Raw genomic sequence first — 536826 nt, 5'->3', positions numbered from 1 at the left:
ACTGTGGATATGAGAAGGAATAGAATTAAATTGATTGACCGTCCTAAATTTCAATGCTAAACATTACATAATATGAATCTGAAAGTTTGTAAGGATTTTAACTACTTTTTCACGCAAAGACGACTGAATGGATTTTGATGAAACTTTGCAATGTCATTGTTTATACATCCGAATTTTAATAGCTTAAAATCATAGGCCACAATTCAAAACGACAAAAAATACTTAAAATGTTTTTCAGCATAATGAATTTCTTAAAATGTATCATGATTTTTCATTCACAAATTTGTTCAGAATCGGTTAAAATATAAATATTTGTAAGTCATTGCTATTTTATGATATAGATTACAGTAAAAACATTGATGAAGTAACAAAATCATATTAAATATAGGTACTAGTACTAAGATGCCTAACGCTTATTTTCACAGTTTTTCCTATAATTATTTTATGCAATAAACCATCGGCAATCGTGTACAAATTATGCTGTAAATACACCACAAGCATAAAAGAAATAGCCTTTAGTGTTTCAGGAGCAAACAGAAAAAGAACGGGTAGTTTGATATTCCTGGAAACGCTGGTAAAAATGTAGGTAATTTATCAACTCCATGCACAGCTGTCGTGGAAATAACTTCGATATTGCGTTTTCATTTTCCAACGTAATTTTCCATGGAAAAAACATATTTAACGTGGATTTTAGTTTAGCAAATAATAGGTATACCTTTACCGTACCTGTAACACCTATTTTTTCAGGCTTTGATAATTCATTCAAAATGGCGCTTATTTTTAAGAGGCAGTGTTTAGCTGAAGGCTATTATAATTTACTTATTCATTGACGTCCGAACTAATGACTTTCCTTATAATGGTAAGAGTGGAAAAATTTCATTTACATTCCGAAAGAAATTATGTTTTCCATTCATCAACCGACTTCAAAAAAGGAGGAGGTTCTCAATTCGACCCGTATGTTTTTTTTTTTCTATGTTTGTTACGCGATAACTCCGCCAATTATTATGAACCGATTTGAACAAATCTTTTTTCTGCGTATAGGTAATACCTCAAGGGTGGTCCCATTTAAATTTAATAATAGAAAAAACAACCCCCAAGGGTGGAAAATTGGGGATGAACTTTTTTATACGCAATATCTCCGCCGATTATAAATCAATTTGAACGATTATTTTTTTGTTGAATAGGTATTATCAAAAGGGTGGTTTCATGCGAATTTGAAGAAAATATTTCACCCCCAAGGGTGGAAAATTGGGGATGAACTTTTTTATACGCAATAATTTCAATTTTTAGTTTTTTTTGTGTTCACGCATTTAAAGTCGGTTTTATTTTTTTAAAAAGTTAATTATTTTTGTAACCTTTTGGCTTAAAATAACTTTAATTTATCACTTATTATTATTTATTACGTAGATGAATAAAATTTGTAGTCCATTATCATCATCTCCAAAAACAATACTAAAAGTGATCTCTGAACCTCCATTAAAAACTTTATAGCTGAAAAACCAATTTGAAGCAAGTAAAGGACATTTAAGGCTGAGTTGCATCAACTTACTTTTGACGTTAATTGTTTGAAAGATTTTTGACGTTTGTTAAAGTCAAAATAAGATGGTGCAACCCAGCCTTTTCATTGTTATTATTATTGCAGTTGACTCTATATTTCTTCTACCAAAGATTACATAAGAAAAGTGAAGCGGTCAAGCCAATAATTCACCGGCAAGCGACGTTTAACCAACTAAATCGAAAGGCGTCATAAAATGGCAGGGTTCCCTTTATTGCTCCCGAGAACTCGATGTTAGCAAGTGGCTCTCGATTAACCTTTAAAGTCCCAGACGGCATACATTAATGCCATAACAATTGATTTATCTATTGTGTCTAGATTCGCGGGCCTTGAAGGATTAAACAATTACTACTTAATCGAGTAGTGGGAATTGAGATCTTTTTAGTACTGCAGTCTGCACTTTTAGAGTCAATGTATTTGTATTTGCTACATAACGCTGGTTTAGCAATTATGAGTTGAAAATGGCTTTTCATGTTTGTTCTTGTATCAGATTGCCACGATAGCTGCGTTGCAGGTTTGAATCTCTCTGACGGAAAAATTCAGTTGAATGCGCACATTTATATAGCTGAAGTTAGGATTTGTCTACCTACTTGTATTGTTCATAATAAAAAAAAGCTCTTAGCCATGAGTTATTGCTGCGATTTTATCTTTTATTTTATGTTTTAGTAAAATTTAAAACCAAAAAAGATAGGAAAATATTCTTTATTGCACACCACACATTAACTGACAAATTAAATACAAAACAGACTTTAGGCGCTTTTATTCTTCTATTGAATATTATAATAGTTGATCTCCGTTTCACCTCCAGCTAAACCATAAACTGCTAACACTGTACACAGTAGGTATCACACTTGTATTGCAAACCGCAAACTACTAGTCTTGTGCCACGGTTGCAGCTGTAATCTGCATTTAGTTACCAGCAGTTGCAGGTCGGCCCAGATACACGCGGCGAGATTGCAGCGGATATTGCCGCTTCAATCGCTGGCCTGTAAACAGCGCGGGTTTTACTGTGGAAAATGTCATATTTGGAATTGAATGTTGGGTTTTGAAACGTTCGATGCCATGGTTCTATTAAAGTGTGAATCTATGTAAGCGAAGTCAAAATCAAAAATCAAAATCAAAAATATTTATTCAGTTTAGACCACAAGTGGCACTTATGAACGTCAATAGAAAATAATAAAAAAAGAAAAGGTAGCCCTTATGGGGCACTTTACATGTCTCCTTATCTTTTGGGCCCTACCAGCCCTATCAGACTGACTTACTCACTCACTTTCACGAAATCTCAGAAACTACAAGTGCTAGAAGTCTCAAATTTTGCATGGGGGGTTCCTTTTAAAACGTAGCTGCTCATTAAGACGGGATTTTGCAAAATACAACCCCCAAGAGGGGTAAAACGGGATCCCGTGTACGAAGTCGCTGGTGGCCGCTAGTTTTGGATAAATATGCCATTATACTTTGGTGCCATGGAAATCCCATCGGGAGTACTTAAAGGTTAATGTGATGATAATGTCATATTTTATACCCAGAGAATGTCATATTTCATGCTGCCATAGAAATTTTGTTGTACCTAATTTTAGGCTAGGAAACTAATAGTTACGCTACTTATCTATCTAACATAAGTAATGACAAAACTAAACCACATTCACAAAGCATACATTATGTGTTGTAATATAATGTATAAAGGCTACCTTTTTTTTTAATATTATTTACTATATTTTAACGTTCATAAGTGCCACTTGTGGTCTAAACTGAATATTTTTGATTTTGATTGTTGCTTTTGCCAAAATGAGACTTTTTTTATTTCAAAATACCTATTCGACACAACTCGAAACTTTTGAAAACATAGATTAGATAGCACACTACATAACAGTTAGATTAGAGAAATACAAAATGCACAATGTAGACGATAACACACCTGCCTACTGTAGAATTGGCACGCCTCATTGATCATATTCTAGGACTTCTAAAAATAAGCCCTTCTACGACGAACGTAGACGAATACGCTGACAAGTCATTCTATGAGCTTATAAAAATATGCCCTCCTACGAACGTCCATGTAGACAAATCCGCAGACAATCGCTAGTTCATAATAACCCTTTAATGTCCTTCAAATTTCGCGAGGACACCCCGAACATTTAATTAGGCCTGTCACACAAACACATTTAATTCCTCATGATAAATTAATTCTGTCAGTCTTAAAGTGATCTCACAGACGCAGCCCTCCAAATTTATTAAATCCCTCTCTATGTGAGACTCATGTGAATGAGGGTGTGACAAGGAAGATTATATTCTTGTTGCAAGTTTGGGGGCAAGTTTTTCTTATCTACCTTAAACGTTAACGTCTGTTGTTCTGAATAAAAATAATAAAAATAGGCTAACTTTATGTATCAGGATTCAGGATTACGGGCTAATTTGATATTTTCATAAATTAACGAAAATAATTATATTATGGGTAACCTGGTTTAAATAAATTAAATGAAACCTTAAACGGCGATATTTCAATTTCATTAAAAATAGCATTTAAAAACATCTCTCAATTCATTTCTCTCTGAAGTAAGTGAAGGTAGGTAGATACAGAATGCAGATGAGGGATTAATGCCCGTTTTCACCATCAATCCTTAATTTTTAAGTGACCCCTATGACAACAGAAATCCAGTTATTTGTTACCATTGGGGTCACTTAAAAATTAGGGATTGATGGTGAAAACGGGCATAAGGTACTTGAAGGAGGTAAAAGATAAGGGACCATGTCAGTAGAGTGAAAAGTAAGCAATATTATAACAGAAGTGTAACTATGAATAAAGCACGTTTTTACAGTTTCAGTATTTTATCTTGAATAGTTTCAGTGATATCAGGTCCATATTAGTTAAAGTTTGTGGTTGGTTGTGGATAATAGTCTCAAGTTTGAATCAAGTTTTGTGATCATAAAGACTTTATCAGAATGAATATAAACTTATTCATTTATTTAGATAATTTTATTCTATATCTATGACCGAAGGTAGAGTCGAATAGTAAATAATGTACCATCTCGGACTGCATCTCACTTGACACCAGGTGCTATTGTGGTCAAATACATGCATAAAAAAGTGGATTCCTTCATTTGCTTCTGTCGCTTGAGAATACGACATTCTCCTGCACTAATTATTCCTTAGGTGATGATGTAGCCATAACGCTGGTGATTTTTTAAGCTTTTTTTCGAGCAGATGTCGTGCCTTTACTAATTGGTGTAAGCATCATAAGGCAGAGAACTCACTTCTATTATTATTGCAGATCAAAGGATATGTAGATTTAGGTACTAAGATAATACGAGATCGAAAATAATGTAAGTAGATACGTTCGTTGAACCTTATTTCGAGGGCCAAAGCTAATGTTTTCCTAAGTCGACCTTTTCGAAATAAAAGGCTACCCCTTCAACCTTTTCAAATAGTGAGGAACATGGCGAAAACGGGCTCAAGCCAATATTATTATGACTTCGTTACGATATAGCTCAAATTACAGTTTAAATTGAATTGTCACGTCCAATTTCGTTTATACTTATTTTTTACGTTTAAAATAGTGGTTATTCTGCCAAAAAAGAACGTCATATTTATCTGGATGCTTATTTTATTCAGCTCAAAAGTTAAAAGTCGTTAATAAAGATAAATATAGATAAAAACCTAGCTCTATGTATGATGAAAACCAACATTTTATTTAAGCTTATTATTTATTGTCCAAGGTCGCAGAATTGCTAAAATCAAGTGCCATTGCAGTTGCTAAAAATCAAGTGACGATGGCCGTTGGGGCAGAAAAGTTGTCGAGTAGTGACCAAGGGCTGGAAGACGATCTGGTAAAGGTCGCGGGAAGAACCTGGGTGCGGGAAACGCAGGACCGTTCACTATGGAAAGCCTTGGGGAGGCCTTTGTCCAGCAGGGGACGTCATTTGGCTGAAACGAACGAACGATTGTCCAAGGAATACAAATCTTACTTAGTCCCTCTCAATAATACAATTCATAGCTGTTCATTAGATAGACACCTCATTACACACATGCGGGCTACATTATTTAATTTACCGAAGAGAGAAGCTTGAGAGAAGCAATTGTCTTCAACAAGATAGACGGGTCCGTGTTTAGTATTTATAGCACAACTTACTTTTATCTATACTACAGACGACAGCACATCAGACTATACATTTTTGTCACAAAATAACCTCTATTACGTCGAGATAAGAGCCACTGTGTTTAGCTTGAAGTGCTGTCGTTGTTTAAAAATAATCCCAGTGTGATTATTCAGACCGTTCGCCTTTCAATAGATTTTTTTGGGCTAAGCAATTTAGTTAAAAGCTTCTCTTGAACTTTCTCATTCCTTTGGGTTTTTAACAAACGTTTGTACAAACATCTTGGCATTAGGTAACAAGGAAATGGATTTAGATTCTGGAAAATGTTGCGATCGCTAATTTTGCTGACAAATGTTTGTGTGTTGGAAGGTTGGAACAAACAGATCTATAATAAATCAATCTAAGTATCTTAGTTCGTTTTTCAGTGCCAAAAACTTACTAATCTTAATCAACGTACCTACATACTTTATAATACAATGGAGCTATGGGATTTTAATATTGAACATAGTGGCTTCTTAACTTGAAACAAACTTTTTCCTTTTCCAAAATTTTATAGACGGTTTGTTCGGAAGTATAAATAAGGATACTTCTCATATTTTTCTTATTTCAAAAGCTCAATGGTGCTTTTATTCGAAAATTCACTTTAATTATCAGTAAGACTATCCCTAATATTGTATTTTCTAACCAACATTTCATTCCGTCAAAATATTGTTACTCTAAACGACGTCATATAAAAATGCAAAACTTTTAGTCAATCATATTTTCGCTTTACATTTTACTGCTAATAAGATTCATAAACTTTTCTCTTAAAAAAGACAACAGATATTTCCATTTAAAAAGTATCGCCAGAAGTAATGTAATGAAAAGCTGGAACGAGGGGCTATGAATGAGCTCGGAACGGTTTTGACGGGCCTGTTCCCAAACAGTCACACCGAAACGTGTAACTGTTATTCGTTGGAGAAAAAATCCTATCAATTCACACTGTTACTCGTTAGAACATTTGTTTTACCTATCTTTCCAACGGTTCACACACACCTTTAATGTAAGTTTATTAGATTTCGTTACTAAGAAACCATGTAAAAATACATTAAAATCTGTCCATCTGTTCGAAAGTACAGATTAGAGTGTGACCGGTTGGGAAGATAGGTAAAAAAATGTCCTAACGAATGATAGTGTGACTTAGGCTATATTCAGATGGCAAAATTTTCAAATCGCGCGACTAAACATCGTAATATTTACATACAACCGATCACATGAGCGCTCGTTAACGCGCGTCAGCGAGCGTTGACGCGGCGCTCTGATGCGCGCTTTGACAGCTATGTAACTTCCGTTGATTGTTTGAGTTTGACAGATGAGCGCGTGCTTCCACCGCAATAGCTTCTTCCACGTCCATTTTCTAAGCTCTTTCGAAACAGACTGACGAGCTCCTTGCAACGCGCGTTAGCGCTTGTCATGTGAACTCTTTATAAATTCCGCGTTGACCTGCGTTAACACGCGTTACATGTGAACATAGCCTTAATGGGATTTTTTCTCAGCGAGTCTCAGTGTTACACGTTACGGTGTGACTCGCCGGGAACTTTGACGGACGTGTCTTTGATGGCACTTGTTGCGTGCTCTTAGTCTTGTTATTTTATTTTCGGGACTTTTTCTGCCTTCTTTTGTTTGTTTTTAATAAGTAATCGACATCTGAGTGACATTGCCGCGAAACGTTTATGCGAGTCGCGTCTGTAATTCCGAAAGAATGACTGGGTCTTACAATTAGGTGCCTTCGAATCAGACAGGCTGTTACGTTTTGTTGAGCATATTGAGTATGTATTTTTTGCCTATAAATCAGTTTCAGTTACTTTTTATAAAAATAATGCAAGTACAAAGAATCATAATATTTTCTGATGATGAATTTAACCATAAAATTTGTGACGTATTTTCCTATCCTGATACTATCTACATATAACTTTATGTTGCGCGTTTCTCAACTGACTAGTTAGAGACTCTCTGATTTACCTAATTCATAATAAAATTTACTATATGAGATTACTTAGGTACTGGTTCTCATACATGTTCACATTTAGATGACATATCAAATGTTCAGAATGCCATTGTGATTTCGGAGCGTGCATGTATTTTCATTTAGCGCTTCCATTTCAATCTCGCTCGTTGACAGCTGACACATAGTGTTACAACAATAGTTAAATTAATTGTGCCCCCATTCATCAAACAACGTCATATCCCCGACCCTTTCAGCAAGGTAGGTTTTTGCTGCTAATTTATTTATATTACAATTAATCACGCTGGACAGACGCTCACCGCTATCAGGGAGGGACCAAACAATCGTTAGCCTTTAGTTTACTGAGGTCCATTTATGAATTAACGAAGTAGGAATCTGCATTCAGGAATAGAAGGCATAAGATTTGAATGAGTTTTAATCGAGTTTTGAACGTTAGTTTTGTAAATACGACCATAATAATTACGTATTTTCTCAGTTGGTGACTCTCAACTGATAATGTCAAGGCAATATAGACTATTAAACTTTAGTTTAGTGCTGAAAATCTAATGGGTTATTAATTGAGTTGTCACTTGTTAGGAAAATCAGTAGTTATTTCGTAGACCCTATTTATTATTACCTCATTTTGAAAACCCGAACTAAACAGTCGTAAAAATATCCCCTGAATCATATTATTATTAGACGATGCACGAGTTATTTTCAAATGATAACTTCGTATCATTTTCAATGCCACCGTGTAATACTTGCATACCTATTCTTCCTTTCAAACACGGACCACAGTATTTTGTCACGAATTTAATACCTAACGGATTTGCAATGTAATCTGTGAGACGCGAGGTTTTATGCTCTCGCTCGGTTCCAAATCTACGTTTATGATCCCCACAATGTTGATTTATTTAAGGAAAACATGTTTTTGGCGTAAAATTACATTCTATGACGATGAAAATTGTACGTAATTATGGATCAGGATCAGGAGGTGATAATGTTTTCCAATTTGTCTGAAATTAAAGTCAATCTAGGCACTTTACTTATTCACGTAAAGAACCGACGTCTTTATAATTACTAATTAGCAATAAATGTTTTTTTTTACTTGGTATTTAAAAACTGTGCTATGTTATACTTAAAAAGCACAGAAGGTACTAATTTATAATATTTAATTTTCTTTTGCAGTGAAAACGTAGCTAACTTTTTAGTCAATGTTGAGGTATTATACTCATATTAAGTATAAAGACAGTAGGAAAACCCACTGTGTTTGCCAACATTGTGCCAGACTGCCCTAAAATACCTACTGTAGGTAAGAATGTTTTTTTTCCATTATGTGACTTGAAGTGGGTATGACAATACAATCCTTTATTTGTGTACGAGGCCCATAAAATCGCGGTAAGCCAGTGAGGTTGCGTGTTAGAATTGAATTTACAGGCACTATGTATATTCGTGTGTGTAAATATTTTCTGAAATACACAGCCATACATTATCCCCGTGTATTTAAGTAATTCCTATAGCGTAGGACCTCCACCCACAAGGTGGACCGACGACCTCATAAAGGTAGCAGGAAGGCGCTGGATGCAGGCCGCTACCATTTATAGGTATTTATATTTTCAGATGGGTAGATCTTACTATTACCTACCTTATGTACCAGAATGATATTATTGATTGTTAAGAAGTTAATGACATAATGTTGATCTCAAGCAGATGTCCTAAATAATTTGAGTTATTTAACTTAAAGACTCTGGTTAATTGTTTAATAAGTTTCTTATTGGTTCGTCTGCTTCTCAGAGAGTACATGTATTATTTTGTTTTGCGTTATTTACCTTCTTTTTATTTTTTCTTTTATTCATAATACATTTTATTTGTGGCCGGCCTTTGTGGAAATCATCAATCATTAGATCATCAATCAAGTCGGCCGTTTGGTGTAGTGGTTCAGAACGGACTACTATGCCGAGAGGTCCCGGGTTCGATTCCCGGCCGGGCAGAAATTGAAATGATGAATTTTAATTTCTGTGACGGGTCTGGGTGTGACTATGTATAATATTTATGTATTTAAAAAAAAAGTATATAAGTAGTATATCCGTTAAGCTAGCACCCATAACACAAGCATTAAAAGTTGCTTACTTTGGGGCTAGCTGGCGCTGTGTGAAATTGTCCAAAGATTTATTATTATTATTATTCATCTTACTTTCTTATTTTTAATTTTTTCTTTTTACAATGTAATTATTATCAAAAAATAAAAATACATTATAAAAACAAAAAATATTATTATTATTAGAGGCCTATGTTCAGCAGTGATGATGAATTCCTATGAAGTCGAATGGAATCACACTCTTTCCATGAATGTCGTAAGAGACGACTAAAGAACGCTAGAAATAGTCGTGCTCCTGCAGTGGAGGCTAAATGATCTGATAATGATGATGATGATGATGACTCAAAAAATATTAACGCCCGTATTCACAAGTATTACTATGAGATCTCTCATTGCGCGTGATCGCACAGGGTGACTTCACAAATCAGTCACAGAGCTCTATTCAACGCTGTGCGTTCGATTTGCTACTTCACTTAGGCAAGCATCGTTTGTGAATACGGGTGTAAGTTACCTACTTGTAAGTGTAAGTAAAGTACCTAATTTACATAATTACATGAAAAATAAATATTTCTAAGAGAACAGCTGGCTTATGAGATTGGCTCGTATATAACTGAATCCTCATTTTTTATGGGCCGCCATAACTTATGTTACGGTCACTAAAAGAGACACTAATCATTATAATGGGTTACAAATTGCAAAGAAAATGTACACAAAAATAATATAACTTCTTAGGGCCCTCTTCTCACGGCAATGCGGCATACAGGAACCCGCAAAACTGGATGTCATGGGAACATATTTAGGCTGGGTTGCACCATTTTACTTTAACTTTGACAAACGTCAAAAATCTGTCAAACTCCATACAAAAATCACCGGTCGTTGTCATTGTTACGGTTAAAATAAGGCCGAGTTGCACCACCTAACTTTGACCGTAACTATAACGATAACCGGTGTTTTTTGTATGGAGTTTGACAGATTTTTGACGTTTGTCAATGTTAAAGTAAGATGGTGCAACTCAGCCTTAGTGTTACGTTTGTCATTCAAACGGTTTGGGTTTTTTCGGGACTCTACAAACGTGATGTTCATGTGAATATTAATAATATTAAAACACGTATACTATTTAAAGGGATCCTACAAAAAACAGTTCCTGCAAAAAATGGAAAGTTTCCGTGGGAAAAAGCCCTTTAACACTAGAGTACACGCGTGGCCTACTAGAGTAGACCAGGGTAACATTTTACTCTATAACTTTTTGAAAACTCGCGCCAGAAAGCTGGAATTCCAGGAAAGCCTCGTTTACTAAATTTGCCAATAAGCCAGTAAAGCTTGGGTCGCTAGTGTCTGCGCACTTTTCTAAAATTGGCCGTCAAAACTGCGGGTCTACTCAAAAGCTCGAAATCACTCACCAAAAAAATATTGAAAACTTGCAAAAAATGGGTTTATCCCATGTACCAGGCAGTAGAAAGTGTTGAATACTATGACAGATTAAAAACAAAACATATTTTTTCAGTGATTTTGTTTTTGCTAATATGGAACTCAGAGTGCAATTTTGGTCCAAAAAATTTACAACTTTTTAATCTGTTTATAATGTTTTATCCCAAATGGTTATACAGGGTGTCCCGTAATGTAACGTCAAGCCGGAACTGGGTGTTGAGGCAAGTTGTCCTGGTTATCAGAAAAATATAAAAAAAAATCTACGTGGCATATTTTCAAAATAATAGGCATTTAAAAAAAATCTAAAAATTCTACTCCAGGTGACGGTCCTTTTACTCATGTTGCCACAAATCTTCACTTTTTCCAAAATTTTTTTTTGTTATGTAACCCTGAATAATGCTTCTCTAAATTGTTATCAAAATTACAAAACCAGCTGCTCCAGCTTGGATAAAAAAAATACATTATTCCCAAAAAAATTTTCAAAATAAAAATTTTGCCTAGTTTAAACTGACTGTACTGAAAAAAAAAAATGTACTACGCGAGTGTGGCAAGTGACGTCATAATTTGGCGCATTTAGTAAGGATTCCAAAATGGTATAACACTTGGTAAATTTTTGCTGTAATTTTCGACAATTTTTGGTTTTTTGGAAATAGTCCCGTTTTTAACTTTATCTACCTTGGTTAAAAATATTATTCTAATGTGCCCAAAATTCAAGTTTCTGTGACTGACTACCGTACAGTCAGTCACAGAAACTTTTGTCACCATGACTGTAATTAGTAGTTGACATACTGTGACAAAAGTCACCCGTGCGCGCGCGCCTTTACTACCTGCTCTGCATGCACTTGTACTTGGTCACAGGGATAATAAGGATATGAAGTTTCGGTTATGGATACGGTTACTGATATTAGAATAATATTATACCGGTTTCGGTTACGGTCACGGATATGAAATCATTTCAGATTATCCGAAAGTTTCGGATAATTTCGGTTACGGAATTATTAGAATTTAAAAAATGTAGGTATAATACAAATAGCAAGATGCTGCGTGAGCGTGACCCACATAGCTACTTTATGTACAAACTAAGACGACACCTATGTATGATAAAGGTAAAACAGGCTGGCATATTAGATGGTGCCAGCGAATGCCAGACAAGTTGGTAACAAATATTAAGATTTAAGGTACAATTCCAAGACGGGCCGCAGACCGCAAACTGCAACCGCAAACTGCAAAACTATGAAATCGGCAGCGCGGCATTGCAGCTGCGGCGTGTATACTGCAGATTTCATAAGAGTTTTGCAGTTTGGAATTGTACCCTTAGACTCCGCCTTTATCCGAAACTATACGTAACTTTTGAATCAGTTTCGGTTACGGTTATGGATATTTTTTTATTTCGGATATCCGATAGTTTCGGTTACGGTTACGGATATCCATAACATCCCTGCTTGGTAAGATGGCCCTCCCGTCCCGCTCATACCTTTTAAAATGGCTTCTCCACCTCACTTAAGCCAGAAACTTGTATTTTGGGCACATGAGAATAATATTTTTAACCAAGGTAGATTTAAAGTTAAAACCGGAATTATTTCCAATAAACAAAAATTGTCGACAATTACAGCAAGATTTTACAAAGTTTTATACCATTTTGGAATCCTTACTAAATGCGCCAAATTATGACGTCACTTGCCACACTCGCGTAGTACAATTTTTTTTCAGTACAGTCAGTTTAAACTAGGCAAAATTTTTATTTTGATATTTTTTTTGGGAATAATGAATTTTTTTCATCCAAGTTGGAGCGGCTGCTTTTGTAATTTTGATAAAAATTTAGAGAAGCATTATTCAGGGTTACATAATATAAAAAAAAAATTGGAAAAAGTGAAGATTTGTGGCAACACGAGTAAAAAGACCGTCACCGGGAGTAGAATTTTTTGATTTTTTTTAAATGCCTATTATTTTGACAAAATGCCACATAGATTTTTTTTTATATTTTTCTGATAACCAGCATAACTTGCCTCAACACCCAGTTCCGGCTTGACGTTACATTACGGGACACCCTGTATAAAGACATTTTGATTATAAAAGATCTTTAATAAATACTTTTATCATTTACATAGTAATTTTAGTCAAAAATTGCTTACAAACTGATTTACAGTGATTTTAAATTGGCTTACCAGAGTAGGCCACGCGTGTATTGGTGTAAAAAAAGGGGCGCGTGTACTGTAGTGTTAAGACCACATTCTAACTGAAAATCTTAAAAAATGCAATAATTTGGAAAATGGAATAATTATACGTTATGAACATTATGAAGCGATCTTTTACGGAATTATAAAAGTTGTATATTTTACCACCATAAATAATTTTATTAACAAATTCAGTGTACCTAAGTAAGTACTATTTAGTCCAAGAAACACTGTGAATTATTAACAAATTCAGTGTAAGTAAGTATTTAGTCCAAGAAACACTGTGAATTTGACTTACTTGACTTTAAGGTCCTAATGTCCCCTAGATGGGACAGAGGGCGTCTACAACAGTCCTCCATCACGTTCGGTCTTGAGCTTCGCGTTTGATCTCGCTCCAGGTCTTGCCGATTTTCTTCGACTCGTCTGCTACAGTGTGCCGCCAAGTTTGGCGGCTATGAATTTGTATGAACGGCGGTTATGAACTAGTAGGTAATGAAGTAGAAGGGATCACGAGCCGGGTGATAACAAATCGTTACATTGTCTCGGGGCACAGCTGAATGCTACAATTTCTGGAAGACCGAATATAGGTAGTTTGAATTGTTCTAAATATGGAATGTATTGTAAATCCTCTAAGCGAGTAGTTACCTAGTATATAATTTTATAATTTCCATTCATTTAGAAGACTGAATTTTGTACATTATTGACGTATGTTTCAAAGTGTGGTTATGGGAAAATTTGATTTTTAGTTTTCTTCTTTATTTTATTTTGTTACTGTGTGTTCTTAACCAAGCAAATTCTATGATATTACAATTTTACTTTACAACTAAGACTTAAAATTGCTTTTACTGTAATATCGTTACCAATTTAACTTGGATATAATACCAACAACTAAAATGAAAATTCTAGTCACATCTTTCTGAGATTAGCTTCGCCAAGTAGGGTTTAAGTTTAGCCCGCCCCTAAACAAACTAGGGCAAAATTTTCATGTCCAAAATCAACCTCACGAAAATATTACATGTGAAGTATGACAGTCTGTTTTAAGGGTACCGCATCTCTGAAGGAAAAAAGGATTGCTTATTAGGATTTCGTACCTTAAACCTCCGTAATTATGATTCACCAAAATCGGTTTCGGTACAGTAGTTAAAGCAAAATAACTGGAAAGATAATAAAAATATTTTGCTTTTCTTTGAATTTTCATTAGAGTTTATTGACGCACTGAATTCCCTTTGTCAATTTATTTCCTGATATAGATAAAACACAATTTGCTTTTGCTATTTTTCTGTTGAAATTTCACGATTCGTGACAATCTGCTTTGACTGGGAACTCTTCAAAACCTGGAATAAGACCTTGTTTTGTTTATTTATTTACTAGCTTTTGCCCGCGGTTTCACCCGCGTGAAATTTAGTATGTCACAGATCGTCATAAATTATAGCCTATATGTTAATCTGGGTTATAAACAGTAATACTGTCAAGTTTCAACAAAATCCGTTAAGTAGTTTTTGCGTGAAAGAGTAACAAACATCCAGACATCCAAACATCCAGACATCATGACATCCAAACTTTCGCATTTATAATATATTATATATATATTATAGTAGGATTAGGAAAGGTACACCAACAAAACATAACACATACTCTTACAGTATTTAAACAAATATAATTTATTAATAATATGAGCAATGTTGACATACTCGTACATTCTGCCGTGCTAGCGATATCAGCAGTGGCTCAATGTTTTGGCAAAACTATAATGAACTCTATCTCATGAGCTAACAGGAGTTTTTTTAACAGCAAAATATTGGAGTTACTGCTGACATCTCTAACTATTCAAACTGTGTTCAATCAAAACTTGAAGTCCACTGTTTTTCACAGTAAAAAAATCTATTTTTCAATCTTTCTTGATCTTTTTAAGTCCAAAAAGCGGGTTACTGGGGATCTTATGTCGTCGACAAAACTCGCATCGATCGAATTGATAAGGGCGCTTTAGTCGCCCCAGTTTAGGGTGCAGGCACGTACTACTTGATAATGAGCAAGCAAAACGAACACAATATCACTTTGTCTCCTCATCCCATTTTAAGATGCGCTTATGAGAATTACAAAGAGTGTTCCTTTAAAACCATGGAGCTCCATGAGTTTGGATTGGAACGAATTTCCTTAAAAAGGTAAGTTTAGAATATTAACAAGAAGTGCACCTTTAAATCCATGTAGGTCCATGTGTTTGTTTTGCAAAATACATATCTTTTCATTTAATGTTTATTTTGTGTTCTTTTTTACTGTAGAATTTGACTACTAAACTACATTTCATGGCATGAAACAAGGCAGATATTTTTCCACAATCGCCCTGGTGTTAAGTGGGATGCAGTTTAGGATGGTACATATCTGCCCTGTAAGTGCGTATTCACTTGACTTGTAGATAAGAGGTCAATATCAAATAAGAGTGAGAAGGTAGGTAGGTAGTAATTGAGGTAAATCCCTGAAGCGAGGCACTACTCTTTAAAACGCGCTAATTAATTGGAAAGGGCAGCTTTTGACGACTGATTCCATAATAACGTATTCACAAACGATGCTTGCTTAAGTGAAGCAGCAAATCGAACGCACTGCGTTGTATAGAGCTCTGTGATTGGTTCGTGTGTCACCCTGTGCGTGCGTCCACGCGCACTGTAGACTTCATAGTAATGTTTGTCAATACGGGCGTAAGTTGCGTAAACCATTATTTGCCTAGGCAATCTTGCTGTAAAAATATTAGGTTTACAGTAGCTAGCTATTATTATTATCAAAGCTGTAAACATAATAGGCTGAAGCGATCATCTCTTATGAAGACAATGATAGGCTTTCTGTAGATACCTACCTACATTTAGGTAATTTCTGTTACGAAAATACAAGCGAGATAGATTTAATCTAACCTTATAAGTAAGTACTTAAATTAAGCGTAGGTGGTTACAAGGATTATGAAGGGTCGTATCAGACTATGATAAAACAATTTTCATTAATTCTTTGGGTTGTATCAATGTATCATGTTTAGTTAAAAGTTTTATTTTTATACCTACTTAATTTGCTTGAGCATTTCGCTATGTTTATGAATAAATAAGGATTTATATGTCGTTGTTTTAGCTAACACACATTAATCGTTATTGCTATTTTTAGTGTCAAAGCTATTTTCGTAGGTATTCATAGACCCTAAAGATTGATTTTGCCTCACGTACCTACTACAGCTAAGGCTACATTAGAAACGTCAATCAAACCCTTCAAAGCAAAGGATAGGAAACTAGACCCTTTAGTTTCCGTAACACATCTAATCAGAAGTTTCGTGACTAGGATTTGAGAATGTTGAAAAAATATTTTCCAGGGCCCAAATGATTAGATTTTTAACCCTAGAATTAAAATTAAACGACCACAAGATGTTAAAAATAAAAATTGTTAGAAATGAATTGCGAAAAAAATGGATGATGTGTTTTTGTTTTTTATGACAATCGATGCCTGTTGAACAAAAACAAAAACACATCGTTGGTTATTGTCAATTAATATTCCTAATTGAAAAATCTAATGATGTGTTTTTGTTTTTGACTAAATCGATGCAGTTTGTGCAAGTTTCACCACTCAAATTTTCTGATTTAACCAAAACACTAAAAATTCAACTTAACACCTAAATTGTTCACGTTAAAGCGGTTTCCTTAATCAACGCGGATATAAATCTTCCAAATATTTTCATTTAAATTTGAGGGCCTCTTCAGGTATTCGTGCGAGTTTAATGAACGAATTCTTTGGGATACGTGACATCCACGTGTGGGGGTGGGGGTAGAGCAGAACGGATCGTTTATTTTACTGTTACTTTTACTGTTCTGAGTGCGTGCTAATGTATATTTTCACTTTATTTCAAATAGTTGACCGGCGAATTTCGTACCGCCTATGTTCACAAGAAATAATATAGGATCCTAATGGTGAATGAGTTTTTCAAAATGATTCAATAGTTTCGGAGTCTGTTCAATACAAACAAACAATAAAATCTTTTTCTTTATAATATTAGTGTAGAATAGGCCTGACAACGTAATGAGATAAAATCGTTTATTTGGAAATAGCAATATTGGGTGGATCCGAAATAATTATTTTTTGTTTAATTTTCCTCTGTCATATCAAAAGACTCTGTCAATGTACAGATTTGCCAATTATTCGATACGTAAGCGTTATTAAGCTGTTTGATGGGATTTGATTGAAAGCTGTTTGATGGGATTTGATTGATTACTAATTGGTATCTTTTCGATACGATTCAGCCACATTTAGTAACCAATAAAAGACTACGGCACTTAGAAGTAAATATGTACAAGAATATTACGTAGATACCTTGCTATTTAGCAACAAAAACCTAATCTGATGGATGACTGGATGTACCTACTTTCAGAGCCATCAATTTACACCTCTTAGTTCGATGAAAAAGTCCCCTAAGAGTGTACCTGTAAAAGCAAAATTACTTAATAACATATTCATCTCACCAATTTAGATCGATGTAACCTTTTACCCTTATTCCCCTATGCGTCCTCAAAGGTGTTCATTACATTACGTCGGTAGATAAAGGGCGTCAGTACACTTAATTTTTGACTCGACAAAACGAACAAACAGTGAGTTCCACATTTCCTTTAGACTTTCAACCTCCGTTCGTCACTCACTGTGAGGGGTGAGGGCAGGACCGTGTTCAGGGAACGTAGTGTGAGTTTAAGTCTAACGCATAAAAAGTGACATAATGTATGACGGATTGAACAGCACCCCTAGCGGAAACTTTCGAGAACTAAAATCAAAATCAAATAAAATATGACTCTTACTTGAAGGGGCAAAAATTATGTTAAATTAGTAGTTAGGTTACAGTTAGTAGGTAAAAAATAACTCGACAGGAGATACCTAAATATTGTATTACTGAAGGAATTTGTAAATACAGTTGTTAACTTATGAACTTACGAACGACGAATAATAACTTTTTATAAGAAAACCTCTAACCTAATGCAGAAATGTAAAAACCTGATACTGAAGAATTCGCATTTCAATCCGCCCCTGTCGGTGAAGGACACCAGGTAAACATACCTCTACAATAGAAGCGATGCTTTTAGTGTGATTATGTCGTAGAATCTTCACGGGAGCATTATTAAAAGTCGCTGCGGCGGCCATAATGAGTAACACCAGTAACGAGACTCGGTTGCAAGGCGTTATGCAAGTTAAACGTGGGCAGTAATTAGGAGTTAATGACTAGGTGTAGGAATAAGTTAACGCCTTAGGTGTAGCGCATAGCGTTTGGAAATCAGTTCTAGTTCAATTTTCCAGATAACAAGTTTATAAATAATTTCATTTTTGTCCTCAGTTTGTGAGGACTTCCAATGTAGGTAGGTGAGGAAGGTCAACGCAAGTTGAGAAATATTTTTTCCAAGTTTGTGAGGACATTAAAAAGTTTTAATAACCCCCATAAATAAATACTTCCTATAGTTCTTTCTCATGTCAAAATCGATGTGTAAAATCAAATATGAAGTCCTTTACTTGAAGCAGCAGAACAAAGTTTCTAGTAAGTGCGATTGCTTACAATATAAGACTAGGCGTAGTGTTTCATTGCATGATGCATTGGATTCAAACACTTTTTCTAAATAATTATCTTACTAAACTCAACATTAAGTTTCAAAACATAATTAAAATTTCTAATTATGCTCGTGACTTCTAGGGATAGTTTCTAAGAATATGTAGGATCTAGGGACTTGTTAAACTACGATTACTTAGTTATTTGTCTACCTGCTTTACACTCCTAAGACCACACACCCCTCATTTAAATGAGACTGTTTCCAGTAGTTTAAGGGTCAAGCTAAAAATCCCAAGTACATACATAATCTAACAATATGAATTAACGAAGCTAAATTTGTAACACTTTCAAAGATTGTAAATACAATTTTGTAATGTTTTTGCTTAGATATTACTCGTATCATGGATAGTTTTATTTTAGTTGATTGATAATTATACATAACTAGCTGACCCGGCGAACTTTGTTCCGCCTTAATGGCAATAAATAAGCAGACTTTTTTTTATTTCGAACGGGATAAAAAGTATCCTATGTCCTTCTCCTGGCTCTAAACTACCTCCCTGACAATTTTCAGCTAAATCGGTTCATCCGTTCTTGAGTTATAAGTGGAGTAACTAACACGACTTTCTTTTATATATATAGATTATAATATGAATAAATATAGAGGAGGACTCCACTATAGAGGAGGCTCATAGTCCAGCAGTGGACTGTAAAGGGCTGTTGATGATGATGATGATGATGATGAATAAATAATATGATTTTCTTTTCTAAGGTGCTCTATGGTCTTTTAAACGTAAATAAAACCTTTATGATACAGTCTCAAAGGTATTCTGTAATCATGTTGAAACTTTTTGCGCGCTTATAAAAAAAAATCTGACTGGTTTTATTTTTTCTTTTCTATCACGCACGACTTTGTTACAAACTTGCAACCACGCTGACCCAAAAGGACCAAAGCAATCTAAAGGAACAGTAAGGCACTATCCTAACCCTGGTATTAATTAACCAAACCACTAGTGCAATTCGAATGCAATCTGTAGTAGTGGGAAGTTATGGCGCCAAAGATAGGGATCTAACACGGAGCGGGTCGAGTGACCGCCGACCGCCGACCCCTGCTACGATGGTGACGTCAGCAGTCTAAAAGGGATGGACGATGCATATTATCGATATCGATTAAATTGATATGGGTGGTTATAAGCTAAAGAGTATTACTAAAATTACAGGGCAGAGGCAGATAAGTACCATCCTAGACTACATCTCACTTAAATTAACATCAGGTGCGATTGCGGTCAACCTTGCATTGTCTTGCATAAAAAAAAAATAAGTCTTATTCAAGGAAGGGAACAAAACATAATAGTATTATAATAATCATCGACAAAAGACAACGATTTGATATCTTTGTAATATAAGGAACAAGAACATTATTATTGGTACCTATAGTTTGTTCATAAGTAGTTATTTCCGAATAGTGTACATTATGCAAATCCAGAAATACCTATTAAAGTAAAATCTTTAAGGCTGAGTTGCACCACCTAACTTTAACCGTAACTATGGCCATAACCGGTGCTTTCTGTATAGAGTTTGACAGATTTTTTGATGATTGTTAAAGTTAAAGTAAGATGGTGTAACCCATTTCCATCCTCAGTTTTGAAAGTGAAACCTATGACTTTTAAACAAATCAACTGATTTTCATCAAACACAGCTAGGCACACTCGCGCTCAAATCGCCTTTTATAAAATAACCCTCCTTCTGGCGCAGTCGGGTAAAAAGCCACATTACTTCAGTCGTCCAGGAGCTATTCGTACCAAAGACAGACGTGTCAAACTTATTAACACAATTTTTCCGTCGGGGGTTAAAAATGTATCGATACAAGTCAATAACAAAACTATCGACAGCGCGAACTCTCTATTCATAGAACGTGACTGCGGGTACAAGTTCGGTCGGTCGCTCGCCCGATGCGACGGTCGAAATTAGGTAAACGTAACATAACTATTAGCAATTATTGCCAACAATGTGAACAATAACAACACGTTTCTGGTCAAATTGCACAACCTAGTTTGCGATTTGAACCACAGATTTAAACGGCCGTATCGATACGGAGTTGTTGGATTATTTGACTGGCCTTATGGCATGGCCAACATTGTAAAATTCGTATCAGAACGAGTGTGTGTAAAAAATAAAAATAAACTAAAACTGCCGCCCCCTCAAAACTAGCCGCCCTAGGCTTCAGCCTACTCAGCCTGCTGGTAAATCCGCCTCTACACGATATTTGAATTTATAATAATTAACAATTTGTTACAGTAGGCACCACTATTACCTACGTTCAAATTGTACTATTAGGTAGGTAGGTACATAAGATAAGTTTGCTTTATTTTGGAGTTACAGTAACTTTCACAGATTGGTAATTCAACCTACCTTATTTACAAAAATAATGTTTTCGTATTGTATACTATCTACTTATTTGGTATGGGATGCAATAAAGATAATGAATATTTGGTTTTGATATGAAAGTTAATATTGTAGGTTACGTCAAAATAGGGCAAATATTTCAGGGCAGAAATTGACATAAAAAAAAACTCCCTATTAAATTGAAACAAAATTGTCACACTAAATAGTTACTTATCTTACGGTTGACATTCTCTTAATCACACTAAAGACAAATAAACAAGCGAACATGTCACCCTTTCAAGCTGGAGCTCTTAAATAAACCCTGACGTTAAATAACTAAAGTTCTTAATACATCAGAAATAAAGTTATAAATAGCATTTGAAAGTTACTTTATTACGGCGCACGTGGCCAACTAACGTTAAGCGAAGTCAATCAGACGAAATTTATTCAATTTGCTCTTTTACAAGCGCTTATTAGTGTCAAATGAATCTATAGGGTTTCCGGAAAAATAAATTGTACACCACCAATTATTTTGTACAACTTATTTATTGTCACTATGCTCTGTTAGTTATTTAGTGGCGTTCAGAAATGTTGTTTTGGGAATCGTTTTACAGTCGACGGCAATTGCGTTGGCTGGCACACTGGTGTTTGGTTGAAATAAGTTTGAATTTGCAACAAAAATTAATTTCCATTAACTAAGCCCTTTGTAGACATCCGTTTTTTCACCGGACGACGGACCGTCAAAAACAGATATCCTATGTATGCTGTCAATTTTCTCGCTGAACTTATGTCCGATGCATGTCCACACGTTCATTATAAACTATGCACCACCGCTAAATCAGCGAAAATATCGGGCCGTAGTCCGGTCAAAAAAACGGATGTTTACAAGCGGCCTAATGCTTGCGATTGCAAGTGTATGACATCAAATCTTTGATAAACCTAGGGACAGTAAAGTTCTTCTATTAGCTATTCTGCATCAACATAAAGAAAAATCATAATGTAGGTAATATGGTGTTGGGTTGGGGACCAATATTAGATCAGGTATAACTAAAGGAAACAACAGCAACATAAACTAAACCAATGCCATCATTACAATAATATTTTTTAATGCCTTGTTGCTAATCCATATTCAGGATAGAATTCAGATAGTTGGAACTAGTTTGTGCCTTGAAAAAGATAATTAAACTGTTGTAAAGATATTCTGAGATAAGTTAAAATACTAAAACTATTTTGTTAAATGCTGTACAAACTCTGCAGCTTGCTCTACAATGAATAGGGCTGATTGAGCAATATTTTCAGACGCCTATGGCGGCTCGTAAACTTTGACACCGGGGTTGTGACCTAGTTGTTAAAGCCAACACGATAAAATAAGATCGAAATAACCTACTGCAGCTAATTAGCTACCTAAAGGTACTAAAGGATATACAATTATGAATACGGCTGAAACGATGATGATGATAATAACAGAGCTTTGCTTATGAATATTTGATTTTCCATCGACTATACACGGTGTCCGAAAAAGTAGTGTCAAGCCGAAGCCCAGAGGTAGAGCATCACTAGGGCTATCCAAATCACCCCCATGTAGGAGCATGTTCCGCTATTTTTGATAGTTTTCGAGTTATGATTGTTTTAAATTTCTGTGCTTAGGCACTTTTTTGGTCACTGAGGCGCGAATAGTCAAGTTACATGCCTGATTTTTTTATTATTATTAGATGAATACTAGGCCTAGCTGATTTAGACGTATTTTGCATCCATAACACGAATGTAAACTAAAATCCTGTATGTTGTAAAAAAAAATCATAACTCGAAAACTATCAAATGTCACGGTGATTTGGGTAACCCTAGTGATGCTCTACCTCTGGGTTTCGGCTTGACACTACTTTTTGGGACACCCTGTATATCCTTTAGTACCTTTAGGTAGCTAATTAGCTGCAGTAGGTTATTTCGATCTTATTTTATCGTGTTGGCTTTAACAACCTAGGTCACAACCCCGGTGTCAGAGTTTACGAGCCGCCATAGGTTTCTGAAAATATTGCTCAATCAGCCCTATCCATTGTAGAGCAAGCTGTAGAGTTAGAGTTTGACATCCTGTATAGTCGATGGAAAATCAAATATTCATAAGCAAAGCTCTGTTATTATCATCATCATCATTTCAGCCATAGGACGTCCACTGCCGAACATAGGCCTCCTCCAATGATTTCCAGACTGACCGGTTGCTAGCGACCTGCATCCAGCGCCTTCCTGCTACCTTCATGAGGTCATCTGTCCACCCTGTCGAAAGTTCTGTTAACATCATCATTTTAGCCACAAGACGTCCACTGATTGACCGGTTGCTAGCGACCTGCATCCACCGCCTTCCTGTTACCTTTATGAGGCAGAGAAATACTTACGTCTGCTTGCCCAAAAGACTGATGGCTTTGTATAGGGAATCACTGATCGCTTTCAAAGGAAACTACATAAAAAAGGTTCCACAGCGGAAATATTTAATGACGATGATACCTTTAAAATGCTTCTTAACACTGTAGATATATTCAAAGAACATTTTTTAGGCTGCCATTAACTTTTTTAGATATAATGTTCAAGTCCCTATTCAAACATGAAAGATCATGTCCCGTTAATCCTAATGAATATCCAATTACGTACAAACATCGTGATGGATCTTTAATGGCATAAACCTTAGATTGGATGGATAGTGTTCAACTTATATTCTTTTTAGTAAAAATTATGATAGAATCCCAGCTTTCCTAGCCCGTCAGGCCAGAGATTGGAGACCAAATCCTCCTTTAAAACATTTGAAATACCTATCTGAAATTTTAACATCGACGGTATACCTAAATTCTATTACCTACCTACATAGCATTTAGGCCAAAAATTGCAAATTAAAGCATTTCTAAACGCTTTGATCTAATTTTGCAAACAAAGCTGTAATTAGTGAGCCGAAACATGCATTTAACAGCACAAAATAATTTGTAGCTGTGTCGATTTAAAAGGCGTTTTAATTTAATAAAAAACATGTCACACTTTGTCTAAGGTTATAAGTATAGATAGATCATAATAATTTATTAATGTTAGTAACCCTTATCAAACTTTCAATCCATCTTCGAACCCTTACAACCACCAAAGCAGTAGGATTAATGTCAGATTGTTTATACTTGATTACACTTTCAAATCTTAGTAGGTTTAATATACCTAGTTACTATATTCGTTGTCAAAATGTACGCTTTAACAAACTAAAATATCTTTAGAATCGTTAATCGAAACGCACCTTAAAAATACCGCGTATAATAATGACGAAGAAAACGCAGCGTACCTGTTCAGTGTACGCATAAAGTTATTAACTAAACAATATAATAACCACCAGTATAGTACGCAATATTGACTGAAAGTGCCGTTCGTTACAAGATAATTTTCTGGAACAACACAACTTCTAATATTGCGTACCGTAACCCGGGAAGATCAAAGAATCGAGTTCAAGTGCGCGTGAGCCGTAGCCTGTATGACGCGTATGACCACAGTACCTATAGCATAATAATATCGCCTATGTGCAAAAAATGTACTTTTGCGATATTCGCTAATATTGTTTTTGAAACTTAACGTATTGCATCTCAATTTATTAATAGTTTTAATTCAAAGTGTTAGGTAAAAATTGAATATATTTTTATGCCAATGTTTGAGAAGATAAGATGGAGGCTTGTTACTCCTACTCGCAAATATTAATAGACGGATTTTGATTTATCCTTACAGTGTCAGATTTATCTTTACCTATTCAACAATAGTAGGTAGGACATATTTAGTGTAACTTTTTTGAAATCTACGCCGCATAAAGCCAGTATCGAAACATTTTTCAATTTTTACTTATTCGGTTACTTACCCTATTTTGAAAAGTCGAGTCAATAATGTTGCCATGTGCCCTGAGTGCCCAAGAAACTGCACTCAGGAGGATTTGATGAGTGCTGCTGACAACGCCACTTTTGTGGCGGAGTTTTGTCGACATGAAAAGAAGAAAAATAATTTTGCCATTAAATTTTAGAATATTGCACATACCAGATTTCCCCTTGACCACGTCGATGTGCTTCCAAAACATTCCAGCTCCGTGTCTAGGCAATAAACCCGCGTAATTACGGAATAACTCGGGTCCTGGGCCCGAGACTATTTATTTAATCACTTGACGGGAAAATAATGGAGAGCCCGTGGTTCGGCCTCCCATCAAAATTGTTCGAGGGCAATCTATCGGACTGCGTTCGCCGACGTTCGCCGATCGTACCTTTGCTCGCACGGCGATTTAATAATTTCCGTGATGCTTTTGATGGTCGCTGTATCGAAGATCGAACAAAGCAGCGTTTCGTGGAAAAAGTGTACAGCACATCAAATTAGGTTGCATTTTTGTCGTAAATAGCATTTAAAACTACTTACATGAAATCCAATTTCAAATTAAATTCTTTATTAGTATGTATGTAGGTAGACCCTTGACATGGACACAATGGACAGGACAGGCACATTCCAATATAGCTTGCCCTATCACCACTTCGGGACTACTATAGAGGTAGAATCGGATGCCACACGGTGGTCAGAGGGCTGAGTGTCTCACTAATTAGTGAGCGCGTCAAAAAATGACATTTAATGTATGACGGATTGCACAGCGCCCTTAGCGGGAAACGTTCAAAAACTAAAATTTTCATACGCTCACTAGTGAGCGCGTTTGGTGTAAACTCACACTCAGCCCACTGATTTATCTGTACCTACATATTATGCATGTAAGAATTGTGAGGCATAAAAAATATTACTGGCAATTGTGTTACACAATAACTATTTCCCGTAAGTTATACCCTTGTATTAGGAGTGGGTTCACCACAACAATCTAGCGGTTAATCGAGGTTGAGGAGGTTCTATGGAAAAATATGGGAGAATCAATACTCTAATGTTGCTTTACATAAAAATGCAATTTCAATCATCTTTAAAAGGCGATAAATAAAACCTTTAAAAAGGTAGCTATTAATATAGGCACTATATTACCCGCCATATTCACGAGTAAAAGCGGCCGGCACATACATAAGTAATGAATTATCCCATTGATTACTATTCAATGATATAGTTTAAAACGAATGCGTAAAAGATCCGTTATAATACAACATTTAAAATGTATAAACTTTTTATGACTGTGTTCTAAACACTTAACTTACAGCTAGTAAAAAAGTTTTATAGTTCATTTAACTGGACGTAAAAAAAGTTAAAACAAAACTGTCGTTGTATTTTATGTGGTTTATTTAAAATACCTCAAAGAATGCGCAAGAGAACTTTCATAGCTTTATCTACATAGGTTTTTATAGCTTTAATAAATCTTAAAGAAGGATTTAACATAAACGGTTTCACAGGAATGTCAATCAGACGGGAATCTCACTAGGATACTATAATTTGGACTAATAATTAAATTATTATCTTATCGTGTGGGTTTTTGAAGGCAAGGCGTCTAACTTAATCTTGATACTGACACATCTACAGAAGCGATTTTAGGACAATATTGGCTGAGTTGCACCATCTTATTTTAACTTTGACAAACGTCAAAAATCTGTCAAACTCCATACAAAAAGCCCCGGTTATTGTTATTGTTACGGTTAAAATAAGGTGGTACAACTCAGCCTAAGACTACTATTATTTCGTGGTCGTCTTCTACGTTGAAGTGGTAAAAATCTTTGAAAAAAAAAATTTCTATCACTAAAATTGATTCAGAGGTCATTGACCAAAAAGATCCTTGTCGAAGAAGTCATGGCATCCCAGTGAGTCTTTTGCAAGTTGTATTTAACTTTATTTTTACATTCGACTTCTACTTTACGTTCTTAACTCATTGTTTGGGAGTCATTATTGCCAGTGTTTTCTCAGTTAAATATAATTTTCGGTTTTTGCGCTTTTAATGTCACTTGATTGAAGATGGAAAGAAGTGCACTTTCATAAGCAATATTTACGACCGTCTTCCAGTGATTGATGGATTGATGAAGATGCATGTGCAATAAAATTGTTTATGTCTTATTTTACATTTTGTGTGTATAAAGGACGGTTACTTAACAGTTTCGTACTTTGTAGAGACACGGATTAAAATACGATATTTAAGAATGAATCAACAACATCAATCACTTTAATATCAGTTCAATAGGCTTCTCTTAAGTAATACTTTTTGTTTTAACTCTGTCTTTGACGTGTCCAATCTAGCTTTATCTGACCTGAGATGAAAAGCGCTCTACGCCCTAAGGTGCCTAAATATGTCTTCCATTCCACATCTCAAACTATAGTATAGATAATCTGGGGGCACGGCAGTGCCCCCGCCAAGTCGAGCGCGAAGCAAACACTGCCGTACCATCTTTACTGGAACCATTTCGCCGCATTTTCAGGCCCCTATTTGAGAACCTCTGGATAAGACCAGAACGCAGAAATTTTCGTCATCTAGTAAGCTATAATCACATACTTAAAATCCAAAATTTCAAGTCTGTAGGTCATTTAGTTCCGAAGTTAAGCGAAAGCAAAGTTTCGCATTTACGACACTCACTCACTCACTCACTGATGATCATCAAAATAGAACTAGTACTTCCCATAAACTCAGAGAGCTGAAATTTGGTACAGAGTTAGGGTTTAATGGCCACATAAAGGGAAAACTATAAAAACTAGGAAAATCGAAGATCTGGAGTAACCCCACATTCATAATCAATACTACTCCGGCACCGTGGTGTTCGCCTGTATCGCTTACCGCTAGATGGCGCTAGCACTAGCAAGTGGTGTCCAGATTTTTTTCCTTTCCAGAGCCCCCCGTCGATTAAGTTGAATGTTGTGTAATTTGCATTTCGTTGATTTCGTTTATTATATTGTAAGGATCGCTAAGGTCATGTTATTAAAACAATTCTGATTCGTTGTTCATTTTAAAGGTCGTTGAGTTTATTTGTGTTTAATATCGTAAATAATGAATGATGCATGCATAAATGATGCTGATGTTGAATTTACTGATTTTTTGCAATTCGATTTCTTAAGCAACATTGTATTCAACATTGTTTTTTTACCCTAATAAAGTAAAAAAAATCGATAAAACGACGACGTTAAAAAATTTTGCGACTTTCTACAAAAATAAGTGAAATCCCACCAAAAACATTCTGTAAAAAACTAGCCAAGTCTCGATGGAGCTGCTTGTTTATCTCTAAAAAGTAATGAAATCTAGACAAAGTCGTGCCAAGTCTATGGTTCCTTACTGCGATTTCTTTATTATTATAGTTAATGTTGTGTGACTTGGCCGTTGAACAATCTTTATTAAGATAATCATACATAAGTATTATTGAAATACGCAGCTTTATAAAGCCTACAATTGACTGGTTATTGTTGAATCAACGTTTTCCAAGTGGCAATTTTCCATCGTCAATGGGTAGCGGTTCTGGCGACAGATTGGTGCAATGGTGTCATGGAGCACCTGGTTTTGTCACCCTTCAACGGCCAAGTCACACAACATTAACTATAATAATAGAGAAATCGCAGTAAGGAACCATAGACTTGGCACGACTTTGTCTAGATTTCATTACTTTTTAGAGATAAACAAGCAGCTCCATCGAGACTTGGCTAGTTTTTTACAGAATGTTTTTGGTGGGATATTGTTTATTTGGCACAATACACAATACAAAACACAGGCACAATACAAGATAATACATACATAAAAGAACAAAAAAATGATGTTATAGTATGATGTATTTGAATTCTAGCTTTTTTTTCCAATAGTGTATTTTACGTTATTTCATAATACAGACCTATTAGTCACACAAGTTTAAAATCCTGGAGAAATCCTAGTATTATTTGGAAAGAATAATAATTATAATAAGTATTTCATTGAATCGTATTCGAGCTGGAACTTTTCAATTTAACTTTTTAACGGTGAATATGATTTCACGATTAGATAACTTGTACTTCTCAGAGGGAAACTTTCCTCTTTCTTGAGTTTGAAATAAACTTCTATTTGCTATGATATTTGTTCATTAGAGGAAGATTCAGTAGGCTCACGAACGTTACATAAAGTAAATTAAGTAAGTAGTGGTAAGTGTAGTAATTTAAGTATTCAACCTTCGGGAATTGAACTCACAATCTTTGCTAGCTGAACTCTAACCACTCAGCTGCAATAGAAATTCCAAGTGTATTTCACTCTGTTACCCATTGAAATGTAAAGTAAGTTTAAACATTCATTGTAATGTATCGTGATTTCAAATTCCACCAAAGGCAGATGACTTTTTCAAGTATGTTTTTTATGTTTTTGAAATAGGCTGTTTTGTGAAGAGAAATATCAACCTATTTATGAAAGCAAGTGACAGGAACACAAGACTGAAACGGGATCCTAACAGACTTGTGTTAGACATTATTCCAAGGTCAGCCAAATACATTAAAAGTTGCCTAACAATGTGTACAAAGATATATAATAATATCCCTAATGACATTAAACAATTAAATATTAACCAATTCAAATCAAAATTATATAAATGGCTTATTGACAAAAGAATATATGACATTAAAGATTTTATTGACATCAAAACCTAATATTAATGTATGTAAAATTAAATTGCTATACTTATTATAATATAAATAATTAATTAACTGACTGAAATGTAATTTTGTAATTTTGCATGCTATTTGTAATGGCGAAACATGTGCACTACTGAATTCTATATATACCATGTAACATCTTTATATACCATGTTTTTACGCAAATAAAATTCTGATTCTGATTCTGATTCTGATTCAAAAATCATGCTTTTTTTTCACACCATACGAGTAAGATGGACACAGAACCATAATATTTATTTTTAAATAATTAAGTTGTGTCATAATTACCCCTCTCTGCTGAGGTGAAGCTACTGTCTACTGAACTGTAACTGAAAGCGCTTGAAACAATGTTGTTTCAGAGTGTCGAAGTTTATTTGATATAAATATCTGATAATATTCGCTCATGTTCGTTAGACAGCTGGTATTGAAGTTTGGGATCTGTGACGTTCTTTTTAAGGATGTTCTTTAGAACGCTATCGAATCTGTCTTAACTGATGCTTACTACTTAGACAGAATCAGAGTAAGAAATAATTCTTTAGAACATAGGTTTTGAAATAACAGGTAGCAGTGCTACCGTAGCACAGCACAAATTAATCACAGTGACCACAAAGTTGCCAAAAGCTTAAAGACGCACCTTCAAGTCCTCTATACATCTATACATAAATGGGCTAGAAGCAAACTGAATGTCTATTTCTTTTTACGCTCCCAAGTTAATCATTTAGCACCTTACATAGTTCTAATAAATGTGACTTCAACAAAAATAATGTATAGGTATAATTACATTTTGTTGTTGACTCTACATTCGAAACCAAGAATGACTGTGAAGTTACTGATATAGATTGTATTATAACCATGCTCGCAAACCGTGAGTCCAGCCATGTTTTGATGTCGAAACTCGTTTTTTGCACATATAAAACACCAATATCTATAATAACTCACTAGTGTCACAATTAATTCATTGGATCAGTCATTTATCAAAGATATTACATTTATAGGGTGATCCTTAAAGAATACCTGTTCACATTTTTCAGAAACTAGTAAAATAAATGACTTCTTGAGTTTTTTCGAACACTTTTTGGAAATGCGACTTGTTCAAAATTATGTCCACAAATGTGTCAAAGACAGAAATAAATATCCCATCAAAAACAATACTTGTCAAAAAAACCAAGTCTCGCAACTCAGTTGTTCTACGGTAAAAAGTTGTGAGATCCTTGTAATACCAAGTCCAGGCCAGGAAATCTTTAACGATTTACATAAATTATTGACTTGGCCATCGCACTAAATAATTTAATTTACACGTGTTTTCATGCGATGGCCAAGTCAATATATTTATGTAAAACGTTAAAGATTTCCTGGCCTGGACTTGGTATTACAAGGATCTCACAACTTTTTACCGTAGAACAACTGAGTTGCGAGACTTGGTTTTTTGACAAGTATTGTTCTCATTTCTTTTTGTATTTTGTAGACAGCAGTTATGTATCTAGAAAACTGGACCGAAATTGAAAAATTTTACTCGACTTGGCGGTTGCACTACCGTGCCCCCAAATCTAATTTCTTTTTGTATTTTGTAGACAGCAGTTATGTATCTAGAAAACTGGACCGAAATTGAAAAATTTTACTAGACTTGGCGGTTGCACTACCGTGCCCCCAAATATTTTAGTTTTTCCTTGATTCATACACCAAACACTACTTATATTCCAAATTTGAAGCTTCTAGGTCTGCTAGAAGTGCCTTAGAATTTTGATGATCGGTGAGTCAGTCAGTGAGTCAGTGAGTCAGTGAGTGACAAAATTAAGTAACTTTGACCCGTTATAATTCTTAAACTACTGGTTCAAATTGAATGAAATTTTAAATATACCGTGTCTTTACAATGCCTGCATAGCTAATGAAAATTCAGCCTTCTAGTTTTATCCACAACGAAGTTACAGGCGGTCGAAAATGGCCTGAATTGCTTCGAGAAAAGGATGGTACGGCCGTGCCGCTTTTTTGCTCGACTTGGTGGGGGCACTGCCGTGCCCCCAGATCTTTAACTAGATTTTTTTTAGCAGTAAGCTAGTGGTTTCTTTAAGCTCAATGTTGGAAAAAAAAATTTAGGAAAGTTGTTTCGGCAACCAAACTTTGGCAAAGCATAAATTAATACAATCTGACAATAAGGGCACAAAAGTAAACATACCATTAAAGTAGTAAGACACGGGTCTTAACGCGACGTTTATAATGAGTTACGTTATGTACTCACGGCTTGACGTTTCGGCTGCTATGCTGCAGCCGTGGTCACAAGCAGACAAGACCCGTGTCTTACTACTTTAGTTGAAATGGAACGCGAAAGTTTAAAACCTTATATTAAACATACTCGTTCACCATCTCTGAGTAAAGTGTCAAGTAAGCTCATAGTCACGAGTAGTCGAAAGCATGACACTGATAAGATTTCTTTTCACTGAAAATCCTTCTTATTTTTGCTTGCTAAATAGTTTTAAAAGTAATAGTTTTACCATAAACATTATCACTAAATTCATCTTTATTCCCAACACCCTGTATACAAAGTGCAAGTTGTCGATGCACGTCGTTAGGCAATCGACCACAACTCCAGCATGTTTTATTCAGGCCTCATTGTCTCCGGGAAGGCCATAATTTATATCTCGTCTTTGACAGATAATACTTGCTGATACCCACTGAATAAGCATAGAAATGTTTTTAGGGATCGCAGATTCATAATTAATTTAAGAGCTTTTTAGGCGCTAGCGTTTAAACAGATTTCGTGTGGTTTGGAAATAAAAGATCGGAAAACTTTTTGGATTTTCAATATTTTAGACAACATTGTTTCGTGTAAAAGATAGGAATGGAAACTTTTTGCATTTTAAATATTTTAGCCAGCATTGTTTTGTTTGAAATGTTATCTAACTGCGATAGTAAAATAATTTTAGAAGTACATTTTGAAGTAATATTTAGATGGTACATACGCTTAGGTACAAGTTACTGGCTATTAATTTTATTGCTTTATGAATTATTTACGCACAACGAAACACTATGCGTGCGAACATCATGGCATCATGTTGTGCGTACTTAAAGTATAAGTATTTTGCAAAAAAAAATGTAGTCTCATGGTATGAATGAATAAGTGCCTCATAAAGATGCAAAACTTTAAAATTTGTTTTTCTATACGCATGAAGTGATATATTTTATGGATGATAATGTTTGTATTATAGAAAACCTACTATTTATTTTCTTTTCAAAACAATTGATTCTACGGAACACAGAGCCACGTAAAAGAAACCTATTACTCAAAAGATGAACGTGTTCGTACAAAACGCAATTAAAATTTTCCCTCCTCAAGATGTCGTAATGAATGTCTGCCCATTGTTGTTCTCAAAAGGTAATTTTATGTCTCGCCGACAGCCCAAAAAGGATGGAGCTGTTTTGTCTGTCGAGACGTCATGTGTTGCGTAACTTATGTGGCTACTCAATGAAAGCATTGTGGCCCGGCTTCTGAATCGAGATTTCCAGGTTGAGTGTACTCATCTTACACAAGGATGGATTGAATATGAAAATTCACTTATAATTATAATGTACCTACTTATTATTATTATTAGAAGATGAGCACGCTCAAGTCAAAAATATCAATTCAGAAACTGGGAAATTCGCTTGTAGCTTATTATTGATTTCAGTATAACTGCTGCTTGACATACGTATATTTTTTTAGGATAACGAGTTTTTTTTTCACAAATTAATAATCCATCAACACTATACCTACCAGCTAAACTAAATAATTATGTTTACCTACTCTTATTTACAGCAAATGGTTTGCGGTCGACGGGAATCGAACTACCGACTCTCAATTACACAATATACCAGTAAAATTATAGTCTTAGATTCAAAATTGCTTAAACTATGTCACCAAATTTAATGCAAACCGTAGATACAGTATGAGCGATTATGTTTATTTGCATGCGAATCGAAATCTACTACAAATGTTATATTGTCTAGCTAGAGGTAGTTCTGGTGTTAGACGTAATAGTATGACTAGTTACAATGCCAGCTACGATTACAGATTCGAATCCTGCTGGAGTCAATGTTACTGTATGTACGTACATAAGCATTTATGCCTGTGTCTGTGTGTCACGTCACCAATTTATTTTTAGCTTACCAATTTTATTCTTCCCAGCACAGCACCTTCGTGTGCCATAAAAATGCATTGACAGTAGTATTTATTTTATAACTTACTTATGGAAACTGCTTGCGAGAACAATGGGAAAATGGAAATCCAATACGCTTTAAGATAAAAAAACCTCAAGCGTAATGAATTATCACACAAATTGCCGTTATTATAGAGCATGTAATACACACTTTATACCATAATGTCACCTTCAAAATATCATTAAAATAAAGCACATTTTTGGATCTCTCATTATAAATGTACAAACGGCAGCACACACAGATTACTTATAATATTTATAGCAAAATGGCCTCTGTAGTTACATACAGGCTGTTGATTTCAATCCTAGCCATATTTAGGGAGTTGATTTAAGTAGCTTATTCTGATTACGAATCAGTAAAAAAATTCAAAGAAAAGTACCTATTTACACTACCTATTTTACGTGGCTTCCTTCAGTAGGCTATCTGACATGATAAGCGAGCGATCCGCGTAGCTCGATGGGTGCTGCAGTGTAAACGATTGCAGCATTGCGAATTTGCGAGCCACAGCACAGTTGATGTCACACGGAAAATATTCGCTAAAAATACCACTTTCGTTTGTATTTTTTTTTGGTGGATAATGCGTTTATATAAGTCATAATAGATCACCAAAATAAATATGGCGAGGATTGAAATCAACACCCTGTATATTGTGTTTTTATCTGACGTGCTGTAGTCAGTACATGCTTGTAATGTTCGTGATATAAGATAATGGTTTGCGACCATGTGTAGTGTCGTCCCATCAAGGGAAATGAGGCGCGACTTTTGGCCCCGCCACTGGCGAAATTAAACACTTTCGTAGTTCAACGTGTCATAAATGTTCTTAACAGCCTCATAATTTCGTAAATGATGAAAGTTTTCAGGGTGTTGTAATTCTTGAGTAGGTGTAATAAGGAACGCGCTGTGATAATCATCTATGTAAATGATTTTTATTCCTCACTGTTCAAAATTGGCCAAGAAGGTCTTATCTACAATTGTTAAAAAAAAACATAACAATACACCAACAATTTGTAACAAAACTACACAAGACAGGGCAAGAAAAAATATTATTTTTGAGACCTAAAATGTCTGTGATAAATAGAGTATAGAAAAGAGATTTTAGGCTCAGTGATCAACTGATCACATTTGGTTCAAATTATTTTTCGTAATAAAATTCAGATTTATTCCTTCATGATTTAGATTACCATATGGCCACATAGTTTCTTTGATATTTGCAAATCTTATTTTCTTGTTATGTTACATTTCTTTTAGTAGGCAATATAATATACTTCTGTGAATGGTCAACCTCAGGGCTTTTCCTTACCTCGATTTCGTTATTTTGTGTGTGTTAACTGTAAAATTACCAGTTAATGGTTTGCTTTGAAAGCTTTTAGAAACTCTGTAATCGACATGGCAAGTTGTGGGCAGTCCTGAGTTCCTATGTTCTTGGCAACGGGAGCGAGCCCTTACAAGGGATGGTGCCTTGTTCCTTGCTACGCCATCAGAATTAAAACGAGGGCACATCAGACTGGACACTTTTGTTGCAAAATGACACCTATTATAATGGAGTAAGATGCCTAGGTGTCTACGTTAATGTGCTATCGTTTGTACCAGAATCATACAAGAATTGCAAATGTGGTTTCGTTGGAATCATTTATGTGAGGTCTTTTGCTTTTGGGTTCATTAGCTCTTGTGTGTTTTTTGAGTCTTAAGGTACATCTTTATTATGTCATAGTGTTAAACACGTCTAAACATTGGATAGTAGAATATTGCATGCTAAACTATATTTAGGCAAATGCCATTCAATTATCTACTAATTTATAGGCTTAGGCGTTTAACTTTGCTTATCATCAGATGAGATAGATCTATCATCTATGGCAAATGCAAATTGCGAAAAGAAGATAACACGTAATCAATTTAAAAAAATAGTAAGACATAATAGGAAAATTTAAATTCTTAGAGGCTGAAGAAGGCTACTAATATAAACGTAAAGATAATCTAAAAAAGACTGCTAAGAAAACCCACTTATCGAAGCCAAATATTAACTCCATAACATGCATTCTAATTTACCCTCAGCATCCTTCGCCTAAAACAAAATCGCCAGATATCGCAAAATTTGTCCACTGCGTCTGCGGTTTGACCTTTTAGTGGGGGGTTGACCGAAATGTGTGCTTGCGGGATTTAGACCGATGGGACCGACGACCGACATTTGCGTGTTTTTGCCGACAATTGTGTGGATATATTAAACGGTCTGCGGTTTGTTTAGGCACCTGTAAGTGATTTTTGGATCGAGGTTGACAGGGTTCGTGGCAAAATTGCAAATTTCGCAATGTTATAAATTACTAGCCTTTCCCTACGGCTTCGCCAGCGTGAATTTTAACTTTCATACACTCTTCCAACCCCCATTTTACCCTCTTAGGGGTGGAGTTTCGTAAAATCCGTTCTTAGCGGAATTCTACACTCTAAGGAACCTGCAAATTTCAAGTTTGCCGGTGTTATAGTTTCTGAGATATCGTGATTAATCAATTCGAGTCTTTCGCTTATATAGATTTTAGATCCAGTTCATAGATTTTTATAAAGTTTCAGATATTTATCTAACATACTTAGATAATAAGGCTATCTGCTAATTATCTCTATTCGAGATCTTATCACAGATTCACAAAAGTTGCAATTACTTATAAGTTTGTAAGTAAGCAAGCCAAAAAAACCAATCCAAAACATCACAATGAAATAAAAAACATGTCTAATTAATAAGAACCAAAGCAGCTAATCATGCTGCGTATTACCCTCTAAATAAGGTGTTGATAAGTCATGTTAATTAGGTCCAATTATGTGGTTATCCTCACAAACTTACACGTTGAAGCATACTACACTTGTCCTACTATGCCCTGAATTCGCTCATTTACCAAACAAGTTTATAATTTAATGATGGTACAGATCAGACATTGCTACGGTAGGATTAGTAGGCACAGTATGGATTTTAAATCAATCTTTATTACATCCCTATTGTGACGTATGTGACTATAATGTGCCACTGGAAACTAACTTATAAAAATAATACCTCATCATCATTATCATCAACAGCCCTTTACAGTATACTGCTAGAATACGAGCCTCTTCCACTTTATTGAAAAGAATAGGTACCTATTACCAATCTTATTATTAGCTATTATTCCATAAATTTAGGTTGAATTGATAGACAATATTTTTCTGCAACAGCAAATTTGTTATTACCATTGATTCCATAATGTACTAAGTACTTGGGTGAATATCAACAAACTCGTTTTTTGCCTAATTCCGGTGGCGAATTTTAATTTCCACTTTCCAAAACTTTTTTGTGGCAGAAATAATAGTAAATAACTTGTATTATTCAATGATATGGTAGAGATCAAAATATTATTAATACTTCTCGAGATATGTTAATTTGAAATTATCAAGAGCCACCGAAATTGTATTTGAGCCACCGGAATTAAGAATCAATGCACCGAAATTTATTTATACAGCGGAATTCGGAATGTTATGGATGATTGTCTCAAATTATTTATTTATTTGTAATCAATTAAGTATTATTATCCAGTAAAGATGTTTATAATTAAAAACAATATTCAGGCCTATGTTGTGACCCTAAAAAAGCATCAGATCTTCCCATGTGAGTCGTAAGAGCCGACTAAGCAATCAAAATACTGGAGGGTGGGCTGCAGCATCTTTCCAGGTATTATACTACCATACTGGAACTACCAACCAGCCTGCTAAGCATGGTGATAACGGCAAAATCCTTCCATAGAGAACAAATCCAAAACTTTTTGGCTCTAGCCGCCAACAGCCCCGTTATTCTAGACTCATCACAAAGACATCATACATGACCCTCAAACCCAGAGACCAACTCTAGTCCCGGGAGGGTGACCAACTGCCCCAGGTTGGTGTTAGGTTTATCTTCCATAAGTAAAAATATTGGTCCAGGCTAGCCAAGTTTTCTTGATGGTATCATACCAATCCTACACTCAGAATTACGTAACTAATTATTCGCTAAAGACCATGCGAACTGGAGATTAAGTATGAAGATATTTCTAGATCTATACCAGCTACTGAACTAACACATTACATATTTGTAACCTAACCTAACCTAACCTAGCGACAATGAGCTAAATGAAAGTAGTACAATTAAGAAACGGAGGACTAAATCCAGCCAGCCTCATAGAGAGAGAAGGCCTAGCAATGTAAAAGCCAGAACTGTAAAAGCGTACTGAGCTGCACCCTAATAGTACTGCAAAAATCAAAATGTAGTAATCATTTTTAGACGAACAGGCAATTTAATCACATGTGCATTCTCCGATCACCACACAGCTTATGACCGCAGTCTATGGAGGAACACTATCTGCGGTCGCGATCCTCATCAGTGAAGGACCGAGGAAGAAGAAGAAGTGATCACCGAAATAGAAGAATACCAAATAAAAGATGCTCAAAAGATGTCGACTGATGAAGCCTAAGCCACGACCAGTGCCAATCCAGCTCCAAAACCCCACGAATTTTCAGCTCGAGTGGCAGAATAGATTGCAACCTACGAGACTAGGGAAATTTTAGCTGTTTCAGAACTATTCTCATCTGTTTTTAAGATTCTGCTTAGTATCGATGTATAAATAGCTATCCAAGTCCTCATGCTGATACAAAGTGTATTAAGACGATTTTTTGTAATAAATCGAAAGTATGTATTTGCGAGGACCAAATTGAATATACCAACATGAATAACGAGGATAGCAGAACCATTTTGGTAAATGCCTAAGCTGCTAGGGGAGATTAAGAAGCACTACTAGTAATTAGGCTGAAGATCGAGATTATTCCGACACTTTAGCGAAGATATCCTAGAATGCCCTATTAAAAACAACAAGGTATGTACCAGGAGATAATGAAATCACAACTGAGCTTATGAAATCAGATGGAATGCTAGTACTAAAGTTCCCTTAAATACCACCATGTTTATTGGCCGATAAACCAAAAAATAAGACATGGTGGTGGTGGTAGAGACTGGAATGGAATGGACGTTGGCGATGGTCCAGAGTCAGGTGAGGCCTCCTGCTTCGGGCTTTACCGCTTTTTCCTGAAATATGACACTCTCGCTATCCAACATCCAGTCTCCTAGACAACCTCATTTTCGAAAAGACGTTCGTAATACTACGTACATATTTAATGCTGCGTCAAATTATGCAGAAGACTGAGGACTATAATCAGTCATTATTATTGGCCTTTTTGTACCTTCTTCGATTCGGTCAAGACCTGGGCTGTGCTAAGTCTCTTTAATGGCGTCAAATTGACTGTCGATACATGCAACTTCTGAAGTATTTGTATGAAAACTTCATCATATCAGCCCTCCCCCAAGATCAGAACTCGAAACTTATCTGATTGCTGCGAGGGTTCAGAGTTGGAGACACCATAATCTCTTAAAGTCTTTACTACCTCCCACTTAGAGGTTTTCAAGCTTCAGAGCTAGACCGAGCTCAGTATCAAGATACGGCGAGTACATCACACAACTTCGATTAACTGACGATATTGTAGTTATGACTGAGACCTTAGTAGACCTAGGTACAATGCTCCAGAGCCAATAAGACCAATTCTTGCAATAGATTCGCCACCGGAGCCACCGAAATTGCGCCACCGAAATTAAAAATTTGTTACAAAATTCAAATTATAAAGAAAACTATAATTCTGATCAATAATTTCTGTATGCAGATACAACAAAATACCAAACTTTAATCATGTTAAAGAATCGTTTAGCATCTAAGTAAGTAGCTTTCAATCATACACTTGTCACCGAAATTGAAAAAATTTGTATTCCTGTGCCGCTGATACAAACATTTACGGGTCTGCTGGAAGAACAATACCACAAGTCGCAAGTCTTTATAGCCCGATCAGGAGGACACAGCTGAGTGATGCAGGGAAGAAGAACTCTACGTCTCTCAAAGCTTCTTTGGAGAAGTAAGAGAGTGTCGAAATTGAGCCACTGTAATTGCGTTTTTTCGTGGGACAGTTTTGAAAGGCTATTTAAAATTCTTAAAATATGAAATATCACATTTCTTTCATATCATTTGGAAGTCTTATTTAATGTATTTTATGGCTATACTATTCTTAAATTACTAGAATCCCCGAGAAAGAAGGAATAACACAATTTATGAGTAGAAATAGAGTCAGGACGCGCCACCGCTATTAGATTATGGGTCTTTGAAAATTTTTTTAGCACATAAAATAACTAGCTATTGTCCTGAAGACTTTGCTATCGTGTAAAACGCTGTTTAAACTATATACAGAAAAAAAATCATCGCTCTAGTTACATTTCTCCCATCGATTCTCAGCTCCGCCGCGTAAAAAACGTGTTTGGGATATTCACCCACTTACTAGGTATAAAAAACTATCATTACGGAGCCAACTATCCATAAATTAACCCAAAATCTGCCATAAAACGTATTTACAAATAAGTATTTCTAATCCCTTTTACACTATGGAAAGCCTGATTCTCACAGCGGATGCCGTGAAGTCTGAAGCAATACCCGGTAATTAATGCCAGCAGTTGACTTTTAGGGCCTACCTTGTTTATATGGAGGTTACTTAACTAACCACTTAAGTCAGAACCATCAAAAAAGCATAGCAAGAACGAATAAGCTTAAATCAAACGGGTTAGACTGGGTTCGCTATTTACAAGATTTATTTGTAGCTATTTAACAAACTGGAATTTTATCTTAATTTAGTTCAATCTTACTCACATCTATCTGCAAGACCCAAAGAGACCAATTTTTATTACATTCTTCTTCTTCTTCCTCGGTCCTCACTGATGAGGATCGCGACCACAGATAGTGTTCCTCCACAGACTGCGGTCATAAGCTGTGTGGACCGCACGATGCAAACTCCTGCCCACCGTCTTCCTCACCGCGTCCGACCATCTCGTCGGTGCCCTGCCCCGAGCGCGTCTGCCTTCCATTTATTACATACTCGTATTCAATTAATTCGAATTAATAAATATTTATTGGAACAAGAACTTAATCATAAATGCTGCCATATCTGTGAATCGTTCGTGGCTACCGTTCTTGAAATATCAAATTCTTATACCCATAAAAATAGAGTTGAAATTCCTGGAAAACCTTCCAATGTTCGTGGAAGTATATAGAAGGAGTGCTGCAAGTAATGTGGATATTACGGGGCAGTCCAGGGCTGTCACTTTATTTAAGGAAAATCAAGCCCCAAGCTCAAGGCCTCCCTTATTGCTACGGGACATGAGCGTCATAAATTATATTAATTTGTATTGTAGTTATTCAGTGCCACCATAAAATATGATATTCAGGTAAATTATAACTACATTTTGTTATGATAAGAATCCTAATACAAACACATTCCAGTTTTTAGGTTGTTTGGCTCACCTCCCTCAGACACATATTTCGCTCCTAACTTAACTTTTCCGCCAACTAAGACAAACTAAAGCCAGTATTATTAGCAGATTCACCGTATTGTGTACCCACGTGTATTTTACGACTCAATTTATCCCCCACACTGCGGTTGACAGCCCTGCTGCGATGCACCGGCTCAGTCTATGGCGGCTGACATGTTTGTGTAAGAGCATTTTCGTTGTAAATACGACGGAGTTGAAACGATATTGACGATATTGAGCGAAGACGAAAGACTACTAGCGACATAAGTATAGATTTTTGTTCTTTATGTTACGTATGTCTCGGAAGATCAGTGGCTAGTCCACTTGAGACTATGTGCGTATCAATACTAATCTATACTAATATTATAAATGCGAAAGTAACTCTGTCTGTCTGTCTATCTTGCTTTTACGCCTAAACCACTGAACCGATTTTGATGAAATTTGGCATAGAGATAGTTAGAGTCCTGGGAAAGGACATAGGATAGTTTTTATCCCAGTTTTTGGAACAGGGATGCGCGCGATAAAGTTTTTCTGTGACAGACAAAATTCTACGCGAGCGAAGCCGCGGGCGGAAAGCTAGTACCTGCATAATATTTAGCATAATATACTTTCTATTTATTTATCACATTGCTCTACATTAAACTTTTTTTACCGTATTGTATGTGATATTGGTATAACTTGGTGTTAGACATTGATGCCTCCTGCGAAGTATTCTTTTTCAAAAAATATCAGGGTAATTTTACAATTTGCTTAATCTAAGAATCGGATCCAAAATCTAGTCGAGGGCGTCCAACTGCCTAACTTTAGAACTATGGAGACAAACTTAAGGCTGACTAAAGTTCTTACATTGATAGCTTAAGAGCCATTTTACATTTTCGTGCGAATTTCTAAGATTTTGGAAGCATAAATTACTATCTTAAGCAACACCCAGAAATTATTTAATAACTGCGAAAGATAGGTCGATCCTTGTTGTTGACCATTAATGAAACGGATTTACTAAAACTCTTTTGCTTAATTCACAGTGCCCCACCTCCCACAACCATTTTACGAAAAAATTGCCGCAGACTCATTTTTAAAGTCCTGTATCTATTATTTATGCTCATATAATATGCTTAAAAATATAAAGTAATCATCGGACATATATTCTTGTAGTTCATTAATGAAATAGATTCTTGAATTTCATTACCATTATTGAGTAAAATCTAAAAATAATTTGGCAAATTTGAAGATTAACGTCACATTTTGATCGTGGTTTTTGGTTTAAAAACACAGCAATAACTGCAATAAAAGTATCCCAAAATAAAGAATATTCATTGTAGAATTGATTTCTACAGTTATTGTTTAAATATTAGTAACCACTTTGTCAAAATATTGATGTGAATATCAGTATAAACTACAATGCGCAAGCCGACATCGATTAGTATGGCGCGAGCGCCCGTCAAGGCAGGACCTGTGTCATTTTTCCCGCCGTGACGTTTACGTGCGTTCGTGTCGTGAAGCGGTGATTTGTACGGCGACCAACCTCCTCGTGGTGCACCCTGGGCAACGTCCGCGTGGTCTGTTCACGCGGGCGGCTAACTTCTCACCTGCGCGGCAGGTCTCGTCAACTCGGCGGGCCTGTCGGGCAACCCGTAACCCACAATTGAGTGGGCCGGGGGCCGTCGAGGCATTTGCCCGGGCCACGATGCAGGGGACATCTTTAAAAACCCCCACAGGTGGGGGCTGGCGGGGCGTTTGCCCGGGCCCATTCTTTGGAGGGCCGCTCTCGGTACTTCTCTGATCAGCAGAGCTGACCGAGCAGCGGCATAGAGCAGACCGTAACCCGCTACGGCGGGCCGGGGGTCCTGTTTTACCAGGGCCGCGAGGAGAAAGCCTCTATAAAAAACAACTGGAGGAGGGAATTGGGGGTTCCCTCGAAGCCAGAGAGGCTTGCTCGTGAGCGAGCCTCTAGCCTGAGGCGGAGCTGCGGACGAATGTCCAACCAGGACAATAACTCGCGGCTCCGTTTCTTTGGGCTCTGGTGGAAACCGTCGGGTTTTAGTGGGTAGGCCCCGCCTTTAGTGGGTAGGCGGGGAGAGTCCCACATAACCCACTGGCCGTCCCCATAGACCAGTGGGTATGCGCAAAGCATTTCCCGACGAAAAAAAAAAAAAAAAAAAAAAAAAAAAGGGTTCGCTATTTACAAGATTCATTTGTAGCTATTTTTAATAACAAACTGGAATTTTATTTTTATTACATTCTTCTTCTTCTTCCTCGGTCCTCACTGATGAGGATCGCGACCACAGATAGTGTTCCTCCACAGACTGCGGTCATAAGCTGTGTGGACCGCACGATGCAAACTCCTGCCCACCGTCTTCCTCAACGCGTCCGACCATCTCGTCGGTGCCCTGCCCCGAGCGCGTCTGCCTTCCATTTACTACATACTCGTATTAAATTAATTCGAATTAATAAATATTTATTGGAACAAGAACTTAATCATAAATGCTGCCATATCTGTGAATCGTTCGTAGCTACCGTTCTTGAAATATCAAATTCTTATACCCATAAAAATAGACTTGAAATTCCTGGAAAACCTTCCAATGTTCGTGGAAGTATGTAGAAAGAGTGCTGCAAGTAATGTGGATATTACGGGGCAGTCCAGGGCTGTCACTTTGTTTAAGGAAAATCAAGCCCCTAGCTCAAGGTCTCCCTTACTGCTACGGGACATGAGCGTTGTATGATGTGACGAATTTATTATTGTGCGGTGTTTGGATGTGTAATGAATGGCAAGGCAAAAAAAAGTTTAAAGACCGGACTAAAAATAACATTACATGAGAACACGTGTATGCATGAACTCTTTATTGACACTTATCTTCATTGGTTCACAGTAATGATTGCAATCGCCCTAATTCACGATTAGCACTATAGTCCACATGTCACAATTATGTTTGAATGCAGTGCCACTATAAATATGGTATTCACGTAAATTATACAGCCTACGCATTGTTATGATAAGAATCAAATCAAATCATTTATTGAATCCTAGTCCAGTTCTACGGTTTCGTATAATCGTTTTTCAATGCGTTTTTCGGACAGACTGTGTTTGGCTCACCTCGGCCACAAATTTCCAGTCTCATTCGTTGATTCACCCTATTGTGTACCCATGTATATTTTACGACTCCGATATTTGACTATAGTTTTCTGACCCAAATATTGCACGCACTTTTCTGGCTGATTAAGACAGAAAACCCATGTCTCATTAGCAGATTCTCCCTATTGTGTACCCACGTGTGTTTTACGACTCAATTTATCCCCCACACTGCGGTTGACAGCCCTGCTGCGATGCACCGGCTCAGTCTATGGCGGCTGACATGTTTGTGTAAGAGCATTTTCGTTGTAAATACGACGAAGTTGAAACGATATTGACGATATTGAGCGGAGACGAAAGACTACTATCGACATAAGTATAGATTTTTATTCTTTATGTTACGTATGTCTCAGTAGATCAGTGGCCAGAGCTAAGCGATATAATCCACTTGAGACTATGTGCGTATCTATACTAATGTATACTAATATTATAAATACGAAAGTAACTCTGTCTGTCTGTCTATCTTGCTTTCACGATAGTTTAAGTCCCGGGAAAGGACATTGGATAGTTTTTATCCCAGTTTTTGGAACAGGGACGCGCGCGATAAAGTTTTTCTGTGACAGACAAAATTCCATGCAGGCGAAGCCGCGGGCGGAAAGCTAGTACATAATATTTAGCATAATATACTTTCTATTTATTTATCTCATTTGTGGGAAAATGTATTAAATTCTTTAATAAATTACCACAAACTGTTGTAGAACTACCCATTCATAAATTCAAAGCACATATTAAAAGTACCTTAATGAAAAAGGGCTACTATAAAGTCGATGATTATTAAAAGATAGAAATGTTTGGGATACGTTACTGCCTAGCTCGCATAAATATTTATAACTTTGTACATTTTAAAGCATGTAAACCTTTGAAAAAGAGGCTGACAATAGTGACTGAGTTTCTTGCGCTGCTTCTTCTCAGCACTGGCCAATTTATTGTCCTGAAGCAGTGGTAGGGTTAATACTGGGACGTGTAAAAGTGCTTTTTTTAAGCCTATTTACAGAAATAAATGAGTTTTAATGAGTTTTTTAATCACATTGCTCTACATTAAACATATTGTACCTATGTGATATTGGTATAACTTGGTGTTAGACATTGATGCTTCCTGCGAAGTTTTCCTTTTCAAAAAACATCAGGTTAATCATGCCTAAAACTTCCTAAACTTAAAGTAACTTAACAATTTATCTAGTCGTGAGCGTCCAACTGCCTAACTTTAGAACTATGGAGACAAACTTAAGGCTGAATGTTGAATCTAAAGCCTGGACTAACGCCCGTATTCACAAACGATGCTTACTTAAGTGAAACAGAAAATTGAACGCACAGCGTTGAATAGAGCTCTGTGATTGGTTCATGTGGTCACCATGTGTGTCCGCGCGCACTGTGAGACCTCATAGTAATGTTTGTGAATACGGGCGTAAAGTTCTTGCATTGATAGCTTGTCAATATTTGAATGGACTCCATCGTATTCATAACTTTACATAGAGTATACCAATTGTCTATAGATTTCTACCATAAACACCCACATGCCATTTCATCAATCACTGTCATTATCAATCCAGGTCGACTCTTAAATGATCAGACAAAATTATCGTGATCTTTTCGCTTGAATGACTGGCGCATTATAATCTTATTATTGAAAATTTATGGGAATCTGTCGGAAAAAAAACTTACTGAGATGTCGTTTGTAACTGTACTAAATCTATTGATCAAATGCGAGGGAAAACCATGGTATAATCAATCAAATCAAACCTGTGTATGACAAGGTTTTTGTACGGGTCATTTCGTGGGTGACCAGCATGCCAATTTCACCATACCTTTTAGAGTTTCTATTTGATTGCACAAATTTTTTACTATCAAATAGCATTAGTTAAAGTAATGTAATAAGCGCCAAAAAAACTGGTCAAAATTGAATAAATATTTTTGATTTGATTTAGAAATAGTATTTTTTTAGTAAAATACTATAGAAAGAACTCCAAAACTGATTGCATTACTGACTTACAAACAGATAAGTATATAGGATGTCCCAAAATTAGCACGTCACACAGACACTGGAGGAACAAGTTTAAATAATAATGTCCATAGAAAAGTTTCATAAGTTTTAAGATATGACCAATTTTATTTATTCATTTCCATAGAAAAGTTTGATGAGTTTTGAAATATGACTCATAAGTTATTTTTAAAAATGGACTTATACTTGTTAGATGCGTCTTAAGCTCATTTACCTCTGGTATCAGTAACGTGCAAATTTTGGGACATACTGTATTACAATACCCGGCGATAAATATTGCGATGGCTCCTACGTATACTGGCGTAAGTGAAAAAAGTAAATTTTACAGGAGAGCCATTTTAGTGGCCAGAACCATATTTTTGGGTCATATCTTCTGACTTACTAAAACGAATTTAATGAAATTTCACATTTAGCCTTAACATGTAATGCCTTTGCTACTGCTGTTATCAATTTTTATATTTTTCTTATATATTTTGAGATTTTACGCATTGCCCTTTTACGTCGGCATATTTCTATAATTTCATGTATATTGTTCAACGTAAAGAGACTTAAATGACAACGTAAATATAATATTTTAAGCGATTACTCTCTTTATTTATGCATGTAATTATTTTAATTGTTATCATGTGCTATATCAATAATAAATCAGTTAGAAAAAGTCGTTTAATGTACCGTTTTACGTTTTAACGCAAATACGCCCATATACTGTGCTCGAGATTTAGTTAGGTCTTTTAACATAATGTGTCATATTTTTAAAAAATATAAATAACTTGAAAAAATCGAATTGCCTAAGGCGGGAATTGAACCCACGATGCCTTAGGCAGTTCGATTTTTTCAAGTTATTTATAATTTTCAAATTAGTTTGAGATGCGACTTTTTTTTTTTTTTTTTTTTTTTCCCTTTTTATATCTGCAATCGACTTAGGTCATAATCAGATGTTTTGTCTTGCTTTTTTGTTTGTGTTCATGAGGAGGGGTATTCCAGTAAATTCTCTCCCTCGGTTTTTACTAATTCACGTAGCAATCTAGTCCAGCCTTCCAATATTCAGTCCAAGCCACTAGCATCTTTGGTCCAACTGTAATATTTGCCATCTTTTCAGTCTTGTGGTGGTCTTGTGGGTTTGTTCCACAATTTCTCTAGCAAGTTGGTTTGTGTGATGTTTTAGCCTTTCCTTATATTTGGTACAGTATTTGCTCACCTCCTCCCTGACTGTCGGCATCTCCAAGTACTCGTGTATCTCTACATTTCTAGCGAACCATGGTGAATTTGAGATTGCCCTCAGTGTTTTATTCTGAAACCTTTGGAGGATTTCAAGGTTGGAATTACTGGCAGATCCCCAGAGTTGAATCCCATAAGTCCATATAGGCTTTATTATGCATTTATAGACCAGCATTTTGTTGTTTAAACTGAGGGATGATTGTCTCCCAATCAGCCAGTAGAACTTCTTAAATTGTAAATCTGCTTCTTTTCTCTTTGTTTTTATATGGGTTGCCCAGGTTAACCTCCGGTCTAGATGGAGTCCCAGGTATCTTACACAATTTTCTGTAGGCAGTTGTTGCCCCCGTAGCGTTACAGCTGGGCAGTCTCCTTTGCGGAGTGTGAACGTTATTTGTAGAGATTTAGTAACATTTGGCTTTATTCTCCACTTTTCCAGCCATTCGTCAATTTCATACAGGTGATTTTGTAGTTTTTCTGATGCCAAAGCCGGATCTTTATGACTTGCAAGACATGCGGTGTCATCTGCATATGTCGCTGTTACTACATCTGTAGTGCATGGTAGGTCCGCTGTGTATATAGAATATAGCACAGGGCCGAGCACAGATCCCTGTGGCACAGACGCCCCAATATCATACAGAACGGATACTTCTTCGCCAAATTTAACTTGGAACTTTCTGTCTTGTAGGTAGGACTTAAGCACCATATAATATGAATTAGGTAGAAAACTTTTTAGCTTATACAAAAGACCTTTGTGCCAAACCCTATCGAATGCCTGCTGGATGTCCAGGAACACCGCAGCACAGTATTCTTTCTGCTCCAGTGATTGTCTTATCTTGTTCACTATACGATGTACTTGTTCCACTGTGCTATGTCGCTCCCTGAACCCAAATTGGTGATCTGGTATTATGGCTTCTTCTTCTAATATTGGTTTAAGTCTTTGCAAGAATATTTTCTCAAATAACTTTGATAGTACTGGCAAAAGACTAATTGGCCTATATGAGCTCGGATCTGTGGGCACCTTTCCAGGTTTCAGCAACATGCATATTTGAGAGACGCTCCACAATCTAGGAAAGTATTGTATTCTCATTATAGCATTGAACAGCATAGTCAGGAAGACGACTGGTTTTCTGGGTAGATGTTTAAGGATTTCACCAGTGATTAAGTCAAATCCTGGAGCCTTTTTGTTGCTCAACATTCTTATTGCTCTTTGTAGTTCTCTTGGTGTTATAAGTTTTATAGGTGGTGATAGCTGCTGATCGCTCTCGAGATATTCATTTACCTCCTTTTCGAAATCACTCCTTGTTGAAGAGTTTGGTACAAACACTTGACTTAAATGTTGAGCAAAGATCTCGGCTTTCTCTTTAGGAGTTTTGGCCCAAGCTCCCGACTGAGCTCTCAGTGGTGGTACTGATTGTTGTGGTCTCTTGAACTGCTTTGTGAATTTCCATAAAGAGTAATCATCACACCTTTTAGCAGATAAAGATGACAGTTTCTGTTCAAATGTGTAGTTCTCATTCTCTGTTATCATTTCCCTCAGTTCTTTAGCTGCTTTTTCATAGAGTCTTCTATCATACGAATGTCTGCTCAGCTGCCAGACTCTTCTAAGTCTTCTTTTCTCCACAAGTTTTTCTCGTATTTGCAGAGGTATGTTAGTAGTTTTACTTATGGTTTTCAATTGTGGTGTACATCGCCATGCAACTTCCTGTATTAGGTTGGTTATATAGAATGTTGCATCATCTATGTCAGCTTCAGTTTTTAATTTTATTTTCAATTCTGTTTCCGCCTCCAAATAATCGGCAAATAGCACCCAATCGGTTCTGTGGTTATAAAGTCTTGTCTGTGTTTCTCTGTATATTATTGTTCTGCTCAGAGTGCATATTATAGGCGAGTGATCAGAGGTTGTGTCCCAGCAGCTTTCAATGTCTAGATAGTTGTCGGAAAAGCCCTTTATGATGAAAAAGTCCAACAGATCAGGAATCTTATTCGGATCTGATGGCCAATAGGTAGGCTCACCAGTAGATAATGATGATATTCCGAGGTTGTCCATACATCTCTTCAGCTCCCTGCCTCGAGTGGTTGTCAATCGTGACCCCCAGTGTGTGTGTTTACTGTTCCAGTCTCCTCCACAGATGAATCTATTTCCAAGATCTTTAAAATATTCTCTGAATATTTCCTCCTTAGTATTGAACCGTGGTGGACAATAAACTGCACTTACATTTATGCAACCATTCTTATCCTCCAGTGTGATTGTAGTAGCTTGTAGGTAATCCTCCATGACCCTACTATGAATGTGATGTTTGATGTGATTTTTAATTAAGATTGCTGTCCCTCCATGACAGGTGCCATCCGGGTGGTTGGTACAGTGCACTTCATAATTTTGTAGTTTAAACATTTTTTTATCATTAAGGTGTGTTTCAGAGATTAACATAATATCTATTTTGTTCGCTTCTAATATTATTTTTAGATCGTTTTTAACTGGAGCTAGTCCATTTGCATTCCATGCTCCAATACGAATAGAAGTCATTTCGTCTTGCTGACTAGTGTAGTTATGAGGTTTATTAGGGTCCCCATTTGTTGTAACAGTAAGTCAATTTTTAGAGCTTGTCTATTAATTGTTTCTAGTAGAGTGATCTCATACTCACTATGTGTTTGGTTACTGGTTTGACCCGATTGGGTTATATGAGGATTTTGATTTCCTGTTATGTTGTAGGTGCCTGAACCTCGTGGTTTATTACCATTCTTCAATACTTCACTATAGGAATGTGTATATTTATCTGTGATATTTGATTCGCTTTGGTCTCGTGTTAGGGGTACCCAGTTTTCTCCACCAATGGTGTTTGTGACAGTCGGTTGCGCCTGCTTTGGTTTGTTGGCATCATGCGACTTTTAACGCTAAAAATTAAATAACTATATAACGTGTCATAATTTATAAATAAAACAATTTGCTAAATATTTTCATGGCTTTATTTAAGATTTGGATTATAAAAAATATATGTTTATGTAAGCAACTACTCGTATAGATTGACGAATCGTTTGATTGGGCTTTATACGTGGCGTAGTTTTGCACATACGCCTATTTGCCTAAAATTTTATTTTGTATCTAATGGAAAAAAATTTTTTTTTCTTACTGATGTTATAGATTAGAGCAAAGTGAAATCATTGCTTAAATAATTGGAAAAAGGCGTAAGCGGCAGTTTCGCCCTTATACGTAGGAGCCATCGATTGCACATCGACCTTTAGAAAGAGACAATCGGCTAATTTCGGTTTCGTAGAGCGTTATCACTGTCGCACTTGAACAACGACTGACAATGACGTTTTGTCAAAGTGTAAACAAACTTTATTTTAAATGTGTGCAATTGATTTTGTGAATTAAATTGCTAAAAACTTTTTATAGTCGTGAAAGAAAAGTGGTTCACAATGTGTTAAAGTATTTGTCGAAGAGAAATACTATGGGTTCGGACAATATTTTAATTGAATAATGTTTTGTCAATTGTATAGGTAGTGTGCGACAGAGATAACGCTCTACGAGCCGAAATTAACCGATTCTCTTTCCAAAGGTCGATGTGCAATATTTATTGCCGGGTACTGTACTAAATCAATTATAAGGATTCTACACAACAAGCCCGCCGACAACGACAGCCTGGTGGCTTGCTGTCGACGGCTTTATTTCAAAGTTATGTCCGCGACTTGTACTTTCTGTGACTTTTAACAACATAGCAAAAGTCGACTCATGTCGATGGATCAGCGGGATTGGCAAGTAAACTGCGTTATGGGTCTTTATCTTCTAAGCCCTCATTATTTTTCCAACCCAAAATGGCTTCTCAAAAGAAACCACACGTCAAAAGGAACGCTTAATGACTTAGGGTCCACTTCACTGATTTAACGATAGGTGGCCTCATCCTTCCTTATTCCAGCGGTCTGGTTGGTCACTTTGTAAATGTTATAGTTCAAATCAAAAGGTTATGAGATCTTTCAGTTGCCCATATAGGTGACCTTTACTTATCTCTACTCAGAAAAGCTGGGTAAAGAAAATCTATACTATATAAAGCTCGATTCCTACTCACTGACTCACTCACTCACTGATCAGGGGTATTTTTGGGGTATTTAGAGGGGAGAGGCTTTGGTCGCCCGCGTAGCGGGCGACCAAAGCTAGTTTCATTTAAAAGTTTACGGATAATAACGATTTGCAGATATTATGACAAAGCAACTTCCTAACCAATCATAAAAAGTGATGTTTCATTTTGTGTGCCACCTGGAAATAGAATCTGGGACTCTTCAGTAAATAGTCTTGAACTGACAGTTTTATCTCAACAACCACTGGACTACAGGTGCTGTAATAACGCTTTCTGTATTTATAACGTTCAAACAATTTATTTACTTGCAAACTAAAATAAAACCTAAAACATCATTATCTAACTAAATAGTAGAGTTATTGCTGTCACGGCATGCAATTTTTGTACGGCATATAAAACTAATCACTAGCATCTTCTGTAGCTGTTAATAGATACGTATTTGCAACGAAAAATTGTTAGCAACGGTACAATTTAGAACGAACCATTACATTCGCTTCCGTAAATAGAGTCTAAAACGGTTTCACCGAAAAAAGAAGAAAAAAATATAACGAGCAAAGTGGCCTGCATTTCTCACGAAGGACGATTCGAAATTCGAAGTAATCTTCACGATCGCATGTCAAAGTCATGTTAATACTGGAATAACAGATTTATCCTTGTTTTAAAATTAAAAAATATATTACTGGCCAGTGTACTTATTTGAAATTTAAAAATAAACTGCAAATTTGTTTTTGTCAATAGAACGTCATGATTTTGAATTACGAATTTTGAACCTGGCCAGTTTTACTTATGAGTCTATTTACACAATAAAAATATAAGAAGAAAAAGGTAGTTTTTGAGGTAGAAAACATTATTACAGTACAAGAAAACAAAGTATAGAGTATTTTCTCAGGGAAGGCAAAGATATTTTTATAGGTACAGTTAGATCGAAATTGTACTCACCGTAGGACGGCACAGCTAATTACGTACAGAGGTCGAATATGTGAAGGAATGTGAATATACCTGTTCTCCAAATGATATTTATTACGTTAATTTAATATTGACGGTGTAATAAGGCTTCTGGGTAACTAAGTAATAAAGTAAAGGACTCTGTAATCTTTATAACATCAAGTTATTTATACGTCCAGGTCAATAAAATTGGGAATCTAAAGCTTCTAAGACAATTATGGGTATACTTAGGTTAGATTAACTGCGTGGATTTAAGCTATCGGATGCTTCATAGAGGAAAAAATCCTCCTGTGGGATTTGAATCCTCAACTACAGTTAGCAATTAAATAGGTGCCATGATTTAGCACGAGCCATGAGCCCCTGAGGTACTTAAACTTGGAGTTGTCAAAATCATTTATGTAGAAAAGTATCTATGTTTTATTTTAATACTAGCTTTCCGCCCGCGGCTTCGCCCGCGCGGAATTTTGTCAGTCACAGAAAAACTTAATCGCGCGCGTCCTTGTTTCAAAAACCGGGATAAAAACTATCCCATGTCCTTTCCCGGGACTCAAACTAACTCAATGCCAAATTTCATCAAAATCGGTTCAGTGGTTTAGGCGTGAAAGCAAGATAGACAGACAGACATACTTTAGTATAGATTAAAACGGAAAACTTTGAAGTTTCTTGACGTAACGTTTTTGTATTTTCTACATGTTCGGTATCTAAACTTACTCCCATTGTTTTTAAAACGGGATTATTTTCTCCTTCGGTATCTTTCCTAGATTACACGCCAAGCCCTAGGTATGAACGTAACAGCACTAGTGCCAGTAATTACACTTCCTATTATAGAAGTTGTTTAATAAATGAGGAGGTGTTACACTGAGTCGATGGAAACATCAAACGATTTTATCACTGGCATATTATATGGCCAGACTTAAAATATCGTTAGCTCCATACTAGAAGCTGTGTATGGTGCAACGGGATTTTTTAAAGAAATCTAATTACGTGGTTAATAAGTGAACTGATACAAATGAAGGATTAATTAGAATTTGATCAACTATAAGTTTAGAGGCATTATCATGTGGAGATGTTAATGTTTAGTACCTACAATTGCATTGCTTTGAGGTGCACGTATCTATACTGGACATCTATGCTAGGTCGCGGGTTCAACGCCTGTAAAATACAAAGATTTATGTGTATGAACGAAGATTTTTATTGGATTATTCGACACCATACTAATAGTTATATCATTTTGTTATTATTAAAAACTCAATTACTTTTCAACCAACTGTAAAGTTAGATGTCATCGGCTTGTATTATTGTAGAGTCCATAAAAATCTATTTCAGAATAATAACATTTTGAATCTTCATAAAAGTACGTCAATTGATTGGTCAAATGCCCTTTTTATTTTGTAAACTAAACATCGCTGATGATCAGTTATGTAATTTAGCAACGTGCTAACATTAAAATAATAAGCAAAACTTTTAGTTTTTTTAGATAATTTTATTGTCCTAGACGCCCCATTTGCCGACCATACCACAAACATGCTTTCATTTCTGCTCCAATATGTCTTGCGCAACCGGGGCGGGGCGTGTGCGCAGCGAAAGCGTCGATGCTCACGACTGCAGTGTTAGGCGATCCTAATTGCTCTCGATTAAAGGTCTAAATACCTAATTTTGTTATGTAAATAAGCAGGTTTTAATAGGTATTGCAATAAGAAGGAAGTCTTCAAAGATTTAACCGTTGCATGAGTCTCTGATTGTTCTGGTCTCCTTATAAAAAGTAAGTTTAATAGAGTATTTTAAATTATCTATGAATCATCAAACCGCCTCGATATGGAGTTATGGACTCGGTCAAGAGGACGCGCAATCCGCAATCCTCATCGTGTGTTGGTTCCTGCTGAAAACCAGCTTCTCGACATGGCGCTTGTTATGTCGCGAATATTGCTGAGCGGACGCCTCTTCAGCATAGCTTCTAGGGTAATGTTATGTACTGTATTCTTATGCTCAAAAAAGTATTCTTATTCGTAAGTTATAACTCTATAGCATTGAATGCCACCTCCTCCTAGCATTGAGCTCCTTATTACTCCTCACTTCGGGCAAATGCTGTGCGGCCACAGCAAAGGTTAAATGACCTGTTGATGATGAAGATTTCCTAAGCATTCATGAGCTGTTCAGAATTGTCTCCATCCTTCTTATAAATGTGGCTGAATAACTCCAGTATTCCATGACGGTAGATCGAAGATAGTTTTGTCTTTTATTTATCTGCCTGTTTTATTTTGTATACGAGTATACTTTTAGTATGATATCACAACGACATAATTTGAGCTTAACAGTAATGAGAATTATACTTCAATAAGCAAAAACTATTTCATGAATCAGGTTTATTTTTTAAAGATTATTACCAATTTGTATTGCACAAATTACTAATAGTCCCGTTAGCCCCTCGTGGTAAGCTAAATAAGCTTGTGTTACGAGTGGGCTCACCACAATAGTCGAGCGGCGCCGCGCGGCGGTGGGATTCGAACCCGCGTTCCTTGGATCTCGAGTCGGCCACTCCGACCCATTCACCGTTCGGCTATCGTGGCTATCGTTTCCAACTAAACTGTATTTGCTGGCGAATAGATTGCTGCATTCTCAACCTTGCGCTGAATTATTCAGATCAGCATCCGAACAATTAGGCCATCAATCTGGCTCAGCTATTCCTGTCTAGTTCTAGCTTAAACTATTATCTATTCTGCAGCTTAACCTAATTCAGCAGTATCATTTGTTACTTAGTCAAACTGTCTCTCGATTTGCAACGTAGGAATGTTGATATCAAACTTTGAATTCTTCCTGTATTCTTCTGATAAAAATCTTTGCAAGGTCAGCTTTTTCTGGGAGTACTTACTCAACCTTCACTGGTTGGAGTGTTGGTAATAAAAACTGGGACTGCTACTATGGCATATTCAGTACTTTGCGTTTCAGACAGTCACCAATAAAAAGGAACAAAGAATCTATGAATTGAAATATCTAGATTTCACTGTTCATTTTGTTTCTATTATGAATACAGACAGAAATTATTTAAGCAACAAAAATATACATTCAAGTCAGTCATGCAATTGTACTGCAATAAATAAACACAAATTATTGACGTAATTGCATTATATTACGAAACTGCCCAGTAAATCGGTTTAGTATCTCAATATCAAGTCATTTTCACTAGCATTAGAGCTGGTAAAGTGAAAATTTATTGCTTCTCTTGCGACTTTTACAGTGTGATAATCGGCATTAACGCTTTTTGAGGAACGGTTACATAACTTTACAATCTCAATGATTAAATTTATCTTTTTATGGGCTGGCTCTGACATCTGGCGGTTTGAAGACTTTATGGCGCTCGGGGTATTTTGTCTACAGCTTTTGTTATTGTTTTTTAAAGATGCTAGAACAGTTCATCAAGTTATGAGTATTGAGATTTCTTATTTAGTTGTTATTCTTGTGATAGGAGATTTTTTGCAATAATAATATGGAGCTGTGTATGAATTTGTCGACTTTACATTCAGCATCATACCAAACTGTATTTTTTTTAAATTAACTGTTTCTCCAATATGTTTTGGGCTTCATGTCTGCAAGTAGAAGACGTTCATAATCATTTTAATGTAAAATATTGTGGTGTGTGTAAGGTTAATAATGTATTACCTAATCTACAGAGTGTTAGGTAAATGGGTATATGAGCCGACACTAGCCCATATTAACATAGTCATATAAATGGTATGGTAAAGTCAGAAAATTGATATCTTGATTTTAATTATTTTAATTTTCATACAAATCGGATTTTATACAATTTATTTTGTATGAAAATATAAAAAAAATAAAATGATGATATCAAATTTCTGACTTCACCATACCATTTATATGACCATGTTAACATGGGCTAGTGTCAGCTCATATACCCATTTACCTAACACCCTGTAGATTGTCATCTGGATAAACATCTAGAAATAAACATCTTTTAGAAGAATAAAACAACGCTAAAGTTTTCACAATACGTACATCTTTAAGAATAAGTTGTCTACTAAAATAATACTCGACACAAACTTTGTATGGCATCTTCAGGAGTAATTTGCTGCTCAAATTGACCTTTTCTAAGGATGCTTCATCCAAATACAAAAATAACTACACATCAAACTCGTGCCACTCGTACGTCCTTTAGTGATGTTATTAAATCATTGTTAATATGTATATCGATAAAACTGTTATTTGTTGTCATTATGTACCATATTGCATAAAAAAATTAATAGTTTGGTTGCAATACCTATACCGACTTTATTAAAGTAGTTATCTTGTAAAAACTATAAAGGTGTCAAGTGTCTATATTTAAACGAACATGAATGCAAAAACTACCAATATCACCTAGTTTTGCGCACGTACAGACATAAAACAAATTGTTAGTTTTCTTTTTTTCCATCTGAATGCCACCGGACGTACCGAACCAGACTGAGTGGCGATGAAACCCTGTGTCCACTGTTACAACAATTGACATTACGTGAAATTATTTTTATACGGCGCTTGAGTAGTCTTGAAATCGGCATGAATCGTTTTTAATTGTTTATAGATTTGACCTGTAAGAAATTGAATAAAATCGATTGAGCTTTTGTTTTCTCTTATTATTATCATAATTATGACATTTAATACTTCGCGCGATGTTATTAGCGGTTGTAAAGGGATTAAGAAAACAGTACTTTTTTGTATTAAAACGTACCTAACTCACCTTCAGAACAGAGGATTTTTTGTTGTTTAAATTAAAAAAAATATTATTGAAGTTTGGAATTCCCAAAGATTCCTAATTCCCAATTTTTGATGGAAGTCTAGTCAGTAACTATAAGTTAAGTCAATAAGCGCTCTCTTTAGTTGTAATAAAGGACTCGTTATAGTCATGTTTTCATTAGTGCCAATCCAAGTCTCAAACAGGCTTGAGCGCACTACAAATCCATGATTGCATACTTGATTAGTGTTGTCACCCAAACAGTCAGGCGTGGTCGACTCTCACAGTTTTTATAGAGTTTTTTGACATTGGTCCGCGATTGAATCGGATTCGAGTTGCATTCGACTTTCAATGGGACCCGGTCATGGCCGTCAGAGCAGAGTGGTGTGAAAAATACTACATTTTACGGCTGAACGTCAGCTGTGGGCAGAACAGAAAAGTAAAATGAAGTCACTTAAGTCCAAAACATCTACACATCACATAAGGTGCATCAAAAAATCGAGGGGAGATTAATTTTTGCCCACAGCTTAATTGATCCTTATTTACTTGACGTTTTTAGAGTTACGAGTATCTTCCTAAAATAGAAAACATGGAATCCTTACTTAGAGGATCACTGTGTTGTCAGTCTGTCTGCCTATCTACCTACACCCTTCTTCTAAGGTACGCGTGGCGGTATCAAATTGATATTAACATCAAACACTTATGTCTGAGGTCCCTTAAGGCTGTCAGCAATCAAACTTGTAAGTCAACGCAATCCAAAGATACAACCATTTTGAGCTTCATTTTGTATAAATAGTGATCCAGCCATAAATAAATCACAAATGTTCGTTAATATCTTGACACGTGTCAGAATGACTAATCTTATAAACTGTAAACATTTGCCACCCGAAATTATGGTGGAGTTTAGAACAATAGACCCTCAGAGAGCTTCTGTTAAGTTGTAGGGAGTTTGTAAGATGAAACAGTAGGTACAGTCAGCGTCAAATAGTTCGTGATACCACAGAATAATAATAAGTACTACCACAGAATAATAATAAGTACTACGTACAGAAGTTTTACTTCGCGAAGGTATTTAAAAAAAAAATGCTCAATGTCATTAACAATATGGTGTAATTTAGCCTGTCTCAAGAGTCAAGCACCATTTTGATGACAAACGTCAGTGATCGGCACTGCGCCGAAGCTATAGGGCTGACTTCGGTAAAATGATGTGACGTGAGGTGCCAAACTGCGGAAAATGGCGGAGGAAATACATGATTTAGCATGAATTATCATGAATAATATTAACTACTTATTTACCTCTCAGTGTCTTGAGGCAACTTAAAAAAGTACATTCTGTGTTTTTATTATTATTTAGGCAGTTAAATACTGCACAGTATTTAGTACACCATTTTCTTTATTTTCTTCCATCATACACAAGAATACGCGTGCGTGAGTCAATGTTCGCTCGTATGTGAGGCCTTGTCGAATAGTATCCTGTAGGTGGGCCATCGTGCGTGTTTTGTTTTCGATGTAAACTCGCGGAGATGAACAGGCCTGGTACTACGTACAGAAGTTTTACTTCGCGAAGGTATTTAAAAAATGTATGCTCAATGTCATTAACAATATGGTGTAATTTAGCCTGTCTCAAGTGTCTAGCACCATTTAGTTGACAAACGTCAGTGATCGGCACTGCGCCGAAGCTATAGGGCTGACTTCGGTAAAATGATGTGACGTGAGAAGCCAAACTGCGGAAAATGGCGGAGGAAATACATGACTTAGCATGAATTATCATGAATAATATTAACTACTTATTTATCTCTCAGTGTCTTGAGGCAACTTAAAAAAGTACATTCTGTGTTTTTATTATTATTTAGGCAGTTAAATACTGCACAGTATTTGGTACACCATTTTCTTTATTTTCTTCCATCATACACAAGAATACGCGTGCGTGAGTCAAAGTTCGCTCGTATGTGAGGCCTTGTCGAATAGTATCCTGTAGGTGGGCCATCGTGCGTGTTTTGTTTTCGATGTAAACTCGCGGAGATGAACAGGCCTGGTGATACCCAAAGTAGCCAAAAAGTAAGCAACACGTGGTTGTGTTGTCCACTTTTTGGCCACTTTGGGTGTCACGAACTATTTGACGCTGCTGTAGGTACTGATTTTTCCCAGTTTTGGTCTACTTTTGCGTTTTCATTTCACTGAACAGCACAATCAAAGGAAAACAACAAACTAGAGTTCAGAAGAAAACAAATCAATTTGTTGATTTAATGTTTCTTTGTTGAATGGAGCGTTAAGGAATCTACACCATTAGTGACCATTAAAGTTTAAAACAATACAGTGTGTAGGGTACATTAGACTGTTTCCAGCGGTAACTTTGTAGTCTAGACGTTTCCATGTAAAGGAATTAGCTACAAGTCAACAATTAAGTACCTATTGACTATGGTCTGGGCGGGGCTAGGCAAGTGTTTACGATGTAGCAATCAAAACCACGTACTTGAGATCATGAGTCCGTATGGAAACCGCTCCCGTTTAGTTTTTATTATCAATTAGGCTTGAGGAAAACGATCTCCAAGTTTTCTAGTGACTAACTTATTTCTGTAGGACTAGCGGCCGCCCGCGACTTCGTACGTGTTATGCGAGCTCTATGTACCTCGGTTCTACGAAATGATCGGACGATGTCGTCTAGACGCTGAGCTTGCATTTGTTGGCGATAAGCAGCCCTGCGCCTGAGAATCGAGCCCGGTTTTACAGCAGTCGAAGACTTAGATTCAATAAGGTTAGTTAGTTAAGTCAAATTGTAATTAAAAATAAAATAAATTTTTTCGCGAAAGCTCTCGGCTAGAGCTTAACTTACGCGTGGTACCCGTTTTACCCCCTGAGGTTGAATTTTGCAAAATCCCGTCTTAGTGAGCACCTACGTTCTAAAAGGAATCCCATGCAAAATTTTAGACTCCTAGCACTTGTGATTTCTGAGTGAGTCAGTCAGTGACCTTTCGCTTTTATACAAGGCATGAAGAAAACGATCTCCAAGTTATTAGCCTCAACACATATTTCTGTGTTTAACAAAATATAGGTAGACGGTATTGACTGGAATTACGAACTAGTTCAGTGAATTATTTAAAATAAGCTATTACAGAAAATTACCAAAATGCCACGATTGAATCTATTAAATTATAGATTCAATATTTGACGTTTACAATATGCCCAAAATTACCGTGAACGTTTTAACTAAACGAAATAATATTGTGACTAGACTTTTAATACTGTTTTGAAAAAAAAAAAAACGCTTGCATAACGCGCTAGTGCAACGAATGCTCGCAAATTGAAGCCGAGTGAACCTCGTGTCGCAGATTGCCTCGTAACTCACGTATTCCGAACTTTGCAATTCAGTTATCCATCGTACCTATTGCTTCAGAACAATTAGCATGGAACTATAAAGTTACTGGTTCTCTAGAATATGAAGGGAACCTATCCCGCGACATGTTTCCTGTATGCTTGTCACAGTCGGGATTTTACTCTAATAATTAAGAATGTTAGTTCATAACACATACAAAACGGATAGACAGATATTAAGTCCGATTGTATTGATCATATTCTGTAAAAACAAAAAATAAAAACATTGAATAAATAAGAAGAAAAATGGGTTCAGACCTGTAAACTAAACAATAAACATTTAAATGAAATGAAATTAAGCTTATTTTCGGCAAGCCCCACTAACAGCGAGGAACTTGGATTACAAACCGAAAATAAATACATACAGTAATAATACGTGAAAGACACAAATAACTAATAAAAACAAAATAGATTTTACCACAAACATAAGGCTGTCCTCGTTGTTCAGTTCCAGAATCTTGTTTCTCAAAACTAATTAGGAACGTGCGGCACAAGTGATCGAGTTTAACAAATTTCTACGGTGTAGATATCGCCTTGTACGGTGGTGTAATACTGTGCTGCCAATTATGCCTAGACTGACGTGGACTGTATCTGCTAGGGCTACCATGGTACATGAGAACGTTGAGACAGCCTCCTGCTTCTTTACTCATAATAGTAACCAAGTTGAAAGTAGGTACTGCAACCTCAGCTAGCGTTGAGTGAGCTTAGTCATTGGACTTACTTGCAACGAACAATTTTTACTAATTTACATAATGATTTATGATAAAGCCATATTGGTTTGCTTATCATTTTTTGTCAGGCCAAAATAACACAACCTTACAAGTTCTTTAATCGTGACTAACAAATACACAAACATTAAGTTTTAATAGTTTATGTAATTCTTTTTCGTTCATTTATGGTGCCCTTTAAATATTTTTTCTTACTTTTAAATCCATTTTGAATTTCTACAACCCTGATCCTAACGAAACTGATGGTTTCTAGATATTTACAAGCCCTTCTCAGAAACAGACCAAAACAATTTAAAAGCACAAAGTGCAAAAAACATACAGATCCATAGATAACTGACTGACTACTTTGCTAAAGGGAAAAACGAATCAAGAGACAAAACTTTGGTAAAATATTGTCAATTAACCCGTTGCTTGTCCACTGTCCCATTTATGAGTTACTTTTTGGTCACCACATCGTGTTTTGGCTAGGTCGCGTTTCTCCGTCGCTTGTCGAAATTCATTTGTCGCAGCCTCAAAGTCGACCCTCCTGAAGTCTTGAAGCCTCTCGTAATGATCCCAAGTTAATTACGAATGTTTATGAATAACAATTAGCGAGCTGGCACGTGGCGAGGCAATTGCTCATTTGTAACAAATTAAAAGTACAAGGACGTGGAAGTTTGTTCTCTCTTTAGAACAGCGTAAAAGGCTAATTTTGGAAAAGTATTTTTAATGTTACGATTCTCTTAATTACGTTATATCAGCTTTATAACACCATAGTATTAAGCCTCCTTCAACTCTACCTATGTTAGCTAACAAAAATCTACTTAATAGAATAAGATTAAAAATTACTCTAATTATATAGAAAAACAACGAAACTAGTACTTTGAGGCTACCATAATTATTTTCTTGAAATGGCAAACTATGAATAACGGATTACTAACTTATTACAGAAGTTACATGTCAGAACATGGGATGATATTTATCATGACGTAATCTTCTAGATCTCGTTTCTACTGGCGTAGATATAACTATTTACAATTTCATTATTAGTTTATTAGTTTGACAACTCAATCAAAACATGTCCTGCTGTGCAATCGACCATTTGCTAGTTTTGACATTAATAGAAAATCAAACGAACTTACCTAAGTGACGTTCGATGATTATTAAACGATGTAATTCGCCCGAAGAAATTACATTATATTTACTTGTAGTAGCACGAGTTGGTGCTGCCATCTACACACGTTCAAAGTAAACTAAAACAAAAACTGCCTGCGAACCCCGCTCCTGCGCTGGCCTCATACACGTTGAGACCTGTCGGCCCATCCACACCTATTTTGTGCTTCCTGGGCAAGACACGATTGTGTCAGGGATAGGGAGGGATGTAATTTCTTCGGGCGAATCACATCGTTTAATAATCATCGAACGTCACTTAGGTAAGTTCGTTTGATTTTCTATTAAACTCTGTGATTCGCCCTTCGAAATTACATTATATTTACTTGTAGATGTTTAAAGTGCACAAAATAGCACCCAAATGGAAATGGAATGGTTATATTACCATCCATTTTCTTGTCAATCTGATGTATTTTCAAATTATAAAAATTTCAGCAAAAAATAACAATAAATTACACTCTTAGGTATGATTACAATGAATTATAATGATCTAGACCAGGACTTATAAATCAATGTTATGTATCAATCCACATTAATTAAATAATTAAAATGATATTGTTGAGGCTATACCACAGAGAGAACGCGCAAATGCCAAATACTTCTGTACCGTTTGATATTTCTCTATTATAAACTCTAGCGAATGCACTGGAACTAAATGTCCAGCCTGCAGTTTTCTTAGATCTAACTTACACCAAGTCTTTTTGCAGCTAAAGTCGACGCATGTCCTGTGCTATGAGCACTGAACTGTTTTATATCAACTCCGCTCTCTCCCAGATTAACCTTAATCCAGCGGCTTAAAGATTGGGAACTTATGCTTTTGTAAGGTTTTTTAATTTTTTTTTTTTTTAACTAATAAATAAAAATTTGCAACTCAACGGTCTTTTATCAGCTGTCACAGACAAATAACTATCTAAAACTCTAGCTGGACATGAAGGTCTTTCATTATAATAAGTAATGGAGAGTGTTGGTTGAATCCTATTAATTCCAGAGGTTTTGATTTGATTTGAGATAATTATCACAAATTTAATAGAGTAAAATTTTCTAATATTACAAAGCCTACTCAACGATAGCGTTTGGACACGGTGAGCAGTTATTAGAGCTAGTAATGTGCATATTTTTAGTTAAACATTCAAAAGACAAATTTTAATTTGGATATAAACTGCCTAAATGGTCCAATACTGGAGCTGGATGCGGATGTTCCGTATTTGCCACCTTTATCGAATAAAACAACAAAAAATTGCAAAAATAAATTAACAGATGCCGAAAATGCATTGATATGTTTATCTTGGCAATAATAGAACCATTGTATAAAGTGAGTATTATACTGTTTTAAGGTATTGTTTGTAAGAGATGCCAGCATCACGTCAATAGTTTCCCTGTCTTAACATGGCCTCCCTGATAAAACGCCGGCAACCAGGTTAAGGCTCCAATGTAACTTGTGTTCCACACTGTAAGGAGATGATAATATGTGTAAGTTTAGAGACAATTCTATGGGCTCGTACACCATCATGCTCTTAAATAGGGGATACCAAGGTTTGGTGGGCCAAAGTGGAACCACCACAATTCCCTTCGCTTTATCGAGAATAATCTTTTGCTAAACCTTGCGTATGCGTAGAAATAAAACCCGGACCAGGATAGATATACAGAATAGGCAAACCTCTGGGTCCCGATGCCATGAGACAAACCTCTGACATTTATTATTAAGGCAACTGGCAAACAGGTCCATATCCGCAAAAGTCCTACAAATGAGTTTATACGCGGAATCCGCAATTTCCCATTTAACATCAGCTTGAATTCGGCGTGATTCGTAGTCTGCAATATAATTGTCACGAGAACTTATCTAAGACGCAAACACAAACAAGCCCCTTTCTTCCCACCACTGCCAAATTTTTCTGCTAATGTTGTTCAGATGAGGGTATTGAATACCTCCCATCCTATTTATATAGACTATGGTTGTGGAGTTATCAACACGCAACAAAACTTCGCAATTTTTGAGACGTTTTGCGAATATTTTTAAAGCGAAGAAAGCAGCAGTGAGTTCTAGTCTAGGTAGTTAATATGATGATTCAAGTTCATCGAGAGTCCATTGACCACTAGCTCTTTGATCAGAACAAGGAGCCCCCCAACCGGTACGAGAGGCATCCGAGAAAATTACTATTTTGTAATCACTAACCCGAATAGGACTAGTACATTGTGTCTATATTACGTAACCACCATTTGAAGTCTTCAGTTAAAGAATCAGGTAAGTAAACAACTTGATCGTAGTCTTCATTCTTCCGTAAGCAAAGGAACTTTGTTCTTTCGAAACTTTTGTTGTACAGCCAACCGTACTGAACTCCTGGATACACAGATACTAGTAAAACTAAGCGATGTGCAAAAGAACGAAGTCTACATCTTTTCAAGCCTTGAAAATGGTTAAGTTCTGCTTTTATCTTCTTTCGTTTATCAACCGGTATATTGATAGTTTGATTAATAGAATTAAATTGAAAACCCAGGAATGTTGCAATTCGACTGGGCGGTCTAACTCTTTTTTTTTTCATTATTAATAGTAAAACATAGCCGTTCCAACAGGCATTTTGTGGTATTAAGTAAGAATAATAATTATGCAGTAAAAGAAGGTTATCTAGTTAAATAACAGATAGTAAGCATCGATACTACGTAGGTACTGCGTGACAGGACGCATCAATTTTGTAAAAATCATCAGATCAGCTCCATGACATCATAATATTGCATTGTCATCAAACTTATACATGCATGCAAAATTTCAGCTCGATTGGAAACCGAGAAGTGGGTCAATTTTAAGTTGCAAGATTTATAGCGAGATGTTAAGACCAAAATTAAATGGAATTACTTGAAAATTTTCCTAACCATTGAAAACGTAGGTACTTTCGGCAAGCTTCGTGGATGGAAATGGAAAAGTACGCGTCTTTGAGGTCGATAGAACACATGTTCATATTGATGAGCTTCATTTCAATCCCATACTCCTCCAGTTTAAAATGTGGAGCATGTTATGTATTCAAATTTTTAAGACTCAGTATGAATCTATTTTGGTCATTACTTTTTGGGATAAGAAAAATACTTGACAGAAACTGACCCTAGCATGGTGTCCATTTCTTAATGGCACCTATTTTAATTAAATTATTAATTTCAGATGACATATTACGAGCATTTAGCCGATGTTCGTCGTTCTTCGGTATATTGTTTACCTGTGTAATCTCATTTTGAGATTGGTAAACGCAAGCCAGAAAAAACCCACGATAAAACAACAGGATCATAGTAATCTGCGACCAATTATTATAAAAAAAATTCAATCTACCAGCCTGTGAAGGTTTCGGCGCGACACGAAGTCTTGTTGTCGGAGCGAGCATTCCGCTTGTCGCTCGGCCGACGTGTTGTCTGCTGCTGCCTGCGCCCACCAGCCGACGAGCTCTGCCTCGCTGCTGCGCGGCGAGGGGGAGGTGGTGGCGGTGGCGGACCCCTCCAGTTTAAAGATCACGCAGCTGTTTCGCCCTGTCGCTGATTAGATTTTGAAGCCGGTTTTGGCCTTGAAGTGACAGGTCGTAATTCTGCACCTGCTTTAGAAAATATAGCCTTGATGAACGCATCTTGCAGGCCATCACCAAACAAATGATCATGCTTGGCCTCTTTGATGTTGTCTTTTACATCTTTGTTAAGACAACCAACAAGAATCTTTTGCGTGTCATTGTTTTCAAATAGTGTATATTTTATTACAAGGTAAGTGTTACCAAGGGACTGTAATAAGTCATTACTGCAGCTAGAAGATTTCAGATCCGTCAGAACAGATGTCAATATAATATTGGCGATATGAGTTAGTGCAAGACAATATATCTTGCTTCTCGGATATAATGCAATCCCACTTGATAATGCCTTAATTTCAGAATTAAACTTTGGAGCGCGAACTTGTTTCAAGTTATCAGGTTTTTATGTACTTTCAAGATTTCCTTTTTGGACTCATCTTTAAGTCCATTCATCAGGATCTCAGTTCAGCGGCTAGCGATATCCTTGTGAATGTCAATAACATGGGGCCAAATACATCTTCTTGTTCAGGCGCATCGCCTAATAAGCATAGTACCTCTGGAGCGAATTCTACCGATGTACTTGCCTCTGGATGTAACTCAATTACTTCAGGCTTCCTTGACTCGTTCGTAAAAATAATTTCAGGCAGGGCTTCCGAATAAACAACAGGTTTGTTGCAAAGGAAATGAAGATGTAGGAAGTGGGTAGTTGTAACTGCGTTCAAAAACCCCCTCAATATTGGCAGGTAAACGATTGACCATACAGACCAATCTGATATACCAACGTATTCCAAAAAAAAAAATTAATAAAGGTACAATCTCACGGATTGGACTCATTATTAGTATGTGCTCCCTCTATACAGCGATCTACCTTACAGATAGAACTGAAGTATACTATGGGTAGATATATCCTTACAGAATATATTCATTGCACTATTTAAAAATAGAACACCGGAGAAATGCGCTCAAGAAAGTAGGTCAAGGTCACGGGGACGACGTGCGTACGTGACCGAGCGCGAAAATAATCATAACACTGCATTTTAGCACCAAATATAAATCCAAATTAATACCTCCAATATTTGAAGCCTCCAGCAACACTGAATGGTCATCCAACTCAGGAATTTGGTATGAATTCCGAGAATGAGGAATTTTCACTTGAACTGTAAGATGATTTACGTCGTCTACGGCGCACTTTGGCCATTTTCCTTTCAAGTTTTCTTATTTTATTAGCCAAATGATCTTCTTCACTGTCGTGGTGACGTATTTTACCCATATTTATCACTTTTATTCAAAGATTCAAATAAACGAATAAAATACGTGTGCGATGGCGGCGACACAAAACGTGTATGAGGCCAGCGCAGGAGCGGGGTTCGCAGGCAGTTTTTGTTTTAGTTTACTTTGAACGTGTGTAGATGGCAGCACCAACTCGTGCTACTACAAGTAAATATAATGTAATTTCGAAGGGCGAATCACAGTTTAATTGAAATCCGATGACAGTCGGCTTCGAAATGGTTAATGAATAGAGTTTCATTCACTAAAGTTCAGTAATAAAAAGTTCTAATGTCGAATGGTTAGAGTCTAATTTGAAAGTACTTTAATATTTTATTATGTTTCGCAACAGAAGTGGACAGAACTCATTTGTATAGTGATTTCATGATTTATAATTTACGGTTAAATGTGAATGTAACATTATTTATTTTATTTTATTTTATTTTATTTGGAAAACAAACAATGAAATAATATGAATTTTATTCGGAGAATTCTTTGGAGAATATACGACCTAATTCCACCAGCCCCTTCCATCACCGGGGAACCAGACGCAGGTTAGCGGACCATCCCTAAGTACATTGTCGACATTCCATCAGCTCGCACTAAGCGTTTCGATAACTCTTTTATAATGCGAACAGCTAGGGACTGGAATTCGCTGCCTGCTGCTGTCTTTCCTGAACACTATAATCCGGGCCTTTTCAAGGCGAGAGTGAATAGGCACTTACAGGGCAGATATGTACGATCCTAGACTGCATCTCATTTAACATCAGGTGCGATTGCGGTTACACACACTCAACCTTTTGTCCAAAAAATTACCTACTCGTACAAGACGTTACAGGGATGAAAGTATTTTTTTTTCATGTTGGCATTATTGATTGTGATGAAAAGTTCTTCTTTCGTATGCTTTTCGTACTAATAAAAAAAGGTTTTTTGACCAAAATTAAATAATATGGATGAAAAATTTTCATTTTGCAAACTTGTTTAGATCACGAGTCGCCCGATATAGACTTTATGTGACAAGGAAATCAGCAGGAAAAGCCGAGGGCAGAACTGCAGCAAGCTAGTAAATTAATATGCAAACAACGATATTCCATCGAAGCAAAGCAAGGGGCATTTTTTTCAAACATCTTTATATGCTGTATGCGTCAGTAGCCATTCTTATTAACATATTCCCATGCGAAAGTTGACATGTGTAAAAAATATCAATAAAAATGGACTCCATTTATTGTAATTGAATCGTTAACTTACCTACTTACTGAATAAAGGTCCTATGTCCCCTAGATGGGGCAGAGGGCGTCCACATCAATCCTCTATCGTGTTTGGTCTTGAGCTTCGCGTTTGATCTCGCTCCAGGTCTTGCCGATTTTCTTCGCCTCGTCTGCTACAGTGCGCCGCCAAGTTTGCTTGGGGCGACCACGTTTGCGTTTTTCTTGGGGGTTCAATCCAGAGCCTGCTTAGGGATGTGATCGGGATCCCTTCGGAGAGTATGGCCAATCCAGTTCCACTTGCGGCGCTTGATCTGCTGGTCTATCGGAATATCGTGGCAGCGTTAGCTTTAGTTGATCGTTACGATGATAAAATAACTTCAACATTTTGATAACGAGTTACAAATCTGAATAAAATATGGCAAAATGTATAAAGTTTACCGTCACTTAATCATTACAGGCCCATTTCAAAGATGAGAATAACAGATGATGAACTAGAAACTATTTGGGAAAACTATACCTTAATATAACAACTAACTTGCCTATTTCTTTCTTCTAAATAAAAGAATGCATAAACATCTTTGGAAGTATTCTAATAAATCCCCATTCTGACAAGTCGTAACCTAATACTAGCAATTTACATTAAAAATACGAAATTGCGATTCCTGAGATGGGTCGTTGTTAGCATCACATAACTAGCGAAGGAACTGCGTGAAGGCACAGTAAAAGTAGTAATAAGTACATCCTCATACTAGTAGGTGCCCTTCTAGGCATCGCATCTATTGACAAAATCGAAGCTACTCCATAAAGCTCCATAAATATAACCATTTATATTTTATTGCACTTCTTATTACAGGATACAAAAAGCAAACTTAATACTAATTATGGCATTTTCTCTCAGTAAACTGTCCAGTAAACTTTTTCCAGATCTACGTTAATATCACTAATTTCATTACTGGCATCTCGCTATGATATTCTCGTTTTTTGCACTGCTTTTTCTTAATATGTCATTTTGCCAAATAACTGTTAGCGCTAAAATTATATTGATAATTGTAAATTGATTGATTAATGTACCTACTTACGTAAAACGACTTTTGTAACTTAAAAAAAGTAACCCGCTGAGAAAATATTACAAATATGGCACCACAGTTGCATTACTCGGTGAAACGGCGCAGCATGGTGTATCTTTCAAAACAAGATTGATAGCACTGCTTTCGCTTGACTGTGGCGAAGGGAATGCAACAAAGCAGGGCCCAATCCCTGCTGGGAACCAATCCTGCAATGAGGAAACCGTTCCCGACCCGCACGAAAATCGCTGCGGCGTGATCAGTGTAGAGGGGGGAAAGAAAAATTGCTGCGCCCGAGCTAGTGACGTAACTAGGTACACATATACTAGAAAGTTAAAAGTAGTTTACAGTTCATTTTGTATTATTTGTATAATCTTCTGAAAAGAATTTAATAGCTGACAGAATTACCCAATGTTTGCAAGACATTTTTTTTTATTCCAAGCTTGAAACGAAGTTACATTCCAAGTTTTGTGTGATTAGTCGATGACATAATGGTTGTGGCACCCCACAACTGATATTAAACTGTATATTTGTTGTTTTTGATTTTTGAGTTCATAATACACGTTACTGAGCAATCTAGAGTCTAGTGTCCTCAATATATCGTTTAAAATTGTATTTTCAAATACAAATGTAACAATTTCTTGGCTGATAAACAATCAGAAGCTTATTGCAGTCATTTATTTATAATCAATTAGTAAAACATAATTTAACATCTTAATTTTTAGTCATATTATTTTTGTCAATATAAAAATATATGTCGGTAACCCTAGCCCCCATAAAGGCGGCGAAGACATTCGCGTCACATGCACTTTGAGCAAATACGCAAAACCTTCCAGCAAAAACACACTTTAATACGCCTGTGTAAGCTCTTAATTTGATTGCGGCGTATATTACAAGACACGCGTCGGAAACTGCTCTGAAGTGACGTAGACGAGGAATCCATTAACCGTCTCCCCGGTCTAAACTGTGACTTGGTGTGGGAATATCGGGGATATCTGATTCTGAAACAAAAATGGCAAACATTAGCAAAGTTGTTCCAAAAAAGGTAACGCGCGTTAAGCACTGGTTTAAAAAATGATATAAAATCTTTTTTTTCTCTTTTCTCTTCATTGTCTTTGTACTTTGTTTTAGTTGTCAAATAAATAATTTTTCTTTCTTTCTATTATGTCAATTAAAACAAGTGTTCAACGCACGTTTAACTTTTTGTATTAAGGCCTTACTTTTTTATCTTTGTAAGTAAGTAGGTAGGTACATATTTAATTTTGAAAACATTATTTTAAATTCTAATTTTTATCATTTTAATCATCTTACCAGCCAAATTAGATTTCAGGTAAACTAGTTTATCCTTGGTTAAATCAGTTTTTATTTTTCGATAGTATAATACGCTTGTCTGAATTTTTTTATACTACTAGAGGAACCCAGGTAGGTACTCGTACAATGTACGGACGACAGCACATCAACATTAACACAGTGGCGTCTTATCTCGTTGTAATACGGGCTATTTTGCAACAAAAATGTATAGGTTGATGTGCTGTCGACTGTACTTTGATCACAGAAAACAGATAAAAGATAAATAGATAAAAGGTGAGATACAGGCCAAAAGCTTCCTCGTTGTGGATAAAAATAAACTTACAGGCTTCAAAATCATAGAGCAGTTACGTAAAACTATGAAAAATAACAGATACATGTCCCATTTTTCCATTTCATAACACGTTGCAACAATAGGGTAAAAGGACTATATTGATAACACAAACTATAAAACTTTACGTTTTTATTTGCATTTCTATCTTCCTTTCAACAATGGACCGTCTAGCAGTTTATAACGTTTGTCAAACCGCGAAATCGAATCTGCAACCCATGCGAAGCTTGCCAGTTTAGAAATCCAGACAATACGCATAATGTTCGATCAAAGCTTCCTTCACAATACAATATACTATTATGTTTTAAATGTGTGTGACAATACATAATAATCACTGACGTCTCAGTCACAAGCAGTAATTGGTTTAGGTTAATCTCGAAAACGCGTTACCTTACCTTACTATGTATGATTTTCCTGTATTCGGATGTTTCCTTGAGTGATAAATCAATAATTAAAAATATGAGCTTTAATAAATAGTCAGCTAAATAAAGCTTAAGCTTATAAATTTTATTTTTATAAATAAATGAATAACTTATGTTAGTTCACGCTTCATAATATTTATAATTATGTAGACCTTAACGATATTTTTAAGCAAATAAAGAATTTCAGTTTTATCTTTTACCTGCAGGTCATTATTATTATAGTTGAAAATATTAATTGGGTGTTATCTTGTGCCAGAGGCTAAATATAATGAGAAATAAATAAGTAATTACCTATTTATTAAAATTTTCTTTCATTAAGATTTCTAGATCTAAATTAAATGACTTGAAAAAACCTTAATTGCCTTAGGGTTATGCTCAGATGGTGAGAACAGTCACCCGGCAAGCGAAAGGTCGTGAGTTCGTTTCCCACCTTATGATTCTTTAAGTTACCCTTCGGTCTTATGATCCTTGAGACGGGTTAAATACTGATTTTCCGCCAAGGATCACAAGACCGCCGGCGGTCTTATGATCCCTGGCTCTCTTAGCTCTTAAACCTCTTAATACGTTTTATTTTTGTATGGACTCAATTTATTTCATAGACCAACAGGGTAAATTAATCATTAATACCAACTCAGAAAAAAACTATAAATTCCATTTTGGAGTGGTCTACTTATGGTTTTACAACATTTTTTGCCATAACTCATGTTTACGTTATCGGCGGCCATTACTAAGTAGGCATTTGAAATAGATTCTTCCTCTCTTTCCTTCTTAGCGATCTTTAAAGGGTTAAAATAATATTTGTTCATTCTTGCTACTTTATGGCAATTTAACCCCTCGTCTGTCCCGGGCCGTCTGCGCCGGCGCCGCGCGTCTCGATAACAACAAGCCTGCGCCATTGAAATGACAAGCATCGCCGCCGTATATGGCCTGAGTGGGTCAGTTAGACGTTATGCTGATTCGATGAACTTAGCCCGTGTACCCTCGCAGGGTTAGGTTCTGTTTGACATGAGAGAATTATTGGAGTTCGAACGCGAAGGCATGGTTGTGAGACGAGTAGTTGTAAGGGGCAAAGAAGATGTGCTACTTTTTGAACAGTGATATATTTATCACTGCTTAGTAGATTTTAGTGGTTAGAGCTTAGTGGATTTTATTTGAAGTTAGGTACCCAAATCGGAGGATGAATATTTTGAGCAGTGGACATCTTTGGGTAAAATGAAATAATTTAGTTGAGCAAGCTATGAGAGTATGGATTCTGATGCTGCGATCGAATATTGAGTGACCTATGTGCCCTACAAAATTACATTGATATTATTAATCAAATATTTAGTAGCGTGTATTCAAGACTGATCACACTATTATTTGAAACTGATCACACTGATTCGCTAGCCACAAATTATACTCATACTATTCATAATATAGTCCAGTCAATAAAGCATTATAGATGGAAAACTGTAGAACACGATTTCTGACTTCAGGACTTTATTTAGACTAGTTAGGAGGTGAACATAGCAAAAGTCCCCGCCCTTAGCCCTTGAGCCGGCGGGGAGAGGGGGGGTTTAAAGGTGCCACTTTTCGGTTTTTCGCTTAATCCTCGGAAACTATGCGTCCTAGTGACATGACTACTTTGAACCAAAAAAAGCATATTCAATTTGCTACAGGTGAGATCGACAAGTTTTTCTATAAATTGTATAGTTTTCGCGGCATCTGCTCTAGAAGGACTGTAATATTGGAAATTTTATTTTTGTCTTACATGTTTCCATCAGGAGAAAATCGACTAAATCAACATTGAGCAATCATTCTAGACATGCGGGCATGTTAAGCCTAGTTCCAGGGAGGGGACTGCACCGTGCGTATATTTAGACAAACCACTTTGAGCCACTTTTGACTCCTCATCACTCAAAAACTACTGTGCATTAACACTTTAAATTTGGCTCATGTGTTGAGACTTGCAAGATATACATCAGTTTCAAATTTCATAAATATGCCTCAAACGGTTCTTTAGATATTGACGTCCAAAAATCTACATGTCTGACCTACAGACCAAATTCTAACCACTTCCAGATGACCTCGAAGGTTCAAATTTGGCATCCAGAAAGGTAGTTATGTAAATACATAGGAACAAATAAAAAACCAGTTAATTTTAACATTTCACATGTGATAGATAGATTTTAGTGCTCTAAATATCGATTTTTGAACGTCAATACCTAAATAACCGTTTGAGGTATATTTATGAAATTTGAAGCTGATGTATATCTTGCAAGTCTCAATACATGAGTCAAATTTGAAGTGTTAATGCACAGCAGTTTTTGAATGATGAGGAGTCAAAAGTGGCTCTAATTGGTTCGTCTAAATATACGCACGGTGCAGTCCCCTCCCTGGAACTAGGCTTAACATGCTCCCGCATGTCTATAGTGTTTGCTCAATGTTGATTTAGTCGATTTTCTCCTGAAAGGAACATGTAAGACAACAATAAAATTTCCAATTTTACAGACCTTCTAGAGCAGATGCCGTAAAAACTATACAAGATATAGAAAAACTTGACGGTCTCACCTGTAGCAAATTGAATAAGCTTTTTTTGGTTCATAGTAGTCATGTCACTAGGACGCATAGTTTCCGAGGATTAAGCGAAAAACCGAAAAGTGGTACATTTAAACCCCCCTCTCCCCGCCGGCTCAAGGGCTAAGGGCGGGGACTTTTGCCATGTTCACCACCTAACTAGGCTAAATAAAGTCCCGAGGTCAGAAATTGTGTTCCACGGATTTCTCTCTACACCGTCGTTAAGGCATTCATTGACTGGACTAATAAATGAAGAGTGTAAATACTAGAGCTCATTATTGTAACATCAACTATTCCCATCTGAAAAGACTCGAACCGCAACTGCCCTGGTTCTGTATCACCACCAAACAGGCGTATACCGAACTGCAATCACGAAATCTATCGTCATAATCATAAATAAATGATACTCGTATAATAGCCAATTTACTAGTCCTCATAATACAGAACGCCCCAAAGATGTAGCTCTTATCGCAATACAACAAGGTACTGGACGTAGATCCTGATAGCTATTTTGGGAAGCCTCTAAATATTAAAAGCGTAGGGGAGATCGAGGAGAGATGTAACAGAGTTGGGTTGTAACAAAGTCAATTTCTCTGAACCTAAGACTATAAGCAACTTCGCGAATTCGTAGCTCTTTTTAACCGACTTCAACAAAAAGGACGAGGTTCTCAATGCGGTTGGTATATTTTTTATGTTTATACACCGCTACGCCGAGATTTCTGACCCGATTTACGTTATTCTTTTTTTATCGATGACCAATAGTTGCCATTTTGTCCCGTAAAAATTTAATTTAATTTTCTTTATTAGTTTTTATTTTTTTCCTGCACGAGAAAGATTTAATGAAGACTACTGACAACGCCAGTCTCGTGGCAGAGTTTGGGGCCGACGCTGTGTAGGTTTGTTGTCGACACGACAAGAAGGAGAAGAATGATGATAATGAATAATGATTTATGAGCATTTTTATTTTTAGCATATTCATGGGAACACTTTGTTCGTTACAATGACGTCCGATTTGAGGATTCTTTTTTGTTAGGAGATACTTGCCACTAGGGCCCGTTACAATTTAATTTATGACACTCCACAGTTTGCGTGAAATTGTCAGCTTGCTGTCTGTCATAAGCGCCGACGCGCCGAGAAATCGGTTTTGTGACAACTCACTCTGTTACAACTCTCCTCAGTCTCCCCTACAATCTCAGGTATGATAAGATAACGTGTGAAGACGAAACCCTCGAAGGAAATGAATGGGATATAACTTGCAGTTGAGTATTTATTACTGTAACTCTAATAGAAAACTGTACTTATAACTACGAGTAATTGTGAACTCGTATGTGGAAATGATTTTACTGAGCAGCTTCATTTATTAACGTTAGAAATCACGATATCATTTAATCGTAGCGTTGTATGATACACACCTATAATAAGGTATAATTATTTTATTACTACATAATTATTTTATCGTTAGATCATCCATATTACGAATAATTACATTAATTTCACTTTGAATTTTATAAGAATTTTGTCCAAAACAAAAACGTAAATGGAGGTCCCCTTGGCCTTGTGAAAGAAGGAAAGAGAAGAAAGAAAATAGTTTTGCGGATAAATGGGCGACATTGTAACAATTTATTAAGGTTATCCCGTTAATAAAAACAAAGCTTATTTTTTACAAGCTATTTAAATTTTGATTCGTAAAGCATACGCTAATATTTACCTTCTTTATTATGAACGTTAATGCTTATAAAATATTGCAGACACTCTGACCAATATCCGGCATAAGACTTTAATATTGCACAAAATAAAGGTATTTGAGAAATAAATCTATAAAAGAATATATTTTCAGTACAAACACATGTAAACAGTGATTCTTTACGTTCCAAACTTTATGTGCCTGAAGTGAGATATTGAATTGAAATATGACTAGGGGTGCTATACCGCTATACCGAGGATGTCTAGGGATGTAATAACTTATAGGAATATCGAATAAATCGGAGTATTTTTTTTTTGGTTACCGGCTTGATAGAGGGGTATAACTCAATTGATCGACATTCAATTGATTTCAAAGCTACTAAAAAACAAATATTACAGCTAATTGAAAACTCTATTATCAGAACTAGAACGAAGTGTTTTTTACCGAAATGGTGTCTTAGTTAATGGTTTGTGGTGTCAACTACCCATTATTAGCTTTGATAAAGCTCTAAATTAAAATAACCGATACGTACTGTAGATGTCTAATAAAACACATCACATCCCTAACCTATCTTCTGTACAGTACAATACATATTACATATCCAGAATGCACCGCCCACGGCGGCTTTGCAATGACTTCAACTATACTTACATAACTGTACGTCGCATAGATCTGTGAGATCCATTCGAAAACAACCTCTAGTGTCTTTAAAACACGGTCTAATTTCGAATGACATGCGCATGAGTTTATAATGTTTTGTCCAAGGACCATGCATCAGTGCAAAAATAAAAAAATAGCAAACATTGAGTTAGAGACGGACATGACACGACTCCGGCTGACCTGCGCTAAACGGATAATGCTATGTTATGCGTGGAGAAATTCGCGGTAGCCTTTTGCTTATATTAATTTTTACTAGTAAAGATAATAACCATAAGAACAAGGTTTTATATGAATATCTTTTTAACCATTATGGAGAAGCTCTTGGCCAAGCTACGTTTGATCTAAAAGAAGGTTCATCATCTCAGCCATAGGACGTCCACTGCTGAACACAGGCCTCCCCCAATAAAATAAAGTTATGCCGAATCATTGTCGTTATAAGCGACAAACTTACTCATAAGTAAGATAGCGGTAATCAGACTAAGAACAAGCCTTACCACAAACAAAACTCAACACTAAGCGCCTTCACTGGGAATAGAACCCAAAACTCTGGGTTTGAAATAGGTGGTCTTCTAAACCACAGAGACAGATTTTTTTTATAAATAAGTAGAATAGAATGTAGACTATAATCCGGGCCTTTTCAAGGCGAGAGTGAATAGGCACTTACTGCATCATTAGACTGCACCTCCCTTAACATCAGGTGCGATTGTGGTCAAATACCTGCCTTGTTATGCATAAAAAAATGTTCGTATTGGAATTAATTACAATCAGTTTACTATCTGAAAACATTTACACCAAATCCCAAGCCTGTACATTACCAATTTCCGATTTTATCTGCTTAAATTAACCTCTAGATTGCTAAAACAGATATTCATCTCATAACCTACTATCTTATCTTACTGTTTCTAAACAAGCGTGATTTAATTTGTACTAGCCCATTTGTTGGTTGACCCAAACTAACTTCGCAGAGGTGGAAGTATGTGCCCTTTGGAGCATAAAATAGAATTACGGAATTTACACGAACCGTGGTTTTGCTAGACGAAAAACGCATTAGAAAAGAAAGCAAAAGAGTAGACTGTAAAAGAGTAAATTAGTTATTATATATTTTGACTAAGGTTTAAAGTTTTATTTGAAGTGTGTAGAGTTAGAAGCTTGACTCTACATGAGATCTGATTAACTTTTTTGCAATACGAGCCATTATGGTCTCGCAACATTTTGCATGAAAAGGGTTTTGGTGGTAATGGGTGCTTCGGTGTGTGTATTCTCTTATCCTTCTGACTAAAATTAAGTAGTCTTAAACTTAAAGTTTTTTTTTATGTGACAGGAGGCAAACGATTCAAAAAGAATTTGAAGTTGAAGATTTAAGGTAACAAGAGTGATTGTGTTTCTTTACTTTTGACATTAAATGTGATAATGAATCTGTGATAGATAATGCACTTGGTAGATCGACGACTAATCATAGAATAATTAATGCAATAAATCTAAAAATCTTCCTCTCTCCTAAAATGCAGTGCCCGACAGGGTCCATAATTGTATCTTACCTTACCAATAACACCTTTTGTAAACATTATGGAAGCAAAAAACTATTGAGTATTGAGTATTGACTGATGCGGGCAGCGCAGGACCAGTCGTTGTGGAATTCCATGGAAGACTTTGTCCAACAGTGGACAGCATTAGGCTAAAACAAACGAAATCACGTAAGGTAAATAGTACAGGACATTAGTCGCTAATGTGACTACATAAAATCGCATCGTGTAATGTAAAGGCCCAAACAATGATTAGGCTCGTGTCTGTTTAGCGCGCTAGAACATTCTACCTAGTTTTTCCTGGACATTGCTTGTTTGAAATTGAATGGGCAGTGTTAGAATTAATTGGGTATTTTGTTAACAATACTTACATCAAGGTAACCTACGTACCTATGTATCTTGCACCAATTAATGGAAGGGAAAATTGTATTAATTTGTTTAGATTGTAATAATATTGGCACGGGTCTCTCCATTATAGTGATAAATCGGATTCGAATTTGAATACATAAACCCTTTGTTAGTAAATGCTGAAACCGTGTTGGAAGTAAATAGAAACCTTCGTTTGCACACTCGAAGCAACAATACAACCTCTGAACATAAGTGACAGCATATCCGACTATCCATTTTTGTAGCAAATTCGCCTCTAATACAACGGCATAAGATATCACAGTGTTTACCTTAATGTGCTGTCTTTTGTATCTACTTCTCTGGATGTGGTTAAAAAGCAAAATGAGTTTTTGCAGCAATACATAAACAAAACTGATAGTAAAGGTTACCAAAACCCACCCGAACTATTTATTCACGCAGCAAAATATTTATTTAATTACACCCCAAAGGGTTGGCCCTACTAAAATCCATTTAGGAGTAACCCAAAAAGTTGGGTTGAGTGAACATCTGAAGAATTATAAGTCGGTTTAGAGGTTTTTGTGCAGTCGACAGCATCAGACTTAACATTTTTGTTGAAAATATCACTTAATAGAACTACATAAGATTTCATGGTGTCTAGTTTATCGTCTAAACAAATTCCCTTTCCCATATCAGTAAAAGCTTCCACTGTAAACCTATTCCGAGTTGAAAAAAATTATAAAGGTACTTTAAAAGTTTTGGCTTTGCGTCAGCCAGTCAGAAAAATATTTTTTTAAGTATAATTTAGCAATTTAAGAACTAAGGTTTTTAGGTTAAGGTTTAAGAATAAAAATTTGGAATCCTTAAGGTTTAGAACTAAGCAATTTAAGGTAAAGGTGGGCAGAATCAGCAGATCGGTCGCAAAATGAAATCAAAACCAATAAGTGGTAGCGATATCATAGCTGTTGGATTTCCCACTTAAAACCAAAATTATTGCTAAAATTATCCTTTACTAACATAACTAGAGAGGACTTTGAAGTTTAAGACGGCGATCTTGCTATCCCCCCCTCATATTAGTTGTTCATGCCCGTATTCACAAACAATGCTTTCTTAAGTGAAACAACAAATCGAACGCACAATGTTGAATAGAGCTCTGTGATTGGTTCGTGTGTCATCCTGTGCGTCGACACGCACTATGAGACCTCATAGTAATGTTTGTGAATACGGGCGTAAGTCTTGCCATAGAATAATGTGTAAATTCAAAAAATCGTTTATTGCATTATTAGTCCTTAATAGTTTTATACCTTGCGAATCCCAGGCCATATACCATCCCGAACACGGCTCCCGTAGTGTTGCGTGACTCCCCACATTTGTACCGACTATCCTGCAGATAACGCAAACAAGGCGAGCACATTCGTTTTGTTTAATTAAAACTATTGTCCGGCCTCATTTAGATACACTTACGCTACGTGGATGTCACGATTTGTGTGTTACGCAATGGAAAGTTCTGAAAATCCTATTGCAGATATAAAATTAGGACTTGTAGTAATATAGTACGTATACCTAGTTGTTGCAAATCACGAAGGCGAGTGAGCTTAGGTACATGACGTGTGGTGGCTCGCTCCTGTTCGTTTTTTCAAAAGTTTTGAAAGACATTGCACTATCGTTATGTGCATGTATTGTACACGTACACACAAGTAAAGCTCACTCGCCTTCGTGAGTTGCAACAACTATAGGTACTAAAACTTCTTCTTTGCCTGGCCCATTCCCATTTTATTTGGGGTTGGCCCTCCGTATCATGCGTCTCCAGATGGCTCGGTCCTTTGTCATCGCACTGTTGAAGTGTTGACTAGTACTAAAACTTACTATGTCACAAAAATTCAAATGGCATGCATATATGTTAGAGCTGGACGGGTATCCGCCCAACCAGATGGAGCTGGTGAGGGTTGTACATGGAAGTCCATCTGAAGGTGACTGAGATCGTGAACGACGTAGGGCGCCAGTAAAACGATGACTCATTTTGATACTTTTATTAGATGTTCACAGTTCGGTGTCCGTAATTAGAATGAATCAATTCGGCCGGCTTGCCGCTTTTATAACGAGTCTCCCCGCAAGGTGGGGCTTGCACGTGCAACGTAAACTTGTTTTAGTGCAGGTGTTGTTTTGCAGCAAGCCGCTCGTCTTGTTTCTCTTTACAATATTACGTAGTGTTTTAAGACTCACAAATCAACAATATTGTGAATAATTAATTACAGTAAATGAATTTAATATAATAATAGAAAATATTATAAATTAATTATTATTATAACAAATAACTACTTATTATATTTCTTTATTTGTGTATAATTTCGCATTCGCGCTATCACGGCCATGCTGACAAGCAGCTCGTGCTCGAGCTAGCGGTCTCGTTAATCTAAAAAGACATTTTTTTATTTTTATCTAGACTCAGAGGTTTTAACATAAGCTTTTTCTGACTAAAGGTTTGTCAAACTCAGCGGTCAAAGACATCGCTTGTTTCAACTGCACTAAGGAATACGGAACTTTTGTCAAACTCAGAGGCCCTTGGCTTGGATTGGCAAATTCCCGTTCCAGGAATGTCTGTTGAACTCAGAGGCTATTCCGTGACTTGTTTTGACAGGTAATTTGCTATAGCTTGTTTCAACTGCACTAAGGAAAACGGAACTTTTGTCAAACTCAGAGGCTCTTGGCTTGGATTGGCAAATTCCCGTTCCAGCAATGTCTGTTGAACTCAGAGGCTATTCTAAAGGTTTGTCAAACTCAGCGGTCAAACACATCGCTTGTTTCAACTGCACTAAGGAATACGGAACTTTTGTCAAACTCAGAGGCCCTTGGCTTGGATTGGCAAATTCCCGTTCCAGGAGTGTCTGTTGAACTCAGAGGCTATTCCGTGACTTGTTTTGACAGGTAATTTGCTATCCTAAAGGTTTGTCAAACTCAGCGGCCAAACACATCGCTTGTTTCAACTGCACTAAGGAATACGGAACTTTTGTCAAACTCAGAGGCCCTTGGCTTGGATTGACAAATTCCCGCTCCAGGAATGTCTGCTGAACTCAGAGGCTATTCTGTGGCTTGTTTTGACAAGTAATTATTGTGATGGTCATTTTATTATTTTGCTATCACGGCTCATTCAAGATTCGGATTCGGTACTATCCTAACATGCTCATGAGATATAACAGTATATAGAGACTTTGTACTTGGCATCGTATTCTTTGTATTTTTGCAAAAGCACCACGTTATAAAAGATAAAAATGATTTTCAAAAAGGTAAATCAACAACCTTAGCTGCATTTAATTTGATCAAAACTATTACGGAAACAATTGATAAAGGAAATCATGTAGCGGTGGTACTGTTTGATATGATCAAAGCCTTTGATTATGTCTGCCATGAGAGACTTCTGCGGAAATGTGAGTCTTATGGCCTGAGAAGTCGTGCACTGCAATGGCTAAGTAGTTACCGATCGTAAGTACCGTAGTAATATCCAAAGTCGATCAAAAATCTAAAAAACTAAAATACTTTAAGTCATGTCCAAAGATAAATTCATACGGTGTACCTCAAGGAAGCATTTTAGGGCCACTTCTGTTTCTAATTACATTAATGACCTGCCTAATGTAACTTAATTTCAAACAATATTATTTGCTGATGACATTTCGATTATTATCACTTGTAATGACATTACTAATTATGAATTTGACATTAATAATACGGTAGATAAAGTTGCAAAATGGCTGAATTGTAATAACCTCTTTATTAATGTATCCAAGACTAAAGGACATTGGGAACTTTAATATGAGAAAATGCCCCACGGCGGACAAAGATGAAACGTATTTTATTTCAAAGCTTTATACTTGTAGGTATATTCACTTAAAGCGCTATGTTGTGAGATATGGGAATTCTGAGATATGACGAGTCTAAGTTGAAAATATATTTGCCTAAAATGATTTGATATTTTTACATGTTATGTTGTTTGGCATTGCAGAGTAACCAATAAAAGTAAATAAAATAATATAAATAAATAAAAAATATAAATAAAATAATATAAATAAATAAAATATTATAAATACTTAAATTAATATTAGACAACATCTCATATATTACTCCAACCCAAAATAAGTAGCTAAGGCATTTGTGTTATGGAAATCGGGAACGACGAACCACAACACACCCAAACCAGAGACAATGTGAAAAGATCGTTTTCTATATTGTCCTGGCCGGGAATCGAACCCGGGACCTCAGGATTGGCCCGGCACACCTTGAAAACCGGTGTGTGCGCCTCTCCGCCACGGAGGTCGTCAAAAATATTACCTAAATGTAAAATAAAATAAAATATTAAAACTTCATTTTCTCAATATTCCCATATAAGAGAGAAAAAAAAATGCACGGAAATTCATTGGATATTAGTATGTATCATCTGTGATAGGTTTCGTTTGTGTCCGCTACTTTTCGAAAAGTGGGGCAAAAAGTTCCCAATGTCATTTATGCAATATTAATAGATTCTAATTTTGTAAAAGTTGCATGCATATCCCGGGACCCAGACAAAACATGTTGGATTTGACATCTTCTATCGACCATTTTGTTACCATGTTTCTGAGAAAATAAATGATTTATTTATTTATTTATATCGATCATTGTCAATGATTTTTAAGATTTGATTGATACGGCTCTAAGTATTTAGGACTCAAATTATTACCAGACCACTGTGTAAAATAACTTAACTTTAGCAAAGGAACCGAAACGTTTTTTATGCTTTAGAAGACTGTTCGGTCATTCTGATAATGACATTTTGTATGAATATTGTCAATTGCTAATTGGGTATTTGACACCTTTTACCAACAATTCTAAAGTTCAACATGGTCTTAAAAACCTAACCAATCCTAAATTATCTGTAAGTTTTAGGTTGCATTATAAGATTAAGTAAGATTTTGGGTTGAATTGTAATTGAAAAAGAAGCTCGACCGAGTGGACAAAATAGTGACGTTACAGTCCAATATTGCCATACAAAATCTATGGAAGTCTCGCTTTGACAGCTTTAAAATTAATTGGTGGTGGCTGAACATCATTGTTGCTCGAAACGGAACCGTTATCGTGCTGCTGGCAGCGAGGCGCGCTGAGCAAGCCCCGCGCGGCCGCAGCCAGCTTGTGCTACGGGTCTTCAAACAGCTCGCGTTCCTTCATCTCAGCGTCGGAATCCTCCGTAAGTATCTCGATGTCAATCTGTAAATCGTCAAAAATAGGGTATATGGCATCAAATTTGTTTAAACGCCCTTCCAGGTATTGTTCCTGACTAAGTTCAGTCCAAATCTTAAGAAGTGTAATAAAGTTATTGAAAATGGTTAATTTAGATTTTAAACAGCTACGTTTTTTGGGGAATCGTTAGTGTTCCTTTGATTGGGCCACATTTAGTATTTTATTCAAATAATGCACTTTGACGTTCATAAGCTTTTTATGCAATGATAAAATAAATAATGAAAATTAAATTGCAAGGAAATGAAAATTATGCACTATTATTAGCAATTCTGTAGCGAAAAGAAAAGGAAATAAATTGGAACGAACTCACAAAATACTCAAACCGGTTTCCGACCCAAGTTCGTTTCCTCGCCTTGAAAAATCGACGGGTCCAAAGTCCAACTTGCTGGTCGATCGGTAAAAAGCTTCTTTTCTTGAACTTGAGTGGCTGTGATGCGTGAATTCTTCACCAGGGATGAGACCTGTCAGGTTCCCGAGGAAATATTGCTGCTGAAGACCGCTCTGAAGAGCTCTTGAAAATCTTGCGTATGTCGGCAGTCTGGCAATTCCACTTGTGTCCGGAAAAGTGACACTTGATTACAGTTCTTGGAACTTGGATTTTTCATCAGAACAGGTGTGCGTCGGTCAGGGTTTCCTACTTCAGCATATGGGCGGGTAGTAGGTTCTTCACTCCTCTCTTCTGATGTTAGAGCTGGACGGGTATCCGCCCAACCAGATGGAGCTGGTGAGGGTTGTACATGGAAGTCCATCTGAAGGTGACTGAGATCGTGAACGACGTAGGGCGCCAGTAAAACGATGACTCATTTTGATACTTTTATTAGATGTTCACAGTTCGGTGTCCGTAATTAGAATGAATCAATTCGGCCGGCTTGCCGCTTTTATAACGAGTCTCCCCGCAAGGTGGGGCTTGCACGTGCAACGTAAACTTGTTTTAGTGCAGGTGTTGTTTTGCAGCAAGCCGCTCGTCTTGTTTCTCTTTACAATATTACGTAGTGTTTTAAGACTCACAAATCAACAATATTGTGAATAATTAATTACAGTAAATGAATTTAATATAATAATAGAAAATATTATAAATTAATTATGTTAGAAAAGAGCAAACATTATTATAAGTCTACCTAATATGCACCGATAGTTTTCGTTTGGGAGGTAAGTAACAAACAGTTCTATAAATTAATTCTATATTTGCAAGCTAATTTACACAGGCACAGTTAAAGTAATTATTTCTACTCATTATTAAAATTATTTATAAGAATTAGAATGTAGGTAACAAAAATGGAACAGAGTTTGGGTCGATACCACAATAACACGATACTTCTTGTCAGGCGAGTGTCCCCGGCGACGGTCCAAGCAGAAAAAGGCCGAGAGCTCCGTGAAACGCCTCGACGAAAGTTGTTGGAGTGGGGAGTGACGTAGCAACAGCGCGTCATCCGGATGCGACGTCACGCCGGCGTGTTTTAAAAAAACGCTTGCGATAACATCCGGCCGTCCTGCTATCGCGTTCGTCCTCGAACAGCGATATTGTCTGATGCAGGAGCTGAGAACAATTAATTTTAATATTAGTGTAAATCAATTATGGCTAGATTTTCAGAGTTCAACTTTTGAAATAAGTTATTGCTTTAATTCGTCATTCACACAGTAGAGCAGGGCAACAGAATTTGGCAGAGCTAGCTATCCCATCGTCGGCCAACCAACTCAACCAAATGGCTTAAACCAAGCGATGTTTACAATCATCTCGGTTGTGTATCGCCATGTATATGGCAATGGTGTTCACCATGGATTTCCATTACCAAATATACATTCTGCAACTCTACAACTACTGGAAAATGTTCGAAGCGAATGCATTAGACTATAGTTATTCACATATTTTGCAGGTTTCATAAATAAACAAAGCACACTAAATAGGGAGTCAGTATAGTTTTAAAATAAATAATTGAAAATTTTTGAAATTATCATCAAAGTAGGTACTACCTACCTCCTTACACTTTTCAGCTACCAAATATAGAAATGCTCTCATTACCTTAATTTTTGATAACATCCGGTGTACTTGAATCCGCGACACGAATCCAGTATTTCATGTTCTCGACGCACGCTACACCATCATAGCGTTTGGAACTCCTTTCAGCTCCCCTCATGTCAGCAACCTTGTAGCGGTCGTGGCCTAGAACTTCCGTAATTTGAAATGGACCTTTGTAAAGAGGCATCAACTTTGTGCTCTGCCCGTCATTAGACATGCTTGGTATTTTGATGACCACCAAGTCCCCAACTTTATACTCAGGCGCGTCCTTCCTTTTTGCATCAAAAGCTGTCTTTTGCCTCTCCGCGTTTTTCTGGATGTTCTCATCAACTTCGCGTCTTAAAGTTGTGAGATCAACCGTAGCCTCAATCGCATCATCATCAGTAACCCCGTCGTTATTCATTCGAATACGGTATCCGAAAAAGACCTCACTAGGAATAGCAGCTGTGGTTTTATTTATTGTGCTATTAATGCCCTGCTGTATGCTTGTAATGTGCTGATCCCATTTGTTGTTGTCTGTATTAGCACCCATACTACGTAATGCTTCCAAAATGGTTGAGTTATACCGCTCAACTTGGCCGTTTGAACGTGGTACGGCAGTGGCTATAACATGAGATCTAATATTCTTTTCAGAACAAAAGGTCTTGAAAGCGTTGGAAGTAAATGCACTCCCAGCATCACTGATTAGGCGCTTGGGATTACCGAAAACCTTGAAAATTTTATTTAACTCATTTATAACAATCTTAGATTTGGTGTTTTTCACTGCTGATATGAATACGAATTTGGTGAATGAATCTACTACAACCAGCAAATAGGAATTTTGTTGTGTAGACTTCACAAAAGGGCCTAAATGATCTAGATGTAGGGTATGAAATGGTCTGGCATATTTTGGTATTGGATATAATTTGCCGGGTTTTTTGCCATGAATATTTTTGTAATAAATGCAATTAAGGCAATTTTTTATATATTTTGAGACTATTTTCCTTAAATGTGGAAACCAATATTTAGATCTAATTCTTTCGACTGTTTTATCTACAGCAAAATGCCCTATATCGTCGTGATTAGCCTTGATGATTTGCCAAATACATGTTTTTGGTACTAGCCATCTCCTACCATACTCGGTTCGACGGTAAACCTTATTGCCCAGCAATTCATATTGATTAAAGATCTGTTGATTTGCGTCGGCCTCACCTGACAACAGAATATCCCTAATACTGCATATACTTGGGTCTTGAAGTTGCACAGATAGGAGCCAGTCGCCCTCAGTTATGGACATCACGTCATTATTCACTGAAATGCTTTTGTCCATGACTGGGTTGCGACTTAAAGCATCCACATGTTGCATCTGTGTCCCTGGTTTATGCATGATCTCAAAGTTAAACTCTTGAGTTTGCAAAACCCACCTACCGATACGCGGAATAATTTCCTTTTTTTGCAAAGCGTGTTTTACAGCATTGCAATCAGTAAAAATTTTGAATTCTATCCCGAGTAAATAGTGCCTAAACTTTTGCAAACCTGCTACAATTGCTAATAGTTCAAGTTCAAAGGAGTGGTACTTTTTTTCATCATTATTAGTCTGGCGACTATAAAAATGGATTGGTTGTTCGCCATTTTCTGTAACTTGAACCATTATGCAGCCTAGACCATCACGACTGGCATCAGTATACAAATACACCGGTAAATTTGGATTAAATATTTTAAGGACAGCATTATCAATAAGAGATTTTTTTATATCAATGACTGCTTGTTCTTGTTGAGATCCCCAACTCCAGATTGCCTCTTTTTTTAATAGTTTTGTCAGAGGACTGCAGAGAGTTGCACAATTTTTAATGAACTTTCTAAAATAATTTATCAAACCTAAAAATTGGCGAAGTTGATGGACAGTTTTGGGAGTCGGAAATTCGTCAATGGCTTTTAATTTTTTGGAACTCGGTCGAATACCACTTTCAGAAACTTCGTAACCAAGAAACGTGATACTATTTTGAAAAAATGAACATTTATCTAAATTAATCGTTAAGCCATTTGAATTGAGAATTTCTAACACACTTTCTAAGCAAGCAGCATTTTCTTCTTTAGTTTCTGTGGCTATCAGCAAATCATCCATGTAACAAATCACTTTACCAAAACGCAGGTTTCCCAAGACAGTATTCATTAACCTTTGGAATACCGAAGGTCCATTGCTTAACCCAAAGGGCATTCTCAAGAATTCAAAGTGCCCATCTGGTGTAATGAACGCTGTCTTGGGTATTGCCTCTGGCTTTATAGGGATTTGGTGATACCCACTTTTTAAATCTAAAGAAGTAAAGTATTTACAACCCTGCAATCTATCAATTAAGTCCTCGATCATAGGCATTGGATATTTCTCTTTAACTGTGATTTTATTTAGTTGACGGTAATCAATACATAGCCGTTTTTCTCCTGAAGATTTGTCTACCAATAAAGCAGGGCTCGCATACGCCGAATTACTATGCCTGATAATTCCGTTTTTTAATAAATCATCTGTAATGTCGCGAGTAATCTTTCTTTCTGATTCAGACATTCGATATGGTCGAAAACAGACAGGTTTGGTAGAAGTTAACTCTATATCCAATTCCACACAATTAGTTTTGCCTAAAGTAGACAAATCTTCAGAAAAACACGAAGGGTATTTTGAGAGAATGGAATTTAATAAGGTTTCGTTTTCAGTGGCACAGTTTATATTGGTATTTTCCGCATTAATGTTAAATATTCCCCTTGTTTGTATAGACTCAAAAGTTAACTTGTTTCCCACTCGAGAATACATTATGCTACTATCCTCAGTAAAATTACGGCCTATCAACACGTTGCACCCTGTTAGTTCGTCAATGACATATAAAACCGTGACTAATTCCACTGTATCTACTTTCAAATTAACAGCAACAGCTTTTGAGATTTGGGTAGATGTGCCGTTGGTAAAACCCACTAAATTAATAGGCAGATTCAAATCAAATGTTTGTAAATTATATAATTTGACATAATCCCTTGTAATCAATGAGCATTCGCTACCCATATCAAAAAAAGCTTCACATTGGGAATTATTAAGTAAAACCGATTTACAAAACTTCTGTTTACTTTTGGGTTCACTAATCATTTTTACTTCCAAGTCAGTCTCAATTTTAGGTTTAGGTTTCGATTTGCATGCTTTTTCTAGATGCCCCCTCTTGCTACAAAAGCTACACTGGATATCATCCTTAATATTGCAATTATTTCGCCTATGACCTAATTCACCACAGCGAAAACACGATATATTACTGTTAGTTACATTATTCCCACTATTTGAAGACTCATTCTTAATGTCAGGTTTGCTATTAATATTTCCCTGCAATGATGATGATAAATTACGCAAAACCGGCTTTGTAGATGAAAAATTTTTTGGCAATGTATTTTTTTCGGGTATCGAATATATTTTGCCATGCAAAAATGACGCTAAATCATCACAACGCGGAAAATTCCCTGCTTCGGCGGCAGTGCTAATGTTTGGATCACCAATAGACCCTACTATAACGGACACTATATCGCGATCTTTGAAATCTAATTGCAGCCTGTCTATTTTGCCTTTTTGCTGGAAATAGAATTCGTAAAGAGATTGATTTGGCATGGGCTTGGTTTCTACCAACTGTTTTAATAAGGCATACATATTACGCTTAGTTTGAAAAGTATTCGATAAGTTCTTACGCCACTGCTTCCAACGCCAATTAGTCCACATAGTTTCATTTTTTTGTAAAGAATCTAACCACGTTTTGGCTGTATTACGTAATTTTTGCAACCCCTGGTATTTAATCATACTGTCAGACCATCCAAAAGCACGAGCGTTAGCCTCTAGCACATTAATCCACATATCTACGTCATCCACTAACGGGTCAAATTCGGGAATCACTGATGATAATACAACGTTTTGACTCACGGTTGGCGATCCTTTGCGGCTGCGTCGTTTCATCTTCCTCCTCCGACGATCCCGGTCGCTGCTACTGCTCGACGAACTGGAGCTAGGACTCGGCGACGGTGTTCGAGCGGAGGAATCCGAGCTCGTTGAAGGTTCTCTTCTACGTTTTCGTCCCCGTGGCATATTGTGGCCGGTGAGCGTTGTGCGTTTCACTTCTGATGTTAGAAAAGAGCAAACATTATTATAAGTCTACCTAATATGCACCGATAGTTTTCGTTTGGGAGGTAAGTAACAAACAGTTCTATAAATTAATTCTATATTTGCAAGCTAATTTACACAGGCACAGTTAAAGTAATTATTTCTACTCATTATTAAAATTATTTATAAGAATTAGAATGTAGGTAACAAAAATGGAACAGAGTTTGGGTCGATACCACAATAACACGATACTTCTTGTCAGGCGAGTGTCCCCGGCGACGGTCCAAGCAGAAAAAGGCCGAGAGCTCCGTGAAACGCCTCGACGAAAGTTGTTGGAGTGGGGAGTGACGTAGCAACAGCGCGTCATCCGGATGCGACGTCACGCCGGCGTGTTTTAAAAAAACGCTTGCGATAACAATTATTATTATAACAAATAACTACTTATTATATTTCTTTATTTGTGTATAATTTCGCATTCGCGCTATCATATATGAACTATAGAGGGATCGTCGTTAATTTTCTTAAAAGCAATAGGAATATTTTTTCTAAGAGGAATATTTTACTCAGAATAACAAATTCCTAGGTATGTATTTCCAAAAGAAAGAAAGGGAGCTCGCAAAAAACCAAAGTCCTTATATTTGTAAAGCCAAGTGTTTTAAACTATTTTTTTTTAAAGAAGTGAGCACTGAGTTACCCTGGATTGAACGAGTTTTAGGTACCTATTTACTACTTGCTTCCTGCACCTCGATCGGGAAATTTTATCTATTGCCGTAAGGAGCGGGCCCGTTCTATGGTTCTGCATTTGGGACGCAAACCAGCCCCGATCAAACTTGTTCTTTTAGCGGTTATGGTAACTGCCATATAACGGTTACTAGAATAGGTTTGAGTTTGTCAAAATAATTTAAACTTAATATCTTTATAAAAACTTTTTGGACCTTATTATAAAAAGCTAAACGCACGTTGAACAGTGGTTTAAATTGTTGACATTTAGTATGGAAATTACATTTTATACTAGGGTTCAACACGCGTGCTGCCCTCTGATAGCCCTCTGTGTCCAAATAGATTTTTCTTCAAATCTCAGTTAGGTTTGATAATGTTACAATCACACATTAAATTGTTGGTAGCATTTGAACTGAATAAAAACCTTATTCAGCCTTATTCAGTTCTAAATGAAAATCCAAAAGATGCAAGATATTTTATTTTCTTGATAAACTTTTTTTATCACACCGGTAATTCGTATGGATAACAAAATGGCCTTCTTTATTCCTCAAGACTTCAACAGTTCTTTATTTTTAATTTATTAACTTTTGCAAGCGGTCGCTGTCTCAAGTATCTTTGCCCATACAATAACCAATTGAGATATTTGTATCCCCAAACCCATAAACTACATGATATACCGATGCAACAATGCAGACGAAATAAAGCAACTTTGTATCCGTAATGAGTTGAGGTTAGTCGTAAAACCCAGGGGATTGATGTTTATAAATCGGTAGTTTCTACGAACAGAAGCAATCGGAAGCCACTGCATTATTTTATCGATAACCCTACAACGGGTGGTCTTCAATCGATTTATACACAAATAAGCGCAAAATCGATTTGAATTCACATCAATAACATTGCAATTGTTGGGATTTTTTGCACTCAAATTGGAATCTCTGATCTATGCAGTATTGTTAGATCACTTTTGCGTGAAATCCAATTATTTAGCGTAGCTACCAATGTGAATTCTAAAAATATATACCTACTTCGTCTAAACTATTTATAGGTACCTACCTTCTACCAGAGCTTCAGCAAACTAGATTTTATGCAGAACTAAAAGTAAGCTGCCCGTGCTCATCCAGTGAGTAACATTTTCATTAAATGAACCAGCAACCACAGTGGTCGTCGTTGTTGCAATTAGTATTATTGCATGCACTATAAATACCTAACAAAATCACTTTACTGCTTAATCTGAGAAATAAAACGTTCCATATGAACTTAAATTGCACCTCTAAGGTAGGAAGAATATTTTTATTGACGCCCAATATCTTCCACGTAGACGACCTCACTCAGCAAGATTCCTGACGCGCTCCGTCCTATCCCGTGATGTAATGACGTCATAAATTTTGAAGACAGGGTAATACACACCACTATAAGTATTATTCTGAAGTGGTGATTTACCAGAAAGTTGTGTGACCACGCTGACGTGGTGGGATGGGATAAAATGCCTCTTTTTCGAAGCTTAAAGATCATTTGCAGTAAAATGAAAGTCATTTGGAATTTTATAAAATTATTTTTTTAAACTATTTTATGACTGATTATTATCATCATCATGGTTCTGACTTGGTTCTGACCGCGTCTGCGCGGTTAGGAAGACAGTGGGCGGGAGTTTGTATCGTGATGTCCACACAGCTTATGACCGCAGTCTGTGGAGGAACACTATCTGTGGTCACGATCAGATGATCCTCATTCTCATCAGTGATGGACAGAGGAAGAAGAGAGAGATGAGAAATTATGAACGCAATGGGCTTAAAAAAGTTTTCACGAAAATAAATTTTGTATTAATGTTTATATTCCTGCACTGGTTTTACTGTTTTAATAAGCTTTCTTGTAAGACTAGTAATTAGCTTATCTGATCAACCCAGAAAAGAAGTCTTCGTTCTCCAAAACTTCACCCCCTTTAATTACTACAAACACAATCTACGAACCGTTCAAGCAAAACTCTGTCTATATTTACTTCAAAAGCGAAAACCATTACTTAAATTGTCTTAACTTTCTCAAAACTTTGGTCACCCTACACCGGAGCTACAGTCACTAAAAGAGGGCAGTAATGGGCAGTTTTACTCTTACTTTAAACTGTTACTTAGTTGCCTTAAAGGGGCTATTCACCAACTCGACACGTGAGACTGGACACACGTATCCTGTTGGTGAAATTCAAAATTAGTATGACTTATTATTACGTCATCTGGACATACGAGATTATTAATGACATCACTTTTAGGTTTTCGCCAACTACGCGTTACATCCTTGGCGCGTTCAGATGACGAAAACAGTTAGTGCCTAAGGTTTGGGAGTGGCACGAGAGGGGTGACATTGACATTAACGTGACAGAGAATACAAATCTGAAGCACATTTGAAGTGTTGCTGACGTTTGACGTCCCAAAAACACCCTCCTGTACACGTTCGTTCGTTTCAGCCGAAAGACGTCCACTGCTGGACAAAGGCCTCCCCCAAGGATTTCCACAAAGACCGGTCCTGCGCCGCTCGCATCCAGGCACCTCCCGCGACCTTCACCAGATCGTCGGTCCACCTAGTGGGAGGCCTGCCCACGCTACGTCTTCCAGCTCGTGGTCGCCACTCAAGAACTTTCCTGCCCCAGCGGCCATCAGCTCTACGTGTCCCGCCCACTGCCACTTGGCCTGTACACGAGCCACTCCTATACCTGAGGAACTGACTGAGCTTAATTCAGTCAGACCTATAGATTTGAGTTTCACCAACTGGACCCACATGTGTCCAGTGTCTTGTGTCGAGTTGGTGAATAACCCCCTTAAAGCGGCCAACCGGTACGAGAGTTAGGTAATGGCTATTGACAAAGTTTTAACGTTATTAAGATAGTTAAAAGATAACCGCGCGTTTAACAAGAGATTATGACAATAAGCCTCAGTTTTGAATGGATGTAACGGTCGTTTGGAGTATAAGGCGATGAAAATGCATTGTTATGGCTTAAAAAGAGATATACCTGCGGACGGATACGACCTGCAAGCTTTCAAGAGGAGAGCGTATCTTTACCTTAAAGGCCGGCAACGCACCTGTAACGCCCCTGGGTCTGCGGGTGTCTATGGGCGACGGTAATCACTTACCATCAGGTGATCCGTCTGCTCGTTTGCCTCCTATCACATAAAAAAAAAAAAAAAAATATGATACCTACGTAAAATCCATTTGGAAGTTGTTTTGTGACGGTGTTGAAAGTAAAGTACCTACCTACTTAGGTACTTTAAGTGTGAACAATATTCAAATGTTTTTAATCCGTTTGCCTCCTGTCTAAAAATAGATACTTCTTATAGACAAAATAATGTTAGGAATATCGTATTAAATTGAAGGAAGATTAAGTTATGTTGTTTTTTAATCTAATGCCTCCATATGTTACCCATATGATGAATTATGAAAACCCTTGGAAGCTTGAGGAAAATTCTGTAAAAATTATGGAACCTATAGGATTACGCCCTTTTTCCAAGGTTTGCATTACTCTTTCTATTTTCTTTAAAAAGTACATAAAGTAACTATTTAGTATTTACGAGAAAGATAAGAAAATCTGAAAAACATCAATCTTTTAAACTGCGATCTGCAACCCGTTTGCCAAGCGTGGGAAGTACGGCAAAACCCTCCACTATAATGGAGGAGGCTCATAGTTCAGCAGTGGACTGTAAAGGGCTGTTGATGATGATAATTTACGACAATAGTAGGTATTCACAAATGAAGACATTTTTGACTTTTGACTTCATAAACTCCAATTACCTTATTATGCTTAATGCGGGTATACTTAATGCTTTAATCTGACTTCAGCATCAGTGGAGCAGTTTCCTCATAAGTGGAAAGGGCACTTGCACCGCTCACGATCGACATGGGTTGAGATACGCTAACATTGCGTGATAACCCGTATTAAATTAATTCAACTCCAGTTACACTCTACATGATCAGATTAGGGGTCCATTACCATTGGAATTGGCGGGTAGTTTTAAATCTGCGTTGGGTATACGAGAGGTGCTTGTTTGTAGAGCTTTGGTAGCGATCACCAATGTTATGCAGCCTTAGCTGCGGTCGGTAAGTAAGGGATGGGTGACCATTCCAATCATTTTTCGTGACATTCATCATCATTTTATACACAAACACACGCACGCGCTTTAATTCTACGAGTACAAACAACCTGTATAAAATCTGTCAACAGGTATTTTAGTGAAATATCACGAACAGACATTGTTGTATTGATTTTAATTCTTTTTAATGGAGATTTTTATTAATTCCGTATGTTTTAGTATGTTTATTAATTTCCTACCTCTATAAATTTCGTTATGTCAAGTTCAGTGCCTGGGTACTTCTCATTTACACTCAAATTTGATGGTCACACAATAATAGTTCATAAACGGTTTAAGTTAGAACAATAACTTTGAAATCAGATGATAAAACATCTATTTAGCTACATACAAAATAAATTTTATCGTAATAGAAGCAAAAGTAATACGAAAAAATCACATGAAACGATAAAAAACGGGGTCATTTTTCGCGTTCTCATCGTGTCACACCTTCGGTTGCAATGAAACATTTGGTTACTGCATTCACAATTTTCATTCAATTTGTGTGTAGCATATACTAAAATCATCGTAATTAAATATACTTTCCACACAATAGTCAAAAAAATATCTTCTTATAATTTTTTTGAATTGAGAAAGCGAAATACGTTGGTCACACGATTTTAGGTGCCTAAAATTTTGAGTAATAATACCTGATTTCCGTTAAACCGAACACCAGCAACCAATCACAGCGTTCTATTCGGTTAACGTTAGTCACGCTTCGACCATTGGGAAGGTGAGATAGGTCGATCGTCGCTCCGCGAAAAAAATACGTAACTTTTTGTGATTATCCATAGACATACCGTCGCTTGCTTGAACAATATTTTCTACATCTAAACTTTAAACAATTTAATTGAAACTTTGCCATTGAAAACTTAACATGTTAGACTTATTTGTGTAGTATTCGACTTGAACCGTTAAATTCAAATTTAAGGATAATTCATAAAAAACTAAAATTTTCGTCACCTTCGTGGCATCACCTTCGTGGTGTTTTATACACGAAGGTGATTTTAGGCCACGAAAGTGATTTCTTTCTTTGGTTTATTTTAAAATTTAGTGACTGGTGTTTATGTTTTTATAATATTTTAATAACTAATAAATTATAATACGTGGTAAGTAGAGATCAGTACATCAATAAATAAATAAGGGCCTCGTATTTTTGTTGTCTGTCTGTATGACTGTATGTATGTCTGTATATGTGACTGTGTATCTGTTTGTAAGATAAATTTAATCTGAAGTTTGAGTTAAAATTTGTACAACAAAAATACGAGGCCCTCTGGCCTAAATAAAAAATATATTTTTGTTGAGGGACTGATAATCAGTTAGAGTTCTTTTTTATTGAGGTACTGATAATCCGTTTTTTTCTTCTTTAGCATTTCAGAATGCCACCAGTGTTACCCTTAAAACCAATTGCGTAGAATCTTGTAACTTAGTAGGTGACGTAATCGGTAAAATTTTATCTTGTATTAAAGTAGGTAGGCACCTATTTATATTATGTTATTGCTATTTATCTATGAAAATAAGACAAAATATATGTTTTATAAACACTTAAGAGTCATTTACAGTAGAAAAGTTTGAAAAAATTATTGCTGTAAAGTACAGAATCACTTTCGTGGCATCAAAAAATTCAAAAAACGAGACTCACTATTTGACTGATTTACTGAGAATACAATCTTCACATCAAGCGCTACAATTTTTGTTTACAAAAAGTTGAAATAAGTTAGAAATAAAATTCGCCACGAAGGTGACGATGAGAACCGTGGCGATGAGAAATACCCGCCTACTTATCATTGAAAATAACTATGGTTTGTAGCATAAAAATAAAAACTTTAAATATGAAAAATAAGCGGGTTTCACATAAAGATCAGCCTCAATCGAAAAACTTATGTACATTTGTACGTAGGTTAGACAAAGAGAACTTAATGCCAAAAAGTCCACGATATTCCTTCATTAACGCTTAATTTAGCTTAAACGGTCTCGAGGCAATTTGAGAGACAGACAAAAGCACTCGGCGTATCATTTGACCTATCTTAATGGACGGACGGCTTCGGTCCGCGTCAAAAAGTTACGAGAAGCCAAACGAAGCTTAACGCTTTCAAAACCTTTAATACATATTTGACTATGAATCCTTTAGCATTAGAAACTTTGAGTGGTAAATTGGTTGGTGGTTGGTGATTAAAATTATTGAAGAAAGGGATTGAAAGAAATCACAAAAAAATCCCATCACAGATCTCCGAATGTGCGCCATGTAATATTTTTTTTTTATCGAATTTGGCCTAAACTCCCCCCAAAAACATAATACAAAACTTGTAACCCTTATGAATGTTATGCCATACCTACATATTTAATTACGAGTAAATAGGTTAGCATAACCGTTTATCATTAAATATTATTTTGACGATTTGTAACAAGTATAGTATAAAGAAACGAATAAAGTGAGTAAAGATAAGTATTTTTATTTTGGTATACAAGCGAGTGGGTAAAGTGCTTTTCACATATTATCACCTCACGGTCGGTAAGTCTATACTTGGGATGCGAGCTATTAGAATCAAATAATATTCTAATAAAGGCCGGAGAAAAAAGTCAATACGATTTGTTTTGTCGTAAATTCTTGTCTCGCTTCAGAAAGGGCGACCGTTTATGGCCCAGTCTAAAGCGTGTAACACACTGCGAGGTACGCTAACGCAGAAAATGGTGTAGCGTTTTATTAATAAAGATTGAAAATCATTTACCAGCAAAGTTTATGCTTTTAAGTTCACAATGAGGCGCTGTTCTAACGAGATGTAATGAAAGTTAGTGATAAAAATTAGCGCTACAATTACGCGCTATAGAACTTATTAGTCGCATCGCGTAGCATTGTGTCGTTTGTCGCATCGTGAAGCTTGTATCGTTGGTCGCTAATAGACACACTGAAATTACCAGGCTTTGGGACTTAGGCTGGGTTGCACCACCTAATTTTGACCGTAACGTATAACGATAACCGGTGTTTTTGTATGGAGAGACAGATTTTTGACGTTTGTCAAAGTTAAAGTAAAATGGTGAAACCCAGCCTGAAAGTTAAAAATTAAAAATTATTAAAAATTTTGCTCAGGAACTTTTAAAAAAGACAGACGATAAAATTGCCTTTTCGATTTTTTTTTATCGACACCGAGGAAGCTCTTGGCCTGTATCAAACCTGATGGTAAGTGATGATCAGGCCGAAGGTGGAAGCGAGCTTCACCCGGAATCCTCAACCACGGAGGAACTGGCTATCTTACCTCTAACTGCCGGAACACAACAATGCTGTTAACATTGTTGTTATGGCGACAGACTTAGGTAAGATGGTGGTAGCTAGCGGACTTAGAACAAGCCCTACCACCAACCACCTTCCTCACATGCTAAAAACCAAATCTCTCCAGAAGCGAGGGATTTGGTTTCGTTACAGTCAAAAATAGGCACTCTCTACCAATAATTATGCTTGACGATAAAAGGCTGTCAGCAATTGCTTTCAGACGAATGCCCCTTGTGAGGATGTACCTTTAGAGGTGCCGATAAATCTATGGTATCGTGCCTCCATAGATAGCTAATCTGAGTTGTAATAATAAAAGCAGAGAGGAACTGAGCTTTATTCATTTATGGGTTCGCGTGGGAAACTGGACGCCTCGTGAATTATTGGTGCGAGTTATCTTAGACTTTTTAGAGCAATATCAAGGGATCAGAAGGTCATTAAGCTAAAGGTCATTACGAGATTGGGTTACAAAGGCGTAGGCTGGAGATAAGTAAAGATTTTTGGGATTAATTTAATGTGAAATATGATAAACTCTAAAATCTAAATGCTATTAAATGTGTAATGATAACGTAGAAATTAATATCAGTTAGAGTAGTTTACAGAAGCAAAACTTCAAAAAATTAACAGACACCTATTACATTTATTTGTACCTAGAGCTATACAAAAACTACACGTTTAGGTGTCCCCTGTTCAGTTTATTGAACTTTAAAGAACTGAGGTCTGAACTTTTCAGGCCCTATTTGAGTTTGATTTTCATTCAATCTAACCGATTTAATCTAATGTTTGTGACGGAGCTAAGAAAAGCTAGTAAAAATAAATAGTCTGAAATAGTTTTTATATTAAATACAGGGTGGCCCAGAAAGAAATTCACTTTTGAAAATTCAAGGAAAAAAAATCTGTGTAATTTTGTAGAACTTTATTCATTACAATTCAAAGAAAATGAAATGGAATTTGTTATTAAATTTACCTTTATTAAATTACATCGTCCAGGAGATTTCCTTGACGCTTACAATATTCGATCAACATGCATCAAAATCTTGAAATGCGTTCGTTAGAATTACCTCGAAACTTATTTTCCATTTTTTGCCGAATGTTCAGCTTCAGTTGCTGCATGGTTGTTGGATTATAAAAGTATACTCTATTCTTAAGGTAACACCACAAAAAAGAGTTTTCTGAAGTGAGATCAGGACTTCCTGGTGGCCAGGAGATGTCACCCCTGCCTGTAATTATTTTTTTGTGGGAACATGTCTCTTACCATCCAAATGCTCTCATTTGAAGTGTGACACGTAGCCCCATCTTGATGAAACCAAGTGCTATTGTCATAGCCTTGCGAATCTTGACACTTTGAAATCAAGAAGCCTTTCAGCATGCCAGTATAGCGCTCTCAAAAATTAATCATCCTTTCGATGCAACAAACCAATTAAGCAGGTGTGAAATCTCATTGCCACTAAGAAGCCCTTATCTCATTCCAGCAGACTTCTTTTTGTGGGACTACGTTATGAGCAGTGTATACTCTAATAATCCAAAAACTCTGCAGCATTCATCCATCCTGAATCCATTTCGAGGTAACTCTAACGAAAGTTTTCCAAAATTTTTATGCATGTTGACCGAATGTTGTAAATGTCAAGGGAATCACATGTACGATCAAATTTAAAATGCATGAAATTTCCTTTAAATTGCAATAATTAAAGTTCTACAAAAATGTACAGTTTTCGTTTCCTTAAATTTTCAAAAGTGAATTTTCTTCTGGGCCACCCTGTACTAGCTGTGCCCGCGACTTCGTGCGCGTCAACATTTTTCATTGTTGCTCTGCTCCTATTGATCGTTGCGTGATGTTGTAAGCCTATAGCCTTTCTCGATAAATGGGCTATCTAACACTGAAAGAATTTTTCAAATCGGACCAGTAGTTCCGGAGATTATCGCGTTCAAGTAAACAAACAAACTCTTCAGCTTTATAATATTAGTATAGATTACAAGATGATCCCGTCTATCCCGTGCTACATAAGAAGAAGAAGAAGAAGAAGAAGAAGAAAAAGCTCTGAAAAACACTTAAAATAACCGTACTTGAATGAATTTGATATTATTTTTGCCATGGATTTCAACGGATTGAAATTGACCATACCGAGCGAATGCATAGACCACCGTGACTTATCCTCTCGTGTTAACACTTGACATCGCGATTGCACGCTCTCTTCATAGCTGTAATATAGGAAAGATTCAGTAGATCCATACCACGATAGCCGAATAGTGAAGGGGTCGGAGTGGCCGACTCGAGATCCACCGCCGCTCGACTATTGTGGTGAGCCCACTCGTAACACAAGCTTATTTAGCTTACCACGAGGGGCTAACGGGACTATTAGTAATTTGTGCAATACCAGTTGCTAATAATCTTTAAAAAAAAAAGTAGCAGGAAGGCGCTGGTTGCAGGCCGCTGCCAACCGTTCGATGTGGAAGTCATTGGGGGAGGCCTATGTTCAGCAGAGGACGTCCTGTGAGGTTGAAATGATGATGATGATAATGAGACCCATACCAAGAACAATACAAAATCCACTCAACGATCTGGCGTAGTCTACTGCAGAGACAAACTCCTACCCTATAGAATCGAAGTTTATTAAAACTATGGCAATTCGTCATTCCAAGATGGAACATGATGACAAAATAAAAAATTGATTGTCTTCCAGTGTATGTCTTGTTGGTTGTCCTATTAAATAAATAAAATAAAATAAAAAAATAAGTTTAAAGGACTCTACGATTCTTTGCGTGCGAGTTTTTTTTGTTCATACTTCGAATGTGGAATACAGATTCCTTCAAATTGTTGAGGGATTTACTCGTATTCATACACTTTTTACGGTTCCGCACATTTTATAAAAAAAAATACTTAAAGAAACTTAATTCTATGTTTCAGAAAGTTGTGTTGCAAGAGAATTTATCACCTACTTATAGATCGTTTCATCCACGAAGACGCGCCGCGTCAATTTCTGGTCGAGGGAAGCGCGGAGTGCGGGGAATCCGAGCGTCATTGTTGTAGAGTGCGTGTGCACTCATTGATAATTTAACGTGTACCGATAACACTCAAACATTCGCCGAAGAATGGTGGGGCGCGTCTTCGTGGATGAAACGATCTATAGTAGCTATCCATAATTCGACTTTTCTTCATTTGGTGAACCTTCTGTGAGTCTCTACTTTGTGTCTTAACGGAGTGTGAAATGTGGAGCCACTGATTTTATGCTTCGCTACTCGCCTTTCCAACGGATAATGTTTTTGTGAGGTTTACATGCCTTTTAAGGGTTAAAGTTATATAACTGTAATATTTTCAATACCTACATAATGTTATTTAATACAGATTCTATTAAATTTCAGTTGGCACTCACTGAATTGTCTAACAAATGTGTTATTGAAGATTGTGTACTTTTTTACGTAAGAATCAGTCTCCTAGTAGAAATAGTTCTTACCATACCTTCAGTTTTCAACATTTAATTTTTTTCAGCCGTTGAGTCGTGCTCTTTCCTTCGTTCGTTCGTTTCAGCCAAATGACGTCCACTGCTGGACAAAGGCCTCCCCCGTGCTCTTTATTGATTGATTTTGGTTAGTAACAAATACCCAATTACCAATACATAAGGTACTCATAAATAGACTATACAAATACATTCATGGCTCTGGACATAAAATTTAATTTAAACAGTCAGTCGAGTCGAGAAACTTTACCAGAGCGACGGGAATTCGTTCACAATCAAATTTAAGTTTAAAATGAGGCGTCAAGCGGCTGGCGGTGAGTGGTGACGTCAAATTTTGTAGTGGTTAAACGTCATTTAGATTTTAGAGTTAGCTCCGACTTTTGCCTTTATTATTGAATATAGCTGCAATACGACAATTTTAAGCTTGCTCAATATCGTCAGGTATCGGAAGAGTACTAACAAAACTTTTTTTTCTGCTTAGCCCGAAGGTAAACTGACAGATAATGTCTTATAGCATTAAGTTTGTCCTAAGCTCTAATTAATGTGACATTAAACTTACGATAAAAAATAAAATACATGTAGACCCGGAATTATTCATTAAATAAATTAATTATTTCAGACCCTATTATGTAAAAGGATTGAATAACATTCCTTATATTATCAAGCGAGCCTTATAGCTTATTTTTCAGAAATGTAGGTTCTTATTTAGAAACAGATTAAAAGCCATCAGTGACAGTAACTAGCTCATATTACTAGCCTCTTAAGATGCCCAACAAATGCATTCGCTAGCCTGACACTTTTTTATTTACACACACATTAACTTTTTTTCATACAATTTCAAAACTTTTTTCATACAATCCAGAAAGTACCTTCCATTGTTAAGTCCCCTGAATACATTCAGACCCGCAGTCACGATTGCAATGTCCGCTATTCATAAACAGGCTCACAGACCCCATATCTGGCTGTCCAAGGTTCCTTGCCATTATATCACAGAGCCTTATTTATAACTATCCTATAGTGTCCTAACTGAGGAATGTTTGACCAAATGGTTGGTTATTTCTCTTCTACATATTAATGATATAATGCTATTATTGTTGCTAATATTATTATATTAATGATAATCTTCTACATATAATGCTGGATTATCGCTTGCTTCATAAAGTAGTAGGAACCTTTTCTATTTCTAAATAAATCAATTAGGCACATCCTTTTTGACTAAGTAAGATAAAAAAAACTTTTTAAAACTATGCAGGGAGAAGGCTTTTCATCGTATTTATACACTTACACCTAGACTAGCTAGACGATTATTTAATTAATCAAATCTTAAATGAATAAGCGTACCGGAAAACGCAGCGTAGGACGTCCACCTACAAGGTGGACCGACGACATCGTAAAGGAAAAGCAGGGAAGCGCTGGAAGCAGGCCGCTACCAATTGATCAACGTGGAAAGCATTAGGGGAGGCCTATGTTCAGCAGTGGACGTCCTATGGCTGAAATGATGATGATGATAAATCAATCTTCGTCGGAACTCGGAATTGCTATTAGGTTATTTAATTACATTAAAATACGTATTACACAAACGATGCTTGCTTAAGTGAAGCAGCAAATTGAACGCACAGCGTTGAATAGAGCTCTGTGATTGGTTTTTGTGTCACCCTGTGAACACACACACTTTAAGGTACAAATTACTTGTACCTTAACCTTTCCCCCGTGTCAGTTTCATATTATTGACAATAATGTATAATAAACCCGTTTTATTGGTACGTAACAATAATAAGCAATTGAAAGGCAGACAAGCAGTGTCTAATTACATCGGTAAGCGAAGAATAAATAATAAATTATAATCTTTATGGGCGTCGGTTGTAGAGGTGATGATGGAGCTTTTAGACCCATCTTGATGATGTTTGGTCCAAGTTAGAAGATTAACACAAAAAATAAGATTAATTTTAGTCATATGACAGAATTTTTGACAGAATTGGCCTACAAAATCTCACTAAAAATATTGTTATCTAAATTGATATTGTGCTGTGTATGTGTATCCTTAAATAAATAAATAATTGTCTACACCATACAGCTATTATGTATACCAAATCAGTAGGCACTTAAATTCTTTTCTGTATATTGAAAACCAGTTCAGAATATAGAATAGATATCACACATCTATTCTATTATAGCAATTGGCTAATTTACAAGATTCAATTCCCATAACTAGAACTGATAGAAACCCAAGCGAGAGTCCCACATAACCCAATGGTCGTCCCCATCGGCCAGTGGGTATACGCAAAACATTTCCCGTGAAAAAAGTTCGTATGTAATATCTTCATAATGATTAACCTTTAACTATGGACGTCGGGTCTCAGAGGCCCACCCCCCTTTCAGATTTCTCGGTTTAAACGCCTTCCCGGCACGTGTTGCTCTCGACCATCTCAGTAGCTTCAGTTTTAACTGTGTTTGGACCGAGGAGGCATAAAATCGCGTCTTCCGGCACTTATTACGTGAGTAATAAGCATTCAAAATTTTGTCCGGGTCTGGGAGACCCGATGACTATAATTTCCATACAAACATACTTGTATGGATGTGACTTGTCAACAATTTTTTTTTATATTATATTATTATAATCTTAAGTAAATTGATCTAGTTTAAGAATACATAATGGCAGAAAGTATCTGAGTACATTAGCTATATTATTAGACCAACTATCTAAAGAACATATCAGGAGTAAGGTATTACTTGTAGACGATTCTGCTTTTGAGTTTAGATGTTTTAGAATTCACCATTGCTGCAGATTCCGATTCTAAATGGTGTACATTTTGCCTACTAAAGCTCTCAAAGAAAGATAACACATGCCTGTAGAAATAATTTGTCTTTAGTGTTCTAGGCCACTGTGTATAATTTTAGTAACTTTAACCCTTGTCAAAATTTTTATTTTATGTCCTTCAGATATTCTGTTCATGTTTTTATGTTACATGGTTATTAATTAGCAAAGAAAAAAATATTACTTTCATTTATTAATGATCGACTGTAATCAAGGAGCCTATATGTCATGGCAAGTCAATTTACAGTGAAAAATGTCTAAGTTTTTTAAATTTGCAAAAAAATAATTAAATGATGGTTAAAATTTGATTACATTTATTACTAAATCCTTTATTAATAGTTATTAGATATATATCAACTCTTTAATAAATTCAAATTGACTCAGATATGAAAATAAGAAGAATGTTAGATAGGGGTCTGTGAGACCCGACGTCCATGGGAGTGTGATTATTTTTTCACGTCCATAGTTAAAGGTTAAGTAGGTACCCTAAAACCAATAAGTAGCCCCATCATTTTTCAACATTAAAACAAAAACTACAAAGCATTCCTAAAGATATTCAAGAAAAAACTTAAAGCCAATTTGAAAGGCTTCAACAAAAAACACGCTAAATTCTGTGCACTGCGTCAGTCTCAAAAAACTATCGGACCCGCCCCTCTTGCCCGATCGCTTCACACCTAAGAATTCAATTAATCTGGGCACCCGCATCGCTGGCCATAAGATTCGTGACTCGTAATTACTTTTTTGAATAAAAAAACTTACATTTACTCGTTTAAGCGGCTCGACATCCCCGCAACGGTCACGTAAAGCCTCAACTTTTCTATTAAACCGTATCAATCTCAGTAATAGCTTATCGAAACAATACCGATAACTAACTGCCAGTAAATTACAAACAAGATTTACATCCACCATTCATCATCCAGGAATTAATCTGCCCAGTCCCGCGGCATCGCCTAGAGATATTTCAATATTCCTCAAAAGAATTCCATTTGTTGTGGTACCTGGATCCTTCATATTTCTCGTGGAATAACAAAGCATTCGCGGGATCAAGAGCTGACCCGTGGGTGAGCGAGAAAGAAATAAAAAACTGCGCACGAGCACGCAAATGAAATCGAAATAACGTAGGGTGGAAGTACCGGTTTTGACCATCTTTGCCTTGTTTTGGGACACTCGAAATTATACCTTAAAGTATTTAAAGTATAGTGAAATTACCAAAGAGTTGTTTGTGTTTATCTGTATCAGATTGATTGATTATTTCAAAAATCGGAAAATAATTACTAAAACTAAAACTTTGTATCCGTATATTAATCTTCAGTCATACATAACTATTCCATTATTTATAAATTACTATAATGATATTAACTTCAAATTTTTGTCGCCAAAAAAGGTACAGTGGCCACAAACGTTACTTCTACCCTAATGTCGGGCTGGCAAGGTCCAAGCAAAATGAGATACGGCCTTTTGATTAACCATTGTCGGCCAGCCCGGAGTCTGCATATTTCACTACGAATAAAAAATATATCAGAAACACTACAACTGCGAAACTGCCTCTGTCCCCTTGATAAATTTTCTTACAACTTTCTCTGTAGGGCTAAGTAAGATTTATTATAGACATTCCAGTATAAAGTCATTATAATATTAAGACCTTACAGTGTTTAGTGTGTGTAAAGGTACCGGGAAGGCGCTGGATGCAGGTCGCCAACAACCGGCCATTGTGGAAATCATTGGGGGAGGCCAACTCGTCAGCAGTGGACGTCCGATGGCAGAAATGATGATGATGATGATGATGATGAATACAGTGTTAGCTTGACGTGCCGTCCTCTGTGTACGTACTCCTACATAATACAACTTACTTACGAAATTATTCTCCAACTATCATTTACCACTAAAATTAAAAGGTATTGGAGCTTACGGGAAATATTCAAATCAAAAACGAACAAGAGGAATATTAAACATAACGCGTGTCAAATAACTACTTAAAAATAAGACGCGGCGCCTTTGAAACCGACACGCTACCTTATAATTTGCATAAAGATACGGATGAGGCAGATCATCTATAAATCCACATTCCGATTGCCTCGAATTAATCAAAATTATTTTACGACGTTACAAATCAGAAGATTTCAAATGCTAATTCCGATTATAATGAAAGCGTAATGGCCACTAAGATTTATTGGAAACTAGCTTGAACTGCAATTAGGTCTGTTGATTGTTAAACTAAACTTAGGGTTCTCGCCCCTTTGTTATTTTTAAGACGGAGGGTTCCGTAAGTCACGCGTTGCCCCAAAACCGGCAAACTTCTGCGGGTAATTACATGCAAGACGGTGACCGACGCAGGGGGAACCCCGGAAAATCACGCGATGGTAAACCTTTTCGTAACAGAAAAGAAAACTGTAAACAAACTACGTATTGAGTGATATAGATCGATGTGGCGTGCGGTGAACTGATTCCGAAGTCTGACGTCACAGTGTTCCCATGAACTAAGTATAACTTAGACTTGTGGAGTTCGTAAACATGGAAGAAAATGAAGAAAATCTAACTACCGATATACGACTACATTTCAACTTTCCTAACAGCCGTTTCGTTTCTGTTTTCCGATGTTTTTAGAATTACTTATTTTGGGAATTACTGGACCTTAACAATCTGTAGGAAACTTGGCTATGTATAGTTTCTAAAGCGAAGAATCTCGGATCGTTAAATGTGTTAATACAGTCCGCTCCAGTATTAAACTCGAATGCAAAAAGGTTCGTGATAAAACGTGCAACAAGAATAGGCGATGCAAGGTCTGCCCGTGTGTGCCGGGCTTAGGTCCGGCTGTCTTCAAATCGGTAGCCATGGCCGGCCGGTTCTCGACTGACTAGTGACTAGTACGGCACAAACCAACTTGCGTATCGGACGCGCGCCAGTCGCTCCCGGCGCGCGCAACCAAACACGAAAGTTAAAAACTTTTGCCGGCTGTGTTTAGACTGTGCATGTGCCAGTGAACTGTGGTGGCTGTGTTTTTTAGACTGTGCAGGGTGCGTTTTGGCGGGAGCCGAAAGTCTCGAAGGGAGATACTCGTAGCTTAACCACTTTACATAAGCTGATATCGCCGAGCTTTCGTAATAGTTGCGTGATAACCGTAAGTACCGAGTTTGATTTAGTTGTTTCTAGTTTCTTTGTCTGCATTTCGCGGATTGCTTAATTTTCGCCTTCACTTGTTTTATTCGTGCCTGTATTTACACGGTGCATTTTACGTTCCCTTACAACGAGTTTGGCATGGCGTCTCGAGAATATTGAGGCTTTATTTGATTTTATTGGCTGAAATTATGCGGTTGAAAATGTAGTTTCGCTAACCGCGCAGTCGTAAATAAGGTTGTTGTTGTGTGTTGAGGTATTTTTGTTTTTAGTTCAGAGATTGTTTACGATTTGGGGCTTGAAAGGTCAATAGCATATTTAGGTGTTCTTTCTTAGTTCAATAGACATATCTACCGGATTCGTATGAGGTTTCTACCGGAGGTGGTGTGTTTATTATGGAATCGCACCACAATAAAGTCAATAAACTCATCGGGATGCACCCCGCGTCGGGGCTTATCCTGCAATGCGAGATCGTGGCAGACACGATATCTAAACGACAGATCGGAAGACGTTTTTAAATCATTCGAATCACCTTTGAATTCGTGCACGGAATCACGTTTATAGAAAGGGCTTTTCAATATAGCAGGTATAAGAATCGTAGGTAATAATTGGTGCAGATTCGTATACGAATTGGAATGCTTAAAAATACGTTGTCTGTATTACTGGCTTAAAAAAAGGTTGATATTTAAAAAACAAGTGAACTCAACAGAATTCACTTATTCTATTTACGATAATGTTCTATTTAGGTACATTTCAGGGTTAATGGTAGTAAACCTTATTTGTTTGCTAGCAGAATTTCTTTTGGCGCAGTTAGATGCACTCTTCTAGACTCTCACACTCTTTTTTAATTTTCTAGTAAAAGCTACTGTACTGAACAATTCACTATTCTAGTCTATTATATTATATGCCGTGAGTATGTATTTTACCTACTTTCTAGAACGTTATTATAGGTATGTGCTTAGGTAAAATAAACGCGGGCATGTTCAGTCAAACTTTTCCCCTTAACCACCGACTCACGGTTAACTTTAACTTCATAAATTCCAAGTAAAACTCAGGTGAGCATATTTAATTACTAAACTAGCTCAACCCGTTTCGTATAGCATTAATAGGTAGCTAACCTCATTATATCACATAATGTGTCCATTTAAACCCGACTGGGCTTGGGCATAAAATGGTATAAAACTTTATTAATTTATTAATGTTGGACAGATGCTTGTTCCTTTATGATGTCTTAAGTATATTTTTGTGATAAAGGTTTGAAAACTTTCTTACTCGTAAGTTGTTATAATTAAATATCCTTAGACATTTAACACTGCGCTTCTAGTCCCAAACTAAGCAAAGCTTGTACCTACTATCTACCCTACTGGTACTAGACAAGGGATATAATGATACTTAAATACTTTTTTTTGTAAATACATACTTATTATACATAGAAAACACCCAGTCCAATACAAACAAATATGTTCATGCACACAAATATTTGTACTGTGCGGGAATCGAACCCGCTACCTCCGGAATAGTAGTCCGTTTCGAACCACTACACCAAACGGCCGACCGTTATCAATTGACTTATGATTAATTTGTAACACGAGTTCAACGTCTTCTTTTCGTTCTTCTGTCCACCAGAAGAACTAAGTTTTTGCTATAGGCAGGGCAATATACATAATTTAGGCTAGGTCTAGGACAATAATAGGTGCTGTAAAATTTTTAACTTTTTTCATTGTCAACCACTTTTAAGCATGGTGTAAGCTTGACTATTACAAAAACCTTATAAAAACTTCTTGTATATTTTTATTTTTCCAACCAAGTAAATGCAACTCAATTCCGCCCCGTATTATCTTAATACCCTTCTTGTCTACAAAATTAACTAACATAAAAGCAGATTTAAAGTAATTTAACCCTCGATTCGCATAACGAGCACGACTCGAGAGCCATCTAGTGAGGATTGTGCGATGCTCTGTGCCTACGCTGAAAGGGTTAAATGGGTATTCACTTGTTTATGGTAGATGATATTCGTTGAATGGCAACGGGACTGAACAGGTTATTTGAATAAATTTAGTCTATGGTATTTTATCGATTTCATGATGAAAATAGACATTCATGTTATGTCTTTGAATGTGTCTTTGGGGTGTTTTAATGGTGATAAAATTGCTTACAAATTTCCTTTTTTAGACGTTTAAGCGATAGGTACACGCTCAAGATTTAACTAAGCAAAATTTCCCAAAATAACTAAAGCTTCTATTATGGGAACCAGACAGCGGATATGAACAATGAACATAATACTGCCCTTGAATGAAGCTTTTAATAAAATCGAGCTTTGGGCTTCGCCTTTAGTCTAAATACAAATTGAATAAACTCTAAGTACAGTTTTATATCCCCAAAGCTATTGTATCTCCTATCCAATTACTTTTAGTCACATAACACTGGTCAACAGTGGTTTTGGTGCCAAGGAACTGTATATATTTTTTGATTGAGGACCTTATGCTGGTTGCTTTAGTAGCAAAGGACAATGTTCGTTCTCCATACATTGTTCGCCTAAGAACCAACAATTTTGACATATTACTACCCGAAAGCGAAATAATACGATTCTGTGTGTAAGAACAATGATTCCTGATGGACACTTGCCATAAAATTAATGATTAAGAATATTAAATCACAGCGATTTTATAATATGTCGTTTATGACAACATGGCGTCTAATGTATTGTGTGAATGTATGAACACCGATTCGCGAAAAATGTTTTGTATTGTCGTCACGCCGAGTCGCAGCCAAATAGTATAAAATAATAGAACAAGTTTTAGAAATACAACTCGGCATTCCACTTTTATAATATGCCCACATATTGCACGTAAATAAACAACATGAATCGTAGGTTGTTTCCACCCTTGTCATCTGACACATGAAATAAACTCCTATTGTATTATAGATATCGAAGCCGAATCGTATATAATAATAGAATGGGTTTTGGAGATCACTCGCGGTTCCACTTTTATAAAAAACCTACATATTGCATAAAAATAACACGAATCATGAGTTTTCTTTTCACCATTTACATCTGACACGAGATAACAAACTCCTATCTCCATGACTACCGTCGTAGTCTATGCCAAAGACTACAATATTTTAAGCAAGAAGTTTCAAACCTTAGCGGCTACAGTAACCCCTGGGCCACATACATCATGATAACATTCGGTCGGCACCGGAACGAAGTCTTGCGATTATGCAAAAAAGCATCGTATTCTAGTGCGGCTATATCACGTTCAACCGGGGTTTTAATTCGAATATGACTTTTGATAGGTTCATCATAGAATTCGGCGGGGATATCCTCACGGAGAAAGTTCGAAAAAGGGCGGAACAAGATCTTATAATAATGCAAGGCCGAAGCTGTAACGCGCGTGCTCCTACGTGTAATCCGGCGAGTATGCAATAAATAGTAATGTCTGGTAAATAGCGGTAATACGTATCGTTCGTTCGTTCGTTTCAGCCGAAAAGACGTCCACTGCTGGACAAAGGCCTCCCCCAAGGATTTCCACGAAGACCGATCCTGCACCGCTCGCATACAGGCACCTCCCGCGACCTTGACCAGATCGTCGGTCCACCTAGTGGGAGGCCTGCCCACGCTACGTCTTTCGGCTCGTGGTCGCCACTCAAGAACTTTCCTGCCCCAGCGGCCATCAGCTCTACGAGCTATGTGCCCCGCCCCGTCTATGTCTATATGCGCTACGATTACAGGGTATCATTTTGCATAGTCGCAAGACTTCACTCCGCTGCTGTCAAATCAATGTCGCATAATGTTATCGCAATGTGTGTGGCCCTTGGCCAAATCACAGAAGCCTATGCGAAGAAAGAGCACTTGAATGACAATGAAAATCAGGGTTACCATTTTATAAGATCTCCTCACTATTGAGGGTAACAAAGTAACATTAATAATCTAGCCATTAATTACATTTATTACCTATACGAGAAAGTAAAGCAACATGCGGTTTTATTTTAATTTGTAAAATATTTGTAACAGTTTGTTCTAAGTTTAGTTTTACAACAGTATTGCTGTTTTAGCTGTCACTGTGAAGCTTTGGGATAATAAATAAATAGAAAAAATATTAACATAAATATTTATTTAAGTTTTTATGTTCATTATCATAATATGCCAATTTAAGTTACACTGTGTGACAGTCTTTGACACTAAACAAACTCTTCAGCTTAATAATACCTACCTACAGGGCGTTTTTATAGTTACTCTTGCTGATGAAACAAGAAGGGTTGATTCTACTACTGAAATACAACTACTATTCTTACAGGACCAATATCAAATTCTCAAAAAAATTCACATTCTCGTGATGGTGATAATTTCTATGGAGAGGTTTTTTTTTATATTCGGTCTCTTGGGATAAGTTATTCCATTTGAGCAGTAGAATTAATCCTTTTTATTTGATCACATATAAAAATAACACAAGTGTTTAGGAAAACTTCTTCTTTGGTATGGTATCACTACGGAGTTATAATGGCGGCAACTCTGTATCACTGACTTGTAACTTTCAAACAGTATGAATAATAAGGGCACCACATTGGTTTTCTTTCTGAAAAAAGGCTTTCATTTTTAGTACTAACCCTTTAGCACTATTTCATTGAAATAAAAATACAATAAACGCACAGAAGACTGAAATTGAGTCAACTGACGTGACATTTATAATTTGTTGACATTATGACAGTTTGACAAGACTAGGGATTGAAAAAGTTTTAATTGAAAAAGTAAAATGACAATTTATTAAAACGATTCACAAGGATATAATCGATTAAAAATATTTATAAAATGTTCTGATACTTGCCTGTAGCGATTATCCAATCCTGGTTTCTACTGAAAAACTACCTCGTGGCAATTTTAATAAAATAATAAAATCTTTATCTTCTCTTTCACAATCTATAAAAGTTCATTTGGTCTATTATTATACATGCGCTATGAATGAGGGTTTTCGCGATTGAAAAATCCGCGAGATGGCAATACGTAGACGTGAGGTCCAAATGCTGCATGATTGGTTATTTTTGACGTGACATTGACAGATATGTCAAAATCCACCAATCATGCAGCATTTGGACCTCGCGTATACGTATTGCCATCTCGCGGATTCTTCAATCGCGAAAACCCTCATTGGCATAGATTATAAGAGACTGGCAACTATACTAGGTTGATATATGTTTCTCTCACTTCAACTGGCATTGGATTCAACATCGGATTCTGACACTTTTACAGTTATGATACCATGAATATCAGTTTATGGTCCTAATTATTTTCATTTTATTTACGACCTTCGACCAGTTGGACACTTTAGATAGCTTCTTGTAATAGTGTCAATATCTTTTTAGCTTTTAACGCAAATCTAGTCTTCTAATCGATTTATTTTATTTTCAAAATCGATATTTTATTGTCTATGATGGCCGCAGGAACATCACTATACATGGACTCCCAGCAATAAAGTACAGTAATGCCTCGTACAGATTTTATCGGCAAAAATAATGGAACTTGATAGGTTTTAGACCATGCCACGCACCAAAACGTCCGGAAGTTGTAATAGTATTATAGAATAAACGTTAAAAGACTTATTTATTTAATTTTTCAATGCTTAAGTGTCCATTAGAATGAAAGGGTGCTTAATGTATTAAAAAAAATAGAAAATAATTATGATGGGTTAATGTTTTTGGGCGGTTTTTTAGGCGGTTTCTGACAATGTCCTTTTCGATTTCCTACGTGTGGTTTTCTAGATTTTGACGTGTATAGAAAAATACAAAATTTCACCAAAATCAGCGTTTATAATATTTTGAAATGCTTAAAAACTTTATTTTCCCCGACTTTTGTGAATGAGGTGTAATTGAACTATCACGTTGCATCCTCCAGCAGTAATCAGCCATCCTATACCGATCCCATTTGCCTTGGTACCTCTCTTCCAATGGTTTTTAGGTCTTGATAGCATCGCTCTCCCTATTCTTAGCTATAGCATGCTATAGTGACCCAAGATTCTCTGGGAATTGGTCAAGATGACTGTGGAGGTAGTGCTCTTTGATGAAAATTATGACATCCTGAGTTTTTAAGGCATGTCTCACAATTTCAGAGTAGTTACTGGACTAGTGATTTCCGAAAAAAAAATTGTAATTTCAATTAACAAAATCTATGCAAATCGTTCCAAATAGTCCATCGAACTTAAGAAATCAGTATCTTTTATTAATATTGTTATTTATGGACCATTAAAAATTACTTTATAAATTAATTTAAAAAAAAATTATGCTCAAACTAGGATTTTTTTTTGTTCTTTCCTCACTTTCTCCACTCTGAACTTCATGTTACGGCTTCTTTGACCATTGTAACATTGCCTTAAGTGTTCACAGCAGATTATACATACAATTTTGGGTATCTACGGCTTGAATACAACCACAATTTCCGACTTAAAGTAAGAAAAATAAGCACTTTTAATGAAATATTGCCTGAATTTTTGAACTTTTTAACTGTGTACACACCACAGATGTAACAAAAATACATTCTGATTATTGAGACAACTTCTTGGCAATGTAGACATGATATTAAAATAAATGAATTTATAAAAATGTACCGATAACACTACAAACTGTGCAACCAAAGTACCGATTAAAGCTAAATTTTAAAACTGAGGGTAGATCCAAAACTACACGTAGGAAAAAAAAAAGAAAAATATTTTTATGATTACTAATACACACCTAATAATAAACTATCAACAGAATCTCGGCACCATTTTCATTTTGATTTTTTGTTGACCAGTGTAATATACCTAGTAGGGTATAGTTGTTGAAATTCACGAAGGCGAGTGAGCTTTACACGTGTGGTGGCTCACTACTGCTCGTTTTACAAAAATTTTGACAGACATTACACTATCGTTATGTGCATGTACACGTACACACACAAGTAAATCTCACTCGTCTGAACTTTAATAGATATTATGTACAGTGTTCGCTATTATTTTGCTACAAAGTCTACTCCCTTTTCAAGAACAGACTAATATCCTAAACTGGCGTCGAGTCGTGACGTGTAAAGCTGGACTCTTTCCCTAAGGTTGCCAAAAGTCCAATGTATTATGAAACCACGGTCAAATTCATTTATAGCTTTTTAAACATTACTTATTTTTAATTATTTATTTAATTAATACTGGAAATACGTCGGCGACTCTTCGGATGCCTTACCATCAGCCTTCTTGCCTATTTGCTCATTATTGTTTGCTTTTCCCGATGCTGAAAAAGCTCAAATTCAGTGAGTCAATTCTGTACACACAAATTACATCTTGAATATGAAAATGTAGTACTTAAGTATTATTTTGCAATTAGGCAGTACAGCAGTAGCATCACCACATATGTATAAGCTATTTGAGGACATTTAGGCTGAGTTGCACTAACTGACTGTAACGGGCACTATGACGATAACCGGTGCTTTTTGTATGGATTTTGACAGATTTTTGACGTTTGTCAAAGTTAGAGTAAGATGGTGCAACCCAGCCTTATTTGCCTACAGTTATCCTCAACAGCCCATAGAACTCACTTCAATTGTTTTTTCCGCCAATATGTTCTGCAATCTACATGAATAAGAACACCCGTATTTTTATAGTTAGAGGCAGCCCTATTCCTGTAATAGGGACGAGATGGTCCATTGTTGAGATAAGTGGACTTAGTTAACTATACAAACTACTTTAAATTATTCCGTGTAAACAGTTTTACTGGAAGAAATTGCTTAGACGCGTACGTGTTACAATTAATGACTTAGGAGTGTCCGTGATTGTTTGTAGTTTTGTTTGTTCCTTATAAAGAACTTATATGACTTATAAGTGTTAGGTACCTACGATTTGTTGAAGTTATTTGTTTATTTGACGGAATAATTTTTACTTAATATTGAAACTTTCAGTAAGTGTAATAATAGGACTACTTATTGGTAAAATATTGTTTTTATGATAAAAATCAGTTTTTTTAAATTGCCAATAAAGAAAAATCTGAGTAGAGCCTATTTTTAAATAAAACTAATGCAAGCCGTTAGTCCATATTTAGCCTAAATAATAGGTACTCTAAGATTGTGTGGCATCATACCTTAACTTTAGCCGTAAGTATAACTTTAACCGAGGTTTGTGTATGGAGTTTGACAGACTTGAAATTTGCTATAGTTAAAGTTACATAGTGCAACCCATGATAAGTATTATCGTAGGTAACTTGGATTCTTTCACATCAATTTATGGCCAAGATATCTAGGTGCTTAAAACTTACACTCGACCCTAAAATTGCACTTTTCTCACAATGTGTGCGGATTCCATGCAATCAAACATAAGCACAATACACTCAAGCGCATCTATCGCTATAAAATCCCCGTTTATTTTTATTGCAATCGTAAACCGTAATCAGTGTTTGAATTGAGTCAATTTGCGCATCGCGATCTGCGCACACGCATGTACAGTGAACTACACATTTTTAACGCAAAATAGCATCTATTGCAAATACATAAGATGCATACGTTTAGTTTGTCGTGCCGTAGTCTATACTAAGTAGGTAGCCGTGTATTCTAAGGGATACGTTTTTGTCGGATTCGTTTGGTATGGTACTTTATTCTGTTTTGTTTATTTAAATTGCTAAAAATAGCGACGTTGGGAGCACATTTTTTAATAAAATCTTTTTAACAATCTTAGAAAGGAATTTAAAGTAATGATTTGAATGTTGGCATTGTATAGTTGTCATTGTCAATATTGCACAGCGTACGCTTAAGTAAGTACTCTCGCTAAAAAGCTCTTAAAATGTCAAAATGATAGCTAAGAAAATAAATAATACATAGTACTATGTTTACATCTGACTTTTTAAAGTTACCTACTTTTCTCTTCTTCGTAAACTTTTTCAAAAGATAAAAGCCGCCATTTAAGGAAAATAACTCTTACTAATGAATCAATATTCATAAACATAAAACAATGTTGCATAGTTTAACATTAATTTAACTAACACAAACCGGCATCATTACATCAAAATTTGAAAATCGTGAGTATTAAACTGATCTTACTTAAGCGCAGTCGATATAGTCTTATTAACGAAAAGTTATAGCCCATTTAAGTAGCCGATGTCTAGTTAGATGGGGAACTTAAATTTAATTGCTGACCTGACACCGAATGTGGGTAGTTTTAGGAATTATGCGTCAAGTTTAGAAAATTTTAATCAATTCTTGTAGTAATTATGTGAATTAAATTCTATTGCAAATTAATTTGTCTCATGCTGTGACCTTAAAGACTATAGTAATTTTTAATTTAATTTGTACATATTCTCAATACCAGCCCATATTATTTAATGTACCAGCGCCCCAGAGAGGGCCTAAGTACAAAATAAATAAGAGTGTGAAACTGCATACGAATTCTTATTAGGTACTCAATATCATATAGATACATAATATTCTTATTAAATTAGCCGATGTTGTTTTGTTTTAATTCATGACTCATTAAATCAACTGACAATTAGTCTCTTTGTCAGCTGATATGCAACAAGTTTAATCGAAATACTTTACGCAATAGTTAATTACGGTAAATGTTGTTAGGACAGTTAAGACGGGATGTAGAATAGTAACTGTAACTATTAAATAATCTCAAAACGAGTTTGTTTTGTTTTCGTCAATACGAGATTGGTAGCCGTTTAATATCCACTTAGTACGCATTGTAATTTTCTCTAATTGGTCGTCCACTTTCGCTCGTTGTCGTCACTATTTATTAGATCTTAGTAGGAACTCTTTAGTCACCCGCCCTTGTAAATTAGTTATTATTCTGATTAGAATTGCTATACCTAGTACAGCCAGCGGCAAATAGTTCGAAACACCTAAAGTAGCCAAACACGTCTTTGTTACAATTGGAATAAGGTTGTGTTGTCAACTTTTTGCCACTGTGGAACTTTTTGACTCTGACTGTAACATAGTGTGGTATACAGTCGACAACACATTTTCCAAACCTACTATACACTTTTGCTGTAAAACAGCATCTAATATAACTACGTAAAGATGCTAGTGTTGTAGAAGTTTTTCTTAGAGACAAAACATAAAATGTACTTAGGTATCTGTGCGTGCAGTAAGAATGTTCTTTGCCAATTTCGTCTGACGTAATGTATGAATGCCCTGCGTTTTATGCGTCATCAAAAAATTCAGAGAAAAAACAAAATTCTAAGAGGTGTACGTTCACTTGCACTAAAATAATAGTTTCAGGAAAGTAATCATAAAACCGCATTGCGTATATAATGGACCAGAAAATCGTAATCGTAATAATTTCTTAGATAACATTTTATTAAATAACGTCTTGTATTAAATAGGTGCTTAGCCCGGTTTATTAATTTAAAACTAGATTAATTAAGCAAAACAACTATAATAAAACAATGGTCACTCCCACGTCTGCGCTCCACTTACACTTCGTGGTTTGACGTAATAAGATCCGCGATAGCCTGGATTTTTGGCGATTACAGTCCGGTCGAATAAACTTACTTACTAGTTAGATCTGGGTCGCAGGACTAACAGAAAGAAATAAGAAACATGTAGTACCTACCTATATCATGTTGTGGACTTTAAACATCTACGGTTGATTTCCTTGCGATACTTACGCCCGTATTCAAAAACGATGCTTGCTTAAGTGAAGCAGCAAATCGAACACACAGAGTTGAATAGAACTCTGTGATAGGTTCGTGTGTTACCCTGTGCGTCCACGCGCACTGTCAGACTTCATAGTAATGTTTGTGAATACGGGCGTAAGTCCGTAGGAAAAATGTAGCATATTATTTGTAGATTTTCAGCATCTACATTCTACAGTGGATGATTCAGTTTCTTTGCGATATTTATCAACTTTATTTTCTGTTCTCTTAGTACCTACTGCAAAAAAGTCTGTAATTGGATGTCCATTTTAATTGATTATGCAAAATTTCGACAGTTGGTAAAACCAGAACAAATTCATCGCCTGAAAGCGAAGAGTCACCTTCGTAACTTAGTTTCCAAATATATTGCGTTGTATGCTGAAAGACACTATCTTACTATCCTCTTCAGTAGGCACGTATAAGTAGTGGCATATTCACGTTACAAACATTTTTTTTAAGTCCACGTTTTACCTACTCGTACTTTCTTATATGAATGAATGAAAAACCTCTGATTCAGTCATTGCACACTTCATTAAGGTCTTATTGAGTTGTTAATACCAAAAACAGTTGAATTCAATTTACTTACCAATATCTACCTACGTCTGTAGAACTGGATCACTTAATGCATAAAATCATCATCATTGTCATCATCATTGCCCACATCCTCCCACTGGCAGTAACAAACAATTTTTGGCTTTCATTCATTTGCAAATACAAAAATACTGTTTTCTTTCTTCAATTTACATCTACACTACCTAATATTTTTATAAAGAGAAAAGATTTGATTGTTTTTTTGCATGGCTCCGAAACAACTGGACTGATTTGAAAAATTCTAACATCATCCGTGATGAACATAATAAATGAAAGAATTATTTTATGAAAGTTAGGGATCCGTATGAAAACTTCGATAATGTAACCTAATTTTCCGCGTTTGAACTCCGCCATTTTTCGCAACTGACACCACCATGTCACACATTAAAATTGAACTGGCCAGCTATATCTCTTAAATTCCCTTTATATGCGAATTAAAAAAAGAGGAGGTTCTCAATAATTCAGTTGGTGTGTTTTTATTTCTATGCTTCAATAACACTGGCCATCTACAACCTTGATCATTAAGAATGTAATAACCGCGTCCAATTTAAAAACTTTTTATTCGAACCTTACGATAGCGATCTGATAACACCACGCCGCGAGGTCAAGAGAAAATTTAAAAGGTCACACATATTGATTTTATGAGTAGAAACCTACGTAAATAGTTTGTTATATCCATGGTTTTATATTTTAGGTATGGTTCTGAAATATTTTGTTATATTGCACCATGGGTTATGCTGCGTTGTGTCAAGTCAAATCAATCATTAGGTATTTGCTATTTTTAAATTATGACGTGCCAATTAGAAAAATATAACAGAAGTCATTAAATTATATTATCAATTTTATTCAATACTTCTAAATGTAGTTAGAGAGTGCAGCTTCGTCAACAAACTGCATTAAATGAAAAATATATATGGAAATTTCACCCGTGAGAACAAAGCACAATCATTCCATTTTTTTAGGATCCATGAGAATGAAAACCCATAAAAATAATGTCTGTGAGACCAAAATGAGAGTTGCAACTTTTTTTTTTATTTTGAACCAATCTTTTTGATACTTACAAACGAGATCTAGCTTATGTTTTTGAACCAGTCTTTTTGGTACCTAATCCGAATGTCCGGTTGGGCTATTAACTAGGTAGATCTAGGTCGAATACTCCATTATTCATGAACAATTGTTGAGTTGACGGAAAATCGTTAGCTGTCTGACTCATTATAAGAAATGCAACCGGTCAAACAACTGATTGCATAGATTTGTTCACTGATATTATAGGTTTTGAGTTTGGGCACGTGCTGCCAATTTTTTGCATTAATAAGTGTAACTAACACTTATTAACATTTGAATTTATTTTTTTGCACAGAGTTCGGGTTCAGGTGACCACTGTGCAATGTGTTACGATAATGGATTAACACCCGTATTTACAAATATTATTATGAGGTCTCACAGTTCGCGTGGACGTACATGGTGACACACCAACCAATCACAGAGCTCTATTCAACGTTGTGCGTTCGATTTGCTGCTTCTGAATACGGGCGTAAATGGTCACACAGTGGTAAATTTTTGTACCTATTATTAAAAATAATTGACGTTAATAAGACTGATAATTTGATTTTTATTTGTTGTTACAAAAATTAAAAAGATTTTAAAGGCTAGCGTATATTTGCTTTCAGTTAATAATTAATTGGAGTTTTTGCAGAGAACTAAAACAACAGCAATTAACAGTGTTGCAATAACAATATACAATACCTACCTACCATAATTTTTCATTGATGTTGTATAAGTAAAGTAATATACAATTTTACGCAACTGTATTTATTGAATTTGATTACTCGTGTAAACCAATTGTTGAGTTTAGGTATTTTGTTTGTGAATATAATAGGACTTCAAATAATAAAGTTTCTTCGTAAGAATTTTGCAATATTGTTCACTTATGCCCCTGTCGCATGGAAATTACGAGATATTGCTATTTGGAACTCGCTGAACTTTACTCGGAGCATCTTATGAGAAGTCGAAATTTTGAAGACTTTAAGATGCAAATAACTTACAGAAAGTCAGCATCAAATAAGCGCGTTTACGTACACATACACTGGACTGCAAAAAAAGAGTTGGTTAGAAATCTTATAGTTATCTTCAAAAGTACCTGACCTAGCTTTATGATACAAAACATACTAGAAAAACTACGCATTTTTATCTAATTTACATTTATTAAAATTAACAAGCTTAAGTTAATTTAGTCTTTATTTTATAAAGCTGAAGTACTTTTGAAGATTTGAGGATTTTCTCTACTACTCTCGAACTAGTGTGAAATAACTCCGTTTTACGAACGACACCCGTCTGGTCGATTACAACCTTGGGCAAACAAAAGTTTTGAACATGTTTACACGTAACATTCATTGATACCTCGGTCGATACCATCATAATGGAAGTACAAATCAGTAGATGCAATCCTCTTGGTTCATCAAGATTGGTTCATAAAGGTTGGTGCATTGAACTTGGTTCGTAACTGGGACTGTAATACAACGAAAATAACGCACACCTACAACATAAATTCTTACTAAAAATTATAAATGCTCTGCCCAACGAGGACTGACAGACGATGCTTATTTTCCTATACGATATTGCAATCATTCATATCTGTAAACTTTATTCCATTCTTATAGTTAAAAAAAGATTCTCGAAAATACTTCCCTGAAACTTTTTTATAAAGACGTCATTTAAATTACTTGGTCTTCGGTTTACCAATACTACATCTTATTATGTTTACTTGTCGTCACTTAGCAATACAAGGTACACATAGGTATCCTAATTGGACTTTTAGTTTTTGGATCGATTCTTCTTAGTTTCATTTCTATTGTGTCTCGGACGAGCTTCGCAAACAAAACTAAACCGTTATGAATAACATCGTGTCACCACGCTGACTAGCCCTAAAGGTTGTTTGTTCAAATCAATTGTAACGTTTATTATCTTTTTACTGTCAATCATAATTGAAATGTTCAATTGTTTCTTTTAGTAAATAGTGAGAATAGCGTGTGCTATGACTGCCTGGATATATCACACTACAAGCTTTATATGTGCACTCGAAAAGATGATATTTCCTACTTCAATTTAATATTTTAATTATTTTTTACATTTCTTTTCTTTTCCCTTCAAAACATAAGTTCTATCTACCTACAAGCTTAATTGTCATATTTTTTTCTTTAAGGCAAAAGTTATAAAAAGTAGTTTTCCTTTGGCACTGTCAAAAGTATCAATACAAAATTTCAGTAGAAATATACAAAATAAAAATGTATTAGTTCAGTTTTTATGCTAAAAGGTATAACTGTATTAACCATGGTGTCTACCCAAAATATTATTATGATCCAGCAGTATTTCTATTACAGCTTTTGTAGTGCTTTATCCCAAACATCCATCTACACAATCGATGTACCGATTATACCGACCCGCTCATATATGTAGCACTCAAACACAACATGATTATGTTTGCCCCCTTACAACACAACATGGCTACCTTCGGTGCACACGGACAGAATCGGTAACGTCTGATACCTACCCATTTCGAAACTTGCACAGATCTGCTTATTATCTACACAACCGGTTTGTGGATCGACAACAGTGCCCGAGACTACGGCCTATGCGCATAGAGAACAGTCTACTCAAGTGTAAACCACAATCCTTTTTTAACTCAAACGTACTATGCACTTACAGAACAGTCTACTTTCGTAAAAGTATAATCATTGTTGTTCTTTTAACTTAAAAAATCCAACTTTGTTGTTACTTAAGCTGTATCATCAAAATGTACCCATTCATGCAATTTTGATATCAGTATTCATTAGTGTTGTATGTCAAACTCGTGTCTAATTAATTTACTAAGCGATGGCGTAACTAGGATATGCTACGAATTTGAATTTTGATTGGTATCTTTTACCTTTACTACAATCTAGAATTGATTTCAAAATTAATATGATGCGTGTAGGTAAAAAATAACAATACAATGCCCTACAAAATTATTCACTCAAATACAAATGTGCAATAGAAACTTCTCCAACGCCACAGTAACAATCGTCAATATCGTCATCGACTTGATTGAACTGGCTGTTTTGATTAGGCTTCCCCAGTAACTATCGGTTAGTTGAAAGGACTTTACAATATTTTGACTTCGTCAACTGATAATTGACGACGGGCGTTGGAACCTATAGCGTGATATCAAAAATAACTGTAAATTATTATTAAAAGTGATTGGAATACTTCTAAGGTGGAAAAAAAAGGAATTTCCATTACGCCTAAGTGGTAAACCTACGCTAACATTAATATTCAGTTTTCTATTAGTTTTTGATACTATTTTAGTAGTCTTAAAGTTTGGGTACTTAAATAAAGTTACATTAGATTCCAAACCAGTCAGCCGGCAAGCGAAAGGTCATAGGTTCTAATCCTACTAAGGTTATGAGTTTGCTCGAGTTTATAAATCTGCTGAACATAGGCCGTTTTATGGCTGAAATGATGATGATGATGATGATGATTTCAAATCTAATCATCTAAGTAAAACGTCAATATGCACCACAATCCCCTGGTCTTCCAGCTTAAGCTAGTAACAGAACAGAAAAGAATTTTATAAATATTGTATACTAATACAATAGTAACAAGAAAACTACAAAGAAACTTCTTGAGAAATTTGTGTGTTCTCCTCACTAAGTTACTGTAATTAAACATTAAATCCTTTTTAGATTAGCATTAGTACAAGACTACATTTTGGTAGCAAAATCACAAAATCACACATAGGCTACAACTCCATAAGAGGCTAAAAAGGTCAACTTTGTGTACTGCTATTCCAACTGAGCTACTTAGACACTGGATGAAACCGTCGAAATTTTTAAAGTGTAATACCAGAGTAATTTGTATTTACTCTGGTAATACGCTGTTACGGCAAGCGTTTGTTTCATCAATGTTGGGTATACCTACTCTTAAGCTGTGTACTGTAAGTTGTACCTTGTGTACTGTTGTCCGTACATTAGCCTACATTGCTCGTGAATAGAAAAGCATACAAAACAGGTAACACATCAACACGTTGAATAATGAAATGGATGAAACCTCAGATCATAGAAGGGAATAGATGTGAAACGGGGGCGTGGCGCGTGTCTCCGCGATATGCCCAGAAACGAACATCGCCCGCGACGCCAGGTTAGTCGCGATTCAGTCGTACTGAGGAAATGTTCTCCGATATTGTTGGATAATGCGTCGTAACGTGCAATAACATAAGTGAAACGAAGAACTACAGGAACAATGAAGTCATTTACCACATGTAAGTATTGCAAATCCATTGGTATTTTGCTTATAAATAAAAAAACTAAACATTTTTACGAACGAATTCAGTGCCGTGACATTTACTGCGATATCGAAATTAGTGGTGATAAAAATTCAAACACGTTGTACATTGACGATTTAGTTAGCAACCACTTTATGTCATGCGTAACTACTGCGCAATGTATTTTATTTCTTCCGATATCCACTGACGCGTGAAAATACACAGTACGGCCGCATGTGCCGGTCGTAACATAGTGCAGGGCTCGTGTTCTAATACGGTTTCCTATTATCGATAAATAGAAGTAAATTATTATTTTCTATTTTCTAATTTTGAATGAAAAAATCATGAGTTGCTTGCGATTTTTAAGTTTTTACAAAAACAATAACAATAGTAGAAGGGATTAGTAACTGTCAACTATGTAATTACTATAAGAGCTAGTTGAAAGCCTAATATAGGCATTATTTTTGATAAACATAGGCGGTACGAATTTCGCCATAATTAAAAAGTTAATGCGCGATAGTAGTTAATAATAATTACAGTGATCCTGTTATTATTATTAAAGTAACTAATAATATTATTATATTACCAATATTGTAAATACTGGTAAAAATCGCAAGTACCTACTTAACCCATGACTTTTCATACAAACTTTGTCAGTCTATAACTTCTATACTCCATCGATAACGACATTGAGCTTTGGTTGGGGTAAATTAATATAAGGTAACTTCATTTAGTCCCAATAATTGATTCTGAGTTTTTCGTCCATACAAAATGGAACTGACTCCTTTATGCAAAAATCGTTAAAGAACATTAATAATAACGTATAATAATAAAAAGGTTTTCATACAAGCATTTTTTAAACCAATTTCGAGCCTTGCCCCCAGGATTTAAAGTATCGATATCTTATCGACTCCATTTTATCTTTCTTCTCTCTAATTGCTTTTTTCAAAGTGTGCGTCACGTCACGCGGCCATTGATTGGCCATAAGGCACGCCTTCTGGCCAATCACAGCACTTTTAAGCCGGTTGCACATGTTGTCGTAGACTCTCAGTCGCTTTGTTTTTACACAGTTGAATGTGTGTGTGGGAGCTGTGGTGGGGGAAATGTGGGGACACTGGTTCTCGTTGTAGTTACGCGCGACTTCATATCTATTCTCTTTCTATGATCTGAGGATGAAACGGATCTGTTGTTCTCGGTCCTCATTAACACCAATACTCATTAGCACTCAGTAATTGACTGTTAAAGGATTAGCACGTGTATTAAAGCTTAATATTGACCTCGAATGTCGCAGTTACATTTTCTACAAAAGATTTGAGAGTTTTGTTAAACTTTTTCACATAGAAAGTCAACCCGCCATAGTCTTAGCTTGATGTGTGACTTTTGTTGTGGACGCAATCAATGAGAATATTCGTAATTGAGACATTTTGCTACTAGATATTATGTGGTATTTGCTCAAATAAAAAATCAGTAATTAGTTCCACTGCTAGACTGCCTTCCCAGGAAAGCCACAAAGCACTATCTTTAAGTTATTTCATCCAGCTGCTTCAAGCTCTTCTTCTTGACTATTATATTTTCCAAAAACGTCATCATTATCATCATCAGGTCATTATTTAATCTCCAGTGCAGGAACATGATCCTTTTTAATTTATCATAGGCTAATGGAGAATTTGGTCTTCTCAGTTGCATTTTATGAAACCCACGGAAAGAGGAGATCCACTCTGCCGTAACCACACAGCAAAAATTCAAAGAAAGTGTATACTCGTATTCCAAATTGCAAGGATTGTGATCACAATATCATCTTTTTAATACTAGGATTCTTGGATGGCTTAAACATGGAGTGCAGGTGCGGTTTTGTTCCCCAGTCGATGAAGCACCTGATGTCGTGCCCTGAGTGCCCAAGCAACTGCACTCAGGAGGATTTGATGAGTGCTGCTGACGACGCCACTCTTGTGGCGGAGTTTTGGGCTGACACTGTGTAGGTTTGTTGTCGACACGAAAAGAAGAAGGATACTAGGTACTGTAATATTATTCAAGATTGCACTATTCTTGTGTAATAATCTTAGAGACTACAATCAAATAAACCAGTGGTTCCCAAACTTATTTAGTCTACTGCCCACTTTGAGAATAAATTATTTTTTAGCGCCCCCCATTTTTGTAGTCAAGAGTCGAGCTCAGTCGATGTCTAAGAGTCCTCCTAGTAGATGACGCCTCCCAAGCCTCTACACAACGTCCCGATTTTTTTCTGGGTCTCTTACCGCCCCCCTTTAATCCTGCAGCGCCCACAAGGGGGCGTTATCGCCCACTTTGGGAAAGACTGAAATAAACACAGCCCACTGTATCCGCGTACCTTGCGATTGACGCTAGTGAGTGTAGCCCCGCGCCGTCGCGTGACAGAAGTCACTCTGCGGCTTGCGGAATGGCCGATATTATCGCTGTCGACTGACAATAAGGTCCCAAATTGAAATTCCGACACTAGAACCGAGCTCCACGAGTCGCGATGAGCTGTTTAATGAAATATTGCGCTGATGTTACAATTAGACGCCGCGGAAAGCGTCGTTAGACCGTCAATTTGGTTAAGAACGCTAATGAAAGTTTTCTTTTGTTTTTTTACTTTAACTACAAGCAAGTCCTGACGTGGTGGTGGCTATAATAGCTCCGATTATTAAGTGTTATGGAAGTTTATACTAAAATCATGTCTATTAAAAATAAATTTTACTCATCTTTGCGTTATCTACTCATCATAGTAATAAGCTCTGCTCTCAATGCTACATGGGTAATTGTTGTAAATAATTATTATATGGAACATTTTATTATTTTTTATTTATTATTAAACCTTGCCTTGTGGAACAACTCCTGTAGTTATCCAGCTTGTAGCAGATAAAAATAAAAGGGCATAAAATGCGTCCTGTTCTTGAACTTGTCACATATAATATAATATATTATTATGTGAGATCTAAACCAGATTTATGCATAAGAAGTTTACTATACCGCGCGTAAACACCGGACGTGGGTGGCTCTAAAGAGCGATTTCCGTTTTTACATAACCGGAAAATATTTAGTACTTTATTATTGACGTAGGCGAAAACCGGTTACCGGTTAAAAGGTTCATGACCTTCAAAGTCACACGTGATTATGACTTTTTTACTGCCTTATCATCAAAATAATGGGATAGAATCTCAAAAATGAATGGTAGTTTGCATGTTTATAGGAAACAGCAGGGGAGATGAAACTTAACACATAAAAATTACACTCATTCAGGGACTTCAAGAAAATTGTATTTTAAAGTTGGTGACGTTCGTCGGTTTTCGAATCTTTTTTTTGTAAACTGATACGAGTAGGTACCTATGTTACTTGTGTAATAAATTTCTTTTAGTATAAATTACACCTCATTACTAAACTTCACACCAATAAAAGTACCTATATTACGGGCTTCTTCCTTTCTTTACACACGAAATGCTAAATAATATGTAAAGTAAATCTGTCACCTAATTTCAAACAACCCTGGCAAAAGTTCCATGAATTTCAAGTCCCTTGATTATAAAGCTAAAAATACCCTCCAGGAAGAAATCTTCCTAAGTGTACCCCATTTGCTTTTAGTATCCGATTATTCGCCAAGTCGTAACTCCGTACATTCCGTCGTAAAATGAAACAAAATATAGAGAACCAATACTTACTGAATAATTACGGAAATTATTGAATACAAATCTCATAAAGCAACTTTAATTAATTCTAAATGAAAACTGAGTTCAAGGCAGGTTTTATGCTAAGTACCACATTAAATGTACGAGTAAAAAGGACACTAATAAGAAGGATCATCCAGGAAGGTTATAAGGTATAATTAATGAACATTTGCGAAAACATGCAACAGGTAATAAAGTAATAATAGGTAGGTATTTGTTAATTGCCCAGTCTATGAACATCTTCTCTGGTAAGAGCTTAGTAATACTAAGATTGGGTGGATTATTAGTTTTCTATGAGATAAATAAAATTAGGTTCGCCTTCTAAGTTATACTTAATTTAAAATATTCCCTGCAGATTGAGTACGTTAAATTCTTTGGAATATAATTCAAATCAATTGATTAAATTAGTAATTTTATGGATAGGAGGTAAGTAGATGTCCAAGTAAAATTCATTTTCCCGCAAATATGCAGCGCATTATTAAATCAAGTATTTACGAAAGTCATGTTTGGTACTAAAGAAACGATAATGCTAAAGAACTTGAATGAAGTTTACAACTGAACTTTTTGTTGCAAAATCGAACCTAATCACAACCACATAAAGTGTCACATTGTTCACCTTAATGTGCCGTTTTTTCAAGTACCTATTCCATAGGTTCCTAGGACTTGTGAAAGTTATTTAGTCAATGTCATAAATTGCGTGGGAAGATTGTGTTAAGCTTTGGGTACACTATAGGACAGATATAAATTAAAATCAATAAATAATTTCTAAAAATACTTTTTTCTCTGCTAAGGCAGAGCCTACAATGAAAACTAGCCCTGAAGATTAGTGTTAACTTATCGCACTACTGTATTTCTTAGTCGAACCTTAAGGTGGTATCACCGGGAGTATTCGCGTGTAATGTAAAGTTCAGTCTCGAACATTACACGGATAACACTTAGAATACAAATGTGGTGTAATGTAAGTATGCTCAAATTGAATCTATAATATTACATTACACGTGAATGCTCCTGACGAGGGAACACCTATAAGCAGAAATTCTACGTCTTCCTATGAGCAAAAGCTCACCCATTGCTCCTTCTTGAAAATCCACAAGGCCCAATTTTCTTTGCGTAACATCTTTGCTTTAGCAAAAAATACTAAACGATCGAATAACGATGCGGGACTAAATATCACACTTTTTTCGCACCGCACTTTTTCACAAACGCACTTTTAATAGGTCACAAACTTCACACCTCTTCTTGCTAGTGTGTTCTAGGCCTAATCCGATGGGGACGAAATAAATGTATTACAAGAAATAGCACAGGTCATTATAGCTGAATCATGGCGCGTCAATGTTCATGAATAATGGAATTGACCTTTACGTTATAGTGAAATGGCCTGACGCAAGCCCTATAGTAAATTGTTATCATGTAAATATACGTCGTTAGGTGAAGGACGATTGTAATCGATTAAATGAGGTATAATTGCTGCTAAATGACTCATAGGACATGACACCTAACTAAAAAGAGACAGACAGACAGAGAAAAAATATTTAAAAGTAGCTGACCCGACAAACTTCCTATGTTTATCAGAAATATTGTCGGATTGAAAGATTTTTTCAAATCGGTCCAGTAGTTTTGGAGCTTATTTAACACAAACAAACATACAATGAAATCTTTATTAGTGTAGACTACACTCAAAGTTTGGATCGGTCTTCGTGGAAATCCTTGGGGGAGGCCTTTGTCCAGCAGTGGAAGTCTTTCGGCTGAAACGAACGAACACTCAAAAGTTATAAAACAAATGTACAACATCACGGATCAGTACTTTCCATACATTTTTAATATACATATAGATCATTAGTACTTGTTACCAGATTTATAGAGGCATTTTATTTCCAAACAAAGAATTAAAAAACACCGCTTAAAAAGTTGGAATAAACTCTTTCTGATCTTCAAAGAAAAACACCAATTCCCTGCCATTATTAATCGAAGTTAATACACCTTTAAAGTCTTCGAGGAGCCGTAAAATGATCATTACTTAAAATTCAACTCGGATCTTAGCGATGGCTCGATGGCTTTGTTTAGAGGTTTTTCAAATTGCTTTTCCACCATTAGGAGTCATCTGGCCAGGGTCGGGTTACCAAACAGAATCTTTTTTAACTTAAATCTAAAAGGATTAAAATATTTATGTCACCGTGTCAACTCGAGGTGACCCCTTTCAGAGTTGATAAACTAAGTGTGACTTCAACCGTAAGCCGGAATTTTTCAATAAATCTGTAAAATTGTTTACAATTCAATTTGTTGGGAAAAATAAAAGATCAGATACTAAATATATTTTATTCTATAAAATAGGTTTCCATGAATCGGTATAATTTTATTAGTACATAATAAGCAATGTTTTGTTTTAATTTCGATTGTAGGTATGTGTTTTTTCATTCTATGTAAATTAGGTTAATAAGTTCAGCAGATTTTGGAAGGAATAACCAAAATTTCAGATAAAACTAGAACAGTGACAACCCTATTCCAGATTAACGACCTCACGTACAGCAAATACTACAAACAACAGTTGAGGTGACTTAAAATAATCGTAAATTGTTGCGTCCGATCGACTAATTTAGTCAAGCGAAATCTTCATAGCCGGTCAGTTACTATCTTCTTCCTTATTGTCAAAGACCCACCTCGGAGTAGGCCTTGCCCTTTCATTATTTTTTACGATCGCTGGGAAATTATTTCCCACTACATAAATCCTAAGATTTGTAAGAATTAGTTTTACTTTAGGGCTTCTAGAATTGATAATTAACCTTCCTTATAAGCTAGGTGTGTTTGGCTGTATTTACCAGTTGTCTTGTATAGGTACCATACGAACTAGCTAAACAGTGTCACTCACTCAGTGGCAACCATTAGTTTAATTTAAATGTATTCTTTAATATAGGTACTTTTAATAATAACTAGCTTTCCGCGCGCGGCCTCACCCGCGTGGAATTTTATCTATCACAGAAAAACTTTATCGCGCGCGTCCCTGTTTCAAAAACCGGAATAAAAAATCCTATGTCCTTTCTCGGGACTCAAACTATCTCTATGCCAAATTTCATCAAAATCGGTTCAGTGGTTTCGGCGTGAAAGCAAGACAGACAGACAGACAGAGTTACTTTCACATTTATAATATTAGTATAGATACAGACACGAAACCATGATTTTCGTGAATAAAACGCTCTACGCACTACATAATACGGCTTCTGAACTTTCATGGAACTTTTAATTCACTTTGAAACAATCAATAAGACAAGAAATTGACAGCCAAAACGTTTTTACATTATTACTTAACACCACAATAGCTTTTTTGCGCGCCCAATCTTGTGTAATACCTACGTAAGTGAAACTAGGCATACTCACGCTGCCTTGTGACCATTCTGTCAAATTAAATCTGACTGCTTATTTTCATTATCCTAAGGGCCATAGCAGACATGCTACTGTGCTGTGTGTGCTAGTGACTGAGTTTCTTGCGCTGCTTCTTCTCAGCACTGGCCCATTTGTTGTGAGCAGTGGTAGGGTTAATACTGGGACGTGTAAAAGTGCTTTTTAAAGCCTATTTGCAGAAATAAATGAGTTTTATGAGTTTTTACTTTTAGCATCGACGATCGGCGATTTTGCGACTGCATCGATTCAGCATCGCGATTTCGCGACCTAAACGTTCGGAAGTGGTACCGGACTAGCGCGTTTTAGCGACTTTCTCGATGCAGCATCACGATTTCGCGTCTTCATGCGTTCGGACGCATCGGAATTGCACGATTTAGCGACTGCTGTCGCTGCGTCAAGCTCCCGAAAAGCGACTTAATCGCCGCGTTTGGTGATTTTTAGTATGTTGTGTGGAATGTGTGGTCGCTGCATTCAGCTTCTAAAATCGCCGATCGTCGATGCTAAAAGAGCATGTGTACCTACTGTAGCCCTAATAGGCATTACGTTCATAATCGCCAATACGTCATTTCGGCCAGCTGCAAAGTTGAAACCGAACCGCGGACAGTTGGCATCGATTATTGCGATACAAATTGGTATCTAATCGCAGAAATGGCAGTAGTAATTCGAATAACTTACAACATAATCGTTCTGATATTTTCTCGTGGGCTGTTTTACGGATGATATACCGTGTAGTGTTGCCGGTGTATCGATATTTCACATGCTAATTTGTGAATTTCGATCATGTTACTTTTATGCGAAAAATCCATGTATTTAGGAATCATTAGGCATAATTATTTAAGTATTTTCGTCAAAGACCAAAAATTTGTTTTAAAGCCATCGATATCGATATTATCTAAGTTATGGAATTTCGTGATCGTGATTATACTGAACGAACATGTTATTACTTAGATCAATACTGAAAGCTATCACTAGAGATTAATTACTGATTTGGTCCCTGATGAGAGCTTACTTGTAAGTATCAATATTATAAACGGCTCAAATATCAACTAACCATAAAACGTGAACATTATCGATAGTATCGCATTCGAACAGCCCTATTCCGAGTTCAAACGGTGCGCTGGCGCCGGTTGTCTCTTTCCGTGTCTATTAACTTTAATTTATTTGCCAACTGAAGGGACTGCGTCGCCGTACATTGAGTGGCCAGTGGCATATTGAGGAAAGTGTACATTAACGACAAAGTTTTTCCATTTATTCAATAAGGCTGAGTTGCACCACCAAACTTTGACCGTAACTTTAACAATAACCGGTGCTTTTTGTATGGAGTTTGACAGAATCAGAGTTTGACAGAAGAAGACATTTGTTAAAGTCAAAATAGGATGGTGCAACTCAACCTAAGATACTTATTCGTTTACGTAATTTTTCTCTTTTTAAGCTATTACGGTGAAATTCTTAGCCTGCATTTCACATAATGGAAAGAGATGATCAGGCCGAAGGTGGAAGAGAGCTCCATCGGAATCCCCAATCACAAAAGAATTTGGCTATCGTAAATCCAACTGTCACAACACTGCTTTCAAGATTGTTGATATGGCGACAAACTTAGGTAAAATGGTAGTAGCTAGTCAGGCGAAGATAGAACAAGCCCTACCACCAATCAATATTTCAAAAACGTTCGAATTTTCTGGATTAAATTGATAGCTTAGTAGACCATCAATATGCCTTTTAAGAGTACTGCTAACTACAAAACTACATAAATAGCTACTTACTAAGATGACGACAGTCGTCAAAAGGACTCTAACAGAACCTGCTATGGCAACTCGAATGCGTAATGCATTTCCTTCGCGTAAAAAACTCTTATTATGCATACTAACCGTGCCCGTATCGTAAATACTTCTTTATGTTAATTTCTTAATAACGGAAAAACTTCTGGTTGGTTAGAAGGTTTTTGCTAGAAGCTGAACATGATTCTTTATGATTCTTTGATACGTTCTGCATCAGTATGTAATGATGTGCAAATGCCAGTCAATATACAGGATATGTACACGTTTTTGTTGCAATATAGCTCTTATTGCTGGTAGATAGGTGAGTTGCCAAAGTTTTTAGTTTGCCGTTGACTGTACATAATGGCATTTTCCAAGCAAGTAAATAAAGTCTTTATAGAAGCGATACGACAGAAGAGTACTTAATCAATACTAATTTATTATTAGACATGAATATGAAATAATAACTCTACATACGAGTAATATTGCCTGGGTTTTTATTGATTACGTTTACGTTTTACCACCTAAACTGCAAAACTTAAGTATCTTTATAATTTTAATTAAGTACAAACTTTCGGACATCATAGGCCTTTGTGCCTCCACAAATAATATCAGAGGAGTTTTGTATAATAATATGTGTTTCAGATTAGTTTAAAGACGACTCTGTGTCGTGACCGTGTACCAATGCCCCAAAAAGGGTCTGAAACAAATGTTTTGAATTTGACCATTATGAAAAGACAATCGATTTCTCTAAAATTTATAGTGTCTGCTGGACACTAAACAAACATAGACCACACACACAGACACATTCCGTTACGTCTTTATCAAGGCGAATGCGATAAACTAATGCGAACACAATCACAACATACGAACGTGGTTTAACTAAAGTCTAGATTCTAGACAATACATGGAAGTGAATTCAGATTTAAGGGGTAATTCAGACTGTGCTTTGGGCCTCTGCTTACAGTGGGCCAGAAGCCAGCATATTTATTGACGGGGCGTATCCATCTGTTACGCGTTTAGGTTTATTTACAGTCGGCCGAGAAAGTTTAGATTTTAATACAGACTCAAAACGCATTTTATTTTTGCAAGAGGCTTTTAAAAATCACTTTTACACGTCCCAGTATTAACCCTTGCATTGCTTCGGGACAATAAATAGGCCAGTGCTGAGAAGAAGCAGCGCAAGAAACTCAAGTCACTATTGTCAGCCTCTTTTTCAAGGGTCACATCTTACGTAATTGGAATAAGAGTGAGATTGCATGAAAATGTTGAGCCTGATGATTGTTCAGTGCAGCTCTCTCAAGGTACGGTCTTAAATAAAAGCATAAGAAGAAGGAGGTTCAAAATGACATGACATTACAATAGCTACCATTATAGTCAGCCATTGGGCAGTCAGAGACTAGATTTCTGCATGTTATGAATTTAATTTATGCAAAAAATACTAAGTAGGAATAATTTGAATATTTATTATGTTTAAATTTGCATCAGAAATATGCATTCTTGTGTTCAAATATACATTATGCAATACATACAGGCACAAATTAAGATTGCGGACATGGCATTTAAGAAACGGGACATGTGGACTTTAAACAAAAACATTTTTGTCCTATGACCTGATTGATATGATCAGACTTATTTCATAATAATTACTTATACCAAAGCACAATAAAGAGCAGTACAATCTTTCTAAATCTATCTGGTCAGTTTTCTAACAAGGTAAACTTAAAACAAAGTAATCCTATAAGGGTTCCAGTTTTTCCTTTTGTGGTACGAAACCCTAAAAATTAATAGCTACATTGTACTGGCATTCCAGTAACTTCACGTCTTAACACCGTGCAGGAATGAATGCTGAAAGTAACACCAGTTTTAAATCTCGCCATTCCAAGCCCTAGTTGTGTTCTTAGACCCATTCGACCTTAAATGGCATTACAAACGAGTGAAACCTAGGAAATGTGGATAGACGTCATATTTTGCCTGTAGACCTACAGTCAGCGTCAAATAGTTCGTCATACCCAAGGTAGCCAAAAAGTTCGCAACTCGTTTTTGTTACAATTGGATTAAGGTTGTGTTGTCAACTTTTTGGCCGCTTTGGGTCATCATCATCATCATCAACAGCCCTTTACAGCCCACTGCTGGACTATGAGCCTCCTCCACTATAGTAGAGGGTTTTGCCATAATCCCCACGCTTGGCAGGTGGGTTGGAGATCGCAGTTTAAAAGATTTATGTTTGTCAGAGAGCGCTGCTGCCCGTTCTCTGTTTGATGTGTAGTCCCTAAGTCGCCTCTTACGACACCCGCTTTGGGTGTCACGAACTATTTGACGCTGCTTGCAATACTCACTCATACTCATTTCATTGACACTTTTCAAGACAAGATAACGTGAGAAGACTAGGAATGAATCGGATGAGTTTATTGGAATATACTTCGCCCATGACTATTAACATAGTCGGAACTGCAAAATTGCCATTTTCATTTTATTTCATAATTTGTGCGTAAATAATACAAGCTATCATCAGGTGAAACAAAAATTATGATTTTATGCATAGTTTTTGAGATAACTACATTAAAAATGTCGGATATTGCTTAGATAGTCCGTTAACAATGCCGGATAGTTGTTCCCGACGTATTTAGCGGTGCGCGGAGGCGGGTGAGCGCGTGCGATCTCCCACTTCTGGCTATGTTAGCGGGATGAACGGATGTCATGTTGTCATTTGTTTTTTACGGCAGTTATATTAAATATAAATAATTTTGAATGCAACACCAACTTGCATTAGCATTTCCTAACACATAACTTAAAATTGTAGGATGTACCATATCCGACATTGTTAATCTTATTTTTGTAACACTTTATGTCAGTAGTACCACATACGACGTTGTTAAGCGTTTCTTTGAAGGGGATAAATGTCAGAAATACCATATTCGACGTTATTGAATGTTTCTTAAATAATTTAAATGTCGGTAGCTCCACATCCGACATTATTATAACGTTCTACAAATGGACTAAACTTTCGATAGTAACTTGTTAGCCATTGTTAGTTGTTTTGTAAAATACTAAAATGTCGCTAGTATCTTGTATGACGATGATTGACTGACTGTCTGACTGACTGTAAAATAAAATAGCATGTTTGTTATAAATAATTTTTGTTCGCATTCATGAAGTTGCAAATGTCTTTTTATGCCTTCTTTTATTTATTTATTTGTAATAGATATACTTATAAACTATACTTTTTGAATTCGGGCCTTACATAATTTAAATTACTTATAGTTTTTATAGTTATTTTTAGTTCGTCAAGAGTCTCCTATACCGGCGAGTTTTCAAGAGGAATTGACTCAAATGCAGGAATTACTTAGTGATGTATTCAATGACGATGACGAGATATTATCAGTAAAAGAAGCTAATGCTACTAGCGCCGTTAAAACATCGGTACCGTCACCACTTCCACCACCAAAGAAACTTTTATGCTCTAAGTCACATATCAACCTCGACGTGGGGTCTATCATTTGAAATGCTCCGAATAATGTACGTGGCTACGTGTCGAAGCTCCATTTGCTATGGTGCACCAGTTTGGGCCAACAGAGCTACTATAGGAGCCGCTCGACGGAAATTACTCCAAACCAAAGTCAACGCCTTGCACAGATTTTTCTTTGCAAAGCTTACAGAACTGTGAGGAGCACGGAAGCCCTGCTAGTCCTGGCTGGTGTACTGCCGGTCGACTTAAAGGTACAAAAGCGTCCGTCTATGTACTTCGCATCACGGGAAAATATAACCTCCAAGTCCTTCAATAACGCGATCGTTCTAAAATAAGCTGATTATTTGATTCCCGACAAGTCGTTGAAGAGGAATTAGTTACTGAATGGCAAAAAAGATGGGATACGTCAGTCAAAGGGCGTCAATTATATAAATTCTTCCCGAATGTACGCGAACGTATATCTAGGCGATGACTAGATATCGACCATTGCTTGTCGCAGTTCCTTAAGGGGCAAGGCAACTTTAAACTTAAGTTTCACGAATTCAAACTAGTTCCGTCTCCTTTTTGTGAGTGTTCTTCTGATGAAGTCAGTCATGAGCAGTCTGCCCATCATATCTTGTGGGAGTTGTGATCTTTAGAAACATTATACGTGACATAATGCTTAACTCAATAGCTCCGAAGCCCAGAGGTAGAGCATCACTAGGGCTATCCAAATCACCCCCATATATGTTCCGCGATTTTTTTTATACTTCGAGTTATGATTGTTTTAAATTTCTGTGCTTAGGCACTTTTTTGGTCACTGTGGCTCAAATAGTCAAGTTACATGGCTGATATTTTAATTATTATTAGATGAATACTAGGCCTAGCTAATTCAGAAGTATTTACATCCATAACACGAATGAAAACTAAAATCCTGTATGTTGTAAAAAAAATCATAACTCGAAAACTATCAAAAGTCACGGTGATTTGGGTAGCCCTAGTGATGCTCTGCCTCTGGGCTTTGGCTTGACACTACTTTTTGGGACATCCTGTATATCATTTCTATAGATTTTTTGTGGTTTTTTCAGTAATTTTTACATACGACATATGTATAATCATAAATAAATAATTAAACAAGGACGTAAGTGGCATTTCCGACAAGTAATCACTAATTTCGTTCAAGCAACAATGTCGGTTCTGGTAGATATGACAAATCAGCACTAGTATAACTCCGTTAAAAAGGTCACAAGTGACTTTTCTCATATTTACACATTAAATACCGGGTACTCATAATATTGTCCTAAACATAAATTACTTTCATAGTAATACTCTAAACTTTCATAACCCTGCCTAAAATAAGTACAAAAATATGAGCAATTTAAACTTTGAAACGCTCTCCTGTAAAGTTGCTGTTTTTCACATACGACATTGTTAATAGTCATGGGCGACTTATCTCCGGTCATCATCAGCCAAGAGCATCCTCCTCTCTTTCCTGCTTTGTAAATCTATCTAATATCTAAATGCTAGTTTATCCTTCTGCTCGTTTAAATCGATTACCTCATCCGCTGAACCTTTTTTATCAATAATATTTTTATACTAGAGATAACTTGGCATACGGGCATTGTTGCAAAACAAAGAAAACTTTATATGAGAAACTAACAAAGATAATTTTTGAACGCATAGCCAATATTCAACGTAGTACAAGCGTCATTGAGCGTGGAAAACTTTCAGTAGTAGGTACCTACTTAATATTGTGTTTGTTTTTATGGAGGTACAGTTTTTGTTACAAACTTCACCGTTGGGAGTAGGTAAATGCCGAGCGAAGAAAGATTTCACGATTCTAAAGGAAATACGGTAATAGACAGAATTCTGAATAAAACTGTTATTTTAATGAGAGAATAATGTCAGTTCCATTACTTTATTGCTGTTCGAATTCAGCACGCATTTAAATAAAACAAGACTTCAGCAATAATATTTTATGCATTACCTACTAGGGTGGGTCACTCTAGTATGGAAAAAAATAAAAGTTGGTGAATCAAATTCTAATAGTAATATTATGTTGTAGTGTACTATAAAAAGTAGTTTTAGCTAAAAAACGGATATTTAAACATACATCTTCAGCCCGCGCATGCGCTTCAAAATTTTAGGTTTTTCAAAAAAACACGCATTACTAAATGGCATTGTTTTATATTATAAATTACTTAAAATACTATTGAAACAATGCAAATATTTAGTGAAAGACATATATTAACGTTTAAGACAAAAAACTTAAACCAATACATATAATAGGTTATAAAAAAAAAAAATTCTTTTTGTACAAAAAATCCAGCTTACTATTATTTCGGCATAACTTTCCTAGAAGCAAGTTTTACATGAATCATGCCATTCCTTGTTTTTTTTATCACATGCCGATATTGCAGCTTCTGTCACTATCCTTACACATAGTTCAATCGCCTGTGTATGTCAAGGCAGCCTAATTACAACATCCTTTCGTCACCTTTTTTCTCTATTATCTGAATAAGTTCGTCATACGTATGATTACTTAGAATAGGTGGATCAAAGTTGGTATCTTGCCAGTTTTTTAGATCAATGTAACATTTAGAATCAAAATTAAGTTTAGCACTTCAAAAGTACGTGGTAATTATTTTCCCGTTTGTAGGTGAACTACGCGTTTTTAGAATTTTTCTACCTGCAAGATTCTCTTTTATGCTTTCCGGAAAAGAAACACTAATATCAGTATCACTACTCGTTGATAACATTAATTCTTGTTCTGGCATTTTGGGTGAGTTGTTATCGTTCTTCAGACAGATATTTTGTTGAAGCTTGTTTCGTACAAACTTTTTTTGTAAACTTTTTGTTCGATTGCGATCAATACGGCCGATTCTCGTTTTTCTCTCACCCTGTTGATCAATCAAAGAGTTGTGTTCTTCTTTAGGGACTGTAATTTCTCTGGTACAATTGCACTGACTTATTAACTTGCATTTGCATGAACAAATATCGATCAAAATTTCGCTTAGCTGCAAGAACTCAGTTTTTTTCTCAGCTGACAGAATGATAAGCTTTCAGGAGCTGAATGACTCTTGTATGCGATACTACAGTAATTGATGCCTTTTGCCATACTCCTTCAACTTTCTCGGTTACAATTTCTACAATTTCGGAACACGGGGGCTCTTAGTTACTGCTATTTTAAAATTTTACCTGTAGTCTATTCCACTGGTAACATTTCATGACATCCTGGTGTGTTGGTAACTCGTTTTCTTTTATATCTTCTATAGTTACTAATATAGGGCACTTGTATGACTGTGTATTATCTGACATGATAGAAAAATTTAACTTCCAAAGCATAAAACAAAAATTACACAATTTACAATTTCACATGATTTCAGAAGAAACTAGCCTGAATGTACTTACCTCAAAAAATTGTCTTTTAATAAACAACACGGTTTCTAACAGAAGTAACGTGTATTTTAATGGATACTTATTAAAACACTAAACTATACCCAACTTCAAACGTGTAACTTAGGGTGTAAAAGTTGATACTGAAACTTTTTTTTTCAAAACTTCAATGCCGTTGCGCGGGCTGTTCCACTTAAAATAATTCAATAATATTTTAAAGGGTTTATAATGATACCTAACTACAACATATTTTCGCTATTAGAAATCGATTACTCAAAAAAAATTTTTTTGACCCACCCTATTACCTACCTCAGGATTACATCGCGAATCGTTCTATAAATCATGAAAATTTCCGAATACATCATACTTTTTCCATGAAAGTGTACGCTTTTATGGGATCTGACCATGCCTTTACATGGCGTTCACCATCAGTTATGATATTGAAGCAATATGTCTCTGGACTCCAGATCAGATACGAGGTATCGGCTGGCCATATCGGTGAGTCTGGACAATGTACTTATTTATTGCCTTGAAGATTTTTTAACCCTTACAGGGCAGCGGTCATTGTGCCCGCTAGATAAAAAACATCTTCTGTTAACCCTAATACGATAGCATTTTATCCGTTCAGATCTTTTCATTATAAATTCTATTTAGTTTTCCGAGTCAATAGAATTTTGATCTTCAGGCCCGTTTTGAAATCACGCTTAAAACTAGATTCAAACGCAAAAATAGGTTTTACTTAGTCAGTGATTTGGCGAATTTTAGTTATTTAGATCAATCACGGGAATCTAAATCTCCTTTTTCATTTAATTTTGTTCGAAAATAATCAATTAGACAGTAAAATTCTTCTCCAAAATTAAGTTTAGTAACATGAAAAAGCAACATCATGAGTTTAAGTTGTTCGTTAAAAATAAACAAAGTGGATTCGCGAATCTTATTTTTTATCAGCGTATGGAATTCACGACTTCACTCACTTCAGCACGGGCTTATAATGAGGTGTCAGTCGAGCACACCGGAGATAAAAGGCGAATCTTTATTCCATTCTCGGAATCTATTTCTGTTAACCTAATACATCTCGACCTTCGTCCAAGAAAAACAAAAGAAACGAGTTTCTGATAAAGGGGCAGCTAGACTTTATTGGTTTGATGTAACATTCTTTATTGGTGTTATTGGCGAGTGTGCAATTAGACCAGTCACGGACTCGCGGGCAGAGTAAATTACAATCGATGTGGGAAACCCTGGCCAGGGCAGTGGATCGAAACCTTTGTCCTTCGCAATAAAAGAACATAACTAATAGGTCATCAAGATAAAAAGTTCATCGAGATTGACCTTAATTATTGTAGTAACCTCTAAAAAGCGGAAATTTTGGATGGAAGTAATTTACCTATAGCTGATTTTTACCTTGCACGAATTTAGAAATTTTGAATAGGCAAATTCTTTATATTCTAACTCTATTTGAAGGTTAAATGCAATCTTTGATGAACTAAATTTTATGCAAAAACTTATCAACAATGTCTAGAGACGGGACGTTAATTTAAAATACTGTTGCATCTTATACTTGCAATAAGGGTGAATGGATACAAAAATTCAGACTGTGACTTGCTGTTGTTAGTACGTGACATAAGATACAATCGAGTAAAGCCCTTAATCCCGCTTCAATACTAATAATCCAATCAATAAATAGGTAATTATGTCCTTAGCAAGATCAGATAAGCTACGGTCAAAGGGCCGATAATTGTTTCTCTATAAATTTCTCGTAAAAGTAGATCGTGGGTGAGCTTGGACCAACAGACGTACACGCTGTCACCGCCTAGATAGATACGAGGACAATATGGGACGAATAACTGTAAGATTAGTAGCTACAATGCTTTGTTTGAGACTGGGGTTTCTTAAACAAGGCTCAAACGCTTCGAGGTACTGCCTGAACAAGTAATGACCCGCATTTTATAGGGATTCAAGTAGGAATATAAAATTCAAAGCTGATACTCACATAAGTAGTAATCATTGAATTGCTACTGAATAGCATCAATGTAAAAATAGATCTTTAAAAGATAGACCAATATTGGGATAAGGCAAAGAATAAAAATAGACTGATCAATTACTATTATATGTATAATGTACCTATATTATGAAATGCGAATTTTCCATCTCAATCCCAAGTTTGATCGACAAACTTTTCCCTGAATCAAAACGTATAACTAATAATATTAGTTAGATTCGGAATATGTCCGCCCCATGGGCTTATTGGGAAACAATTAACAATATTTGTTAGTGAATTGATATCCCTTGAGAATTTAATTGATTTCGCAACAAAACAAAGCTCGTAAAATATTCATGGAGGGAATAACCGAAGGGATTCATTTGCATATAACGTGTAGACGGGTCAGACGTAAAGGTCTCTCCATGCTGGCCACTCTTGGATGTACAGGTTTTAATTTAATTGTTTGTAAAGTACAGCTTAAGGGTTTTCTGAGGAATCGTGCGATGGCGTTCTAAGTTTAATTTGCTTATTACCACAAGGACCTTAGAGACAATACGAGTAGGTACATAGATATGTGTATATTGTTTTGGAAGTCAGCCGCTGGACTATTGAAGTGAAACTACTACTAAATTACGCATTACTACTATAGCTTAGCTGCGTGAGGTTAACAGAAATATTAGTAATTGCAAATTAATATTTGGTGTAATTAATAAAAATTGACAGATGGGATCGACTTCTAAGACTCAAATAACGTCCACAAGTTAAAAAAAAATCACTAATTACTATGAGCATCTGATAAAACTTGACGAGTTTACGTTTTACAAAGAATCTAGCGTTGAGTCACTTTTTACGGCTCTACAGTTTTATTATCATGGCTGCTAAATCTTTTTCCCACCTTTAAACAGCCCTTATAAACCTAAGCTTGTGTGTGGTCCTTGGTTGCCATGGCAACCGAACTACCACGGTCAAGACAAATCACCTAATGGACAACGGTATTTTTAGTAAAGTAGTGGCGAAAAAGTCGACAGTTCTGGGGTCCTCATGAATAGGAATCCTGTTTCTTTTTTTCATTATAGAAAATAGCTTAACTCTGTAGGGTAGACCGAGGAAAGTTGTAACAGAAGGGGGTTGTTGTAACAAAGTCAAATTATCTGAACTTAAGACTGTTTATCGAGCTAGCAACTATGCGAATTCGTTGCTCTTTCGACACTCCGCAGTTTGCGTGAAATTGTCAGGTCGCTAACTGTCAAAGACGCAGATAAATTGGCTTTGTGACAACTTATATCTGTTACAACTCTCCTTGGTCTCCCCTTATTCTTAAAGAAATCTCAGAAAAATTAAAGACGAGACATTATTGGTTGAATATTGCCAGTAATGTCATAGTAGAAAAAAACAAATGCATTGAATATTCACTTACAATGTTTGACTATGTTAAAGCAATTGTATTTCAACTGTCATGCTTCTTTAAACTGATTGATCCATCCAACCGCAGTATGAATGTAGTCACTGCCTCAATAGTTTTTGTCTCTATTGTTCCTAAATAGCTGGTAGCTTCTTTATGTGTGGTCTTCAGTTTGTGGTCACGACTTCTCAGAACGTTCTTGTAGTTTGCCTTTTTAGTTTAAAACTCTATATTTTTCTATCATTAAAAAAATATGCAAAATGCTAGCTCGGAGAATTTTTCTTTACATGTTCTACAAGCTTTCCATGTTGTAGTTAAACATGGCTCTATGTGTTTGACCAAAGCTTGCCCTTTAAAGAAAAAAATATAAAGAAAACGTTAGTAGGTCTTCATGATGACTTTCATGGTCACCGTTACCAAAACATTTCCTTTAGCAACCGTGTGTGGTCTAAAGAGTGGTCAAGAGAAGCTTTAACTGATGAAACACCGCACTGGCTGAAATGTCATCGGTCGCTGCTACATTTTCAAACGCTTGCTCTTAAAAAGAAAAAATAAAGTTAGCAGGTCTGCTAGAAGAGATTCATGATCACATATGAACTGTCAGCCTAGTTCACAGACATTTGATTTGTGACCTGTGAATGCTCCTTTAGGAACCGTGTGTGGTCTAGAGCGTGGTCAAGACGCGCCTTAACTGATGGACATAGCTAATTGTGCGATAGACGTCGCACCGGCTGAAATGTCATCGGTCGCCGCTTGGTTTTCAAACGCTTGCTCTTAAAAAAGAAATAATAAGATTAGCAGATCTGCTAAAAGATTTTCATGATCACAGATGAACTGTCAGTCATTGTTCACAAAAAATGACTTATGAATGCTCCTTTAGGAACCGTGTGTGGTCTGGAGCGTGGTCAAGACGCGCCTTAACTGATGGACATAGCTAATTGTGCGATAGACGCCGCACCGGCTGAAATGTCATCAGTCGCTGCTAGTTTGTCAAACGCTTGCCTTTAAAATAAAAAATAAGGTTAGCAGGTCTGCTAGAAGAGTTTCATGATCACAGGTTAACTGTCAGCCTAGTTCACAGACATTTGATTTGTGACCTATGAATGCTCCTTTAGGATCCGTGTGTGGTCTAGAACGTGGTTAAGACGCGCCTTAACTGGTGGACATAGCTAATTGTGCGATAGATGTCGCACCGGCTGAAATGTCATCGGTCGCCGCTAGTTTTTCTTATCGGCTTGACAAAAGGTTGCACTTTAAAGAAAATATAGAATAAAGTTAGCAGGTCTACAAGAAGAGTTTCATGGTCACATGAACCATTCTCGTAGAGTAAACATTTGATTTGCGACCTCTGAATGCTCCTTTAGCAACCGTGTGTGGTCTAAAGCGTGGTCAAGAGAAACCTTAACTGATGGACATAGCTAATTGTGCGATAGACGCCGCACCAGCTGAAATGTCATCGGTCGCCGCTAGTTTTTCTTATCTGATCCCCGACCAATTACCATTAACAGGAGTTTGAGAATCGGAATGTTTTATGTGAACCGACCGCAGTATCTTATTCGAGTTATGGCCATCAGTATTTTACCAAAGATGGATTTACGGTCCGTTAGCTAATCGCAGATAGATTAGAAGATACAAGTTATGAATGGCGCGTTAGAATCTATTGATGTTAGGTCTTTTTTGTTGGAGTTACAGCGTTGTTAGGTTTTTCTTCTCTGTTATTGTTTCCAAATACGAAGTTGTTTAATGTTTTTCTCATGGCCTATCTGATTTCCAAGTGTTTTTAGTCGTCAGTTAAATAAAAGCAACTGTTAATTTTTCTGTGTTCTAAGTCCTTCTTTTGTTTTACATTGTACAGCAATTATAAAACAAATAATCATTTTTATTAAAACATTATAATATAATTTAAGATACATTATTTTCTGATAAATATCATGAAAAACTTTCGTTTCGTCAAAAATGTTGTTTCAAAATACAACTCTTCTGATAATGCTATTTTCAAATAATGTGGTACTATTTCATAATACTAGCGTCTAGTCCAAGACAATCGCTATAAACCATCTTAGGTCCGTCGACATAATATCGAGTACGATATTCAGCAAGATACGACAGAAACTCGATATCATCAATAAGACACGTCTAACGATATAGTAACCGAGTAAGTTACAATAATCTGTCGGACACTTGTCCGATGTTGTATCCATCTGTTTCTAATATCAGAAATTGTTGTTGTAAATGTAACAACACTTATTATTATTGCAAGTAATTTTAACTTAAATGCCTCACCCACACGCACTTCATTTCGATTAAGTAAATGGTAAACCTTTTAGTTCTTGTAGTCAACTTTTACTTATTTCAATGATTTTTTACTTTTATATTTAAAACAAATTAATTAAATAAGTTAAAAATTTAGACAATGACACAATTAATTACACGTTTTTAAATACGTTTTATTTTTTACTTACCATTTAGCTCAGTCAACCTGCTAATTCTGTGACAACATTATTGCTTTGTAATTTTTTACTTAACTTGAAGTAATATAAAATTTTAACTCAATTGTACCTACTCCAAAAGGAGGCATAATTCAACTTATAAGATCAACAAACACAGGAAAAGTTGACAGTAATGAAGCTTGTATAAAATAAATCCTGTCCACAGTCATAAAGTCATAGTAAAGTAATATAACTCTAGTTTAATGTCTGCAAATGATACATCATAAAGCGTAAATATGAGCTAAATAAAGCTTTTAAAAGTTATTTTCCTGAAGACAAGCAAGGTAGCAATTTACTTCCTCGATAAATGAAAAATATCCGCCGTATGATTACGCAATTTTCAACTACTTGATCAGTCAAGTATTTATGCCTCTTATTTATATGACACTCCCATTTCTAGTGCCTGAGTATATTGCGAATTGAAATAATTTAACTCGCTTTTGATTTGATCGTCATTTAAGATTTTAAACTTTCGCGTTCCATTAACAAACATCGCGTTAAGACCCGTGTCTTACTATTTTAATTGATCGTCATTATCATCATCAACCCACGTCAATACACTGTTAGATATTGACTTTCTCAACACCTATCCAACATAAATTAGGAAGTTAATGATAAGTGTACCTACCTATCTATGCTAGAAATCTATTAATTTTTACTATGGCGTATCACACAAATAATGAGACAGTTCTAAATAAAAATAAATCACCTTTGTGTAAATTGTTATTGTTAGTTTATATTTAATATTTGCATGTGCCTGATGAGGACTTTCAGGTCCTTCTCGATCATCATCTAATATTCTTAAAGTTTAACCAAAGCTTAAAATGTCACAAATTCAAGCCCGCCTTATTCATACGGGCATGGGACTGGTTAATGTGTAAGCAAAAACGTCGCCTGACGTTTTCAATGAACAACCTGTTAGTATTTAGAACCTGTTCGTTAGATACCTGGACACGGTCAGTCCTCGTGAGAAACGGTACGTGAGATACTCGCATTGTGACATTGAATCGGTATTTGGTTTATGCCATTATGGCGGTTAAAAAATTACAGTGGCGTTTAAGGCGTTTGATTTTTGTAGATGTCCTTAGAGTTAGGCGCAGGAGCGTTCCCACGTATCATTGCCAACTGCATTACAACTCTTGTATAGCAAGATCCTACAGCTTGGTTGCAAAATGTACCCAAAAGCAAAGTAGCATTTAAATAATTCAAATTCAAATTGTTTATTTGCATACTAAGTGTAGGTACATTAAAGGTCTTATCACTAATACATGTGTGCTTATTACTTAGTTACCTAGTTAAGGCATTGCAAAGGTTTGATGGGAGGGCTACATTATTTATTTATTTTTATAAATAAGTAAGAATAAGTGTTACATTAATATTAAATCAAATATTATATTGAATATAATATTATATTCATATTAATTAATTAAAAAGTATAAAAAGTTAGTTTGTTGTAGATATTATTTATATGTTGTTTTATAGGGTTTGTTATTTAAATATTCGTCTAGTATGTAGTAGCAGTTATTTATTAAGAATTGTTTTAGCTTTTTGTTAAAAATTGTGTACTTTTGTTCGTTTTTTATTTCCAGTGGTAATTTATTGTATATCTTGATGGCCATGTAGTATGGGCTGCTATTCAGCATTTTAATTCTCGAGTATGGTAGGCATAGTTTTTCTTTATGACGAGTGTTTACGTTATGGGTGTCTTTTTTGGAATGAATTTATGTTTTTATAAACAAATGAGCATAAATCGTGTATGTATATTGATGTTAGAGTCATTAATTTGTATTTTTTGAAATATGGTTTACAGCTTTGTGTATTATCTATTTGGGCTATAATTCTTACATATATTTTCTGTAGTAGAAACAAGTCATTGGCATTTACGCTGTTGCCCCATAGCATTATGCCATATTTCAGCTAGGAATATGCGCACGCGTAGTATGTCGTTAATGCTGTTTCTGTGTTTGATTTCGAAAAGGGCGTATGTGAACTTTGATAATTTAGTTTTTATTTGATCGATATGTGTTTTCCAATTGATGTTTGTATCTATGTGTAGTCCTAGCAATTTAAAAGTATCTACTGTTTCTAATTGTGTTTTGTCCAGTATTATATTTATGTTTAGGGGAGCTCTTGTATATGGTCGGAATTGCGTTATTTTTGTTTTATTAAGATTTATTTCTAGGTTGTGTAGTTTAAGCCAATGTGTAATATTTGATAATGTATCACTGATAAGGGTGTTAGGATTTGAGTTTTAGGATTTGTCCCACTCTAGGGCACAAACCTAATACCAACCGTGACGTGGTTTCAATCTCGACTAGTTATACATATTAAACGCGGGGGTATGTATGTAATTGGACTTGAATGTTTTTTTTGCAGTAAATCAGACGCTGTTGTATCATGGCTACATATTCCTGTAATATTTTGTTTGCACATTATGCGTACATGAAGGTCTTAGAACTAAATACAGTGCTTAATACTAAGTAACCTAGTTGGGGTACTGCAAATTTTTGTAAATATAATTTTTAATAGCACAAAAATATGTTTAACAACTTCTAAATTCTTTAATGACTTAATGCTGAAGGTGATAACTAATCTTTTACGTTTAAAATAGGTTCAGTCACGCTGCCGCACAATTTATAAACGCAGTAAGTAACACGTGAACAGTTTCGAGAAAAACGCGATCAAAGTTGAAATTTTATTTTGGGGTGTCTACAATTAGTTACGCAAATATTTGTAAAAAAAAATATATGGGCTTATAGAGCTAAACTCAAAGTTTAATTTGATATGAGGTTTTTGTATTTTAATTAATATTTTGTATTTAAAATTATTAAAAAACTGTTTATGTTATGGATTAACTAAATTTTCGTTCGATACTTACTACCCATGAATGCAGTATGATTGTTCCTTACTGCGTTTATCAGTAGTTTTCGTTACTTACGGTACATATGTTAAATGATTGATTTAAATTTTAGTTCTTACAACGTAATATATGCGCCGTATCTTTACAACTTACTGCATTTATGAGTGGGAGTGTGAATCAAAATAATTTATCAAAACTTTAAATGCGCAGTAATAATACAATTATACTGCGCTTATCATAAGCCAATAACGCTTTCATGTTGAGCTTTCCCAAATGACCAAGGGGTAAATGAAACAAGTATTACAAAATAATTGCTGAGATAGCTTGTTATTCAATCAAAAATTAAGATAAGGCACCCACTTTTAGATCTTAATATACCAATCTAATAAAATAAAGACTCGGTCGTTCGTTTTGTCCACTGCTGGACAACGGCCTCCCCCAAGGATTTCCACAAAGACCGGTCCTGTGCCGCTCGCATACCATACAGGCACCTGCCGCGACCTTCACCAGAACATCGGTCCACCTAGTGGGAGGCTTGCCCACGCTGCGTCTTCCAGCTCGTGGTTGCCACTCAAGAACTTTCCTGCCCCAGCGGCCATCAGACAACTTGTAGTGTCTCCAATCTTCAGAGGAGTGGGTACATCACGGCATTTGACATGATTTTTGTCTTGTCCATTAAAGAGCCATTTGTTGAGAGGCTCTATTGAGGCAATCGAGCATTGAGCTTAGATCCTCCACGGTCTCAGCCATGACTACGATATCGTCCGCGAATCAAAGATGGGTGATATGCTCGCCGATGATATTTATTCCCAATCCGCTCCAGTCCAGAAGCTTGAAAACATCTTCCAGGGTGGTAGTGAACAGTTTTAGAAATATGACATCTCCCTGTCTGACCCCTCGCTGCAACTGGAGTCCTGATCCCGGAGACGGACTGACATTGTGGCGTTTTCGTACAAGCCCTTCAACGATTATATCTATAGTAAATTTGGCATCGTTGGAGAGACTGTAGCTTGAAGAGAGAAGTCTTTCTCATAGACCACAAATGCCAGACAAAGTTGCTGATTATTCTCCTCAGTTTTCTGCCATAGATAAGTATGTGGTCTATCGTACTAAAGCCTTATCGGAAACCGGTTTGTTCGGGAGGCTAGATGTCGCGTGAAACCATTCGTGATGACTCTCAAAAACAGAATCAGAAGTGAGATGGGTAAAAAATAAATTCTTCAACAAGGTTTTCTTGCCTTTTTTGAAGAAGAGTATCACTACACTTCTGTGCCATGCCGTAGGCGTTTTTCCCACAAGGATGACAGAATCGAATAGCTTCTAAAGAGCCTTTAGTACCGGCGTTCCGCCTGCTTTCAGAAGCTCAGCCGTGATTCCAGCATCGCCCGGTGCCTTGTTGTTTTTCAGCTGTTTGAGAGCCATTCTAATCTCGTACAGATACGTCCGGGATATCTTCGGTAGGATAGTGTCGGGTCAATCTAGCTCTTGGGTCTTCGGCTAGATTTGTGACAGGTTTTCAACTTCTTCCAATAACGTAAGAGTCAGTCACTGCGTTCATAACATGTTAACATCTAGGCAGCACTCTGACAATCCTTAGTATGTACAGTAGAATCCCGATTATCCGGATCAATTAAAACCAGGGGTGGTCCGGATAATTGAAAATCCGGATAATAGATTTCAAAGTAAAATCAAACAATAATTAACTTTTTACAATAGAAAGGGTTTTCAATACATCATTTTAGAGTCTAAAAATCTAAATTTTACACCATTGGTCATCCATTTCTTTTAACAATGAACCAAAAAAAAGACGTCCGTACCATGTTACGGTGGCGGCGCCTTCGGTTTTTGGTCCAGATCCTGAATCGGTAATTAGAAACCATGAAGAATGAGTCCGGATAATCGGATATCCGGATAATCGAAGTCCGGATAATCGAGACTCTACTGTACGCAGTATAATTGTAATTACTGCATTAATATTAAGTACGAGTCATCTGTTTTTCCTATGGAAACATAATATCAGTGTGTGTTTAAGTGGAATTACTGCACATATACTATGTGCAAGGTGAACTTAACAATTGTAGAAACATAATAAGAATGATGTAATTGGCACATACTGCACTATTACTGTGTATCAAATTAAGTAAGCGCGAGTATTCACGTAATATTAAGTTATTATGTGCTCTTACTGCTAACATAGTATGTGAAGAAACCTAAAATATGCTCTTTACTGCGTTTATGATAATATGTATCTTCCGTTCTAAGATAGATAGAAAAAAACGGGTCTTTGATTCTTATAGATCGCGATGTCAGGATTCAGAATATTCAAAACAATCATAAATGCAGTAAGTGGTACTTACTGCGTTTATAAATTGTGCGGCAGCACGGCTGACCTTGTTCTGTAAAATATAATTTCTCACTTAAAAATTAAGTGCCTCAGGTGGGACTTAACCCTAAGACCTTTCGCTGGATTGGCGCCTCCTCTGACCACTGCGGTACTCGATAATTTCGAGTAAACATTTTCTAGCTATTTTCGCTTTATAGCTGAGCAATTTAGCATAAAACTTTATTCTTTAACTTAAAAATTCATTTCTTAAACTGTAAGTGGAATAAGTGACATCCGTTTTTTTTAAATTTTCAGCTTTAAAAGTAGGTCCAAAATATTTATGAGAATATCTAGAGCGTATCCTATCAGACTATCGGAGCCTTATTAGGACAGCTAGTAGGTACTGAGAAGAAATGGCAGAAGAAACTTGGTCACCTTCTTTATGTATTGCAGGAAACACAATTTTCTAAGATACCAATATCTACTCTTGCCAAATATCCATCCACTTTAATAGAGGTCCTTTTTACTTTAATTTACAAACCAGTTCTACAAGAGTGTGTGGCTATTTATTAAACATTCACAAACATACAAAATTTAAAAGCAATTTTACAAATCGTGTCACCCGGTGGCAAAAGTTATTACGCGGTGTTACCATACATTACAAAGTTGCTACTACACAAAAGTCCAGTTCCACAAATCACGCAAAACAATCGGGTGACCACACGTCATCCGTTATTTAGGTCAGTCCTAATTAAACTGTTTCACTCACGCAAAATGGCCGCCTTTATTGGTCGTGTAAAAAAGCTATGATAAAATAACTTCACTATTTAATAGTTTGCGTTCTGTTTTTATGTAGGACAACAATAATAAGCCATAAATGTTTAATTAAAGTCGGATCGCGTGAAATAAAACTGGCTTATGTTTGAATTGATTAATCGTGCTTTTAGGGTTCCGCATCTTAAAAGGAAAATGTCAATATCAGTCAGTATCCTTAAAGGATTAGTGCTCGTCTTGCTCTAAGTTCCTTTAACTCAAGAATGTGAAGATCAATGGTTTGACATTAGTAACAAATGCTAAGTCAACACTCTACCAAATGTAGGTATGAACACTGAACATTATGTGTTTTCATTTGCGGAACCCTCAGTGCTTGTGTATTACTCGCACTTGTTTGTTTTTATTATAAAAACACAATTTGTTCCAGTCACCCACTAAAGTTACGGGCATTTGTCATAGTCAAACGAAACCTGTTTACTGATCGTATCTGAATGGATTCCGCAAAGCGATTCCCGAATTCATGGCATTTAAAACGCGGTGGCTATCTAGTTTTTATAATGTTATGGCGATTACGACAAAAACCACAACTTGGACATTAATGTGAGCTATCATTTACCGTAATTTATCCATTGATTACAATGACAGCCGAAGGCCGGCGCTTTGGCACGTGATAATATTATTATAACGATAACTAGTGATTTAGAGTTGTTATTAGTTTAGATAGCGTTGTGCAACATTCCTTTTAATGGGTAAGCCCGTAGTAATTGCCTAGTATAAGGTTATTGTCAAAGACCCTTGTAACGAAGCAAATCAATTTTAAATGAAATTATGCATTTCCAGTCATATTCATATACAAATCGCAATGCTAAACATAATTTCCATTATGGCTTCGTTGCAATATTTGGTATGATGCATGAATGGCATGATCATTATGCATAATGCAAAGCTAAGCAGATTGACAGACTGACAATCCTTGTATCAATCAAATGCTGACAGTGAGCCAAATTGGTATAGATAACGGTAGTTAACTTGTGTAGATACTACTAAGTTTTGATTTACAGAAGAATGTAAAGATGTAAACTGAAGAAAAGCTTTTATTAAATTTCTCTTGAAGACTGGTTTGTGTCCTTTTAGTTAAAAGGCTATGTTCGACTACACAAACAAAACTATATTGACAGTGTTGACTTGACTTATTTTAAATTAACAATGGGTCTAACCTCAGATCATTCTATGATCTGCAGATCTAACTAACATAATAGATCGATTTTACATTTCTTATAAGTTTAAGTAAGAAAACTAAAGCATGTTATTTACTATTTGAGAAAAAATCAACTGTGAACTTCTCGATTGAGCAATTAGTATCGATTCTTTCTCGTCTTAATCGGCATTAATTAAATTGCAACTTTACCGTCGGTTCAAACGTGATACTAGTCATACCAGGCGTTGAGATTTTCCGAGACAACGAGTCATTAAGTTTGATTATGATTAATCGTAGTGATTACTGGCGACACTAATCTTTTATTCTACAACCTCTTAGTTGCCAGTTAATAACACGGTTTGTTGTGAAATAAATGAAAAATCTGCATAATATGATTATGAGACCATTGCAGTGTTTGCCTTGATATCTGCTGTTATCCTCCATAGTTTCCTAACAACTGAACAAAATACTCATAGCAGATAATTGGAAAAATGATCTGATATAGTCGTATTTGCCTCTTCCAATATCAATCTGTTGTACCTATACTCGTATAAAGCAGCGTTCTATGTAACACGAATTATTTTTTTATTAAATGATAACCTTTCTGTACTTGTATAAAATAACATTGTTCTATACGCCTAACATTTTTAGCATTAACTTAGTTTAAAAATCTATTCTCTTTTCGTGCACAATCTCCCCCATTACGCGAGTTTATTTCGCCACCAGTCCCGATCCTACCTAATTACTGGCAACACTACTTCGATCTTTTAATCTGCCTCTTGGGTAATTTACATACTTTAACAATTACTTGGCACATTCTTTCGTTCGTCCCATCTGATATCCTCAGTGAATTGAGAACGCCACAGACTACCCGATAGAGATGTAGATTTTTATTGTTTGTTTACGAAAGGAATTTCTTCGCAGGCTTAATTAGATTTTCAGCTGGCTGATTGTGTGAAAGGTTCCTTTGTACTTGCGTAATAATTTAAGGAAATATGAGCAAATTTTAAATCAGCCTGTGAGTCTTTTCAGCTTTGTCTTGTCAAAATAATTGTTTTATGGATTTTTAAAAACAGCATTAAGTTGCTCGAAAATAGGACATTTTGTAGAGCAATACTTTAATAATTAATGTTTTATTATTAAAAAAAATATATTATTGATCTTGAACTTAGGATCATGATTCCGGAAAATGATTTGTTTATCTATTTTTTTTTATTTCAATGCGGTCCACACGTCCCACTAAACAAGGGGATGCATGGGATGGGAAAAAAAAATGTGTAATGCGTCTAGCAAAAAAACCATCAAACGTTTTTTATTGGAAAAAATCTAGAACTGTTACAAATTGTAAAAGTTTATCTCCATGTCCAATGTCACTATATACCGATTTTAACTGCTTCGATAGTAAAACATAAACGAGTCTATGTTACGAGGTGGTCGTTAAGATGTTTTACCGCCAAAAAGTGAGCTCATAACTCGTGTATTACTAGCGCAGAGTCGAGACTGGCGTTTACGACAAACAGAGGCGTGCGGTGCATAGGCAATAAGGTAGTGTCAAACTCAGGGGCATTTTGTTGATGAATCCAGAGAATATAACCTAAAATTAAGCCTTTTAAAATCTGAAAATACCTCATGATTCTTTTGTAGTTGAAAATACCATCTTTTGGGTCGAGAGATTTTATTTCCTGTTATGCTAGTCAGAACTACGGAGGTATGATTTTTTTTACCCTTTTTTATTATGAAGAAAAATCTCTGAAATTCTGCATAGGACAAACTTCGATGAAATGGATTTTATATTGTCCTTATGTTTGTTTACTCATTTGGTCCTTCTCGTACGTTGCCATTTTTTTGTTAAAACGGGGAAGTAGACTCATAAATTATCATTCTTCTGTCAAATGACAAGATGAAATTGTAATTTAAAAAATATAAACCCGATTGTACTTACGATTTTACCATAAAATGCAGTCAACTATAGCATATTTATAATAATACTAACCAGTGTCGTTTACTATGGCAGTAAACTAGGAGACTGACCCTACCGCCCGCGGCGGTTGGTACCTATAAACGTTCGAGGGAAATAGTTATATTTTTGTGTGGTCTATGTATTGTTTATTGTTGTGAACTCTTGCATATACAACAGTAAAATTTGCCAGTAAATGTGCAACTACATTTTATAAAGTAAAGCCTTGATCACACGTACCGAGTAAATTGGCGAGACAGTAAAATGTTTACTCGGTCGAGACAGTTGGGTGAACGAGTCACATACTCGAGCGCTCCGCCGAGCACTCGGCGTAATGTTCATACACACCGAGTACTCGGCCGAGAGCACTGTCTCGCCCGTTTGCTCGGTACGTGTGATCAAGGCATTGTTCTATGGGCTGAGGTTTTAAGAAAATATTGTTCGCAAAGGTTCGCCTCTATAATTTTCGCCATAAGTAGGTACGTTATCCGAATCTATTACCAACTGTTGAAATATGAACGCAGCCCTAAATTTGTTTCTTAAGTTGACACTAGGTGTCGCCACCTTTTTTTCTCTCCAAAAATACACGCCGCCATTGCTCGTAACGCTCCGTCTTTTATTCATAAATTCCCTATAATTAGTCTCAGTTTAGCTCCTAATTAATACTTAAATAACTAGTTTTCATCAGGTTATGGGCCCAGACGCCCGGCTAGCTAGGCTCGGTTAGGGAAAGTTGTAGTTTATCCGCGAAAAGTAATTTGAGGTTATAACCACCACAAATCCGACTCGGTCGCATATTTTAGGAGTTTTCAGGGATATTTTTTCAGCAAATGCTAATTATACATTAGCCATAAATAATGGCATCGAATGGAAATTTGATTAACATTGAAAAACTCAAAGGCCGTGACAATTATGGCACGTGGAGTTTTGCCGTGAAGACTTACCTAGAACATGAGGATCTCTGGAAATGCGTAGAGCACGATGACGAAACCGCCTTCACTAAGAGCGATGACACAAAAGCCAGGACGAAAATTATACTATTGGTGGATCCTATCAATTACATTCACATCCAAGAGGCAAAAAGTTCCAAAGAGGTATGGAATAACCTTCGCAAGGCTTTTGATGACTCAGGCTTGACACGGAAGGTAGGCTTACTACGAGAGCTAATTACTACAGATCTAGAAGGCTGTGGAAGTGTAGAAAATTATGTGAATAAAGTTATTACTTGTGCACACAAGCTTAGAAACATTGGGTTTCATGTTGATGACGAGAGGCTGGGTACGCTCCTCCTCGCAGGGCTGCCAGAATCCTACAAGCCGATGATAATGGCAATGGAAAGCTCAGGTGTGACTATAAGTACAGATTTGGTGAAAACAAAAATTCTTCAGGATGTCAAAAATGAAAATGACTCAGCAGCTTTTTATTCAAATTACCACAGAAATTATGCAAAGGACAACAAGCCTTCAGGCAGAGGCCCTAGGTGTTTTAAATGCAATAAATATGGGCATATTGGTAAATTTTGCCGCACAAATCGAAGCTCGAGTCAAAGTTCTAATTCTAATGAACAGAGTGACAGGTCTGATGGGACCTCAGGATTTGTGGCTGCATTCCCTGCTTCTCCAGCACTGGAAAAGAACTGCTGGTACCTCGACTCAGGTGCTGGAATGCATATGACTAACAATAAAAACTTGATGTATGATTTTGAACCTGCTTCAATCAAGAATATTACTGTTGCTGATAGTAAAACATTACCTGTCAGGGGCTGTGGCAAAGTAAATATACAAAGCTATGATGGAGAGAACAAGAGATTTATTGGCACTGTACAGGTAAAAAATGTTCTGTATGTTCCAGATTTGGCAGTGAACTTGCTATCAATACATCAAATCACCAAGAATAATTGTGAAGTAAAATTTGATGAAAATTGCTGTAGAATATATCAAAACTCAAAGTTAGTCATGACAGGTTATGTGCAAAACAGTTTATATTTGATACACGGTGAGACATTTGCACTATTATCCACAGCTCATCTTTGGCATCAAAGAATGGGTCATCTAAACTTCCAGAATCTACAGAAACTTAATGAGTCTGCTGAAGGAATAGACATGAAAATCAATCAAGAGAACAATATGTCATGCAATACTTGTCTACAAGGAAAACAAACTAGACAACCGTTCAATAATGTTGGCACAAGGGCTTCTGGTCTTCTAGAGATAATACATTCAGATGTATGTGGCCCAATGGAAGAAAAGTCAATCGGCGGTGCCAGATATTATGTATCATTTATCGATGACTATTCAAGAAAGGTATTTGTTTACTTTATGTCTTCCAAGTCACAAGTTTTTGACTGCTTTAAAGAGTTTAAGAAACTCGTTGAAAATCAATTACAGGCCAAAATAAAGATATTACGAAGTGACAACGGCAAAGAATATGTCAATGAATCATTTGATAGATTCTGTAAAGAGTCTGGGATCAAACGACAGTTCACTGTACCCTATTCACCAGAGCAAAATGGTATGAGTGAGCGGATGAATCGCACTCTGGTTGAACGTGCTAAATGTATGCTTATTGATGCCAAGTTGCCGAAGAAATTTTGGGCAGAAGCTGTTTCCACAGCAGCTTATGTGATAAATCGCTCACCTACAAAATCCATAGATTATAAAACACCTGAGGAAATGTGGGAAGGCTCGAAGCCTAATCTGCACCACTTGAGAATTTTCGGCTGTCCGGCTATGATGCATGTACCTAAAGAGAAGAGACTGAAATGGGATTGCAAATCTAAAGAACTCATATTTGTTGGATATTGTCCAGAATCTAAAGGATACAGACTGTTTGATAAGGAAGAGGGAAAAATAATTCGCAGTAGAGATGTTGTATTCTTGGAGGAAGTTGTAAGAAAGGATTTTGCTCTGATGCCGTTTAAAAATTCTTCAAATGAAGAAGAAAACAATGAAACTATAAATGAGACCATTGATAGTGAAGCAAGTTCATATGAAAGTATCAGCACAGTCAAGGGGGATGATAGTCTACCAAAATTTGAAGATGACATTAATGATGAAGACTACATTCCTGAACGCAACGTCCACCTGAGCCCACCAACTTCTACAACTCATAATCTGAGACCCAGAAAGAATGGCACAATACCTACCTACCTGTGTAGTAGTAACTTGCTACATGATCCTCAGACTGTAAAGGAAGCCTTGCATGGTGAAAATGCACAAGAGTGGAAAAACGCAATGGACTGTGAATATAGCTCACTAATGGAGAATGAAACTTGGACCCTCTCTGAGCTCCCTCCTGGTAAGAAGCCAATTCCATGTAAATGGGTTTTTAAAACCAAACTAGATGCCAACGGAAACATTGCTAAACATAAAGCAAGATTAGTCATAAAAGGATATGAACAAGTTTATGGCATTGATTACACTGACGTTTATGCACCTGTAGTACGTCTTACTTCTATCAGATACCTACTTGGAATGGCAGCTAAACTTCAACTGCAGATTGAGCAACTGGACGCTATCACAGCCTTCCTGCAAGGTGATATAGATGTAGAGTTGTACATGACACAACCACCATACTATGAAAATGGAGAAAACCATGTCTGCAAACTGAATAAAAGTATATATGGCCTGAAACAAGCAAGCAGAACATGGAATCTAAAATTAGATAGCTTTCTGTATCAAGTTGGTTTTCAGAAATCACAACTGGATCCATGTGTGTATTACATGCATAGTGAAGGAAACACATTGTACTTAACTCTCTATGTCGATGACCTGCTCATGTTCTATAACAATGTAGAGTTTGCAAACAATATCAAGAGGAAAATAATACAAGAGTTTAAAATGAAGGAGTTGGGAAAAGCTAATCATTACATTGGAATACGGATTACATATGACAACAATGGAATTTATATAGATCAAACAAAATACATAGAGAGTACATTGGAACGATTTGGTATGGAAAATTGCAAGTCAGTGGGAACACCGATGGAAACAGATATTAAGTTTTCTCAATCCTCGGACAAGAACAATGTATTGAGTGAAATTCCTTATCAAGAAGCAATAGGTTGCTTACTGTATATCTCACAAGGCACACGTCCAGATATCTGCTATGCAGTGAATACACTCAGTCGTTATAATAAAACTCCAACTTTAGAACACTGGACTGCTGTCAAAAGGATTTTTAGATATCTACAGGGGACTAAAAATCTTCAGATATTATACAAGAGCAATGTAGATCATGAAATTACAGGATTCTGCGACTCTGATTGGGCATCGTGTACTGAAGAAAGAAAGTCCTGTACGGGATATGTTTTTATGTTCCAAGGTGGTGCCATATCATGGAACTCTAAAAGGCAACAAACCATCGCACTATCGACAACTGAAGCCGAATATATGGCAATCTCAGCAGCTACTCAAGAAGCTCTATGGCTGAGACAGTTACATTGTGAATTGTGGCCCTCACCCAAGGCCACTATTATAACTTTGTTTTGTGATAATCAAAGTGCTATTAAACTTACAGGTAACTCTGCTTATCACGCTAGAAGCAAGCACATTGACGTTCGTCACCACTACATTCGTGACAAGGTCAAGACTGGTGACATCCACATCGAGTACATCCCTACCGGCTCGATGCTTGCTGACTGCCTGACCAAAGCCCTGGCGAAACCAAAGCATCACCAGTTCCTGATTGGCATGGGTCTACGTTCAAAGGGGGATGTTGAAATATGAACGCAGCCCTAAATTTGTTTCTTAAGTTGACACTAGGTGTCGCCACCTTTTTTTCTCTCCAAAAATACACGCCGCCATTGCTCGTAACGCTCCGTCTTTTATTCATAAATTCCCTATAATTAGTCTCAGTTTAGCTCCTAATTAATACTTAAATAACTAGTTTTCATCACCAACATATCGCAGTCCTCCAACAAGAAACATATTGTTTCTCACGAACAAATTTAGGGCACGCTCGGACTCCAATGTTACTTTGAACTCTGAAACCGACTGTGATATATCGTGAGAGAGGTCAATACATATCGGTTATTAGTTGCATTCATTAGCAAGCTGGTGATTTCAAGAACATTGTAGGAATATAAAGGTGAGTATAGACTAGAGTATTTACTTGTAACGGAACGACCAGCCGCTCTATATAATGTTCTGTATCACCCTTTCAAAAACTAAACGCTGAGCACGCTCGCCGTTTTGTTACAACCTAGTTGTACAAACCAACGAGCGTATTGGTGTAAACTTACGCCGAGCATTCGCAGGAATATTACATTACATGAAAATGATTTGGCAACTGGACTTTAGCAGCAGCAGGAAAGCGCTGGACGCAGGCCGCTACCAACCGGGCAGCATGGAAAGCATTGGGGGAGGCCTATGTTCAGCAGTGGACGTCCTATGGCTGAGATGATGATGATGATGATTATGAACTGGACTTTTACTGAAGAATGACACATTACATAGAAATGCTCTAGTCAATACTAACCTTAAGATTTTACCGGCAATCGCTAATTTGTAGTACACTTAAAGTTCTCTCATCAGATTGCGGTATCGTCTTAATTTAGTTGGTTAATACTTCGAATGTTATACGAGCCATTACATCGGCTATAGCTCGTAAATTTAGATACAATACTTGTTTGGTTATTAAAATCTAAAGGATATAATGAAGATGCTTTGGCCAGACTTAATGGTAGCAGGGGTTGATGTCTTAAATTTTGATGGGAGAAGCACTTAAACACGAACCTAATAAAGTTCACTTTAAGCATCATCAAAGTAACTTTGATTAAAGATTAGTTAGAAGTAAGAAATGATTATAAATTATTTTTAACCATCACACTACAAGCAACTAAATTAATGACGAAAAGATAACGGGGCTATTCCCACCTCTCGTTCCCACCGCTGCAACTCCTGTGTAGCCAGGATCTACAGTTTGACCGCCATAAAAACCCAACCAATGATGGTCAAGTTTATCCCGGGGGAAAGTTAAGCTGTTATTGGACCCGCAACGAAATTAATCAGAAGATCATGGGAGGAGTTCGAAGTTAAGGTTCGACTTCCCTCCATTGCAGAGCGAATGACGGAAAGATAAGGGATAATCGTACACTTACCTAAATCTAAATATATACGAGTATAACTCAAAGATGACTGACTGATTGACTGACTGACTGAATGACTGACGTAGTGATCTATCAACGCACAGCCCAAACCACTGGACGGATCGGGCTGAAATTTGGCATGCAGGTAGATATTATGACGTAGGCGTCCGCTAAGGAAGGATTTTACGAAACTCCACCCAAGGAGGTAAAACGGGATCCACGCGTACGAAGTCGCGGGCGGCCGCTAAGTATAGTGTAAAAATAAATAGGAATAAAAATGCTCGTGCTCATTACACTAAGTTTTGACCCTGATAGGACTTAAACCCGCAACTGAAGTTGGTATTTTACTGTGTAGTCTGATATGAATATCAAATCTCCATTGTATTACCAGATCAAAAACGGATTAGCATGAACTTTACGTAATGGTATTATTACCAATAGACGTATCATAACCACTCATTATTTACTCATTCTATGTCTCGATGTCAAAATAACTCATTAGTCTCACGTGAAACCCAGCCAATTATTTCCCTACTCTATAGACGCCTCGTACATGAATAGGCGAAAATCGCTTGCGCAAACTTGTTGCACATTTTTTCCCTTATTTGAAACGTTGCGATACGATTTGTTATACACGATCCCACGATATTCGATATTTTGTTCCGTGTCCAATTTTTAATATGCATGAAGTACACTCCACCTAAAGTAGGTAGGTACTTATATAACAGTTCCTTTTTCATTGAGGGAATTTGGTGTAACATTATTATGTGGTGGACTGTACAACAACCTTGCCGTTTTCAGCGAAAGTATGCTGTACAACTGTTAATGTTAGTTTTTTTTTCCTTTTAACCAATTTTGTGGAATCACAACAGTTACCGTGAAAACCGTGAACAAACGTGACTGAACTCTTTGATATAAAAAATACCTACTTTTTAAGATAATAAGAATAAATTGTCCCAACAATTTACCTACTTATCCATAAATCCATGTGTCTCTTAGATCAAGATGGTCTGGTCGTCTTTATTGCAAAATTTATAAAATAAACATTAACAAATAAAAAACTAATGAAACACCTAGCACGACCCAAAAATGTCCGACACGCATGATTATAATACAAAAGTCATTAACAAACCAAACTTCGACGTTACATAACCACCATATCTCACAATCAACAAAACATTCCCATTTCACCTTAGATTGACAAATCGGGTTATGCTTACCGAGTATTACTTAAGTAAATAAACGCGTAGGTAGGCGTCATGCTTAAAATACTCAACACGAAATGAGCTAGATTTGTTTCCAGGTTTGTTATTCACTCCACCGTGACCACAGCTCACGCCTACTGATCCCTAAGGGAGAGTTATCACGAAAAACCGTATCAGAAATGGTAGCATATCACTGCCGGGTCTCTCAGACCCAAAGGTCAGTCGGGAAAGGTCACTTCCTGTCGCCTCCAGTCCGCTTTCTATGTCCATTAGAAACTAGTGCAGTCGCGTTTTAAAGGTCTCTTGGGGCTTAAGCTGTTAGTGACGGTTTGTGGATCACATTGGCACTTTCCGGGATGTATTTAGGTCCAGCTTTTTGATCCATAGTTAAAATAACCAATTCTCCAATTTTCTTACTAATGGTACGGATCAATAAATTGTGCCTTAGTACATAAAAGCGTTTATCCGGGTTATTCCGTATTCGACCCATGACAACTCAACCCATTTCTTCACTCATCCCAAATTAGTATTCCTAGCTCTACCCATTACAGAATTTCGTTATTCTACCCAAATGCATTCCTCACTCAACCCAAAGTAAATATACCAAAAACAAGTATGGATAGCAAAACAACGCTTACTATTTGTCCAGAAATTTAATTATGATAAATACATACTAGTACATTTATGTTTATTTTAAAAAAAATCACCTACATGTTTGATAAAATATAAAAACATACATATGGGAAAACTTGCACTTTCAACAAACCGTTGTTAAAGGTAAAAGTGTGAGTTATTATCTTATTAACTGTTATCTATGCAAATGAGTAACCGATACCGCTTGCCAAGCGGCTTGTCCATCCATTGTTCACCCTTAAACCGGTTTTAATTGTTTTGACAATGTTGCGAATCGGCCCTTATCAGTTATAACTTAAATATCGAAGATTTTATTCTATTTTAAGGTAATTAAGAAACTTTGGTCAAATCATACCGCTCAAAACTTATACCGCGGGATTAGTTGTCCGTCCACATGAATACTTTTATTAAGATTTATAGTGGATTTATAGTAGATTTATATTAGATTCAAATTATGTAAGTTAATGGTTCCTCTTTAATCTGTGATTTTTATTATAAGATTTTAAAAAAATGTATCTACTTTTTGTTTTGTTATGAAAAGTTATAGTTCTAATTGCATGTAGTCATTATTTTATTTGTGTCCTTTTGTGAAAAACGTTTTTCAATTATATTATTGTATCAGAACTCCTGTAGTTTTATTTAATAGCACGATCTTAACACAAAAATTAACTGAGCTTAAAGGACATCATCCATTTTGGTCCAAAATCAAAAGTGCCGGCCAAAAAATAAAAGTGCTGTATTCTGATAGAATACGTCCGCCTTAGCATTTATTACTATGGCACCAAAGCTGTAGCACCACTGTGCATCGTAGTATTTGAGCTCTAAAAATATATGAAACGACTGACTTTGATCTCAAATACTACGATGCACAGTGGTGCTACAGCTTTGGTGTCATAGTAACAAATACTAAGGCGGACGTATTCTGTCAGAATACAGCACTTTTTTTTTATTGGCCGACATTTTTGATTTTGAACAAAAAATGTATAGCCTGACCAGGAACATAAAAACCCTCGCCATGTTGCGGAAAACTAATGGTACTAATTTCTTTTAATGGCAACAGTAACTGAAAACTTCATTGATATGTCACCTTGCATGTCAGTCTATTGCTGTCAAAGTGTAAACAAACTTTATTTTAAATGTGCGCAATTGATTTTGTGAATGAAATTGCTAAAATCTTTTTATAGTCGTGAAAGAAAAGTGGTTCACAATGTGTTAAAGTATTTGTCGAAGAGAAATACCAAGGGTTCGGACAATATTTTCATTGAATAATGTTTCCAACAAAGGTTGTCAAATTGACTGACATGTTTATCGTATAGTACAGTCCACTATGAAAATTAGCTGTGGTTTGTTTCAACTACCTATTTTAAAGTTTTTTGTCACTTTCTAAGTGTTGAATTTTATGGAATTGGGAAAGAAGTACCGAGTTTGAAGCGTTCATGAGCAGACATTGCAGTTGAATATTCAAGTTCTGAATTTGATTATTGATGAATAATAAAATAAATCCTACTAGCTCGATTGATGGTTTCATTTAATTTATTTAAACCAGGTTACCTATAATAATATTTTTTCGTTAATTTATGAAAATATCAAATTAGCCCGTAATCCTGAATCCTGATACATAAAGTTAGCCTATTAATTTAACACAGGTACGACTGTACTCAGTGTTGCACTATCAAATGCAATTGACGCGCCTCTATGCCAGGGTTTTTATGTTCCTGGTCAGGCTATATGAATCGTCGATGAATTTTAGATCTCAAATACTCGACGCACAGTGGTGCTACAGCTTTGGTGCCATAGTAACAAATGCTAAGGCGGACGTATTCTGTCAGAAGACAGCACTTTTTGTTATTGGCCGACACTTTTGATTTTGAACAAAAAATGTATGAATCGTCGATGAATTTTAGATCTCAAATACTCGACGCATAGTGGTGCTACAGCTTTGGTACCATAGTAACAAATGCTAAGGCTGACGTATTCTGTCAGAACACAGCACTTTTTTTTTTATTGGCCGACACTTTTGATTTTGAACAAAAAATGTATGAATAATCGATGACTTTTAGATCTCAAATACTCGACGCACAGTGGAGCTACGGCTTTGGTGCCATAGTAACAAATGCTAAGGCAGACGTATTCTGTCAGAATACAGCACTTTTTTTTGTTGGCCGGCACTTTTGATTTTGGACCAAAAATATATGAAACGTGGATGATGTCCTTTCTAAAAAATATATTTTTATTCTGACCGTACATAAAAATCTTATATTTTTTAAGTGGTTTTAAAATGGGTTGAGCTAGGAATGTTTTTGGGGTGAATAAGGAACATAAAATTAAAAATTAGTTGTGGGTACAGTAAGGAACAAAATTGGGTTGAGTAAGGAAAATAATGAGTGGGTTGAGTTTGTCGTGGGTCGAATACGGAATAACCCGTTTATGGGTTTATCCATCTATCTTTTTCGTAAAAAGTTGTTGAATTTCAAACCAATATAATGAAAAACTGTTATTCGGAAGCAGACAGTAGCTCAATGCTCTTAATTAGTTTATTATTCAACCTGTAGCCAGATCGAATCAAAATTTAATTGAGAACTGAACAAAAACTGTAGCAAAATGCCGAAAGTTAAACGATACAATACCTATCCGCTCAGGTTTTGACACAAATACGTTTTTACTCAGGTTTAATTTAAACCGTTCAAATTGTTTACCTGCATAGTAGAATTGTTATAATAATTAACTTAACATTTACAAAAGTGAACTTGACTGATAATTTATTTACAAGACGTCCATTAACTAAACTACAGCATAATAGTTCGAGTAAAGTATATCCCATAATCATACCAAATTGCATTCTTACCCTTTCGTATAATGATGACATTTTACCAGCATCGCACGGTCTCACTGTCTAAAAAGTAGTCACTTTTAAAAACATAACATTACTCTAGGCTGGCATTTTAAATACTCAAGTAACGAGTTTTTGCAACAAATTAGTGATTACGCTTTTGACATTATTTTTTATGAGGTTGAGCAAAGTATACGAGGAAACGTTTCAAAACAAGCACCCATTTCGTGCACTGCAGGCAAAAAAACTGAAGCATGATTTAGACAGATTGAGCGCCGCAACGATACGATAAAAACGGATCCCAGCTGCACAATAGAGCTCAAGAGCAATCAAATTTGCAAAGTTTTTGCCAACCGGCCGCTCGAGCAATCCGAGACGTCAGATACGGAGCACGTTATCGACGCCGGCGCAATAAACCATAATACCCGGAACTTGAATAAAAGAGATGAGAGAAAAATCCCGCCTCGGCTCACTGATGGGAAACTACACCGATTTACAGGCGTCCAACACACTCGTGCTCATGAGAAAAGTTGGTACACCATCAGTAATTCCGAACTCGCATTTCATAAGCGGCTTAGACTTTAAAGGGCTGTGCGCGGACGATAGCCGGTATTGCGTGGCATCCCATAAAAGGGAGACGATTCATTTTTGTTTCATTGTGCGAGAGGATTTTATGTAAACTTTCTACTCGCATTATTCCCATCGACAACCGCATCATTTCATACATAACTCTCATATCCTTATAAAGGTTCTCAATCAGACGCATTTTTCTCTGTTTTTGTTTTCATTTCATCCTCCCACTTCAAATAAGTTCTGAGCTTGTCTGATTGAGTTGAAGGCCTACTCTCATCGTTTCAGTCTTGTTTTGTTTTTCTGTTTCTTATAGAAAGATGACACCTATTGACTTTAATATAAAAATAATAATGCTTTGAATCATTTCGTGCTTTTTATGGGACCTGAACTGGTTTGTTAGATGTTGTTGTTTCCTAACGTGGCCAGCACCGTTTTTTGTCCTTCTTCCATAATCTGCGTCAAAAATCGAGCTTCGGAATCCTTTTATGTTTGAATGCCATGGGATTTTATGCATGTCAGTCCTACCCGCAAAGATGCCGAATTCACGATTTCTTTGAAGTTGAACTCCGCATATGCACCAAAAAAAATACGATGTGAGGTAGAATACCTATTTTTTGTCGTGCGGAATTTAACGATGCTAATCTACTTTTTTTACAGACTGAGAAAATAACATTTCAAAGTTTTTGTTGCCTTTTATTACATCACTTTATTGGCCAGTTGCTAAGTCAAAAGAAAGCAATGAAGTTTTTTACCAAGGTAGCTATTGGTTACTGGCGTACAGCACAAAGAGATTTTATATCAATAACAGATTGTAACTTATAGAAGCAACTAGTTTCAGTTTGTTATAGTGCACGATAACATCCGATTTATCGGGTTCTGATAACAACTGTTCCAATGAAAACTGGCGGAAGACAGCACATTGTGGTAGATTTAAGGCCCTTCCTTGACCATTAACTACTGCTACTGTTTAATAGGCCTTCCTTATTACCTGCCCACTTTCATTCTCAATAAAAGCTGGTGTGAGACCGTTACCTTACACTTTATAATTCCCAACAAGATTTATATTCACAGTCGTTTTCTTAATTACAACTCTACCAACAATTTTACGCATTCTAGATTAATCAAATAACTCATTGACATTTAGATTATTGCTCCGATAAATGTCATAATAAAGTAATTAATATCGAACTTGGTGTTGCAGAGAAATTGTGTGAATTTGCATTGGCCGAGGTGGCTATTATTTTGCCGTTCTTATATCAATGCACTAATTCTTAGTCAAACCATTGGCCTGATAGTTGAATAATTCGCTCTCCGAAGCCCCGTTACGTTTTCAATGCTCACAGACTGCATAATAAATTTTGTAGATAAAGACACTCCACAAAGGCGCAATGGGATAAGCAAGAGCAGAGTTCGCTGTAGATCATGATGCACGATTGACAACGAATTGATATATTGCAATTACGGATTGAGCGATTGATATGAGCAAGCTGTCACATTGATATGAGCAAGCTGTCACGATAGCATGCCGCTGCCAGAAATGGAGGTGGTCTGAGAAAAATCTTTAATTTTATCGTTGGCTATAACAGGCTCGAGCAATCATAAAGGTTGGAGTAAAATATTTACTTGTATTTTCTTTTGAATTCCATCAACATAATATTTGTATGTTCTTTTTATATGGAGATTCAGGAGAAATCTTACAAAAGAAACACCTGGGAGTCGAAATTGTTGCAAGCCTGCATGCCTAAAATAACATCGATGAAGTAATATCTGTGGCACAAAGGTACAATGAAAGTGGCACGATGGATCCCGCCCACGGCTGAGAATGACTGTTGCCGCATACAAACGTAAAAGGCGGACTCTTACGTAGGTCTTATTGCGGTTGTAAAACCCCGACGAAAGTCTAAAAATCTGGAAAATAAATCTGATACTATGTGACTTATTTACTCCATAAATGGCCCGGTTTTAATGTCAACGGGTCATAACTCAAGTAAGTACACATACCGTACTACAAAGTCACACCGGTCTTGGAAAGCTGCTTGCCTTGCGTAAAATAATTCGTCAGATCAACCACAGGTGGTGTAATATTATTACCGTACGAGAGATAAACTTTATCTATGTTGATATCAATAATCCGCAATCATGTCTTTCTTTAGCTTTCAGCGATATTTCTTTAGCTATAAGGGAAATTCTTGCTAAAGTAAATATAGCAATCTGCATCGCGAACTCTACTTTCATTGTAAATGTTGGACAAGTATATTATGTTGGTCGTACCGCGCCGACGGAAAGCTGCTTGCCTTCACTGACCGGCTGCATTTGTTCCAACGTAAACGCTGGCTCGAATATTTGCTCGTTTTTTACCGAGCCCAAGGCCGCGATGTATCCGCCCGAGTTCAATGAATTGCATTCATAAATATCTTTCATTGGAGTTCCATGCGCAAACAGGTATTCATTATGAATTGGTCATGTTCATCGTTGATCGGTGACAGTACGACGTTTATATTGGAAACTGGTATTAAAGTTTTCTTGCTCTCTGTAGTGATGGTTAGTGACCTTTAGTTTTGATTATCGGTATGAAAAGATTAATTTATATTTTCAATAACTTTTTGATGGAGCTTTAGTTGTATAGCCGCTAGCTTAAGTTATTATTACTTCAGATTCAGCTGTTTTCAATACCTGACTTTTAATAACTCTTAAGTCACATCCACATAAAAAAAATCTTTAATAGTATGTACGAGTATATCCCAGTAGACCCTTTTGAGGGCATTTTTAAAGGCCCCAATATAGCTTGAATTGAAGAGGTGGCGGAAAAAACTCAGTCACCTTTGTCAGCTTCTTATTTAAATGATTTTCAATGCCTTCACACATAGAACCTCATACCTAAAGTGAACGGTTCGTACCCTGAACGAGATTTCGCGCATTCATCGTTATCCCTAATAGGCAGGGCAAGATTAGAACTAGCACGATCAGAATCTTTATGAAGTTCTCAACATAGCATAAACACACGGCGCCATGACAAAATTTACGTTGTTTCACCCGTAATATATTACGTTTACTACGATCCATAGGGTTAATGGCACCTTAGGGAAGGAACTAAAACACCTTTACGTGAAATGGGCTATACTTGAGCTAGTTTAATTACTTACATCAGCAGTTGGAGGAAACATAAAGAAGTAACAACATATTAAGGCATTGCATCGTTTAAAATACAAAGTCAAAAGTTTGATAGCACAAGTGATGTGTAGAATACCTGTGTGATGTAACCCGACTAGAACTGTCTTAGTTGTAATTCTAGAAAATGTATTCAGCTATTTAAATTCTTCACAAAGTTAAAGTACAGTGAGAGAAACTTCTACAAGTCTATACCTATAATTCGAGTATTCTGAGTTTGGTTGTACAAAAATTAGTGTACAAATGTAATTATAGTGTTATGTCGTTATAATAAAACGTTAATAGATTCGTAAAACGATGAATACATTTAAAATAAATTGGTGACATTTGCAGTGGGACTTGGACTTTCAACGACGCAAAATTACGAAAATTGAAATTGACGCTTAAATTATATATTTAACAGAAAGCCCGAAGCTCTACAAGCTTCCTTGGAGCTTTTAAGTTTTCTAAATTATATTCGTGCCTCCTCTAAACTGCTTAACGTGTAACGGTTAGTCCATTTATTATTACGGTTAATTTGATGGTTGGAACTGTAGTATTTAAAGTTGAATACTAAAGTAAGTTCTAAGTAGTATCTTGTCAATTACCTAGCTTCTATCGTTCGGTTCATAAAGTGGAGAAAAACAGATCCCAATAGATTTATACTATGAATAATTATGTAAATATAGAGCTATAAACTTTCTTGACTCCTAATAAAATAATAACTCATTATTATCATTTGCTTCCTACAGGACCCGAACTTGCAACAACAGCTGTCTGTTTTCCAGTACTCTAAAAAAACTCATAAAACTTATTTATTTTTGCAAAGAGGCTTTTAAAAAGCACTTTCACACGAATAGCCAATCAGACACATCACTACATACTCGTACATAGTTTAAAACTAAATTAAATCACTTTCCACTGTCTGTCCCTACGTATGCTAAAAGCTTAGATCTTTAAAACGGATTTTGATGCGGTTTTTTTTAAAGATAGAGTGATTCAAGAGGAAGGTTTATATGTCGTACATATACTTAGTACCCGTGCGAAGCCGGGGCGGGTCGCTAGTTAATTAATAAAGCAATCACAGCTCTCAATTCGTTGGTGTCAGATGTTCTATGATACTTGTATCTGATCGTAGCTTAATTACAAAGTTGCGCAAAGGCAGCCAAACACGCAGCCATATCTTCATCGCCACAAAAACTGGTTGTTGCAAAAGTAAATTTGCTACCACCCAACAACAATGGCGGAGCTTATAAACAAAACAAGACATGAATTAGCATTCGGGCTTTGGGTCACGGGTTCTCAAACTGTATTGAAACATAAGATAAATAAAAAAAAATCTGCTCGAAAGTTTTTGTTGGTTAGGTCATTATAACGATTGAGACTCATTTATTCAAATTCTATTGGAATAAATATAATGTAAGTAGTGTCTTATTACATGTGCAGTTCTATTCGTGACTATGTATGTAAGAGTTACAGGTACGTCTTAAAGAACACATTCTTAGATAACCGTCCTTTCTCGCTTTGTTTAGCAAGAGTTAGTTAGTTAGCAGGAGACATACCTAATAAAATATGCTTTAGTGCATTAAGTTCGCCTTATGTACAAATTTATTTTGGCATAAAAGTTTAAATAAATAAATAAATAAAATAGGATACTTATACATAATATTTTTATTATTTCCATTGGGAAAAGGTGTATCTGTTTAACAAGAGACACTTAGGATGAGTTGTACTACTTAATTTTAACCGTAACTATAACGATAACCGGTGCTTTTTGTATGAACTTTGACAGATTTTTGACGTTTGTTGATAGTGCAACTCAGCTTTAGGAAATAGAACTTGTAACATTGACTTTTTTAGGCAAGAAGATTTGGTTTCCAAAAGATTGGCAATCCGTGGTATACCCGAAATGCTTTTGCAAGCACACTGCCGTAAATCGAGAGAGTAATTACGACTGATCCTCAGCCACCGTGATAAATCGATTAATTATATAATTTGCATTCCATTTCGAAGGTGAATCGACTCGATTTGTTCTCGCTAACCTGAACGTGTGTTTTTCTCAAAGAAGAAGAGTTTTTGCAACCATTTTGTAAGCGATGGTAATTGTAGATTGATGTTTATTGTTTTTAGATTTTTTTTTTTACTTATTTATGAATAGAGATTTATACCTACGTTTTAGTTAAGGAATAGGTAGTTAGGTAACTGGAAACGATGCTCAAAGCTCCATTCAAACTTAGGCATAGGTTTTAGTTTGTGATTTGTTATCCAATCTTGAGTTTAAGCGAGATAATGGGTTTGTGGTACCGATTTGTGTGTTATTAAACACACGTATGTATTATATCTTCAATTCAGAAGAATCAAACGTTGCTAAAATAAAATACTAAAACAGAAAAAAAACTTACTGACAAGTTGCTTCGTTCGTTTTTAAGTATGACATTGCATTTAAATACAAATTATTTTTTTGTATTCAGATGGGTTGAACATATTATTTTAAGCGGCTTACTGGCAGGCAATTCGTATTGACATTTCGAATGTTATTGTCCCGATAGTAAAATCCATCCGCCCACTTACGTACTATTTTGACAAGTAAAAGCTCCCCGCAATTCCGGTAGAATGCGGTTTATTGTCTGCCCAGTATCTCGGACACGATTTTGAAACTATTCAATCCAGTTCAAGCATTTCACTTTATCTCTTATCAGATCTACAGACCTCCAACAATCTTTGTGGTTTGATGTTTCCCGATTTATTTACTTCTATCGCAATCTCTACCTAAATCTAATATTTTCCACCTGAATTATACAAATAATGTGTTTTTAGTTTTTACTCATTAAAAATGCATTGTTGTGTCTACCTAATTCAGTCCACTAATGAACCACGGATATACATATCCAGGTGCTTCCCAAGACCTTTGCCAGATCGTCAGTACACCGAGTTATCACAGATCAAATTTCAAAAATAGCTAAGTAAAGAAACAAAATCACTCTCAAAATGATCGCATAATTTAGATACTTAGGCTGAGTTGCACCACCTAACTTTGACCGTAACTATAACGGTAACCGGTGGTTTTTGTATGGAGTTTGACAGATTTTTGACGTTTGATAAAGTCAAAGTAAGATGGTGCAACCCAGCCTTAGAGATTTTTTTGTAAACTTACGTAACTAAGACATTTTCATCACAATTTAAGTTTGAGATAAGTACTATTGCTAACGACCTCAAAGAGTAAGCAATAACAGACACACCTATTTTTTAATTTATGCGTCTTAAGATAAAACGTTCCCAGTCACGTTTATTTCGCTAAGTAACTATGTATTTGGTTACAGATAAGAAACGCTTTGTTACAGTCCCGTTGGCTTCATAAGCTGGTTTAGGCAAACACGACATCCGCTTTACTTGGCACACAATTAGTTCCTATAACAAATAACAAATAATGTCATATCTGGCCAAAATATGGGCGTGCAGTGCGTGAACGCTAGAGCAGAGCAAAATTAGTTAGAAATTAGTAACTAACTGAAGTTGAATTTGAAATTAACCTAAACCTGCTATTAATAAGTAAAAAACCAAAAAAATATAAGTGGTAGATGCTTTCAAGGATGATTTTATGAATTAAAGTATGAACTTTGAAGCTCGCTTCCACCTTCGGCCTGATCATTATTTTCCATCATTTGACATCCAGGCCAAGAGCTTCCTCGTAGTGGATAAAAAAAGATTATACTTATTATCTTTCTCTTTTTACAAAGTACTACCAAACAGTTTGTAAATCTAAAATAACATTAAAACTTAAATAACTTACCTTGCAAGTAAATTATATTCGCCATGGCCAGTCAAAATAACTTAAATATTAACTAAAATATTTAATGGCGAAGTAAATTTGAAATAAATCAACAAAATACTCCTGGATCACGTTTGATATCTGTCAATTTAAATTGGAATATCAATTGGCATGTTTACATATTTGCTCCAGATTTAGATAATAAAATTAGTTTCGTACTTTACTATGCATAAAATGTTACTGCATAAAGTACAGAATACGAACTTGGTGAATAATTTATTAGTTACTACATATTTATTGACATACCTGAATACCTCCTACTTGAGTGTCACGGGTCGTTTCCAATTTCTATACCTCACTTCACCCTTTAAAACTTTATTTTTAACCTAATGAACTTTTTTAATAGTGAAATTATCACAAATTAGTGAGTTATGTTTATTGAACTGGTACCTAATTAGATTTATCCAATTTATTGGTAGTAATTTCGTTTAAATCTAGATAATAATAAGTAATCTGCTATCAAATTTTACGGTAACATTCAATACTAAACTAGTCTTTATAATTGGTTGGACGAATAAGGCAATGAAATCCGACGAAATATACCAGTGTACAGTACATAGGCACACAACTTTAGACCTTAGTGCTCGTAGCAAAAATATAAAAAAGGACAAATTTTGTTCCTCAATAAGTAAAATGTTAAAACGATAAAACCTTAGTATCTTTACATTACACCAATGCCAACTTAATCATGTGGCGTGATTTGCATTATAGAAATAAAGCAGTACCTGTAGCCTTATTCACGTAACAAAACTTTAACGACAACAAAACACTGAGTTGCGATCCTATCGAGTAATCGTTCTATCGAAAATTACCCTTGTCAATACGGATTTAGAACTGTTTTTCAATGGGACGACTTCTGAACGTCAGCGAGATCTTGACTGTCTAAATACGTGAATAGACCACCTGGCAATTTATTAATGAAAATCATTGGTTTATCTGTAAATACCTAATCTACTTAAATACCTGCCTCTAAAAATAAATATAGAGCTGGTGTGGCTCTATTTATCTCCAGCTTCAATCTAAACAATACTTTTGCTCTGACATTATACATAAACATTAAGATCTCTCGAAATTATAAAGTGCAGAATTATACGGAATTTGTATAAGTTGTATAAACCCGGCACGTGCGAAGCCCACTCGTACAGAATAAGGTATTTCTTACACAACAGCGCACAGGGTGGTGCTAATTTTACCTAGAGTTGCAACAACTGTGTTGAATAGAACTTTCTAGCTAAATGGTGACTGCAAAATCTAAGCTTGAACCTCATTTTTCTGTAAGCTTTGTGTTAATATAGTGATATAACAGTCTATGTAAAGATTTGCCATCGTAATCATTTTAAGATGGAAACGCATGCGCACGTCATAAATTTTGACTAAAACAAAAATAAATTGTTATTCTATTTGGTCTGAAAGCTTCTTCTGTACCTATTTTCTATCTTTTGGACAATCTAGACCGTTTTACGCGTTCTTTTTCAGCGTTAAAATCCATTGTTTTCATACCTTACGATATGAGGCCCTGTTTGACTTAAAACTTTTCTATCATCTATTTTTTTAAGTAAATGTTTATCTTTTAGTTATGAACCAGTATGCCAACATTTCACAAAACGTAAAATCAAGGTAATAACTAATAATACTACACTATTTTCGCACCCAGGGCGTTGGCTGTACAACCGCATCTTACGCAACCTCAAAAAGGGTGGTGCTGTTATTACCCCAGAGTAACAAGTGTCGATAGCATGACCATTATTATCTTAATATTTAAATGAATTTATTTATTATTTGGCCATTAAAATAAATTACGCAGGTGCGGCGTAATGTTTGATTTTATTTGAAGCGTTTATTTTCAGTTATACGATAACAGTTTTATACGCCGTATTTTATTTTGACATTAATGTGTTTTAACTTGGCAAAGAATCCAGTAAATAGTATTTATCAATTTATTTATATTAGGAAGACCTGACTTTACACAAAAGTAAGGAATATATCCTTAATTTATCGGAGCTTTAGGAGATACTTAACATTTTACTGAGATCATGTAAAACAATACAACGAGGCATCTTACTAGTATCTTTCAATGAAACTTGTAGTATATTTTGCTGTCTATAAAAATAAAACAGTTCTATAGCAGCACTTTATACAGTTAATATGCAACGTTTGGTCACTTTCTACCAAACGAAGATATCTCTGTGATTAAATAAGTTAATTCAAACTAAAGCAGAGTCATAAGCAGTTATAATTATGACATAATCACTTTCAAATACCATCTCCAAAGCCTACACAAGTACACATCCTGATTAAAAAAGGCACTCGACCGTAAACAAAAGCCGGCGTCTATTAGGTACAAAAATGCATGAGTCACGTGACGTCGCAAGTTTGAGAGCTTTGCATAGAGCGAGCTTTCGCCGCATTATCTAAGTATCTTGGCGCGAACAATGGGCTGCGCATGCGTAACGCGTTATCGCGGATCTAGCTTGGGATAGTGAGGGGAGAACAGCCTGGTAATACGCGTGGGCGATAGAATGTAAAAAAATACAATGGGACATAGAACCTCCGTGTTAAAAGTAAAAGGCGGATTTGTTGTTTTGTATTTTTTATTCCAAATTTTATTTGGATCTTTATTTTTGAATACTCGTAATACTACACGTATATGTAGTATAGATCTGAAGATTTTGTTTTTATAAGATATTTCAACATCATTTTTAATTTTATTGTTTAAAAAATCCAGAAGCCTGACTGGACAGCCTGCCGTTATTATTAAGTTTAGTAAATAATGGCTAATAGCTACGACTGTCTAGTTACAATTACTCGAGTTAATATAAAGTCAATTGTATAGCCAGATTAGCACAAGTTTGCAAAACTCCTGACCATCTGTTAAATTTTTCCCTTTCGCTATAAAACATACATTACCTACGCAATCCTTCACACGTGCCCAGAAACCTAACGCATGTTCTCGCTTGCATCAACGTCATTTGCATGAAATGGGCTGTCTGTTTTATTCATACTGTGCCTTAGATCCAGCTCTTACGACACCGCTCGCCTAATGAGGACTCGTTCTACTTCTATGTGCTAATTGAACTCTACGGAATCGGGCGAAATTTTACCTCTAATTGTTCTTAATTGAACTCACGTTTCCCACCAACCGTTATCTAACATTTGACTTTGAAGTTACAGTTTTACAACGCCCGCGTCTTTTCTTGTATCTTTGATTTATTTTTACGAGAAGATAAGAAAGGGCACAAGATCAATGGAACACGGATAGACTCATCTAAATATAATATAACTCAAAGGTGACTGACTGACATAGTGATCTATCAATGCACAGCCCAAACCACTGGACGGATCGGGCTGAAATTTGGCATGCAGGTAGATGTTATTACGTTTGAATTTGAATTGAATTAACTGAAATTGAAGCGATACATAACGCAGTTCAGTTAAAAGAAAATTAAATGTGATAGTTCAAGCTGTGTGGGTCAAAATGCTACAAGTTTGGGGCTTGATTATTGATCTGAAAATAGTTTAAAGTCAACATCGATTTTACGTGTAATAATTTGTTTCAATTTTCGTTCTTTCGACAAAAAAAATAATTTAAAAAAATCATTATATTTAAGCTTTTAAAGACAGACAAGTCAATTTTTATATGATAATACTTGGGTACAAATTTACATCCAATCAAAGAGGTTACGCCTGCAGCTTCCCTTTGTTAATTAATCGAATCCGCTGTATGTTAATTAAGCGATTAATTTATTATAATGTATTCGATTTTGTCATAGATTGCTTTTGGTGTTAATTATTCCGGTACAAATTGCCTATTATGACACATAATCAGGTGTGGAAAGATGAATTAGTACCTAAGTCTATCTTTAGAATGACGACGGCAAATCAAGCCAATCACTACGGCATCTTTATGTGGTTGTAATAGGTAACGATTTTGCAACAAAAAAATATTTTTTACTGTTTATATGTAGTGTCCTTACCGTATACCGTACCTGTATATGGACCAACGACATCATAGAGGTAGCAGGAAAGCGCTGGACGCAGGCCGCTACCAACCAGGTACTAACATGGAAAGCATTGGGGGAGGCCTATGTTCAGCAGTGGACGTCCTATGGCTGAGATGATGATGATGATGATGATGTGTATGGAGTGATGTTTTGATTTATTTAGTATCATAAAATTTATATTAAGGAAAGGAAAAGACTAAGGGAGAAATAGCAAACATCAAGCCTCTCCAACCGTTCTGGCCGGAGTATAGTGTAGATTTATACCTTCCTCTGGAAAAATTGACAGTCGTCGTCTGCCATAGAGACTGAGGCTGGGTTGCACCATCTTACTTTAACTTTCATAAACGTCAAAAATCTGTCAAACTCCATACAAGATAAACCGGTCATTGTTATACTTACCTACTGTAAAAGTAAAGTAGTGCAGCTTAGCCCAAACGACCTGATGATGATCTATTGAATAAGAATAAGAAAAACTTTATTTGACACAAAAAGAAAATAAAAAACAGAACAAAGAAGACTATAATCCGGGCATTTTCAAGGCGAGAGTGAATAGGCACTTACAGGGCAGATATGTAGCATCCTAGACTGCATGCCACTTAACATCAGGTGCGATTGTGGTCAAATAACTGCCTTGCCAAAAAACAAAGAAGAACAACTATACACGCATATTTTTGTGCCAAAAAGGCGCCCGCTCAGCATTAATCGAGCCACGCGTGCCCCGACGCTGGTTTTCAGCGGGTGCCTCTCCTAAATAACTATATTGACACGTTAATAACCTTATTGTTTATTGGTTTCAGGTACAACGTATAGGAAAGTGTCACCCAAAGAATGAAGAGTAAGCAACGATGCTGGCAGCTCTCCTTTGGGTTGAACGTACTCAAGTCAACAGGTAAATAATTATGTTTCATAATCATGAAGTTCTGGTAGAGTATAATAGGATAACCTCGACTCTTCCCATGGATACCGTAAGAGACGGCTAAGAAACAAATTCGAACATGGGACCTCCCTTTTTGCGTTAGGAAAATACTTAAGTCCGGGGGCGCTAATGGGATATGTGGGATTGTGGGGTTCAGGGGTGCCGGTGGGTTATGTGGGATTCTCCCTGCCAGATGGGCAGGGCCTACCCACCAAAAACCTGACGGGTTCCTCTGATGGCGCTTAGTGGGGTAGCACGCAAGTCGCTGTGGAGTCGATTTAAGACGAAAATTTGCATGCTGTGTTATCATAGTAAAATAGGTTGAAAGCAACATTTATCTCTTTGTAAACCCTATTTATTGCAAATAAAGAACGCTATGGCCGTACAGCGCAGCGTCAAATCACCCATTTGCCTCTGGTAAATTTGTGAAAGCAGGAAGATCGTTTTTCTTCGGTAGGCTGATGGTAATGATGAATATTTATTGGTACTCAGTGTATTGCTTATAAAGAACTGTTACCTATAAATACGTCTCTCATAACTGAGTGTCAATTAGATTCCACCAACTTGATTACATACACGACCGTTGAAGTGAATTGATATGAGTCGCGCTAACTGTTAACTGACGGTATAATATGTCTAGTAAGTACTTGTATAGTATTATGATCATATCAAACGTAATTTGCTCACCCTTATTCCATGCGGAATATGAGTGAGAATTGCAGTGCAAATGTTACCGTTGATATGCCTTCGAGTGTACATGAATTTTATACTAAATCCAGTTTATATGTCGTTTTATAGGACGTATTATAAAATAAGATCCTGGAACAAAATTATGTTAAATGAAAAATGTGGAAAAAACACTAATTCCGGAAATGAAAAATCTCATTGTTTATGACTTGGCAACTTGTTTTTCATTATACGTATTTGTATTTTCAGTCTCTACAGAATTTAAAGGAAATCATCGAGTATACCTAATTATTGTCGTTGAAAACTATTGACTAATTAAACTAATTATAATTATCTAGGATCGAATACATACAGCATAGAAATAAGCCTACCAAATCAATCGAAATACACGTGTATTCGCAGATAGTTAAATTAATGTTACGAAATTGAGAGTTAAATCCAAGTCGTGTAATTATATGCCCATATTCACTTTAAATCGAATACTGCCGATATGCGTGGGTTCATTTAGCCATATTTAGACATCCCATGAGTTATGTGTCTCTAGTCTTACTTTGAGCAATAAGTAATAGTTTCTCTAGATTATTCAATATGTAATTTTAGTGGTTTTACGTGTCCTAGTTTCGTAAGTAATCAATAATTTCAAATAAATCAGCTTTAAATGTAAAAATTATGAAGAATTAATTAAATATTACCGGTCTAGCGCATAATGTCTGTGCATGAGGTAAGGGAGCGGCCCGGGAGTGGTGACTTATGACATGACAGAGCTACACGTTTGAAGCACATCTGAAGTTTCGCTGACATTTGGCATCACAAAAACCCTCCCGTGCTGATGACAGCTCCCTTATCTAGTTCAGGCAAACCTATGCTTGTTGCAAAAGCACATCATCAACAGCCCTTTACAGTCCACTGCTGGACTATGAGGCTCCTCTACTATAGTGGAGGGTTTTGCCATAATCCCCACGCTTAGCAGGCGGGTTGGAGATCGTGCAAAAGCACACAATATCACAACCTTAAGAAGCCAGTGTTTAGCCAGATGTTGATGTACTTACTGGTCCTTTTGAGGGTTGTCAAAATATTAAACAGTACCTTAGTACGAAAATTGTCAAAATCCTCCTCTTTACGAGTATGTAATTATGTCTGTTTTCCTAAGAAGTTTCCGCAAACCGTTTGTCTAGAGTTAGACCAAAAGCTCAGACTTTCTGTTAGTACCTCATTGTCATACACAGCCCACAGCGAGATCTGTAAAAAATCTTCTTTATTGTAGCTCAGTTTCCTTTAGCAGTTTCCGCAAATCGTTTGTCTAGCTAGACCCAAAGCTCAGATTTTCTGTTAGTACATAGGTACACAGCCCACGCGGATTCCCGTATCTACATGAAGTCACTTTTTAGCTTGACGTACCTTTTGAAGATTATCAAAATACTAAGCAGTACCCATCATCTAACGAGGATTGTCAAAATCCTCAGCATATGACAATCACATAAGAAAGGCAGTATTTAGTCTTCTGTACCGGTCTACCATTAGATGGACCGACGATCTGGTGAGGGTCGCGGGAGGTGCCTGGATGCGAGCGGCGCAGGACCGGTCTTTGTGGAAATTCTTGAGGGAGGCCTTTGTCCAGCAGTGGACGTCTTTCGGCTGAAACGATCGAACGAACGAACCGGTCTTTTAAAATACTTACTAAACAGTACCTACCCAACGAGGGTTGTCAAAATCCTCAATTTTATCTCTGTGTGCTTATCAGGAGTTTACCTTAGGTATGCTCGCTCGCTAGCGATTGCGTCAAAAAATCTATATGAAGATTTTAGTTTTAAAAAGTAGCCGCTAGGGATAATTTTTTTACGTAGTCACTAGCGAGCACACCTAACGTAAACTCATGGTAAGCACACTGTTTTCCTAAGCAGTTTCCGCAAACCGTTTGTCTAGACCCAAAGCTCAGACTTTCTGTTAGTACTGCATTGTCACACACAGCCCACGCGGATTCCCGTATAATTTCGCGATTTAGCTGCGCAAGCGCTCGCTGACACGGTCGTAAATAACAACAAATTACTCAACGTTAGGCGCTCACACGTGCCGAGATTTGCATGTGGTGAATAGAAAAAATGTATATGTTGTGTTGTGTCATTAGAGGATTTATTATGGGAGCCAACTATTTATGGGAGACTTCAAAATAGAGTTTGCTTAGGCTCGGTTGCACCATCTTCCTTTAACTTTAACAAACGTCAAAAATCTGTCAAACTCCATAAAAAAACACCGGTTATCGTTAAAGTTAGATGGTGCAACTCAGTATTGGTACAATTTGTTTGTATTGGTGTATGTGTTTCTATGTCTAATATTTATCTTTTTAGCTACTTTCTCTGTTGTCTGGTACCCTTAATAAAAGTTTTGCATAGTTTAGGTTTAAATAGTGACGTATTTTTTTTTAAGAATTTCTTTTCATTAACTTTAGTGCCAAAGGTAGTAAGTACATAATAGATAATGAAACCAACTTTATGATGCAAAAAGCTCGGAAAATGTATACAAAAACACTTAAAAACATGAGTAAAAGCCTAACGATTTGTAAATTGATAAAGTACTTGAAAGATTATGTTATAAAATATTCATATTCCGCCTAAATACCTCGAGACAAATGTTCCTAACATGCAAATAGGTTCAAAATTATGACAATTTTAATGAAACCTCTGGTGACTCAGCGCCGCCTGTCGGCCTGTGATTGAATTAAACGCGGAGCCTGCCTGCTAATGTCTGTAAAATTTCTACAACACTTGACTTGTCACACGACATATTTATAGGACCTGTGAAATAATAGCTCATCACTAGTGATGTGGGAAAATGTAGTCGAATTTGCGTTTTGTTTGCTTATTTCATGACGGTTTTCTTAGCCACATAAAGATAGAGCTTTGGGAAATACTAATACTGAACGGTTACATCAATAGGCATAGTAGTTAAACAAGGCCCAACTTGTGGCCCACCAAAACAAACATGAAAACAAAAACCAAAACATCCACCAATGGACTTGGGAGTCCATCTTGATTTCTCGTATTGATAATGTCCCAAGCATTATTTATGCTCATACAGTCAGCAGCAGCACAAATAGTTCTTAATCGTAACTGTTAAAAAATCGCAACACCTAATTTTGCAACTTTATCAACAGATTTATAAAATAAACGTTACATTTTACCTGATAGGTAGCATCATAAAAATACTATCAGATATTGAAAAGGATCTTCTTAATAAAATTACTAAAAATTTTATTTAAAACTCAATCGATCAGATATCGACCCTATCATTAGTCAGAATTCGACATTGATCAGAAAAAGGTAATATTTAGGCTTCTAATGCTAATCGTATGCGTATTTCAAGTTATATTAGCATGAATCGGCATTAATTATCATTAATTTATACACGATGACTTCTTACAAGCACTATCTCCGGTGCAATCGGCGATTAGAGGCGCTTCAAAGAGCCAAAGCACACGATGCGTTGCGGTGCGACGCCGGAGCGGTGTCGCTGCGTCGTCTTAGAGTAGGCGCACACCGTTGATTTTTCGTCGGCCGATAGTTTAGTCGGGCAGTTGATCAGTATGGGCATACGCCGATTCGATTTGGCCGATTCTTCATACAATATAAAATCGGGCACAACTATCGGCCAACTAAAAATCAACGGTGTGCGCCTACTCTAACATAGAAATATCTGTGGCTCGTGTGCCCACGAGCGATGCGGCGCCGCGTCGCGCGATACGGCGAAGTCTTTGCGGTACGACGCCGCAACGCATCGTGTGCTTTGGCTCTAACAAGAGACACTCGCATAAAAGTGAGCATGCATTTTGCGACAAGAACTTCCTTTGAAAATGTTAATAAAAGATTTTTTCAATAATTATTACGTACAGCAAAGCCGTAAGGCTTGCTATTTATTAATTACTCTGTTTTAAAATGCATCGATTTTTTTCATCTGTGATAAAAATGTAAGGGATGTACTGATCATAAAAAATTAAGAATATTATAATGAAATGTATCCTTTACCATTACAGCCATTCATATCCTCTTTCCCCGGGTTAAAACTTCCCATTCCTATTTCTGTCAAAAACGAAATAAATAGGTACTTAGGTATTACGTAAATCAAACACCCGAAAACCGAATTGAAATGCAAATTTGTATGAAATAACTGACTTTCAACTCCATCATCTTGTTTTATGGCGACACAAGATTGTCATTTGCCAAATAGGCCTCAGACTTAATTAAATTAACGACCGCAATCTTCATTCAAGCAGAATAGAGTGTCTAGTTAATATGAAGTGTTGATGAAATTGTTAAGAATATTTGCTAATATCCAGCACTTTAATTAAAAAGAGGTAAAGAAAATGATGTTCGAAAAATACGTACTTGAAAGACAACTGAAAATATTGAATATGATTTTTGGTTTATTCACTTTTTTCGTAAAAAGTTACTTAAAGGATGCCCATTGTCCAATGTCCATGCTTAATATTAACTGCAAACAATACTGTCTACTTACTTTCATTAGTATATTTACGGTCATTTCACATGACCACTTAATTGCACAAAGTAAGTACCTAATATGTACCTAAAAATTAACTGCAATTCTTAAATCAAATATGAAACTAAACCTGTAATTAACCAGATGGAATAACAACGTTAACATCAACAGAAAAAGTTCAACAACAATGAAGGCATTTAACAATTAGAACATTGTTACGGAAAATTTCTCCATTTGCTGCTGTTTTAATTATGCAGTTACATTGTTTTGCAAGTTAACAGAAACAATTGGTTTAGCAATTTTGAACCTTGCTACTTAGGAGTTAAAAGCCAATAATATGGTTCATGTACCATCTCCTGACATTCCTCGGACACAATAAGCTCTGGCATTGAATGCGTCCTCACACGATAAAAAATACTTGCTATTTTATCAAAGAGGCACGCTTTTGAGCGAAGAATACGTTTAACCCTCAACTAGTATACTGGTATTGGTATACTTTCTTTATTGGTTTAGATAAAAAATAAATTAGTCCCAAAAACATGAAAAAATTTTCGTACTTATCCGAAATCGAATAAAATTTATTATAGCGGTCAAAATATTGAAAAGATTTGTAATAATTCTAAATTGCTTCAGTCTAAAATTATCGTAGGTACTTTTGGTATTATTAAAATATCAATAGCTTAGAAATACCAATCACAAAACAATGAATATTAGCTTAGATACTTACTTAGAATTAAAATTAACGTTATCAATCGTTGTTTTGATGCAAATTTTTTTCATTAAAAATTAAATCTTTCAGGCATAAATAAGAGCGAGTATAATTTTGTGTTTTTTGTATCAATCAAAAGTACGAATTGCATCTACCAAAGAATAACGCAAGTGTCAGATGTGACATTATCAATCAAGCGCACCATTTTCAACCTAACGACGTAATCACCGGCATAATAAATAGACGCACCAAGATGTATGACTCGAACAAAACACCGTGGCAGCGTGTAAGGGCTATTGATGTCAAAGCGCATCCATGCATCATCATTAAAACGGAAGGTGTAATTTAATAACATCTGAGCATCTAGACAATTAATAACAAAAGCATAAATCTTGTGTAGATGATAGAGTTTAATTATGATTATTACGAAACACCCACAAGCTACGGTCAAAGGTTTCAGTTTTCGAGGTCTCGGCTCTAACGATAGTCTTTTGTTTGTTTTGGAAGCTACTAATTGGTTTTTGGATAACTATTTGTCAGTAAGAAATAATAATTAATAATCATTAAAGTCTTTTGAGGTTTCTAATTGAATAATTTTAGTCGCTCGATATCATGGCGCGTGCCACTCCTAAGTCGAAATAAGTATTATTAAGTCTTTAATACCTACATAGTAAGCCTACATTGAATTTCGATATAATTCGTTCAATGTCTTAATGTCTTCCATCTGCTTCTAACAATAAATATTTTTATTTTGGATCCACCAAAAGTTGTGTAATCACAGCTGTAACAATAGATTACATAGATCAAAACCTTTTTGTATACAGTCATCATCATCAATAATTATCATTCTCCATTCGATGCAACAGAGTTCAGCTCACTTTTTCTTCGTCAAATATATTGAACGTTTACAAAAAAAACTATACGAACACAACACCAATAAAAGCTGTATTAATTGCGAAATTTAAGCCCTGCGGCCGTAAGCTTCGATAAAAAATCGATGCCTGATTTTTTTACAAAGTTGCAAGCCAAATAAACCTTACACGATAACAATAAATCATATACATCGTAATTATGATAAAGATTTCTGCCCACTATGATTAGTCCGGCATCTAAAAGAAGACAAATAAAACGCTCCTGCGCGGGCAATTAACGGCGGCTGGATTAACCAATAAATCGCAACGATTCAGACGCTTGAGCATCGTAGACTAGGGGCTGTGGTGCAATATTTTTTTATGATTACTCTTTTTGTTTTAAAATAATCCTGGAACCTAAATGGAAAATTTTACATCAGTTACTATACCTTGTACAAATACGTTTAAATTATATGGTAGAAATAAGAGGTAATTGGATTAAAGGGAATTATTTAATACCTACCTAAAACGAATTACTAGTATTCTTTAAAAAAAATTATAAATGAAATATTATTATGTAATTAAATACTTTCTATTCTATGAAGATTCATAAAAAACACGTTATGTTATATGATAAATCCACATTTTTACCTATCAAATTCTATACTCAGGATATAAATCATGAAAAATGTTGATTATATGAAGAAAATAATCCTTTTCATCCCTAAAATACTTACATCTTTCGTCTTAAGTAACGTAGTCATACATTCAACAAGTCTCTTCTCCTATAAAAGCGACATCCAGTCCCCGGTAATGATGCCCGATAATCGGCGACATCCTTCCCCTGGTCTTTAGGGCCATTCAAAGGCATTTTTGTATCTTCATGCCGGCTATTTTTAGAAAGATTTTTTTGCTTCCAATGTTACGAAGTAATAGGTCTTAATGTGTATGCACATTGCACATGTAAATATTATGAAAAATTACTCAATATGTGCTACTATAGCCGTGAACAATGTTTTACTGAGTTACAAATACGCATTAAGGTTAGCTAAATATCAGTTATCGAACTACATCACTACACACTACCTACCTACTACATTATTCTTTTACAAAATGAAATAATCTAAATGTACTAAAACTCTTATTGTTTTACGCTCTACCTTTTCACTTTTTTTAAATGAAATTATCCAAACTGGACGCGTAAAATGAAGATTCTTTCATTTCATTACGTCTTGGTTTACAGACTTAAAAACAACAGGCTCAATACTTATGCTAATAAGGACTATTTTTAGGTACGTTTATAACAATTTAGATGCTAATATGAAAAAATCGATGCTCAACCTCCAATGTCAAACCCATCAATTACCCGTTTGACATTTTCGCATTAACCCTCAACCTTCTGCTTCACTTTTTAGATTTCGCGATAGCCGGTCGTGACGTGCCTAATTTACTAACGTATGCACTAGTCGGCATGCTCCAAAGACCCGTCACAGCGATTTGCCCCTTGTAGACATAGGTACGCTGCGTGCTGCCTAAAATGTCCTTCCGCGTAAACTGGTTGCCACACCGCATGGTAGGGTTAACAGCAGATGTTCGAATTTCAAAATTTTAATAAAAAGCTTTTCTTTTTATTGAATTTGGCGGTAAAGTTTGACATTTAATGAGTTAGCTTCGTAGTCGTACTGGCTGGTGAGAAAAACTATATTCCAAAAAAATGTTTAAGAAATTACAAAATGTTAAGTTTCTTTTGTTTAATTCTTTTCTTTTGGAGGAAAAGGCAAAGGCATACGCCACACAGCCTATTACACATCTTTAAACCCACGTTCCATTTTTCTTTTCAGATTTGATAAAAAATGTAACAATGCTGCTTTTGCAATTAAGAAAATAAGATCTCTAACTGATATTCCAACAGCTCGCTTAGTTTACTTTAGTTACTTTCATAGCCTGCTATCATAATTATGGAATCTTGCTATGGGGAAAGGCAGCTGATTTTGAAACTATATTCATCCTACAAAAAAGAGCTATTAGGTCCATTTATAAATTGAAACCAAGAGCATCCCTCAGGGAGAAGTTTAAAGAAATTGGTATTCTCACGGCCGCCTCACAATACATCTTAAATTGTATTATATTTGTTCACCAAAATATAAATAAATACTTGAAAAATAGCGACGTTCACAACTTTAACACGAGAAACAAAAATAAATTAGCTATACCTAATCTTAGACTTCAAAAAGTATATGGTACTTTTATGGGACAGAGTATTCACTATTATAACAAAGTTCCTGAAGACTATAAAAAACTACCCATTAATAAATTTAAAAGTATAGTTAAAGAACACTTACTAAAAAAAGCTTATTACACTACAAATGATTACCTTAATGATAAATTACCTTGGAAATAAGTCTCTCAGGCTCTCACAATGTATAGCCTGACCAGGAACATAAAAACCCTGGCATAGAGGCGCGTCAATTGCATTTGATAGTGCAACACTGAGTACAGTCGTACCTGTGTTAAATTAATAGGCTAACTTTATGTATCAGGATTCAGAATTACGGGCTAATTTGATATTTTCATAAATTAACGAAAAAATATTATTATAGGTAACCTGGTTTAAATAAATTAAATGAAATCATCAATCGAGCTAGTAGGATTTATTTTATTATTCATCAATAATAAAATTCAGAACTTGAATATTCAACTGCAATGTCTGCTAAGAACGCTTCAAACTCGGTACTTCTTTCCCAATTCCATAAAATTCAACACTTAAAAAGTGACAAAAAACTTTAAAATAGGTAGTTGAAACAAACCACAGCTAATTTTCATAGTTGACTGTACTATACGATAAACATGTCAGTCAATTTGACAACCTTTGTCGGAAACATTATTCAATGAAAATATTGTCCGAACCCTTAGTATTTCTCTTCGACAAATACTTTAACACATTGTGAACCACTTTTCTTTCACGACTATTAAAAGATTTTAGCAATTTATTCACAAAATCAATTGCGCACATTTAAAATAAAGTTTGTTTACACTATGACAGCAATAAACTGACATGCAAGGTGACATTATAATGAAGTTTTCAGTTACTGTTGCCATTAAAAGAAATTAGTACCATTAGTTTTCCGCAACATGGCGAGGGTTTTTATGTTCCTGGTCAGGCTATACCTAATTAATTGTATAGATACATTAGTTGCCATCTCTTTCTATTATATTATGGTGCCTTGCTTTTCTGTTTGGAGTTTTCATACCTTGTCTACTAAATAGTTTTATATCTGGCACTTAGAAGGGTATCTTGGACTTGTCATGCTCACTAAAATGTCTTTGGGGTAGTGGCGTGTGAGGCGGGTCGCTACATTCCCTACAATATGGTCGAGTGAAGCGATGGCTGGTTCACACGTCATGTCTGTGAACAGGCGCTGCCTTCGGGGACTGGTCAAGACAAGATATACCTACCTTAAATTTTTTAACATAACAATTAACAATCAACTTAGACAGTGGCACGGCACTAAATATAAGTATATACAATTTATTTAAAACTAGCACACGGTTTTGTTATGGTGCCTTGCTTTTCTCTCTAGAGTTTTCTTCCCTTGTCTCCTAAATAGTTTTATATCTGGCACTTAGCCAGAAGGATATCTTAGACTTGTCATGCTCACTAAAATGTCTCTGGGGTAGTGGCGTGTGAGGCGGGTCGTTACATTCCCTATAATATGGTCGAGTGAAGCGATGGCTGGTTCACACGTCATGTCTGTGAACGGGCGCTGCCTTCGGGGACTGGTCAAGGAAAGATATACCTGACATAAAATATATGTATCAAAACGCAACAATTAACCTAGAAATTAGCACGGCACTAAAGAAATATATTCAAAACTGCCACGCGGTCTCGTGCTAGATGGGCGTCTTAAAGGCCACCTTCTATCAACGGGAGCGCGTGGTAAGTAACTTGCTTCTGAATGTATGTAACTTCCTACTTTTTTATATTTTTAAACCGGCAGACAGTGGTGACTGAGTTTGTTGCGGCGCTTCTTCTCAGCACTTGCCAAATGTTTGTCTCGAAGCGCTGGTAGGGCAAAAAAAGAATGAGACATGTATAGGCTCCTTAAGAGCATTTGACGATTTGCAAGAACTAATTTAATTAGTCTAAACAAATAAAGATAATTTTGATTTTGATTTTTGATTTTGAACAAAATTAATTAAAATAAAACCTTTATTGTAATGGAATTGAGGTCTACGTGAAGTAATTAAAATAAAGCTCCCAGTAGCCATTTTGTACGCTATTACAAAATGAATCTGCTGTAAGTAATAATGTCCTTAGTAGTAAATGCGGCCTGCCAATAAAGATTTCACCGAGTTCGTTTTAAATACGGGATTAGATTAAAATAGTACTAAATACAGCAGTTTTATAATCGGCCGTCCGTTTCAGCCATAAATATCTTGGAACTGGTTTTGTACTTCTGTAATTCCCTGAGAGGAACAAAATGGCACGGACTTAAAGTTATAAGAAAGTAATTTAGCTCAACCATAACTTTTTAATGCAGGTAAACAGATTTTATCTCGCTTTAGAGTCGCTTTGTATTTAGACTTGAAGATTTAGGATTGAGGATGCTTTGTTCAACGTTTCTATGAGTATTAGATAATAATTTTGTATTTTAAATTATATTTTAATACTCAAACAAAATGGTTAGATAACAACGTAACTTTACCTTTCTTCAATTTAAAGATTCTATTAAAACATAAATACATCTTTGTCTTATATTTTATACTCAAAACTAACTCAAAATCTTGATTATAAATCCATTTCTGAGTTTCGTTCTAGAACACTGGTCTAAACATTAAAAGCTAAATCATACAAAAAAGACAACGGCTTTTTAATCTATGAACCCAAGTCTTTTTAATCAAAATTGAATCATATTTTAAGCATAATAACACTCACAACCCTATGCTTATGATCGTGGTGGAGCGGTCGCCCGCACCATTCCACTCGGGCGATTATTTTACTAAGCCTTACTCTACCTCGATAAGTAGTTGCACAACGTTACTAAGTCATCCAGCTAAAATTGCGATAGTATGTAAAAACGTCTGTATTCGTGTACTTTGAGACGTTTTTACGTCGTAACAGTTTTTATAGCGAATGCTAGGGAGACACTACTTATGTAGGTAATACTTAGATACCTACTTACGTGAAAAGGTAGAGCGGTTAGTTGACCACACACTGTTACTAAGATGTGCAGGGTTAACATCTCGATCTGTCACAAAGATTGAAGCATTTTTATCTTCTTCTCTGATTGATTGAAGTTCAGCCAAATGACGTCCACTGCTGGACATAGGTTTCCTAACTACCAGTCCTGCGCTGCCCGCATCCAGACTTTTCAAGCGACCTTCACCAGATCGTCGGTACACCTAGTGGGAGGCTGTCCACGCTACGTCTTTCGTAATGTAGTAGGTTTGTACTTCTAAAAATGGGTTGACAAAAAAATTAAACATTTCAGGTTAAAACAATTCAATCTAACTCATCGGTATTCTTTTGACTTCGCAATTTTTCAGCAAATTCTAAAAGAAGCGAATATCCAGTAATTTGACATCGTATACTTAGACCAGTTTTAATCTTAGTCATAGTAAGGGTATTTCTAAAAAAATATCACATTCCATAGGCATTCGTTATTAATTAATATTATCTTATCAGCCATCAAGAACATTTAACATAGTCCATTAGACGCAAACATAAATAATATTGTTTGTGTATTTGATCGTATCGCGAATCAATTTCAAAACGCAAAGTCAAAGTTACAGGGAATGTTAATTAAGTGTGTCACTTTAGTGAACTATTTATTATCTGTGCCCGACAGAAACTTGGAGTTTGTATCAAGCGGTGTTCAAACCTGTGAGTCTGACCTCTTTGGTCAAAACCTTTCTTGTTGAAGGATCAAAAAGAAAAAACCTCACTTATGACGTCATTAGGTCTTTTCATGTCGCAAATGGAAGGATTAGCTCGGCCGTAATGGTTCTTAAGGATACTGGCAGCTACGATCTGACCGTTTCGAATTTTGAATTATGAAAGAACTCGTTTATAGGAACAAAGATAAAAAGGAAGTAGGTACTGGCTGTTTTTCAAGTTGAGAAAAATAAAAATGTTGTTTTCAATACAAATAAAACAAATTAAACTCTACGATAGACAACATCACGTCGAGCTAAGCACTATGGCATCTTATTTAGTTGTAATAGGAGTGGCTTTACAATAAAAATGTACAAGTCTTAATGCTATTATCTATACAGTCAGTGTCAAATAGTTCGTAACACCCAAAGCACAGAATAAGTAATAGTACAGGTACAGAAGGATTACTCCGCAAGACGATTTAAATAAATGCGAGTCTTGCTACGACGCGATACAGTGGAATTCAGCTCGCACAGCACTACGTACCTACAATTTTATTCACCTACAAGTTTTGTCTCTTTCTATCGCGTGCCTCTGAACTCTTCTTACGCTGTTAGGGTTGCTGTCTAGTGGAAAAATATTAATCTACTTATTTGTAATGAGGTACGTATGTAGGTAAGTATGCATTCATTATGGAAAACCTTGGGAGAGGCCTTTGTCCAGCAGTGACGCATTCTGAGCAGTAGTCATAGTAGGTTAGGTTCCTATACTATCCTAAGAATTATTGATTACCCACTTGGCCAACATACCTTTCAGCATCTTTGGGAAGCGAAAAAAAAGATGAATCCGGTAGATTACTTTTCGAATTTAAACACCCGAACGCCGCACAATATTTCTTTCTCTTTATGTCCATTTTTAAATAATACTTCGATCATAGAATTATTATCATACTACAACGCACGCCAGCGTCCTGACGAGCGCGCACGTGACACTCGACTGATATAATACCCGCCGGCGGGGCGCTTCGCTGTAGGTAATTATCGGATGTATCGCGCGGAGTGAGCCAGGCCTGCCCAAAGTGGCCAAAAAGTTGATTTATTCCAATAGAGATGATGACTGGGTAATGAAATCGAAATTCTATTTAGTCCATCAGACAGATAATAAAAAAAATTTGGACACATATTTTTGAATTTTTTTCATAATCGAATAATTACAGTATTAATTTGAGTAAAAATTCTACTCAAGCGTGACGTAACGCGCCATTTCAACTCGATGTAGCACTGTTATTATTTAATTAAGAAAGACAATAAAAAATATGAGTCTAATATTTTCTAATTATCTGTCTGACGGACAAATAATTGAAATTTTGTCATCTAGCCTATTGGAACAGAGAGACGTACTGCGAACTTTTTGGCTACTTTGGGTGTCACGAACTATTTAACGGCGACTGTACTTTAATTTGTTATAGCCCAAGAATTATTTGATCTAGAATTTAATTATAGGATGCAAATAGTTTGACAACCACTGGAACCAAACCCAAGCCCTCGCGTGTTCACGGTGTGCAGTTTGATAACCAATCGGGGTGCTGGATTAATACGGTCTACTCATGTTGCTATTACAAAATTGAAATATTTCTATCGCAGACGGTTTGCAATTACAGTCGTAGTCGGCGTCAAACACTACTTAGTGATTCAATTAATACTTTGAGATCTTTATCTGCAATTTAATACACTTTTTTGGTATTAATAAGTCGACTACTATGCATTCTTTAAATAAGTTAGAAGAATATTTTGATTCAAAGAGTTTTTAAGCTGTTAAAACTTAACAGTCGTCATTGTATGTTTCGTCGCGGATTTTAAGGGAATTTGTTTTGGTTGCTCTTGAGGTACTATTTTTATATTTTAAATTCACGCTTATAGTCGCTTATTAAGTCTGACACTGGGATGAACTCAATTTCTACGACCTACATGATAGAGGCAGAAGATGTTTATAGGTATCAGTCAATTACTTACCTACAATTACCTAACTCGATTCTTGGCATAGATTCCAATTTTGTCATCTGCCGAGCTAGGATGCGCGCAATGATATTCTTAACGGCAAAATGTATGGGCAAAATCGATAAAATGGCGCGTACGCGATAACCGCTTATCGCGGCGCTCATCCTAGGCTTACTGAACTGCAATAAAATTAATAAGAAAACAGAGAAAACTATGAAACCATCATACTCATGTCCTCAATCCTCAACAGGACATAGCAAAATGTCAAAAATTACGTATGACGCGCAACGTCAAATTCAAATAAAGAAAATGAAAAAACCTTTGACTTCCTATTCCCCTACAGTTCTTTATGGTGCGCAGTAAACACGGCCGTGTGCAGCGGACAGACGAACTGACGGTATTGACAATGCAATGGCCCTTTGAAATGTACATTCGGAAACATAACTCGTTTTCGCTTTGAGCTCTACATTTTGGAGCAACACTGGCTAGTTTGGAATTTTTGTCTGTTAGATAGACTTTAAACTACATTTACAAAGCCTTTCCAACACTTTATCTGCTTTAGAATCACAATCAGCACTTAATTTAACGCTTAAAAGACACAACTTACAAGTAATTAAGTAGTTTATTGTGCTATACAAATTACTCATATTTCCTCTCTCAAAAAGCATGCCGCTAAAAGTAAATGATCGTGATTACTTCGCATGGATTTCTTTAGTTATAAGCTGTCACAATGGAATTGTACAGATACCTGTTTAAATACGTAAATACCACTTGCACTTAACCAGTAAAATAATGTGCGATTTCTATTACTAAAGCTTTAAATCTTAACCCTTTTCACCCCATCTGTATAGATGTCCTTCGCATAACAACTATTGTGGGTTGCTGTGCACTGACTTATGATGTATCAATGCCGGATGTCGTACAATGGTCTCTAACTACACCATACACGTGCACAGAAGGGCAATTAATCCCCATTGAACCCCCATTATGTAGAAGGAGTAATATCTATCTATCAACAAGGGAAGAGAAGCATTTCTTAGAAAAGTATGTAGTTAATAATATTACACAGAGAGCCATAAGAATATTATCTTGACATTTTATTAAATTCGCGTCCTATTTCAATGAGGGTTTTCTCGATTGAAAAATCCGGAAGATGGCAATACGTAGACGCGAGGTCCAAATGCTGCATGATTGGTTATTTTTGACATGCCATTGACAGATATGTCAAAATCCGCCAATCACGCAGCAGTCAGACCCTACATCCACGTCCCGCCATCTGGCGGATTTTTCAATCGCGAAAACCCTCATTAAAATAGTCTCCTTATGAATGCAGCTGCCGAAACATCAAGCCGTGACCACGATATACTCGTAACTCATATAAAAATGTCGTGTTGAGACTTGAGACCCTTGCTTCTTCTCTATTTTAACTTTACTAAATTATTACCGATGACATCATAAAGGTAGCAGGAAGGCGCTGGACGCAGGCCGCTACCAACCGGGCAACATAGAAAGCATTGGGGGAGGCCTATGTTCAGCGGTGGACGTCCTATGGCTGAGATGATAATGATGAAATTACTTATTAGTACGGGAAACTGTTAAACACATTACGCAAGCTCTGCAGGAAAAAACCCTTTACTAAACTTAACTGTCATCTGTCATTTGCATTCTACTGAAAAGTCAATATTAAACTTCAAACTCTTCCCATTTTCTTTTGATTAATTTCTTTTCGAACTCCTATCTTCTTCTGAAGTTTTAACAATTTGTTCCCGGGATTATCGGAACTTTTATTGGATTGGTTTTATTAGAGGGTTTTTCGATCTTGGCTGTACAGAGGTGTTACAGTGGTAGAAATAAGATAAAAATATTTGTCACGGTTCCCCAATCACAAAATTGAATGGAATCATATTCGATGACAAAGTTACGACTAAAATATGACAAATGAAATAATTAAAACTCTATGTTAACGATCGTTTAGATACGGTTTTTATGCCCTGTATTGTAAACAATATTAGCTGGAATATCGAAGCGACTCACATCATCTTCATAAATAAGGGAATAGCACTTGTAGTATGTTAAGTGTAGCGTTTTACTTAACCAAAGAAACAGCAAATGCGTATTATCGTAAATAGCATACTTTATTCCCGGTTTGAACACAAACAAACCAATAAACTAATGAAAAAATACGGTATCCATGGTATTGGAGTTGTAACAATTATTTCCAATTTAGAAGCCATTTACAGACAACACCTAGACCACCGCCATTGAATATGTAAACGTCTTAAATTTAATCCAGTAGCAGCTGCATGCATAATATGCAAATCAAAAAACTACGTGAGGCTCATAACGATTGAGTTTATTTGACCACACAGCTAACCTGGTATTAATGAATGCCACTGAGGCCGCGTATTATCGCTGATTAAATTGAAAGGCTCTGTAATAACATTGGAAAATTAAACAGTAGCTGCTCTATTGCCCATTGATCCAAATTTATAGGGCCGTATTATGAAACTCAAAGATGCAAACTTGTGATTAAAAACTCTACCAATTACTGGTTTTATCTATGCTTCATTTCGAATTTCGAGCATCGAATTCAAGTAGCTGGCCGTTACAATTCCCAGCTGCGTTCCAAGATTCGACAAATAATTCGATATAAATTCCAATCGATGATTAAAAAGCGAATCACAGCCCTAATGTCAACTAACGGGTCCGAATTGAAATGCATTTCATTTAATAACACACGTCCGGTGACGAAACATCGTGGGCGGCATTCGATTGTGATTCAATGGACAATCGATATATTCGAATAAATATAGGAAGTGATGTTTGATTTATAGTGTCTTTTATCGCCATTTAAGATACGCAAAGCTGGAAATAAACTGATCCATAAATATCAATGGCCGTAAGTTATTTTCGCTCTTACGGCATGGGTGGAGTGATAAGTTCTATTTCTATTGCACAAGCTGTCAGTAACCTTAAGGCCGTAAGAAAACAAATTATGTAAGCTGCTCTAATATCACCTTCATTGTCTATGGGGAACCGGTTTAACCAGCGGTTAATAAGATATGCACTGACACAACCGTTCGAGGCACGAATAAAATAATAATAGATAAGGAATAATTGTAAATAATGATTGTGGTAACATCAGAGGCGATCGGCGTCAGAAAATCAATTACTGGTTCAGAATTATGTAAGATTGAGAATAAATGCAATTGGATCTTGCTTGTTTTGGGTCTAGTTGTTTGGATGACGGTAACAAATGTACTTTATGCTGAAGGTGCAGTGAATACAGCCAGTCCATTAAAAGAGCGACAACTAAATCAGTTAACATTCAAATAATTCGCAAACTTATGAGAAATCACTACAAAAAAAATATCGGAAAATGTAAAGTTTTAAATTCGTAATCAGATCGAGTTATCCGGAAAATCTTTAAACTTTCAAAGTATAAAACTGTGAGTATACTGATCATTTTGGGCTGGATATGACCCTCGAGTCCATTAATCAAAGAATCGGGGACACGGGGTGAGTACTTAACTAGGTCTGCTCAAAATAGCAAACATCTCCGACACATCCATCAACGTTGATTCGAATTAAGTTTACGTTTACGCAAATGTAACTGATTGTAGTTTCGTTATAAATATTGCAGGCAATATTAAATGCTCGTTTTGTATAATATTATTATGGTTTGTTAACAAATAAGGCTCTAATCAAACTTTATGAGCAGCCAAATGCGCCTGACATCACCACGGATGAGCGACTTATACGTGGGACACTATTTAAGTTGTGAGCCTAACTATGAAAACAAAGTAGTATATTATTAAAATGGTATTGATTGCGTTTATTGGTATTGTCTTTCATGATTTATGTACTTTTTAATGTGTCCGAAACACTTTTCATAGCATTTTTTCCACTCAGCTTGAGGCACTTCCAAAGCATGGTTTTTGACCGCACCGACAGTTGCTTCTGGCTACATAAATCGCTGTTCACGCATTTAATTTTAATGTAATGGGTACCAAAAGAAGTGTTTAGATTCCAAGCAAGAATTTTGTAGCGTTGGACCAGTGGCGGCGTAGCATAGGTTGGCACCCGGGGCGGCACCCCCCCCCCCCCTCCGTCATAATATAAATTATAGCTTAAGGCACCCCGGAATGGCACCCCCCCTGTCATGACATCACATGAGTAATGACAACAGATGCGTCAGTGAGTACTAATCTGCGCGACTTTGTCACCCCCTGATGCTTGGCACCCGGGGCGGACCGCCCCCACCGCCCCCCCCTTACGCCGCTACTGCGTTGGACCTATTTATTTCATATTTTGAGTGTTCAAATAGTCAGTTGTTTGACGAGACGTGTAAAAGCTCACATTTTCGTCACGAATGGCGATTCGACTATGCTGGTCAGTTTCCCTTATTAAACTGAAGACTTTTGGAAAAAAAGTGGCTGTTTACTATTAAGAATTAACCATTCTAAATTTCTCTAGTGATGTTTCTGTCATATAATCGGATATTTGGGAAAAATAGGCGACCGTAAGTTTCAAAGTGATCCGAGCGCATGGGACTTTTGTTGGAATTGGTTCATCTTAAAACACCTCCATAGTCGATAGCTGTTTATTTTCAGGATCATTATGCATAGATCCTTAATTCGTCAACTGTCACAATTTTAAAAACGGCTTTTAAAGCTTTTTAAACGTATTTATCAAACATTTCCAAGGACTAAACGACACAAGCGTCCTATTGAGCGTTTGAAAAATTTTGTGACATCTAGCGAGAAAAAAACGTATTAACCATAATATGGTCATACAATATTTTATTACTGCTAGTGGAATTAATGCCTAGGATTATCTCAATCCTACGATATATCACATGACGAGATTTCTCTTCCATTTTTTTGACAACATCAATGTTTTCCGCCACTATTAGTCATTTTGGACGACTTTCGCAAAGTTCACTGGTGAGCCAATGACATACAATATTATACTTCTTAAATTAGCGTTTTACAATGGTAAAGGACAGATCTTTATCACCAAAAGTGAAATTTAGCTGACCGCTTCAGTTTTGTATTGATTAACCACGTCGAAAATCATAATAAATCTTCGCGCGAAAATTTCCGCAAGTCAATTCCATGTTTTTGTAGTCAAGATAATTTTCAATTCAATGTTAATAATACAAAACGTGCTCAAATGATAAAAAGTTTTGAATAAGGTTGTAGCAAAAAATGTCAAACTTTTCATTAAAAGTATCAGATGTCGTCTAACAACACGTTATGTTGTCGAGGCTCACAACTTAAATAGTGCCCTAGTATGCCCTTCGAAGCACCGACTAATTTTTTTGATAATTCGGATACCTCCAATAAGAGATTAGTCAATTTACAGTTATGTTATAGGTTAATTCTAAAGTTTCATTATTAGCTGCAATACAGTCGTCGGTACAATACACAGAAGCTCGCAAAAGTTATGTAACATGATACTTATATGGTGCGTTATACTGTTCGCATACAGTGACCTTACATGTATAAAGACTGAACAAACTGTGCGCGAAAATTATTACGTCACAGACAAAGAAAAATGCATCTTATGCCTCTGGCATTTGAACCTATTAGCTTAATCCTTCTTTGCTATTCTGCTGAGCATAGAGTCGTTCGTCCGTATTCACAAACGATGCTTGCTTAAGTGAAGCGGCAAATCGAACGCACAGCGTTGCATAGTTCTGAGATTAGTTCGTGTGTCACCCTGTGCGCCCACGCGTACTGTGAGACCTCATAATAAATAGGCCTACATTGTTTAAATTTTCGAGCTACCTAAGTGCGAACGTAGCGTCCTACAAGAAACTAACGCCCGTATTCACAAACGATGCTTGCTTAAGTGAAGCGACAAATCGAACGCACAGCGTTGAATAGCTCTGTGATTAGTTCGTGTGTCACCCTGTGCACCCACGCGCACTGTGAGACCTCATAGTAATGTTTGTGAGTACGAGCCGTTGTATCGTTAGTAACACAATGAATCATATTATGGCGACGAGCTCGTTCGTACTTAGCTCATTATAGAATGCATAACATAACGAAATCTCTTCAAAGACTGGTTTGATGTGCATTCTTGAAAGGTGCTTTTTTTTTGTATTAAGCTTTAATTTAATTAGTAGTAGGTAACTTTGTTTATTGATAAACAAGCATTACTCAGGCTCTAAATGTGAAAACATGTTAATGGTTATAAGTTTTCTAAAATGTTAGTCTACATAGTTTCAACACTGTATTGTTTTCCTTGTAAAATAAAATAAAATAAATAAAATAAATAAAATAAATAAAATAAAATAAATAACATTTGCATTTAGATGATTTAATTTAAGCTTCATGACACTCCATTTACTTTACATAAAGTTCGAACCAATTACTAGCTTCTATTGAGGGAATTCATCATTGCATAACAGTGAAGCCTCATTTTTAGGGTCATCATCATCATCATCATCATTTCAGCCATAGGACGTCCACTGCTGAACATAGGGTCATCAATAAATTGTATTTATAGTTCAAAAATACCAGTTGCGTTCCATACGAATTCCGTAGTTACCATAAAATAAGGAAATTCTAATCCTATATTGAAGAAAACATGCTAAAGTAACGCCCGTATTCACAAACATTACTATGATGTCTCACTGTGCGCGTTGAGGCACAGGGTGACACACGAACTAATCACAGAGCTCTATTCAACGCTGTGCGTTCGATTTGCTGCTTCACTTAAGCAAGCATCGTTTGTGAAAACGGGTGTTATCAAAAATCAAAATCAAAAATATTTATTCAGTTTAGACCACAAGTGGCACTTATGAACGTCAATAGAAAATAATAAAAAAAGAAAAGGTAGCCCTTATGGGGCACTTTACATGTCTCCTTATCTTTTGGGCCCTACCAGCGCTTCGAGACAAACTTTCGCACTGTTAGTTTCTTGTAGGAAGCTTTCGCACTTAGGTAGCTCGAAAATTTCAACAATGTAGGCCTATTTATTAGAACTTGGACGAATTAGGCTGCGGCCAATAAGGTCCATAACCATTGAATTGGCCAGATAAATGGTCCCGTTCGACCACCAAATACGAGGAGCACAATAAACATTTGTCGTACTCTCAAAAGGACATCGTTCTGGTGCACTGGTAAGGCCTAAGCTATAAGAATGGCGGAGACGAGTGTATGGTGGTTTATTGACAATTAATCAGTGTTTGGAAGAAGAATGTTATCGGAACCTATCATCATTGGTCATGAATCAATAAACTATACATTCTTAAGAGCTGCTTAGTTGTACAGTCAGCGTCAATAATTCGTGACACCAAAAGTAGCCAATAAGTTCGCAACACGTCGTTCAAACTGGTTGTGTTGTCAACCTTTTGGCCACTTTGGGCATCCCGAACTATTTGACGCTAACTGTACACATAGTTTATGTTTACACAGTACACACTATAATAATACGGTCTTTGGTAGAATCAACGCCCGCGCCCGCTACCGCTTATGCACGAGTACTTGAAACTATCGTATAATTATAATACAGTATTGCTTTTAACTGGAGCGTCAAATATCCGAGTGGCTTTCTAAATAAACAATGTATTTGCAGTGTTATCTGTGAGCTATTTGCAGAGAAATTGCTGGTTACGCGGAACTTGGCTACAGCTTTTAAACGAAAAGCTATTTCCTTACTGAACCGCTCTCTGAAAGAGGTTTACAAACATTTTTGCGAATAAGTATTTCGCTAGGTGAAATTAAAACTTTCTACCCTAGAGGACGTAAAGAAGTTGGTTAAATATTATTATGTAAGATTCTGATATTGTCTTAGACCTTTAGAATTTACGTCTTTCAGACCTATAACAGACAATAGAAGCTTACGTTACATCAAATTACGATCTTCGGCTCTAACGTAATTAAGCCCTTTTTGTAAAAATATCAATAGAACTCAAAACTCAAACCAAAACTTTCACGTCATTAAGTCCACCCTACAACAAACGAGCGTACGTAAACAAAACCGTTTTCCAAATGCATTAGCACATATTTCGTAACGTCTAGTCTGCCGTGACCCGCGCTATGAAATCTGCGTCAGTACAGATAATCGCACCGCGGAAACCCGGCCCTGTCCGCCCGAAGCGTCACGGACGTGCATACATCAAGATTAAGTAGTGGTGTCAATAACAAACTCATGTAACCCCGGCACACCAAGCTAAGAGCTTCTTATGTCGTTGCAATAGAAGCTGTTTTGCAAAAAAATCTATACAATCTAAGGTGCTGACTGTACATTTAGTAGATACTTATCGCCGTGTATCAAGCTAACTATCTGCTTACGGTATTGATAGAATAAATTCAAATCTGTTGCGACGGCCATGCAAAACGCACTACGCATTAGTTGCTAGAAGCCGCAAGAAATCAGAGTAAATATCGATTTATTTGTCAAGAAACTCGCTCTGATATAGGAAGTTATTCATCATCAGTGATTATTTTCAATTACTTATCCTTTCAAAAGGGGAGTTTGTATACGTTATTATCCTACCAATTCTTCAGAGGAATATTATGAGTCAGTGCTGAAAAGAAACAACGTAAGAAACTCAGTAATTAAGCCCACCCCTCAATAGTAATTTTACGATTTAAAAACAATATTCGTAGTAGGTACTACGAATATTATACTTTACAGAATGTCACTCGATCGTTGTGCGTTAGACCAAAAGATCGTATCTATTCCAGAACGCACGGTACATCACTACTAGAGTAATAACTCATGCAGCAACAGTCGCCCAGGGCACGCAACCCTAACGAGTCTTCCAAACCGTTCCCGATCCTGATGACCAGTTCTCTCACGCGATCAGACCAAAACCGACCGTCCGTAACGAGATGCACTATGAATAAAATCAATGCACATCATTAGTTCGTCCCTTTATGACGGCTCTAAAATTCTATATTTCCCATCACTATAAATAACGGCTAATTGAACCTCATATTTGCTAATAGTTGAGATGGATTTGCTATTCCATCCACGCAGCTAACAAAGCTAGATAGTTGCCCGATATACGGCGGGCAGCTCGCTAGCTACGCACTTCGCATGATAACTGTACCCTTTACAAGATACCATAAATTTTTCCCATAGAACATGGGTTTTCATTAAATTGCGGCATTATTTCGCGGTATCGAATCAGCAAGGCTTGATCTTCCGACGGCTTGTTTGGGTGTGTTTACTTTTCAATTTGCAGGGGATCGACAGTCACGAGTTCACATCAAACTTCTATTGGATCTACGTTTGTTGGAACGTAAATGGGCTGTATTGTGCAAAAAAGGGTCGTGCTGTACTACGAATTCGTCTTAGATCCAACTCGACTTTATTACACCGTACAAAGAGTTGAAATTCTATATTCAATAAAATCTTTTAACTCGGGCTAATTCAAGATGACGCTCTGCGTGTCTAGATTTGAAAACAAAAAATAACTTGGAGCAGTCATAAAAGGCACTTTCGTTTTAACTTTAAACCTTAATATAGTAGCACGATACATATTTTCAGGCACGTAAAGGAATAAAACGAGAGCTTTTGTCTGGTTGCAAAGTAATTTAGTTAATAGAGTTCCATATTAAACATGTACCATTATATCTTTTATTATTCGTGTTTCCATTTCATTCAGGTCTTTCAAAACTATATTAATATCTTCTTGTCATGGGAATTTCTGTCACTCAAAAAGAAAGAAACAATCGATAATGTTCAGTGATAGTGGTTAATAAAAAGACTGAAACGTGAAATGCAATTGGAATGAAATAGCTTCTCGCTTATGATAATTTATTCGCATTTCAATGGGCTTTGAAATGGCATTATGCATTATCATGCCTCATATTTGTATGTAACACGGCTTTGTATGTGTCGTGTTTTTATCTGGTATTTTACTATTATGACAGCATTTTCAATGACACTATTTTAGCATTTGACTTGAGTAGTATCGTGATCTTTTAGTACCTAGTAAATTCACATTGGTAATAGTACGGTAAATTGAAAGTGTATTTGGGATACTGTAGTCACGAAGTCCACCTGCCTGGCGGTTTGTTCACCGGACTCCTAGGCCAAAGGTCGCGGGTTCGATTCTCGCACAATATAACCAATAACGTTGTGTGAAAGGTTGTTTACAAGGTGTTAAATTATTTATTTATTTTCATAAAACTTAGGTATTTCTATCCGTTGTCTGATGTCCAGAGAGCAAGGTTTTCCTAATTGGGTCTAGATGGCGCCGTGTGAAATGTCCAAGCATTTATTTATTATTTTATGGACATTACACAGTTCTTTCAATAATAGACTTTAACACTACGACTTAAAAATATTTTTCCATTCAGACAATGCTCAGGTATTTCTGCTGAGGCGTCAAAATAGCCGCCAGCATCCTCATTAAATAATAAAACGGTTTTCCATATTATTCAATAAACGGTACATAAATATTCAATATTGAATTGAAGAGAATCGACTGCAGTAAGGACTACATTTTATGCAGATCATTTGCATAACTGCCATTCGTTCGTTTCAGCCGAAAGACGTCCACTGCCTCCCCCAAGGATTTCCACAAAGACCGGTGCTGCGCCGCTCGCATCCAGGCACCTCCCGCAACCTTCACCAGATCGTCGGTCCACCTAGTCTTCCGGCAGCTGCTATTATTGACTGGTTTCTTCTTCTGTCATGTTTCCTTAACAATAGACTAAGGATAAAGTTTAAAAAATAAAATAGGTAAGGGTTTAAATCAAATGTAATGTATGATGAAAATTGGATTAGGTATACATTGTCACAGTAGGATTTTAATACTTCTTTTCCCGTTTTAAGCTTTGACTAAACAGCTAACTTACATAATTACTACTTATTTATTTAAATTGTATTTTCCCTATTTTCCAACTTGTTATTCCTTTGTTCCCACACACCATGACATAGTAAAAGAAAACAGTCCAATCAGTTGGCTAAAGCAAAGTGCTGGATTTCAAAATGAACTAGGCACATTATTCGTTTAACTTTAAGTCAAGTTTGGTCTGGTCCATCGGTCATCAATCACCATAGCGTACGAAAGACGAAGTAGCTTTTTTGAACTTCATTATTAACTGAAAATTAATCTTAAATGAGAAAAATTAAAAATAAATTACTTTACGGTGCTGAAACATCTACGCTTTATAAATCCGATTGAAAAATAATAGTATCTCCATTTTAGACCCCTTTTGACCCAAAAGTGTTGCTTGCAAAATTTCACAAAATAAGGAGCGTACTTACATTTTATACCTAATCTAAACTGAAAACGCAAGCAAATAGAAGTTTTTATAAAAAATATACTTTTCACCATAGCTGGCTTTTCTACTTACGTTGTGATAAAGCTAGGCGACACGTGACCGCGTTTAGTAATTTTCAAAGCGTAACTCATTTTATGACAAACAGTCGTTGGATTGGAGAGATAACCTGAATACAAAATGTGCTTAAATTGTATCATATCATAAGATTTAATTTTGAAAATACAGACGTGGGCGTGACGTAAGTAGGTTAATATTTCAATTCAAATTGTATGAAATGTCTCTTTTATTTATAAATAAATAAATAAATATCCTTGGACATTTTACACTGCACCGCTAGCCCCAAACTAAGCAAAGCTTGTACATACTATGGGTACTAGACAACGGATATAAACATACTTAAATACTTTTTTTTGTAAATACATACATATTATACATAGAAAACACCCAGACCCGTTACAGAAAATAAAATTCATCAATTCAATTTTTGCCCGGCCGGGAATCGAACCCAGGACCTCTCGGCATAGCAGTCCGTTCTGAACCACTACTACACCAAACAGGCCGCCTATAAATTATATCATTTTTAAAATGACAGTACATCTTAAATTTTTTGCAGTCAGCCTTTTCTATCTTCTTTTTTTTTTACCCATCTTTATATCAGCGAGTTGATCTAAATGTCAGACTTATTACGAAGCATTACACGACTCATTATTGAATAATTAACTTTTAAAAAAAATAAAACCGACTTCAAATGCGTGAACACAAAAACAAACTAAAAATTAAAAATATTGCGTATAAAAAAGTTCATCCCCAATTTTCCACCCTTGGGGGTGAAATATTTTCTTCAAATTCGCATGAAACCACCCTTTTGATAATACCTATTCAACAAAAAAATAATCGTTCAAATTGATTTATAATCGGCGGAGATATTGCGTATAAAAAAGTTCATCCCCAATTTTCCACCCTTGGGGGTTGTTTTTTCTATTATTAAATTTAAATGGGACCACCCTTGAGGTATTACCTATACGCCGAAAAAAGATTTGTTCAAATCGGTTCGTAATTGGCGGAGTTATCGCGTAACAAACATAGAAAAAAAAAAACATACGGGTCGAATTGAGAACCTCCTCCTTTTTTGAAGTCGGTTGAAAATGTATATTATGTTAATTGATACATAACCATTAAATACTCACATCACAATAACTATAAAGTGAAATGTAGGATACTAGACTGGGGTTAAGTAAATACTTAAGCCCGTCGATGACGTGTGACAAAAGAAAACAAATGACGGACTACATACGTCAAATTTTGTTTTATTACCAAACATCTAGCAGGAAAGTTAACAATAGCTTCGAAATAAACGTTTTACATGAAAGTCCGTTTGACTGACTATAGTAAAAAAAAATAACAGAAGCAGCAATACTCATATTTCCCAAAGAGTTTTGTAGTTTTGAAAAATATCTAACAAACTTAGCTTTACCTTACCTCACTTTTGCATAATGACGATGAGAAATGAGTACAATAAATAACACTGAAAAATGTTGCAGATTTTTCGTTGTAGAAAATATGCATAGAGATTTAACTCAAAATATACTCGTAAGCAAAATGGGCACTAAGAAACAACAAAATGTTAATACAGGGTGTTAGGTAAATGGGTATATGAGCCGACACTAGTCCATCTTAACATGGGCATATAAATGGTATGGTAAAGTCAGAAAATTGATATCTTCATTTTAACTATTTTAATTTTCATCATCATCATCATTTCAGCCACAGGACGTCCACTGCTGAACATAGGCCTCCCCCAATGACTTCCACATCGCACGGTTGGTAGCGGCCTGCATCCAGCGCCTTCCCGCTACCTTTATCAGGTCGTCGGTCCACCTTGTGGGTGGACGTCCCACGCTGCGTTTTCCGGTACGTGGCCTCCATTCCAGAACCTTGCTGCCCCATTTAATTTTCATATAAATCGAATTTTATAAAATTTATTTTGTATGAAAATTAAAAAATATAAAATGATGATGTCATATTTCTGACTTCATCATACCATTTATATGCCCATGTTAACATGGGCTATAGTCTATCCAATATAGCTTGATTAGAATGACAGCTGCCATCAAAAGTAACGACATAACTTTGTAGTAGCGATCAATGAGAGCTAAATATTGGCGGACAAGGAATAATTCACGTCTGACCTACAAACAATATTTTCGACGACAGTGCTTCCAATAAAAATGTTAATTTCGTGTATATGCAGCGTTAAATTACACCAATAAGTAGTAATTCGAAATTATATAAAAATCAAGCTAGAGTATTAACGACGTCTCTACAAGGTTATCTCGAGTTACAAAAATGTTAGAGTTGGGACATATCGACAAATGTCATATTAAATTAAAATTATTTTTTTAACATATTTAACAAAAAAAATTTCTGACTTATTTTTTAACATATTTAAGTCAAGTTATACGTTTTTCTAAATGTTCACTATTAAAAACCAAAAAACATTTCATTCTTAAATAATCAAACATCGGAAATCAATCACCGGTAATTTTTTGGGTATTCATAGCACCGTTGCTCTAGAAGAGATGCCCACCGCCCTCTAGCAAAAGGAAAAAACCACTGAAAAACACTGATGATAATGACTACGACTTAGGTTGTACACCCTTGACATGAATTTTAAATTTTACTGTCTTTAAATTTAAATCATAAAATGTCATTTTTATGAATAAAGATATGAAGAAAAATTGGGTGCATTTTTTATATCATTTTTTCGAAAACTTATCGATACATCTATGTGAACCGTACGAAACATACCCAGCACTAGTCACATTCGTTTGACAGCCGTCATTCTAATCAAGCTATATTGGATAGACTATAGTGTCGGCTCATATACCCATTTACCTAACATCCTGTAAGTAGCCAGAAATTAAAATGTTCATCAAAGTTATTCATTACAGGAAGTAAAATAGTCTTACTTACCTACCTAACGAAAGTCAATTTGAAATAGGTACCTACTACGTAATGTAAAACCTAAATTGTAAATTATGTAGCCAAGACTTTAAAGATACGAGTACATCAAGCTAAATATTTACTTCCATTTTAAACTGTTTTCTGCAAAAAAATCGCTCTACTGCGCCAAAGAGATTTGAGCAAAGAAGCCGAAACTCGCAAGCCGGGTATTACTAGCTCTTACCTACTGTAATGCCTTGCTGGATAACTGCGATTTGAAGGTACTTTAGCTCTTAAGGGATGAAGTTGTTACAACCAATAAGCAGCCTTAAGTCTTAACAAAATGCAGACGTTTGTTTGAATTTACTGCTGACAACTTGGAAGTAATAAAATTGGGCCACGAAATTCCAAAGATCAACATCAGCATCCTAACAAGTTACAAAAATCAATTCTTATCAATAAATATCGTTCATTGTCTTTGATTCTTTCTTTTGGAACAAAACGAATGAATAGACTTTTTTTTCAGGTTAAGGCTATGTTTATTTGGGATAGTTTGTTTTGTTAAGTAAGCTTAGTAATTCAATATTTATGTAGTCAAAACCAGGTAGCTAAGAGCAACGTGTAAACAAAAAAGCATTTCAATTGTTGAAAACCAAGTCTTTGTCAGTTCTTCGTCTTCACCTTCGTCATCCTCAGGATGGTACAGTCAGCGTCAAATAGTTGGTGACACTTAAAGTGATCAAAAACAACCTAAAATCTTTCAACAATTAGAATTATTCTAAATCACGTATAGTCCAGTCAATAAAGCATTATAGATGGAAAACTGTAGAACACAATTTCTGACTTCAGGACTTTATTTAGACTAGTTAGGAGGTGAACATAGCAAAAGTCCCCGCCCTTAGCCCTTGAGCCGGCGGGGAGAGGGGGGTTTAAAGGTGCCACTTTTCGGTTTTTCGCTTAATCCTCGGAAACTATGCGTCCTAGTGACATGACTACTTTGAACCAAAAAAAGCATATTCAATTTGCTACAGGTGAGATGGACAAGTTTTTCTATAAATTGTATAGTTTTCGCGGCATCTGCTCTAGAAGGTCTGTAATATTGGAAATTTTATTTTTGTCTTACATGTTCCCATCAGGAGAAAATCGACTAAATCAACATTGAGCAATCATTCTAGACATGCGGGAGCATGTTAAGCCTAGTTCCTGCGAGGGGACTACACCGTGCGTATATTTAGACGAATCACTTTGAGCCACTTTTGACTCCTCATCACTCAAAAACTACTGTGCATTAACACTTCAAATTTGGCTCATGTGTTGAGACTTGCAAGATATACATCAGTTTCAAATTTCATAAATATGCCTCAAACGGTTCTTTAGATATTGACGTCCAAAAATCTACATGTCTGACCTATAGACCAAATTCTAACCACTTCCAGATGACCTCGAAGGTTCAAATTTGGCATCCAGAAAGGTAGTTATGTAAATACAAAGGAACAAATAAAAAACCAGTAAATTTTAACATTTCACATGTGATAGATAGATATTAGTGCTCTAAATATCGATTTTTGAACGTCAATACCTAAATAACCGTTTGAGGTATATTTATGAAATTTGAAGCTGATGTATATCTTGCAAGTCTCAATACATGAGCCAAATTTGAAGTGTTAATGCACAGTAGTTTTTGAATGATGAGGAGTCAAAAGTGGCTCTAATTGGTTCGTCTAAATATACGCACGGTGCAGTCCCCTCCATGGAACTAGGCTTAACATGCTCCCGCATGTCTATAGTGTTTGCTCAATGTTGATTTAGTCGATTTTCTCCTGAAAGGAACATGTAAGACAACAATAAAATTTCCAATTTTACAGACCTTCTAGAGCAGATGCCGCAAAAACTATACAAGATATAGAAAAACTTGACGGTCTCACCTGTAGCAAATTGAATAAGCTTTTTTTGGTTCATAGTAGTCATGTCACTAGGACGCATAGTTTCTGAGGATTAAGCGAAAAACCCAAAAGTGGTACCTTTAAACCCCCCTCTCCCCGCCGGCTCAAGGGCTAAGGGCGGGGACTTTTGCTATGTTCACCACCTAACTAGGCTAAATAAAGTCCCGAGGTCAGAAATTGTGTTCCACGGATTTCTCTCTACACCGTCGTTAAGGCATTCATTGACTGGACTAGTAGGCGACAGCAACGCGTAAACCAATAGCGCCGCACTCTCTCTAAAATTCTAAATGCCCAAATGAAAAAAAATACACACAATCTCATTCCCATTGTAACAAAGATGTGTTGCGAACTTTTTTGGCTACTTTGGGTGTTACGAACCATTAGATGCTGACTGTACCTAACTAAAATCTATTGCAACAGCACCCTCTATATTTTTCCTGGGGCAAATATAGGATTTGGCACGCACTCTCCGTTCGTGTGTAGGTACGCACGTAGGGCTGATTATAAATCGTCGGATAACTTTTAACTGAAGAATAAGTTTGGCACATTGCCAGTTTCAGTACGGGGAATATGTCAAAATGACAAGTTTATTCTTCACTTAAAGGTAGCCTTTCGAACTTAGCGTCACAGACGCAGCGTCTTTAGCTTTGGTCTTGGTGGCGCGTGTCTCCGCGATATGCCCAGAAACGAACATCAGCCGCGTAGCTAGGTTAGTCGCGATTCAGTCGTACTAAGGAAATGTTCTCCGATATTTTGGATAATGCGTCGTTACGTGCAATAAAAGAAGTGAAACGAAGAACTACAGGAACAATTGAGTCATTTACTACATGTAAGTATTGCAAATCCATTGGTATTTTGCTTATAAATAAAAAAACTGAACATTTTTACGAACGAATTCAGTGCCGTAACAGTTACTGCGATATCGAAATCAGTGGTGATAAAAATTCTAACACACTTGTACATTGACGATTTAGTTAGCAACCACTTTATGTCATGCTCAACTACTGCGCAATGTATTTAATTTCTTCCGATATCCACTGTCGTGTGAAAATACACAGTACGGCCGCATGTGCCGGTCGTAACATAGTGCCGTGCTCGTGTTCTAATGCGGTTTCCTATTATCGATAAATAGAAGTAAATTATAATTTTCTATTTTGTAATCTACTATATAAAAATAAGTCGGGTTTTCCTCCCTGACGCTATAACTCCAGAACGCACGAACCGATTTCCACGGTTTTGCATTCGTTGGAAAGGTCTCGGGCTCCGTGAGGTTTATAGCAAAGAAAATTCGGGAAAAGGGGGTAAAACAGGATCCACGCGTACGAAGTCGCGGGCGGCCGCTAGTTTTAAATAAAAAAATGATGTGTTACTTGCGATTATAAGATTTTACAAAAAAAATAATAACAGTAGAAGTAATTAGTAACTGTCAACTATGTAATTACTATAAGAGCTAGTTGAAAGCCTAATATAGGCATTATTTTTGATAAACATAATATGCGGTACGCAGATCGCCATAATTAAAAAGTAAATACGTGATAGTAGTTAATAATAACGTATAATAATAAAAAGGTTTTCATACATAAGCATTTTGTGAAATCAGTTTCCAGCCTTGCCCCTAGCGATTTAAAGTATCGATATCTTGTCGACTCCATTTTATCTTTGTTCTCTCACTAGCGTTTTCAAAGTGTGCGTCACGTCACGCGGCCATTGATTGGCCATAAGGCATGCCTTCTGGCCAATCACAGCACTTTTAAGCCGGTTGCACATTTGTTGTCGTAGACTCTCAGTCGCTTTGTTTTTACACAGTTGAATGTGTGTGTGGGAGCTGTGGTGGGGGAAATGTGGGGACACTGGTTCTCGTTGTAGTTACGCGCGACTTCATATCTATTCTCTTTCTATGATCTGAGCACAAGACCAAAACTAAAGACGCTGCGTCTGTGACACTTAGTTCGAAAGGCTACCTTAAAAGTTATCCAACGATGGTAAAACCAGCCCTTCATTTTTGTCCCATAGTCCCCTTTTACGACTTCCGCGGTAAGAAGGTGGTTCTATCCTACTCTGTCGGAACTACTCGACTCGGTGACGATATTAATGCAGTTTATTTCACCCCTTTTATACAGGCTCTATGTTGCTATAATACTCCTGATATACCGGAGCTTTGGATCTTTTGCTACAAGTATTGTCTATGCTACTAACGCCCGTATTCACAAACGATGCTTGCTTAAGTGAAGCAGCAAATCGAATGCACAGCGTTGAATAGAGCTCTGTGATTGGTTCGTGTGTCAACCTGAGCGTCCACGCGCACTGTGAGACCTCATAGTAATGTTTGTAAATACGGGCATGATACTGTTTTGTTGCACGGGCACTTCACTAACGACGTAATTAACAAAGGGGGTGTTTTACGAGTATTTGTAAAACACCTAACCTAAGCATATAAAAAATAAGGTAAAAGGTTTGTTGTATGTTGTTATGATGTTAGTTAAATTGACAATAGTAGGTCAAATTCCAAATTAAAGAGAATTCAAGACGAATAAAGGTTAGTAGCCCCAGCAGTACCTTTGACAGGCGATATATATCTTTTTGATTGATCAACTTCAAAGCGAGTAATAAAGTCATATTTGATATATTAACGTTACGCAAAAGCTATTTTGATCTCAATAATTGGCCATTAGAATCCATCAACAATTACGAATCGATGAGAAAACAATTTATAAACAATTTGATAGTAAAATGTCGTGGTGCGTACGAGTGTCCAACTCCCACGGTCTTGTGTAATGTATGGAAGTTTTATGGTTTACAGTTACCGTGAATAATGGGCAGTGTCACATAACATTTTGTTCCTATGACAATACGGCAGTGCCTATCTCTTGAGGACCTATTAAATCTGGAAAGTTGCTGGCATTTTCGGTGACATTCCTCAAAATTCTCAACAATTTCGTGGCATTGATTTTTAATTACGATACCTGTTCAGAAATCGTGTTTTGTAAAGTCGTTTTCGTATCTGCTTCTTGCCTTTTCGATTTATAACTGAACAATTGAATCTTTTCAATATTATATTTGGGTTAGCTGTACATCTTGATACGTCAAAATACATTTATTGTTGTCCGATTACTTTCGAAGATGGCTTCCACTGATGCTTTTATTATTTTGAAAGTGCTTTAAAAATTATTATAGATAAACTTTTCTGAGATATTTCAGTAATTTTCGTTCCCCTCATTAGTCAACCAAACGTAAGCAAATTATCATCTAATAGTTAATCTCTAAAAGTAAACATTAAAGTGTACACACACTTTCAAAAACGTCAAGACTGACCCCAATATTTCATAAGACATAAACAAAGCAGTACAGAGGGACCAATAAAGCATAATTAATATCTCTCAAAAGTTTCAAGTGGAGATGTTGCGAGAGTATTACGTAACGCAGTTCGTGCGGGAACAATACCACATCATTTACCATCGCTTGTTTGAATGATTAACTCCTGACACAAATCGGTCACAGCCAGAAATGGATGACTTGAAAGCGAAAATCTCCGGGTCCAAAACTTGGAAAAACTTTTCAGTTAAGCCGACTAAACGCTCAAGTACTCAAGTAAGATTAAGGGACTAATTCCGTGAATCAATATTGGACGTACATTCGTAATGGAGTGGGATCAAAGATTTATGATTCTCCATTGAAGTTTCGTTTGAAATAATACATTTTGAAGTAAGTATTAATAAAGGTAATGTTACTTTATCAATTGAGGCAGATTTGGTTAACCGTTCTTGTATGAATAAGCTTAAATGTGACGTAATAAACTACTCGACCAAAAACATTTGAGAGGCTGACAACAATAGTAATGTCACGCGCACACGCAGGTTGGACGATCAGTCTTCGACATTGGGCAACTTAGAAACCTCTTTCAAGTGAGCTCTAAACCGGACCGTGACACGATTGCTCCAAATTAAAAATTAATACCTTATCGAATCGGCCCACATTGTAAAACGCTACTTAAACATCCAATTATACCCTTTTGTAGTTTTAAAACCACGTTCGACCCAGATTTAGGTGAAGACACCAGTGATGGGCCGTTGGCTAAATGGCTGATGATTACATTAACAATGAAATCTCATTTGGGATAAATGGATGTTGCAAACAAAGCTTTTATATCAGCAGCTGTGTCTTTTATTTGATACAATTAATATCAATGAAAAGGCCTAAAACTTTCTTTGAAATTTTCAATTAGCCTATTAACTGTATAACTATCATTTATTATAAACAATCTCCTCACAATGTACCATTTTATTGTTGTACAGTTAGTTTGGCGAATGAAATCACAGCATAGAAAAATTCGTGCCTAGAAGTTGTATTGCGAGCTGTGGCCCGATTAATATCTAACCTCCAAATATAAACTATAAAAAATATGTAAATAGTAGCACGTTTAACGATATTACACAAGCCGTAAGCTCCTTCAGAACTAGTTCAATAGGTTACAACAAAGTAAAAGTTAAAGGAAAATATTTATAATCAGATTTTCTAGAGTTTAGCGGCTTAACTAGGGTCGAGTAAGCGTCTTAGAGGGCACTTGACCGCGATAAAGTTGTAGCGTGTGGCATACTCGGCCGAAGATTATTAGACCATGAGTAATTTGTTACATGATCGGAAGCTTTAGTAGACATGTGGTCAATTTTGTACAGCTATCAGCTGCTTTTGATACTTTTAGTGATAATTTTTGAAAATACGTTGAATTAGAATGGAGTTATACAGTATACGTCTGTAACTAAAATAGTTTCTGAATGCAAATATTATCAATCAAAATCATACATATTAGCTTAAAAATAATGAAGAAGAAATTAAAACAGTAAAGGTGCCAAGGAATTCAACACAGTGAAGCACGGTAGGAACTGTAACCAAAAAGACAACGAATACAAATTCTCCCGAGGATTAAAGTGAACACGCATACTACTCGTATAAGAAAATTATAATACCAATTTGCGTAACAGACCAAAAAGTTTTGAACGAATATAAACAGCATTTCTTTTGACAGCAACAAAACGAGAAATCTCAAGCTGTACAGCATAATCGTTAGTATAAATGGAGCCAGAACGAACGCACCGAGTATAATATTTCACTTTTGAAAGTTGACACGCATTATACTCCGTAGAATAATGAAGCGCATACTAAAATAAGATGATTCCCTTTATCCACTCCAAGATTATTGTTTTACATGACAGTATTTGTACAAATAAAACCCGTGAAACCGTTTTCGATGTGTGCGATTCGTTATTTATGAATTCAAGTTTTATTGCGATCGGTAATGTAAGACAACGGATGAATTTGAGAGCATCCATTGCTTTAAGTGCTCATATAGGATTTCACTCCGTTGAAAATGGAAGATGTAGAAAACTGAATGGGAGGCATTTGTTGTTCTAAATTCAAGTTCTCGTGTTTTTATAGGACTGTGTGATAACAATTTTGTTTGATCTCCATTTCACTTGGATTATTTTCATAAGTGGTCTCATAACTGGCCTGTGTTTACTTGCGTTTAAAAGCCCACTTAAGTGGGATTATTGTCTACGTCAAAGTAGCTCCTCAATCCATTTACTAATAGCATTAAAGCGGATTCCACCGCAAAAGGTTTCTCTCCGAGCTTAGTACGAAATCGTTTTAATTAAAATAAGCTGAAGATTGACTTAACTGAAGATTATTTACTCAGGAGTGCGAAGAATTAATTAACAAAGGCGTTGGGTTTTGAATAAATACCTAACAAAAGCTACAATAACAAATAGAAGTTAAATTACGAGTGAAGTATTCACAAGCATCTTCAATAGAGTGGGCTGTACAAGTAAGGTCACAACACTGGTCAGACTTTACCAGTTGCTATTGGCGAAAATGTAAGATAGAGTTATAACAACATTACTTCACAATATCAACAAAAGACTCTTAAGAAACTTAATACGTGAGCAAATGAAAGCAACAAAGCAGATATACCTGGACCAACGCGCGAACCTATTTATGAATTTGCAGCAAACATGGAGTTCCGACGCGAAAACGGGAGAAATAGTGACAGATTAGAGGAACACAAAGCGGCAAATAGCGGCTGGGCCATCCCGCGAGTAAGCTGATTTAGTGGGGCCCACAAAGCTTCTTACAATAAAAGATACCACGTTCGGGACTAGTGTTGAAAATGAAGCGGCACAAGACTAACCGTCATTTACGGTCAAATTCGTCAAAAACGGTCAAAAACGAGTCAGACACTGACATTTATTGTCAATTTGATTTAGTCTACAACATAATAATTGCAATAAAAAGAGCTTTATAATGATTTATTATACATAGTTAAACATTTTACAGTGAGTCTACAACTTCTAAATTGAAATAATAAGTGTTTATTAAGTAAGATTTATTGTGCTCTCTTCTTTCCATTATAGGTGAACTGGCAATATCTCTCATATTATAAATAATACAAAACGTTCCTTCGTTTAAAATTGCATTTAAATTGAGTACCTAAATAAATAAATTAGTTCAAATTGACTGAATTTGACAGTACTTAAATGGCCGGTCATTTATGGTTTTTGACCATCGTGACCGGTCAGATTCAGTCAATTTACATCTCTATTCGGGATTAAAATAATTCAGACTTCAACTGCAAACGTGCGCTCTGTTGGGGCAGTAGTGATTAAATATAACCCCGCAGAGATTTATAACTGTTTATTTCTAGGACTGCAGTGAAGCATCGTCGAGGCTTGTGTCTAGCCTTAATAAATGTTGTTTGTCGTAAGGGAATGTATTGTTACATGGGAGAATGGATATAGTGTTATGTAGGATGGAACAGCTATTCGATATGGGAGTACATTTTATAAGGATGCACGTTTTATTAGGTTTTATTGAAATATTTGTATAAGAAACTAAAGTATGTGTTTCTTTTTTTTTTTCAGGTAAATGAATGGTTTTCAGCAAATATGACTGAGATACTAACAAATGAAAGGTACAAGACACATTTTACATCAATTATGCTAAGAATAAGCGGTACAATAGAACTTATCTCATTTCCATTCCGATTGCAACGGAAAAATAAGTAGCAACAATAAATTAGCTGCAGCACAATTTGTCAATAGCACAAAGAGTTCAATCTGCAGTGGATTATGCCCCCATAAATCATGGGCGCAGTTGTTACACGGCTATTACGAAACCCTTACAAAGATCTGAACAAGCCTGAATGGCAGACCCTAATTAACTGTCAAGTAATTCGACATAATTGCTATTAAGGTACAAAATTCTGGGGGGTTAGGCTTTATCGGAGATATTTACAACCATACGGCATGCGGACATTGATAAACATATGGCCCTTAAGCCACGACCAGGTAATTTAGAGCTATTGTCGTGAACTGCTTGACAAAAGGGAATAGAACTACTAAATTCAAACATAGTAGTAGATCGGTAGTTTGGATCTTAGCTAACGACTACAATAATAGCGAATGTAAAACTGTACGGTGTACATATTGTATTACACTCAAATCATTCCGTCAGCAATTCCGCCGTTTGTACGTTCTAATTCCGTTCAATAAATCAGTGCTTTCATCGCATTCATAGCAATCACACGTCATTCTTAGCATTAGCATAACATTGTAATTTACGACATATAGCAATAAACTCTTAACTATCTCAATCTCCAGTATTTCATTTAGCATTCTTTAGATGTACTTCTCTCACGGTACATCTAAATGGTCCTTCGAGCAGCGGTATCTGCGGGACCTCTCGTGTCGTGATAATTATTTCGTCAAGTGAGGAACCGTGGATTTATCAGTGACAAGTTAGCAGTGATCAGTGAGTGATCAATATCATCAGCGAGTGATCAGCTCGCTTAGCATCAGCAGCAGCGAGTGTTCAGCTCGCCTACTACAGCAACAGCAGCATAAAGGTTCAACAAGCAGGGCACTTGGACAGCGCGTCATCATCGTCAGGTCGCGCCCAGTACCTATCAACATCAAGCAAGCATCCAGCATCAGCATCAGCATCAGAAGCACATTATCAAGTAAGATCTTTCCAATAGCTTACTTTCACACTTCTGTCTATCATTATCAGCAGCAATGGAGGTTGAAGAAATATATCTAGCACAAGTTGAAATAAATGAAGCAATCAATAAAATACTTACCAACTACAAAAAAGACGGCCCCGACCGTAAAACAGCAGACTACTTCAAACGGCGTTTAGATACATTGGAAGCATATTGGGTAGACTATGAGCACAATCATGATAGGTTATGTACAGAAGCAAGCAGGAGTCATGCCTATTTTATCAATAAAGAATACGAGCAAACATTGGGAAAGTATAATACTATAAAAACTTTGTTTAATCAGCAGTATCAAGAACTAATGAAAACAAAAATCTCAACAGCAAGTACCTCAGGTATTCAAGCACGAGCACAGCAGGATAGGAAAGCAACAGAAGAAGATCATTCAAGTCAGTCAGTAGGACAACAGTTACCAAGCAGCCAATCAGATCAGTCAGCAGAGCAACAACAGCAATCAGAGGAAAAGCAGGTTCAGTACAAACATCAAGGATCATCCAGCAAGCTAGATGAAATGTTGAAAAAACAAACAGCAAACTTCAGAGCTTTTATCAGAACAGTTGCTAGCATTGACATAGACAACATGTCGGACAAATGGGAGCTTGAAGACGCCCTAAAATCACTGCAATCACGATGGGTGACTATCGATTGCTTACATTGGGAGATCGACAGCGAGCAAAACGGACAAGATGATTCATACGAGAGACTTTACACAAAGTATGAGATAAAATACACCGAATTAAAGAAAGCAATTAACACAAAATTATGGTCAGTCTCACACAGAGATAAATCAACTCCCTTATTAGACATTCCTATATTTAACGGGTACTATAATCAGTGGGTATCATTCAAAGATTTATTTCAAGAAGCAATACATAACAACCCTTCACTATCCAATGCACAGAAAATGCAGTTCCTTAAAAGCAAAGTGAAAGGTGAAGCCGAAAGATTGATACAGCATTTGCAAATTAGTTCAGAAAACTACACTATATGTTGGGATATATTAAATCACCGATATAATAACAAAAAACTTTTGTTCACATCATACATTAATATACTTCTTGGTATGCCAAATATTCAGCAACAATCATTTATTTCTATCAAAAAGATGCATGACGTCACACTAGAATGCCTTCATTCTATCAAAAATTTAGGCATAAACATCAGCACTTGGGATCCGATATTGGTCCATCTACTAACTCAGAAGTTAGACTCTGAATCTTACAACGACTATGTTGAATACATCAAAAATCCACGTGACCTTCCAAGCTTACAAGAATTATTAGATTATCTCGAAACCAAGTTTACTTCTTTAGAAACAGCAAGACGTAAGCAAGAGCCAAAAACATCTCAGTATTCCCACAAACAGCAGCCAGCATCAAACATCATGAAAAAACCATATTATTCCTTTAATCATTCGTATAACAACGCAACAAAACCTTGGCAAAATACAATTCACACGTGTCCACTTTGTAAAAATAATCATGGACTTTATAATTGCAACAGATTCTTGGAAATGAACAACGACATGAAATTAAAAACCATCCGCAATTTGCAAGTGTGTGTTAACTGTTTATTCGATCACAATGGAAATAAATGCAAATCATTAAAGCGATGCCGCATTTGCGAAAGCAATCACAATTCTTTGTTACACGATGCCTTTACAAAGCCGAAGCCGACGACGTCCGGTGGGAATGCAACTAATGCAAAACCAACGCGACAATTTCAACATAACATGGATGCCGCGTCACATGTTTCACAAGAAAACACTTCCGAAATATTATTGGCAACAGCAAAAATCAATGTTTTATCAGCAGATGGTACTTATGTAACCTTGAGAGCTCTAATTGATCAAGGGTCACAAATATCATTGATTACAGAACACGCAGCACAAAAACTGGGGTTGAAACGACGGAAATGTAGTGGAGTTATTTTTGGAGTTGGACAAACAGAAAATAGCTGCAAGGGCATGTTAGAAATTACATGTTCATCTCTTGTCAGTGATTACTCATTTAACGTCGAGGTTTTAATCATGAACAATCTCGTGAAGCATTTACCAAGCAAATCTTTTAGCAATCCATCATGGTCACACATAGCAAACATCAACTTGGCCGATCCTGAATTTAACATCAGTCGTCCTGTTGATTTATTATTGGGAGCAGAGGTTTATTCGAAAATAATGATGGCCGGAATGCTAAAAGGAACAAATGCAAACCAGCCAATAGCACAACAGACTCATTTAGGTTGGTTACTCTGTGGTAGCATCAAGACTTATCAATGTAACGTCGTGTTGAACAATTTAGAAGACATCAAGCAGTTTTGGGAAGTAGAAGACATTAATACAGCATCCAATTTATCAAACGAAGATCAAAATTGTATGTCTTATTATAAGGAAACAACAAACAGATTGCCAGATGGCCGATACGAGGTCATGTTACCTCTTAGCAGCGACATAAATGAAAAATTAGGAGCATCCAAGCACATAGCAACAGCTCAATTTCTAAATTTGGAAAGAAAATTTCGTAGAGAGTCAGTTTTAGCTACTGAGTATAAATTATTCTTCAAAGAATACGAGCAATTACATCATATGGAACGAGCATTAAGCACTGACATCATAGAGTGCTATCTACCACACCACTGTGTACAACGAGAGAGCAGCACTACTACAAAATACAGAGCAGTATTCAACGCATCATCAAAAACTTCAACAGGTTATAGTCTAAACGACTTAATGTCTACAGGACCTAACCTACAGCAAGACTTGCAAATGTTAATCCTCAAATTCAGAAAATATCCTTACGGTTTCACAGCAGACATCGAGAAGATGTACAGGCAGATTTACATAGCAGAAGAACATCAAAAATATCAAAAAGTTGTTTGGAGAGAAGAAGAAGATCAACCTATTCAAATATACAAACTAACTACAGTAACATACGGGACAAAAGCTGCCCCTTTCTTAGCTATGATGACATTAAAACAACTAGCATCTGATGAACGTGACTCTTTTCCAAAAGCAGCCCAGGTTGTGGAAGAGTCATTTTACATGGACGACTTGGTCCATGGAGCTTACACATTGAACGACGGTAAACAATTGATACAAGATGTACACTCATTACTTAAAAAAGGTGGCTTTAACTTGAGAAAATGGTCATCTAATAATCGAGATATTTTAGAAAACATTGAAAACGACAGTGAGAAACAAAATATGTTTAACTTCAAGTCTCAAAATAAAGCAAAAATATTAGGCCTATTTTGGGACCCGACAACAGATAAATTCATGTTTGACATCAATATAAATCAATCAATATGCAAACCAACCAAAAGACAGCTGTTATCCGAAATATCAAAGATTTTTGACCCTCTTGGTTGGCTGGCACCAGTAACAACAAAACTCAAATTAATGTTTCAAAAAGTTTATATCCTCGGACTGGAATGGGATGAGGAAATTCCGAATGATATAGCAAGCGAGTGGGATAAACTGCAAAAAGAAATCATTATCATAAACGATTACGAAATACCGCGGTGGATCGGGTGCAACGAGCATGACGTCATTCAATTACACGGCTTCTGTGACGCATCGTCGCAAGCTTACGCCTGCGTAATTTACGCCAAACTAAAAAATCAACAAAAGGCTATCATTATCGCAGCAAAATCGAAACTTATACCTACCTCAAAACAACTGACTATACCACAATTGGAGCTCTGTGCAGCAGACCTACTAGCAAAATTAATGACAAAAGTTTTGGAGAGTTTAGATCAACATAAAATTGAAATTTTTGGTTGGAGCGACTCTAAAGTCGTATTAGCATGGCTACAGAATCCAAGCAACAAATGGAAACAGTTTGTGATGAATAGAGTGAAAAATGTCACCAAAGTTATACCTACCAATTGTTGGCGTTACGTAAAGTCAGCTGAGAACCCCGCTGACTCAGCAAGCAGAGGTCAATTTCCTTCACAACTGAAAGAAAACACTTTATGGATTAATGGCCCGAATTGGCTACCTACGTATCAAAGCGAGGAAGTTAGCAACCAAGAGATATTTATTACACACGAAGAGGAGAAGAAAGCACAGCAAAGCAACGTCGTAACACAACCTGAAACAGATGAATCAATTATTAAGCAATTATTAGCAAAGCACAGCTCATTACCACGCATCATTAGAATTGTAGCATGGATAATGAGAATTATCAGCAAAGAAAAACAAAAGCAGACCTACTTAACACTAAATGAATTAAAACAAGCACAGTTATTAATTATCAAACACATACAAAGCGAAGCATTTAAAGAAGAAATAAGCAACTTAGAAGCAAATAAAAATGTTTCACTAAAAAGCAAAATATCAAAACTAAAACCTTACCTGGATGAAAATAACATCCTGCGAGTCGGAGGAAGATTAGCTAATGCAAATATTAACACTGAAATGAAACATCCAATTATAATACCAGGAGGGACGCGGTTATCAGAACTCATCATAGATCACACTCATAAACTGACGTTCCACGGAGGAGCACAGTTAACTAACGCCGTCATCAGACAAAAATATTGGATTGTAGGCGGAAACAGATTGACAAAGAAACAAATGCGCTTATGTGTAACTTGCAGAAAAAACGATCCAAGCAAACACAATCAAGTTATGGGCGATTTACCATCAGCTCGCAGCAACCCCTCAAGACCTTTCTATCATACAGGAGTCGATTACACAGGGCATGTTTTCATCAAATCAAACAAAGGTCGAGGGACGAAAACCACTAAGGGCTACGTAGCGGTTTTCGTTTGTATGGCCACGAAGTCCGTTCATTTGGAACTAGTTTCCGATTTAACGTCTTCAGCTTTTCTCGCGGCGCTAAAAAGAATGGCGGCTAGAAAAGGAACACCAGGCCATTTATACAGTGATCAGGGGACATGTTTCATCAAAGCAAATCGAGTTTTACAAGAAGAGCACATAGAACAATTACAGTCAAATCAAGATTTTATGACAGAGATTACTGAATTGGGTATACATTGGCATTTTAATGCTCCATCTTGGCCCTCAGCCGGCGGCCTGTGGGAGGCTGCGGTTAAGAGCCTAAAGTATCATCTGAAACGCGTGGTTGGTGACCAAAGGCTAACCTACGAAGAATACAGCACAATATTGGCTCAACTGGAGGCCTGTCTGAATTCAAGGCCATTATGTTCGCTATCAGAAGATCCTGATGATCTGAACTTTTTGACACCATCGCATTTTTTGACTAATGGCCCTACATTGTCACTTTACGACACAGAAACTGATTTACGCACTCGGTGGCATTTAGCACAAAAAACATTTGAAGACATATGGAAAAGATGGCGTACTGAATATCTAACCCAATTAACACTACGCAGTAAATGGACACGACCGCAGAAAAATATCGACTTAAACGACATAGTTATAATCCACGACGCAAATCTTCCAGCCGGAAAGTGGGCCCTGGGTCGGGTTGTTGAACTTCACCCTGGTGCCGACGGCTATGTTCGAGTTGTGACCCTAAAAACAAAAAATGGTTATCTAAAAAGACCAATTGTCAAAGTATCAGTACTGCCAACTAATCCAGAGACATCTAATACAGAGCAAGTAAGCAAAACACTAATTAGCAAGGAGACCGCCGCCGACGACAAACAAGAAACAAAATGCAAACAAACAAAAAAGGGAATGTGCCTAGCAACAATGATAATGTCTATGTTATTGTTATTTGTAACAATCTTTACGCCAGCAGAAGGCAAATACAATATAACATCACTATCAAACAACAAAAGTTTATATTTTGACAAAATAACCAGCATGTATCTTATAAGAGATGATTGGAAATTAATTGTATATTTTGACATGGACCCATACTGGGACGGTACCCTAGCATTTTCTAAACATTTAAAGTACCTTGAAAACATATGCATGTGTATAAGAACGGAATCCCATTGTGAAGCTATCATGTTACAACTACGTCACGGCGACTCGGAACTAGCGTACTATAACCACATGTTGCTAAATCAGCATTTCGGAGTTCATTCACGCCGCAGACGTGGCATTATAAATGCAATCGGCAATATAGCAAATAGTTTGTTCGGAGTACTAGACGACCGTTTCGCAGAAAAATATGAGCACGACATTGGACTAATAAGAAAAAATCAGAAACATCTAGCTACTTTGTGGAAAGACCAGACTTCAATAGTAGAAGCTGAGTTTAATCTCCTCAAAAGAACAAGGGACATCATGGACAAACAACACAAATTTGCAAATCAGAGATTTCTCGAAATTGACAATAATATAAGCACGTTGAAAACTAAGCTACAAAATATATCTAACATTAACGACTTTACTTTACTATCAATAATAACTAACAACATGCTCGTGAATCTCAAACAAATGCAAGACACCATTTTGAACACTCTTACCGACATTTACAATGGAAAAATCAATTTGCATCTACTGACACCTGATCAACTTAGCAATGAGCTTCACATCATTTCAAGCAAACTACCAAGTGACTTATCCTTACCTGTTGATACTGCTGACCTAACAACAATGTATAAACTACTGAAGATAAAAACAAAAATAACAAAGAAATTCGTACTATTTGAAATAAAAATACCACTTATAAACAGAGATAAATACGACATCTTCAGACTTATACCTATACCTAAGCAATTTAATAAAACAATGACGTATCTTAAACCTGTAACTGAATATGCTGCAGTTAACTTACAGAGAGACGCTTTACTTTCCCTATCTGAAAACGACTTAAACACCTGCTTGCATTTAGACGCTGAAACCAGTTTATGTTACCTGAAACGCCCAATTTATCATATAAAAAGCGACGAAAGCTTGTGTGAGACTCAGCAAGATTCTAGAACATGTCAGATCACAACAACCTTCTGCCTAAACAAATGGGAAGAATTAAACAAAAAGAACACTTATTTCTATTTTTGTTGTGATGACTGTACTCTACAGCTGATGTGCGGGGATCAAGTTACTACACTTCAACTCAAGTTCGCCGGCTTGCTGATAGTGAGCTACGGTTGCATTATAAAATCCAAGGACTTTATTATTTATTCACATAGACAAGATGAGAGTAGCATGAACATTAAAGCAGATATAGACTCTATTGACATAGCACCAATAAATCACATCATCAACTTACCAATAGATAGAATAATCCCGCCCAATACAACAGATAATGAGGAAAATATCCAAAAATCACAAATTGAGGAAATTCGTAAACAACTCGAGACTATGAAGCAAACAGAACCTCTGAGTGACGACATATCTAATCATGACATTCATCATTATGCGGCCATCTACGTCGTCTTCACCGTGCTGGCAGCCGGAGGAGCAGCGCTGGCCTGGCGGCGCTGGCGCCGACGCGCGCGCGCGCCCCCACCGCAGCAGCAGCAGTGTTGTGCTAGTGAAAGTGTTTCTTATAGCAAAAATGGGCAATCTAGTGATAAAGCAAAGTGTAGTGAAGTGAAAGACAAACCTATTCATTCGCACAAATCGAAAAAGGACCACGGCACGTCGCCGGTGCTCCGCTCGGTACTCACTATCTCCGATGATAGTACATAGATTAAGCTATTATTAATTATAAAACATAACAAAATGTCCAATCATCTTGTAACTAGATTTAATACACTTTCCATTTCATTAATATCATCATCATTTTAATCTCTTTTACATCTTTCTCCCTCGGGAGCATGTACGGTGTACATATTGTATTACACTCAAATCATTCCGTCAGCAATTCCGCCGTTTGTACGTTCTAATTCCGTTCAATAAATCAGTGCTTTCATCGCATTCATAGCAATCACACGTCATTCTTAGCATTAGCATAACATTGTAATTTACGACATATAGCAATAAACTCTTAACTATCTCAATCTCCAGTATTTCATTTAGCATTCTTTAGATGTACTTCTCTCACGGTACAAAAACTATAGAATGCTAGCTTGTCCGCAGTTTAAAGTGAATCGGACAGTTCTTACTTATTGCACGCGTGTTTCTCGTGTCGTGTCTCTAATTATCTCTATACTAAATTTTGTCAGTGGGTTCAGTGGTTTAAGCATGAAAGAGTCAAATCTCTATCCATAAATCAATCCTTTCAACCATCCTCACCCAAACATTCACGATTATAATATTAGTAGGATTCGTAGGATGATGTAGCAAAGAATTCTATCGCTAGTTCTTTCCAGCAATTGCTATTATAGTGTGGCAAAAAGAGCAAACCGATTCAGGAAGACGATCGATTCCTTTGCGTGTGTGGCTCATCAAAGAGTGGTATTGTACGGATGGAGTATCAATGCGGCCTTCAAGTGCATGTCGATACGTTTAGCCGATTATGTGTTCTCGGATACTGCTATTAGGCATAACATAGAAAGGTAGAGAGGAGCTAACTGTCTCTAAACGAGAAATTCTGCAGATTTTAATGCTAACGTTTTTCAAAAACTCTCGTTGTTTCCTCATCAAAAATACCATAATTTTGCCATTAACTAAAATTATTATGCAGAGTATTTGGAAGCCTGTGATTAAAATATTGATAAAACTAGAAAGTTCAATGCAGATTGAGATGCTGCCTAGGATGGTATAGACCTGCCCTGCTTATCCACTTTCGCCTTGAAGGGAATCGGACACTACTTAAAAAAATAAATCTGGGTTTTTAGACTGAGGCTGAAATTATAATTGAGCAGGACTTGATAAGGTTTACTGTTCGTTCGTTCGTTTCATCCAAATGACGTCCACCGCTGGACAAAGGCCTACCAAAGTTTTCCACAATGAACGGTCCTGCGCTGCCCGCATCCAGGCTCTTCCTTTACCAGATCGGTCCACCTAGTAGAAGGCTTACTGTATTGGCTTCAATTATGTTTCATCGCTTCGGCAGCGCTCGCTGCGAGCGATCCGAGATGCGGCAGACAACGACGATCGCATCGCGTTCGCACGCATATTACCGCCGCTCGCGCAGCCGCGGGCAGTACAGCGCCCTAACAGTACTACCCGTGATTAGACGCCACACGATATCGCCTATTGTCGGTACACGATCGCCTGTACCTCTTGAAATTGCGGAAATGGACACGGCCCTCGCACCCACTCCGCTAGCGGGACATTTCAATTGCAGCCCTGCCTGGTGGGCAAATATCTCTAATGGAATAGAATTGTCCTTGCGCCGCGGCAGAGAATTCATTAACGTGCGGAGATTTACACAACTAGAAGTTAACGCGAAAACCCAAACGGTGCAATTACTTTAACGATTGTGGAACATGCACTGTGCTTAGTTTAATCACTATTTATTTACGCTCCGTTGAAGCTACCTGCACTTTAAGTTCCTTTGTAAACGCGTGTACTATAAGATAGTTGAATAACTTTGTACAAGATTTGATCGTTAATCAACAAGTCCCGTGGGTCTATTTATTACGATCGCAGTTTAAAACGATTTTACATTTTAAAACTGTGGTCAATAGCCATAAAATGGTGACGCAAGGACATTAGTAAGCGTCGAAGTGTCCTTGTTTACGAGCTGCCTAATGAGAAATGCCATCGGCTGGGAACTGGTGCGTGACTAACGAATGCCCGGTCCTCTAACTCAACACTCACTCGGTAATATATTGAAGAAAGGCTCCGGAAAGCAATTTCGTTCCAACGTTATTATAGACCGAGCAAGGAACCTAAGTACAGTATGTTACAGCGTTAAAGCAGAAAATGCTGCCGGTATTAAAGTACAAAAAGTCTTATCCCATTTCTGCCTTGAAACTTGAAGTCAAATAACATTAGATTTCAACGTACTTTCAGTTTTCTATCCTGCGAAATTTAAGTTGTTATTATGTTAACAAGTTAATGGGTAATATTTTAGATATCCCGCCATCCTATCTCTTACCGTAGTTACTTCCTTGCGAAGCTTTTATCCTTAATCTTCTATACTTCGCGATCAATTTGAGGGGTTTCTGTTAAATGTGCAGCTCTATTAAAGATAGTATTGTAAGGCTCGGAGGAATAATCTCAGAGAGCCCAGCCTGCGGTGGGCGATTGCTCAATTGTCTCTCGATGTTCCACGACCGAGCAGAAATGGCTCGCCATCGATATCGTAACTAACACTCATATCTCAACGCCGACACTTGAATGTGAATTTGCTTTTGCTATAAATATCCCCATCTTATCTACTCACACAAATTTTGTTGCAAATATCAACATTCCACGTTCCAAGCTTTCGAAAACAAAGAACGGCTCGGACTTTTACATTTGAACAGACGCTCAGGAATCCATCCTTTTTCTAGCAATAAAAATAGAACCAAAATATTTACACTCAAACGCAATCAACAAAAACTCCCACACCATCTAGAACAATCAATCTTCGGGACTCTGAAAGGAGGCTCAATCAAAACAAAATACGGAGAAGCAGAGACCGGATAAAGGGCCCTATAAATCATAAAATCAAGCCCCATTCAAGGCGGTTTATTCGGTCGGGAGAAAAAAATTGACCCTGGCTCCTTCGAGCATTGTTAGCTGTCGGCCCGGCCTAAGGGTGCATCTCCAATTTGTCCTCCATTCGAATAATCAACGCCCGAATGTTATTTATTGCCTCATTAAAATTTCGATAATCACACACATTTTTTACCCTCACCACTTTGTAAGACATACCATGGGCTGGTATAGTTCGTTATACGGTGCGTAGGATGATTTTAATTGGATATCACTTTACAAGACGCAGTCTCGCTTATAATAACTATTACAATTCAAATTATATTGATTTTATTCACGCTAGGTCGTCCTACTTCTGTGGTATTCGTTATTGCGCATTTAAATCTTGACTAGTAATGGTCATTGGCTTTGAGATACAATTTTAATACAAAATCTGGGCAATATTGCGAGCAATATAGGCAGTGCTGATACGTATATAGTAGCAATATTCCCGACGCCTTGCTAGCTCCACTCATGACTTGTAGTTTTAATAGAGTATTGTGATTTTTAATGGACAGATCCTTAGACCGAGCGATGCATTGTTTTATTATGGTGGTGTTATCAGGCGGGCACGCTTCCCGCTCGGGTCGATTAACCTCTGCTCCCGCGCAGCGCTGAGACGTCTGACCCTACTCAATTACATTTTTACCCTAGAGACAGGTACAATGGGCCCCTGATTGATTCACGTCGCGTCTACCTGCCGTGATACGACTTGTACAGGACGTCCGGAGAATAACAATATTCAATATCGCTTTGAATTTACAAGGAATGGGAAATTCATGGTAATATCGTCTGTGTATTTTTATAGGATTTAAAATATTCGTTAACTTCTTTTCGATTACATTTTCGTAAAATTTAGTATTGTTTAAAAATATATTTGAACTAAATGATGGGTAGAGGTTTGAAGTTTTAAATACATATTCAGATGATTGATGCTACACTTAAGCAAAAAGTCGTAAACTTATATGAATATGTTTCCTGTAACTAACAGTGTTAGTGGCTATAAATAACCTTCCGGCGAACAACCCTATACATAAGAATCTCATATCCTTGAAGATAATAAATATGTATTTGTAAAAGTTATCTTATGGCGTGTAAAACCTTAAACGCACCGTGTAAAATAACTCATTCTAAGACTTACACGTGTCTTCTTTTACTATCCTATTTTATTTATAAACAAAGTCATGTGTAGGTAGGTATGTTTGTCTAACACCGTTTGTAATTTTTATTTAACAGTTTTGTAACCTAAAAATAACACGTTGTAGACAAAGATATGAAAATTAATCGTAAAGAAAAATTTTGGAATATTCATCATCGTGATCTTCTTCCTTTTCAAACAAACTCTTACCAATTTTAAATACCTACAAAATATCAAAATATTTTAAACTAGCTTTCCGCCCGCGGCTTCGCCCGCGTGGAATTTTGTCTGTCACAGAAAAACTTTATCGCGCGCGTCCCTGTTTAAAAAACCGGGATAAAAACTATCCTATGTTCTTTCCCGGGACTCAAACTATCTCTATGCCAAATTTCATCAAAATCGGTTGCGAGGTTTAAGCGGGAAAGCGTAACAGACAGACAGACAGACAGACAGACAGAGTTACTTTCGCATTTATAATATTAGTTGGGATGGCCATCAAGAAAATACACTGTCATGTCTAGCTTCAAAATCTCAGTCGTTAAAATAATTGAAACGCTAAGGGCAGTGTTAGAACACGGTCGGTCACAACTCCCCGGGGTACGTAAGTTCTGCTTATCACGCGGAATATGCAAAATTCGTTCCAATCTACTAGACAATACATATACTCCGCTTCAATCTGAAAACCTAGGGTTATAGTTCATGCCACTACATCGCTCTGGGAAGGCAAGTCGTCCGTTATATCGCGGATCGTAATGGAAGTGGGGAAAGTGGGTTCGTGGGGTGAAGCTTAAAGCTCAAAGCTCGAATCTGGAATGATCTTGTCTTGCATTAGGTGTAGGCTCGATGGTTATGGAAAAACTGATAAATTACTCGGGGTTATTCTTCAAGTACCAAAACGAAACCAGATAACAAACAAGTCTTAGATGATAACTATTTTTTCCTTTTTTTCCTCCAATGAATACCTGAGGTACAACATAATGTAAGGTTACTTCCGTCACTATTTTACTCAAAGTAATATTTTTTGTTAGTACAATCCAAAGTATTTATTTACTTACAGAAATTAGTAAAATCAGGTCAAAATTCATGATATGAGGAATAAATATCTAAAGAGTATTATTGTGATTTATTTTGTAAGATAAAGGTGAAACGCAGACTTAGAACCAAAAAAATATTTGTAAAACAACAGCAATTGAAACAGTTCTTAATCTAATCTGTTTCACTGCCTTTTTCTATACGACATCTTGTGTGCTTATCAAGCCCACTGCATCTTTCCCCATTGTGGATGTATCGTGCGCTCCATATCGAGCCATAGCGAGATAAGTTTATGGTGATTTGATACCATTCACTGGAAAATGGCGTTTAGCGGTCACAGGCGCGGTTCCGGACCATTGCATTGAGGAACAATGTTTTTATCCTCGTGTCAAATGGAAGCATTTCTGCAGACCAATTTGTGAAAATTAAACGAAAATCTTCACCAATTATTCCAATATCTGCCCTTAGCTCATGGAACCCTAAGTGGTCGCAGGATATCACGGTAACAATTTTCACTGTATCTCAATTGGTTGGTACTTGAAGGGCTTAAGAAACTTCTGAAAATGGTAGAAACTTATGGAAAGGTAGTTAATACAAACACACAAATCAGAAAACCTTCACCTTACCTTTTACCTTCAACTGTCCTATCTTGTCTGGAAGAGATTGTATCCTATCAATAAGACCACCTGAATTGTGCTTTCCAACCCATTGTGGAATCTATCTTCCTTCCTACATCGTTGTCACCGGACGTCACTTGTTCCGGTTGTTCGTCACACGGTGTACCTAAATACATCAAATTGAGGACTTATAACACCCATAGTTTATCGTTTACCTAACTTATTTCTATTTCAAAAATAGCTAGAGGTATACGATACCACGCATAGGTACGATTGATAAACATAATTCAAGTTGCTTAGCGGTCTAAAATGAGAATAATGCCCCTAACTTTTCTTTTAAGAATAGAAATAGATCATTCGAGAGATATCTGAATTAATTGACATAGCCCAAAGGATAAGTTACAAATGTCGTTACGCCGGTCATGTTTTCTGCATGGAGCCTTAAGAAATTTATAATTAGTATGTAATTATGTTGCAAACTACACCATAACTTCGTGACAGTAAAAGTGGAAGTGAAAACATACATTTATCTACGTTCTACATCCATGGTACCGCTTTAAGTAATATGTTCATTATTTACGCTGTACACTTACGAGTAAGTCTGTGATAGTATGTTTTAATAGAGAAATTATAGAAGATTTAGGTTCAGATAATAGACCGATTCTTTACTTGTACAAATCTACACTCAAAGATTAGGTACATGACTACAATTTTGGTCCAAATATTTAAATTTAAATAATCGTAGGTACCTGTTAATTATTACAATCTACACTTAAGTTTAAACGCAGGGGAAATAGGTACTATGTAGATCAAATTTTCGAATAAGAGCCTTTCAGTTTAAATTAAGTTATGTAAGTAAAAGCTAAGAAGCTCGGAGGAAGTTTGCCAAAGAACTGCAGGGGGTAACAGGGTAATGTGAACATGACTCTTCCTGCTTTAATAGATATTAGTCATTTTTATTATCACAAACATGTTATTTATTAACGTGTACCTTAACGTGTAAACAAATTGTGTAAGCCATATTTCAACTTTTTCTATAAAACTTGGAATGAGCCCTGATGATGACATTACTATAATTTGAAGAGATTTATAGTTTATTGTGGGTGATACTGCATAAAGGAATAAAAAGTTCACTTTTGAATAGCGACCAGAAAAAGGCGGCCATGGGTCCAGTGGTGACAGAGTGGAACTCTCCAAACTCAGAAGTTCTCGATTCGATTTCTAAGAGAAACAAACGTTGAGGAAAATTACTATTTCAAGCAACGCAGGCCGCTACCAACTGGTCAACATGAAAATCATTGGGGGAGGCCTATGTTCAGCAGGGGACGTTCTATGGCTGAAATGATGATGATGAATAAAGAAAGCAGATTCCATTTTTCGGAGGGCACATCAACTCGTCGATTCGATAGTTATGTCAGATACCGATGTAAGTTAAATGTCTAACATCAAAGATTTGACCCTAGACCTTAGTTACAACCCACGCAATAAAAGAAGACGAACAAATTAAACTCATTTGTAAACATTAACACCCAAGCAGCTTAAGTATCTGAAATTCCATAGATGGCTGGCTATCATTAATACTCGTATTATGCATTATAGCTTTTTAACGCGATGACACAACACATAAACACAACGGGACGATCATATGACGACATGATAACAGATTATTCACTATAAAACTGAGCCCAAGAAACGCCATGGAGATGTGAATAAAAATTTACATAATTTATGCGTATTAAGCCACATCTTATATCGTGGACATTTCTATTCCTAAATGAAAATGGCGGTGAGCATTGCCTTCAAAGATGCCGATTACGTTCACATGATTAACAATGTACTTATAGAAGGAGAAAAAAACAAAAATACGACACAAAATGGCCGATTAAAGTCAAGATGCCGCTTTCCAACTCAAGTTCAGAATGATTCCACTTTTTGTATAGTAGAAAGTGTTACCTATATTTTGGTCTTACTCTCATGGCAATATCTATGATATTTCCAAAGATATCTTCAGTTTAGTGAAACTATTGACCATAAATTACAACTCTGTTTGTTGTAGAATTTACGTGGCAAAACTGAATAAGTGACTTTATTTAATTCTGCCACAACTCACTGCGAAACATTGCTTCAAAATACTTGTACTAAGAAAGTCAATAAGTGACTTTATTTAATTCTGCCACAACTCGATCCGAAACATTGCTTCAAAATACTCGTAAAATTGTGTTTTTGATTTATTTCATTTTTGTAACATTAGGTACTTTAAATGTTACTTTTAATATTCATTACTCAGATGTTGAATCTGGATAGTTACCTTCATCATCATCATCATTTCAGCCATATAGGACGTCCACTGTCGAACATAGGTCTCCCCCAATGATTTCCAATATGACCGGCTGGTAGCGGTCTGCATCCAGTGCTTTCTTGCTACCTTTATGAAGTCCACGTTGTGCTTTCCGGTACGTGCCCTCCACTCCAGAACCTTGCTGCCCCATCGTCTGTCAGTTCTGCGTACTATGTGCCTTGTCTCTTGTACAGAAAAACCGAGCATAGCCCTCTTCAAAGCGCACGCTGTGCAACTTTGAGCTTATTTATAAGGCCTATAGTAAGAGGCCGCGTTCCCGAGCCGTATATCATCAGTGGTAACACATACAGATTGTAGATTTTCGTCTTTAGGCACTGAGATATTTTGGATGAAAGGATGTTGTGTAGTTTCCCGAACGCTCCCCAGCTGAGTTGGATTCGACCTCTTTCTCTACCTAGCTGAAACGTTTGTCTGAGGTAGACATACTTGTCAACAATCTCGAGATTCGAGCTCCTAACCGAAACTGGGTAGGACGCAACATAGACATTCGACAAAAGCTTCGTTTTTCCATGTTGTTCACCCGAAGGCCTGCCTTTTGGGAGATTAAGGTCTTCGAGCATTATGCCGAGGTCTTCCAATGACTTTGCCATGACCACAGAATATCGTCGGCAAACCGAAGGTGAGTGATGTACTCGTCGTTGATGTTTATGCCGAATCCTTTCTATTCAAGGAGTTTGAAAGCGTCTTCCAATGCAGCGGTGAATAGTTTCGGAGATCCGGAGATATAACATCTACCTCATGCCTCGCTGCAGAGGAATCGCCCTCGTACTCCACTCCTGTACTCGGACCAGCATGGTGGCGTGTACAAGCACTTCAGCACCTCGATATGTACCGATACTTTTCAGAAACCGGCTTGTTCGGGAGGCTGGAAGTCATCGATCCTACGCGCGAGATCATTCGTGATAACTTTCGAAAACAGCTTGTAGACATGACTCAGAAGCGAGATTGGTCAGTAATTCTTCAGCAAGGTTTTATCCCCTTTCTTGAAAAAGAGTAGGTACCACCACGCTTCTGTTCCATGCCTCTGGCGTTGTTCCCTGGAGTAAGACGAAGTTAAATAGTCTTTGAAGGACTTGACTTTAATATCGATGTTCCACCCGAGTTCAGAAGCTCCGAGGTTATTCCGTCATCCCCCGTTGCCTTGTTGTTCTTTAGGTGTTTGAGAGCCATCCTAATCCCGTATAGGCTGATAATGCTGATATCCACAATATCTTCGTCGAGGTATATAGCTGTCCATAAAACTTTTCAATCTCACCCAGAACCTCGGCTTTTGTTGACGTTACACTACCTTCCGCAGTCTTCAGCTTTGTCAGCTAGCTTCGCCCAATAGAGTAGTCTCTTGCGAACACTTTGGAGCCTTGGTTCCGCTCTATCGTCTCTTTAATACTATTTGTATTAAAGTTGCGAACATCATGTCGGAAGGACTTCCATATCTGTCTATTAAGCTGCCGATGTGCCTTAGCGTCAACGGAGATCTGCAGAGACATTGAACGTCGTTCTGCCATGACGTTGAGGGTAAGGGATCCCTATGGATCCCTAGGGAGAGATCCCTATTACAGTTTTATTGTTTTTGGATTATTTTAATTTTGATATTCATTTCGATGTTGGTTCTTTCAATTTAATTTCAATGTTATAGGAATCTGATGTTGATAGTTACCATACCAATTTGTTAAACATTTATAAGTATTGAATAAGAAGGTATATTTTAGTATTATTTAACAATTTTACAGATTTTGACTAAAATCGCATCAACAAAACAAGTAAAATAAAATAAATAAATCAACATTTAGGTCAATAAAAGTGTGGCAAAATTAAACAAGTGTACTTATTCAATGGAAATATTCGTTTTTGTAATACCTTGGTTGTGGTAAAACTAAATAAGTGACATACAAAAACTAAATAACTGCAACTTTTTTGTAAAATACGGTTGTGGCAAAACTAAATAATTACATTTTTATTTTTTTATTTAAAATAATACAAAGTAACATCATCGAAGAATATTGAATTAATAAAGGTAAATTTGCTGTATAAAATATCAAAAGACCGACAATAAAATATTTTTACCCTTAAAAGTTATCGCCATTTTTAACGAAAAAAAATACAAAAACGTGAATATCTCGCAACTTTGGTTTTGTCAGTTATTTAATTCTGCCACGACGGTGACGATATTAAAAAAAGAATTGGCAAAGTTGTTCCAGGCGTAGTTGAGTTATACGCTTACCAACATATTTTGCGATTAAGTATAGATGTGCTGTTAACTACTCCAAGGGCACTGTGGCATTTGGTTATGCAGATTTTGGCAATTGGTCAAACTGTTGGTGCCACAATCGCTATGGTAAACTCTGATTGAACGAAAGCTCTATCATAGAGCCAAATCAGCCCTTTCAATTACTTAGTCAAGATAGCTTCTTCTAATCTTTTGCAGCATTTAGGTGTTTTTTACTCTAATTTAAATTGCAGTCACTGCATAAATGTCAATCATAAAATTTTCAATATTTTCAGTAAAAAGTGTCAAAATAGCAAGTAGGTACGAACGGCAAAAGGTATTTTACCTCCTTATGTAGCGTTTTGACACCTTATTTGGTAAAATAATGTATTTTGGTGTCTTGTCGATTGTTCGACTGACTTCAGCATCCAAGTGTGACCCGACCCTAGGCAAGGCGAGGCGAGCATCCCCGACCCTGACCCGGGGTGAACGACCCCGCGCGTGACACTTCGATCGTGAATCGATCACGACTCGCGATCGGCTCGATATTTTTCTCGATTATCAGATCGGTCGATCTCGCCGTGACTCTACCTTGCCGAATCCAGTGCTTTTTTTAAATACCGTTGTCCGCAGGTGTCTTGTTTGGAGACGAGAGCGGAACTAAAACGTAATGCGATAACAAAGAATGAATAGATTTGCGATACCCAGTTTGATACGATTCATAAACAAAATTAGTTTATTTTAAATGCGGAAGAAGTTTTTCCGCATTATGTTATAAAACATGAAAGTCATCTAAAAGAAATAATGCTATTTTAGAGTTTGTATTTTATTCATCATCGGGACATTTAGCCTCCACAGCAAAAGTACGACCCCTAGATTACCAGAGGAGAATAGCAGAATTAAAACTACTTATAGACTATATTTACTTGTAGACTAAACACAGAAGAAATCTAATAAATAGCCACAAATGATGTATAGGTTATGACGTATCTCGCGTCTACGTGTTAGAGATTCGATTACAGATGATACCACTCGACATATTTCCCCCTTTCCTCAATTCCGTACACGAAAATATCTCAAATTCCGATTTATTCCCAATATAGCTTATGATTCGAATAACGAGATAAAATTCGACTGCTATAATGTTGTTGAAGTTTTTACTTAGGCTGGGTTGCACCATCTTACTTTAAAACAAACGTCAGAAATCTGTCAAACTCCGTATAAAACATACCGGTTATCGTTATAGTTACTGTCAAAGTAAGTTGGTGCCACTCAGCTTTCAATAATTCAGAGCAAAAAGGCTTAACCAACTCATTTTTTCGCTCCAACTGGTTATTAAATTAAACTTTTACTTTTAATTTAACGATGAAGCATTAATTAGTAAAGTCAATACATACATTAATTGCGATCCATTCTGGTATTATTTTAACCAAACCAAAGGTGTTAAAAATCCGCACGATATGGTATAATTTAAATGCATTCCAAAAGCGGGAATTGGATTATAAATGGCGGGTAATATCTCAAATTGATTATGTACGGCTATTAGTTAAATTACACTGTATGGCCGTTAACAGTTTTTTAACTTTCTCTAAATTGCAAGGTCGGGTCAATCTCACAGTGAAATGAAGCTATTTTATCATAACATCACTTTTAGTACCTATTCTCTATTTTATAATGGTCAGAAGAAGTGTCCGAACACGTACTAAATTCAATTTATTCATTTGTTTATTTTTGGGACTACGAATATTCCCACCTCTCGTTCCCACCGCTGCAACTCCTGTGTAGCCAGGATCTACAGCTTGACCGCCAATAAAAATTCATTATTTTGTTTATTTCCTTAACCTACTCATTACCAGTTTGTACAAATCAGCAGTCATTTGTTATAGTTTTTATTAAAATACAAACAATCAAACATTTTTGCCGTAAATAAAAAATGCCTTTTTGTGTCGAAGACATAATTGGAACCATCAAATGAAAATAAATTTATCCATTTAAGTATTGATTTCCCAATTCTATCAAATCAGCAGTCATTTGTTATAGTTTTTTATTACAATACAAACAGTCAAACATTTTGCCGTAAATAAAAAGTTTTGCGTCAATAATAATCCGATCGTGACTGGAATCTTGAGAAGAAGATAATGAATCCATACAGAAATACATTACACTTGTCAGTTAACAATAGATGGTTATAAAAGCGATATAAAAACCAGTCCGATTCTAAGCCGAAAGGTCAAACGGGTACAATAGGGAGTCCAAATATAGTTACAAATAACTGTGTAACAACAAAAGTATTATACCTAGTCAAGATATTACGTTGGAAACTGAATAAGAATTATTTGAATGTCAATGTCATCTGTGAGTTTGTAGCAGTAGCAGCATACGGACTTACTTCTTGGTCACTTAAGCTGAGTTGCATCAACTAACTTCAATTTTAACAAACGTCAAAGTCTGTCAAACTTATACAAAAACACCGGTTATTGTTATAGTTACCGTTAAAATAAAGTCGTACAACCCAGCCTAAGAAACGTTTGTTTTTATTTCTGTTAGTTTTGTAGCAGTGTAAGAACAAACTTCCTGGCCACTAAGAAACTTTTTAACTTTATTTTTACCACTAAATATCGACTGTCAATTGTTTTAGTCTCGCGGGACGTTTTCGCAGTACAATTTTCACTACTTGAACATTTATGTCAATTCAATGCCACTAGTTTTTTTAATAAGTATTTTAATTGTGTTTATTTTAGCAATCACAATCAAAATAATGTTCCACCTTAGTTCTCTAAAACGGTATTAAAAAACCGTTTTCTTTTTTTTTAATATGGTTTTATGATTTAATATTTAATCTAGATACTCAGCAAAATCCTAAATTTCTATGGCTTCCTAGTCAGTAGACACGCCCAAAGCAAAAACAACATATATTATTCAAGATAAAAGTGAAAATTAGACTCGCTCGCACGACCTTGGTCTTAAGCCTATTATAAAATAATTTAATATCATTGGACATAATAACTTCCTTATTATTATATCAGTTTAGGTGTTTTGTAAAGAGCCCTATAATGCCAGGGACGTTAACCTTAAGGCGCTACTTAAATTTTATAGCAGTTTAAAAACTAATTTGAGATTATACGTTTATCAAAAGATTTACGATTGTCTATGGGAAGTTGGACACATAAATTATAAAATGTCTAGGTAGGAAATGCGGCTTTGACCGCGTTTATCTGTCACATAAAAGTCTTTAGCGCGCGTTCTCCTATTACATATAGTTACGGTCGTAAAATATATAAAATATTATTTTACCCTCCTTATTATTACTGAAAACAAAAATAATAATATTTTGTGTTTTCCATACAAACATACTTCATACACACCCTTTAAGTTTTGTTTAAAACAAACACGTAGAAGCTTTTTCCACCCTTTAAATTATCAGCAATAATACATAGACTTGAAAAGGAAAGAAATAAACAGGCAAAATTAAAATATGATTTTATATTGGTATTGGATTACATTATTCTAATTATAATTTTTGTACGATCTTAAAATAAATAAAGACTATCGTAAAATTATCTTATTCCTGTAAATTCTAATATTTCCTACATTATAATCCAATCCGGAATGCTTCCTGACTATTAATTTTAAAACTGAAATAAATATATTATTATCTGAAGAAGGATACTTAAATAATGACCTTTTAAACGGCGTTCATGTTTGTTTTCATGATTGTCTTAGCATACTCGTACATAACTTTCTTCTATATTTTATGTATTTTATATTTGCTATTATAAGTGATCATAGTAAAAAAAACAGTTGGAACTTGGAAATGAATGAGAAGATGCTCTATGAGTTTATCATACATACCTACATACATACATCATGAGGTAAACTGGTCGAGAATGCTTTAGTGCATTAAGTTCGCCTTATGTACAAATTTATTTTGGCATAAAAGTTTAAACAAATAAATAAATAAAAAATACCATTAGTAATAGTCATACACGTTTAATTTTATGATGATTCCAAAAAAGGACTTAAAAATGTCCACCCTTTATACTATAACTTTTCCTCATAACGCTCACAATGGTGTAGGTATTTTACTTTGTTAGTGAGCGAAATACGAATCTCCTATGAATGAATATTATAGGGCTATACACGCCGATGGCATCACTATCATCAACTGAAAGTTTGGCTTTTAATTAAAAAAAAAATATTCCAGAAACTGGGCCCACTTTCAGATGCTAGAGTACCTAGATTTTTGTTGTTTCATTTATTAATATGCACATTGAACGTGGGCCCAGTTGCTGGATGAAAAAAAAATCAATCCAGTTACTTGACCCGTGGACCAAGCTAAAAGTGGGCCAAGTTTCTGGATGACTACAATAGTGTCAAATACCCTATTAAATTAAGACGCAGTTATACAAAAGAGGAACGAATGCAGTCTCCAAATAAACATTCATAAAGCTAAAGAAAAGCTTATTCATCTTTGTCTACTTCCACCTTGCATAGCTCATTTGAATTTAGTCAGCCACCCTCTTACGATAGACACGCGACTAGGGTTACCAGATAGAAAACTTTAAAAGTTCTGACGAATAGTTGCCAGTACCAGAATACCTAAATTTTTCATGCGAAATATAATAGCACCTTTATAATTACTTAAGAAAATACAGTAGCTTCATGTACCATTTGACGGCCAATTTTAGGAAAATGGTATCGGTGTTGAACTGGCCGAATCGAGATCCAAAGAACCCGGGTTTGAATCCCGATGCCGCTTGACTATTGTGGTAAACTTCTCGTAACACAAGCATTACCACCGGGAACTATTGGCGCTTATAAAAAATAATTATTTTTTCAGAGCGCCAAGACCTTTTTCTCAAATCTCAATGCCGGACAACCCGAACGTATCCGAAAAAATCCGGAAAAAATGGTCGCCCCACACGCAACGCGATTGCAAGTGCCCATTACACATTCCTTGCATGTGATTCATATTAAGGCAAAAAGCTATGAAAATCCGAGTCAACGACCTTATACGTAAACTACCCTTGTAGACGCCATTCATGGGGTGGATTCCAAGTAATCATACTTAGAAGTGAACTGGATTCCTACAAAGACCAAGAACCATAGTCTAGTATTAAAATAGCATTACCTACGACGCCGTACGTGTCATTTGTGTGAACTTGTGTGCATGAAATCAGGCCTTTTGAGCCTTTTTCACTTTAGTAAATTTAAAGATGGTAACTGTAAGTACAGCCACCGCGAGATAAAGGATAAAAGTTACAAGCCAAACTGACTGAGTTGCACCATCTTACTTTAACTTTGACAAACGTAAAAAATCTGCCAAACTCCATACAAAAAGCACCGGTTACCGTTATAGTTACGGTCAAAGTTAGGGTGTGTAACTCAGCCTAAGCTTTAGTACATGATACACATGCACACCTAATACATGATTGGTCAATTTCGTTCGGATTGTAGAGCTAAGTTACTTCAGCTTAGCTCGCATAGCTGACGCATTTTTCCATAGTTGTGCAAACTGCAAAGTATGGAAACTCCATCACTATAACTTAGCTTGTGTTCTGAAAGAGGCGAAACAGTGTTTCAACTATAATACCGTGTGACCGTGTGACAAATCCGTTCTCATTTTTACTAATAAGAGAGTAAAGAACTAGGTAAATTATCTGGGGACCACCAAGTCTAGCAAAAAAGCGGCACGGCCGTACCATCCTTTTCTCGAAGCAATTCAGGCCATTTTCGACCGCCTGTAACTTCGTTGTGGATAAAACTAGAAGGCTGAATTTTCATTAGCTATGCAGGCATTGTAAAGACACGGTATATTTAAAATTTCATTCAATTTGAACCAGTAGTTTAAGAATTATAACGGGTCAAAGTTACTTAATTTTGTCACTCACTGACTGACTCACTGACTCACTGACTCACTGACTCACTGACTCACCGATCATCAAAACTCTAAGGCACTTCTAGCAGACCTAGAAGCTTCAAATTTGGAATATAAGTAGTGTTTGGTGTATGAATCAAGGAAAAACTAAAATATTTGGGGGCACGGTAGTGCAACCACCAAGTCGAGTAAAATTTTTCAATTTCGGTCCAGTTTTCTAGATACATAACTGCTGTCTACAAAATACAAAAAGAAATGATATTTGGGGGCACGGTAGTGCAACCGCCAAGTCGAGTAAAATTTTTCAATTTCGGTCCAGTTTTCTAGATACATAACTGCTGTCTACAAAATACAAAAAGAAATGAGATCCCATCAAAAACAATACTTGTCAAAAAAACCAAGTCTCGCAACTCAGTTGTTCTACGGTAAAAAGTTGTGAGATCCATGTAATACCAAGTCCAGGCCAGGAAATCTTTAACGTTTTACATAAATATATTGACTTGGCCATCGCATGAAAACACGTGTAAATTAAATTATTTAGTGCGATGGCCAAGTCAATAATTTATGTAAAACGTTAAAGATTTCCTGGCCTGGACTTGGTATTACATGGATCTCACAACTTTTTACCGTAGAACAACTGAGTTGCGAGACTTGGTTTTTTTGACAAGTATTGTTTTTGATGGGATTACTTTGACAAACTTAACGTCAGCGAAATACAAACCGTCATTTAACGGACTAACGGTACTCCTAACAACACCTATTATTCTCGCAGTACCGATTGCAAAACCAACACTAATCGCCAATCAGGCTGAATTTGTCGACCGTACCCGATCAAAAGGCAAGAGGAGGCCTTATAAGGGCCACTATCACGGTATCTATGATACTATCCGCTGTGCAAGCCAGATACATGGGAGTTACATGGTCCTGCGCACATCGTTTACGCTTCCGATCTTATCTGGTCTGGCACGTAAAGGCACACCAAAATACTGTGTAGCTTGTTCAGTTGTATTAAGAACTCTTTTAGAACAAGATTACATGCTGACGAGTGTACGAAGCATGTTCTGGAGTGCTTTTGAGGGTAGGTCTTTTCCACTTTCAATGAGATTTCAGCGACATAATTGGACGGTTATAAATAGGGATGGGTAGAGTCTACGATTTATCCGGACGATCCATAGATCTTGCAACGATTTTGACTCTATTGGGAATCAATTTATTTGAAAATTATAAATAACTTGAAAAAATCGAACTGCCTAAGGCGGGAATTGAACCCACGACCTTCCGCTTGCCGGGCGACTGCTCTTCCAACTGAGCTACTTAGACACTGGATGAACCCGTCGAAATTTTCAAGTGTAATACGCTGTTATGGCCAGCGTTTGTTTCATCAATGTTGGGTATACCTACCCTTAAATTTATTTGTGTCAAAATCAATTATTGTCGCTGTTGTTGGACAAAACTTCGGTTTTCATCCTACAGTTTTCTGCGAAGGAATGTGCTATCATAGAACCTTATCCGCTTGTAATAATAAAGCGCAGACCGTGTATAAAATAATTCCACCACATCGAATTGCATTAACAAGCTTGAACAGCCTTACAAATTGATGCTAAACAGGCCATCTGATAGTTTTAACATTGCATAAGAAAACATCATGGAATCCCTCCTTTATCAAAGGAACATAGATTTTATATCTCAAAATTATCTCGTATTGCAACTACAACAAATGTTAGCAGACCTCATTTGAATATCTGTGGCGTATATGATAATAAAATCTGCAATAGTCTTACGATTGCAAAAAGGATGGCTTCAAAAAACCATAATGCGACTAACATTCAAAGCTGATATACACACGAACAATGTAGGTACACACAAGGGCATGTAAAGCTAATACTGTGGCATCTTATTTATGGCTGTAATAAGAACGATATTGCAACAGAAAAATACAATCCAATGTGCTGTCGAGCTCGCCACGAGGACATTACTGATAGCCAGCAATGATGCTGTAACTAGTCCCTCCCACACAATCTGCGCTTTCGACACTCACATAACCCATAAATTATCATTTTTAAACATGTCAAACTGTATGATATACGTCCTTATTTTAAGGAGCTAGTGTACGCCCGCAGCGACACCTATATGGCATCGGTTGCAATCTCCGTTCAAGATTTACAAGATGGGCACTAGATACGTCGTCTAGTGTCTAGTCCCGTGTCCCGCAAACTTTTTGTGTTCAAGGTAGGTACATCTAGGAAAACAAAAATTTTTGGAAGTACCTACACCACAAATGAAAAATAATTTTTTAAGTAATTATCTTGGTTAGTCTTACCCTTACTTACTTACTAAAGAACACCAGTACCAGGTACACCAGTGTGCCTCTGTACACACTTTGGAAAACACTGGTCTAGTTACTTTTCAAACTCTTTGATGTTCTTTAGGTACTAACTACAATATCTTCTCTTTTATAATAATGGTCTCTAGGGGAAGGTTTTTATCCAGCAGTAGACTGCACTAGGTTAGAATGAATATTGGTCAACAATCACTGCATGAATCTGATCTACTAAATCAGACCTTGTTAACAAGCAATTAGAGCTTTAATCCTATCATTTACCCACTAACGCAATAGTCCGAGTATGTCAGCGTCACATTCAATATCTGCGATTTACAATCGTATGGGGGGCATTCATCAGAGTACATAGAACAAGATAGTTGGATCTGAGCGCAAAATACAACAACCACAGTGTAAACAGGAGCAGTACAACTGCTATGTCCTGAGAAGAGCCTACGTAAAGGTTAGAATAAGAATCAGGATGTACCTATCGTTGTGTATCACCTACTCACTTAATAAGATGAGTAGTCTACTACTCTTCTATTTTGACTGTAGAGTCGAATGACCCAAGCACCCCATTGCCCAATTGAATTTAGCTCTTAATTTACTTTACACCCTGAATTTCCAAATCTATCTATGACCCAGCCATAACATTGTGCGCGCTACTCTAACGCTTACCCCCGATATCTTCTGTCATTTTTAAACTAACACTAGAGCAATTTCTTGGCCATACTATAGATAGAAAAAAACATTTTAACATTCACATTTTTGACACATGCGGATGGGCTTTCTGGACCCATCCTCATTGTGGCAAGTCCCGAGTGAGAACAAAGCCCGAGGCTGGCCGGTGACCGACCGCGGCCGACTCGCCTCTTGCCCGTTGATTGTACCTTACGATGACAAGCTCACGGTATCGCAAATAAGTATTTATTGCAGCCACACAACCTTCGAGCTGTAGTGGAGTCGCTTGTCTAGTATGTGTAGGGCTTGATCACTTGTTTGGTTCAGGATGTATGTGAATGGGTGTTTTTTTAGACCGAATGCTATTCATTCACTCATTTAAAGGTCTCCTCGTCTCCTTCGTAAAAGAGGTATCTAAAATTTTTCACATAAATTATAACTTGCTTTATGAATAGTAGGTAATTTTGAAATGACCCTCAATAACTAATACTCAGTACACAATTTTTAATTTCTGAATGTTTTAAATTACACAGAGCATTAGCAAGAATCAATGCTTGAGTCTGAGATATCTCTACCGTCAAATCAAACCAAATCAAATAAAAAATATTTTATTCAATTTAGACCACTAGATTAGTGGCGTTGTTTAACTTTAAGTAACGTAAGCCTGAGATTAAGACCTGCATTCCATAAAACATAAAGAGCCCAACAATTTGAATTAGGATCGATGACACTAAAATGCCTCATCATCTCAAAGTTTCCGTAAAAACCGATGAAGATGACGCTGATAAAAAGCAACAATAACCTGACGAAGTAAGACGAGCGCTCCACGCGATTATTAGCGGTGCAGAGGTCAGACACTATCGATAAAGTCTAATCTGCCCATCTCTAGATAAATTATTATAATAACATTTCACACAAAGGCGGCTAAACGAGCCAAAAAGAACAGGCGAGTTAGATAATGAGAGCCTTTCATGGGGCTTTGAAATGTTCCTAGTACACGTTGGAATATTAACAAATGCGACTGACGTTCAGAACAGAGCTAACTGCACTATTGTCGTTATTATAACGCCTACGAATACGTAGGTAAAGTAACGAGTACAAGTCGATCCACTTATTAAAGGTTCTGTAGAAGATGTTTATTTATAAGATTCGTGCACATTGTTTTTTTCTTGAAAGATTTATCGATATAACGATATCAATATTTTGCATAAGGATCGTTTCTAATTACTTTTAGGGGAGCAAATGAAAGCTCTTTAGTTTCAAAATAATTTGTGATAGAAAAATATTTCAAAACATTTGTAGAAATATTCCTAGAAATTTTCCGGTACTTATACCTTATATATTTTGCTGGTTAGCTTACGGTATCCTAAAAACTAACTGACACAGTACTGCTATCGCAATGTGTGCCCTAAGGTCATCGCATAAGCTCCACACGTCTAGGTGGTCAGCCACCGCTACACTTCTGCCGTGACCCCGGCTCGCATTCCATCTTGGGCATAATAATACACATGCCCGCGTAACGATCTGCTGCGCACGCTCATTAAATATCCTCCTGAATGCGAGCCTGCTTCGTTATTATGCTCCCCTGGTAGCCTATGATATGCTTCGATGTACTGCGTTCATGTTAAACATACTTAATTTCTTTTATCATCCTAAAATTCTTCAACATTTCATTTTATTTGACCCGTGCCCTCGTAAATCATAAAAAATATTCATATCGTAAACTGACAGTATAATCATATTATGATAATTCCAGTGATCTCCAACATCCGGCGCCGCCCCACATATTGTCGTAGAAGCGACAAAACCCAACCCTTCCATGTCATTATAATTGTTTATATTTTTATTTACACCTACACCCAGGACAATATATCTTTGTTCTATGAGCGTGGGACGAATACTGACGACCAAGTGACAACAATCTCCATATTTTATAACGCTACAATTGGTCGAACGAAAAGTTCTACCTTGCCGCAGTTCCGTGAAAGCGGTGTAATTAAATTTCAAAATCCTCTTAACCTATTAAGCATGAAATAGGCAATCACTGTAGGGACTGTTGACAAAAAACAAAGTGTTATGTAATCACTCCGGAGAGCTGTAACTGTCGGCGGATGAGAAATGTCACTCGGAGCCATTACCGATGTGATTCCCACACGAGTCGTTAAGTGTTTAAAGCCTGTTCTATATTAATCTTCGCTTCGGCGATAAAATTAAATTGAAAACCCTGATTTTATTTAGAACAAAGCCCATGTTTCTCGATCGAATTCTAAAGCAGCCGATCCTTTTTTGATGACTATTTTTTCTGTGGAAGTAAAAAACAAATTAAATGGGGTCTCTAGGAGAATGACATTGGTCCATGGAACTTTTTGTGGCTGTATACGTGATCTACGTAACGGTGCCAATCAATTGATGCTCTAAAAAGCGTCTGAAGCACAATTGAAGGCATCTCGTTAGCCTCATGTAATTGAACTGGCTGAGCCGTAAACAACCGTACGTCGGTAATAGGAAAGTAACTGTTACCGAAATGCTTTCCAACACAAATTGGTTGTTATTCAATTGTTGATATCATTTCCATTTCCACAAAGCAGCAGCTTTCTTACATTACAGTCATTACTGTGTTGCCGCTACAAGAAGTACCAAACAAGATTAATGGTGCATTGCCCAATCATAACTCGTACGAGACCGAAAGTGTATCGGCAAAGTAATCAGATACATCACCGTAGATACAATCAACGACAGATTTCAAAGCATCTAAGTGTATACCATCACGATTGCCACAATATTCGACAGACGTCCGTATCTATCCATCAAACAAAAGTATTGGAACGTTCATTATTCAATCGATAAGCAGAAATATCAATACAAGGCGTATATCATGAATGCCTAACACAAGGTCCACATTGTTTCTCTGCACGGACAAAGCTGAGTGGGTAGTCGAGGCAAAAATGCCCAGTTGTGTAACCGAGATGGTCTGAACTCTATTGAGCAATACGGCTTATATAGCAGATACCAGTATAACCAGACCGATAGGAACACGTTATTGCTTTCACGAAACCTGGAATCCGAGGATCAGCTTTATCCGGTCGTTAATTTGGGGCAATTGTCATCATTTACAGACCTGAGAAGTTAATCCTTCTTACTTTCAAAGCCTAAAGTTGTAAATTTTCCTAACCCATAAACTCGTAAAGAACGATTTACATGTTTTACTCGCTGGTTCTTAAAGGATGAATGTTTATATTCATCAAATTGGTAATAAAAGTGTTAACTTCAATTTATGACTTAATTATGTTGATCACCTGATACGGATTAATCAATACTTCGATGGTAATGTCAAGGTTAATCAAGTACTAATCTCTCGACATCGAAAATTAGAAGTAATTTGTATACTACGGGTACACGGGTACGGGTACATAGAGCCTTTTCCATAGTGATCCTTTAAACCTTTTTTTTTTAACTACAATCATGTCATTGATATTAATTTTATATTCTGGGAGCTTGTCAGGATGATTCTTTCTGTCTCTTAAAGTAATCTAGTGGGTGATATGTTAAATCAATAAATTATTTCCCTGTTAACTTCAATTTATGACTTAATTATGTTGATCACCTGATACGGATTAATCAATACTTCGATGGTAATGTCAAGGTTAATCAAGTACTAATCTCTCGACATCGAAAATTAGAAGTAATTTGTATACTACGGGTACACGGGTACGGGTACATAGAGCCTTTTCCATAGTGATCCTTTAAACCTTTTTTTTTTTAACTACAATCATGTCATTGATATTAATTTTATATTCTGGGAGCTTGTCAGGATGATTCTTTCTGTCTCTTAAAGTAATCTATAGTCTTTTTCACCTAAGATGATCCGTATGACGTTTCGAATTTGAAAGATTTAGAGATGTCACATAACTAAACCGTAGCGATTTATCATCGATTTTTTTCGAAGAGTTAGTAAAACCTACTTTTAGAGAAATATTTTGTATAGGTGTTATTTAACAAAAAACATGTTTTTTTTAATTACAAATATTATTGTAACAATTTTTTATTGATAATATTCAAATTTCATGGTTCGTGTTCAAAAAAACGATTCCTAAAAAGTACTGGTTCTGTTTCTTTAAATTAAAAACTATTAATTTATTTTCAATGCGTTTATTAGTCAATAATCGAAAAATATAGTTGATTTTTGTGATGTTTTTAATAACTAAGTTTTCACTGTAATCGTTTAATGAACCGCGGAAATAATCGATAATCGATTTTATTATACAAGTAATACCCCAGCACTAAATCTATTCCGTTTCACACATTGCGTACATTAAATAAAAAATACTTTTACATCGTATTTAATTAAAATATAATAAATAGACTCAGATTTTACTATATATTTCAAGACAAGTAGTTAATTTTTTTTTTTATTATATTGCTAATAAAATACAAATATTTTTTCAAAAATATTCTGCATATGTAGTATGCGTAATATGGATAACCTTGAAGTGTCATATGGATCATCTTACGTGAAAAAGACTATAGTGGGTGATATGTTAAATCAATAAATCATTTCCCTGTTAAGTTGACTCATATTTAGTTCGTGCATTGAAATGCTCAGTCAAGTTACATTATTAATGCAGTCCCATTGTTAAATTAACAATTTTGAAAGATGCAAGTGTCAGAATGAGGAAACTGTAATTGAAGATCAATCGTGACCGGAGAAAGTGGAACAACAGCCGCGAATCCGTCAGCTGTAAGGATGGAAGCCTTTATGGCGTAATACTTAGTGCTGCTGGATAGTTTTATCGATATTAATATCGATTCCTTAAAGGCCAAGTTAAATTAGAGGAAGCGACTATTGTAATGAACCCACTCGCATATGCATTTATATCTATTCTAATGTTATAAATGCGAAAGTAACTCTGTCTGTCTGTCTTGCTTTCACGCCTAAACAACTGAACCGTTTTGATGAAATTTGGCATAGATATAGTTTGAGTCCTGGGAAAGGACATAGGATAGTTTTTATCCCAGTTTTGAAACAGGGACGCCGCGATAAAGTTTTCTGTGACAGACAAAATTCCACGCGGGCAAGGTCGCGGGCGGAAAGCTAGTTCAATATATTGAAGGGCCCAACATTTTCAACACCACTTGATACTTTTAGTACCATGCCATTACTAACATTGATATTAATAGTAAACAATAACTCATCGATCGGCTTAAAAAGGTCAACCTTGGTCCACTTTTGTTGACGTGGCTATCCATTGTGTCGTTATTGATAAAACGCTTCAGGTTAATAATACACCATCGTATTCGATTATTTATTTTATCGCGAATGTTATTTTTATTTATTTTTGGTTTTAAAAGTTTACTTACCTTATCAATAACGTTTACTAATGTGGCACTTATCGGTACACTTTTACTTTTCTTTTGGTATTTAAAGGAAATTTAAATTCATCGATACTTTTATTTCTACATCACTACATCCGCGCTGCCATCTTAACCGCGATCTTATCAGGGTCTTGACAAATTACACTCAACACGATATAAATACACGAAATCGCACTTAATCAATTTATTTGGAGCGTTTTATTAGATATTCGTTAACCGCACCGCCTATTGTTAGGAAATGTTTGCTTACATCCTAAACTACTGATTACAAACAACAAGTTAAACACTGGCATTCTTATGAAGTGGTAATATGTGCTATTTTTCAATAAAAATGTACAAGTCCCATTGACGTAGATCCCAAACTTCTGATTTTGATCCAGTCTCCATCAAATGAAGTTAGATGAAGTAACATTACTGAAACATGGCGCGGGACAAGTCACGCTCACACTTCGGGTTTGGCTTTAGGCTACTGTGCCTACTAATGTAAAACTGATGTATTCTTAAGCTGGGTTGCACCATCTTATTCTGACAGTAACATAAACGATAACCGGTGTTTTTTGTACGGAGTTTGACAGACTTATGACGTTTGTCAAAGTTAAAGTAACATGGTGCAACCCTACCTTACTGTATTATTATTTACTCTGTGATCGAAACTATAAAGCAAGGTATGCGTTTCTGGGATTTAAAAAAGTGTTACTTAAAGTTGGCAAGATTTTATACAAAACAGCTAGATTGTTTTATTTATTTTTATGAGTAAAGAAATAGTTAATTTGGATCATAATATTGACACCTAAGCGCAATTGAAATTACCTTATTGGATTTAGAGAGGCCATTATTTATTTTTTATGCAATTTATTAGCGATCATATTAAATTGAACTCTATTAAGGTGTAGTTATAAGTTGTAGCAATTGGATTGTGCAATGTTTACTATCGTATGTACACAACAATTATTATTATAACAGTCATAATTTATTTATGTTTGTGTAACCGCCATAAAAATACATGTTCCGTAAGTGTCGATGGTGTATATTGCTAATTGGAATTGGTGTTGTAAAATAAGTAGGTAATAGGTAACTCAAAATGTATACTAGTGTAATTGATATTGTTAGACAAATAAGGCAGCTTGTATCTTTAAAAATATAGTGATCTGTATGAAAGAAAAAAAAATACTTAATCCTGATTGTAAAACCCAAAAATAATAATATCATCGAAATGTAATTACAAGCTTTAAACATCCTCTGATTTGCATTTAATTGCTTGACTTCAAACAAGCACAACCATCAAATGCGAGGAAAACTCCTCCTGTCCATTGTTGTTGTGCCCGACAGGATTCATGGTGATCCAATAATATATTTAAGAACTAATGTACACTGTGAAATGCAATAAAGAGTATTGGAATACTAATAATTTAAGACCAAAATATTAAGGGCCAAATCACAAAGTCCACAGAACGTAACCAGAAGGACAAACAAAGAGTTATTTGACCTCAACGATCGAGTTGATTTCGTTACTCCCTCGGTCCAATTTGCATTAATTTAATTCAAATATTTAAACAAACGATATTAAAAAGCCCGTATTAGATTAGGCACTAATTAAGAGGGAACTGGTTTGGAAATTGTATTTAGTGATTGTAAGAGATACGAAACTAAATCAGCTAGGACGATCTTTGTGCAAAATGAATTGAAGTTTAATTATAATGTTGTCTTATACCATAACCTACCTAATTAAAGACATTTCAATCAGATTATAAATAATATGGTACATAAGTAACCAAGTGGTTACACCATTAAGGCTGAATTTCACCAACTTACTGTAACCGTAACTAACAATAACCGGTGATTTTTTTATGAATTGATCAAAATTTTGACGCTTGTTAAAGTTAAAGTTAGATGGTGCCTAAATGTTTATATCAAAGGATTGAACATTAGATTAAGCAAAATCTTGTTTTTATCATTCTTGGTAGGATTCGTAGTTGTTTCTAATGTAGTTTCTTTGGCGAAAAATGAGTTTTGTTCTACCAAAATATTACCAAATAGCTTTAGCAATTTACGTAGAAAACGAGAACTTATTAATCAAAGTTACTTTCGTGTGTATATTTTATTATTAATCAAGCTACTTAGTAGTGCCTAGTATAGATTAGCATCTAGAAGTCAATGCGTGTCGAACGCGCGTTTGGTATTTCTTACCAATTTAGAATCCATCTGATTTGGCACGCTTACCTGCCATAGTAAATTATACAATATATATGCCATAGTAAATTAAGAAACGATTGTTCGTTTCTTAAGAAATCTGTGTCTCTTATTCTAACGAATGCTCTACGTCGTAAAAATCCCGACTCTGTTATTTACGACTCTACCTTTTCTAATAGACCGCAAAAGAAAATAAAAATATTTCTTTTCAAGCCTCACCGCCATTTCGGTTCTTTAAATATAATTCGTAATATAAAAATAATAAGAAAACTAGAAAGGTTATTTTTTCTTTGAAGTTATTATCACAGTATATATATACTGTGTTATTATATTGGCATAACAGGCTCATGAAATATCCTAAAATATCGGAAACTATCTCGAATATAATTCAATAACTATAACCTATTTATTACCTACTAACTGCCTAGGTCTAGACCTTACACGACACGACTTAATTACAAATGGCGACTAAAGGTTACTAGCAGATTTTGAGTCCGCAACTTTAGCTGTCATTTATATTCTGAACTTACGGTCAATAGATGTACAAAACCTCCCATTTCCACAACAATGGGCATTCTCGTTATGACTATTCTAATTCCACGTCTGGAAACCCAGTAGTGGCTATCGAAATCGGAACCCAACTAACGGGGTCAGGGGTCCGCTCGCGTGATCCCTACAATAAACCTGCCTTTTTGTACGGATTTGCCGCACGATACAGGGGTCACGATGTTAAATACACTATTAATAAAGCAAACTTAATAAGTCCAGCCCTAACTGTTACTCTCTAAACGGTTATCAAGCTCACTATCTTCATTAACTATCCAGTACCCGATACTCAAGCATTCCCTACAATTAAAGAGGAAACTCAAAGGAAAATGGAACCAGTAAACAAGATTTTCCAGTATTGGCCGCAATATGCTCGAAAGAAAGACTTCCTGACAATATGTTAACGTTAAATTCTAGCTTTATCAGGTTTCTCAACTTATTCAAACACTCCGTGCAAAATATTGCTTTGTTGTTACTTCCACATAAAGTACTATTGAAATATCATTTTCACGATGCAAGAGCTTTGTAGGTACTAGAGGTATTAAACATTTATGGCTATTGATCTTCAGTCAACCTCGATTAAGAAATTAAACGTGCGGTCATCGACATTGAATGAACTCCTGGATTTAGTACGCAAACATAAAGCAAGATCGATAGTATTGACCGTAGTCCTCAGAGTCAAATGGACTAGCTTACATTATTCAAGAACTTATACTAATAACCTTTCTATGTAAACAGTCGAGTAATTCTTCAAGATACATTTACAACCTCAAATGAATCTCCCAACACCCTACAGTCGTGCTCAATTAAATTCATTTTAAGGCATTGTAAAATTTATAGATCTAGTATTACAACAGTGGGTGAGGTAACACGTCCGTTAGAAGTTATGAGGTCAGAACCAACTAAGCTGGAGATTTGGTTTCATCTGATGCCTCACGGATTAAACAGTAAATCCTATTCGAACATTACTCACTTCCTACGATTTCGGTCGGTGTTATGTACACCGTGAACGTTTTAATTCCCATGTTTCATTTCTATACACGCCTGTAAATTAGCAATAAAATTTTATGAGTGAATAGGTGGATAGCTGCAGGCAGAGAGCCTGACCCGGTATCTTTACAAATCGATCGGGCGCACAACGCGTAGTTACGAGATTATGTTTTGGTTTACTAGCTATTGCCAGCGACTTCGTCTGCGAGGAAATATTTTTATGACAGCTACGATAAGTAATCGATCAATAAATTGTAATCAATGTACGGAAAGGTCAAGATGTTTCACCGGTTCATTTACCCTAAAGAGATAAAACATGTCTTTTATGTTAGACACTATGGGTTCCTACTAAATAAATTAAAATTTAAAATCTTTGCAATGATATAGCGTCTACTTTACCCAACTGTTTTTCTGGAATCTCTTCAATGTAGGTACAACTTTATCGTTCCAAATAGTTATTACAGTGCAATCACCTCACGTGCGCACACGCGTCTAGTGTTACGGTAATGGCCGACCGAGAAGACTCGACGAGGTCGCCCGACGACATCGTGCTCCGGCCATTTTTGCAAAGTGCCCGTATCTCCCGCTGTTCTAGGCCCATGCTGCCCCCAGGCCGTCAACCCGCTACTCCCCACTCCCAACGCAACCAACTGACTCCTCATAAATAACAATGACAAATGATATTCCGCCGCGATCGCACCGGCCATTCCTGGAGCACCTCGAACGTTCATTACTTTTTATGGAGATGTGATACGATATATTTCAGCGCTTTTGGCGCGGGCTATTTGTAGCCTTTCACGATTTCGTGCGACTCGATACTGTAGACTCTGAACCTTTAAACAACGTCTCGGAATAGAAATGGGTAGATGCATTACCATAGCACACCTCATATTAAAGTCTAAGGAATAGCGAGTCCACAATGATTTAAGAGCCGGGACTCTCGTGCGCTGGGACCTCGGGATAATAATCCCTTAATTACGTTCCGGAGCTTTTCCAAATGATCGAATGGCAGTAATTGCTTTTCTGTCTGGCCAAAACGGGTTTAATTGGCACCGCGGATAGGAATGCGCGCCCATATATCTAGTTGTTGCGTAAAATTATGACAATTGTTGATGTCGGAGCAAATTGGAGGTGTGGTTACAGTTTTATGTGCCATTATAATTTTAATAGTCGTAGTGTATCAAGGTGTCGTCGATATCTCGGGCGTCGGTCGTGGCCTGGTTGTACACGCGACAAGATTTAGCGTCCCGGGGCGAGCGCTTCGGACAAATATTTCACGTTGCGACTAGCGGCGCCAGGCGGAAACAGGCGGGGGTGACGTGCAAGACATGGCCGTTGTAAGCCTCGGCATCCACTAAACGAAGGCCGAATAGGAATGAGGCTTGTCAAGTCTTCCTTGAACATGACGCCTGAACGGGAGTAGGCTGGGTCGGGCGTATGACGCTGCGACAGTTGACACGCGCTGATGAGTTTGATCGGTGGAACTGTGAATTGAATTAAATATTTTATGATAGAGATGTACCTATGTACTAGGGGTTTTGAAAAACCGATAATGTATTTTTAAGAGTAGAGCACTGATATTTTTTTTTATCATTTTGGAAAAACGATTTACGTTACTCCTTTCTTCGTGTGCCTCGCAAAATTATGACCTGTGTAGATCATCTGCAACTTTGAATCTAAAGTGTTTTCAACATGTTTTCTTCTTTTTTTTCAATTAATGCTGTAAGTTACAGTAAGTACATACCATATCACGAGGACCTTAATCTGATGAAGATTGCGGGAAATACCTAGATGCAGGCAGCGCAGGACCTTTAGGAGAGGCCTTTGTCCAGAAGTGGACGTCATTTGGCTGAAACGAAACGTCTGACCTACTATAATTTCATTTCCAAAGTGTACGTACCTACCCAAAATTGTGTATTAATTCTCCATTGTAGACGCCATACCTAGCGTGGTCGCATCTCTCATTCGCTGTCTCTAAGCAGTGTCGGGCACGAGTCGAGCACGCAATATCTCCCGGTGAATAATTACTCTAGGATGGGCCTACAAAGTTGTGCTAAGACGTCTTAGGCTGTAGACAAGGGGAACAAGATGAATCCGTAATTAAGACACAAATTAACCCTGGTAAGTGTTCTGTTTTATAACAAACTATCCATCATACCGTGGAGGTAAATTAATACCTTACATTCTTTGAGATGATTAATGTCGTCAACAATGTCCCATCTATTAAAATGGTTGGTATAAAGGAGTTTTTTTAACATTCATCAAACATGGTGTCATTTATTTTTCCAAAATATTTAAAGTAGACTTTTAAAAAATATGAGTTTTATTCTATGAAACTGTCTCACTTCGTTTTATGGTTCCACAAACAATATCTTCATTCATATTAAAACATTAGCCGATGTAAGTCCTTAAGACAGCTATCAGGATAGCTCCACCTCTTGAAGGCACTAGATTATCTACCATATTCCACACGAGCGATCTTGTTCGTTGTCAACCGCACCGAAGCGATAGCGCTGCCATCTCGAAGCGCTGCCTCTGTAAATTATTCGCGAGATTAGAAACGGAGGAAGTAGCCGCATGAAATAGAAACAAAATTAATCTCATAGCATCCTTAAGCGAGTTATTACCTACAAAGCTATAAGGCTGCTTCCTGGTCGCAACAGAAGCGGCGCGATTTCATAACACAATTTTCCCTTTCGCAACTCGAGTTAAGAAGTGTGCAAGGGTGCGCGTGAGCGGGTGATTGAGCGGGTTACGTTATTTTTATTCTATAGTAGACAAAACATAAGTTAACTTAAATTACCTACGCTTACTTTGGTGAAGTCTCATCTTAGGCTGGGTTGCACCATCTTACTTTAACTTTGACAAACGTCAAAAATCTGTCAAACTCCATAAAAAAACATCGGCTAACGTTATAGTTACCGTCAAAGTGGTGCAACAGGACCGGCCGTTGTGGAAATATTTATGAGGTTTTTGTCTAACAGTGGACATCATTTAGTAGAAACGAAGGTGTGAATCTATGGCAAAGGCTCATGTCTACCTAACTAAAGTAATGAGAAGGCATTTGATAAAATTATACAGCCGCATACTTCCATAAGTGACACGGATAGTGTGACGTATATTTATAGCACATGAGGTAGTAAGTATTCAAAGCGTACTATAGGTACCTACCTACTACGAATAAATACGATATGCTCCACATATCAGCAAACATAAGTTACCTCGCTGCCAACTTCAGCTATACTTGTTGAGTTACATCGGAAACGTTGGCATCAGGCCAACAGATTTGCATAAAGGTTACTCACTCAGCGGATGTTTTCATAGCTCATATATAATTTAAATCAAAGCTGCACTATATCTTCAACATCCTACTACGTACTACATTACACGACTTAGGTACTACATTGATGTTTTGCCGCTTGCCAAGGAATTTACCTTTTTTTACTTTTTCTAAACTAAATTAGCTAATCAAGGACATAGTCTTCTTTACTTGCCTTATAACAATATTCGTATCTATCGATTTCAGACGAAAATCCCCCCGACGAAAAATGACGGGGTGTTATATCTCAAATTGAAGATGACATATCTTAACCCTCCGTGTACGAGGTGACTAAAAGTTACGTCCCGTACTAGGTGGGGTATAATTTAAAAGTAAATTAAAAACTGGAAGGGTATAAATTAATAAATAATAAATCTTTGGACAATTTCACACAGCGCCAGCTAGCCCCAAAGTAAGCAACTTAATGCTTGTGTTATGGGTGCTAGCTTAACGGATATACTACTTATATACTTTTTTTTTTAATACATAAATATTATACATAGTCATTTTTGGTTTTGATCATCGGTTTTCAATTTACCACAATTCTGATGAAAGAAAATGAGTATGATCAATGCATAAAATGGGAGCGTAACAACTTTATTTATTTATAAAATATGTTATTCCATTTCAGTAGCCCATAAATTGTATCACCAAGTATAGAAATTGTAGCCCATAAGTGTATGTTCACATACATCTTCGGATATCAGTACTAAACTTCCAGATACGCACTAAAAGTCATCTCATTTGACTAAAAGTGCTTGAAAATTTCAGATACCGTGAAAATCACGAAAAATATTATTTGTATTGAATTTTATTCAATTAACAAAGCTAAAAATATGTAAATTACACCAAAACTGTTAGATTATTTTTAAAACTTTTTAACAACGTCCAGGTGGGGTGTGTGATATCCACACGCACTTTAAAGGCATGTTACTCAGTTGGTAGTCACCGCTGGACTGATTTTGCAACGCTGATAGAAGTAGCAGCGCTATAATTCCAGCTACTGAGAATTTCAAATTCAGCATTTGCAAATTTTTAAAATTATGGCGATTTTTAAAGGACTGGGGTGTGTCGCACCCCACCTCGTACAGCGAGGGTTAATGGGTACTTCTCATTTATACTCAAATTTGATGGTCACACAATAATAGTTCATAAACGGTATAAGTTAGAACAATAACTTTGAAATCAGATGATAAAATATCTATTTAGCTACATACAAAATAAATTTGATCGTAATAGAACCAAAAATAATATGAAAAAATCACATGAAACGATAAAAAACGGGGTGATTTTTCGCGTTCTCATCGTGTCACACCTTCGGTTGCAATGAAACATTTGGTTACTGCATTCACAATTTTCATTCAATTTGTGTGTAGCATATACTAAAATCATCGTAATTAAATATACTTTCCACACAATAGTCAAAAAAATATCTTCTTATAATTATTTTGAATTGAGAAAGCGAAATACGTTGGTCACACGATTTTAGGTACCTAAAATTTTGAGTAATAATACAAGATTGTCGTTAAACCGAACGTCAGCAACCAATCACAGCGTTCTATTCGGTTAACGTCAGTCGCGCTTCGACCATTGGGGAGGAGAGATAGGTCGATCGTCGCTCCGCGAAAAAAATACATAACTTTTTGTGATTATCCATAGACATACCGTCGCTTGCTTGAACAATATTTTCTACCTCTAAAATTTAAACAATTTAATTGAAACTTTGCCATCGAAAACTTAACATGTTAGACTTATTTGTGTAGTATTCGACTTGAACCGTTAAATTCAAATTTAAGGATAATTCATAAAAAACTAAAATTTTCGTCACCTTCGTGGCATCACCTTCGTGGTGTTTTATACACGAAGGTGATTTTAGGCCACGAAAGTGATTTCTTGCTTCGGTTTATTTTAAAATATAGTGACTGGTGTTTATGTTTTTACAATATTTTAATAACTAATAAATTATACGTGGTAAGTAGAGATCAGTACCTACATCAATAAATAAATAAGGGTATTTTTGTTATCTGTCTGTATATGATTGTGTATCTGTTTGTAAGATAAATTTAATCTGAAGTTTGAGTTAAAAGTTGTACAACAAAAATACGAGGCCCTCTGGCCTAAATAATTTTTTTTTTTTTGTTGAGGGACTGATAGAGTTCTTTTTATTGAGGTACTGATAATCCGTTTTTTGCTTCTTTAGCATTTCAGAATGCCACCAGTGTCACCCTTAAAACCAATTGCTTAGAATCTTGTAACTTAGTAGGTGACGTAATCGGTATCTTGTATTTATTTAAGTAGGTACCTATTTACTAGGGTGGTCCTTATTTTTCGACTTTTGAATTATCCCCGGGGCACTTTCTCATTCGAATATACCTCTAAATATGAAATTAGCTTTTTTTTTTTGGTTAAGATTTAGAGGTCGCTACTAGCTGTCAAAATATTTACAAAAAGCTTTGAAGATCTTAAATCATGGTTTCATAAATGTTTTATTTAAGTATTTATATCACATTTTACGTGCAAATGAACATCGTATAGATAGAATAGACAATCGCTTCTTGTCCCCTTCTCCCCTCAACCCCTCTTCTGTACCGACCATGGTACCGACGCGTCGAGACTAACAAGTCAACTCTTATATCTTAAAAATAATAGATTCAAATATGTATGTCAACGTGAAATTGTGAACTCTATCAGTTTATAATATAACGCGTTAGATTGTAAACTAACAGTGGGTTAGGTTAGGTTGGATTGTAATTTAACTACGTCAGATTATAATCTGACGATATTCACAATTTTACGGTGACATGTACATTGTACATAATATCTTAGTTCATAGCAACAACAATAATTTTGTAATATTTTTATTTTTCGGCTATAAAAATAAATGAATCTAACAAATACAGATTTAGTGTTTTTACTTAAAATTCAAACCTTGATAGCGACCCCTAAATGTCTTTTAAAAATAAAAAAAAAATTGAAAGACTCATATGGTATATATTCAAATTACGTGGTGCCCATAATGCAAAATATAAGAAAAAAATTTTTTTTTCTTAGGAATAAGGACCACCCTACTCTTTATATTATGTGATTGCTATTTATCTATGAAAATAAGACAAAATATATGTTTTATAAACACTTAAGAATCATTTACAGTAATAAAGTTTGAAAAAAATATTGCTGTGAAGTACAGAATCACTTTCGTGGCATCAAAAAATTCAAAACGTTAAAGCTTCCAAACGAGACTCACTATTTGACTGATTTACTGAGAATACAATCTTCACATCAAGCGCTACAATTTTTGTTTACAAAAAGTTGAAATAAGTTAGAAATAAAATTCGCCACGAAGGTGACGATGAGAACCGTGGCGATGAGAAATACTCTAATAGAAGCGGTGAAATATGGTCTCCACTTTGGTGTGAACCTACAGCAGAAGCAGGCAAGGAAGTGAGGATTTTTATAGCCTGTAAGCTCCACATTAAGCTCCGTGTGTAAAAACCCGCATATCCTTGTCGCTCTCGCTACCGCCTACCGCTAAGCCAAAGCTCCTAACCGAACAGCTAATACTCTGCGGTTGCCGCTCTGATCCAACGCCAGTCCAGAGATACGGGCAATTTATAATTTAATGCACTCCACTCGCTTGTCCTAGATGCGTCTGCGCCTAACTTTTGATTTCTCCAAGTTATCGACGAATACAAACTGGGTTGAACTTCAAAGCAAATCTGTCCCGAAGTTAAGGCAGCCGACGCCGAGGCGACAGTTCGACTTCCCTTTGTTTGACTAAAACGTGGGGTCGATTGTGAATTTGGAAATTCAAAAAAGTTTTCTCGTTAATTTAAAAGGAAAATACAGGCAAAATTAAAGGATTAATTTCTTTTAGTTTGCGTTGAAATTAGATAAACATTTTGCGCATAACCAGCGGTAAAACAAATTGAAGTGTAAACAACTTCTATATCTTTGATCTTTTTAAACGGCTATTGATGCGGGCACGGATTGCTACTTAAAGCAGAATGTTTTGCTTCTCTCTCCAATTTCCTTGGAGAGCGGAAGACAGCGCTATTCAAACATGACACAAAGACAGAAGTCAAAGTGCTTAGTGCCAAAATAGATGAACAACTTTGCGCCTAACTTCGCCCTGCATTTCGCATTTCAAAGAAGTTTGTGAGTTCTTACGAGTGTGCCAAAGTGCCAAATTGTGCCGCTGCAAATTAGCCTTGTGCTGGCGATACGAGTATTACTTATTCACGTTGTAAATAGCGTTTTATTAGAATGCTTTGAAGAAATTGAAGATTCAAAGGGTGTTTTATCTTTGTTGTTATATTTTTGCGAGTTTCGCTTGCAGGCGTATCTTTACTTACTAATTAATTTCGTGAAAGTGAGCAAGTCGATTATTGTTTATACGTGGGGTGGGTATATATGTCTATTAATTAGTTACATTTGCATTGAGAATTTGCTGTCATTGGCTGAGTATGAATCAACTATTAAAAATCAATTAACATTTGATTGAAAACTCTTTAACTGGGTTTTTAGGTGGTAAGTGAGCATACAGCTTCTGAGTTCTGACCGTTGAGCAACTCGGACAATGATTAAGCCCTTCAAAATTGTGTTCACATAGTAGCGACTTCGTAACGTCTCTTCCTAAGTTATTCTTCTTCCTCTTTTTTAACAAGGATGGCAATCTGTGTCTCCACGTGTGTGAACAACACAATCTCTTATAGAACTCCCAGTTAAATTACTGTATTGGTTTGAAAGAGGCTGACCCACTTCTTCTCAGCACCAGTCCATATGTTGTCCCGAAGTGGTAATAGGGCAAGCTATATTTGGGACGTCGTGTATAAGTTCCCTGGAATAGGCCTATGTACTGAATAAACTGTTTCATTTCATTTCACAGTGAAGTGACGTATATCTTTGTTTTGTTCCAGGATGACGTTTGCCGTGGTGGTTGCGCTGGTGCTGGCGTGCGGAGCGCGCGCGCGCGCCGGCGAGCCGGTGTTCGACCCGAGCACGCTCATGCGACTCGTGCTCGTGCCGGCGGACGCGGCCGTCGGCTCCGTCGTGTACCGCGTGCGCGCCTCCGACCCCGACTTCGACTACCCGCTGCATTTCGAGCTCATAGGTACATAGAATGATCTGAAGTGGCAAACGTCAATGGGCAGGGCACATAGTACGCAAAACTGACGGCCGATGGGGCAGCAAGGTTCTGGAATGGAGGCTGCGTATCGAAAAACGCAGCGTGGGATGTCCACCCACAAGGTGGACCGATGACATCATAAAGGTAGCAGGGAAGCGCTGGACGCAGGCCGCTACCAATCGATCAACATGGAAAGCATTAGGGGAGGCCTATGTTCTGCAGTGGACGTCCTAAGGCTGAAATGATGATGATGATGATGAGGTACATTATAGAATACTTATCTTGTCAATTAATCAAAACGAAGAAACAACAAGGCTTTGTGCCATTGCCTTTTCCTCTTCCTCACTTGTTCCTTCTAGAGATGCAATTAGCCAATCATTTGCAAAGGGACAGCGACAAGCGATGGTTCATTTGGATACCTACCTAGTCTATTCGTAAGTAGAGCCGGTGTTCGACCCGATCACGCTCATGCGGCGGCCATCGGCTCCGTCGTGTACCGCGTGCGCGCCTCCGACCCCGACTTCGACTACCCGCTGCATTTCGAGCTCATAGGTATAAAATCTACTGCCGAGAGTCACCAAAGAGGTGCCGGGTTGCCACCAGAACTTTGGCCTTTGGACCTCTCTCCAAAGAGGTGCTAAGACCGGCTGATTTTATCCACCTCTTTGGTAAGAGCACCTGTCTGAGATCCGGAAGTCCCAGACTCGATTTCCCAGTAGGCATAATTTTCAGCGGCTAAGCATTGGCATTTTTGATACCAAACCAGTTTCATTGGCCAATCTTTTGCAAAGGGGAAACGACAAGCGATTGCGTACTTGGATACCAAGTCAGCTTCGTAAATATCTTTTGTGTGCTGAAATAGCTGCAAACTGGCCGGCCAAGTAATAGAAAAAGCTTGTGCATCATAGACTCTTAAATTTCATCATCATAGATTCCTTTTTAGGCAGTCTCTGAACCCATGCTACTTTGATCTAAAAGTTGATCTGTACACCTCAAAAGTAGCTACAATTTAAGTCTTATATTTTATGATTAGGTGCACTAGGACTACAATATCTCATGCCCTTCAATGGTACTTGATCTCACAACTAGTATCTTATTACCTACCACGCGCAGCATGCGTAAAACTAGTAGCATTACAACACGGAAATCGAAAAGAAATACGTTATTACGACCACAACTACCCACGAGTTATGGTATGATTGAATTTACTGATCTAACTATGGGCAGGCTATCTAAAGCACCGCGCCGCAATTGATATATTTCTTCAGTGCTGTTTATTGATACTTCGTAACACTTTAATGCACACTAAGTTACTCGTAAACATTCAGTTCAGGGACATTTTCTCTCCTAGGATACTCGAGCCTGTAACTTAAAGACCATTTTATGGGTAGCTACGATAAAAATATCATTTTAATGAGCAATAACCTAACATTTTAATGTACCGTTTTGCACAGGTCAAATGGGTCGCCTAGACATCGGCATAGTGACGCTGCCCTGCACCCGCTACAACTCCGTGTGCCAAGCCAATGTGGTCCTTCTGCGGAGGCTGGAGCCAGGCCGCTACGTGGACTTCAGGTTGTCAGTGCGGAACACCAGGGGACGAAGCAATCGCATCGCCTGTTCCATCACTGGCACCAACGCCACTACGCCCAGGGACACCATTTTCCCGCACCAGCCCAGCATCATTTTAGTCCCTGAGGTAAGCAAAATAAAAGCTATTTTTAATTCACGAGCCATCAAATAATGATCCTACAGGCGCTGCAGTGCGCTCAGTCGTTAACATACTTCGAGATATTGGTTCGTAAGGACGCAGGTGCCGCCCTGCTCGCTTCATCACCATCACACGAGCTGAAGCTGACAGCCATCGCAATTTATTACATAAACGCCGCCCTATTTAAGACGTGATTACACTTTTTTCTTTAAAATAAAAGTTAGTAAAAACAAGAACGACCGAAATGAATATTAAAAAGTTGATGAATACATTTACGCTTAATGTTCGCTGTGCAAGAAATGCACGAACCCACCTCATTAGGTACAATTATCTTCATGCATTACAAAAGTAATTCGCTGTTTTTTCAATATCATAAGAAGTAGAGAATTATGTTATAGTTTTAATTTAAGACCGGCATTTTGCGTACGTAACTGAATATAAATGTAAAGTTGTGTTACGCACCAGCAAATGAGGCAGCGTCGGAGCTTGATTGATGATGATAGCTATGAGTACAGCAGCGCCCTCTGCGAATATGAAATATCGAAATTAACTCGCACTCTATTAAATGTCATGCACAGACGGAACGTGAGAAATTAGGGCGCGGCAACACGCAAAATAAACATAACAAACCTACGCGTGTTCTTACAAAAACCTTCGCGACACAGTTCGCCCCGTATCCTACGTTTCATCTACATTCATTAGACACACACAACCTATTCATTGGCAATTCTTTACATCAAAGATTTCCCAGTAATTTGATCATGGCTTTCAACCTATTCAGAATACTCATCTCAGTGAGTGTTGATTTCAACCTTTGATTTATTTTTGCAGGACGCAAAAAGAGGGACAGACCTAGAGATTGTTATAGCGAGGAAAAATCCATTGTCACCAAAACCTTTAGAGCTGGAGTTGTGGGTAAGTAATTACGGCTTTTGCATTTAAAATACGTGTTACGGCGAACCATTAGGGTGTTTAATATCATTTACTGACGCTCGCAGTTCGCCACGCATTCTGATATAACCACATAATGGGGTTTCGTTTACACACTAATAGAGCTCATTTTCACCGCGGAGCTTCGTATCCTAACGCCCCCGACAAAATTCGTTTTAAGATTTATGTGGTTGGCTCAGCACACGGCCGCGTAGGAAATTATACCTGCCTCTAATAATTTGCTGGAATACTTTTGATGTTAATATTGCGTTTCAAAACTTCCAACGGGAAACAATCGTGTTGGAGACAATTAAGACGTTGATATTCGAAGTTTTAGCAAAGTAGCGCCAGATACTATTAATTATATTCACAAAGTTGTTAAACATTCCACGCACAAAAATTAAGGAACGATTAGAAGTCGGTTCATTAAAATGCTGCTTTCAGACCGCAATCTTGTTCAAATGGTCGAAAACTTCAAAATTACGTTTACAATCGGTGCGTTGGTTTCGGAATTTTATTTAAATTGGTCTGATTTGCATGAAATCAGGCTGGGATTCCTTTCGAATTCGCTAGAGCCTTGAGATGGGTGCACAATGGGATGGGTTGGGCTTTCGCGACTCTCTATCCAATGATGTTGCACAATTACCGGACATTAAGAAGGCTCGAGGCGTGTTAAATTTCTCACACTCCGTGGCGAACGGCGGGCACCCGTAACCTGAGGTCGTTTTGTCGGCCACTTAAATGCTATAATAATGGAGAGCGTGTCCTTACGCGTACTGTAATTTCAAAGCATCGTCTATTACGGTCTTGTTTCTGTTTTGCTAAATGGATGTAGCAATTATATGGTTTTTACGTTTTTTCGTTGCAGGGATCACCGCTTTTTGCGATACGACAGCGGCGGGTGTCGACTGAGAACACTGAGGGTACCATTTTCTTGGTGGGACCCCTAGACTTCGAGGCGCAGTCTATGTACCATTTGACTCTGCTAGCTGTGGTATGCGTTTAAACTGAACCAGTCCATTAGCTTTTACTTCATTATTATGGTAATCGAGTTGCGCATTCGCAGGCCGGGTGACTATGTCGACCGAAATGGAAGGTCAACTACCGGACAAATCTTAATAATGCGCCCTTGTATCAATCATAGTCTATTATTAAATGCATCTAAAACAAGGCTAGTATGTAGTGGTTTTTCAGAAAGAACTTTTAGTATTGATCTAGCATTTTGAAAGCAACAAGAAGCTAAATACGAGTTAACAACACTTCGTGAAGTTACTTTCTACTTTAATTAATGCAGTATTGCAATGCGAAATTGGATAACTATGAGGATGAAATGAATCTAACATTGTTAGTTTGCAAGCTACTAATTACTAAGTATAATGGTACGGATAGGTAGGTACTAGTAAAATACATGGCTTTAATTATCACATACTACGTATATTTGAATAATGATTGGTGATGTGCTACTTCTATATTATACTTCTCATAATTTCGAACCGACAGAATACTAAATACATCACAGATTGAATACCTCTAGACACATTAAAATTTGTTCAGTGTGCCTACCATGAGTTTACGTTAGGTGTGCTCGCTAACGACTTCGTAAAAAAATGACATTTAAATGTATGACATATTGTGCAGCGCCCCTAGCGGCTACTTTCAAGAAATAAAATTTTCATAGAATTTTTTGACGTATTCGCTAGCGAGCTCACCTAACGTAAACTCATGGTAGGCACACAGATTGCATTCTACCTATACCAAAGTTAGTACCTACCTACTATTGTTTTTCAATTGACTATGTCGAATGTGAAATAATTTCGAAAACGAATGTTGTTCTGTTTAGTCTACAGGCTCCGTAACTGATGAACAATAATCACATCAAAGATTACTCATAAAACAATTTTGATTTTCTTATCACCATTTAGAGGTGGGCGCCGATATAAAATTGGCCGGCGGCGGCGCGCCGACTTTTTGACCTCGGCGGCGGCGGCGTCGGCGGCGTGACCTTGTTTGACCTTTGTTCATTAGGTATTTTTTTTAAATCAGCTTTTTTAGTATCTGTCGTCAAGACTAATCAGGTGATTTGCAGTTAGTTGGAGTTTGAGCCACTAAAGCAGTGGTTTACCCTAGTAAATTAGCTCTCTTGATCATAAATACTTTGATATTTGGATAGCGGGTTTGGCTGAGATCAGGTTCTCGTGTATTTCCTAAAGGCGAGCGTACCAATGTGCCGATAAAAGTACCCTTAACATGTATTTTTGAGCTCTTTGGAGGCACATAGTTAATGTTGGATTAGCTGACTGTCGGTGGAATATTATATTCAGTTCTGTTTTATTTATATTTATGATCTTTCCATGTCATCCTACGGTCCAGGTTTTTAATGCAGGTTGATTGCAGCAATGTGTCGAGGTCTAGATTGGATATGGTGAGACTTCGGGGCTTAATTACATGCGCTACTTGGTCAGCCAAGCAGCTGACATTACAACAGTCTAGTCACTTTAAGATCACAGTTACATTTGAGGAATGCCGCAGCTTTCTGGTGTCTGGGCTACTTTACTAGTAGATGTTATAGAGTATCAGACCAAGTACAGAGTCCTGAGGTACTCCAGCTCTGCAGCTAAAAAGAGAAGATTTAATCACCGAGTTTGAATTAAATCTGTCTGTCACTGAGATAAGAATCCATCAGCAGGTAGTAGAAGTGTGCTAGAAGGTACTTTTTAATTTCATAGAGTAGTCCTTTATGATAAACCCAGCTGAAACCGCAGCAAAAGCAGACGTACACGATTCTTTCTTTTCCAAACATTGTACTGATTATGGTTGGTATGGTTTCTGCCAAAATTTATGGTCGGGTGTACTATAGTACATGGGTCATACTTAGGCAAGGGAATAAACGAGCAAGAATGATCCTTTTCCATAATTTTAACAATACAAATGTCAGATTAATTAAGCGATAAGAGAATTCGTTAGGCGACTTGCCAGCCTTATGGATCATTTGTGTGGTCAGTGTGGTCATTGTCAAGACCATGGACTTCATGGTGATCAGATCAAATGCAAGTGCTTTACGAGAGTCCATTTTGGCTATTTCTTTAGCTTAGCCATCTCTCTTAGTGTTAGTTCTTTCGTTTCAGCCGAAAGACGTCCTGCGCCGCTCGCATCCAGGCACTTCCTGCGACCTTGCCCAAATCGTCGGTACACCTAGTGGGAGGCCTGCCCACGCTACGTCTTCCGGCTCGTGGTCGCCACTCAAAAACTTTACTGCCCCAGCGACCATCAGCTCTACGAGATATGTGCCCCGCCCACTGCCACTTGATTTTAGCGATTCTGTGGGCTATGTCAGTCACTTTGTCCTCCTGCGTCTTTCGTCCTCAATTAGAGTAGTAGGAATCAATCTTCTACTTTGAACTTGTGGAGGGTAAGCGAAAACATGGCGGTCAACTCCTCAGATAGTCAAGTACAAAGATATCCAGAAACAGCATACGAAAAGATGCAAAATGAGCCCTCTCAAATCACAATGGGAAGGTTTGGCAGCACAGCACCTAGAATGGCGGGAGATTGTGTTGTGTAGAGGCGAGTCCGCGAATTCAACGAGTAGCGCACAACTGAACTCGACGCAAAACGCGATCATGTAAATCCCGTCCATCTGCGGGTAATTACTCTCAATGTGCGAGGAGTTTGCTGCGAAGATCGGCTATGTAAGCCATCTTCGGGCGCAACAGCGCCGCTAAGACAGCTAAGTCGAAGTGGTCACCATGACCGAAATCGGTAGGATGATCATCATCATCAGTAGGAATCAAAGGCAGGCATAGCTGCAAGTCTCGGATCAAGTCCAATGCTTGATCTTATTTTTTTGATTGAATTGTGGATTTTTTGGATTATCCGTGTCAATGGGTTTAAATAAACCGGCTTGTCATGTAGCAAAGGTCTGAGATTTTTCTTGTCAGTTCGCACTCATTATTACTGGACCTAATAAGCGGAGAACACTTTGAGGGAGGTACTTTGTTGCCTTCCAGAGGTTGTGGTTCCCATTTGCATTCCGAAACATATTTGCCAATCTCTGTGTGAGGGATTCGCTTAAAGTATAGTCCAATAGTGTGGGTTATCTGCCAGACGAAAGCGGGGATTTTTTTCTTGACAGAAAAAGAGACCGGCGCCTTTCGCGATCAATTATTTACTAGACCCAGCAGTAACTTGAATAATGTACTTGATTAACTGTTAATACATATAGTTAGTATTAAGTTATTCAATCAATATTAGTATATCAACGGCATTAAGTTCGCCTTGTGTACCAATTTATATGGCATTAAAGAATAAATATTATAGTTAGTTCTTCTGTTATATGGTTTACTGATGGGTCAAAAATGGGCCCTAACGTAGGCTTTGGCGTGTATGGAGAGCAGCCGAAGCTTAGGCTATCTAAAAGCCTGGGTAAATTTGCCTCTATATTTCAGAAGTCTACGCCATTATTGAATGTGCGGAAGCTAACCTGCGAAAAAATTATGCCAACCACATAATTTATATTAACTCAGTCAGGCCGCGCTGATGGCCTTAAACTCCAACTTAATCACCTCAAAATTGGTAGAAAACTGCATGAGTTGACTTAATACCCTAGGAAAACGTAACAGAGTAACGCTGAGATGGATTCCAGGTCACGCGGGAATCGTGGACAATGAAAATGCCGACGAACTGGCTAGAGCGGGAGCGAAGGGAACACAATATGGTCCAGAACCCTTTTGTGGCATTCCCAAAAGTCCCGCTCAAATGACCCTGGAGAACATCTATCTAAACAAATCCTTTAAGGCATGGTCAGACACGCCAGGATTAACTCATTCCAAAGCTCTTATAAAAGCCTATGACCGAAAATGCTCTAAGCAGGTCATAGGACTGAGTAGGATCAAAATGCGCATCTTAGTTCGAGCCTTCACTGTACACAGCAGCTTAAACAAGCACTTGTCCACTATGGGACTGTCCGAATCAAGAACGTGCAGGATGTGCCAAGAGGCAGATGAAACGCCACTACACATTCTCACGGACTGCGGACCTTTAATGCGCAAGCGGAGCTTACACCTGGGCAAACACACCCGAAGCCCACAAGATGTAAAACATATCGCCCCCCAAAAGATACTGCAATTCCTAATGGATGCAGGACTCGGAGGCGAACTGTAAGGAAAATAGCGGCGATCACAATATATCGGTACCTGTCGCAGTGATACTAGGACTTTATTGAACTAGAATAGCCGCTCAACTCAATAAAAAAATAGTTCTTCAGCGTTTGAAACACAAATTAGTACAGTATAGGAGAGGAATAAATTTCAAATAGTTTGTACAGTATCAATATCGGCGCGCCGACAGCTGGTCGTCGGCGGCGGCGGCGTGAAAAAATTCGCGGCGGCGGCGGCGCGCCGGCGTGGCGCCCACCTCTATCACCATTTAATTTTATCCTCCAGGATCCATACGTAGAACTGGGCAAGGACACCCGCAACATCGCCGCATTGGAGGTCGTGGTGGTAGTGCAAGACGTGCAGGACATGCCCCCTGTCTTCACGGCAGCGCCCCCTGTCACCCACCTGCCGAGACAGGTGGCGCCAGGGGACGTGGTGGTCAGGGTACGGGCAGAAGACGGCGACAAGGGAGCGCCCAGGGCAATCAGATACGGCCTGGTATCTGAGGGGAATCCTTTCACTCCGTTCTTCAACATCAACGAAACTACGGGTGAGTTTTATTATTTAATACTGTAACTAAATGCAGGTCATTCCGTTTATGTAGATTCCAATTAAATGTAGCCCTTGTGCTTGATGGTGTTAGATGCTCTATGACATTTTAAAGTTTCATCGAAATGAGTTCTTGCATGAAGGAGTAAAACATAGGTAAGCATCAGCTAGCGACTTTTTTAGATAATTATATTTTATCTTATTAGTGAAACTTTCAGAAAGTTAATGATTGTAGGTTAATAATTGTACCTATTGTAAATATTAACGAAATATGCTGAAGAGAACAATTATTTTACCTTGTCCGTCCATTCTATTCTTGACACCACAATGGAACGAAACAAAAATTGAGAGAGAAAATAATTAATTGAAACGTAAATATAAAAAGAAGACCGCAGAAAAAAAATATCAACATAACATCGCCCATCACTGTTTGCATAATGGAAATGAATGTAATTAAAAGATTTTTACCATTAATTAAATCGTGGGCCGTTTTAACTGAAATTAAATAACCATTTCGCACGTCACGGGTTCGGCTAAGTGCCTAGTGCCCACCCGTGTCAACATTTTGCGAAATGAGGCCGAACGTTCGCCACCACTGAGAAATTATAAACATGCATTTGCCCAGTGGGCAATTTGTACCAAGATTGTACTACTGTGATTGTACTTTTACGTGTCCGTAAGGTCAGCGCCTTTTTAACGAGTTGTTCTGTCTACGTTCTGGTTAGGTTCTACGGATAGGTGGTACTTTAAGTGATGTATAACAACCCAAAAGGTCATTGCTACCCGCAACGGCTCTGTGTTGTTAAAATTTATCAAGAACATTTTTCTTCTTCCCATTGATGAAATAAATACAGACAAACAACTGATAATAGTCCGCGAAGTCTCTCGAATCTATCTAATAACATGTGGCATGTGCTATTTCCTGATAGATTTTACCTAGTTTTCCTAGAATTCTACATAATATGGGCAAGGAGGTCTATCCTCAACCGAAAAACATCACGAACCAAAAAGGTTTGGATGCCACTGAACTACACGGTCAATTGTTAGTCACGAACTCACAAGACGCCTCTAAAACCTATACTCTAGTTTAATAACCCCCACAGACCAGAAATACCTTTAAATTTAACCATTAAGTGCCCACCTAATACCCTCGGCCAGTCACTTGAATTACACACCAGCCTTCTACGACTTCCGATCCTACAAGGATTCGTTGAAATTAACCCAAATGTGTCCAACTGAAGCCATGAAACATTCTACAATGGATACTAATGATTTGGAACTTATTTTGACTTATAGCTACATTGTAGTTGGGTTTTTGGATTCTATGGCTGGGTTGCACCATCTTACTTTAACTTTGACAAACGTCAAAAATCTGTCAAACTCCATACAAAAACACCGGTTATCGTTATAGTTACGGTCAAAGTTAGGTGGTGCAACTAAGTCTAAGAATATTTAGTATCATCAACATAATACTCATAAGAGACGATGTAGAATTTGACCTCATTCAACTACAAAATACCGATGCCACAAACATGACAGCCCTATGTCGTGGCAAAATACCCTCCAGTACAGTTTATAACATGTGCTGTAACGAGCCAGATAACGGTGAAGTGGCTCAGGCATAAATACGTTACGTCATGCGATGCACTATCACGTGCATACAGCCTGTAAAAAGTATAGGTCAGTGGGACTCCTTAGTCTATGTTTTTTTTCTTCGCGATAACATCTTGACAACCGACGGGCCGTCGCTTCCGTAGGATATCCTCTTTCCTTATCAAGCTTTACAAAGGCACCATATTATACCCTTGCGTGACTCCGCTAACAGTATCAGATCGTTATATTCCTAGTTTACAACTTTCGTCATTTGCGAAACAATTAACATCACCATTTAAACTTGATTCGGACGTTTCCCGATTTGCGGTTTCAATGCCTAATAGAAGTTTGTATAATGGCTCATTAGACCATACCGGTCGCTGTGCGTCTATTGTTTATGGGCGGCCTTGTTTCATAAAGGTAGGGTTGACAGGGTCCAAACAAACCCAGATAGTTTAGACTTTTTGGACGCCATTCCTAAATCAGACTAGAGTCTTGCCAGAGTAGGTTTTACTGACATTCAGCCGGCTGAAACTTTACAAATATCCTATAGGAGATCTAGACACGTGAGCGTCAAGCTGAGTTCCAGCGAAGAGACGCACCGCGTGTATATTTACACGAACCTCTTGGAGTTACTTTTGATCTTTTTATCTTTGGAAACTGTATCAATTCATCCAAATGTTCAGCATTGCCTGCCAAATCCAGCTTTCTGATTAGACTGATCCAGCTCGATTTTAGGTAAGACCTGGCAGCCCTATTAGGGTTACTTCCCTTGAATGCTGGGCTGACAATACTTGGGTTCCAACATTATCAGCTCGGGAACTATACGAGGCCGGAGCACCGTTAAAAGTTGACGATATTAGAGCACTTGTGAATTTACCGTATTAATCAGACCACCTATGGAACTTGAATACCGAGTTTGAATGCCGAAGTTGGGGACTTCTGATATTGGTTATGGAAGTATGGGAATTCTGTGAGAATGGAACGCGTATGTAAATTGGATACCTATAGATGTAGATTCTTAATTATTTCGCGAAAGTTTAATCCTATTTCGAGGGGGATCGATTTTGTGGGTGTATTTTAAACGGTTCGTATGGTTAAAGCATTGTGTTAAGATTTATAATTAACTTATTTTTGTGTGAAAGTAAGTACTATTCAGCAACGTACAGATTTAGGTACTATGATAGACCAAGCAAGGGCAATAACTGAAGAAGTAATTAAGTAGGAATATGAACTGAAAACCGTCTGTGAGACTGACGGTCTGCATAACTTTACCTACTTATTGATTTTATGGACTAATAATAGCTGGTGAACCCCAGACCTTCATTGTTTTTAAAAGCTAAAAGTGTATAGCTTTCTAAGCCATTATAACCCAAACTTCATGATGGTCCATCGTTCTTCCCTGTGTTGGGACGTTGAGTGTGCGCTGACAAACTTTTAAAAAATTACGAAGGTCTGGGACTCACGGGATTTTGCTGTATCATAAAGAGACTTCTTATTATTATTTTAACTAATATTATGAGGTTTTAAACTTTCACGGTCACTAACTTTATTATTATTATTTACGGGATTGCTACCATACCATAATAATAATTATTATGTGGATCAGAATGCCACATATTAGTACTAAAATATATAATTATAGCAATATTTGCCTTTAAGCAAACTAACAAAGGCCCAGAATCAAAGTGTAGCGTGCTCTATTCGTTCTAATGAACCTTTGAAGATAATTAATACAAACACGGTGCTCATTATAAATTAATGAGCAACTAATTTGCGCCTTGTCATCACGACAGAATCATAAAGAGAGCACTTTTGTATGGTAATTAGGACGCACTTCGTCTAAACATTTTTGTGGGCGAAATAAAAAAAAACGTTTAAAGAATTTATAAATTATGTAGTGGTATAATTTAAATAAGCAATACTAGAGAAAAAAGAGTCACACAATAATGTTTTGTAACTTTTGTTAATTCATCAAAATCGACTGTTGTCATTTTTATATGAGAAGGCACTATATTTTTTTGTAAGAAAGAAATTTTGTACCGAGATAAACAAAAGTTTATTATGATTATTGTAGTCATAATAATATTGTTTATTTTTATTCAATCTAGCAATAAATTGCCATCTATCGGGAATTGAGAGAATCATTTCTTTCGTTTCCCACCAAAAAATATGTCAAACTCGGAACGTAAGTGTTTATCACGCTAAATGCATAGATGGCGCTAAAACAAGCATTTATCGAAAAATGTTTCTAATGTTTAAGAGTTTTTATGCTTATGTCAAAGATGGCGCTAAAGCAGATAAACAAGGAAAATGTTTTTCAAGGTCTAAGAGTTTTAATGTGTTTTTCACAGATGGCGCAAACAAAGGAAATTAAAAAAATAATGGAAACATTTGAAAAGCGAAATTTATTAGACTGGCTGTAAAACCTTTTTTATTTTAATTTTAAGAACAAAAACGTTTACTTCCAGTCGACATTATTTTTTCATTTGTTTTAACTTTCCTACCAATAGGATTGTTGACTGTTGAGTTGATGAAGCTATTTTAAGTGTTTTTTTTTTTGGTAAATAAATATCGGCAAGACGTTCATTTAGTAAGACGGGAAGAAATTTTTCTTAGTAAAATTTTTTCCTCTAGTCTAGAAGTTAGTTGATTATTGACCTTGTCTACCAGACAATTATAAGGCCAAACACTTAATTAAAGTAAATTATTTATAAAGTGCATAAGGTCTGTTTTTAGTATTATTTTAAACATATTTCTTATTTCTCTTCCAGGTGAAGTGACTCTCGAGCGACCTATTGAAGAGATAGCAGCAATATCCCACGCTGGAGCCCCCATCCTCCTGACTGTAGTCGCTGAGGAGGTCCGCCTGTCCCGAGAGGAGCCCGAGGCCATGTCTTCCACAGTCCAGCTGGCATTCATACTGCCTGAGAGAGAGAACTCGCCGCCGTACTTTGAGAACCAATTGTAAGTCAAGTATTCTTTAATACTAAGTAAATTGGCACATGTGCGTGCGAACTTAATGCTATAAGGCTTTGTCTGCTAGTTAACATTTGGACTAAACGGAAAAAATACACAAAGCTACGTAACATTGAGAAGTTTTGATTTTACAATAACCTTTGGCTAGGTACCAAAGGTTCATCAATCAGCCTAGAGCTAGATGTAGCTACGAATTTGCGTTGCTACTTTCTTAAATTACTTAGTTTGATGAGTGTGTAGGGGCAAAAAGTTTTGTGTGTTACAGTTAATTTTGTTGTGAAAAAGGTCGTTATTTTTTACTAAGTATTAATGCCAAATAAGCAGGCACAGAAATATTTGTGAGATTTTTAATTTAATGCAACGAATGTTGCGTATGAAATTGACGGTCCCTTTTCTCCTGTTTCCAGTTACATCACATACTTGGACGAGAACGCTCCCCAAGGCACTGCGCTCACCTTCATCGACCCATACATCCCCCAAGTGAACGACAACGATGCGGGGAAGAACGGCGTCTTCTCTCTTACCCTGGTGGGGAACAATGGAACCTTCGAGATTTCTCCCACGGTGGCGGAGAGACACGCGCAGTTCATTATTAAAGTCCGGGACAATACGATGCTGGACTTCGAGGCGCGGAAGTCTGTTGTATTTCAGGTGGGTTTATTATAGTTATTGTCACTAATTGGTTGGTTGCATAAATGCATTTGATTATTTTGATGGACCTATATATGTAGATTTTGCTTCTGACATTCGCATTTTTGCGCATTTAACTCGTGCGCAGAGTACCATAACTACTTACAGTATTTTTCTCCCCCTTTGTCCCAGTTTCCTTTGATAAAAAGTGTTTTTGAGAACATGGCTAACTTTTAGGCTCTTATGCCGTCTAAAGTATTGTTGTCAATCGATAGACCGTCGGAATGAAGCTTCCAGATTTCATAAAAGTTCAACGATTATTTTGAAAGTGGTACTTTTTATTGATCCTTTTATTCTTTGCATTTCCAGATTCTGGCGCAAGAACTTGGTCCAGCAACGAATTTGTCTGCGACAGCCAACGTCACGGTCTACCTAAATGACGTCAACGACAACCCGCCCGTCTTCCTGGCCTTGTCCTATGACGTCGAGCTACCAGAGAATGTGACAGCCGGCACTAGGGTCGTACAAGTCCAAGCTGATGACGTGGACACTGGTGCTTTTGGGAAAATCCAATACACTGCCATACTAGGATACCTAAACACATCGCTACACTTAGACCCCATATCAGGGGTCATTACTGTAGCAACGAACAACCACGGCTTCGACCGTGAAGCAATGCCAGACTTGCATTTTTTAGTAGAGGCTAGAGATAACGACGGAGTAGGTTTAAGAGTAACAGTGCCATTAATTATTAAGTTATTAGATGTAAATGACAACCCACCAGAGTTTGAGAGGTCGTTGTACGAGTTTGTGCTGTCGCCAAGCTTGAACAATTTCACTTCGGCAGCGTTTGTAAAGGCAGTTGATAAAGACGCTGAGCCACCAAATAATGTAGTCAGATATGAAATTATACAAGGCAATGAGCAAGGCAAGTTCGCCATAAATGAAGAAACAGGTGAGCTATACTAAGAAATCACACTATTAAAATTACCCAGTTCGTAAATATGCATCTATAAATTCACGAAAATTATCCCTATTTGCAGGTGAGCTGTATCTTCTAGAAGTCCTCAAAAGAACGAAGAAACAAAACGTTCACAGGCAAAAACGCCAAGATATTGACCAAGACAGCGAAGTTGTTGTTCTTGTAGTCAGAGCGTACGATTTGGGAGATCCCATGTTATCTTCTACCACAACTGTGAAGATATACCCACCAGAGAGCAAAACAAGGACGATGTCCTTCATAGTGCCTGGTGCTAATCCTGATAGGCAAAAGTTAGAAGAAGTGCTAAGCACACTTTCGGGAGGGAAAGTAAATATAATCGAAATAAAGCCATATAAAGGAAACGGTGGTACAGATTTGAGCGGGCAGGAGTCTAGTCAAGAAAAGTAAGTAACGCAAAATTGAGCCGACAGGCTTCTGCTTTGACCATGCCTTTTTTCTTTTTTCTTAAGTTATTTTCAGTGTAAAACCTAATCTTTTTAATTTCAGGAGTGAAGTAATAGCTATAGTCCGCATGACAGGGAACACAGCAATCAATGTGGCGAAGCTTCAAGATCAGCTTGCCAAAAATATTACCATTTACACTAATGGCAGTGGTACGAACACTGTCATCAATCCTGTAACAAATACAGGATCCAACGCTGGTATCGGCAACACCGGTTCTGGTACTTCTGGTAACACTGGTTCTGGTAATGCAGGTTCTGGCAATGCTGGTTCTGGAATAAATGGTTCTGGCAATACTGTTACTGGTAATGCTGGTACCAATGGAGGAAAGGGTCAAGGGGACCACGCTTCGACGGTGGACAATAGCGACTCAGTAAGTTTTATACTTTGCGTACTACTTTATGATAACAACAAGTAATGGAAACAAAATATTTTATGTTTTGTAATTTCCTTTCAGAATCTGTACAAAGCTGAAAGTCGTCTATTGTTCTGGCTGTTGATACTTTTAGCCATAATAGTAGCTCTTGTGTTGCTACTACTAATATGCTGTTGTATATGCGAAGGATGTCCACTATACATGCCCCCAAGGTAAATATCGCAACTTCTAATTAAAAATACACGTCAAAAATACGAATAGATTTACAAAACAATTTAGAAATTTAACAATTGCATAGTCTAAAATCTAAAATTGGAAAATCTATTCGTGTTTTAGACAGAATTATAATTTCTTGCGTCCCCTTTATTCAGTTTTTCTAGCTAAAATTCATAACTGGTCATAATAACACCCATTTTTGTCTATGCAATTTCATCTTCTAATTTTGTCTTTTCTATCATTAACAGACCAATGTGCACTAACTAACCAGTGCATGATTTACATCAGCTTTACCACATTATAGGTAATAATTTATGTATTTTACTTTACATCCTCCAAAACCTATGTTGTTGTCCCTAAAAATCACACAACCACACCATTCAGTTACCACCCAATTGCGCTTCTTCATCACATAACTAATAATACTTAATTTTCATATGTAAATATGTACATGTTTAAGTTATAACAGAACAGCTAGGTACATAGACATCCATTAATAAATTCTAGGAAAAGAGTGATACGTGTCAACTCCACAGAGGACGACGTGCGTTTAGTGGTTCACGACAAGGGACTTGGGAGAGAAAACAAGTCGACGCAAAATATAGAAAATAAGTCAGTACAAGCGAATGAGTGGAGGAGAAGGGAAGCGTGGAGTGCTGAGCAGGCAGACTTGAGGACGAAGCCAACGCAGTGGAAATTCAACAAGAGGAACTATAGGTCCAAGCCTGCTTCGACCCCTGGGGATATTCACCAGGAGTTTGTACATGCAGCCGCTGATAATGACTATAAATCTAACAATGATGCTCGGCAATCCTTTCGTACTAGGTAAATATGGACTAATCTTGATAAACTTATTAGTACCTGGATTATCAACTCAACAAGACTAGAATCAATAATTATAATACAATAATGAACACATTATGATCATTTAAATGTTAATCGTATTTTCAGTACCAAAATAGTACTAAATACTTACTTGATCAAATTCCAGAGTTAGATGTCGCTAAAATGTAAACATTTTAATTTTCAGGGATGGTCCAAACATCATCTACACAAAGGAAATGCAACTTCAAGAAGCATTTGCCAACAAGCATAAAGAATACATAGAAGATTTAGAAAACGGCTACGACAGGATCGCCACTTTGCATTATCAACGAAGAGAACAGGACAATGATTCGATTCGCAGGCATGAAATAGACCGCGGCTCAGATGTTGGCATCTTCGTCAAGTCTGATGACAAAAACTTAAATGATAAGGCTGATAACAAGAAACGAGATTTCCAAGAAAAACAACGTGCTCCGTCTTCCCTTGGTAGGGATCAATACTTTATTAAAGAAGGCAATACAGAAATCTTACGACTTGTGACGAGGGGTAAAAATGAAGAAGAGCGTTATGTAAATCTACCTGTACAACAACAGAGACCTGTAACACTCATTCCACATACTCAGTATGTTGTAGTTGATAGCGGAAAAGATTTACTAATGGAAAGATTCATTAGAGAGCAAGGAGAAGAAGCCAAAAATATTAGAGAAAGAATGAGTGTAAATAACAAAGTGACAGATTTGGACAATATGTCAACCGGAAGAGAAGGTAAAGGCTTCGGTCAAAGGTCTCAGGCTGGAAGTGAAACGCACAATCAATTTCACGATTATTCAAATGTAGTTCCTGAAGTTCCTGGAGTTGTACCAATGAAAAATGATTATTTACAATCAGCATTACTAGAAATGCAAAACAAATCAACTATTCACCAAGAACTCTTAGAATCCTCTCTCAGAAAACAAAATGAACTTTTGCATCAAATTTTAATAGAACGAGAAAGGCTATTGCAAAATCAGGAAACTGCCTCTCAAGTTGAGAGTAAATTAGAAACTCAGAGCTTACCTGGTCATTCTGTTATTGCTACACAAACAGAGTGTCATATAGGAACACAAACAGAACCTCAGCTTTTAAAACCTACTAGAAGAAAAGCAAGAAGTGATAATGACTCCTATAGTGAAGATGAAGAATCGCAAATCGTCGATGACGAAAATAGGAAAGTAGCTTGGGTTAAGAAGAAAAAACCTAAAAAGAAAATAAAATACAAAGATCCGAGAAGAAGTATTAGAGTGTACGACTTGAAAAGAAAAATCAAAACACCAATCATCGAAGAAAGTGAAGTTTCGCCGTCACTGGAAAGCGAAAAACATGTGAAAATTAGTAAAACTAACGAAAGAGAAGAACGTGTTAGAAATTATGGGGATCGAACAAAAAGCGTAGTAACAACATCAAAAAATGAAACCGTATGCTCTACCCAAATTAAGATGGCTGACGGTGAGAAAAAATCCAGATTAAAAAGAGAAATATTAATGGAAATTTCTGATTCATTAGAAGAAAAAGTCGAATCAGACTCTCGCGAACGAAAGCGTTTACAAAGACAGGCCCCTATAGAAGAACCTCTTGCTCTTGAACATGAAAGCAGCAAGGAGGTCAAGAGCAGAAGTAGTTCAGCGTCTGTACATGACAACCGTAATTTAGTATTTTCCAGGCAAGGTTCTTCAACAGAGGCTCGCGAACTTGCTGAAATTCCTAGAAACATCAAAACCCCTGAGCTGGAAGAGGCGTCTAAGAAAGAAAGTGCTAGCAATACAGATTCCAGCGCCAAAAGAACCGATCCAGTCAGTGAATCTGTAAAATCTGGAGAAAATGGTAAAGCTCAGAAAAGTTTACCACGATACATGCAATGGTATGGCAAAAAAGGCAGTTCAAAACCAACAGCTCCAGAGAAAGTCGTGCCTTCGAAACCTAAAAGGCCTTCAAAAACCAAAAATGACCAAGATAAGGATGCAAAAGAAGATAAAACGGGACGATACGGTAAAATTATAAGCAAAGATCAAAGTGACAATTTAGAGGTAAAAAAAAACTTCAAAACAAAAGAAAGTGAATTTATTCACCCACGATTGTTAAAAGAAGAAAAAGTAACTCCAGTGCCTGAGGGACCTTTGCCTGACGTGCACCCATTGCTTCAGCATTCTGAGCATAGGTATGAACACAATTATGAAAACCAAAATCCGCTTTGTTATATTCAGCCAACACACATTCCTAAATACTTGGGTGGTCAACCGAACTTACCTATCTTACCAAGGAGGCAGTCTATAGAACAGCAACCAATATACGTGAATCAGGACGATGTAAAAAGCAAGGATCAATCACAGGAGATTTCTGAGAGCGCTCTGACTCACAGCATATCAATATCCACGAGTTACGAAGAGGATAGAAAAAACGGAACAGAAGTGCACGTTTCTAAAATAAATATCGGTGGCGATAGTGTGGCAGATGTTAGTCATAGAACATTAACGACCAACATAGATGATAATGACTCTGGAATAGCTATGAATACTCTTGTACAGCAGACCGGTAACATTAAGAGGGTACCAATAACAGAAAAGAAGAGTGTGTTTACAATTGCCTATGATGATGTTCAAACTAAACAACTTAGACCAGACAGTAGCTCGACGTCATACTAATTATAATTATCAAAACATTTTTAAATGAGTGCCTTAATATTGTTGCGTATTTTGTTAATTTTATCATTCGTGAGACTTAAGTATTCCGTCCAATGAAACATTTAGTATTGAATATCGTATATTATGTACATAATTTACTTTAATTTTATTTAGTGGGTGTTGATTACCTAAAATGAGTATACTATGTAAAAATCAACTGCCTTTATTTGATGACTGGTATTATTAATTTAGACTTAAGTAGTGTCACCTGTAAATATGTCACAAGTTTAATTTTAGTTTATGCAAATGATATTATTTAATTTAGCTTTAATAAGAAAAGTGTTGTACATATTTTTCTTGTCCCACTTTGAAGTATAGTGAAGCAGTATGCTATATATTTGTTATAAAATATAAAGTTATAATTATATACATATTAAATGGCGTTTTCATTTATTTACAAAATCCCATCCATGAATTATTAGATTGCCTATTACAGACTGTCAATTAACCATTAACTACAATTTTTCAGTCGCATTCAATTTAGGTCTATATATTAGTTTACTTATTTAAGGAATGTCAATTATACTTTTTCTAGGAACCTAATAATATGAAATGAAACAATTTCAGTCGTTGTAAAATGTACTTATAATATTGTACCATATCAATGTCATTTTATTAATTATAATTAAGTAATTCTAAAATAAGAAAGTCAAATTCCCATAATTAATGCACATTTTATAATAATAATAGAATCAATGATTAATAAATTTAATTTAAATAAAATAAACATGCTGTTACGTTGTGTGCGTAACTTGTTCAACAACAAATGATATTGTTGGTCATTTAGATTATAATAAAATCCTTACAGCACTTTATATGGGATAAAAGAAGTACCAGGTTAATTTAGCTGCTGTCTTCTGAATCATCCGGGTCAGGGACTCTTCGAAGCATCTCAGTGATGAACTCCCGTTCTTCGTCAGAGAACGAGGGGTTGCCAGGAACCATTCTCCTTACAAGATATGGCACGGCTGGCCTGGCTAATAGCCGTGGCTGTGGTCGTGGTGGTTCTTGTTCTGGCGGTTCCTCTTCGGCCAAATCCTGTTGTGGGTATGGCATTCTTTCGTACAATCTCCGTGGTGGCCCAAATTCTAAAGGCCACTCTGGTAACGCGATTCCTGGGCCCCAACCAGGCATATGGAAGCGACGAAAATGAAATCGGTGCTGCTGTGCCTGTAATACGACCTGTTGACGCCTCTCAGCCATATTCTCAGCATATTGCTGGCGCTGCCGTTCTACCTCCCAGAAGTTATGATTTGATACAATCCTTCTGGCCGCGTCCACGTTAAGGGTAGCAGCATCAGTTCTCAGCCCAAGGTACCGAATGATATGGGCTAAGGCTTGTCTCTCCTCTTCCTGTTCTCTCACGTCGTCAGACATAGGGCCAGTTTGCGTGGCTCGACTGCTCGTGCGGACAGCAACGGTCGCACATTCACAGCGGTTGACGCGGTTAGCGTGGCATGGCACGATATCCCCACAGCAATGACACACAGTATGTTGTTTGCTCATTTTATTGAATTTCACCCAGATAGGTTACTTACTGCAGGGACTGTGGGGTCGACTTTATTCTTGTCTTCTGTTGTCACCGTAATATTTCTTGGAAATCGAAATTCTATTTTGTATAGTGCAGCGTAGAGAGAAAAAGCTTTGCAGGTAAGTAGATAAGTTTTAAAGCGACCGCGAAGAGAAGCAAGTAAAGTATTGTTGATTAGATTTGAGCAAAAGAATACTGCTGACGACTGGCAGTACTAACGAATAATTTTACAAAATAATGACCGTTTGCAAGGTACTTTATAAAATAATATTAATAAAAGGGGGTAGGTAGCAATAAAATTGCCAACCATACATTCAGAAATGAATGTTTGAAATGATTTTCTTCAAAATTATATTTATCAAAAATGATACTCATAAAAATAATAATTAATTATGATTTTATATCATAATTTAATTTCTTGTTACTTAAGTTATCGCGAAATCAATTTTGTCTATGAACCCAAAAACTTAAATTCAGTTCTTAGAATTTTAACCAGATGGCGCTAAAGTATCTACGCAGTTGCTACGATTTGTATAAAGATTTTTTCCGCTAAAAATACTTAATTAAATCTAAAAAATAAACCTTAAAATTAATAATTATACATACAAACATAATTCCAAATTATTAATAGAAGTCATTGATTCATTAATTTTTTTTCACAGTGACAAAATAATTTAATTTATTACTATTGAGGGCAACAAACGATGATAGCAAATTTTGCTCAGAATATTGCCATTAACTCCAAAACCCAATAGGTACACAATCCCGTAACTTCAAAACTTACAAAATACTCTTCTGCCCTGAAAGAACGTAGATAATCGAATGGCACTGTCAATCAGTTTCGTGTCATGTGTCATGTCGAACGTAGCAGTCATTGCTCGCAAAGTACTAGGCGCACATAAAATCAAAGAGGATTCGCAGTTACTACGACAAAGCGGTCACTGGGTGGGAGGGAGGCGGGGCCTCATAGTGTCATTAAACTGTATGGTTTTGCTACTCACCGCTAGATGCCACTGTGAAGTACCAGGCGAGTATAAAGGTTGGGTTACTAATTTATAGTAATAATTCGTTCAAATAAATGACAATAGATGGAGTTAGCAGGTCGATTTGGTGTGTAGAAGTTCGAAATAGTAGAGTGAGTGAATGTGCAATGTGAATGTGTTGTGCAAATGTTAAAAAATACCGCAAGAAAAATTAATATCAAGAAAATATTGTGTATGCGATGCGATGCTTGCAGTCTTTTGGGCTTTAAGGTAACTACGTCCTAGTACCTATTTATCATGATTTTATTTTGCAATAATTTCAATTTACCTGCATTTTTTTAGATTCCAAGTAATGTGTGAAAATAGTAAGATAGTTTTAATATTTATAATTCATTTAATGAGAGGTAATGCAGTTGTTTTTTTTTTAGTTCAAGTTTCTCAAAGATTATAAAATTGGATTGGATTACAGGAACGATTATTACCATGACTGTGTTAGTATTAATTACAAATAATTGAATTATTAATTAAGTAATAAAATACTTACTGCCGTTAGAAGTTTGATTCTATTCAAGTAATCATTAGATAATGATTAGTGACAGTCATAAAATATCTTGTCCTTATTTTAGCTAACTATCCACCATAATTTAAACCGGTATAAAACGGACATTAGAGCCGTTACACACTTAAAATCGCATAAAACACGCTCCCTAACCTTTTTAATGGTCCGCGCTCACCCCAGGGGAAAACAAAGAAAACTTGCAAAAAACTGGTGGACTATATTTATTATTATATTAAAGACAGACCTCGAGAATTGCAGTGCCGCCAGCGAATGTAGTAAGAGAGCCAAGGAGCATGATTTTCATGTTTCGATAGAAATAATTATGTCATCTTAGTACTGAAATTATTTTCGAAGCCGAAGTAAAATAAGCAAATTATTTTAAAATATATATTTTTTGCCGCTTTATATCAGTGCAACTTACCATAAAATTTAAGGAAGAAGTATTTTTACTTTTCTTTTTTCACATTTTGTTACGTGTCTCCCTATTCCCTAGCATAGTAAGTCCTAATCTAATGGCATGATCGCCCCTATTTTATCCATAAAAGGGCACCGATTAATCCAGTAACAATAATAGCGAAGTACATTATTATTTTGTGACAACTGATAATAGTCTAAACTCTAACTAATATGTAATCTAGTTTTAAATTACATAACATCTTTTCGTTCGCGGTCTTCCAAACGACGCTTACCTAAAACGAAAATTATGGCCTAAAAGATACTATATTTCTCAAACAAAACAACATTATTCTTCTCTTTTATGTGACAAGAATATTGGACCTTGGCTCCTAGACCACAGTAACTGCGACCACGGAATTTATGGTCAAACTTGGAGAAGGCGCGACGGCGAGCGTTTTTATTATGATCAGCCCAGTGGACCGTGAAAGCAAGTCGCCTGAGGGAAGAACAATTTCCATACCTCATGTCCCTCTGCCGCCCTGGTGCTTTCTTAATAATACTTACTTTTGTTCTTATTCTTGGTGACATTGGAGATGGTCTTTCTGTCTGTCTCACTCAGGTAATTTTGTTCCCGAAGCAACGGATAAGTCTAGTTCGATAAAAAGTTTGATTATTTAGTTATTTCTCAAATTACTACTTTTTACCACTTATTTTTCATAAAGGTAAGGTATTTAAATACTTATAGCTAGGTATCTTTACTCATGTGCTTACTTATGCTTTTACATGGGTTGCAAGTGTTGCAGAAACCATCCCAATCCCAACTAATATCCCAACTAATATTATAAAATGCGAAAGTAACTCTGTCTGTCTGTCTGTCTGTTACGCTTTCCCGCTTAAACCTCGCAACCGATTTTGATGAAATTTGGCATAGAGATAGTTTGAGTCCCGGGAAAGAACATAGGATAGTTTTTATCCCGGTTTTTGAAACAGGGACGCGCGCGATAAAGTTTTTCTGTGACAGACAAAATTCCACGCGGGCGAAGCCGCGGGCGGAAAGCTAGTATTAGATAATGACGGTTTCAACGTTAATAAAATAACATTCTATGCTGCTATAATAATAGGACTCATTCAATAGATCAACAACTTCTTAACAATGCCAACTTTGTTCATTCAATATTGTTATCCCCAGATTTTAAAAACCTTCATCAAGAAAAATCAAAACGACCCCTCAATCAAGACTCGTCGAAGAATAAACAAATCTCCGAGTTGAAGAACGTGAAAAATGGCGTATGAAAAGAAATAATTTTCCGCGCGAGTCGCCCGCGCAATGAGCTGAAGGCGCCAACCGAGGCGCATGATGAGGCGGCGAAACAATCCCGTAAGTATACAGTCAAAAACAAAGACAAATAGCTGAATAAATTGCAATCAGAATTCAGCCTACGGAAAGTTAGTTAATTTCTGTGGTGATGTGATGTTAAATGCCTATTCCTGAATTAATATGAATCTGTTTTAGGTAGTTTTCTTTTACTTTTTTCAGATATTTTTAGCTTATTCTTATTCTTGATTTATGCCTACAAAGACTTTTATGCCACATTTCTATCATTACTAAATAGTAGAACCTAGTAAGCAGGTGACAAATTTTCTTGCCGACCGACTGAAGTCTGAAATATTTTTCCGACCGTTCGAGTTCGACCACGCAGACCCGTCCATGAGCCATCTCAAGTTACCTATGACAGCTCTTATGTAAATCATGAGAGCAAGTGGATTAAGACACAAACGATAGAAAAAAGGAAAAACTATTTAAAAATTAAAATTATCTACTTTAAAAACCTATCTTCTATTCTACTTTCTATAATATTAGCAAGGCTAATCTCAATAACCCATTAATGCCCTCTTGATATCCATCCCGAATACTTCGCGACAGAGAGAGGGTTAACTTTGAAGTATCATTCCCATTTATTAATGGTCAAGTTCAACCCACCGCCAATTAGAAATGAGACGGTTAACTAAATGATTAAAGACCGTCATTTGTTAAAATGACATGTTTTCATAATGAGTTTATTATGCCACACTCTTTATTGTTTACTGATGTACCTAACTATGGGTGATTGTTGCGCAATTACGCATTTATGTGTTGTGTGGTATATTTTGATAGGCATCAATATTGGGGTAATGATTATTTGGGTACCAATGCCATTACTTCGAAAAAACCTATTGTAGAACATTGTAAACTCATTGAATGAATTATCTAAAAGTTGATTAACAATCATTTGGCTCATATTGAGGCACATCAAGATTATAAAGTTTTCTCAAATCCTCCAAATTTTAATAACAAACCTCACCATAATTCGTAAAAAACATTAATTAAGTCCTATTAATTTTTCCAATGAATCGGGAACACGCACAATTGACACTTATTGCTTTCCCAATTTATCCAAAAAGCAATTAATCACGTTCTCTTCCCAATAAATCCCTTACGGACTTTAATTATTTTCTTATGATTTTAATTTTCTCCACCCCCGACTCAAATCAAGGATTTTCTAACAACTGTCTCCTGTTTTCGGACTAAGTTCACGACTTTTATTAATAAAGGACGAAGATAATTAATACTACTTAAATTTTGTTTAAGAATTCCCCAAACTTAATTAGAAAAATCTTTTTTTCAAAGCGAAATGAAAACACGGCGCAGCTGCTGCGGAAAAATGTATTTGTAATGTCTTGGGAAGGATCAAATATTGGGAGTGATAGATAATTTTGAGATTGAAGTTGAGATTAAATTGAGTCGGTCTTTCCGTGCGCGAACTCATTTTGGAGATGTGAGTTAGTTAACACACCTGTAATTGCGCTACGCAAGTTTCATTCTTGTCTATTTGCGACTACGGTTAGATCGTCGCTTGCCTCTCTAAGTGACGTAACTGACATTTTGAAAAATTTTCAGGCGATTAGATAGATCGATTCGTCTTGCGAAATTGATTAAGATGGTGTAGATACCTCAGTTTCGAAAAAAATGTCAGATACGTCAGTTAGAGAGGCAAGCGACGAGATGTGAATCCAGATTTCCTGAAATTGGTTAGAATATCTAAATGAATAGCATTAATGATTCCATGCTTAAATTCGTATTGAGTTATGAACTTCACTTTACAATACTATGATCTGAATCTGGATCGGTAAAGTCAGGAACAGTTATTGTGAGATTTATAATAGAAACTTAGAGAGTAATTTTACATATTTTCTAAGCGGGCTGGGTGATGGGTAAGAAATAGAATTTCATCGTTAAGATTTTTAACTGTAATTAAAATAATGGGTGTAATTATCTATCAAAATAATCAGCAGACCCAAAGAAAAATCACTCCATTCAAAACCATCGGTAATCGAGAGCAATTACCAAAGTCGCCAAAACCTCGCAATTTGGCGGCATTTGCCCAAAACAAAAGGTCCGTCGCCCTCAATTCTTCCGAAATTAGTGATGACTTCAATAAAAATAATTCTTGTCTCTCACCCAAATTGCATCGCGAAAAGTCCAAGAAAGCCTTTAATTAAGGCCCCCTCGGCATCCCGTAAACAGCGGGCCGTCACCTTTTATTTTTGCTAATTCTTGGCCTCTTTTCTTCGCCGCATAAGTAACTTTGGCCCCCTCTTTACGCCTTTTTGTCACCATTTGGATTCTTTCGCGAACCCTTTCTTCCCATCTGCCGCGCCCGTCAATATTAACTCCGACTTAAACTTTTTAATATCCGTTAAATTTTGTTACGCTCGGTAATACCTTTTAAGGAGATTGGGCAAAAATTTGCACCTCTATTTAGAAGAAAAAAGCCGGGCCTTTTAATGAAAAAAGTCACAGTCGACAGTTTTACATGCTGATAAAGTTTACGCCCTTACAATTAGAATGGTTGCGGAGTCAAATAAGATTACACGAGGCAAAACCATAAATGTTTTGTAATTGAAATTGTCAGTACAAATGTTCAGTAGTCATAACAATAACATTATGCATGATGTCATACATAATTGAGGTGTAACACACCATATTGCCTATAGCTAATGTCATCAGCACATCACTCATTTTAGTTGTAAAGTAGCATCATTTTAGTTGTAAAATAACGACTTTAACAAAACCACTGTATTATTTTTAAAATGTACCCTAAACCCAAAACACTGGCATAAAAGTTTTACAATACTTCTGCGGTTTGATTTTATTGGCTCGAAAAAAAGGAAAAACCCCAAATTCGCAGGGGACCGTTAAAAAAATAATGCAAATGAGGTGGGAACGTTTGAAAAAAGTTGTTTGACAACAAGAGATCGCGATGGGCTGCGGAGACATGGAATTTTTAATCCATTTCCTTGGCCTATTAATATTCAAGGCGAGGCCGAGTCTGGTTCATCTCCTCCATTATTGCGTGGACTTCTTCGGCACAAAGCACGAAAAGACAGCAGGTTTACTTATTAGAATAAGATTGAAATTCGTTATAAAAACGGATGCCGGCCTTGCCTGTGGTAGTAGAGATAGGTTTAGGTTTAAAGAAGAAGTTCCTAGGTCATTGCAAGTAAACCTCATTATCCAAACTGTCAATTATGATGGCCACCATGCAGGCACGTTGATTGTTGGTTGAGATGACCTGATCGACGATAGGACATAATTCTGACCCCTGTGATATTTCATAAATTCTAATACAATGTATAAACATTGGAGCTTATGCCCTAAATTTTTATGTCAGCACCTTCAGCAGCCCAACAGTTCAGCCAGTAAAAACTCTCTCCCATCTCAGGCCGATCTAATATGACCCTCCACACATCTGTAGGCCATGTTTCAACCTCATTTATTACGGAGGACATTACCCATGGAGAATCATGTGAGTTGGCTAAGCTAAGACTTTAGATCTGGGTACTATTTACCACCATTGGACCGATGGTGCGGCATTATGATCTGAATTATTATGATTCTCTACACATGAAAGGTTTGTCAACAGTTGGACTTTTAGATGTGGAACCAGCATTAATACCCAGAAGTGTGTCTTCTGTATCTTCTTCCCTTTTGTAATTATTCCCTCGGACGTCTTCGGGGCCGCGGCTTTGATTTCGAAGCTGATTACCTTCCTTTTGTCCTTAATTATTCTGTGGAGGTGCCGCGGTGCAATTATAGGGAATAGTTATTACTTTTGCATTTTAATTTCTAGGACGCTTTGAGTAGGTCCATATTACATTTTGGTTTTAAGTAGATATTCTCTTTTACATTTACTTTGTCACCATTGAATACATTTTTGACTTAATTAAGATGCGTCTTTGCTTTTATCCTTAAAGTACATGCTCAAAGTAAATTTAAACAAGTAAATTTTACTCATGTTAAGTTTATGTTAAATGTTATGCAGGCCGCCACCAACCGGCCATTGTGGAAATTAATTTGGGGGAGGCCTATATTCAGCAGTGGACGTCCTATGGCTGAAATAATGATGATGATGATGATTATGTTCCACGGCTACGACAATCTGGATTCTGAAGCCTTTGCCTACCTACCAACATTATTTATTACAAACTGTACTGAAGGAAATCTTCATAAATAAGACATGAAACGTGTGTTGAAGTGGAAGTGTACTTTCTCTCAACAATTTCAATCATAAGCCTTTGACACAGAATAAGTAATAGTACCCTTTGACTCTGATTCTGGTCACCAACTTATTTTTTGTATACCTATTTGCAAGTAACTTAACTCACAACTAACTAACCAAACAATGTTATAACGGCCAAGACACACGTTCCAAATTAATTAATACTCCCGAATAATTCTTGTTATTCCTGCCTATTAATTAAGCGGTCACCTCCCCCCAACATCCTAAGATCAGCAATTACACAAATACACCGCTTTGCATCTGTGATATTGCCTTAATATATTCAATATCCGCAAGATGATAATTCACGGAGCGGAATCCATTATGGTGTTTACTTGACCTGCTGCGCAGACCACTTAGTTATAAAGATGACTTACTTGACTTATGGTCCTATGTCCCCTAGATGGGGCAGAGGGCGTCCACAACAGTCCTCCATCTCGTTCGGTCTTGAGCTTCTCGCTTGATCTCGCTCCAGGTCTTGCCGATCTTCTTCGCCTCGTCCGCTACAGTGCGCCGCCAAGTTTGCCTGGGTCGACCACGTTTGCGTTTTCCTTGGGGATTCCAATCCAGAGCCTGCTTAAGGATGTGATCGGGGTCCCTTCGGAGAGTGTGGCCAATCCAGTTCCACTTGCGGCGCTTGATCTGCTGGTCGATCGGAATATCCTGGCTTGGAAATTCGTTCGTTCGTTTCAGCCAAATGACGTCCACTGCTGAATAAAGTTTTCCCCAAGGATTCCTATAACGACCGATCTTGCGCTGCCCACATCCAGGTATTTCCCGCGACCACCATCGCGATCGTCGATCCACCTAGTGGGAAGCCTGTTCTGTCCACACTACGTCTTCCGGGCCGGATTGGATATTATCACCAATGAAAACCTAGTTCAATTTATCCCAAATATCCTACTTGTTCTCGAAGGAGAGATGTGCCTCTCGTACTGCCTAATATGAATAGGTATATTTTATTGTCACCATTAGGTCACGGTAAGTTTCTGGAAAAGCATTCGAAGAGCTCGTGAAGCTGTATTCACAGCTACTATAAAGAATAGAGCTGGTTAATTTTGCAACTTTTGTAACTTCATAAAGAGACAATCGCGAAAAGCTCTTAATCTCTTTGGAATTACGGAACTAACCCTTATGCGGCTTCTATGAGAAAAAGCAGACAACACCTTGCGCTTACTAAGACAACAAGGGTGACCGCTTGCTGTTTCGGCGCGCCTGGGTACTTACGCACTTAGCATAAGGGAAAGTACTTGAGTTCCCGAAGGAGAAGGCTCTCCAATTGGGATTGTGTTTGTTGGACGGCAGCTGTTGTCCAAAAAAATGATAGGTTTTAAATATTGTTTTTTGCTTTATCTGGGTAGCTTCATGGACGATTCGAATTTGTGATAATTCTTTTGATTTGTAGGTATATGATAGCTTACAGCTAAATAAAAATAAAAACAATATTTTTCAACAATACACGCATATTTTAAGGAAACCATGTTGTGGAACAAACAACGTTTTCAAGTGTTTTTCTGCAGCATGAAACTTTAACCGGATAAAATTGAATCTGAACGCCAAACAAAAACGTCCATATGCATAAACAAACATTTCACCCTGCCAATAACAAAATAAAAGAAAGAAGATAAACAATAAGAAGAAAAACACAAAGGTGAATCGAACACCGCAACTTTGAATTTGGAATTCAAATCTTGCGCGTTGACTTTGCGTCACAATGAACATTCCAAAATAGAAACGGGGGTTCATATTTTTGTAACCGTTTCTGCGATTGAAATGAAAATATGTAAAGGAAGGTAGGAGGTAAGTACACATGCTCGTACCTACGAGTATAATTAACGTTATCGTAAAATAGTTAGGTATTATTGTTAAATCGCTAGCGACTACATACCCGTGCCCATAACCCTTACTCAAGAAAAAAATTCAAGAATTCGAAAATTCCTCATGCAAGAAAAAGTTAAAACTTGAGTAATAATTATAATATTTGCTAAATACAAAAGACAATAGAAATATGAATATAAATAAATAGGAGAAGGGGCAAACTTTCCCTTAAACTATTGAACATATAAACAACATCGTTTTGAATAACCCATTTTTATGCAATCCAAAAATATGTTTATGTCCTAACGTCCGTATATTTCAAGGCAAATCCGGGATAATCTATAAATTTCGCCCCGCACTTTCGCTGCAAATTCTAAAGTGACAATATTCCTTATTGTATTCGAAACGTGAAAAATGTACGCTCACCCCTTGAGGGTTGATATACGGTGGGGAGTTATTAAAATTATAAACAAATAAAATTATTCACCACGCACCCCTACGGCCGTGGCTTGAATTCTTCGAGTGTGATATGTGACTATGCGAATACAATGTTTATTTATATGAGGTAGGCATACTAATTTAATTACAGACAACTTTTTCTAATATAAGATTCTGTGGTAAGGAACATTCTAACTCTGTCTGTCTTGCTTTGACGCCTAAACCACTGAACCGATTTTGATGAAATTTGGCATAGAGATAGTTTGAATCCTGGGAAAGGATATAGAATTTAACCCGGTTTTTGAAACAGGGACGCGCATGATAAAGTTTTTCTGTGACAGACAAAATTCCACGCGGGCAAAGCTAGTTTACTATAAATATGCTCTCCAAGAAAACTTTTGCACAACCCAAACCTACTTACCAGTGCTAATAAGTATGGGCCAAAACTGAGAGGAAGCAGTGCAAGAAACTCATTGATGATTGACTCATTATTATCTATGTAACGCCTATACCAGGGATGGCGAACCAATGGCACGCGTGCCATCGATGGCACGCGCCACAAGCCACAATATTGAGGGCACGCCACCAATCACAAAATTCGCTATAAAATAAAATAGTAAATAAGTCGTCCGTTAGTGCCACTGTAAAGTAAGGCTGTGGTAAGGCCTTGTCACTCGCCAGTGGCGCCACTTGTACTATGCTCCTCATTGATAGCATTAGGTGTTATTTGATGGCACGTCTATGACTACATCATTTTTTTCTGAAAAGTGGCACGTTGAGACATAAAGGTTCGCCATCCCTGGCCTATACTGTCAGAATATCGGCTCAATGAGTTTAAAAAACTTCTTATGTTAAAGGAGGTATTTAAAAATCAAGTCTCCCCTAAAACAAAGTCCCCATGCAAATTCAAGCCCAAACACCATAAGAATGTTGCTGCAAAAGAAAATACAATTTCCCGTCTTGGATCACATGTCGACGTTTTTCATCTATCGATACAGTTCCCTTTATTTTATATTAAAGCGATAAACATGTCGATCGCGAGCCTCACGCGTGGTCGCGCTCCCTTTACGAAAATGAACAGGGACGGACTTGGAGGAAAATGGTGGGGGTCGCTTATCGAACCAAGAGCAATTCATTGGAGAGGAGAGAGAGATGTTGAATTTCATAAAATCAAATAGTCTGATTAATTAAAAAAAAAATCGGCATCTTTTTATTTCCAAACAACTTCTGGAGCCTGGCACTGACAGGAAAGCTCAATGAGTTGACTGAAATCAATATTATGTAAAGGGGCAAGTACCTCTTCTTTTACAATCACTGCGACTTCTTCGACTATTGATGTACCGTCGAAAACCTTTCAAACTTTTTCCTTTTTTTAAAGAATATTATGGGCTTTAATACTTCTAGAATAGTTCATATTTACACAGATTTACATTTTACTTTGAAATCCTAAAATATTTAAATAAATTACTAGTGAATTCATCTCTTTGCTTTCGCTTTCGATAAAACTCCACCCTGAATCCCTACCTGTAAAGGTAAACGCTCAAATATGCAAGTCATGAGAAAACGCTTATCACGGGCTTAGATAGCCCGAGATATACGGGATGAGTTATGGAGGACCATATTGGGAGGTGATCGGCAATTTCCAGTTTTCTGCATAAGATTATGTTCCATCTGCCGAGTTTTTAATATGACTTTTGTTATGGAATTCCTGTGCAATGACTGCCACCTAATTTGCGGACTATATTGGGTTATAATTTCCAGTTTTCTTCTTAAGATTATGGTCCTTCTGCCCAGTTTTTAATATGACTTGCTATGTAATTCCTGTGCATTGATTGCTACCTAATTTGCGGACCATATTGGGAGGTGATCGGCAATTTTCAGTTTTCTGTATAAGATTATGTTCCTTCTATTAGTTTCCTTCTTAAATTAAGATAAAATTACAATAAAATCTAAGTATGTAACCCTAAAATGCTTAGGACAATGTGGGCAAGTACTTAAGTAATGAACATTTCAAAAGGAAAAAATAATAAGTAAAAACTGACTTGCCAGTTTTCCAGGAAAGCAAAAACCGGCTATGTACCTACCTACCTACCTATGTAGTAAATTCTGTATGTTTTTTTATGTCGATTACAAGCGCATACTGAGCAAACGTAGACAGACACTTTTGTATCTAGTGTGGTCCACAAACCACAAAAGAATGATATTAATTTCATTTTTGGTTCATCAATAAAAAGTATTTATGTATGTTTATATCCATTGTCTAGTACCTAAAAGCTTTGCTTAGTTTGTGTCTAGAAACGTAGTGTAAAATGTCAAAAAATTAATAATAAAAAAACAAAAAACTACAATTAAATTAAAAACATCATCCAAAATATATTTTTATTAAAACACAATAAAATAATTATGTATCATCCTAGACTGCATCCTACTCAACATCAGGTGCGATTGTGAACAAATGCCTGCCTTGTTAGGCATAAAAAAACATTGAGGTAATATTTTATAAGTTTTGAATTAATAAAAGTATTATTTATCCTTCTTTAATGCTGAGAACTCGGTTTGTATACAATACACATTTCCGCGTTTTTCTGATACTATGGTGCGAACTTCAAAATTACCGTAAAAAAACGATTTTCTTATCATTATGGCCGTCATTTCTGTGATATTGATCTCTATGTGATAAACTCCCTGAAACAAATTAAAATGACAACTTAAAACTATCACCACAGAATAATAATAAGTACTACGTACAGAAGTTTTACTTCGCGAAGGTATTTAAAAAAAATTCCTTATTCCTATCCTTATTACCTCTCAGTGTCTTGAGGCAACTTAAAAAATTACATTCTGTGTTTCTATTATTATTTAGGCAGTTAAATACTGCACAGTATTTAGTACCTACACCATTTCTTTATTTTCTTCCATCATACACAAGAATACGCGTGCGTGAGTCAATGTTCGCTCATACCTATGTGATGCCTTGTCGAATAGTATCCTGTGTGCCTACCATGAGTTTACGTTAGGTGTGCTCGCTAGCGACTGCGTAAAAAAATGACATTTAAATGTATGACATATTGTGCAGCGCCCCTAGCGGCTACTTTCAAGAAATAAAATCTTCATAGAATTTTTTGACGTATTCGCTAGCGAGCTCACCTAACGTAAACTCATGGTAGGCACACTGTAGGTGGGCCATAGTGCGTGTTTTGTTTTCGATGTAAACTCGCGGAGATGAACAGGCCTGCTATCACTGAAACTACTTAAATTATAAAGCTTCTTCTTATTACACTAACAAACCTACACAATGTCAACCCAAAACTCCGCCACAAGAGTGGCGTTGTCAGTATCATTCATCAAATCCTCCCGAGTATAATAATGAATTATAAGGCTGAAGTGTTTGTTTGTTTGCTTGAACGCGCTCCTCAGGAACTACTGGTCTGATTTAAGAAATAATTTTTGTGTTGGATAGCCCATTTATCGAGGAAATATTTTTCAAACTACAAAGTACTACTTTCACGCGTTCGTAGTTTTTAATGTTCGTTGAAGTCCAAGGATGGTTTTTACGGCGAGATTTGCAATATTCAACCCCTAAGGGGGTAAAACGGGGTCCACGGTCCACGCGTACGAAGTCGCGGGCGGCCGCTAGTTTAATAATAATAAACGTTTCTTTTTACTTACCTTCTTTATAACACAATTTGTGGTTTTAAAGGACATCATCCATTTTGGTCCAAAATCAAAAGTGCCGGCCAAAAAATAAAAGTGCTGTATTCTGATAGAATACGTCCGCCTTAGCATTTATTACTATGGCACCAAAGCTGTAGCACCACTGTGCATCGTAGTATTTGAGTTCTAAAAATATATGAAACGACTGACTTTGATCTCAAATACTACGACGTACAGTGGTGCTACAGCTTTGGTGTCATAGTAACAAATGCTAAGGCGGACGTATTCTGTCAGAATACAGCACTATTTTTTTTATTGGCCGACATTTTTGATTTTGAACAAAAAATGTATGAATAGTCGATGAATTTTAGATCTCAAATACTCGACGCACAGTGGTGCTACAGCTTTGGTGCCATAGTAACAAATGCTAAGGCGAACGTATTCTGTCAGAAGACAGCACTTTTTTTTATTGGCCGACACTTTTGATTTTGAACAAAAAATTTATGAATCGTCGATGAATTTTAGATCTCAAATACTCGACGCATAGTGGTGCTACAGCTTTGGTGCCATAGTAACAAATGCTAAGGCGGACGTATTCTGTCAGTATACAGCACTTTTTTTTTAATTGGCCGACACTTTTGATTTTGAACAAAAAATGTATGAATAGTCGATGACTTTTAGATCTCAAATACTCGACGCACAGTGGAGCTACGGCTTTGGTGCCATAGTAACAAATGCTAAGGCAGACGTATTCTGTCAGAATACAGCACTTTTTTTTGTTGGCCGGCACTTTTGATTTTGGACCAAAAATATATGAAACGTGGATGATGTCCTTTTGTGTTTATTAATTCAGCTAATATCAAGCTATTCTGGCAGAGATTATGAATTTTAGTGCTCCACAGCAGCTTCAATTTCTTGTTTTTAATGTAATATGCTAATTTCATCTGAAAACCGTAAAAATAATAAATTACTTGTTTTCATGGTTAAGGATGGCGTATCAAGCTAAACTCTTATTCTCATTTTTTAACAATTCTATCGTTTTAGCCATAAATGACGTCAACTTCTGGACATAGGCTTTCCCCAAGGATTTCCACAACAACCAACCCTGCATTGCTCATGTACTTCCCACGACCATCACTAGGTCGTCGGTTCACCTTCTTCTTCTTATCGTGTCGACAACAAACCTATTACAGTGTCAGGCCAAAACTCCGCTACAAGAGTGGCGTTGCGCGTTGTCAGTAGCATTAATTAAATCTTCCACCTAGTGTAAGGCCTTTACATACTACGTCTTCCGGCCCGTCAGTAGGGTTGCCAGGTCAAAAGCCGGACTTTGTGCTTCATTTGGCCGGACATTTTACCCTAAAAGCCGGACATGTGACGGGGGGGGGGGGGGGGGGTGCAATTAGTGTCAGCTCATGAGTGAGTACTATCATCATCGGTTGCTAACCAACATCCTGATGCGTGCGCTTCGTATAATTCTGTGGCTCGACTTTCGCCTGGCGCGGCAACCAAATAAAAAGCCTAACAAAAGCCGGACAGGCCGGACAAGGCAATATTTGGCCGGACAAGTCCATAAAAAGCCAAACATGTCCGGCTAAAGCCGGACGCCTGGCAACCCTAGGCCCGTGGGTGCCACTCAAGAACTTTTATGCCCTAACAGTCCTCTACGAGTTATGTACCTCGCCCACTTCTCATTCAATTCGGCAATTCTGCGGGCTATGCCACTTTGGTTTATTTGTAGATCTCTTCATTTCTCATTCTATCACCTTTTTGCCTATTTTAAATAAATAAATAAATAAATTTTAACACTTAATTCTCGACTGATAGATTCGGGAGGCCTGCAGCACATCTGCTTTTCTCGCTCGATCGCACAATCTAACTAAAGGACAATATGGTGACGTATGTCAAAACCTTCAAAACGTATTAAAAATCTCGTACTTACTTCTTGTATCGCAATATTTGTGTGAACAGTAGTGTTCACATTTAATATCGCGCTGCCATTGCGCGTTGTATTCAGGTATATGGTGGAGTCCGTTAAATTTTTATATTTGGGCCCTCTACATAAGCCAAGGCTTGTGACCTTTATGATGAAGGGACCCTGATGGTAGAAAGTTTTATTGCTATTTCATTTATTTTAATAGAAATAAAATTAATAACATACTGTGTTCCTAATAACCTTCTGGATCCTGTTTAGGAACTAGAACATAATTAACTGCATTAAAAATTATACATATAAATTAAGTCCTAGAAGATAACATTAACCCTAAAATGCTACAGGACAATGTAGTCTAATACTAAAGTAATAAGTCACTGACTTGCCAGGGATTAAGTAACGATTACAAAACCAAATATTTAAAATATTTACATAGTAGATAATATGGGTCTGAATCTGATGAAGTACTTACATAATGGTTGTTATCCTTGGATAAGTCAAACGCAAGAATACTTGGTATGAACAACGTAAACATTAGAAGAATCATTTTTTTGCCATTAAAAATCACTTTATCTTCAGCCAAATATTATGCTGTGGATGATACCTTTGTAAGCAATGATCTAGGGAAATGATCCACATAAATATTATTATTTCGTTGGTAAAATATGATAATATCGGTAATTGCATTGTAATGATTTGTTTATTGCCCTCATTACTAGTAAATTCTAGTCCATTTTTTGAGTCATTTGCGGAGCATAAGTGATGATAATTATTAAGTATTTACATGATAGTTCTAACTGTCGCATAGGGAAACCTATACGTTGGTTTGTTTTGTCACAGGACGTACTTGTCAAATACTTTGCTGTTTAGACACTGTAGCGACGAAATAATAATTTATGATATAACGTAACTTCTTTCAAATAAAATTGTGTGGTTGACTCCAATAACACCACCTTACGAAGCAAGCTAGCTTACTTTTCCCCTTCCCTTTACAAAATGTCAAAACACAATTCCGTATATCATACTCTTATATTATTAGTATTATTTATTACGTCATTTCAAAATTTTACATTTAATTGCCGTTTTCCGGTGGCTGATATGAATTTATATAAATTGGATTTTTTTTGGTTCATCAATAAAATAACTACAGATAAATTAAAAATTGACATCAACCAAAATATCATTTATTAAAACACAATAAAAATTCATTGCATTTGAGGTAATATTTCATAGGTTTTGAATTCATTAATTAATAAGGATATTATTATTTACCCTTCTTTAATACTGAGAATTCCGCTTGTATACAATACACATTTCTGCGTTTTTCTGCTACCATAGCGCGAACATCAAAATCACCGTAAAAAAATGATTTTCCTATCATTATAGCTGCAAGTTCTGTGATATTGATCTCTACGTGATGAAATCCCTAAAACAAATTAAAATGACAACTTAAAACTACTACTGACATCACCTATACTTACTAATATTATCAAGCTGAAAAATTTGTTTATTTGTTTGCTTGAACGTACTAATCTCAGGAACACCTGACCTGACCAGTTTGAGAAATTATATTTGTGTTGGATAGCCCATTTATCGAGGAACTAATATGCATAAAATCACCCAGTATGATAATTATATGAGAAGTAAAATAAAATGTTGCAAAAACTGGAAAAATAATTTTACTTACTTTCTTAATAACACAATTCGTAGTTTTAAATTGTGTGTTTACTAATTCAGCTATTATTAAGCTGTTCTGGCAGAGATTTTGAACTTTAGTGCTCCACAGCAGCTTCGATGAATTATTTTTTTTAATGTAATAAAATAATTTCATCTGAAATCCATAAAAAAATCTAATTTACTTGTTTTGATCGGTAAAGATGGCATATCAAACTACTTACTAACACTCTCAGAATTCTATGCATTTTTTTATGTTTATGTTTATCCCTCAGGATTTCCACAACGACCGGCCCTGCACAGTCCAGGTAACTGCCCGCGACCTTCACTAGGTCGTCGGTCCAGCTAGTATGAAGCCTTTCACTACATTATATACGAGGGCCGGCTGATAAGTCCGCGGCCTAAGGTACTTAATAAAATAAAATAAATGGTTTCTATTTTTTATTTTGTAATATAATCTCCCTCAAATGAAATACATTTCTTAAATCTCGCATACAATGCCTTTTACCCACCTAAAAAATTTTTTTTCAAAATGACGACCAACCGCAGCTTTAATTTCGTTGTCATCTGCATATCTCCGGCCCCGTAAGTCCTTTTTCAAATCGAAAAACAGGATAATATCGCTAGGTAATAGGTCTTGGCTATATGGAGGGTGGTCAATCTCTGAGAACCCGGTGTCTTTCAGGGCTTGGCCTCGCAACACGTGCGGCGTGAACGGGCGCGTTGTCTTGCAGAAAGAGCAATCCGCGTGTCAGTTTCCCACGTCATTTCTGTACAATAGCTTCGCAAACATAAAGAAATATTCTTCAGCTATCTGCCACAATTTAATTCTTTGGTCAGCCGGAACGATTTTTTCGACTATTGAACGTTTCCTTCACTCAGTATCGTGACAGGGCGGGGGTCGTTTTCACAGGTCCGTGTTGAAATAGTCGGGCCCATTTTTTAACCATGGTATATGAAGGTCCAGAATCCTGAAGAACCGATGACATCTCTTCAAAAGTGTCTTTCGGTTTATTTTCCTCCTTTACGAGGAATTATGTCCGCGGCGCGCGGTGTCGAAATTCCGCAAATCTCCAGATTCGGCGGACATGGTGATGTCATTTGTTCGATCGAAATTGAACTATCAGTGCAAACTTAATTAGTGATTGCTTTTTATAATACTACTGAGTGTCGCAACTATAGTCTTTTTCACGTAAGATGATTCGTATGACGTTTCGAGTTTGAAAGTTATAGAGATGTCACATAACTAAACCATAGCGATTTATCTATCGATTTTTGCAAACGTTGTGATAAAGATAGAGACATGCGATTTTTGGTTTTACAAAGGTAATACGATAGAGAATAATACAAAGTAATAAAAACCACCGGTTATAGGGGCATTTTTGGGAGAAATTTATCAAATAACCAAAAAAACACGAATTTAAAAGCAAATTTTTTTCAAAAAGTATCATTTTTCATTATTTGTTGGCCTTTTTTATGTATTTTATGTATTTTTTTTAGTATTGCCTGTTATTTAGCATTATTACTGTTTTTATTTTATCAGGATATACCGCTTCGTTTAAAAGTTATTACGTTTTCTTTACAATAAGTAATTGGAAGAAAAAAAATTCTATAAAAATTTTTAAAAAAATCTCAAAAAAAAATTGACCTCTTTTTTGTCGATAAAAATAGGTCTAGTTTCATCTATTTTCATATGTACACTTTAACGTGACTCACACTGTATTGTTTAGCCTGACAGTTATTTTCGCACTATTATACTTTGGCCGAAAAAAATATTTGCCTATTGGCATCCTTTCTTTCGGCATCACGCATATTACGTTGAAGTATTGGAAATCCCTAATTTTAACATCTCTTTTATTAAACTTATTGGCATGAAGGTTTTAATATAATAATAGGTAGCTGGATAACAAAGTCTCGGTTTGGTTAGGTTAGACTTGCGACCTTACACATACCTACACAGCTGCCGCGGCGCGGTAGCGCCATTTAAGTTTCGGAGAAAAAAAAGTGGCGTAATAAAAATAATTATGTGTAAAAAAATTTTAGGCTTAAAATTTGTGTGCCATAGACAACTAGGCGTGCAAAAAATTTGACGATTCGATAGAGACACCGCGTAATCGGATGATGCAATATTCTCCCCTCGCACCGTGTGTCCACGCGTATTGATTGAAATCTTAATTACATTTCCGATTGCTGTTTAGGAAATGTGTAAATTTCCTAGGAAATGTGTCTAATTCCTAGGAATTGTATACAATGACGGATTTCATACATTTCCTGTAACATATACACCTGCTTCCGGTCTATAGGTGCCACTCGAGAACTTTTCTGTCCCAACGTCCATCAGCTCTACGAGCTATGTGCCTCGCCCACTTCTAATTCAGTTTGGCAATTCTGCGGGCTATGCCAGCTACATTGGTTTACTTGTGGATCTCCTCATCACTAAAGGATAATTATGGTGACATTAATAACTAAATATTATAAAAAATGTCGTACTTACTTCTTTTATAGCAATATTTGTGTGAACAGTACTATTCACATTTAATATATAGCTCCCATTGCGCGCTGTAGTCAGGTATATGGTAGAGTCCGTAAAATTTTTATATTTTGGCCCTCTACAGAAGCTAAGGCTTGTGACCTTCATGATGGAGGGACCCTGATGGTAGAGAGTTTTATTGCTATTTCATGTATTTAAAATAAAATTAAATAACAAACTGAGTTCCCAATAACCTTCTGGATCCTATTTAGAAACTAGTACACACATACATTAATAATTATACAGGGTGTGCTTTTGTAAAATCACGCCCATCTCAGGGGTTGTAGTATGCACGACGACACTGATGGCAAAAAAAATAATTTAAAAAATTCCTTAAATTTTTATTAAAAATTCCATGAAATCAGGAATATGGTATTATTACGTGGGCGAGCTATCGGTCAGAATAAGCTACTTAATCAACTCCCTAAATATGGCGAAAATTGAAATCAACACTCTGTATTTTTCTTGTAATTACTTTAATGTGTACCTACTACGACTCCTGAGATGGGCATTGTTTTACAAAACCACAACCTGTATAACTTAAGTCCTAGACGGTAACAATAATTTACATTAATAAATTGATGTTTTTATAGAGTAGGTACTTACATTTGTTTATTAATAACCCGAAAATGCTACAGGACATTGTAGTCCAATACTAAAGTAATAACTAAGACAAAGGGTCACTACTTGCCAGGTATGAACCATTAATAAAAACAAATATTTTGAAATATTAACTTAATAATGTAGATATGTGTAGGTATTGATGAAGTACTTACATAAGTGTTGTTATCCTTGGATAAGTCAAAGGCAAGAATACTTGGTATGAACAACGTAAACATTAGAAGAAACATCTTTTCCCTTAAAAATCACTTTATCTTCAGCCAAATATTATGCTGTGGATGATACCTTTGTAAGCAATGATCTAGGGAAATGATCCACATAAACATTATTATTTCGTTGGTAAAATATGATAATATCAGTAATTGCATTGTAATGATTTGTTTATTACCCTCATTACTAGTCAATTCTAGTACATTTTTGAGTAATTTGCGGAGCATAATTGATGATTATAAAATAGGTGTCGTGGCCATGGCCTGTTGTCGAGAATGACACTATAATGTCAAAGTCTTCTTCTTCTTTTTTTATATGGCCCGGTCAGGGATATTTTAAAAATTAGGTTACAAAATTTTTGATTGCCGTTTTCAGGAGGCCGACATGAATTTATAATATAAGTTGGAATTTTTATTCTATGATGCTAACTCTCCAAGCATGCTATTAACAGTAACACTTACCTCTTAGGCCCAGAACAAACGGTGAAACGCAACTGCAACGAAACTGCAACTGCTAGTTACTTTTGAGTTGCATTGAAGTTTCTGCCATAGCGTCCGTTGAGAGACCACATATGACGCGACCAGTTTGAAACTTTCAGTTGCAGTTTGATTCATCAGAATCATCACAAAGTTGCAGTTGCGTTTCACCTTCTGTTCTGGACCTTAGTCCGAGAGTACGGTGTATTAACCCTCCTTTGCCCTTGGACAGGATCGCGGGTTCTCCGGACAGTCCGGACACGTCAACAATGCCGTTAAAAATGATCCTGTCGATCCTGATGGATCACTTGATGAAGAGGATAACCATTTGCTCTTCTAAATGGATACTCATCGGTTTACCTGAAGGTATGTGAAACATAGTCCACGATATATTTGCTGATATTATGTTTTTTGGTAAAGAATGTCGACATATTTTTCTATTAACGTTTGACTTGATATGCCGTCATCGCGTCAGTCTAACTAATTTGATTGAAACCATAGATTTTCATTAATGGTAAAACAATATTTAAGCTATAGAATACCAACACTAAATGTATTTTATTAATTAAATTATTCGCACACCCATCCCAGCACACCCAAGTATCGATGTGTTAATAGATTGTGTATGGACGCATACATAAAAACTGGACCATTTTGCACGCAGCCGCCATATTCCCTGTTAATGAAACATTCCAAAATCGCCACAAAAGAAGTTGTAACATAACTCACTCAAGTAACGTTTTCATACAAACATTGTTTCAAGCGAGGGTAACTCCTTTTGCACATAAAAATAATCCGGATTTGAAAACTCATTATAAAAGACAAAAAAGGCATAAGACTCAAGTTGATTTGAGGGAAAATAATAAGTTACGTTTTGTCTTGCTTTTGTTTAAATATTAGTTTGATAGTTCATTCGAAAATACAATTTAAGTTCTCTATATCTGTGAGGTTCACTCTACCCCATTCTCCTTTTCTGTGCAAAATGTCATAATGAATAGCTGTCATAAAATAGGACTAACTACTTGCGCCATTTTAAAATACAATAATGTAGGCGCATAACGTGTCTATTTATATGATATGTCATTGTTTTTATAGAGTACTTAATTTTTTTTATTAATAACCCTAAAATGCTACAGGACAATGTAGTTAAATACTAAAGTAATAAAGACAATAAGTCACTACTTGCCAGGTATGAACCATTAATAAAAACAAATATTTTAAACTTTTACTTAATAATGTAGATATGTGTAGGTATTGATGAAGTACTTACATAAGTGTTGTTATCCTTGGATAAGTCAAAGGCAAGAATACTTGGTATGAACAACGTAAACATTAGAAGAAACATTTTTTCCCTTAAATATCACTTTATCTTCAGCCAAATATTATGCTGTGGATGATACCTTTGTAAGCAATGATCTAGGGAAATGATCCACAAAAATATTATTATTTCGTTGGTAAAAATATGATAATATCAGTAATTGCATTGTAATGATTTGTTTATTACCCTTCTACAATTCTAGTACATTTTTGAGTCATTTGTAGAGCATAAGTGATGATGATTATTAGTATTTACATGATAGTCCTTACTGTCGTAACCCATACGTTAGTTTGTTTTGTCACAGGACGTACTTGTCAAATACTTTGCTGTTTAGACACTGTAGCGACGAAATAATAATGTATGATATGACGTAACTTCTTTCAAATAAAATTGTGTGGTTGACACCAATAACACCACCTTACGAAGCAAGCTAGCTTACCTATCCCCTTCCCTTTACAAAATGTCAAAACTCAATTCCGTATACATATTTTCATACTCGTATATTATTAGTACCTACTATTACTTACCTATGACGTCATTAAAAAAATACATTTAATTGCCGTTTTCAGGCGGCTGAAATGAATTTATATAAATTGTTTTTTTTGGTTCATCAATGGAAATAACTACACTTAAATTAAAAATTAACATCAACCAAAATATCGTTTTATTAAAACACAATAAAAATTCATTACATTGAGGTAATATTTCATAGGTTTTGAATTCATTAGTTCTTTATTATTGATAACTCGGTTTGTATACAATACACATTTCCGCGTTTTTCTGATATTATGGTGCGAACATCAAAATCACCATAAAAAAAATATTTTCCCATCATTATAGCATTAATTTCTGTGATATTGACCTCTATGTGATGAAATCCCTGAAACAAATTAAAATGACGACTTAGAACACTATTGACATCTACCTTTACTTACTTATTATTATGAAGCTGAAGAATTTGTATTTTTGTTTGTTGAACTGAAATTCTCTTTGTGGCGGATAGCCCATTTATCGAAGAACTATAATGTATAAAATCACAATAAAATAAAATGGTGCAAAAACTAGAAACATTATTTTACTTACTTTCTTTATAACACAGTTCGTAGTTTTAAATTTTGTGTTGATTAATTCAGCTATTATTAAGCTGTTCTGGCAGAGATTATGAACTTTTGTGCTCCACATCCGCTTTAATGAATTATTTTTCTTAATGTAATAAAATAATTTCAGCTGAAATCCATAAAATAATCTAATTTACTTGTTCTGATAGGTAAAGATGGCGTATCAAGCTAACACTTCCAGAATTCTATGTATTTTTTATGTTTAGGTATGTTTATCCCCAAAGACTTACAACTCATCGACCGGCCCTTACTTCCCGTGACCTTTACTAGGTCGTCGGTCCACCTAATATGAAGCCTTTCACTACTTACTTCCGGTCCGTGGGTGCAGTCGAGAACTTTTCTGTCGCAACGGCCATCAGTGGGCTGAGTGTGAGTGTCCATCAAACGAGCTCACTAGTGAGCGCGTTTAAAAATAAATGAAAATTTTAGTTTTTGTACGTTTCCCGCTAGGGGCGCTGTACAATCCGTCATACATTTAATGTCATTTTTTTTCACACTAGGCCCTCAGCTCTACTAGCTATGTGCCCACTTAGTCCCGTCGCTAGTAACTAAATATTATTAAAAATCCCGTACTTACTTCTTGTATGGCAATATTGGTGTGAACAGTACTATTCAAATTTAATATATAGCTCCCATTGCTCGCTGTAGTCAGGTATAAGATGGAGTACGTTAAATTTTTATAATTGGGCCCTTTACATAAGTCAAGGTTTGTGATCTTCATGACGAAGGGACCCTGATGGTAGAAACTTTTTCATGTATATTAATAGAAATAAATTAAATAACAAACTTTGTTCCCAATAACCTTCTGGGTCCTATTTAGGAACTAGCATTTTAGGGTTAATGATAAAAAAAATGTGTAAAGTTGTTAAGTTGGGTCTCGGGGTCGTAATTGAGTTCAAAGGCACGAATCATATCACAAAACAACGTATATTGTCTCAAACACGTCGAAACATAACACATAAAGTACTTGGTTACAGTAATTACAGTAATATCCAGCCAAAACAACACAGAATGAACGCGCGTGTCGCGGCCATGGGCGGACTGACGATAAGGTCGAGTTTAGAAAAACACAATACGCGGTGACCGTTGGGAAAGAGCGCGCTGGCAGAGCGCGCTGGCAGAGCGCGCTGGCATGGCAGAGCGCGCCGGCAGAGCGCGCGAGCCCGCGCCTTATTCAAAAAGAAGGGCCCGCCAAACGCGAATCCGAGCGTCAACGATCGTCGCGTTACAAATGTAAGTAGGTACTCTATAAAATCGACAAAATTAATTAATGTAAATTAATGATATTATCTTCTAGAACATAATAAACTGCATTAAAAAATATCTATACTTATAATAAATCTGTAGAGAGGTCAATTCTGTACATGAAATATATTTTCAAAATAACTATCAGGGGGTGATTAGTGATCGATACTGATGCCAATAATGCAATCAGTAAAATTTTTGTCTGTCTGTCTGTCTGTCTGTCTGTCTGTCTGTCTGTCTGTATGTTCCTTATAGAAACAAAAACTACTCGACGGATTTTAACGGAACTTGGTACAATTATTCTTCATACGCCTGGGCAGGTTATAGGATACTTAGGAATTCCCACGGGAACGGGAATTAGCGGGAAAATCCTTTTGTATGAAAAATCTAAACCGCATAAGTTAGACGCTTGAAATTTGGCATGCACGTACCTTAGTAAACTTAAAGCTTAGTTACAACAGGATATTGCAAAATTCCCACGGGAACGGGATTTAGCGGGAAAAAACATTTGTATGAAAAATCTAAACCGCTTAAGTTAGACGCTTGAAATTTGGCATGCAGGTACCTTAGTAAATTTAAAGCTTAGTTACAACAGGATATTGCAAAATTCCTACGGGAACGGGAGTTAGCGGGAAAAAACATTTGTATGAAAAATCTAAACCGCTTAAGTTAAACATTGAGGAAATATTTTATAAGTTTTGAATTAATAAATAAAAATATTATTTACCCTTCTTTAATGCTGAGAACTCGGTTTGTATACAATACACATTTCCGCGTTTTTCTGATACTATGGTACGAATTTCAAAATCACCGTAAAAAAATGATTTTCCTATCATAATAGCATTAATTTCTGTGATATTGACCTCTATGTGATGAAATCCCTGAAACAAATTAAAATGACAACTTAAAACACTACTGACATCTATCTATCTATACTTACCTACTAATTATTATAAAGCTGAACAATTTGTTTATTTTAATTTGTTGAACTGAAATTCTTTTCGTGTTAGATAGCCCATTTATCGAAGAACTATTTATGTATAAAATCACAGTAAAATAAAATGTTGCAAAAACTAGAAATATTATTTTACTTACTTTCTTTATAACACAGTTCGTAGTTTTAAATTTTGTGTTTATTAATTCAGCTATTATTAAGCTGTTCTGGCAGAGATTTTGAACTTTAGTGCTCCACAGCAGCTTCGATGAATTTTTTTTTATGTAATAAAATAATTTCATCTGAAATCCATAAAAAAATCTAATTTACTTGTTTTGATCGGTAAAGATGGCCTATCAAACTACTAACAATCCCAGAATTCTATGCATTTTTTAATGTTTATGTTTATCCCCCAGGATTTCTACAACGACCGGCCCTGCACAGTCCAGATACTGCCCGCGACCTTCACTAGCGCCATCTAGCGGTGAGCGATACAGGCGAACACCACGGTGCCGGAGTAGTATTGATTATGAATGTGGTGTTACTCCAGATCTTCGATTTTCCTAGTTTTTATAGTTTTCCCTTTATGTGGCCATTAAACCCTAACTCTGTACCAAATTTCAGCTCTCTGAGTTTATGGGAAGTACTAGTTCTATTTTGATGATCATCAGTGAGTGAGTGAGTGAGTGTCGTAAATGCGAAACTTTGCTTTCGCTTAACTTCGAAACTAAATGACCTACAGACTTGAAATTTTGGATTTAAAGTATGTGATTATAGCTTACTAGATGACGAAAATTTCTGCGTTCTGGTCTTATCCAGAGGTTCTCAAATAGGGGCCTGAAAATGCGGGGAAATGGTTCCAGTAAAGGATGGTACGGCAGTGTTTGCTTCGTGCTCGACTTGGCGGGGGCACTGCCGTGCCCCCAGATAATATGGTGACATTATCTAAATATTATAAAAAATCTCGTACTTACTTCTTTTATCGCAATATTTGTGTGAACAGTACTATTCATATTTAATATATAGCTCCCATTGCGCGCCGTAGTCAGGTAAATGGTAGAGTCCGTTAAATTTTTATATTTGGGCCCTCTACATAAGCCAAGGCTTGTGACCTTCATGATGAAGGGACCCTGATGGTAGAGAGTTTTATTGCTATTTCATGTAGGTATTTTAAATAAAATTAAATAACAAACTGAGTTCCCAATAACCTTCTGGATCCTATTAGGAACTAGTACATACATACGAGGGGCGGCTGAAAAGTTCGCGGCCTAAGGTACTTAGCCACGAGTAAGAGAGAGTCCGGTAATTTGGACCAGTTTTTTTCAATCCCATTTAACACATAGTTTTGTTTTGTTTTTGCTAATGTCCATGGTATATAATAAAAGAGAATTTATTCAACTTACTATTTCATGGGTATTAATCAACATGATTGTTGTACATTTAGCACAAATCAACAAAATACGAGTACAGATCTTCGGTCCAATTTAGCCAACCGGTTCGATAATTTGTACCACAGGGTTACTAAATTGGATTTCAATAAATTTCAAGCCTATAAAAAAACTATGGCAAAATATTATATGATACATTCTTAACAAATTAGGTTACGAAAAGGAACAGTAGTTAATAACATAGACAATCGATATTGTTTTACGCGTTATCACGATTTTGAGTACATGTTTTGTAATCCAATTATCGTAACGCACACTTGTACCTAATCTACTTTGCCAGTCTTTTGCTTTCATTTATTGTTAGTCAAACATAACTATGCTATTATAACTTCAAAATATGATTTACTTAAAATTTCTCTAAATCCTTTGGTAAAATTCCATACAATTTGATGTGGTACAATTTAACCGACTAGGTGATAGTTCTTTTAAAAATCGATAAAAAATATTGCTTATAAATGCACTGAAAAATATTTCAAATAATTGAAATCCACATTAATTTACGCTTCTAAATAATAAATTAGAAACACTGTGTGATTAAATTTAACAAAATTACAAACTAAACATGCATTGCCAAAAGTTACTTGAAAACAATGGAGAAAAACTTTTCAAAATAAAACACACGTGTTAATTGTCACGGCAAAAACCTTATAGCCAATATTCAATGCATTTAATTGCGTATCGCTGAGTGTTGCAATTACAGACATTCAATCAATACTTTACGAAATATGAGGGTGGTACAATTTACCCGGCGCGGTACAATACGAGGGTGGTCTGAAAAGTTTCCGACCTCAACGTGAAGATGGCAGCACACATCAATTAAAGTCAGGGAAAGTAATTGTGCATCTTTTGATAGCAACACTTCAAAGTTTCAGCCATTTTTGACGCGCGGTTTTTATTTGAAAGTCGTTTGAGTGAGTCGATGTGAGTATTTTTGTGAAAATGGAAAAAATCGAGTATCGAGCTGTCATAAAATATTTGTTTTTGAAAGGGAATACCCCTACGCAAATCAAAGATGAGTTAGATTCTGTGTACGGGGACTCTTCACCGTCATTTACCACAGTAAAATTTTGGGCAGCCGAATTTAAACGTGGCCGTAAGAGCTTGGGAGATGATGAACGTTCGGGACGTCCAAAAACTGTAACTACTGACGATAACATCGCTAAAGTTCATCAAATGGTGTTAGACGACCGCCGAATTAAAGTGAGAGAGATAGCAGAGGCAATGAAAATGTCCAAAGAACGTGTTTGTCACATATTCAATCAAGATTTAGGCATGAGAAAGCTGTCCGCGCGTTGGGTGCCGCGTTTGCTAACGTCAGACCAACGACGTGTTCGAATGAACATTTCCAATGCTCTGTTGGCGCAGTTTAGGCGCAATAAATCCGAGTTTTAGCGCCGACTAATTACTGTAGATGAGACTATGTAGAAAAATAAAAATAAATTTTAAGAAAAAAAATCTTGTATCTATGTTAGGTCGGAAACTTTTCAGACCACCCTCGTATACCGAACTCTCCCCTAATTATCTTGTTACTCATGTCACTAGTTGCGACACTCAGTAGTATTATAAAAGCAATCACTAATTAACTTTTCACTGATATTTCAATTATCTATCGAACAAATGACATCACCATGTCAGCCGAATCTGCAGATTTGCGGATTTTGAACACCGCGCGCCGCGGACATAATTCCTCGTGAAGAAGGAAAATGGACCGAAAGACATTTTTGAAGAGATGTCATTGGTTCTTCAGGATTCTGACCTTCATATACCATGGTGAAAAAATGAGCCCGACTATTTCAACACGGACGAGAGACCTGTGAAGACGACCCCCGCCCTGTCACGATAGTGACCGAAGGAAACCTTAAAAAAATCGAAAAATCGTTCCGGCCGACCAAAGATTTAAATCTTGGCAGATTGCTGAAGAATATTGCTTCATGTTCGGTAGGCTATTGTACAGAAACGACGTGGGAAACTGAAGTGCGGATTGCTCTTTCTGCAAGATAACGCGCCCGGTCACACCGCACGTGTTGCGAGGCCAACCCCTGAAAGACACCGGGTTCTCAGAGATTGACCACCCTCCATAATATAGCCAAGACCTATATAACCTAGCGATATTTTCCTGTTTTTCGATTTCGATCGATACGGGGCCGGAGATTTGCAAATGACAACGAAATGAAAGCTGCGGTTGGCCGTCATTTTGAAGAATTTTTTTTTGGGTGGGTAAAATGCATTGAATGCGAGATTTAAGAAATGTATTTCACTTGAGGGAGATTATATTAAAGAATAAAAAATAGAAACCATTTATTTTATTTCATTAAGTCCGTTAAGCCGCGGACTTATCAGCCGGCCCTCGTACATTAATAATTATACAGGGTGGGCTTTTGTAAAATCACGCCCATCTCAGGGGTGGTAGTATGCACGAAGACACTGATGGCAATAAAAAGATTAAATATTTACTTAATAATGTAGATATGTGTAGGTATTGATGAAGTACTTACATAAGTGTTGTTATCCTTGGATAAGTCAAAGGCAAGAATACTTGGTATGAACAACGTAAACATTAGAAGAAACATTTTTTCCCTTAAAAATCACTTTATCTTCAGCCAAATATTATGCTGTGGATAATACCTTTGTAAGCAATGATGTAGGGAAATGATCAACAAAAACATTAACTATTATTACGTTGGTAAAACATGATAATATCAGTAATTGCATTGTAATGATTTGTTTATTGCCCTCATTATTAGTAAATTCTAGTACATTTTTTGAGTCATTTGCGGAGCATAAGTGATGATGATTATTAAGTAGTTATATGATAGTCCTAACTATCGTATAGGGAAACCTATACCCTATACGTTGGTTTGTTTTGTGGCATGACGTAAGTACTTTGCTCTTTAAACATTGTAGCGATAAGATAAAAACTTATAAATGACGTAACTTCTTTCAAATAAAATTGTGTGGGTGACACCAATAACACCACCTTACGAAGCGAGCTAGCTTACCTTTCCCCTTCCCTTTGAAAAATGTCAAAACACAATTCCGTATACATATTTTCATACTCGTCTATTATTAGTATTATTACCTATGACGTCATTTCAAAATTTTACATTTAATTGCAGTTTTCAGGCGGCTGATATGAATTTATATAAATTGGATTTTTTTTGGTTCATCAATGAAAATAACTACAGTTAAATTAAAAATTAACATCAACCAAAATATCGTTTTATTAAAACACAATAAAAATTCATTACATTGAGGTAATATTTCATAGGTTTTGAATTATTAATAACTAGCGGCCGCCCGCGACTTCGTACGCGTGGATCCCGTTTTACCCCCTTCATCTATCTTACGCGGTTTAGATTTTTTCATACAAATGTTTTTTCCCGCTAACTCCCGTTCCCGTGAGAATTTTGCAATATCCTGTTGTAACTAAGCTTTAAATTTACTAAGGTACCTGCATGCCAAATTTCAAGCGTCTATCTTACGTGGCTTAGATTTTTTCATACAAATGTTTTTTCTCGCTAATTCCCGTTCCCGTAGGAATTTTGCAATATCCTGTTATAACTAAGCTTTAAGTTTACTAAGGTACCTGCTTGCCAAATTTCAAGCGTCTAACTTAAGCGGTTTAGATTTTTCATACAAAAGGATTTTTCCGCTAATGCCCGTTCCCGTGGGAATTCCTAAGTATTCTATAACCTGCCCAGGAGTATGAAGAATAATTGTACCAAGTTTCGTTAAAATCCGTCGAGTAGTTTTTGTTTCTATAAGGAACATACAGACAGACAGACAGACAGACAGACAGACAGACAAAAAATTTACTGATTGCATTTTTGGCATAAGTATCGATCACTAATCACCCCCTGATGTGCCCTGATAGTTATTTTGAAAATATATTTCATGTACAGAATTGACCTCTCTACAGATTTATTATAAGTATAGATAATAAATAATAAATAAATAACTTTATTCTCACCATAGTCAATTTACAGTGCAATAGGTAAACTTAAAAAACTAGGTACAAAAAAATAATAATCTCGCAGTATTACAATGTTAGCAGGTTTGGTACGTACACAATATAGTTGGTCTCTCAGTAGGACTATGGCGGGCTAATACCTGAATAGACATGTTGACACCACAGTCAATTGACGTACTTTTTAAAACTGTCAAAACGAAACTCTCCCATAGATTTTGTATGGCACTACAAGCAAGTGACGTCACTATTTTGTCAACCCAATTAAACTACTTTTTTCAATTACAATTCGAACAAAAATCGAAATTTACAGGTAATTTAAAATAAATTAGGTTTTTAAGACCAGAATAAAGAGTATTTTTAAAACAGTTGTGGTTTCGAATTATTGGGGTATGGTGTCAAACTGTCTATTAGGAAAATCCTGTATCTCAGGTTATTAACACTCCACCCCATTCTAGGGTCAAAACAAAAGAAGGAAAATATTAACAACAATAACATGATGAAAGTTAGCTTATTTTATGTTACATAAATTATTTGATTTACACCTTTTTTTTTTTACACAATGATTTTAAAATTAAACTCACAGTATACTACATTTAAGACAGTGATTGATTTATTAAAGTACCACGAAAAGAACACTATTTATTTTTGTCGAAAAATGTTTTCAGTTGCACAGTAATTTAAACAGCTTAGTTTCCTCTTAAGAGTGGATTTTAGAGTAAGTCTATTCATTTTAAAGATCATTTCTAAATCGTTGAAATGCCTGTATAGAAACGGTCCTGTGTATATTATTTGACGCCTGGCAAAGGTTGAGTTAAAGATGGGTACGGGAGTGCGTATGCGTCTTTTATGTTGAGGAAGTACCAAGGGGTCAATCGTTTTGTGGTGCCGAAGGACAGATTGATATATAAACAATTGCCTAACTGTTAGGAGACCAGCCTCTTTGTAAAGATCTTCAGTTGGATATTTACGAGGTTTTTTCATCATGACCTTGATAACAGCCCTCTGTGCTTTTTCCAGCTCAATAAGGTGGGTTGTAGCTGCTCCGCCCCATACCGGTATACAGTAGGTTAAGAGAGATTGCACGAGCGCAAGGTAAATTTTAGTAGTAAGCTCAGTGTCGGCAGTTTCTCTCAAGTTTTTGAAAATATGAAGTAGTTTACGTAGTCTTTTGCTTAGAGCAGAGATGTGCGGTGCCCAATTTAAATTTTCGTCCATGATTACGCCCAGGTATTTGTGTGAACTGGTCTGGACTAATGGGGAACAATTGCAAGAGATGGATGCATTGCTGTTGAGAGAACAACATGGAGTGTGCGCTTTAATGACAAAGTCTGGTGGAGGTTTCTTTGCGTTATTTATTTTAAAACAAATGAATTTAGTTTTGGGGATATTAAGAGTTAGAAGGCTGTCTTCAAGACACTTCAACACTTTGTTGAGACCCATCTCAGCTGATCTCTGGACATCAGCCCAACTCTTACCACGGAAAACCAGCGCCGTGTCATCAGCAAATGCCAGCACACTGCCATTGTCTAACTGAAGCCCACACAAGTTATTAGCATACACTAGAAAAAGTGTAGGGCCAAGTGTGCTGCCTTGCGGTACACCGTAGGTAACGGGCAGACTGGAACTGGCAGAATCCGCAACTTTTAATTTTTTGACTTCTGTTTGAGAGATAGCTTCTAAACCATTTCAGAGTGATGCCTCTTATTCCCAGGTCTTCCATTTTGTGCAGGAGTAGCGGAATAGATACAGTGTCAAATGCCTTTTTTAGGTTTAGAAAGATAGCCAGACATCTTTCGCCTCCATCAAGTGAGCTAGCTATAATCTTCGAGAGGTTTGTAACGGCATTTTCTGTATTTCGACCAGATCTAAATCCATATTGATTGACAGCTAGAAGTTGTTTGCTCTCTAGGAAATTTGTCAGTCGAGAGTTGACTACTTTTTCAATAATTTTACTTATTGTACTCAGTAGGGATATTGGCCGGTAGTTTGACACCTCCTCCAGCCCACCACCCTTGTAGATAGATACAACCTTAGCTTTTTTTAAAATAGCAGGAAAAACTCCCGATGAAAAACTAAGGTTACATAAATGATCTATCATGGAGCACAAAATAGCATGGGAGTTCTTTAAGACCTTAGTTGGAATAGAATCTATACCAGGTGCACTACTGTTTTTGAGGTTTAGAATAGTTTTATCGATCTCCATGAAGTCTGTTGGGTACATACAAAGGGAATTTAAGTTACTAGTGCTTGGGAGAGTTTTTAGTAATTGCGACTCATCAGTACCCCTGCTGGCTAAGATATCAGCAGCAAGTTCCTCTCCTATAGATGTAAAGTAACTGATAAGTAAGTAATTCATTAATTTAAGGATATTATTTACCCTTCTTTAATGTTGAGAATTCGGTTTGTATACAATACACATTTCCGCGTTTTTCTGCTACCATAGCGCGAACATCAAAATCACCGTAAAAAAATGATTTTCCTAACATTATAGCTGTAAATTCTGTGATATTGACCTCTACGTGATGAAATCCCTAAAACAAATTAAAATGACAACTTAAAACTACTACTGACATCACCTATACTTACTATTATTATAAAGCTGAAGAATTTGTTTATTTGTTTGCTTGAACGTACTAATCTCAGGAACACCTGACCAGTTTGAGTAATTATATTTGTGTTGGATAGCCCATTTATCGAGGAACTAATTTGCATAAAATCACCCAGTATGACAATTATATGAGAAGTAAAATAAAATGTTGCAAAAACTGGAAAAATAATTTTACTTACTTTCTTAATAACACAATTGGTAGTTTTAAATTGTGTGTTTACTAATTCAGCTATTATTATGTTGTTCTGGCAGAGATTATGAACTTTACTGCTCCACAGCAGTTTCGATGAATTATTTTTTTTAATGTAATAAAATAATTTAATCTGAAATCCATAGAAAAATCTAATTTACTTGTTTTGATCGGTAAAGATGGCATATCAAACTACTAACACTCCCAGAATTCTATGCATTTTTTTAATGTTTATGTTTATCCCTCAGGATTTCCACAACAACCGGCCCTGCACAGTCCAGGTAACTGCCCGCGACCTTCACTAGGTCGTCGGTCCACCTAGTATGAAGCCTTTCACTACATTATACACACCTACTTCCGGGCCATAGGTGCCACTCGAGAACTTTTCTGTCCCAACGTCCATCAGCTCTACGAGCTATGTGCCTCGCCCACTTCTAATTCAGTTTGGAAATTCTGCGGGCAATGCCAGCTACATTGGTTTACTTGTGGATCTCCTCATCACTAAAGGATAATAATATATACACTAAAGGACATTAATAACTAAATATTGTAAAAAATCTTGTACTTACGTCTTTTATCGCAATATTTGTGTGAACAGTACTATTCACATTTAATATATAGCTCCCGTTGCGCGTTGTAGTCAGGTATATGGTAGAGTCCGTTAAATTTTTATATTTTGGCCCTCTACAGAAGCTAAGGCTTGTGACCTTCATGATGAAGGGACCCTGATGGTAGAGAGTTTTATTGCTATTTCATGTATTTAAAATAAAATTAAATAACAAACTGAGTTCCCAATAACCTTCTGGATCCTATACCCTTAAATGGTTTCTGTCCGTTATAAAGGACATGTCAAACAATTGCCTACAAAATCTAAATTAAAGCAATTATCGACTTTCAATGGATATTTTATAAAAAGCATGATATTTTATGTGAAACACGGGGCAGTAGTTCCATAAAAAACCGCGAATTTTAAAAATTAAGACAGTTGAATAACTGCAGCAGCAAGGTCAAGTTTTCGCTGTTGATAAATATGGCAACACTGTGGGTATTAGGGCATGTAATATCGGAAGGTTTTCAATTCCGATATTGGATTCCGATATTCGATCTCAATATCGGAATTCCGATATTAATATCGGAATTGAGTTTATGTATTATAAATTTTAAATATTTGGTTATATTCGTATAATTTCTCGATTGTATACAGTAAAATAATGATTTTAATCAAAATCTTTAATTTAGTACAAAATTACACTTTTCTTAAAATTATAATATTGAAGTATTTAAAACCATTTTGTATGTTATGGGTAACCATTGCATTTTGGTAACTGATAAGTAATGGGCCAATTATGGAAATGGACTAGCAAAGAATTTAAGGATTTTTGTAAAACAGGTATCAAACAAACTTTTACTCCTTCAACCAATACTGGCGGAACGATTTCTAGTCATTCAAGTCACATGTTACAAAAATTTTAGACAGTGGTATAAAACTTGAATATGCTTGTAATTTGTTCCTTTTTGATCATCGATATACAACTCACAAAACCACGGGGCGTCATCATCGTCATCATTTCAACCCTAAGACGTCCACTGCTGAACATAGGCCTCCCCCAATAATTTCCACAATGGCTGGTTGGTGGCGGCCTGCATCCAGCGCTTTCCCGCTACCTTTATGAGGTCGTCGGTCCACCTTGTAGATGGCAGCCTTATGCTGCGCTTTCCGGTACGTGGCCTCCACTCCAGAACCTTGCTGCCCCATCGGCCGTCAGTTTTGCGTACTAGGGCGGAATCGCTGAAAGACCTCGGCACAATGCTCGAAGACCTAATCGAGTCTCCCTTAGACATATTATATATATATATATATATATATATGTTACGGTTAATGTGATAAATTGAAAATTATTAATAATAACCGGTTATTATGAATAATTACCGACAGTCGCGGTAAAAGTGATAAATGAATCACATTTAACAGTGATTATTTAATAATTCAAGCTTAGTACTAACAAATTTCATAAAAGAGAACAACATCTTGTGTACGTGCTCGTGTACAGCCAAACTTTTGAACGTTTTGATATCGTATATTAATATAATTTGGCAAAATGAGTTTGGAGTGTTTCTTGCATAATATTACTTTTCCATGATGCCTATAACATAATGTTTTGATTTAAAGTGAAAAATAGGTTAAGGTGCGGCGGGGGTGGCCCTTGGGCCACCCCTAAGCCGCCTATTTAGTTTTATACACACATAAATGACCTCATATTAATCACATTTACCAAATCATGCGGTAATTTTTCATAATAACCGGCGATTATTCATAATTTTCACATTTATCACTTTGACCGTAACACATATATATATATATATTATAAATATATATATATATAATATATATTAGGTAGGCCTTGGACATGGACAAAACGAAGCTTATGACCATGTTCCGCCCTACCTATTTTCGGTTGGGAGCCTGATTTTCGAGATTGTTGACAAGCATGTCAACCTCGGATTAACGATTCAGCTAAGTAGATTCAATTTCGAGAAAGCGGTAAATCGTCAAATTCTACTCGGCTGGGCCGCGTTCGGGAAACTACACAACATCTTTTCGTCCAAAATACCTCAGTGCTTAAAGACGAAAGTCCTCAAACAATGTGTGTTACCAGTGATAATATACGGCTCGGAAACGTGGCCTCTCAAAGTTGCACAGCGTGCTATGAAGAGGGCTGTGCTTGGTGTTTCTTTACGAGTTCGAATCAGAAATGAGAAGCTCTGTTGACGAACTAAAGTCGCTGACATAGCCCGACGGAATAGCAAGCTGAAGTGGCAATGGGCAGGGCACATAGTACGCAGAACTGACGGGCCATAGTCCAATTTTATTAATGTTTGGAAGGGAGTTGAGATGTCGTTTTTCATTGCTAAGACCAAGTACGGCAAGTGCTAAAATTGTTTTAGAACATGTTATGGTTAATAATTATTTGCAGTGGGAAAAGTGATGTTGAAAGACATGAGAAAATCATTGGTCTTTGCCAATCATGTACTTTGAGCTTTGTAGCAGGTTATGGCGCTTTTAAACGCTTTGTTTAAGTCTCAATTAAAACCTTTATCTGATTCCGATATTACGATATTGGGTCGCTCAATATCGGAATTGTAATATCGGATCTTGTCTTCCGAGATTCCGATATTACGAGATTCCGAGATTCCGATATTCATGCCCTAGTGGGTATTACACTTGTTCTTGTGCTTTATTGACTGATTTTAGAATATTAACGAATAAAACTGACGATTATTGCCAAAACTGTAAAAAAATATCGATTTTTTTTCATTCATTTCAAGGTTACAAATGTAATGTCACTTAAAACGGACAACGCCATGTATGAGTAATAAATACTCATGTTGATTTTTAGACATTTTTACCCCATTTCCCCCTTTTAGGGGTTGAATTCTGAAATAACCTGAAACACGTGTTTATTAATTTATCTATAGGAGTACTCCTGTGAAATTTCGAATTAAATAGTGCAACTAATTTTGTTTCGCCCTACAAACTTTGAACCCCCATTTCACCCCCTTAGGGGGTATTTTTGGAAAAATCCTTTCTAATAACACCCTTAGACCCTAATAAGGAACCTACATGCCAAAATTTGTGTCTTTATACCCACCGGTTTGGGATTTATGTTGATTTATCAGGCAGTCAGTTTCTCTTTTTATGTCTGGGTATTTTTTGATAAATTTATGTAAAATCAACAGTAAATAGTCCGGATGGATTGCAAAAGGCGCTGGATTAGCCAGAGGCTGATTATCAGGGATTCCTGTATTGTTATTAATAAAAGTTGTTTTACTTTGTTTTCCTAAACTGGCAATGTCCGCCCTAAGTGACATGGATGTAATGCTAAATAATTGGCAATGTCCGTTTTGAGTGACAGTCATAACTTCTATACTAATTGAATTTTTTTCAAAAAGAAAAAATTTTTTTCTTAATCTATCAAAACAATACCTAAATCCCAAATTTGACCATTTTTGAAGCAAGGGTTCAATGAGTGCCAATTTAAGGGTTAGGAACTAGTACATACATACATTAATAATTATACAGGGTGTGCTTTTGTAAAATCACGCCCATCTCAGGGGTGGTAGTATGCACGACGACACTGATGGCAAAAAAAAAATATTAAAAAATCCATGAAATCAGGAATATGGTATTAGGTATTACGTGGGCGAGCTACTTAATCAATTCCATAAATATGGCGAGGATTGAAATCAACACTCTGTATTTTTCTTGTAATTACTTTAATACGTACTTATCAAATACTTTGCTGTTTAGACACTGTAGCGACGAAATAATAACTTATGATAGGACGTAACTTCTTTCAAATAAAATTGTGTGGTTGACACCAATAACACCACCTTACGAAGCAAGCTAGCTTACCTTTCCCCTTCCCTTTACAAAATGTCAAAACACAATTCCGTATATCATACTCGTATATACAGATCAAATTTCTGACTTCACCATACCATTTATATGACCATGTTAACATGGGCTAGTGTCGGCTCATATACCCATTTACCTAACACCCTGTATAGTATTATTTATTACGTCATTTCAAATTTTTACATTTAATTGCCGTTTTCCGGTGGCTGATATGAATTTATATAAATTGGATTTTTTTTGGTTCATCAATAAAATAACTACAGTTAAATTAAAAATTGACATCAACCAAAATATTATTTATTAAAACACAATAAAAATTCATTACACTTGAGGTAATATTTCATAGGTTTTGAATTCATTAATTAATAAGGATATTATTATTTACCCTTCTTTAATACTGAGAACTCGGTTTGTATACAATGCACATTTCCGCGTTTTTCTGCTACCATAGAGCGAACATCAAAATCACCGTAAAAAAATGATTTTCCTATCATTATAGCTGCAAGTTCTGTGATATTGATCTCTACGTGATGAAATCCCTAAAACAAATTAAAATGACAACTTAAAACTACTACTGACATCACCTATACTTACTAATATTATAAAGCTGAAGAATTTGTTTATTTGTTTGCTTGAACGTACTAATCTCAGGAACACCTGACCAGTTTGAGAAATTATATTGTGTTGGATAGCCCATTTATCGAGGAACTAATATGTATAAAATCACCCAGTATGATAATTATATGAGCAGTAAAATAAAATGTTGCAAAAACTGGAAAAGTAATTTTACTTACTTTCTTAATAACACAATTCGTAGTTTTATATTGTGTGTTTAGTAATTCAGCTATTATTATGCTGTTCTGGCAGACATTATGAACTTTAGTGCTCCACAGCAGCTTCGATGAATTATTTTTTTTAATGTAATAAAATAATTTAATCTGAAATCCATAGAAAAATCTAATTTACTTGTTTTGATCGGTAAAGATGGCATATCAAACTACTGACACTCCCAGAATTCTATGCATTTTTTTAATGTTTATGTTTATCCCTTAGGATTTCCACAACGACCAGCCTTGCACAGTCCAGTCCAGGTAACTGCCCGCGACCTTCACTAGGTCGTCGGTCTAGCTAGTATGAAGCCTTTCACTACATTATATACACCTACTTCCGGTCCATAGGTGCCACTCGAGAACTTTTCTGTCCCAACGTCCATCAGTTTGGCAATTCTGTGGGCTATGCCAGCTACATTGGTTTACTTGTTGATCTCCTCATCACGAAAGGATAATAATAATATAAAACATTAATAACCTAATATTATAAAAAATTTCGTACTTACTTCTTTTATCGCAATATTTGTGTGAAAAGTACTATTCAAATTTAATATATAGCTCCCATTGCGCGCTGTAGTCAGGTATATGGTAGAGTCCGTTAAATTTTTATATTTTTGCCCTCTACAGAAGCTAAGGCTTGTGACCTTCATGATGAAGGGACCCTGATGGTAGAGAGTTTTATTGCTATTTCATGTATTTTAAATAAAATTAAATAACAAACTGAGTTCCCAATAACCTTCTGGATCCTATTTAGGAACTAGTACATACATACATTAATAATTATACAGGGTGTGCTTTTGTAAAATCACGCCCATCTCAGGGGTGGTAGTATGCACGACGACACTGATGGCAAAAAAAAATTTATTAAAAAAATCCATGAAATCAGGAATATGGTATTATTACGTGGGCGAGCTACTTAATCAATTCCATAAATATGGCGAGGATTGAAATCAACACTGTATTTTTCTTGTAATTACTTTAATGTGTACCTACTACGACTCCTGAGATGAGCGTTGTTTTACAAAACCACAACCTGTATAACTTAAGTCCTAGATGGTAACATTAATTTACATTAATAAATTGATGTTTTTATAGAGTGCACTTACATTATAGAGTGTATACTTTTATAGAGTGTAGGTACTTACATTTTTTTATTAATAACCCTAAAATGCTACAGGACAATGTAGTCCAATACTAAAGTAATAAAGACAATAAGTCTCTACTTGCCAGGTATGAACCATTAATAAAAACAAATATTTTAAATATTTACTTAATAATGTAGATATGTGTAGGTATTGATGAAGTACTTACATAAGTGTTGTTATCCTTGGATAAGTCAAAGGCAAGAATACTTGGTATGAACAACATAAACATTAGAAGAAACATCTTTTCCCTTAAAAATCACTTTATCTTCAGCCAAATATTATGCTGTGGATGATACCTTTGTAAGCAATGATCTAGGGAAATGATCCACATAAACATTATTATTACGTTGGTAAAATATGATAATATCAGTAATTGCATTGTAATGATTTGTTTATTACCCTCATTACTAGTCAATTCTAGTACATTTTTGAGTAATTTGCGGAGCATAATTGATGATTATAAAATAGGTGTCGTGGCCATGGCCTGTTGTCGAAAATGACACTATATGTCAAAGTCTTCTTCTTCTTTTTTTAGGGTTCCGTAGCCAAATGGCAAAAAACGGAACCCTTATAGATTCGTCATGTCTGTCTGTCTGTCTGTCCGTCCGTCCGTCTGTCCGTCCGTATGTCACAGCCATTTTTTTCCGAAACTATAAGAGCTATACTGTTGAAACTTGGTAAGTAGATGTATTCTGTAAACCGCATTAAGATTTTGATGCAAAAATAAAAAAATAATAATAAATATTGGGGGCTCCCCATACTTAGAACTGAAACTCAAAAATTTATTTTTCGTCAAACACATACGTGTGGGATATCTATGGATAGGTTTTCAAAAATGATATCGAGGTTTCTAAAATACTTTTTTTCTAAACCGAATAGTTTGCGTGACAGACGCTTCCAAAGTGGAAAAAAGTTGCCCCCCCCCCCCCTCTAATTTCTAAAATAAGAAAATGAAAAATCTAAAAAAAACATAATTATGATGTACATTACTTTATAAACTACCAATGAAAATTGTTTTGAACGAGATCTAGTAAGTAGTTTTTTTTAATACCTCGTAAATCGTAAACCGCTTATTACCGCGTAATCTTTCATACAAATAACTTAAATTAAAAAAAAAAACTTTAAATTTCATAAATCAATGGTACGGAGCCCTTTGTGCGTGAGTCCGACACGCACTTGGCCGGTTTTTTTATATGGCCCGGTCAGGGATATTTTAAAAATTAGGTTACAAAATTTTAGAAAGAATCTTTAATGACCCTGGCTGAAAAATTAAAAATTTTTGTTAAAAGAAAAAAATTGGAAACTGGTCCATTCCATTATACATATTTTCATATTACCTATGACGTCATTTCACAATAATATACTTTTGATTGCCGTTTTCAGGAGGCCGACTTGAATTTATAATATAAATTGGAATTTTTATTCTATGATGCTAACTCTCCAAGCAATGCTATTAACCGTAACACTTACCTCTTAGGCCCAGAACAGACGGTGAAACGCAACTGCAACGAAACTGCAACTGCTAGTTACTTTTGAGTTGCATCGAAGTTTCTGCCATAGCGTCCGTTGAGAGACCACACATGACGCGACCAGTTTGAAACTTTCAGTTGCAGTTTCATTCATCAGAATCATCACAAAGTTTCAGTTGTGTTTCACCGTCTCTTCTGGGCCTTATTCCGAGAGTACGGTGTATTAACCCTCCTTTCCCCCTGGACAGGATCGCGGGTTCTCCGGACAGTCCGGACACCTCAACAATGCCGTTAAAAATGATCCCGTCAGCTGTCGATCCTGATGGATCACTTGATGAAGAGGATAACCATTTGCTCTTCTAAATTGATACTCATCGGTTTACCTGAAGGTATGTGGAACATAGTCCACGCTATATTTGCTGATATGTTTTTTGATAAAGAATGTAAGACGACATATTTTTTAACGTTTGACTTGATATACCGTCAGTCTAACTAATTTGATTTTCATTAATGGTAAAACAATATTTTTAAGCTGTAGAATACCACCACTAAATATATTATTAACTAGCTGACCCGGCGAACTCTGTTCCGCCTTAAAGACAATAAATAAGCAAATCTTTCCTTATTTGCTCACCGTTTAGACCTACCCTGGAATACGACAAACATTTTAACCCAAAAATCAGCTCAATCGGCCCAGCCGTTCGCGAGTTTTAATCAGACTGAGGAACATCAATTCATTTTTATTTATTAAGAAGATAGAAGATTATAATATTTCGCTCACCCATAAGTATCGATGATTTAATACTCAATACCTACTCAATAATTTATTGCATCCATAATGTTAAAACTTAAAAGATTGTGTATGGAGGCTTATAAAAACTGAACCATTTTGCACGCAGCTGCCATATTCCCTGTTAATGAAACATTCCAAAATCGCCACAAAAGAAGTTGTAACATAACTCACTCAAGTAACGTTTTCATACAAACATTGTTTCAAGCGAGGGTAACTCCTTTATTGCCACACATCGAGGTATTCCCTACAATACCTCTAGACCAGTGGTTCCCAACGTTTTCTGAACCGGGGACTACTTTGATTGCTTTATTCGTCGCAGGAACAATGTATTTTTTTAATAACCGTAAATAAACTTAAACGTAAAATTCTATCTAAAATAAGTATTAACTTCAAAAGAAAACCCTAAAAACGAAGACATTTTTATTTAGAAAATCAACTACAATAACAATTTGATTTTTGACCTTGCATTCTTCTGTACAAGTTCGGTAAAGGACAATGGGCAAAATGGTACCCGGCTCCAATAGATATGAGTCTAGTATCGTTTGAAAGGTCTTACCAAGATGAACAACTTTTACTATGACCACCAGCCTCAGATCTGGTTGTGTACGAAGATATACATACTTTTTTGCAGAATGGTACCCGGCTCCAATAGTTATGTTTGTAGTGTCATTTGAAAGGTCTTACCAAGACGAACAACATTTACTATGGCCACCAGCCTCAGATCTGGTTGCGTTCGAAGATAAAGATACTTTTTGTGTAACCTAAGTATCATACAGTATGAAAAGGGACGCGCTCGGGGCAGGGCACCGACGAGATGGTCGGACGCGGTGAGGAAGACGGTGGGCGGGAGTTTGCATCGTGCGGTCCACACAGCTTATGACCGCAGTCGGTGGAGGAACACTATCTGTGGTCGCGATCCTCATCAGTGAGGGACCGAGGAAGAAGAAGAAGAAGTATCATACGTGTCCATCGTATGGTACTTGGGTTATGCGAGGCAGGAAGGGTTTACTGCTCCAGCATCCTTCCTTAACTCTATAATTATTGATGGGGATAATTGTGAAATAAATATTTTTATTTAAAGAAGTACTACCCCCTTATTAATAAAAAGTTACACCTAGGAAGAACCTTGATTAAAATGACATTTCCATACCACATGACAATTTAAGCCAGAGTTCAACTAGGGTGTAACTTGTATATTAATAAAGGGGTTAAAGTTTTATTACTTCTTATGGGTTTTATTATGGGTTGCTAAAGCGAATAAACCCACAAGACCCAATAAGTCCATCCACAAGATGGACCGACGACCTCATAAAGGTAGCGGGAAGGCGCTGGATGCAGGCCGCCACCAACCGGCCATTGTGGAAATCATTGGGGGAGGCCTATGTTCAACTGGACGTCCTATGGCTAAAATGATCATGATGATGATGATGAAAGCGAATAAAGGGCTAGGCTATTAGGGTAGTTCATCGTAGGTATAATCCTTTCCTTTTCAATGCTTCTTTTAGTTATATTAATAGATTGTAGTCATAATACATACTCGTATACATGGATGATTGTGTTATACTTTCATTATAATACTTAGTGGAATTACTGCTTTCAAAACGTGAATTAGAACTGGCCCCATAGCAGACATTTTCCTACATCTAAAGGCCTTTTAAAATATATATTGGTTATGGCTATTGGAGCGGGTACCACTTTCCGTACATTTGTGCCCATCATCCTTTAGGACTAATATTACTTAACCCCTCTCATGACACGTGGAAGTTTATCACTCACGAATATTAAAATCGTTTGTGGAACATATTCCAATTCCTGCGGACCACCGTGACACACCGTGATCTATGGACCACTGATTGGGAACCCCTGCTATTAGACCCATAACGTTTGTTTCTCGATTGTGTGAACAACCGGCCGCTTGGGACGCAACTTCCATTCCCCATGGGTACATGTCGGGAGCAGAGTTTTACGGCGAAATTAATATGGCAAATTAATGCCATACTGTATAATTTTAGGGCTTCTTGCGACGCTTCACGCCGACATATTGCGAATTGTAACACACTGGGGTGAGATTCTTATCGTTTTTAGGGTTCTCTACAAAATTAGAAGCTCTTTAAGTTTTTTCCATGAGAAAACATTGATCACAAAGTTGCTCTTTATTACTTTATTTTATTTATGTTAATTCCAACTTTCGATACTTACCTAAAGCATCTTTGATCCCTGTTAAAAAAGTACTTTAAATCAGAATGAAAATATTGAGACGCTGTTGCGCGAACAAGCAGCACCACCAAAAGAAAAAATACGCGAAAGTCCGAAAATATATCCACTGAATTTCAACTGAAAATGCCTAAATTTTTTCTTCCTGAAAATGTTTATTTTATGTGCAAATCTTATTTTTCACAAAACATGATGCATAAATGCCAACATATTAATTACACCCTGAGTACAAAAAAAACAGTCCGTTACCGATTCAAAATCTACCTATTTAGTTAGACGGAACCCTAACATCGTCACAGGGTCGCCCTTCACCAGTTTTTCCATATGGAAATGAAGAACCGAGCGCAAGACAACAGTGATATGCTAATTGAAGGAAAACAGCACGGTTCTGTTTATTTTCTGTCAGCGAGAAATAGGAACCGGTTTAATGGGCCCTTTTTCAAAATTGGCAACATTTATCTCTTTCAATTACTTAGATCACGATCTGGTCATTTTCCCACGATTGGAAAAAACTTGGAAGAATATTGAGAGGTGAAAAGTTATGGTTAAGAGTTGGAAGTGACAAATAGGATGGTTGAAAGAACCTAACTTTATTGTGATTTTTCAGACTTTTACTTCCATAGTTTAATGTAATATTACTGTTGTGGGGCTCAGCTGCGGACACTGAGACTGGGTTTTGCAGAAGAAAGGGTATTATCACTAATATCATAATCTCTATACTTTCCAGAGTGTAAAAAGAATCGATAAAACAACATCAAAATTAAAATATTCATAATTATCCCTAAAGTCTCTACTTTTCTTAATAAAATGTAATTTGAGCAAAGAAACAGTTAAGAAACGATACAAAATAACATCTACAATCATACAATTAACCAGCAAACACACAGGTAATGACACACAACTCTTCCTAACGCGGCAAATAAAGAACCTCCCTTCTTATAAACAGTAGCAATGAACATTACGTTTAATTGCGCAAGAGTTCTCAAGTCACATGTAAGTGTGGAGTTTACGGGTGCGATTCGTCACGACAGTTGAACACGAGGGGAATGCTGGGAATAACCGGCGATGAACCGTAAAAACTAAGATGCGCGTTTAATTTGGAGAGACTGAGTTTAGAGGGAATTGGGGCAGAGTAATCAGGAATTCCGACACCTTATTCTCACTTTAAAAAGAAAACAAATGAATCGATGTAATTGTAGTCTTCTTTAATTAAAAGTCTAGATTTGTATTCAGAGGAGAAGTCAAACTCTTTCCAGTGATATTATGCTTCAAAATCCTTTATCGCACTTGAGTTCATATATTACATGCTTTAACATGGTTCACAGACAAGCAGTCATATTGCTGCCAGATAGCGAAAAAAGAGAGAATCCCGTCTCGATTTTTAAACTTCCCTCCTCTTTTTTTAAATCTGTTAAAAAAATCCCCCAATATCATGCAGCATCATCTCCAAATGCACTCCCAATTGACCGCAAAGAGGGCGGTCAATTAAGACATTAAGTTATTCGGCTGACAGGGCCCAAGAGGGTCCATAATGCCCCTCTTAGCACTTTAATAGTGGCCCAGGACGGCGGTCAGTGCGCGGATTGCCCAGAGGCGGGCAGAGGACATTAGCGGAGACCTCCCCTTGTTTGTTACCGCAAATTAGAAGCGAAGAAAACGTAACTTCACACTTGTGAGGATACACCGGTTAAAGTTAACAACTCCATAGAGTAATCAAAATAATGAAAATTTCAGGAGAGCGTCTGCTCATCGATTGCAAAGGCCGAATAAGATGTCTCAACTTTTAGACTGCTTACAGAAAAAGGGACGTATAGATACTAAACAAGAACACAAACGGTTATCCTGTTCTTAACGAAAAATCTTCAGTCTAAGTAGACGTTAAAATAAGAGACGAATAAGAGAGAGCCATATAGGGTTTCTGCTCGAGATTTCTCGAACTCGAGAAAACTCGAGAAATTTGGCTTCATTCGAGACGAGAAAAAAATTACCGGAGCTCGAGAATTCTCGAGTTTCGATTTTGAAGCTTTAATATTCTTGAAAGCCTATTTTCTTGGACAAAAGTAAGTTTTTAATTATTTAATAGGTCAACGTTGCTTTTAGACTGGCCTAGTCTTTCCTTTTTTAACTGATTTGATTTGCAAGTAGTGATCTAAATCGAAACTAAGTAATAATGTTCACCAAAGAGTATGATAATATATTTATTACCTATGTATGTTTAACTCTGACTGATTTAAAGACTGAAAAATTTGTTAACTAGACAGTTACCTTACCTAACAGACGTTAGGTTAGGTACTCGTGCCTCCTCGTAAAGTTTATTCAAGTCGTTATCTGTAAGAAATTTAAAAATTTATTAAAAAGGATTTTTTGTTCATAAAAAAAAACTATTTATCGTAATTTTGCTATTTGGACTTGTGTTCTTTAGAAAACAAGTGATTCAATTGTAGCTCCAGATTTTTATTGTTATTTACCCTTAAAGTACACGAGACTTTATGACTTTTGTTATGATTATTAGTAAATATTAATTATGAAAGAAGATTTTATTTTTTGTTTCTTTCCGTACTAAAATAAGTGGTACTAAATTCTAATATTTATTTATGTGCATAAAAGTAGGTATATTCGATTAAAAAAAACCTGTTTTGATTAAATTTCAACTAATTTCAGCAGTTTTCATTAAAAGACTCGAGACCCGAGAAAACTCGAGACTTTGGCCTCGAGAATTCTCGAAACTCGAGAAAAAAAATAAGTCGAGAAATCAGAAACCCTAGAGCCATATGAAAAAGAATTTAGTATCATGTTAACTAATGACGATATCTCGACATAATAGGTAATTCTAATCCAATTCTTCTTAAAACTGATTTTCACCGAACGGATTTCCCGAATCAAACGAGAGCTAGTCCCACATTTCCATCGCACGCAGCATTGTCCCATAATATTAATATTGAACGGGGGTGAATACTAAATTAACATACCTTGGCCAAACATCGTAAGACATCGGGCCTATGTTTGTTTAAGGGCCTCCATGAATCTTAATCTTCCTTAGTCAGCTTGCCCTATGCCCGTATGTGTAACTTAATCGGCACCCTTCTACCGTACCTCTAATTGTTTGCCTTCGATATTGTCTACCCATTGTTGAGGTACTCTGTATTTGTGCAAACATACGTGTAAGTTTGGAATCAGACCTCTTAGTCAGCGTACATTAATTTATCAAGTACACTTATGTAAGTTTCCGAATTTAAGTTGTAATAGCATATAAATATTATAAAATATGTTCTTTTGGGGTACTTACGTCGAAATCTTTTGGACAGCTAAACTGATGATAATAAGTCCTCTGTATTCTTAGAATATTTTTTAACATTTATAAGAACAAACATTTAATTTTGTAAGTCCCTACTACTACAACAAGTTCGTCTTTGTAAAAGAAAATTTTCATTTGATATTTTCCATGTAAATCTAGAGCTGGTACCTTCACGACTTCTCTTTTAAGTTTACCTACCTTCTTAAAACATAAAGCTTTTGTATAATATCGTTTGTGTTGATCTAATTGTGGTGTTGCAACAATTATTTCATACTGAGACTGAGAACATTTACAAACCTCATTAATTTATATTTTTACCTTTCCACGATAATACTTAGTCCAGCTATTGCCCGAAATCTATTGAACGATAAACCAGCCAAATCCGATAGTGTAAATTTATGCTGAATAAGCTTCCAGCCTATGGCCACGATATTTCATTCCAAAAGTAATAGTACTTTTCCCAAAACCGTACAGCGGCGATAAGCAAGTTAATCCAGAAGACAAATAGTGAGTCGGACATTACTGAATGACCAATGTGGGGTGATTCTTTTGTCTCGGTCCGACCCTGTGGGGAGATTCTGGTGGTATTACGTGAAGGAAAAGCGACCAGTTGATATGAACTTTACAGTAGGCATTGCTATGGTAGCTTTGGCAAAGATGTGGCCTTGTAAAATAGTCTCTATTGATGATGGACTTCGAAGATGGAATACTCTTCACACATGCTCACTCGAGTAATATAAACTAGCTAGCTGACCCAAAAAACGTTGTTTTTCAACTAGGGGTATGAAAAATAGTTGACGTCCTATTCAAAGACCTACTGAATATACACACAATTTCATAAGAATCGGTCAAGTCATTTCGGGGGAGTTGTTTTACAAACACTGTGACCGGAATTTTTAAATCAGAGGAATATATTGTGTGTGCCTAATTTTGTGCTGACAGTGATCGCCGTCGCCATCGAGTTGATGTAATAAGACCACGGGTCCCTATAGGGAGTGTGGACCTTTGGAGACAATGTAAGGACGGTCGTCAGCAATCGACAGTGGCTAAGGAATATTGAGGCGTAGACTTTAAAAAGATTAGAAATGAAGTAGATAAAAAGAAGTTTAATTTAGTCACATTGTAATTTGAAAATTAAATTACAATGTGACTTTAATTACTAATTTCCATTTATCCATCAGCTGTTGAAATATGTATAGTGAATTCGTCCATAAAGTTAAACATAAATCTTTCTTACAGAAAGTAATTTAACCAAATGCAACTAAGTAGCTAACAAATAACACCTTTAGAGCACCTAAGGCGGAGCGGAGCGAAGAAATGTTTTGAGATTTTATTCAGATTGAATGACACTGACAGTTTTTTTTTTGCCTAAGCGATTTATGTGTGTAATGACACCTATTGATAAAATAGTTTAAGTTTAGCCGTGTCTAACGATACCTATCTCTACATTTCAGTGGTTCCACCAACGCTCGGAGTTCTAAATGTCCGGACAGTCCGGCACATTAACTACAGGCGGGAAGCCGGTTTGTCAACGGGACTTATTTAAACTGCCACCTATTGTGCTAAGACGCTGACCATTGTGCCGAGAAGATTTGTGGCTGTTATCAGGTCTGTATCGATCTCATTGCGAATGGAATGCTGAATAATAGAAGTCAGTGGAATGAAACGAGCACAGCTCATGATAATAAAATAGGTAATCGTGTGATTAAGATTTCTACACATAAACCCAAAAATAAAATTACTACAGTTTTGATAACTTTTAAGGCAATTTAAATAACTAAAAATACTTTTGAATTCTTGAACGTAGTTACATAATTGAAAAAAAAACTAGTTTTTATAACAGAACCGTACACTGATTTCAAAAATTTCCAGACCCTGAAATTCTGACAAAATATGAAAGAGAGGCAAGAGCATATTTTTTTAAAATACTTTTTCAATTTTACATCAGCGTACAAAAAGTTTAAACCACTTTATTAGCCCAAATATTAACTTATAATCAACTATTAATGTGTTTAGTTTATTTGATACAAGATCAAGAAAAAATATTTTGATCAAACTCTACTTGCATACTCTACCATCTTTACCAACATCGCTTATTCAATTATCAGCAACCATTGTTTCTTCTTCAACAACAAAAGGCCTTATCTTTAAAGGCGAATATTTGTGCATCTGATTACCAACGTTTGTCCCAACGAAGGCCAGTTGACCGTCATAATTTGGGCAACGCACCGGTGCGTGAAATATTCGCTGGGAGTTAGGATGTGGGCATACTGATGTTGACAGTAGGTCAACGTTTTGATGATAAGAAATAATTATTTGATGTTCCGTTCAATTTACTTAACTGACTTACAGACATTAAACTGAGTTTTTATTTTTAAATACATTAAAAAACATCACCATACAAGAAAAGAGACTTGTGTTAACATACTTTTCATAATTTGTCAAAACGCGACTCTCATAAAAAAACTCTTAAAAAAACTCATAAAACTCATTTATTTCTGTAAATAGGCTTTAAAGAAGCACTTTTACACGTCCGAGTATTAATCCTACCACTGCTTCAGGACAATAAATGGGCCAGGCTGAGAAGAAGCAGCGCAAGAAACTCAGACACTCTCCTTTAGATGCTATATGGTAACGGGGTCTATGATGATGTATATTGATTTCAAAGCACCCAAAAGTTTAATTTTACAGTCTATTTAAAAGTAACTCTGTTTTCAGGGCTACTATTGCCATCTATTTCTAATCTATAAACATATTTCGCTTGTAATTAAAGTTGCAATTTACACCAGTTTGGTGTACTGTACATGTGTGGCCACAGCCTTATCATACAAACAGTCAGCCGAAAAGCGCAAAAGGACGAATCATTACACTTCTCACCTGCCGGGCCGGGACTTTTGGCAAACGTGTGCATCTGGTGTGAACATACAAACGATTGTTTTTTGTTTTTGTGGCGCCCGCTCATTTGTTTTCAGATTTCATTTCTTAACAGCTCCGTGTTTTGTTTGAGTGCACAACAACATCACGTTTAAACGAAGTTTATTGTAACCTTATTTTTAGTCTGAGTTACATCAGCTAACTTTAAACCATAACTATAATGGTAACCGGTGCTTTTTATGGAGATTTTTGACGTATGATATAGTTTTTTTATGTGATTATTTATTACAACTATTCTATGTGATGTATGTGGACTGTTACGTAGGCTAACATAGATAAAGCTCTACAAATATGAAATTCCCAGACAGACACAGGAAATTGCTATAGCTGAAGGCCTGATAATGTCTCAAACAAAGAAAACCAGACAAACAAAAATCGATCTTATCACACCGCATCAATCTTACGTCTGTGATCCGCCCAACGCCGTAATGCCGCGTCATCAGTTTTTGCCCGTTGATAGTTTCCCATAAATGACCGCCTTAGGTGCCCATAAACCCCCTATCTGCTCAGTTTTCCAATACACTGCCCGGCGGACGCGGCCAACAATTATCTAAATAGCATCTACATTCTTACCCTTTACGTTTTTATCACAGTGCAAATGGGTGCAGTGGGTCAGTTCTAAACATACTATAGAACTACGATGCTCAAAGCTGTCTATAAAAAGCAAAAACTTTTGTAATTATCACTGCATAGAAGAAACACAATAATTATGGCTCTGTGACATTATACTTAGCTATGAATAAAATCTTACTAGCATTGTGTGCTTAATTCTAGAAGATAAAAAAGTAGTCTTTAAGGATTTTATTATACTTTTTTTATTTCAGATAATAAACAGTGTTATAAATACGAGGCAAGCCACTTTACTTCAAGGAACGCCTCAACGCACGATCCCCTGCTTTTTCAACCGACTTCAAAAAAGGAGGAGGTTCTCAATTCGACCCGTATGTTTTTTTTTTTCTATGTTTGTTACGCGATAACTCCGCCAATTATGAACCGATTTGAACAAATCTTTTTTCGGCGTATAGGTAATACCTCAAGGGTGGTCCCATTTAAATTTAATAATAGAAAAAACAACCCCCAAGGGTGGAAAATTGGGGATGAACTTTTTTATACGCAATATCTCCGCCGATTATAAATCAATTTGAACGATTATTTTTTTGTTGAATAGGTATTATCAAAAGGGTGGTTTCATGCGAATTTGAAGAAAATATTTCACCCCTAAGGGTGGAATATAGGGGATGAACTTTTTTATACGCAATATTTTTAATTTTTAGTTTTTTTTGTGTTCACGCATTTGAAGTCGGTTTTATTTTTTTAAAAAGGTAATTATTCATCCAGCCGCTGCCAGCCACTTGATAATTCATGACGTGAGTAATTTTGCAATTTTAAAACTATGGTTTCAGCTGTGTGTTGATAGGTCAGTCAGTAACGGTTGCCTTTTCTACAATAATAATATTTTAGAGAAGAAAGACTTGTTTGTTTATATTGAATAGACTTCGAAACTACTGGACTGATTGGAAAAAATCTTGCACCATTAGGATTCTACATTATCCTTGATGAACATAGACTATAGAATATGAATGGATAAAGACGTTCTGTGGCAGATCGCAATTAACGCGGGCAAAGCCGCGGACAAAGGCTAGTATAAACTAACGGTCAGTTATCCTACTGTGTTGTCTTTAACTGTGGCTTTATTATTACCGGTCAATTTATCCTGTGTTCGCAAATCTCAGCACATCCTCCCGATCGGTGTTTGCTTGGTGGATTTGATAAAATCAGGAATTTCGGAAACAGAGGAAATAAAACAAGGGTTTAGAAGTTGCGAACATACCGATGTGTAAGTTATGGTTGTTTTCATAAGCTCATGGGGAGAAGTGTGTATGCAAGGTTCCTTTTTATTAAATCGTCAGACGAATTTCCCATTTAGGTAGTTAAGTAGGTAATTCAATATTTTTCCTAAAATAATTAATGGTCTCAGTTGAGACTTTTAAACCGTAATATAATCTTTTCGGACGACTGTTCGGTGTCACTAGATATCGTTTTCTCAACAGTAAACACTTACCCAATCTATTTACTTAATACAATTTTAAGAATATTTATTGCAATATGTCAAGAATATCTGGATTATTATTAAGTACTGACGGGATTGCTACCATGTATCTTAATTTTGAGTTTCCGATATTTCGACACTGTTACATTAAAACAAATGTCAAAAATAATATTAAAAATCTTCAGCGACCGGATTGTTCAGCAGTGGCCGTCCTATGACGAAAATGATGATGAACCTTTTACTTGCTTTATTTCTTTAAGTAACAAATTTTAATTGAAAACAAACCGCATTTAGACTCTCTTTCCTCAAAAATCTCTCTCCACATTCGAATTGTACTTACTATCGTACCCAAGACGTGACTGACACGCTCCGGCTCCTCAACTTGGATGTTTAGCGGCACCTGCGACGGCCATCGTCTCATAATATTCAGCTTAACGCTACCGACGTTATAGCGTTGGAATATACAGGCGTCTATCACGTCAGGAAACGCGTCGTTTATGTAACGTGGGACTGAAATAACACGTCCCACCGCTAAAATAGGAAGTCTCGGGCAAATTTTCTTTTCAGTAGTACCTAGTCAGATTTATTTTTCTAACGACAAATATTTTCATGGGAAATATCATATTTTCAATTGTTACTCAAATCTGCCATTATTTTACTGTAACAATGTAAGTATAGGCATTTATTTTAGTTTAAAAATGTAAGTGCCTTTGAATTAATGGCCTGTTTGAGTAACACAATAGTTGAAAGTATGACTGAAATGTATAAGTATTTGTTTATAGTACTTGTCTATTTTCCTAGCTCTAGCTACAAAAAATATGAGTTCATAAAACAGTAATTATTTATTGCAAACCCTTTCAACACAATCATTTAGTCACAAAATAAACCAACTGAAGCCTAAATTTTTCACCAAAAACTTATTTTTCCCTAAGTGTGCCATTCCAAAATAACTACCCGTATGTTTTCCTCCCAAAGCGCGAAAATCGCCCCGCATGACGCTTTATTGAACGACTTGAACTTTGCATCGGGGATACATGTGTAAACACTCGACAACGTTTTATTAAAATGCAGATAACGTTTTACCCACGCCACGTTCCCGTTCAAGAGGGGGTTTTGAAAAATCAAAGGCAACACTCATACAAAACTGAATACATAATATAAGTAAAAACATCTTTCAAATCCATACTCGTAGAATACTTACCTAGTATAAAGAAATTAATTGGAAATAGAACCTGAAAACCAAATTAGGTAGTTCAGGTTTAGGTTATAGAGAAATAGAGTTCATTGACTTTATCAAGATTAGTCAAGATGTTTTTATGATAGAGTGCTTTAATTCCACTTTTCTTAACACTAACCGTCAAAATTTCATACAAAACAGAATACCCACATAGTAAATCAATTATTTGGAAAAGAAAACGTAAACATCTTAAAGGTAAGTAGTGGCTTAGGAAAATGTCCTTGTTTTAGGTACCTAAGTTGAGCGATTGAATTTTTCGATTTGATTTAAGGTACAGTTAGCCTAGTTTTCTCAACTCTAATACACTTACCACCCAAACCATCTAACCAATCCAAACAAATTATTTAATTACCACCAATCCAGAGACACCCTTAACGCATAACAGCAAGGAACAACATCCCATGGGGCCCTTGAAATAATATTATCGTTACCCGCTCTTACTCTAAGGGAAATCAACATAAAGTGAATAAAAGAAAATTATGAAGCCCGCGGAAATAAATTACCGTGTGTTGGCGGCGAAATAACATCGCATTTGAATGCCATTTATGCTTTACGAGTTACGACTGTGTGACTATATCGTAAGTACGTTCACGGGAAAAATGTTGTGACATGGGAAAAATAAGTTTAGGAAAACCTTCTCACTTTTCCAGCTATAGTAAAATTGTATATATTTGTTTTTCACAACGTTCACAACATATTACGACTCTAAAATGTACTAACTTTACACAAATTGTCGTGATCAAATTACAGTATTTAAAAATGCATTACAAAAAGATTCTAAAATAAAAACACTATTCAAACTCGAATTTAGGGCTGTAATTTTAGTTATTAGTACTTGATAGACATTACTTCACTTGAAAGGAATCTTATAAAATCGAGAGACAAGAAAATCGAAAATCTTGGGTTATATCATTTTCGTGCATAACCCGTGTGCTTTCTTTATGGGGCATGAGGGCACGTATGCGGCATAATTTTAGAGTTGTTTGTTGAGAACGTAATAAATAGGTGCTTGAGAATTTTGAAACTTGCAAAGTTAATGGTATTGAATAATGGATGCACGCGCAGCCGCTTTTTATTGCAAGTCTTATGAATGTGCCAGCTTATGATGAAATTGCTGTCTGTTGTATTTATGTTTATTTACTTACATAAAATAGTGAAGGTTCTACAAAAATCTTATTGGTTTTTTAAGAAAATAGAAGTAATTATTTTAGAATGAATCCCAGCAGCGGAACGCTTAATATTACTTCAAACACCATTCGTTTTGCTTTAATATAGGAAATATTATGTTTTTTAATTAATCTTTAATATAAAAAAAACAACTGTAACAACTGATACTCAATATCTGATGTCACTTTAGTCGTATAAAATATGTATTAAGTATCATCTTTGATTTGAGATCACTCCAACTCTGACTCTTCAATTTGTATCTACCAAGATCATTCACCATCACTCAGATCCTCAAAATCGAAATAAAAATACCCGCACCCTTCTCCTTAACTGGATTGTGAAGGTTTTGACAATTGAAATCCCTCGGGAGCGCGCGGAATATAAATATACCATCGCTGGCCACTGGTCAGAGAGTGTTATTTAGATTATCGGCAAATTGGGGATTGGAGAATATATTTTGATGTTTGGATAGTATGGACATTGGACATGTCGGTAGATGTTGCTGATACTGAATTTTGTAATTTGGCTTTGTAAAAGCTCTTTGAAATCATAATAAGAAAGTCTTTAAGCTAAAGGTTAAGGTATTTTAGTGGGTAGAGCTGGTATTTTGCTATTTTTCTAAGAGCTGCCTGTATCTGTGTCATCAGTTGTCAAGTTAAAATCTAATAAGTTTTTACAAGGTTCGTTTTGAAACTATAAAAAAGTCCTGTCGTGTTTTAGTGCGACCGCTTTTGGCCATTGCACTACCTACTCGTACTTTTAAAATTCTCGTTTGTTCTAATTTTTACACACTATTACGCACTGGTAACATAATGGTCATCATTGGTGTATATTTCAAAGCACGAGTAATTTAAAAGATTAGATTCTTCGATTGAAGAGAAAAGGTGACATGTCTTATCCCCGACTTTTCTTTCCCCCACACTACCACGTATAAGAAGTGAAATCAGTGCGGCGTAAAAATAAAATTGAGTGGCCGATAAACAGCTCCCGCCCAATTTTTGATTACCCAAAGTGTTACAAATAAAATTCGCGGGGTAAAACTCGCAGGGTAAAAAATTCGCTGATGTCGATATTGTTATGGGGGGTTTACGTCGAAATTGGGGTACGGTTATTGCATGTCATTAGGAATTATGGGCTTCGGAGGTGGAAGAAAAATGCTGCCGGTGAGGCGGTGGAATTTGTGATAATGTAATTATTGGGAATTTATTAGACGCTTGGTAAGGAACGTACCGCGTGACAAAATCCGAAGCAATGACGTCGTACTTTTTAAGTGTTATTGTTAAACAAGATATCCGTAAGTGGTTTTAAATTGACGTTATCTTTATAAGAAGAAATTTTGCCTAGTCAAATGAAGTTAACTGAAGCAGAGTTTAGATTAAGACCAAATTGTAAACACTTAATATGCAATAAAAAAATTGAATTTGAATTTGAGTTGTAGAACAATGTTGATCACTTCAATGACATCTCAAATCTATATTAATCAAAACATAATTTAGCCAAATAAATAAAGGAAAATATACATGTTCCGTATAGGTAAAGCCTAGGCCATATTTTACAAACAAATCACATTGATTTATATTCTATCTTATCAAACTGCCTTACTAACACACCTTTATGCAAATTATTTTGGGTTTAACTCTCAGTATCAGTATCTTCAACACACGTGACTTCCACGTAAGTGACATGGCCGCTATCGGCTATCATCTTCTTTCTGGTCACGTCTGTAGTCGTTCAGAACCCCCCACTCTTATGACTAATGACGGGCTCACATGCCCGCGTCACACCTCATGAACCTCCTAAACACACCATAACCCCCCACTCTTAAAACCATACCATAAGACCCATTTTTCAGTAGCTCACTCCACTTTTAAGAGTGTTAACGTTTTATATTCAAATCATACCGCTTCCTGACCCTGATTAATGTCATTTTCTTTGCACCCATTTGTTAGCGTCTTTAAATTTGAAGACGCGTGTCATATGCGCCCCGCGTCAAGTCAGGTTCATTATTCTTATTGTAATGTTATGAAGAAAACATTACGTTTGTTAGACCGTCTAATCTTAATAAATGATGTTTTTTAAGAAACGATAACAATTTTATTATACTTAAAAAAATGCTTCCTTTACCGCCGCCCACTTTTGTCTTGTTAGTCCGCGTTTGCGGATTTTATTACATAGGCAAACATTAGTTTCATGAGCATGAGCTTCTTTTTTACCAGTTAGGTCTCATCCATTTAATATGTTTTCTAGTTACAACAGTTGTTTTAGTTTAAGGCAATATTTGTGTTCTTACCACTCCAAAATTCGCAGTCAAATTTTAATTCTCAACCGCACTGCCAATATTATTCAAATGTTTTAACTCGATAACGGATACTCAAGCCTCAAAGGGTTAAGGTGTGCAATCCCATTGAGTTAAGTAATCCGGCAAGTTTCGCAAATGTTTGCCTCTCTCTCGTTTGTAAGACGTCTGGCTAAGACAAATTAATAATAAGATAAAGAAACTCGCCGGTTCTTAATTCATTAATTAAACTAATTGTATTTGCGCGGCGCCCATTATTGTTGTATTTGTCTGATTTTAATGTACAGAGTAACATAGTGGTAAGTCAGATCCTACAGAAGGATAACAAAATAATTGTTTCAAAGAAATATTGTGTATTTCACTTTTGACATCTCTCTCGATTTAGGTTATTTAGCTTAACACGAGGGGCTAAGTAATGGGACTATTAGTAATTTGGGCAATACAAATTACTAATAATCTTTTTTTCATAAAAAAAAAATATCTTGATAAATTCGAATTGAAAAAAATATTATAATCTCTCTCTCAGTGTCACAATGACATAACACAAAACACAATAATTATTCAAATGAACGATTTTTAATCAGATGGCACTTACTCCAATATGTACTCATCATGTGTTTTATTTCCCAGTCATATCAGTACTAAAGAATTTTATTGTTTTAAAAAAAATTTAATCCACTAGCAAATAAATAGAAAGCACTCTCTACGCAATACTGCTCTGTGCCTCTTGCGGGGGCGTCGTAAGAATTGCCTGATTGCCAAAGAAAGGGGTCGAATCAAAAAGTTTCGCAAGAAAAATTTGACCAATTTATAGAAAGAGTAAACGGCGGAGTTTGCAGATTTTTCACTTTCGCCTTTAATTGCTAGCGAAAGTACAATAAATCTTTGCTACTTTGCTTTTCTTGAGGCTTGTTTCTGAGTCAGGCCAATCAATTAGATCATTTGTTGACATTTTGCCGGAGGTTAAAAATTGCCAAAAGTTTTTAAAGTAACGAAGTTAATGTCAGAGGGGTTTAATTTATTTTTAAAACAAGAGAAACTTAAGGCTTCTTTTTACATAAGTTAAATACTGTGCTTAAAACTTTACTTGGAGGTATTTTGAAATAAGCATCTGGTTACAGATTAACCGAAATATCATATCAATTACTAAGACTAAGCAGAGTTTTTTCTAGGGCGATTAGAGTTTTTACTCATTCCTCTTTTATATAAGATTCCCGTGTTGCCAGTGTCACAATGCCTGTATTTGATAACATTTCACTTAGTATTTTTCTATCTGTGATTTTGTGATTTAACTTACTGTAGTCATACTCTACCTACACAGGTATGACTAACACACGTGCTAAGCAATAAATTCCTCGCAAAATACAACAGCCATAACCAAACTTTCCAGATAAAAAAGGAAAAATACTCACGTCCCCCTGTATCGATACATTTGGGAACCAGTAACATTTTATCATAGGTGTAATAGGAATAACGTGATAGTAAAAAAGTTCAGCTTTTATTCGTGAAGTTTGGATATTTTGTATGTTTTGGCATGTTTGTCATTTCAGAGATATGAATACAACAGGGAATCCCCTGTGGATGGAAGGTGGATGTGAAACAAATCAGTCGATAAAATTTTATGCAGCAACATAAAGGTTTTTAGTTGAATATAGTCTTAATTACATTCTTTGGTTAAGTTCCCGAAAGTTAAAACTGAACCCAATTTGGTTCAGTTCATAAATCTTTGAAAAATTACTTTGTGTCATTGTTCCCAGTTTAGAATATCATGCGTGAATCAACCTGTACTTATACGAAAAGAAATATTAGTTTCTCTGATTATGTATTTATGGATTGCTCTATGTCAGGCCTCTGTGTGTGGCATGGAATGTCAACTATTACAAAACATAATAATTATGATAAAAATTATTCTGTCTCTGACTTTTTACATCTCGCAATAAAACTAACACGAGTTGAAAAAGTCCAAGAACTTATTATTTTTACGGCCCCAGTGTCCCGACTTATCCTCTTTTACATAACTAAACAAAACTAAAACTGCAACCCAAGTAAAAACGTACTTATCCAAAGAAAATATTAACTCGGGACGTCAGGTAGCCCCAGTTAGAAAGATCAACATGTTGGCAACACTTCACGGACACTCAATTTAAAAAGTTTCTGCTCTTTGTTTTGTCCTGAACAAACTCAATTAAGTGCCCTTTGCCCTTAGAATGCTTAATTTTATGTACACTTTTCTTTTTAAGTAGTCTACATTTTGTTGCTGAGTCGATGAAAAGGTACATCCAATATTCCTGTAGGAATTTTAAAGTTTAAATAATTTGACTTATTTTTTGGACTTACAATTTCTTAAAATATAGATACAGTGACTATTCTTAATATTTGCTGCTTTTATCAGGTATAGTTTTTTGAATTACCACCATCAGTCACAGGCAACTTTTTCTAAATCAAGCGTTTGTCTGAAATAGATTAAGAGTAGGCGCACACCGTTGATTTTTCGTCGGCCGATAGTTTAGTCGGGCATTTGATCAGTATGGGCATGTATGGGAGTGCGCACACTACGCCGATTCGATTTGGCCGATTCTTCATACAAATTAAAATCGGGCACAACTATCGGCCAACTAAAAATCAACGGTGTGCGCCTACTCTTACTGTGTTAAATCCAAGAACAATAAACCTTTAATTTAAAGTAAAGCTTTCTCGTTCTAGAGAAGGCTCTATATTGATGTTGTGAAGTCTATTATTACATCGATAAATTGTTCGTAACCCACAGATCCAGTAAACCACACAAAGTCCGTATCAGCCTTTAATCAGCGTTGACAAGTACCAGGCAATCAGAGTCGAGTAGGAATGGGTGTTCCGAAATTAGAATTGAATGTAAATGTGCGGGCCTTATCGGGGATTATAGTGTCGTCTGCGCGCGCGAGATAGTTCGAGGGCCAGGCTAGAGGTGGACTTGCCATTCTAATTTGACCCCTTGCCCTTATGGTTGCTTAGTACACTCTATTATTTTAGTAAGATGAAGTACGTATTTTCAGGTAGATTAATTCAACTCAATGATCATGGTATTTACAAAATAATAACAAGTAGAGATCTTGAGGTCTCTCCTACTAGCAGGACCTAAAATTGCTTCTAAGAAGATGCAAAATTGCTTCTACTGATAATAATCTAAGATACTTTTAGTGATAATATTATAATATAACATATTGGTCAAACATGAGTGCTAGTCCAATTTTAACATAATATCATAAATGAAAAATTTAATATTATTATGTAATATCAAGTCAGTATTAATAGAAAAGCATAGTAATATTATTATTCGGCACACAGGGTATTAGGTAGATTTCTATCTACCCTGTGTGCATAATCAAAAAAATCATTAACCGCTTGAGTCCCAGACGGCATTAATTAATGTCATAACAATTGATTATCTATTGTGTCTAGATTCGCGGATCTTGAAGGATTAAAGAATGCTCAATCAAAAATGTTTAAGCCTCGCGACTTAGAACCTTTTGCCTATACTGATTTTTCCCATTTCCATGTGCAATTTCCCATCACAAGCTTGGTATACCAAGGCTCTACCATCCCTAGCTACACGCTAGCCCGTATGAGGCAACTCTTTGGCGAATATCCCGAACTAATCCGGCTTTCCCGACTGCAGCCCACCCCATGTCTTGTTCCACGTATTATGAGGTTATTATCCGTAAATAAATTAAGGGACCCGTAGGGGATAGTTAATTTTCAGATTAAGTATTTCATATTAATATATTGGGTATTTATTTCAGTAGATGTTCTTGCGAGTACAACAGTAGAAAAAGAGTTATTATTGTTAATGAATCCATATTGTTCAGAGCTGCGGGCGGCTTCCGTCAATTGATTTTATATTGAGTCATCTACGAATATTCGAAAAACAAAATAGCCTGCATCGCGCTCTCAGCTTTCTGCGTGACGCAAAAGTTGACTGACGCAAACTCTTAGCAAGTCCATTCTTTCTACATTCATTTCTGCAAAAAGTTATTAAATAACTCGACTAATATGAAAGTATTATTTTTTTAAATAAAGTACTGTATAAAGTGACAGTTAAATCTATCCATGTTACAGTTCCCAAGATGGGATTTTCCAATATTCATGGGAAATGAACCGTTGTACTGTTTTCGGTTTGAATCTCAAATAGGCGTCATTAAATCAGTTTGGGCTTAACATTCCAACTATCATTAGTTTTGCGGTAGTTAGAGAAGCGGAGCGACTCAGATAAGCCGCGGTTTGACCGACAACGGTTTTAAGAACTTTTAAAACGAAGTAACTAAGTAATAGAGTTTTAATTATAACTGTAAAACACAGTTTGTAGAATGTAAGTTCGTAAATTTAATGGTGTCAATATTATCAAAAATGTTTTATTAGCATAAAGGTATTTAATCTAACAAGCTTAAAATATTTGAGTAGGTACCTTCCAAGATAAAAAAGATAGGTCTAAACATGGTGTGAAAAATAGTGACTACTTTTCAGAGGTGAGGCGAAAGGAAAAATAAAATAAAAAGTCTGAACCAAAAAATTTATACTTATTATCATATTAAACAGACATTTTATTTACATTGGAATTTGGAACCACACAATACGATACAAGAGGCACTAAATAAAGACAGTTTAACTTTGAGATAAACCTTAATCATAATAATCAATAAATTCTAGAATAAGCCAAAAACTAAACTAATCTATTATCAAATCCTGACTCTACAGGTGAACTAAAATACACCTATCCGCTGTCAGTCAAGCCTACCCGCTATCCCGTCAATCCAGCCAAACCGCGCATTACGCCAAATGGCTCGAGAAACGGCCCAGGATTCCGGAGGGTAACATTGTAATAGTAACGCAGGGGAAATAGTAACACAGTGGAAATAGTAACTGGCCACGCGAGGATACGCTTATGGACAATAAAGCATGTTACACCACTGATATGAACTATATGGACCTTGTTATTCGGTTACATTTATTAACTTAGTCAGGTAATAAGCGTATGTCTGTTATTGAATTAACTGGTAATGTAAATGAATGAATAGAGTAAGTAAAATAAAAAGAGAAATACTTGAAGATAGTTTTTCTTCTGTAGTGAAACATGACAGTTCTTTTTAGAGTAATTTCCTAAGCAGGCTAACTTTAATAAACCTCAAAAATCTGTCAAACTCCATACAAAAAGCACCGGTTATTGTTATTGTTACGGTTAAAATAAGATGGTGCAACTTAGCCTTAGTATTATTACCCTTAAGTTAAAACTTATTTTTATGATAGTTGCAGTTCTATTCAGATGTAGAGCAAGTAACACAACTAGAAATACTTTAATAAGTACGATTAAAAACGCACATATTACTACACTGTGTCAGTAGTAAGACACAAAAACAAAACAGAATCAACTAACGATCATTAAGCCGCGCACAGTGTGTTATGGGACTGTATAAACGGACATTCTCATTGATTTGATGAAACGTATAGAGCTCAGTTATACAAACATGATAGTAAAACTCCCGTTTGAAAATTCCACGTAGTTTTCGCGGTATAATAATTCAAAGTTACCTATTTTTTTACTTCAAAATTATGCAAAAATATTCTCACTCGTTAACTAATAACATTTAATTCAGAATTGTTATAATACTTCATAGAGCTCTTAAAACTACACGTAATAAGCGTATTAAGTGCTTCGTAAACGTATTCAGTTAATTAGGAAAAATTATTTTAGTGATTTTTGTTTTTATTTTTTTTCTCAATTATACCTTAATATATGCAAACATTTTTAATTGCAAGATATAGTCTGATATTTAATCTAATTGTAATCATAAAATCAGCTTTAAACTCGGTGATATATTTGAGAAAAAACATAAAACGTCTTAATAAAATTTTTACGAGTCTAGGGTCGACAATTTTGGAAGGAATAATTCATGTCTAAAAAGTTTCAAATCCCGCCTGTTATGTGCATAGTGTTGAAGGTTCTAAAAAGTCACATTCACATTGTTTTTAACCGACTTCAAAAAAAGGAGGAGGTTCTCAAGTCGAGTCTTTTTTCTTTTTTAACACTCTTATATTAACTTAAGTTGTATGTAAGTAACTAACTAAAAAAGTATGTAAACAAATCTAGGAAGTCGAATTTATCCTACCTTTAATAATTTTCTCATCGATTTGAAACCTATAATAAATCGAATGTCAATACAATAATTTGGTACAATCGAGCTGATGATATTTAAACATCCAAAAGAAATATTGCTATTAAAAAGTGATGGGAAATTTACAATTCTATATGGCGCATATTTTCAATTTGATTTTCCTCAAATATATCACGGAATTTAAAGCTGATATTTTTTACACAATTAGATTAAATATCAGACTATATCTTGCAATTAAAAATGTTTGCATATATTAAGGTATAATTGAGAAAAAAAATAAAAACAAAAATCACTAAAATCATTTTTCCTAATTAAATGAATGCGTTTACGAAGCACTTAATACGCTTATTACGTGTAGTTTTAAGAGCTCTATGAAGTATTATAACAATTCTGTATTAAATGTTATTAGTTAACGAGTGAGAATATTTTTGCATAATTTTGAAGTAAAAAAATAGGTAACTTTGAATTTTTATACCGCGAAAACTACTTGGAATTTTCAAACGGGAGTTTTACTATCATGTTTGTATTACTGAGCCCTATACGGTTCATCAAATAAATGAGAATGTCCGATTATACAGTCTCATAACATACTGTGCCGCGGCGCATTTATCAAAACAAAAGAAGGCAAACAATCGAAAGAGCACATTAAGGTTAATACACATTCACGGGCCGCAAAATATTCAGTCGGGGACGCATTATCGCCGTTTGACTTCACATTAAATCTTAGAGGCGTCACATAAATAACAAACTTTTATCCCGCTCGAAATAAGCACTCAAAAATGCAAAGAGCAGAACGGTATAAAGCACGTTCACTAAATTTATTTTGTTTCGCACAATTCAAATAACCATAACTCACGGACCGACCTAAGCCTATCTAGCGATATAATGAAACGCAACTTCGCCATTGGCAATGCCTGATGAGGTAAGAAAGCACATTCTGGACTAAACTATGCGAAAAAAATTAATTGGAGCGACAATTTACTACCGTTATATGAAATCAAACATTGACTATGTACTAATACTCGTTTATTTGTTTCTATTTGGATTCCAAATAATTGGTAGATACCCGTGTATAGTCAAAATAACACCCTTAAAATTATATTAGCTTATAACAATATAACGTGTCAAAATTAATAAAAGACACAGACTCTACAATAAAATTGTCACTCGTCCATGAATCAGTACCTACTTGGGTCATGGAAAATAATATAATTTACTTTCTTTTCTATCAACCACACAGAACTGTACGTACCATAAGCTACTACTCTACTTCACTGGTTGGGTTTTATTAGCGGTCAAGCTGTAGATCCTGGCTACACAGTAGTTGCTACACGAGAGGTGAGAATAGTCCCCTTAAACAATTAATTTATCAAACCGTTTTGATACCCAAAATGATAGGCTGTTCTTCCTGTGCTGTGCCATTACTAAGTTAGGGAAAACGCGTATTTACCTTCCCGATAAAGACGTTACTTTCCGATTTATTGATACCGTCTGCTAGAATTAAACGAGAGTTTAATTTTGCTTCAGGTGTAAATCCAAAGTTTGTAAGATTGCATTTAATTTATTTTCTGAAGTTAAATCTACATTCAGTATATTTCTCCGTTGTTAAAATAACGTCAAGGTTTAGTATTTCTTAATGTTTCTTAGAGGTGGTTTTCCTCAAATTTTAGTTAGTTTGAGATTAATTTCATATACCAGCTAATCAATCAAAGAAACTTAGCAATTATGTACCTGTAATTATTGTACTCTCTCCTGAGACAACAGTACCAATAGGTACTTAAATATTATTACAGTAATTAAATATAATTACATTTTTCCTACTGGCACTACTATCAGAGGTAAATGAAACATTGTCATGGTGGAGGTAGGTAGGAACTATCTGAAAGTTCTGAAACTTTATTAAACCTATGAGACTTGACCTTAGACTTGTAAACTTTAACAACTTCGTTATTAGGTACCACCACAGTACTACTCAAGAATTAAATTGCATTACTTTTTACTACAGGTCTAGAGGTATATGACACATAGTAGAGCTCGTAGTAAGAAGTATCTGAAAGTTCTGAAACTATCTGAAGTCTATGAGACTTAACCTTACTTAGACTTAAACAACTTAGTAGTACCTACTCAAGGATTAAATTCGTACTTTTTACCGCGCCAGGTCACTTATAATACCTTCAGCAAACTTAGCATGAAGCCAGCAAAACGTAAACTCGCCTCAAACTTTACAGCCGCCATCTTGGATATAATTAGACCATTTGAATGCGGCCCGCGCGTCCAATATGAATATCACCTAGTCTCCGACTTTGGACCTCCGAAGCTATATCATTTCCTCGAATTACGAACGTAAGTGTAGGGGAGTGCAAAAATACGCGTTATGAAATTTAAAAGGAACAAGCGATAAAAGTGATAAAGGGATACAGAAAGTTGAGGATTGTGAATTGGATGATAATTGAAACAATGGTTAATAACTTACGCTATGATCTACGCTACGAAACCGATAAAAAGGTTATCATTAAAAAAATTGAATCTACTTTAGTGGAAACTCGTATCTGGCATGCATGGGACGTGCTTCATGGAACAGAATCATTTCATACAAATTAACACGTTCATAGATAAGTATTCGAATCCTGAAAGTGTCTCTACTTATGAATTGCAACAAATACCTCGATGGAGTTCAGTTTTTAACCGACTTCAAATAAGAGGAGGTTCTTAATTCGGTTGGTTATAATACGCAAAAATATTGCGTATAAAATATCTAAGCTAATACAAACGAAGCAAGCCTCAAATCCAAAGAATCTAAATATCACGACCGCACTCACAGACATGGAAAACAATGTCTTATAAACGGCATATTTTAAAATCCCTCGGGTGTTTCGGAGAAGAAATTAATGTAAACAAAGCCGAAATCTCCATTCTCCTGTTAACTAGCGGCCAACCCTTGTTTGTTTATGTCTATGTTATTACTAAACGACGGGGTTTGGCATGGTTTGAAATGGTTAAAGTGATGTAACATTCTTAACTCTTGATTTCTCTCTGCAGACTGCTACTTTTTGTCGGCCGATATTTTAGTTGGGCTGTTACACCGTGTGGCAAACCAAACCTTTTTGGTTTTGATACCTATTTTTTATTTTTTACAAGCTTTTACAAGCTTTATATTGACTTCACTTGTTGTGTGGGACAAATCTTGCAACTGAATTTAAGACCAGTTCTCCTCAACCGATTGAGCTGAAATTTGGTATACTTATGTAAGTACGATGACAATGCAATATGCTGGTCTGATGATGGAGTCGGGAGGTGGCCATAGGAACTCCTAAACAAAACGGCGGAACCTCATCGAGTTTGGGTTCGTTGGATTTGTCTTTTCGATCACTTTAGTGTTAGATAATGTCCAGGGTCCTGAGATTAAGATATAACTAAAAAGTGTAAAATAAAATTATAATAAAAATAAACTTTTTTAAAAACAAGCTTTTATTCTGAATATCGAAAGCTTGTAGCGCAAACAGAGAAAAGAGAAATAAAATCCATGCGCGATACAAACTTTCGAAATTCAGAATAAAAGCTTGTTTTTAAAAAGGTTTATTTTATTCTTTAAGAATTATTCTGTTTTTGACTGCTGACTTGTTTGTAGTATCTTAGCAACCAACGGTACGAAATAAACGCGAAGTTTTACACTTATTTCGCGGCAACCGATCATGTCCGACTGAATGCAAGAGGTACAATCTTTTGCATTGCCATTCTTGAGCGGGTATAACGTATCTATACTATAAAAACATCTTAGGTTTTACATGGATATTTTTCACTCTTTTGCACGGCCAAATCTCTGATCCCTCACTGTCCTCAACACACCGATTTAATTTCGGTCGATTCCTTTATACAAATTACAAGCCGACCAAACTATCAGCTGATAAAAAGTTACAGACTTTTTCAACGGGGAATCTTACAGGAGTCTGTCATTTATTGTCGAATGGAATGCATTCATATCACAGCTATATTTTATGAACACTGAACAGTGTTTAGGTATTGAATTCTTTAAAAAATTACATATGTAGCTGTTTCTGTTTATAGACTTCGTACGCGTGGATCCCGTTTTACCCCCTTAGGGGTGTTTGGGCTGTGCGTTGATAGATCACTATGTCAGTCAATCAATCAGCCAGTCAGTCAGTCGCCTTTGAGTTAAGTATATATGTTACGGTCAAAGTGATAAATGTGAAAATTATGAATAATCACCGGTTATTATGAATAAATTACCGCATGATTTGGTATAAAACTAAATAGGCGGCTTAGGGGTGGCCCAAGGGCCACCCCCGCCGCACCTTAACCTATTTTTCGCTTTAAATCAAATCATTATGTTATAGGCATCATGGAAAAGTAATATTATGCAAGAAACATTCCAAACTCATTATGCCAAATTATATTAATATTTGATATCAAAACGTCCAAAAGTTTGGCTGTACACGAGCACGTACACAAGATGTTGTTCTTTTTTATGAAATTTGTTAGTACTAAGGTTGAATTATTAAATAATCACTGTTAAATGTGATTAATTTATCACTTTTACCGCGACTGTCGGTAATTATTCATAATAACCGGTTATTATTAATAATTTTCAATTTATCACATTAACCGTAACATATACATATATTTAGATTTACTCCGGCATAGACGCACGTCACACAATTTTACGTGAATTACGTAGAAAATTATCTTTCTTTATAACTTTGAAGTTTCCCTGCAACACTCACACATCCATTTGCTCTCAGACACCCCAAAAGAAAACAAACGCAATGAAAAATATTAATCTCGCCCTTAATAGATATTTATGCATGATTTGAACCAATATCGTTAAACATCCGAGTACCTACTCGATGCATCGATAATGATGAGATGTTTACGAGAACTCGATACATTTCATGCTTCGATGGTTTTATAAGTAAATTTAATCAGGATCGTGGACTATGTTAGGTAGAATGTTGTGCAACCTTGTTTATCATGGTAGTCTCATTAGTGAATTAGTAGTTTAAAATCTATTACATGAACGTAAACAATTGACGAATTGAATAATCAACTAAAACTAAAAAAGTGTTTAAATATTAAATTAAGATTTTAAGTTACTCCTTTAAATCCGCCTCCAAAGGTTCTATTAAAACTTCTTCATATTTCTAGGATTATAATTTAAAAATATAGCAACGTTTTCAAATGTTACCACTGTAATACTTTCAGTTTATAACAATTTAAACAACAAAATTAACCGCGACCAAAAACGAACTGAAAAGTCAATCGAAATAACCGATATTCTAAAAAAGGAGACCTAAAATCGCATTAGACATTCTACGTATAGTACTCGTATATTATACTATTGTATATACACGCCGTCTAGACGAGCAGGCATGAATCTCCATTGAGCGGAATATTTGATTATGCAAAGAGACCGAGTAGTGAACCGATTATTTTTATCGATACGTCCGAATGATTCCACGCTTTATTCGATGGTAGACTAATCGATTAGTTAATAATGAAACCTACTAATTAGTTCATCGGCGTCGTAATTTGAATTTTGAAATGAGAAAAAGTTTGCTGGTATTTGTACCTTTAAATTATATGTATAGGTATTTGAATAACCAAAATTAATTTTAAAAAAGGTATTTTTATCTTTGATCAATAATAAAATTAAAATGAAACGGTATAAACTGACATAATTTTTTCTTAAACTTGCAAATAATAATATTAGTGTCCAGATAGAGAAACTCTACACTCTCGCAAATATCTCGATAACCTAGTCAGACTTATTTATCTAAACAGCAAACAAAAACTAATTTGACAGCTGATAAATGGTCTCCTTGGACACAATAAAAACATCAGAGTGTAAAAATGACAAAATTGTGTAACTACGTGAAAAAATTCAGCATTTTTCCTTGCTACACATGCCAATACCCAATCGGGCAATTATGGAGCACCGTGCAAGACCCAAAAGGGAAACAACCCAAATTAAAAATGTGCGAAAAAGAAACACTCAGAGGAGGCTGGGGCAACAGCGACAGGTTATGACAAATATGTGAGCCGATCGCGTTAATGAAAACGAACCTTCGCGACGAAAAATTGAGCGAATCGAGGAGCGCATTGTTTGTGTAGCCGGAGCAATCAATTCCGATACTGGATTAGCGTACCAGCGTATATTTTCGGTCCTATACCAAAAAATGTGAAGGTTTTTAAGTGTTGTGAATTCTGATAAAATTTAACATTTCTTTTTCTTTTCTTTCTTACAGTTTATTGAAATCAAATAAGACTCACATTTACTTATTTGATGCCAACGCATATGGTTTACACATCTTTTAATGTGACTTGTTACTTATTTGCAGTTTGGTCACGGTCTTCGTATTCACTTAAACAAATTGAAACCAAAAATTAACGGGCTACCGCCGCTGTTTAGCTAAAAATTCCCAAACAGCTCCCAATTCCACATCAGCAAGGATTTAGCAGACAAATGGTTTTAATTAACCTGATTGCCTGTGACTGATGGCCTTGGTTCCGTAAATTTCGCAATTAGAAACACTTGCAAATCTCATACCAATTAGGCATCCGCCCAAATTCGCGCCCTCGTAATTGTTTTTGAATGCGCAACTGTAGTTTGTATGATTTATGCTCATTTGTAAAGTTTGTTGTGCCTTAATTGCCGCGTGTGGGACGGGGTAATTTTTTAGTGCCCGCTTATCCCCGAAGAGAAACTTTTAAACTTTCCAAGTAACACGTTCTTAATGTATTACTTTACAGTGTTTAAAACCTTTGTTTGTCACCTGTCATCCGCTTTGCAATGGAGGGAAGTCGAACCTTAATTTCGAACTCCTCCTATGTTCTTCTGATTAATTTCGTTGCGGGTCCAATGACAGTTTAACTTTCCCCCGGGACAAACTTGACCTTCATTGGTTGGGTTTTTGTGGCGGTCAAGCTGTAGATCCTGGCTACACAGGAGTTGCAGTGGTGGGAACGAGAGGTGGGAATAGTCCCGTTTACAGTGTTCAACCATCTATTCAACATTTTGAAAGTCATACACCAGTTTGGAAATACGCCAATTTTTACACTTTTATACGCTTTTATTTTCTTTGACAATCTAAAACATAGACTTCTTAGTTATGTATCAATCTAAACAAAAAAGCTATTTCCTGAGTTAGCTTCAGAGATTAACAGTAATGGGAAAAATCTGTGGTAGGTGTTTTATTCTATTTAAAGGTCTAATTTTCTATGCAATTTCTATTTTTGAAATGCTGCAAAGTAAGAAAAAATTTACAGACAATAACGAGAAACAAAAGAAAATGAACTAGATGTCGATCAAAACATAAATAAATTATTATTCGCCTGTCGCGTTTCGGAACAAAAAAATGAAACAGAATGCGACATCAATCCGAATCCATTATTTGGCCAACAAAAAAAGGATACCGCTAGAGACATCTTTTGAATAATTCTCACTTCTGCAACAGACAAACGCACGGGCCAGACGTGACAGCTAATTAGGTCCTTATTGTTAACCAAATCTTACAAAATTCACTTTTTAAAACCCTAACTTTCCTAACTTAAAGTCCACTTTTCCTTAGCGGTTCGGTAAGATTCATTAATTCCTTTCTTATATTATTCGAGAGCTGGAAAAATACAATAATCCGCAATGAATGGCGGGCATTGTATTGAATCGTTGTCCAGGAAGGATGTTTTCGGGGTGTTCTTTTTATTGCCGAATTTGCGTTTTATGGCTGACATTGAGGGTGTTGGGAGAATGTGACAACCGCACACCCTTGTTCTGTCTGTTTTTTTAATTCACAGCCCATGATTAACTTTGTCGGAAGAAAAAAGATGGGCGTTCCAGACACAAATACCTCAGTTACTCAACACGACGGACTAATCGAATTTTGATTGAATCAATTTTATACACAAACGACGGCTTTTACCAATTTTCCCTTAATCATGCAGGACGTGTTTCTGTAAGATGGGTCATCATTCTAAACAACAACTGTTATCTTTTCGATCCGTTGTCAGATTACCGGCTTTATTCCCTTTGCCACATTTCAAATTTAATTTAACAAACACATGAAAGTTTTAATATTAATCGGGATCATTAAAGTCCCGATTTGCTTCAAAGGCGGAGTTGAGCCGGTTAATTGTCTGGACTGGACCCTCACAACGTCCAGATGCACGCGACTTTGAAATATCGCTGATATTTGTAACTTGAGGGGATCGGTCAGCATTTTGAAAAGGTAGCTCGTGAGTTGACAAGGGATTTTCTATTGAAAGAATAATACATTGATATGAGGATGCAACATTATGTGATTTAGCAATAATCAAGTAGGTACCTAATTGTTTTATGGTATTGAATGAAATTGTCGCCAATGCCGCAAAAGGGCGAACCTTTTTTTATACAATTATACAGGTGAGCAAAAACGATACTGTACCTGGAGCATTTCTAAGTAACTTTTGGCCGTTTGTATGATGTTCGCCCCTTTGTGGCGACAAAAATAGTCTTTCTGCATGTAATCTTTTATCTAAATTGTTTTGTCTATTTTGTTAAAAAAAAAATCTAAGCCCTATAACTATAGGATAAGGCCTTATTGTCTTGTCACAAGTCAATCACATCGCTTAATGATTCAAAAGCTAAGTAAAAATAACTCTTCATCCATTACTAGGTATGTCTCATCACAACGCATTCCCACCTGCGGTCGGGTGCCCTCTTAGACGCATAACATTTTTCATCATAATTTAGTTTGGTATAACAGTATTTGCATAAAGTTTTTTCGCATAAACTTTGATATGCATAGTTTTCTAAATGCATAATGGTTTCTTAGGCATAATAATAACTTTCTCTAATTTTCAATACCATAATTTAAATAATCATAAATGTAAAGAACATAATTTTTATATACATAAAGTTTGTTTTTAATAAAATACTATAAACATAATTTAATTATTTATAACATTTAAAGTCATAAATATTGTCTACTAGCTGTGCCCGCGACTTCGTCCGCGTGGAATAATGACTTTGGGTAGGCACTTTTAATAATTTAGTTTAATTATTTTACAAATAGCTTTTGCCCGCGACTTCGTCCGTGGAGAAGTCGAAAACGTTCTCATACGATTATTTTTAAATGTTTTAACGTTATTATCTAAATGTTAGAATACTTTTAAAATATAAAAATCAGGTTAAATAAACATGAAAATATTTTTTTCTTATATTTTATGAATATGCAGCTCGGCCTTTGATCCGGTGAAAGTTACTCGGTGGTATTATTTTTTTACAACGAAATCGAAAACTACACCTACCGCAGTATTATTGGTAAACTTTTTTTTATATTTTCCTACGGGTGCTAGAATCACCAAGCTTCTAGCATGCCACTGGCCGTGGGAGAAGGAGCTTTTCCTCAAGACTACTCCCACTACCTCAAGGGCCTCCGCCAAAACTCTCGCGCGAAAATGAGTTTATGTATACAGCGCAAGCAGGTGCCCGCGGCATGACTTTCATGCATTACTATGCATTGTTGGGCGAGCGCACGCAGCGGGCACCCACTCCGAGGTTAAGTATGGTAGTCGTTAACATGACGTCATGATTGTAAAAAAATGCACTAATGAGTAATTAATATCAACTTTGAAGCAAATCACCACTAAAATAACTTTCTACCCCTTTTTAACATAGTTAGGGGGTGCATTTCACTAAAATACGAAACACGTCTTCCATTAATTCTGTTATAGAATGCTTATGCAAAATTTTAAGTAGATTGGACGAAGGAATCTCGTTATTTCATACAAACTTTGCCCCTCCTTTTTACCTCCTTAGGGGTAGAATTTTGGAAAATCCTTTCTTATCAGATGCTTACGTCATACAAAGAACACACCGTCCAAGTTTCAGGTCTTTACGATCAGCGGTTTAGGCTGTGCATTGATCCATCAGTAGCGCGCGTAGTACTTGATCATTATTTTGCTGCGATGTGATTTTAAAACTGCGATATCTCCTAAGATATTTATTGAAATCGAATGGTGTAAAGGGCAAGAATGTTTAAAATTAAATACTTGTGGTGAATAATTTATTTATTTGGATAAGGATTAATATCATGTTTATAAAAACACCTTCGCAAATAATGCATTATTTTAAAACAGATTTTTTTTGCATAAAAATGGTTACTATGAGCCAACCTTAAAAGATAGACATATGCTACCGCGGACTTTTTTAAAGAACTTTTAAAGGGGAACAATCCTGTCATACATGATTTTTGCGAAACTTTAACCGTTTACGCAGCGTCAGCTCTCAAAAGGAAAAAATTCACTGATTTGAAATATTCTTGATTGGTGCTCCGCTCCTATTGGTCTTAGCGTGATGATAAATAGCCTAAAGCCTTCAGGAACTAACGGGCTATCCAACACAAAAAGAATTTTTCAAATCGGTCCAGTAGTTCCTGAGATTAGCGCGTTCAACCAAACAAACAAACAAACAAACAAACAAACAAACAAACAAACAAACAAACTCTTCAGCTTTATAATATTAGTATAGATAAGAGCAACCAACATTGAAGAGTAAATAATTATGTATTTGTGATGTTGCGAACGATCCTCCTTCCACCTTTATACTCTTTCGGCCTATAGATTTGCAAAAACTAAATTCTCTGTATCATTGTCATTTTTGTTCTTAATTTTTGACCTGTTTCTTAGAAAACTTAAGCTCGTGATACTACATTCTGTTTGATCTTGAATCCCTCTTATCTATTATAACGCACATATTATACAGTCCACATTTCTTTTACAACATTAAGCTTGCCTGGTCTGAAATTATGTTGATCCCGACTGGCCGTGGTCTCTTCCACGTGGTACTAGTCTGCCCTATACTAGAGTGTAATTTAAAAGCCGGAGGCGCGGAGGGAGTGCGGTCCTCGCTCGCTGTAACATATACCCGGCAGCCGTGCGAGCTGGAGCGGCTGAGGCTGGTCGCCGAAGGCGACCAGCAAGCCGAAGCTGCGGAAGCGAGCATGGCATGCCGGGTATATGTTACGCCAGAGCGGAAGGACCGCACTTCCCGCAGCGCCGGAGATAAGGCAATCCTAATGCTTGCTTGCATGCTTGCATGCATGCTTCCTTGCTGCTTGCTTGCATGCTTGCTTGCTGCTTGATTGCATGCTTGCGTGCTTGCTGCTTGCTGCTTGCTTGCATGCTTGCTTGCATGCTTGCTTGCTGCTTGCTTGCTGCTTGCTTGCTGCTTGCTTGCTGCTTGCTTGCTGCTTGCTTGCTGCTTGCTTGCTGCTTGCTTGCAGGCTTGCTTGTTTGCATCCTTGCTTGCATGCATGCTTACATGCTTGCTTGCTGCTTGCTTGCATGCTTGCGTGCTTGCTGCTTGCTGCTTGCTTGCATGCTTGCTTGCATGCTTGCTTGCTGCTTGCTTGCTGCTTGCTTGCTGCTTGCTTGCTGCTTGCTTGCTGCTTGCTTGCTGCTTGCTTGCATGCTTGTTTGCATGCTTGCTTGTCTATTTATATTTGTTAACTTATAACATTTTTATATTTCATATTTGTTAAAATTATGGTATTTTGTATATTATGAATGATAATATTTATGGCATTGGTTTAGATGCCAATAAATGTTATGCCTAGAAATCGTTATTAAAAAAACGAGTATACAGAAAAAATATATACTAAAATATTATTATAATAAAAGTGGTTATGGCAAAAAAAATATGCCTTATGAATTATTCTGTATGAACGTTATGCGAAATGATGAGTATGCCAAAAAACTTTATGCACTCTTAAATTATGACAATATTTTTTATGCAACCGAATATGGACCCCCTGCGGTCATCGGGCATTTGTTTAATTAAATCAAAGCGATTGTTAAACAAATGCTGACTGCGGTATTGACGCGCGCAGACATAGGTCAGCAATATGCTGACCGTCGTCACACCCTCGGTTTTATTGACTCCTGCGGTCTGTGCGCTCCTGGTGACATTTTGGGAGATCGAAAGTGAAAACCGGTGATTACGGTTGGTGTTGTTTTACTGGAGTTTCAGTGCTTTTATTTGTATATTTTATCAGAAGACTGCTCTTAAAATACTTAAGACGTAGGTAATAAAACAATCTTATACGTCTTCATTATTACTATTTTCATTACTTTACATTCCTTTGAGTTCTTTACCCACTTAAGTTTCCCAATGAAACTTAAACATAGTAATCGTTTTATTTTCAATGTATGAAATTCGGACACATCAAACGGAGAGTTATAATAATATTAGACATCTCAATGTTAGTACAACAATTTGGATTCCAAACAAATATTATTCCAATAAAGTTTATTTGCACACCCTGTATTAATTACGGTCGTATATGCGGGTAGCATGGGCCATTAGACGAAAGACAAACAGCGCACAGCGGCCAGTTATAATAATCTCTCGTCAAATTTGCTTGACCCCATCCTCCTCTTGAGGGCTAAGCTCCAAATTAGACTGAGATTTTTCTTTATGCAAATATGCTTTATGATCTATTGTTCAAGTACAGACGCCCATCAGACTATAGTATTTTGTTGCAAAATCGACCCTATTCCATCCCCTAAAGGTCCCTTAAGTTAGATGTGGTCTTGGCTTGTTTAATATTAAAATCTGCTATTAAAACAATGCCAAAGTGCATCAATTTTAACACTGCAAACACTTACAACATACCTCCAAATAAAACTAAAATCTGCCGATGATTTAAGTACATATGAAGCTTAGAGTAAAGATAAAAATTGTTATTTTAATTACAAAAGAGCTAACGTTCGAAATATTAAGTTTTTCAAAAAATAGTCATACATGACTGACTAATCTTCACAAGTTTAACAAGAAAACTTTCCTACTCAATTTCGTTAATCGCCCTGTATTATAAACTCGTATTAAAACAATATGCCTTACCTGCTTTACGTATGTAGGTAGGCATATTTTCCAAACTCTACAAACGCGTGCGGCGCCGTCGGATCCGTAGCCCATTTAAACTTTTCTGTACAGCTCGTTACCGGAGGATTATTAAATATTGAATCAAACCAGACGAAGCTTCTAGACCCGTGTAAATCCAAAACCAGAACAAAGAGGATGTTTGCACGAGCATTTGTTAAAACGAGATATTTCATTTTGAAGCGTAGTGCTTCCGAGTTTGTACGGTGTGTACATAGTGGCCGGCTCTTTGTCTTAGTTGATTGAGTCTTAGCATAGAGATAGAGCTAGCACAGAATAAATACTGGTATTAGCAGCGAGAGAGAATAAAACTCCATAGTTATGGTTGAATACTTTTATTTCTCGTAAAAATATCTCACCACCTCACTTAAGCTAGAAACTTGAATTTTGGGCACATTAGAATAATATTTTTTAACCAAGGTAGATAAAGTTAAAAAAACGGGATTATTTCCAATAAAAAAAAATTGTCGACAATTGCATCAAGAATTTACCAAGTTTTATACCACTTTGAAATCCTTACTAAATGCGCCAAAATATGACGTTACTTGCCAAACTCGCGTAGTACCTACTATTTTTTTTCAGTACAGTCTCAGTTTACACTAGGCAAAAATTTTATTTTAATATTTTTTTTGGAAATAATGTATTTTTTTCATCCAAGCTGCAGCAGCTGGTCTTATAATTTTGATAACAATTTAGAGAAGCATTATTCAGGCTTACACAACAAAAAAATTTTTTGAAAAAGTGAAGATTTGTGGCAAAAGGAGTAAAAAGACCGTCACCAGGAGTAGATTTTTTTGATTTTTTTTAAATGCCTATTATTTTGAAAATATGCCACATAGATTTTTTTTTATATTTTTCTGATAACCAGCACAACTTGCCTCAACACCCAGTTTCGGCTTGACGTTGATTTACGGGACAGCCTGTATAATTAACATTTACTTAACGCTCTCCTTAAATTACTACGATCTTTCATTTTCTCCGACATACGCTACGACCGCTACACAGTGCTACGAACAGGTGCTACGAATGCTACGTCATTGGAAAATCTCGTAGCCCTTTACTTATTCTTGAATCGCTCTAATCGACCCCAAAAACGACGGGTCAGCACAAAATACACGCAGATTTCTAATAAAATCGTCAGATATGCCAGATCACGCACTGCCCGCCATACTACATTAGACGGTGATCCTGATGCAAACTCGCCGATTGTGGGATTAGAGATCGGACAGAAAAAAGACGACGCGACCCCTATCGAGTTTAATCTCCTATCTTTCATATCGATTTCATAAACAAATGCATTTAGTTTGTTAAGCTTTGTTTAACTGTCTGCGCAAGCGGTTGTTTTGCAAAAACAAGCGATGGAGTTTCAGTAAAAAGGCGTTCATTTATTCAGCGTCATGTAAAGTTGTAAAATTTTTAATACAGTGTTTTTTTTTGTTGTGTCACATACCTATTGGAACGTAACTTCTTGTATTTTCTTTTTTAATTGCCTTTTGCAAATCGACGAGACTAATAATACTTATTATTTTGACTTCATGACTTCTATTTGATATTATGTCTTCTATCCATAAAAAGCAGCTTGTTACTTTCATACGAATAGGACGTTCAGTGTCTTAAATTTAAATAAACTCTCTATTATCTTTTTAACCCTCCAGAAACAACTGACTGACTGTTGCTGTGACTGACTGTACCCCAATGACAAAACAAGAATTAAGTACAACATACAGAACCGATCTCCCTTTACTTCATACCATACGTCTACGTCGCAATTCTGCAAACACTCGCAATTTAAAAAGCGAGCGCTAGAGCTTAGCCAAACCGTCGAGTTATCGCCCCCCCGTCACCCGGGGTGTTTAATTGTGAAAGAAATCTTTGCTCTTTGTCAGCGGGGGACTATTGATTTCTTTTGTTTTATGCTGATTGAGACACCTCCGAACCGCGGCCTCCCCTGACAAAACACTAGCGAAAATTGAGAATTTTACGGCACGGTAAAATTTTTCGACTGACGCTACATTTGAATTGCGATGCTCTTGAAAATAAGTTAGGTTTTATAAGATGTGTGCATGAAATTAAAAATCCGATTGTAGATTGTATTAAACAAATAAGAAAGAAAACCAAAAAAAAGTACAATTGCTGGCAATATATCGAATATGAATTCAATTTAAAAATAAATATTACCTACCTACTTTGGAAGTAAATAAAAGACTAAGTATACTCACACCTTACAACCAGCAACTGTAGGTAAGAATACTATGATTTCTTACCACTTTGTACCATTATTTTTCCTACCCGACTCTCGCGGTCGTACGAGACAAATAAATCTTCGTCAGCCATATCTTACCCGGCACTGTCAAACCTCAATCCCACAAAACTTCGATTTCTTACGCCCTAGAACATAAATTTCAAATTCCAATGGCACTGCGCATCGGCATGTAAAGCCAATCAACATTAGCCCCTTTGAAGATCGTTCTAGGTAGTGTTGCGAAAAAATAGAGATATTTATCGACATTTAAGTAAGCTTGCTATCGATGATTTCACTAAGGTATCCTATATGCATGCATAGTTATTAACTACTTGGTGATTATTTTATCAATCGTAAATCTAAATCAAAGAAAGATTGAACTATCTCAGCCTAGTATCCTTACCTTCTTTAGTTACTTTACAATCAAAGTTAGGTTTACTCATTATAGCACCAGCTAGATACACAGCTCGGTATCAATGTAATGCTTTTATCAGCTTTATTTGCTATAAAAAAATATTGTTTTTGATATAAAATTATTTTACAAATATGAATTTTATTTAAGGACTGCTCAGGTTTGATGACATTTTCAGGGATTCAGATTAACGTTGAACAATACAACTATTAAATCCATCGCGGCATCGATAGAAGTCCCTCACAACACTACGCCTAGGCTCATTTCTCCGGTGATTGACTGCAACTTAAGAAAAATTAGATCGCCACCTCACCGCTCGATGGCATCGAGTTTTTTCGAGCGCTCGCTAATGGCGTCTGCCTTATCTCAGCCCTAATGTCCTTATGCGGGCGACAATAACAAGATTTTGACACATTAATGAAGCGCGGATTATTTGGATTTGGAACAATCAAAGGGACTGTACAGGGTACTGTTTTAGGTATGACTATTATTTTTAATTTGTTGCCCAAGGCTGTGAATATTATGGGGAAGAAAATTCTTTTTACACCATTTATGAACAAACACCTTTTGAACTGTGTAGACAATTAGAAAACTTTGACTATTGGCTATTGGTAACTTGGTCTGTCATTAGTCATTTAGTTTACATTGTTAATTTAATTTATTGTTTTTTTTAAAGAGATCTTGAGACGAAATTCAAAAAATTGGATTAGAAAAACTTATGTAGAGACAAATAAAATTGTATGTTCATTCCTTGAGAACACTGTTGTAAAAAAATCTTAATACCTAGTAGATTAGTCAGTTCACATAACTATAGCTAAAGCTTTGATGTCCATTAACGGATTTCCCCTAACTTCCTCTCAATTTCCATAACTGTAGGTACCTACCTACCTACCTACCTGTCTTCATAATTCAAATGACGTCATCTAGTGTCCACGAATCAATTTTTCAATCCATCTCGAAGATCCCTTCAAAGAGCTCCTCAAGGAGGTGCTCTGGGCCCGGTGACGTCAGCGGCGACTTAATTGCTCAACACTTCGTTAGGGGCTGATGGCATTTTTAATGAACACCCGAATTAATGTAGTGGGCGAAATCGAAAATCGAAGTGTGGACGCACTTACGATTGTTTGCTTAGGACACGGTTTGTAGCCGATGAATATTGGATCGTTTGTTGATACTTTTGAATGTAATGGCGGTAGGATACTGCCTCTGGAAGTCCAGACGTTTTGAGTAGGTGCTCTTACGTGTGTGAAGGTTCTTGGCTTAAAACCATTAGAATATTTTGTACAAGTGGATGTCCACTTCACTTGATGTTCAGTAACTACTGAAAATTCTGGTAAAATGTATAGCAAAATATTGTAATTTTTTTTATTTAATGTAAAGTTTCATCAAAAGCAGAATTTTTTGAGTACCTCAAAAACTTTTTGTTTATAATATAGGTCCCATCCTTCGGAAAGCATGTTTACCTTTACCATAAGTTACGCTTTTCCAAAGGTCTGACGCTAGAATCTCAATTTTCACAACTAATAATGTCTGAAATGTCGTTCATTTTAATGTATGATACTTGGACGATGCCTCACTCTTTCTAAATACACCCATACATCAACAATTCACACCAAGCTCCTAAACACAAGCCGCCCTCAATTAATCAACTTTCTGAATTCATAAAAATACTGCCTCGGGCCTAAGTAAACAGATGAAATAAGAGAAGTGTCGACTGAGGACTGAAATAAAAGAATTCGTATAGATTGACAGGTGCGTCTTAATAAGTTGGCGACATCTGGACTGGAAGAAGGTAAATTGCCGGCTTTATTAAAACAAAACAACTTTTTATTGGTTCCTTGCGATTTCGATGTTCGATTGCGAATTGGAATTGAGATTAAGGACTAATGACCTTTTGTAGCCCTGAAAGAAATATTTTTATTGACTTCGTTTAATAACGGTTACATTTTAAAGAAATTAAAATCCACTAAGGCGGTCACGGACAAAAATTAGTAAGTAATTAAGTAAAAATCTCAGGCGTCTCACCCGTCATTTATTACACGAATTCTGTTTAGTTTTACGCCCAGGAACATGAAAGTCGTATACAGGGTGAAATTTAAATCATTGGCGTCCTTTTAAACTACCCCCGTTCGTAAAGACTCTACTCATGATGCATAGTACATTCCCAAAATTTAATATGAAACAAATCGAGTAAAGTGATTAGGTAAAACATTTTTACATGGCTTTATTTATTGCGATATTTTGGAAATGCACTATGTATCGATTCTTATTTTAAAAGGATGCCAACGATTTCAATTTCATCCTATTTTCACATAGTCCCTTCATTAAGACGATACATAGCGTACATTGTTTCAGATCAAATTAAATCTACCCCCGTTTTAATTCCAGACAGAGGGATGGCCACTTATTCCGCTGACCTAAGCAAATTTCAGCCTCTGTTGGTTTTTGCCGGATTCCTATATCTTCACTTCTGATTATATTATTCCATACTTTGTATAAACAATGGCTTCCCAACCCTTCTACACTATTACTTCGTGTCGGGTTTGGGAGTGTGGAGACGGATAAAATATAAAAGAACATGTAGAGTCATTAAATGTCATGGAAGTACAGTCATGGCTAGCGAAGACCAGGGGAGGTACTACTCCCCTGAAGCCAGTCGTCGCTTGCTCAAACAGAGCGAGCCACAGTCTGGGGCGGAGCCGCGAAAGAATGTCTAGGCCGTCTAGCTCGGACAATAACTCGCAGCACCGTCCCAAAGACTTCGGGAGGACACCGTCAGGTTTTAGTGAGTAGGCCCTGCCCATCTGGCAGGGAGAGCCTTATATAACCCACTGGTTCTCCCGGGCCAGTGGGTATGCAATTTCATGCATTTCATGACGAAAAAAAAAAAAAAGGTAGTTTGATTATGACTTAGATTATTATCAAAAGTGTCGGCCCTTTCTTCTTAGTCACGAGACAATATAATAGACAGTTGCATAATGTTTAATTAAATAATTACATACGTCGGCCGTTTGGTGTAGTGGTTCGAAACGGACTACTATTCCGGAGGTAGCGGGTTCGATTCCCGCACAGTACAAACATTTGTGTGCATGAACATATTTGTTTGTATTGGACTGGGTGTTTTCTATGTATAATATGTATGTATTTATATTATACACTTCTTGATTTTTTTTCCACCTTTTTGGGGTGGGTTATTATGTCCGACGATATTATTAATATTAATTATTTTTTCACTATTGAATTTTTACTCTTAAAACCTTCAACAAAACATCGAGTCTACCTAGCTGGATATTCTTAAACAACACTCCTCAAGTATGACTCTACACACTCAAAACATTGCAACGAAACTTCAGTTTAACACTAGAAGTGCCGAAGATTACGACCCCCCTAAAAGCGCCGCTGGGTCAATTTTGTTTTTTTAGTTTCAGGCATGAATATTATGTTTAAAACTATTTGTAGTATCCTTAAAAAAGGGTTTATCTATGTAGATAAGTCAATATGTACTTATTCCTTTAAAAATATAAATGTATTCAATTTTAATTTTCAATTATTAAATTCAGATATTTTTGGTTTCATTTAAAAAAAGTCACATATTACGTGGTGTTATACTGTATTAAAACAATGAAATTACTACTTTAACTAGTCATTATTTATTTTGAAAGGAAAAATAAATATCTTACAAATAATAGTGCACATTTTGCACAAAGTTTTTTGTATGGTTTTTTTGTCTCTCTGGTGTACTATGTGTTTAGGAATTTCTATAGGTATGGTTATTTTTCTGTTATCTGTACACAAACAGTGAAGTTTTTTACCAATTACAATGAAAAGTATGTACATTGTACGTTTAATATTCAAAAATTTATATGTCACACATTTAAAAAATTTATCAAATCATACAATGTATGAACTGGCTTATGTCTAGAAGCCACCTTCCTACTTATATTATAAATGTAAAAGTTAATAAATATTGATGAATTGAAGGATGGATGGACTGATGAATGGATAGGAAGAATGAATGGGTGGATATATGCCTGGAACTTGAACTAAGTGAGTATGGATTCATGGTTAGATCGATGGATGTTTTTTCACTCTTTTACGCAAAAAATACTAAGCCGATCTTAATAAAACTTTGCAGTTTTGTTGTTAATACTTCAGAATAACATAATATAGGCTAAAATTTACAATAATATTCAGTTATTTGGTCAAAAAGCAACGATAAGTGTCAAGAAATTAGGTCTTTCTATGATAAACTTAATTTCTCACGGGTGAAGTCACAGGCAAAAACTAGTACAATATATTTACATTTCTGCATTGTCACGAGTCACCTAAACTCTCCTCACCTCTCCACTTTCGTATCTCCTAGAAACAAGAACTCTTCATCGAATTATTGTGGCAAATACTAGGGTGGGACAAAAATGACCCAGTGGCGCTTCTAGGTAAAACCGATTTTAAAAAAAATTCTATTAATGTTATATTATCAAAAACATTAAAAAATGATAAAATTCAATAAATCAAAAAGTCAAAAAGTTTCATGGACTTTCGTTGAAAAATAAAAAAGTTAGAGACGATCATAGCTGGGCATTAACTCGTTAATCCGTTAATCGTTAATTAACGAAGTTAACATTTCTATTAACGGATTAACTTTTAAGTTAACTTTAAAAATTGTTAACGGACTCGTTAACTTCCGTTAAAGTATCCTAAGTCCGTTAATCGTTAATCCAGTACCTACTATTTACCAAAAAGATACAGCAGGCACGCTGAAAAACGCGTTCTGACAAGTACGTTCGGGCTTCCAGAACTTCCAGAACCCAAAGCAACAGTTTTTGTAATCAGATCACTAACGCAACGATATATTAAAATGCATTTTTTTATTTATTTACAACTGAATTTAAGACCAGTTCTCCTCAACCGATTAAGCTGTATGGTATACTTATGTAAGTACGATGACAATGCAATGTTATTGTTGACGATGGCCACCAGTAGGTACAACTTAGCTAGATTTAAATATTATTAATTAAAATGGCTACTTATGAAACTAATTTACTACTTATCTTATTAGATTTGCCTTTCATTTGTATGAATATGTAACTGGTGGTGCCTGAATGTAGGCTATACAGGGTCCTTCTAAACTAGCTACATTCCGTTTAATGGGGGCATCTATACGGTACACTGAACAAGTTCACCAAATTTGAGTATGTGTTTTATAATGATTTTACAAAGTTACATTTTCTAACAAAAATAAATATTCATTTCGTCTTTCATATTGGAACATGCTGTATTTTTTACTCACACAACAAAGCTGTAGTGTATTCATTCTGCACAGGAACACGAGACACTCACACAACACACTTTTTTGTTGTTTACACTCACGTCATAACAACTCACAGCAGTCGTCACAGCTGATAGCCGATTAGCTGATCAACTGATTGGGCGAGCTATCACTTCAATGTTGCAGGCCTACTCTCATATCGTTGTCTATCCTTATTATCTTATGTTGATCACAGTAAAATGGATTCACGATACCTACCATCGAAAAATCAACCAGCAAAGGCCATGATTTTTAAGGCGCGTCTTAGTAAATTTATTTGCATTTGTGCACCTGTGCGTCATAGTTCACTTCACTTCACGAGCACTACAAAACGCACCTTCACACAAGAAAGCTAGTCAAAAACTGAATTAAATCAAAGCGCACGCGCCGACAAATTAATGCCGACAAGCCGCACGCCCTTTGTTGACACAAAGACGCCGACGCCGCCTAAGCAAGAGCCGAAAAGTTGGCATAGGCGTACAGTCGACAATAAATAAACTTATTTATTTGTTATTTTATCTGCTTGCTTTCGATTTCAATTGATTCGAATCTAAATTGTGGTTTTGAGTATTTCATGGTAAAATATCCTTATAACAGATAATAATTAAAAATTAATCAAACTTATTGTTTTGTGAAGGTAATTCAATGGCCTAGTAAATTTATGTAGAAACATTAAATTAGACTATTGAAGCAAATAAAACTCTTCAATTTGTTTGTATTGATATTCCATTTATCCTAAATCAAAGTCCATTCTTAAATTAATCGTTTATGTCATCATTTCTATTACAATAGAAAAGTAGATGAGGTAGGTACCTAATAAGTTAAATAAAATTTCCGAATCATTTCCGTTCCAACTTGGTATTTATTTATGACCTATCTTATGTACCTATGATTTAACAATAAACCCAATTTTAATTTGAATAGTAAAAAAAAGTTTGTTGCATTTCTTAATTTTATTTTGGTGACTGTACATTGCGCTAGCCGGCGGCCGGCGGCACGTGTCTAAAGGCGGCGGCAAGTTCGTTTGCTGCGGCGGCTAGTGTTGTACGATACGACACTCGAGTCTTGGAATCTTACTTATTAAAAGTTTGAAGAAAATAAAATAGCAATGAATTAAGAATGTGTGTTTATTATTTTATTGGACTGTTTTAACTTTTTGATTAAGAAAATCGTTAGTCTTTAGATGGATACTCGATTATTTTCGTTTAATGCAATTTTATTGATATTACATTTGTATTGTGCAATCACTCATTATTGCCTATTAGTATACACCAACTCAAGTTCATGTCATGATTCAGTCTAGCTCAAAGAACTTCAAATACTCGAAAGGACTCGGGAGGCTCAATGATTCATGTGAAGTCTTAAAAATAAACTCAAGTCTCGAAATAAATACTTTTAAGACTCGAGGTTCTTACAACACTAGCGCGGTCGGCCATTGGCCATTGTGAGGGACGGCTGTCTTTGATACCGCCGACTCCGCCACGCCTAAATAAGGATGTCAACTCCAAAATTCTTTCTAATCATAACAATAATAAAATCATTCTTTACTTTTATAAATTTATTTTTTTGTTTCTACGATGATTTTAATTATTATTATTTCAGTTTGAAATTGATAGTTGGGATCAATTATTTATTTACTTCGGAATACTAAAGACTGCCGATAATCACAGGTAGATAATTCGGTAGCGTTTAATTTCTGCTATGATCGAATCAATCACGAATCACATTTTTAATTTGCTAAGGGGATATTAGGCGATTAAAATTAACATGAAAAATGTGCCTGCTTTAACGTAATAATAACCAATAATTCTAAATTTCTTAGTCATGGTAACTATCCCATTTGTGTATGGTATAAAAATAAGTCATTGATTTCGGCAACTAACTTTTTTGCTTCGTTTCGTTGCTACGTTTGAAATAAAAGATTTTTGCAAGCGCAGAGGTATTTTAACAATTTTTGAATAAACATCATTCCATTAAGGCCACTAAGTAAGTACCTACTTACCTACATAAGATTTTTTTTATGTTACCAAAAATAAATAAACTTTAATTTTCTTTTCTCCTTAATTTAATCCTTAAATAACTAGTAAACTTACGTAGCTTGGGATCTATTAACTAAATATGTATGAATGTTCAATAACCTATGAGTATAATTTACATCGTAATAATATTAATGTACACTGTTATTGACCATTATGTCGAACTTACACTGTGTGTATGTGTTTTTGGATCATTAAATAATAAGTAAGCGAATATGGGTGCGCGCGTAGGTAATATTATTATCGCGCGCCTAGAACATTCCAAGCTAGCCGTTAGCAATGCGGCCCGCTGATTGGCCAGAGGCCTCTATCCTTTTATGGTTAGAAGCTTCTAGCGGCTCACCGCGCCGCACACGCGGCCGAGAGCCGCCAGTCGTCTCGTCGTCGAACTCTCGTGATCTGCGAACGTACTTGTGCGCACACCCGGACGCGCCGCATTTTCAATATTCCTACCTAGACTTTTCATTTCATCTTATCACCTACGTTCACCCATCGACCTACATCGCCTACAGTTATGGTACCATTGAACTGGTCTGATGATGGAGTCAGGAGGCGGCCATAGAAACTCCTAAATGAAACGGCGGAATCGCATCGAATTTGTCTTTTTGAGCACTTTAGTACTAGATGATATCCAGGGTCCTGATGATGGAGTCAGGAGGTGGCCATAGGAATTCCTAAACGAAACGGAGGAAATTTATCGAGTTTGGGTTTGTTGGATTTGTCTTGTATAGTAAAATTATAATTTAAAAAAACTTTTTAAAAACAAGCTTTTATTCTGAAATGCAGTTGTACTAAAACGAAAAAAAAACCGGCCAAGTACGTGTCTACTGTGGTGTCGGACTCACGCACAAAGGGTTCCGTACCATTGATTAATATTATTTTTTTTTCAATTTAAGTTATTTGTATGAAAGATTACGCGGTAGGTAATAGGTAAGCTTATTATGATGTACATTACTATAAAAACTACCAACGAAAATTGTTTTGAACGAGATCTAGTGAGTAGTTTTTTTTAATACCTCGTAAATCGTAAACCGCTTATTACCGCGTAATCTTTCATACTAATAACTTAAATAAAAAATAATAATTTTAATTTCTTAAATCAATGGTACGGAACCCTCGGTGCGCGAGTCCGACTCGCACTTGGCCGGTTTTTTTTCGTCTTATTATCACATGTTAACGGATTAACGATTAACGTTAACTTGCGTTAAATCTTCCGAAATGTAACGTTTTAACGATTAACGAAGTTAATTTTTTTAGTAACGGTTTAACGATTAACGAAGTTAACTATTTGATTAACGGTGCCCAGCTATGGAGACGATCAAACTCACGAGTGGGACAAAAATGGGACGGCGGCCTTTCTAGTGTTAAATGGAGTTCCAGAAATATTTACAAAAAATTGCACATAAGAAGTCTCTGCAAAGATGTGTGTGGGTAGGTAAGTATTATTCTTTTTCCATGTGATAATTTTCATGATGATAAGATATTTGTAGATTTTGATGACAATAACTTGTATAGGTAGGTATACTTACCTACTCTTACCGTGACATCATTTTCCCCGGACTCTATCCCTAAAACAAATCCCTCTCCACACTCCGGGCCTTTCATAAATATTTTTCATGGCTCTAACCGCTGTAAAAGGTTCTGTATACGTTGCTTTTTGGCTCCTTTTGGAAGCTAATCCAATATTGACCGCTCGGCTATTGACTTGTGTTTGCTCTACTCATAATATTTCGCCGACTGTACCGCCTTTATTATTCAAAATATCAATTTGCTAGAGTTGTTTTCTTGCGAGTCAAAAGGCCCTTAAAATTTTACTGTTTATTTTTGCGTTACAATGAAATTATGAAATGTAGGCACGTATTTAGTATGAACGTTAATGAATAATATATATTCTTAATTAAATCAAACCTAGGCTAGGCTTCGCACGCGGCTTTATTTTTGAGAATTTGATTCAATAAAGGAAAACAATCTTAGGAACTCTGTATCTGTAATATTTTACCTAGCTAAGATTACTTACCTACTTCAAAAATTTACGGAAACTTAATATGACTTTTCGCAGAAGCAAGTGGACATTTTCCATTTAGGTAACAAGTTACAAGGATACAAGTTTTTTATTGATGAAAATGTAGTGAAAAAAAGTAAATACTTATCTGCAGTTATATTTTAAATCTAGTAGCAAAATGTGCCCGATATGAACGTCACGCGCTTACGCTTATCTTTACATTGAATTGAAACCCAAAACTCGGTCACATTCACAACTCAACCCAAAAAGATTATAGGTAATTAAAAATCACCAAGCGGTAACAACAGAAAGAAGTTTCCGTCCTGAACAAAACGTTGCGGTAATCTAAACGTCCATCTTTGTTCGACAAAAATTATGTTTTTCGGACGCGCACCCGAGTGGAAGGAGACCCAAGCTTCATTTATTTTACTTACACGATTACGAATACACCCTGTATATCATGTACGCTCTGACGCGTTACCCGAAGTTATTAAATTACAGGATTATCGACTTTAAAATTAGGAGAAATTATAGTTGCTTCTTATTTATGTTAGTTGCAATTTATTTGCTCAATGTTCTTAAAACTTTTATAGTAAGGGAAGTAAGTAAAATTAAATAACATACAACTCTATCTATGTAAATAAGAAAATATGAAAGCGTATTTTTGTCATTAAATTAAGTAAGAATCAAAGTCTTTAATTTATTTTTCTCTAATGATAATGTGGATTTATATCGAGTAATTATCGTAGCAAAATTATCCCCCAAAAAGTTCGTACGTAAGTAATTATACAGCGATAGCTAATTTTTCAAATATTTCATTTAAGAGAGTTTATTTTATTAGAGAAAAGAGAGTCCATTAGGTTCACCTAATGTAGAAAACTACTTAGCTACTATCATTAATACACCGATAAATTACCCAAAACAAGCACTCAATGCAAATGTTATTAGGAACCTGCTTAGTGAGCAACGAGCATCCTCGGATGATCCTAAACGGCTGAAAAATCCCATCGAGCCTAATGCCGCGCCTTCAAAGGCTCCGTTTTATTTCGCGTCAATTCCTACAACGCCAAATGACTCCAATTTGAATATGTAATAGCGGCTCAACATAATCGGCCGGCTTACACTAATAAAGGCGCGCCAACTTTCAAACGCGATCGTTCGATTCTTTCCATTCGATTCAAGGGGCGAATAATTTATTCGAGTGTGGACGCCATTTTGCGGCAGGGACCCGCTATCGCGGAAGGCGCTTTAAGACATCGATGCTGATTCTTTTTTTATTAGGGGAGCATAAAGACGCTAATACAAAGCCCATATAAATAAACCCGCTTTATACAGAACCAGACAGGAAGACGACCCACCCTCGCCCGCGGAAAACAATCTAAATTACATTTTCACGCAACTTCAAATGTCTTATTAATTACTTACGACTTTTCAATGCAATAAATTTTCTTTTAACGCCGCCTCCACCCAATCGGCTTATACACAAGACTGGCTTTGCATACTGATCACTCATTGTGCCCTCAGTTAAAGTTATTTCGGACCCTAATGAAAGATTGCTTAAAAGTACGAAGTCACAATCTGGGTTTTCACAAGACGTGTTATAAATAAAGGGAATCCATACTATTTGTTTGGCATCCCCTCTGTCAAAGAGAAAATACCTGGCCATGATTTAGAGAACAGAAGACAGAAGCGATACGACGTCGTCACCTATGGAATGGGGGTCATCCCTCAGCCAAGATAATAGAGGGGATAGTGCCGTGCAACCCCCAGAGATTTGTCAAACAAATGCGCGTGGATGTATCGAAAAAACTGGCCGAATACTGGCCGTTAAGGGTATTTATGAGCTATTCAGCCACGCTTTTTTATTAATAAAACGTATATTATGCGCGCAAGTGCGTTTTATATCGGTCCGTCCTTTCTTCGCGCGCATTACCGTCCTTCTTTGGACATCTAATAATATCGATTTGCAGATAAATTGTTTTCAATAGAATAACGTCGCAAGTTTTTATGCTTCTGTTATTGTGCTCGGTAGTGATATTTGTGTTTGTGCCAACACAGGTATCGATGAGCATGTTTTCCCCGCAAGCAAAGTAGTTATGCAAACATGCAAGATATTGATGCGGAAACTTTGTGACAGACGAAAGTAAAACAAAATAGACGCAAATACCAAGAGAAATGCGGGATCCAGATTGCAGATGAAAATGTTGTGATGACAAATGTTGGTGTAGAAGTTTGACACTAAAGATTACTTACCTAAGTAAAAAACTTGAAGCAAAAGTATAGAAAAACTTAAGTATTCTTTTATAACAAATTAAAAAGGATTGTGGTTGATTTTTTCTCCATTGTCAACATCTTATACCTTTGTAGTCTCATACAGCAGTTAGAATGAGCTGCTTATTAAATCTAAGAATTTGTATTTATTCTCCTTAGCATTCCAAATCGCATGAATCATTATTGCGAATTTCTAAAACACTTGTAAGTATGCGAATTGGAAATATTACTTTAAAAATTCACCTCCTAGACCACGCCAGACACACAAATATCCATAACGAAATTACCGCAAACCCTTACAAATCCCAGCGAACATTATTTTAATCCAAGACAACGGAGCGAAAGAAGGGTTATGTTTTATTAAAATCAACTCCCCCAGCAAAATCACTGGTAATTGTCGGGAATAAAATCATTAATTCCAAACCGAATATCACATTCAAAGTAACAGCTGGCTCGGTTATCCCGGAACAGGGAATTCGCCATAACGGTCACCCTTTACCGTTTGAGTTAGGTACAGTTAACGACACTGGAGATTGATGTCTTGAGATCTGAAACGTCTTTGGAATTATGGCAAATTGTTTAAGTTTGATTTGGTTTTTGATTTTATAACACTCTTGCATAATTTAGACAGTTTATAGAAAGTAGGTAGGTACGTACTCTATGACATAACTCAACTTGCAACTTTTATCTAACTAATAAAAGTGCGGAAGTAAGTTGTAGTTCTTCGTACCTGTGTCTGTTGCGTTTTTTTTATCTTATTACCTACGTACTTAATATATTTTTTTTATTTTTGCAAGTAACTACCTACATAGGTGCTTACCTAGACAATGATAAAAAAATAGTTATAAGTAAGTGTACCTACTTTTTATACATAGAGCCCTATTCTACCCATTTCCAAATGAGAGAAGCTTTTTCAAAAGACGCTAGGAATCATTACATAAAGCTTCCACATTTCAGTAAACTCACCAGCCCTACTGTAAATCAGTCTTTATTACATCGTGCCATTTTTAACCATGAGGTTTAGACCTCTAGTCTTAAAATTAAATAATGCATCTTATCTTCAGTTATCAAAAGATAACTGAAGCCTTCTCCAAGGCCTCCTATCTGCAAATTACAAGAACGAAAATACCACTTAACAGAGGCTCTTTAATAACAATATAACAGCTTAATCTGCCCCCCGAAACATAACCGTGCTAATTCCGTGGGCGTACCGGCCCATATTCTTATAAATTAATTACTTGTAATCTACTCATGAACCGAGACTTACCGCCATGAAGTTACAGCTGGGGTAAGGTTGGGGTCTGTGTTGCAGCGACTATGATAAATGATATTTTTTCTTCATAATAATTTTGGCAGTCCAATACACGTCTGAAAGTTGGCTTATTGGCAAAATATATAACAATGTTAATTAATTTCGCGGTCATTAATAGTACAAAGTTTGCTATCATAAAGCATGCCTGCCTACAGCCTAAGTATTTAGAACTTTAACATTATTTAGTTTACTCGTTTAAGGGTGGATTTGACCAGACAAGAGTAAATATTAATCTCAGAATAAATCGTCACTTATTCGACATTTTGACAATTATTTCCCACTAGCTTTCCGCCCGCGGCTTCGCCCGCGTGGAATTTTGTCTGTCACAGAAAAACTTTATCGCGCGCGTCCCTGTTTCAAAAACCGGGATAAAAACTATCCTATGTTCTTTCCCGGGACTCAAACTATCTCTATGCCAAATTTCATCAAAATCGGTTGCGAGGTTTAAGCGGGAAAGCGTAACAGACAGACAGACAGACAGAGTTACTTTCGCATTTATAATATTAGTTGGGATTAGTTGGGATTCTGAAACTGTCAATGTGCCAGTTATACCAGGAATTATTCTCGGATAAAAGTTTGGTCGAATTGGGCCTATGTCATAGGAATTGTTATGAATAAGGATTAAGGATTATAAAAGGTCCTAACATTACCTTGACCACACAGACTTTTTCATAGGACAAATGGGAACACCAGATTCCTAGAGCAAAAATGAAAAAAAAAGATTTGGCTTTATTTTCACCCGACTGCGCCTCAATCTCATCTCTTTATCGCTGACAGTAAGACCACACAAACAAGGTGGCACGACGAGCCCCACGGATCTGTAACGACTTAATGTCGCGCCGAGAACAACTCTGAATTAGAAATGAACCCTCTCAGAAGGTTTAATAAGGAACACATGTCGCGATTCCTATACTTTGTCGGAATACCTGAGAAGACACCTGCGCTATTAGCAAAATTAACAACCCTCATAAAACTTTCAAACTTTCAATCTTGTCGAAAATGCTGGAACCAAATCTATTTGGTTCACGAATAAAGTACTAAGTTGTGAAGCACTTTAATTATACTTTGTTTCGTTTCAGACACATGACGTCACTGCTGGACAAAGGCAGGCCTCCCCCAAGGATTTCTACGACGAACGGTCCTGGGCTGCCCGCATCCAGGTAGGTACGTCCTGCGGCCTTCATCAGATCGTAGGTCGTGGTAGGTCTACCTAAATAATGGAGGCCTGCCCTCTCTACGTCTTTCGGCTCGTGGTCACCACTCGAGAACTTTTGCCCCAGCGGCCATCAGCTCTACGAGCGTACGCCCCGCATTCTGCGATCGATTACTTTGGTTTACATTACATTTCTATGATCTGAGGGTTTTCCTAAGGATCTCCTCATTTCTCATTCGATCTTTCTCATTTTCCTCTCATTTGTTTATGAATTTTCAATTTATTATATCCTGAAAAATACGTTCCTCAATTGTTTTTAAATGGATAAAGTAAAGTTAGGAAAAGTAATTGGGCATTAATTTGCATCAAAGAGTCTTTACCTACAAATCAATCAATACGTTCCAATCTATCGAATAACAGATGCAAAGACCCACACAGACAGTGCAAGGTTCATTGTAAACCGAGTTTTAATTTCTCCCATACAACGCTTGGGGGAGGTGTCCCGTGATCGCTCCTTATCCACTACCCAAACATTCTTACAGGGGCTTTCATTCCATTCACTCCTAAGGTTATCTTTTATTATTTCTCCCGGTATCCGCTTTTTATTGCCACTCATATTGACTTTTTGTACGGTTCGCGAATAAATACATTTTGATTTTCACCCCCGCGTACTCGCAGACTGTGAATTAGCACGCCTGACGACGCGAGGTGCCGTAAAGCATTTTGTGATGCAATAAAAAAGGAATTATATTTTTTGCACCTCTTTCGTTTTTGCTCTGCGGTTGCGCTCCCTATTAATGTCTAAAGCTGTGGAGTATTAAATTGAGGCCATATTAATACTAAATTGATTGTTGATTTATATTTTTTGAAGAATATTAACAATTTCTAAACAAATTACAAAATCCCGTTAACACCTCGTATTCTATGTTCATCATCAAGCGCAAAAGTCGACCGACTGGGGATCGAACCCGCGTTTCTCGGATCACGATCACGAGTCGGCCAGTCGGGCATTATAACTCATTGGTACCAATTTTCATCTAAACCAGTTTAGTTCGTCCGTTCGTTCGTTTTTGCCCCCCTAGACAAAACGCACTTTTTGATCGAATCGAAAATCGAATCCGTCAAAACTCCATACAAAAAAGGGGCTTTTCGACTACTTTTCGACTGGTTTGCGATTATAATTTGCACTTTGTCTAGACCCACTGGTTTTACCCAAATGATGTCCACTGCTGGACAAAGGTCTCCTCCAAAGTTTTCTAAAAAGTTTTACTAAACCAATTTAGTACATAGTTTTATTTTTCACGTGAAAGAGTAACAACAGAATCAAACATCTATTCATTAGTAGTACAAAATTCAATTGAAAAGTAGACAAAAATATACATTTTATCTTGTTTAAATAAATTATCATCAAATTAATTTTAGCGACATTATTGTACGAATAGTTAAAAACTTGGCTGTATAGCGAAATGCCTTTTCCTGCAAAAGAAAAAAGAATGACAAGTATGACATTGACACTGACAGATTTTGGCTGAAAATATTTTGAAATCTCGTCACAAAATAAATGTTGTTTAATTAAAAAGTGCCGAAATTATATTGATAAGTTGCATTTAGCTCGTAAAAATGAAATGTGCATCGTAAACAAACCATAACACAGACAATCCAAGATATGAGGCAAGTAACCATCATTTTTTACTCGCAATTTGTGTCCCAAGCTGCTTGTCTTTCTAGGCGTTTTATATCCTTTGAGTAAATGATAGGATGTTTCTTTACACCCGTAATTAGTATAATATCGAACGTATCGTACATAATCATGTTTAGACAATTGAAATTTGATGTTTTAATTTGGTAAATAGGTTATGTTCTGTCTAGAATTCCTTCTGATTATGATTAAGTGCGCTGAGGCACGCTGAATGTTCTTTATCCGCAATTTTATATCTACGCATGCGTACAAGTGAGTGAAAAAAATACTAAATTGTGAATTTGAACCAAATTGTGAAGTATTCTGGCTACACAAAATCTCAAAGTAGGCGGGAGAGCTACTAGTTCTTGCAACTCACCAAGGCGAGTGAGCTTTACTTATATGTGTACGTGTACATGCACATAACGATAGTGTAATGTCTGTCAAAATTTTTGAAAAACGAACGATAGCAAGCCACCACACATGTAAAGCTCACTCGCCTTCGTGAATTGCAATGACTATACCTACTCACATCTATGGATGAGGTAACTCCTCTACTTAGAAATCAAGTTTGGTCATAGATAGATAGAGGTGGAATTTTATTCAATTCAAGCGTACATTTTATTTTGTACCTTTCATCCGGTTAATCAAATTTTGTCCTGAACTAATACATGCATAAATAAAACCATATTATTATGTCCTAAACTGATTCATAGTGTGCTATGGTTTTAAAATCAACTTAAAATTATAATCTAAATTACATCATGTTTCTAATAACTGTCAGTTAAGAAAAATGTTACTATGTATAACTTAACTTATCAGTGTTATTAGGTTATACATTTTTGCTGCACCTTTTCTACCAAACTGTGAAGGAAAGGGAAACGGGCTGGACTTGATTTATAAAAGTTTCCAACTTAAAACTGACTTTGTTTTTTATTTCCTGAAGTATTAAGGACTTAAATAAAAATACTGCTAGTTATATTTAATTTTTATAAAATTTTAATACAGCAGGCTTGATTTCTTGTTTGCTTGTTTCACAGTTTTTTTATTTTCATCTCATCGTGCAATTTTGGTTACCAGTCATCAATTTACTTTTCTTTTTTTACCTAGAAGAGATACAATGTTTTATTGTAGTTGCAACTAGCCTGCTTTTTATTAATGTTATATCAATGTGTAGCCAAACAGTTTTAGCATTCTACGCCTACTATCATGGGTTTAAGGGTATCAGCTAATCACCATTGGAGAATTTAGTAAAGTAATTAAAATTAGGGGAAAATGAGGGCTATCGTTTTAGCGCTCACCAGTTTGCGCCACTGTAGACTAAGGTCCTGTCACTTGCTAGTAGCGAAGACAGTGGCACCAACTAGTGAGTGCTAAAGTGGTAGGAGGACTATCGCATTTGCACTCATCAAGATGGCGCCACTGTAGAGTAAGGTCCTGTCAATCGCCAAGGGTGCCAACTGTTAAGTATAAAAACGATAGCCCTCATTGGAATACATACCTACAGGTTTAATTATTTTTTCTGTGCTTTATCTGCTCACAACTATGAGCGGATGAGTTGTTGTGTTGTTGCCAAGGAAGTTTTTAAGGTAATGGGCACAAAACGATGGTCTTCCTACATTTTTTTTACACAATGGCTGATCAAAAGTGCAAGACAATGAATTTATTGTTCCTTCTTCTCAGCAATTTCTTAAAATTTTCATACTTTTAAACTAGTTTGTTGAACTTTAATCTTTTCTTTTGATAGCCCAACTATCCCTTGTGATAAGGAAAAAAACTAGATTGAAAAGTATCCTCATTTGTAAAAATGGCATGAGAAAAAGTAATCGCAGGTGGCAATTTTCTAAAAATGCACAAAAACTTAAAAATCTTGAAAACGGTGATATTTTTACTGGGTTCAAAATTGGACGTTAGGGAGACCATGGCGAGGCCTATCGATGGTTACAGGGTTATCCATTGTTTTTGGGACACCCTGTATCTACTATCACGGATAATACTGTCACGGCGAAAAAATATTTCCCGTTGGCGCGCGCCTGAAGTAAGATAGAAATGTATGCTGACAGGGCCGCGCCAACCGCCGGCAGCGCCTGTGTGCGGAACCTATGAAGCGCCTCTTTTCTAATGAATCGTCATAAAAAAACGAATTTAAATATTTAAAGAATATTTTAATTGTTAATTTTGATTAAAATAGATTTCTCCAGTTTTAAGTATTAAGTAATTGACTATGAAATTTTTGCATGTCTTGTAGACGAAACATGTTGAACCTGATTGTTTTTATCTGACATCTGTATTGTACCATGTTCCTGTGCAAATAAATGAATTTGAATTTAAATTTACAGTACCTACTTAGATAATATTATCATAAGTGTATTAAAACTGGAAACCACTTAGGAATTAGCTTACAAAATAGGTAAATCCCGTTCGTTCTGCTTGCCAATTACCTACTACGAAAAAGTAAACTCAATTATAATAATTCAATGCGCACCTTACACCTTCTATCAAATGATACAGGGTGTTTGGCGGAAGGTTAGACAAACTTCGTGGGTGTATAGGTAAGGTCATTTTAAGAATACAAGTTCGCCCATTTGACCCTTTTATAATAATTATAATTTTTGTATTATTATTCCATTTTCTTCCCTAAACTTTGAATTTTTGACGAATTTCAATATCTAATTAAAAAAAAGAAGAGAAGCTAGACATGTTTTTAAGATCATTGGCAATCCATTATCACCTTTAATTTTTTTTTAAATCGAATTCTATGTTGAATTTTTTATCGTGGTTTGTACTTTTGTTAAACTTTGGTGGTTCGTAATTACCTATTCAATCATTATCTGGATCTGAAATTTATTTTATTTGACTAAAGACATATTCGATATTAATCTATTAATCTATATATATAAAAATGAAACCCGTTTTCCGTTGTCACGACATAACATGAAAACGGCTTGACCGATTTGGCTGATTTTTTTTTGTAGTTTTCTAATACTCTGTACAAGGTTTTTACGGAAAAAAATATAAAGAAAATCTCTACGCTAAGGCGGTACGAAGTTCGCCGGGTCAGCTAGTATCAAATAAAAAAAGTGGTTGAAAACATGCGAGAAAAAGAATTGAAACAGGTTTTAGGTCATATTTTGAAAAAAATAAAATAAAAACAAAAACATCAATTTAAAAAAAGTAGCTCACTTAGGGTAAAATGCAAACCTTTGCCAACCAATAACACTGTGAAGTACCTGGGTTTGCACCTTGATAGAAGGCTAATCTGGGTAAATCATGTTAAAGCCAAGAGAACTGAAGCAAATATGCAACTCAGGAACCTGTCATGGCTGATAGGACGACAATCCCGACTCTCTATCAACAACAAACTGCTCGTCCACAAGTCTATTATCAAACCAATCTGGACCTACGGAATAGAACTCTGGGGATCTGCTAGCAACTCCAACCTGGAAATATTACAGAGATTCCAAAACATTGCATTGAGAACAGTCTCCAGCGCCCACTGGTTTGTGAGAAACGCAGAAATACATGAATACCTTGAGATGACGACTGTTAAGGAGGAAGAGCAACTACAGCAAAAAGTACAGGCAGAAATTCGACAGACATAGCAACGCGCTGGCCAAGAACCTGCTAATGGACGAAGATACAAAGCGTCTCAAGAGATGGCACATCCTCGAGCTCAACGAGAGAAAGTAGAGCTATACCAGTCAAATAATCCGCTCCCAGAACACATCTAATTATGGCTATGGGTGGCCGATCGTAGATAATAAGAGGAAGAAAAAAAAACTCAGGGTAAAATGGGCGAACTTGTAAATTCTTAAAATGACCTTCTTACCTATAGGTACACCCACGAAGTTTGTCTAACCTTTCACCAAACACCCTGTATACTGTGGTTTTGGCTTGGCTATCTCGTTTTCTCGTTCGTTAAAATCCCCGTGGCGGGGAATCCCCGTGACCCCATCTCGCTTGTGTCGCACGCATCGCATCGGGTTGCGTTCATAAACTCACTCATAGTCATAAAAAAATTGTATGACAAACTCGGCGCCTCTACGGTTCAAAATAACTAGTACTTTATCTGAGGTTCAAAAGAACTGCCGCCGTTTTAACGTTTAGTAATGTAAACTAAAACCCTAAGCGTAAAATGAAACCATAAACGTGAATCATAATAAACATAATATAAATATTGAGAGACTTGTTTAATAAGCGTAATATTTGTTTTGTTGTGTACAAGGCCTATGTTGCGCATACTGTACCTACTTACTCGATACTCCATTTTAAAAAAATTAGGTGGCAGTAGCGGCGCGGCCGGCGCCCCTATTGTCTTGGCGCCTGTGTGCGCCGCACACATCGCACACAGGGGCGGCGCGGCCCTGATGCTGATTTCTTTCGTGACGTCACATCTTTAATCATTGTTTAACTTCTTAACATAACACGCACGGGTACCAAAAATAAAGCGTTCTTAACATGTTCTCCGTAAGCTCTTGTATAAACATTGGCTCTGCAGAGGGATTGGAACTTCGGAATTCGCAGAGAAAAATAACAGTGATAAATCCAAGCTAGGATGGCTAACAAAATACTTGAGAGACTAATATTAATAAAGCGATAGAAGTGCCGCAACTTAGTTTTCACTGTCTGCTGTTGATTGTAACTCCTTACTTACTCAACGTTCTGATTTATTCCTGGTTCCAAATCAAAGTAATAATCACTCGTTCGTTCGTCTTTCGTTTCAGCCAAATGACGTACACCCGTTGGACAAAGGCCTCCCCCAAGGATTTCTATTCTAATAATAATAGTCTAGTTTATTGGTCCCCGCGCACCCCGCGCACCGCGCGCGGTTGTGTTTTGAGAGGCTCCGTTATAAAAATATCTGCTTTCATAGTAAAAGTACGATTTTTAGAGATTTTTTTACATCTACATCAAGATAAACGTTTATTAAATCGAACTGTGCTATAATTTTTCAATAACCAAAGGACCTGTGAAGTGTATAAACAGAAAACTAAACCAAAACATCGTTGTGACAGTGAATATTTAAAACAGTGTACGTAGTGAGTGTCGGTGTCGGCGATCAGCTGTGACTCAGCTGATTAACAAGTGCAAACGACTTTTGCCGATCTTGCACGACACCTCGCTTCGACAACGTCATAGCAGAAACACTATTCAAAATTTGACCACACTAGCTAAGAGCTGGCTGGTGTTGCGATTAAGGAATCGCTGTATACGCAGGAAGGCCCCAGTTCGAATCCAAGATACATTTTATTTTTTGTTTTTCTATTTTTTTGCTTTTGTTTTTTACAATGTCAACAAAAGCACCTGATAGTAAAAATGCTACTAACAGCAATGGACGAAAAACAACAAAATGTTTTAAATGCAAAGCCATGGTTGACGTAAAAAGCACAGTATTATGCTCTTCATGTAAAAATCGGTATGAGTTTGACTGTGTAGGTCTATCGGAAAAACTCTATCGTTTAATGGAGCCAAACACAAGGAAGAACTGGAAGTGTAAAGAATGCAAATCCAAAGCGTCTAGCAAACAAGAGGAGACCTCCAACGTCATGACTCGAAAAAAATGCCTGGCCTCCAAGTTGGCGGAACCGAAGGACAACGTGATACTGCCGGCTACAACAATACAAACGATAACCAACACACCAAGCGAGCCCTCTAGTCCTGCGCACCGTTCCTCTACCAACAGTGAGCTAAACGACTCCCATGTTCTCACAGAAATTGACACTTCAGTAGAGATGTCTCGGATGACAGACCACCTCTCTAGAAGTCTGGATCTAACACTAACTGATTCGGTCACAGTTCATGAAATGAAAGAAATGATAACTCAGCTAAAGACAGAACTCGAATATACGCAAAATGAACTTGACAGCACAATATTGAGAAACATTGAACTTGATAGACATATAGAAAAATTATTAAAGGAAAACAGTACATTAAAGATGTTATGCCAATCGCCGCTACTGGAAACTAGTCGAAGCTCAGGCAATCAATGTAGATCCAATTCCAAAGTTACAGGGAGTCCGTCTATATTTACGACTCCTAAAACCTCATCAAGCAGTCATCATAACAGGGATGGCGAAGAGGACAAAAAAATCAAAACGCTTCAACTCAGAATAACACACCTCGAATACAAATTGAAGACTGCAGAGAATGAAATAGCTGATCTAAATAACAACATTATTTCGCTCAAACAAAGAATAACTATTCCTAAAAGCTCTACACAGCAAAGGCCTAAAAGTACAGGAGGAGATATTCAGGACTACACAAAGAAAATTTTTATTGTGGGCACACAGCAATGTATCAACCTATCAGCCGCGCTAATACGCTCCAGAGAAAATAATGTCTACGGGAAATATAAAGTGAGAGCAGAATTAAAGCCGTTTGCTTTTAGCACCGAGGTATTACGGGATTATCAGACATTTAAGCTAGCGGAAAAGGATAAGCTTGTAATTAGTATCGGTGAAAACGATTATAGTCAACATATAGTTCTATCACAGATTCGTTCCTTATGTAAAACATTTGCCAACAACAATATTATTGTTCTCAATGTTTTTAAAAATAAATACCTGAATGTGTACGATTTAAACAAAAATATTGAAAAGACATGTAAAGAATACAAAAACTGCCACTTTGTTTACTGCGATTATAATAATTTGTATAACATGTGTAATTCCATCAACCACGTAATTAATTGTATTGACTATCATGAAGAATACTTAGACCCTAAAATACTCAAGAATTTGATATTCCGTAATAAACCAAGTCTGGAGAAAAAAATACGTAAAGGTACAATTCCATATTATTTTACGCGGAAACAACCTCTGAATGACAATGTGGGGCGGGTTTCCTCAGGCAACTCTGATGATAATATAGGGTCACAATATAAAAAAGGAACTATACCCCATTATTTTCCCAAATTAACAAAGAACACTTTTTTTCGATCCTAAACCTTTAAGTTTTAAAATAATGCATCAGAATATTGCCAGTGTTCTTTCCAAACAATCTTTGCTAGAGTTAACGTTAGAAAACTTACGAGAGGAAGATTGCATTCCCAATATCTTATGTCTAACCGAAACGTTCCTAAAAGCTGGGTATGACAATTATATAAAAGTAAAAGATTACAATATAGCGGCTTCCTTTTGTAGGGATAAAAAACGAGGCGGAACATGCATTTTAATAAAGAATAACATTGACTTTAGAGAACTAACTTACCTCCATAATTATGCAACTCAGAAATTATTTGAAATTTGTGGTATTGAGATTCCTGTCTATAATATGGTCATAATCTGCTTATACAGAACTCCTACATCTGACCCTAATATATTTTTGGACAAATTAAACCTTACTCTACATGACATAACAAGAAAATATAAGACTAGTACTAAAATCGTTATAGCAGGTGACATTAATATAAATACTTTCAAAATAGGTAAAATCACGTCTCATTTACAGGATCTATGCAATGGATACAACTTAAAAATCCATATTAACGTCCCCACGCGAAAGGACTCTTGCATCGACCATATTCTTAGTAATATTAAAAATGCGGAAGCAACTGTGTTACCTTTGGGTTTGTCAGACCATGAGACTGCACAACTCTTAAGCTTCCCAGTAAGCCAGAAAGAGTTAAAACCTGATTCTTATTTTACATTTAGGAAAGATTACTCTTACTTAAATATCAAAAAATTTAAAGAATGCCTGAACAGACTATCATGGTCTGAGATCTATGCGGAAACTAATGTTAACATAGCTTTCAATAAGTTTCAGGAAACATTCGCCATGTTCTATAGTCTTTGCTTTCCAAACATACGAATTAGGAAACAGGTCACATATAGAAACAACCATAAATGGATGAGCAAAGGGCTAAAAAATTGCTGTACAAATAAAAGAGCTCTTCGATTTCGTTATTATAAAAATAAATCAACAGCAAATAGAACAAAATACCTTACATACTCTAAAATCTTAAAAAAATGTATATATAGATCGAAAAAAATATGTAACATACAGTATATAAATAAAAGTGACAACAAGTGTAGAGCTACTTGGACGGTTATAAAAAACGAAATTGATAACAAAAACCTTAATGACATTTCCTCAATAAATTCCAATGGCATTATTATTAAAAACCCAAGTGACATAGCTAATGTATTTAATGACCATTTCATTGACATATCCAATAAACCTTTGCCAATTAATATGCAGCATCAATTTAAAAAGAGACATGGTATATCAAATTCATTTTTCCTTAAACCAATGACACATTATGACATTAAAAAAGAAATACTGACATTAAAAAATACAAATTCAGAAGGATATGACGGGATCAGTACAAAAATAATTAAATCCAGTATAAATGAATTAGCAGACATCTTGACTCATCTGGTAAATATATCTTTTAAATCAGGAATTTTCCCAGAAGCACTTAAGGTGTCGGTGGTAAAGCCACTTTACAAAAAAGGTCATAAAGACGATGTTAACAATTATCGTCCTATTACACTTATTACGATATTTTCCAAAATATTTGAAAAGTGCATGTATAGAAGGCTTCTAGATTTTTGTACTAAATTTGAGATCATAACAAATGATCAATTTGGTTTCCAAAAAGATAAATCTACGACATTAGCTTCTTTTTCACTCTTGGATTCTATACTAGATAATATTAACAAAAATCGCCTCACAACCGGTCTATTCTTTGATTTGTCTAAGGCATTTGATTTCGTCTCTCACAAAATATTACTAAAAAAACTAGACGATATCGGCATAAGGGGTGTGACAAATCAATGGATAGAGTCATACTTGACCAATAGAAAGCAGTGTGTCACCATTGCTAAGGTTGAGAAAAAAGAGATGATTTCTCATTCTTCGCATTATCGCGTAACTCAAAAGGGTGTTCCCCAGGGAAGTATTCTAGGGCCTTTATTGTTCCTATTATATGTAAATGACATAACTGACGCGACAAACCACAAGTGCATCTTATATGCTGATGACATCTCAATAATAGTGACCACGGATAAGACAGATAACTCGATATTGAATCATGAGACTGACATTAATGACACTGTTGATAATATAATAGAATGGCTTGAGAGTAACAATTTGACAATTAATTTAAATAAATCGGTATTTGTACAATTTAACAAATCAAAACACGCGAAGTATAATTTTAAGCTTAATATTAATAAAATTCAGCAAGCACAGTGTATAAAATTTTTAGGTATTACTATTGACGAGGATTTAAACTGGAAGCAGCATATTGAGAACATATGTAACAGAATAAATAAATTTGGATATGCCCTAAATCACGTTAAAAAGGTAACAAACAGTAAAACGGCTGTTATGTCTTATAGGGCATATGTAGAATCAATAGCACGCTACGGCCTTATGCTATGGGGCAATAGCACAGACAAAAATAGAGCCTTTATAGCCCAAAAGAGATGCATCAGAGCAATCTGTGGAATTCCGCCTAGGGAATCATGTAGACCATTGTTTAAAGATCTTGGTTTATTACCTTTACCTTCACTATATATTTTGGAAATCTGTAACTTTGTACATAAAAACAAAGGATTGTTCAAAAAAGCGAATGACATACAAAACTCTAGACAGCGCAGAAACCCGCATAAATTGGTGTTAAAAGTTATTCCAAAATCTGACAAATACGGTAAAAGTTGCCTGGCTATGTGTGTAAGAGTGTTCAACAAGTTACCGAATGAATTTAAAGATTTGAAGTCTGGACCGTTTAAAAAGAAATTGTATGATTGGCTCCATAACAAAAATTTTTACAGTATTAAGGAATATTTTAATGATAATTTGACATAGATAGAATTTGACATAAATACTTAATTGTTTGACAATGAATGTAATAGAATAATCTCTCTTTAATGTAATTTGGTATACAATATTTTATTGAAATGACATTTTATGAAAATGATTTGCATGCTATTTTTAAAAGGCTAAACATGAGCACATTGTAAAAACCAACATCCTTATACCATGTTTGAAGCAAATAAAGACATTCTTATTCTTATTCTTATTCTTATTCTTCATCATTAATCCCTAATTTTTAAGTGACCCCTATTGTAATACATTACAGGAGTTTTGTTTTCAAAGGGGTCACTTAAGAAAATTAGGGATTGATGTTGAAAACGATAATACGAATATTTTTTTACCGCTCATAATTGCGTCTATTCACATAAACGATCAGAACAATAAAAACAAATGCCGGCACACCTTTAAATTAGCGTTCGTCTCCCGATTTCCAAGTAGCTCAGTCCCCTGGGACCGATTGGAGATACCCGGTACCAGGGTAACAAAGTACCTGAGAGATGGTTGGGGAGAACGATTAGCACGTACGGGATTGAGAGACGCTGCGGAAAGTTAACGACCGAACAAATAGGTGTGACTGTCTGTTGCTTACATTGTTTTTTGAAACTGTCGTCATTCACTCGTTTAACTGACTTGACTTGACTTCTACAAAGTATGTTTAAGGTTTTATTTTTATTTACAGTTAATGTGTGCTGAAGAAGTAGTCAAGAAAGAGTCGGAGGATGCAAGCAGCCTGTCGGACTTCCGTTGTTTGTTAAAAACATACCTTCTTTCTGGCGCAGTCGAATAAAAAGGTACGATTAATTAATTAATGGTCCTTAAATGGTCTCAATGCATGTCTCAATCAATCTGAATGTAATTATTAGTGATTTTTATGGTTTTTATTGAGATTTTATTCAGATATTCTTTCTTCAAACCAGTAAACCTCGTCATTCTTGTTAGAGTTTACTTGCCTGAGTTAGCCTCCACTGTTATACAACGTAAGTCGTAGTGCAAACAATATTATGAGCCGTTTAAATAAGTGTAAATCCTCCAACGTTGTCTGGCGCGAATCCAGGAATTCGTTTACTTTTGAAGGTGTGGTCTTCCTTGTGGTGTGTTAATTTCATTTTAACAGGCTAACAAAAGTTTCTCTTTTGTTTTTTGATCAGCCCACATCGTAATGTACACTTCTGAAATGGCATTATTGAAATAGTTAATTGCATATACGTATAAACACAAAAATATTCAATTGTTTTCGTCGTCGCTATTTTTGGCCACCCTGTAGAATAATAATAAGTACTACGTACAGAAGTTTTACTTCGCGAAGGTATTTAAAAAAATGTATGCTCAATGTCATTAACAATATGGTGTAATTTAGCTTGTCTCAAGAGTCAAGCAAGTTTGTCAGAAGTTTTGTTGACAAACGTCAGTGATCGGTACTGCGCCGAAGCTATAGGGCTGACTTCGGTAAAATGATGTGACTTGAGGTGCCAATCTGCAGAAAATGGCGGAGGAAATACATGATTTAGCATGAATTATCATGAATAATATTAACTACTTATTTACCTCTCAGTGTCTTCAGGCAACTTAAAAAAGTACATTATGTGTTTTTATTATTATTTAGGCAGTTAAATACTGCACAGTATTTAGTACACCATTTTCTTTATTATTTTCCATCATACACAAGAATACGCGTGCGTGAGTCAATGTTCGCTCGTATGTGAGGCCTTGTCGAATAGTACTCTTGTAGGGGGCAATCGTGCGTGTTTTGTTTTCGATGTAAACTCGCGGAGATGAACAGGCCTGATTATACCCTATAGATTACGTCAAAAATATTGTAGAATATTTGGTAAAATTGCAACCAGAAAGGGTGTAACAAAACGGGACAATATTATTTGATCCTCTAAAAACTAATTGATCTTTTTTGTATGTGCACTTTTAAAAATAAATGATGTATTTTATTATATTTTATCTTTATATTAATTATTGGGTCTATATTAGTTGATCTACGGATAAATTATGAATGATCTTCATTTAAGGTAACATAATATTTATGTTTAACATACTATTTTAATATTTGGTAAACAAAAATAATATTTGATCCTCTTTTTTAGTTATTGATCTTTAATTTTGTTAATTTGATGATTTTTATATCAATTTTGCCTTTTAATATTGATCACCTAATAAATACATTTCGATCTATGTATAACTTAACTTTAAAATATATTTGATCTAACTAAAAATATTATTGGTTAATATTTTTAATTAAAAAATATCTTTTAATTTACGCGGTACTTTGTGGTTGAGTGACAATCGTCCGTCATTGGTTACTGAGTTAGCCAAAGGCTTAGCGGCCAATAAGCAAGCAGGATGGTACATTGCCATGTTTGTTTAAATTACAAGCTTTGCTTAGTTTGGGACTAGAGGCGCTATGTAAAATAATTTCTTACTTCTGACATCCCTGAACCCGACATAATCATTTTTACCTCTTTATTTCAAATCGCAAGGTTGATTTTCTCTTAGTATACCGATCTCGACCGTGATCAGTGACCATTTATTAAGGTCATCTGTCAACGGGTCGATTAGACACGATAAAAGCACTAAACGATATTTGTTTACTTTTAGTGCGACATCGGGTCGTAAGGACCTGATAAGTTATTTTTTCAAAATATTTACTGTGTTTGACGAAACAATTGCAAAACAATATTTATCTTTCGTACTACTGAAAAGACCGAATATATCCATCCCGCACCAACGCATCCAGCATCTAAGGTCAATTCGACCCGATAACGCAGTGTGAACGTGTTAAGTATGCTTTTTTAATAAAAAATAAATCTTTGAACATCAAGTGCCTTTAAATAGCTTCCATCCTTTGACTACAACTTAATAAAAATAAGTACCATAACATAATTATTTTGAAGATTATTTGATATAGATAAAAAATAATTTATACAAATCGAATTATTTAAAAAAGTATCACAATATTGAATATTTGGTGCTCATTTCTTTTATTTTTGAGGACCAACAAGTAACGATCAGATATAATTTTTACATATCAAAATTTGTTTGCGTAGTTCAAAAGAGGTTAAAATATCGATCGATTTCATTTATTTTATTTTTCAAAGAAAGAGGATCAATCATTAAAATAGATGACCATTTAGATTTTTTTATTTGCCGTTTTTGCTAATTTAAAAAGATCATTTAAATACATGCCTAACAAAACTATACCCGTTGTAAAACAAGCTCGTTGATTATTCTTTTTTAATGAATTAATGGCTGTAGTTAGTAAAGAACGATTAAAATAATTAAAAGTGCGATTATGACGCCATCTATCGGCCTCGGAGGAGACGTTGCGGTTTTTATGGCCGTTCAGTTGTAATAAATGAGAAGTTTATCAGGGAAAACATTAATGAAGGAACTTGGATTATTGTTTTATAGCCGAAATTGCTATTAAGATTAATTATTTAGTAAGTTGTTGTGCAGGATTATTGTGTATGGTATAGTGGTTTTATTTGTGCTGAAAAGCGTAAAATTTAAAGTTCACAGTAACCAATAGGCAGTTAGACAGGTACGGGTTTCATACTAAAGCAATAATTAATAATTATCGTCACGTGGTTCACTTGCAAAAAACTACGAACAAAACGTAAAAATATTTTTCTTGATTCCATTGTTTCAGGATTATGGTTAAAAGTAAATAATATTTATTTAGGTATGTTTTAATCTGTGTGAGCATTATCATAAGTGCCAAATATTGGTCTAAATTGAATAATGATTTTTCATTTTCATTGAACATCCCTAAACGAAATTATTCTTTCTTTCTACCGACATGCTTATTTATTTTATGAAGTTTTCAAGCAACTACAAGTTCAGTTATTTAAACAACTAATCCAAACAAAATTATATGCATCTGAGAATATGTCGACCTCAGTCTTCTTTAATATAGTCAGGAAAATTGTGTTGGCCAAGGTAAGGTGGAACTTTTATAAAGTTTACAACTTAAATAATCCGAAAGTTCTCCCCCAAAATGGGTCCTTCATACGTTTCACAAAAACTTGCTAGACTTTGCAAAATTCTCCGCCAACATCGCGTTGTTATTACAACAATAATTGTCGAGATCCCACTTTTAATTGATCCTCGAGGGTGGTTTGAGATAAAATGCGGATATCTCAACTTTCTCTATTAGAATTTAGGCCTAATGGAAATCTGTACAGTAGGTTTAGTTCCTGAAACACAACAACTCAACCAATCGGACAAAAAAAAGATTTTTTATTGCCTGAACAATTAACTTCTTGCCGGAAAGGAGAATAGAAACATTTGACAAGATCTTTTACTAATTTTTAACCAATTGTTGTATCCTGAACATGAATAATTCTCGTAATCATGTTCCTTATTCAACCGTAGCGGCGCTGTTGTGTTTTCCATACATTAAAGATTACCATAATATTTATATGGGCTCCGGGTACTATAAGCTTAGTTAGTTTTCTATACTATAATTCTATAACAAATGTCATGTCTTCCTGTTACGGAAAGTACCTATTGAAATAAGGGATTTTAACACATCTCATTAAATTAATTAATTACTAATTACTTTTTCAAATGTAATACAATACCCCATTATTACTTTATTCCTATAATGGCTTAATTTGGTTCGTGCTTTTTTATTTAATTTAAACGAATCTACTGTATTTTAGTTCAACTGTGTGAAGGCGCAGTTTTCTTGGCCGATAGCGAGTTTTCATTGCGTTAGGCGCGAGTGGAATGTCTCGAGTTAAACTTAAGAGATAAAAGGCGGAATTTTAATATAATTCATTTTTATAGCTTTAATAGATACCTGATGGCTATGGTTTTGTATTTGTTAATATTGTTTTTTCACTCAAATTATCATTTTGGGTAAGAAATTAAACCCAAAATGCAAACCCAAAAATCCAAAAACCATTTTCAAAACGCAAGTTTTTTATTTTATAAAATCTGTAGATACTCATCATAAGTATTCATAATTTCATAGTTAAGTTTTACTTTGAAAGGTCACGGCGCCACGACCACGAGGCCCCTTCGATTCATAGTCAAATTAAAAGAATAGACAAAAACATTAAAGACATTCCGCAACATCTTAAAACAATAACCGCTTCGGTGTTTACAATAAACCGTTTAGTTTAACAACAAACTTCCATATTTATCGCCGTCGTTATCGTAAAGGCTCCCCTGAAGAATCCCTTTAAAAGTTTCAGTTTCCACCCCCCGTCACAACCCGTCTACGGGATTTCATTGCCAAATTAAACTCGGTAATCGTAATATTACTGGAATTGTTTTTGGAATTTTCATATTTTGAGACAGATTATACTGTTATGACAATGCACCTAAATTTAAAATAATATTGGCGCTTTAAATTAAAAGAAATGCTAAGTCTCATCATCATCACGGTAACCAATTTAAGTCCATTGATGACAGATTGGACGTAAGCCTTTCTTAATGAAACACAAACCTCTCTATTTTTTCAGCTAAAGACCTCCTATACAGGGTGGGAACGATATGTGATCTCACTCGATTGTTTCTAAACTATACCTACAAAATATCAGAAAGCTGCTAACTGATCCTGAAATTGCTTTACGAGCTCTATCAAACGATATCAATAAATAGATTACAGAATGAGCTGAATCTATAAAAAAAATCAATATCCAGCTCTACCTATTATTATCATGGGAGAACCACCTCATGATTTCTTTTATTTTGACCTAAAACTTAATTAACGTTACTTGTGTAGAAGAAAATCTTTTATTACATCTTACTTTACGTGTATTGAGAAACTATCCAAATGTTCGATGAACGTAAACACATAAATCCGTAAGAAAGCTCCTAATTGTCTGACTCACCCCAATATCTCACCAATTACCTCTAACTGTTTCTGTTATTTATTTGTTTGGTTCAACAAACAAACTTGGGGTAACTGATTCTCGCGGACTAATGACAGTAAGTGAGATTTGAGTATATTTCTTACTTTGAGATTTTGTAATCTTTGTGGACGTAGAAATTATAACATTAGCAATCAAATACGAGTGTCTATCACAGTGTGCAAGCTACCTATTAATAAAATATCGCGCGCTCATGACAAAGAGTTAAAAAAAAATCTTTCTCAATCAGCCTAGGGCACGAAGAATACACCCCTCTACCATGGAAATGAAACAGGCACCTCAAAGCTAGCCTAGCTTTGCCAACTTCATAAAATATAAAGGGCCGCAAACTGCTAAATTGGGAACCAATGAAAAGAATACGGGACAAAATTGCATTGGGCGTTCCCGACTAATCGCTTTCCATTGTCCTTGAGGCCACTATCCGTCCCGCTTTTGTCACGGCCTCCCCGGCTGCGCACTAAAAAGTGGACATTAATAAAACACAGTGCAAACGCAGAGAGGGCCAATAATGGCCATGGAAATTCAGAGACGCAGAAATGAAATGGGACTCCTTTCGATTTCAGATAGTGAAACTACAAAACGCAAACGACGGTCCGTGATACGTGACAGGACCGGCTAAGCCGCTCCGGCGTAAGAACTCTTTTATACCTTTTGTGCCGTGTAGGCCTCCACACTCCCGCTTTCTGACGACTTTATTTTTTAATCAAATATATCCGTGGAACGGTGACGGACGGTAGGGTCACAGGCTCACAGCGACAGTGAAAAGCCAAAAGGAAAAAGTGCGGGTCTTTTAAGCAAATAGAGGCGAGACGAAGTTGATTGGTTTTGTTAGCGCTCCTGTTGATTGATACGGACGTAAACAATACGTCCAATGTTTAAGTTGCGAACGACAATTGACTCGATATGTTTTCAATGTGAACAGCGCTTTGTACGCAGTTTGTTTTCAAATGGATCGATGATGCTTGAAAGGGTTTTTTCGGTTCGTGTTGACACTGGGCTAACGCGATGACGTTCGGGCCAAAAGCCGAGCTAAGTTATTTATTATTGATGAAAAACCTGAATAAATGAATTCTAAAGCTAGTTTTAGACTTTCTGTTAAAAAAAAGAAATCAATGAAATTAGTGGATGCCTAAGTCTCTAAATCATCCAAGTACATATTACTCATTAAAAACCTCAAAAACAGAAGTTTTCAAGGATAAGTCCACCATTAGAGATTTAAAATAAAAGTCATATTCAAATACGAATATAGAGACATATCTCACTTTCCCGGGATGCATTCCTAATAGCACGTGTCTCCCAGGAAATGGATTGTTCCTTACAATTTCCCATGGCGTGATACAGGGTTGTAAGGAAGCTATCAATTTTGCCGTGCTGTGGGTATGGACATCTCGCAGGTACTAAAGATCGTGGGATGTTTGATTTTTTTGAAACTGTGAAAGTAAATTTTGTAGAACGACGCAATGGATTATGGCATAATTTTATTATTTTCTTAAGCTTTACATACTTACCTCGTACCAATGGGGGCGATGCGATAGTTGGCGATGTTTTTACAGACTTTACCCTTGGTAACTTTAAACGGACAGTAGATGAAACCACACTAGAAGTAGGATTAGTGATGTTTTACAAAGTTGATTTTGTAAAGAAATACTCGTAATATGATATTAAACGATTTTCAATTATCTTGATATTTTCAAGCTTTTTCTTAACCAACATATGGCATTGGAATTTATAAACCTCAAAAACAAACAAAACAGGTATCTAGATACCTACTGATTGCAGGGGCTGTAAGGCATAGTTTCGTGAAGAGGGTGCGGTCGCTAATGCGATGCTGAGCGGCCTGATTTATGCCTCACTCGCCCTGGATAATAGTGACGTGTTTTATGGACTCCAGGAGTGCTGGCTGCATTTTTATTTGAAAATACATAGTTGCTCGTTGTATATTACTATTTTTTGAGCAATCTAGGAATTATTGTGCATTTTTTTTAATATAGTTCTTTTTTATTGTATCTAACTTTTCACATTTATGCCTCTCGCTCACCCTGGATAATACTGATTACATACATATACTGATACATTTTTATTTGAAAATATGTAGTTTCTTCAATAATACATTTTATGTTATTATTCATTGAGAAAACTAAATTTTCGTTTAGTATTCACTAGAATACTACTAGTCTGGTCTGGATACTACTGGATACTAGTCCATGCTAGTTTTTTCTCTTATACTTATCTTGTTTTATTTCAATTTCTTATTTCATTTATTTTTAAAGTCCAAATCCAGGAGGAAAATCATCTATCCAAATAAATAACACTTCACACATGCAGATTCCTATTTCTGGAGAGCACTTAATTCAAAAGAAACAATTTGCTTATGTCACATTTATTTTAAATCGTACCCCTTTTACGAATAAAATATCCACACTCTAATAACTTGGCGGTTGAATTAATAGGGTTTCTAATACAACCGTAGATTATATTTTTGTATCAAAACCATGCACACTCGAATGGGCCAGCTTGAATAAATTTGGAAGAGAATTCGGGGCTCATTACTGAGTATTTATGCGAGAGATAAAAATATTAGGGACACGTTTAATCGGAAAGGATGAGCAGGAATGATGAACATTCGTTAGGGTTTTTGAATATTTTAATTGTTTTCGAAATATATTTTAAGGTTTTGTATTTTTGTCAGAGTCAAAAAGAGTGCCTCTACCTACACATTCTAATCTATGAGTAGGAATTATGTATTTATCTACACTAATATTATAAAGAGGAAAACTTTGTTTGTTTGTTTGTTTGTTTAGTTGTAATGGATAGGCTCAAAAACTACTAGACCGATTTTAAAAATTCTTTCACCATTCGAAAGCTACATAACTCACGAGTAACATAGGCTAAATTTTATTTTGGAAAACAATGGGGTCCCGTAAAATATTTGGGATTTTCATAAGACGTGGAAAAGCGCCATCTATCGTCATTGCTTAAAATCTTCTTGCGCCTGACAAAAATTTTTGAGGTACGTAAATATTCATGAAGGCAAAGCTGTCAAACGCCATCTATCGACATCATTAGTAAATTAGTAACTAAATATTACATGTACTATGAATAGCGATGTTCGTAAATAATATTGAAAATTTAATAAATAAAGATATTTTATGTAATTGAACCATTCACTGGCACTGTTTGAACATATTTGAATCATTCACTGTGTTTAAACGAGCAAGTCAAAGTGTTAATTAGTGACTTTTTACAAACTTCCTTGCAAATTCTTACTATGTGCCGCCATCTACCGAGATGAATATTAGGGTACGGTTCAGCGGCGGACAAATGGGATGGGCGCGTGGGCGATTGTAGTTAAATAGGATAAGAATTACTTCGTTTTTATTTTCTGTATGTAATTTGTTAATTTTTTGGTAGGGTCTTTTTTTTAATTACTTAGGTTGGTAGGTACTTACTTATTTGATTTTAATGATAATTACTATAGGTACGTATAATTTTAGTAGAAAGAAAGGTAATTGAATGACTAAGTGACTCACTCACTCATCACGAAGTCTCAGAAACTACAAGTCTCAAAAGAGTTCTCATAGGGGTTAATGGTCTATTCCACCTGGCTTTGACCACCAAGATGATCAAAGTGGACTCCAGTTAAATTATTTTTTTAGTGTTCTTTGATCACCTATAAATAAATCATAACTCTGAATTGTCACATACATGTCCAATTTGTTTATTGCGGTTTTTAGAAAATATCAAAAATGTTACAAATCAAAATATGTAGTACAACAATTGGACATGTGACTATAATATTCAGAGGAGGTGTATTTTTGTTTGTAGATAATTAAAGGACACTAAAATAATAATTTAACTAGAGTCCACTTGGCTCACCCAGGACATCGTATCCGTGGGTGATCAAAGGCACAGAATAAATTCAAAGGACACTAAATTGTCGCTGTAAGTCCACTTTGATCACCTGGCTGATCAAAGCCTACATTTTAGAACCTCCTTTTAGAACGTAGGTAGTCACTAAGACGAAATTTTGCAAAATTCAACCCTTATGGGAGTTAAAAAGGGGGTTGGAAGTCTGTATTGCAGTCCTCGGTTTTTAAAGTAAGAGACTTGAAAGTTAAAATGTATGCTCACTATGATCTCTAGATATTGTGGAGGTGTACATACATATACTGTTCGGTACACTGTGGTACTGTGTACACATCGGTTTGCCGACGATATTATGGTCATGGCAGAATCGTTGGAAGATCTTGGAACAATGGTCGAAGACCTTAATCGATTTTCCCAACAGGTAGGCCTGAGGATGAACATGGACAAAACGAAGCTTATGTCGAATGTCCATGTTGCGCCCTACCCAGTTTCAGTTGGGAGCTCAATTCTCAAGATTGTCGACAAGTAGGTATGTCTACCTCGGACAAACGATCCAGCTAGGTAGGTCCAATTTCGAGAAGGAGGTCAATCGTCGAATCCAACTCGGCTGGGCAGCGTTCGGGAAACTACGCAACATATTTTTGTCCAAAATACCTCAATGCCTGAAGACTAGAGTGTATAACCAATGTGTGTTACCAGTGATAACTTATGGCTCGGAAACGTGGCCTCTCACTATAGGCCTTATACAGAAGCTCAGTTGCACAGCGTGCTATGGAGAGGGCTATGCTTGGTGTTTCTTTGCGAGATCGAATCAGAAATGTGGAGATCCGTAAACGAACCAAAGTCGCTGACATAGCCCAACGGATTAGCAAGCTGAAGTGGCAATGGGCAGGGCACATAGTACGCAGAACTGATGGCCGATGGGACAGAATGGTTCTGGAATGGAGGCCGCGTACCGGAAAACGTAGCGTGGGACTTCCACCTACAAGGTGGACCGACGACATCGTAAAGGTAGCAGGGAAGCGCTGGACGCAGGCCGCTTCCAATCGATCAACATGGAAAGCATTGGGGGAGGCCTATGTTCAGCAGTGGACGTCCTATGGCTGAAATGGTGATGGTGGTGGTGGTACATATAGCTACTGAAAATGTATCATTAGAAATCAACCACGGGGGCTAAGGAGATAAAAGGAGGGTTGGAAATTTATATTATGAAAGTCCTATGTGTTTAAAGTAAGAGAGTTGAAATTTAAAATGTATGCGCTATAGATGCTAAGAGCGGATTTTACGAAACTCCACCCCTAATGGAGTAAAACGAGGTCCACGCGTACGAAGTCGCGGGCGGCCGCTAGTGTAGACTAAAGTTGATATTTATTTAAGCGTATAATTACTAGTGTGAGATTCTAAAGTGTTTTCATGCTTCATTCCTTTTTACTTACGGTATAAGATAGAACATAGAGAGTAGATGGAGTCTATAGGTGTCTTCTACTAGCTAAAAGGCACATACCGTAACTCTCGAGTTGAGATTTTTTGTTTTTGTTTAGTTTCAGCGCTTTCCCTTTTTTTTTTCTTTAATTCTGATCACCTTAAATTCAGTCTATATCCATCTATTTATCCCAGCCTTGTCCTGTTCCAAACAAACCAACCATTAGCCTATCCAACAATGCATTTTTATCTTCCCAAATGACATTTATCAAAACGGTACAAAGTCGGCCGGTGCTAAGGACAGTTTTAAAAAGCCAAATTAATTTCCCCTGATTTCCTTTAAGAAGTTGTAACTCCCGGAGTGGGGATAATGCGATGATATATAAAAAAAGGTCCCCGTGAGCCGGGACCCCTAATAAATTACACCCTCGATAACAATGGGGTTTTTTGGGAAACCTTTGTTGCAACTTTTGATATCACCTGAACGTTGGGAAAAATGCGGAAAATTTAAATTGTTTCATACTATGAGCCGGCTAATGTGCATTTAATGGGGATGGACCGAACGTGTTTTCTGATCTTGCAAATAAAATAATTTTAAAATTATATTTCGCACGTAAAATGAATCGGACTTCTATGGAATCCTGTAGTTTCTTTGCATGGACAATCTCTCTCCACATTGAAGTTCTCCTTACAACTTGTTTTTATTCATTCATTCGTAACAGTCAATTTTTTAAGTGAATGATGAAGATCATAAGCTCTTCACTGGTTACATTCCTGATGACTTCAAAATGAACTTTGATTTATCTAAATTATAACTTATTAAAGACAGGAAAAAAAATTGAAACATTATGGTAATAGCAATAGCATCGATCCATAAGTGAATATGACAAAATAGAAAAGTAGCCACTTCCGCAGACATATCGCGCTCTTTTGTCCCAAACTATAAAAAATAAAGCCCTAATATCGTTAAATGTTCCCATGGGGAGTGACTGGCCAAAAGCGGGAAATTCGACATTAGGGCTGCCAACATTAAATATTTTTTACAAAATCACTCTATTAGCTACACCTACATACTCGATGGAAACTGACTGGCTTGGGTTGTTTTTCAAAATTTTTTGTTTCATCATCATCATCATCATTTCAGCCATAGGACGTCCACTGCTGAACATAGGCCTCCCCTAATGCTTTCCACGTTGATCGATTGGTAGCAGCCTGCATCCTGCAAATTTTTAGTTTGCTGATGATTAATCTGCGATTTAGTTTTCGAATTAGTTTTCACAAAATTTACATGGCCTATTATATGATGTACTTTTCACCAAAAATTGTTAAGAAATAACCTGATAATACCAAACACGCTTGAAAATTCGGTGAACTAGTTATGAAATTTGAAAAAAAAAACTGATCAGAACAGATTTTGGCTCTGAATGACAAACATTGTTGATCTAATGACGGTTGTTGTATTAGTATGAAATCTTTATACTTGCCTATTACAGAGTTGTTACAGTACAGTAGTCAGTAACTACGTCTTATTATACTCGTAGAAAAATCAAGATCAGTTAGGGTAAAATTTTCCACGCGCTGGAAAGCTGACAGCCCTAGCCAATCGAATGGGCAAACTGCGGACAATTTATATAGCAATAATCCGCGTGGACATTACGCGAAGTCGCGCCGATATTATCGGCGCAGGTTAGTTTGAGGCCGAAAAAAACGACACTCATTTATCGGCTCTCGGCACTCGGCCCACTCTCCCCCTGATAGATTGGACGCGGTGTGCTGCCACCTTTTTGTTTTACCGTTTTCCTTCTAATCTAGTGGTCTCTGGACTCAACTGACGATGGAATTTGGCGATTCCAATATTTTAACTATCTTTCTGTAGTAATTTGATCAATGTCTAAAAAAATCCATTTGCATTCTTTGTAATACAATCTGTTTTTGGGATTGGCTGCATTGACTATGAAATTAAACATATAATATTTTGTAGAATCTACCTTCTTCTTTAGTCCTGTTGGTAGATACAGTTTAATATTTATGTCAGATTTAACATTTTCATAAATACTGGGTGGGAAACTTTTCGACAGTCATTTTATACATTGGGATTGGGATGTGTATTGCCCTGAATAGGGCCTAATTTGAATACATCGACAATATTAAAAATAGTATAGTATAGTTTAGGTAGAGTCCAAAAATAGAGTTCATTATGTAGGTAGGTATAATCGATTCAACGTTTTCACAAAAATTGCATACATTTTTCGTCATTCCCCATGTAAAGTCTTTAAATATAAACGAGCGCAGCAATTTGCATCGGAACGCATTGAAGGAGAGCTTTATTTACAAACGTTTTTGAATGAGACCCGTGCACATTGTGATGTAATTGAAAAATCGCTAGCGAACGACTATGCATTATTCAGATGACAATCAAGTGGAATTCCGAAAAACGAAGCGAAAAACGAACGCCTGTTGTTCTACGACGATCTGTGTATTAAAAATTCACAAACTTAATCGCAGTTGCGACCAAACAAAACGGGTTCGATGAATTGTAGGTAGACGATAGTTGGCAATTTGCGATGCGAATTAAATCGAGTAAGTATATCGAATTTAAAATGCGAGTGGTGAAGGATTCGCAGCAAAGTACTACGGAAAATAGACTATAAAATGTTTAAACAGTTCTAACTATTGAACGTTTCATAATTTATTGTGTTTTGTAAAAAGTTTCAGTTGAACACTGTTCTAAAGTTGAAATTTTTAATCACGACACTATGTGCACAAAACCAACGGGACTATTCCCACTGCTGCAACTCCCGTGTAGTCAGGATCTACAGCTTAACCGCCATAGAAAACCCATATGTACACAAAAACAGTATTACCTAGTACGTCCATACCTATCACAAACCTATGGCACTGAACTCTCAACTGGCTCTAAATAATGATCGCGTCGATTGCAATTTTGCAACACTCTTTTAGAATAGGACCCAAAAAATCGAATTTCGTCAAGACGTATGCGGGCCCGAACTCGGGATCTAATGCCTGCATCCAGGGGGATATTCTGCAGACTCATCAAAACAATAAACAAAGTATCGGGCCCTATTTTATTACATTATTATGCGCACCCTATGATTTACGCTGCATAGATCGGCGCAGGATGACAGAAAAAGTTTTTGCTACAAAAATAATGGTGAATCTATCGGGGATATTTGGTTTGGATCGATGGGAAAAGTAACGGAGTGCTAAATAAAGGTGATGCGGTTTTCATTTATTGTTCAATTTAACTTTAAAGTTTAGTATAACCTGGTACTATTACTTATTCTGTGGTATAAACATTGTGCCCTCGGCTGTTAAGAGTTTTTATACGTGGTACCTGGCCACTTAATTTATTTTTTATTCGATCAAGTAATATCGATTGTCAATTTTCGTCTCGTTCTTTATAAATTTATAAATAATATTGATAGGTGTAAATACGCAAGTGCAATTAAGTTGCTGTATTAATTAGATCAACCTAAGAAAAAAATTGTTGTAGGAAATCAAATTATTAAAATAGATTAAACAACAGTCAACATTTCGACCATTTCATCCCTGAGGTCTTCGGAAGCTCTTAATTACTTTTACTATAATATTTTGCTGGCATTTTTCCCACAATTTATGCATCATGCGAATGATTGGTAAATTGGTGACAAAGGTTTTATTTGTCGATAAATAACGTAGCTAATCTATCCACAGTGTTGCCGCACGCGCGCTGACAGCGCCGCATCGATTCCCGCGCAAACATCAAGTCGGCGCCCACGTGACCAGTAACAATTTCATTCCACGCCCAACGCCGCATCGAGCAGACGTGTTAGATTAAACTAAAGAAAACGCATCTGTATCTCAAGAAAACTCATTTAACATGCCAAGAAAAAAAATCAGACCAGGAATATGGCTGGCACACGAGCTCGCACTTATCAACGCTGTGAAGAAGTACCCAATACTTTACAAGAAGGATTACCGATCAAAGGAAGATGCGACGGAGGAATGTTGGGAGGTCATCTCAGCAGAAGTTGGAGTCCCTAGTAAGTTTTTTCAATCTTGTAACAATAACATTATTTATTATTGATAAATTATTAAGTGTTATTTATTAATCTCTCGGGTGTTTGTTTGTGGAATTAGTTCATATTTATTGTGCATTATTATTATTAGAATTTAGAATTTTGCCTTAGCGAACGTTATGGTTTACTGTTTTATACGAGACAGCAAAATACTGCCGGTTTTAATATAATGTGTCAAAAAGATCTGAATTTCGTAGAAATAAAACTGTCTGAATAAATTAGCTAAATCTAGAAATTAATCTTCTATGTCGTATCTCGTATCGATCAATAATACCCAAATTATAAAAATATAGAGATTGAATGATTTACATCCACGTACTCGTATCAGTCATCAATCAGTAGTAGTTAAGTAGGTTTATAATATATTTTTATTACTTGTTCGCAGAAGATCAATGCGTAGTGAATTGGATGAAGTTAAGAAAAGATTACTTCGGAACAATACACAGTCGACGAAAATGTCTGCAGTTCCATGAATCACCTCTAAGTTTTCTAGATTGTAGCATTTTCGACAAAATATACAAGAGTGCGTCAGATAGTAAGAAGAAAAACAAAAATAATTACGTCGCAGAATGTGACCAAGATTCATTAAGTGATAAGGAATTTATGACTGATGAAGAATTAAAAAATCTTATAAAACCAAAAGAAAAGAGAAATATTTCAACGCTTAGATCTCACCCAAATAGAAGTTTACCACAAACGTCAATTCCAAAATCAAAAGTCATGATTGCTGGATCACACACCACTAAAACTGATGAAAAGAATTTATCAGAGACAGTTACTGAAATTAAAATAGAGGTACCAGATATAGATGACACGGATGCAAATGAAAGCAACCCTAAAAGATTTAAGCCAAGCTCTGATACTCCTTTAGAATTTGAAATACCAGCAACGACCAGTATTGTGAAACAAGAAGTTGAATATAACCCGACATTGACTGATCTGTCTGTTGGTCTAGCTTCTAAAGATGCCAAGACATTTTACAATGAAGTGGCTAGTTATATCACCAGCAAGTTTTCAGCTAAGAAGCAGACAGACATACAGCTACGGATCTACACTTTATTGACACATATAGAATTAGAAAAGTTGAAAGCCGCAAAGCAATGATTTAATTTTTATTTTGATTTTTGACATTCATATTTTTTCATTTTTGACATTAATGTAATTGTAATGTAATGACTGTTGTATTTATTAGAAATACATTAAAATATAAAAAATCATTCTAATATTTACTATAAATAAGAATAAATGCATACATTCTAATATTGAAAATTATGGTTTTTATCATTGAATCTGTGTAACCTAAGAAGTACGTAAGTACATATCCGAACAGAACTCAGAACAGTAGATTCATAAACCGAGCAAAATCGTTAGGGGAGGCCTATCTTCAGCAGAGGTCGCCTGTTGTAGCCGAAATGATGATGATGAATCAATACATCAGTTTTTATCGATAAATAAACCTTTTTAGCACACTGATATAATGAACGTCATCTGAACTGCCTAAAATTATTGATTCCGACTCGTGGGTTCGAATCCCATATCAATAGTTTGGAGCCTTATCTTACTATGAAACCAAATAAAAAAGGTCGTCGCCATTAGCCATTTAAGTTCTTAATGTTAATTTGTTTTTAGGGTTTAGAACAAAAATGTGAATTAACGGACACGTGAAGCCACTAACATCTAGTCCACCAACAAGCTGATACATACGATCATCGTTTCTACCACAGGAGATCTTTTCAGGAGAGATTTTCTATCAATAGAAAAATGGCAAGATTTCTACAACTATCAGTCCTACGCTATCCGCAAACTAGTCAATCCCGTCACCTCACTAGATCGTCGATCCATTGAGAGCGAATTTGATAATATAATAAACAATACAATACTTATTTAACGAAATCGAATAAAAAGGATAGGTACTGACGCACAACTCGGTGTAATGTTAAGTAAATTAACCTATTTGAGAAATAATTTACAGTAAATACCTATGATGTCCGATTCTGTTTCATTTAACCACAATTAACGAGCATAATAAAAAAACTGAATTGTTTTTAGGATAAAAAACACATGTTCATGTTTGTTTTGAAGATCTAACAAGTATCAATCAAGTAGCATTTCCCACAAATTCATCAGCTCTTTGTGGGAACGGCACAATATCCAGGAAATCCGAGGGGGAGCGAGACATCATATTTTTATCATCATTATGTCAAGAAAAATTCCACGTTGGTATAGTATGGACGTGAAAAATATTAATCACTAGCGGCCGCCCGCGACTTCGTACGCGTGGATCCCCCCTTAGGGGTGGAGTTTCGTAATATCCTTTCTTAGCGGATGCCTACATCATAACATCTACCTGCATGCCAAATTTTAGCCCGATCCGTCCAGTGGTTTGGGCTGTGCGTTGATAGATCATTATGTCAGTCACTCACCTTTGAGTTATACATATTTAGAAGTTTAAAGTAGTATGTTCTATGATCAATATTCTACATTCAAATCCACAACGGGGCGTAAGCCTTCCCTATAAAATTTACTGGAGAGAGATTAAAAGACATTATTGTTCTGGGAAGATCTACTCACAAGTACATGCTTGAAGAAGATGCATCTGTACGATAGCAACAATTTGAAAGTTCAGCCGCAGAAAATGAGCTGGAGCTGAAATTTCAGTTCAGAAACCGGGAAACAATAGCATAAAATAAAGAACCTAACGTACACATTAATCGCGAAAGTAACGGCTTTTGTTCGAAAATTTAAATGAAAAATGAAAATATTTATTTCCAGAATCAAACAACAAAACAACACTATAACTAAACGACAGACCTCCACACTAGGCATTGCCTGTCCTGTAAATCCTGTCGATAAAGGAGACTTTCATTAGAAAAGTAATTATTATTTTAAAAATTCATTAAAAAAAAATAACACGGGCAGAAGCTATCTTTAATACTCGGTGCATGTTTTTTTGTATTGTCGTATAGTTATTTTGCAATTGACAGTAGTCCGTATAAGTACAGTGATATTTACTTGATGTGCCTTTCTTTTTGCATAAAATTCATTCACATTTTCTACCACATCCATACTAAGATTTCGCGTCATATTTTGATCGGTGAGCGGTGTTTTTAACGGGGAGCTGCATATTATTGGCTGATTAATGACCTGCTCGTACTACGACGAAAACAAACTGCAGTTTAAGACGTAGAGGTAAGTATTTTGGAAAAAAAAAACACAAAAAGTACTTGAAAAACAAGCTTTTGTTACTTATTTCAGATAATAAAAATATGATCAAAGAAACCTAACAGGGTTTTGATAAACTTCTAGTAGTTACGACTTTAAAGTTTAAACAATTGTGTAAATAAGATAATGTTATGTCAAAAATCTTAGTCAACTTTCAATATAATATAGCCAATCACTCATTACTTTCAAAGAAAATGAAATGTTTGTAATATTTCTAAAGCTTCAGACTTTAAGTTAATGCCAAAATTTTGCTTTTAAAATAAGACTATAGATGTATTTTTTTTTAATTACTAATTTAGACTGATGTAAGAGACAAGCTTTAAGTTGACAAAAAGTTAATCTGAACTCGGATCACTCTCCCGTATTTATTTAGTTCTCTTTCCGAAAATAATCTTCAGCGTTTCTTATTCATTTCTGTTTTTGGTCATTACATTCGGTCAAACATTGGTATTTTACTCGATCGATCCCGATGTTTTGTTGTTACATATTAATTTGCGAATTAAAATTAAATAATAGGTCTGATGTATGGTCAATGGTCAACCTAATGTGTGTTGTGTTAACAGCAGTGGAAAGTTTATTAATATCATTGTGTAAAATAGCCCAATTTCTTAAGCATAGATATTTCATTGTATTATTTTAAATCTTTCATAGATTAATACTGACTTTCACATCACACTATTTGTCCCCTAGAACTCCCAGGTTTTACGGTATTCTTATTGTTAAAGTACCTTTATTGTACTTACCTAATATTTATATCAGATTATACTTGACATTTTTAGATTCAGATGAGTACCTTACAAGGTTTAAAAAGACTGAGTTTTTATATTCTCACCTTGCCACTACGACAGAGTAGGTACGATATCTTTAAATATCTTCTCGATTCGGCTTATTCCACTATTCCCCGTTGACAATCCCCGTCAACGGGTATTAGTGACCAAAAAGTTCATTAATCCCTGTTATAATAGGATTTTATTTTGATTTTATAATGTCCAATTGGCGTTAACGGGGAATAGTGAACAAAAAGTTCACTAATCTCCGTTGACGGGGATTGTCAATGGGGAATAGTGGAATAAGCCCTCGATTCAATCGCAAAGTACGTCCGCGATCCCATCCATGAGTATTTAATCAATCGTCTAGAAACTTCTCCGATCAATATGCGAATCGCCATATCGTACAATCCGACCACTTCAAAAAGTCGACACTTCTCGCCACCCACACCTCACACGCTGTCGTCCTAGAATTAGCAGCATTATACAGCTTTAAAAGACATTGTCTGAAAGGATGTGAGAATTTAAGCTCAAGGTGGAGGCGGTGGGCGTGGTAAATTAGACCACGCCCAGTCGGTAGGCGTGGCGAGCTGAAGACTTTTTATTGCCCTTATCAGAACGGTTTTGAACTGACCGAATAAAAGCTCACTAATTTATGATGCTCAGCTTTTGTGTATATTAAGCCGAGAAAATGTAGAGCAATGTATAAGAAAATTTTCACTTACCAATGATACCTAGTTCCTATTTTTTTAATCATAAAATTATGATAATTTGAGTAAGTACCTACTTACTCGATTTTCCGAAAATATTTTTTGCTACACCTCGAACAAAATCTTTTAATCTTATATTGTCCACTGAGTGATTCTTTCACCAACGTCCTGTGATTTTACGCATGATGTTTTTACAAAACATGAATTTTTATTACCTTTAAAGAAATTGGATTGCTAACTCTATTAATAAAGGCTCTTAAATAACTTAGGGACTTTTTATGAGTTGTCAAAGTTCGCTCATTAGAAGAGGACAACTAAAACTAGAAGGCTCTTATTTTCGATCTCAATTTTATATTTATTGATTTGAAAACAACTTAAATAATGTAATCTACAGTTAATATTAAAACTAAGTTTGAAGATAATCTACAGATAATTTAAAAGTATAATCTATTAAAAAAATAGCAAACTTGTCTCAACAGCTTTGTTTATCAATGCGTCACTTTACATATTTTAATAATTTGTAATAAAACGATATTAAGTTTAAATCAAATTCCTAATCATAATTAAAACTAGAACTACGCCGTAGCCGACTACGTAGGGCGGAGCCGATGCTACGAAGTTTTCCGATCGACTACGGCATGTCGATAACCGCCCAATTTGCTGAAACCCCTAATATTCGCAAACTGTCCTGCGAAGGCGCTTGATTTGTTGAGAGGGCGGGAGGGGTGGGAGGTCAGGGTAATCTGGCGAGAAAATGTACGGGAATGTGAAGCAAGGAATCCAGGATAAGGTTACGTAACGCCAGTCGAGCGGCGGCCGCCATTCGGGTAGGACGTGTCGTCGCGGTCCAGAAAACTGTTGGAATAAATCACAACAACGTGTTTATCCTCGTAAACAACGCGCAACTTTGTTTGGGACTTGGCCGCAGTTGGTTGGAGGTGAGTCGAGATTTTTTGTTTGGTGTTTAGATTTTTTTTGTGACTTGTTGTGTTGTTTATTGATGTGTGAATTGATAAGCGGTTGATAGGTTTATTGTCTGTTGAATAAATGAACATTTTATATCGAAAAAACTTATTTACAACGAGGATGATAGCTGTGAATAGAATTTGGCATAATAAAAAGAACTCCAATACAAGTGGGTACGATGACTTAATTATACTATCAAGAATTATATTTAATATCTTAAATAATAATGGTACGTAAATATTTATTTTAGTAAACTCTACAGTTAAATTAATTTCTTTTGAATGTTACAAAACTGAAGAGAAAATACTACGAAATTTTTAATATAATTACCTACTTAACGCTGTAATATTTCTTACAATCAGTGTAAAATACAACATTTACGGCGTTAGCTAATCATTCCTAAATCATTACAAAAATTATATTTTGCTCATTTAGATTTAAAGTATGGTACTAGACATCAAAAATAATAGAAAGAAAAGTGAATCAATCATAATATGTATTTCAATGCAACAGACAATATTTAATATTTATAGCTTCCTGAAAATACATTTTGTAGCTAAAAATTACAGTTTTGGTGCTTTAGTAAAACCCATAAAGTTACTAGATTATTTGTAGGAACTATATTTTTTTAACTCTGACTAAATGATATCCAGCCCAAGTGACCTGAAATCCTGTACATTGAATAAAGTTCTGTAGAAATCGAAGATCATTGATACTTGTTTGATAAATGTTTATTTCTCGCAGAAATATGAAGTCCAAAAACCTTATTTTAATTATTAGCTATTACGTAAAATAAGTTTTTCTTTTAATTTTAATTGAGGATAGTTTTTTTATTTATATGACCCATAACTTGTAAGCAATATAAGGACTTTATTTATTTATTTATTATTAATTTATAACTTTAAGTTTATCTCATACGTCGATGATAGATCAGTATCAAAGCTCTTCCTCAAAATTTCTTAAACGACCAAAAAGTTGCTAAAATATTAATAATCTGATTAACTCGTAAGTACCGCAATTTTGTAAGCCTGAAACTTTTTAAATTTCACTGTCCTAAACAATTAATAATTATTAATAAATATTGATTTAGATAAAACCAGAAAACATTCTAAACTGTGATATGAATGAAATAAATACATATATATAGGTATTTCAAAAAACATAAAAGCTCCTAACATCAAAAACGTTCAAGATATGTCAAGATCAAGGAATAATGCAAATTTTAAACCCCCGATTGAAGTATCACCTTTTCGCCCACGTGATTGCACCCCTGCTGTTGTTTACGCACCCCTGTTTATCTGTTTGCGATGCACGGGCGGGCGGGGGCGGATATGCCGCCCGCCCTAGCGAATGACACCTTCATTTGTATTGAACTTTTTTGTAGAAAATAGTAATAGTAAAATAATTATTTTAAGCTTGTGAAGCACTTTTACAACAGCCTAATAACAGCTGAATTCAGCTGAGTGCATTGAGTTTTACTTTTAGGGGAATTAATATTAGAAACAGCACGAAAAAAAATTGACTCATCATCGCAAATTTAACTGATAGAGATTGCTGTCAAAAAATAAGTCCGTTAAAAGGCATTATTGCAGTCAAGAGTAAATAAAGAATTATCGTTGAATATAACGTTAAAATATAACTGTTAATCTAAAATTATACCTATTAATAATTATAATTAAAATAACAATGTGGGATTATAAAAAGCTCTTTTAAAAGCCAATGTGCACTAAATGACTTTAAGAATAGTTTTTATTTTTGTTTCAAACAACTAATTCTACAAAATCTTTCATCGTAAAAATAAGAATTAGAGATGAAACGGATATCCGGTAACTATCCGGTAGGCCGGATATCCGGCCTAAATTTACTATCCGGCCGGATACCGGATAGTAACCCACTATCCGGCCGGATACCGGATATTAAAAAATCTACGACAATTTCCTATTAATAAAATGAAATGCATTAATCTTTGAAGTAAATGTCAATAAAATGGCTTATAGTAATGACGGCTTTTATTTAAAGACCAAAAAGTTACAAAAAAGCCATATTAAATTCTGTCAAAAAACTAATTTCTTTTTCTGAGATATTCACTCTAATGACGAATACATAAATACGGGACTATTCCCACCTCTCGTTCCCACCACTGCAACTCCTGTGTAGCCAGGATCTACAGCTTGACCGCCACAAAAACCCAACCAATGAAGGTCAAGTTTGTTCCGGGGGAAAGTTAAACTGTCATTGGACCCGCAACGAAATTAATCAGAAGAACATAGGAGGAGTTCGAAATTAAGGTTCGACTTCCCTCCATTGCAAAGCGGATGACAGGTGACAAACAAAGGTTTAAAACCTTTAAGAAAAGATTATGCACCACGGACTATAAATTAAATTAAGGGGGCCTATCCTATGAGCAATTAGCAACTACCTGCCAATAATATTTTTCACAAAATCGCTTAAAAGCACGGAAATTTTTCCTTGTCGCGACAAGATCGGTGTAATAAATTGCGGAAACAGATGTATGTTGTATTGAATTCAGCATTATATCACGTTCATGTTTCCAAAGATCACACTCCCACAAGATAATATGATGGGCAGACTGCTCATGACTGACATCATCAGTGGAACACTCGCAAAAAGGAGACGGAACTAGTTTGAATTCGTGAAGTTTATGTTTAAAGTTGCCATGTCCCGTGAGGAACTGCGACGAGCAATGGTCGATTTCTAACCATCGCCTAGTTAGACGTTCGCGTACATTCGGGAAGAATTTATATAAGTGACGTCCTTTGACTGACGTATCCCATCTTTTTTGCCATTCATTAAGTAATTCTTCTTCAACGACTTCTCGGGAATCAAATAATCGACTTATTTTAGAACGACCGCGGCTATTTAAGAAATCGGAGGTTATATTTTCCCTTGATGCGAAGTATATAGCCGCACGCTTTTGTACCTCTAAGTCGACCGGCAGTACACCAGCCAGGACTGGCAGAGCCTCCGTGCTCACAGTTCTGTAAGCTTTGCAAAGAAAAATCAATGCAAGGCGTAGACTTTGGAGTAGTTTCCGTCGAGCGGCTCCTATAGTAGCTCTGTCAGCCCAAACTGGTGCACCATAGCAAATGGAGCTTAAATAAGTGGCCGAATATATTACTCGGAGGATTTTAAACGTTAGACCCCACGTCGAGGTTGAAATGTGACTTAAGGCATAAAAGTTCTTTTTAGCTTTTTCACCGATCTGTTTAATGTGCTCGACAAAACTAAAGTTTTTCTCTAAAATTAGTCCGAGATAGCAAACAGATTCCCGTTTTTTAACAGTTATTTCATTGAATTTAATGCGAGGCAAAACTTTAAGATTACCTTTTAATAGAAGCTGATAAGATACATAAATAGTAATTATCTGTTAATGTCGAAATATTGCCAAATAAAATAGGCGATCTTTTTTTCACTGATGACATGATGCAGTTCAGTCAGATTACGCAGCAAGTAAACTAATTTAATTTTTGCTATTCAATCACACACTCACGATGGCAACCGAAATCGCCCGAATTGATCTATAGTGGCAAAATCTGACATTCTATTCGGACGGATTCGATTTTCGAAAAGTGTGACTAGTCTAGTCTACTAATAGACCCACTGATCGCGTTCAAAGCACCTGTGCGGCGCTAAACTCGTCACGACATGCAACGAGACAATTGGCCAACTATCCGGCCGCCGGATATCCGGCTATCCGGCCTAGCAGCTGGCCGGATATCCGGTATCCGGTATCCGGCCAAACAACTATCCGTTTCATCTCTAATAAGAATATCTAATTAACTTGAAAAACAAAGCTACCCATTTTCTATACGGGGCAAAGTGCACAATATGCATTATTTGTTTGCATAAACTACCTCCCTGTTTACGAAGCGAGTGGGGAGATCTCCCCGTCTTAGCGATGTTTTGGGGTCCTGCATCCGGTGATAAAACGGGAACATGAGATCCGTCACCTGACTGACTGTTCTTGAAAACTAATTGAGGTGTACTTGTTATTTTTGACGTAGAAAATAAGTTTGGCAACCCAAAATGTTATAAATAACTAGCGGCCGCCCGCGACTTCGTACGCGTGGACCTCATTTAATTACTAATGATATTGATAGATGGCGTATTACGGCTTCCCTGCATGAATAATTTACGAACGTCAAAATTTTTTGTCCAGCGCGCAGCGCGAGAAGATTTTAACCAATGACGATACATGGCGCTATTTACCCACGTCTTATTTATTTATTGAAATTTAATTGGTCACATATCGTCATAAATTATAGCCTATATGTTAATCTGGGTTATAAACATTAATACTGTTAAGTTTCAACAAAATCCGTTCAGTAGTTTTTGCGTGAAAGAGTAACAGACATCATGACATCCAGACATCATGACATCCAGACATCCAAACTTTCGCATTTATAATATTATAGTAGGATTATGGTATCGGATTTCCCATATTTTGGTATTTACGAGTAAGCCTGTATCTAAAAAAGGAAATTTGTGAAAAGAAGGAAAAATAGACATGTTTATGATAAAAAGTTATAAGAACTGCCTATAAAGCTGGATTTCACTATTTCGTCATCATCATCATCATCTCAGCCTTAGGACGTCCACTGCTGAACATAATCATAATCTAATATCTTTATTAAATTACAAAATTCACCAAAATCAGTCTCAAATTAAAAAAATCCGTCGCTTTCTCAAAATTTCTCAAAGAAACCTCAACTTACATTTATTGCTAATTAAGAATATCTGATCAGAATACTTGATTACAACCAGAGGGTAATAAGCTAAGCACGGATTAATAATTCAGAGCCGCCACAATTGAATCCGGCGATACTGGTTATTAAATATGTAAATTAGTTATTTATTCAAGTCTCGCTTTCCTTGAAAGAGGGAAACTTTGAAAGTAAGATGATATTTGCGCGGTGTCAATCAGAGGCGTACAAGAGAGGTGGGCTGATTAATATGTACCTACGAACGTGTGTCACGGTTGTTGGAGGTTGTGGAAGTTTTGTTTTGAAATAAGGAAATGGTTTTGTTATATTATTACACAGTTTAGTCATTAGCAAAGTATACTTAGCAGTATTCAGTCAGTAATCATGTTTAAAACTTCATCAAGAAATCGTATTATATCTTCTTTCTTATCACATATCGTATCAACCGAAAGATATCCACCTCACAGGTGACTAACAAACTACATTGTCAGTTTTATTCTGCTTATAGCCTATCCTACTAACTGTTGTTCTACGAGTTCTACGACATTTTTTTACATTATTTTACTTTTTATAAGCGTCCGACTACACACTCCGCTTACATAGGTCGTTATCCGCGTGCGTCAACACCTCTCAAATGTTATGTCAAACATAAGTAGAAATTAGGCTTAGCTCATATACAATGATAAAATACATAGTGATTGATTCAGAGAGCACTCGCAGCTACCATTGATACTATTTGATAACATAGTAAAAGTGTTTCATTATTATTATACTCCTACCCCTGAGGATAACCCTTTCTGATTTGGCAACGATTTTTAAATATTATTATCATAAAAAAGTTTTACTTCGATTAATAAATGAGGTCGCCGCCATATCCGGAAAATGAGTTCTTTACAAAAACCGAGACCGAGTGCAAGTGAACTAATCAAAATTATTAATTGACGAACACCAAACAATAGGATATCGCTCCCGGATTCCCTCGGGAACCGTTCAATTTGGATTATTTATTGTAGCGGGCACTCCCGGCGATACAAGCTAATTTTCTACATCAATATTTGCTCCAATCAAGGCTAAGACGACTTATTTCGAGGCATATTGTTGTATTAATGTTGAGACATCATTTAATATTCCATTTATATCGGCTTATTTGATAAGTCCGTTTTTAAAAACAAAGAAACCTAGCACTCTGTGGACTTCTGCAAAAGTAAGCAAATCCAACACTGTACGGATAATATAGCAGTGTGGTTACCATGAGTTTACGTCAAGTGTGTTCGCTAGCGAGTACGTCAAATAAATCTATGAAGATTTTTGTTCTTGAAAGTAGCCGCAAGGGGTGCTGTACAATCTGTCATACATTTAATGACATTTTTTTACGCAGTCGCTAGCGAGCACACATAACGTAAACTTAAATGTGGTAAGTACACAGATTTTTTAAGTTATGCCGATGTCAAATCTGACGTCGTGAGTCTCGTATACAAACCACTAAGCTAGTTGGTTTAATATAGGTTTATTCCAAAACAATATTTGAAACATGTTTTTCAAGTTTCCAGGTAGGGACTTGTCAGGATTAGTTACACTGTATAGAGAGTTAATTACAAGTAGGTCAAATTCAACATTATATGACTATCTAACATGTAACATTGGAATACCCCTTTGAACATGGACCCTCATTTAACACCTTGTCTTCATAGTTTGTACCGGTACTCAGTTTTGACTTGTGGCTTAGATAACAACCTGAACTTGTGCAAACTTACCTTACTTACTGAAACTCTGAAATTGACAACACCTATTATATTTTACAATATAACGATTACTTTTTACACTTTTGCCCATTACCATGATTTCCCGATTATTCAGGCGCCGTTAATGCGCAATATTTCAGGCACTTAAAAAAATTTTCAAGAGATTAAAATAAAAAAAATAATTAATTGAGTTACCTATGCATAGAACAACGAGTTAATTAGACAAATAATTACTAAAATCTTAACCACTCTAATAATAATATACTCACTTCGTGTTAACTACAATAAGCAATATCTAATTAACCATAATTTCATTATTACAACTTGACATTTATAGCGAAACTTCTATTTAAAAGATGTGATTTTACCAAACGAGAAAGCCGTTCTGTCCTGTCTGTGGGTAAAACAAGGAGTCGACAAGACATGGGCATTGTTTTCAATAAATTAGACGAGGACAGAGGGCCGGCGCTTCGCAAACAGCCCAAGGCCTCCGACAACACAATTATTATACTCGGACAGCTCCCTGCGTCGATAAACACCCTCTAAATAAATTAAGTGGATCCAAAATATTGAGATGGCAAATTAGGTTCAGTTGTTGATGTAGGTACCTACAGCTGAAAAAATAATTTGTTTTATTTTTAGCGGATGAAAAAGAAGTAAGGCTGAATCTCGATTCGTACATGACATGCAAAATAAAAATAAACTTTTAAGGCAACCGACCGACATGTTCTTGGTTCTTCTTTGTAATTAACCAGTTCGGTTATCCTAACTTTAAAGGGAATTGAACTGGTGGAAACATATGCGTATCATTTATACAAATTAACCCTATAATTTTCGTCTTTCCAGAACCACAATCCAAAATGGCAGCGCGGCCTTCAGCGCCGGTGCGCGCAAAGAAACAGAACCACGCCAATATTCCGTGTCCCATAGAGAACTGCGCGCGGTTTACCTACGGCAAGCTGCCCGACCATCTCACCAAGATCCATGGGCTTACCGGCGCAGAGCGGGACGCCCTCAACGAGCAACAGAGAAAACGCTTCTTCAACGGAGAACTCTGTCAGGTCAGGTACCTCAAAGAATCCGCCATACGAGACCTATGGGGCACCGACTACGAAGACCCACGCATCAAGGCCAAAATACACCAGAGCTATGCCCTCGTCAAAATCAGAATCATACCATTAGCTGCTACACAACGCGCCAGACCGCTCACCGAACAAGACGCGAACGTCCTCACCGCTTATAATGCCCGAACGGCCCCGAGGCCTGCTCGTGTCCAACGCACCAGGACAAGGCCGAGACCATACACGGTCCCTGAAGCCAGCCCGGCCGAGAGACGAGCTTCAAGCGAGTCCAGTGAAGAAGAGAACACACGCAACCCTCTCCCACCGTCCCCACCGCCGTCCTCCCCCTCATTACCACCATCCCCAGCCCCATACGAACTCCAGCCAGTCGAAACACGTCTACGAGACATCTTCGACACCAAAATCGATGCTGGCTACAAAGCCGTCATTGATGACATGAAGAAATCCATGACGATGGGCAGAACTTTAGGTGCAAGGAAGCGGAAAGCGTACCGCACTTACAGGCGCTACGCGAAACGACTGATAGCATATTTACATAGACAGCACTCGCCGTTGGCTTATGATGTGGACGTCCTTCTTTGTGGAGAGAGACAGGTGTGCGCATTTCTCGAACGCATCAGCAGCGAGCACAAAACGAAGACGCTACGGAACTACATCGTTGCTGCAATCAAGCTGCTGGATTCGCGGTTGTTCGCGATCGAAACTGATCCCTCTTGCAAAGAGAAGGTCACCTCCATGACTAGAGTCTACGAAGTGCTGCATGGCCGCCTGAACGAATGCGACCGACTGCTTGCCCAAAAAGAAGCAGAAGTCACCAAAACCACCACCGCTAGCTTCGACAGTGACGTCATGGATCAATCCTTCAATGACAGCTATGACGAGTTAGATTAAGCGTTAGAAATTTGATCAGCACTAATCTGTATGATGACGTCAAACTCAATGGAGCTTTATATTTGTGGTATTTTAATTTATATTTAATTGTAATTGTAGTTCATTAGTTACCAACCCATCGGATTTGTTATTGTATATCAGATGTTTCCCTTGTAAATATATTTTTAAATTAGTATTCTAATCTAGTCATAGATTTATTAGCAGTCAGTATTTATTGGATAGTGAAGAATATTGATCAGGAAAATAAATATAATGGCTGTTTTCCTTTAATTTATTTCCCCTATTAGTCTTCGTGCACATATTATTTTTGTTAATTGGGTATTATTTATATATTTTCCTGGTCAAATTTTACCTTTTTAACATATTTGGTGTACATTCCAGACTACGTGTTTCAAGCAATAAGCTTTATTTATAAACCTGCATTACTTAAGTAAATGTTAGAATAATTTAAAATCTATAAATAAAATAAATACCATGCTGTATTATAAATATTTATTTCTTTATAATAGCATTAAATTATCAAGTTGAAATACTTTCAAACTATGTAGTGCAATAATATTGTAATAATTAGGTACTTATTTTATAATAGCTTGTGCAAAATATCAAAACAATAACACCTATTATTTAGTTAATAAATTTACGAGATTGTAGACTGTTTTTTAAATTTAGTTTTTTGGCTTGTCCTTTGTTTAAAAGCTAAGTATGCAATACTTTTTGAGTTTTTGTGATTATTACGTGCTTTCCTTGTAAATAAAACACATACGTACGTACTTACTTCAACTTCATAGTAAACATCAGTCAAACTATGCGTTTGTTTTATTAAATTTCACGTTTTGTTACCAATAATCCCAACATACCTAGTTGGTGTGGTGCCCATACCCAGATAATTCTAACATAAAATGAACAACGTAATTAATTATCAAAATAATAATAAAACTGCTTACAATGTACGATAAAATAAGGCATTATTCGGCATGTGACGATGCACAGCATCTGGTGAGAGATAGATGCGTCTACTTCCGGTGTAGTTTTTTACCATTTTATACCTTAAATGATGTCATTTCCGCAATTATTTAATAGTACAAGTTTTACAAAACAATAAAACTTGTATTATTGAGCAGAGACGATGCACAGCATCTGGTGAGAGATGCGTCTACTTCCGGTGTAGTTTTTTACCGTTTTATACCTTAAATGACGTCATTTCCGCAATTATTTAATAGGAATTGATTTGACTTACTTCCGTTTGCCGCCATTTTAGTCACCTGGGGGCGAGCTTGCTCGGAGTTCTTCATAGAGAGCTCACCAGGAGGCCTTCTTGGGATGCTGTGCATCGTCTCTGCTCAATAATACAAGTTTTATTGTTTTGTAAAACTTGTACTATTATTCGGCATGTGACGATGCACAGCATCTGGTGAGAGACTTGTTTATTAGCTCCTGGTGACTACTTACCAATGGCGCTATGTGATGAAAGTTTTCGAGTTTCTGTAACAGAACTAAATTAGAACATGATTAATTTCAGGGTATTAACATGTTTTGTTCTAAATGCCCAGTGAGACCAGCACTTATATCACAAAGTAGGAGGGTTTGTACTTTTGTATGTTTGAAATGAATAAACTGGAAAGCTACTGAACTGAATTCAGAAATTCTTTCCTCATTAGAATGCAGATTGAGTGTGTATTGATATAATTTGCTCGCATGGCAGTGAGATTCATGCGAGTCATCAACATAAGTTTATATTACAGGCGTACGATGTGATTGAGGAGTATCCAACATGCTTTAGATCTGTTGATTGAAAGTTATTAATTAAATAATATGTTATTTGGCGTATCGGTCGTAGATCAGTTAATAAAAGTGTCTGCCTTATAATATTGCTATTATTGTTCTGCCTACGCCAATATCTCATCAAATATTTTCATCTATGGCTTAATATCAACCCAAATTAAAGATGCCACAACGAAGTCAACAATTCCAAGAGAGGTTTTAAATCCAACAACCTTTATACTGTTTTTATCCATGTAGATTCCTAGTATCACTTGGTGTTGAAAAATAAATAAATAATGTGTTATTATATTCCGCTGTTCGCCTCTGCTCGCCTGATTCTAGTAACTTACACAACCGTAACAAGGGCATACCTATGTTGTTTTTTGGGATTTGCTGTCATTTTTTCCAGTTGTTTGTATGATGCCGTAACGGTGTCGAACTTACTCGTAGGTCAAGGTTTATTAACTTAATCTTGAAATTATTCAGGTGAGACTATGTTTTATCATGTCAGCAGCTGATGTAGATGGTAGGAGAGAAATATACATAAGCTAGTCTGCGAGAAGCCTCGTAAAGGTCACATTTTAGATACCTACTGTTGGGTTTAAGGCCTTTATCAGGAAGTGAAATTGGTTAAGCTTTTATGCTTAGTAAGAAAATTAAAGTTATCTTTAATATAGTTTTAGATTAGTAATACCAGCCCCCCTAGACAAGTAGCACTTTTTGATCGAATCGAAAATTGGATACGTTATAACTTCATATAGAAAAAAGAAGGCTTATCGACCATCCTTCGACTGGTTTGCAATTTTAAAGTGAATTTTGTCTAGACCCACAGGGCATAAATGTAGTAGAAGAGTAGATAAACGATTTAGTCTAGCAAATAAATCTTGCTGTCGAGCTTCAAGAGGTAAGTATATTGTATGTAGCTACGACTGTTTTCCTTAGGCCATTAGTTTAACAACCAAGGCCAGGTTATTTTATAAGTTTTTAAAGTGGATTTTTGCCAGGTTTTAGGAACGATACCTTATTACCCCCAACTCAACAGACTAAAAAAAATTACATGTTACCTGATCCAGACGTGGAGGTCACCATGTGGTAAGAACATGGTGGGGATTCTGTATTTTGAGGGTCGGCCTCGAGCCCTGGTAAGAAAAGCCAGAAAGGTCACTTCGAGGTGCTAAGCAGGTACCTTTTGCAGTGGTGAGAAACGGGACAGCAAAGATTTAGCCTAGTTTAACACCATAGCCACCCTGGCTGAAGTCGTTGCAAAGGCTGCTGGTGAATCTCTGTGGGGTCTCTGGATATCCGGTTTCCCGAACTTTTGGAATATTTACCGTTGGATCTGAACGCAGGAGATGCCACCAAGTAGGTTGTTTTCCCCGTAAATCGACCTAGATCGTCAGATAAATTTGATTGAATCGACCTAGGAGATAATATTTTGCGCTGTCAGAGCTATTTTTACCCGACTGAACCGGAAGGAGGTGATGTTTTTCAAGTTGAAAAGTTAGAGAGACAGTTCCAATAGAAACTCTGAATGTGCCCCTTCCTCCCTTAGTTTCGAGTATAGGCTATGCTTTGATTGTCCGATAGCAAAATTAGTGAACGCACATGAAATGAATGAAAGAATGAGAAATCCCCCATCGCTGATTATGATTTCTGATATTTTGTAGACATCCAGATGGTTGTTAAGAGATGCTGAGCTGGAGTCTTGTGTATTGGATCGGTTGTGTGGGGTCGAGTTGTGATGAGCCCTCACTGGAGATCAAGCTTACCATTATAGGCACTTGTTGAGTCGTATAGATTTCGTATTTACCGACAAAACCCTTACAGATGACGACTTGTTGAACCCGAGTTCACGTAATTGACAAGGTTTAAAGTGTTCCAGACGATGAAATGTTACACACAAACCTTCCGTTCTAGTAGTTGCTGTCTCGTCTGGTTTGTCAAAGGTGACGAGGTTTAGTGAGTAGTTTGTGATTGTATCAATGTTTTTCGGTATGCAGTAGATAACGAGATATTGATAATTTTAGGGTACCTTGACAAGACATGCGGAGAGGCCGGCGGTGTCTCTGTGATCGGTATCTGCATCCAGATTTAGAATTTAGCATTCAACTACTTCAGATCGGATCAATACTTACATAATTGTATCTACTGATTAGGACATTTAATAGAATAGGTTGTTTGGTCTGTCCTTCTTGCGAAGGGATAGTGTGGGGAGCAGGCTCATGCTGAGCGGTGCCTTATCTGGTAATTTCAGCACCTGTTTTCACAGGATTTCGGTTTATTTGGTCAGCGTTAGACAGTCAAGAGTGTTAAAACGCTGAATAAAGCACGGCGTTGCGTTGAAGGGACAAGCACCGGCTTGGAGGTGAATGGCAGACGCATCCCTGGAACCATTGTCAGGTAACAGGTTGACCTCCGCAGTCTGATGACGCCTGCCACTGCCTAAGATACGCTCAAAGGCAGCCTCCGTAGAATTTACCGAGTGGAAAGTCACTTGACTTTGCTATTCTTATTTGGTCAGCGTTAGACAGTCAAGAGTGATAAAACGCTGAATAAAGCACGGCGTTGAAGGGACAAGCACCGGCTTGGAGGTGAATGGCAGACGCATCCCTGGAACCATTGTCAGGTAACAGGTTGACCTCCGCAGTCTGATGACGCCTGCCACTGCCTAAGATACGCTCAAAGGCAGCCTCCGTAGAATTTACCGAGTGGAAAGTCACTTGACTTTGCTATTCTTATTTGGTCAGCGTTAGACAGTCAAGATTGTTAAGACGCTGCATAAAGCACGGCGTTGCAGGGGCAAGCACCGGCTTGGATATGAATTTTATAATTATTGATTTATTGGTCGTCAAGGGGACCTGAAGGGACTGATTTGGAATCCTTGGCTTTTTATTTTATTCGTATTTGACGATTTGTAAGAACTAATTTAATCAGTCTAAGCAAATAAAGATATTATTATGTTTTGATTTTGCTTGAAGTGACCGGCTAGAGAACCAAGGTCGGATTATTTTTTAGATATCACCAGTACGAGCACAGGGTGATTTTGCCGAACAAAAATCCAGCACTGGGAGGGTGCTCCTCGCACAATGCTTATTAGGAATTTTAGCCAGGATACGCTCGTGATATGTTCAAATTCAAATTCAAAAACGTTTATTGCATGTCACATTACAATTTATATGTTGTTGCAAAATAGAGGTTATACATATTAGATGCACTCAGCACATTTTGTCATACTTATTAAGCTTCTTGATTTGCAAAAAACATTAGAATTTAATAATTCAAGCTGTAAGCTGGCTCAGTGTTGGGGGTGGCCGCCCAGTCTACTAATAGTTGTAGTTTAAAGTGCTTTGTTGATGTGGTAAAGCATTTGTAAGTGCTTTAGTTTATGAGCATAATGAGCCTTTTTAAAGGGGTATTTATTAAGAAACTCGTACCAGAAAGAGTTATCGTTCGATTGTGGTGATGCTAACAACGTATTTCGATTGGTACCTAATGTTTGCGATTGGGGCTGACGGGGCCGCCGTTAAAATTGTATAAGATGGTTGTGGGTACGTTATTCAATCTATTTATACAATAGAGAGATTCGCGAGAATGCTCATTTGATCGAAAAGAGTGTTAAAACTATTAGAATAAACACGTACCTCGTTTCATCCGTTATGGATCTCGCCGGGGTCCGAGTTTCTCTGGTATCTGACGCTCTGGGTCCACCTGCTCGTCGTCCGGAGGACACTCGTCCCCTTTGTCGCCAACCACCATCACGTACATGTCGTTCGCGGTCACACACGCGCGGTCAATTGCACTTTTTAATTTTAAACTTAGTATAAGAACGTTGAGAAATAACTTATTTATAATAAATCTGAGCAGAGTTTCTGCTTACGATGTTGCTAGTTTGGAAGTTAAAGACGCTATGAAGAACTCCGAGCAAGCTCGCCCCCAGGTGACTAAAATGGCGGCAAACGGAAGTAAGTCAAATCAATTCCTATTAAATAATTGCGGAAATGACGTCATTTAAGGTATAAAACGGTAAAAAACTACACCGGAAGTAGACGCATCTCTCACCAGATGCTGTGCATCGTCACATGCCGAATAATAGGAATTGATTTGACTTACTTCCGTTTGCCGCCATTTTAGTCACCTGGGGGCGAGCTTGCTCGGAGTTCTTCATAGCGTCTTTAACTTCCAAACTAGCAACATCGTAAGCAGAAACTCTGCTCAGATTTTTACTGAAATAATTTATTTCTCAACGTTCTTATACTAAATTTAAAATTAAAAAGTGCAATTGACCGCGCGTGTGTGACCGCGAACGACATGTACGTGATGGTGGTTGGCGCCAAAGGGGACGAGTGTCTTCCGGACGACGAGCAGGTGGACCCAGGGCGTCGGATACCGGAGAAACTCGGACCCCGGCGAGATTCAAAACGGATGAAACGAGGTACGTGGGATTCTGATAGCTTTAACACTCTTTTCGATCAAATGAGCATTCTCGCGAATCTCTATATTGTATAAATAGATTGAATAACGTACCCACAACCATCTTATACAATTTTAACGGCGGCCCCGTCAGCCCCAATCGCAAACATTACCAATCAAAATACGTTGTTAGCATCACCACAATCGAACGATAACTCTTTTTGGTACGAGTTTCTTAATAAATACCCATTTAAAAAGGCTCATTGTGCTCATAAAATAAAGCACCTACAAATGTTTTATCACATCAACAAAGCACTTTAAACTACAACTATTAGTAGACTGGGTGGCAACCCCCAACACTGAGCCAGTTTACAGCTTGAATTATTAAATTCTAATGTTTTTTGCAAATCAAGAAGCTTAATAAGTATGAAAAAATGTGCTAAGTGCATCGAACATGTATACTTCTATTTTGCAACAACATATAAATTGTAATGTGACATGCAATAAACGTTTTTGAATTTGAATTTGAACATGTCACGAGCGTATCCTGGCTAAAATTCCTAATAAGCATTGTGCGAGGAGCACCCTCCCAGTGCTGGATTTTTGTTCGGCAAAATCACCCTGTGCTCGTACTGGTGATATTTAAAAAATAATCCGACCTTGGTTCTCTAGCCGGTCACTTCAAGCAAAATCAAAACATAATAATATCTTTATTTGCTTAGACTGATTAAATTAGTTCTTACAAATCGTCAAATACTAATAAGTAAGTAACTTTTACCTACACATCTTATTATCTTTAAAGCAAATACATAAGCCTCAAAATAACTCCCTTTGATTTAGAACAAAAAGCCAAGGATTCCAAATCAGTCCCTTCAGGTCCCCTTGACGACCAATAAGTCAAATGACCATCCACTCGGCAAATTCTATGGAAGCTGCCTTTGAGCGTACCGGCCTATCTTGGGCATTGGCAGGCGTCATCATTCTGCGGAGGTCAACCTTTTACCTGACAACGGTTCCAGGGATGCGTCTGCCATTCACCTCCAAGCCGATGCTTGCCCCTGCAACGCCGTGCTTTATTCAGCGTCTTAACACTCTTGACTGTCTAGCGCTGACCAAATAAGAATAGCAAAGTCAAGTGACTTTCCACTCAGCAAATTCTACGGAGGCTGCCTTTGAGCGTATCTTAGGCAGTGGTAGGCGTCATCAGACTGCGGAGGTCAACCTGTTACCTGACAATGGTTCCAGGGATGCGTCTGCCATTCACCTCCAAGCCAGTGCTTGCCCCTGCACCTGCAACGCCGTGCTTTATTCAGCGTCTCAACACTCTTGACTGTCTAGCGCTGACCAAATAAGAATAGCAAAGTCAAGTGACTTTCCACTCAGCAAATTCTACGGAGGCTGCCTTTGAGCGTATCTTAGGCAGTGGCAGGCGTCATCAGACTGCGGAGGTCAACCTGTTACCTGACAATGGTTCCAGGGATGCGTCTGCCATTCACCTCCAAGCCGGTGCTTGTCCCTTCAACGCCGTGCTTTATTCAGCGTTTTAACACTCTTGACTGTCTAACGCTGACCAAATAAACCGAAATCCTGTTAAAACAGGTGCTGAAATTACCAGATAAGGCACCGCTCAGCATGAGCCTGCTCCTCACAATATTCCTTCGCAAGAAGGACAGACCAAACAACCTATTCTATTAAACGTCCTAATCAGTAGATACAATTATGTAAGTATTGATCCGATCTGAAGTAGTTGAATGCTAAATTCTAAATCTGGATGCAGATACCGATCACAGAGACACCGCCGGCCTCTCCGCATGTCTTGTCAAGGTACCCTAAAATTATCAATCTCTCGTTCTCTACTGCATACCGAAAAACATTAATACAATCACAAACTACTTACTAAACCTCGTCACCTTTGACAAACCAGACGAGACAGCAACTACTAGAACGGAAGGTTAGTGTGTAACATTTTATCTTCTGGAACACTTTAAACCTTGTCAATTAGGTGAACTCAGGTTCAACAAGTCGTCATCTCTAAGGATTTAATCGGTAAATATGAAATCTATACGACTCAACAAGTGCCTATAATGGTAAGCTTGATCTCCAGTGAGGGCTCTCGACTCGACCCCACACAACCGATCCAATACACAAGACTCCAGCTCAGCATCTCTTAACAACCATCTGGATGTCTACAAAATATCAGAAATCATAATCAGCGATGGGGGATTTCTCATTCTTTCATTCATTTCATGTGCGTTCACTAATTTTGCTATCGGACAATCAAAGCATAGCCTATACTCGAAACTAAGGGAGGAAGGGGCACATTCAGAGCCTCTATTGGAACTGTCTCTCTAACTTTTCAACTTGAAAAACATCACCTCCTTTCGGTTCAGTCGGGTAAAAATAGCTCTGACAGCGCAAAATATTATCTCCCAGGTCGATTCAATCAAATTTATCTGACGATCTAGGTCGATTTACGGGGAAATCAACCTACTTAGTGGCATCTCCTGGGTTCAAATCCAAAGGTAAATATTCCAAAAGTTCGGGAAAATGGATATCCAGAGACCCCACAGAGATTCACCAGCAGCCTTGGCAACGACTTCAACCAGGGTGGCTATGGTGGTAAACTAGGCTAAATCTTTGCTGTCCCGTTTCTCACCACAGCAAAAGGTACCTGCTTAGCACCTCGAAGTGACCTTTCTGGCTTTTCTTAGCAGGGTTCGAGGCCGACCCTCAAAATACAGAATCTCCACCATGTTCTTACCACATGGTGACCTCCACGTCAGGATCAGGTAACATGTAATTTTTTAGTATGTTGAGTTGGGGGTAATAAGGTATCGTTCCTAAAACATACCTGGCAAAAATCCACTTTAAAAACTTATAAAATAACCTGGCCTTGGTGGTTAAACTAATGGCCCAAGGAAAACAGTCGTAGCTATGTACTTACCTCTTGAAGCTCGACAGCAAGATTTATTTGCTAGACTAAATCGTTTATCTACTCTTCTACTACCTTTATGCCCTGTGGGTCTAGACAAAATTTACTTTAAAATCGCAAACCAGTCGAAGGATGGTCGATTAGCCTTCTTTTTTCTATATGAAGTTATAACGTATCCAATTTTCGATTCGATCAAAAAGTGCTACTTGTCTAGGGGGGCTGGTATTTTAATCTAAAACTATATTAAAGATAACTTTAATTTTCTTACTAAGCATAAAAGCTTAACCAATTTCACTTCCTGATAAAGGCCTTAAACCCAACAGTAGGTATCTAAATGTGACCTTTACGAGACTTCTCGTAGACTAGCTTATGTATATTTTTCTCCTACCATCTACATCAGCTGCTGACATGACAAAACATAGTCTCACCTGAATAATTTCAAGATTAAGTTAATAAACCTTGACCTACGAGTAAGTTCGGCACCGTTACGGCATCATACAAACAACTGGGAAAAATTACAGCAAATCCCAAAAAACAACATAGGTATGCCCTTGCTACGGTTGCGTAAGTTACTGGAATCAGGCGAGCAGAGGCGAACAGCGGAATATAATAACAAATTATTTTATTTTTTTCAACACCAAGTAATGCTAGGAATCTACATGGATAAAAACAGTATAAAGGTTGTTGGATTTAAAACCTCTCCTGGCATTGTTGACTTCGTTGTGGCATCTTTAATTTGGGTGATATTTAGCCATAGATGAAATTCTTTGATGAGATATTGGTGTAGGCAGAACAATAATAGCAATATTATAAGGCAGACACTTTTATTAACTGATCTACGACCGATACACCAAAATAACATATTATTTAATTAATAACTTTCAATCAACAGATCTAAAGCATGCATGTTGGATACTCTTCAATCACATCGTACGCCTGTATTATAAACTTATGTTGATGACTCGCATGAATCTTACTGCCATACGGGCAAATTATATCAATACACACTCAGAGGAAAGAATTACTGAATTCAGTTCAGTAGCTTTCCAGTTTATTCATTTCAAACATACAAAAGTACAAACCCTCCTACTTTGTGATATTAGTGCTGCTCTCACTGTGCATTTAGAACAAAACATGTTAATACCCTGAAATTAATCATGTTCTAATCTAGTTCTGTTACAGAAACTCGAAAACTTTCATCACATAGCGCCATTGGTAAGTAGTCACCAGGAGCTAATAAACAAGTCTCTCACCAGATGCTGTGCATCGTCACATGCCGAATAATAGTACAAGTTTTACAAAACAATAAAACTTGTATTATTGAGCAGAGACGATGCACAGCATCCCAAGAAGGCCTCCTGGTGAGCTCTCTATGAAGAACTCCGAGCAAGCTCGCCCCCAGGTGACTAAAATGGCGGCAAACGGAAGTAAGTCAAATCAATTCCTATTAAATAATTGCGGAAATGACATCATTTAAGGTATAAAATGGTAAAAAACTACACCGGAAGTAGACGCATCTATCTCTCACCAGATGCTGTGCATCGTCTCTGCTCAATAATACAAGTTTTATTGTTTTGTAAAACTTGTACTAAAGTGATAAAAGCCCTTACATAAAAAAAATACACTCGAAATTGAGAAACTCCTTTTTTTAAAGTCGGCTAAAATGAATGCAGGTTTTACAAATTCGCAAGAACTAACTAGCAGCGCCATCTGTATTTTCAAGACTTAACTGAGGTTAGCTCTTGTATTTTATACTCACCGATAGATGGCAAATACAACGCTATTAAAAGCATGCTTCACATTACTACTAGCTGTAAGCATTTATGCCTCTCACTGATAGATGGCGCTAGTGTCTTTCTTGAGCTTTTAGAATACACCTCTTCCTACCTTCTGTGAGCCTAGTACTTGGCGATCGTAACAACCTGCTCCAGATTCTCCACAGCAGACCGGCGCGTTCCGATCGTTCCATCGTTGGCCGCTGTATGCGATGCCGCGCCGCGATGCGAGTAAAATGTGCGCATACATTTTTTACGCTTGGATGAGGATAACCACAACATCCTCCAAGTTAATTATAAATAACATATTTTTTCTATTATTTATGTTTATGGCATCTTGTCACGGTCTTGGGCAGGTGAATGAAGGTTAGGAGCAGGAGAAAAGTGGTTAGGTAAAAAAAATGTGCTGCATTTTAAAAGAGTGAATACTAACTTTTATTATTATTATCTTCAGCTGCTGGCGTAGGTCAAGATAGGTCAAAATTTCAACAAAAAGTTATAGAATAAAATTGGAATTTAGAATAGGAAAGTTTATTAAACAATACGTTAGCTAAAGAATGATATATAATTATTATACAACTAACTTTTTTTAAGATACACTCAACATCAAATAAACCGCACCTTCCGCGACGCGAACTTTAAAGATTTTCTTCTGACACAATCATGGTGCCCCAACAATATTGGTGTTATTTGAAAGCCCAATAAATATCCTTAAAGAAAAACACATTTAATTTCTAAATAAATAATAATTAACATATTATACCATAAATGTGACTTGAAAAGAGACCTCACTTTGGGCTCACCTCTGGGATCAATTAGACCAAATTTTATGGTTGTAAAACCGAATAATGATCACACGTGTCCTCTTTAACAGATGGATACCGATTAATCCCAACTTAACAGTTTTATAGCCATAAAAGTTGGCTCAAGCGTAATAGCCTATTTTTTGAAGAAGTGACTCTGGATCCAGGGCCGCGCCGACCGCCGGCAGCGCCTGTGTGCGGAACCTATGAAGCGCCTCTTTTCTAATGAATCGTCATAAAAAAACGAATTTAAATTTTTAACGAATATTTTAATTGTTAACTTTGACTAAAATAAATGTTCTTCAGTTTTACAGTACTTAGATATTATTATCATAAGTGTATTAAAACTGGAAACCACTTAGGAATTAGGATACTAAATAGGTAAATCCCGTTCGTTCTGCTTGCCAATTACTACGAAAAAGAAAACTCGAACTAACTTTTTACATACTTAATACAAAGAATTTTATACTTAAATACAGTGTGAGTCACGATAAAGTGCACATATGAAAATAGATGAAACTAGACCTATTTGTATCGACAAAAAAGAGGTCAAATTTTTTTTGAGATTTTTTTCTAATTTTTTATAGAATTTTTTTTCTTCCGATTACTTATTGCAAAGAAAGCGTAATAATTTTTAAACTAAGAGGTATATCCGGATAAAATAAAAACAGTAATATTTTAAACATACTTAAATTATAATAAATATATCCACTTTTGACGCTTTTTTGTTTAATATTATAAATGGGAAAGTAACTCTGTCTGTCTGTCTGTCTCTCTTTCACGTCAAAACTACTGAACCGATTTGAATGAAATTTGGTACACAGATAGTCTACTGCCTGAGAAGGGACATAGGCTACTTTTTATTGCAAAAAAAAGGGTTGTTAGGGGTTAAAGGTTGTATGAAAGTATGTATTCGCTTTCACGTCAAAACTACTGAACCGATTTGAATGAAATTTGGTACACAGATAGTCTACAGCCTGAGAAGGGTACATAAGCTACTTTTTATTGCAAAAAAGGGGTTTTAAGGGGTTGCAAATGGGGATGAAATGTTGTATGAACCGATTTTCATGAAATTTGGTATACAGATAGTTTAGAGCTTAAGAAAGGATAGAGGCTACTTATTATTGCTAAAAAGGGATTTTAAGGGGTTGAAAAGGGGGATGGAAGGTTGTATGAACCGATTTGAATGAAAGGTACACAGATAGTCTAAAGCCTGAGAAAGGACATGGGCTACTTTTTATTTCTAAAAAGGGGTTGTAAGGGGTTGAAAAGGGTGATGAAAGGTTGTATGAACCGACACGGTCATCTCTCCTATAGCGCGACCCAAATACTAAATGGCCACGGCTGTTTCGGCGACTATTTAGACTATTTTCGGATATAGGACGGGAGCAAAGTGCCAATTGCTGGCATTGTCGAGAAGGCATCGAGGATTTCGCGCAGCACACACACGAAGTGTGCCAAGCTTGGGTGGCAGAGCGCGAAATCCTCGTGGAACAGGTAGGACAAAATCTCTCTTTATGGGCCATCCTGCCTCGTATGCTAGAGAGCCCAGATGCATGGCATGTGGTGCTCCACTTCTGCGAGGAGGTCATGTCGCAGAAGAAGCGGCGGAGAGGGAGCGAGAGGCCTCGCCTGATGCTCCACTGAACCGTCGCCGACGTCCAGGACACCGCAGGAGACACTACCATATCCATGCCCCTTCTTAAGGGTCCTCGGCCACTAGACACGAGGGTGTTTGGTGGCCGCTAAAGGAGGACCCGTGGCGGCGGCGCGCGCATGTGTTCACGCGCACCGTTAGCGAAGACCAGGGGAGGTACTACTCCCCTGAAGCCAGTCGTCCCTCGCTCAAACAGAGCGAGCCATAGTCTGGGGCGGAGCCGCGAAAGAATGTCTAGGCCGTCTAGCTCGGACAATAACTCGCAGATCCGTCCCAAAGACTTCGGGAGGACACCGTCAGATTTTAGTGAGTAGGCCCTGCCCATCTGGCAGGGAGAGCCTCTCATAACCTACTGGTTCCAGTGGTCTCCGGGCCAGTGGGTATGAAATTTCATGCATTTCCTGACGAAAAAAAAAAAGGTATGAATCGATTTGAATGAAATTGTGTACACAGAGGGTCTAGAGCCTGAGAAAGGACAGAGGCTAATTTTTATTGCTAAAAAGGGGTTATAAGGGGTTGAAAAGGAGGATGAAAGGTTGTATGAACCGATTTGAATGAAATTTGGTATACAGACAGACCAGAGTCTGTTTTGATTATTTTATTGTTAAGAAAACAGACAGCATTCTAAAACACATATAGAGTTACCAATCAAACTCAACATTCACTTACTTATCAATTAGACAGAAATAAAAATGACATTTAAAGTTTCTAAGAATGTTATCCTAAAGGGAGTAATAAAATTAAGGGATGAAAGTTTGTGTGGAAAGAGAGACTTGTTTAATAAGCGTAATATTTGTTTTGTTGTGTACAAGGCCTATGTTGCGCATACTGTACCTACTTACTTATCGATACTCCATTTTAAAAAAAAAACCGGCCAAGTGCGAGTCGGGCTCGCACACCGAGGGTTCCGCCGTACAAACGTAGCGGTTTACAATTTATGACGTATTAAATTAAATTACTTACTTGATTCCGTTGCGAGTAGTGGCGAATTTCAAAATATGCGGTATGATTATTTTTTATTTATTTATTTTTCCTATATTTGCATTATAGGTAGGTACCTACCTCAGCGTTTTGAATTTTTGCGTTGATTTAGAATTTCTCACAGTTTAGAGGCAATTAGATTTAAGAAGTGTTTGATATGAATTTCAACTTTAATATCTCTACGCGTTCATGTGAAAAAGGGTAGGTAGTAAGTTTATAATTATTAAAAAAATATTTTATGTCATGTAAGCAAAAATAATATTTTAAATTTTATATAACTTCAAATTTATCATTTTCGCAATTTTTCCTTTATCTGTACTATATAACGTTGCTTCGTGCCGAATTTCAAGATTCTGAGTTCACAGGAAGTACCTTGTAGGTTTTGATTCCCTAGCGTGTGACGGAAATTCGTCTAAGGTGTCGGTATAAACTGCTGTATCTTTTGATCGCGTTAACTTAGAAGTTTGATTTTTTTACTTCTTAAAGGGACAATAGATCTAGGTATTTGGTATAAATTTCAATTTGATACCTTTATTCGTTCGTGAGAAATAAGGTAGTAAGTTTCATTTTATTAAAATATTTTTATTATATTATATAACTAAAAAAATGTAATTTTCGCAATTTTTTCTATATTTGCATTATATGACAATGCTTTATGCCAAATTTCAAGATTCTGAGTTTACGGGAAGTATCCTGTAGGTTTTGATTCCTTTGCGAGTGTCGAAAATTTGTTGAAAATATCGACATAATCGGCTGTATCTTTTGATTGGCTTGGCTTAGAAGTTTGATATTTTCACAGCTTAAAGGGACAATAGACCTGAGTATTTCATGTGAATTTCAGCTTGATACGTTCACGCGTTCTTGAGATAAAGGGTCTTGACAGACGGACGGACAGACGGACAACAAAGTGATCCTATAAGGGTTCCGTTTTTTCCTTTTGAGGTACGGAACCCTAAAAAGGTGGCAGTAGCGGTGCGGCGCCCCTATTGTCTTGGCGCCTGTGTGCGCCGCACACATCGCACACAGGGGCGGCGCGGCCCTGTCTGGATCCTTCTAAAGACATTTTTGGGGTAAAAACCCACAGATGAGACAGTAAAAACCTTTCCTTTAATGAAATGAAGTTTAGAACTATAGTCCGATTTTTAATTCGACGGAATTCTGACAGCTGTCATTTTTTGACAATTCAGGTGTAATAAGCCTTTTTTGCTTTGAATTAATAATAAATAATATGAAATGAAATTTCATCAAGTACAACTTACAAGAATGAACTATTGTTTGTTTTATGAATTCAATGTTACACTAATTATTATGTAGGTACATTTTAGAGATTAAATAGAAAAAAACTTGTTTTTAACACAGTAAAACAACATATTATCATAAATGAAAATATGTATTGATCATCAATCATCATTATCGTCATCATAATCAACTTGGATTATAAAATTGGCATCTTGTTAAATTGATTATTTTATAAAGCTAAGATTTTATTAACAAATTTATTTTCATAAAAATTTTTATAAAAAAAAAAAAAATCCGACTCCAAAAAACCTACACTAAAAAGTAGAAAAATAATTACTAATAATTAGTAATTATTTTTCTACTTTTTAGTGTAGGTTTTTTGGAGTCGGATTTTTTTTTTTAATAAAATTTTACTTATTTCTTGCTTTTTAGTTAACTAATTATTACCTTGATGTTACCACTGAAGGTAGGCAGTACATTGAGACCATATTCTTAATGTATATTATAAAAAAGTTCATCCCCAATTTTCCACCCTTGGGGGTGAAATATTTTCTTCAAATTCGCATGAAACCACCCTTTTGATAATACCTATTTGTGGTGGATTGCAGTGGACTGTATGCGTTTGTGTGTGTTCGAGAGCGCTGACCGGACGATGATGACTGCCGTTGAGAGCTTGCCCTTACTATGTCAGGCGTAGTAGGTGCTACTTGCAGGAATAAAACCACTATTTCACTTGCTGAGACTTCTCGCGTTTATTATTCGCTTCCTTTTCTCAGTTCTTGCTTCTTCAGATCACTTGTTGCTTGGAGCACTTGTTCTCTGAACTGAACAAAACATGCCAGCTGGAGCGGTTCATTCCGTATTTATGGGGAGCGGCTATCTCCATCCCGCTTTCACACGCTATTGCTATCCCTGTCTTCGGGAAATCTACAGTTTTTGCTAATTTTCTCCAACTGGCAGGTAGTTTTACAATGGTTTCTTATTTTCTACAGATGCGTAATTAAATTATCTACATTATACAAAAAGTTTCATCACAAAATTCCCAAAATTGGCGAAGTTATTGACAAAAAACCTAAAACGGCTCTCTTTACGGTATTGCCTCGCGCAACGGACCATCCGTGCAAGACAAGGACAAAACATATTGCTATCTCACGCTCTAGAATGTTCGAAGCGAGAGGTCCGATATTTCTGTCTCGTTTCTTCTCTATTTTTTCCTGAACATTCCAGTTTTTCCAGAAAAGTGTGAAAGAGAAGCTATTTTGTGGAAGTGAGAGATCAGATAATGCAAGAAAGAGGCCTACCGAGTGAGTAAGCGAGAGGGCCTGATGGTTTTCGCTACGGTATTGCCTTTTTGGCGAAAATTTCATGTTCATTTTCTTAATTACGAAACAGATTAATTAGCTAGTTTGCACTATTTGACATGATGCTGCCAACATTAATCTTGACTATTATTGACGTCGCTAACATTCTCCCCCGCAGTGCGAAGCACTCCTTCCTCCGGATGCGACGTCTTGGCAGGAACCAGGACTACCACTCGTCGCGTCGGTCGCCGCAGCACTCCTCCGGGTGTTCGCACGTCGAGGATTCTTACTCTGCCGTCCGGTCCAGGATACACTCGCAGCACTTCCCCTCGTGGCCAAGTGTTTCTTGGTAGCGTCGCGTCGACTATTAATACGACGTCGCCGACTTGAGGGTTTTCGGTCTCCCGGCCGGCTATTTTCCTCGGCATCAAAGTTGGCAGGTATTCCTTCAGCCACCTTTGCCAGAAGTGGTCCGTCAAGCGCTGCGCTGTCCTCCAGTTCGCCTTCCCGATGAGATCGTGGTCTTCGAATACGCCCGGCGCCATTGCTCCGCAGGATCTTCCGATGAGGAAGTGGTTCGGCGTTAGGCTTTCTTCGTCTTCGGGATCCATACTGATGTGGGTAAGGGGACGTGAGTTTACGATATGCTCCACTTCGAGGAGGAGCGTGTGCAGGACCTCTTCTGGCGGGGATCTTTCTTTAAGAACGGTCATTAATGATGTCTTTACCGAGCGGACCATTCTTTCCCAGGCGCCTCCCATATTCGGACATCCAGGTGGGATGAATCGCCATGTGATTCCTTCCCTTGAGGCGGCCTCTTGCAATTCTCTATTGGCCCCCACGAAGTTAGTCCCGTTGTCGCTGAAGATTATCTTCGGCGTCCCTCTTCGTGCAGCCATTCTTCGCAGGGCCATGATCATGGAGCTGGTGCTTAATGAATTAGCCAGCTCCAGGTGTATCGCTCGGGTCGTTAAGCAGGTGAACAGGGCTCCCCATCTCTTCTCAGTTCTCCTCCCGATCGTGACTTGCATCGGGCCGAAGTAATCTACTGCTGTGCAGGTGAAGGGTGGTTGATGATGCTGCAATCGTTCGGCCGGCAAGTCTCCGGTGGGTGGTATTTGAGGCTCTCCCTTGTGGACTCTGCACCATTGACACCCATGTGTGATCCATCTTGTGGTGCTGCGCAAGCCGAGTACCCAGAACTTCTGCCTTATTTCGTTGATTATCGTTGCGGAGTTGCCATGGTAGAACCGTTTGTGATAGAACCCTATGATGAGCCGGCAGATTTGACTTTTCCCGTCCAGTATGATCGGGTTGGTTCGTCCTTCTCCCGAACCAATCTTCCTGGTGCGCGTCCTCAGTTTTAGGATTCCGCGGCCATCCAGGTATATGTCAATCTTCTTTAGTCGGCTCGAGTTCTCCAATGGCCTCCCTTTTTCGAGGCAGCAAAGTTCTTTGGAGAAGCTCTCCTGCTGGCTCCTCTTGATAAGCTCCTCTTCTGCCCTATGTATGAACTTATCTTCCAGCGTTAAGAAGACCTTTTCTTCTTTCTTCTCCCGGGGAACGTGACTCGGTGTTTTCTTCCATCTTCGGTTCCTGACGATGTGGACACTTCTTTTTTCCGCTACTCTTCTTCTTAGCAGGTCGATGAACTGGAATATGCGCGCTGTACTGCGTAGCAGTCGAGTCCAGTCGGAGAATCTCTTCGGGTCCGGAGTGACTTGTGGTATGACCTTCAATGTGGCAACAACTTGGGGATTCTTCTCTTCTCCGGTGAGTTCTTCTTTGACTTCAAAGCGTCTCGCCAGCCAATCTTCTTTGTTTCCATATAAGAAGGCGGGACCTTTGAACCATCTTGCGTTTTCATCAAACTCGTTCGGAGTGCCTCTTGTGGCATCATCTGCGGGGTTTTCCTTTGTCGGCACCCATCTCCAATCTTGAATTCGCGTCAGCTCTTCAATTTCCGCGAGGCGATGGGCCACGAACGTCTTGAATTTCCTCGGGTCTGCTTTCAACCATTGAAGGACGGTGCTGGAGTCTGTCCAGAAGGTCCTTTCTTCAATCTCCAAATCGAGCTCCTTCTCCACCGATGAGGCAAGTCTGCTGCCCAATAATGCTGCTTGCAATTCCAACCGTGGGATAGACACTGGTTTGCTAGGAGCTACCCTTGCTTTCCCAGCAATCAATGCGACGCGTATCGTGCCGTCTGGGTCTTCCGTTCGCCAATAGACGGCTGCGGCGTACGCTTCTTCACTCGCGTCGCAGAACGTGTGGAGTTGCCCTCTTCTGGTTCTCGGCGACAGGCACCTTGGGATCTTCAGTTCCTTTAGTACGGCGACGTCTTCCAGGTATCCGGTCCATGCGGCGACTTGCGGTTCGAGAATCTTCTCGTCCCAGTCGATCTTGGTACGCCAGATCTCCTGTATGAGTTTCTGGCCCTGTATTAGGATCGGCGTCGCGAAGCCCATGGGGTCGAACGTAGACATGACGGCGCTGGTGACTTCCCTCTTCGTTGGTACTCTTTGCCCAGCGAGTACTTCGGGCGGAGTGTTCCTGAAGCCCACGTTGAAGGCGAGTGCATCTTCTGTGATTAGCCATCTCAGCCCCAGGGTCTTCTCTTCCTTGCCCAGTTCGAGGACTTCCTCCTGTCGCTGATCTTCAATTCCTTCCAGAACGGTTGGTTGATTGCTCCCCCATCCTCTCAGGTGGAAGCTCGCCTTGTTGTGGATCGTCTGTACCTCTTTCGCGATCCGCTTGGCTTCTTCTACCGTTGTGAAACTTTGCAAGTAGTCATCCATATAATGGTTCCTCTGTATTGCTGCCACGGCTGCCGGGTGTTCCTCCTTGAAGTCTTCTGCGTTCTTGTTCATGACATAAATTGCCGTAGACGGTGATGACGTTGCTCCGAAGATCACTGAGGCCATGCGGTACTCTTCCGGTTTGCTGTTCCTCTTGCTGCCGCGCCATAAGAACCGCAGACTGTCCCGGTCTTCTTCCCTCATTTGGATGCGTAGGAACATCTCCTTGATGTCGGCGACGACGGCGACTGGACCTTCCCGGAACCTGAGAAGCACTCCGAAGAGCGACTGCAATAAGTCAGGCCCAGGTAGCAGCGCATCGTTGAGGCTCTTCCCGTTGAACTTGGCGGCGGCGTCGAGAACTATCCTCGGTTTCTTCTTTATCGGGTGCATCACCGCGAAGTGAGGTAAGTAGAATGTTCTCCCTGGCGTCGTGGTTTCTGGAGCTTTCTCTGCATATCCATTCTTCAGCAGATTTTCTATTTGTTCTTCATACGAAGTCTTCAGTGCTGGGTCCTTGTCTAATTTCTTCTCCATGTTGATGAGACGCTGGTGTGCCTGATGGTAGTTGTTCGGTAGAGTTTCCCTTTCATTTTTCCACAGCAGCCCAGACTCGAACCGTCCATTTGGTAGCCTCTTCGTGGTCTTCTCTAGGACGTCGAGTGCCCTTTTGTCGGCGTCATTACTTGGCCGACGTGCTTGCACCCCGAGCGACTCTATCTCGAAGTGCCGGCGGACCAGGGCTTCTGTTTCGTCTTCCATCAACCTGCTGTGGTGCACGAACTTGACAGGGACACTTCCTCCGGCGTCGCATCCGTGTAAGACCCATCCCAAGCTGGTCAAGGAGGCAACTGGTTCGGAGGCCTTCCCTTTGCGTAGTCTCCGTGTGACTATGAGCCCCCAGTTATCTTGCCCGATCAGTAGTTGTGGTTCTTCCTTGTCGTAGACCAGCTTGTCCTTGATCTTCTGTAAGTGTTTACACTTTTGAAGCATTCTTTCTTCGACCCCTTGTTTCGCCAGCTTCAAGTTGTCGATAGTTCTTGCTTCCATTTTGAGCTTATTTCTGCAATGGACCCCCTTGATCTTCATGTTGATTTTCTGGGAGTTGCTCTTCTGCATACCGTTCCCCCCGACCATCTCGATGGTGATGGCTTCCGGCTTTCCTTGCGCCCCAATCTTCTTTGCCACTGATGAGTCCAGCAGCGTGACGGTGGACCCTTCGTCCAGGAGCGCGAGCACTTTTGCTGTCCCTTTGGGCCCGTAGAGGTTCACCGGCGTCATCTTCAAGTAGGCCTTTCCGCAGCTCGTGGTGTGTACCGACGATACAACTCCTTCGGCGGGCTTCTCTTGAGTCTTCGCCGCTGCGGGCTTCTCTGAGTGAAGACTGATGTGATGCCATCTCATGCACTTCTTGCATGGTTGTGCCCGACACGTGTTCCTTGAGTGCTTGAAGCGCAGGCATTTGAAGCACATTCTTGCCTTCTTCACCATTTCCCACTTATCTTCAACACTGGCTTCCTTATATTTCTTACATTCGTACAACCAGTGGTCCTCACGGCACTCTGGGCACTTCTTCGCGTCAGTCTTCGGTTCTTCACGGCGTCCTTCTGTTTGTTGGACATGGTGAACCGGCCTCTTGAACATATTTCTCTTCTGGTCCCAGGACACTTCCGGGGGAGCGTAATCACTGTTAATATCTGCTTCAACTTCCATGAAGTCATACATGAGTTCGAGCGCTGGTTTTCCCTCTGCCCGGCGCTCGCGTTGGTACATCAGCCACCGAGACTTCATGGTCGGCGGCATCTTCTCGATTAGACACTCCACGGCCCCTGGTGCGCACAAATATTCTGTCTTGCCGAGTGCCCTGATGGTGGCCACGGCATTGCGGACTCGGCTGGCAAACATGCAGATCTCCCCTGATGACTCGTTGACCCTTGGCAGCCTTTCCATCTTCTTTAACTCCGCCAGGGCTATGGCTCCAGGTCTGCCGAACCGGACCTCCAGGCTCTTCATCAGCTCTTCTGGATCCTCGGCGGTGAACAGGAGGCTCTTGACTGCCTCCCTCGCGTGTCCCTGGAGACACCTTCGTAGTCGCGCCAAATTTTGTGCCGGCGTGAAGGAGCGCGCGGTGTCTTCATATGACCTTCTGAACGCGAGCCATTCTTCACATGCGCCATTGAAACTTGGGAGGTCGACCAGTTGTCTCGTGAGGCCACCCTCTGCCCTCTGTGACAGCTTGGTGATGGCCATGGCTAACTCTTGAATGTCTGTTCTCCCTTCCGTAGGTAGCGGCTGTGGCGGCGGCGGTGGCAACACTTGCGGCGGCGGTGGCGGCGGCAGCGGTAGAACTTGTGGCGGCGGCGGCAGCGGCGCGGCGGGCGGCGGCGGCGGTATCGGTTGTAGTTCCGGCGGGACCCTCTCGGCGATGGTGTTCGAGTGGTCCAACCAATTTTCGACCTGCATTTGCCTGTACTGCACTTCTTCTGGATCCTCTTCCATGTCGGAATCCAATTGGGCCAACTCCAATTCCGCTTTGGCAACTTCCAGTTCCTGGCGGGCCACTCTTAATTTGGCCTCTATTTCTGCCCTTCTTCTTGACGAGCGGACGGAGCGCGTGTCCTGATTCACTCGTGACAGTCGCGGCGTTTGTTCATGCACTTGCGGCGTGGGTGGCGCGTACTGTCCTTCAACAGTCGGCACGGTGGTCACCGTAGTCGCGGGAGTCGCGGCGGCGGCGTTGGCGGCGGCGACGGTGGCGGCGGCAACATTGGCCGCGGTGGGCGTGGAGGCGGCGGCGGCGGCTGCGGCGGCGGCGGCGGCGGCGGCGGCGGCACGTCTCTTCTCTGCTTCCGCGATACGGGCCCTTAGTGCTTCGTGTGGCTTCGTGACGTCGGCGGTTATCTCCTCTGTGTAGGAGCGCGGTGCTGGTTCCCCTCTTCCCAAATGCACGCCGGGCTCTCCCATAACCCGGGTGCTAACAGCCGGCGCGGCGTGGTCCCTGGCGATGCGCGGTGAGGACGCGCCCCCGGCGGGATACGGGGTCAGCGTTGATGAAGTATCCGTGGTTTCCGTCGGAGTACTTCCTCCATGAACCGGCGGCGACGTAATTCTCCCTGCGGCGGCGGCGCTAGCCGCGGCGGCGGCACCTCGTAGCTTCTCCGACCTGGTGACAGGCATCTTCGCTATTCCCGTAATCCGGCTACTCGAAGGACCAGGAAAATGTGGTGGATTGCAGTGGACTGTATGCGTTTGTGTGTGTTCGAGAGCGCTGACCGGACGATGATGACTGCCGTTGAGAGCTTGCCCTTACTATGTCAGGCGTAGTAGGTGCTACTTGCAGGAATAAAACCACTATTTCACTTGCTGAGACTTCTCGCGTTTATTATTCGCTTCCTTTTCTCAGTTCTTGCTTCTTCAGATCACTTGTTGCTTGGAGCACTTGTTCTCTGAACTGAACAAAACATGCCAGCTGGAGCGGTTCATTCCGTATTTATGGGGAGCGGCTATCTCCATCCCGCTTTCACACGCTATTGCTATCCCTGTCTTCGGGAAATCTACAGTTTTTGCTAATTTTCTCCAACTGGCAGGTAGTTTTACAATGGTTTCTTATTTTCTACAGATGCGTAATTAAATTATCTACATTATACAAAAAGTTTCATCACAAAATTCCCAAAATTGGCGAAGTTATTGACAAAAAACCTAAAACGGCTCTCTTTACGGTATTGCCTCGCGCAACGGACCATCCGTGCAAGACAAGGACAAAACATATTGCTATCTCACGCTCTAGAATGTTCGAAGCGAGAGGTCCGATATTTCTGTCTCGTTTCTTCTCTATTTTTTCCTGAACATTCCAGTTTTTCCAGAAAAGTGTGAAAGAGAAGCTATTTTGTGGAAGTGAGAGATCAGATAATGCAAGAAAGAGGCCTACCGAGTGAGTAAGCGAGAGAGCCTGATGGTTTTCGCTACGGTATTGCCTTTTTGGCGAAAATTTCATGTTCATTTTCTTAATTACGAAACAGATTAATTAGCTAGTTTGCACTATTTGACATGATGCTGCCAACATTAATCTTGACTATTATTGACGTCGCTAACACTATTCAACAAAAAAATAATCGTTCAAATTGGTTCATAATCGGCGGAGATATTGCGTATAAAAAAGTTCATCCCCAATTTTCCACCCTTGGGGGTGAAATATTTTCTTCAAATTCGCATGAAACCACCCTTTTGATAATACCTATTCAACAAAAAAGTAATCGTTCTAATTGGTTTATAATCGGCGGAGATATTGCTTATAAAAAAGTTCATCCCCAATTTTCCACCCTTGGGGGTTGTTTTTTTTATTATTAAATTTAAATGGGACCACCCTTGAGGTATTACCTATACGCTGAAAAAAGATTTGTTCAAATCGGTTCATAATTGGCGGAGTTATCGCGTAACAAACATAGAAAAAAAAAAACAAAAAACATACGGGTCGAATTGAGAACCTCCTCCTTTTTTTGAAGTCGGTTGAAAAGGTTTGTAACCCATGGATTATTGGCCAGGGAGTCCAGTAATAGAAAAATAATTTCCCAATTTTTTTTGTAACTTCGAAAATATGATAATAAAAATTCAAATAACCATTTTGAAATGATCAGTACATTTTTAAGACTTAGTTTTTCAAGTGAAACCTTATAAAATATTCAAGAAAGGATTATTTTTTAATTTGTGAAAATGCTCTCCCTTCTTAGTGGGAATGTTTCAATGTTGCCAACACTTCTGAAATGTCAAAATTCCGTCGAATTATTAAATCAGAGTTTAGGCTTTTAAATGGTGCCAATATTGGTGGGAAGTGGGGATGCATACGTTTGAAAGTGCTTGTTGCGGGAGGTGCGATTTATTTGATGTTGAGTGTAGTAATTTAGGTTAGGTACCTACTCATTACTTTTTGCCTAATGTACGGTTGTATTGAAGATTGAAGACAAACAACGCTATTTCTCTAACGAAAATTGAAAATAGCAAATACATAAATAACAGCGAGAACATAAAAATTCCATTCGTGTGAATGTTACAATTTGAGTGCTTTCTATAACAATAACATTTTGTTTTAGGGTTCTGCTGTCATCTCTAAACTCGAAAATGTTTTTTTGTTTTTGTCATTATACATTTTTAGTTCTTTAGGGCTGAGTTGGACCAAAATCGTAATCAATAACGACCTTAAAGAAGCCCAAGTTAACAGTAAGACAACCCAGGACCGAGCCGCCTGGAGACGCATGATGCGGAGAGCCGACCCCAAATAAAATAGGAATGGGCCAGGCAAAGTAGTAGTAAGGCTGAGTTAACCATCTTACTTTGACCGTAACTTTGACGATAGCCGGTGTTTTATGTATGGAGTTTGACAGATTTTTGACGTTTGTTAAAGTTAAATTAAGATGGTGCAGTGCAACTAGAGAATACAATCCCGAGCATGTTTTTCAATCCCGGGATTACGGGATTTTTGATGGGTAATCCCGGGATCCCGGGACTATCCCGGGATCAGCCTTATGTGGGAATTGGGTTCTAATAAAAAAAACTTAAGTATAATTTCTCAAAAGATGTTTTAAATATTGTTAGTTGTACTAATACTAAAATAAAATAAAAAAATATACAAATCAAAAGCACTATTTAGAATATCGGAAATAGAATCTTAGAAATATCGAAGCATCCAATATAGCCTGCTTCGTAATTTATTTCCAACAAAAGCAGCAGCTGAAAACGCTCGCTCGGGTTCTACACTCGTTGGAGGTATAGAATAGATACTTATATGCTAATTCTAAGTGATATCCATCCACGAACTCCGCCATTTTCAAACAGGCTCATTTCACGTCTGATACTATTTGTCAAGCCCGATTCACTTTGTAGTTGTACTTCAGGATCTGGGCATTTCATACTCTTATCAATTTCCAGCTGCAACTTTTCCTTTAGTGTCAATTGGGGTTGGGAGGTTTGTGGCGTTAGCTCAAGTTGTGATCCTATCTAAGGTCTACGAAAAAGATATTATTAGGGCCGAACCTGTATAGTTTGTATCCGTATCGTACCTTAGATTTGTTTTTTTATCGTTATACAGGGTGGAAACGATAAGTGATCTCACTCGATTATTTCTAAACTATACAAGATATCCAAAAACTGGTTAATGATCCTGAAAGTCCTCCACGAGCTTCCAACGGTACCAATTATAGGTTACAAAATAAACTGGATCTATCCGAAAATTCAATGTTTCCAGCTTCCATACATTTAGTTAAACCACATAATATTAAAAACTATACAAGATATCCAAAAACTGGTTACTGATCCTGAAAGTCCTTCACGAGCTCTATCCAACGGTACCAATAACAAGTTACATAATAAACTGGATCTATTCGAAAATTCAAGTTTCCAGCTTCCATACTTTTAGTACTGTCACAGTCATGGCACTCAAGGCTTCATAATATTATAGCAAGTAAAGCCTAAAATCAACGTTTTCCTTGAATAATTTTAAATAATAATGCAATTTACGAGATCATTTTAAGTGTTTATTATTTAATATATTATTTATTATCTTGTATAGTTAAGAAATAATCGAGTGAGATCACTTATCGTTTCCACCCTGTATAATTTTATGCTAAGGTAGAATCTAGGCAAGGTCATAGTCAAGGCGCAACGGATCGTAGAATGCAAAATAGACCTGTTTATATCAATCCCGAAAATACCGGGATTAGCCAAGTACAGTCCCGGGATTTTCGGGATCAGAAAAGGGTCGGGATCCCGGGATCCCGGGAATCGGGATCCCGGGATTGTATTCTCTAAGTGCAACCCAGCCTTAGTAAATTATAACAACCCATATCCAAGATTTATAATGCATGTAATTTCAATTTGAGTGCTTTCTATAACTATAACATTTTGTTTTAGGATTCTGCTGTTATCACGAAAGGCGAAAATGATTTTTTATAGTTAATAAATTTTAGTTCTGCTGGGATGTAAATTATAATAACCTTATCCAAGATAAAATGTATGTAATTTATGATAACATTATGTATCAAAAAATGCATTTTAATGATAGCGTATAGCAGGATTAAAAATAATACTCGTAGGAGTTAATAGATTGAATTATTAAGTATTAGACATAGAGGTCGCCACTGAGCCTGTTTTCTCCGTCCAATATTACACGCGACAGTGCGCTAACTGTTATTTTCGTGTTAATAACAGTGTTTCGCCTTTACTACATTTTTATGAAAACATAACGCTTATGTAGTGTATACCTTCAAGAACAGAATAGGCCATGAGCCCTTGACTTAAATGCCGATACTGCCGCAACTTTGCAATGGGAATTTTATATTGAGTAAAATAAGACACTTAAATAATTTTATTAATTTTAATAATTGCTTTTATTTTTTGAGAATTCAAATTTGTTTTATGAATAATTCTTAACCTTTACACATTTCTATAGTACCGGTAGCCGGTACCGAAGTACGTGTAAATCTGTCAGAGTCGTAAACATTTTATACCAAAATACCTCATGAATATGTGAGTGGCGATGGACAGACTGAAAAACAAGACGGCTTTTCTACATAACAAGTGTAGGACGACGTTATTTTAAGAAGTTTACTCACAGACTATTCCCGTAAGCCACGCGTTACCTTGAACCATCACGAAGTACGACCTATTTCAGTTTATTGACTAAAAGAACGTTCTGGAGTACAAAGAGGTTCTATTTCTGCGGACTGATCATAAAGGCAGTGGGAAGAAAAGTCAGACGTTTCGGACGTGGGCTTAAATGCGTCATCGTTTCATTTTTGCGAAAGTCACAGTATATAATTTATATTTTTTTATATAAAAAATTTAGCTGCAGTCAAAAAAGGGGATAATCTAAAGACAAGTAATTCAGACATAAACTTTTTACCTTTCCTTTTTATTTTATGACAAAATAATTATTTAATATTCTACATAAAAAACAAAGGTGGAGTGGAGATCCTTCTCAACTATAATGAACAAGTAAAAGTTTCCTAAATTAGTACCTATTTGATTTCCTGCAGTCATAATGTTATGAATGATTAGTCTTATCTAAAACGTGGGCACAACAATCGTGATTGGCGTGCCGTTCGTAACAAATCGTAATGTAAACACGAAAACTGCAGCGGCAAACAATGCAGTGAGTGGGTGACGTCACGCGTATTCGGTGCAAAGTGCATGTATGCAGCTCAACCTCCTCGCTTCTATGCGGGCCTGGTGTTCGTTCCTTTTGTGAACGACACGAAAGGGGCCCTATCCCCTTCGAGCACCCTTCTCTGGGTCAATGCTCATCTGCAGGTCAGTAACCGGTGCGACCTTCATCTGTTTTGGTCTGTGCGTGTATGATGCGTTTGGATTATTATACTAGATGCGTTTGTGAAAGCTGAAAAAAGTGTAAATCATTTTTTAATTAACAATATTAGTAGGAAATACTAGTAACGACAACGAGTGCACGAGTCTCTATTGCATTGTCGGCTTTTTACTTAATAGATCATTCATATTTTGCCTTAAAACAATAATACATTCTTATTAAATTTCTCACAATTTATGGATTTGAATAAAAGTGATAATACGTTGAAAAAATAAGATATCTATGGTTTAATTTAACAATTGTGTGCGTCATTCAGTTAATTTCCTAAAGTTTTGTTACAACGACTCCCCTACCAGGAACTTGTAGTACAAGGACTGCAGGAAAAAGGAGCGGTGGAATGCAATCGTATGCATTTTGTGTGACGCGACGTATCTCCATGACGAGACGATGACGACATGTAAGTGATTGATAACATATTGCTATTGTATTCAATATTATACTTATCGAAACCACTAAGCTATACAAGTCACACAGTGATGATATTACTGTCAGAATATCTACTTCCATGAGGAATAGAATTTTCTTAATATGGTAAGGAATTCCAATACTACTGTAACCTTCCCTTGCCTTCTTAATTAGGAAAACGGAAATAACTACAAGCTAAAAGCCTCAACTAAGCGTTTAAACTAGAAAGGTTTAGGTACTGTTAGGGCTTGTTCCCTCGGAGACATCCAGTTTTTTGCAAGAATGTTTTTTTTGCAGTTCGATATTCAATAAAATGAACATAAATTATTATTAAAAATTCAAATGCTTCCGATTTTTACAGGTCTTAAATTCGCGGAAAGCAGTATGTAGGATCAATGTGCTAGCAAGCAGTTGCTTATTAATCATCATGCGCATGGTGATGATAATTTTGATAGCAAGGAAGACCTATACAAGTTTGTTTAAGCATTGAGTAATATCGTAAGAATTAAAACGGTGGCCACAGGTGGCCACGCACGATAGAACATTCATTTCTTACTCAATATTCTTAAGATTTTTAAAGGCTACCGAGTGTTTTTGTGACCGAAAAATTTGAAGCGCACTGAAATTTCACAACCTCGTTCCAGTTTATTAGGGAATCTGGCACTTTTCTAAAAATAAGTCCAACCGACTCATGTTCAGCGTATGTCGCCGTTTCAGCATCCAAGCTTCCAATTCTGGATGACGAAATGCTATGTAAATTATTGCTTTTTTTTATTTATAGGAAGTGAACAAACAATATTATAATAATTTTATATTTAAATTTATTCTTTTTTTTTTTTTTATGTGATAGGAGGCAAATTCATAGCGGATAAGTAAAAAATATTGATCACTTGTCTTAATGTTTTTAATACAATAATTAATTATTCATTTAATTCAGTTAGAGAACTTCCATCTGGTTAATTGGAATGCTTATAACTTTACGCCAAATCCTATGATTTTATATTACTTGGATGAAATAAATGAATTAATAGGAATACCAACAGCATTGACATGCATCTCCGAATATATCGCATTAGTAATACACCTGTGGAAACAATAATCTTGATATTGATCAGGAATCGTAAGGGGATATTTCCGTCGATCGCTCGCATCTCAAGCTTCTGCGTCGTGTCCGTTATCGCGCTCTGTGTACCGCTCGCCCATCGGCTCCCGTATAAAACACGTTATAGTTCTGAGTATCCGCTATTTTGTTCCCACCTTTCGTGACAGAGCCATCTAGTGGCTGACGGGTGAAACGCGTGCGTTCCGTGCATTTTTGTGAAGTGAATATTTGACAAGCCCACATTTTTAAAATGCCTGGACGTCCTATTTGGCAGGTTAGTGCGACCCATTTTCTTTGTGATCACTAGCAATGTGATGATAGCTTGGAAGTCATTACTAAAAAGCCCAAAAATATTACAGCAAATTGATAAAGCAAATATTTTTGAGGCGCATGTGGTTTTTTTCGGTGCCATCTCTATCAAAGTGTAGGAATATTTAGAAATTTTACTCTTCCACCTTTTTAGTTAAGAATAGTTGATTCTAAACTTGATGGAAAATAGTCGACCTTGGACTACCTGCCTGTAAATAACAGGTAGGTTTACACATCGTTTCGTAAACATGCCCATTTTGGCACTTATCCAAGAATTCGTGTTTATTTTTTAAAATATTTTTTGTTAATTGACAAATAAAATTAATGCAATTATCTGCTGTCTAAAGAAAAGCCGATGTAGAAAAAATTAGATATTAATGAAAATACATTAATAATATTGCAGAGACCTAAATTCAAAAGATATTGAAAAAAATATAAAACAATTTAAATATAAAACATTCTTTATTAAATGGTAGGTACTTCAAAAACATTTAAAAAATACACTAATTTGTAAATAACTCTTAAAATTTTTTTCTTAAACATAACAGTTCGTAAAATGATTTTGAGCTTTGGATTTTAAATAATTTAGTCAATTCAATTAGTAAAATTAACTTAAAAACTTAAGTTGAACGTTGATATAAACAACTACGTATAATATTCTATCATAAACTTTATACGTAATTAATATTACTCTAAAATCACTGACATATTTTATATCTAAAAGGCCACATAGACATAGTCCATGTTGAACTTGATTAAATAATTAAATTAAATTGGCAAAATAGTGTACAATTATACTTTTTTATCCACTTTTTTACTTGTATTTTTCACATCGCCAATCATGAATTTGGCTGGTAAATTATGGAATAGCCGTTGAAGGAAGTTTAGTAGGATATCTTCAATTGTTTTGGAAAGAATCGGTCGTAGAGATTCCGATACAGGCCGCCAGTTGGCGTTCAAATATGCGTTGGTGCTGTCCTCTGTAAACAAAGAAAATAAATTCTAAATATTTAACTTATAAGGTACAGATTTTCTTGCTGGTTTCTTATTTATTTCATGCACTACTGGATTATTAATTTTAATTGATTTTATTTATACTATATCCGTCTTTTCCCAGTTAAATTATTTTTCTCGTAAAGACACAGCTCATAAAGTAGGTAGGCTAATAGTTGCGCGAAAGATAAAACAAGAACTTTTTACTATTTCATTACGATACGCTACGTACACTCGTTTTACTACGGTACTTCATAGTACGGTACTTTATAATTGCCTTAGATAAATATAAAATATGAATTTTATGGATTTATAAACGTTAACGTTACACAAATCATCTAATTAATGATTTGTGTAACGTAACGATAATTTAGATCTAATAGTTTATATTTTATCCAATGGTATCTCAAATCACGGCATAATAGTAATAAAGCTCACAATCATTTAGCTCAAAACGTATCAGACAGTCATAAAAATGACGTCAGATTTACGTCGTTAATACGCTGTCAAATAGAAAAACTTCATGAATAAAATTGGCAACAACGTACAAGGTGAACGTGTCTCGGCGGACGTTCTCAACGTTGCAATTTGCGTCTCACTAGTACCAGGCTAACATAAAATGAAGGAGACTGTTAGGCTGAAAGCCAGCGCCATCTAATAATAAAATTTGAGAGTAGCCACAGCTTGGGAAACTTAGTTCCAAGGCAGTGGCTACTCTCCGATAGATGGCGCTAGTAGTACTGTGCTTTATTTAGTTTACATAGCAAAGTATAGATGGCAGCTCCTTATTGTATTTATATTTTCATATTTGAATTATTTTTTAATTTCAATTCTATAAAAGAGCAATCTTAATTACATAAACCAATACCCTCAAAGTTTTATACTTACAATCAAATAGGGTGTAAGAAACATTTTATGCCCACTTTTATTGGACAGGAATGGTATTGAGCTTGTTTCAATTGCAATTTTTGATCAAACTGTTGTTAATAATGACTTACCTAATGAGTCGATGCCGTCGAATAAGTTGTTCATTCGGAGTTTCAAACCACCAATGTTATATTTGACATGAGCGCCGGTCACATTGAAGAACAGAAAATCTTCTTTCTCGTACAATTTTACATCACTCACAATGTCGATTGTCATGTTAGCTAAAAATAATAACAACATTATGTTAACCATTATTAATATTTAGTGACGTAAAAGTGTTAAAAGTCGGTTGTATTAAGTACTTACTTGGCTCAAACCAACATTTACCACGACCAACCAGAGGGATTAACAAAATTTTTCCTTTTAAGTCATAAGTGCCTTCAATCCGAATTTTCGGGACCCGGACTTTCGTGTAGAAGTCATACGTTTTACCGTCGACCCTGAAAATTAAAAAGATGTTGTTAATTTTACATGTTTTATTATGCAAAAGTGAACTCACTCACAGTTATTTTTCGTATTCCTACTCGTTTAAGCCAAATCACAAGAGAACTCTGCAAATAGGTACTTTGCCTTGTGACAAATGTGAAACCTTGTGCTCGTTTAATTTAACCAAATATGAAGAAACAGTGATTTCGTTATCGAACTTTACGTTTAACTGATCATTTCTTTTTAATCGAATGAACGAAAGAAGACTCGATTCGATAAAATTACTCGACTCAATCGATCAAACTGTCGAGTGAAGTACCAGGAGACGATAAATCAAAGAAGGTCTACTCACTGGCTGAGAAGCACTTCGGTTTTACCAAATCCAGTCACTGTGACGTCGTCTAACGCGGCGTTAACGTTGACGGGGCCTTCGCCTTGTAAAATCCTTATTTTGGGGATTTTCAGTGGATCCAAAGGCGGCATGTCAATTTCTGGAAGCCCTGGAATGCATAGAAATGTACCATTTGAAACACCATAGTCAAAGTGGTTGGTTGTTGCGATAATAATGGAATTTTGTGAAGGATATCAAATATTTTAATTTTTTAAGTAACTAATTAAATGACGAACTAATAAATAAACACATTGTTTTTTAAATACATTAGGTGTTTCTAAAACACTTTGTCAAGGTCAGTTCGCAACAAACTGCAATACTGAATCGGATTATTTATCGAAAGGAATATTAGGAATCATAGACACTCGAGTCATCGCATGAGTGTAGTGAAGAAATAGCGCTTTCGCTTTCCGCAAGTTATGTACAGATGTTTCGTAATTGAGGCTATGTGACTAGCCCAGTGGCTTGTAACCTACCAGCCCACTATCATTATAGCCATCTTGACAACGTTTTGATATTAACATTTAATTACAAATACAAACGCTACAACAAACAAAAGCATGTACTTGTAATGAAAACAAAACAAATGCCAACAACGCCAACACAAAATGGGGAGTGAGTACCAGGAGTACAAAACTACCAAAGAGGTTAAGTTGCATGATTGGCTTGTGCAATGTGCAACCGCTCTGCAACCGTGCCGGTTTTAGCTGACTGGTCTATAGACGCTTAGGGCTGGCAGACTGGCACAAAATAACATGCAATTAAGAAAAAAATCCATAGAATTTTCGTAACTTTGTCTTTGAAGAAACAAATTCGCATCGAGACATTGTTAGTATAAAAAATACAGCATAATTTTTCAATCAGCTGATAAAATATAACATACCGGGACCAAGAGCGCTGAACAAATGCTGCACAGCATTCCGTGAGCATTCGTCAAATTCTGGATCACTTTTCAGGCATGTCCTCACGAAATCAGCTGAAAAAGAGGTTTTCATTTTCAGAGTCAAGGCCAATACATACTGGTTTAATAAACCCAAGTTTTATAACATTGGTTTATGATAAAAACTTGTCCAAATGAAACTGGATAAAATTATGCTACCCGTAAGACGAGTTAGAAAACGATACTGAAGTGGCATTGACCGTTGCACTTTGGTGGTCGTGTCATTTTTCATGAACAAAAATTAGCAATTCAACAAAGCGTAGGTACTATAACTTGTACCTCCAAATGCTAACAATCATAAACATATTTGCATAGTTAACAATTGAAAATTGATTAGTGCTAATAGTCCAACACAGATTAATTTTAATGATTTAAAAAAAAAGTACTCGTAATTTAAAGAAAATTCAAATTCCGAGTCCAGTCTATCTGTAGGATTACCTACTATTTATTTACGATCGTGATAAATCAGTTTTATTTTAAATCATATCAATAGAAATAGAGTTATTTTTATTTTTGTCAACTCTACTTTTATGACACTGAAAAATGAAATTCTGTTGTTTGAAATTAGTATTTTCATAAAAAGTCTCATGTCAACCCTGACTGACATTATTGGATTTAAACAATGGCATTCTAAATACTAGCTAGCTACATAGGATAAAATTATAATCGAGATAACGAAATCGAATATCTAAAACTAATCGCTCTCATTCGATACTGACACATATCATTGGGAAGCTATCATTGGTAACTGGGTCAGAACGAGTGGAACATAATGCATGTCATGCATCAATTGCTATGGTTACGCACATTATACGCACATTACGCGTTCATTTGACTGATGAATTGAATACGGCTGCTAATTCATTTGTTTTTCGAGAAAAGACAAGTGATTTTAAGATGAGAAAACAAAACACTGTCGTTTATTGATATTTCATAGGTAATCTATGCTAGTTTTATGGCAACCAATCTTTTTTTGATGGCAGGTTGAGATAACAGGCCGTTGAACTCAAAACACTATGATCTAACGGCAATCGATTTACGTAACGGCCCGATTAAGAAATCGATACACCCGGCGTTTCTTTGTTTACATTCGAGAAATCGTGTGTGATGCACAAAAACACTTACGTTTCGTTTTGTAATGTTCCGCTGTGGTATAGTGTATCACTGTCACTAATAATAATAATTGGAATTGCATTTTTTTGTTTTTTTATGGAGAACGTATGAGACCCTCAGGCGGCCTGAGGTGGTGGAGAGATACTAAGTTCCAACTATGACATGCATCGATATTCCGCAAGCCAAGCGAAGGGGGGGATTTGTACGCAATTGTTAACTATGTAAATAAAACTTAAACTTGCGTTGCTTAAGTTAATATTGCTTGTAAAGTCCACAGACGGTTCGGTGCATTAGCACTTTCCATTATATATAGTGATTTTGAAGTTCATGACCTATACTTACACACAAACCACTATTGCATAAAACTTCAGGCTTTGAAATAATGACTCAAGGATAAGTTCCTTCCTATCTAATGTAACTGTAGTCATATTTACTAATATGTCATGAACTCTATCATCATCATCATCGGTAATTTAGTCTCCACACAGGAGCACAACCTCTAATTAAAAACATACAGTCAAATGGACGATTATATGTACACTCCCTACGTTAGGTACGGTAGGTTGAACTCTACGTATAATATTTTAAAAAACTATTTACTACCCATACCTATGGATTCGTCCTTCCTTCCTATTTATTTTATTATGGAAAAACTCCAATAGTTTATTTTAGAACGGGCGTAAGAAGCTCTTTTAAATTAGGTATCATGAATCACCAAGCAATTAATATCGCCTCTACCTATTAATGTAGAGTCAACCAGCTTTTTGGTGCGGAATGTACTTATAAAGCAAGTAACTCTTAACTAGTATTTTCTTCTGATTTTAATCAATTTTTCTAACTAGGTACTCGTACTACTCGTACTTGACGATTTTTTATCAATTCGATCGTTTTTCTCGATTCAAGATTCCAGATAATTTTCTCTAGACATGTTTTAGGGTTAATTAATGCGTCAATGACAATATGAGGCAATTGATCTCTGGGATAATGGCTGCATGGAAACAAGTATGTAAATAAGTACTGGAATATAAATATGAATTAAATACAAAACCTTCATCGCGCACGAGTAATCTATCGACCATGATAAGTCCCAATTCAGAAGAATAAATAAGAAAATTGATTTTTTCAACTCTTTATTTTTTTAATTCGAACGATAGTTTTTTTGATTTAATTTATCAATTACATGCTCATTTCGTATTAGAAAATAGAAATAAAAAATAGAGTCACAAGTTGTTGCGGAATTTCCTCTCTTTCATGGAAGTGTCGATTTAATACAGAGTTTATCCTAGGTGTATCTTTTTATTAATAAGGGGTTATGTTTAAAACATAAAATGTAGCATTTTTTCATTAACCATCACATATTTGAGCCATGGAACATGGAAAACATTGGGGGAGGCCTATGTTCAGCAGTGGACGTCCTACGGCTGAGATGATGATTTGAGCCAGGTAAATTTTTGTTTGAGGGAGGCATCGTACATAATGTTATGTATTTTATTTTTTTACTAGCTTTTGCCCGCGGCTTCACCCGCGTGAAATTTCGTTTGTCACAGATCGTCATAAATTATAGCCTATACTCTGGGTTATCTATACTTATAATAAATCTGTAGAGAGGTCAATTCTGTACATGAAATATATTTTCAAAATAACTATCAGGGGGTGATTAGTGATCGATACTGATGCCAAAAATGCAATCAGTAAATTTTTTGTCTGTCTGTCTGTCTGTCTGTCTGTCTGTCTGTCTGTCTGTCTGTATGTTCCTTATAGAAACAAAAACTACTCGACGGATTTTAACGAAACTTGGTACAATTATTCTTCATACTCCTGGGCAGGTTATAGGATACTTAGGAATTCCCACGGGAACGGGCATTAGCGGGAAAATCCTTTTGTATGAAAAATCTAAACCGCTTAAGTTAGACGCTTGAAATTTGGCAAGCAGGTACCTTAGTAAACTTAAAGCTTAGTTATAACAGGATATTGCAAAATTCCTACGGGAACGGGAATTAGCGAGAAAAAACATTTGTATGAAAAAATCTAAGCCACGTAAGATAGCTACGCTTGAAATTTGGCATGCAGGTACCTTAGTAAATTTAAAGCTTAGTTACAACAGGATATTGCAAAATTCTCACGGGAACGGGAGTTAGCGGGAAAAAACATTTGTATGAAAAAATCTAAACCGCGTAAGATAGATGAAGGGGGTAAAACGGGATCCACGCGTACGAAGTCGCGGGCGGCCGCTAGTAAACAATAATACTGTAAAGTTTCATCAAAATCCATTCAGTAGTTTTTGCGTGAAAGAGTAACAAACATCCAGACATCGTACACAATTAGATTTTTTTTTCATAATTTCCACTGCTTTCCTAATTTTACAAATTGTACGTACTAATTATACAAACTTACACATGCTACCCTTCTAATTGAAGCATTCGTGTATAAGTGGTACATTCGTTCCGTAACATCGATTCTTTTTCTTTGACACGCTGTGTGGCAACGTTGCCTTTGCGTAGAAATATTAAGTATATAAAATACATCATTTTGCAATTTTGCGAGCGCGAAAGGGGTCAACACGGTTGTTGTCTCGGGCGAAACCTGTCCTGCACTGCATCCTTTCAACATCGCAGGTGCTGAACTATCTTTGGCTGTTGCTGAGCTAAAAGTACTCTTAGATCTTACTTACTAGACTTACTTTTACAAAAAAATATTACCTATAAGTTTTTTTCTAGAGTCCATTCTAATTGTTAATGATCACAAACCATTCCTGTCCACTACTGCATCTTTTCAACATCGCAAGTGCTAAATTATTTTTGGGTCTGTTGCTTCTGTAATCTTTAAGAAAAAGTATCTTGCAGATTTAATAAACAACCAATTCTTGAAGTACTTAAAGGTATAATGGTTATGAACAACCATAATCAAGATATTGAACTCCTAACCGCTAGTACCTAATAGTACTCATATAGAACCCGCAACATTAAAACCTAATAGTGCCTGAGTGCGCATGATTGGCCTAGAATTTTCACTACAATTATATCTAATTGCGCCTTTGACGTACCAGTCAAGGCCCACGTTGATGTGAGGATACATCTGGTTGGCGGCCGGTCAAGATAAACATGTATCTACCCACGCAGTTGGGGTAGCTGACAATATATCATGGGCAAGGAAAGATCACTGTTGGGGCAAGGGCAGGAAGACCTTAACAATCAATGTAGAGTCAGCACTTCACAAAATAATAATCTATGACAGATAGGGACATAATGTGGACCTACAAGAATGCGTGGTCAGTTAGTACAGCAACTTCTGAAAATATGTTCGGACGTGTATCAAGCTGCAAATTAGCTCTATGTATAGGTCATTAACGCCCGTATTTAAGAGGTCTTACAGTGCGCGTGGACGCACAGGGTGACACACGAACCAATCACAGAGCTATTCAACGCTGTGCGTTCGATTTGCTGCTTCACTTAAGCAAGCATCGTTTGTGAATACGGGTGCTAGTCGCCATTACAGGAATATGACCCTAGACTTTCACCAGAAGCAAATAAAGAATTTGGCCTTCGTTTCCCAAGCTGGCCAGACGACAAAAAAAAGCTTGATTTTGGTTTAAATCTGTATGTATAATTGTATACATACCTATAATACCACCTACCTACTCGGTTCAAACGTGTAATTACCTAATTACAAACCCAGTAATCAGGCAAGAATCCAAAACTTCATAGGTCAGAGCCCTCCAGAACCTTAAGTTGGCAGACGTCTATAACTAAAATAGCTTCGGTACAAATATCCACAAAATCCCACCGGCTTTACCAGTTTTATAGTATTTTAAATCTATGTCAAGCATTAGATTCTTTGCTCATAAATACTAGAGATATTTTAAGCCTTTAGACTCGGGATAAACAACATAAATGTTGAGAAAGTAGGTGAATAGATGCTATTTAAAAAGTTTAGACATTCTCAAGAATCTAAAAGTTTCGGAAAAGTTTTGAGAATTCGAATTATGATGAAATTCAGTTACTTCAAGGCCCATTTTGGTCTACCTGAATGATAGTCCAGTAGAATTAGCTTTTAAATCGGAAATAATTCCTACAAAAGATTTTATTGCTTTAATGGCTTCATTGGTTGCCCATTAAGACTCTCCTAGGTTTTCGACTTCGACGGAGTTGTGCGTAAGTGGTGGGGGCCCCCGAAAGGAGCGCTTTTTAGGTTTTCCGGTTATACCGCGTAAAGGACTTACCCTTTCGAAAAGTGGTCTTCCTGACGGTTGAAGGGCATTTAATCCTGCATTAAATAAGACCAAATTCATATGTTTTGGACAAACCGTTCTCGTGAAAATGTTCGGCAAAGTAGAAAATATGTGTATAATTAATGACCCTCTCCACGTCCAATAGCTCGTCATCCGTAGGTTCAAAGCCTTGTAAAGGGTCGCCTTAACCAGCGTATCCCTGTCAAGGCTCACGAGTTGGATTCGCTTATCCTTGTTCGTTCCAGCCGTTCCTTAACTGCGGTTGCTGCACCTACCTCTTCCTGGCACTCTCCTGAACGACTCTGTGTTACCTAATGTGGCTGCCCCTCTTCCTTGTACCCTCCTGTATGATTGCATTGGTTAGCCATATGCCTGGTCCAAGGTTCGACGCCACAAAATCAACTTCGTACGCGTGAAACTAGTTTAAATACTATTTTCCGTGCTTGCAACATTTTTCTTCACTGCTTCGCCTGTATTAGTCGTAGAGTGATTGTATATATCCTATAGCCTTCCTCAATTTATGAACTATTCAACACAAAAATAATTATTTTAATCAAACTAGTAATTCTTGAGATTAGCGCGTTCAAACAAACAAACACAAAACTCTTCAGCGTTTTAATATGAACGTGTTGTTGTTGATTTTTGGCGTCGAACCTTAGACCAGGCATACGGCTAGGCAACGTAGTCGTGCAGGAGGATACAAGGAAGAGGGGCAGCCACAGTAGGTAACACAGAGTCGTTCAGGTGAGTGCCAGGAAGAGAGCAGCAACCGCAGTTAAGGAACGGTTGGGACGAACAAGGATAGGCGCATCAAGCTCGTAGGCCTTGATAGGGTTACACTGGTTGAGGCGCTCCTTTTCAAGACTTGGAAGCCTGCGGGTAACGAGGCATTGGACGTGGAGAGGGTCATTAATTATACACATATTTTCTACTTTGCCGAACATTTGCACGAGAACGGTTTGTTCAAAACATATGAATTTGGTCTTATTTAATGCAGGATTAAATTCCCTTCAACCGTCAGGAAGACCACTTATCGATAGGGTAAGTCCTTTACGCGGTATAACCGGAAAACCGAAAAAGCGCCCCTTACGGGGACCCCCACCACTTAAGCACAACTCCGTCGAAGTCGAAAACCTAGGAGAGTATTTATGGGCAACTAATGAAGCCATTAAAGCGCTAAAATCTTTACTAGGAATTATTTCCGATTTAATTCATTTTTGTGTTTAATTCTACTGGCCTATGAGTAGAAATACGTAGCCTGAAGCCAAACGTGTGTCCAATTCGATTATGAAAACCTGAATGAAAATGGCGAGCCCACGCGTGTAGCAAACCATCAGAAAATCCCTATTTACATAATTTTATTGGATGTTCGAAGCCACAAATGTTCCATGTGGGCGATGATGCTGTGATTAGTGATTATCCATCACGATTTCAGCAAAAACAATTTACAGAGACTAAAACTGTTTGTGGTGACAACAAGGCTACATTTAAATTCATTTGAATAATTCTAAAGCGTAAAGAATATTTAATTTTGTTTACAAGCATTTATACTCGTACCTATACTTTCCGATACTTGCATAATGTATCCTGGCTAATGTATTTGAACTCAAGGCCACTTAGATCCACTGGAACCATGCTCTCGCTCCGTATTAGAAGGAAAGGTCAAGATATTGCATCGGACCAATGAATGAACACAAACAAAACACGCGAGCATCACGCGATATCGAATGCAACTCGTTCTAACGACACAGAACTCGAAAGAAACTCGTTCAAAAACTTTACAACCGAGATAACTTCGAGTCGTCTTCGTAAACGATGAATGGAATGGTAACATGCTATTTGTAGAGATGAGGAAACATAGTACGAAATTAGATTGATCCTTTTACCAGATGTTAACACTCGAGTAAAAGCAGAAGTGTTGTAAATCAACAACATTAAATTGAAGAACAATAAAACTGTTTTACAGATACAATTTTGCGGAAATCGTGCGATTTGTATTGACGTAAACTCAGGGATTTCTTCAGCCTTCGATACTCCTTAGAACTTGCGAAAACCGTTAAACCGACTATTTCTGTATGCATAAAAGTTTATTGCGCCGGCGCGGTTGCACATTGACATGTTCGAACTGGGTCTAGCATTGTGAATGAATTGGTTGAATGACCGCCTCTGGCAGATCCAACCTCTTGACAAATTCTCAGGGGCATAGACTGTGGAGGTTAGGTAACTATATCAACTGGGTACGAGTAGGTAGATAAGTAAGTACACATCCATTTTCAGAGCCATTAAAGTATTCAAAGATTCTAAGCTTAAATTCCTTGGCATAATGTACCTAGTAAGAATAGAATCATTTGTTCGTAGTGTATAAGGTTAAAGAGGAATGTTTTCTTTGGCCCCAATAAACTTGCAATTATGGGAACAATACTAGCTCTTCTTTGCAATTTGTTTATTTAAATGATTTTATCACCGTGATACATCATTACATATTCAAATTAAAGGTTAATTTGACCGCTAATAATGATGTTTCTCTTAAATCACATCAGCGTTTAATATAATCTGAATAACAACTTATGAAGCGAATAATCTTGGCACTGGATTTGCGCAATAAATCATCACGCGCTTCTCCTGACTGTTTAATTAGGCCAAGGGATAGTCTCCACTGGCCCATAATAACTTTTATTTACTCCAGAGCTATTTTTACTCCCACATCAAAAGCTCATAATAAAGTTGCAACAAATTCTTACGCAACGCAACTACCGTTCGACCTTCCTACGTCTGGATTCGCGCAAAGTCCATCTTGAAAGTCGTGGACGAAATTGAAACACTCGCTACTTACAATCAATGTTTATTAAATAATTGTTAAATTATGTACAAAATAAAAAAAGTCTTAAATATAGCACTTGTTAGATGTGTAAATCTAATTAGAGTCACACCACATTAGCAAATATTCCAACAGAGCGGTCCGCTATAAGTTTCTACTGTTTCCATATTTTGAAACGGCCCTCGTCTCAGTTTTTTAGAATGATCTTAAACTAGACGAGCAGCATTTGATTTGAACTCTGCTGGTATATTCACTCATGTGGTCCCATTATTCATCTATCACACGTTTTGTCGTTAAGTTAGCGTAGCGTTAAATTTAGAAAGGTAGAAAGTGCTCCTTCATCTGTCAGACAATGGAATAAGATTGCTAAAATACTGGTAATCTCCGAATGGTTTGGATTTGGTCTCGGACACCAAGCTTGAGAGATTTGTTTACATGTGGCGGGTGTTTCCAAAGCCACCGTGGCCGGACTGTGACGCTCCCTTGTTGAAGCCCATCTGAAGGTTGAGCTCGGCGTTGTGAGCCCTCAGCTGCTCCTCAGTGAAGGTACGCTCGTTCTTCTCAGCCATTTTCGGGCCTAACTGAGGACCGGTCCATTCTGGGTGCTTTTGCGTCTGAAAATTAATGCCAAAATTAAATTTCAATCCATACGAGTATAACAAGATACATGGAAGAAATGAGGGTATGCTTACAATTCTGCCCAGAGAGTACAAGCAGAGCGTAACTTGAGGAATGTTACGTCTCTCGAAGAGGTCGGCAGTTTGGAAGATTTCTTCTTCTGGGACTCCGTATTTCTTAATGGCAGCCTGGAACCTGAAAACATCATTTCAAAGCAGGATTAATAGTGGATTATTAACTATATTAGGGATCATTTTGGCTGGTTAAAAAGGTACCTTTGGATGTTTTCCATAAGCTGGAAGTTGGTTCCTCTCTCCTGGATCTTCTTGACGGATCCTGGGGACAGTTTGTTGATGAGTTTGCAAAGGACCACGCCATCCTTCAGGACGTCCTCATAAGCGCCGTTGGGAAGGGGTTCCCCAGTGACAGCTGTGATCCAGTTCAGGACTTCCTGTTCTTGTTCCTTGTTTCTGGGCTGGAAGTTAAAAAAATATATAAAATGGTTGCACTGAAATACTCTCTATAATATCAGACCTCCAACTTCACGAAAATAGTTTTGTTAAAAAAGTTACGTATTCAATATTGGCACAATACTCGTATATTGTTAGTCGGTCATCAATTAACATGTTTACGTTTTCTGTGATACCAAGTGCCTATAAATATTGATTTTGTATGGTTTATAGATTCTTATTGCCAAACAATGGAGTCTATTACTTTAAAAGATCAAAACTTTGTGAAAAGTGTTTAAAACAGGGTTTGTTTAGATTCTGAGTGGATGTTTAAAATCCGTAAGCAAGTTTTGAACGGCGGCCATAAAACAGCAGTTCCAGTGCCAAGTCTTTGATGGCTGGCGCGGATTCCAGCATCACCACCGAAAATAACGCGATTGGTAACTAAGATGACAGCTATCTCACTATCGAACTCGAGTTATTTCGAGAATATCCCCTTCGTTGCTATGCCGTTAAAAGTTTGGGTTAATGCCATGTTTACACTCTTTAACACTCGGTGAAACTTTAAAAAAGTTTCTATTTCTAGTTGTTATTTTAAAAACGAATTAGGTTCTAATGTTTGTCCGAAGACTGTTAACTAACACTGTCAAATATAGGCTTATATGCGATTAAAAGTAGGTACCTAGATATAACATGAAGGTGACTTTACCACTATTAAAAATATTCGTCTGGAAAATTTCTATAAAATCTAGCCTAAAGCCTATTTCTAGAATGAAACGTTAATAATCTTGTGCACTAATAAACAGAAAATTGAAAATGGAACATAAGTCTTATAATGACCGCTACAGCTGCGCGCGAGTCGTTAATCTCGACAAGTACTTGTGCTCTGACGCCAATGATTTTTGTGACGTAGCACTTTCAATAAATACTTTGGACTAACATTGATTAAAACATGGCCAATTAACAGAGAGTGAAATCATTTGGTTATGAAATATTAGATGTTAAAGTATTAAAGTGTTATAAAGATAAATAACAAATTAAGGAAATTATTGTTACCGTAATTGATTACGTTTAAAAGGCTAGATTCCGAATCAGAAACACTAAAATTAAAAAAGTTTTCAAAGACTGAAAAAAGCTCAAGAAAAAGAATTTTCCGGAAAAAGTGACAGTCGAAGTAAAAACTCTTACGTACGGCCATATTTAAATGAAATTCGTGAAACTTCAGTCAAAAGCACTAATGTACTGGACAAGCACACTGTTCGCTATCAGATAGACGACTGGTGGAGCTTCCCGCCCGCCCAAGCGCCGGCATAGCGCGGGGGCGGGCGGCGTCACGGATTTATTTTGTTTCTTACGCGAACTACTGTAAACACAGCGGACATTGTATAACATGAATTAACTCTCCGATGTTCTTGTTAACCGGAAAATGTCATAGCGTAAGGATTAAGAGAATATGAAAACTACGGAACCCTAATTATTAGGTAAAGACTAGAGGACTCTACTAAAGATTCCCACAATGTTTCATGTTCATTCACACAGTTTTGGGTAATTGAGTAATACTTTTAAGTAATTTTACTCCAAATTATTTTTTCTTAGTAAAGTAATAAGGAAATAACAATTTTGTCTCTACAAACGACTCGAATTATTCAAGTAAAAAATAATGAAATTGACTGCATGAAATGTATCTTAGTATTAAAAATAAACATTTTCAAGTTATTATAAAATTGACCTATTTTTTTATTCGCTTTAGCTATAGTCTAAGGGCTATTTTACATTATAATTTTTACGTTTAATACTTGTCTTAAATTACGTATCTTTTTTGGTGTTTTTATACCTAAGTCTTTTTATATCTTCGTATAATTATTAGCAAGATTTTTAACGGTCTATAAAACATAAAACGATGTTTTGTTGTTCGCTTCACCAAATCTTCGACGCGAGTTATGAAACGGGCTATTTTCGTAACTCTCTGAAAGTTTTCGGGAAAACAACCATTTGTTATCAGGCTGTCGACAGTGAAAGCCGGAAATGAAAAATACTTTACAAATATCAATTAGTCGGGAAGTTTAGGAGGAAAACTTTACGTTTTTTCAGATCTAGATGAAGCATCATTTCTTTAAACTTGTAGGTAAGTATATGAAAAAGGTTTCACATATTTTTTTAATCCGACTTTTTTGCATGCCATGGAATCAACTGTGCCACAGACTGTGCTGTGCCTATGGTGTCACTAGATATTTAAAACAGATACAATAAATTAAAATATGAAAGGTGCTTTTAAACCAGTCTTATCGCTAAGTAGCGATCTCTACCAGTCTATCCGGGAAGAGAACATGAGATCATACAAAAAAGGGGAAGGTGGAAGGAATAATCGTAAACGTAAATAATGAATGAGAATCAAGCCTTTTTATATTACTAGCTGAAAATAGTTTGAATAATATTTCCCGTTTTTGCAACATTTTTCTTTACTGTTCCGCCCCTAATCGTAGAGTGAAGTTATTTAATCTAAATCCTTCCTTGATCAATGGGCTATCCAATACAAAATTTTTTTTTTTCAAATCGGACCAGCAGTTCCTGAGATTAGCGCGTTTAAGCAAATAAACAAACAAACTCTACAGCTTTATAATATACAGGGTGTTACTGTTAGGTAAATGGGTATATGGGCGGACACTAGCCCATGTTAACATGGCCATATAAATGGTATGGTGAAGTCAGAAATTTGATATCATCATTTTTTATTTTTTTATTTTCATACTGATTTGTATGAAAATTTAATTTTTTAGTCATCTTAAGAGTCATCGCTGCATCTTAAACTAATTTGATTTATTCAACACTTAAGGTTAAATGGGTCGTATCGTGCGGTGATATTATAATGTATTACTTATTACCTTTTATTTACCAACTTCAACAAAAGGAGGTTCTCAGTTCGGTTGGTATGCTTTTTAAATAGTAGTTTACGAGTAGTAAGAACCTTGTGATTTTTATTGGATATTAAAACCACTATTTCTCGATAAAAAGCCACAGTTAGTGATAAAATTTTAATTTCATAAAAGTAACCTTAAATAACCACCTACAAAAATGTGTCGAGTTTCACTATAATTGTGTTTCAATATTCTACTGTTTAGATGGCAATATGGCACTTTAATACCAATATATGAAAATCACGAGCTCTTAAGACGCGGAAAACTCATGTAAAATGGACCTTAAATGTTTTGATGGAGAACATTTTATCAGGGAATGGTAATCCGCTTGGCTCCCTGCCAAGAGTTGGGGATCCATCGGGCCGCACGCGTGCCGTATGCCGTATATTTAAAAAGCGTTATTAATGAATTCACTTTTGAATTATTCTTAGCCGATTAGGCACGTTTCCGAAGCATGTGCAGTTGGAATAAGCAAAGTACAGTTCATTTAGAATTTAGATAATTGATCTTTTAGCACAGTGTTTTTCACAGGTTGAAAACTCCCTGGGGGGTCTCGCGAGAGGTCGTAAAAACTACCTCGTATTCGGTCCCTAAAACATCATTGTAACATTATAAAATGCATGAAAAAAGCGAACGGTTCGGGGGGTCGCAATATATTTTTTCATCCAGGGGGGTCGTGTCATGAAAAAGGTTGAAAAACGCTGTTTAGCAATTTGATTGTTATTTAGATTAATTCATTATTTACTGGACAACGATAAACAATAGCCCAACCAATGGTGTCAATATCCAACTAGCCGAATCGAATTTGAAAACGCTGCTGGTTCGATCGAACCCCGCCCGCTGGATATATTGTTGTGGTGAACCAACTCATAAAACAAGCACGTTAACTCCTGTTAACCCCTCGTGTGATTAGTTATTTTTGTACTAACAAATCACTAATGTTATTTAAAAAAAACTATTTTACTAGTAATGACATATGGTATTGAAACGTGGCCTCTCACTATAGAACTTAAGGCTGAAATGATAATGATGATAAAAGAAGAAAACTCACTTACGCAATCGATCACTAACACTAAACTCCCGATCACAATATCAACGAAAACTGTTTAGGTATTAAATAGAAAAACAATAGGAAGGCCACAAAAGGATTCAAACTCGTAGCACAGTACAGCAACGAAGCGCATGTTATTACTAAAAACAACATTATTTCAATTGTTTGGTAATTTTAACTTATTTTCGTGCTTCTTGTCGCAATCAACACACAACACTAATTAAACGAGGACCATTCTGCTGCTTCTTAAGTACGTGTCTTCCGAAGAATACAAATGGACTAACTATAACAAAATGAGCACGTCTGTCTGTGGTACTACGACTAATACAATGAGAGAAAAAATAAAGGAGCCTTATCGGTGTGGATAGTAAAATGTTTTAGCCTTTACGATACTAAACGAAGCGAAAATACCAATTACATTTTATAGCTATACAGTTGAATAAACTACTTATTACGCTAGTAGGTACTCCATATAATATGTGTTGTATGAAGAGATCTCTTTAGGCGATAAGACCTCCAAAATGTTACAGTTCCAACTCAAACGGCACGTGAATGTTAGTTTTGTGTGTCCATAACTCCAAAACTGCTATATCGGGCTAAGTCGCGCTATATCGCTCCATGTCACCTTAAACTTACTTGTAGAGTTTAGAGACACATAAAGTATACAAAAACGAAGCTTTATTTATTGCAAAATTTGAGACTCCTAGACTACACTTGTAGTTTCTGAGATTTCGTGATGAGTGAGTGAGTGCGTCATCGCGTCAATGACCTTTCGCTTTTATAGATATAAGATATTTATACATATATATTTCTACACAATACATGAAAAAATAATACGCTTTAGTCATAAGCTCTACCAACGATTCTAAATCGCTACTTTGTAGCTTACTCTAAAACTCTACATTACTCTTTTTTTTAAACATGTCCAGTCGACCCAGTCGCACCCACGGGGCACCACTAGTATATTGACAATTGTTTATCGGTCCATCCTTTGTCCTACCTAATAGGACAAAGATGTATTGTGTGTACTATAATAACGTTATCGTACATACGATACGACACATTATCATTGTCATTCAACTGCTCCAAAGATAGAAGCGACTGACAAAAGGTGGGTAACATTTTTATTTGATGTGCGTGTGACATTGGACGTATGTAGGTAATTGAACTTAAAAACATAACTCTCCTACAATGCTTGCTTAAATGAAGCAGCACAGCGTTGAATAGAGCCCGCTGTGATTGGTTCGTGTGTCACCCCTTTGGTTCCACGTACTTACACTGTAAGACCTCATAGTAATGTTTGTGAATACGGACGTTAGTCACACAATCTTCAATGCAGTTACTCGAAAACTAGATCAAAAAACGCTGAACATACCATGGAAGTGATTCCTAGCCCTAGTGATGCTCTATCTCTGGGCTTCGGCTTGACACAATTTTTTGGGACACCCTGTATAAGTAAATACTTAAAATATAATTTAGTTAGTATTCGAAGTAACAAAAGAACGAAGATACAGTGAAAATGAGAGAGAGTTACCAATTAATCCACATAGTTAAGTGGTTAATAGATAAGTGGTTTTAAACTACTGGGTCACTTCAATTGCAATTAAGTACTAAGTAAATCTTCACTTCCAAAAGCAGGAAGTTTTCAAGAATCTCAAATCGGTTGGTGTTTTTAAAAATTAAAAACTGCTTCATTAATATTGAAAAAATGAGAACTGCTGTATAAAAAAATATGTCGTCAATGACCTTGGTGATAAATCTTAACCAGAAAGAACTGTCATTGATTTCCTTGTTTTTTTAAAACCTATGAAAATTAGGTAAAATTATTTTCAGTACCTATCTGAAACTTTACAAATGCGGTGTGGCATTTTTATAGGGATTTTGGCTAATAAAGGAAACATAGGTACATAACCAAAGACTTACTGTTAATTATTTTAAAACCACTAATTTATAACGTGTCATTAACAACGCACTCACGAGCTCGCTTTGCATGTAATTCTGAATCCATACAAGTCTAGCTAGCTCTATAAATCTTGTCGCCTTACTACCTTAGTAGGTAAATCTTTGTTCATTGTACTTATGCTAATTCCAAAGAAAATTGTTTTTGCTCGTCAAAACTACATTTAACTTTTTATAATTGGCTAATGATACAAGTCACCTTTATAAAAATCTGACAGAAGTTGGAATGTTATTACGTTGATTCTAGTAGTTTCTGATAGCGATTGTAGCCATTTCAATAAAATACGAGTACGAGCTGAATAATGTTGCTTGAAGGCCAAACGTGTTGCCTTTACTATCTCCCGCAAAACGTTGTGCCCTTTAAAAAGTATTTGTTCACAAAAAGATAAAAAAGTATATCCATGATCTACATGGATATACTTTTTTATCTTTTTCGCCTTATAAAAATATGTATGTCCACAGATTCTCAATCCATGTCCATAATACCTACTTATTAATATTATATTAACTATGTAACTCTATCTATAACATTTTCAAGTTTAGGTAAACCACTGAATCAATTTAGATGGCATAGAGACCCAGTTAAAATATAGGATACATAGTTTCCATCCCGGCTTTGATAAGTGGGATGAAAACGCGCAGGTTAACTTTTTGTGACAGACTAAAATTCCCGGGTATTCTCTATACCCGCGAACAAAAAGTAGTCTACAATAACTCATCAAAAAATCTGTTTCTTTCCAGTGTGCTGGCAAACGCGAGCCCGAGAAGGAGGTGGAAGCCCAGGCCTGGATCGAGGCCGTCATCGGGGAGCGGTTCCCTCAAGGGGTGCCGTATGAGCACGCGCTTCGTGATGGCATCATCCTCTGCAAGCTGATGAACCGCCTGCAGCCCGGCATCATCACCAAGGTCAACGTGTCGGGAGGCGATTACAAGTTCATGGACAACATCAGCCAGTAAGTACTTACAGCCTGAGAAGGAGGTGGAAGCCAAGGCCTAGATAGATACCTACAGTCATTGGCGAGCGATTCCCTCAGGGGGTGCCGTATGAGCATGCACTGCGCGATGGCATCATCCTCTGCAAGCTGATGAACCGTCTGCAGCCCGGCATCATCACCAAGGTCAACGTGTCGGGAGGCGACTACAAGTTCATGGACAACATCAGCCAGTAAGTACTTACAGCTTGAGAAGGAAGCACAGGTCTGGATCGAAGCAGTCATCAGCGAGAGGTTTCCCCAGGGCATGTTTTATGAACACGCACTTCATGATGGCATCATCCTCTAGGCGACTACAACTTCAAGCCAGTATCTTATTTATGATGATTGTGGGATGCATTATTCTGGTGAACCCACTCCCGACACACTCTTGGAGGAGTTAGCCCCTATCTCCCTATTACCTATTATTTCCTAATTTGTACGGCAACTAGGGTGAAAGTACCACTACCAGTGCCTAACTGCCTACTTAGTAATCTTTATAAAAACACAACGCTTCATGACGCGATCGCAAAATTGAAACGAATGTTACTGTCTACTGGAAAAGGAGATTTGAATTCGGCGGCTATTTTTAGACTACAAGGTGCGTATTCCGCGAATTCCGGGTAATGTTTGTGCAATTAAGTTAGTTGCTACTTCGAGTCAGCATTTTAGTTACTTATCCGAAATTTGCAGTAGCTTGTATGTAAATAGATCCTAAGTAGGTATCTATCAGTTATCACGTTTTAATCGTGTACTGTTCTCTTTATTACAGGTTCCAAAAGGCGTGTATCAAATACGGCGTACCTGACACGGACCTCTTCCAGACTACAGACCTTTGGGACCAGAAGAACATCGCTCTAGTTACCCAGACCATCTTCGCCATTGGCAGAACGGTAAATTATATTAAATTAGATTCCAACGCTATGGGGCGGAGCTGCAAAAGAATGTCTAGGCCGTTTAGCCCAGAAAATAACTCGCAGTTTCCTTCCTAACACTTTGGACACCGTCACTCGTCAGGTTTTAGCGAGTAAGCCCTGCTCATCTGGCAGGGAGAGCCTCACATAACCCACTGTTCCCCCAGGCCAGTGTGAATTTCTTTACGAAAAAAAATGCTAACGCTATACCGTAGACCGAGCTTCACTTCGAGCTGTCTGTAGCATCTAAATATACCTACTTACCTAGTGAGAAATAGGGCACTTTTGCAAGAAATGTACCTATCGTCTGATTTACTGTCGTCATGAAAAAATAGATAGGTCGATGAACTAAAGAACCGACAACAATGGATTCCCAGATCTATGTAACATATTTTATATAAGCTTTACATAACCAGAAAAAAATATCACACAACTAGGTGGAGAATAACTTCTCAAGAGAAGTGAGATGTTGCGTGCGAGATGTTCGAGTGGAAAATTTCCAGAAAAAAGTAACGCGATATCGCTTCGAGACGAGATCGAGTCAAATGGGAAAACGATAATAATACGAGGTCTATTGTATCAATTGGCTCGTAATTATAGTAGGACCGAAAAGTATAGTGAGAAAATCCTTTTTGTCTCTTTAATTTTTTCCGATGCTGATCAATAGAAAAACTAATAAAAATATAAATTTTCGCGCCTTGCATTCCAATCCAACGCTGCAACGCCTTCCAATATAATTAAAGCAACAAAATGTGTAATAGTAACAAAATCCGTTTATTTACTTCCAGGCGTACAAGCACCCTGAATGGCGCGGTCCCTGCCTCGGCCCCAGGCCAGCTGAAGAAAACCGCCGCGAGTTCTCCGAAGACGTTCTTCGAGCTGGCGAAACCGTCATTGGTCTTCAGGCTGGCACCAACAAACTGGCATCTCAATCCGGACAGAACTTCGGCGCCTCAAGGAAGATCATCCTTGGAAAGTGAAAAGAAGAATAAAAACTGTCATAAAACATTATAATGTATTTTCAGCCAGTGTTAAAAAAATAATTGGACACTGGCCGAAAACCTCTTTGTGTTTTCGTCGCTAATTTATTGTTTTTATTTAGTTTTTTTTTTATTTAAGGACGTTGTGCGTTATTGTTTATTATTTTAATCAAAAGTACCTACCTACTATTAAGTTAGTGTTGGGACTTATTTACTAAGTTAATTAATGTTTTCCCAGACAATATAGTAATTTCCTAGTTTAGTTTGAGCCTTGATTTGAAACCATACAGACCAAAATTAGCTTTATTCCAAAATTGGTAGGTACTTTGATAAACTGTGATCTCTTTTGGAGGGATGTGGAGTAATTAAAATATTTAATAAAATCCTTTTTACAACAATTATAGTTTTGTTAGAACCAACCGAAGTTGTTTTATTTGTTTTTACCGCTTTATTAATCTAAGTTTTAAAGTTAAAAAATAATGTTCTTTACTTTACTCTTTGGATTGATTGACTGATTCACGGCCGAATACTGAAACGCCATTTAAATATTTGACGGCTTCTCAAATAGTTAAGCAGCTCCTAAACTTACATTTCGCATACTCAAAACAATATCTGAGCAGTTCTCAATTTTTAAGCACCTCTCAAATTAAGTTGCACTCAAACGCCACTTAAGTAAATGAATTTTCGCATACTGAAACGCCATTCAACGCTAAGCATTACTCAAACAACTGTCAAATCGTCTTAAGCAGCTGTTAAATGGCAATGCCAGATTTTGTATGGAAGGTGGCGTCTTTTTTTTTTCGCGCGGCCATCGACCAAACTTTGTTTTTTGATTACAAAATAGTGTAATAAACCAAACTTACTATGACATGTATACCTCTAAACTCAGTCTGAACTGAGTTACGAGCGTTAGAAGTTTGATGATTTACATACTAGATTTGCTTTTTGCGCGCAAGTTTTGTAAGAAATTGCAACAAAATATTGCGCTATTTTTTTATTGCGCTGATTCTACTCCACACTGATGCCTGGAGCCTTTAATGGATGGTATCGTTTGTTTACACGTACAATGTCACTATTCTGTTACAATTTCTTACAAAACTTGCGCGAAAAAAGCAAATCTAGTATGTAAATCATCAAACTTCTAATGCTCGTAACTCAGTTCAGACTGAGTTTAGAGGTATACATGTCATAGTAAGTTTGGTTTATTACACTATTTTGTATCCAAAAAACATGGTTTGGTCGATGGCCGCGCGAAAAAAAAAAGACGCCAATTTCCGGCATTGTCTTTTGAGAGTGCTTGCGCGGTATCTTAAATCCTATTCTTATACCTAAATCGACCTAAATAGTGGTAAATAATGTGTGTCATCGTTATCATTTCTTTCGAGCCTCGAGGAAATACCTAGATCTAATCGCAGGAACGCAATAAGGCTGAACGCTATTGAAAAATATTATTATAATGACATGCAATTCCGAGCGAGGTTCCGCGTCTCTAAAGAAACGGTGTTGTTTCTGGATTCATAATTTGGAAGCTCTTTGAAACCCCTTACCAAAGGGTTAGTCCCAACGGCCCCGGTGGATCTGCCCCGTCAACGGGGCGGATGGGAAAAAGTGTTTCAACGACCCCGGTAGTCATAGTCTTAGCGTTCAACGGGGTGGATGGAACACATCAAGTGTCAACCACCCCGGTATATCGTTTAACGGGGCGGATGGATCAAATCAAGTTTCAACCACCCCGGTATTTCACTAAACGTGAAGGATGACACAGATCTAAAAGGTTCCACCTCGGTATTGCATACCGAAAATAAAACCTGTTAATAAAATAAAATAAATAATGTAAATAATAATCAGTTTTATTTAACAGTCACCGTTTAAAAAATCTTCAGCATAAAAGTAAGTTTGATTGTCACAAAATATTATAGTCATAAACCTATAGATTACGTTTAGAATCACAGATGCGCATTGCATTAATCAGTCAATATTAATAACACTCTAATAGTCTAATTTGATAAAAATTAACTCTAAAACTCCTCACTAACAAAATATAATAACAAGGAAATCTAAAATTGTTACAAAATATAATTATTATTTAAGAATCACAGATACGTAGTTACATTAATCAGGCGTTGATTAACAATAGAACTTAAACTACTACATAAATCATTAATAAAGCTTAATAAAACTATTAAAAAAAGCAACCGAATATCATAGAGTTGTTAAACATACTGCTCAGCGACGCATATGAAAATAGATGAAACTATTATTACTATATACGATTTCATCTATTTTCATATGTACACTTTAACGTGACTCACACTGTATAAAGAGGAATTCGAGATCAAACAGAATGTATTTTCACGAGCTTAAATTTTCTAAGAGACAGGTCAAAAATTAAGAACAAAAATGACAATAACACAGAGAAATTAGTTTTTACAAATTACGAAAGCCGAAAGAGTGTAAGTAAAGGTGGAAGGAAGATCGTTCGCAACATCACATGTTGGTTGCTCTTATAGACAATATTTTATGACTTTAAATGTTATAAATGATTAAATTATATAATTATCGTATTTTATTAAAAATAAACTTTAGGAATATAAAAATTATGTTTTTTACATTTATGATTATTTAAATTATGGTATTGAAAATTAGACAAAGTTATTATTATGCCTAAGACACAAATATGCATTTAGAAAACTATGCATATCAAAGTTTATGCGAAAAAACTGTATGCAAATACTGATGCCAAACTAAATTATGATGAAAAATGTTATGCGTCTGAGAGGGCACCCCATTTGGCCATTCAAAAATTCCTTTGTTTTTTCTGTAATAAAGTCGTCCCAAAGTAAAGATTACACTGCTGAGACTTGTTTTGATATCTCTTCATAATAGGAGGCGTCGCTGAGCAGTATGTTTAACAACTCCATGATATTCGGTTGCTTTTTTTAATAGTTTTATTAAGCTTTATTAATGATTTATTTAAGTAGTAGTTTAAGTTCTATTGTTAATCAACACCTCATTAATGTAACTACGTATCTGTGATTCTTAAATAATAATTATATTTTGTAACAATTTTAAATTTCCTTGTTATTATATTTTGTTAGTGAGGAGTTTTAGAGTTACTTTTTATCAAATTAGACTATTAGAGTGTTATTAATATTGACTGATTAATGCAATTGCGCATCTGTGATTCTAAACGTAATCTATAGGTTTATGACCATATTTTGTGACAATCAAACTTACTTTTATGCTGAAGATTTTTTAAACGGTGACTGTTAAATAAAACTGATTATTATTTACATTATTTATTTTATTTTATTAACAGGTTTTATTTTCGGTATGTAATACCGAGGTGGAACCTTTTAGATCTGTGTCATCCTTCACGTTTAGTGAAATACCGGGGTGGTTGAAACTTGATTTGATCCATCCGCCCCGTTAAACGATATACCGGGGTGGTTGACACTTGATGTGTTCCATCCACCCCGTTGAACGCTAAGACTATGACTACCGGGGTCGTTGAAACACTTTTTCCCATCCGCCCCGTTGACGGGGCAGATCCACCGGGGCCGTTGGGACTAACCCTTACCAAACACCATACAACCAGTGGACCAAATACTTATTAATAACCCTACTGTTCTACGCAACGGGAAGTTATGAACGTGTACTAAAGTCCGATTTTTAATTCGACGGAATTCTGACAGCTGTCATTTTTTGACAATTCAGATGTAATAAGCCTTTTTTGCTTTGAATTAATAATAAATAATATGAAATGAAATTTCATCAAGTACAACTTACAAGAATGAACTATTGTTTTTTGTTTTGTGAAATCAATGTACACTAATTATTATGTACATTTTAGAGATTAAATAGAAAAAAACGTGTTTTTAACGCAGTAAAACAACATATTAACATAAACGAAAATATGTATTGATCATCAATCATCATTATCGTCATCATAATCAACTTGGATTATAAAATTGGCTTCTTGTTAAATTGATTATTTTATGAAGCTAAGATTTTATTAAAAAAAATATTCATAAAAAAGGTTTGTAACCCATGGATTATTGGCCAGGGAGTCCAGTAATAGAAAAATAATTTCCCAATTTTTTTTGTAACTTCTAAAATATGATAATAAAAATTCAAATAACCGTTTTGAAATGATCAGTACATTTTTAAGCCTTAGTTTTTCAAGTGAAACCTTAAATTCAAGAAAGGATTATTTTTTAATTTGTGAAAATGCTCTCCATTCTTAGTGGGAATGTTTCAATGTTGGCAACACTTCTGAAATGTCAAAATTCCGTCGAATTAAAAATCAGAGTATAGGTGATATCTTCCACATCGAACAGCCAACTGTGCATCGTACTAGTGCACAAAGTAACAACCAAAATAGCTGCTATGAAATCGCTTTACATAAACATGCCTATTTCTGAGGAATATGGGGACATCGCATAGCAGCATTTCCAAGAGTTGTTGATTTGTCAATTTGATACTCTGTCAACAATGATAAATGTCAATTGTGGTTACGTTTCGGCAGGCCTGGCTCACTCCGCGCGGTACATCCGATAATTACCTACAGCGAAGCGCCCCGCCGGCGGGTATTATATCAGTCGAGTGTCACGCGCGCGCCCGTCAGGACGCTGGCGTGCGTTGTAGTATGATTATAATTCTATTATCGAAGTATTATTTAAAAATGGACATAAAGAGAAAGAAATATTGTGCGGCGTTCGGGTGTTTAAATTCGAAAAGAAATCTACCGGATTTATCTTTTTTTTTTCGCTTCCCAAAGATGCTGAAAGGTATGTTGGCCATGTAGGTAATCAATAATTCTTAGGATAGTATAGGAACCTAACCTACTATGACTACTGCTCAGAATGCGTTCGTTCGTTTTAGCCAAATGACGTCCACTGCTGGACAAAAGCCTCTCCCAAGGTTTTCCATAATGAATGCATAGTTACCTACATACGTACCTCATTACAAATAAGTAGATTAATTATTTTTTCACTAGACAGCAACCCTAACAGCGTAAGAAGAGTTCAGAGGCACGCGATAGAAAGAGACAAAACTTGTAGGTGAATAAAATTGTAGGTACGTAGTGCTGTGCGAGCTGAATTCCACTGTATCGCGTCGTAGCAAGACTCGCATTTATTTACATCGTCTTGCGGAGTAATCCTTCTGTACCTGTACTATTACTTATTCTGTGGTTTCGGTCCACGATCTAATAGATTTCAACAATAAAAAGTATCACCTTTAAAATTATTTTTTTAATTAAATAAAAATGCAAGCATTAATTTTTTTATATGATAAAACTAGATTTATATATAATAGAAACTAAAAATAAACTGTTCTATGTTAAGTTGATTGAGTATATTTCCATAAAAGACAATACATCACCAAACGATGCTGCGTGTAATGGATAAAAAACGTAAAGTTATCATTTCGATAGTGGAAGTATCAATTAATGTAAGGGACATTTTGGCCAAAATGAGTTATATATACCAACGCATTCAGAATTTTCGGCTCTATCGATTGGTATACTTGAAATGTTGATATCTTTAAAAAAATGTCCCTTACCTTAAACATTTTTAGTCGTCTGAATACGACTTTTGGGGAAACAAATGATTTAAAGGACGTAAATTCCTTTTAATAATACAATTCAGCCCTTACCCTAAACTGTTGGTTTTAACTTTTGAACTCATTGAACCTTACTTCATTTAAAATTTTTTGATTTATTATAATTAGGCCCTTACGTTAATATGCATATAGGATATCAATTACTTTTTTTGGTGGTGATATGCATTTAATGCCTCCAATTCCTACTGCACTTATGAACACTAAGTTGTCTTGTTTCTATCTTTTTTTCTGTTCATTTTTACGCAGTTGGGTTTTTGACCGAGGGGCTGAAGGCTCTTCAGAAGCTGTTCAATTCCGTCATCCTCGAAGGAAAAACGCCTACGGTATGGCACAGGAGTGTGGTGACACTCTTCTTCAAAAAAGGCGACAAAACCTTGTTGAAGAATTATACAGGGTGTTTCAAAATACCCCCTAAAGCCTGAAAGGGCACAGAAACTGAAACAATCTGAAATAGAAGCCGTTGTTCCTATTGTCATATCTTGAACGGTTTTGGAAATAACGTACATCGAAAGTTTCCAAAAATATCGATATGAATTCCCTCACTATCGATCAGCTGCAGCGGGGTTCATCGAACGCAAATCATAGACTTTGTATTTTTCAGAATGTCAATTAGCCGCATTTTTTGCCTACTTCCTTTATCGATGTGTTCAAAGCATGTTTGTTCGTTAAATAAACATTTTAAATAGGTACTCACTAACACTTTACATGTGTACGTACATTTGAAAAATTTTGTGAAAACTTCATCTATCGAAACCAGGCCACTTGATGGAAAAAAAATCGTAAGTAAATAACTTTTTCCGATAGCAACATCACTACTAATGATAGTTTTCAAACATTCTTAGACAACAGAAAAAAAATAAAAAAATCCGTGAAATTCCAGGTAGGTTACGTTACCGTACCTTTAGTCGAATTCTGTTATTATTTAATCTTTGAAATTGCATTTCCGCCCATCTTTCCGCCCCTCTTTAGCTTACTCCTAGTACCTTTCCTGGTACCACCAGGAGTAAGATTGAATTGTGTTCCGTATAAAAATAAGCATTTAGTAACCCGTTTGTAAGTTCACCATAAGCACCAATAAGGCCTCATAATTACGGAGCCGCAGCGCATGGTAAACACAAAAAATATTGATGCGAGTCGGTAGAAGTGGTGTGCCAACCTCTCTTCCCGCGGTGAATCCTTCAGCGAGTATTGCCACGGATGCCGCAACAATAAACGCCGTGTGAGACGCATCGAAGCCATCCGCAGGATTCGGCTGCAAATAACGTTCCATTTCAAGAATACGCGTCTTAAATCGCTTTTCCGTAAAAGCACTCATGCACACACAATGCCAATGTTTGAACTCAGTTGGTCGCACAGCGTAAGATGCCCGGCGTCTCCGTAAATGAGGCCTTAGTTTTATTTCATTTTTTTATTTTAACAATTTGTTGAGTAGTCATTGGATACAGAGGCGTTCACATCATATTTTACAAAATCCTTGCAAAATGGGTCTTATTTAAGCAGCAAAAGGTTGATGTGAACGCATCTGTACCATTATTATTATTTTGTAATAATTTGCCAATAATAATAACATTAATAGCGGCATTTAAAAAAATGCTGAGAATTTAAAACAATTCTAAAATAATAATAATAATAACAACAACAACAAAAAACGTAGGTACATTTTGACAAACATTTTATTTAGTAAGGCAAGTGCTCAAAGAAAGGCCAACGTGGAAGCAAAAGTACTAGGGAAACATCAGTGCTTGAGCTTAAGCATTTTGGGTTTTCAGTTTCCTTTACGAAACCCTAATAGACAGTGATTGTAAACATTTTTACTTAGAATTTTTTTTGGTGGCATGTTTTGAGTTTGCACATTTGCATAGTAATGGTTGGCAGTGTTGGCACCTTTTAAACCCGCGCGTTCGCGGGGGCGAGTGGGGCGCCTTATTACATTTTTCAAATATCCCAAAAATGAAATTTTAAGTTGGTATGAAGAACATGACGTCATACTGCAGCATCGTATCGTACAACTCCGTGTAAGTCCCTCCATTCGATAAAATTTGTCGTAACAGAAAATCAAAAAACATTAACTACTCACATCCATAATCATTATTTCAAAACACATAAATGCCTAGTCTACTAGTCAGGCATGATTCATGCATGATACAATATCGTAATACTAACTTACCATCAGGTGAGATCGCGGCCAATTGTTAAACTATTCATTTAAAAAATATGCTTTTATTTACTCATAAACCTTTCTTTAATAAATTTCAAAATCGTCTCGTACTTTTAAACTTAAAATCTTAAAAATCAATGAAAAATTAAAATAATACCCAAAGAAAATGTTGGCAACCTCATTAGTGAGTGGGCTAGGGAACACCCACCCCCCGCCCTGGAGCCCACCACCCCCCGCCCTGGCGCCCACTCTAACGGCTAACTCGTGCGCAGCGCTGCGCGCCTGGTACACAATGGGCCGAAATATGCATTGCGTACTAATTCCGGACCAACAATATTTTTTTATACACAAATAATTTTAAACATTATGCCTTTTGTATGTTTAACTTTTGGTGGTACAAATACTCTTAAGATTGTGTATGTAATTCTAATTCAGCAAACTCTTACTGTAAACGTAAACTTATTACAAAGGTAATGCTAGAACATAATCACGGGATGCCATTACTTTAATATGCTTAAACTAAACAAGGCGGCTGAATAAAGGTATGGGAGAAATACTAAGTAGGTGCGCGTTATTGACACTGCACTGATATCAGAACGTGTAAACATTGAGGCTCAGTCAAAGAGAAGGTGACCTTTGTTCCTTAACTCGCCGAGCCTATTATTTACTTTGCGTGTTTGAACACATTCACTCAATGTTTTGTTAAATTTAAGTTTAGCCACTACCTACTTAATGGCATGTATTTAATCGTTTTGTAATTATCTCTTTGTCAAACAAAATAAATCAAAAATAGCAAAAAAAAACTGACCTTTACACGAAAAACGCAATCTATGTAATTCAAACTTGGCATCAGCTTTCGTCTAAGCACAACTATTTGAATTGCATACTCATCTGTTTTCGGAATGCATATTTGGCTAGCTGAGCCCCGATTACGGTAATTTTTAACGTCAACAATCCAGACACGCTTCTCGATTCTGCGATACGATTGGTCGTTCAACAGCGTACGTCAGCTGTTTTGACCAATCGTATCGCAGAATCAGAAACGCGTCTGGATTGTAGACGTTATAAAAGTTACCGTAATCGGGGCTCTGATTCTGGTTTTACATTAATTGTAGAACAGTCATGTTTCTGATGTTGCAGTAAGTTTAAGAGGAAAGTTTATTATTAACAGAGATGCAATTAATGTTCCCGTGTAAACACGTTTAGGATTATTATCTAGTACAATACTGTCTAACAAGTCTGCAATGCAATGTCTTTTCATGATTGTAATTTGTAGTGTTTTTCTTAAATGAATAAATTAAGGTACTATTTGGAACCGAGCTGCCGACTGTAACTGCTGACAGCACGTGCAGCGTCCCGTTGTTGTCTACGTCACTCACCATCAAGTGACAATGGGACGCTGCATGTTTTATCATATTATTATTAAGGAGGTTAAAGATTAGTTCGGTCCATTGGGGCTTCGGTAGCTCAAAGGTTAGCCACCGGGATTGCGGAAAACGCGGGTTCGATTCCCACACGAGATCATCAAGGTTCGGAATTTGAATAGTGTTCTATCTTTAGATATTAGTAGGTACAGAGGCGTTCACATCAAGTTTTACAAATGATTAAGGCTGATTTACACGTAATAAGTAGGTAACTAAATTTGAATTTGCATGTCGTTTAAATGCAATTTAATCACTTAAAATTAAGTCTTAAAGGATGATTGATGATGATAAGTAGATAACTAAATTTTACCTTCATTTTTCGGGTAAGTTGGTGGATGGGGCTTATCACTTGACACCTTTTGATAAGCAGTTTCATACTAATTATGAGACATTTGGACATAGACTTAAAATTAAGTTAAAATTTAGTTACCTACTTAACTACTTAATACGTGTAAATCAGTCTTAGGCTGCTTTTGTAAAAGTGAAAATTATTAAGGGACGCTTTAGAATGTTGATATGAAAATAAATCTGAGAATTCATTAACATTTCTTCTATTTTAAAATGAGACGTAACTTGGTAGACAAAGTAGGTACATAAACGACATTGCGACATTCCTTTACCTGCGAAATAAAAATTAGCGTACTAAAATCATTGTTAAAATGTTGTTGAAATGTTGCATTGTCATAATAAGAAGTTGCAAAAATTTGGCATGTGGCACGATCCCGTTCGCACCACTTTGCAGTGTGCAGAAGCGCCGAAAGATCGCGACACCGGCCGTCGGCTCTTCTTTGATTTAGTCGTTCATTATGCTTCGTGCGTGATCGGTGTGTTTTCCTATCGTTTAACTACTTTCGAAAGCTTTGTGTTTTGTGTTGTTTTGCTACAATGGCAATGTTTTCTAATTCCGAATATTATGAGATGATGCTGTGTGTGGCTCGAGCTGATGGAAATTTAACTCAAGCCCGTGAACTTTATCGGGAACAGTTTATCGAAGGTAGACCGGCGGCTGACCAGCGACGGCTTCCGTCGTATCAGTGTTTCCATGATATGGTGACACGTCTCCATTCTACGGGCTCTTTTCATCGATCGGGTTCTAGTGGACGCCCAAATACAAACGAAATGCGTGCAGAAGAGGTTCTGCAACTCTTTGAAGACGAACCGACGACCAGTACAAGGCGCGCCGGGGCGCGACTTGGAATGAACCATGTTTCAGTTTGGCGAACACTGAAAGAAGATGGTCAACATCCGTTCCACTACCGCCGCACACAGGAATTGATTCCTACTGACTTTGCGCCGCGAATAACAAGACGGGCAAGAATATGCGTGCAGCAAGGAGGACGTCATTTTGAGCCACTTTTGTAGGTAGGATGTACCTAACCATAATTTTGAATGCTTGTTGTTTTGTTAACGACGTGCGTGTATTTTTTTCTACGTAGGTATTAAATAATAATAATACCTAGTAAATACTAGGCGCACAGAATGTTTTAATGAGGCGTGGCCGGGGGCGTGAACATAGAAAGTTGCTCCTGGTCACTCCTGGTAGGACAATGAACCCAAATTAGTGATGGGAATTTTTATAATCGATATTTTTATTTTACATAAATTTACCCGAAATTTGAATATGTCGCTATGACTGTAAGAAATTAACAAGGGACTCTTTATAGACGTCTATTAAATACCCTTCAGTTATTAGGGGTTTTTTTGAAACACCCTGTAGACCCATCTCACTTCCGAGCCATGTCTACAAGCTGTTTTCGAGAGTCATTACGAATCGTCTCGCTCGTAAGCTCGATGACTTCCAGCCTCTCAATCGCTTTAGTACACCACATACATACGCCACGGCAGATTATACAGAAGACCGAGGAGTATAGTCAGTCACTTTGCCTGGCGTTTGTGGACTATGAGAAAGCTTCGATCGAGACCTGGGTAGTACCTACTACAGTTTCTCCAACGGTGTCAAATTGACTACCTATATCGATACATCGAAATGTTGAAAGGCTTGTACGAAAACGCCACAATGTCGTTCCGTCTCCAGGATCAAGACTCGAAACCAGTTGCAGCAGCAGACAGGGGGAACTGAAAACTCCGAAACTGTTTCTGGACTGGAACGGATTCGGCATAAATATCAACGGTGAGTAAATAACCCACCTTCGATTCGCAAACGATATCATAGCCATGGCTGAGACCGTGGAAGATCTAGGCACAATGCACAATGGCCTGAGTCGAGCCTCTCAACAAGGGGGTCTTAAAATGAAACATGGACAAGACAAAATCATGTCAAATGTCCGTGTTGCACCCACTCCTCTAAAGGTTGGATACTCTACATTCGGCAGTTGTTGACACTTATATACCTAGTACAAACAGTCCAGTTAGGCTGGTTATAGTGTCACGCGGACCGTCCAGTGCGGATCCGCTTCACACAGCCGATCTGTAAACTTCGAGGAAGCGTTTTAGAGTAATGCGGTCCGCAGGAATCGCTCGCTCCCTATCAGTTCATACAGATTGGCTGTGCGGAGCGATCCGCACTGACGGTCTGCGTGACACTAAAACCAGCCTTAGGTAGGTCTAACTTCGAGGAAGAGGTCAATCGTCGAATCCAACTCGGCTGGCAACGTTCAGGAAGCTTCGTGATATTCTCACGTCTGAAATATCGCACTGTCTCAAGACAAAAGTCTTTGATAACATATGAATCTGAGACGTGGTCGCTTACTGTGGGCCTCATAAGAAGACTCAAGGTCAAAGGCGATGGAGCGTGCTATGCTCGTAGTGATTGAACCAGAAATGACGTGATCCGCAGGAGAACCAAAGTGACTGACATAGTCCGCAGAATCGCTAAAATCAAGTGGCAGTGGATGGAGCTCGTAGCTTGCAAAGCTGATGGCCGCTGGGGCAGAAAAATTCTTGAGTGGCGACCACGAGCTGGAAGACGTAATGTGCTGCAGACCCCCACTAGGTCGACCGACGATCTGGTGAAGGTTGTAGGAGGTGCCTGGATGCGGGCGGCGCAGGACCGGTTGTTGTGGAAATCCTTGGGGGAAGACCTTTGTCCAGCAGTGGACGTCATTCGGCTAAAACGAACGAACGATGATTGAAAAAAAAAAACCTAACTGCGTAAAAATGAACAGAAAAAGATAGAAACAAGACAACTTGTTCACAAATGCAGACGTAGGCATCATCAGTGACTAAATGTTTTGTTGGTGATGTGTATTTGATGCCTCCAACTGCATTTGTGAACACTAAGTTGTCTTGTTTCTATCTCTTCTCTTCGTTTTGTTAATGAATACTCGAATGCAACCTCTACTTACATCAGGTTTCAATGTTAAAATTGTCAAGTTACAATAATATTACTGTCGTGTTTATTCTTAAATGTACCTTACAACATACATGATATTCCATACTGTGAAATTTCAACATTGTAAGGTACAGTCAAGCTCGTTTTTTTAATGTAAGGGACATGCTATCTTTTAAACTACCCATTTTTCGAAAATTTGGCGTTTATATTATGAAAGAACAGAAAATTCTAAGAAACTTTGCCATAGAAACTATTTAAATCGTAACATCACATAAAAAGATATTGAAGTATAAAGAAAAAAAAAATCGTTTTTTGGCTCTCCTGAAAAGTCGTGTTTTGTCCCTTACAGTAATTGATATTTCCACTATCGATTTGTGTAAATGAAAACATACTTTTTTTGGTAAATGTTGCCAGTAGGTAAACATTTGAGAGCTGCTTAGCTGATCACGGCTTCAAATCCGTTGAGTGGCGTTTGAGAATACCATTTAAAATTGAAGGATACTTAAATTTAGGAGCCCGTCAGCTGAGTGACAGATTTGAGTAGTGTTTCAGTATTCGGCCGTTTTTTCAGAGATCTGAGAAAAATACTGTAGCGCGCTCTATAGCGCCATCTATCGGCGGCTCCCGTGCTCTATTTTTCTTTTTTGTTTAGATTTTGGCATCGTGCTGGTGCTGTTTACATAATATTTAGCCAGTGTTAAGTAAGTAATATTTATGTTAATACAAGTAGGTAATTAGACGTTCAGTTAATGATAATGAGTGATGATTGATGAATGCCGTATGCGCCAACTAGTGACGTGCCGAGTCGGCTATTTTTGATATTCGAATATTTTGGTATTCGTTGAAAGAGAGTCGAATTAGGACTCGAGTCTTGGGCATATTAGAATACTGAGCTTTAATCGGTCATTTAATCAAATAATAATTCTTTGGTAACTAAGGCATAGCATCATAAACTTAGCAATTATTAGTTTAATTGGAATTTAGAAGATCTAAAGTTTTAGATGCAATATTGCTTTGTCTCACAAAAACACTAAAACTTAGATAACACTAAAATCCTCAAACCAAAAGTTCGACACATCAAAATGATAATAATATTATGCAACTTTCAAGAAACATAAACACTTTTTGGAACCTGCAACGATTCTTCAACACAAACGATGCTCTTTAAAGTGGAGCGGACATTCAAAATTCGATGTTAGTGCCTACCTACTCGAGTATTGTGGATCCGAAATGGTGTATTTTAAATACTCGATTACGTGAGTACCTGCTAGGTATTCGAGTCAATAGTAGTGTCAGTACTCGAATCAGACTGACTTGGCACATCTCTAGCGCCAAACAACCGAAAATTACCATCCTGTTTGCGCCCTATGCGTCGGCCAATCAAGCGGCCCAAAAGATAACAACTAGGGGCGCGATATTTTTATTGGCCAAATAATAATATTATGTGTTTTTATATTGTCAGTCTGTATCTCTGTATTGTCCTTTTGGTTATTAAATAGTAATATTATTATGTTTTGCTGCAGTACTAGTGCAGTAATAGTTAATTAGTTGATTGTGAATTTCAAAGTGATACATGTTTTCCGAACATAAGTGCTTATACGTCGTGTACATCATTTGCAGCGTGCGATAAACTTGCAGCCCAATTTTAAGAATACAAGCTCTGTGTCTGTTAATTATAAAATTAGAAGAAAATGCCACGCTATTTCAAAGTGGAAGAGGATGGTTACGACAACAACGCCGCAAGCACGCCGAGCCGACATGTGCCAACGATGACGTCGACACCTATCACCGCGAACGACCTCACCGCCATGATGTTGTCCCTGCAACAGTCGCAGGCAGAAAACTTTGAGCACATGCTATCAAGAGTGCTTGAACTGCTCGAGTGTCGCTCGCCATCTTCACAGCCCGCGCCGACTCACGCCGCATCTGGAACGTTCGCCTCGTGTAAAGCAACCTACAGCGGAGCGCCCACCGAGTTCCTCAACGGTTTTATAGACGCTTTGGAGGCATTTAAAGACAGCGCTAACGTAAGTGATGCTAACGCCTTACGTGGTTTGTCGATGTTACTCACACACGATACAGCCACGTGGTGGCAGGGAGTTAAGTCCACGATCACCTCGTGGAGAAATGCCCTTCAGCACCTCCGCAGCGTTTTCGGCAACAGCAGTCCTCCACATAGGATTTACAGAGAGTTATTCTCGAAGCCGCAAAAACTCCGGGAGAGAACTGAGCTGTACATATCCAAAGCACGCTCTCTTCTAGCGCGCCTCCCGCATGAAGACCTAAGCGAGAAAGTACAACTCGACATGGTTTACGGCCTACTTCATGTTAGAGTGCGAGAACGTTTACGGAGAGAAGAAGTTGATAAATTTGAAACGCTACTAAGAAAAGCACGCGAAATAGAAGAGGTTGCTGAGAAAAATACACGTGCCGCTGCGCCCGCGAGCGCTTACAATCAGCGACAACGCGCGCCACCAACGTCTCCGCGCGCATGTATTGATGCTCCAGACCAGCCGTCCACGACCTCAGCAAGCGTGACAGGCGTGACAGCGCCGCCACGACCCGCCACGTGCGATGAGCCGGGTTTGTAATGTTTCATTTATAGGTACACATAAATTTTTGATCTAACACAATATTTGACCTAACAACCAGTCTAGGTAGGTAAGTTATAGCATGCAAACAAGCATGTAGCGCGTTCTACTATGCTAGCTATCGGCTTTTCCAGTAGGAGACTCGCCGAGTCGCCGACTCGCTTCGTTCCCGCCGCTCTCATTCTGTATTTGAGCACAGATTAGATATTCGAGTATTGTGCATACGAATACAGCCTATTTTATTTATACTCGAGTACGTGAGTGCCTGCTAGGTATTCGAGTCAGTAGTACTAGAATCAGACTGACTTGGCACATCTCTAGCTCCAACCAACCGAAAATCATCACTCCCTCTTGTTCTCGCCCTATTTGTGTCGGCCAATGAAACGGCCCGACAGATACACCAAGAAGACCGGCTTAGATGTTTTTAAAGTTTCTTTGGTATTTCATTGGACCTAGGGGCTCGATATTTATATTGGCCAAAATATATTAATATTTTTATGTTTTCAGTCTGTATTGTTTAGTTGATTGATTGTGAGATTCGAAGCGAAACCTAAACTCTGAGAAAGAAGAGCCCAACACTAAACTGACCCGTCGCGTCGTGCTAAACTCAATACGAACACCTCGCACATGAGTACAATATTGTGAGAAAGACGTAATGATTTACTTATAAGTACATTCTTAAAAATATTCCCTTTCCTTTTTCCAAGTTCCAAGTCCTCCTCCTCCTTTGGTTTTTGTCAAGATTCATCAAGTAAAATGAGTAAAATGTTAGTAGCTCCATCTATTGATGTCGATGTAAAAACAATTGGTGTCAAAGTCAAACCATTGTCAAAAGTTTTTAACAATGACATATTTCAAACTAGATGGCGTTAATAGACATGGCCTCTGGAAAATCCAGACAGTTATAGTGATGTACCAGGTACAACATGAGCTACTACATATTATTAGTAGCTTAATTTTATTATGTGCAAACTTACTTAAAAATAATACATTCAACAAAATAAATAGCATTAATGCGTTCTCCACTACCAATCAAATAAAATGCAGTATTTTTGTAAATAGCAGTAATATTTTATAAATAAAATTATAATTAATTATTCTGCCATGGTAAGCAGTAGCTCCTATTTTTGCAAAATCTGAGTTTTATATTGATCGAAAATCAGCGTATTGACCTCTTTCTGATGAGCTGACAAATCAACTGGTGTTTCATTAGCAAAAAATTGCATTACTGCTCGCACCTACGGCTACGGTGCAATAACGTCACTTATGCAATTTTTTCAAAACTTAACTGAATCAAAGTAAACTAAGAGAGGTAGTTGGAGTATTTTCTCATAACCAGTTAAGTTTTGAAAAAAAATTGCATAAGTGACGTTATTGCACCGTAGGTGCGTGCTGATATCGCTCGCGGCGCAGTGATAAGGAAACCGATTTTACTAAATTGAAATATAGTCCCTGTGAATTAGTTAAAGAAACATACCTGACAAGAGATCCGCGTTCCAATACGAATAAAACTTAACAATTTATTTCATTAAAATTAATTAAAATAAATAATGTAAGAAAGGCCCGTATTCTGGATTAAATTTTCCAGATAGAACGTGGTATTTCTACACTCAAGAATTAATTTAATATGAAAAAATAATTCCTGATTGATCATTAAAAAATACGCTCAACTCAAGGAAAAATTTCAATTAGGAAACCTGGTCAAAAAAAGTATCAACAGATTTTTAAAGAAGCTACAACTTTTCTGATTGCCTGCCTGACGCATAACACAAACGAGTAAAAATATTGGACTTGGGAGTGAGGAGTCTTCGGTTGGATCTGTTAAAAAAGCAATACAAGGTGTTATAATACGTCGTTTTAATACATGATGTTGGTCATTTATTTATTTTCCCTAATATTATAATAAAATTATCAGAAGCACAATTTTTTTTTTACTGTATTTTTTTTGGTGTAGTGGTTGCAGAGCACAGGCCTTTAGGGGGAATTATTATTAATTTGTTGTAAAAACATTTTGCTTTTGAGGGTTAAAATTATAATTAAAAAAAATTCAGTTGTTTTATTCTATATTCCCTAAATCCCTACTATTATTATTTCTTCAGAATTGAAGCGTTGTTATATATTACCACTTATTAAAAATACAATTTATCTTTTTTTTAATAATGTAAGTTTGTGTAAAAGTTTTCAAGTAATAAAATATTCTTAATGTTTTTATAGCTCAGAAAATGAGCTAAAATGTCTACATACAACACTACTGTTAAATAACAACCAAGCTCGCTCGCAGTCGCGACAGCTACTTGCTGTCTCATCTGTGGCTACTTGTTGTCGATTTTATTTTAGCGCTGCGTAAATTATTCGTGAAATGCGCTAATAAACAGCCCCAATGTAAATAAAAACGTGAGAAAATGATAACTTTCGGCTCCGGGAATAGTTCGGGCGCTCTGGAGGACACAGGTGGTTCATACGAACTTTGTTGTTGTGTTGAACTTTGGTTTTTTGGTTCTAATGTTGAGTATTTTTAGGTGAAGTGAGAAGCATTTGTGAGAGCATTGGAAGCGATGGCTCTAGTGCAACTGTGCAGGCTGGGGCCGCCAACCAGAGGCCCCGGATGGATATTGCTTGTGTTCTTGACGTGAATCAATCAACAAATCTTTCACACAGAAGAAGAGCACTTGAAGAAGTGCGTCTAGCTTCTGACCTTGTGAATGCTAACCTGCACCATATTCATGTGAGAATTTTTTTATTATTCTTCTACATCTTAAACACTTCTAAAAATATGTTACCTTTTAATCTGATACAGTTCCTTGAAATTCATTGTAAACAATTAATTACTCAGTTGAATGTTAATAGGTATGAATGAATATTTTTTCATTTAATTTATGCATATCTATTGTCAATGTTGCTGCTTTTAATAATTATAATTTAGGATATTATGGGTGGATTCGACCAAACAAGAGTAAATATTAATCTCAGAATAAATCGTCAGTTTTGACATATTTTCTATACTGAAACTGTCAATGTGCCAGTAATACCGGGTGTTATTCTCGGATAAAAGTTTGGTTGAATCGGGCCTAAATGTATTTAATAAGAGTAACCTTTCGAACCCATCTGGCTTGGGGATTGTAAGACAAATTCTCAATGCCTCTGGTAAATTAGAGAGGCTAAATTAATGACCTGATGCTGAATTATTAAATTAAAAGTGACCTGTCTCTTTTAGTTTGAGAAACTTGACTTTGGCGAGACAAGCGTCCTCGACACATTCTACAATGCGGACGTTGCGCTGGTGGACCTCAGTCTGCAAGTGCAACAGAGCTCGTTGCTGTACCATCTGGGAGTGCGCGAGAGTTTTGACATGAAGGAAAATGTCCTGTTATTCAATGACATTGATCCAGACTCCACATTGCGGCTAAAGGTAAATGTTTTGAAATGTTCAAAAAGTTTGATAATAAAAACAATGATAATAATAATTTTATAAAATTTAGCAATCACTAAGAAGTTCCTGGTTTGTCTACATCAGATGCCAATTTACCACTATGATGTAATTTATAATGGTATTATGGTACAGATAACGGAGCATTAAGCAAAACTCATCTTATGCCTTCATGATAAATTTTTTTTTATAATAAATATGCTTTGAATAGGGTATTTGAGCAAGATTAATACTTCTGTGACAGACTAAATACAAGGAAATCCCAGGCAAAGCTACTAGATTATAAATCATCAACATAAAAAATTATAATAACAAAATATACACAAAACTATCGGGACTAGGTATCTGGCTAGGAAAAACGTTATATCAAAGTCCAGTTCCCCGAGTCTTATAGCTATTACTCCCAATTTGTCAACATGATTGCTTTGTTGCTCAATCATGCATCGTCCACACCTAGGATGCTTTTATTGAATTACTACAGTCTCTTAACGTTTGCCGTATCTACAACTATGTACTGGGAAATTTTATTACTATCAGAACTACTTATCTTCGGTGGCTTGTTCCACATACATTGTTAATGTAGAATTATGTTTACAATAGATATTGGAGTTACTTTCTCAAGGCAATTAGGGATTTTTATTACTTAAAGATTTGAGTTAATTACTTATTTGTTTGATTCACAAGCCTGAATTAAAATTCTCGATTTTAATTTTTTAGATAAGAGTGCGCACATAATTTATTTGTTGCTGTTACAGATTTAATTTTAGAAACATTTGTGCATTTTTCATGTTAGTATTGTTTATTTGTATGTCATGTACTTCTATTCAGTTCAGTCAATCTGGGGGCACGGCAGTGCCCCCACCAAGTCGAGCAAAAAAGCGGCACGGCCGTACCATCCTTTTCTCGAAGCAATTCAGGCCATTTTCGACTGCCTGTAACTTCGTTGTGGATAAAACTAGAAGGCTGAATTTTCATTAGCTATGCAGGCATTGTAAAGACACGGTATATTTAAAATTTCATTTAATTTGAACCAGTAGTTTAAGAATTATAACGGGTCAAAGTTACTTAATTTTGTCACTCACTGACTCACTGACTCACCGATCATCAAAACTCTAAGGCACTTCTAGCAGACCTAGAAGCTTCAAATTTGGAATATAAGTAGTGTTTGGTGTATGAATCAAGGAAAAACTAAAATATTTGGGGGCACGGTAGTGCAACCGCCAAGTCGAGTAAAATTTTTCAATTTCGGTCCAGTTTTCTAGATACATAACTGCTGTCTACAAAATACAAAAAGTAATGAGATCCCATCAAAAACAATACTTGTCAAAAAAACCAAGTCTCGCAACTCAGTTGTTCTACGGTAAAAAGTTGTGAGATCCATGTAATACCAAGTCCAGGCCAGGAAATCTTTAACGTTTTACATAAATATATTGACTTGGCCATCGCACTAAATAATTTAATTTACACGTGTTTTCATGTGACAAGTATTGTTTTTGATGGGATAGCTTTTACAGGAATAAAAGTGATCACTTGATTGATTTGGTACATCCCTACGTTGTAGGTATACTTATGAGTAACAGTAGATGTATGTGACTATCATCATAAGTCCTCAACATTACATCCTACGTATATTATAAATGCGAAAGTTTGGATGTCTGGATGTTTGTTACTCTTTCACGCAAAAACTACTGAACGGATTTTGATAACCCAGAATAACATATAGGCTATAATTTATGACAATCTGTGACAAATGAAATTTCACGCGATTGAAGCAGCGGGCAAAAGCTAGTCAGATATAAATAAAAATTCATTTCCAGATGTCACTGTCCAACTTCTTGTTGAACACCAAATGTCGAACGTACAGCAAAATAGACTTTATATCAGATATAAATAAAAATCATTTTCCAGATGTCGCTGCCCAACTTCTTGTTTGTGTCGTACAAGTTGACCGACGCCGGCACTTGCGTGACGACCAATCCCGCGGCGGCTAAGTTCAAAGGCGAAGAGTCGGCCGACCCAAAGCAACATCTGACGTTGAGGCTGAGAAACATACTGCAAGATGTCGAAGTTCAAACTAAGTAAGTAGCTATTATTATACTTAATATTTTAAATGGGAGAGTTGTTGCGATAGATGGATGTTTGTTAGTTCGTCATGAAAAACTACTGAACGAATTTTGATGAAACTTGAAGGTGAGAACTATTGGCCTTGGCCTGTTTCCAATAAGTTCAACTAAGTAGCCTATTTAAAAATATATTTATTTTTCTATGATTTTTCATTTCAATGAGTAAAACGTAAGAAACAGGACAGACAGAAGGACACTTATAGAAGTCGTGAACATCATTTTACCTGATAAATGAAATCACCATATACCTACATACAGGTAGGTAAATAGTGTAATTTTATTAATGTTGGAATAGAATCATAAAAATAATAGTTGAATCACAATGATTCTGTATTTTTAATTAAATACAAAATCTGTTGTTAACAATTAAATCCCATTTGTTTTTGCCTGTGGTTAAAAGTATACCTAATATTGGTAAATGATTCACGAATCAACCATGATAAACCTATAACAAAGATGCTGCTAAAATTGAGTGGGACTTACTGTTACCTAATATTGTTAATTGCAAAAAGTTGTTTACATTATCTTCATTTTGCGTCGTAGGTATTATTTTGATCTGGTACTAGGAAAATAAAATCCTAAGCTGTGATGTCATACATTCTTCTTTTATTAAATGTACGGACGGCACATCGAGTTTTACATTGCTTAATCAGATGAATAGTTGCGATTTAGCAACAAATATGCAAATTTTGGTATGTGTAGGGTATTAACATTAACTTTTACAGTTGAACATCAAGTCTCTATTTATCAAATCTTTGAAGGTTCAATTGTGTCCCATACTCCTATAAAAAGGGACACCGTAAGACATAGTAGGATAAGCTCGACATTGTATTTAAATTCTTATTTCAAAACATCCATCCATCATTGCACAGATGGACAGATAGAATACTTTATTTATTTATTTTTTATTAAAAAAAAAAGATTATTAGTAATTTGTTATTACACAAATTACTAATAGTCCCGTTAGCCCCTCGTACTAATCTAAATATGCTTGTATCACGAGTGAGCTCACCACAATAGTCGAGCGGCGGCGGGGACCGAAACCGCGTTCCCCGGATCACGAGTCGGCCAGTCCGACTCCTTCACCGTTCAGCTATCGTGGCTTCAAAATCACGGCTTTATTATACACCACATAAAACAGACATAATAAATATAAATTGTAACGACAGAAACAAAAGAGGTCTTAACTCTACAGGGTGTTGGGTAAATGGGTATATGAGCCGACACTAGCCCATGTTAACATGGTCTTATAAATGGTATGGTGAAGTCAGAAATTTGATATTATCATTTTAATTTTTTAATTTTCATACAAAATATTTTTTATAAAATCCGATTTGTATGAAAATTAAAATAATTAAAATTAAGATATCAATTTTCTGACTTCACCATACCATTTATATGACCATGTTAACATGGGCTAGTGTCGGCTCATATACCCATTTACCTAACACCCTGTATATTTTTTATTTCAGAGCCCATCTCCAAGAGAAATTCCTGTCCGATCTTCGCAAAGCACGCGAGATATACAGCGGGCAAGAACTATCTAACGTCTTACACGCTATGCGTCGACGCCTAGACGACCCGGCCGTGCTATCCGGGGATACGATACTGAACATGTTGATATCCTACCGGGAGATACAGGATTACGATGCGATTGTACAAGTCGTGGACGATCTGAAAACGATTATGAACAGGAAGAATTATGTGAACATGCCTATAATTAGGTTCATGTACGCGTTCGCTATGAATAGGTAAGTTTTTGATCAATTTGTCCTTAACTGGTGATGTTTTATCTAATTTGGGTTTTGAAAATCGATAAAAGGTGGCGCTGCATGTATATAAAATGGCGATAGTAAAGTTGAAATTATTATAATGTTGCATAATTAGTTGGTTTTATAATGGCGACAACTTTACTTAGGCGATATCACAACCAAAAGTGATCTGAAATAGGAGTATGAACCTTTAATTCTTTAAAATATGTATAAAGAATCACCGTATCTAGCTTAGCCGAGCCGTACGATTCAGCTTTGTTTTAAGTATAGCTATAATAAATATCTATCTACTGCATTTCACCTTTAAAATTGATAGTGAAAGACACTTTAATAGTTACTATCTGAAATACGAATTAATTAGCTATTCATCCTTGATGCCAATGTGAATTGTTTGCCAAACGATACTACCAGGCCTGTTCATCTCCGCGAGTTTACATCGAAAACAAAACACGCACGATTGCCCCCTACAAGAGTACTATTCGACAAGGCCTCACATACGAGCGAACATTGACTCACGCACGCGTATTCTTGTGTATGATGGAAAAAAATAAAGAAAATGGTGTACTAAATACTGTGCAGTATTTAACTGCCTAAATAATAATAAAAACACAGAATGTACTTTTTTAAGTTGCCTGAAGACACTGAGAGGTAAATAAGTAGTTAATATTATTCATGATAATTCATGCTAAATCATGTATTTCCTCCGCCATTTTCTGCAGATTGGCACCTCACGTCACATCATTTTACCGAAGTCAGCCCTATAGCTTCGGCGCAGTACCGATCACTGACGTTTGTCAACAAAACTTCTGACAAACTTGCTTGACTCTTGAGACAAGCTAAATTACACCATATTGTTAATGACATTGAGCATACATTTTTTTAAATACCTTCGCGAAGTAAAACTTCTGTACGTAGTACTTATTATTATTCTGTGATACTACGAGTGTCTTCTTACAACAACGCGGAGTAATCTGCGTTTACAATGGGATTTCCAATAGTTTATGAATTGAAATAAATGCATTCGTCATGCCTGTAGGTAGTTTGTAAATGAAAGGTTGTAAGCTAATAAATGTCTTTGTTTTCCTCTCCGTGTGGTTCATTATCTATGGCGGTTAGAATGACGTCGATATTGTATTTAGAATTATTTAGTAATGTTGCTATTATTTAATTAATTTAATTAATTGGCTATTGGGCAACTGTAGCTGTAATAATTGTCGTGCTAAAATATGCCTTTTGCCTCTTTGTGGTTTATTTCGGATATTTTGGTCAAAGAACCATCATTTTGTCAAATGGCAGTCAAACTAGACATTATTGAGTTAGCAAAAGAGATATGATTAGTCTAGTCACTAAAAAATAAAATATAAGCTCACACAACTCTGCTCCTCTCCCGAATGAAAAAGTTTATGCAATAAAAATTCAAAAAGACTGTCCTACAAAAAGGCAAATCGGTCCAGCCTTTCCCGATTTTGTTCATAGGGACACACTAAACGATATCAGAGATGTGTTTTGTTCTTCTTTCCTCTCCTCCTTTTGTAGGGATAATATAGATAAAAATCTAGATATTTCTGTAAATAAATTAATCATTTTTTTAGGCGGAACAAAGAAGGCGACAGAGAAAACGCATTGAAAGTATGCGTCAAGGCGTTAGAGAAGAAGGAAAATCGGTTCCCAGACATGCTGTGTCTGTGTGGACGTATCTACAAAGATAAATTCGTTGAATCTCAACATCTAGACACGGAAAGCTTACAGAATGCTATACATTGGTAAGATTTTAATCATACTTATATTGATTTATTTGACTAGGTAGTTCATAATTAATTTATTAATTTAACGTCCGTATTCTCAAACGATGCTTCCTTGCTTGCGAATGCACAGTATTGAATAGAGCTCTGTGATTAGTTCGTGTGTCACCCTGTGCGTCCACGCGCACTGTGAGACCTCATAGTAACGTTTGTGAATACGGGCGCATAAGACCAAAGGTTAAACAGAACTTCAAGGTCGTTGCTGTTTTGTTTTGTTTTTTGACGGCTGAATGACCTAGTGCTTTCGATACCAACTTCGGTTGTGGATTCGAATTCCGCAGGGTTTAGTATTATGTCCTTGTACCCTTAACTAGTCGTACAAATAATAAATCCGGGCTAGGTGGTACATAAGTAACAGTTTACTCGTGTTCTTTAATTTCATTATTTTTCAACAGGTACAGACAAGGTTTTGAAGTGCAGCCAAATGAATATGCAGGCATTAATTTGGCGACACTATTAGTTATAGCTGGGAACGACTTCAAAAATTCACAAGAGCTGCAGCATATAGGTAAACTGCATACAAAGATATTAGTTTGGGAAAAGTTGTAACATTGACTTTTAGTTGAAAACTTATATTGAGTTCACACATGTATGGAGGCCACGTACCGTAAAACGCAGCGTGGGTCGTCCACCCACAAGGTGGACCGACGACATCGTAATGGTAGCAGGAAGGCGCTGGATACAGGTCGCTACCAACCGGGCGATGTAGAAATCATTGGGCGAGGCCAATGCTCAGCAGTGGACATTCTGTGGCTGAAATGATGATGATGATGAGTTCACACACCAGTGATGTGATCCCAATTTTACTTCAAACAGCTTGTTACACCTACTAAACTGACGTCTGCGGTGTTGACCGATACCTGCAAGCTTTCAAGAACGGGACTATTCCCACCTCTCGTTCCCACCACTGCAACTCCTGTGTAGCCAGGCTCTACAGCTTGACCGCCATAACAACCCAACCAATGAAGGTCAAGTTTGTCTTGGGGGAAAGTTAAACTGTCATTGGACCCGCAACGAAATTAATCAGAAGAACATAGGAGGAGTTCGAAATTAAGGTTCGACTTCCCTCCATTGCAAAGCGGATGACAGCTTTCGGCCTTAAAGGCCGGCAACGCACCTGTAACGCCCCTGAGACTGAGTGTCCATGGGCGACGGTAATCACTTACCATCAGATGATCCGCTCGTTTGCCTCTTGTCACATAAAAAAAATCATTATCTTCATTCTATTCCCAAATGTGTCTTTATTGTATTCATCAATCTCTCCACAGGTATGGTCCTAAACCATCTAATAGGCAAGAAGGGCAGTCTATCCTCACTGAAAGACTACTGGGATGTGGCCACCTTCTTCGAGATATCAGTTCTAGCTCAGGACTACGTGAAAGCAATACAGGCTGCCGAGGTTATGTTCAAATTGAAACCACCGAACTGGTATTTGAAATCCACGATAGGGAACATCGAGCTGATTGACCGGTAAGTGTAAAACAACGTGCTACAAATTTTATTTTAATCTTTAGGTTTCTATAGTAAAGTTCAAAACCAATTAAAAACATTGGCCATTTATTTATACATTTGGAACTAATTATGAATTACACATAATAGCTATTATCTTAACACCTTTTGCTTGTATCCCCTAGTGTCATAAATAACAGAAAATAAAAAAATACTAGGTATTATGTAATTATGTGCCTAAAATGTAGGTTTCATATGCTTTTTCTTACTACATAATGCTGTTTGCAAGTAGTGAATACAAATGATATTGAGGAGTTATTAAAGAAATACTATCTTCACCTACAGGTTTAGAAAAAAGAGCGAAGAGACATCCCCAGAACAGCAAGTGTTTTCATTTTGGATGGAATTCTTCGTGGAGGCAACAAAAAGTTGTAGCGAGAACATCATCAGGTTTCCTGTAAGTACCAAAATTTATTAATTTATTTAATCACCGCTAATCCACGCTAAATTTTGTCAGTGTGTGCGTGCGCGCCGCATACGTATTGGCGCGCTCACATACAAACCGCGCTCGGGCGTTTCTATGAAGATGACCTACTCATTTGTATGTACTCTGCTAATAGGGTAAGAAAGAAGTTTTTTCGAAAGATTGTTTCATCCACGAAGACGCGCCCCACCAATTTTTGGTGGAGGTAAACGCGGGGTGCGGGGAGTTTGATCCGAGCAATCCGAGCGTCATTATTGTAGTGTGCGTGTGCACTCATGGATAATTTAGCGTGTACCGATAACACTCAAACATTAGCGGAAGAATGGTGGGGCGCGTCTTCGTGGATGCAACGATCTATAATTATTTGAAGTTATTAAAGTCAGAAATGAGGAGATCCGCAGGAGAACCAAAGTAACCGACATAGCTCGCAGAATTGCTAAAATCAAGTGGCAGTGGGCGGGGCACATAGCTCGTAAAGACGATGGCCGTTGGGGCAGGAAAGTTCTCGAGTGGCGACCACGGGCTGGAAGACGTAGCGTGGGCAGGCCTCCTACTAGGTGGACCGACGATCTGGTAAAGGTCGCGGGAAGAGCCTGGATGCGGGCAGCGCAGGACCGTGCATTTTGGAAAACCTTGGGGGAGGCCTTTGTCCAGCAGTGGACGTCATTTGTCTGAGACGACGATTAAAGTGCTCTTTCAGAAAATGTCTTCCAATATTGGTGTCTCTTGCCATGTTTTTCATTATAATTCTTTTATTTTTACAGGTGCTAATATTAGAAACGACTAAGGAATACATACCATCGTACGTGAACGTCAATATGGGCGCCGAAGAGAAGTCGGTGGAGATTCTGAACCTCTGCATGGATTCTATGAGAGGCACCTGTCGACAGGTGCACCGGTGGCTGTTCACCTCTGACATGATCAGGACTTACAGGTTAGTCTCTTAGAGCGCTTGTAGACGTCCGTTTTTTCACCGGACGACGGACCGTCAAAAAACGGATATCCTTTGTTTGCTGTCAATTTTCTCGACGGACCTATGTCCGATGCATGTGCACACGTTCATTATAAACCATACGCCACCGCTAAATCCGGTGAAAAAATCGGGCCGTTGTCCGGTCAAAAAAACGGACGTCTACAAGCGGCCTTAGGCCTTGCTCTTAGTGCCGGACCGGCAGATTTGCCGGAAACCGGACGCCGGATAGTGTTCACATAACACCGGATCCCGCAAGAAAATAGGAAAGTCAAGTCAGTCTACTTTTTTTTTATCCACAACGAGGAAGCTCTTGGCCTGTATCACACCTGATGGTAAGTGATGATCAGGCCGAAGGTGGAAGCGAGCTTCACCCGGAATCCTCAACCACGGAGGAACTGGCTATCTTACCTCTAACTGCCGGAACACAACAATGCTGTTAACATTGTTGTTATGGCGACAGACTTAGGTAAGATGGTGGTAGCCAGGCGGACTTAGAACAAGCCCTACCACCAACCAAACCGAACAGAAAAATCTGCCCCCACTGGGTTCTCTGCGTCTGAAGCAGGTGGTCTTACACAGAGGCGGTTGACGAACCAAACTTCATCAAAATATGCGAGCCGAATGGCGGGAGGAGGACCGATGCCAAAAAAAATTCATTCTCACTGCTCCAGTCCGGTGGTTCTGCCGGAACTGCAGTGACAAAACGCTCGGCAAAAATGCCGGATCCGGGATAATGTGAATAGCTTCATATAAGTTGTACAGCCACTAGTCCTTCCGGCAGTTTTACCGGTCCGGCAGATTTGCCGGTCCGGCGTAGTGGGAACCGGGCCTTAGGTTACTGATTACTGATAAGCTACTGATAGATAAGGTCAAAACTCGATTCAATTTGCATCTCTATTAGAACAATCATGGAGCGGAATCCAAAACCGAGATTGAATCGAGTTTTGAGCGATGTTTTTAACCAACTTAGTAATACAGATCTTAAGCCTTGATCACACGTACTGAGTAAACGGGCGAGACAGTAAAATGTTTACTCGGTCGAGACAGTTGGGTGAGCGAGTCACACAATCGAGCGCTCGGCCGAGCACTCGGCGTAATGTTCATACACACCGAGTACTCGGCCAAGAGCACTAGGCTGTCTCGCCCGTTTGCTCGGTACGTGTGATCAAGGCATTAGTACTGGTGTAAAACAAAGTTTACGTTGTTTCTTGTGTAATGGGTCGCCTAATCTCGTGGGAAGAAATCACGAAAACTTATTGTATCATAGTTTTGGCATATAAATTATAAATACTGTCTTAAATATTCATCTGACGTCACTATACATTAATCATATTTTTATTCAAAACAAGGAAATCTTCCTCAATACTATCATTAAATCTCGAATTCCATGTAATTTACTATTTTTATTGAAACAAATAGCAAGTAGGTCACAGATAAGAATTCCTGGAATTTAATCTATCTAATCTTCAAATACTAATTCAATCAGCATGTTTTACTAGTGTTTATTTATAGAAGTGACCAAAATAGGCTTTGAAGGCTGACTTTGGTACAGTTCAGAATTGTATGCCAGAGGTCGTGGGTTCAAATCCGCACAATGAATGAATGTAATAAACCAGTCATTTGTGTGCAGAAACTTGTTTTTAACCCTCCGTGTACCAGGTGACTAAAAGTTACGTCCCGTACCAGGTGGGGTATGACACACCCCAATATACAAAGTGATAAAATTTTCATTCAACATTTTTTTAGGTGGAATTTAATATTTAATATTGATTATTTACGTATGCTAATTAGGTTTAAGAAATGCTCTGAGCTGAAAATATGTATTATAACATTTTTATCATAAAAAAACAAAAAGACACAATTTCCGTAGTTCTTGTAATTTAGGAATCAGTTTCCTATGTATAATTTTTAATTAGTGCCTTTAATTATGACAACCGTTTTTATTTAACAAAGTACAAGTATTTACTTATAATTTAAAAGTAAATTAAAAACTGGAAGGGTATAAATTTGTTTTGATCATCGGTTTTCAATATACCACAATTCTGATGAAAGAAAATGAGTATGCTCAATGCATAAAATGGGAGCGTAACAATTTTATTTATTTATAAAATATGTTATTCCATTTCAGTAGCCCATAATATGTATCACCAAGTATAAATTGTAGCCCATAAGTGTATATTCACACACATCTTCGGATCTCAGTACTAAACTTCCAGATTCGCACTAAAATTCATCTCATTTGACTAAAAGTGCTTGAAAATCTCAGATACCGTAAAAATCACGAAAAATAATATTAGTATTGAATTTTATTCAATTGTCAAAGCTAAAAATATATAATTTACACCAAAACTGTTAGATTTTTTTTTAAACTTTTTAACAACGTCCCGTACCAGGTGGGGTGTGTGACACCCACACGCACTTTAAAGGCATGTAACTCAGTTGGTAGTCACCGCTGGACTGATTTTGCAACGGTGATCGAAGCAGCAGTGTCATAATTCCAGCTACTGAGAATTTCAAATTCAGCACTTGCAAATTTTTAAAATTGTGGCTATTTTTAAAGGACTGGGGTGTGTCACACCCCACCTCGTACAGCGAGGGTTAATAGTCTTCTACGAGTTTCTATGTACGAGTATACTTACAAAGAGCGTATTTAAATAAGTTGATATCCATTATCTGATACCCATCCTTGCTTAGTTAGAGATTATGTGGTAGTGTCTATAATGTTTAATACCTCAGCTTCGGCGCTTCGACAAAGCACTGAAGTTAGCCGAGTAGGGTAGTAAGATACTTCGTGTTCAAATTTTATACCGTTCGACCCCTTTGACTGACCCGATAACAATGGAAATTAGGTGTTGCGAGGTGAGGTTGCTTGAAGGGAAGTGCGTGTCTACACTATCTTACTTTGATCAGCTTCAGCGAACTTCGCGAGTAGTGTAGCTGAGGTATAAGGGTAGTTATATCCTACAGCCGCTAGACTTTATATTATAACTATGTCTACTTTTTCAGTTTATACAAACGCGACGAGCGATGCCTCTTCCTATACGTGAGCGAGAACTCAGACGACTTCCAAATATTCCTCCCTTCCGAAGGGTGCAGGCAGCGACTTCACGATTTGTTGGGGGAAATGACCGCCGACCACGAGAAAGTCACCGATTTGGACACCAGTGTCATGCAGGATCAGTTGAAGGTACGATTTTACAAAGGTTCTTAGAAAGACAAACCTTTAAGCTCATCACCATTTATCATCCTGCGGGGCTATTCCGAAAAACAATATCCGAAGTTCGAATATTGCCATCCCTGCATGAGCGACTGTGACAGATAGACCCGAAACTACGTAAACAGCGTTTCGGAGTAGCCCTCCTAGAACGGGATCGAAACCAAATCACAACAACTGTGACCTTTAATCGGCGAATTTTTAGCTTGTTATGTCGTTCAAGCTACGTACGTAATAGTAGTTCCCCCGAAGCGTTTTTGCTCGCAATTTATGATCTTACTAGCACGTGTATACGCTCGCACGAGACGAAGTTCGCTCGTGCGTTAGAAAATACGCGAGTACAAATGAGAATTTGAAACTATTAGATTAAAATAACAAATAGTATCCTTCTCATAGATGTTCAATACCTACTACATAAACATTACTTTTACTACATTTGTTTTAAATATTGTGACGTCATATCGTAATAAAAGTTGGTTTTCTGTTTTAGTAGCACGTGCCCTTAATAGCTCGTTTTCCATCGTCATAGTTCGTAAATCAAGATTGCCAATTTATCAACATGAAGAGCAAAATATCATATCACTTATCAATAAATTCAATATTAATAATCGTATAATATCGAAATCGTGCTATTGATAATAATAATAATAATAATAAGCCCCGCAGGGCAGCTTTGTGGCGAGCTGTTGGTGAGTAGCGACACCACGGGGCCAGTTGTTAACCCGAGTGCTCCCGAGAGTCGGTCAAGACCCTCGTCTTCGGCTTGCCGAAGTGGAATCCGAGAGGGTCTGCAGGACTTTCACCTCTGGCTTGCCTTAACCGGCCGGCCAGAGTGGAGCCGCTAGAGCTATATGCTCCAGGGGTGGAAGTGTTAAAGGGCATAACGCCGCGAGTAACCTCGGAGAAAGCGCAGCACACCTCTCTACACCCCTGAGCTGGCAGACGCCAATGTTGCCCCTCAGTCCGGTCTATACGACCCATGACGCCAGGGGGGGCCCATTTAGTCGCTGGCTAGTCACCGCCTGCCATTTTTTCAGTCCGAGACTATGAACCAGGCAGGTGTCCCGTAGTCTCCATCCATAGCCCAGTAACCAGTCCATCCATCCTTCATCCATAACCCTAGTCCATTCTCCAATAACTGCAATAGCTCCTGTGCACAGGCTGGGGCTGGTCTCTGGCTACATCCCATGATATAGTCAGAGACTAGATCCAGCATGTGCACCACTTTCACTTTTGTCGATTATTTTGCGCTTAAAACGGCCTCTACGTGTTGGATTTGTATCCCCACGCAAGCCTTATAAAGGACCGGGCCACTTTTGACCCGTGAGCTCCAAAGCGTACAAACATAATAATAATAATAATAAGCCCCGCAGGGCAGCTTTGTGGCGAGCTGTTGGTGAGTAGCGACACCACGGGGCCAGTTGTTAATCCGAGTGCTCCCGAGAGTCGGTCAAGACCCTCGTCTTCGGCTTGCCGAAGTGGAATCCGAGAGGGTCTGCAGGACTTTCACCTCTGGTTTGCCTTAACCGGCCGGCCAGAGTGGAGTCGCTAGAGCTATATGCTCCAGGGGTGGAAGTGTTAAAGGGCATAACGCCGCGAGTAACTTCGGAGAAAGCGCAGCACACCTCTCTACACCCCTGAGCTGGCAGACGCCAATGTTGCCCCTCAGTCCGGTCTATACGACCCATGACGCCAGGGGGGGCCCATTTAGTCGCTGGCTAGTCACCGCCTGCCATTTTTTCAGTCCGAGGCTATGAACCAGGCAGGTGACCCGTAGTCTCCATCCATAGCCCAGTAACCAGTCCATCCATCCTTCATCCATAACCCTAGTCCATTTTCCAATAACTGCAATAGCACCTGTGCACAAGCTGGGGATGGTCTCTGGCTACATCCCATGATATAGTCAGAGACTAGATCCAGCATGTGCACCACTTTCACTTTTGTCGATTATTTTGCGCTTAAAACGGCCTCTACGTGTTGGATCTGTATCCCCACGCAAGCCTTATAAAGGACCGGGCCACTTTTGACCCGTGAGCTCCAAAGCGTACAAATATAATAATAATAATAATAATAACTTTATTTGTCCAAAACACAATCGTGATGTTAAATAAGGTACATGTTAAAAATTTATGTAGTACATTGGTAGCCGAGATTGACAACTACCCTCCGCGCTAGTAATAAAACTGTGTTGCGGCAGAGTAGTGACAGCACGTCGTCCATGATAGCCACATAGCACAATCAAAACAGACAGTACACATTCGCTAGGTTTACTCGAATGTGTAATATTTATAAACAAATTAGTTATTGTGATAAAATAAAATATTGTGTCAACCAAATGATGCAGTTTATGAGCAAAAGGATATAATGATAATATAATTTAGGGTCTATGTATAGTATTTTTATCTAATTAAAATATTTGTAAGACGAAATAAATGCATATTATTTATTATATTTGAGTACGCCAAAGTAAAATACTTTTTTTTTTAGTATGATATTTTAATACTTAATAATATGATAACGTAATAATATACCTACCTACAAAATCGCCATTTTATATCATAGCGTACATAGAATAATTAATAAAGTTTTATATAATGTAGATAATATAAAATATATAGTCAGTAATATGCCTCATATTTTCAATAATTTCTCTGTAGCTTCATAATCTAGTTTTAATAGTAGGGTTGTTATAATTTTTTTGCATGTTATGTACGTTACATCCCGAATAGAAGTAAAAGCAGAATTAATTTTGTTATACAGCCAAGGGCCCAGATAGGGTAAAAAATCGCGTGCGAACAAAGTTTTGAATTCCGGTACCTTAAAAACAGGAGGCACACGTCTCCTTGATATAATTGTAGGTTGTGGTAAACGATGTTGGTGTAGGATCGCAGCCTTTATGAACAACTGCCTTACCGTAAGTACCTCGAATTCCTGATAAAGTTTAGCCGTAGGATAACGGAAAGGTTTAAAATGTAGAACTTTAATAACGGCCCTCTGTGCACGCTCTATGTTGATGAGATTAGATTTTTTGGCTCCGCCCCATGCCACTATACCATAGGTTAACAGTGATTGGCACAATGAGTAATATACGGTTTTGATAGTGTTTGGGTCTTTTATATGTCTAATTTTTTTAAAGATACAGATTAATTTTCGAATTCTTTTCCCGAGCGTGTCAATATGGCTTTTCCAATTGAGATTACTGTCTATAGTTATGCCCAGGTATTTTATTGATGACACCGGAGAAAGTTTCCCACAGTGACATGAAGTGCGGTCGGTACAACTATGTGCAGTTATAGAGAGATTCGTTGGTTGAGTATTGGCATAGATACTAAAAGTCATATATTTTGTCTTGTCTAAATTCAAAGTTAGAATATTGTTTTCAAGCCATTTCAAGACCATCTCAAAGCCGCTCTCACTCGATTCCCTAACCTCATCCCACGTTGATCCGTGGAACAGAAGCACAGTGTCATCAGCAAAAGATACTATGTTCGAGTTTTTTAGGACTGTTTGACTAAGATCATTCAAATATATCAAAAATAGCGTAGGACCAAGTACTGAACCTTGAGGTACGCCATAGTCAACAGTCAAATTATCACTCCGCACACCATCAATGCAGACACACTGAGTCCTCTCACGAAGATACGATTGAAATAAATTAAGCGGAATCCCTCGTACGCCTATACATTCCAATTTGCGAGTCAGGATGGGAATAGAGACAGTGTCGAACGCCTTAGCTAAATCTAGGAAAATAGCTATACACTTATTTTTTGTGTCCAGTTTATTAACAATGTTTTTAATTACGTTTTCAATTGCATCTGTGGTTGACATCTTTTCTCTAAACCCGAATTGGTTTGGGGAAAGCAATTTGTTGATTTCCAGGTAATTGACCAGTCTAGTGTTAATTGCTTTCTCCAATATTTTTGCTAGGGTTGGGAGAAGTGAAATCGGCCTATAGTTCTTGGCACTGTCTCTATCTCCGGACTTATGGACAGGTACAACAACTGATCTCTTAAGCAGTCTAGGAAAAGTCCCGGTAGAGAAGCATAAGTTACAGATGTGGCATATCGGTGTCGCTAGGTGTTCAGCTCCCATCTTGAAAAAGATCGATGATATCCCATCCCAGCCCGTCGATGCAGTAGACTTTAGAGTTCGAATGATTTTTATAATCTCATAATCATCGGTTGGAAGCAACATAAACGATTTCAGTGGGCTAGAAGTATCTGTGATCGAAGCAGCTAATTCGGTTTGACTTTTGTTCAATTTTGAGATTATTTTATCAGCAAGGGTCCTTCCAACATCTCTAAAGTATCCATTTACGTGATTAACCGAGTCTAAAGGGGTCCCCTCTATAGATAGCAATTCTTTGGGAGACTTTGTGTCACTAACAGTGTTAGAAATTTGTCGTATGACTTCCCATGTTTTTTTAGCATTATTTTTGAATTTATTTATTTGAGACCTTTCGTATTCAGTTTTTATGTTGTGTAACAGACGATTGCAAAAGTTCCTATATCTTGTATATGTTACTTTTAAAATAAGATTGTCAGGGTCTTTTTTTGCTTTAAGGTGTAGTTTGTCTCTCCATTTAATACATCTGAGCAAGCCAGGTGTAATCCAAGGCCTGATAATAGTCTTCCTATTTCTTATTACACATTTTGTCGTGCAACGGGCTAAGACAGTTGACAAAATCTTTAGAAATTTACAAGTGGCCTCCTCAGGATCCGACTCCCGCATAACCTCCCCCCAGTCACATCCAGACAGCAGAATTGGTACCTTACCATAATCAGTTTTGATTATTGTTTTGCACCTATCATTTGCTTTTATTTTGCACTTTAGTGAAACTATTACAGGAGAGTGGTCAGTTATGGTGGGTTCACATACAAGTGTTACAGCTTCGTTACCAACAGATAGAAAGAAATGATCAAGACAGTTCAATCCACGTGTTGGCAGTGTATGACCCGGTAAAAGACCATGTATAGACATCTCAGTGAGGAAATTAGAAGATCTTGGATCATCACTTCCATCTTTTATGTCCACATTAAGATCGCCGGTCACAGCCAGCGTTTTGATATTTTTAAGTTCATATAGTGTCTCATGTAATGACTGTACAAAATTATCAACATTATGTACAGATGGGGATCTGTAAATAGCTACCAATGCGCAAATGTCACCAATCCTCACAACAAGTCCATCGGCATCAGCAAATTTAGGTTCATATACAGACGCCTGTATAGTTTCGCTTATATATATTACAACTCCACTATTTTGGTTTATGTATTTAGATGATGCAAAACGAGTATAGTGCGGAAGACTAGGCAAGTTAGGCGCATGAGGTAGCCAGCACTCCGTCAGAACGATAATATCGAATTTTATATTAAGTCTTGTTATATAAGTTATGAAGCCATCAAAATTACATGCTATGCTACGAATATTTTGAACCACTACGTTAAGCGCTCCAGAGTTCGGGTCTAGCAGGTTTCTACACATATCAGGATTGTCGACAGGAATCGCTCGACCAACACCGACATTGGTATCAATGTCAGTGCTGATAAAATTTATATCATTTGCCATTGTTCCTGCGAGATACTAAATAAACGGTAACTTTGTGTGGTATGCGTAAAGCGACCCGGTCTGACAATCCATGATAATATGACATTAATAAATGAGCACATAAGAAACCAAAACCACTGATTAAGCAAAAGAGGCAATAGTTATCAGCACTAAGATTTCGAGGTTCATAAGAGGCAATATACAGAGATAAATTAAATAGCAAATAATAATATGATATATAATATGAATGATAAAATAGGATAAATATTATATTATTGATAATACTTACTGCACATGCATTTACAGCATTAGTTGACACAATTTTCAGCGTAGCAAAACTTAACGATACATAAAAACCAAATAACAAAACACAATAATTAAGTAGAATAAGTCCTTCACTTGCCACCGGGCATAGTCAGTCCTGTTTGCCTTTGCCTGCAGCTTGCAGCTTGGCTTCTTCCAGGTCTTCCTGTCTAGTTACCACAATTGCAGGTTCACCTTCTGATTTTCTTAAGAGCACAACCCCTTTAGAGATCCAGCAGAACTTGAACAAACCATCCTTGACGAGTTTCTTAGCCGAGCTTAGTAGAATTTTTGTTCTTGGTGTTAGCATTTCAGAGACATAGATTGGCACTCTCAATGTGCTGAAACCCAGGTGGTTGGTATTCAGTTTATTATCTTTATTTTTATTATTAAATGTCTTAACAGCTTTCAATATCTTTATTTTTTGCTCAAATTCCGCTAGTTCCACGGTAATCGGCGCATTGTCGCTGCCTCTGCGATATACTTCCTTAACAGTGTCGTTATTGCTGCTGATATCGAGTGTCTTCATCATGTTTGTTACAATCTCGTGAAGATCTTCATTTTCCAATTTGGGGACATTCCTTATTTCGATCGCTTTCTTGATTTGATTCCTTTGCATATCATTCAGTTGGTCTTCTAGTACGGTAATCCTGTTGCGGGCATTAGCGCAATCTGACTCAAGTGTTTTCACCCTATCTGATAGTTTTGCTTGCTGCACCTTATTTTCCTGCAGCATTTGTTCTATATCATTGTTACTTTGTATCAATTTAGCGTTCTGCTCAATCAAAGCTTCCATCGCCTTAGTTACGCTATCGAGTTTCCCTTCTTGACGTTTTTGGAATTCTTCAAACATTCCTTTAATCTCCATTCTGAAATCGTTTAGCTGTTCACCTTCCGGATGTTTTCTTTTTCTGGTATTTATTCTCGTCTCATCGTCTATGTCTTCGCTTGTGTCCAGGTTTGGTTGAGATGAAAATAGTCTGTTCGGGGGCGACCGTATTAGTGACATGGCTTATCTTCTTTATACTATGTCGTTACCAAACCAGTGAGTGAGTAGCGGTTACTGTCGACAGCGCCGAGTTGAACCGAGGATAACCGATGCGCAAACGCAGCGAGCACCGAGAATGTCGTAACGCGACTATTTTTCTTGGGGTAATTTGAACTTAATGCGTTGTCGGTGACGGTTTAAAATTGCTTGAGGCGACGCCGCAGAACTTGACACACGTCTCACGTCACGTCGTTGATAGTTGTTATCGGTTATTTACAAACGTTATTGATAAGATAACTTTGTCATTCACGCACGTTTGTTGCATAACTTTGTTGTAGATAGTATCGCACTTGAAAATACTAAAGGTTCGGCCAAACCAACGCGATCACACGCGATCAGCCGGTGTGCAGCGATTGCGATCAATGCATTTAAGTCTGGTCGCCATCGCTGCACGCTGGCTGATCGCGTGTGATCGCGTTGGTTTGGCCGAACCTTTAGACACTACTAGTTTATCGTAATAGCAATTACGATAAAAATACGATTTTTAATAGGTATGTGTAACTAGAATATTTTGCGTAGCTACTTAGCATGTTATTCATCAGTTTATGAGTAAACTTTAATGCTTCAATGATCTAGTGACGAAGGATTCAGCTTATCGATCCGGGAATCCGCGGTTTGGTACTCAGAGGAGTCACAATTGGAATCATCACTGTCACAATAGTTATTTGCAGGCTTAAATCAACTTGATTGATAATTTTATTCTGTACTTATTTATGATCAGTAGTTCATTAAACTCTCAGTTTAACCTTCATAAGAGAAGAAGTTAACTTTTAAGTAATTTGTACGAGTAAATGTATTAAAAAACATTATTTTATCCAAATACAATTTTTCCAGTTCGAATACGAGTTGGACGATTGCAACAAACGCGTGGTGCTTGGTAAAGGCACGTACGGCGTTGTATACGCGGCCAGAGATCTAAATACACAAGTCCGCATAGCAGTCAAGGAGATTCCTGAGAAGAATCTGGGCGATGTCCAGCCTTTACATGAGGAAATCATGCTGCATTCACAGCTGAGGCACAGGAATATCGTTCAGGTAAGGATAGTATTTAGTATAAAGTAGTGTGGATTCGGGAGAGTAGGATAGGACCACTCTCACACTTCCAGTGGATGTCGTAAAGGGACAAATATGTGAATATTGGGCATTTGGACCTCCCGAAACCGTTTGGAACGTGGGGAGTTAAGGCCAAGTCCTCCAACAATGGGTACTAAATAACCTGATGTGATAAAGCTGGTATGTACGCCATTTGTTGAAGAACCGACGAAAAGTGGTCTAAATAGGCCACTGGATAAGAAAAGCTGGAGACAGTTCTTTATGACGCTCCATAAAGAGAATCATCATCATCATCATCATTTCAGCCATAGGACGTCCACTGCTGAACATAGGCCTCCCCCAATGCTTTCCATGTTGATCGATTGGCAGCGGCCTGCGTCCAGCGCTTCCCTGCTACCTGTACGATGTCGTCGGTCCACCTTGTAGGTGGACGTCCCACGCTGCGTTTTCCAACGCATTCCGTCCATTCCAGAACCTTTCTGCCCCATCGGCCGTCAGTTCTGCGTACTATGTGCCCTGCCCATTGCAAAGAGAATCATCATCATTTATACAGGAACAGAAATAATGTTCTTCACTCATTAAAAATCTTCTAGACGTATAGTTCAGAAGTTCAGGTCCCTTACAGAAACGATCTTACATTAAATAAATATTTATTTTATTTTTGCAGTACCTTGGATCAATCTCTGAGAATAACTACTTCAAGATTTTCATGGAGCAAGTGCCTGGAGGTTCTTTGTCTGCTCTTTTAAGGTCCAAATGGGGTCCGTTGAAAGAAAACGAAGCCACAATCGCTTATTATACCAAACAGATCCTTGAAGGTTAGTATTTAAAAAGTAGTATTAATCTTGAAACCTTCCCAAAAGTCGATAAAACATACATAAGTGCGATTAAGATGATTATCAGAGTTTGATGTAGCATCTTCGTGATCGTTTAAAAATGAATACGTATTTTTGAAGTATTTGAATTATTAATTTTAACCTACAAATTTTTCATACACAAATTGGAATCAAGAAGGCAGGTGCTTTCATATTCTAAGTACCTGAAACGATACTTCTATTTCATTATTTCTTCTTTTGACATTTGTCCATTCAAATTAGCACGTGGAGAACAAGATTATAGTGTCATTTCTTCATATCTCAGGTCTAAAATACCTCCACGACCAGAAAATCGTCCACCGCGATATAAAAGGCGACAATGTTCTCGTGAACACATACAGTGGTGTGGTGAAGATATCCGACTTCGGGACGTCAAAGCGACTGGCCGGGCTGTGCCCTTCGACTGAAACATTCGCGGGGACATTGCAATATATGGCCCCGGAGGTCATAGATAAAGGGCAGAGGGGATACGGAGCGCCTGTGAGTATTAGCGACTTTATTATACCTACATATATTGCTGTGGTAAAGATATCTGAGTTCGAGACGTCGAAGCGACTGGCCGGACTGTGCCCTTCGACTGAAACTTTTGCGGGGACATTGCAATATATGGCCCCGGAGGTCATAGATAAAGGGCAGAGGGGATACGGAGCGCCTGTGAGTATTAGCGACTTTATTATACCTACATATATTGCTGTGGTAAAGATATCTGAGTTCGAGACGTCGAAGCGACTGGCCGGACTGTGCCCTTCGACTGAAACATTCGCGGGGACATTGCAATATATGGCCCCGGAGGTCATAGATAAGGGGCAGAGGGGATACGGAGCGCCTGTGAGTATTAGCGACTTTATTATACCTACATTGCTGTGGTAAAGATATCCGACTTCGGGACCTCAAAGCGGTTGGCCGGGCTGTGCCCTTCGAATGAAACATTCGCGGGGACATTGCAATATATGGCCCCGGAGGTCATAGATAAGGGACAGAGGGGGTACGGAGTGCCTGTGAGTATTAGCGACTTTATTATACCTACATTGCTGTGGTAAAGATATCCGACTTCGGGACGTCAAAGCGGTTGGCCGGACTGTGCCCTTCGACTGAAACATTCGCGGGGACATTGCAATATATGGCCCCGGAGGTCATAGATAAGGGGCAGAGGGGATATGGAGCGCCTGTGAGTATTAGCGACTTTATTATACCTACATCGCTGTGGTAAAGATATCCGACTCTGGGACCTCAAAGTGGTTGGCTGGGCTGTGTCCTTCTACTGAAACATTCGCGGGGACATTTCAGTATATGGCAGCGGAGGTCATAGATAAGGGGCAGAGGGGATACGGAGCGCCTGTGAGTATTAGCGACTTTATTATACCTACATTGCTGTGGTAAAGATATCCGACTTCGGGACGTCGAAGCGACTGGCCGGACTGTGCCCTTCGACTGAAACATTCGCGGGGACATTGCAGTATATGGCCCCGGAGGTCATAGATAAGGGACAGAGGGGGTATGGAGCGCCTGTGAGTATTAGCGATCTTATTGTGAAGTTATAAGACTCTATTTTGAATGAGGTTTGATATTTTCATAATAATTTTGGTCACATGAAATATTGGACTATTTGTTTTAGGATACAAACTGGTACTTTTTTACACCTTTATGTTATTAGATTCTGAATTTCAGTCTGCTATAAGATGTAGTCATCTTGTAGCCTTGTCATAAAGTGACGAATACTTTTCTCTTGCCTGACGCTCAAAAACTCAATGTCTTTATAAGAAACTAGCTGACCCGCCTTAATGGCAATAAATCAGCAGATTTTTTTTTTATTTCGAACGGGATAAAAAGTATCCTATGTCCTTCTCCTGGCTCTAAACTACCTCCCTGACAATTTTCAGCTAAATCGGTTCAGCCGTTCTTGAGTTATAAGTGGAGTAACTAACACGACTTTCTTTTATATATATAGATTTTCTTTTATAGGCTGACATTTGGTCTTTGGGATGCACCGTAGTAGAAATGGCAACAGGCAACCCACCGTTCATCGAATTAGGATCACCACAGGCGGCGTTGTTTAAGGTAACCTTTTATCAACTATTATTTAGTGATATACATAGGATTTTGTATATTTTATTAGGTATAAAGTAACTTGAAACTTTTTTAAAGGTCGGATACTATAAAACGCATCCAGAGATTCCAAATGAGCTGTCGCAGAGAGCGAAAAGTTTCATCTTACGCTGTTTCATACCTGAACCGGAGCAACGAGCCACAGCTGCTGAATTGCTTGAAGACCCATTTTTGTGCGAGTAAGTTCAGAAATTAAACAAAATAATACCAACATTATGGCCTTAAAATCGCGAGAGAGAGGCAATTCTGGATAAAGCTCGCTCCACCATAGATCGCATCTGTACTTTTCCTTCGGTGAGATTGATATCAATGGCAAACTCATAAAAAACGTACATAAAAATTCCCATGTTTTTACTATTGTGAGATGCCGCGACGTAGTATCTGTGTACGTACATCTTGCAGATTATAAATATTTTTATATCGTGATTTGATAATTATATTGCAATTAGTCGTACTAATTGGATTTTCCATTTGAACCTTAATTAATCGTATTACCTATCTAATACCTATTAATATCATTAAATATGATATTGATTAAATTTTACGCAGTCATTCCCTCGAATTGAGTTTAAGTATATCTGAACATAGTTTCTGGAAGCTGGTATGGTAAATAAGTTAGATACAAAATGTCGGTTTCTTCAGTCGGGCTAAGATGCGCGCCATGATAGTCTTATCGACGATTCAAGATGACAAATGTATGGGACTAAAATCGGTAAAATATGTCGAAAAGATGTTGCGGCGCGCATCTTAGCCCTTAATCAATGGTCCGTTTAAGTTTTAATTTCGTCATAAAATTCATTCCATTTTCTCATTATCTTCTAGAAAGAAGAAGCAACCCAGTCGTCTCGGCAGTAGCATGGACTACAGCCGGAGTATATCCGTCCCCGCCGACAAAGCCAGACCCCAGCTAGCTCAGAAGAAGATATCTGAACCTTCTTTACCTGGAAACCTGCCTAGCTCGCCTGAGATTGAGTAAGTATGGTATAAATTAAATTAAATACTCGTCGATACCCATAGGTCACAAATCGATATCGACCTATCCTTCTCTCTCGCTCACTTTGAAACGCGTAAAGGTACGTCTATATTAGGACCAGTCTTTAGCAACTAAGCGGTTGGCACAGCTAGAGCCACTCTTCTAAACTAAAATAATAAATAAAATAAAAATCATTTATTTTCAGACAAATGTAGTCCATAGTTTGGTTAGTAACAATTTGATCTTAGAGACTATCGGCCGAATACTGAAACGCTACTCAAATCTTTCACTCAGCTGACGGGCTCCTAAATTTAAGTATCCTTCAATTTTAAATGGTATTCTCAAACGCCACTCAACGGATTTGAAGCCGTGATCAGCTAAGCAGCTCTCAAATGTTTACATAATGGCAACATTTACCAAAAAAAGTATGTTTTCATTTACACAAATGATAACTTTGCGTTTTTTATCCATTACACGCAGCATCGTTTGTTTATGTACTGTCTTTTATGGAAATATACTCAATCAACTTAACATAGAACAGTTTATTTTTTAGTTTCTATTATATATAAATCTCGTTTTGTCATATAAAAAAATTAATGCTTGCATTTTTATTTAATTAAAATAATAATTTTAAAGGTGATACTTTTTATTGTTGAAATCTATCAAGTGGCGATCGTGGACCGAAACGTAACCACAATTGACATTTATCATTGTTGACAGAGTATCAAATTGACAAATCAACAACACTCTTGGAAATGCTGCTATGCGATGTCCCCATAGGTATTCCTCAGAAATAGGCATGTTTATGTAAAGCGATTTCATAGCAGCTATTTTGGTTGTTACTTTGTGCACTAGTACGATGCATAGTTGGCTGTTCGATGTGGAAGATATCACCTAGTACACGTTCATAACTTCCCGTTGCGTAGAACCGTAGGGTTATAATAAGTATTTAGTCCACTGGTTGTATGGCGTTTGGTGAGGGGTTTCAAAGAGCTTCCAAATTATGAATCCAGAAACAACACCGTTTCTTTTGAGACGCGGAACCTCGCTCGGAATTGCATGTCATTATAATAATATTTTTCAATAGCGTTCAGCCTTATTGCGTTCGTGCGATTAGATCTAGGTATTTCCTCGAGGCTCGAAAGTAATGATAACGATGACACAGACATTATTTACCACTATTTAGGTCGATTTAGGTATAAGAATAGGATTTAAGATACCGCGCAAGCACTCTCAAGGACAGTGCCAATCCATGTATGGAAGTTGGACCAAGTGCTGCCCAGAATGAAACTATAGTGCATTTTGTTCCTCAGGCCAATACTAATTTGTAAACCGGAGCGCACTGAAATCTATCCCTGGAGTTAAGAGAAAAAAAGAGTTTTATTTGGAATTATTTACATACAAAATATCATCGATGTATACCTACTACGCATAAGATTTCGCGATTTTGGCATTAAATAACACTCGCTATGTTGAACTTAACCATACTGCATCCGTACACCTTACTTTAGTACGACTTCGATATTATTTATAAGCGATCAAGCGCTGTTGCAGTAGTTTGGTTAGTTGACCGAAATTAATTATTTCCAAAATGGAGCAAGAAGTTTTAGCTTACAATAACTTCAATAATCGATTGTAATACACTAATAAATTGATTTTTCGCAAGGATAGAGAACTAAAACTTCTTGCTTCATTTTGGAAATAATGATTTCTGTCAACTAACCAAACTATTGCAACAGCGCTAGATCGCTTATAAAAAATGTCTAAGTCGCACTAAAGTAAAGTGTACGGATGCAGTATGGTTAAGTTCAACATAGCGAGTGTTATTTAATGCCAAAATCACGAAATCTTATGCGTAGTACGTATATATCGATGATATTTTGTATGTAAATATTTCAAAACAAAACTCTTTTTTTCTCTTAACTCCAGGGATAGATTGCAGTGCGCTTCGGTTTACACATTAGTATTGGCCTGAGGAACAAAATGCACTATGGGTTGATTCTGGGCAGCACTTGGTCCAGACCCTGGCACTATCCTTTAACGGCTGCTCAAGACGATTTGACAGTTGTTTGAGTAATGCTTAGCGTTGAATGGCGTTTCAGTATGCGAAAATTCATTTAAGTGGCGTTTGAGTGCAACTTAATTTGAGAGGTGCTTAAAAATTGAGAACTGTTCAAATACTGTTTTGAGTATGCGAAATGTAAGTTTAGGAGCTGCTTAACTATTTGAGAAGCCGTCAAATATTTAAATGGCGTTTCAGTATTCGGCCGTATGTAAGTAGAGTTAGTAACAATGTTCTTAGGAAACGAAGCCATTATGATTTGAGGATTCAGTTAACTTAAAACCTGTTTTGCTTTCATGGGAATGTACCTTTATGCAATGTTTGTTTGGGTGAGAGAGATGGATAGTGTAAATATATAAAAATCTGAGCAAAGGATTGAAAATTTTAACTGCAGCTGATTTTAAAAGTTAAGAGGTGTAGAATAATTTTAATCCATGAAGGCATGATTTCTGTTGTTTTCCGTGTTCAAATCAATCGCATGGATTCTTAGACGCAGTTTACACGTGCATTAGTTTTAGTGAATGCATGGTTTTAGAGTTAAAGCTGAGTTTTAGTGTTGGCATGATTATAATTTTGTGATTTTGGCGAGTGAGGTTGATTTGTTTTTATTTTATTCTCAAACCACAAGGTTCAAAATAAAGAAATTGAAAAATTACTTCGTCAAATCAACTCATATCTGCCAATGTTTCATACTGTAGTTAAATACACTTAAATTCCCATTATTTAAAAGAGGATTTGGTAATAAAATTTCTTACTAATAAAACTCAAGAATGCTTCTTGTATCTACAATAATCAAGTAATTTTAATAATGTATTACATTTATATGAGTTTTAAATGTCTATGGGGACACAGACACATTATATTTAAATTCGCATGAGATATAACTTTTAATATTAAATAAGAGATTGTGCAATATTAAACGAAACTTATGCTTAGATAACTTTCAAAGTACTGCTATCGTGAAAATCGGAATGCGGTGCCACAGTAAAAAAAAATTAGTAAAGCACCTTCATATTAACATCTCAAGGACGTAGCGCATTTTTAAAACCCGGAAACGGATAGCCTCCCGGCGAATGGCGATACGGTGTTGATCCCTTTCTGGGTTGATAAGTGTGCTATAACCTTTATTATTTTCAAACTTAGTAAGCAAACAGCTAAAAAAAGGAAATATGCAGGAAAAAACTTCATATTAAAGATATTTTTGATAACTCTGTCAAATAACTTATTATTATTTACTAAATTGAAATTTCATCTGAATTTGCGACTTATGTAGTTTGAAGATGCTTTACTTTTGCCTTATTTATTATATTGGGGCGAATGTTCACAGTCTGCCTGTCCTTGTCGTTTCGATGTTACCATCATACTATCAGTTTGGTGGCAGGAGCTTGTGTCGATATTTACTGCTGGATTGAGTTTTACATGAAATCAATTGGCATATACATACCCATTTATTCTTCTCAACCGAAGTCTATGCTTCATTCGTATTCGGTATCATAATAATTACTTCTTCAAACATGTAGGTACCTATAAATAAGCATAATTTATGAGCCTCAGTCTAGTTCATAAAATAGTTGAATGTGAATTCTATCAAAATTGTTTTTTACTGTAAATAGAAAAGATTTCGATTTATGAAGCTACAGGCCATTTGCAAAAAACATAAGCGACAGAACGCAAGATTTTTCATTGATTGTAAATTCATTGATGCCTTCATCGTGTGAAATGAAGTGATAATATGCTAATAAACAAACGTCCTTCACCCTGCATCGTTATAGAAGCAGAAACGCCAAAAAATAGTCTTAAAATTCGCACATATCAAGTCCCACGGTTGTTAACATTTGTCTTAACATATGTCGTTTGCTTTGCACCTAAGCCTGTGTTTGTTTTCCCGCAAAAAGGGTGAAAACGATCCGGTCTAACCCGACGATTACACGGACGGCTTCGTCGATGCTCTCACCGATACTGATATACCCACCGGACTTGTCTACTAGCAGGTAATTTTAAGGGTGTTTTTAGTGTCATGTGAATTGGTCCACGCACGCGGCGTTTGACAGAATATGGACCCCATAGATAGGGATTCTGTGTGTGATTTGATCAAGCAGAGCAAAATAGGGTCACTCCCACTTATTCCATGAATGTCCTAAGAGACGACTAAGGACATCAGGCCTGGGGAGACGCTTAGCCAGAATGTGGAAAGTAAACGGAGGAACGTTTGCCTCTAATAAATTAGAAAAGGTTGCGTCGTGTTCCAGCAGTGGAAACCAAATGACTCGATGTTGAAGACAATGCCAGATTAATCCGCGTATCAGACGTGCTTTAATAAATGATGGATTAGAAAAATAGTATTATTAGGCCAATCTCGCGTGCGTGGAATAATACGCCTGACACTGAAAATGCTCAAACAGTTTAAATGCACCTTAAAGAGTTCATAGAATACTATATTTGTCAGCTACTTTCAACTCTTATCGATATAGCGGAAGCTATTTTGATTCTTATTTTATCTGCAATAATTAAAAAAATGCAGCAGATATTTAAGAACTTTATTAACTTGACCAAATGTGTGGAAGAAAAATAGCGCTAAAAGGACATTGTCAAAGTTAAAAACTAATGAGGGGTTTCGCGATTGAAAAATCCGCCAGATGGCGGGACGTGGATGTGGGGTCTGACTGCTGCGTGATTAGTGGATTTTGACATATCTGTCAATGTCATGTCAAAAATAATCAATCATGCAGCATTTGGACCTCGCGTCTACGTATTGCCATCTGGCGGATTTTTCAATCGCGAAAACCCTCATTGCACATACGACAGTGTATATTGTAAAATTAATAATAATAATTTATTTAGATAGCTAACAAGATAAAAACACTAATAAGGGGAAATAAAATTGTAATGAGATTAATATTATTGAATATCGTTAATATAATAGTAAACCATTTCATTTCTTAAGTTAAAGGTATACTTCAAAATCATAAAATATTGCATTCTATGAAATCATTTTAACACAATCACACTCCATAAGCTTTTTCACTTCACCAATACCACCAACACATTTTTGTAGTCAAAATTTTACATACAATTTTCGTGTAAATGCTCAGTCATTATTACTAACGCTATATTTACTAACCTTTTGTATTACAGTTAAATAAATATATGAAATTAGTTTAACTACGAAATAGACCGTTAAGGGAGCATGTTTTGACTGTTCCTTAAAAATATTTGCAAGAAATATGGCTCTAGAAAAGTCAATACACGTAAAAAGCATGCTTCCAAATCCTATGTATTGTGTAATACACAAGAGTTAATATTAAAATGTTTTTATTTATGTATCCCTACAGTACTATGCCAAATACTCCGTCCACCGATGAGATGGATAGTAGCGATACTATCCTCAACAGGCGGAGTTCTTCGGGAGGTCTGCTGTCACCTGAGGTAAGGAAAATTAAAAATATTTATTGCCAGATTAAATACACAAAAACACTCATAAATGGTTCAGTTTTTATTAGGCATATTATACATAACTAAATTGGTGGCAAATTACCTGTACTAAAGTGCCGTCGCCGAGCAGATATAATTTCGTACAATGACCCCAAGCTACCCATCCTTATCGCTCATGTGTAATTATTATTATATACAGTGTGAGTCACGTTAAAGTGTACATATGAAAATAGATGAAAGTAGACCTATTTTTATCGATAAAAAAGAGGTCAAAAAATTTTTAAGATTTTATTTTAATTTTTTTTCTTCCAATTACTTATTGTAAAGAAAACGTAATAACTTTTAAACTAAGCGGTATATCCTAATAAAATAAAAACAGTAATAATGCTAAATAACAGGCAATACTATAAAAATACATAAAATACACAAAAAATGCCAACAAATAATAAAAAATGATACTTTTTGAAAAAATCTGCTTTTAAACTCGTGTTTTTTTGGTTATTTGATAAATTTCTCTAAAAAATGCCCCTATAACCGGTGGTTTTTATTACTTTGTATTATTTTCTATCGTATTACCTTCGCAAAACCAAAAATCGCATGTCTCTATCCCTATCACAACGTTTGCAATGATTGCTGTCGCGGCTGCGCAACGGGCGGCCGGCCGCAGTGAGTGACTGCTCGGTGACCGGATTTTATAATCCCTTACACGAATGTTCACTCATTACAAGTCACCCTGTATAACTTTCACTACTCGGTAACATTCTTAATTTCGTGTTTTTTTTTCAGGTGGACATGACAAGCGTACCTCGTTCATCAATAGATGTAGAGCACGATGGATTTTATCTGTTGAAAAAAGACTCGCAACGCCGTCTCACTCTTTCACGAGTGTTGGAGCAGGACAGTGAAAAAATCTGCTCAAAATGGATGTTGAGTGTACAACAGGACTTTGGTAACACTCTTCTTACGATGGTAAGTTGGTCAAGTGTTAATTTGATCCAACATTTTATTAAAAACTAATAATAAAATACTTAATTAGTCTAAAGGCTTTCTGTCAAAAAATACCAGTTACAGTGTGACTGGTTGGGAAGATAGGTAAATAAATGTAACCTCTGGATTTTTTTCCCAATTCTGAGTCATATTGTTACACGTTACATTGTGACTATTTCGGAACAAGCGAAAAAAACCGCTTATAAGATACATGCTAGCCTAACAATGCTAACGTCTTAGCGACATCGCACACTGGGCGACAAATCGCGCGACAGACGCGGCCACAAAACGCGTGCGCGCATCATTTCATATTGTTAACTTGTCGTCGCGAAGTCGTGACGACAGCTAATATATGAAATTACGCGCGCACGCGCTTATACTTGTCACATTTTGTTCAATGATTATTATTTTCATATAAATTTCGTTTCTCAACAGCATCACCTAGAAACCCTCCGCCTAGCGCTCAAAGACTACATAATGGACCAGAACAGAAGCGTCATAGAACAAGCCATCACAACCTTGAAGGAGGAACTAGACTTCGACTCCAAGGCCATAAACGAGCTTCATGCCGCCATCTATATGTTCCAAGAGGCAGTTAATGCAGTACTGAGGATGCACAGCATAAAGCCCCATTGGATGTTTGCGCTGGATAATTTAGTGAGGAATGCTGTGCAAGCCGCCATTACTGTGTTGTCGCCAGGTTAGATGATTTAGATAATTTTCATCACGTTTCTGGTACAATCTGTAATTTTTTCCGTAAAATAACAGTAACGAATGCCATCTGCAAGATCAGACAAAAGTGAAGAATGTATTAAAACTGGTTGGATTTTTTAACTTATACAAATCACAAGCTTGTAACTTTTCTTGAATAAAGATTCATCTAGAGTGGCGCTATGTCGTCCTAAGAATCGTCTTGGTTTTACTTTTATAAGCTTCGTAATTCTGTAATCTTTTCAGCTGAGTTTCAATCGAACAGCAACAATCAGTATTTTTCTCAGTAAATTTTTACATCGTTCTAGTAATACAAGTTATTTGCCTCTAAATAAGTTTTTTCACCCTTGAAACCAAAGTTTCCTTAGTTTCAAAAGCAGATTCCAGTTCTATTGTTACAAAATCCAGCATATCCATGTTTGGTGCATCTAAAATTTATTCCTTTAACCATTCCAGAGCTAGGCGCCAACTTGGCGGGACAAGAGTCTCGGCGCGGCGCCAACAGCGGCTGCGCGGCGGCCGACGTGGCCACTCCTTCAGCCGTGTCCACCGCCAACTCCAGGGACCACCAGCTGCACCAGCTCCGCCAGGAGAACCACAAGTGAGTAGCTAGAGCCGGCGCCAACTGGCGGCAGGAGTCTCGCGGCGCCAACAGCGGCTGCGCGGCGGCCGACGTGGCCACTCCTTCAGCCGTGTCCACCGCCAACTCCAGGGACCACCAGCTGCACCAGCTCCGCCAGGAGAACCACAAGTGAGTAGCTAGAGCCGGCGCCAACTGGCGGCAGGAGTCTCGCGGCGCCAACAGCGGCTGCGCGGCGGCCGACGTGGCCACTCCTTCAGCCGTGTCCACCGCCAACTCCAGGGACCACCAGCTGCACCAGCTCCGCCAGGAGAACCACAAGTGAGTAGCTAGAGCCGGCGCCAACTGGCGGCAGGAGTCTCGCGGCGCCAACAGCGGCTGCGCGGCGGCCGACGTGGCCACTCCTTCAGCCGTGTCCACCGCCAACTCCAGGGACCACCAGCTGCACCAGCTCCGCCAGGAGAACCACAAGTGAGTAGCTAGAGCCGGCGCCAACTGGCGGCAGGAGTCTCGCGGCGCCAACAGCGGCTGCGCGGCGGCCGACGTGGCCACTCCTTCAGCCGTGTCCACCGCCAACTCCAGGGACCACCAGCTGCACCAGCTCCGCCAGGAGAACCACAAGTGAGTAGCTAGAGCCGGCGCCAACTGGCGGCAGGAGTCTCGCGGCGCCAACAGCGGCTGCGCGGCGGCCGACGTGGCCACTCCTTCAGCCGTGTCCACCGCCAACTCCAGGGACCACCAGCTGCACCAGCTCCGCCAGGAGAACCACAAGTGAGTAGCTAGAGCCGGCGCCAACTGGCGGCAGGAGTCTCGCGGCGCCAACAGCGGCTGCGCGGCGGCCGACGTGGCCACTCCTTCAGCCGTGTCCACCGCCAACTCCAGGGACCACCAGCTGCACCAGCTCCGCCAGGAGAACCACAAGTGAGTAGCTAGAGCCGGCGCCAACTGGCGGCAGGAGTCTCGCGGCGCCAACAGCGGCTGCGCGGCGGCCGACGTGGCCACTCCTTCAGCCGTGTCCACCGCCAACTCCAGGGACCACCAGCTGCACCAGCTCCGCCAGGAGAACCACAAGTGAGTAGCTAGAGCCGGCGCCAACTGGCGGCAGGAGTCTCGCGGCGCCAACAGCGGCTGCGCGGCGGCCGACGTGGCCACTCCTTCAGCCGTGTCCACCGCCAACTCCAGGGACCACCAGCTGCACCAGCTCCGCCAGGAGAACCACAAGTGAGTAGCTAGAGCCGGCGCCAACTGGCGGCAGGAGTCTCGCGGCGCCAACAGCGGCTGCGCGGCGGCCGACGTGGCCACTCCTTCAGCCGTGTCCACCGCCAACTCCAGGGACCACCAGCTGCACCAGCTCCGCCAGGAGAACCACAAGTGAGTAGCTAGAGCCGGCGCCAACTGGCGGCAGGAGTCAAGGCGCCAACAGCGGCTGCGCGGCGGCCGACGTGGCCACTCCTTCAGCCGTGTCCACCGCCAACTCCAGGGACCACCAGCTGCACCAGCTCCGCCAGGAGAACCACAAGTGAGTAGCTAGAGCCGGCGCCAACTGGCGGCAGGAGTCTCGCGGCGCCAACAGCGGCTGCGCGGCGGCCGACGTGGCCACTCCTTCAGCCGTGTCCACCGCCAACTCCAGGGACCACCAGCTGCACCAGCTCCGCCAGGAGAACCACAAGTGAGTAGCTAGAGCCGGCGCCAACTGGCGGCAGGAGTCTCGCGGCGCCAACAGCGGCTGCGCGGCGGCCGACGTGGCCACTCCTTCAGCCGTGTCCACCGCCAACTCCAGGGACCACCAGCTGCACCAGCTCCGCCAGGAGAACCACAAGTGAGTAGCTAGAGCCGGCGCCAACTGGCGGCAGGAGTCAAGGCGCCAACAGCGGCTGCGCGGCGGCCGACGTGGCCACTCCTTCAGCCGTGTCCACCGCCAACTCCAGGGACCACCAGCTGCACCAGCTCCGCCAGGAGAACCACAAGTGAGTAGCTAGAGCCGGCGCCAACTGGCGGCAGGAGTCAAGGCGCCAACAGCGGCTGCGCGGCGGCCGACGTGGCCACTCCTTCAGCCGTGTCCACCGCCAACTCCAGGGACCACCAGCTGCACCAGCTCCGCCAGGAGAACCACAAGTGAGTAGCTAGAGCCGGCGCCAACTGGCGGCAGGAGTCTCGCGGCGCCAACAGCGGCTGCGCGGCGGCCGACGTGGCCACTCCTTCAGCCGTGTCCACCGCCAACTCCAGGGACCACCAGCTGCACCAGCTCCGCCAGGAGAACCACAAGTGAGTAGCTAGAGCCGGCGCCAACTGGCGGCAGGAGTCTCGCGGCGCCAACAGCGGCTGCGCGGCGGCCGACGTGGCCACTCCTTCAGCCGTGTCCACCGCCAACTCCAGGGACCACCAGCTGCACCAGCTCCGCCAGGACAACCACAAGTGAGTAGCTAGAGCCGGCGCCAACTGGCGGCAGGAGTCTCGCGGCGCCAACAGCGGCTGCGCGGCGGCCGACGTGGCCACTCCTTCAGCCGTGTCCACCGCCAACTCCAGTGACCACCAGCTGCACCAGCTCCGCCAGGAAAACCACAAGTAAGTGATGAAAATCAGGGATGTTATGGATATCCGTAACCATAACCGAAACTTTCGGATATCCGAAATAAAAAAATATCCGTAACCGAAACCGGTATAATATTATTCCTATATCCGTTACCTTATTCATAACCGAAACTGCATATACATAACCGAAACTGCATATCCATAACATCCCTAATCCAAATGAGAAGGCAAGATTAATCATCACCAGGAAATCTCGTTTCTACTGCAGGGCCATTACCAGAGGAATATGGATACTCCCCACACTGATCTGACTAGTTGGAGAGGCCTTATGTTCACAGATTAGTCCCTTAGTCGCCTCTTACGACATTTATGAGACGTTTTAGGCGCATAATGTCAAAAGCGCAAAATGTCAAATCCATAAAAATCTTATTAATTTATGATACTTATTTTTATCCTGTTTTAATTTTGTTGATTAGTTTAACCGCTGAGTTAATCAAATATTGTATTTCTCGTAGTTAGGTTAGTTTAGGTTTTTTGAGTTATTGTGCTTTTGAAATTTTGCGCCTAAACCTTACGAGACGAGTGAGAGTGGTGCTATTAAACTCTACCTCGAAACTACTTAACTACAAATAAACTTTGTCGACAAAAATGAGATAGATCACCACTCACAGGGAGAAAGCTACTAGCAATACTTACGTGTATGTTGTTTCAGGTTACACCAAGAGCTGATAGACAGCTATCAGCAGTACCAGGCGTTGCTTAGACAAATACTTGAAGAGCAGCGAATGCAGACTCAAGTTATGCGAGATCTCGTGGACAGGAGGCCGAGGTAAACATATTCCAGTCTAATAAAAGTTATTAATTTGATAAAATCATAGACAAAGAACAGGAATGACGATTCGTACTTATGTGCAGCACATAGTTATGACCTATTTTTCTGTGTCTCGTTTGTGGGGCAATAAATGAAGAAATGAAAATGGTGAACTTGTCATTTTCCAATTTTTGGGGATGAATACGAAATGACAGTTTTTCTTGCTCGAAAAGCAAATACATATCCTTTAACCTCTGTACATGTATGCACATAAATGTTAATGCTGAATAAATGTATTCTATTCTATTCTATATCGAATATTTAGTCCAGCGCAGCAGCCCTACTCGGAAACGCTGTTTATGTGAGTAGTTTCGGGTCTATCTGTCACCGTCGCTCATCTCGCTTTGTGTGAGAGAGATGGCAACAATTGAAACTTCGGATAAAGTTTTCCGGACCTTAGCAAGACGTTCTAGATTACATTAAATCGTCCAAGTAAGCGATTTACAATAACTTACTCTTTATTCTCAGGAGTGAAAGTCCTGCAGAGATAGACGAGGAACAGTACAGCATCCTCCGCGAGTGGGCGTGCCCTAGAGGCGTGCCCGACTCGGCGGCGCGCGCGCTCGCGGCGCACGAGTACACGCTCGGCGACCTGCTGGCGCACGCGCGGAGGGAGGACATAGCCCGGCTCCAGCTCAAGTAAGTGGCGATATCTCAGGTCCATCTTAAGTAAGTGACGGTATATCCTCAAGTGAAAGCCCCCAAGAGACAGGCGAAGAGCAGTACAACATCCTCCGGGACGCCTTTAGGGCTTAAGGCGAGACAGGGAAGACATAGCCCGGCTCCAGCTCAAGTAAGTGACTATATATCAGGTCAATCTTAAGTAAGTGACGGTATATCATTAAGTGAGGGTCCCTAAGAGACAGACGAGGAACAGTACAGCATCCTCCGCGAGTGGGCGTGCCCTAGAGGCGTGCCCGACTCGGCGGCGCGCGCGCTCGCGGCGCACGAGTACACGCTCGGCGACCTGCTGGCGCACGCGCGGAGGGAGGACATAGCCCGGCTCCAGCTCAAGTAAGTGACGGTATCTCAGGTCCATCTTAAGTAAGTGACGGTGTATCCTCAAGTGAGACATAGCCAGGCTCGAGTTCAAGTAAGTGGCGCATTAAATATAACTTGAGAGAAACGACTTTCTAGGACCTAAATGGGACTTGAATCTACGGACTTTCGTTTGCGGGATCCAACGAGTATACACTCGGCTATCTCTAGTAATGCGTGCAGAGGGAGGATATACTTGTAGCTAGGCGCAATCTCGAGTAAGGGACGATTTCTCAGGAGCGAAAGCCCCCGAGAGTTAGACGAAGAACAGTACAATGAGGGCTATCGTTTTAGCGCTCACCAGTTAGCGCCACTGTAGAGTAAGGTCCTGTCACTTGCTAGTAGCGAAGACAGTGGCGCCAACTTGTGAGCGCTAAAGTGGTAGGAGGACTATCGCATTTGCACTCATCAAGATGGCGCCACTGTAGAGTAAGGTCCTGTCAATCGCCAGGGGTGCCAACTGTTAAGTATAAATACGATAGCCCTCATTATCCGAGTCTGGGCGTGCCAGACTCAACGAGTTCATAGCTAGGCTCCATCTTAAGTAAGTGACGGTATATCCTCAAGTGAGAGCCCCCAAGAGACACGAGGAACAGTACAGCATCCTCCGCGAGTGGGCGTGCCCTAGAGGCGTGCCCGACTCGGCGGCGCGCGCGCTCGCGGCGCACGAGTACACGCTCGGCGACCTGCTGGCGCACGCGCGGAGGGAGGACATAGCCCGGCTCCAGCTCAAGTAAGTGGCGATATCTCAGGTCAATCTTAAGTAAGTGACGGTATATCCTCAAGTGAGTGACGCAATAAACACGAATTGATTGTTCTTAGAGTGACATAGCTGGGCTCAAACTTAAGTAAGTGACGATGTATTCTCAAGTGAAAGCCCCCGAGAGTTAGACGAAGAAAGTACAATTAGGCGAGACTGGGTGTGCCCTAAAGGCGTACCCGTCTCAACGAGTATACACTAAAGTTCACTAAACGATATCTAGCAAAACGCACATAGGGAGGATATTAGGCTCAATCTTAAGTAAGTGACACATTAAAAATGACTTGAAGGAATCGACTGTCTAGGTGTGACTTGAAGCTACGAACTTTTGCTTACTGGATCCAACGAGTTTGCGCTCAGCGATTTCTAGTATCATGCGCTGAGAGAGGACATAGCCCGGCTCCAGCTCAAGTAAGTGGCGGTATCTCAGGTCCATCTTAAGTAAGTGACGGTATATCCTCAAGTGAGAGATCCCAAGAGACAGGCGAGGAACAGTACAGCATCCTCCGCGAGTGGGCGTGCCATAAAGGCGTCCTCGACTTAACGAGAATATACACCTAAACAGAGGGAGGACATAGCTAGGCTCCATCTCAACTATAACTCAGAAGCGAAAGCCCCAAGAGTTAGTACGTAATGATATCTCAGGGGCGAAAGCCCCCGAGAGTTAGACGAAGAACAGTACAATGATTCGAGACTAGGCGTGCCTTAAATCTAGGCGTCCGACTTAATGAGTATACAACTAAAAAGGGAGGACTTAATTAGGCTCAGTCTTACTCAAGTAAGTGACGGTATATCCTCAAGTGAGAGTCCCCAAGAGACACGAGGAACAGTACAGCATCCTCCGCGAGTGGGCGTGCCCTAGAGGCGTGCCCGACTCGGCGGCGCGCGCGCTCGCGGCGCACGAGTACACGCTCGGCGACCTGCTGGCGCACGCGCGGAGGGAGGACATAGCCCGGCTCCAGCTCAAGTAAGTGACGATATCTCAGGTCAATCTCAAGTAAGTGACGGTATATCCTCAAGTGAGAGTCCCCAAGAGACACGAGGAACAGTACAGCATCCTCCGCGAGTGGGCGTGCCCTAGAGGCGTGCCCGACTCGGCGGCGCGCGCGCTCGCGGCGCACGAGTACACGCTCGGCGACCTGCTGGCGCACGCGCGGAGGGAGGACATAGCCCGGCTCCAGCTCAAGTAAGTGACGATATCTCAGGTCAATCTCAAGTAAGTGACGGTATATCCTCAAGTAAGTCCCCAAGAGAGACGAGGAACAGTACAGCATCCTCCGCGAGTGGGCGTGCCCTAGAGGCGTGCCCGACTCGGCGGCGCGCGCGCTCGCGGCGCACGAGTACACGCTCGGCGACCTGCTGGCGCACGCGCGGAGGGAGGACATCGCCCGGCTCCAGCTCAAGTAAGTGGCGATATCCCAGGTCCATCTTAAGTAAGTGACGGTATATCCTCAAGTGAGAGTCTCCAAGAGACAGGTGAAGAGCAGTACAACATCCTCCGGGACGCCTTTAGGGCTAATGGTGCGTCCACACTGGGCGAACGGGCTCGCGCGGCAAACTCGACATCCTGCTCACTCAAGAGCAGGGTGAGCAGGATGACCAGCGTGTCGCGCGAGCCCGTTCGCCCAGTGTGGACGCACCATTAAGGCGTGCCCGACTCAACGGGTATATACTAAACGATTTCTAGCCAAACTCACATAGTGAGGACATAGCCCGGCTCCAGCTCAAGTAAGTGACGATGTGTCAGTAGTCAGTAGAGAGAGCCCCCGAAAGTTAGTAAACTTAGTAATGACATCTTGGAACGAAAGCTCCCGAGAGTCAGACGAAGAAAGTACATTTGTCCGAGACTGGGCGTGCCCTAAAGGCGTGCGACTCAACTAATCAGAGGAAGGACATAGCTAGGGTCCATCTTAAGTAAGTGACGGTATATCCTCAAGTAAGTCCCCAAGAGACAGGCGAGGAACAGTACAGCATCCTCCGCGAGTGGGCGTGCCCTAGAGGCGTGCCCGACTCGGCGGCGCGCGCGCTCGCGGCGCACGAGTACACGCTCGGCGACCTGCTGGCGCACGCGCGGAGGGAGGACATAGCCCGGCTCCAGCTCAAGTAAGTGACGGTATCTCAGGTCAATCTTAAGTAAGTGACGGTATATCCTCAAGTGAGAGTCCCTAACAGATAGACGAAGAACATCCTCCGGGACGCCTTTAGGGCTAAAGGCGTGCCCGACTCAACGAGTATACACTAAACGATTTCTAGCCAAACTCACATAAGGAGGACATAACCAGGCTCCAGCTCAAGTAAGTGACGATGTGTCAGTAGTCAGTAGAGAGAGCCCCCGAAAGTTAGTAATGACATCTTGAAATGAAAGCTCCCGAGAATCAGACGAAGAAAGTACATTTGTCCGAGACTGGGCGTGCCCTAAAGGCGTGCGACTCAACTAATCAGAGGAAGGACATAGCTAGGGTCCATCTTAAGTAAGTGACGGTATATCCTCAAGTGAGCCCAAGAGACAGACGAGGAACAGTACAGCATCCTCCGCGAGTGGGCGTGCCCTAGAGGCGTGCCCGACTCGGCGGCGCGCGCGCTCGCGGCGCACGAGTACACGCTCGGCGACCTGCTGGCGCACGCGCGGAGGGAGGACATAGCCCGGCTCCAGCTCAAGTAAGTGGCGATATCTCAGGTCCATCTTAAGTAAGTGACGGTATATCCTCAAGTGAGTGACGCAATAAACACGAATTGATTGTTCTTAGAGTGACATAGCTAGGCTCAAACTTAAGTAAGTGACGATGTATTCTCAAGTGAAAGCCCCCGAGAGTTAGACGAAGAAAGTACAATTAGGCGAGACTGGGCGTGCCCTAAAGGCGTGCCCGACACAACGAGTATATACTAAACGATTTCTAGCAAAACGCACTGTATAGGGAGGACATATCTAGGCTCAAACTTAAGTAAGTGACGCATTAAACATGACTTGGATGAATCGACTGTCTAGGTGAAACTTGAAGCTACGACCTTTCGCTTACTGGATCCAACGAGTTTGGCTATTTCTAGCATCACGCGCAGAGGGAGGACATAGCCCGGCTCCAGCTCAAGTAAGTGGCGATATCTCAGGTCCATCTTAAGTAAGTGACGGTATATCCTCAAGTGAGAGCCCCCAAGAGACAGACGAGGAACAGTACAGCATCCTCCGCGAGTGGGCGTGCCCTAGAGGCGTGCCCGACTCGGCGGCGCGCGCGCTCGCGGCGCACGAGTACACGCTCGGCGACCTGCTGGCGCACGCGCGGAGGGAGGACATCGCCCGGCTCCAGCTCAAGTAAGTGGCGATATCCCAGGTCCATCTTAAGTAAGTGACGGTATATCCTCAAGTGAGAGTCTCCAAGAGACAGGTGAAGAGCAGTACAACATCCTCCGGGACGCCTTTAGGGCTAATGGTGCGTCCACACTGGGCGAACGGGCTCGCGCGGCAAACTCGACATCCTGCTCACTCAAGAGCAGGGTGAGCAGGATGACCAGCGTGTCGCGCGAGCCCGTTCGCCCAGTGTGGACGCACCATTAAGGCGTGCCCGACTCAACGGGTATATACTAAACGATTTCTAGCCAAACTCACATAGTGAGGACATAGCCCGGCTCCAGCTCAAGTAAGTGACGATGTGTCAGTAGTCAGTAGAGAGAGCCCCCGAAAGTTAGTAAACTTAGTAATGACATCTTGGAACGAAAGCTCCCGAGAGTCAGACGAAGAAAGTACATTTGTCCGAGACTGGGCGTGCCCTAAAGGCGGGCGACTCAACTAATCAGAGGAAGGACATAGCTAGGGTCCATCTTAAGTAAGTGACGGTATATCCTCAAGTGAGAGCCGTCAAGAGACAGACGAGGAACAGTACAGCATCCTCCGCGAGTGGGCGTGCCCTAGAGGCGTGCCCGACTCGGCGGCGCGCGCGCTCGCGGCGCACGAGTACACGCTCGGCGACCTGCTGGCGCACGCGCGGAGGGAGGACATAGCCCGGCTCCAGCTCAAGTAAGTGGCGATATCTCAGGTCCATCTTAAGTAAGTGACGGTATATCCTCAAGTGAGAGCCCCCAAGAGACAGGCGAGGAACAGTACAGCATCCTCCGCGAGTGGGCGTGCCCTAGAGGCGTGCCCGACTCGGCGGCGCGCGCGCTCGCGGCGCACGAGTACACGCTCGGCGACCTGCTGGCGCACGCGCGGAGGGAGGACATAGCCCGGCTCCAGCTCAAGTAAGTGGCGATATCTCAGGTCCATCTTAAGTAAGTGACGGTGTATCCTCAAGTGAGACATAGCCATGCTCGAGTTCAAGTAAGTGGCGCATTAAATATAACTTGAGAGAAACGACTTTCTAGGACCTAAATGGGACTTAAATCTACGGACTTTCGTTTGCGGGATCCAACGAGTATACACTCTGCTATCTCTAGTAATGCGTGCAGAGGGAGGATATACTTGTAGCTAGGCGCAATCTCGAGTAAGGGACGATTTCTCAGGAGCGAAAGCCCCCGAGAGTTAGACGAAGAACAGTAAAATTATCCGAGACTGGGCATGCCATAAAGGCGTGCCCGACTCAACGAGTATACACTTAAACAGAGGTAGGACATATCCAGACTCAATCTCAAGTAAGTAACTATAACTCAGAAGCGAAAGCCCCAAGAGTTAGTAAGTAATGATATCTCAGGAGCGAAAGCCCCCGAGAGTTAGACGAAGAACAGTACAATTATCCGAGACTAGGCGTGTCTTAAAGGCGTCCGACTTAATGAGTATACAACTGAAAAGAGGGAGGACTTAACTAGGCTCAGTCTCACTCAAGTAAGTGACGGTATATCCTCAAGTGAGAGCCCCCAAGAGACAGGCGAGGAACAGTACAGCATCCTCCGCGAGTGGGCGTGCCCTAGAGGCGTGCCCGACTCGGCGGCGCGCGCGCTCGCGGCGCACGAGTACACGCTCGGCGACCTGCTGGCGCACGCGCGGAGGGAGGACATAGCCCGGCTCCAGCTCAAGTAAGTTACGATATCTCGGGTCAATCTTAAGTAAGTGACGGTATATCCTCAAGTGAGTGACGCAATAAACACGAATTGATTGTTCTTAGAGTGACATAGCTAGGCTCAAACTTAAGTAAGTGACGATGTATTCTCAAGTGAAAGCCCCCGAAAGTTAGACGAAGAAAGTACAATTAGGCGAGACTGGGCGTGCACTAAGGGCGTGCCCGACTTAACGAGTATACACTAAAGTCTAAACGATATCTAGCAAAACGCACATAGGGAGGACATAACCAGGCTCCATCTCAAGTAAGTGACGCATTAAACATGACTTGAATGAATCGACTGTCTAGGTGAGACTTGAAGCTACGACCTTTTCCCTACTGGATCCAATGAGTTTGCGCTCAGCGATTTCTAGCCTCATGCGCAGAGGGAGGACATAGCCAGGCTCAATCCCAAGTAAGTGACGATATCTCAGGTCCATCTTAAGTAAGTGACGGTATATCCTCAAGTGAGAGTCCCCAAGAGACAGGCGACGAACAGTACAGCATCCTCCGCGAGTGGGCGTGCCCTAGAGGCGTGCCCGACTCAACGAGTACACACTAAACGATTTCTAGCAAAACGCACTATTATAGGGAAGAAATAGCTAGGGTCAGTCTCAAGTAAGTGACGGTATATCCTCAAGTGAGAGTCCCTAACAGATAGACGAGGAACAGTATATCCTCCGGGACGCCTTTAGGGCTAAAGGCGTGCCCGACTCAACGAGTATACACTAAACGATTTCTAGCAAAACGCACATAGGGAGGACATAGCCAGGCTCCAGCTCAAGTAAGTGACGATATCTTAAAAGCGAAAACCTCCGAGAGTTTGTAATGATATCTCAGGAGCTCAAGCCCCAGAGAGTTAGACGAAGAAGAACAGTACAATTAGGGGAGACTGGGCATGCTTTAAAGGCGTGCGACTCAACTAATCAGAGGGAGGACATAGCCAGGCTCCATCATAAGTAAGTTACGATATCTCAAGTGAAAGCTCCGAAGAGATAGACGAGGAACAGTACAACATCCTCCGCGACTGGGTGGGCGTGCCCTAAAGGCGTGTATACACCTAAACGAAGTGAAGACTAAGCTAGGCTCAATCTCAAGTAGGTAAGTGACGATAAACATGAAAGAGTCGACTGTCTTAGGTGGAACGAACGTAAATCAACAACCTATCGCTTGCTGGATCGAACGAGTATACCATCAATGAACTTTTGCAACACGCGTAGAGAGGACATAGCAAGGCTCAATCTCAAGTGACGAAATTATATTCTCAGAAGTGAGTCCTCAGTTACGATGTATTTATTCTCAAGTGAAAGCCCCAAAGGATAGATGAGCTGGAATATTCAAATACTGTATTAGGCCATAATAAGCCCGCAAAATCGCACGTGAAGCTACTCCCAAATTATCATCTGTCATTCGTAACTGACACTGGTCAGAGGCCCTGATATATTCAAACGATTCTGAAACTTCAAATAGCAAGAATGACAACTAATAATTCAGTATTGATAGTATAGTAGGGAATTTAGTGCAATGATTTGTATGGAGACCCCTCCACTTTGGTATAGAAGGCTCAGTTTTGCAACAGTGGTTCTTTGGGTGCTCCTGAGTGGATTTCCGTCGGTAGACATCGGGAGCCCCCCCTGTGATAGCAGGGGGAGGGGGGGCAAGTTTCCTTCCGCCGCGCTTCACTTTAAGGCCCATATCTTCAAAACTATGGGTATTAGGGCAAGTGTGGTATCATTTTCGGATAATTAAAGGATGGCGAATTCATTTCTAGAACAAACTTTTTGCCTTTTCATACCAAAAATTAGAAATATTGAGTAAAATTCACTAAAACCAAAAAGTTTTTTTTTAAATAAACGTCGTTTACTTTTAAATCACTGGAGATAATCTAATAAAAAAAATATGACCTGAAAGCTACATTTATCAGGATTATAAAAATATAACATTGTATGGTAATTTTTTCGCAAAAAGTAGGTGAAAAAAATTTTTTCTTCAGGACACAGCGGGCGAATTTTATTGCGCATCGGAAAAAAATATTTATTTTATCCATGAATTCATACTATTTGGTTCATAAGCAAGCAAGGATTATTATTTTAGAATTTATTTAGAGTTGCTGGCACATCAATCTACCATAATTTGTATTTTTTCGTCAATTGATTTTGAACTCTATGAGTAAAACATAAGGTTGAAAATAGCTTAAATACATTTTAATATTGAAAATATAAGAAGAAAGCACTAAATAAAGAACTTTAATTTGTCTGAACGTTTTATTGATTATTATTATTTTAATTTACACTTTTATTTCTACATAATTGTACCAGTGATTTAACGGAAAGGTAAGTGTGAGGAAAATGAGGTTTCACAATCATAGTACGGGAGATATTTTTAGCACAAAGGTTACGGCTGTGACCTTTTTAGTTGTTTTTTTCAGACAGCACCAGCTTCTGCACTACTTCTTGCACTTACACCTCACCATTTCCAGACAAGCCTCGGCAGCTACGGGCAAACCGGTCCATGTAGGCTCCATCTTGCTATCGACTCTGGTCCATCCCCAACCAGTCGGGTAAAGGGAAGACTCGAGTCGGTTGCTTGCACCTGATCCTATACGCGAATCCCTTGATATACTGCCAGTAGCCAAGGCTGATACAAAGCTGCTGCTGCTGTCTGGGTTATCTTATGTAGGGCCTAAGCTAAGCTAAGCTAAGCTAGGTCTAAGCGTAGTCCACAGCGAACCATTAGGATCTTTATGCTCCATTTTTTTATTCCCTATCATCCAAAAAAATCCTATTCATTAGGTGAATTAAGCGTCTGAGTGAAAGCCTTCTAAGTCTTCTGATGCCGGATATGCTGACCCAAGCAGACCTATCCTTACAGTATTGATTCATGGACCCTACATGTATTCCACATGCTCGAGAGCTGTCTTCTGTTGTCAGGCCCATTTTGTGGGACATGTGGTTCGTTCCATAATGCCCAGTTTGCGTACCAGTAATTGCTTGGGCTTAGGTACCTTTTATTTCCGCTTAATAAGTTTTCTCCATGACCCTGTGTTTCCCTTTAGGAATGATTTGGAGATGCTTATCTTATATCGTTGGAGCTTTCCCATTCAGCACTGTGCTTCTTGGATATGGCCATATTATGGCCATGAGGTATGCTGTCAGATAAAAGTAAGTATCAGTTCTGACCCAATAGGTATCGCCTCTGACCCTAGTTTCGCTAGACTGTCGGCTCTCCCATTGCATTTGATCCGTGTATGTCCAGGTATCCCACATCAGGGACACTTTCATGCCTTCCGAGTTTGTTCATCTTTACGATTGCATCTAGAATAATTCTAGACTCAACCTTCACTGAGGCGATGGCTTTTTGTTTGAGTGCTGCCTGGCTGTGGATCAGGATGTAAATATTGCGTTTTTTACACCCCTGTTCTTTAGTGCACACATATTATAGCGTAGAATTCAGCTTGAAACACTGTAGCAAACCTCCTTAAGCGTTTACTATGTTCGAAGTGTTTACAGTAGACTCCCGTTCCCGTTCCCAATGCCATCTTTGCAGTGGCGGCGTAAGTCCTACGGCACCCCCTGGTAACCCCCACGATTTTGGGGTTACCTACCGATTCCAAGATTGAAAGACAAAATGACATAGACCGCAGATTTGCTATGCAGATGCGCCAGTGAGTGCTAATCTGTGCGACATGTGTCACCCTCTGATGCTTGGCACCTGGGGCGGCCCGCCCCCCCCCTACGCCGCTACTGCATCTTTGAGCTGTCAGTAAACCAGATTAGGCTGTTCTGTTGGGATTTTGGTCCTCTTTTCTAGTCGTCCCTTGTTCAAGATCTATCCACTTACTTATTAGATCAATCCAAGGGGTTCGCGTATAGGATTGGTTGCAAGCAACCGACTCAGTCTTCCCTTTACCCGACTGGTTGGAGGTGGACCAGAGCCGATAGCAAGATGGAGCCTACATGGACCGGTTAGCCCGTAGCTGCCGAGGCTTGCCTGGAAATGGTGAGATGTAAGTGCAAGAAGTAGTGCAGAAGCTGGTGCTGTCTGAAAAAAACAACTAAAAAGGTCACAGCCGTAACCTTTGTGCTAAAAATATCTCCCGTACTATGATTGTGAAACCTCATTTTCCTCACACTTACCTTTCCGTTAAATCACTGGTACAATAGTACAAATAAAAGTAGAAATAAAAGTGTTAATTAAAATAATAATAATCATTAAGACGTTTAGACAAATTAAAGTTCTTTATTTAGTGCTTCCTTCTTATGATATTTTCAATATTAAAATGTATTTAAGCTATTTTCAACCTTATGTCTCACACATAGAGTTCAAAATCAATTGACGAAAAAATACAAATTATGGTAGATTGATGTGCCAGCAACTCTAAATAAATTCTAAAATAATAATCCTTGCTTGCTTATGAACCAAATAGTATGAATTCATGGATAAAATAAATATTTTTTTCCGATGCGCAATAAAATTCGCCCGCTGTGTCCTGAAGAAAAAAATTTTTTCACCTACTTTTTGCGAAAAAAGTACCATACAATGTTATATTTTTATAATTCTGATAAATGTAGCTTTCAGGTCATATTTTTTTTATTAGATTATCTCCAGTGGTTTAAAAGTAAATGACGTTTATTTAAAAAAATACTTTTTGGTTTTTGTGAATTTTACTCAATATTTCTAATTTTTTGTATGAAAAGGCAAAAAGTTTGTTCTAGAAATGAATTCGCCATCCTTTAATTATCCGAAAATGATACCACATTTGCTCTAATACCCATAGTTTTGAAGATATGGGCCTTAAAGTGAAGCGCGGCGGAAGGAAACTTGCCCCCCCTCCCCCTGCTACCACAGGGGGGGCTCCCGATGTCTACCGACGGAAATCCTCTCAGGAGCACCCAAAGAACCACTGTTGCAAAACTGAGCCTTCTATACCAAAGTGGAGGGGTTCTTGCACTAAATTCCCTACTAGTAGCGCCCTTCTGACGACGTCATAGCTGGGACGATTCAGTGTTGGACAACTATATCAGATTGTTTGACGTTAACAGCAACGAAATTCTAAACTCAAAATCTTATTTCACAGAGGCGGCGTAGAACTGCGATTATGGCGGGCCATCCTCGACCACCGTCTACAATCCACCACGAACCACCTGCGTCGCGCTAGCAGCACCGAAACCGATATGGACACCAACTCTATCGTCGTAGTCGAGTGCAACCAATGCAAGACTACCCGCAGAACCACTTCAAACAACTCCTCCTGTTCTAACAACCCTACGATTGTGATTAGGGATCAGGTTAACGGCGAAGATGACGTCACAGAGCTGGTGCCGGCAAATGGAGACAGCCCTTGACTATTGCGCGGGTGGTGCACTCTGCAGTAAGGCCAAGGACACACCAGTGTTAGGATCTACGTAAAGGTTTACTGAAATCAAAAATATATAGGAATTTGTTCGATAAAGTCTAAAATGCTGTGTTTCATTTATGCGATTGCTATGGTTAAACTGGTATTCTTCTCACTACGTGACGCGTGAAAAAGCCGCAGACATGATACCTTTTTTTGTAATTAATGGGGATGTGGATACCACCAGTTAGTAACTGTAACGTAACTGGCAGTTACAATAACATACTTCTTGTGATCTGTCAAAAGTTTGCTTGTCTACGTATTTTGAATAAGTAATCATAGTATTTCTTCTATAAATAAACTACACAAAGAGTTGGTGTCAAAACAAGTTGGATATAGCTGTTTTCTAAAATGATAGAGCTCGGTTTGGTGTTACCGAAACCATGAATGTTTGATCCACATCCCTATTCTATGATTAGCTATAAACTAGTTTTGATTAAAATTAACTAACACTGGAGTTGTGAAAATGCAAGCAATGGAAGCAATAATGTCGTATTTACAAAATACGTGTAACGTATTCGCACAAATTAACTTTTTAACACTAATATTTTTATTAGTCAGATACGCTTGTAACGGTAGTGATATGTCAGGTTGTTTAGAAACTAATCACAGTTTAGGTGCTATATTAAAATCTGTTTTTCGATGTTTTTTGCTTTACGTGTTGCTATAATACGCTTGGCCTGTGAGTGTATCATCCAAACAGGTTTTATGGGCTGACTTGGTCTTATGAAAAAAAAAAATTAGGACTACCGCAATTTTTCGTAGATATTAGAATAAGTTAAGGTTTTTTTAGTGATGTTCTCGAAGCATAGAGTTGTGTATTCACTGTGCAATAATTGACGCGCAACAAGTGACGATTAACATGTTTCGAAACGGATCTTTTCGTCATTTTTTTGTTGAAATTCATGCGTTGTTATGCTACGTTGCCAGCAATCACGTGGTTCGCGACCATTATTGCCTTGTGTATACACGGCTTTAGATCTATTGATTGATGCTTTTCGATACAAAACAATGTTGTAACGTCCTAATATTTTTTCCAGCAATAAGACTATACTCGTATAAAATTAAAGTCAGCACCGTTATAAACCTTGTTGTGTAAATATAATTTGTTATTATTAATTTGTGAATATTTCGACTAGTCTATGTAAATATTAATTTGTTGGCGGATAAGTAGTAATCAACTACGAATTCTCATATTAAATGTTTCGATTCTTCTGTTGAATTTCTATGACAAAAAAACACAATTTATTTATAAGGAATTGAAATAGTTACTGTGAAGTCAGATTTCTTATAACAGGATTTATGCCTAGCACTTTTATTTCTAATGTTGTTGACAATGTAAGTTAAAAGCAATAATGTTAACGTTAGCCTTGCCCAGTTAAAAATGGTGCTATAGATGTGATTGCAAAATAAAAGTGCCTTTATCAATATAGAAACCGGTTTTCTGCTGTTTACTGAAGAATATAACATATTTTTATACATATTACATTGCCCCAGTAGATAAATGATCATTGTGAAACTAATAATGGTTAAAAATGTTGGTTGCTATCATATTGCAATCAATAAAGTAATAAAACATAGGTTTCTTTCTTATAGTACACATTCATCTAGGGATGTTTTAAACAAGTGTGTTTTATCCTATCCACGAAATATCCTACTATGTTCTCTTAATAGAGTTGTTTTTTCTTATAATTATTGTATATTTTCTGTAAGTGCCATAACACGTACACACAAAGCCTGGGCTTGTGGAAATCAGAACTATTCTGTTCTTTACCTATAACGTGAAAAGATCTGTATTTACGTGTATGTTATTAATTAAGTAATAAAAATATAATTCACTATCACAGTATAAAAGTCTATAAGATTTCTGTTAAAATACATTACATTTATGTATGGAACAATTAATTGCTATTGCGCTATTCGGAACACATATAATAGTGAGTACGTTTTGTTGTTCATCCGATGTGTTTCGGTCTTAGACAGTTATAAAACGTGTAGTCTGTAAGTTTACTTAAAAATGTATAATTAAAATGTCTATACTTTGTTTATTGTATTAAACGTTTACAAACACAAATGTTTGTTCAATTTGACGATAAAATATGTGGGTCATGAGTAGAATGGAACGTAAAAGAATGTACGAAAAGAAAAAAAGAAAAAAATTCTTCAAAATAAGGTTTATGCCCTTCTCGCTTACACTACGTTATTTTAAATTCTTTCAGCTTATTCACTCGTAGTTCGGTCTCCTTCATTGTCTTTACGGTCCATTTTATTCGTATCTTACACATATTATATTAGGTGTGACCTAATAATACTCATAACGCTGTTGAGAAGTACAAAACTAACATAGCCTCGTAAATGTATGTATATAAATATTACTTATTTACACTTTAGTAATTATTAACACAAGTTATACAGCTAAAAGTTGCCGCTTTGCTTGTTAAAAAAGTGTAAAAGTGTCTTATATTTAATAATAACATTTGTTAAATACATAAAAAGAGATAAGAGGCTACAATGACTATAAAAATTTATGCTTATAATTACGTAGTCTTCCATTGTTCTGTTAAAAGTGTAACTGCTGAGTTAAATTTTAATATAACGTTGTGTAAAATGTATGTTCACTTAGACCTAAAAGTTTAGTTTAGTTATAACGTTGTGTAGATACTGCAACATCACGCTATTCATGAACCAAAAATTATAAAAAAACGATATTAAAATATTTCGAATATAATTTTGAGAGCAGAACATGTCAAAAATATTAATCGAAAAATCGTGATTTTGGTGCTAAAATACAACCAAGTTTTTTTTGGATCGAAATAACAACAGATTTTGTGCAGGGAAGATTTTTTTTACATTTCCATATTGAGGAAGTTTTCTTTTGTTGTCTGTAGTTCCTGTCACTACGTTTATTTGGTTGTGATTGTGACAGTGAAAATAGTTTTTCGCTGTTTCTAATAACATTGAATGTTAATTGAAATGGCAAAATGTTAATTAAATTAGCAAGGAATTATCAAATTAAATTTCGGGGTAAAAAAGTATGGTGTTAGAACTAAATTGCCGTTGCCTTTTAGAGGTAAACATTTATCAGCAAAAAAACAAGTTTCTCAAAAACAAAATCTCAAGTTAATATGAACACTTACCATGAAGATTTTTTATGTAGATACTCGTATACAAAAACCATTACGACAGTTAATTATTATGAAGTTTTGTTTTCAAACGCAGAAATCGTAAATACCATAATCTGGTATATTTTTTATTTGACTTAAAAATAAAATCCACCTTGATAAAACAAGCCTATTTTCAGTGTCGAATATACTATTTAATGCGAATCTTTACGCAACGTATCGATTGTTATGTAATTTGTAAAGTGAGTAAGCAATGTAATAAGTAGCTAATAAACAATAATACAACTAATAAATTTTGCATTTCATTTATATATTTTTACTTTTGGTTTATTTCTTTATGGACCATAATAATGCGACTGAACGCGACGCTGACAACTATTAGAGCGGAACGAACAAACGATCAAGACAGGCTTTTGATTGATTGAAATACAAATTGTTCACCATACAGCCTTTATTATATTGCAATATAGGCGTCTTTTGAATCATTTTCTCATTTAATTTGAGTTAAGTATTAAATCAAGTTCTCCCAAGGGCTGAGGGTGGCGTTACTCAGTAAGTAACCCACGAATGTTTGCGAATACCGACTGCATTAATTTACATAGGTACACAAATGTATTAACTTTTATAGGACGCAATCGCTAATAGTATGATTACTTACGGAGAATAAGTAAGTATGCCGAACTCGAGC

The 536826-nt window shown here is 37.1% G+C and overlaps 7 protein-coding genes and 3 long non-coding RNA genes across 11 annotated transcripts; 6 read left to right on the top strand and 4 right to left on the bottom strand.

Annotated features, from left to right (window-relative positions):
* The first annotated feature begins 107261 nt into the window (after positions 1–107261).
* On the top strand, positions 107262–260809 carry LOC135072663 (uncharacterized). Its single transcript, XR_010257470.1, has 3 exons — positions 107262–107504; positions 177796–177887; positions 260734–260809. It is a non-coding gene; the product is annotated as an uncharacterized LOC135072663 (long non-coding RNA).
* Positions 187289–418592, bottom strand: LOC135072668 (uncharacterized). Its single transcript, XR_010257476.1, has 2 exons — positions 417848–418592; positions 187289–187820 (listed from the first exon to the last, which is right to left on the bottom strand). It is a non-coding gene; the product is annotated as an uncharacterized LOC135072668 (long non-coding RNA).
* LOC135072641 (cadherin-86C) lies at positions 261422–280446 on the top strand. 2 transcript variants are annotated; one of them, XM_063966646.1, is made up of 13 exons: positions 261422–261494; positions 262397–262641; positions 263485–263568; positions 264452–264577; positions 269025–269289; positions 273656–273848; positions 274268–274511; positions 274860–275445; positions 275534–275876; positions 275980–276307; positions 276392–276522; positions 277034–277351; positions 277557–280446. In XM_063966646.1, the coding sequence occupies exons 2-13, from the start codon at positions 262402–262404 to the stop codon at positions 280027–280029; spliced, it is 5331 nt and encodes a 1776-aa protein (XP_063822716.1). In that variant the 5' UTR covers positions 261422–261494; positions 262397–262401; the 3' UTR covers positions 280030–280446. The 2 variants fall into 2 exon arrangements, with proteins under 2 accessions (XP_063822716.1, XP_063822717.1); XM_063966647.1 differs by lacking the exon at positions 277557–280446 and adding an exon at positions 276775–276830 and having other exon boundaries at positions 277063–277145.
* Positions 376510–402854, top strand: LOC135072659 (uncharacterized). Its single transcript, XM_063966675.1, has 4 exons — positions 376510–376656; positions 387165–387276; positions 401377–401705; positions 402127–402854. The coding sequence occupies exons 3-4, from the start codon at positions 401543–401545 to the stop codon at positions 402843–402845; spliced, it is 882 nt and encodes a 293-aa protein (XP_063822745.1). The 5' UTR covers positions 376510–376656; positions 387165–387276; positions 401377–401542; the 3' UTR covers positions 402846–402854.
* A 3807-nt stretch (positions 418593–422399) lies between the features above and the next one.
* On the top strand, positions 422400–423612 carry LOC135072975 (uncharacterized). The gene is made up of 2 exons (XR_010257551.1): positions 422400–422779; positions 422857–423612. It is a non-coding gene; the product is annotated as an uncharacterized LOC135072975 (long non-coding RNA).
* Positions 423613–432001: 8389 nt separating this feature from the next.
* LOC135072638 (uncharacterized) lies at positions 432002–439600 on the bottom strand. Its single transcript, XM_063966643.1, has one exon. The coding sequence runs from the start codon at positions 438677–438679 to the stop codon at positions 432839–432841; it is 5841 nt and encodes a 1946-aa protein (XP_063822713.1). The 5' UTR covers positions 438680–439600; the 3' UTR covers positions 432002–432838.
* A 5882-nt stretch (positions 439601–445482) lies between these two features.
* Positions 445483–467804, top strand: LOC135072974 (muscle-specific protein 20-like). Its single transcript, XM_063966978.1, has 4 exons — positions 445483–445657; positions 465262–465473; positions 466264–466384; positions 467194–467804. Exons 1-4 carry the CDS (start codon positions 445634–445636, stop codon positions 467383–467385), a joined length of 549 nt encoding a protein of 182 aa, XP_063823048.1. The 5' UTR covers positions 445483–445633; the 3' UTR covers positions 467386–467804.
* Positions 446136–450624, bottom strand: LOC135072973 (circadian clock-controlled protein daywake-like). Its single transcript, XM_063966977.1, has 6 exons — positions 450495–450624; positions 449313–449405; positions 448391–448538; positions 447919–448052; positions 447684–447833; positions 446136–446672 (listed from the first exon to the last, which is right to left on the bottom strand). Exons 1-6 carry the CDS (start codon positions 450562–450564, stop codon positions 446485–446487), a joined length of 783 nt encoding a protein of 260 aa, XP_063823047.1. The 5' UTR covers positions 450565–450624; the 3' UTR covers positions 446136–446484.
* LOC135072637 (myophilin) lies at positions 457537–459894 on the bottom strand. The gene is made up of 4 exons (XM_063966642.1): positions 459788–459894; positions 458422–458621; positions 458221–458341; positions 457537–458142 (listed from the first exon to the last, which is right to left on the bottom strand). Exons 1-4 carry the CDS (start codon positions 459791–459793, stop codon positions 457960–457962), a joined length of 510 nt encoding a protein of 169 aa, XP_063822712.1. The 5' UTR covers positions 459794–459894; the 3' UTR covers positions 457537–457959.
* Positions 467805–484792: 16988 nt separating the features above from the next.
* On the top strand, positions 484793–536431 carry LOC135072636 (mitogen-activated protein kinase kinase kinase 15). The gene is made up of 25 exons (XM_063966641.1): positions 484793–484926; positions 484995–485200; positions 485690–485884; positions 487811–487980; positions 489498–489776; positions 491390–491560; positions 491995–492107; positions 492868–493069; positions 493394–493505; positions 494297–494466; positions 497512–497692; positions 505452–505652; positions 506338–506488; positions 506811–507025; positions 508508–508603; positions 508691–508830; positions 509474–509623; positions 513582–513677; positions 515019–515112; positions 515905–516087; positions 516541–516805; positions 517273–517417; positions 520641–520757; positions 525737–525904; positions 532699–536431. The coding sequence occupies exons 1-25, from the start codon at positions 484878–484880 to the stop codon at positions 532964–532966; spliced, it is 4137 nt and encodes a 1378-aa protein (XP_063822711.1). The 5' UTR covers positions 484793–484877; the 3' UTR covers positions 532967–536431.
* The last annotated feature ends 395 nt before the right edge of the window (positions 536432–536826 follow it).

This window comes from Ostrinia nubilalis, chromosome 6 (genome assembly GCF_963855985.1).
Source record: "Ostrinia nubilalis chromosome 6, ilOstNubi1.1, whole genome shotgun sequence".
Classification (NCBI taxonomy): Eukaryota; Metazoa; Arthropoda; class Insecta; order Lepidoptera; family Crambidae; genus Ostrinia; species Ostrinia nubilalis.
This window is presented reverse-complemented; position numbering and strand designations above follow the sequence as displayed.

What these genes read in the sequence shown, in the direction of transcription:
- LOC135072641 (XM_063966646.1), top strand. Translation starts at nt 262,402, where the DNA reads ATGGGTCGCCTAGACATCGGCATAGTGACGCTGCCCTGCACCCGCTAC. An exon ending in CTTTAGAGCTGGAGTTGTGG is followed by an intron (nt 263,569 to 264,451) that starts GTAAGTAATTAC and finishes TTTTCGTTGCAG; the next exon opens with GGATCACCGCTTTTTGCGAT. An exon ending in ATTTGACTCTGCTAGCTGTG is followed by an intron (nt 264,578 to 269,024) that starts GTATGCGTTTAA and finishes TTTATCCTCCAG; the next exon opens with GATCCATACGTAGAACTGGG.
- LOC135072659 (XM_063966675.1), top strand. Translation starts at nt 401,543, where the DNA reads ATGCCAAGAAAAAAAATCAGACCAGGAATATGGCTGGCACACGAGCTC. An exon ending in AGCAGAAGTTGGAGTCCCTA is followed by an intron (nt 401,706 to 402,126) that starts GTAAGTTTTTTC and finishes ACTTGTTCGCAG; the next exon opens with AAGATCAATGCGTAGTGAAT.
- LOC135072638 (XM_063966643.1), bottom strand. Translation starts at nt 438,679, where the DNA reads ATGCCTGTCACCAGGTCGGAGAAGCTACGAGGTGCCGCCGCCGCGGCT.
- LOC135072974 (XM_063966978.1), top strand. Translation starts at nt 445,634, where the DNA reads ATGCCTGGACGTCCTATTTGGCAG. An exon ending in CTGGACGTCCTATTTGGCAG is followed by an intron (nt 445,658 to 465,261) that starts GTTAGTGCGACC and finishes GTTTCTTTCCAG; the next exon opens with TGTGCTGGCAAACGCGAGCC. An exon ending in TTCATGGACAACATCAGCCA is followed by an intron (nt 465,474 to 466,263) that starts GTAAGTACTTAC and finishes TCTTTATTACAG; the next exon opens with GTTCCAAAAGGCGTGTATCA.
- LOC135072973 (XM_063966977.1), bottom strand. Translation starts at nt 450,564, where the DNA reads ATGCAATTCCAATTATTATTATTAGTGACAGTGATACACTATACCACA. An exon ending in GTTCAGCGCTCTTGGTCCCG is followed by an intron (nt 448,539 to 449,312) that starts GTATGTTATATT and finishes TATGCATTCCAG; the next exon opens with GGCTTCCAGAAATTGACATG. An exon ending in ACCGAAGTGCTTCTCAGCCA is followed by an intron (nt 448,053 to 448,390) that starts GTGAGTAGACCT and finishes TTTAATTTTCAG; the next exon opens with GGTCGACGGTAAAACGTATG.
- LOC135072637 (XM_063966642.1), bottom strand. An exon ending in CTTATGGAAAACATCCAAAG is followed by an intron (nt 458,342 to 458,421) that starts GTACCTTTTTAA and finishes TGATGTTTTCAG; the next exon opens with GTTCCAGGCTGCCATTAAGA. An exon ending in TGTACTCTCTGGGCAGAATT is followed by an intron (nt 458,143 to 458,220) that starts GTAAGCATACCC and finishes ATTAATTTTCAG; the next exon opens with ACGCAAAAGCACCCAGAATG.
- LOC135072636 (XM_063966641.1), top strand. Translation starts at nt 484,878, where the DNA reads ATGATAACTTTCGGCTCCGGGAATAGTTCGGGCGCTCTGGAGGACACA. An exon ending in TTACAGAATGCTATACATTG is followed by an intron (nt 491,561 to 491,994) that starts GTAAGATTTTAA and finishes ATTTTTCAACAG; the next exon opens with GTACAGACAAGGTTTTGAAG. An exon ending in CACAGGCGGCGTTGTTTAAG is followed by an intron (nt 508,604 to 508,690) that starts GTAACCTTTTAT and finishes ACTTTTTTAAAG; the next exon opens with GTCGGATACTATAAAACGCA.